This window comes from Bos mutus, chromosome 15 (genome assembly GCF_027580195.1).
Source record: "Bos mutus isolate GX-2022 chromosome 15, NWIPB_WYAK_1.1, whole genome shotgun sequence".
Lineage (NCBI taxonomy): Eukaryota > Metazoa > Chordata > Mammalia > Artiodactyla > Bovidae > Bos > Bos mutus.
The window spans coordinates 39,199,804-39,776,519 of NC_091631.1; the positions used below are offsets into that span (position 1 = coordinate 39,199,804).

The window sequence follows — 576,716 nt, forward strand, 5'->3', positions numbered from 1 at the left end:
TGGTTTTGAGAAGGATTTGATTCAGTCTTAAAGATGTCACCAGAGTGAGGTTTTCCTCTTTCTCGGCTCCATTCGCAGGTTCCCCTTGGTTGCAAGCTGCAGCAGTCTGGTCTCTACCTTGTTTCTTCCTGTCCAGTGCGAGGAAGATGTTTGATTTTCTCCTAGCTCAAATAAAAGCCCGGAACTGCATTCCACTTACTGACTGGGGCCTGAACAGGTTGCTGGAGTCAGGTGGAAACCGCTGACTGGCTCAGCCTGTTTTGTAGTTTTATTTTTGTTTGGTTTTGTTTGTTTACTTTTCCTAAGTTTGATTTGCTCAGTTTGATAAAAGAGGTGTGACCAAGTTGTTAGGAAAAAAAAGAGAGGGAAGAGCTGAAGCAAAAGTGATTTTCCATAGAGACTGAAGCAGATAAGTGGTCACCAGGGGTGGGAGAAAGGGTAACGGAGAGGGATGCCTTAAAGGATGTGGGGTTTCCTTTTGAGGTGATAAGAATGATCTGGAACTAGATAGTGATGCTAGTTGTGTAATACTGTAAATTTACTAAATACCACTGAATTTTACCCTTTGAAATGGTGAATTTTTTGTTATGTGTACTTTAAACATCCCATCCCCCTAACACACACACACAGTGATTTTATATACCTTGCTTGGTGGGTTTTATGTGGATCATTTTATTTAATCCTAACAACAAAATTAATTTAACTTTGGGGAATTTCCTGGTAGTCAAGTGGTTGGAACTCTGCTTTCACTACCAAGGGTGCAGGTTCAGTTAGGGAACTAAGATCTGGTAAGCTGTGTAGCACAGCCACAGAGAAATAAAAATTAATACAACTTTATAACTACTTGATTATTCCCATTTTACACAAGAAAAAAACCGAGGTTCAGAGAGATGATTAATTTATCCAAGATCACACAACTAGATTTGAGATTCTAATTCCAGCTGATTTAACTATAAAGCCCAAATTCTTAAACCCTCTCTCATACTGCCTCTATAGCTACATAATTTCATATCTATATATATATAGATAATATAATAGATCCATATTCAAAGTATTGATGGTCTAAATCTCTGAGTGATGAGACTATATAGTTTATTATATTATTCTTTTTGATTGGGCATGATTTTTATTTAAAAAAGATAAATCCTATTTTTAACATAAGGAAGAAAAAGGTTTTTATAAGTACAGCACTTCTCTGAAGGAGATGTTGTGGAAACAACTAGAGAAGATGCGAAACTTCACAGGGACACAGGCGAGTCTGCAGGCTGTGGAAGGAGCATGAACTCCAAGGCAATAAGGAAGACTTCTCAAGGGGGTGACCCAGAGCACAGTCTGGAAGGGAGTGACAGTCATCAGTGGGTGGAAAGCAGGAAAGGGAACAGCCAGGCTGAAGCCCTGTGGCCAGGATGGGGAGGGTCAGGATCCAGCTGGGCCGTGTTTCAGGGCCTCCATCTGCCCCACTTCCAGGTCCCTCTGCTCCTCCTCTGCCCGGAGTGAACGACACCCCTCAAAGCTGCTTTGCTCTGTCTGTCCATGGGGCAGCCACAGCTTTATTCTGAGATGCTTTCCTCAGTCCTCTGGGGAATAGAAAACCTCGAGGGCTGGCCTCCCAGGCATTCTTAGAAGGCCGCTGTGGCCATGCCTTCCTGCTTTGTCCTGGGATCCTGTGACTCTTGGGCACAAACCCAGAGCAGCCCTCACTCAATCACTTCTTTGATTTTCTCCCAGTTGGACTGTCAGGGCTTGTTGGCCAGTGGGAGGGTGCTGAGTGGTGAACTGTGCAGAGAAACGACGATTGTATTTCTTTGGGTCAAAAGTCAAGTTTCTTTGCTGGGATGGCTGTGCAGAGAGGACTCAGACCCCTTCAGAAGAGACAAGACCTAAACCAGTTTGCATAAAGAGCAAGTTGCCCCATGACTAGCAGGTCAACTTAACGCCCTCCTGACAGTGTTTTACATCTTTGAGGGTATGTCCGTCCCTTTTTTATTTTTCGCCATGTCTTTGGCAGGTTAAACATTTTAAATTAACATGTCTAAGAGTCTTTCCTCTTTTTTCTTTCAGCCACACCATGTGGCTTGCAGGATCTTAGTTGTCCGATCAGGGGTTGAATCTGGGCCACCCTAGTGAAAGTGCTGAGTCCTAACCACTGGACTGGGAAGGAATTCCCTTCCTATTCCTAATAAGAATATACAACATTTGTAGTACTTTTATAATTAATGAGATTTGTGCTTCTGATAAATTTCAGAGTGACCAAGTGATCCAAGCTTAGTCTCAGGAACTGGACACACCAGGGTTTAAATCCTAGTTCTGCCAGATACTAGGATATGGTATTTAACCTTCTTGATCTTTGGCTTCTCCAAGGGTGATGGTTAATTTTATGTGTCAACTTGACTAGGTCACAGGGTACTCAGGTATCTAGTTAAACATTATTTCTAGGTGTGTCTGTGAGCCTGTTTCTGGATGAGATCAGCATTTGAATCAGTAGACTGAGAGAAACATATGGCCTTCCCTGGTGTGGGTGGGCATCACTCACATCCTTTGAAGGCCTGGATGGAACAAAAAGAGAGAAGAAGGGAGAAATCACTCTCTTAGCCTGTTGAGCTGGAACATTCGTTTTTTCCTGCCCTTGGACTGGGACTCACACCATTGGCTTCCCTGGTTCTCAGGCCTCCAGACTTGGTATAAAACCACAACACCTGTTTCCCAGGGTCTCCAACTTGCTGATGGCAGACCGTGGACTTCTCAGTCTCCATAACCAAATGAGCGAATTTCTCGTAATAAATCTATCTGTATCTTTACCTATATTGACTCGCTGGAAAAGACTCTGATGCTGGGAGGGATTGGGGGCAGAAGGAGAAGGGGACAACAGAGGATGAGATGGCTGGCTGGCATCACTACTCGATGGACGTGAGTCTGAGTGAACTCCAGGGGTTGGTGATGGACAGGGGGGACTGGCGTGCTGCGATTCATGGGGTCGCAAAGAGTTGGACACGACTGAGCGACTGAACTGAACTGAACTGAACTGAATCTCTTATTGGTTCTGCTTCTCTGAAACACCCTATTACACCAAGTATAAAAGTGGGCTAATAATCTCAGTCCATAATTCTCAGAAGTAATCTTGTACGGATGATGTGAAGATGTGTAAAGTAATGACAGGTCCACTGTAGGCCCATGAGGAGTGGCAGTCTCATTTACCTAGTGTATCAGTTAGGGCTTGATCAGGAAGCAGGGCCACACTGGGATATGGGATAAGGGATGATTATCGAGAGAGAAGTTCACACAGCCAAGGCAGCTGGTGAAGAGGTCTGGGAATGCTGTTGCCTCGATGTCTACTAGGGGCCTGAAGTTGTGTTGGCTAGCAGGGTTGGCAGGTGAGAAGACAACACAGATGTGAAACAAACAAACAACAACAAAAATAAAACAGAGCAAACGGAACACTGACAACCCTTGAAGAGAAGCTGGAACTTGTGTCTATTTTTCACCACCTCCTCCTTTGACAGCCTGGTGGCCCCAAGGGAGTTCTGGGAACCCCAGTTCTAGCTTCGTAAGTTGCTACAATATAAAATAATCACACTTACAAATAGGAGGGAAAACAACTAACATTTAGAGCCAACAATACACCTTCAAGTATGTTTGTCACCTGATTTAATCTATACTCTGTGCTTACCAAATAAGGCGTATTATCTCCATCACCTGTTCAAAGTCTACTGGAACCCAGGTTGTCTGGGCCTGAGCACTTTCCACCAGAATTTGACCTGTGAAGCTGAACTGTGCCTTTTTGTTTGGGGGTTTCAGCCCTGCAGACCCCACACATCTGGACAAGGGGAAGAACCAGCTCTCTGAACCCATCAGAGGCTGGGCTGCCCTGGGTAGTTTCTTGTTGTCTAAGCTGCATCTAGGAGAAGGATTTGAATAGAAGAGCAGTTGGGCAGGAATTTAATTTTAATTAAAATGTATTTATCTGCTACAAAATGCATGGAACTTAGAGAAAACCTTCATATGAGGTGGTATGTGGGTGGGGTCAGAGTGAGGAGCGGATGATAGAAGAGGAGGTCAGGATGACATACAAGGATATTGCTCAGAGGTGAAAAGCACAAATTCCTTCTGAGTATTCATATTGGCCAAAGTCCATGGCAAAGATCCAGACCCACTGGAGAAGCTGCGGTGGGTGGGACAAACACCTTGTGCTTTTGAATAGCTTCCTCTTTTATTCTTTCAACAAACATTTACTGACACCTTCCAGGTACGGGGTGCTGTTTCAGCTACACACACGGAAGGTACAGCATTGATAAACTCACTGTTGCTCATCTCAAGGAGTTGTAGGTCGGGGTTAGATGACTCTATAGTTTAGAATGGGTTCCCCCAGAAGCAGACCCTGAGAAGAGAATCTGAGTTCAAGCAGTTTATTTGGGAAGTAAGTTTGGAAAGCATCAGGAAAGAGCTGAGGAGGTGATAAGAGGGAACCAATATAGAACATGTTAATGAGCAATCACTGCTGTGGGCACCTGGGCTCTGCCCTTCTGGAGATCTCTGGGACAGAGACAGATAGAGCACATACCTCCAAGACATCCCACTTGATGCTGAGACATTTGGGGTATGTATCCACCAACTCTTGCCCACTCTTGTTTGAAGGCTACTACTGGAGGTGTTAAATCTCCAGTACTCTGGCCTGTGCTATGCATTGGCTGAGCTCGCTGCAGAGGCCAGAGGAAACCCACAGGTATGGAGTCACAGGTGCTTGCAATAGAAACCCATTTGTGGATATGAAAACCAGCAGCATCTGCTATACCCACCCAGCGTATAACCATCTATCCCTTCTCCTCCCTTCCTAACCATCTCAGCTTTTATTCAGGTGTCCCTGTCCGTCCCATGTAGCCTGAGTGTCTCAGGGGAAGCTGAGCCTACCCCAGCTCCAGGCAGGGGTCCTGACTAGCACAGCCAATCAGCACATTCCAGACCTCTGGTTATGGTATGGGTTCAAGGAGGCATGTGACTCAGTCCAATCAGAGTGGATCTCAGGATTCCTGCTTGGAATGCTGGGTCAGAAATGGCTTTTGGTATCAGGTAGCTTCTGGCATTGAAGCTTTTCTGGTACTGGCTACAGAGAGAAAAAATCAGCCTGAAGACAAAACCAACACAAGGGAGGGCAGAGTCAAGAGAACTGCAAAGGATAGCTGGAACTTTACTTCTTCAGTCAGAGGAGTCTCCTACACGCCTATTGTAGTCAGATCTCTTCCATCACATGTGGGACACAGCTACTGGTAGCCCTGACTTCCAGGGACAGAGAGCTTCTCTTGTGCTACCTGTACACTGGTCCTGAAAAAGAAATCTGCTTGGACCAGACATATCTGTTGGAACTGTCACCACTGAGCCTACATGGCTGGCTGGGCCTAGGTGCTCTGTCCTGTCTTGTAACCAGGAGTAGGGAGTCAGTTAGATTCACCCTGTCATATACCAGCTCCTGGGAGACTTTGGGAGAGTGGCTTCACTTCTCCAAGGTTGCATTTTTTTCATCTCTAAGGTGTGGATGATAATTATCCACCTTAAAATGTGGCTGAAGATACACAAGTGTAGCACTGGGAGGGGCCATGTCCCTGACTTGGAGTTGCTCATAACGGTGTCTCTTAGAGACTCCAGTTCTCTACCCTACCCCCTTACTGATACCAGCCCCCAAGTTACTTTAATCAAAACTCATATATGTCATTTACTATGTACATGTGTTCTAAGCACACATCTCCCTCTAACTATGCTATCCTATAACTATTCCCCTATTATAGGTGAGGAACCTGCTGTACAGAGAGGTTAAGATCTTACCCAAGGTCACCTAGTTAATAAGTGGCAGAGTTGGGATTCAAACTCAGGCATCTTGACTTCACGGTTTGTGCAACTAACTACTTGACTATGATGTCTCTTAGAATAACTGCATTGTACCTATTTGTGGGGTGGATATATGTTGGATGGATATACAGATAAACTTGACTGAGTGCCCTCTATGGGCTAGAACAGAAGAGAGTATCCCCATCCTTGCCCCTAACCAGCTACCCTGTGGTGGTCTGGGAAGCTTTGTTGAATGAGAGCAGTATGTTCTAGAGTGGGCTTCAGGTTTGCATGAACAGGACTCTGCCAGGGCAGCAGTTGGGCCCAGCCTGCCACCAGGGTGCAGTTGGTTTGGTGGTATTGTTTAGTCTCATTTGTCTCTAGGGGCCAGAACTGTACCCTTGGATTTCACAGGTGGCTTTGAGTATGTATGTATCTACCTGTGACTCAGCCTCTACCATCTCCCCAGGCTGTTTGGAGCTGGTCAGACTACTTTCGTGATCCTGTGTCTCCTCCCCTCTCCTCCGCATACCTGCTCTGTTTGCTCTGGTTCTTCCATCATCACCTCCTGCCTGTGGCCTCATCTCTCCAGCGCTGATCTTCCCATCCTTGCAGCCAAATGCACACATTCCCCCAAAGTGCTGCGGTGGCTCTGAGGGCATTATTGATTTTGACAGGTGCCATCTCTTCTCCAAACTGTCTGGAAAATGCACTGCATGTGTGGAAGGCCTGATGAGTTCCTAGTGACCTTGAAAACTTTTATATGTCTTATCTGTGATTAAGAGTGCATTCTGCAGCCATCAGGATGATAAGGGATTGGAATAAAACCCGAGTGATTCCTGCTTCTCACACAGTCCTGAGTCTGTTTGAGAGAGGTAAAAATGTTTCCACTTCCTGACTTAGAAAACCCTTCCCAAGATACCTCCCAAGGATAGGTGCCAGTCAGCCTTTTCTTATCATCTAACAAGGTCATCCGACTCTGTGTAGATATCAGCCTTCCTCCTCTTTCTAAGTATTCTTGCCTGGAGAATCCCATGGACAGAGGAGCCTGGCAGGCAACAGTCTATTGGTCCAAAAGTCAGACTAAACTAAACGATTAAGCGCACACCTCTTTCTAAAAGACTGAAGTCCTTTGATAGTGGTTTGGGGAGGAAGTGTGTGAGACCACACTCACTGACCAGTTTTATCCCTTCCTGGAACATCTGTATATGAGGAAGGGGTCTGAGGGAACAAACCCTTTCTTATTTGGAGGAGGAGGCTCAGGTGGTGATTCTTTTCCTTAACATTCAAATGCTGTGAGACACACTCAGGCTCCTCAGCAGGAAATCTCTCTATTGGGAATCCACTTAGTTCAACTCTGACCTTTCTTCAAGCCAACTGCTTGGCTGAAAATAAGAAGAAAGGCCTGATCCCCCCTCCCTGCCTCCTGCCCCAGCCCCACCCTGGGACACCATCAGGTGGATAACTGCTGAGGATGAAGATCACCAGCTGGAGTTCTTTCAGGAGGAGGCATGCGCAGTGGTGCTGAGACTCACTGCTTCCAGTCTGAGATGCAGATATTTTTAGGAATGAATCTGGGCCTTCCTTTTCTCCCTTCCTCTGATGCTAATGTGGCCATCTGCATCTCCCAGACAACCTTCACAAGCACACATTCGCCATCCCAGAAGAGTGGGCTGGGGAGAGATTGTCATTAAATATAGAACTCTAAGCCATGGCCCAAAGAGGTTGAGTTTGCCTGGCATGCTCAGAGTGAAGTAGGGGCGTTAGAACCTCCTGGAACCCACTTTTGTACTCTGTGACTCTCATGGTACCTTCCCTTCCCGATTAATGTGTAAATTTCTTGAATCTGTTCAGTGAGGGTCTTATATAATATTTCCTTTAAGTTCACTCTAACATTGTAAGATCTCTTCTTTGACGATCTTAGTTGTATAAACTCCCAACAGAGTCCAGGCTACCACTTTGTCCAGAGAAAGGACAATTGTGATCTTCTGTTTCCATTTCTCTCCACCTCCTAGGGAGCTGGCCAGCAAGGGTGGCTTGGATGTAGCAAGAGGCTCTGACCACTGATTCAAGAAGTCTCAATGCTTATCTCCCTGCAATCAGCCTTCATCAGCTCCCAGCTTGCCCTACATCCAAGGAAAAGCTCACTCTTCAGCCCTCAGACTCACCTAACAGGGGCCTTTCTTATCTGAGGCCCCCAAGTCAAAAAGTTTGGGAATAGGGTTGGGAGAGGAGGCACCTAGGAACACATTGATTTTTGAGCTAATAGAATTTCTCTGCTGAGCCATGCTATCTCACTGTGGTGGGCACACAGTTGTTCCTGCAATAGGGTTAAATTTGTTTATTTGGAGAACACATGCCATAGATAAGGTGACAGGAATCATAAAAAATAAAAGTGATAAAGAACACAGCCCCCCTAGCACTGTGTACTTCTGATTATCAGCTGAATAAGTTACATGAATGCAAGAATCATATTCAGCTCACAGTAGCATCAATGAAATGAATGAATGACTCTGTCTCCATCTCCATCCCTAGCATGGGTGTCTCAAGCCCTGACCAGAAGCAAGAAGCTTGTGTCTAGTGAGGATCTGGGCTGGGGGCAGAAGTAATGCTGTTTCCTCTATTTACAGTCACTCTGTAAATAAGGCAGGGCCATGTTGATCTCATTTCCTGTCCCTGACAGTGCCCAGGCCTGAGCTCACCAGAATGGTGGATGGACTGGGGCTGGTCAGGCCCCAGAAGAGTTTCTTCAGGGATAGACCTGGCCTGTCCAGTGCTCTAGAAGCGTGGGCAGGACTGCAGAGACCCCAGTTCACAGTGATTAGGCATGCAGTTTCTTGAATCCAGAATCAAACCTAGGCTCGGAAACTTATTAACCATGTGACCTTGATAAGCTACTTTACTTCTTTGAGTTTTCACATCTGCAAAAGGGGATGATGATAAAAATGCACACCGTGCAGAGCCACTGTCAGAATTAAGTGAGATAATGTGTGTAGAAGACACTCCATCAACTGGCATCACAGGCAGAGTTGCATCCGAGTGGAGAGCTGCCCCTCTGAGAATCAACGCTGACCGAGTCTTGCAAACTGAGCAGGGACGGCTTTTGCTGAAAGTTCATCTGCAGGAAGTGGATTGAACTCTGAAGATGCTAAGTGAACAACCAAGTAGGACAATCCCTGGGAAAACCCTAAAGGTCTCAAATAGGGTCACATGGTAAGGGGCATGGGAAAAAATAAACCCCAGGTTTGATAGGGACAAACTGCTCTGTTTAAACTTGCCTGGCAAGGGAACACAGTCTCTTCAGGGGGTGGTCTGATGCTGTGGAAATTTCAGCAGCCTGGAGACACGATACTGTTTTCTTACTGCCCAAGTCTGCCTGTTCTCCTACCCCTGGGTCAGCTCTGTCCCAAGAACATTTATATTGGGCCAAGCCCATGACAGGCGCTTAGGCCCCAGAGGTAAGACATACCTCCTGCAGGGGGGATGCCTGTTTCATTATCACTGCTACCACGGCAGTCTGCCCAAGGTGTTCGCCGTATTCACAGTTCACAAAGCAGCGTCACACCCCTCTCACTGTTCACAGTTTTTTCTGTGAATGGTGCTCTCTGGAGCTGGGGGCAACCAGGGAGGGTGGGCAGAGCAGAGATTAAGGTAGCCATTTGACAGACAAGAGGGTCCTTGCATGATTTGACTAAAGTAACAGGTGAAAATTGCATAGGAACCTGGAATGTCAGGTCCATGAATCAAGGTAAGTTGGAAGTGTTCAAACAGGAGACGGCAAGACTAAACATCAACATTTTAGGAATCAGTGAACTAAAATGGACTGGAATGGGTGAATTTAACTCAGATGACCATTATATCTACTACTGTGGGCAAGAATCCCTTAGAAGAAATGGAGTAGCCCTCACAGTCAAAGAAAGAGTCTGAAATGCAGTACTTGGATGCAGTCTCAAAAATGACAGAATGATCTCTGTTCTTTTTCAAGGCAAATCATTCAATATCATAGTAATTGAAGTCTATGCCCCAACCAGTAATGCCGAAGAAGCTGAAGTTGAACGGTTCTATGGAGACCTACAAAACATTCTAGAAACAACTCCCCAAAAAAGATGTCCTTTTCACTATAAGAGACTGGAATGCAAAAGTAGTTGTCTGAGGAAGCCTTACAAAAAGCTGATAAAAGAAGAGAAGCTAAAGGCAAAGGAGAAAAGGAAAGATATACCCATTTGAATGCAGGGTTCCAAAGAATAGCAAGGAGAGATAAGAAAGCCTTCCTCAGTAATCAATGCAAGGATATAGAGGAAAACAATAGAATGGGAAAAACTAGAGATCTCTAAAAGAAAATTAGAGATACCAAGGAACATTTGATGCAAAGATGAGCACAATAAAGGACAGAAATAGTATGGACCTAACAGAAGCAGAAGATATTAAGAAAAGGCAGCAAGAATACACAGAAGAACTGTACCAAAAAGATCTTCGTGACCCAGGTAACCACGATAGTGTGATCACTCATCTAGAGCCAGACATTCTGGAATGTGAAGTCAAGTGGGCTTTAGGATGCATCATTATGAACAAAGCTAGTGGAGGTGATGGAATTCCAGTTGAGCTATTTCAAATCTTAAAAGATGATGCTGTGAAAGTGCTGCCCTCAATATGCCAGCAAATTTGGAAACTCAGCAGTGGCCACAGGACTGGAAAGGGTCAGTTTTCATTCCAATCCCAAAGAAGGGCAATGCCAAAAACTGTTCAAATTACCACATGATTGCACTCATCTCACATGCTAGCAAAGGAATGCTCAAAATTCTCCAAGCCAGGCTTCAGCAATACGTGAACCATGAACTTTCAGATGTTTAAGCTGGATTTAGAAAAGGAAGAGGAACCAGAGATCAAATTGCCAACATCCGTTGGATTATCGAAAAAGCAAGAGAGTTCCAGAAAACATCTATTTATGTTTTATTGACTATGCCAAAGCCTTTGACTGTGTGGATCACAACAAAGTGTAGAAAATTTTTCCACACTTTGGAAATGGGAGTACCAGACCACTTGACCTGCCTCCTAAGAAATCTGCATGCAGGTCAAGAAGCAACAGTTAGAACTGGACATAGAAAAACAGACTGGTTCCAAATCAGGAAAGGAGTACATCAAGGCTGTATATTGTCACCCTGCTTATTTAACTTATATGCAGAGTACATCATGCAAAATGCTGGGCTGGATGAAGTATAAGCTGGAATCAAGATTGCTGGGAGAAATATCAATAATCTCAGATATGCAGATAACACTACCCTTATGGCAGAAAGCGAAGAAGAACTAAAGAGTTTCTTGATGAAAATGAAAGAGGAGAGTGAAAAAATTGGCTTAAAACTCAACATTCAGAAAACTAAGATCATGGCATCTGGTCTCATCACTTCATGTCAAATAGATGGGGAAACAATGGAAACAGTGACAAATTTTATTTTGGGGGGCTCCAAAATCACTGTAGATGGTGACTGCAGCCATGAAATTAAAAAATATTTGCTCCATGGAAGAAAAGCTATGACTAACCTAGACAGCATATTAAAAAGCAGAGACATTACTTTGCTGACAAAGGTCTGTCTAATTAAAGCTATGGTTTTTCCAGTAGTCAAGTATGGATGTGAGAGTTGGACTATAAAGAAAGCTGAGTGCCAAAGAATTGATGCTTTTGAACTGTTGTGTTGGAGAAGACTCTTAAGAGTCCCTTGGACTGCAAGGAGAACCAACCAATCCATCCTAAAGGAAATCAGCCCTGAATATTCATTGGAAGGACTGATGTTAAAGCTGAAACTCCAATACTTTGGCCACCTGATGCAAAGAACTGACTCATTGGAAAAAACACTAATGCTGGGAAAGATTGAAGGCAGGAGGAGAAGGGGACAGCAGAGGATGAGATGGTTGGATGGCATCACTGACTCAATGGACATGAGTTTGAGTTAACTCCGGGAGTCAGTGTTGGACAGGGAGGCCTGGTGCAATGCGGTCCATAGGGTCGCAAAGAGTTGGACACTACTGAGCGACTGAACTGAACTGAACAGGTGATATGCACCACCGCCTCTTTCCACCAGTTTTATTCTAAGGCCAGTCCAGGTGAGGGGAAGGGCCTATCCGCTAGCAGGGGTTTGCTGAAGCCCAGAGTGATCAAGAAGCAAAGCAAGAAGGAAGGGCCACGGCCGGTACTAGAACTGGTATGCCGTTCCCCCAAGTCCAAAAGGGGACACCGAGGGTTGCTTTCCAGCTTCTTAGGCCAAGGAGCGTGAAGCCCAGCCCTTGCCTCTCTCTTGACATTTGGATACCCGCACCAGGGTTTTCATCTAGCAGCACCACCACGCCTTGTCCCCATCGGCCCTCTGCTGGTCTCAGAATTGCACTGATCTCGGTGGGAGCGCCGGGCTGCTCCCTACTCTAGGGCCGGGCTACAGCCCACGTGCGCCCGCGGCTGCCGCGGTGACAGCTGGCCCCCCAGGGGCGGGGCGGGTGGAGAGCGGGGGTGGGGGTGGGCTCCGCGCCGCGCCGCCATTGGCTACGGGCCTCCACCTGGGGGCGGGGCCGCGCCGCCCGTGGCCCTGTCATTGGTCTCGCCGCAGATGGGGGCGTCTCCCGGTCTTGTCCGCCGCAAGGCGCAGAACCGCAGGCGCTCGCCGGGCTAAGCCTGCGCGGGGACGCCTAGCTCGCTCACAGTTCGGCAGGCGGCCTCCGGGTCCCGACCACTGCGCCCGCGGCCCTGGGCGAGAATAGAGGCTGGACTCGAGGTTCGGCGGCCGGCGCCGCTCTCGGTAAGGAGGTGGGGGGAACGGGAGGGAAGGGAAGAGTGGGGTTCCAGGAAGAGCGGGCGGGGACCTTGGTAGCCGAGCCTGGACTCTGCGCCTTAGCTGGCGCCGGGGAGGGTCAGGTGCGGCGGCAGCATCTCCCGCCTCAGACCCTCCCCGCGAGGCGCCCAGCGAGCAGGTGGCGCTGCCCAGGGAGGCCGGTGTACCCCTATAGCTCTCTGAATCCATTAGAACGCAGTACCACGGACTACCACTTACTCCGCCCCACAACACCCAAATTCTTCCATTCTAAGCCTAGAAAATACCCAAACGTCGCCATGGAGTGGGAGCGACGCGCCAGCAGTACCGCCTGCCACCGGGGCAGATCATCCCCAAACTTACCTTCCCACGATTTGGACACCCAGCCTGTCACGTTCTTTCCCGGCGTTTCGCTGGGCGCACCCCACACCCTAGCAGGGTTCCCCTCCCTTAACAACAGGAAGTTAAGTTGGGCCAAATGTCGGTGGCCTGGCCGCCTGCGGGGTAGGATTGGGTCTGGGACGGTGGCCCGAGGGGCTGTGGAGCTGTCTTTTTCTGAACCTCGCTCCCCCAGCAGCACGCACGCCCCCCAGGCACCGGAGCACCCCCGCGGGGCTTGCCCTTGCGGACCGGCCCCGGGTAAAAGTGCCCGCTAACTTGACTTTCAGGCCGGGGCAGGTGGGGTTAATTTATCCTAGGCCAGCCTTTCGGCAGAACTAGGAACGGCCTTTGCTGGATGGGGAGGAGGCGTGTTGAAACCAGAGTAAACGTGCGTCTCCTTCCACATTGTTTATTCTGAAGCCAAAGAGCTTTTATTTGGAGGCACATCGGGCCCTAATGGGACCTTAAGCAGTGTGGGGACCTCTTTCTGTCAGTCTCACCTGCTCACTACAGTCTTGGGTGGTGTCCCTGAAGGATGAAGTCCCAACCAGTTCCCTTCTGGGCGGCCTGGTGGGAGAAGTCAGCAGCTGGTTGGCCCTGAGATGTTTGCTTGCCTGGGTGCTCTGAGACCGGGGTCCCCTGGGTCTCCAGGCCAGATCTGTTCCTGTCCCTTTCCCAGGGGAAGGGGGCCCAAGGGGGGCTCAGGTCTCCAGGGCAGCCACACATGATGCTGTGGAAGCTCTTATTGCAGTAAGAACTGTCCTTCAGATAGAGAGAAGATGGTTCTATTAAGTGCCTACTGAGCAAGCTAGGCACTTAAGTCTTGGCTTGTGGCACTTTTGTGGCCAATTTCACGGTAATTAAAAACCTCTGAGAGGTTTGCCCTCCTCATTTTAGAGATGGGGAAACAGACTCAGGTAGGGTAAGTGCCCAAGGTCACATAGAAAGTGGCATAGCCAGGATTTGAAACAGACTGCCAGAGCTCAGGTCCAGAGCTCTTCCTGCTGACCCATGGCTGTGAAGAGTGAGTGTTGTAGGCTCCTGGCCTCTGAAAAGATTCTGTCCAAAGATCCTGAGGGTGCTTCTTATTATTTATTTATTTTGATGTGGATCATTTTTAAAGTCATTATTGAATTTGTTACAATATTGCTTTTGTTTTGTTTTAGTTTTTTGGGCCACAAGGCATGTGGGATCTTAGCCCCCCGACCAGGGATCAGACCCGCACACACTGCCTTGGAAGGTGAAGTCTTAATCACTGGACTGCCAGGGAAGTCCCCTGGGTGTTTTTGTCTTTTTTTTTTTTTTAAGCAGAGCACTTGAACTGACCCAAGTTAGCCAAGTTGTTCAACCTGCAGATGTCTTGCCCACCCTGTCCTTCAAGGATGATGGCAAGTGTTGGTCATGCTGTGAGGGGGAGGGGTTGATTGTTGGAGTCTGGGTGGTATTTGAGGGGGAAGGCTGCCTCTGCCGCTGTTGACTTGAACCTACCTCTGAGAGCTGACTTCTGCAATGATTTAGAAGGACTGTTATTTGCAATAATCTGGCACCCCACTCCAGTACTCTTGCCTGGAAAATCCCATGGACGGAGGAGCCTGGTGGGCTGCAGTCCATGGGGTCACAAAGAGTCGGATACGACTGAGCGACTTCACTTTCCCTTTTCACTTTCATGCATTGGAGAAGGAAATGGCAACCCACTCCAGTACTCTTGCCTGGAGAATCCCAGGGATGGTGGAGCCTGGTGGGCTGCCGTCTATGGGGTCGCACAGAGTCGGACATGACTGAAGCGACTTAGTAGCAGCAGCAGCTACTTTAGGGCCGATTCTAGTTTTATTTTTTTTTTTTTTTAGGAGGGAGGGCAGATGTTGAAGTACATTAGCTGTGATTGTAAGGTGACTGAGATCCACAGTTGGAGTTTATGTTTATAAAAAATGAAATCACTGCCTCTTTCCTTCTTCAGGCCCAGGCCTGGCTTTCTGCTCATCCTTCTCTTCTTAAAGAAAATTGTGATTACCAATTAGTTACACCTTAGTATAAATCAGCTTATGGACTAAGGCTGATTGTGGTTTGGTCATTGGAAGCTTATTCCCAGGAACTTTAAGGAGCACAGGAGCACTGAGTAATCCCTCTCCGCCTGTGATTGGGATGTGTCTCTCTTTTCTCCACCCACGTCCACACCCATCTGGGTGTGCCTCCCAGTCATGGGCCCTGTTCCTTTCACTCTCTACTACTGAGGTCCTGCCTTCCTGGGGGAGAGCCTTATCTCTGCCAAGAGGAGTGGGGTTAGGTGCAAGAAGATTTGGGTTGAACATTGTCAATCTTTGAGGCTTTTCCAGGGCTAGAGAGTCTCTGTTGTTTAAAGAACCAGAAAAGGGAACACTGTATATCATGCTGGGATTTTTCATTCTTTATAATCATTTGATTCTCACGGTAGCCCTCTGAAGAAGTATATAAGGTTATTCCCATTTTACAGATTAGGAAACTGAGGTTCAGGGACTTACCTCCAATTATAAGCCTAGTGAGTGACCAAACTAGGATTCTGTTCTCCATCTGCATGAATGAGGTCTGTGTGGTAAATTCAACACTGAGAGAAACAGGAAAAAACTGTGGCCATCTTCTGAACTTTGGAGGCTTGGTGTGTACAGCCCTCTGTTGTGCTTATGATTCCCCAGCTTATGTTGTAATTATTTGTGAACATTTCTTTTTCCACCCCACTATGAAATGGCATTTAAAACGCTCATAAACATGGCATATTTATGGAGGTCCAGTGGTTAGGACTGGGCACTTTACTGCAAGGGCCTGGGTTCTATCCCTGGTCAGAAAACTAAGATCCCACAAACTGCGCAGTGTAGTCCCTCCCCCCCTCCCCCCACCAATTATTGATATTTTCAAGCACAAAAATAGAATAGTATAATGAGCCCCAAATACTCATTATCCAGCTTCAGCAACCAAGATCATGCCAGGCTGGCTTCATCTCTCTCTTTCTCTTTTTTTCTTCCCTATCTATTTTAAAAAGAAGGTTCTTTCATGACCACATCACTATTATTGCATGTAGCAGAATCAACAGTAACTCTTTGGTCTCATCTGTATATATTCAGATGAAGTGACCTTCCTCATGAGTTTGTTCAAATCACGATCCAAACAAAGTCTGTGTGGTACATTTGGTCGTTAGTCCTTTTACGCCTACTTTAGTCTGGAGCACCACCCCCTCTGCGGCACTTCTGCTTTTATCCAGCCGTTTTCCGTTACCCTCCGTTTTTAAATCTCCCACTGAACAGCGAACCCTGTGATGCTTAAGTCTGCTTTTGTGCTCTGTTGGATCCCCAGTGCTGTCCCTGGAATGGGGCAGGGGCGTGGTGAGCATCTGCCCAGTGATGTTGCAGCCACTCAGGAAATGCATATTGAATGAATGAATCCTGTGGTGGGTTTGTATGACGGCCCGTGCGTGTGTTTAGCTAAGAGGTTTTTTTTTTTTTAAAAAAAGATGACTTGCTCGAGTGTGGATATTTCCTCTGCAAGTGTCAGCCTGTAAACATCCTAAAACAATAGAACTATTTGCCGTGCTCTCTGGCGCTGTGGTTTGCCGTGTGGGGAGCCCAGGCAGCTGCCGAGGTGCCCTGATCAGCAACTGGCCTCTGCAAATCACACGTGGGGCTGACAGGGACTGAGATCATTTCTGCCCAAGCTCTGAATACTGACTTATGCAGCCACAGGCATTACCACATTAGGAGTCCGGCATTTGGCCTTGGGCTGCCCAGAGAATGCTGTCTACCTCTCTCTGGGCAGTGTAAGATTCTTGCCTTGTGCCTTCGGGAGCCTTCTCTATCTGGCCTCATACCTGGGCAAGGTGTGGGCTCTTCTCAAATCATTATCCATCTGCAACTGACAGACCATGACAGAAAACATACACTTATAACCTTTCAGTGTCTGGTCTGAATTTATGGTGAAGAGATAGTATCACCATCGGCACCTTTGTAGGCATCCTAATGAAGGAGACCAGAGGCTCAGTGAGAAGGATGAGGTGTGTTCCCTCCCCAGATAACAAGCTTCACACCTGGATTCCTTGTCAGATCTCTCCAAGGTGCTGGGCTCTCTGATAGCCATCTTCTGACCCACCAGCAAAGACCCTTCTCTGTAGATAGCCCCTAAATGAGGAGGCTTTTTTCTTTTCCTCCTCCTCCTCCTCAACATAAACAGGCTTTTCCACTAGTCATTAAGTATAAGAGAATGTTGTTTTTCTCTCTGTATGGTGGAGATAGAGTTAATTTTTTCCTGTATATTTCTCAGCATTTTTCTAAAATTTTTATAATAAAAATGTTTTATTGTTCTAATGGAAAATCAAAATATTGGGGATATTTTTCCTCTTAAAAAAGAGAACTTCCTTCAACTGATTTGTGTAGGTAAACAAGGTTATACATGCACTCTGTCCAGTTTTATGTGTGGATAGGTTCCTATACCCATTGGGATTTTGATATTTGCCTATTTTATTTTTTGACATTATTTTAAAGAATATATCTGTGTTTTTATTTACATTTTTTAATGTTTGGCCTCACCGTGTAGTTTGCAGGATCTTAGCTCCCTGACCAGAGATGGAACCCAGACCTGTACAGCGAAAGTGCCAACCACCAGGGAATTCCCATACCTAACAAAGCTGGAGCTGCGGAGACAGGAAGCTGTGGAATCCACACAGCCTGACCCTCTTTCTCATTGTACCACCTCACTTTCTTTCATGAGAATTTCATTCTGGTTTCCTCAGAATGAAATCTTTCTCATGGTAGGCTCTTGATTTTGATTTTTTTTATTCAGGGAGTTGGAGATATCAAAAGAGGACAGAATAACATAGTGGGTTAAGAAAAAGGCAGGGCAAAGCTTCAGGCTCAGACGGCCTGTCTTGTCCCCTTGGGAAAGTGCCTGATGGCCAGATGCCCCACTCACCTCACTTCGGGGGGCCCTGACCCCTCCCTTCACCATTTTCTGTTTTTCTCCCTGCCACCTCCTCTGAGGTAGAAAACACAGCTGCTCTGCACTGATAAGGCTCCTCCTTCTCAAGCCCTGATCATCTGGTCTCTGAACTCAGAGTTAGTGGGGGTGACGGGGACATGGGCCTTCTAGTCACAAACAAACCTTCATCTCAGGGCTGGGTCACAGTGGAGTGTGATTTTTGAGATCCTTCCCTTCTCTGCCAGCTGTTGAGAAAATGTCCATCCCTGTGTCCCAGAGGAAGAGCCGTTTGTGAATACCAGGTATGCTGGTTGTTGTTTAGTCACTAAGTCATGTCTGACTCTTTTGAGACCCCATGGACTCTAGCCTGCCAGGCTCCTCTGTCCAGGGGTTTCCCGGGCAAGAATACTGAAGTTGGTTGCCATTTCCTTCTCCAGGGGTTCTTCCCAACCCAGGGATCGAACCCACATCTCCTACATTGCAGGTGGATTCTTTACCACCGAGCCACTGGGGAAGTCTGGTACTAGGTATTGTATCGTTTCTTAAATGCAATTGCTCTAAATATTACTACAGTTTATCCTAGGAAAACCCGTGTGTCTCCCTGGTGGCTGGCAGTGAGTTGTGTGTGTTTGTGTGTGGATGGTGTGGTGTTTGTAGGGTTGGGATTTTAGTGTGTTCTGTACTTGCGCTGGTGTTTCTCTCCCCTGAGAGTCAGAGCAATCTTCCTGTCCCTCCTCACCTGAACCCCCCTTTTCTTGGGGGTATCCAGAGACCTTGCCGCTCTTGTACTTCTTCCAAGGCTCGGTCAGCTTTCTCTTTGGGGAATACAGAGATCAAGGCAGGGACTTGTTTCCTGCTGGTTTGGGGCTCAGGTTTTCCCTTTCCCGTGCAGTGGAGGATGTCTAGTGCTGATGTCCTTTCTAAAGGCAACAAGGTAGGATAGCAAAGAGTCGGCTGGCGGTCCCTGATCCCTGAGCTGCTGCAACAGCAGGTTTAATGGAACATTTGCAGGCTGGAGCTCCTGACACACCCAGTGCAGAAACCAACCAGCCCAGAGACAGAGGGGGAGTCTAAGAACATCTTGTCCTGCACCGTAGTATCAATGTGTTAAGATGCGGAAACTACTTCTTGGCTCTGGTGACTTTGAATGGTTGGCTTTGGCTACTGATCTGAGAACTGACTGTATATGGTGAAGAGTTGCAGGATCTCAGGGTTTAACTTGTGCCAGGGCCAGGAGAATGAAGTGTAGGGGAGGATGAAGAAGTGCCAAAGTCACTTGGACGTTCTGATCACCAAGGAGAGCTGCTGGGGGCCTGGTAGAGCTGCTGAACCCTTCTGTTGGACAGCTTCATCTCAGGGGAGCAGCATGGGGGGTTGAGGTGCGGCCTGTGGAGTTCACGGCTGCTGTAAAGTTGGGGCGCTGATGACTCTGCATGTCAGGACGGCTGGGCTTTTGCACAGTGGAATACAAAGATGATAACAGTCAGGAGCTCTCTGCTTGGAGGGGTGAGAAATCCGATAGTGGAAGAAAGGGACAGAATAGAGGATTAAGCAGGGGAGTCAGGGAAGCCTCTCTCCAGACCCTCGAGAAGAGGATACAGTCAATCTGTTTCCTAAGGGGATGTCATGGGGGCTCATGCAACTGGTTGCAGCCTTGGAGACCAAGGGGTTCATGCTCAGAGAGCTTCTGGCCATCTGCCTGGGCTTGCAGCAAGTTACTATTGTGAGGGAGATAAGAAGCTTCTTCTGGATTCCAGGCTTGCTGCGACCAGGGGACCCAGGACTTCCTACTTGGTCCAGGTCACTATCTCCAGCTTGGGTGTGTCTGTTACCTTGTACCTGACATCTTAGGCTCTCTTAAAAATGACTCACCCATGGGAATTCCCTGGTGGTCTAGAGGTTAGGACTCTGTACTTTCATTGCCAAGGGCCCAGGTTCAATCCCTGGTGGGAGAACTAAGAGCCCACAAACTGCATGATGCGGCCAAAAAAAAAAAAGACTCATCCTTCCCCTACCACGTGCATGGATGACGGTACTCACCCTCCCCCGCCCCATGTATACACATACACACATACCACACAAGTGATGCTACTCACCTCCACACACACATGCATAGATAGTGATGCTCACCCAGCCTCCCCCCCACATACCTGGATACATGACATTCACCACCCCCCACACAGATGAGGCTATTCACTCCACACATACATGGGTGCGTGGTAACATATTCACTCAATACGAAGAGAATTCAATGAAAAGCAGTCCCCCAGTCCTCAGTTCTCTTCCTCAGCGGCACTACTGACCCCAGTCTCCTGTGGCTCCTTCCAGATAGTCTAGGCATATATTTGTGCCTATTTCCCTCTTCATTCCTCTCTCAGGCTGGGAAGCCACCAGGCTGGAAAACCAAAGGACCCGCGGGGCTGCTGAGACTCAGCAGTTATCTGAATTAGCCAGGCATGGCTTGACTCCTGCCCTTCTACCCTACTTTGTCACCTCTCCCATTTAGGACCCTCCTTTGGTTGGATTTGTGGGTGCAGAGAGTCTGGTCACTTAGACTCTCAGGAGCACTTTCTGGGTGCAGGTGATGGAGGCAAAGACAAACAAATGTGCTAAGACAGACCTGGGTTTGAATCGGAGCCATGTGGCCTTGGGCATCAACGAACCCTAGTGTTTTAGTCTGTAAAAAAAAAAAAAAAGGAGGTAATCACACTGAACTCAGGGAATTGATGTAGAAATAAAATATTTGTGAAGTGCCCCACTTAGGTAGGCACTCAGAACTGTGAGTTTTTTTCCACTTGTAATGAGTGACCCATTTTCAGAATGAATGACACTGGCATGGAATCCTCTGGATGACTTCCTGGAAATTTTCTTGGTGGATCCCTGAGCTTTTATTTCCCTGCAGATGGCAGCCAGTTCTCCATTTTCTGCCAAGTTGGGCTCTCCCCCACCACCTCTTCCTGCTGTGTCCACCCCAGCCTCTGAACACCACCTCTTCCTCTGTCCTTTCATCCCCTCACCTCTCCCCTACTGTTGGTGAGCAGGAGGCTGCAGGTGCCTGGAGAAAGCTCTGGGCTGTTTATGGCTGTTCTCTGGGGGTGTTTATGCTCTAATCTTCTTCAGAAGCTCCAGCAGATGTCTGTTTATTGCTGAAACTTCATCTTTATCTTCAGCATAAGAGAAGAAAGAGGCTATTTTTAAAGAACTTTAATTGGCAGGTCTGCACACCACGGCCTAGATTGCCTCCAAGTTTCGTTCTTCATCATGCTCACTCTACCCATTTGAAACCCTTCAGATCCAAACAGAGAGACCTTATATGTCCTGATTTTAGGGCAGCACTTACATTTGGCAGGCAGTGGTAATCTCTTAAAAAGGTAGGTCAGGGAGCAAAGGCAATCAGCTGACTGTCTTTCTGGGTTGGGACAAATGGAGTGAGAGAGAGTAGCATGTGTATGTCCATAGAAACCAGCATCTTCCCCCACTTCTGCCCCTTCCTTCTCCCTACGCTGAGAGGGGCCTGCCTGCTGCCTGCTGATTGGCTGGGAGATCTTTAGCCTTAGCTTTCCCTTTGGACTCCGGTGGGGCTCAAGGTAAGGGGGGAGTGGAAGCAGGTCGTTTCAAATGATACTGACCTCTCAGGAGGGAGGGCGAGTAGAGACTATGAGTCACAGAAACTTGAGATGTCAGATTGGAAGGGACCTCTGAGATCACCTAGTTCTCACTCCTGCCACCTTGTTGTTGTTTTTTTTAACCTGTGGGGAAACTGAGGCTCAGAGGCTTCTTGTATTTTTGTTTAATTGAGTTTTTTTGGCTGTACTTTGCAGCATGTGGGATCTTAGTTCCCCAACCAGGGAGGGAAACCACACCCCCTTCAGTGGAATCATGGAGTGTTAACCATTGAACTGGCGGGGAAGTATCAAGGTTTCCTGATACTGAGTGGAGGCCAGAACGTGTGGTTCCTGGCTCAAAGTCACCTAGCCAGGTCAGAATCTGTTCTCCATCCTCCGTTTCTGTCAGGCTGTGAGCCTGTGACCAGGCTCAGGCAGCAGACTTGGATCTGGCCTTCCCTTTTGCAGCACCAAGCTGTATCTCCCCTTTCTAGCAGGTCTCTTGTGCTTTGAACTGGGACTTCCTAGGTGGCACTAGTGGTAAAGATCCTGTCTGCCAATGCAGGAGACACAAGAGATAAGTGTTCAATCTTTGGGTAGGGAAGATCCCTTGGAGGAGGGTGTGGTGACCCACTCCAGTATTCTTGCCTGGAGAATCCCATGGACGGAGGAGCCTGGCAGGCTCCAGTCTAACAGGCTAGCAGAGTCAGACATGACTGAAACAATTTAGCACCCTGGTAGCACTGGCTTGCACAGTGGTTTGGTGCAACATCTTCCCTTATCAGAACTACTGCCCCCAGAGTTCTGGGGCCTAAAATTCCCACCTTTGTCTTCAGCCCTTGTCTCCAAAGGGCCTTTGTTAAAAATACAGAATTTAACTGCGAAAGATATTATATTGATTAGTTTATCTCCAATTAACTGTCAGGTGAGAGCTAAACCTCGAGAGAATGGGGAATGAGTCAGCTTGAAGTAGGTAGAGGAGGGAGTCAGAAAGGACTGTAAATAGGGTGCTGTCTGGGCTGGCATGGAGCATGGTGACCTACGCTCCTTAGGGCTTGGTATTCAGCTGCCACGCCGAGGGGGTACTCTGCTGAATGACAGAAGCAGAGCTTTCATCTAACATGTGGAGGGAGGTGCCTTAGACAAGCCCATAGATGCCCACACATCAAGATAAGAGTTTGGAATGTTGCATTAGACAGTCGCAGTGTGAGGGAGTCAGGGGAGACCTCCTGGAGGAGGTGGCAGTTGGTCATTGAGATGGGCCTTGAAAGATAGGATTTCATAGGCAGAGATGGGGAGAGGTAGAGCGCAAAGAGATGTGGAAACATAAGGGTATGTTCAGGATGTCACGTGGTAGAAATGTGGGGGTTGCCTGGGGGAACTGTGGAAGCTGAGGCTAGAATCAGGCTAGCCTTAAGTACTGGTGAGAGGGGTGAGTATGGCCCTAACCCTGCAGTCAGTGGGAACTATTGGAGAGGGATGGTCAGAGTGCTCCTTCAGGCAGATCAGGTTGTGCAAGATAAGCCTATGTGAGAATCAGGGGTGGGAATCTCTTAGGAGGTCTGCGCTGCCCTCCATGTGCTGAACAGGTACTCTGACCAGAAGGTGGTGGGGGTTGGGGAACAGAAGGGTCGAGGGGTGCTTAAGTCTGGGCCCGACTAAGGCCTTGTCTGTGCTTTTGCCTCACCGTCTTCTGTGTGAAGGGGTCAGTATGGGCAACCCCCGTCTTTCAGTTGATCAGGAAGGCAGCCCATTTGGAATGCCTCAGTTAGGGTCTTAGAATATGGGACATCTATCACTTTCTGTGCCCCCAGTGTGCCTGTTCTGTGCTTCGGTGGCTCTATCTGCTGTAGAACAATAGAATTGCCCTTACTTTTCACCACCATTACTACAGGAGGTCTCCTCCCTCAGGGTCAGCCTGAGGGGGATGCATAGAGGAGTCATGGGTGCTGAACCCCTGGAAGTGGGTACCCATGAATTAAGAGAAGGTGTTACATGCCTGCACATGGCTGAGGCAGCACAGCTGGCATGGGCAAGGACCTCCATGATCCCCTCCTCCTTTACTGGAATCATTTCTACAGATGTCACCTGCTCACAGCGCACTGTGGGTCATCATCAGAAATGACTTGATTCTCCTCTTCTATGGTCTCATAAGCCCCTGACTATCCCCTTCAGGCAGGTGCTGCTCTGGTATCTGGTGCCCACTTTGAGTTGTTCTCCCCAGTGGAGGAGGAAGCCTGGGCCTGCTGGCCGGCCAGCCTGGAACTGGACTGGATGTCTCCAGGCAACTGGATCATATAGGGCGGGGAGTTGGCTGAATCTCCAGCCCTCTGGACACCCTGGCCCTGGGAGGGGACAAAAGCTGAGCTCAGCTTCTGCCCGCTCCAGTGTTAACCTGGCAGGTGGGAGGCATGGCAACCTGGTGTGCTTACAGCTTTGACATTTGAGCAGAGCTGCTGGCACCTGTTCTCTGCCATAGATGTCTCAGAAACACCGTTGCTTTATGTGTTGGAATAAATTGCTTCAGCAGCGAGCAAATGGCATGAGTTTTGTGCTTGTGGGAGCTTCTGATAGAGGGTGGGGATGGAACGCTGAGACAGCTTTCCTCTTTCTTTGTTCTCCTAGCATCTGTGCTGCCAGTATGAGGCCAAGTTGGTTCATTCATTGATTGCTCAGCTGAGCACTCCATTCATTCTGCCAGTCAAAACTTTTGGAGGTCCCTGTATTTGAAGCATGTTGTCACGGACTGACCATGGCTTTCAGAGTGGCAGTAACACCTTGGTAAAGCCACTGACTTTCTCTGAGTGTCAGGTTTCTCTTCTGTAAGATGGGGGTGACAGTGCTTGTCTCACAGCGGGCTGTGAGGATTAACTGGGCAGGGTATGTAGCACACCTGTCACACGCCTGGCACATAGCAGGCATGTAGGTGGCCCCCGGCTGGCCCACCGGAGTCTGAGAACACAGTTGCGGGCCATGTTCCACTCTGCTTCAGATCCCCCATTCAGTGCTGTTTCCTAAATGGCTTTTAAGTGGTGACTTTTTAAGAGAATAACTGAGCTAAGCACGTAGGTGGGTAACAAAGAAAGACGGGTTGCCTTTCTCTTTGTGGTGAGTTTTCTCTGTCAGACCTTGGGACCACAGAGCTGTCACATGGGTGCTTGGTTTCCCCAGTGTGGTCCAGCCTGGGTTTTGCCTCAGAGGTGACCCATTCCATCTTTGGACAGAGCCTTCTATACCCCCTCCTGGCTCCCTATAGCTTCTGGCATCTGGGCCTAGATCTTCCTCCTTGGAATCATAGAGAACGATACTCTAGTCTCTCTCCCATTTGAAAGCTCTTCAGATACTTTTTTTATATATATATTTATTTGGCTGTGGAGAAGGAAATGGCAACCCACTCCAGGGTCCTTGCCTGGAGAATCCCAGGGACGGCGGGGCCTGGTGGGCTGCCGTCTATGGGGTTGCACAGAGTCGGACACGACTGAAGCGACTTAGCAGCAGCATCAGGTCTTCATTGCAGCTAGAGGATTTTTTTTTTTTCAGTTGTGGCACGTGCAATCTTTTTTAGTTGTTGCATACAGAATCTTTAGTGGCACATGAACTCTTGGTTGCAGCATGTGGGATCTAGTTTCCTGACCAGGGATTGAACCTGGGCCCCTGCATTGTGATTGCAGAGTCTTAGCCATTGGACCACCAAGAAAGTCCCCAGACACTGTCTTTTAAATCAAATCTGTGATATTGTTGATTGTAAGATATACCATTCTCTTACGAACCTGTAAGAAATAGAAAGTACTTCCAGTTAAACTGAAGAACAATGCTTTGTTATCACTTAAAATGTTTATATTTACTGAAAGAATTCTCTTAGATTTTAGATATAAGTTTTTTGTCCATATCACTCTTGCATCCACATAAAAAGGAAAAGAAATTAGTTACAGCATTTTGAAAATGTCTTCACTTTTGGAATCCAAATCTCTCAAATCACTTTTTGACTCAGAGTTATCAAAGTGTTCTTTTTTTTTTTTGACATATTATATTTCTGGTGAAGTGGTAATGTATTTCTTAATCTCTATTGTCTTTGGAATTCTTTTTTCTAGGACTCACATTTCTTCCTCAAATGGTCCTTGAATGTTCTGGCTCCTGAAGTTTGAGGGTTGCAGTTGTCCAGACATGTCACGGGGAATAATAGTCAAATTTCCATATGGTAGTGGCAATGAGGCAATGACAACTATGCCACAGCTGCACTCTGGCCTAGAGACTGTTAGATGCTAGGGTATTATAAGATAATTCTGCTTTCAGACATTCTGTAACTGAAACAAATGCACATCTCCTAATAAGTAAAATATGATACTTAAAGACAGCCCTCTTGTCCTCTCCTGAGTTTTCTTCCAGATTTACAACCCTTGCTGTGGGTTCGGGTGTTTTCCTGTGGTTCTTCTCTGAACAAACTCCATTTTTGTCTGTATCCTTCTAATACAGCAAGGCTAGTGCCCAGACCAGCTATCATATTCATGGTGTGGTGTGACCACAGCAGAGGAAGGCAGGTATCCCCTCCCTAATTCAGGCCATTCTATTTCTTTTAATGCAGCCCAAGATTGCATCAGTTTTTCTGGCAACTACTTTACATTTTTGACTCACTGATATTACTCCTGACAAAATCTTTTTTTTTTTGGCTGTACCACATGACTTACGGAATCTTAGTTCTCTAACCCAGAATCAAACCTGTACCCACTGCATAGTCCTGATCACTAGACCGCCATGGAATTCTCCTGACCAGATCTTTTTAACATGGGGTATTGCTAAACTGCTTCTCCTCTGTCCTTAACATGTTCTTTAGAATTTAAGTGCAAGCCTCCTCCAATCTGATTCAGAACAAACGTTTCTGTTAAATTTCAGTGTGTTAAATTCTATGCAACCCTTTCCCTTGAGCTTTTTCAGGATCCTGTTTAATGTGCTTTCCCTAGCATTGCCCAAGTTGCCAGTCAAATGCTTATTAGCAGAGAACCCTCTGCTAGAGTCCTCCCCTCCTGACATGATCTTTCATCGGCTTGCTTGGGGACCCCTGCTTCAGTCTCTGCCTTTTGCTTTCCTGACCTCTAGCCAGATGCCTTTTTGGATCTAGTTATGCCAAATCTATCGTAATTCTCCACCAACTGTCAAGTATCCTATCACAGAAAGGCATGGACACTCCTTGACATCACGTGCTCTCAGTTCCCAGAGGGCTCTGGGACTGCTTTCAGGTGTCCCCAGAGTGCCCTCATAGGTGCAGTTCAGTGGTCTCACCTGCCAGAGTTTCCAGTGCTCCAGGCCAACCAGGGGGGTGGATGGCATTGAAATTATCTAAATATCCTTTCCTAAAACTCCAGGCTTCCCCCACCCCCTACCCTTTCTCATCTCAGTCTTGGATCTTGGCGTGTCAGTCTAAGGATAGCGCTCTTCAGCAGGGGCCATTGTGTGCCCAGAGTCGGAGCCAGGGTCCCTTGATACCTCTGGACCTCTCGGCTCAAGATGACCACTAGCTCTTCCTGTGGTCTGGGCGTGTTGTGCAGCCTCAGCTCGTCTCAGGCTGTCCTCCTCTGGTTCATGGTCTGCGAGGAGGCTGTCTCAGGGGGTTCTTTTGGTTTACATCCTTCTCCCAGTGATGGGACCCGTGCTTTTCAGCAACTCACCTTGTCAAGGTTCCGTGTGTGACCGCATGGCTCCATTCTCTCACACTCACATGCCAGCACCGTGTGAGGGCTCTGTAAACACTAACTCACTTCATCCCTTTTTTTCAAAACACAGTATTTATTTATTTTAATTTTGGCTGTTGTGGGTCTTTGTTGCTGCATTTGGGCTTTTCCTAGCTGTGGCCAGTGGGTGGGGGGTAACCTCATGGCGGTGTGTGGGCTTCTCCTCGCGGTAGCTTCTCTTGCTGTGGAGCACGTGCTCTAGGGAGGTTTTGGTAGTTGCAGGGCACGCGTGGGCTCAGTAGTTGTGGCTCCTGGGCTCTAGAGCACAGGCTCAGTAGTTTGGGGCTCCTGGGCTTAGTTGTTCCACAACATGTGGGATCTTCCCGGTCCAGGCATCAAATCTGAGTCTCCTGCATTGGCAGGCAGATTTTTTTAACCGCTGAGCCACCAGGGAAGCCCTCGCTTCATTCTTGTGTCAGTCCCATTAGAGAAATACTCTCATGATCCTCACTTACTAACGAGGAAATTAAGGTGCAGAGGGTTCACTGACGTCTCCAGATTTCACAGCTAGGAGCTGGAGGGGGAGTTCGTATCCAGTCAGGTTGCCACCAGGTCCAGCTCTGAAGCATAATGGTGAGCTGCCTGCTTCCTAAAAAACCCTGTCTGCCCTCCCTGTCCTCCTCACCCTCCTGCCCCTCCCTCTCTGTGCCTTCTTGTCTTCACTCCCCTCTGCCCTTCCCCCATCCTCTGCTGCACAGTTAGAATTGCATTTCAGAGCATCAGAATCATTTACTTCCTCAATCTCAGGTTCCAGAGCCCTCCTATTCTTTCAGCAATTTAAAGTCTGTTTCCTTAGAGTCTCAGACCCAACTTCCCCTTCTTGGTCCCTCCCAAGTTCCAGAGGAAATGATTGCTTTTCCTCCACAGTTCCTTCCTGTGTCCCCCGTGGTGGTCAGTACCCATTCAGTCGCTGCCATGGGAATTAGGTTAGTCCCTCTCCTGTAGACGCTTCCTCTCTCTTCTCGAAGGTGAAGAGCTCAGCGAGGCTGATTGGAGCTTTTAGCCAGTGGGGCTTTAATGCCAACAGAATGGTAGATGTCACTGCCTGCCCAGCAACCCCAAGGGCTCTCATCGGCTGACTTGGGATTAGGGTCATGCCAAGGCAGTAGTGCCTGCGGTGACTGGACCTTTAACCTCAGTCACCTCTCACACGAGTACTCTGGAGAATTCTCTCAGCCCTCTCTCCTCACACACTGGTCCTCCAGAGTATTCTCTCAGCTCTCTCTCCTCACAGACCTATCCTCCAGAGTATTCCCTCAGCCCTCTCTCCTCACACACTGGTCCTCCAGAGTATTCCCTCAGCTCTCTCTCCTCACATACCAATCCTCTAGAATATTCCCTCAGCACTCTCTCCTCACAGACCTATCCTCCAGAGTATTCCCTCAGCCCTCTCTCTTCACACACTGGTCCTCCAGAATATTCCCTCAGCCCTCTCTCCTCACACACTGGTCCTCTAGAATATTCCCGCAGCCCTCTCTCCTCTCACAGCTGTCCTCTGGAGTATTCCCTCAGCCCTTGCTCCTCACACATCTGTCCTCTGGAGTATTCCCTCAGCCCTCTCTCCTCGCACACATGTCCTCCTGAATGTCTTTTTGTTTCATGGGACTTTCACGTAGACTCACCTCTTTTCCGTTGTGTAGAGATCCTCTGTCTCGCTGTCCTAGTCCAAGTTCATTCCTTTAAAAGAGAAAAGCTAGGCATAGAGATGTGTGTAGTCTGCCCCCCATAAGAAAGAATACATATTTCTGTTTGCATGTATGTACATAAACACCATCAGGGATGAGACACAAGCCGCTGATAACCAGAGTTACCTGTTTCAGAACAGGGACAGACTGGGTTGATGTGACGGGAGTAGGAGGGGCACATTTCCTGGATATATCTGTACTCTTTGAACCCAGTGAAGTGTTTGCCATTCAAAATTTTAAAAAGCATAGATAATCTGGGAGTCCTGATTGGCGAGCTGTAGATAGAGGATGACAGCTGGTTGAATTGGCATGCTGCCTTCTGCTCCCAGGTGTGCCTGCTTCCTTAGGTGTGAGCGGGCTGGTCACAGCTCACTTACTCACAGCGAGGACACCAGGAGACCCTTCCCTGGTCCAGCGCAGAGAGATTCTGCAGCACAGAGGGCCCCCTCCATTCCTCCCTGAGTCTCATCTCTCCAAGCTCAGAAGTAGCTTGAGATTTTTCTGCCTTTTGTTCTAATCTCAGTTTACATTTTTCTGCCTTTTGTTCTAATCTCGGTTTACTTAGAGCTGGTACTCAGAAGGTGCACCTGGGCCTCGAGTGTTGGTTTTCTGTGGTAAGTCACCTAACACATCATGTTTTGTTTTTTATTTATTTTTAAAATTTATTTTACTATGTATTTTTTTGTTTGTTTTGTTTTCTCCTCTGTTATTTGAAGAAACTGAAACACTCTGAATGTCTGGGTTTGCCTGGAACAACTATGTCCTTTCCTTTTCCACACCTGTGGGACTTTACATATCGTTTCTTTCCTGGACATCCTCATCTGCCTAGTGCATGGCTGTGTGTGATTAGAAAGTGTCTGAACACAAGCGCATGACTGAGTTTGCAGATAACCAAGGTCAGAGCAGGCCCTGAAGAAAGAAATCAGGGCATTGGGAGAAGCTAGTCCAGGTACCTATAATTGAGGAAGTGACCTGATTGGGACGGTGACTAGCTTATGTTGGGCAGTTAATTAAAAAGCATACATTTAGCACCTACTGTGTGCCCCAGGCCCTGTGCCATGTGGATGACAATATGGTTAAGGCCCAGCCTCTCCTCCCAAAGCCTTCACAGTATTCTTGGGAAAACAAGACACACTTTTGTTTTGTTTTGTTTTTTAAATGAACAGATTTTGGTAACAGTTCAGCTCAGTCATAGCAGGCAAGTGACAAAGTAGTTCATGACTAATTTCCTTGTGACTGGTGGAAACAGCAGTGGGTGTGGGGGAGTGTTTTCTGGAGGCTGGAGAGGGCCTGGAAAGCTTCCTGGAGGAGGTGGAAGCAGATGCGGCTGCATTTGGTGTTATCTTCAAGAGTAGGTAAAGTATAGATAGATAAGTGGGAGGAAGATGAGAGCATCTCTAGTGGTGTCCAGGAGGGGAATCGCCTGGCTTGAAGATGGGACTCAGAGATGAGGCTGGCAGAGGAGTTTAGGATGGATGCTGACTGCTTTCAGTATAACGGATAGAGAGGTGTGTGTGTGTGTGTGTGTGTGTGTGTGTAAAAGTTCAGAAAAGGAATGGGAGGATGAGGGCCCAGGGTCCTACAGGGAACTCTTGTAAATCCTGGGAAGACTTTGGCTTTTAGACATTTTAATCGAGGCATCTCTCGTGTATCTTCCAGAAATGTTCTCAGGAGCAAAGAGGAGGCCAGAAACACTAGGCATACCCCCACCATTGTTTTGTTTGGACACTTGCTTCTTAGAGGCATTTTAAATGTTTATTCATTCAGCAGTTATTTATGAGTTCTTGTTATTATTTAGTCGCTAAGTCATGTCCAACTCTTTGCCATGCCAGGGACTGTAGCCCACCAGGCTCCTCTGTCCCTGGGATTTTCCATGCTAGAATACTGGAGTGAGTTGCCATCCCCTCTTCCAGGAGATCTTCCCAACCCAGAGTCAAACTCATGTCTCTTGTGTCGGTAGGCAGATTCTTTACCACTAGCCACCAGGGAAGCGCTTATGAGTTCTTTGTGCCAGAAACAGTTCTAGGTGCTGAAGTTACAGCAGGGAAAAAGAAAGAAGGTAAAATCCCTTGCCATATGGGACTTCTATTCTAGGAGGGAGGGAGAGAGAGTAAAGACTTAAAGTGTGTGAGGCCAGGTGATGAGAGGTGGTTGAAGAACACTAAAGCAGGCAGGAAGCAAGGGTGTGTTGGGTGCAGGTGAAGGGAAGCAGTCGGGGAGTGCTGTAAGTTTAGAGTGGTCAGGAAAAGCCTTGCCGACTCGCCCTGTTCTGGGACTTACAAGCCAGCAAGTGAGAAGTCTGGGGCCAAAGAGAAGGAGACTACTCCAGACAGATCTTCTTGGGACTCTGAATCCTTTATTGATCCTCTTCAATCCATTGGGGTCTTCAGTTCTAGGCGGCAGGGAGCCTTAGAGTATTCTTGAGTAGAGGAGTGTATGGGAAGATGTCCCCAGTGGTTTTGTAGAGGATAGGATATAGGAGACTGAGGCAGAGAGGCTGGTTGAGAGGCTGAGATTCCAGAAGAGGACCAGGGCCTAAGACAGCCCATTGGTTTGACATTTCCTGCCTAGGAGTGGTGGGCCAGAGCTAGGGAGCAAGCCATGGCACTGGGGTGAGGGTGAGAGTGGACACTGGCAGAAGAGGGATGATGACAGGGCTCAGGTTGTGGGGTAACGCCAATCCCCGAAGCTCTTAGAATGTGAGACTTACACATTCTTGCTGTGACTTTTCTTTCATTATTTTAGTATAGTAGAATGTTAAGAATCATGGCTGAGTTACTTTGGGCAAGTTATTTAACCTCTTTGTGCCTCAAGCTGTTGCTAAGTCACTCCAGTCGTGTCCGACTCTGTGCAACCCCACAGACAGCAGCCCACCGGGCTCCCCCGTCCCTGGGATTCTCCAGGCAAGAACACTGGAGTGGGTTGCCATTTCCTTCTCCAATGCATGAAAGTGAAAAGTGAAAGTGAAGTCGTTCAGTCGTGTCCGACTCTGTGCGACCCCATGGACTGTAGCCCACCAGGCTCCTCCATCCATGGGATTTTCCAGGCAAGAGTACTGGAGTGGGGTGCCATTGCCTTCTCCGTGTGCCTCAAGCTCCATATCTGTAAAACAGTACCTGTCATATAGGAAGTTTGTATATTACAGTATATCATCTTTACAGTCTATTTCTCTCTCCCCATGTATGAGTAAAATTAATGTGTTGGACATATTCTTTCTGTTGTCCTAAAGCTACACCAATTGAAGAAAGTGATGTTTTTAAGGATTAAATGAGAGAATGCCAGTAACGGATTTAACTTAGTGACTGGTGAATACTAGTTAAAAGTACTACTGTTACCAGCAAATATTGTGGGAAAAAAATGATTTTCCAATGGAAATCCTTTGTTAAGTTGTCTGATTCATCCCAACGTATTAAGCCTATGGTGTGCCAGGTGCTACAGTAGACATGTTCCTCCTTTCTTCTTTAAAACGACTGCCTGAAATGAGAACTGCTAACCACATCTTACTGACGAAGAAGCTGAGGTTCAGAGAGGCTTAGATTTGCCTGAGGTCACATAGCCAAGTAAGAGGCAGAGCCTGAATTCGCAGTTTCCCCCCTCTGACTACCTTTTACAATAAGCACAAATTACTTCATAAATGAGCCGTTACGCAAATGTACATTGACATACAGTTTCTTACATCAATCTCCCCTGGTATTTGGTGCCCACATGGAGCCTTAGTGGGTACAGAGCTGTGGCCAAACTTCCTGAACAGACCGGGGCAGCATCAGAGTGGAGGCCCTGGCAGCGGTCAGAGCTGCCCAGAAGCAGGAGAGGCCATGAGTGAGTCGGTGCCCTCCCTCAGTGACTCATCCCTGCAGGCCTTATCAGGGCCTTTCAGCTGCAGAGAGTCTCTGAGACCTGTCTAGGTTGACTACGCCCCTTGTGTGCTAGAGGAGCAGTCTGATGGGTTCAGATTCTAGCTCCACCATTTACCAGTTGCATGAGGCCAAGAAAGAAGTGAATTGCTTTGTGCTTCAGTTTTATCATCTGTGAACCAGTTCATAGGCTTTTTATGAGAAATAAATGAGGTGGGCCATGTAAATACTTAGAGGTGCCTGGCCCATAGCAAGCACTCACAAAGAAAATATTATGCTAATAACTATTATAATATTATTTTTAAAAGCCTCCAAAATTCTGAGGCCAGAATGAAATGTCCCATCCTCTCCACACAATCCGGCCAGTAACACGTGTTTGCCTTATCGTACAAATGTGGGTGGAGCTTTCCCCTCACTAGACAGTGAGTGTGTGGGACCAGGAAATAGGTCTCAATCAATGTTTTTGACATCCCTGAAGACATGTGCCTTGTCTAGAAGGTTTGCCAAATAGAATGGATTCCCAGTTTCCCGTTTCCCTTGCAGTCGAATATTTTACTTGAAGCCCCCGCCTCCTAAGACTGTGGGAAATGTCTGCCATTTCTAAGGGCACTTTACAGCTTGCTCAGTCTTCACAGTCATCCTTGTATGGTCATTGGTTATTATCTCCATTTAATAGATAAGGAGACCGTGACTCCTCAGAGTTAAAGTAATTTACCCACAGACTGGCCGGTGGAAGATAATGACACAAGTGCCCCTGCCCATCCCAGGTGCCCCACCTGGAGACTCAGGAATTGACCATTCCCACAAAGCCCCTTCCTCATTTCCCCTTTGCTCTTGTCTGGAGGAGGGTGGGGTGGAGATGTGACCAACACACCTTTCAACAGTTTTATCCTCTCCGTCCTCCAGGTCCTGTTATGTCTAAAAAAGCACATGATGATGGCTTGTGCTAAGCCAATGATCAGAGTTGCTTAAATCATCTCAGCCCTGTTCTACCTTTTGTGTGGGTCCGAGGCCTGGGCTGGGCTTGATCAGGAGCTGAGACAGTGGGAGGGCATTGTAGCTTTCGGCATTTGGAGCAGTGCCTGAGGACAGACACTGAGCTCAGTGCCCAGGCTGGGGGGTCTAGGGGTTAGGGGGGAACCTGTACTCGGAAGTGGAGGAGGCTGGCATCACGGCTTGGCCCAGGGGGAAGAGCAGGTACTAGGTGTGGAGTTCAGAACCATGTCCAGGGTGCATGGGGTTGCCGGGGGCCAAAGCAGACACTCCTGGAAGCGAGGGGCACTTCCTTTCCCGGAGGTGAACAGGCAAATGGTCTTTTCAGCTAAGGTGAACCTAAACCCCAGGCTCCAGGATGGACTATAATCCAGACTTACCCAACTGTAGGGTTGTTCCTTAAGCAAAATTTACCATTTGGTCCAGGTTATTGAGAAAGTACCTACCATGTCCTGGGAATACGAAGTCCAGTGAGATAGGGACTCTGCCGTGAAGAGTTATCTGCTACAGCCTGGGACCTGTGCCGCCTTCTCCTTCTTGGGAACCTTAAATGTCAGGCTGCTGGTGGTGATACATAGGTGCTTATGCAGTGTTCAGATTCCCAGTGTCCTGGAGCTTGGGCTAGAATCTGGATCTAGCAGGTTGTCACAGCAGCATAGGCTGGGAGTTGGCAAAAACACCTGCTCCTCCGGTTGGGTTTTAAGCCTGCTTTGGGGAAAGAGGGGTTATTGGGCCTTTATAATCATGGTTTTTTATTCCCTCCATGATTATTGTGTGACCAAAGGAACAGTCACAGGTGTGCCTCTGGAGTGAGGATGAGAGAGATCCTAGAAAGAACGACCACCAAGATAATGGCTCAGGCGCCCATCCATTGCTCAGAGCAGTCCCTCTTTCTCTCATTCTCCAACTTGGTCAAACTCTGCCACCTCTCTCTGCCTACCTGCCTGGCTCATCCCTGCCTCCAGCTCTTTGCTTTTATGGTCTGCGGTGCTTTCCTTTACTTCTTGGTCTTTCTCCAGTCTCACCCTTCAAAGCTAAGATTTAGCCCTGCCTACTTCAGAAAGGTTTCCTAAACTCTGTCAGCCAAAACTCCCCCTCTTTTTTCCATATGCCTCCTGGGTGGAGAGCCAGCAGCCCCCAGTTTGGCATTTACATGTTATGTAATGTGTTTTGAACACTTGTCAACAGGCAGCAGAGCAGAGACTGGGACTTTGAAGTCTGGTGGGTCTGGGTGTGTGTTCTAGCTATGATTCTTATGAACTGTGTCATTTGGGGTAGATGCTTTGATTTCTCTAAGTTTCCTCATCTGAACTTGAGGGTGTGCCTGTCTCACAGGCGAGTTGTAAGAATCTGGTGAAATAATCGACACAAAGCACTTAGCACACGATTCCTGGCTCATAGTAAACGGCTGATACACGGCAGCTTTTGTTAACTATTTGACATGTATTATTTTATTTAATCTCGGAGAAGGCAATGGCACCCCACTCCAGTACTCTTGCCTGGAAAATCCCATGGATGGAGGAGCCTGGTAGACTACAGTCCATGGGGTCGCTAAGAGTTGGACACGAATGAGCGACTTCACTTTCACTTTTCACTTTCATGCATTGGAGAAGGAAATGGCAACCCACTCCAGTGTTCTTGCCTTGAGAATCCCAGGGACGCAGGAGCCTGGTGGGCTGCCGTCTATGGGGTCACACAGAGTCGGACACGACTGAAGTGACTTAGCACACTTAGCACATTTTATTTAATCTACACCCTAGCTTTATAAGGTAGACATCATTGCCCCAAGGTCTCAGGATATGCATTCAGTGAGGCTCACTTCCAAGCCCCAGTGCCAGCTGTCCCTGCTTCCCAAGTTCAGACCCCTAGTCTCCTGCTTTTTGGTATTTTTCACAGTCTTAGCCAGAAAACTTAGCAAATGTTTATTAAATGATTCTTCCTGGCTGATTTGATGGGAACCAGGAGGGCAGGAAATAGGACCCACTCAAGCGTTCCATCCCCTTTCAGATGTCTAGCTGATCCAGCTTGTCTACAGGTCCCTGCCAGTATACTGCATACCATTCCAATACCAGGCAGGGCATGGTGCCTTATTGCACCCAGTCAGGGAGGAGGGAAACCAGTTCATCCCCTGAGGGCAAATCAGTCCACTCCTTTTAATTAATGTATTTATTTTTAAATAGCAGAAAATAAACTTTGAAAAGAATAAGAAAAGTAAGGGAAATACACGCCTGGCTAATCCCCCATGACTGGGCAGCCACTGCCTAAACCTAGCTGCTGGAAAGCAAACAGGAAAGCCGGTAGCTGGCAAGCAAGCTCTGGGCGGCCTGTGGTGTTGTGAAGTGTGTGTCCTGCGAGGGACAGTGGGTGAGGGCCCTCAGGAATGGCTTACTGAACTACCCAATACCCGTGGGTGCAACTGGGGCCCTGACAAGGCTGCCGCTCTTCTTGACATTATTGTAGTCAGGATGGTTTTCACATCATCTTAGATCATGGTTTTCAGTTTTTCTCCAGCAAACTTTGGAAGCTGCCACTTCCTTCTCCAGCTGAGTCTCCTTTGGTACCAGCTGATGTTTGTGTCTGCATAGTCCTCATGCCAACTGGTTATTTAGTTTACGTCTGTGTAGACCTTGGCATTGAGCTCCAGGGACCTGTGGAAGACTGCTGTGCGTGCTGGTTCATGTGTTCACCCCGCGGCTAATGCTGCAGGAGGTGAAGGAGGTGACCTGTGCGTTTTGATTCTTTGTTTTTGCTACCAGGCCAGGGTTTGGTTTTTGCTTTGGTTTCTCTAAAACTCTTTAAAACACATGTGGAGGTGGAGCATCTTTCCCTGGAGGGAACTAAGAGGGTGCTGCTAGAAGGCCTGGAGGTACAGGAATAGATTCCCTTTGGGTGCTGGCCCAGGAGGTGGCAAGAACATGAGACAAAGTCTTTACTAATATTGTTCAGCCCATGCTGTGTGTCAGGCCCTGTAGCTGTACCTGTGGAGTCAGAATCTCTTGAGAAAAGTGACAGAAAAAAGCAACTCCCAAAAAATCTTTCTGGGATTCTGACATGCATATCCTGTTTAAAGCCCATGGATACATGCTGTCTTGTTACCATCACACTGGAGCTCTTGGAGACTGAAATAATTGATGCTCAGAGAAGGAAAGAGCCAATATGCTGCCTGTTCTGTCAGTGCCTGGGGGTCTGTCTCTGGATGGGGTGGATGCTGGTTGTAGATAGGGGGGCTGCGGTGTATCCTGTATCCCTTGGCTGGGTCTGAACACAGGTGTGAGTGGCAGCAGATGAGCCTGGAGGAAGAGGAGGCCTCAGGCTCAGGGATCAGAGAGTGCTGAGGAGGCAGCATGAGGGGTACCCCACGCAGCAGGCACTACCAGTGTGACCTCAGCCAGCGAGTTACTGATCTCTCTAAGCCTCAGCTTCCTCACCTGGAAAATGGATTGCATGAGCGTCCAGATCCTAGGGCTGTGTGAAAGTTAGATGCAATTCTATCAGCAAAAGTCATTTAAGGGCTCAGACAAGCTAATTTTTCTTTCCTCACTTGCCCTCTAAAGGGATTGTTTCAAGTAGCTGCCCGGATGTTTTCCTGTATCACTGTGAAGCCACTAGAAATAAGCTGTCTCTTTCTTTCTCTTCTTTCCTTTTCCTATTGCTCACGGCAAGTGGGACCCACATCTGAGGCTGGGTTCCCAGCCCAGGGCTGCAGGGCTGGGCTATTCCTCTTTTTGGCTCCAGCATCTTCCTCTCCCAGGAAGGGCGTGGGTCCAAGGGCTGTGGGCAGCTCCTGTCACCTCAGTTTGTGGAGATGCCTTGCTGCCCATGTTTGCTTTTTCTTGGCTGCCTGGGTCTCAGTGAGAGTGTGGGTGGAATTTAGTGATGATAAAGCAGCCAATTGTTGACTGCTGCTGTTAGTGGGGATTCTTTGGGTTTCAAGTGATAGAAACCCAACTTGAAAGAGCTTAAGCAAAATGGAATACACTGGAAGGTTCTAGCAGAGGTACAGAAACTCAAAGGAGGCACTGCAGAATTCAACCCCAGAAAGAGAACAGGTGATGTCCAGCATCCCTGGACCAGCATCCCCTACTTAGTCTGAGTCGGCAGGCAGCTCCCACCTGACCCCACACAGTCCTGCATGTGATCCAAGAGGATCAGGCTTTCCCCAGGATTTTTTAGATTGGATTGACCCAGTGTGGAGTGCCTGCACACACTTTATACCTAAGAATGTGGCCAAGAAAGAAAGATACTCTGATGAACCTATCCTGAGCCCCATGCTTTTCTTTTAGGCTGCTGAGTGAGGGATGGAATGGAATCTATTATTGGAGCAAAGCTAGAAGGATGCTAGAAATATTAATAATTAAGTATAAGATGAACTTTTATTGAGTGCTTACTTTGAACCAAAAGTTATTCTAAGCTCTTTATGTATGCTGCTGCTGCTAAGTCGCTTCAGTTGTGTCCGACTCTGTGCGACCCCACAGATGGCAGCCCACCAGGCTCCCCCATCCCTGGGATTCTCCAGGCAAGAACACTGGAGTGGGTTGCCATTTCCTTCTCCAATGCATGAAAGTGAAAAGTGAAAGGGAAGTCGCTCAGTCGTGTTCGACTCTTAGCGACCCCATGGACTGCAGCCTACGAGGCTCCTCCGTCCATGGGATTTTATAGAACTTGTTTAATCTTTACAATCAACCCTATTTTATACACCAGGAAGCTGAGGCACAGAGAGTTAAAGCAATTTGCTAAGGTCACATAGCTAGCTAGTAGGAGAGCCTGGACTGAACCCAAGCAGAGAACTCCAGAGGTGCTCCTAACTGCCACCTCTGATGCAGACAATACAAGATGCAGATGCCATCTCCAGCATTTATTGTTGTTGTTTGGTTGCAAACTTTGAACTAAACACCAGGCTGTGTCCTTTATGGCATTATCTCATTTCATCTTCTGAACAGCCTTGTGGAGTAGGTGCTAACGTTATCCCCACTTTCAGATAAGAAACAAGCTCGCAGAGATTATGTGACTCGCCTAGGGCCACCTGACCAAAGTGACAGAGCCGGGATGGGAATTCAGGTTTACCTGGTTCCAGGGTCTGAGCTTGTGCCCACTTTGCTGGGCAGCCTTTGTATTCAGACATTCTCCTTGCTCTGTCAAGTGCTCCCCCGGTACTTGGGGTGAAGAGCAGTTCTGACTCAGCATCTGGCCTTCGTCCTTTGTCCCCAGAGGTTGGGGTGCGGCACACACTGCGAAGGGGCTGGCTTTGTGGTTCTGAGCTGATTTTGGTGTGTCTCACACTAACTCACACCGAAGGGTTCTTGAACAAGTCCTCAGTGCATCTAAGCTCTGGATGTCTTCATTCCTCCATTCAGCAAATACTCAGGGATTGCCTAGGGGGTGCCAGGCCCTGTTCCAAGTTCTTGAGGTTCCTCAGTGGGACTCTGACTCTATGGAAGTAGGAAGGTCCCCTGAGTCCCTCTCACATCTTTCGGGATCCATGAGGCTACTCAAGCTCACCGGAAACCTTTCCTGCACCACCTAAATCAGGCCCTCCCAGGGGCCTGGAGACTTCATACTTCTTTGTTTGGGATTGGCATGATGGCAAATGTGAGAGCAGAGATTGTTTCCTCACTCTGATTGATGACAAAGGGAAACGTGTCAGGGAGCAAGTGTGGGCCTGGATTCCAGCCAGCTCCACCATGAATCCCAGGCTGCCGTGGCTGGTGCAGATTGAGACTGGGCCATCCCTCAGTTCTGCCGTCTGTGATGTGTCTGTGTTACCTGCCTCACTGGGTTGCTGGGAGGATTATCTGAAATAGCACATGCTAACCATCTGTTGTAATGCCTTCCTGTAGGTTAATCCCACTCCCTCCTCTTAACAATCACCTAGTTTCGTAGGTCTGTCTAACAATCAGGGCCTCTGGATGAGGGCAGTTATAAGGGATCCTTGATGAGGAAATCACCAATTACGTCAAGTTCTTCCTTTTGCCAATGAGAAAACTGAGGCCCCTCAAGGGGAAAAAAATTGCCTTCTGATTTAGGGGTGCTAAAGGGAGCTTGAAGTGTGTTTGACTGTTGGTCATATGGAGGGTACGAGGTGGCCCTTGGAGTGCCTGGATCAAAGTGTGTGCACAGGCCCGTGTGCCCAGGCCTGACTGGTGGTCAGCCCTTGTGGACTGGTCCCAAAATGCCCACCTCCACCCAACCATGTAAAGAGTCCAAGTAAAACCTCCAAGAGGTCCTGTCTCCGACTGTTGGTCTCAGCAACATCCCACAGGGGCAGGGCTTCCATTCCTGGCATCAGGGGATTCCATGGTTCTCAAACCTGGTGGAATTCTGCACCAGGGTGTCCTGCTCCTCCACCCACTGTACCCAGATACTGCAGGGGAATAGAGGAGTGGAGGCCTCCTGCCCCTGACTTCTGGCTAGAGGCGGCAGCACAGAGCCTATAGCTCAGGCTGATAGAATGTGGCCAAGGCAGGCCAGCCTGTTTGTCAGCTGCCAGGGGCTGGAGAGGTGTGGCTCGATAATGTAGATGAAGACAAGGATGACTGTAACTTCTGCCCAGGTGGCTGCCATTGGGTGTGCGGGCCCATCACAGCTGTGGTGGGACAGCTCTCACCTCAGTGTGGTGGGAGAGAGACTGTGAGTACCTGTGAGCCAGGCCTGGGCTTGACAAGTGCCTTCTGCTTTCCAAGCCTCTTACTGCTGACTGTGAGGAGCCACTGAGATAAAGCATGTCTGGTTTCTAACAGTCCTCCTTCCACACATGGCCAGTGTTCAGTAAATAGTAGCTTTTCTCTCATTGATAGTCTGAGGATTTTGAACAGTGAGTCCCAAATCCCAGGCTCTAAATGCAGCCCTTGTGTACTAGAGAGAATACATATGTGTTTTTGTGGGCATTAGGCCTCCCGTCTTGCTGAGCCAAGAGTGCCTATGTCCATGGAGTGTGGGGATTGCCTCTTGTTGGTCTCAACTTTTACATATGTCTTAACGTTTGCCCTTTTGAGGTAACCTCTTAGAAACTTGGAATTGTAAATCTTTAGAATTTTTGTAACTCTAGGCTTCATTTTCCAAACAGGTGTAGAAGCAGTTTCTGCAGAAGAAAGGGGATGTAACCAAATCACTTGGAAGCCAAAATCATAGTGTTTAGGAAACTCAGCCATGATCAGATGGTCCACTTTTATGACTTCTTAGTTTATTCAGCATTTTGGACCCTTCTACCTTGGGAAATATGGCAAATTTTACATTGTTGACTTGTTACCAAGTTTTTACACCATTTTGATTACTTTCTTCATGTCTTAATCTTAGAAATTCTGGCATTTTCTGTTTCTACTGAAGCAACTAACAAAGCATTCTTGGGAGTTTCCTGATGGTCCAATGGTTAAGAATCTGCCTTCCAATGCAGGAGATGTGGATTTGATTCCCAGTCAAGGAGCTAAGATCCTACATGCTGTGGGGCAACTAAACCCAAGTACCACAACTAGAGAGCCTGTGCACTGCAACCAGGGACCAGCCCAGCCAAAATTAAAAAAAAAAAGGGCATGCTTTTCCAGATCTGTCTTATTTTCTCTGCAAGCCTTTGTGTAGAGGTGTGATAAGCTTTAGGATGCCCAGAGAGTGACAGACAAAAGATAATAACAAAAGTGACATAATTCCTTTCTTCACATGAAAAACTTGGAGTGCAAAGAGACATTCACTGTCCATCTGGGACATTCTCTGTCCCAACCCTTGGGTAAAGTGTTACTACAGGGCAAAATATACAGCATGTAGGACCTTTCGGTAGGAAGAAGATTGGAAGCTGTAATGTAAGATAATCTACTTGACATTCATTGTCGCACTTTGTTTTTAAAGGAAGATGGCAACCTGTGCATGGATCATCCTGGGAGGAGCTGACTTCAGTCATCACGATGCCTAAGAATCGAGTAAGTTACAGCAGTCAGTCCTTTTCTGCCATTGAGTCGCTCTTGGGGGTCTGGCTTTGGGAAGGATAGGGATGCTTGCATTCTTCTTTCAAGCCCAAGTGAATGGGACCTCCTCTGAAGAGAGAAATAGTGCCTGTCTTTGCCTACCATGTCCAAGGCTGCACAGCCCTCTTATGCTGTCAGAGAAGGGACGGTGGCAGGTATTGAGACTGAGTTGTGTTTGGGGACATGAAAAACCTGTGTGACTCAGTGGACTTCGGGTGGATGGAATCTCTGTTCCTCTTTCCCTAAGTGATAGCAGCAGCTCAGCTATCCTGACTCCTCTCCCAGCTTTGATGATGTTTCTGCCTCCTGCTGGGCCAGGTCTGTGCCAAGAAAAGAATCTGGCCGGGCAGCTTCTGCAGGGAGTGACTTCAGAGCAGGGTAGACCATTTGTCCAAGAATTGGAAATGTGATCACAGCATCTTCCTCTGCTTGGGTTCCATTCTAAGGAGAGCAAATCTGTTCACAACTTTCTGTAGATTCAGCAGGTGCATGGAGGCTTAGTGTCTGGAAGGCTTGCTGTAGGTGAACATCAGTAATAACTTGTCTGGTGTCGTTACCTTCGTGAACTGCATAAGAGCCTCCACACTGTTCTCCTGGCTCCACTCTCTGTCCCCCTGCTCTGTCCTCTTCAAGGCTGCCTTTGACCTTCTTCGGGGACGTGTCTGCCCATCCCTCTCTCAATGGCCTTCAAGGCCACCTCTGGTCACTTTCCACACTCATTATCTACCTCTCCTCTCTGCCCTGGCTCCTGTCCCACCATTCCTGGAACAGGTCTCACATCTGGGACACACCTTCCCTCTTGAGAAGCATCCCTCACTCTCCCGAGCAAAGCTGGGGCCTCCTCCTCCTTGCCACTCCTGCAGTACTTTGTTCAGACCTCAGGTGTGTCATCAGCTGAGTTGAGTTTTGTCCAGCTGTCCATCTTCCCCATCAGCTGTAGGAGCCTCGACAGCAAGGACCTGTCCTCCAACATTCCTGTCTGAGCTGGGCAGCACCAGGGCTGGGCACATGGCACGGGGGTGATACTGTTGACTCAAGTTCAGGTCCTGAGATTTCTTCAGGGCTTGATGGCTCACGAAGCCCTATCTTCTGTCTCGTGGGGGTCTTGTAACCTGGGAGGGGTTTATTTTACAGACGTGGAGATTGAGGACTGAGCCATCAGACTGTAGGCTGTTAAGGTCCAGGACCCACATTGCCTGTGAACCGGGCTAGTCTGGTTTCTGCAAGCAAAATTTATAATTAGAGAGAACCCAAGAGGTTATTTAGAGCAAACCCCTCATTACTTGATAGGGAAACTGAGGCTTGGTCTGAGGATATTTTCTCAAGATTACATAACCAACTGCTGTCCAATGGAGAATTTGGAGGCAGGCCCTAGATTTCCAGTCTAGCTTTCTCTCCACATTCGCTCCTTCCTCTGCCTCCCTTTTGTGTATAGCCATTGGAGAATGTTTGGGGGCCATCAATCTATATTTCAGTTCAGTTCAGTCACTCAGTCGTGTCCGACTCTTTGTGACCCCATGAACCGCAGCACACCAGGCCTCCCTGTCCATCACCAACTCCAGGAGTTTACCCAAACTCATGTCCATTGAGTCGGTGATGCCATCTAACCATCTCATCCAGGAGGGTAAAGAACTTACAGAATACCCAGAGTTAGAGGGAAGGTAGACATGAGTAAAACTGGCCCTGCCTCCAAGAGTTTCACTGGGGTTGTGAGACCAGGGGCAGAGACAGGGACTGAAGAACCTGGTGGAGAGAGGATGGGGGACAGGTGAGCCTGGAGCAGGGTGGAGGCCTTGTGGAAGGGCAGCTGGCAGGCATGGCCTAGTGGGCACTGAGGACCCATGGGTGTGGATGGCGATGGTTAGGTTATGGTTAGGGTTATTGCAGGGGAGTCCACATTGACATCCTAAGCAGCAGCATGAGGAGAGGACCAAGGAGAAAGCTGCTCTAAGTTGTTCTGGTTCTTAGTGTCTGGGCAGAGAGGTCCTGACTAGCCAGCCTGCTGTGACTTGAGAATCCCTCCTGTTTCCTGGAGACACACAGAATGTAGAGGGGGCACACAGAGGAGGGTCAAACGACCAGTGGACAGAGAATTCCATGATTGTCTGAGATGTATATGGGAGGGAAGCGTGTGAATATCTGGCTGGCTTACTCCTACTGTGCTCAACTGAATTTTTGGTTTGTTTCTGACTGACCACACTTCCAGTTGGTCTTCACCCCCATCTCAGTTTTAGGGCTCTCCTGAAACATTCCTTTGGTTCAAGCATGATACAGGGCCAGGTAGGTCCTGCTCTTTCCAGTTTTACCCTGCCCCCTCTTGCAACTTCCTGGGCATGCAGACTGGCAGCCTGGGACTGACTGCAGGCTCCATCTCCACTGGCAGGTTGAAACATACACTTTGCCCAAATTACAGAGAATATGGTGTTTGCCAAATAGGTACCTTGGGTTATTTTCCAAAACATGACTAGGTTATAAACTTCCACAGGGAAAGGGTGCAGTGTTACATCATTATTGTTTACACCCTAGGTTTACATTATACTCCATTTCATCAGGACCATTTCATCTTTATAAAAAGGCAGGTGGATTTACTCCCACTTTGCAGATGAGGAATTTGACTTAGACAAGCTGTGACGTGCCCTGCATTAATGTAGCTGCCTATGGGCTGAACTGGGCCATAGCCCAGGCCTCCCGTTTATAAATTCCCTCATCTTTCTACTCTTCTAAGCTTCAACCATATGCACATTTCTGAAGGACCAAGGACATAAGAGGAACTCAATAAATATTTGTTGAATGAGTGAACTTTGGTTATTTCCTTTTTTAGGGGGTAGGTCACTCTTAACCGTAAATGGATCTTCTTTGGCAGCAAAGGAAACACTACCCTGTGAAGTATTTGCATTTCGTACCAAGATAAGAAACCAATGAGTTCTCTTCTCACCCAGCCTCACCTCCAGGAACTGGGTCACCCACACTGAATAATTAATTGTTTGAGTCTTACGCTTGGAGCTTCCTCCTCCTGATGCTGAGATGATCTGACCAGCACTCATCTGACCACCAGAGGCAGAGCCTATTTTTTGTCATCATCAACCCTCAGTTAAATTTGATTTCCTCCTGCCCTCCTTCCCCATCAAGCCCCCTAGATGGAAAGAGAGAGATTTCTGTGGGTTATCTTAGGTATTTAGGCCCACCTCTCCTTTCTCACTCTCCCTCTGGACTCCCCAGAATTTTCTGGTGAGGGCTGGAGAAAGAACAGTAGCCCATGTCCGGGATGAGAAGGAACACATGGGGTGGGGGTAGGGGGCAGTTATCAAAATATCTGCTGGGCCTGCTCTTTCCCTGAGTGACACTGGGGTCATGTTGCTTGGCATCTGCAGAGGATCCAGCTGGCCTCATTAGACCAACCTAATTAGATCTCGAGGTCAACAGAGTCGAGTGGAAAAAAAGAGCGGGCTGAGGCCCAGAGACCCACGACCTGGTGCTGGTTGTTCACGGCTTAGCCACGTGGCCATGGGCCAACCACAGAACTTCACCTGCCCTCAGATTTCTTATTAAGGAAGTGAGGGAGGCGCAGAGAGTTGTGGCATCTTACAGGAGCCTTCTAGACTCCTGTGTCCCCAGTGGCCACTCTGCTTCTCCTCATGATCAGCACCGACTTCTCCTACAGGTTGCCACCTCCTCTGCTTGTTTCTGTAGGCATTTTTTTTTTCTTGGACTCTGAAGCATTGCCACCTATCCTCTGCCCCACCCTGAGATATGCCTGAGCGCAGATAAGAACTGCCTGTTGTTGCCCTAGACTCCAGCCAAGCAACCTGGAAGAAATGTCTAACCTTTCAAAAGCATGTTGGGACCTAGGGCATTCAGGTTGGTATAGGAGATGAGTGGGATTAATCCTCAGTGGAGCAAGTCAGGTCAGGTGACTAGAGCTTTTTGGGATACAAGAGATCTTGACGCCCCAAGGCATCTGTCCAGTTGTTTGACCAAAGGGTAGTCGATGTGTTCGTAAAAACATGGCTCCGAGCTTATCATCATCTTCCCTGGCCAGGGTCTGTGGTCAGAGGGGACCAGACACTCTGGAGTAGAAAAGGTGATGGTGTTGGTGGAAGGCTGCTCAGGGGGAGCTAAGAGATGTCTCAGACAAACAACTAACACACAAAAAGGCCAGGGTTGGGAGGATGGATCTGTCTCTAAGGTTGATAATCTTCGGGTATGAAAGCTGAAAAGAACCTACAGGTCATCTGATCTATTTCTCTGATTTTATGGGTGAAGAAACTGAAGCAGAGAGACATGACTTAACCAGACCCAGAAAGCAAGCTAAAGATGGATCCGAGATGCAAGCCAAGTCTCCTGATTCCTAGCCTTGGAATTATAAACCTGATACAAAGTGGCTCTTTCCCCAGCGCCACGTTGCCTCCTCTCTGTGGGTTTAGCCACCACCCTTCCCACTCCCCTCCTTGACCCTGAGCTTGATTGTCTAAGGTGTCAGCAGGGCCCCACTGCTCCCACCTCCTTGTTTATTGAGGCCTAGTAAAACCTGGGTGTGACATCACGGCTGAGACTTCTCTCATGTGTGGGCTATTTGACTTGTACTTAGGGACTTAACACTGTTGGGTCATCAGTATTCTGTTTTATGTGGGTCTTGGGGTGAAAGATTAATGCAAGACAGGAAACGAAGGACCTGATGGCCCAGCCTCAACAATAGTGGATTCGCGTGGGTTTACCATTCAGATAAAAATCAGCTTTGTTGCTAAGCACGCCTCGTTCTGAGACTCTAAAGCTGAGGACATGGATCAAGTGCAGCCTGTACCGTCCCTTGCTCTTGACAGAGTGCACTTAGGGTTAGAGGCTGTCTGCCCGGTCGCCGTGTTGCTGGCATGTGAACCAGAACGGAAGTCGTTCACTTTTTTCTAGAGAGATTCATTTGTCTCAGCACTTCCTGCTGAGCTCAAGAAAATGTATCATGAACTCTTTCCAGTGAGCAGGCACTGGGTTTATAGACTTGACCTTGTTTTTCCTCACCATGGTTCTCTGAGAGAAGTGAGCATGGCTGTTTGTTGTATTGAGGAGCAAACAGGCAGATAACAGGCTAAGTAACTTGCCCATGTCCCATAGAGGCCAGGGTTCAGAGGCAGGGGGTCTGATCTTAAATCTTTTTTCACTCCACATTTCACACGGCCTCTCTTTGCATGGAGAAAAGAGAGCTGGGCCAAGTGGACCGGGCATTGGTGGAGGTATCGAGCATTCATGGTGGGACTTCTGAATGCTGAGTGTCAGGCTCTGGTCTTGGCTGTGAGGGTGCAAGGGTGAGTAAGACCTGGTTCCTTTATTCCCAGAAGTTCATGGCCTGACCTGGAGGCAGGACTGATGTGTATGGAGTCACAGCCATCAGTCTAAGCTCTGTCATAACGAGTCACACACCAAGTGCCCTGAAAGAACCGAGGGGAGAGTGACACATGGGGAGCATGGCCCCAGGCATGGGCTCTGGGACTTGGGTGTTGAGGGATGAGCAGGAGACCTCCAGGCAGAGACTTTGCCGAGCGAACCATGTGGTGGTATGAAGGCTTGATTCGGTACCTGGAAGTGAGGAGGAGTCATGGGCATGTTTTCTTCTCAACTGACGTAGAAGGAGTGGAACTTTCAGTTGGGACATAAGCTGGGGGAGGAGGGGTTTAGAACTAGACCGTTAAGGGCTAATTGTGTGAGAGCTGTTGAAAGAAACATCAGTCAGAGCCAGCAAAGATTCTCCAGATATGTATTATCTAGGTAGCTGAAGTACCCTTCCCTGCAGAAATGTGCATGAGCTCGTGTTCAGACAGTTTACGCCCATTTTCCACATTTTGTGTCTCACGCACCAGTGGAGGTGTTTATTGATGGTGCTAAGGCATCAGAGCTGGCCGGGCCATGCTGACGGTTCATATTTAAAATGTCTCGGATTCCTCTTGCCAAATAAGCTGATAGCAGACACCCTTATGAATTCATGTGCAGACTTTCTCCCCAGGGACTGTTCTGCATTCCAAACCCGGCCACACAATCATTCTGTAGGAGCTAGGGGTGTGGGGTGAGAAGGCTACTTAAAGATCAACGAAAATATATAGCTGTTTTTAAGGACAATATTTACAGGGCAAGAGTATCTAGGAAATGGATCATTTGCCATGAGAGTGAGCCAGATGCTTTTAAAAATTCCAACCCTTTCGAGTGGGAAGGGTCGTGGGGAAGAGAGAGAGCCTTCCAGGAACTCTTATCTGTCTCCTCTCTGATGAGGTCCTTGCTGATGTCTGCCCCCAGCAAATCCATTCTGGAAGCAGATCTTTGAGCCTGATGTACCCTTCTGGGAGGGGAGGAAAGCAAAAACCCAGACAGCAATCTGGGGTCCACAGCTTCCCGGTCTCAGATCACAGTCCATCTTTTGTGACCTCCTGTGTTTCATTTTTTTATAAGAAAAGAGAAAATCCTTTCTGGGACGATGGCTGCTTTAGTGAATATGTTTTTCAGAACATAAGCCCAAACACCGAGAGAAGAGTCCAGCATCTTCATTCAGCCAACCAAGTTTATTATGTCAAAATGGTGGGAGACTGTCTCCTGAACGTTAACAGAAAATTCACCAGCTCAGTCACACCTTCTGCTGTCCTTTCTGGGGCAGCTCTCTGGTGGAGTGTGAGTCAGAGAGGGGTGTTTTAACTCACTGAGTGGACAATGACCAAGCTGGCAGTCACTGGTCCTGGAGTGCTTATGCCAACATCTCTGAGCTCACAGAAATGTGGCCTCTGAGCGTCACCTGGAGAGCCGGCTGTCCCTCCCTCAGAGCTCTGCGCCCCTCACACAGGCCCGTGTCGCCCTCCACATCAGCCTCTTGGCAGCTACCAGCAGTGCAGCACAACTTACCAAGCTAATCATCTCCTCAGAAGTGGGGTCAGCAGTTGAGTGTATTTTAGGGACTGGTTCCACCCTGTCTTATCAGAGAAGCCTTTCTGCATTTGCTGTCTGAAACCCTGAATGGTTTTAAAGAGCTTTTGTAAAAATAGTTCATAGGCGACTTTAGTTCCTCTGCACAGTAAGGACGTGGCCCAAACTTTCTCTCTCTCTCTTCTGCTCAGAGGTCTGAACTGCCCCCTGGTGAGGGCGCATTGAATGTGGGCACAGAGCCCCTTGGGCAGGTCTGGAGAAGGGGAGACAGCACTGCTCGGGGCTATCTTGACCTGTCATTGTCTGACCTGCTCACTTCCCAGACGCTGCATCTAAGGACTGTTAAGCTGTGTTCATTTAGCACATTGCCTGGCACAGGGTAGCCAGTGTCTGTGGGATGAATGCGGAAACAAATACACTACCAGCAAGAAAACCATCCAGTTTTCCAGCAGAAGCCAAGAGAAGTGAGCAGCTCTCAGGCTGAGTGGCCCGAGTACTCTCCACAGCCCAGCACACACTCCAGGAAAGATCCCTTTGGTCCTGGGTACAAAGGGATGTACAGATCTCCTATCTCCCGGGTTGGGTCTAGAGGGAGGGTCAGAAGAACTTTGATCCACATCCAGAAATTCGCCCACTCAAGACTGTGAGTCCTATTTCCAGGGATTCAGATAAGCACAACACACCAACAAAGAGCAGTGACAGCAGCAAGGCGTGGGAACGTGGGCCCAGCACAAGCAGCGTGCAGCCCATCCTGCTGGCTTCCCCAGCTTGCCCAGCCCACTGCCCTCCCCCCGCAACTGCTCCCTTGGCTGAGCATCCCATGCTTGGATACGTCTTCCAGGAGCCTCCCGTTGGGCATCTGTGTTTTGTCAGCCTGCTTCTCTACAGCACAGGGCTTTTCACCTTTACATCTCAGGTCCCAGCTTCCCAAGTATGTTGACAAGTAGGTTTTGAACAACCCATTAGGCCTTTCTGACTCAGGCAGGGCTCACCTGCCCTGGCAGGTGCACACACCTGCTCGTAAAGGCTGACTGTAGTTCACAGGCCCTTGTGTGGAGACTGAGGTAATTGGCGTGGCCAGCTGAACTGCCAGCTGGGTGGACACCTCAGTGGAAGAAACAGGCAAGCACCCTCCCTGCCCCAGGCACACCTGCTCAGAGGATGCCCGACCGTCAAGATCTAGGGAGGTATTATTTATATTGCTAATAACATTAATGACAATATAAACAACAAAGCAAGTGTAATGGCAGATCAGGAAATTAATCCTGAAATTAAAGGTCTATAACTCAAATGGAAATGTTGGAAGCCCTTTGAGTGAACTCTAAAGATGGTGAGTATAGTGTGAGCTGTTCCATTCCTCCCGAAATAAATTTTTACTAGTAAATATTCATTCAACAAAATGTACTAATTACCTACTAGGAGCAGACACCACACTGGCACCAAAGTTAAAAAGATAAAAATCAGTAGACAATTCATTAATGGATAAATTAGTCCAAAGGGACATAATACAAAAAGTTGAATTATTTGCTTAAATATTAATTGAAAGTCAGTGGCATACTTAGAACTGAGCTGAATACTCTGGGAAATAGAAAAGAAACAAAAGACATTGGCCTTTTCCTATATAATGTAAGAGCTATAATGTTAAGTTATACATTAATTGTCTAGACAAGATTAATGCACAAAGCTGTTGGGTTCAAGGTTGTAACTGTCTTTCTCTAGAAATTACTGAATGGTAGTTGCCCAGAAGCTAGGGAGACAGAGCTTGTTCCCCTGATGTCCAGAGTGCCTAGCAGGTTTCCCCTTGGACCTGTATGTGTATGGGAGTGGGCCCAGGAAGCTGTATTTTGGGATACTGCCTGATAAATCTTCTGGTATGCAACTAGTTTTGGTGACCTCTGGCAGAGAGTCTGGAAATTAGAAGAATGCATGAAAAAGAAAGCTATGACAAACCTAGATAGTGTGTTAAAAAGCAAAGACATCACTTTGCTGACAAAGGTCCATATAGTCAAAGCTATGTGGTCTTTCTAGTAGTCCTGTACGGATGTGAGATCTGGAAAATAAAGAAGGCAGAGTGTCAAAAAATTGATGCTTTTGAACTGTGGTGTTGGAGAAGACTCTTGAGAGTCCCTTGGAAAGCAAGGAGATCAAACCAATCAATCTTATAGGTAATCAACCCCAAACGCTCTTTGGAAAGACTGACACTCCAGTACTTTGACGTTAGTCTTTGGAAAGACTGACGCTCCAGTACTTTGGCCATGTGATGAGCTGACTCATTGGAAAAGACCCTGATGCTGGGAAAGATAGAAGGCAGAAGGAGAAGAGGATGAGATGATTGGATGACATCACCAATGCAATGGTCATGAACTTGGGCAAACTCTGGGAGATGGTGAGGGACAGGGAAGTCTGGCGTGCTGCAGTCACAAAGAGCCAGACACAACTTGGCGACTGAACAACAACTTGGGAAAGAAAAGTCAGTATGGGATGGGGAAGCTTTTGTTCCTGAAAGCTCCAGCCCATCCCTCAAGATCCAGCTCTGGCACCACTTCTACTGTGGGCCTCTCTCCAGGCCACACAGGGGTTATTCCATCTCCCATCTCTGTGTCCACACATCTTGCTGCCCATCTCTGTGTAACTCTTACCTATAATCATTATTTAAAATTGATTCCTTGAATGGACTGTGATGATAGCATTCTATTAGTACTATGGGGCCTGACTTTGCTTCAGATGATGGGTAAGATTTGAGCAGGGGTGGGAGGAAGAAGACCGAGACTGGATGTGAAGCATCAAATAGCCCAGCCTGTCTGATGCAGCCACAGCGGAGCCCTAATACCTTTGGGAACTGAGCCTAATGAGGAAATGGGAGCTGCATGGAGTAGGCTGATGAGACCATCAGGGGAGTTGGGACTTACACAGTGGGGTATAGGAAGCACTGAGAGCTTTATGAGCAGAGCAGGGTGGTGCTGGTCAGATGGGAAGGGGAAGATGGGGAGTGGAGGCTAGTTAGAAGGCTTCCATGATAATTCTGGTGGTGGTTAGAGAGAAAGGGCTGTCACAGTTCATGTCACCATGTTACCTAAATGTTGTGGCTGCTCTTGATTGGGTTTTTCCAACAAGAAGTGGTTACTGAGCGTCTACTATTGCCAGAGGCACAGGTGCCTGGCCCTAGATGTGCAATCTCTGGCATCAGACAGTTCACAGTCCATTGAGGCAGGCAGACCCAAAAGCAGTTCACGCAATAGTCTGTTTGCAATGATCACTGGAACCTCCATGCAGCACAGCGTGGGAAAACAAGGTGTGGGGAAGCCAAGGGAAGACTTCAAAGAACAGTGCAGCCGAGGATACTGCCTAGCCTGGCGTCACTGAGTTTCATCCTCATGTAATGCAGTGGGATCAGGACTGTTATTATCTCCATTTTATGGATGAGGAAACTGAGGTTCAAAGAAGTTAGGTGACTCATCCAGGCTCACACACATAGTAAGTGATGGGGCAGGTTTACAATAAGTCTGCTTGACTCCAGAATCCACCCTGGGACCCCTCCAACATTCTGCTGCCTTTAATGTTTCAGTCCTAAAGCCAACTGGGTTTTTACCAAGTGAACAGAGTCTGGATAAACTTTCTGGATGGAGCGACCAACATAAGCAAAGGTGAAAGGTGGTAGCCTGAAAGATTTCAGTTTGTCAGGGAGCTGCAGATGGCTCAGTAAGTCTGGACTCGGAGGGGACGGGGACATGGTGAGGAGACAGGCTGGAGAGGCAAGGGACAAAGCATGAAGGGGGCTTTTGTCTTGCTCTGCTAAGAGGTTTGGTTCTCACCCTGAAGACAGTCAAGGAGCTGATGAAGGATTTGAAATAGGAACAGGACCTGACCAAGTGTGCATTTCTGGTGGAACGATCTCTCTGGCAGCAACTCAAGAGAGAGGCTGGTGGATTGGAGGGAGCAAGCAGGAAAGGTGTTTATGAGGAGTTTCTGAGAGTTCTGGTGACTGGCTGGCTCCTCAAGATGAGGGAAAGGGAACAGAGAAAGTGACTCCAGAGGTTTGGTGTGAGAGTCTGAGTGCAGATGATGCCATTCACTGAGGATGGGGATGCAGGGAGGTGAGGGCAGAAGGAAAACTGACCACATGTGAGGTCTCTGTAAGATAGTCAGGGGGAGTGTGTAACTGGCAGTTGAATACAACCCTGGAAAGCAGCTCGAGGTTCACAGTGGGTCATCAGGATGTAAAGTGTGCTGTATCTGTGGGAGTGTTGAGAATGAGAGGGGTGGTAAAGATCAGAACCTTGGGAGATTTCAGGAACATTCAGAGAGAGATGTGTCTGCAATAGACTGAAGATGGGAGAGACCATGAGCGAGATAAGGTCCGATAAGTGACAGTTGGATTTAGTGACAGAGTTGATGTTGACCTTGGGTGTGATGCCTGGAGTGGGCTATGTGTATGAGTGGGAATGAGATTCTGAAAGATTTGAGGGTGAATGAGGTGAGGAAGTGGATATTACCAGGCTAGACTCTACTACAGAAGGAACCTAGGCTGTGAAGGGAAGAGGGGAGGGTACCATTTTATTTTGTCCAATAAGAGCAAGTATAGATCAAACTTGCGTTGAATTTGTGCACATTTTGGAGACTGACTTCACACTGATAATTCACACCTCAAAAAAAGAACAAAAAAAATTTGTCAGGTGATGAATTCTTCTTTTTCTCTATTTGGTTTGAAAAATGTGGTCACTTGGCAGGGGCCTTTGGAAGAAAGACTTCATAAGACATGGTTGGGCTTCGAGCTTCCGGAGCCGGGACTGCTCTGCAGTCTTCCTGGGCTCCTGGGTACGGTGTGTGTAGAGCGAGCAGGTGTTGTTGAGAAATCCTTTTCAAGTTCACTTTTCCATGACTTCTGTGCCTCCTCCCCAGCATTCTTCTCTATTCTCCAGACTAATTACTAGGGTTGCATTTCCTGAGGGCTGAACTCACCTGTCCAGGCACAGAGGCTCACCTGGGAAATGACTTTAATGGTGTGCTAGGCAAAGACTTGGTGGAAAATATACTTTAACTGTCCCATCTCAGCTTAAGGTAGATTAAAGGGAGATGATCGCCCTTACCATCTATGTGAACATGCCCCAGTTTCTGCTGCAGTTTGGCTTGGGCTCCCTCTGGGTGGTGGGAGTTGTCCCTGGGCAGTGGGCTGGAGTGATGCTAAATAAGCACACCCAAGCCCACCCTGTGAGAGGCACCTTCATCCGGTTCTCACAGATGTTTGTGACCGGCTCAAGGGAGTGCTGGAGGACTCAGAAGTCCACATTCTTTCGACTGCACCACATGGGCTTCTAGGCACTCAGGACCTGAGGGCTCAGGGTTGTTGAAACCAGGGAAATGACTAGCCTATCCATCCCAATCTCGAGTCTTATTACAGGGAAGGATGTGGATTCTCACCATAGGGTATATATGTGTGGGGAGAGGTGCTTAGGTGAGGGGCGGTCAGCCGTATTTCTGGGCGGGTCAAGTGACTTTTCCAGGGTATAGAGAGCCTAATGAAAGGGAAGATAGAAAATGCCAGAAATAGTTGTTTGGAAGTCAGCCTAAAATAGTGTTGGTGACAAGAGGGACGTTAATGCCCATGTGATCAACCTTCTTACTGGGAGAGGGTTCTTTCTAACCCAGGCTAAATTTGACATACCCACTATACTATGGTTTACCTACTGGATTCGTTGATACTTCCTGCCTAATAGATATAGCCTTGATTCTCAGCGTCTTCACATGCTTAGGTTTATTTCTCACTTATGTGAGGTCCAAACGTTCTTGGTGTAGAGGGCTTTCCTCCCAGTGGGCATCAGGGGGCCTAGCTCCTCCTCCTGTGGCCTTGCCATCTTGCGCATGTGATTTCCAAGGCTGCTGCACCCTGACAGAGGTGGAAAGAGCCCGGAGGATCGCCATGAGAGGTTCTCATGGGTTGGTCCTAGAAGTTGTGTGCATCACTTCTGCTCACCTTCCATCACCTTGAACTGGTCCTGTGGGCTCACACAGCTGCAAGGAAGGGCCCAGGAGGAAGGAGAAATATATCTGGTGATCAGCTGGCCTATCTCTGCCACACCCACCCAGGGTAGAAAGTCACTCCTCAGCTGACATTTTATTGTATTCATCACTGTTATCCGAAACTGCATCGAGATCTCATTACGAGAGATCCTGGCATTTGGAGTTTGATGAAAGAGGGGAGTATCATGAACCAAAGTCTAGACCAGAGACTGTGTCCCTGATACGGTGTGTGAGGCAGAACTTGGATCCCTCCATGCATTTTGTGTGGGAGCAGTATGGGATGGTGGTCATGGATGTGGGCTCTGAACTCGGGCTATAGGACTTCAAGGCATAGCTTCTGTACTTCTGGCTATGTGACTTTGCCAAGTTGCAAACTTTTCTACTTCTTTGAAAAGTGGGGATAATAAATAGGGTCTCATGATGCCTTGACTTCTTACAATGATTAACTTCTTTAATACATAGAAAGCTTTACCATATTGCCTAAAACTTTATAGATGATCATTAAATGTCAACAATTATTATGTTCCCAAGGATTGAACATTGTTCATTCATTTTGCACATACTGTATAGGAAGGGTCTTGTGCTGGGAACTGGGAGTAGGGAAGTGAAAAATTAAGTTCAGCACAGAAAGACTTACTGTGACTGCTCCAAGTACAGGTGCTGTGGAAGGGATCCATTCCATTTGGGGAAGGGGTCAGGGTTAGGGAGGTGGGGAGTATCTAGAGGAAAAGAGCCTTGAAGAAAGATTAGGAGTTAGTGGGGTAGGGATTAGTTCACATCCGTGTGCTTTGCTTAAGAACAGTAAGGATGGTATATGGTATGTCAGACATACTGTTTTTTTCAAATTGGCAAGCTTCTTTGCCTTGCAGCAAGATTCTGCTAACATGACAAGGATTCATACCCAGTGTCCCTGAAATTGATGTTAGTCAATGAAAAATGTGTAAAGCTCTGACTTTGAGAGACAGAAGTCTCATCTAGTTGCATAGCCATTGTCTCCCCTCATTTGGGCCCGATGGCATGTCCACCAGATCTGAACTGATCTACATGGGCCCTCAGGGAGTCTTTAGGGAATCTGTGTGCTGCAGGGAAGAATGCTCCCTGCTTTCAAGGAACGAAGTCTGCTGACTGTTCTGTCCAGGTCCTGTTAGAACACAGGAGTGTTCTCCCCAGGCAAGGGATGGTGGGCTCTGGGAGCTAAGACCAGGGAGCCCTCACCCAGCCTTCTCTGAGATGTTGATGCCGATTTTACAGGTGCTGAAGGGGCAGGGGGTGACAGTGGTGATGGTGTCCCCAGGGAAGGCAGAATAAGAGATAAATTTTGGAATTTGGCAGGGCTGAACTTCCAAAGGCTTCCTGGAGTCAAATGAGGTTTGGAAGGAAGACTGAAAGCTGTCTACATGACTTACAAAAACAACAACAACAACAAGAAATTATGCCACTGAGCCAAATAGAAAACAACAGGATTCTTTCACTGTTTATTTTATTACATTTTAACTCAAAAATATTTTTTAAAAAAGGTTCGTTGTTAATTAGGCCACAGATTCTGTACTCTGGCCTTGGGCAGCTCCTACTAGAAGGTGGTGATAGTTGTTTGTTTTTTAATGGATTTTATTTTTTTATTGTGGGAGAATATACATGACAAAATTTGCCACTGTGGCCATTTTTAAATGTTAGAATTCCGTGGCTTCACATGGTTGTACAATGATCACCACCTTCTACCTCTAGAACTTTTTCATCATCTCAAATTGAAGCTCTGTCCCCATTAAACCATAACTCCCGTTTCCCTCTTTCCCCAGCCCCCGGTAACCACCCTTCTACTTTCTGCGTTTATGAATTTGCATATCCTAGGTACCTCCCACCATTAGTTTTGAGAAAGGCTAGACTCCTGAAATGGAGAAGGCAATAGCACCCTACTCCAGTACTCTTGCCTGGAAAATCCCATGGCTGGCAGAGCCTGATAGGCTGCAGTCCATGGGGTTGCTAAGAGTCGGACACGACTGAGTGACTTCCCTTTTGCTTTTCACTTTCATGCATTGGAGAAGGAAATGGCAACCCACTCCAGTGTTCTTGCCTGGAGAATCCCAGGGAAGGGGGAGCCTGGTGGGCTTTGTCTATGGGGTCACACAGAGTCGGACACGACTGAAGCGACTTAGCAGCAGCAGGTACCTCCCACCATTAGTTTTGAGAAAGGCTGGGCACCCCACTCCAGTACTCCTGCCTGGAAAATCCCATGGACGGAGGAGCCTGGTGGGCTGCAGTCCATGGGGTCGCTGAGGGTCGGACACGACTGAGCGACTTCACTTTCACTTTTCACTTTCATGCATTGGAGAAGGAAATGGCAACCCACTCCAGTGTTCTTGTCTGGAGAATCCCAGGGAAGGGGGAGCCTGGTGGGCTGTCGTCTATGGTGTCGCACAGAGTTGGACACGACTGAAGCGACTTAGCAGCAGCAGTAGCAGCAGAAGACTCCTGAAAACTGGAATTTGCACTTCACAGTCCTCCCAGGCAGCCAGTGTGTGATGAAGGTGACTCAGAGCATATGCAGAACAGGCTGCTGAGTTTTTGTTGGTGAAATGGACTTGCTGTATGTGGTGAGATGTGTGTTGTTTTGTCAGCTCCTGGACTGCAACCTAGGGCTTCTCAGGTGGCACTAATGGTAAAGAACCCACCTGCTAATGCAGGAGACCTAACAAACACTGGTTCAATCCCTCGGTCGAGAAGTTCTCCTGGAGAAGGAAATGGCAACCCACTCCAGTATTCTTACCTGGAGAATCCCATGGATAAAGGAGCCTGGTGGACTACAGTCCATAGGGTCACAAAGAGTCGGATACGACTGAGTGACTGAGCACACGGACTGTAAGCAGGGAAGCAGGTGTCTGTCTTGTGGGGTGTGGCTGGTCAGGGGTCTGTGGACACAGCTGAGACTGTCAGAGGTACTGTTTTCCCCCTACCCCAGCATGGCTCTTTGGAAGGGCCTGCCTCACTGGACTTGAAGGTCTGTGATCCAGAGAGCAGAAGTGTGAGAGGAATGCAACCTAGGGGACCTTGTCCCTCACCTGTTGCAATATAAGCCCCTTCATTAAATTAGCAGTGTCAGGACTTCTTACAGGAAGGCTCTTTGTTTTCTGGAGAAAAACGGCACTGCTAGTATGACTGGAGTTGGATTGGCCAGAGGAAGGGAAGATACATGAGATGAAGATAGTCTAGCCAGGGAGAGAAGACTCCAGGACTTGGGATGCATATATAGGAGGGAGTTATAAAAGCTGTATGTGCTTCCAGTGGGGAATCTGGGAAATACAGAAAAGTATAGAGCTACAAATAAATCAACCGAAATACCATCACACACACACACACACACACACACACACACACACACACACACACACAACATGGCCAGGGATCATGTTTGGCTTGATTCCTTTCTCCTCTGGATATTACTCTAAGGAGTTGGAATCGTTGAGCACCTTAATCTGTATCCTGCTCTTTTCACCATGATTTAGGGCATAAGCATTTTCCCCAAGGATTAAATGTCTTCATAAATATTAGTTTTAAAGGACTGCCTAATACGTTATTGTTTGGTTGCACCATAACTTAAGAAGCCACACCCCGTGTGACATTTGCAGGCTCTCGGAGCCTGAAAGAACTTCAGAGACTACAGAACTCACCCTGTTTAATTTATACAGCGACTTCAGAAAAGGCAGGTTGTATTATTAACATTTCCATCATCATGGCTCATGTCAGTTGGTGACTAAGAGCGTGGATTTGGAAGTGAGGTAGAACTGAGCTCCTTTACAGCATGCCCATTCAGTACTTGGCATATGAAGGGGGTTGCTTGCCCCTCGGAATCTCCTTCTCTTTTGTCAAACAGGGATGGATAAATGAAATCATGGATGTAAAAGATCTGGAACAGGGTCTGGCACCGGGTGAGCAGCTGAGCAGTGCAGTTGTTGCGTTCTGATGAGGCTCAGTCTCCTCATGCCCAGGCCCAAGTTTTGCCTGCCTCAAAGGCTTTGCTTCTCCTAGAGGTTCATACAGATGGGCTTAGCAGTACAAGCAGAGATAGGGGGCACTGGCCAGAAATCATTATGGAAAAATTTTTAAATTTGTATGTGTTTGTGTGCACCCATGTATACATACACACATATACACAATACACATACATGCATATATAAACATTAATGCACATACTAATATATATGCATATATTAGCATGAACACATGCGTATACATACAGTAACCACACATGGCAAACTTATACTTGCCTTGCAGGAAAGTGAGATGATCAAGTTCTGGAATCACCGCCTACCCTCAAAGTCCTTGCTTCTTGTAGAGTAGATACAGAGAGAGAGCAAGAGAGTCACCATACCCTCTAGACTTCCTGGCACTTTGACTGGTCAGCATATAGCTCTCTGACTCATGGGGGTGGGGTTGGGGGGGTTGACCTAGGTCATCCTGGGATCTGTTAGTGTGAGTGATTCCACGAGGAAATGGACTGAGGTGAGGAAATGGGAATGTGTGAGGTCATTTCAAGCCAGAGCAGTGGAGTCAACTCACTATTGAAAGACAGTGAGGAGAGGGCTGGGAATGCATGGGCAAGACCACATGGCCTTGGACTCTCAGAAGAGGAGCAGCACAGAAGACCAGGGCCTCCGATGGGCCTGGAGTCTCTTGCCTGAGCTCCCCACCTGGGCCAGTGTAGACAGAGGGCAGTGTCCAGGCCCTGCTGCAGGCTAGGCACTTGGGTGGGCTTTCAAGTACCTCTCTTGGATGTGTTTTCATCAGCCTTTCCAGTAGGGGCTCTAGAGCGCATGTGTAAGAAGACTGCACATGTGGGTTCAACCTGCATGGAAAGGGCTTTGACTTCCTGTGGGTGATCTCAAGGGCTAAGACCAATCGCGGGGAGAAGCCGTTGGAGAGACAGCATCAATCTTGCTGGAGAGGGACCAAGAGAAATCATCTCACTGAGGCTGTCTTCCTGTCAGCGGAGACAAGGGTGGGCAGGCTGCCCCAGGAAGCGGTGCGTGCTCAACCTGGGGAGGTGACGGAGGGAAGGCTGGGGACCCCTGGCTGGAAGGAAATTACAAGGGGGCCCTTTCGGCCCCTTCCCAACCTTGGGAGTTGCCCCAGGGTTAGGTTCAAGTTAGTGTCTCATGCCCTGGTAGATGGAAAGCCGGGCCTCCCTGGGCCAGGTGAGAAGATGACATCTGCAGACATCACCTGTAAGGCAGGTGTTCTGCCTGTGCTGGGCTCTGCAGAGATGCAGTGTGTGAGGATTTCCCACTGCTTTGGCCCTGGGTGCCTCCTGCCTCATCTCAAATGTCGGATCCAAGTAACCATGCCTGAGGGTCTTCTGTGTGTGAGGTGCAGACCTGAGGGCTTTAAGTCTTTCCAGCAGCTCCGCAAGTGGATGGGGTGAAGACCTCCCCATCTTTCACTGCTGAGGAAACTGGACCCTGCCCTCATGGCCCCTTGGGGTGGTTAACCTGAGAGATGGTGAGTTTGAATAGGGGTTTGGCAGTGGAAATGACAAGAGGGTTTGGTTTTTAGATTGCATTTGCCTTGAAATGTGTCTGTGAGCCTTGAGGGTGGGGTTGAGGGCTGCCATTTCCTCATTCTGCTTTGAGAGAGGGTTTTGCTCATTGTCTCTTCCAGCTTTCCTTCAGTTTTTCTAGACCTCCCTCTTATATTTATTTATTTGGCTGGGCCATGTCTTAGTTACACCATGAGGGTTCTTTAGTTGTGACATGTGAACTCTTAGTTACAGCATGTGGAATCGAGTTCCCTGACCAGGGATCGAACTTGCGCGCCTGTATTGGAAACGTGGAGTCTTAGCCACTGGACCACCAGTGAGGTCCCATCTTTTATACACTGCCTGGTCACACTCTTTGATGCCATTTCGCAGGTGATGAGACCAAGGAACAACAGAGGTGTGGGAGTCCCACACGTGAGTATACTGGTAACTCTTGGGCCAGGAGCTCATCTCTTATTTTGAGGACTACTCAGGGCCTCTACATAAACCTTGAACTGGTCTCCCAGATGTTATGGGCCCAAGAGCCCATTACCAGTGCTGGCAGTCTGAGACTCTGAGCTGTAATTTGTAACAGCCAGAGGCAGGGAGAGGGAATTGCTTTGTGACTCATGAAGTCACATAGGCAGAACCACAAATAAGGGACTCGTTGGCAAAGACCAAATTGCTTCAAGGCTATTCTTAGAAACTAAAGCATCATGTCTTGTTTCTTCCCAGAAAATGCAGAAACCTTTCATATTTCTGAGTAGTTCATTTATTTATATTTCATACCAAACTCCCAAAAGGCAACAACTGGGTAGTGATTGACAAGGAAGGCTAACAAGGGCTATTACCCAGGATCCTCTGGCTTAACTAATCCTGACTTTCTTCTCTGGTGGAAAGAGAAGGGTATCCAGCAAAATACTACACTCCAGTTTCTGGAAACTCAGACTCAAACTTATGGGAGTCCTTCTAAATCAGCCTTTCTAGTTCATTCACAAAACTACTTTGTACCATTGATGTTTTCAGCTCATCATCCAAACTTCTTCATGTGAGGTTCCCCACATTTCATATGGGAACTTAAAACTCAGAAGTGGAGTTAGTTGTCCAAGGCTACACAGCTAGGAAGTGGATTTGAAACCAGATCTTCTGTATTGAAAGCCCATGGCCTCTAATTGTAAAGTGTATATAATTGTTTGACTTGGGATGCTAGTGCTGCTGCTGCTGCTGCTGCTAAGTCGCTTCAGTAGTGTCCGACTCTGTGCGACCCCATAGATGGCAGCCCACCAGGCTCCCCCTTCCCTGGGATTCTCCAGGCAAAAACACTGGAGTGGGTTGCTATTTCCTTCTCCAATGCATGAAAGTGAAAAGCGAAAGTGAAGTCGCTCAGTTGTGTCCGACTCTTCGAGACCCCGTGGACTGCAGCCTACCAGGCTCCTCCGTCCATGGGATTTTCCAGGCAAGAGTACTGGAGTGGGGTGCCACTGCCCTCTCCGAAGCTAGTACTAGTGGTCCTCAATTATATTCTCTTCAGTTTGGTCTGATGGTGTTTGAGCCATTTGATGAATAGTAGTGAGTGGTGGTTGTCAGGGAGTCACAGGTGCTAAATATACCACACGATTGAGTTTATTCCTTACCACCCTATGACTCGAGTATCAGTGTCCCCATTGAGCAGATGAGAAAGCAGGCTGAGAGGCTAGATAACCTTCCAAGGATCCCGTGGCTAGTGAGCGCCTGAGACCAGACCCACAACCGGGTTTGCCAGACTCCATAGATCCAGATGGTCTTCTGTGAGGAGACTTACTCCTAGGGGCTGTCAGTCATTCCTAAGGTCTCTGACTTAAACTAGAAAATGATTTTAAAGGCTGAGACCAGACTCTTTAGATGCAGGGCGGCAGGGCTGAGGCTGGCACGGGCTGCGGGGGCACAGCCCCAGGCAGGGCTTATCTCCTCCTGTCCAGTCATCTCCCTCCACCTCCTCGTATCTCCCTCCAGATAGGAGCTAGTTCCTACAGCTCTCACGCCCACCCACAGCCCTCAACACCACTCTCGCTCTTTCCCTTGGAGCTGTAAAATTAAGTTGTTCATTTTTCTTTCGGGGGAGGAGAGGAGGCAGCTGGATTGGGCGGAGGCAGTTTCTTCCAGTTTATAAATTATTCTCTGGGAGTTGGGTCTAGCTTGATAACTCAAAACAGTTCACCATTTTAGACAGGGAGGAGCTGGTGACTTGGAGAACTGATTTTCAAAGCTTTTTTTTCAAACTGGGGCATTCCGCAGATTCAGATCAGCCACAGGCGATGGCTTCAGCATACATCTTCACGTCTACCCAGTGCCTCCTTGGGCCAGGCTCTGCCATCACTCCTGTATCTCCCCCTCCACAGCAGCTCTGCAGGCTCTCATACAAAAGAAACAGCAGGGGCTCAGAGTTTATGTGGCTTGTGTGAGGCCAGGTGGGCAGCGAGGGGCCAAGCTGAGCTTTGGACATGGCTTTAAGAGCCCCAAAGCCTGTGGTTTCCTCTGCGCCACCTGCCCACCCCATACTACAGGATTCTGGTGGAATTCAAGTAGCTTTGCAGCTGTCAATTAGCTACTCCTGCCCTTCTTCAATCCCTGGCATGGAAGCAATTCCAAAGATAAAGACTGAGGATGTTAATATGCTCTGCAAAGCAGATAAGTCTTGTTCTCTGTTTATGCTCTCTGGGTGGTGAGTCCTGCACAGGGGAAAGGTTGGAACACAGGAGGAGGCAAAGTTTATGTGAGTGATACCAGTGTGAGCACTGCAGACACTAAAGGCTCTGACTGATCCATGTGGGAGGGAATCCATGTCTTCTCAGTCCCGGGTAGAGCACAAAGCCAGCTTTCGAAGTTGGTTGAATTTGTTGAGTTGAGGGAACCAGAGGACAGAGGCCTGGCTGCAGAGTAGAGTTTGGCTGGGTCTGAAGCAGGGAATGTACTATTCTCCCTTCTGCTGAGTCTGGCGCCGGGCCTGTTGGAAGCTCTTGGAGAAAAAGGGACGGGAGGGAGGTGTCCTATGCTGTAGCCCGAGCCACTTCACCCATCAGATCTGGGTGTCTGGAGAGCTTGTCTGCCCCCAGCGAGCGGCCCCTCACAGGTGGCACGCAGCCAGGCTGTGCATAACATACGTGTGTGTGCGTTCCTTCCCCTGCTCTGCCAGTTTCTTCCCTCATTGTGCCTGGGCAGTGCTCACCTGCCTCCTTCTCCAGTCCACCCCTGACATCTCATTTTACCAACGACTCATCTCACCCCGCTGCTCTGTCTCCTATACCCACTGGAGAAGCCAGGTCCCCTCTACAGTCTGCCCCAGACACCTTGTCATGAGTCCTGAATTCCCAATGCCTTGAACTTGCTGTCATTCTGCAGCCATGCTGGCTCTTTCCAGATCCGTGCCTTTGTATGGTCCATTCCCAAGTTGTCTAGCAAAATCCACCTCATTCCTGAAATCACAGCATTTAGGCATTTTCCTGCTGTGGCTCCTCTGGGCTTCTCCAGGCTCTGTTGAACATCTCCTTCTCTGGGCTTCCATGTGCTGTGTTCAGTTTTATGAGCACTGGCCTGTTGTCTTATAATCAACTATGTACGGGGCTGCCTTCCTCGCTAGGCCCTGTCTCTGTACCCTCCTCTAGCATCTAGGGTGATGTGTGGCCCTTGCTAAGGCACCAGTAGTTATTGCTTAATGAATGAGTAAAGGATTAAGGAAGAAGATAAACACCATCCTCTGCTTTTAGTTTTATAAGGCCAGCCCGCAGGCCACGCACACCCACAATGGCGTTTCCGTCTGGAGAGTAGGAAGCTACCCAGCCCGAGGGCTTTGTCTCTGTTTGCTGACCTCCTCCTGCCAGGCTTCTGTCTGGGGGAGCTTGGTATGCTCTGTCCTCTGTTTACAGACTCCCTCAAGCCCTCCTGACACCGGGGCCAGTCCCAGCTCCTCCATGCTTGTTTTCTTGCACCGGCTTCGGATTCTGGAAAAATAGCTAGTGCTTTGGAAAATCAGTCTAATTTATTTTTGTTCCTTTGAAACTTAAATGACTTTCCTAAGAAAATGCTTGAGGTTAGAGTGGTGCAGAGAAGAAAGGATGATGGCCAAAACCCCGGCAAGCTATTTTTGTGATGTGAATGAGCCTCCATCACATTTTTCTTTCCTTTAGCACTTGTTCCAAATAGTTCCCAGCTTGGGCTTACAAAGCACAGGCTTGTTTTGTGCATCAGGAGGAGACCCACATGTCTCTCTGTCTTTCTGTATGTCTCACTGAAGCAGATGCTGTCCTTCCAGCAGATTTGAGAAGTTGCCATTTGTTGTCTGTATAAAGAGAAGATCCGCCCTCTGATAACTAATGAAGGAAAATGTAAAAGAGTGATCTCTAAAGATAGGTGGGATGGTGGTCATGAAATCTAGAGAACTTTACTTTTGGGGAACTGTGCCTTCATGTCATGTGGTTAGGTTACATTAATATTAGTTAATCAGTTTATGGTACCAAGAATTATAGGTTTTCAGAAGTGTGAAATCTGGGTTTCTGGGTTTGTTTGTTTTCCTTTTGCTAGTTCCTACTTCCAGAACCATCTGGCTTATGGCAAGATTGCCCAGATAATATTGACATCAGCCAGGGTATGTCTTTGGCAATCTGTAGTTCTTTGCAGCCAGCCAGGGGAGTGGAGTGTTGGGGAGAGAGATTGCCAGCAAGGCAGCATTTCCAGGTTAGATGGTATGATTATACCTCTCCTGTAGAGTATGTATGGTTGGCATTATGTTTACTATGTTAGTATCTTAAAGGAATTGTATTTTTACCTCTCTGCACCCTCTCCCCAGCCTACCCTCGTCCACGGAGCTCACCTCTGCCTCCATCTACCTTTGCAGGTGTGACATTTCTCCAGGCACTTCATGGTGTTCTCCTCCATCCTCTCCACATCGCTGCTCTGGGTGGCTCCTGAAACATGGGGGAGAATGAGGATGAGAAGCAGACCCAGGCCGGGCAGTTATTCGAGAACTTTGTCCAAGCTTCCACATGCAAAGGTACCCTTCAGGCCTTCAACATCCTCACCCGACAACTGGACCTAGACCCTCTGGACCACAGAAACTTTTATTCCAAACTCAAGTCCAAAGTGACCACCTGGAAGGCCAAGGCCCTGTGGTACAAACTTGACAAGCGTGGGTCCCACAAAGAGTATAAGCGAGGAAGGTCTTGTATGAACACCAAGGTAAGGGAACCCCTGCAGAGATGCTTCTTAGCCTGTGGGGCATGTGGGCTGGATTGTTGGAAGGTTAGGGAGCTGTTGCCATTTTGGCATTGTAAGGTTCTTAGCGGGTGTGGTTGTGTTTTATTGTTTGACTCAGCTGAAGGTTGCCTTTGTCTGTATATGCACAGCGTATCTTGGTTGGGGGCTTCTATCCTATCGTAGTGGTCTCAGCAATTCTTCTTATGTGCTTTCCGAGGCACAGAAAATAAAGGTGTCAACTTGAAAAATATTCCTAACCTAAAGGCTGAGAGCTATGCTTTATTTGGTAGGGACTTTTAGGATTTTTCAGGAGACAGCATCTCAAGTAGGAGAGAATTGCTCCAACGAGGTGAGGAGAGGATCCAGGTTATATGGAAGTTTTGCAACAAAGAGCAGATAGTCTGAACATCAAGATTATTGATAAATAAATCCAGATACCCCAAGTTAAGGAAATCAGTGCTTCTCTCTGCATGGGAAGATGCAAGAGTCTGGGCTTACAGAAATCATTCCTTTCATAGGCACCTCAGCTCTCTGGGGCCAGTGTCCTGTTTTTATATCCTGAGTTCCTCAGGGCTCACTGTAGGGAGTGGCTGCAGTCCTGTAGCTGCTAGATGGCAGGTATTCTGCTCCTTTCTGAGTGCCCTTAAGGCTCACCAGCTGGCATTGGAGGGCTGCAGTTGAGGATGACTTGTCACATCCTTGTTTATTGATACGGCAGGAAATATTCCACTCAATCAAAGGCATGCTTGATGTTATCCTGTTTCTGCTATTACTACTACCACTACTTCTAGGAGCCATTATTTACCAAGTAGCTTCTCTGGGCCAGGCCCGTTCTGTATGAGGTCTCATTGAATAGTACGGTAGTCCTTCGGGTCACTTGAGAGATATGGAACCTGCAAAGTCAGTCTCACTTAAGGCCACACAACAAAAAGGCAACCTCAATCTCTCTGATTTTAGGGCTTATGCCCTGAAGTCCCTGCAGAGACATAATTAGAGTTGTGCTCCTCTGGGAATAAACATTTGAGAAAGATCCCCTGACTTTAATTGGCTAAGAAATAGGTCTTTGGTATTTATTACTGTTTCCTTCCTCTCTTTCTCTTCCTCTTCACATCTCTGCATTCTCCACCACCCTGTCCCCTTCCTCTGCTCAGGATCACATGTAGGTGACATTGCTCTGAAAGCTCTGCATCGCCCATCCCCAAATGGGCAGCCAGAAGTCAAGACTTCCCTGGGGGCAGTCAGCCCTGGGCACTGGTCCAGGCTGTATGTTTAGGTTAAAAGCAAGCGTGCTGTATTTAGACCTCACAGGAGGTAGCTCAGCCAGAGCCCTTGGAATTCTAGTTGGTGCCAATCCTAGACAAGAGGATTGAACTCTCCATAGAGATCAGAACTGTTGTGTTTTTGTTTTGGTGATGCGGAGCTGTTGAGTCCACCGTGGGATACAGCCACTTTCCTTTGCCCTGGGGAAGACAGCTGCCAAGCTCCTCTGAGCCTGGGACACACAGACTTTGCAGGGTATAGGAGAGCATTTTGTCAGGCGAAGCAGGAGTCATTTTGGCCCAGAGCATACTAGCCATCCAGGAAGGGCTTGACCATAACCTGCTAAGCTCCAGCCTGACCCAAGGAGAGGAAAGCTTTAAAGAAAGAAGAGGGGGGACCAGTATCCTAAGTGCTACCCCTGCCCAGCACCTCCTTTCTAGCTGTTGTAGCTTCATGGTTCATGGCTCACTGGGCAGCTCTTCAGAGTTCTAGGAGTGGGAAGCTTTTAACTTACAAAGCATCACCCTTTTCAGTAACCGTATATAGTGGTTTCCTTTTTCAAAGGTCCTATGGAAGTTAGGTGGCTAGAGTGCAATATGTTTTCTCAAGGAAGATTTTCAGAGCTCTTATTGTATCAGAAAATGCATCACCCCATACACCCAACAGTTCCTAGCTATTGGGGACTCTCTCGGGGATCTGAGGACAGATCTTCAGAGGGAGTCAGCCAGCAGAGGGATGGAATGAAGGGATGACCACCAGGAAGGTGTCCTTCCAAAAATCACTGGCTGGTTGCCTAGCTTGCCTGGCCAGCCCCTGTTTTACAAGCTTTGATGGCTTGAAGTGGAGGAGTCTATACATCTCGTGGTTGGCAGGTCATCAGTGATGTCTAAGATATTAAAACAAAGGGAAAGGACTCATGTCTTTCCTTAGTGATGCTGAGTAAGAGTGGTTCTTGTGCAGGAATTTTTACACCTTTCTCAGGAGGAGGAACAAAGACATCAAATGTGGTGGCCCATCTCATAAAAGCTACTTGTTTCCTGAATTGTAGAAGACCTATTGGAAAATGTACTCAGTGTACAGAAAAAAGAATTCAAACAAAATATTGCCATTCTTCAGTTTTGTTTGTGAAATTTGAAATTACTAAAATTTAAAATCAATTACTGGACTGTGGAAATAAAGAAAAATGGTTGTGACTATTAGGCGAATTTATTCGCACATTTCAGAAACTCAAACTAACCTGAACAAAACAGGGAGATGATTAACTCACATGAGCAGGAAGGTCCAGTCACTCAAAGTGTCTGGACACTTTCCTACCCTCTCTTCTTCCATCTAAATATCTCTTAGATATTTTGCTCTGTCTTGGCTCCATTCTTCCCTCCTGCAAACATGTTTTCTCCATGTTGCTAGCCTCTTATTCATATCTTTATAGCTCTGGGACTCAAAAGACCTTTGTCTTCCTGCTCAATATGGAAAATAAAATCTCAGGCAAGGATTTCAGTTAGCTCACTTTTGGGCCAGTTGTTGAGGCCAAAACCAAGGGAGCTGACCGCTGTCTTTGGCAGCTCTTTTAAGCATCACAGGATTCACATGAGGGGAGGAACAGGTCCTCAGGGATGGGGATGGGAGATAGACAAATACTAGGTGTCCCCTACATGACGAGCAACTGCTTGTTTGCATCCTAGGTATGGCCCAGGCCTCTTCATGTTGGATTCACGTGGGTAATGGCAATGATTGGTAATGTTCACTCGAAGAGCCTGGGTCTCCTGGTTGTGAGTCAAGCAGAACACAGAACATGGTCTTCCCTCTCTTCCAACATGAACAGACACTGTCTTGCTCACACATCTCACTTAGGTTTATCCCTTGGTATAGTAGCTGATGCTGAGCATTAACAAAACAACGAGTAATGGGCATTAGCATGCTTGTGGTCATCATTAATGCTAAGCCATGTATCACAGATGTGTCAGGTACCAGGCATATAGCCAAGCTCCTGCTTAGTCACAGGTAGAGTGGGAATGAATGAACTACAGCCAGAACTCCCACCTTTGCCCTGATGTGGATGTATCTCAGCACCATATGGGGTGGATCTAGGCCTCAGTGATTCACAAGCATTAATCAGCCCCTACCAGGTGCTGTAAGCTCTTCATGCCAGCAGGAGTTTGTGTGTGTGTGTGTGTGTGTTCGTGCACGTGTGTGTGTGCACATGCATGCACTAGTGGTGATGGCAGGGGAAGACTGGTGACCAGGGTCTGTTTGGAGAAGATGACCTCTGGTTCACATGCCGGGGATAGGGAAGAGGACCTGCAAGGTCCATAGAGCAGTAGTTTAGGTGCCAGTTGCATAATCTAACTTGGGGTTATTGTTCATTATTGATTATTACTTATGAGGGTTTAGCCAAGCACTTAATAATTCTTTCCCTGGGTGTGATCTGTTTGGATAAGAAATAAGCGAACCAAGGAGCAGGCCAAAGAAACTCTTTCAGGGCTGATTTTGGCTGTGAGTTAGGGTAGTACCCAGATCAAATGCCACATCTGATTGTGCTGTTCCTGGGGAAGACAGCCCCCAAGAAAGTAAAATACATAATTTGGCCTGGGAGTTACTATTGCCACAAAGTCATTGAGTCTGGTCATTTATTTTATATATACTTTTAATGCTAGAAGGAAGTTGAAAGAATGTTGTATACAATCTCTGCATTTGACAGATGACAAACCAGGAGGCCCAGGAAGCTGAAGCTGTCTGGTTGAAGCTAGTGGGTGGCATTGCCAGGGTTTGGATTCTATCTGTTGGATTGCTCGTATAGTGTTTTGTTTATTCATTCATTAGGTATTTCCTGTATCCTACACCTTAGTACGTGTTTGACAGAGGAGATTGTTTGAAACAGAAGTAAGAAATGGTTCTCACTTGAGCTTTCTATAGAGGGGATAGAAATGTCACCATTTCGGTATTTACTCACTTATTTAATCATTTTTGAGGTAAATGATTATTAAGCAGCTGCTATGTGCCAGGTACTTATCTAGGCACCAGTCAGTCACTTAAGAGCTCTTTGTCTTTGGGCAACTTACCTAATTCCTTATTCTCAGTAGCAGCCTTTGTAAGATGAGGACAATGATGCTTCTTCCTTCATGGAATTTTTGTGAATATTGAATAAAGTAATCTTTGAAAAGTGTTTAGAACTCTGCCTAGTACTTGGTAAATGATCAGCTAGTGTTTAGCCATTAATATTATTATTAATATCCTAAGTGATATGAGAGAGTTGTGTACACTGTACTGCAGGACTATAGAAGAGCAAGTGATTGGAGTAGTCTGGGAATGCTTCCTGGAAGAAGAGAAATGATTTGGGGTTTGACAGATGAGTAGGAGTTTGCCTGGCTTTATTGAAGGAAGAGCGCAAGGGAACATAAGGCAGAGAAACATATTCTGGGAAGAGTGGGTTGCTCATGTAATGGGAATGAAGATGTGCATGGGGAGAGGGAAGAGGAAGGGGAGAGCGTGAGAGCAGGATGGATGAATGGCAGGAGACCAGAAGGCCTCCTGGGGCCAGGCTCAGACAGAGGATTTGGAGGATCACTGAGGATGTGTCCCTGATCCCAATCCAGGGTTCCTGCTCCCACCTTCCAGGGGGTGGCTTGGTAATCACAGGTAACCAGTTCAGACCAGAAGGCATTTGTACATCACTGCCATAAAAACACGTTTGCAGGAAATGACTCACAGGCTCCTGTCACCAGCAGCCACAGGGCCAGCCTATATAATGAAAACTTGGATTATCCTGTGAGAAGGAAATGTCTGTATTTTGGGTCACACCATGCCTTCTGCTCTTGAACATGACCTTTGCCCGTCTTTGTGTCTGCACTGACTCCCCGGTAGTGGGTAACCCCTGCCTGAGTAATGCTTGCAGCCCAGCTCATTACAGCGTGGTTCCCTAGCTGCCTGAGCAGAGCACAGTAGGAGCAGGGAAGGGGGGAAGGAGAGGTGAAGCTCGGAGGGAAGGCTGCTATCTCGCAGCCTAGATAAGCCTATCTGACATTCCCCACTTCTGAAATCACCCACCAGGGCCCTCAAAGCCTGGCTCCGCTGCACCGCTCTGCCTAATACAGGCAGTTGCAGGCATAACCGACAGAGTAGAGGATGGCCCCTGCACTGTGACCTTCTGTGCTGTGTGTACAGTGCTTAGTCGCTCAGTCATGTCTGACTCTTTGCGACACCATGGATGGTAGCCTCCCAGGCTCCTCTGTCCATGGGATTCTCCAGGCAAGAATACTGGAGTGGGTTACCATGCCCTCTTCCAGGGGATCTTCCCAACCCAGGGATCGAACCCAGGTCTCCGGTATTGCAGGCGTATTCTTCACTGTCTGAGCCACCAGGAAAGTGCTAGTTGAACAGAAAGCTTCCATAAGCTCTGTATCTGTCCACTTACCTGCCAATGGACTATGGCACTGCCCAAGTAGGCACGTCCGCAAGCCTAGATTGCCAATCGAGTTCTGTGAATCACTACACTTGTCACCGTGAAGTGTGACACGCACAAAGTGCACCTCACGAAGTGTGTGGAGTTTGCCTGAGTGCGTGCATTGAACATGCTATGTGAGACTGAGGAAGTCAATTATCCCAACAATATTAAACTGAGATGAAAAAATTCTTTTTTGGCTGTCTTCATAGGAAGTGGTTAGTCTGGGTTCACTGTGGTTCATTTTACAAATACATTTATAATTAAAGAGTTCTTTGTCTATTTAAGAACCATCTAATTCGTTTTCTTTAACTAAAAAAGAAATGCAGGACTTCCCTGGTGGTCCAGTGGTTAAGAATCCTCCTGCCAGTGCAGGGGCCACAGGTTCGATCCTTGGTCCAGGAGGATGTCACAGAGCAACTAAGCGTGTGCACCTGAACTACCGAGCCCATGAGTATCTCGTCCTGTTGCATGCTCTGCAACAAGAGAAGCCATCGTGATAAGCCCAGGCGCCCCAACCAGAGAGTACCCCCCACTTGCTGCAACTAGAGAAAGCCTGCTTGCAGCAGCAAAGACTGAGTGCAGACAAAAGTTAATTACATTTAAAAAAAATACATGCTCATGAAAAAAAATTAAGCAGGACAAGACAAGAAAATATACCGGGAAAGGAAATGCCTTTGCCCAGGCCCCCAGGTCTTCTCCCTAGAGGCAACCAGTATGCCATTTTCCATGCGCCCTTCCTCAAAGTCTCCATCTGTGTGTGTTCTCGTGCATCGCCCTTCTTCTTATTTAATGGGAAGTTGTTTTTTTTTTAAACATATTTGTTGTGTACCTTTTTTTTCACTCAAAAAAAAAAAACATATCTTGGAGATTGTTTTACATCAGTACATGGGGACTCTAACCCTTTTATTACGTTCATGGCTTTTTATGGCTTCCCATTTTATGGCTCCATCACAGTTTACTTAACTGCTTAGGTTGTTTCCAGCCTATTGCCATCTTAAACAGTGCAGTACACTTCCTCATATGGACTTTGTATGCACATGAAAGTTTGTCTGTGGGATACACTGTGAGAATTTCAGAGTCCTAGGGTGTGTGCATTGCATTGACAATGTTATAGGCATTGTCAAGTTCTCGTCCATGGAGGTTCTTGCAGTAGACACTCCCAATAGCGCAGGAGAGTGATAAGAAGGGCCCTGATTGAAAAGGGAGCCACAGTGGGATGTTGCCTACTTGGATTTCTTTGGCTTGGTTGAGTGGGTGTTGTGATGGACACCCTCTGAATCCTGGAGTCTGGGCTGGGTGGTCTTGAATGGGACCACTGCCACCCCCGTAACAATCACAATGATTTCATTACTGCTACATCCAGCATTTGCATAGTGCTTCACAGTTTCATACACATGACTTCATTAAGAAATTCGCTTTGTAAAAGGTGACTGTTCTTTCAAAGAAGAATGAATACAAGAATACGCTTTCCTCTTCAGAATTTCATCAAATAGTGGGAGATTTTACAGCCTTGATCCGTGGAGGGTCTGTACTCTTTGTGCTGAGCAGCGGCACCCTCCTGGCCTAGCTAACTTGTTCTCTTTATGATTTAGTTTAAGCTAGTATCACCTCCAGGGAGCCTGCCCTGACCTCCTTTCTCCATTTCCTTTCTCTTATTTCATCCCCAATTGAGTTTGGTGCTTCCACAGGCTCCCAACTCTGGCCCTATCACTATCTTGCCGATCAGTGTCCCTCACTGACTGCTTTTTGGCTTCTCACCACTGTGGGCTCCCTGAGGACAGGAACCAAGACGGGCTCCTCTTTGGGTCTAAAGCACAGCATAGGGCTTGACACAGGGAGGGTGCTCAGGGACTAAATGAACGAACTGTGTAGCTCAAGAGGCTTCTTTCTGCAGTAGTACAAATAGCATACTGGGGGCTCCCCAATGACTCAGCAGGTAACGAATCCTCCTGCAATGCAGGAGACATGGGAGACTCAGGTTCGATCCCTGGGTTGGAAAGATCCCCTGGAGGAGGAAATGGCAACCCATTCCAGTATTCTTGCCTGAAAAGTCCCATGGACAGAGGAGCCTGGTGAGCTACAGTCCATGGAGTCTCAAAGAGTTGGACACGACTGAGCACTCATACACAAATAGCATGCTATTAACATACAGTTCTCTCTGTAGAGCTGTACTGGGTGAGTCCCAGTATATTTCCAAGCCCTGATTGTGGGTTTACAGAAGCCAGGACTGGCCAATCCCTTATTTTCTTATTCAAACATCTGTCCAGATTTGCATCTGAGCACACTCTCCCAGGGGTGTGTGATGAGGACCATAGCCTTGTCGGTACCTTGACTAGCATCTGGCTGTTCATGGAGCTTTCAAGGAGGATGGGGAAATTAGCCAGCAGGCTTGTTAGACTGAAGGGCTGGGTCTCTTTTTTTCTTGGCGAAAAAAGAAAAACCTCTCACAGTTCCTGGCCCACCCAGGGTTGCACAAGGCCTTAGGGAATCTCTGGCCAGGATTATCCAAATTAATGTGTACCACTGGGCAAGGTAAGAGGAAGCCATGAAGCAGTTTCATGCTCTGTTTCCCAGACTGGAAGGTGTCCCCTGGCTTCCCTCCTTCCTGCTCACTGGAGGCACTTGCTCAGCTTTGCTTTTCTTCATAATAAAAAATATCTTGCAGATAAATATATTCCATGGCAAGGGATTTGTCCACTTAAGTGTGAATATATCTGTCTAACTCTTATCAACTAGATGGGGTGCCAGGCTGAATTCAGCCTTCCTGCCTTAGGGCAGGTCCAGGGCAATTCATACTCCCTCTGAATCAGAAATGATTGCACTCAACTGCAAACTCAGCTGCAGTGACTTTAAATAAATAGGAGCTTATTTTTTAACCAGCTGTCAGGAGAAAGATAGTGACTGAAAATTCAATGGCTATATTCTCTGTGATTCTCTGAGCCAGTGCTGTCCAATAGAAATATAATGAGCTACATATGTGATTAAAAATGTTCTAGTACCCACATTTTAAAGAGTATGAAGAAATGGTGAAGTTTATTTTAATAATATATTTCACTTAATATATCACTATATTATTATTTCAGCATGTAGTCAATATAAAACTTTATTGCTGAGATATTTTTAAAATTCTTTTTTTGGTATTAAGTCTCTGAAATCCTGTGTGTTTTACAGCTCCGCTCAATTCAGACTAGCCACAGCTGAAATGCTCAATAGCCTATGTGACTAATGGCTGTTGAACTGGATGGTGCAGCTCTAGGCTTTTCCTCATACTTGTCACCTTGTAGTTGCAAGGTAGCTGCTGCTGTATATCCAGCCATCATGTCTGCTTTTGAGGCAGGAAGAAGGTAGAAGGGACTGCTATGGCTGCATACACTGCTTTATCACATAGACAAAAGTGTTTCCAGAAACCCTTCTATTAATAAAATGTAAGTTCCATGGGGGCAGGAGTTTTTGTCTGCATAGTTTCTGCTGATTTTCCAGCACCTAGAATAGTAAGTAATGAATAGTACATATTTGTCACAGACTGAGTTCTGCAAAAGCAGATGCTTAGAAGGTATTCGGAGTGCAAGACGTTCATTAGTAATCAATACCTGTGAAAGGAATGGGGGAGAGAAGCAGGATTGGGCAGAAGTCGAACTGTACAAGAGAACACATGCCTGCGGGTTCATGCAGCTGAATCTTTTCTTGCTTGGCCTTTCAGCCAGTGAGTTTTGCAGGAGACAGGATTGGGAGGCCACGAATATCAACTGATATAGGAGGTCAGCCATGAGCTACCAGCCCTCTCTATGACATGCTCAACACATACACCAATACGAATAGTGTGTTTTAGAACATGTGTAGTTATAGACTTGTATACTTAAGGGTTGGAAAGCAGAGACATTACTCTGCTGACAAAGGTCTGTATAGTCAAAGCTATGGTCTTCCCAGTGTTCACGTACGATTGTGAGAGCTGGACCATAAAGAAGGCAGAATGCCAAAGAACTGATGCCTCGAACTGTGGTGCTGGAGAGACTACTAAAAGTCCCTTGGACAGCAAGGAGATCAAACCAGTCAGTCTTAAGGGAGATCAACCCTGTATAATCCCTGGAAGGACTGATGCTGAAGCTAAAGCTCCAGTATTTTGGTCATCTGATGCTAACAGACAACTCATTGGAAAACTCCCTGGTGCTGGGAAAGATTGAGGGCAGAAGGAGAAGAGGGCGTCAGAGGATGCGATGGCTGTATAGCATCACCAATGCAATGAATATGAACTTGGGCAACTCCAGGAGATGTTGAGGGACAGGGAGGCCTGGCGCACTGCAGTCCATGAGGTCTCAAGAGTCGGACATGACTGGGTGACTGAACAACAACAATAATACTTAAGGGGAGTAAGTTATAAATTTAATAGTATATACATGAATAGCATATAGTATATACAGTACATACATATATAGTATATACATGAATATATTATATATTAAATTATATTACATAAAAAACTATTTACCTTAAACTTTTATGCAGTATCTTGGGAAGAAAACCCAACTGTGTTCTAACTACAGAGCCTTCAACAGTACAGAACATGTTTCACTGCCACCTGGCATACCCTGCACCCCCTCCTATGCATCACAGCCTTAAGAGATATAAATACAGGGTAGCAAACTTCACCAGCGGTTTGTCCATGGGGGTTCAGCAGTGGGAGGACTTTATTCTCAGACCTTTCTCCAGGGAGAACTGTCTAAATTTGAGGAACATACCTGGAAAAATTCTCTATGTCCAAATCTGTAGAAGTCCAGGAAAGTTTCTTCGCCCCTTCTAGTTAGCAAGCCAGTGGTTACCATATAGCTGTGCATTGTTCTCTCTGCCATAAAGCATTCTCTTCCGTTTCCTCCTTCTCTCTCATTCTCTGTTTCCATCTCTGTCTCTGTTTCTGTCTTTGATTCCTCATGTTTACCTTTTTGACTGTGGTAAAAGATGTACAACATAAAATTTGTCATTTTGATCATTTTAAATATGTGAATCTGTGGCATTATATTCTCAATGTTATACAACCATCGCCATTTTCTACTTCCAAAATTTTTCACTGCCCCAGATAGAATCTCTGAACTCTTCAGCAATAACTTTCTACTACCCGCTTCCCCTTAGCCCTTGGTAACCTCTAATCTACTTTCTGTCTCTATACATTTTCCTATTATTGGTATTTATGTAAGTAGAATCATGTAATATTTATCTTTTTGTATCTGGCTTATTTCACTTAGCATAATATTTTCAAGGTTCAGCCAAGTGGTACCAAGTATCAGAACTTTAATCCTTCTTTTTCCAACTTTAGTAATATCTTTTATTTAATCCAACTTATAAAAATATTCTAAAATGTCTCTATAAAAGTTATTAATAGGATATTTTAGATTTTTGTACTATGACCTTGAACTCTGGTGTATATTTACTTTACTAACATATCTCAGTTTGGATGCTAAATTTTAATCAGAAATACTTAATCCATATTTAGATTTCATAATATTTACAGTTAAAAAAGTAGATTTACGTGTCCGAGTTATTTCAATCGTACTTTGTTTTCCAGTAACTGAATTGAGTTTGGGTTTATTTTTTAACTGTGGTAAAATACATGACGTTAATTTTACTATTTTAATCATTTCTCAGTTTACAGCATTTACGTAGTCAAGCAGCCAGTACACCATTCATCTCTCAAATATTTTTCATCATCTCAGACTAAAACTCTACATATTAAATAATAATTTCCATCTCTCCTCTCTCCCCAACCCCTGGCACTTCCATTCTACTTTCTGTCTCCTCAATTTGGCTACTCTGGGTACCTTATATAAATGGAATCATACATATTTGTCCTTTTCTGACTGTCGGAGAAGGTGATGGCACCCCACTCCAGTACTCTTGCCTGGAAAATCCCATGGATGGAGGAGCCTGGTAGGCTGTAGTCCATGGGATCGCTGAGAGTCGGACATGATTGAGAGACTGCACTTTCACTTTTCACTTTCATGCCTTGGAGAAGGAAATGGCAACCCACTCCAGTGTTCTTGCCTGGAGAATCCCAGGGATGAGGGAGCCTGGTGGCTGCCATCTATGGGGTCGCACAGAGTTGGAATGACTGAAGTGGCTTAGCAGCAGCAGTATTTTACTTAGCATAATGTCCTCAGGGTTTATGCATGTTGTAGCACATGTCAGAATTTCTTTCCTTTTCAAGGCAGAATAATATTTTGTTATATGCACATACTACACTTTGTTTATCCATTCATCCCTCGATGGACACTTGCGTTGCTTCCCCCTTTCACCTATTGTGAATGCTGCTGACATGAACCTTGGCATACAGAATCAGCTCAAGTTCCTGTTCCCAGTTCTTTGGGGCATATACCTAGGAGCAGAACTACTAGGTTGTATGGTAATTCCGTGTTTAACTTTTTGAGTGCGTGTGTGCAAGCATGCTCAATCACTCAGTCATGTCCAACTCTTTGTGACCTCATAGACTGTAGCCCGCCAGACTCCTCTATCCATTGGATTTTCCAGGCAAGAGTACGGAAGCGGGTTGCCATTTCCTACTCCAAGGGATCTTCCTGGCCCAGGGGTTGAACCCATGTCTTCTGCATTGGCAGGCAGATTCTTTACCACTGTGCCACATGGGAAGCCCACTTAACTTTTTGAGGAACCACCAAACTATTTCTTCTTACTCTTAGTTTAAAATTGCCATCCCTGAGTTAAAAATTTCACATTTATTAATTCATTCAAAAAACCATTTGAAATGCCTGCTACATGCCAGGCATCAGGGTTACAGCAGTAAAGAGAACAGATAAAATCCCTGTCCTCTTGGAGTTTACGTTCTTCTCTGAGAAAGACAGACAACAAATAAATATATGTGACCCGAGTGTGCACACATGTGTGCCTGTGTTGGTGGTGGTAAATGCTATAGAGAAAGAACAAGGTGAGGGCCATGTGGGTGCCCTGAGTAGAGGTGGGTTGCTGTTTTATATCGGATGTGCTGGGAAGGCTTCTGTGTGATGGTGACATTTAAGCAGAGACCTGAAGGAAGTGCGCCTGTGGCTCTTAGAGGAAACAGAGTTCTAGACAAAGGGAACAAGTGACGCTGACAAGCAAATGTGCTCAGCGTATTCTCAAAATAACAGGGAGACCTTTGTGACTAGAAAGAGAGGCTGATGTGGTCAGACACAGGTCCAGGAAGGGAATGAGGTGAGGAGATCCAGATTGCATGGACCTTGTAAAACCCCTGGAGGTGGATGAACAGAGTCACATGATCCTCATGGAAGGACTTGTGAAACCCTGGAGATGAAGAAAGCGAAGGTGGACTAGAGTCTCTCTCTCTGTGAATAACAGCTAGCTCAGGCCCAAGGAATTTATTGCATCCTTTTTCCATCCTATCTTAGAAGAGCTGTCTGCTCTTTCATTACAGACCAGCACATCAGGGACAGGCTGGGACCAGTCTTGCTGCCCAGGTGAGGGCAGACTTGGTGATACTTTGCCAACAAAGGTCCATATAGTCAAAGCTGTGGTTTTTTCAGTAGTTATGTATGGATGTGAGAGTTGGACCATAAAGAAGATTGAGTGCCGAATAATTGATGTCTTTTAACTGTGGTGCAGAAGACTCTTGAGAGTCTCTTGGACTGCAAGGAGATCAAACCAGTCAATCCTAAAGGAAATCAAATCCTCTGATGAATATTCATCAGAAGGACTAATGCTGAAGCTGAAACTCCAATTCTTTGGCCACCTGATGCGAAGAGCCAACTCATTAGAAAAGGCCCTGACAATGGGGTAGACTGAAGGTGGGAGGAGAAGCGACAACAGAGGACGAGGTGGCTGGATGGCATCATCGACTCAATGACCATGAACTTGAGCAAGCTCCGGGAGATGGTGAAGGACAGGGAAGCCTAGTGTGCTGCAGTCCCTGGGGTTGCAAAGAGTTGGACACAACTGAGCAACTGAACAATAATTGAATAGTCTTCCTGGAAGGGAAAAAAATCCTCCTGAACATCCACAGCAACTAACACTATCCCCGGAAGGAGTAGATTCATTAATTTAGTCTTTCCTCACTCATTTAGTGATTGCTGAGTACTACTCCTCAGGCACCGGAGAGGAGAGGTGAAGACAGCAGAGAAGGCCCCTGCAATTGTGCAGCTTCCTGTCTGGTCCAGGGGAGAACAGAAGTACACAAAAACAATCTTATCACCTCTTCTTAAGAAGGCCATAAATAGGGCATTATGATAGAGAGAAGCAGGAAGGGTAATTGATTCTAGACAGCGTATTGTTCAGTCGCTAAGTCGTGTCCTACTGTTTGTGACCCCATGGGCTGCAACATGCCAGGCTTCCCTGTCCTCCACTATCTCCTGGAGTTTGCTCAAGTTCATGTCCATTGAGTTGGTGATGCCATCCAACCATCTCTTCTTATCTCAAGACAAGGTATTATAGGTGACATTTAAGCTTAGATCTCCAAGGAGGAAGCAGCTAGCTGGCAAAGAGCTGGCTATTCAGAAAGGGCAACAAGTGCAAAGGCCCTGAGCTAAGAAAGCTCTTGGCCAGCTGGAAGAGGCAGCAAGGCAGCCAAGAGGGGGCTGGAGGGGAGAGAGTGGAGGGGAGTGTGGTAGGAGGTAAGGTTGGGGGTTAGGTGGACAGTAGACAGATCACTGAAAGGCCTTTCATGTAGTCCATTCTAACAAGTTTAGGTTTTATTTTCTCCTTGAAAACCAGCTCCACTGCTTGCTAAGTAGTGTGACCTCGCCTCTTGGAGCCTCTATTTGTTCATCTGTGAAATGGGAATAATAATAGTTATGTCCTAGGACTGGGGTGACGATTATACACCAAATGAACATGAAGCACTTAAGTGCCTGGTAGCTGTTAATTGCCTCCTCTCCTTCTCAAAACTATCCTATTGGATTTGTGACACAATTTTTCAGACACATTTTTTAAAGTCATCCTCATGCTCTCCTTTCCTGGAGTACATGCTCAGTCTCCTCCAAGGGCTTGTCTCTGACACCTGCTTCTGCTGGGTGTGCTTCCCAAGGGAAATCTCAGTTACATTCATCAGTCACCCCTCCCTCCCCCATGAGGGCGACTCTCTACTTTTGTATCTCTGGCCCTACATGTCTCTTGAGCCCCATGAGCTCACTTAGGTAACTTAAGACATCTTCAGGATGTCCCTTGGGCACCTTTAAACCCCATTGACCTATCTTCTTTCTGAAACCTGTTTCTCTCCTCCTTTTTCTCTAAATCTTGAAGGCTCAAAACCATACCAACATCCTGGATTCCTGTCTGCTTTCTGCTATCAGTTGTCAGGTTCTGCACCTTCCTTTGCATTTTTATTCATACCTGTCCCCTTCTCTCTATTTCCATTGACAACACTTTGGTGGGGGTAGCAATCTCTTACCCAAGTAATGGGATTTGTGTGCTCGAAGTCTCTTTTGCCTTTTCTTCCCATCCAGACCAGCTGCCGACCCCCACAGAATTATCCTTCCAAAGCACGGCTCTGACCGTGGCTCTCTGCTCACATTCACAGCTCCCCACTGCCTTGCACTGCAGTTTCCCCTCCAGCCTGGCCTGGTGTCCTGTTTGGTCAACCTGTCTCCTACTTCATATTCCAAAACTCCCTTCTCACATGCCCATGTTGGCTATATTCCCTCCTTGCTCTCAGCCTCATGTCCCCCCTGCCTCTGGCCAGCTTTTGAGCACTTCAGTCCAGCCTACGGGGCACTCCCTTCTCAGAGACTTTGGTCTCTGTGACTCCAGCAGCTTCTTCCTCCCACCTTCCCCTTGGCAACCCATCCCCATGGCCACACCTTGGAGTTTGCTTCACCTAAATCCTCCTTTGAAAAGCTCCTCTCTAACCACAGCTCTGAGCGGTTGCTTTTCTCGCTGTGTTACTCTCTCAAAATCTGCTGCTAACCTGCCATCCTTTCTTTTCTGCCCATTTGTCAGCCTCCCCTGACCTTCACTTTCTTACTCACTCTGGAGCCTGTGCTCTGTCTTTGCAGCCATGTTCGGCAGCTTCTCAAAGCCATGACTTTAGGCCAGCCTCGCCTTGGGATCTGACTCTCACTCTGCCCCATCCACAAAGCAGAGCCTGACCAGCTGATCTTGATAGCAAGTTGTGAGAACTCAGTTCTGAGCATCTTTGTGCTGCCAGGACAGTGTTTTAAGAAAGTCTAGCCAGTTTCTATCCAAGTTGTCCCTAGCCTTTATCGCCTTCTCTACCCTTCAGTCCCTTACCTTTAAGCAGCTGTCCTACTTCTCAGGAAAACTGGTATCATCAGCTCTGTTTCTTCTTTTCTTTTTCTCAACCTAATTTCTGGGCAAGATAATCTCTATACTCCTTGCTCCCTGGCTTCACCTTCCTCTCATTCCCAACCTGCTGTAACCTGACTTCATTCTACTGTGCCAGTAGAGATGCTTTTTTTTTTTTTTTTTTGGTGTCATGGGGTCCTCAGAGTTATCCAAGACCATGGCTGCCTTTGCATCCTTGTCTGCTTGGCCTCTTTCTGACACTGGACATGGCAGATCATTATCTCCCTGAAACTCCTCTCCTGAGAGAGGCACCTAAGTGTAGCCCATGAGCTCTGGTTCTTGAGGGAAGGGAAAATATACTTTACAAGGAATTGTAAACCTGAGTATTGACAGGTCCAAACTCTCCCTGTTTTTTCATATTTTTTGGCAAGAAGGCTTTCCGTAAAGAGCACATCATTGACGTTTTTCTGCTGCTGAGCTCAGCAACAGGTGGGTGGCATGGATTTATGATGCCCTCTGGTGCTGCAGGAGCCTCTTGTCTTTCACCCTTATAGATTTACTCCAGGGCTCCAGATCATATCAAATGACACCGTTCGCTAGAGTTTAGCCATACATCACAACACTACAAAGCTTTTCCACTTGCAAAGCAATTTTGCATCCAGTATCTCGTTGGATTCTGACAATAACTCTAGGGGGGCAAGCAGGGCTGGCATCATCAACTGTACTTTACAGATGAGGAAACTAAGGCTTAATTGGGATAAAGGACTTACCTAGAATTTCACAGGGATAAATGTAAGAATGCAAGAATGTTCAAAACCAGCAGGCCCAGATATTTTTGCCAGTTGTTTGAGGACTTCAATACAGATAGACAGTGACCCTCAGAAAGATATAAAATCAATTGTGTCTCCAACCACATAATTTCTTCAATGCCTAGTATTGGGTGTTAAGGATACAATGATGGCTCAGATATTCTTTCTTTTATTTTCAAAAGAAATTTTACCTGAAACATTTAAGGTAGACAGCAGCATTACTTAGTATTTATGAATTTATGATTTTAGAACTTCACATTTTAATGTTTGCTTATTAAAAGGGTCTCAGTTAGTTTGATTATACCATGAAAGCTCTTTTGATGGATGTATTAGTTTGAAATTCAGCGTTAAGTATGGTGTTGTTGTTCAGTTGCTCAGTCCTTGTCAACTCTTTGTGACCCCATGGACTGTAGCACACCAGGCTTCCCTGTCCTTCACCATCTCCCGGAGCTTGCTCAAACTCATGTCCATTGAATCGGTGAGACCATCCAATCATCTTGTCCTCTGGCGTCCCCTTCTCCTCCTGCCCTCAATCTTTCCCAGCATCAGGGTCTTTTCTAATGAATTGGCTCTTCACATCAGGTTGCTGAGCTTCAGCTTCAGCATCAGTCCTTCTAATGAATATACAGGATTGATTTCCTTTAGGATTGACTGGTTTGACCTTGCAATCCAAGAGACTCTCAAGAGCCTCCTCCAACACCACAGCTCAAAAGCATCAATTCTTCAGCATTCAATCTTTTTTATGGTCCAACTCTCACATCCGTACATGACTACTGGAAAAACCTTAAGTGTGGTACTCACAGCCTTATATCAGATTTAGCATCTAATTTATTTTGTCTTATTACCCAGATTTAAAATAGGGTTTCAAGTAAAATAATTTTTTAACAGCTTGTTTTGCAATCTCTCCAATCATAGTAATCCAGAAACTTGACATATAATAGGTAGATACATCCAATTTGCTTTAAGATTCAACTTTGAAACTGAAATTTTCTAATCTGTAGAATGAAGGTAATATTTACCCTGTTCAAAGACTTGTAAATAGGAAATGGTTTACCATAACAGGGGGCTGCAACCTTGTAAACCTTCGGCAAATGGCCACTGTTACTGTTCTGCCCTACAGCTTTAAGGGAAGGGTTGACACTGTCCCACATGCTAAGGATTCATAGCAGTGTTTGTGTGGTATGGGTTTTGTTTGTTTTTTGTGGTTGCATCCTTTTTCTCTCTTTTTTCTTAGAGCAGTTTTTGGTTCACAGCAAAACTGAAGGAAAGGCATAGAGATTTCCCGTATACTCCCTACACCCACACATGCATAGCCTCCCACGATCAGTAGTCATCCAAAGTGACTATGACATCATAGCCACCCAAAGTCTGTAGTTTTCCTTAGGATTCATTCACAGTGTTATAGACTCTATGGGTTTGGGCAAACATGTACAGTTGTGTATCTCTACTGCCCTAAAATTTCTCAGTGCTCCATCCATTCTTCCTGCCTTTTCACCCTACCCCCATGACTCTCCTGGCAACCACTAATCTTTTTTACTGTCGTCATAGTTTTTTGACATTTGTTTTCAGAAGGTCTTATAGTTGGAATCACATAGTAGGTAGCCTTTTAACACTGGCTTCTTTCACTTAGTGATATGCATTTAAGGTGCCTACATACCTTTTCACAGCTTGATAGTTCACTTCCTTTTAGTGCTGAATAATACTCCATTGTCTGGATGTACCTCAGTTTATTATGTACCATTCACGTACTGAAGAACATCTTATTTACTTCCAATAAGTAATTTGGATATTACTTATAATAAATAAAATAAGTAATTTATTTACTTATTCCACTTCATTTGCAGTGATGAAAAAACTGCTATAAATATTCATATGCAGGTTTTTAGACATAAACTTTCTTCTTCTTTGAGTAAATACCAAGGAGCTTGATTGCAGGATTGTATGGTAAGAGTGTGTTCAGTTTTGTAAGAAACTGATAAACTGTCTTTCAACGTGGCTGTACCCTTTTTCGTTCATTCCCATCAGCAGTGAATGAGCGTTCCTATTGCTCCACATGCTCACCAGCATTTGATGTTGTCAGCATTCTGGATTTTGGCCATTCTGATAGACATGTGTTTGCAATTCCCTGATGACATATGAGGTGGAACATCTTTTCATATGCTTGTTTTCCTTCTGTACTGTTATGAGGTTTTTTAATCTTTAGGAATCTGTGAACTTGGAAGGCAGGGGCAGGGGGAATTCTTATTTTCACTAACCTCTAACTGAAATGTAGCATTTCTCCCATTTGCGAGTGTGGTACCTGTGCTTTGTCACCCATAGAAATCACAGATATTTTCGTTTATCCTTACAGTTGTAGATATCTCAACCTCTGGTTTATACATCACTATTTGGAAATTATTTAAGGCCTTAGACCTGCAGCTAAGTCTAAGGTCATCATTATTTAATAACATATGAGATATGTTAAGTGTGTTAACATTTTATTTCATGCATTTAAAGATTGAGAAAGTTTTCATAAACTTCAATGGGTTGCCAAAGTAACCCAGGGCACAGACATGGTCAAGGGCCTCTCGGCCGATGTCACAGACCTGGGAACCAGGGACCAAGAGCTGTGTGAGGCCTGCCTGTGCGCAGCCAGTGCGGGGAGGGTATGCTGGGAAGAGCCTGGGGCAGGACCTGAGTCAAATCTCTGCTCCTTCATTTAGTTTACAACCCTGGGCCAATTACTTGAGTGGTTTGATTCCCAATGTCCTTATCTGCAAAGCAGCGATATTAACACACACTTTACTGGCTTTAACAGGCAAAGAATCGTTTCTGGCACATTGGAAGTCTTCAAGAACGTCAATTCCCCTCTCCTTTCCTCCTCGCTCTGTTTCCTCTTGTGTGACATAAGAGGTCTCAGTAGAAGTCTTCTCTGAGTTCTCTCTCAAATTTGTTGTTATCCTGAATCTTACAATCAAGGCAAACCGGGTGGTCCATTGCTGTGGAATTGGAGCTGGTGTCTTCGTGCCCCTGGCACTGCCAGTCTCCATTCCTGGAGCAGCAGGGAGTACCAGCATCCTCGGACTTTTCCCGCCCTTCCGCTCTCCACCTGGGCTTTTCCTGGCTCCCCTCCAGGCTGAGCTCATGGGTTGGGAATGCGTAGGCTGAGCTGCTCCCTGAGTGCCTGAGAGAGGGCCGTTGGTGTAACATGTTCTAAGAGCGTTCTCTCCACCTCATGTCTGGGACAGCTGATAGCAGACCTGGGAAACCCATTAATCAACATCCTCGGTGGCTCAGCAGACCCCACTCTCCCTGCTTGGCCATCTGTTGTTTCAAGCTGGCTGTTCTTAGATGGAAAAAATGTAGCCTATTGTTGTCTTGGTGAGAAGGTGCTAAGGTGACAAAATGCTTCTCTGTACAGGAAGTTAGGAGTATGGGGGAAGATGGCCCGATGCCATCACGGAACCATATCCTGCTCCTTTTTTTTCCCCCTTAATTAAGCTCTGAATATAAAAAGGGTTTGTGGTTCCTGGGTTCAGATGACACGTAATTGTGGGTTTTTTTCTTTCCATTGCTGAACTGCCCTGGGCCTTGGAACCATGTTCTATTCCAATTCAGTTTTCAGAATAGGTGAAAACCTGTGGTGTACCTGGCTAATTGCTGCGCTATTCCTTAAGACAGTTGCTAGAGTCTTGGCCCAGTGGGCAGCCATTTGGAGCACAGCCGGGGAGGATCATCATCCCTACTCTGCGTGTTCGCCTCCCTGTCCCAGACCCGATATGGAGCCTCCACTCCAGTTCTGAGCCCAGAACTAACCACCTCTGCTCTGCCTTGGCCTGCAAAAGAATTGAGATGGAGTTTCTGAGACTGAGCTGAGCCAGTCTCATGTGTCTTGTCCCTTAAATATCACTGGGAAGATGCTGGCTGGGGACTGTTGAAGTGAGAGGGACCTTCCTGCCCCAGCACATAGGAGAGTTAGGTGTACCAAGGGCTCCACTGAGATAGACAGCCCTCCAGGCTCTCACTTCTTTAAGCCAAGAAGTGAGGCAGTGGTGTGTGTGTGGTGCTGTGCCTGGACAGCCTGGTCTTTGAGTTCAGACCAACCTAGGTTTGCATCTCAGTTTTAGCTGTGTGACCTTTGGTATCTTACTTAACCTCTCTGGCCCTCCATTTCCTCAGTTGTAAACTGGGGGCAATAATAGTACTCAGGTCACAGGGTGACTGTGAGACCTACATAAATTAATACATGTAGAGCACTTAGAGTAAGGTTATTGCCTTGGTCATTATTACTGTTTGTCAGGGTGAACGGGATCTAGACAGTGGGGACGTTTATCCCTGGCTGCCTCCCTGCCCTGGGAGCTGCTGCTTGTTCACCCTTCCCCCAGTGGTTAAGTGTGGGTGTCTGTGTCCCAGAGGAGGGAGGGCTCCACTGTGGACCCTAACCACTGGACTTATAGCCCATCGAGACTGCAGAGTTGGTGATCCTGGCTTCTCAGAAATTCCAGCCCAGGAGTGGTGAACTAGGGACGGTGCCAGCCTGCAGTCTGTCTGCAGGGCACCTAGCTCCTAAATGTCCTGCCCTATTGTCTGTCTCAGAGAATGTCTGATATTTGGGTTTTGTGATAAAATTGGTCTCTGTGAGAGGTTTCGCAAATAGATTCCAGACGTTGTAGTAAACCAAGCATTTCTGTATTTTTACCAACACAAGAATGAGCTTGAGGGAATGACTTCACAGATTGTTCTCATCAGTCTGCTGGGGAAGGAGGGCTGGGGTGGTGTTCACTTTGGTAGTTAACAGCAACAATGGTAACTAACCCATAGTAGGTTAGTTGAATTCTGCCATCAAGCCTTAGGGGTTGATGAGGTTATTTCCCATCTCTCAGCCTCTAGGTGCTCAGATCCTCTCCAGTTTGCTGAGTCTCCTGAATCTCACTGCCTTACGAGTTCACATAGCAGGAGGGGAGGATGCAAGGCTTTACATAGTCTAGAGAGTCATCAGAAGACTAATGTCCTTAGGAAGGGCTCCCCACCTACCACCCGCAAGGCACCTCCTGTTTATACAAGGCTCACAGCAGTGATTAGCTTCTGCTGAATGCATACATATATCTGGGGTCAGAATGGCAGTGTTCTAGAGGCTGGAGATAAAGCAGTGAGCACTCGAGAAATGGTAACTGCTAGAATAAAAACCATTGCTATTATCATGTGCTATAGAGAACAGTGAAGAAATAGCCTCACTTCCCTGGTTCAAGAGAACAGTCCCACGTTGCCCACATCCTTTCCCTCTTGTTCTAAGCCTCTCATGCCTCTTTTCCATCCAGATGACAGAGGCTGGTCATCTCTGAACCTCCCACTGCTGTGCTGGCCAGGGCGGGGGGCAGGGCTGGGGTCTGAGCCTCCTGGCAGCTCTCTGATGTGTGCAAGTGTTACAGGCACTAATTCCACGGATGAGCACATTGAGGCCAGAGGAGACCAGGGCACCAAAGTGCAGGAGCACTGGTGGTCTCAGTGCTAGTTCTTAGTGTTCTTGACCGCACGGCCATGCTCAGCTCTCCCTGGGGAGGCCGTGAGGCTGGCCCAGCCCATAGAGTGTGTCTAAAGGAGAAGCTGTGGGACACCTGAGAGCCTGGGAGAGACTGGCACAACACCCCACTTCCCTGACAGGCTTCCTCTAAACTGCTTCAACCCCAGCTGCTTGCACCCCAACCCCCACCTATGGTCATGTTTCTAAAACACCACCAAAGACTTGGACATTCTGTACCTTCTTCAGGGTATCCCAGGTGCCCCCAAGGCACATGGTGGGTGCTTAGCACAGGAGCCCGGGAACTAGAAGGTGGACCCAGTGGCTCTGAGTGGGGCCCAAGTTCCTGGCACTGTTAGGGGTTTCCTTTCTTCTTTACTTAGGAGGGAAGTGGAAGTCCTCAAGCTAGCAGCAGGGGGAGGCTCTCCTTTATGGGATTAACTGGGGTCTGCACTTTTGCTGGAAACTGTGGCAAGCAGTGAAGAGGTCTCAAGTGCTTACAAACTGGGTTTTGAAAAACAGACAAGACCTTACCTACACAGAGTTGAAGCAGAAGTTAGACATGGCTTTTTGGAAGATGGGATGGGGATGGGAGGTGTTTAGTTGAATAAGAACTCTGAGACTAGAAAGAACACTGTAGGTAGGTCCATAAGTTTGTCTGGAGGACGATGTAATCAGAAACACCTAGTCACCTCTACCAGTTGTTTATAATAACAACTATCATTTGTAAAAATGCTTTATAATTTATAAAACTCTTTTCACATGTACAGCATGTGTATGTAAATGCTATATGTAATCTTCCCCTTTAAGGTTATTGAACATACACACACCTTTCTGCCTGTTACATAGTGGAAAGAACCCAGGTTGCCTTGCAGTCTCTGGGCCTTGGTTTACCCATCTGCAAAATGGAGGTGACAGCCTCGATTGGGACTTTGGTATAGGGATGTGCCTCTCACCAGTTCGGTGCTATGTTGGAATGTGGAGAACAGGAGCTGGTTGGCTCTGAGAGTGCTAGGCATTTAGGGGTGCCTGGTACAGTTGATGGGAACCTGGGCATCAGCTAAGGGGTGTTCTCTTCTGGAGCTGCCCACTCAGAAGGGGGCATCTGCCCCTTCCTAGAGGCAGACAGGAGAGGCTCAGGACCCAAGGTCCATGGGCAGCTGGCCTGTGTACCCAGGCATTCTTCTACCTCTTCAAGGTGATCTGATGGGGTCCGTAAAAATCCACTGCCATAGGGATTCTCATCAAGTGGAGCCACTCAGGGGTGAGTGGTGATACTCCTCAGAGAATGTGAGAGACCAGTGATGACCAATGCACAACCCTGACTGCGAGACTAGAAATGGACAGCACTTCCCTGCCCTCCACCCGAGGCTGGAGCAGGGGTATCAACTCTGCCATCCCCTTTTGCTCTCCTCCACAGCCAGGGCGGGGCTGAGGGGTGGGGGGCGGAATCCAGGTCCCCTGGTTCCTTTGTTTGTATTCCTCTGTCCCATTCCTGCTCCATTTATCTTCTTCCTTCCTCTCTTTAATCCTATGGAGCTGTTTGCTTTATCATTGTAAAGAGTTTTTTGTTTCTTGTTCCATGTATGAAACATTGATGAGCTAGCTGTTTTCATATTCAAGGAGGGACCATCTCTAAATCTTATTTTTGAATTATGTGCTTCAGGTTTTTTTAATTTTTTTCTTTAAATAATCAGTGGTGCATCCTAGCCCTGGCCCTTTCCAGCAGTGTGGTCCTGTGTCTCCGTCCATACAGTGGGGATGGTAATGCCCCTCTCAGAACAGCAGTGGCCTATTGAGTGAATAAATGAAGTCTAGACAGCCACGAGCCCTCAGTCCTTCCATTTGAATTGCCCCCAAAGATACGTTGATCACTACTGAGTGGTTCCAGGCAAGCGCCTTGGTTTTTCTGCATCTGACTGATGACTGACTCAGACGCTGTGGTTTAGAGGGCTTTGTTTCAGCGGTTACTTGGGCTGGAATCAGCCCTGCGTCAGCAGCTGCTGGTAGAGGTGACTGGGCGTTTCCAATTACAGATGAGTCGTCTGCCTCCCTGGAAGCTAGTAACTCCCATTGTCCGCGTGGGTGGGCATCCCAGGACCCTCTCTCAGGTTTCCCTTCCACCTCTCTTAAACAGGTGCCTGCCTCCACTCCCACTTGCCCTACCCATCCCATGGAGTAGGTGGGTTGCTGGTGGGCAGGGACAGTTCTCAGAGGCGAAAGGAAAAGCTTGAGCTGCCAGCGTCTACGTTATGCCCTCTGACCACCGTTCAGTGTTGCCCTTGGTCCGTCTGTCTCCACCGTTCATAAATGTGGGTGAGGGAGCCTCTTCTTTCCTCTAGATCTGTGCTGTCCAGCATGGGGTGCCACTAGCCACATGGCTTGGGCACTTGAAATGTGCCAAGTCTGAACTGAAATGTGCTCTAAGTGTAAAATATGCACCTGATTTCAAAGACTGAATATGGAAAGAAAAAAAATTATATAATAACTTATTATTGCTTTTTGTATGAATGACATATTGAACTAAATTACAGTATTAAAATTAATTTTATCTTTTTCAAAAAAAGTGTGGCTGCCTGAAAATTTAAAATTACATGCATGGCTTACATTATATTTCTGTTGCAGTGGTTCTTAACTGGTGGCGATTTTGCCTCCTCTCTAATTATTTAGCAATATTTAGAGACATTTTTGATTGTCATGCTCAGGGGGAAGGGGGATCTAGGTGGGAGAGGCCAGGAATGCTGCTAAACAACCTGCAATTCACAGGACAGGTCCCCACCCCCAACGATAAAATAAATAATGTAGCCCACATGTCCATCGTACCAAAGTCGAGAAACCCAGTTCTACTGGACACTCTCACTTTGGATGATGTAGTCTTTTCTTATGGGCAATGACTCCAAAGTCACAGGCCCTGTGGCCTAACAGCATAAATTGCTGGAGTTAGAGACCTGAGACTCTGGCCATTTCTGAGTATCCGTTTCCTAATCTGTAAAATAGGCATAAGAATATCTGTTTTACAAGTTTCTCAGTTCAGTTCAGTTCAGTTGCTCAGTCGTGTCCGACTCTGCAACCCCATGAATCGCAGCACGCCAGGCCTCCCTGTCCATCACCAATTCCCGGAGTTCACTCAGACTCACGTCCATCGAGTCGGTGATGCCATCCAGCCATCTCATCCTCTGTCGTCCCCTTCTCCTCCTGCCCCCAATCCCTCCCAGCATCAGAGTCTTTTCCAATGAGTCAACTCTTCGCATGAGGTGGCCAAAGTACTGGAGTTTCAGCTTTAACATCATTCCTTCCAAAGAAATCCCAGGGCTGATCTTCAGAATGGACTGGTTGGATCTCCTTGCAGTCCAAGGGACTCTCAAGAGTCTTCTCCAACACCACAGTTCAAAAGCATCAATTAATGAGATTGACTTGTACCATACCTGATATTTAGTAAACCTCCACCAAATAGAAGTTATTATTGTCATTAAAAAAACATGTATCTTTTACTCTCTGTATCAACTATCGGGATTTCTACATGCCTTCCGGATTTTTCTGTGATACCTGACATTCAAAAGCTTGAAAACTAAATTTGTAATTTCACCCTTCCTCTTCTCTCCCACTCCCTAAATGTATTCTACTTTCTGACTTTCAGTCTTAGCTCACAGTGGCACCACCCTCCCAGTCTTAGAATCTGAGTCAGTTTCACTTCCTCCTTCTACCCCCTCACCCTAATTTTTAATTTGTTAACCTCTTTGGTGAAAGAGGAGAGTGAAAAAGTTGGCTTAAAGCTCAACATTCAGAAAACGAAGATCATGGCATCTGGTCCCATCACTTCATGGGCAATAGATGGGGAAACAGTGTCAGACTTTATTTTTCTGGGCTCCAAAATCACTGCAGATGGTGACTGCAGCCATGAAATTAAAAGATGCTTACTCCTTGGAAGGAAAGTTATGATCAACCTAGATAGCATATTCAAAAGCAGAGACATTACTTTGCCAACAAAGGTCCGTCTAGTCAAGGCTATGGTTTTTCCAGTAGTCATGTATGGATGTGAGAGTTGGACTGTGAAGAAAGCTGAGTGCCGAAGAATTGATGCTTTTGAACTGTGGTGTTGGAGAAGACTCTTGAGAGTCCCTTGGACTGCAAGGAGAACTAACCAGTCCATTCTAAAGGAGATCAGTCCTGGGTGTTCTTTGGAAGGAATGATGCTAAATCTGAAACTCCAGTACTTTGGTCACCTCATGTGAAGAGTTGACTCATTGGAAAAGACTCTGATGCTGGGAGGGATTAGGGGCAGGAGGAGAGGGGACGGCAGAGGATGAGATGGCTGGATGGCATCACCGACTCGATGGACGTGAGTCTGAGTGAACTCCGGAAGTTGGTGATGGACTGGGAGGTCTGGCGTGCTGCAATTCATGGGGTCGCAAAGAGTTGGACACGACTGAGCTGAACCTCTTTGGAGCAGGGATGTCTCCTCCACCCCTCCTCCCTGTTTCAGCCTAGCAGGACATCTTCACCCAGCCTGAGAGCAGCTCCTTTTCAGGTCCTGCCTTGGCTCTTTCCTCTTCCCTCTGTGTGTGATTAGTGAATCCCATCTTACTTAGAAGCCCTCAGCAGTTTGTTGCTTTCTTTTGTTTTTGCTGAAGTGGGAGTACCTGTGGGCAGGAAGTGTGACATGCCCATCTCCTAGCCCACTTCCCTAATTCTCAACATGATGCCTAAGAAAGGGTGTTCCTTGAGTGTTTTCTGAATGAAACACTTCTGAATGCATTCAAAATGCATGATGTTGTTGTTGTTTAGTTACTAAGTCATGTTTGACTCTTTTGCAATCCCAAGAACTGAAGCCTGCCAGGCTCCTCTGTCTGTGGGACTTGCCAGGAAAGAATACTGGAGTGGGTTGCCATTTCCTTCTCCAGGGGATCTTCCTGACCCAGGGATCAAACCCATGTCTCTTGCATCGGCAGGCCAATTCTTTACCACTAAGCCACCCAGGAAGCCCAAATGCATGATAGGTACCCTTTCCTCCTTGGTTCTCGTAGATCAGGTCCTGCATGGAACTAGAATAGTGATTTCCAAATGCCTTATTTTCCTTTTAATAGTTCAGCAGACCTTAACCCACGTCTTCATCTCTCTCTTCACTCCCCCCTGCCCAACCCCCACCCCGTGTTTAAGCTGGGGAAGCACTTTGTTTGTTCTCCCTGGAGGATTACAGCCATGATGTAATACACCTAGATCCCAGAAATCCCATCTTCCGTAAGTGGACTTCCGCAGCCAGCCTGAGGGATGATGCCGCAGTCATTCTGCTGGTCCAGGCCCGCCTCCAGAGAGCAGGGGCCCTCGATGCCCAGGCACGCCTTCTTTCTGGTGGCAGAAATAATTCCCAAGCAGCTCCCAGCAGGCTGTGAGGGGAAGTTTTCCAGAGACATGCTCTTTAAGATGGTCTGATAAAGAAAATATAACGTGTTCCTTGGCAGGTTGCAGACATGGATGGGCAGAATGGTGTAAGGTTGGAGTCTCCCAATGTCTAGACACTATGACCTGTTCAAAGTTTTGAAAACATTTTAAATACAAGCCGTTTTACAGTGTAAAGTGATCCACTTGGAAGTTGTCAAGAGCTTCTAAGTTTGCTCCCTTTTGTGGCAGCTGTGAGTCCAAACACTGCACTAGTAAGAAGAGATTCCCTGGCCTGGAAGGCAGGTGAGATCCTAGAAAGAACTCAACTTTCCCCTGTTTCCTGCAAGGCCTTAAAGCTCCTTTTCTAGAGAAGGCATCCAAGTGTAAATATTGGGGCTTGTCTTCTGGAACTGGGGAGCCGTGTCTGGGCATTGGACTTTGCTGCACAGCTGTCTTCTGTGGGTTGGTACTAGAGGTGTATCCCTCCCCCAACAGACAGATCAAGGTGCAGTTGACCAAATGGTTCTTCCCTCAGGAAATGTCAAGCTTTGCTGTCACCCTTGGCTTTGTTACATCTCAAGTTTTTCCTCTGAATCTAGCTATTCCATTGGTAACATATGAGAAAAGCCCCATACATTGCATATATTAGATAATATCTTCCCCCCACTTTAAACAAATCCAGAGACACTTCACTGCTCTTCAGCATTTCTAATCAGCTGCAGACAATCTGTGTACATTCTAACTTAATATAATTTGAGGTAAAATTAAGCAAGAGTGATAGTTAATCGTTTGAGCCCCAGATTTGGGCAGGTCTGGGTTTGAAATTTAGTTTTACCTCTTACCAGATACATGCCTTTGAGCAACAGGACTTTAACTTCATCAGAAATGGGGAGATAAAATAGTTGTTGTCTCATAAGTTAGTTTCTGTCTCATTTAATAAGGAGAGATATATATATATATAAATCCCCAGGATACTATCTCAGTAAATATTGGCTATGACACTTCAGTTAGCCTCTGTTCAGTTCAGTTCAGTCGCTCAGTTGTGTCTGACTCTTTGTGACCCCATGAATTGCAGCACACCAGGCCTCCCTGTCCATCACCAACTCCTGGAGTTCACTCAGCTTCTGTGGGCATCCTGATCTGGGGATAAAAGCATGATTTGATTTTATGCATTTATTCACTTGGCAGATATTTCATGGCATCTCCTATGGGTCAGGAATTATGCTGGCCCCTGGGGATCCAGTGCGAGTGAGGGAGAAAAGGCCCTTGTTTTGGTGGAGCTTGCCTTCCAGAGGGAGAGACACACAGTGAACTAGCTGATCAATGAAAGCAAGGCTAGGGTTGTGAAAAGCACTGTGCGGAAAATGTATGGGGAGATGTGATGGAGCAAATGGGGTAGGGCTGGGGAGTTGTCTCCAAGGAATGTGAAGTCTGAGATGAGACCTGATCACAGAGATCTGAGGGAGGGCATCCCAGACTGCAGGAGCTGCAAGGGGCGCCCATCTGAAAAGGGCCTCTGCGCTCCTGTGAACATCTTCTTGGTCCCCTAAGGAAAAGACAACATGGGGAAGGAGATGTTAGGATAATCTAAGCCTGCGGTTGACAAAATGTCTGAAGTATTTACTGTCTGGCCCCTTACAGAAAAAATGCACTGACCCGTGATCTAAAGTCTTCTCCAGGTCAAACAGTGAACGTACCTGTGAGCTCAGGGCCAACACACTGGTGCAGGGGACAGCAGCTGGCTGCCTCCTAGGTACCCAGGTAGGGTTCATCTACCTGCTGAACATTCTCTGATAAAGGCAGTATACCTGCCCCAAGGGATGCAAACCACTCCCAGCCTTTGAACTGATAGGATCACAGCCTCCATATCCCCTGATGGATTGGACCATGACTCTCACGGGTCCCAAAGCTGATTTTCACTTCTAGGACTGCTCAGGAAGAAGAGAGGGAGCAGAGGATCTGTTGGTCATTGCTGTTGTTTATTGGCTGCTCATCCTGTGCTAGGCTAGGCCCTTTTGTGAACAATTCTACAGTTTACTAATTCCATCCCTGTAACAACCATAGTTGGTAGGAACTGCTCTTATTCCTCTCTTAGGCTGAGGAAAGTGAGGTCAAGAGAAATAAGTGTAATAGGCTGCTGTGCTCAAAGGCACACAGCTGATAGATGGCTTGCCAGCTTCAGAACCTGCCCCTTACTTCGTCCCTGGATGTGCTGTTTCTTGCTGGTGTTCCACTGAAGACAGGTAAGTCTTTGCCTGTTTACATGCCTGAACTAAGCCATGCTTAGTTCATGCTAAGCCACAGTCATTCCGTACCTACCTATAGGGCTAGAGACCCTGTAAAAGAGAATATGAAAGGGGCCAGTGCGTCCTTACAGTATATTCTTAGGTGTATACTTACCCACCACCTCCTTGCTGGAGAATACGCCCGGGTTCTTGGCAGGGTGGTTAACTAGTCCACATGTGTCAGGGGTGGCCTGGTGCTCCTTGGGCTCTTGGCCCAGATCTGAGCTGGCTGCCGAATCAGCTTCTGGGTTCAGGTAAGTAGTCTCTCCTTTGCTGACCTCAGAGCAATAGGAGTTAATGAACGTGGAGTGAACACCTGGCCTCTTCTCATGCAGATCCATTACCAGGCCCACAGTGGCCTTTCTGTAGAGGCCAGCTGAGGACAAGGCTGCTGCCCACTGATAGAGTCAGCCTTGCTGGTGACCACGAGTGATCATGGGATAAGGTAGCACCAGAGGAGGAATGTCATGAGGGAGAGCAAAGGGGCCAGAAATGGACAGCGGGCCCCAACACTTGGGAGAAAAAACAGCAGTGAGAGCAATGTAAAAGAATACTGGCTGCCAGAGTCAAGGACCCGGTGGTGACTGACTCCTGGCTCTGCCTTTTATTAGCTGTGTGATCTTAGGCAGATCTGAGTTTATGCTCCGGAGCTAGAATCCTGGGTCTGAATGCAAGTTCCTTCTTCTTAATTGTGATATGACCTTGTGTACTTCACTTAACCAATTCTGTGTATTGATTTCCTAATCTTGGGTTGTTGTTGTTGGTTTGAATAAATTAATACATCTGGAGCATTTAGATCAGTGCTTGACATAGGCAGCCCACTCCAGTATTCTTGCCTGGAGAATTCCATGGACAGAGGAGCCTGGCGGGCTACAGTCCATGGGGTTGCAAAGAGTAGGACAGGACTGAGTGACTAACCCTTTCAACTTTCTTTTCTTTGACACAGAGTTAGACTTCAAGAAATGCTAGCTGTATTAAGTCATGTGACCTCTGGATCTCAGTTTCTCAACTGTCTACCAGGGAAAGCAATGCTGCTTTCACAATGGAAATAAGCTGGTTTACTTAAAGCATCTGCTGCAGGTCTGGCATATGTGGCATACCCAGTAGATGTTTCTCCTGAACTCAAGTGGCTCCCAGTCTTGGCACCTGTTGAGTGGAAATGTTTGACCTTGGGTAGATTGACAGCTGCTAGTCCCAACCCTGGCTGGCTTCTCTGGGCTGGGAAAGTGTAGGTGGGTGCATAGCCTGTTCTGCCTTTCTCATTGGATTGAGTTACCCATGATGTTGGCCCCTTTCAGATGTTGCTAAGTCCTGGATGGGAAGGGGCATCTTGCCATTGCTGTAGTTTTCCTACCGGGTCCTGCCAGTGCTTGCTGCTCTCACTGCCACCATAACAGATTGGCTCCAGGGGTACCTGGAGTATACTCAGGGCCTGCTGGATACTCTCACCCTCTCTTTTCCCCTAATCATCCCTGAACACTTAACCTGGGTCAGGCTGGTTGCTTGGGGTGCAAAAGTGAATCAGACATATCTCTACTTGTGAAGAGGTCACTGGAGGTCAGGTAGACTTGAAAAAAAAATTCATTGATGAATGGAGCAGTGGGGGGCATGGGCATTCCCTGCCTGCATCCTGTCTCTCCCTGTCTACCTGCAGTGGTCTCTGGCGGTGGTTTAGTTGCTCAGTCGTCTCCGACTCTTTACAACCCCATGGACTGTATGTAGCCCACCAGGCTCCTCTGTCCATGGGATTTCCCAGGCAAGAATACTAGAGTGGGTTGCCATTTCCTTCTCCAGGGACCTTCCCCACCCAGGGATTGAACTCAGGTCTCCTGCATTGCGGGCGGATTCTTTACCAACTGATTAAAGTCATGGTCCCTGGACCCAGGCACCTGAGTTTGAATCCTGGATCCAGCTCTTAAAAGTTACAGCTGTGAAATTGGCAGGGTGGTTATGAGTTGTTGTGAATAAAGGACTCTGAGTGCTGGCTATTATCATTGTAATGTTTAAAAGCAAAAGTTCACTAAGCAACTGAAAAGAAAGAGAGAAGTGATAAATGTGAACTTGTGTATCTATTTCTGGAGGCTAGATTGTGTATCTTAGCTCTACTTTCCCCCCCACATATGGATTATAACTGGCCCTAGAGTTTTCAGCTTTGAATATATCTAGACTCAGCCCATCTCTGAAGGCTCTTCACACTGTTCCTCCTAAAGGAATATGAGATTCCTAACACCCTTTTTTGGAGTCTTGGAAGGGCCCATGGCTTTTGCTCTTCCAAAGGAAGGAAGGAGAGTCAAGGTAGCTGGCTGGTCAAGCCCTCCCCCCATGACTAGAAATTCCTTGCTGACAACTGTGTACACCAAGATGTCAGCATCAAAGCCCAGGGATAAGAACTTATGAGATCTACTGAAGAAAGACCATTGATGGGGAGAAAACCAATGCTATAAGAAGCAACATGTATTGTAAATTGTCACATCAAATGGTATGTTTAGATGAGTCCATTTTTGTATATAAATTTTACCTAAAAAAAAAAAGAAATTCAATAATTATTCTTTTTTTTTCCTTTCCCAATTTTTTTTTAATTTTATTTTATTTTTAAACTTTACATAATTGTATTAGTTTTGCCAAATATCAAAATGAATCCGCCACAGGTATACATGTGTTCCCCATCCTGAACCCTCCTCCCTCCTCCCTCCCAATACCATCCCTCTGGGTCGTCTCAGTGAACTAGCCCCAAGCATCCAGTATCGTGCATCAAACCTGGACTGGCAACTCGTTTCTTACATGATATTTTACATGTTTCAATGTCATTCTCCCAAATCTTCCCACCCTCTCCCTCTCCCACAGAGCACATATGGACACCTTATCTTTGACAAAGGAGGCAAGAATATACAATGAATTAAAGACAATCTCTTTAACAAGTGGTGCTGGGAAATCTGGTCAACCACTTGTAAAAGAATGAAACTAGAACACTTTCTAATACCATACACAAAAATAAACTCAAAATGGATTAAAGATCTAAACGTAAGACCAGAAACTATAAAACTCCTAGAGGAGAACATAGGCAAAACACTCTCTGACATACATCACAGCAGGATCCTCTATGACCCACCTCCCAGAATATTGGAAATAAAAGCAAAAATAAACAAATGGGACCTAATTAATAATTATTCTTTATTAACTTATTTTTATTATTGATTTACAATGTTGTATTAAGTACTGCCATACAGCAAAGTGACTCAATTATACATATAGATGCGTTCCTTTTTTTTCTTCCATTGTGGTTTATCATAAGATGCTGAATATAGCTCCCTGTGCTACACGGCACCTTGTTGTTTATCCATCCTACGTACACCAGTTTGCATCTACTGATCCTAAACTCCCTCTGCTGCTTGCCTCCCCCTTGGCAACTCCCAGCCTATTCTCTGTGTCCCTGATTCTGTTTGTTTCATAGATGGCTTCATTTGTGTAATATTTTAGATTCTACATATAAATTATATCATAAGATATTTGTCTTTCTGACTTCAGATAGTAGATTCTCTCTATTTACATTCATTTTCCTGCAAATGGCATTATTTTGTTCTTTTTTTATGGCTGAATAATATTCCATTGTATTTCTGTACCACATCTTCTTTATCCATTCATCTATTGATGGATATTTAAATTGTTTCCATGTTTTGGCTGTTGTGAATAGTGCCGGCATGAACATGGGAGTGCATGTATCTTTTTGAATTAGAGTTTTGTCTGTAAAATATGCCCAGGATGGGGATTTTTGAAATGATATGGTAATTCTACTTTTAATTTTCTGAGGAACCTCCATACTGTTTTCCACAGTGGATGCACCAACTTATGTTCCAACTTACAGGATATGAGAGTAACCTTTTCTCCACACCCTCTCCAACATTTATTTGTAGACTTTTTTAACGATGGCCGTTCTGACCTCTGTGAGGTGGTACCTCATTGTCGTTTTGTTTTGCATTTCTCTGGTGTCGGAGAAGACTCTTGAGATTCCCTTGGACTGCAAGGAGATCCAACTAGTCCATTCTGAAGGAGATCAGCCCTGGGATTTCTTTGGAAGGAATGATGCTAAAGCTGAAACTCCAGTACTTTGGCCACCTCATGCGAAGAGTTGACTCATTGGAAAAGACTCTGATGCTGGGAGGGATTGGGGGCAGGAGGAAAAGGGGACGACAGAGGATGAGATGGCTGGATGGCATCACCGACTCGATGGACGTGAGTCTGAGTGAACTCTGGGAGTTGGTGATGGACAGGGAGGCCTGGCGTGCTGTGATTCATGGGGTCGTGAAGAGTCGGATACGACTGAGCGACTGAACTGAACTGAATAATTAATGATGCTGAACATCTTTTTGGGTACCTATTGAACATCTGCATTTTTTCTTTGGAGAAATGTCTCTTTAGGTCTTCTGTCCATTTTTCAGTTGGGTTGTTCATCTTTATGTTGACTTATACAAATTATTGTATGTTTTGGAACTTAAGCCTTTGTCAGTTACAATGTTTGCAAATTTGTTGTTGTTCAGTCAGTCAGTCATATCCGACTCTTTGCGACCTCATGGACTACAACACACCAGGTTTCCTTGTCCTTCATCATCTCCTGAATTTTGCTCAAACTCTTGTCCATTGAGTCAGTGATGCTATCCAACCATCGTCCCCTTCTCTTCCTGCATTCAATCTTTCCCAGCATCAAGGTCTTTTCTAATGAGCTGGCTTGTCACATCAGGGGGCCGAAGTATTGGAGCTTCAGCATCAGTCCTTCCAGTGAACATTCAGGGTTGATTTCCTTTAGAATTGACTGGTTTTATCTCCTTGCAATCAAATATTGATTGCAAATATTTTTTCCCATTCTGTAGGTTGTCTTTTTGTTTGGTTTATGGTTCCCTTTGCTGTATAAAAGCTTGTAAGTTTAATTAGGTCCATTTGTTTATTTTCATTTTTACTTCTATTGCCTTGGGAAACTGACCATGGGTATAATTTATGTTAGAGAATGTTTTGCCTATGTTCTCTTCTAGGAGTTTTATGGTGACGTGTCATATGTTTAAGTCTTTAAGCCATTTGAAGTTTATTTTTGTTTATGGTGAGAGGGTGTGAAAAATTTGAATAAATATTGAACTCTAGTTAATTAGATTTACATCCTGAAATATTTGGGAAGAAATGTACTGATTCAGTGATTTCACTGAAATGCACCAAAAATTAATTTTTTACTCAACTGATGAATAAGTAGAGAGGTAGAAGGATGATAAGACATATGATGAAGCAAGGAGTATAAAATCTAATCATAGAATCTAGGTGGTGGGTATTTGGGTGTTCACTAAAATTCATTCAATTTTTTAAAATTTATTTTTAAAATTTTATAATAAGATACTGTAAAAAATATTTTAAAGCTACCAGACTGAAAATAAAACCAAATGAAAAAGCCCATAATGGAAAAATCTTTAAGTAGATACTGGAAATATTTACAGACATTTAAAATAATGCTGGAAAACTGGATGTTAATATAAAGAAAAATAAAAGTAGTCCTTTATATATTCTGCAATATATTTCCTTTTTTTTGAATTATAAAAGTTATATATATTTATATAATAAAAATGTGTGTGTGTGTATGTATATTTAGAAGGATGTTGCAGACAGTGGGCAAAGCAAGTGAAAAGACCCTGTGTGTGCTTAGGGAGACCATTGTGGTTGGAGTGCAGAGGGAGGTGGGGTGGGCAGGAGCTGAAGACAGAAGAGAGATTGAAGGGCAAGGTCATGTAGGGTCTTGAGGCCATAATAGAGTCTGATTTTGAGTTCTGTGTGCCATGAAAAGCCATCAGAGGTTGTGAACTGGGTGTGACGTGATCTGACTTTAGAAGAGCCACTCCAGTTGCTGCTGGGGGTGTGGACTGTAAGGGACACAAGGGAAAGCAGGAGGCCAGGTGGTCCTGCGATCAGGGCAGAGGAGGAGGACGGTATCTTGCATCAGGGTGGCAGCATGGAGGAGGTGAAACTAATCAGGGGCAGACTCTTTTCTGAAGGTAGAGTCAACAGGATTTATTGGCAGGATTGGTTTGAGATAAGAGAAAAGGAATCTAGGTTGACTCCAGATTTTTGGCTCCAGGAGCTGGAAAAGTGGGAAGTGGATAAATATGAACTGAGATGACCATGACTGGGAGAGGAGCAGGGGTTGGGGGTGGTGGGGGATGAAGTGTGATCAGGAGTGTGATCATAGGTCTGGTTTGACATCTGAGATGCTTATTAGAGCAGCTGAGAATGTCAGCAGACAGTTGTTTATCCGAGTCTAGGAGTTTAGGGGTTGGGGACAATTTTGAGCATCATCAGCATGAAGATGGTACTTAAAGCCATGGAAAGAGGATGTAAAATAAAGAAGGGAAGAGGATGGAGCTTGAGCCTCAGGTGCTGCCAAATGTGGAGGTCAGGAAGACGAGGGGAGCTAGTAGAGATGCATGGGCATCTGTGGCCGAGGTGGAGAGAGGAGATTCCAGACAGCGAGTCTGTTTCGAATGCTGCAGTGCTGATTCTCTTCCTCTGGTTTCTTTCTCTCTCCTTACCGTCACTTTTATTGCTCTGGAACTACTTGTCCTAAACTAGTACTTTCATTCTACTCCAAACCCATAACCTCCCAAGTAGGGATGGTGGGGGGAACCATTCAAATCCTTTGATTTGACATCCCAGGCCTTCTACCATCTGGCTCCCTCTCTGTCCCCTGCCTGGTTTCCCTTCAGCCCTTTCTTGTCCCACACAACACCAGGCTCACTTGAGCTCAGCCTGGCCTCCCCGGCCCCTCCAAGTCACCTCCCTCTTTCTCAGCCTGACATTTCTTCTGTCTCTCTTGGGTCCTCAGCCTCAGTTCTCCACTCCTGGACCATCTTCTGATAGGACTTTTTCATAGCCAAATTGGTCCCTTCCATATACATCCCTAATAGTCGCAGGTGGTCCCAAGCCATCTAGCATTTCTGGTCCCTGTTTCCCTTTCTCTCTGGTCCCCAATCAGACAGCCTCCTGAGGTTTGGGAACAGGCACCTTCTCTTGCATCTTTTGCCACCCAAGAGGGGACTCAGTGGTCTTACATATCTTAGCTGAGAATGGAACATGCTAATTCATAATAAAGCCCAAGAAAACCTGGAAGAATTTTAATACATGATCATGATTTCAAGTACAACTCCTGGGATCCAAGGTTTGTTCTAACCCTAGTCCTGTGACCACAGTCAAGTTTACCTTCCCAAACGCCAGTTTTCTCATCTGCCAAATGCCCAGTTCAGGGTTATTGTAGGAAATAAATGAGGTGCCTATCTTACAAAGTGCTTAGCGCTATAAAAGCAGACAGTAAGTGGGAGCTCTGATTTTTATTATTGCTATTATGAAAACTGTCTTTACTATTACTCTTCCTGTTATGGGATGGACAGACACCCTCAAAGGTGGGACAGAGTTGGCACTGTTGATGATGTACTTTGGCATCTGAAATGAAAGGAGTCGTGGGCTTACTTGCTGCTGATCTCTAGGGGAGGTTTGGCAGCACACATGCCCAGACTTCAGGGAACTCATGCCTTAAATGAAGGAGATGCGGGAGGTATGAACAGCACCCAGAGGCAGGAAGCACAGCCTTGGTGATTGCACTTCTCACTCTCAAGTCCAGGGTCCAATGTGAGTGTACTTACACGGCCCAGGGGTAAGATGTTTGCAAATGAAACTGTCCCCCAAAATCCAGACCCCAATCTCAGCAGTTACAATTGCTCAAATGGGTCAGAGCACCGGCTCAGGCTGAAAGGGAGGGACAGAGGAATGGAATGTTTCTCAGAGGAATTCATGTTATTTTTTTGAGAGCAGACAGGGAGAACAGGATATCTTTCTTCATTTCCTCTCTGTAAATTTCTGAGGTTAGTAAGTGGGTAATTGTTACTCAGGAATAGCTGGGTGTGACCCAGATACAGGAGAGTCAGGGCAGGGCAGGGCAGGGCAGGGCCCTGTCAAGTCAGATGAGGGTTTGCTCCTCACTGGAGTGGCCTTTGAAGTTGCCATGGAGAACCCCGTCTGGCCATCCCCACCCCCACCACACAGAGCTTTTTCCATCCAAAGCTAGAATCGTAGGTGGCTGCATCTCTCGTGAGCTCCCCTTTCTTGGATTGTGGGGCTGTGAGGGCAGGCCCCTTAGGCCAGCATGTGGGTTATCACCTGGGGTTTGATAACCCTCTGCCCTGTGATTCTGAATGAGCTGTTTACACTCATGGTAACCCAGTAACAGTCAGGGCCTTCCTGTCTGGGTTTAGATAAGTGTCCAGGAAGCACGAGGGCACGTCCCTGGACCCTGAGCACTGCCCGGGGAGCTGGCCAGTGGGCCAGCATGCGGGAGGGCCGCCGCTACCAGGGAGACGGCACCACACGTGACATCGCGTCTCTCAGCCCGCTGCCAGGCCTCCAGAGGCACTAGAGAGGCTGCCAGTGTTCATGCCTGACCCCCCACTGCCCACACCTGCCTGAGTGGCTTCCTGAGAGCTGCAGGGGCTTTAGCACCATCCGGGCTGTAAATTTCCACCACAGAGAAAGACATGAAGTTCAGCCGAGTCCCGGACTCAGGGCTTCGGGGCAGAGGCCCCGTGCACTCAGCCTGAACCCGGCTCCGTTTGGAGGGCCAAGGTGTGCCCTGTGTAGGGAAGGAGTGGAGCCCAAGCTGGCCTCACTTACTCCTGAACACATCCCCTGTGGCCTGGCCTCATGGTCAGGCAAGCAGCTCGGAGCTCAGCCTTTGGACCCATGTGCCCTGGGTTTGTGTCCAAACTTGACCACTTCCTCATTAGGTGACCCATCTTGGGGCAATTTCTGACCCTCCTTTGCCTCCACTTCTTAGCTCAAATATGGGGACAATAATAGTACCCAGAGCAAGTTAACTTTTCAGTGCCTCAGTTTCCTCATTTACAAAGTGGAGGTAGTGATGACAGTTACCTCATAGGGCAGTTGGATAGATGAAATAGGTGGAATGATTAGGACAGTGCCTCGCAAGTAGAACATGCTGGGCATGATATAGTTTAGATCCTATGGTCATCCTTTTCAAGGAGCTGCAGCGCCTGGGTGAGTGAGTTTGTGAACGGCAGACCTCGATCTGCTCGCTCCCTCCAAGTGCTGGCTTTCTGCGCCCCACCTCCCTGGATTGTCTGCATGCAGAGCTCCCAAACAAACTGGAGGCAGAATTCAAAAGCGGAAATCAAGCCTCCAGACTGCTAACCCCTAGCTTGGCCCCTGGGTCTCTCGGCAGCTCCCTTTGGGGACTGATCCCTTTAGCATTCTTGGCACAGTCGCAACACTTTCCCCTCTGCCCCCCGCCACTGGTGGGCTGGATGATGCACCATGTCACCGAGAAGTCAGTAGTGCTTTGGGGGTTCCCCTGGGAGGGCACAGGGCTCCTGTCCAGCCCGGTGCCTTGACAGCGGGCGAGGCCTCACATCCCCTCTTCCCATCCTTTGATAAATAAAGAGCTGATTTTTCCATGGGGCGTTTGTCTCTCTCCACAAATGTGGAGGTCTAAGCACGGCCAAGCTTATCTATACAATGGACTTCCTGCTGGTGTTGGATCTACCCCGCTCCCCACTGTGTAATAAATTTATGTCGCCTGAGCACACAGACCTGCTGACGTCCGTGATCCTGGTGGCCTTGGCAGACCCCAGCTCCCCCAGCCTGGGTGGGAAATGCAGACGTACACCCTGGCTGATGTGAATCGAACATCCTGGTTATAGTCAGACAGCCAGAACTGGGTGGGCCTTGAGGGTGTGGGAAGTTCCTTCATCCATCAAATGTTTATTGAGGCCTCTTGTGTGCCAGGCCCCATACTGGACATGGAGATAGCTTTTGAGGAGCTTTTACTCTGGTCTGGGAATCAGATGCACATAATTATAACACATGGAGCTTGGTTCTGGGGTGGCACTAAGGACAGAGCCTGTAGGAGGAATGTACAATCTAACTTGGGGCTCGGCTTCAGGGCTGACTTTTAATGAAAAATTTTCATTCCTTGGCACGGAATCCTCAGCAGTGAAGCCCGGATGCGTCTGGGAAAGGTGGAGAGTTCCTTTGGGTTGAGTTATCATAATGCTTTGCACACATGGTCTGTTTGCACTATGCCCACCATCCAGAGCATCAGCTGTGGGCAGGCCTGGAGAACCCTCTTCTTCGCCTGCTCCTCTGCCCAGGCGCACTGCAGCCGTGGTTTTCAGCTTCTTGTCAGAACTCCGAGTTCCCATGTTAATCATAACAAGTGTGTTCCTGGAGGAACTGGCCTGGCTCTGGCCAGCAAGCCTTCTCTCCTGTCTTGATAACATCTGTACCAAATTTTCTCCCTTTATATAATTAGGCCTGTTGGTATTTGCTTTGAGTATGACTGGTATCTCTGAAATTTCAGGCCCCAAAGTATGAGCTGGGGCCTAGGATGGTGGGAAAACCGAGCTTTCATTGGTGAGATTTCAGGTTTAGTTGAGAGAACCAGAGATGGTACACCAGCTACTGTTTGCATGAGAAATGCACAGCAGCCCCCCAGCTGGTGGGAGTGGGAATCCCTACCTTGCCCAGGGAGCAGTTCTGGGTCAGGCCTGGTAGATGGAAGAATGCAGGGTGATCCCTTCCTCCCCTCCCTGCCTTTCTTCACCCCACATCCTCCCGCCCCACTCCGTCTGTGGCCCTGGAGTGACAGAACTCAGCAAACAGGAAAAGATGCGCTAACTGCAAAGAAATGCAGTGAATCCAGACTTAACCCCAAAGCCAACCTCAGAGCGTCGGGGTTTGGAGTCTTGCTTTGAGATGCCCGTCATGGTCTGGCTATGTCCGAGCCAGAGGAGCTGTTTGGGGTATGAGATAAAAAGAAGAGCTGGGCTTGGGGGAGTTGGTTCTCTGTAGTCAGCTCCAATCAGAAAGGAAGCATTAGGTTTTGCCTACCCGCTGCCTGTCTCTGGAGTGAATTGTATCTCAGTGGTGACTTCATTTCCCCTAACAGTTTCCACAAACTCTCTGGACGGTTCCAGCGAGTACGCCACACTGATTGTGGTGTGGGAGCTTCTGATATGCTTATTTGCAGTTTCCCTTTGGGAGTCTGGAGGCCCCAGATGAGTGATAACTGGATGATGGAACATTTGCTAGGGGAAGGGGAATGCTTTTCTTTTTTTTTAAGATAAGGTTTAATCCCGAGCAGAAGGGATGTTTCCAGATGCCTGTGTGGTATCAAGCAGTGATGTGTGGGTGCAGATCCCCTTCTCTGTGACTCTGGGGGGTATCCCCAGTTACTTAGACCCCCCTCCCAAGTTGAACTCTTGCTTCTTAAAGGTGCTTCGGGACCTGTCTAAGGGTAGGGTGGGCTGGTGCGAGGGGGATCTGTCAGCCAGAATACTGACCGCCACTTTCCTGTTTTTATTGGAGCAGTGATACTCATAAGATTTTATTTGAATAGAAGGGCTTTTCCCCAGTATAAGTAGTTGGTTAGGTCATTATGTGTCTTCTCTTCTTTCCTAAATGGCTGTAGCTTTCTTGGGGAAGGACCCTTGTCTTGTTCAGTGTTGCAGGATCCAGAAACCTAGTTCAGGACTGGAACAGAAACCTATTCCTGTCACTTCTGCCCACACAGTCCCAATGCCTTCAGGACCATGACCATACCCCTTCGCTTGACTTTTCAGACTCTCAGCATCTAGTTCCAGATGAATCCTTGTCTCTTTTCTCTCCTTTCCCCCAATGTATCCTTCTCTCTATCCACCTGAACTAACAGGTTAAATGCCAGAGCTGGGGTTTAAGCCCAGTTCAGTTTAACTCTGAACCTCACGTATATCTTACTGTGCCTTCCCCGAGTCTTTCGTGGACTCTGCATTCTTCCCGGGATTTGGCACAGTGATTGGTGTGGGGTAAACCCCAGGTAATGTGCATGGGATGTATGAATGGCAGGTCCTAATAAGTGTTCGATTTGCACTTGCTGGTTAATTTGGGTGCATGTGGGTTTCTCCCCAGTTACATTGCTGACTAGGGAGGAAGTTCTGTCCACAAGGCCAGAGGCCACTGAGTGTCTGTCTCCTCTCTCCCCTCTTCAGTGTCTCATCATTGGCGGAGGACCTTGTGGTCTGCGTACTGCCATTGAACTTGCCTACCTGGGGGCCAAAGTGGTCGTGGTGGAGAAGAGGGACACTTTCTCCCGGAACAACGTGCTGCACCTCTGGCCTTTCACCATCCATGACCTGCGAGGCCTGGGAGCCAAGAAGTTCTATGGGAAGTTTTGTGCCGGTTCCATCGACCATATCAGTGAGTGGAGCCAGTGGTGGCACCCCATCTGGGGAAGGGGCTGACCTGGGGTGGGGTATTTCTCCACATTGTGGAATCCCCAGGATATTCCATGTTGCAAGTCTCTGGGGGCTCCTCACATCCAACCGACAGACATTTAGTGCCAGACCCTGTGCTGTGCCCACTAGGCTGGAAGCACCATGAGGCCAGGGGCCATGGTATGTCTTCCCACAGCATCTTTAGGGCATAAAATGGTGCCTGACACATAGTAGATGCTCAGTGCACTTCTGTTGAGTGAATGAATGAATGAAATATGGTAAACAGAGGCAGAGGTAAGTCATATAGTTTACACTCTTAGGGAAATCACTGAGATTCTGTCAACAATAAATTGTGCTGTAATAGAATAATCAGACTTGCCAGAGGCACTTAGAAGAGGGAGTCACATAAAGCCACCCAGTGGGCCAGATTGCCAAGGGGTCTCTTGGTTAAAGGAATCTGGGACATGGAGTTGCCAGTCTAGGGAACCAGGGAAGGATTTAGAGCAGAGGAATGACACCGTTAACAGATCCTGCACCAGGTTTCCTTGAGCTTTAGAAAGAGAGAGGCCATCCTGATGGGGGTCCCTCCAGAAAAGGAGGGGGATTGGGAAGGTGGATTTTGGGTCGTGGGCCATCCCTGAATGCTTAGTAGGGTGAAGTGGGCACTGAGGCGCCTCCTGCACTGATGTTACTTGGGTCTCTTGAGGCAAGGTCTGTGCAGGCAGGCTTTGGGAGAGAAGTCTCCCTCCTCCTCATGCTTTACAGGGAAGAGGTCTTTTTTTTTGTTTTTAATTCATTTGGCTGCACCAGTCACTTACATCACTCAGGATCTTTAACTGTGGCATGTGGGATCTAGTTCCCTGACCAGAGATCAAACCCGGGCCCACAGCATTGGGAACCTGGAGTCTTAGCCACTGGACCACCAGGGAAGGAGTCTTTAGTCATTTTATATACAGCAATCATAACTCGTAAAAGTCAGGGAAGTTACTACTGTGGGGAGAGTTAAGGGTTTGAATAGATTTGGGTCCATTTTCTGTGTGACTTGGGTCAGATTTCTCACCTTTCTCCAGCCCCAGTTTTGTCTCCCCTAAATGTGATCAATGCCTGCTTACCAAGAGAGCTGAGAGGATTGAATGAGGTCACGTGTGAAATGTGTTTATCACTGTGCTTGGCTGGTCTAAGTGTTCAGGAAGCGCTTTGCATCCAGCGGGGTACAGTGAAGAAGAAGCAGCCGGGATCCCCAAATTCAAATAAATTCAGAGCTGCAATCTCTCAACCAGTGAGTGGAAGGAGAACCCTGAGACCCATGCTTTTATGAGGACAGGCACTGATGGGAAAAGGGTGTGGGGCTGGGATGAGAACAACTGGAGAGAATTATCAGCCAGACAGGGTGTAATTTAGTCAGATACAGGAGACCTTACCAGCAGTGGCCCAGGGTTTGTTCCCGCCCTAGGATGAGAAAATTCCAAGACTCCATTGGAAAGAAATTTGGATTTGCCCAGAAGGCTGCAGTGTCAGCTTTCCGGATATTCCTTACCACCCACGGATGTTGGTATGTTGGTATGTTGGTACCAGTTTAGAATGACAACATTAAGCACCACTTTCCCATCGAGCCTTCTTGAGAGGCAGAGCTGATCACCAGGAGGCCTCAAGAAGGCCTTTCTAGCCAGGGGGCCCCTCACTGCTCCATTGATGGGGCCCCCACTTAACCCCTGGTTCTTGTGTGTGGAAACACGGGAAGGACTCTGAAACTGAGATTCAAAGTTCAGAGTGATTGTTGTCAAGGGCAGCTCTAATACGTGTGAGAAGGGAGGCAGGGAGAATTTATTGAGTACCTACTGGGTGCCGAAACCAGATAGACTAGGAACCTTGAAACCATGAGGAGAAGCCTACCCGCCCCCATGGCCTATTTCCTGGCATGGATTCTTTAAGCACCAGCTGATTGGCTTCCTTTCAAACTGGCCATGGTCTCCAGCCCCAGCTCTGACCTGGTCTTCAGCTTTGCTCAGCAGTTTTCCGCTGGTCCTGTGTCAGCATCCTTCTCCAGCTCCCACCATGGCCGTCCCAAGCCCCCACCACAGCCTCCTCGTTCTGAGCAGATGGCCTCCCTCCATCCGCTTCCCTCCAACGCTCTGCAGAAGAGAAGCCACTGGCGGGAACTCCCCCTGCCAGTCCCTCTGCACTCTCCTCTCCCCAAGTGCCCTTTCCTTCCTCTCACCCCAAAGTCAGAGGCAGAACTGGTCACTTCCTATCCAACCTTAGAGGCTCTCAGTTTCTTTCTCGCTTTTTCCCCCTGCCTTTGCCTCACTCAGCCCCTCCAGTCCTCTGATAGAGCCCATTACTTGTCTTCACCTCAAAGTACTCATTCTAGAAAGAGGCGACTTAGACTTTGCCTCCACTTTCCACTCATGCCGGCTTCCACTGTGGTCTGATTTCTCCCCAGTACTGTGCTAAAGGGATTCTCTCCAGAAGCGTCCCTACCTCCCATGCCCTGGCCTCCTGCAGTCTTCATATTATTACTCTCTCCATAGGACCTAGTATTCTTGGTCCCTCCTCCTTGGCTTTCAGGTCTGCAGCTCAGACCCTGTTCTGCCACCCCGCTGGCCCCAACTACCAGGTCCTGCCCCGTTCTCTTTACCCATGTTTCCTCCATTAGTTGGGGTTCCATATCTCCTGGGCCTGGTATGGCACTGTGCAATGGTAGATGTTCAATAAATGTTCAAGGAGTGAAGCCCACAAAATGCAGAGGGACCCACAGGTAATCTGAAACTTTGTGCTCTCAGAAGTGTATTTGGAGGCATGCCCTTTTGTGCTCAATGGCAGGGGCAAAATGGAAAAACAAAGAGCCACTCATTGGGACAGTTTGGGAGAGTGGGTAGTAGGTGGAAAACATGAGTCTAACTTTGTGGGGAGGATTCCCCACTCCACCCATTACCAGGGATGGCTGAGAGCTTAGGCAGAGTAAGCCATTTACTCTCTGACTGTACATATTAACTCGTTACTCGCTGTTTACTTCTCTTTCCATCTTCGTTTTGTCAAACCCATAGCCCAGCTCAGGAAGGAGGCAGAAAAGAGAGTCACCCTCATGATAGCAGGTGTCATCCGCCTGACAGCTAGAGCACAGTCTTGGAGTCAGACAGATCTGGATCCACATTCCAGTTTTGCTTCTTTGTGAGCCTGAGCAAGTCACTTAGCCCTATTGAGCCTCAATTTCTCACCTCTAAAACGAGAGTAATTATCCCAAAGGGCCACTGTAAGGGTTAAATGAGAAAGCAGTGGAAGGGTTAAATGAGAGAACACAGGGTGCTTGGCACATAATTAGTGCTCAGTAATGATCATTATGGGCACAGGCATACCCTGGAGAAATTGCAGGTTTGGTTCTAGACCATCACAACAAAGCAAATATTGAATAAAGCAAGTTACATGAATTACAGTGCATGTAAAAGTGATGTTTACACAATACGGTAGTCTATCTAGTGTGTATGCATATGGAATTAGGTGTAAAAAATGTAAATACCTTAATGTAATGTATTTACCTTAATGTAAATGTAATGTAAATACCTTAATTTAAAAATATTTTATTGCTAAAAAATGCTAACCATGATCTGAGCCTTCAGTGAGTTGTAATCTTTTTGTAATAGTAAACATCAAAGGTCACTGATCACAGATCACCATAACAAATACAATAATAATGAAAAAGTTTGGAGTATTTCTAGAATTGCCAAAATATGACACAGAGACACAAAATGAGCAAATGCTGTTGGAAAAAATGACACAGGTAGACTTGTTGGACACAGGGTTGCCACAAATCTGCAATTTGTAAAATACATAATATCTGGAAAGTGCAATAAAGCAAAGTGCAATAAAATGAGATATGCCTCTATGTTGTTATTCTCAGAAATCATATGGTAATTAGATAGTGTTCTGCATACAAGAGGCACTCAGACATTGTTAATGACAGTTCATCTCTTTCAACTTCCTTTCTAACAGGTATTCGTCAGTTGCAGCTCATCCTGTTCAAGGTGGCCTTGATATTGGGGGTTGAAATCCATGTGAATGTGGAGTTTGTGAAGGTTCTAGAGCCTCCTGAAGATCAAGAAAATCAAAGTACAGTATAATTTTCCTTTTGGTCTAGAAATCAGATATTGTGAAATGGAAACAACATTTGCAACTCCCAGATGATGATTCTGTAATAATTATTCTGGGGCTGTTTGACATAATTCCATGAAAGGATATTTTACTGTTTTGGATCATTGCTGTCACTTTAGGTTTGTTCTTCAGCTCACAGGGGATTTATTAGAGACGTGAGTTTGATCTCTGGGTAGGGGAGATCCCCTGGAGTAGGAAATGACAACCTGCTCCAGTATTCTTGCCTGGAAAATTCCATGGGCAGAGGAGTTTGGTGGCCTAGAGTCCATGGGGTTGCAGAGTCAGACGCAGCTGAACACACACGCACGTTAAACCTGTAATTTGGTTACCCTGTCCCTAGGAGGCAGTACTTTGACAGATGAAGTCTAAGTAGTGAGTGGGAAAGAAAACATAGATTTGGTTATCTGATAAAATTCATCCACATGCTCTTCAAGCTGTGTGTACACAGAGAGATATGTGCATACACTTACTGTACCTGTATGATATTTTAAAATCTAGTAAAGAAAAATGAAGTTTTGATAATAAATGTGAGATAAATGTTTGAAATATTATTTGGTCTATAATATTTTTTAAGCTTTATTTAAAAATAATTTATAAACCATAAAATTCATCCATTTTAGGTATGTCACATTGAACAATTTTTCTCTTGTTCCTTTTAGTATTTTATAAAAATTCTGATCTTTTATGTTCACCATGGCCAGAGTTTGTTCATGATGCCTCTATATCTTAATATCAAACTCTTCTGCTGCTGGACAGGGCTTTCAATTCTGGGTCCAGTTTTGTGTCAGAGACCTTGTAGTTTCACACATAGGTTACAATCCTGATTTCTCCTGTCCTTTGCCCAGAATATTGACATTTTAGGGGAGACATTAGTTGGCTTTTGTGGCAGGACAATATGTGTGATTTGACTCACGTCAAATTATGTGCTCTTAACCTTTCCCAGATCCCTGTGTGCTGAGCTTAGTTGCTCAGTTGTTTCTGACTCTTTGTGACCCCATGGACTGTAGCCCGCCAGGCTCCTCTGTCCATGGGGATTCTCCAGGCAAGAATACTGGAGTGGGTTGCCATACCCTCTCCAGGGTCTCAAACCAACCCAGGGATCAAACCCAGGTCTCCCGCATTGCAGGCAGGTGCTTTACCTTCTGAGCCTCCAGGGAAGCCCAAGAATACTGGAGTGGGTAGCCTGTCCCTTCTCCAGAGGATCTTCCCAAACCAGGGTATCCTGAACTGCAGGCAGATTCTTTACCAGCTAAGCTACCAGAGAAGCCCTCCCAGATCCCTAGTGGGTGTTAAATTCTAATTATGGGTAACCAGCAAGATTTCACCTGAGAGTTGTTTCATAGACTCCCAGCCTTGATAGAAACCAGTAAAACCAGGCATGGAACTGGCACTGCTGATTTACCTTTTCCTGGACTGAACTGAAACTAAGCCAGAAGGGCTCCAAATACAAGTGTGAATCTGAACAGTCTGGGTCTGTCCTTTGGAGCCTCTATCTGGGGTGCCTGTACCTGGTGGCATTGTCCATTTCTCATGGCCAACACAGGGAGGGGCATGTAATCACTCTGTCCTCCCATCTCTCACTGCCAACTCATCTCATTTTTCTGTCCTGGCAGAAATTGGCTGGCGGGCAGAATTTCTCCCTGTAGATCACTGTCTGTCGGAATTTGAGTTTGATGTCATCATTGGCGCAGATGGCCGCAGGAACACACTGGAAGGTGATGACTCTTCTTGGGGCTGAGAATGGAGGGATGGGGGTGGGAAAGGGTGTATCAGGAAAGGCATGGAGAATAGGTGTAAGATGGTAGGTGCCAAAGCTGGATTGGGGGTCTTGATAGAAGGGCAAACTGCCCTGCTCTGCTTGAGGCTGAGTATTTAGAGAAAACCACTTAATTCTCTTGGAAGCTCTGTAATTTGTGAAGAATAGGACCTCTCAGAACATTGCTATAAGGACTGGTCTAAGACTCATATGTAACCATTCTTTTTAAAGGTTAAACATCATGGAAATTAAAAGAAAAAATCAATATACATTTATTGAACACCTGCTAGTGTGCAAGCCAGGGTGCTAAGTACTTTCATACTTCTTCCAACTAAGAGAATCATTTTATACTGTTGATGGTATTGGTTTACTGTGAAGTAGAATACACTAGGAGGAGGACCTCATCTCTTCTCATAACTTTACAGCACGCTCACTGCTGGGTAGTAAGATAAGTTTAGCCCAAACTGTCAAGGAATAAAACCACACCTCTCTGCTTCTAAGTTTGGAAGCATAACACGTTTTTTAGGGGAGAATCTAGAATCTATTAGGACCCTGGTTTGAAGGCCAACTGGTCCCACGTGGCATCTCTTGGGCTGAGGACAGGTCTATTTTTCAAGCTTGCCTTGCTCAGAGGCTACAGCCTGCAGATGTCTGCCGGGGAGGGCGCCTGGGGACAGAACACCCTCCCAGAACTGGGGTTGACCTGCCAGCCCTCAGGAAGTGTGGTCCTCCTAGCCAAGGCCCTTCCCTCCTACTCTACAGTGCTGTTCCTTTCCTCTCTCCACTTCCACACCCACTTCCCCACCCCAAGCAAGCAATATTGGATACCGATCAAGAAAATGTTTAAGCTGCCCACCTGAATGTTGTACTGTTAGTTTATGAGGTCATTCTGATGGTTTGTAAGTCTGAATATAAAAGTCCAGGATCCACGCCCACCTTGAGGATGGTTTGACATTTTGTTAACATAAGTAGGGCAGGAAGGGGAAGAACCATCTGAGCAACTTAAGACCAGGTAAGCAGACGAGATCAGACTTCTCAAGGCACCGGGGCCAGGTAGTTTTTTGTCGTGGGGACTGTCGTGTGTGTGGTAGGATGCTTAGCGGCATCCCTCACCTCTACCCACTAGATACCAGCATCGCCCTTAGTCGTAGCAAGCAGAACCGTCTTCACACTTGGCCAAACGCCCACTGGGGGGCAAAATCACCTCCAATTAAAAAATACTAGAGACTATTGGCCATTATTGACCACTTCCACAAAGGTCTAATGAAGAACCAAAATGAGGGAGTGTTGAACAGAAACTCAAGATGTTTAGTCAAAGAGATTTTCGGCAAAGAAGTTTGGAATCACCACGCTAGTGGTAGGAACCTGCCTGCCAATGCAGGAGACACAGGTTTGATCCCTGGCTTGGGAAGATCCCCCAGAGGGAGGGCATGGCAACTCCACTCCAGTATTCTGGCCTGGAGAATCTCCTGCAGGGAGAAGCCTGGAGGGCTACAGTCCATAAGGTCACAAAGAGTGGACTGGAGCAATTTAGTATTAGCATGAGTCTTAGCATATGCAAAGGGGAGGGGAATCCCCACTGGTGCTGAAGACAGTGGTTATGTCTGCTAGCAAGATAAATGCCTTGAGTTAAGCAAAGTAAACAGCAGTCAGTACCTGGGGCTGGGGTGGAAAGGAAATTCTGGACTGAAGGAAAAGACAAATGCTAAAAAGTAAGAGGATTAGAAGGTGGTGGTCCATTGAAATGGGACCACCTGTTGGTGATCCTGTGTGTAATCCCCCGTGATATTGTGATTTATAATAAGGCAAATATATCTGGGTCTTTGTCCCCTTTCTGGCACAGCTCCCCAAACCCTTGGAATTTCCTGAGTGATGAGAGCAAGAAGAGCATCTTTTGTTATGATATTTGTCTGTGGTTCCTGAAAACATTTCAGAGCCATAAATGTGAAATGGTTGTGTTGTTATTCATAACGAGCTCCTTTCCACCACACCTGAGTGTATGTTAATAAAGTGAGTTTTGGAAAGCACCTAAGAAAGGGAGGGGACTGGTTGCCAGGAGAGCCAAAAAAAAATGATTAGAGGGTTGGAACTTTTAATCCTATCCCCTGACCTCATGGGAGGGGAGAGAGGCTAGAGATGGAGCTCATTGACCAGTGATTTAATCACTCATGTGTCTGTAATAAAGCCTCCATTAAAAAAAAAAAAAGGAAAGGAAAGGGTGTGGAGAGCTTCTGGGTTGGTGAACAAGCGGAGGTTTGCAGAGAGTAGAAAGTAGCGTGCTTGGAGAGGGTATGAAAGCTCTGGCTTTCCCTACACCTTGCCTAAGCATCTCTTCCACTTGGCTGATCCTGAGTTATTCAGTAAGATATTCTCTGAGCTCTGAGAGCCACTCTGGAAAAATAATAAAACCTAGGAGGGAGGTCTTGAACCTACAATCTAGAGCTGGTTAGTCAGAAGCATTGGTGACGACAAGGGCTTGTAACTGGCATCTGAAATAGAAGACTGTCGGTGGGACTGAGCTCTTAACCTGTGGGATCTGACCTTATCTCCGTGTAGGTACTGTCAGAATTGAGTTGAAGTGTAGGACACACCACTGCTATCCTGAAATTGCTAGTTGGCGTGTGAGGGAAAAGGAAAAAACAAAACAAAACAACAACCACATTGTAATTGGATGCAGAATTCTTACGGCCATTAAAAAAGTGATTTCAATGCACATCATTGAAAACTATAAGAACCTCAATTAGTCACTGAACTAAAACAATTGCAAGTTAGAATTCCATCTATCCATTATACATATATGGAGTGAGTACTAAATGCCAGTCACTGTGGACTGGAGACTGAAAGAGAATTTGTTAAAAATCTTTGTCCCACAGGAATTCAATCTCATAATTCTACTTATCAAATGGGGAAAAACATGAAATATGCTAACACAGTAGTTTTAATTATGTAAGTTTAAATTGCCTGTGGGTCTTTCATGAGCCTACCTTGCAGCAATGTCTATATCTGCTTCTTCTAAAGATAATCTCTCCATGGGTGGTGGTGAGGGATGGGGGGGTGGTTTCAGGATGGTTCTAGGGCATTACATTTATTATGCACTTTATTATTATATCCACTCTACCTCAGATCATCAGGCATTAGATCCCAGAGGCTGGGGACCCCTGTTCTAAAGGATGAGCCCTGTGATTGTCCACTGGAGAAGCACACTGTTGTTTTGGAAGCCTAACCAGGAAAATTGGTCCCAGAAATTTGGGGGAAGGAACAGGTCCCCCTGAGAAAGGCCTCCAGTGGGTTTCTTCCTCAGGGACAAATCTTAGCATTTCTGTCTGCCTTTATACTCTAGATCCAAAATTCTGGTTTCACTGTCCCATGGGCCATCTGAGAGTAGCTTTCTCAGTAATCTTTTCCAGTTTTCACATCAAATCCAGAAGAAAGACTCACTTTTCCCTTTTCCTCACACAGGGTTCAGAAGAAAAGAATTCCGTGGGAAGCTGGCTATTGCAATCACCGCCAACTTCATCAACAGAAACAGCACAGCTGAGGCTAAGGTGGAAGAGATTAGCGGTGTGGCTTTCATCTTCAATCAGAAATTTTTTCAGGATCTTAAAAAAGAAACAGGTTGGACCTTCACCTTTCTCCAAACCAGGCTATTGTTCATGCTTCTCTGTTCTGTATAGGGGTTGGAGTGCGGTGGAATGGGGAGGGGTGGGGGCACTTGGCTTTCCTAACTCTTGGGACCGAGAGACTCATTCTGGTAAAGTGGAAGCAGGGGTTTCTCTTTAGGATAATAATGGACAGAATTCCTTCAGGGACAGGAAGGATTCTTGAGGGAAATTTCTAGATGTTGTACATGAAAATAGATAACCATTTATATAATGGTTAATAGATAACCATTTATTTAACCATCTATATGCAGGAGACATTTACTGATTGCCTGTCATATTTGTTCTTGTTCAGTCACCAAGTCGTGTCTGACTCTTTGTGATCCCATGGACTGCACCATGCCAGCCCTCTCTGTCTCTTACCATCTCCTGGAGTTTGCACTCAATTTCATGGGATACATAGTTGAGGTTGACATGGTCTCCTCCCAGTAGTGGCTCCTTGTCTGGGGAGAGACAGCCGCATAAACCATCCTAAAATAGGCTAGTGAATCTATGCCCTAAGTCAGTGTGGGGTTCCAGGAGCGCTCTGATGAGGAACCAGTAACCTGTAGGTGGTCCAGAAAGAGGCATAGGTGCTTTTATCAGTGTGCCAGCTGCCCTTCCCTCCAGGGATGGTCAGGGATGTGGAGGGAGGGTCACGACACCCAACCATGGGACTTGGAGAAAGGACTCATTCATTTCCTCAACAAATATTTATTGAACACCTACCATCCATTTTCCAAGGGCATGAGATAGAGGGGTTAGCAAAACAAACAAAAATCCCTCTTTCAGAGTTTATATTCTATAGGTGTTGTGGGGGTGGGGGGTGACCATCAATAGTTAAATCAATTACTAACATGTCATATGGTCTGTAAGTATAGTGGAGAAAAAATCATGCAGGGTGAGGGAGAAGCGTGAAACTCCTGTTCCAAATTGAGTAAAATTCAGATTTTTTTTCCTTTCTTTTTAACCTGACTTTGAAATATATATATGTCTCCTTGAAAAGGCAGTGTAGCAATGTTAAATAAAACTTTTATACTAAAAATAAATCATTAACACCCAGCACCGCCTAGCCCAGGAACAATCATTTTCATGTAGTCCTTTTCGGTACTTCTCCACTGGCATCCTTACTTTTTGCATGGCTGGAGCTTTCACCATAGTGTCAATACTGCTATTCTGCTTTTCTAATTCAGCATCACATTTTAAATGTTGTCCGTGGTCCCCAGTCCTCCTGACAGTCAGGTTTGTTTGGAATAGCTCATGCAGTGCATATATTGTCACTCACTGCTGAAGCATTTAAACCAGGGGTTGGCAAACCATGACTTGCCATGCATTTTTGTATTGCTTTCAACCTGAAATGATTTTAATATTTTTAAATGGCTGCAGAAATATCAAAAGAGCAAATTTAAAGGAAAAATAAAAAATTTATGAATTCAAGTCTCATTGTCCATCAATAGAAGTTTATTAGAATGCAGCCAGGCCGGTTTGCTTACCTTGGTGCCATGAGGGCTTGCAACACAGACCAGATAGCCCTCAAAGCCCCAAATATTTACTCTCTGGCCCTTTATGGTAAAAGTTTGCGGACTTCTGATTCAAACTTTTCAGTTATTTACTGTTACTGATAAAGCTGCTGTTGGATTATTTCCGTAAGGTCCTTTTCTAGGAATGGGATTAGTTATTGAGCCAGACTCTGCCTCTCACTGGCCAGTGATGTGTGTCCACTGCATGACCTTCTGAGGGTCACCACAGTGGCATTATTTTTTAAAAAAATATTTCCTCCCAGCATATTATGCCCTTTTGAATGATTTAAGAATTCTCCCGCCCTCCCTTCCCCTCAAACACCAAGACAATAAACCAACCACCAAATATAAATTATAACAGGATGTTGAGTGTGTTTTTCCAAATATTTCAATGAGTTCCTTCACACTTTGTTGCGGTCGTCACCTTTGGCCTTTTTTTGACAACAGTGCCCTCACAGAGTGACAGCAGTGAATTTCCTGGATCCTCTGGGGGGCCCTAGGCATGGATGGCTGTTTCCTATTTAACAGCAATAAAGGGGTTTCCATGGTTACCCAGCACGCCTCTGTGATAACTGCTAAGTTGCCTTAAACCTGTTCCTTTTTCTCCTAAGAAGCCACACCAGTGGTTCTCAAACGTGAGGGTGAATCAGAATCACCTGTAAGGCCTCTTCAAGCACAGATTGCTGGCCAGACCCCCCAGAGTTTCCCATTCTGTAGGCTGGGGTCAGGCCCCAGTTATTTGCATTAACAAGTCTTCAGGTGATGGTGCTGGCTAGAGAGCCTCCTTTGAGAAACACTGAGCTAAGCTGTTATTTTATGGCATTGTTTTAAATGGAGAAACCTAGCCTAAAAAGTCTTTAGCAGTTGGTGGAAAGTACAAAAAGATAAAATCCAGTCCTCTGACTTGCTCTACCAGAGCCACCTGGGTTTTCACACGTAACAGGAGGATGGTAGAAATGTCTCTTCGGCTTTGGAGAATTCACGTAGCTCTTGCATTTCTGTTCACATGGAGGAAACGGTGGATGGGACTTGGATTCAGACACACTATGGTTCAAATCCTGGTTCTGTTGCCACTTAACTGCCGTGCCACGAACAGCACTGTGCCTTTCTGCAGCAAGTGCTCAGCTCTGACTTGGAAATACTGGTCCACAGCCCCAAAGAGCTTTGTGAGTTTTAAAAGAAATAGAGGCTTAATCGTATTGCATTATATAAATACATCAAATCAGTATGTTGAACATCTTAAACCTGCACAAAGTTATATCTCAATTTAAAAAGAAAATAGTATCTTTGTGGGACTACGAAGGCTGTGTTGACTTGGGTAAATTCCGGCACTCGACTTTATCTTTGCCAGCCTTCTATATCTTCAAAACTTGTCTAACACAAATATTTTGCAGATAAATAATGAGACCTATAATGAGACAAAGCAGGACTCCTAACACACAGTAGGCGCTGAAGAAGTAATATTGTGTCCATAACCTTCTCTTTTCAGGGATTGATCTTGAGAACATTGTTTACTACAAGGACTGCACCCACTATTTTGTCATGACTGCCAAGAGGCAGAGCTTGCTTGACAAAGGTGTCATCATTAATGTATGTATCTCTTATCTCTTGGCTGTGTATGGATCCTGTCTTTCCCTTTGGGACCTGGGCTGGCAGCATCAGCGAGTGTGGGAGTAGAAACTGAGTCGGGATGTGGGGTGGGGACTGTAGAGGAAGGCACCACCCCCCACCAAGTCCTCCTTGGTGGCGCATGAATGTTGGATGGAGGAGCCCACACTAACAATAAGAGGCAGGGGTGTTCCTGCAGAGAGCTGGATGAGGGGGTTGCTGAGATTCTCACCCAGGTGTCAGTGAGGGTCTTTACCATGTGTCTCATTTACCCCTCCTTCTTTTCTGGGCTGTCACACATAATTTGGTGGCAGATAGTGGTTCGTTGTCCTAGTGGGACATGGGCACATTTACCTGTGAATTTCACGCTGTGGCCCCATTGTCAAGGTCTGGGGGAAAGGGTTATTGTAGTCAAGAAGACTCAAGTTGAATCTTGGCTCTGCCATGTATTAACTCAGGACTGTGACTAAGCTGCTTGTCTTCTCTGAGCCTCAGTCTTCTCATCTGCAGAATAGGAATAATAGTTTCTATTTAAAAGGATTGTTCAGAGGAATATATTTTAAAACGTATGCAGAGCACTGACATGTTGCAGGTTTGTAGATTCCCTCCGCAACTTCTCTGCCTGGTTTGCTGCTGCTTCTAAGTCTCGTCAGTCGTGTCCGACTCTGTGCAACCCCACTGACGGTTTGGACACCTGCTTTTTTGACCTGCTGTCCTTCCTGGCCTCTGCTTCCTGCTTTTGCACCTTCCTGCTTATACAGAGAGCAGGGCTGCAAGGAAAGAGCACATGGAGTGACCGGCCCTGGGCTGACAGCTTCTTTGATCAGGTTTCAATCCTTCCAGAGCCCTGGTTGCTGCCGCCACTGCTGCTATGGCCTTAAGATAAGGATCATGCAATCCAAGGTCAGCCTGCTCTCAGGGGGTCGGCCTGTAGCCCAGGCAGCATGGTGACCATTCATTGATGCTTGTCAGAGAAGAATGCGCCTATCCTCATGCCAGCTTGTGCTGGCAGCCCGCTGGGCGGCTTTAGTAACCCAGACCTCCCCTGGGCCTCCTCTGCATTAGCTCAGGGCTTTGCTGAGAGCCTGAGTTGCTGGACAGGAGGCTGGGAATGGGAGGGGGGGTAGTGAATGAAGCCAACTTAGCCCAGTCAGCGGATGTGGGTTTCAACATCTGGTGCCCCACTACTGACCCGGTCTGGGGGAGGTAAGGCCGTGCCCCCTTTTTCCCTCTGCTCCACAGATGTGCCTCCCAAAATTACCTCCTCCATTGGGATGCCTGTGTCAGATAGTGAAGGACTATTTAGGGCCCCAGGTGCAGGTACAGTGGGTACCTTGGCTTGGAAGGAGCTACACAAGTTCTTCTTAGCCCATCTCTGGGGAGTCAAGCCAAGTTTGAATTAGGGTTCCCATGTCACTGGCCTTCTGGGATGCTGAGGTTCCTCCTGGTCATCCCAGGGTGTTTGTCCTGGCCACAACATGTTGCTCACGGTGACTTGATTTTTTGGCATTGCCAAAGCCCCTCCATGCTACCCTCAGGCTCTGTGCCATGGCACAGGTGGGTGGGAACTTTGAGCTTTGGTCCCATAATTACTGCAGGAGCTGGGGGCCCATGGTTGTCCCCATCAAGGCCTTCCTTCTGCCTCAGAGCATCTGGGAGCATCATCTGAGCTGGTGCAGAGGGTGCTTGAGATATAAGACATGAACTCTAGAAATTGGAGGCCAGACTGGACATGGGAGAGCTAGACACCATTTGGTTCAGGGGTCCTGCATGGAGTCTCCAGGTGTCCAGCCAAGCTCTATAGTATTTGCACAAGCCGAGAGCTGACGTGTCTACCCCAATCTACTTAAATTGCCCTTCTTTACTTGCTCCCAGAGGAATGGCAAATCTTGTTTTCTTGTCTGTATATGGGCCAGCATCTTCCTTGAGATACATAATGTGTTGAGTGAATGTTTGCTGAATGACTAACTGACCTGCTTCCCCATCTATTCCTGCTGATCTCTGGGCCTTTTCCCGTGACTACCAAAGGGAGAGTAAAGTTTCTCCTATAGGAGCCCCGCCTCTGGGCTCTGAGCTGCGTGTGTCCCTCCAGGCCCCCGCCTCTCTGACCTATGAACAAGCAGGCTTGGTCTTAACCCCAGTAGAAGGGAGCTTGGAGGCCTAGAGTGTGAGGTGGACAGATGCACATCACAGTTGGTCTCCCTGTGTGGAGTCCGCCCTCATCTGAAGCCGTGAACAGGTGTTGCCTAACCTTCTTTTCTGGTCTACAGCCTCCTTCCACCTCTACACCTGTTGGATTCCCCACTCTTCTTTCATGTTTCCTGCTTCCCTCTCTCCCTCCCCACCTCCGTCTAGGACCCAACTTGTCTTCCCTAGGCCTGTGCAAAATGAGGCCCAAACTCACCTCCTTCCTGTGTCTTCATTTGGCTCTCCTTCCTCGGCCCTACCCTCTTTCTTATAGCCCCATTCCCACTTTTTTCCTCTCATCCTGTACTCGCCTGTTTCCTACAAGTCTGTTCTACCATCCACCCTCTCATCTGGGACCTCCAGCCCAGCAAGACCCCTTGGCTCCTCCCAGCAGCCCTGGGGGAGGTGGCTGTCATCCCAGCACAGCGGGGGTCCGCCCTTTGGCCAGGTCCCCACAGTCTTGCATGTGGCATCAGCGCCGGGTGCCACCTTCATCATACAGTGTCCACATTCATCCATCACCCAGTCCTCCATAACGGTGCTTGTGGCACGTTTTGAAGAGGGTATATTTTTGAGATTTCTCCATTCACCCTCCCATACCCTCTGGGAGGAGAGTGATCTTGTGATCTAAGAATAGGTATGAGAAAGGAAAGCCAGTAATAGGAGCTCCAGCTGTGACCCGACAAAAGGCTCTTGGGCCAACTCTGGGTTCAATTTAGTTGACGTGGTTTGGATGTGGAAATACTGGAATTTGGGGGAAATCATGGCTGTTGGGAAAACTGCCACAGTAGGTCGCTGTTTGTGGTTGAGGCTGTGCCATCTAAGACCTTTGTAAATGCTCATGCCGTTACTCTTGGGGTGTCGGGGATGCACTTCAGCACATACTGTGGTTTGGCCGTTATTACTTACTACAGACTGGAATCTCAGTCATTGTAAACTTCTAATTCCTAGGCCTTGGGCTAGGGAGCCATGTACACACTCTCATTCAGTTCTCACATGGTTCTATGGAGTAGATTTTGTTAATCTCATTTTGCAAACTCAAATTTTACAAATAAGAGTACGGAGACTCAGAAAAGTTCATTAACTTGCCCAAATTTACAGTCAATAAAATCAATAAACAGAGATGGAATCTGACCTGTTGATCTCACTGACGCAAGGCCCGTGTTAGTCTTACACACTAGTCCTTGCCCGCGCCCCAGGGGTTTACATGTTCTGTGTCACCTTTTGGGAAAGGTGGTCTTTTCGTTTCTGTAGCCACACTATGAGCAGATTTGGCTCTGGGAGATGTCCTAGAGATCATCGCCAGTGTCCCTCCAGGGGGGATATCCTAGTCCTCTAAGCTCAGGGTTGTCTACCTCCCAGTGGGAAAGTGCAACATTAACACTCTAAGAGCAAAGCAGGGCCCTGAGGAGCCCTTAGCCTCTTGAGAAAAGGGGTAACTGACCTTGGAGAGAAACTTTGAGAGTTATGCCAATTACCCGTTTCTTTTTCAGATTTGTTTGCCACAGCATTTCTGGGCCACATTAGCTTAGCTTAGTCCATCGTAAAATCACTCCTACTCACTTGCTTTTTTGTCTTTTAATTTACTGAACGTTATCATAAGAACCAGCCATATGACATATGCTTCTGCACTTCTGCAGGACCATTATTTACACTGTTCATTACAACACACTGCTCTCTGTCAAAATTCCTATGTCAGACAGTTCTTTTAGAATTTAGTGCCAGGAATAAATTGCCTCCCCTAGGAATGTCTATGCTTCCTTCTTTCTGATAAGGAAAGCCCTGTAACATATCTCATTTCCCTTTTGCCTTGGATGCCAGGAAGCTCAAAGCCAAATGTGACGCTTAATCATAACTCTCAACATTCCAGATGACTGGTTTGGTTCCTCTTTGTTCCCTGGGCCCCAGTTTTCCAGTTCTCTCTCAATTAGCCTTTCTGCAAATCCATTCCAAGTCCTTTCGCAAAGAAGTGGATATGACTCCTTGCCCTCTTAAGGGGCAAGTTGCTACGCTGTGCTCCTGTTCTTTCCCCCAGGACTATACCGACACAGAGACGCTGCTGCGCGCGGAGAATGTGAACCAGGACAACCTGCTTTCCTACGCACGTGAGGCTGCAGACTTTGCCACCAATTACCAGCTGCCGTCTTTAGACTTTGCCATGAACCATTACGGGCAGCCCGACGTGGCCATGTTCGACTTCACCTCCATGTACGCCTCCGAGAATGCGGCCTTGGTGCGCGAGCGGCAGTCACACCTGCTGCTCGTGGCCCTCGTGGGTGACAGCTTGCTTGAGGTACCTCCTGCGTTTGGATTCCCCTGCTTCCTGCTGGAAGATAGATCCCCCACTTTGCTTTTCTAACTGGCAGCATCTGCTGTCCTGAAGCCCAGGCTCTCAGCCAATTGGCAGGACTCTGACGAAGCCATCCTGGCCTCAGAGCTTGCCCTTTGACTAAATTCAGAGGAGTCAACTCTGCCTATGTACCGGCAGGAACACTTTCCCTTGCCCTTCTGGTTTCTTCTGGGCTGGCTTCTCGGTTGGAGCACAAAATTTAGCAGCCCTAGTCTGGACTTCATGGGCCATCCTTCTTAGAGCTTGTAGATCCTGAGACTTCTTCCTCCAGTCTGTGGATCTCTGTGGACTTTCAGCATAGAGTTCATATAGGAGCAAGAAAGGAGTGTTGGCTCCAAAGTCCATGGCCTCCTTGCTCAAAATTCTTCCCAGAAAATCTGCAGATGCTAGCATTCTTAGATTAAATGAATGCTTTCAGGAGGGAGAAATTTTTATCTTAATGTAAGCACTGACCCAAAAATGCTGATGCATGTATGCCACGTTAGCATCAAATTTCAAACCATGCTTTGGGTGCACATGGAGCAGTTTAGTTAGAACTTAGCTTCGTGAATCCACGCTTGTTCATCCCGGTGTGCAGACTCTGACCTAAGCTCCTTGCGTAAGCCCTCAGCACGCCCTCTGCTGCTGTCCCAGTCCTCCTTCCCAGCTTTCTCTCTCAGCACTCTCCTCCCACGCTCTCTGCTGCACGCAAACCAGACAGGCTGTTCTGCCATCGGGCTCTGTTATTTTCCTACCACCAAGCCTTTGCTCTCTGTTCCGGAATGGATCAAGATCAGAATCCTATCCATTCTTTAAAATCGGCATGAACGTCCCTCTCCTATGAAGTACTCTTCGATTATTTCTGTCTCCCTCCCCCAGGGTGGGTGGGAATCTGCCTCTGCCTTTTTGAGCCCCCAAAGCAGTTATGCTGTCCCATGTCATAGCACCCTTGCGTAGACTGTATGCTACAGTTACTTGTGTTTGTGGTGAATCCCAGGGATGTGCCTGTCACCTCTCTGTCCTCCCAGTGCCTTCCATGGGCCTGGCAAACACCAAGTGCTGGATAGAATGGGATGGCAGGCTGGGAATCACTGGAATCAACTGGAACTTTGTATGTGTCTTTTGTAGCCATTCTGGCCCATGGGCACTGGCTGTGCCCGTGGCTTCCTGGCAGCCTTTGACACTGCATGGATGGTGAAAAGCTGGGACCAGGGCACTTCTCCCCTGGAGCTTCTGGCTGAAAGGTGAGTACTGACAGCAGAACCCTCAGCTGGAGGCAGGGCCGAGTCAAAATTCAGGCAGGAGAGGGAATGAGGCTGGATGAAATCTGGAGCCCCTACCCCGCTCTCTCTGCCTTCCCACACGTGGCCGATTTGACCTTCAGTATCCCCGTACCTCTGTCATGATCTACTTCCCTAGGGGCCAGGCTCTTAAGTCTTGGATGCCAAAGAGAAATCTTCATCTTTCAGGGCAGCCCTAAAGTTGGGGTTCTCAGCACTGCTGAGGAGCCAGAAGAGGTCTAGGGGAAGCTTGCATTGCAGCACTGAGTCCCACTCCGTGGAGGGTTGGGTGCTCTGACCTCCTAGGCCTCTTCCACTGCTGAGATCCTGAGCCTCCTCCCAGACCCCTGCTGTGGGCCACATGGCTGTGACAGCTGGTGGACTGGGAAAAGTCAGGGCTGGAGGGTGGGGACAGGCCTCTGCTGGTCTTGGGTGTGGAGACCTGTGGTCATGAGGGAGCAGCCACAGGAGGCTGAGTGGCAGTTATAGCAAAACCACAGGTCGCTGGGCTGCCAGCTGAGTCCCTGCCCTCTGCCCAGGGGAGGAGGCCAGCATCACCACCTCCCAGGCTCCCTCCTGCTTCCTCCCAACCCTGTTGACTGTCCCTTGCTTTATAAATCTCAGGAACCAGGAGGGCCAGGCGTTGCTGGGAAGGGTTATGCAAGCACATCTAAGAAATTCTTGAGAACAGGGGAAGCGGGGCGGGGGCCGGGGAGTGGTGGAGGGAAGGGGTGGGACCGAAGGCCCAAGGTTGCAAGAGCAATCTTTGACCCCAGCTCTGCCTCCCTCCAGAGAAAGTCTTTACCGACTGTTACCTCAAACGACCCCAGAGAACATCAACAAGAACTTTGAGCAGTACACATTAGACCCGGCGACACGGTACCCAAACCTCAACTCAAACAACATCAAGCCGAATCAGGTAAGGCCTTGCCTGGAGTCCTGTCTGGGTCACTGTGCTCTGAGTGGTAGGAAGGGGTGGTCACCTAAAATCTTGGCACAGTCCTGGGACCGAGGTCACCAATGCCTCTTGGCCTAAAGGTGGGGCAGTTCCTCTCTCTAGGAAAGCCACAGGGTAGTCAGCATCTCTAGCCCACAGGAAAGAACTGGAACATGTAGGTGTGTGTCCACATATGTACACGTATTTACATGTTTGCTAGTCACTGAGCACACGCACTGCTGAGCATGAAGAGTGAAAAGTGTTAGTCACTCACTCATGTCCAACTCTTTGCGACCCCATGGACTGTAGCCTGCCAGGCTCCTTTGTCCGTGGAATTATCCAGGCAAGAATTCTGGATTGGGCCATTGTAGCCATTTCTGGATTGGGCAGCCATTCCCTTCTCCAGGGAATCTTCCTGACCCAGGGACTGAGCCCCAGTCTCTGCATTTGGACTTCCTAAGTGGCACTAGTGTTAAAGATCCCTCCTGCCGATTCAGGAGACACAAATGAGAGGCGCGTGTTTGATCCCTGGGTCGGGAATATCCCCTGGAAGAGGGCACGGCAACCCACTCCAATATTCTTGTCTGGAGAATCCCATGGACAGAGGAGCCTGGTGGGCTACAGTCCATGGGGTCACAAAGAGTCTGACATGACTGAAGCGACTTAGCACATGCACTCCTGAACTGCGGGCAGATCCTTAATTGTCTGAGTCACCAGGGAAGCCCATTGCTGAGCATAGCTCTCTTGAATAATCTACTTGATTAAATATCAAGTCCTTTCCATCTGAGGTTCTAGAGTCTATTTTTTCTCTCTCTGACTTAGAGTCACACAAGCTCTGACCTCTTCAGTTAATAGCATAAAAATGGTGTGAATTTTAAAAATCAGCCAATTATCTATATTCACTCTTGACTTCCCCCACATTTGGGTGGATAACAGATTCATAGCTCTGTATTAGGTTGCTGGTTCCCTTGCCGAACCACCCTTGCTGGTGCCCTTCAGTGAGAGAGGAAAAGTCAGAGGCCCTGCGACTGGGATTTGGGGAAGAACTGGCAGACTGCTGTGTTCCCTCTCCCCCTAGGTGAAGCATTTGTACATTACTAAGGAGCTGCACCAGTATCCTCTTGAGAGGCTGGGCTCAGTGAGGAGATCCGTCGGCCTCTCCAGGCGAGGTAAGAGGGCCTCCTGGGACCCCAATGATCCAGTGACCTTGGCCAGGTGCCTCTCATCTCTGCCCTTCAGTTTCTTCACCTGTAAACCCAGGACAGGACAATACCAACCATAGTATCACGGGTTGAAGTAGAGGCAAGTGCTTGGTACATTAAAGTGAACTGGAATGACTTCCCTTGGACTTGCTTTTCTTCTCCTGTTTCCAGTCTGAGGAATCTTGACTCCTCAGTTAGATAACCAGCTCCACGTGCTTCGCTCTTTTACTGGTCTCCGGGGCCTGGCACAGCACTGGGCACAAGGCCGGCGCTCAGTGCAAAAGGAAAGGAGGGCTAAATGGCCAACTTCTCAGGGTCCATCCAGCTGTGCTCAGGTCACCATCCTGCTCAAAGAGGCACCAGTTGCCCAGACCTGTGTCCTGCCTGCCACTCCTCTCTGCCCTCCACATTCACACGCCCCACTGCTGCTGGCCCTTTGATAAACCATTTCACATAACACGCAGCTTTTTCTAGGTTCTTTGCCATGCCACAGTCCTTGTCTCTTCCCTGGAGACCTCCTTCTGTCTTAGACACTCTTCTAGAAGCAGTTCGTATGTACCTCCTCCATGACTCTCTTTGGTGAATTCCCTGGCACTGCCAGACTCTAGCAAACCTGCTCCCCTGGCACGGTTTCTCCATCACTGTCACCCACTAATGCGTCTGTCTTCCCCACAGGATAAATGTGCTATTGACAGAGTCCGTGTCTTCCTTACCCCTATGTTCCTGACCTCTAACCAGGACCTGGACAGAGTAGGGGTCTTAGGGACTCTTTATTGCAAGAGACCACGCTTCGTGTCCCAGCATCCTGATGCTCTCAATAGGACCCCCTCAGGGCTGTACCCGTGCCCACAGCCCCTCACTTCCGTACTTTTCCTCCGGGTCCCCACCCATGGTGGCAGATGGAGGGGGTCCCCAGGGTAGCTGCTGAGATTTCTGCAAAGCATTTCACCACTATGTCTCCTCCTGCTGCAGAGTCAGACGTCAGGCCCAGCAAGCTCTTAACCTGGTGCCAGCAGCAGACCGAGGGCTACCAGCATGTCAATGTCACCGACCTGACCACGTCCTGGCGGAGTGGCCTGGCCCTGTGTGCCATCATCCACCGCTTCCGGCCTGACCTGATGTGAGTCTGGGGCCCCGTTGGACCTGGCAAGCTCCTCACTTCTCAAGGGGACCCTGGAGACAAGGGAGACCAGGGCTGTTCTACATGCAGAATCCTTTGTTCAGTATTCTCTTCGCATACTTTGGATTTGAGTTTTTTCTTCGGTTTGTTCTCTTCCCTTTACACTGGTTACTCTGCCTGCAGCTTGTCTGATCTGTGAGGAGCTAAAGTGGCTCAGATTCACGAATTGATTGCACTTACATTCCAAACTCTCTTCTTTGGGGAAATTTGAGCATTTGCACCTTCAAGTTCTAGCCTCAAGAGAGGACTTAGAGGCAAGACTTAATTCTGGGGACCGGTTTGAGGTTTTACAGCCAAAAGAATTAGATTTGAGACCCAGATCTGTTAGCTGTATACTGTTGGGCAGGCCCCTTATCTTCTCTGAGTTTGCTTCTTCATCTATAAATTGGGAATAATAGCAAGGTCATTAGGAAGTTTGGATTATGTTTGTGGAAATGCTTTATGATGTCAAAAGCACTATATGTCTATTCTGTTGTTTTAAAATAAACTGCAGTGTAACCTCATACCCATGAGCAAATTTGTCCAGAAGGCTGAATGGCAACCTAGTAAAGGTACCCAACTGGTACCTTTAAGAATGAAGTTGCCTCAAGAAGGGGACAGGGCTCTCGCTTGTTACTTTATATAACTTGATTCTTTTATTTACAAGAAGCTCGTATTAGTTTTGTAATTAAAAGGAAAAGAATATAAGGGAACTACTTAAAAATAAAATAGCTCATAGATTTTCCAATCATTTTCTTATGTTTTCAGCCCAGTGACATTCTCATGGCCCAGATCTAATTTGGTCCCTCCCTGAGTGAGAACGGGGTTTACTTCTTCTGGCTGAGCCCCGCTAAGGGGTCGGGGGTGGTGGTAGAGGGATCCGAGCGGGAGCAGTGTCCCCTGCAGTGCTCCTTACGGCTGAGGTTGTTCAGCTCTTCATCCCTCTCCATCCTCTCCCTGAACTTCACTTCATTCTGATTCTCTAGCAACTTTGACTCTTTGAATGAAGACCACGCTGTGGAGAACAACCAGCTGGCATTTGACGTGGCGGAGCGTGAGTTTGGCATCGCCCCAGTGACCACAGGCAAAGAGATGGCATCGGCCCAGGAGCCTGACAAGCTCAGTATGGTCATGTACCTCTCCAAGTTCTACGAGCTCTTCCGGGGCACCCCTCTGAGGCCTGTGGGTAAGGACCTGCTTTCGGACGAGGCTTTCCCTTCCCCTGAGCCATCTCTGCTCTGCACCTACATCTCGCTGCTCTTCACACTGGTGGCCTCTGTTCTGGGGCTGACCCCTGCCCTCCCTTTGCTTTTGAGCCTAAATAGGGATGGACCCTGTGCCCGGGTTCTATTCCCCAGGAGAAGGAAATGGCAACCCACTCCAGTATTCTTGCCTGGGAAATACCACAAATGGGAGGAGCCTGGCAGGCTAGAGTCCATGGGGTCGCAAAGAGTCGGACACAACTGAGTGACTAACACTTTCTGTGTATACAAGTGGGTCCTGTGTGGCAGGTGTCACATGGCGCTGGTCTGCACCTGCCCTTGTCACTGGGAGTTCACTGACAGAGTGGCACAAGCTCCCTACACAGGCCCTGGCAGCTTCAGTTGGGGGTGAGGGAGTTACTTTGGAGGGACTTTGTCTCAGTGACACCCCCTGGGAGCAGTGGCAGGATCCGAATCTGTCTTATTTCCTAACAGATTCTTGGCGTAAAAACTATGAAGAGAATGCCGACCTCGGCTTGGCCAAGTCATCCATTCCTCATCACTATCTCAACCTCACGTTTCCAAGGAAGAGGACTCCGCGAGTAAGTTTCAGTCTGGGGTTGTTTAATCTCTCTTTGCACGTGGATGCGGTGAGGGGAAGGGAAATGCCACGGGCTGGGTCTGTGCTGATAAATTACACAGATTGCACACTCATGGAAGACATGAGTAGGATTCAGTCAACTTCCCTTGCACCATTTAGCCAGCTTCAAAGCCTTCAGTGTGGTTATAGGAAGGGCAGGGTAGAGAGTGAAGAGGACATGCCAGTGAGTATTTTTTAAAGTAAAGCAAATTAGCTCTGCCTCCTAAGCAGGGAGGAGGAGATGATATCTCACTTTGCTGAGCAGTTTAGATCAGGAACATGATGGCCCTTTAGTAGCAGAGGTGGATGAAGAGGCTACATTTACACATTCTGTTCCATTCTTTTTTGTTTTAAATTCATTCATTCAACAAATGTCTATTGGGCCCTACTTCATGCCAACTTTAAAGCTGAAAGTTTTGTTAGTTTTTGAGGGGAGCAGATATACAGAGATGATTAATAAGTGGGCCGTTGCCTTTAAGGAGTTCAGAGCCTAATAAAGAGGTTTCCAAACTTTCCTAACTCAGTGGCATCTTTCATGTCTTAGTCACTTTTTTCACACTGCTCCCAGATCAAAAGAAATACCTAAAAGTTTCATTTGTTAAGTATTTACATCCAAATATAACTTGGTAGGGGTGTTTTGCAAGGTATATGACAAGCATCACCATGCTTCCCTAGAAAATTTAAAATATCCTGCAGCTCCTCTGTGAATTCACTTTGGTCCCTTGGGCATGCCTTGGTACATAGTTTGGAAACCCACAGGCCTAGTGAGAAATTACAATTTTTAAAAAATTATTTTATTTTGGTTGTGCTGTGTCGTCATTACTACACGTGGACTTTCTCTAGGTGTGGAGAGTGGGGCTGAGGTGCTCTTTGTCGTGGTACTTGGGCTTCTCTTGTTGCGGAGCGTGGGCTCCAGATCATGAGGACTCGGTAGCTGCAGAGCGCAGGCTTCGTTGCTCTGCAGCATGTGGGATCTTCCCAGACCAGGGATCGAACCTGCGTCTCCTACACTGGTAGGCAGACTCTTCTCCACTGTACCACCAGGGAGTCCAAGAAATTATAATTTTATATGAATGGCTACATATCCATGGAAGGTATAACACAAGTTGCTTTGATTGATGTGCCCATTTTATAGATAAAATGTGGAGACTCAGAGACATTAGGCTGTAAGGGAGCATGCTAAGCTTACCGTCCCTCCTCGCCCTCACTCAGCAGAGGACTGCAGGCCTCGACACTCGTCTCCGTGTCTCTGGATCGTCGACAGGCTCTTAACTGCTGACCAGTCATGCCTTGTCCTGCCGGCCCCTCTGCCCAGGGTGGAGCTCGGGCCGTGTGGCCGCCTCTCTTTCCCTGGGCTGTGTGATCAGTGGTCACTTTCTCCACGACGGGCTGTGCTCCCTGGAATGTAGCAATGGTTGTGCTGACTTCAGGAGCAGGTACTTAGTCCTCTGCAGGCCCTGTCTGTAGGTGGGGATAAGTTGGGAGTCTGGGGAAGCAGGGTGAGCGGGTCAGCTCAGGTGTAGGCAGAGCAGCTGTACCCCAATGCTCCGTCCCCCTCTGCTCCCCGAGCTACCCCACTCAGAGGCTCTGCGGGAGGCACCATAACCCACCATATGTCACACTGAGTGAAAGATGTTTTCTGGAGCCCAGTCATCAGCTTGTCCCAACCCAGCCCAGCCACTTTTCCTCTGATGACCAAGGACCCCCACTTTGGGCTACTCCATCCTAGACAAGCCAGTGCCGTCTCTCAGGAAGCTCTCTGAGCCAGACACTTACCACTCTGCTCTGTTCACCCGATTTCTCCCACCACTTAGCCCACAACTGGGAACTGGAGAGGAATGTTTAAACCTTTCACTCACCACACCTCTGTTTACAGAGTGACCGAATTGAAACAGCCTGGCCAACTCTGGCTCAGGAGGTGGGAATGGTCAAAAGTCGGCCGTCAGCCAGGCTCTCTGAGGGCTTGCTGGAGCCTTGCTCCACTTTGCCCTGGCTCTGGGAGCAAATGCAGTGGGGATGCGTGGGCTCTGCCTGGCCCAGCCCTGGCTGGTTTTGGCCCATGTCCAGGGTGTGCTCCTTGGCTGTGCATGCATCTTGAGAGCAGTTGAAATCCACACATCTGATTCCCTCCCACGGCCCCATTTAACATCTGAAGTTTGTCCTGCTCCTCAGACAGGTAGGGAGGTCAGGTCATTGAAGTAAGTGCCTGGTGTGGGTATTTGTTGTCCCGCCCTTTCTCCTCAAACTGATTGAATGCTTCCTCTAGGGGGGTTGGTGGGTTTATAAGACCACTGAGTCACATTCTGCCCTGGTACTGAAACACCCCAGCATATACTGTCTGCCATTCAACTCCAGTGAATGGTCAGGCCACATGCAAAGTACCTTTTCCCCCTTTTATCTTGTGTCATAGGTCTGGATCCTCTTTTGGCTTGGAGATATCTGTTTGCAATGCTCTTTGGTCTTAACATGTCTCATGAGCGAGGGGTATTGAGTCCACTCCAGGTTGCCGCTGGACACACACAGGAGACTGAATACTGTACATACATGTGGGGCTCCCCCACAGTTACACCCAGATGTCAGTGCAATTAAACACACCGTCTTCACTGCCCTGGTACATATGTCCTATGGACTGGAGATGCAGGCTGGGGCTGTTCTTGCGTGATTTTCTACACCAGGGCTCGAACACACGATCTGTATGTATAGATGCATCTGTATTCCCCTCCCCCTCCCCATCCCTCCCTGCCTGTCCTCACTCCTTACTAACTTCAGAAGAGCATCTTGATTCAGGGATTGAGCTGCCCACATTTGTTCACATGTGGTGTCTTAATCTGAAGTGGGCTCTCTGTTTCTCTCCTGAGCCAGGCTAACACTCTCTCTCCCTCCTGGTTTTTGATGTTGGTGTTAAAGTCTTCTTTCCTCCCTAATCTTGTTTTCCTGATAATATCCAAATTCCAGCAAAAGACAACAACTTTGGGCAAAATCAAAGGCTTTTTGCTCCATCCAGGAACTTATTTTAGAGAGAATGACTTTCCCATCCATTTCCTCTTCCCATGAGAAGAAGGCTGTACCTCTGGTGAGTGGTAACCAGCTGGGGCTGGTTATCTCTGAAGACTGGATGGCCCATGCCTGGGGAGAAGGAGAAGAGTAGGGGATTCTGTTTTCTCCTAAAAGGCCCTTGGTCTACTTCTGCAGATCTGCCTCTGCCCCGATCAGCATCTAGCAGCCTAGTGGTATAGGACAGTTCCTGGAGACCCAGAGCTCTTGTCACCATGCTCACACATATGTGTGCACACATATGTGGTCTCTGTCCTTCTGTGTGTGCATGTGGGCATGTACACACACTTGTCACCATACTCACAGGTGAAATCTGAACACACGTATGTGATCTCTATCCTGTGTGTGCATGTGGGTGTGTGTATATACGTGCACACACTACCTGTCTATGCTTTTCTCATTTGACCCCACATAGGTAATGCCTGGATTTATGGCCTCTTCAATCACAGTATATATGACAGACATAGTCAAGGTGTTTGGTCTTTGTTTTCCCCATTCTGAACCCATTCCTTGAGGGACAAAACAACACAGAGCTTGTCGTTTGTCCCTGGAAATCCCATCCTAGAAGCCAGGTCAGTGGTCCCAGGATTTATCCTGGTCTGCTGGCTGATTCTGACCCGGGTCCTCCTCTACTGCTGGTCCCTGGTAGAGTAGGGTTCGCAAAGCATGACTCAGATCAGTGTCTGGTCTGAGCCGGGGGTGGGAGGGGCCCTTTTGGCCCTTATCCTTGACCCTCCTCCACAGACACTTTCCAAAGATTCAGGGGCCATTATGTAAGAAAGTCCCTCCTCCATCCGCCCATTCATTCAACCAAGACTTACTAAGTCCCCATTTTATGCCAAGTTCTCATTGCTGGGGCACAGCAAGGAACAAGAGGGCCAAGGTCCCTGCCAGAAGGAGCTGACCTTCCAGTGCAACTTCCTAAGTTCCTTTCACTCCCCTTCTCCAGCTGTGCTCACAGAACCACCCACCCAGCAGCCAAAACTCCCACTAGGTTTTTCACACTTCTCGGTTCAGAGACTTGAAGACGGCTTAGGGAGTCAAGAGCCCTGGGTCCTAATGCTGCCCTGCTTGGCCAGTGTAGGCCTTGAGCAGCGTGGTAACCCGCACACCACCCTGGGCACCCGTGGTCTGCAGGTCTCTGTGGACAGTGATCACTCCTGTCCTCTGTGTTACCATAGCCTGGCATTCAGCACTGACTTAATAGAATGAGGATGCACTTTAAAGCCAGGCCGACAACTACATATTTTGGTCTGCTGGCGATTCAGCACATGTTTGAACCTCTCTAAGTTTCTTTGCTTGGGTGCAAAATGTGACATAGTAACAAACATTGCATTGCTGTGAAGACAAGTGTTGAACCAGTGTGAGCTGCAGATCTGATCTCCTTCTCTGGCACATACAAAGGGCTTTGTACATGATGGTCCCCAACCTGTCCTTTAGGAGTACTGACTAAGCAAAGATGCTCATTTTCTGAAAAGGGTAGAACTAGCTGGGTTGACCGCTGGCTTGTATACTGTAACCGTGACGAATCCAGCATCGTACAGTGCACAAGCAGTGCTGTAGACAGCTCATTTGCTCTTGTTAGGTTTGAGGAAGTCAAGGGACATATTCTTATCCCAACTTTAGAGATGGGGAAACTTGGTCTTAGGGAGGTTATACTGTGACGCCATCAGTTCAGTTCAGTTGCTCAGTCGTGTCCGAATCTTTGTGACCCCATGAATTGCAGCACACCAGGCCTCCCTGTCCATCACCAACTCCCGGTGTTCACTCAGACTCATGTGCATCGAGTTGGTGATGCCATCCAGCCATCTCATCCTCTGTCATCCCCTTCTCCTTCTTCCCCCAATCCCTCCCAGCATCAGGGTCTTTTCCAATGAGTCAACTCTTTGCATGAGGTGGCCAAAGTATTGGAGTTTCAGCTTCAGCATCAGTCCTTCCAATGAATAGCCAGGACTGATCTCCTTTAGGATAGACTGGTTGGATCTCCTTGCAGTCCAAGGAACTCTCAAGAGTCTTCTCCAACACCACACTTCAAAAGCATCAGTTCTTCGGCGCTCAGCTTTCTTCACAGTCCAACTCTCACATCCATACATGACCACTGGAAAAACCATAGCCTTGACTAGACGGACCTTTGTTGGCAAAGTGATGTCTCTGCTTTTCAATATGCTATCTAGGTTGTTCATAACTTTCCTTCCAAGGAGTAAGCATCTTTTAATTTCATGGCTGCAGTCACCATCTGCAGTGATTTTGGAACCCCCAAAAATAAAGTCTGACACTGTTTCCACTGTTTCCCCATCCATTTCCCATGAAGTGATGGGACCAGATGCCATGATCTTAGTTTTCTGAATGTTGAGCTTTAAGCCAACTTTTTCACTCTCCTCTCCTCTCATCAAGAGGCTTTTTAGTTCCTCTTCACTTTCTGCCATAAGGGTGGTGTCATCTGCATATCTGAGGTTATTGATATTTCTCCTAGCAATCTTGATTCCAGCTTGTGTTTCTTCTAGCCCAGTGTTTCTCATGATGTACTCTGCATATAAGTTAAATAATCAGGGTGACAATATACAGCCTTGACGTACTCCTTTTCCTATTTGGAACCAGTCTGTTGTTCCATGTCCAGTTCTAACTGTTGTTTCCTGACCTGCATATAGAGGCAGGTCAGGTGGTCTGGTATTCCCATCTCTTGAAGAATTTTCCACAGTTTATTGTGGTCCACACAGTCAAAGGCTTTGGCATAGTCAATAAAGCAGAAATAGATGTTTTTCTGGAACTCTCTTGCTTTTTCCATGATCCAGTGGATGTTGGCAATTTGATCACTGGTTCCTCTGCCTTTTCTAAAACCAGCTTGAATGGCTGGAAGTTCATGGTTCACGTATTGCTGAAGCCTGGCCTGGAGAATTTTGAGCATTACTTTAATAGCGTGTGAGATGAGTGCAATTGTGCGGTAGTTTGAGCATTCTTTGGCATTGCCTTTCTTTGCGATTGGAATGAGAACTGACCTTTTCCAGTCCTGTGGCCATTGCTGAGTTTTCCAAATTAGCTGACATATTGAGTGCAGCACTTTCACAGCATCATCTTCCAGGATTTGAAATAGCTCTACTGGAATTCCATCACCTCCAATAGCTTTGTTCGTAGTGATGCTTTCTAAGGCCCACTTGACTTCACATTCCAGGATGTCTGGCTCTAGGTCAGTGATCACACCATCATGATTATCTGGGTCGTGAAGCTCTTTTTTGTACAGTTCTGTGTATTCTTGCCACCTCTTCTTAATATCTTCTGCTTCTGTTAGGTCCATACCATTTCTGTCCTTTATTGAGCCTGTCTTTGCATGAAATGTTCCCTTGGGATCTCTAATTTTCTTGAAGAGATCTCTAGTCTTTCCCATTCTGTTGTTTTCCTCAATTTCTTTGCATTGATCACTAAGGAAGGCTTTCTTATCTCTCCTTGCTATTCTTTGGAACTCTGCATTCAGATGCTTATATCTTTCCTTTTCTCCTTTGCTTTTCACTTCTCTTCTTTTCACAGCTATTTGTAAGGCCTCCTCAGACCGCCATTTTGCTTTTTTGCATTTCTTTTCCATGGGGATGGTCTTGATCCCTGTCTCCTGTACAGTGTCACAAACCTCCGTTCATAGTTCATCAGATACTCTGTCTATCAGATCTAGTCCCTTAAGTCTGTTTCTCACTTCTACTGTATAATCATAAGGGATTTGATTTAGGTCATACCTGAATGATCTAGTGGTTTTCCCCACTTTCTTCAATTTAAGTCTGAATTTGGCAATAAGGAGTTCATAATCTGAGGCACAGTCAGCTCCTGGTCTTGTTTTTGCTGACTGTATAGAGCTTCTCCATCTTTGGCTGCAAAGAATATAATCAATGTGATTTCAGTGTTGACCATCTGGTGATGTCCATGTGTAGAGTTTTCTCTTGTGTTGTTGGAAGAGGGTGTTTGCTATGACCAGTGCGTTCTCTTGGCAAAACTCTATTAGTCTTTGCCCTGCTTCATTCCGTACTCCAAGGCCAAATTTGCCTGTTACTCCAGGCATTTCTTGACTTCCTACTTTTGCATTCCAGTCCCCTATAATGAAAAGGACATCTTTTGGGGGTGTTAGTTCTAAAAGGTCTTGTAGGTCTTCATAGAACCGTTCAACTTCAGCTTCTTCAGCATTACTGGTTGGGGCATAGACTTAGATTCCTGTGATATTGAATGGTTTGCCTTGGAAACGAACGGAGATCATTCTGTCGTTTTTGAGATTGCATCCAAGTACTGCATTTCGGACTCTTTTGTTGACCATGATGCCATATGGGTGGGTAAATGTCAAGGCCAGACTAGAATTCAGATTTTCTAATTCTATGAATAGCACTGACCTATCTTCAAACGTCTGACACTTATAGAGCACTACATAGAAGAAGTGTCTTATATACATGATTGTATTCGTCCTTACAAAAGCTTATTTATGACAGAGACAGTATAGGATCCTAGAGGTGAGGAAACTAAAGTCAGAAAAGTTGGGTGATTTTCCTAAGCTCACTTAGCTGGAAAGTAATTCACGTCAGAACTTGAACCCATGGCTCCTTGCTGCTCTGCCACAGAAGGAGGAGCTCTCTTGCCAGTATCACTGGCCATCTTTCTAAATATCATGGTGGCCACTGTTCTCTCAGTCAGGCCACTGCATACAATGACCAGTCTCTTTCTATGACCTTGGTCTGAATTTCTCCAGGGTTTGGGTTCATCAGCTACCTAAATATAAAGTTGGTTTGTTTGGGGCTAAAATCAACTTAAGTCAAGTAGTATGGGACCAAGAATATTTTGTGCTGATCAAATAAATGATAAGCTTGGTAGATATATGTCTGTTTTTTAAAATGGAGATCACCAAGTAGTTTAATAAATGTCTTTTGATGTAGAGACTCTTTCAAATCATTGGGAAATCATGATAAGAAGGTGTCTTAGGGTGAAAGGACAGGAGAAATTTATGGGAAAAGGAAGCGAGTTATTTGTTTAATCTCATGCTGCCTCTGGGCACAATAACCACTTTCTTCCTCCTTGTACCCCAGTTCTCTATGGTGAAAAATAGAGTTCAAGGAGGGGCATATGGAGGCATTTTTTTGGCTCCCAGATAGAGGTGTACAGATAAGAAAAATTAGATAAAATCCAGGTTTGTGTTTCCTCAAGCTTTGTGTTTTAACTTAGCTCTTGGTTGAGCGTAAGTGCTTTCCTGATAAATCCGTATGGAAGAGCAGAGACCCTTTGGGTCTGTGTGTGGCTAACCTTTCCATATAGACTGCATTTTATTGTCCTGTGGGTCAGGCTGAATCAGAGGAACTGATGTTGCCCCCACCCACTTCCTGTCTCCCCCCAAAGGATCTGGGGGTCTTCTTAGGTCCTGCTGCTGGTACACTCCCCCCAGGAATGTTTTCTGTGCATCTGCCACTGATGTAGAGTATGGATCCAAGCAGGCTCTGATTGTTGGACCAATCACACCCAGAGAGTAAGACATGTTGCTCTTTGAGGGAAAAACCAAGTCCTCATTTAAGGTGGAAACAAGAAGAACAGCAGAAAACTCTAGGATGATGCCTGGAGTGTTCTTGTGGGGAGGACACCCTGTACTTTCACAGGCTTGTCTCGGGGCCAGTGCAGCACTCACAGGCTGCGGAGCCAGGCGCCTAAACTGCCTAGGCCTCTAGAACCCGACGCTGTAAATAAGGTCATCTGTTTCTCTTGGTGTTTGCCCAAACATTTGGGTTGAAATTATTTCCATTCACAGAAAAATGATTTGTTAGAAGCTGAGGGAAATGTTGAAGGGAAGGTGAGGCCCTTTGATCTGTTGTTTTGTGCTGCCTGAGCAAGGGAAGGGTCACATTTTTGAACAAATATCAATGACTAAACTGCGGTTGATCTTGTTTTAAAATGTTTTTAAGTTGCTGGTAAATAGGAGGAGGGGCAGAGGTGGTGGGGAGTGTAAGAGCAGGGGGAGCAGGTGCTTGCCTGTGAGAGCAAGTGGGCACAGACTGGACTGTGTGCTGAGGGCTCTGATGATTCCTGTTGATTTACAACGTCCGGGAGGTAAAGGGTCCTCTGGGATGGGGCAAGGTGAGGACGTGTGGTGCTGATTGGGCTGCAGCCTGGGTTTGAGGGGAAGGAGAGGCCAGCCGTTCCAGCTGCATCCAGTGTGAACAGAGGCTGGGATTTAATCTGGCCTTCTCTGATGGCTCAGACAATAAAGAATCCACCTGCCAATGCAGGAGATGTAAGAGACGAGGGTTTGACCCCTGGGTCAGGAAGATCCCCTGGAGAAGGAAACGGCAACCCACTCCAGTATTCTTGCCTGGGAAATCCCATGGACAGAAGAGCCTGGTGGGCTACAGTCCAGGGGTAACACACTTTTCACACTTTGTTATGTGAGGGCCCCGCTGAGGGGGTCGGAGTCTCCCATGGGGAGGGAGGCCTTGTCAGTGGGATGGCTCCATGGTCCTCAGTGGGCTGGCCATATGGGGAAGGTCCCAGATGGAGGTCTAACCCCAGTGGCAAGGAGAGGGTTGGGGGTGAAGGGAGGCACTAAATCCAGCCTGCAGCCCCATCCCAGCTCGTAGCATCAGCTCAACTTGTGCAATCCCACTGCTCCCCTTAAGTTGAAAAGCCAGACCACAGGTGTGCCCTTGGGTGGCCCTTGCAGGCATCATGCATTGGGCTGAGGTAGAAGGGGGTCTCTGGATTTAAATGTCCAGATCTGGGAAGCAGAGAGTCAACTGTAAGGGGTTATCAATAGGACAGCCATGCAATTTGTTGTCTAAACCAGGGTACTTTTGAGAATGAAGGACTTCCCTCGTGGTCAATGGTTAAGACTTTGACTTCTAGTGCCGGGGGCCAGGTTTGATCCCTGCTTGGGGAGCCAAGATCCCGTATGCCTTGCAGCCAAAAAAACCAAAGCATAGAACAGAAGCAATATTGTAACGAATTCAATAAAGACTTTTTAAATGGTCCATAACCAAAAAAAAAAAAAATCTTAAAAAAAAAGTGGGCATTATTTCTAATTATGCCTGGGGGGGAAAGCAATACATCAAAATGTCCTGGGAAAACTGAGCTATATGGTCACCATAGTTTTCATGCCATATCTGATGCTGCTTTGAAGTTAACACAATATCATTTACCAGTAGCTGCAGTGGGACTGAATGGCAGAAGTAATTTGCCATCAATTTCCTGGACAGCTGATCTGAGTCCTGAGAATCCATGCCTGTGAGGGGAGCCAGTGGCACCTCTTCATAGGAGGTGATATCCTCAGGGCAGCATCAGCAGGCCTGGCTCTGATGGCTCTGAGTCCAGGGTCACTGACAAGGAGACAATCCCTGCCCGTGTCACAGGGATTCTTTGTGCTTTGGGATGTTTCGGCATGATCTGGGGATCTGTATTCCCACCCTCTTCTGACAGAACCCCTGGCTCCAGAGACGGAGTGAGGCTCCCTCCGCTGTGCCTGAGCAGAGCTGAGAGCATTTGTCACGGTGCGGGGTAATGTCAACCCGTCTGTCCCTGGGCTGGCAGCTGCTGTGGGCAGGGTCACATCCCCAGTGCTGGCACCGCAGCCCTTGACCAGCCCTGAGCTCACCATGCTTTCTTGGCCATCACAGGTGGACAGTCGAACCGAAGAGAATGACATGAACAAGCGGAGGCGGAAGGGCTTCAACAACCTGCACGAGGTTCGTGTGCTCACTGTCGGTTTACACAGAGGCCTGTTTCCTGACAGCCGGTGGCCACAGCCCAGCGCCTGATGGAGGCAGTCGCCCTGCCCTTCTTGCTTTCCTCTCATGAACTGCTGGGTTCCAAGCTTGGCTTGATGGGAAAACAGTCGGGTCTGGTCACTAGCTATGTCACTCTCCCAGAGTGTGGCTCATGTCTGAGCCACAGATGATGCATTTGAAATGTAGGACATTTTGCAGAATTTTCAAAGATTAAATAGTAGGCATAGGAGGAACATATCTCAACATAATAACGGCCATATACAACAAACCCAGAGCAAACACTATTCTCAATGGTGAAAAACTGAAAGCATTTCCTCTAAAATCAGGAAACAAGGCAAAGGTGCCCACTCTCACCACGATTATTCAGCATAGTTTTAGAAGTCCTAGCCATGGCAATCAGAGAAGAAAAAGAAATAAAAGGAGTCCAGGTTGGAAAAGAAGTAAGATTCTCAGTCTACAGATGACGAGATTCTCTACATGCCAGAGTCAAGATTGCATGCATGCAAAGTCGCTTCAGTCATGTCCAACTCTATGCGACCCCATAGACGGCAGCCCACCAGGGTCCTCCGTCCACAGGATTCTCCAGGCAAGAATACTGGAGTGGGTTGCCATGTCCTTGGTTTAATTTAATCTTAAAGATTAAATAAGAGGATATGTAAGCAGGTATGCATGCACATACCATGCCAGTCATGGTCTCTGGCACCTAGGTTAATCACGATATAATCACTATTAATAGTAAGTAGTAAAGAGGCACCAGCAGTCCCACTATTCTCCCAGTCCTCATTTCTACTTTTTATGTTTTCTGTACCATTAGTCTTTAAGGCGAATGTCCCAGTACCCACAGGTGCCACCTTCTGGTGAAAGAAGAAAGTTACAGGCTACTTTGTCAAAGCCAAAGTAGCCTTTACTTTGTCAGACGGTAAAGAGTCTGCCTGTAGTGCGGGAGACCCGGGTTCAATCCCTGGGTTGGGAAGATCCCCTAGAGAAGGAAATGGCAACCCACTCCAGTACTCTTGCCTGGAAAATTCCAGGGACTGAGGAGCCTGGTAGGCTACAGTCCATGGGGTCACAAAGAGTCGGACACAACTGAGCGACTTCACTTTCACTTGTCAAAGCCAAGCATGAGTCTCTCTTCTACTACTGAAAAATTGATCAGAAGAAAAAGCTTACCGGTTCTTGCTTCTTCAGGCAGCTCTTTAAAGAGACCTGAGATATATACCTCATTCCAAGTGAAAGAAAGTGAAAGCTGCTCAGTCATGTATGTCCAACTCTTTGCGACCCCATGGACTATACAGTCCATGAAATTCTCCAGGCCAGAATACTGGAGTGGGTAGCCTTTCCTTTCTTCAGTGGCTCTTCCCAACCCAGGGATCGAAATCAAGTCTCCCGCATTGCAGGCGGATTCTTTACCAGCTGAGTCACAAGTGGAGCCCAAGAATACTGGAGTGGGTAGCCTATCCCTTCTTCAGCAGATCTTCCCGACCCAGGAATCAAACCAGGGTCTCCTGCATTGCAGGCAGATTCTTTACCAACCGAGCTATCAGGGAAGCCCCACATCTCATTCCAAAGAGCCACTCTAATCCCACAAAAGCAGGCTAGATACTGTCTGTGAATTGTAAGAATACCAGCTTTAGCTAGCCTACTGGCTGATACCAAAACAATGACTAAAAGGCACAAGGGATAATTTGTAGGATACATTCGTACTTGATTTATAGGACTTAGGAGAAAAGTTCTGTTACTTATATGATTGAGAGCTGTTGCTCTTGGGTCTGGTGTGAGCAGGAAGCCAGCTGAGAGGATGAAGCCGTGGCTGAGAAACATCCCATTCTCTAGTTCCGGGGCACTGCCTCAGCTCCAAGCGCCTGTGATTTGCTCCCGCCTCCTCCTAAGAAGCTTCCCTTGGATACACTTTGTCCCGGGGGAGAAGTCTTCTCCCACCTTTCATCTGTGCCTTATTTGAGGGGGTGTTTGTACTGTTTCTGTCGCTGGCAGCACAGGAGTCAGTGTGGGAAGAAATCTGGTCACACCTGCCTCTTCTGAAATGGCTCTATTTTCTTGGCCAGCTGTTTGCTTAAGTGAGATTTAACCAAGCAATAATTTCCTCTAAATTCTTACTACTCGAAGTGTGAGCCAAGAACCAGGGCAGCAGTATCACCTGGAAGCTGGTTAAAAATACAGACTCTCAGGGCCCACCCCAGACCCACTGAATCCAAATCTGGTTTTGAAGTGATTCATGAGCACATGAATGTCTGCAAAGGGCCAGTCTGCATGACCCACTGTCCTGGCCTACTTTGGGCTGTACAAACAGTGACCAGCCTAATAAACTTGCCCTATTCACACTCAAGACTGGATTGCTATGCAGAGTTGCAGTTCCCGCTTTGAAGTGGGGAGTGACTCTTTGATTTGTATTTGTCCAACTCTTCAGAGTGGCTGTGCATACCAGGTTTCCCATGGGGCTGCTACACTTAGGGAATCTTAAAAGAAAAAAAACCCAAAACAATTGACTATAGCTTATTTCTTCTCATGAATTTCTTCTAAGTGAACATATCTTTGTTTTGAGAACATCTGTTCCTGTAAGGGAGATGCATTGTTTCCTTGGGAAAACTGACTGCCCTCTTGACATGACAATGCCATTTGTATTTCTGAGGCTGATGGGAGCAGATCTATGGTACCAGGGAACAGACATTTACTGGACAGCAATCAGTTTCAATGTTTTATTTTTAGCAGATGAGCTAAGAAAATCTTACATGGAATTCCATTTTATAAAGCAGCATAACCAAGCAGTCAAGGTCAGCCTCTAAACAGTCACAAGTCATGTTGATATCATGTATCTCAAAACAAAGCAATGAGAAGGACCCCTCACCTCTGTGACATCCTTCTTCAAAATCCCTAACTCTAGTCTAATCATGAGCAACCATCAGACCTACCCAGATGGAGGGACTTTGTACAAAATAGCTGACCTGTGTACTTCACAGCTGTCAAGGTCATGAAAGACAGAGAAAGATGGAGAAAGTGTTTCAGATGGGAGGAGGTGGAGGAGGCATGATGATTAAATGCAGTGTGGGATGCTGGATTGCATCCTGGAACCTAAAAGGACATCCGTGGGAAACTGGTGCAGTCTGAATCAAGTCCATAGTTCTGTTAATGGTATCATGCCAGTGTGAATTTCTAGGGTTTGATAACAGTGCCATGATTATTCCATATGTTAATGTTAAGTGCAGCTGCATCTGTGGTATGCAGGAGCTATCTGTGCTGTCTTTGTAACTTTTCAGTCAGTCTAAAATTATTTCAAAATTAAACTTTTTTTAAAAAAAAGATAGAAACAACAGGGCAGAACTGGTTGCCATCAGGCTTGGGGTGCAGAGGAGAGGGGAAGCTCGGCGCCTGTGCCTTGCCCCACCGATACCCCCTCTTGCTTCATTCATCCCCACTACTCTTCACCTCCTATCAGCCACGTGATGGGTTTGCAAACTGTTCTTTTCATCATTTCATTATTTTATTTTTGCAACAGTTACGTGAGGGTGGGTTACTGCTCCCATTTTACAAATGAGGAAACGTCAGAGAAGTCAGAATTCAAACACTGTCTGGCTCCCAAGCCTGGCTGTGCCCACCTTTGGGGAACCATGTCCCACCTTTGAGCATTGTCTCCATTGGGCGTTGCCTGCTCTGTCTGCCTCACTTTCTCAGGCCATAGAGGGTGTCCTTCTTCAGGAAACTGTCCCTGTTGTGAGCCTCTAGGCCTACCCCATGATGTCTGGGTTCTGGATCCAACAACCAATGCTCTGATTTGGCCTTTGCAGCCTTCAGCCTTTTCCAGCCAGAGCTTGGGCTCCAATCAAGAGGGCATTAAGGAAGGTGGGAATCAGAACAAAGTCAAGTCCATGGCAAGTCAGCTGCTGGCCAAGTTCGAGGAGAGCTCACGGAACCCCTCAATCCTGAGGCAGGTGAGTCCTGTCAAACATCCACTGACCTTGCCTTCCTGGTGACAAGAACCTGCTGAGAAGCCAGCAAATGTCAGGCAAGTGCTGGATTTCAGGTATGCCAGCCAGTCCTGGCTCAAAAGGAGACTTGAGCTTCTTCTTGATCTGGAGTCAGACTTTCCTAAAAGGGGCCGGAAAGCAAGTATTTTAGACTTTAGGGTCAATGTGATCTCTCTTTCAATGACTCAACTCTGCTGTAAATGGCAGAGTCACTGTGAATGCAGCCATGAACAGTATGTAAACAAATACATGTGGCGGTGTGCCAATAAAACTTTATTTACAAACACAGGCAGCAGGCCGGATTTGGCCCGAGGACTGTAGTTTGCTGATGCCTGTTCTGCATTGGAGATAAAATCCTTTCCCTGATTTTGTTTTGCTTTGCAACCATGGCTGGGTTTGCAGTCATCTTTGAGACGGTACAGCTGGAGGAAGCTTTAGAGATGCTGACTGTCTGAGGGTCTAAGGCCATGGTGAAAACCCCGTCCAAACCAGGGGAAAAACTGAACCACAGGTCTTAGCTCCATGTGGGCCTACAGGAATGGAGACCAACCTCCTGAGTGTACCCTGGTGCTCCTCTCTCCTTGTTCCCTTGGGTCAGGCTGGCAGGGCTGTTTGTCTGACCAGGATCTGTGTAAGACTGAAGACGGTGAGATGCTGTGGGTCAGGCTGCAGACCCAGCCCTCTTATCTAAGACTCTGACTTGGAGTGTGCACTTGCGTGGTTTCATTTGCTCCCCTGAATTTCTTTGGGACACCACTGACACATTACAAAGGCTTGGGACAAGGGGTTCAGTTTCTCTTTGGAGAATATCCGTCACAAAGACAGAATTAGGCCCCTCTCAGGAGAAGGACTAACTCTTGGTTAATTTGGTTCAGAGGCAATCATAAACATCTTTCTAGTCTTGATGTAGATCATGCCCCTTCTGGAAAAACTGACCTTCCCCAGGAAGCCAGGTTTTATTGTAAGGAGGTTTCTGAGATTTGTAACTGTCTGAATTGTTTGCTCAACTGGCCCGTCTGGAGGCTTGACCCCTTGCGGTCCCCAGGTATTGATGAGGGCTCTCTTCCTTTAGAAGGACTGTAGCATCCCTGTCGTCCAATGGGCAGGAGGGACTTTGGGAATAGCCACCCTGGCCTGGCACGGGCTCTGGCAGTGCCTGCTCAGTGCCCCGGTCCGAGCCAAAAACACTGGCTCCTGGGGATACACACATTGTCTAGAGAAGGGGACCACGAGACTTGCTGTTAACAGGGACAGAGGGCTGGGGTTCATGTTTCCAGCTGGGCACAGCTTGCCAGAGCTCAGCCCTGGGCTTGCTCAGCATCTGCAAACTCTGTCTCCCTGCCTCTTCTCCTCTCCTGCCTCCGAGTGTCTCAGTCTGACTCGCCTTTTCCTTCCTATTTCCTGTGGCTGCTTTTTTGGACTCACCTTCCTCCTCCCAGGAGCACCGTGTCTCAGGGATAGGTAAGCCTATACTGCGCTCTTCCTCTGACCCTCCTGTTAACTCTCGCTGTCCCAAGCCGGAGGAGCCCACACCCAGCCCATCACCACCTCTGAAAAGGCAGGTAGGGCTCCTTCCAGTGGACGCTGTCTTGGTGAAGCCAGAGGGGACTTTGATCCAGAGGGGTGGGGTCCATAGCTCTCTCTGCACCCCACGTAGGGCTGAGTGTAGATTCTCTGGGAAGGCAGATACAACTTGAGGTTACCACCCTTATAGGTAAGGATAACCAAGGATGCAGCATCTTAAATACGTGCCAGTTGGCGATATCGGCTGACCAGCTACCATGCTCTCGGTGCTTTATTTGTTTAGGAAAAAACAGACCACACCACATGCGGTATTTTGTGTAGTGCCCCTGGGATACTCAGCTTATTTGCAGATCTCTTGAGTAGACTGATTTCTAAATCGATGCGGAAAAGTGGCAGTGATGATGGAATGGGCTCAGGTGGCCAGTTAGCCAGATGCCAACAAAGGGGTAAGACTGGGATGTGGTAAGGACCTCCCCAGGTCCCCCAAGGACCTGCCCAGTGGGCAGGGAGGAGCCAGGAGCCATGGGCTCAGGCTTTTTTCCAGTTAACATCTCTGGGTTTGGAATTAGAATCGCTATTATTGACACAGCACTCAAAACGACTGGGCAGCATTAGGAATTTTGTGTTGCTTCCAGGGGTGGGGGTGGTGGATGTCAAAGGAGGTCTGGGTGGATATAGTGCAGTGATTTTATGTCCCTGTGTATAAGAATCATCTAGAGAGCTTTATTTAAAAATGTCGATCTCTGGTATGCACCCCCAAACCAATTACACCTGACTCTCTGGGGGTTGAGCCCAGACATTGAGAACCAGGACAGTACAGGTTCTGATTCGGGGGATCTGGAGTGTTGTCGATAACACCCCAGATGGTATTGTTAGGGAGGCTGTCGGGTGGTTCTGATGCAGGTGGTGAGAAGCCAACACTCAAGGTTAGTTTGGAATCTCACTCAAGGTGGCACGTGGCATGCCCTTGCCCCTGATCCTGGTGGGGATTCCTCCAGTGAGTGGTGGGAGGGGTCCATGAGAGGGCCTTCCTCTGGAAGGAAGCTTGATTTTCCGTCTCCCCCAGTTCCCCTCCGTGGTTGTGACAGGACACGTGCTCCGAGAGCTAAAGCAAGTGTCTGCTGGTGGCGAGTGTCCAGCCAGGCCCTGGAGAGCCCGAGCCAAGTCTGACCTGCAGTTGGGCGGGCCAGAAAACCTCGCCAGCCTGCCTCCCACCTGCCCGGGAGCGCTGGCTCTCTCTGGGGTGCTGCGGCGGCTGCAGCAAGTGGAGGAAAAGGTTCTCCAGGTGAAAGCCTCGCTCTTCGCCCTGCCTCTGCCCTGGCCGTGTCTTTGCCCTGCCTGTACCCTGCCCATGTCTTTGCCCTGCCTCTGCCCTGCTTGTGTCTGGGATGCCTTCCTTTCCCCCTGCTCCTCCTGCCCAGGGTGGGTTCCTCCTCTGACTGCTCTTCCCATCTTCATCCTGCCTGCCATGTGTACTGAGCGCAGCAAGCCCACCTGGCTGCCTCTCCGCCTCTCTCCCAGAGGGAACCCTCACCATCTCTGTCACTGTCTCTTTTTTCTTTCTCCTTTCTCGCCTTGGCTGCAGAAAAGGGCCCAGAACTTGGCCAACAGGGAATTTCACAAAAAGAACATTAAGGAGAAGGCGGCTCACCTTGCCTCCATGTTTGGACACGGGGATTTCCCACAGGTAAATGCAGGGCTTTCAGAGCCCCAGGGAACCCAGGTATTGGACCTCTGGGGAGATGACATGAATTGGTCTCTGGAGCTTCATTTTTTCCTTCCTCCACTCTTGACAGTCTGAAAAGCTATTTACTTTTCAAGTCACCAAAGGCTTTGGACTGGCATCTAAAAAAGCTCCAAATGAGGAGACTCAAAATAAGTAGATAAATCATGACAAAGGGAAAACCAAGGCAGAAAAGCAGGCTCAGGTCACAGGAAAATAGAAGCATGTGTAGTGTAAGATCTTAGCTTCTGAGTAGGCTGAGCTTCCTAGGGGTCAACACAAAGAGGGAAAGCTGGTCCATTGCAGGAATCACAGCACAGTGGCTTTAAGTGAAAGCAAACCAGTGGCTCGTGATGTTTGGCAGTGCAGTGGAGAAATACCACCATAGCCCTGATCTGGAAGACCCTGAATGCCAAGGTCAGGCACGTGCCATAACCTGCTCTGCTTTCCCAAAAGGCAGCACTGGCCGGACAGAATGGCCCTGCCTTAGAATGGGAAGCACAGCCCAGTCCAGGCACTTATTTAGAAACCTGCTGCACAGGAGAGTACGTGCTTGCAAGGAGATGACAGAGTTGAGGGTGAGGACCCATGGTGCGTGAGTGTAAGGTGCTTGCAGCAAGCCTGGTCTCTAGAACACACGTCCCCTGCTGCTTTCACCCGGCCTCCTCCAGATCTGTGTTCTCTGCTGCTTGGCAGAGTCGTAGACATGGGAGGGATACTCTGCCTTTTGTTCATTTTCAGGGTTCCATGTGGCCACAGAGGTCCCTGCTGGAGCACATGCCCCAAAGCCTCCTGGGGTTGTCCCTTCCTAAATTTGAAGCTGCTGCTTTATCCCAAGCTCCGGAGTGAGGCCTTCAGGAGTTTGTGTCTATGTTCGTGTCAGGAAGAGGATGGCTCTGCTCTAGCTATTTTGAGATGAGGGGGCCAGAATGGCTGTAACAGAGGGCATTGTAACCAGGAACTAGACCGTCCTGCTGGGCTCCAAAGACACAGGTTACTTATTTGTCCTGAGACATGAGCCTGGATGTCCTTTCCCTCCTTGGATGTGTAGACTAGGGGGCTGTGTCATCGAGGCAGGCACCACTGTGCATTTCCCTATGGATAATCAGAGTTTCCTCTGTTTCTATTCTGTGCAGAATAAACTCCTCTCTAAAAGCCTGTCTCATACTCATCCTCCGTCTTCTCCCTCCTGCCTTCCATCTCCTGATTCAGCTGCTACTTCCTCTCCATCAACTGTTGACTCTGTTTCTCCTGCCAGAAAGGTAGTTATCCCAAACAATTGGCTTCCCCTACTCCTTGCATGTTCTTAGATATTCTCCTGCTCCGCTCAGCCTGCTCAGACAACCATCTGAAGCTTGGCTTGGCTGGGATGAAAATTTATAAGGTCCTTTACAACAGTCCTGAGTTTGGTTTTGGTTTTGTGTTGGAGCAAGAAACTAAATGGAACAGACAGCACACAAAACCTTATCAAATGGTGCTTACTTGTCTAGCAAGCACTTTCTGAGCACCCACTGTATGCTAACCATGATGCCAGATGCTGAGAAAACGAGGAGGAGGGAGGTACAGTTCTCTTCCTACGGTGTAGATGACGAACAGCATATCAGCATAGAAATGTATCACATTTTACTGTGGGATATTTCCAATATTTGGCTATTTTTTACCTAACAAGACAGTCTCATATTGTGAACCTCAGATAATACTATTGATGAATTATGTGAGAGGTTTAAAAGGAAGATTCTAGGAACCCAGAATGGTGAAGCCTAGGAAGGCTTCACAGAGGAGGTAATACAGGAGCCAAGTGTTGAAGATTATATGAAGGGATTTTGCTAGAAAGAAGTGTAGGGGAAGGGCATTTTCAAAAGGATCTGGCATGTGGTAAGGAAGGCAGATAGGACTTGCATGAATGGAAAGACCATTCTGGTGCAACTTGATTTCAGGATAAAATATTTATAGGAGTGCGGACAGTAAAAGTGAAAGTCAGTCCGCTTTCTCTGTGTTAAAGGGATTCATCCCGTCCTCTTATAAAGGGCCACTGCAGGATCTGCTCTGACTTCTAGAAGAATGGCACAGGCAGTGGTGCAGAGGGTGGAGCTGGTGGGAGCCCATGATGGTTGAGTAGATAACGTTATTAAGTTTGGGTTCTAGAGCACTTGTGATGTTTTTCACTTGTCTGCCTGGTGCCTCATATGCCAAGAATACCACCAGGCTGGGATGGGAGAGGGGCAGCCTCTGGAGAAGCTCAGCCCCTGTAATGGGTGAGTCTAAAAATGGAGTGAAGTGCACTTGTTCAGCTGTCACTCATGACAGTAAGTTGGAGCCTCTTTCTGGAGGACTGTGCTCCCCTCAGCACCTCTGTTCTGTCTGTCCCCACTAGGGCTCGTCTCCATGTGTGGTGCTGAGCGTGCCCATGGCAGAGTTACTGCTCATTTGTTTCCACTCTGTTAGACTGAAGCACAAACCAGAAATCCACTGGGCCGTTCCCTGGGCTGTTGCATCAGTGGGAAGTTAGGAGCTGCCTCCTGGGAGTCCCACCCCCACTGACCCCCGTTACTGTGGGGAGAAGAGTGCAGGCAGGGTCTCCAAGGAAGGAGCAAGGAACCTTAGCAGCCCCACCCCTCCATGGTCCCCAGAGTAGGTGCGAAGCCTCCCTGGAGGGGAAGCTGGGGGTGATGTGGGGAAACAGAAATACTTCTCATCTTCAGCTCTACTGAACACAGCTGTGGCTGAGATGCCCAGCAACTTGTTCCAAGTCAGCTTTGGTCAGCGGTTTGACCTTAAGTCTCCTGACCTTAAGGAGTCTCCATTTTCTCATCAACAAGAGAGTGACTCTTGGCTCATGTGATAGTGACCTCTGTGGTTAGAGACTGGCATACTGGTCGTCACCACCACCAAGGCTTCCGAGTAGCCTTTGGGAGAAGAACTTTCCCTGGAGGGTACTTCCTGCTATGGAAAAGGTCACTGGTGCCCTGGCCAGGATGAAGGGAGGGGCGAGGGCCCCTAGGCACAGGCAGGCAATGACTGGTGCTCCTAGCTGGGCAGCTGGGCCCCCACTGTGCTTCTGTCTGGCCCAGACCCTTTCCTGCTAGCCCTGGGCTTGCCCTTTCTTTCATCCTCAGGGAAGGCCTGGCTTGGTCACTGTCCTCTCAGATTTGAGAGCAGAGGTAGAACAAGAAAAGTGACCACACTTCCCAAGTTCCCTGACTTGGTTTCCAGTAGGTATTAGTTCTCTAGGTGATGGCAAGAGGCAGCCTGCCCAGGTACACGCAGGGCCACTGGGGTCTGGCAAAGACACTTCTTACTGTGAGAATACCCCGTCGTTCATTATCTGACTCCACTGAGGCCTTTGGCTGCTTCTCCACTGCGCTCTTCAAACAGCTTTAAATCCACATCACTCATTAAGCCAATGAGTGAGCATTCGTTCATCCAACAAATATTTATTGAATGACAAGCTGGTGTCAGGCATTTCACTCTTGGGATACACATCAGTTATCAGGGGTTACCTTCCTGCCCTGATGAGGCTTGTATCCTAGTAGAGGGAGGTATAAATAATCTATACTATCTAGGTAAATTATATGATGTATCAGAAGACAGTTTTTCCCATGGGAAAATTAGAGCAGGTAGCAAAGACTTGGCACGTTGGGGGAGGGTAGCAATCTTAAACGGATAACGGTGGGAGAGCTCTTCCTGGGAAAGAGAACTAAGCAGGAACAGAGCCTCAGAGAAGAAAACAAAGGCAAGGGGAGGACACTAGTTCCCAGGCTCCTGATTCTAGCCTGTGTTCTCTCCTCTATAACACAGAAGCCACGTGTGAATGGAGGCCTTGTCAGAGGGAACAGCCCAGAGGCTATATGCATACAGCCCCAAGCCCAGGCTCAAGGAGGGCTGCAAATGGGGTGGGTGGGCTTCAGGGGCTCCTCAGGCCCCCACCTCTACAGCTTTGTTCTCTGTTTCTCCCAGGTTGGGGTGAACAATTGCTCCCTATTCTTTCTTATCCCATCTCCCTAGCTAGTCTTGGCCATCGGACGATGGTGTCATTGAACAATTTCAGTAGCTTCTGACTTACTAATTACAGGCTGATGAGCCTGTCACTGTGTGGCTGGGAGCGATTGGGGAGTTCTCAGGAAAAGGTTGCCGTGGGCCCTGTTTGTGGACTTGAACTTGATACCCACAGACCCCTCCACATCTCACTATGAAGCCGTTGTAAGCAGTTAAGCACGGAGTGGTGAATTTCTAGCTTCCAGCAGTCTTGGAAAGGATCTTGCCAGATGCACTACTCCCCTGCCCCCACCTGCAACTTCCCTGCCTTGCCCGGACCCCAGCATTGATTCCACACCAGGCTCTGTACTTGCAGAATCTGGCAGAGTGGTGGCCTCCTCTGAGGCGACTCTGCTGCCCCTTAAAGCAGGTGACAACCTGGTGACAGTTTCCTTCCGTCCTGATGGAGCTGAGAGAGCTGCTGCCCTGGAGAGACCCTGGGGCCTTCACACTTCTCCCCAGCAGATTCTGGGGCTGCTCTGATGCCCAGAGACTGTGTGTGCCTCAATTCGGGGGAGCCAGAGAAAGGAAAATGCTCTTGGAAACTGGTGCTTGGTTCTTGGCAACCTCCTGGCACGCAGAGTGTTTCGGTTCCTGCCCTAGAGCCCTACACCTTAATTCTGAGGATCCAGGGATAATCATCTCCTCTTAGACCTAGTCAAACTTGTCACAAGGAGCACTTGTTACAGGAATGCAAACTTGGGTCACCAAGTCCAAGAAATGTAGCCAGGGTTCTGCCTTCAGACTACACTTGCCTGCCCTCTTGGTTGACATGTTGCCTTAAATTTCAGTGTGATGCAGCTAGGTTTTTGGCCTGAACAGTCACAAGAAATCTTGAGGTCCCCTTATTTAGGGACCAAATTCTTACCAGGGTCTTACCTTTTAAGTTGTTTTTTTAAGACTGTGGGATATGGGATCACGCCCAGTCTGATCATTCATACCATCAAACCAGTCCTCCTGCAGCACTGTTAGCCCCCATCAACCCTTAGTTAACTTCTTTCTTCAATGCAGGAGGCTGCTACCTTTAACATGGCTGCTAGCCACTTACCAAGGCTGGTGAGCTCTTGTAAGATCAAGATGGCAGCAGTATTTACACGGCTGAGCCAGAGGGAGGGCCTCGGGGGCTGGGGACTGTAGTTGAGTCCTCCTGAGTCAGAAGAGCAAAGTGCATTGCAAAAGGAGCTTTCTCTACCCCGGGGGGTTGTTTGTTTTAAAACTGGATTTGCAGGGTTTACTCTAGAGATTTGCATATTAGAGAGAAGCTGGGTGAGTCTTAGCTGGGCAATCTGCCAGTGTTTCATCTGATAACAAGGGTAGAGTTCAAGGCTGGCTCCAACCTCATTGTTCTCTCTGTTCTGGGGATAGAGCTAGGCAGTCCTTTGGAAGTAACCTGTGTACATCCCAGCCTGGGGGATTTTAATTTGCAGGGAGGCAGGTGCTGCAGTGAGCAGGATGAGGCTTGGAGTCACATGTGGGTTCAGCTCCCAGATGACTTGCTTACTCGCAGTGTGGCTTTGGATGAATTCGTAGACCTCTCAGAACCTGAGTTTCCTAACCTTCAGAACGGAGGTGGCAGCAGCTACTCCTGAAGGTGATTGGAATAATGCAAAGACTTAGCACATATCCAGTCTCTCAAATATCCAATAACTGTGCTATTTCCCCAGTGGAGAAGAATTCTGGACGAAAGCTCACTTACCTAAAATGCATGTTGATTCCTCTCTTTCTAAAGGCAAAGAAGTCACCTTCAGGTTCCCATTTCCAACCCAGCCACTTAAGAACATTGCGGCCTCAGGTGAGTTAGAGCCTCCCTGAACCTCAGTGGCCCCATCTGCGAAGGCGGATTATCAGACCCACCTCGCGAGGCTGTGAGGGTTCAGTGCAGCTCAGCGCCTGGCACCAGGGGACACTGGCGCCCACTTGGAGGTCACAGCCCCTGAGGCCTGCCTGCATCTCAGCTCTGAAGGTATCATTTCCGGAGTCCCTCAAATAAGGCAGTTTCAATCCTTGCCCTGAGCATATGGCTGAGGCCTCAGGCACACCAGTCTGTCGGCTGATTTTCCTCATCCAGGGACTCCTCAGGGAGGAGTATATTCCTATTTGCCCAGGAGACTTCCCTTGGCCCTATATGTCGAAACCTCCCCTTCCCTCAAGCTCTCAGCTCCAAGGTCCTGGAAACTCTATTCTCCAGCCCTGCCTGACCCATGTGGGTTTCCTGATCCTCACGGCAGGTCAGGTGGAGAAGAACAGCTTGGACACCTGGTATTCTTGGCTGAGTTCCAGGCCCAAGAGGGATGTTACCATTGTCTGGACACAAACAGACCCAAGCGCCTGCTTCCTCCTTCCTTCAGAGCATCTGTCATGTGCCAGGAGTGTAGAGATGAGAAAGACAGGGTTATGACATCAGGGAGTGCAAACCAGAGTGGAGATGACCCATCTCCCAGCTCGGAGCAGGGTAAGAAAGGTTCCAACATCCAGACAGGGACATGCTTGGTGATGGTGCTTGTGACGACCATTAACGTCATCATGTTTGAATCTCAGTTGACTCGAGAAGAAGAGGGAGAAGCCAGTGCCTTCATCTGGGTGGGCTGTATTATTCTTACTCGTGCCGAGGAGGGAACACAGCAACTGCAAGTTCCTTTGTGTGAAGGCCACCCAGGAGAGGAGAAAAAAAGTTCCAGAACAGGGAAAATTAAAGCTGCATCAGTGGCGGTGCTTTGGACTCATTAACCATCTGCCAGGCAATTCTTGGGAACCCAGCACCCTGTGAGGTGCACCCAGATTCTCTGATGACTCTTTCACAGCCCTTTGAGGATGGCAGTGGTCTCCCATTTTACAGATGAGGAAGCTGAGGTTCACAGAAGGGAAATGATATATGTGATATTAACCTAATGTAAAGTTAGATGATGGCCCACCTGAATTGTCCAACCATTCCAGCTTGTTCTAGTTAATTAGCTGGAAAAACCTAGAATTTCCAAGAGGAAAAAAATACCCCAAATAGTATTTTGGTTTTTCTTTTTAAATCTCTAATCTATGGTGGCCTGATTCTTCCAGATACAGTGAAAATGAATTACTAGAAATATGATCACACACTTGGATGTGTAGCTATGTTGAACTGCTCTATAAGTGTCTAATGCTCTCACTTACAGTGTTCCTTGGATCACAGATCAGTTCCTGTTAGTGAAAAATATCCCAGTTCTTAAAAAATTACAGAAATATTGAAAGATACATAAAGGGTGCAAAAGCAGTCCTATGGCCCTCCAAAATTATCATTTCTTAAAAAACCAGTGACTGTGACATGTTCGTTTCTGACTAGGTCATCTGATTGCCCAGCTTTGGATTTGGAAAACGTATTCCCAGCCGAATTGTAAGCTTGCCTCTTGACCAGCTCCCCAGGAGCCTAAGTGCTTTTGCCTTTCAGTGCAGTAATTTCGTTGTTGAGAACCTCTGGCTTCTGGTTCTTACTCTGAGGTCAAACCATAATGAGTTTTCTGGAGGTTTCTCCATGAGTGGAGTTTCTTTTCTTCTTCAGGATGCCCAGGACCCATTCATTTCCAGATTGGTTAGAACAGCGCAACTTAAAGTGTGTTCCATCGGCAGGAACTAGTCTGTGATCCAAGGAGCACAGCAAGTAAGAGGAAGCATTAGACACATGTAGAGCAGTTCAACATAGCCACACATCCAAGTGTGTGATCTTATTTCTAGTAATTCATTTTCATTGTATCCGGAAATATCAAGCCACCATGGATTAGAGATTTAAAAAGAAAAACCAAAACCTAGTCATTCACCGCTGACCATCTGAGGAGCAGTGAGTTAGCATGAGTCCAGGTGGTCAGGTCTGCACTGTCTTGGAGCCAGGAAGACATCGTACCGTCAGGAAATGGGAGATAACCTGAGACTCCCGGGCAGCGTTCTCCTTCATGCTGGTCTTTGGGGCGGCCTCCTCTCATCCCTGAGACGAGTTCTCCATCACCTGGCCTGCGGTGTCCTTCCAGCAAGTCCTGGCTACCTCTTGTTCTCGGTGTTCCTGGCATGGTTTCCATGGTACACTTGGGAAGGGCATATAGGAGCGCCAGTGTTGCTTTCCTTGAGGGTGCCTTCATTTCATTATTCCTAGGCAAACCGCTGTCATAGGTGGGCATGTGGATGCAACTGGGAGAAAGGAGTCTTTTATGACTAAGGGCCCACAGTGAAAGGAACGACAGGGCTTGATCTTCATCCTGGATCCCTTGTGCTGATAGAACAACCAAGCAGGCCCACGACTGCACAGACATGTTTTGGCGGCACCCCCAGCCGCCCCAGGGCCCTCTGCTTGCTCTTATAATTGTTCCTAAGTCAGGATTGCATGGAAGCTCAGCAGCGCAAAGTGCTTATTAGCTAAGTAGTTAATAAGGTCTCATTAGGGACTTGTATTTAAAGCCCCAGAAAGTAGAGTCTCGCTCTCTGCTCACTCAGGGGAGGCAGTGATTGTGCATGGGCATCTGGCATCACACGGTGCCTTCCTGGGAGAGCGCCTCAGAGCCGGTTCACACATGGGGTCAGGAGAGACAGTCACGCAAGGGGAGTATGGGCAGTGAGGTAAATCTGACCTCTTCTGTCTTTATTTTGCTGTAAACCCAGGAAGTACTTGGTATTCTCAGCTCCTATCCGAGGAGGCCTGTGTTGGAGGCCCCAGCAGTGGGTGGAACATCAGGCAAATAATGGCTTATTGTCCAGAGCCAGTGCACCTGAACCTCTCTTAGGAGCAGGAGCCAAGTTTCTTGGCATTTGTGAAATCTTGAAAATGGCAGCGTGTATGCTCAGAAGCAGAATCCTAATCTCTTCCAGACGGGGCCAGTTTTGAGAGTGGGGAGGGTAAGCGGCCTGGCAGCTGCTGCGACTAAGAAGGAGCGAGCTTTGTGAAGTCTGAGGGGGTCCCGTCTGTCTGGGATCAGACACCCCAGAAGGCCCCCGGCCACATCTTCTGTAGTTCCCCAGAGGGCCCCACACATGGTCTGGCACGACTGATCCAAGTAGCTGCTGGTGTTGCGGCTTCCTTAATGAGAAGCGGGCAGACATCCGCTGGGACATGTCTTTAGCCCCAGCCTGCTTGGCAGCCCTTCCCTCTTCATCCTCTTTTTGCACCTGTGCGTTTGTTGGTGCCCAGTGAGTTGGCCTCAGGTTCTGAGGGTGGGCCCTGCTTCCAGGAGGCAGGACCGGTGGGCACCTGCTGCCATTTGCTTTGTTGCCCCTGAACTTCTGCTTTATCTTTGGGGCTCTCACCATGAATTCAGTGTGGCCTTCCAAGAGCGGTATTGGGTTTAGATTGAGGGCCTTCCTTTGTCCCCACTCAGGTCACTGTTACTTGCCGTGAAGATGGCTATCAACCTGTGACTGAGGGCCAGCAGCCTACATTGCTGCAGTCTGTGGCCACATCTCCCAGAAGCTGGATTCAGAGGCTGGGGAGCATCTGGAGCCTCCCTCCCTACAAGGCCTTAGGATCAGGAACCGTGTTTACAGATACAGCCTCATATCATGCATGTTTACCTCCCTGCAGAGGAGATAACAATATTCCCAAGCTGGCCTTTCAGAGCTGGTGGGGAAAGAATAAGCTGGGATTTGCCTGGGGGTGTATGTGTGATTGTACCACATCTGCGTGGATTGTCAGCTCTCACCCCTTCCCTAGCTCCATGACACACCAGTAGGGATCCAAGCATTCATGGGTAGGCACGGACCATCATGCCTTTGGGAGCACAGGTGCCCGCAACCTATCAGGCTGTGATCTCTGGGGCCAATGTGGAACTGACTTGCCTGGCACCAGCTCTGGGGCCCTGGGCACTGCCACCTGGAGTTCCCTGTCCTGCTCCCTGCACCTGCCCAGTGGGGACCACCATCCATTCCCATTTCGGCCACTCTTTATTGGCAAGGTAGATTGAGTCCTGACCTGATAGAACTGAGGTCAGGCATAGCCACAGCTCCCTAGGGGACACAGGGGCTGCAAGGGAGGCTGGGGCTGCCAAATTCAGAGGGAGGAGGGAGGGAGGAGTCAAGTTCATCTTGGCCCAGCCCTGCCAAGTGCCCGGCATTCACACACATGCTCTTTCATTCTTGCCACAGCTCCACGAGGTAGGCACCATTTATTCCCATTTCACTAAATGAGGACACTGAGCTCAGAAGTTGAGGGCTTTGTGTCCCATCTTAGAACTGTTAGTGGTAAAGCTCGGTCCTAACCCTCCTGATCTGGGGAAATGGGGAACAGGTCTCCCCATGTAGCCGCTCCAGGCCCTCTAGAGAGGGGAGTCTTGGGAAGGTCAGCTTCAGTGCAGCTGGCTTGTTTTCTTAGTGTGAAGGTCCCCCAGCTGGGGCTCAGAAGACCTTAGCAGAGTCCTGGATCTTGCACTGATTTCTAAGTGGCCTTGGATAGATCCCTAAGGCCTCTAGGATTCATTCTCCCTATCTGTGAACTGAGCAAGCTGAACTCCTGAAGACCGCATGTAGTTGTGAGTCACCCTGCTAATCTCTCTCTTCTCCATCTGCAGAGTGCCTGCTGCCGGCTGCAGGCTAGTGAGGCCTCTCCTGGGATGCTGGGTGCTGTTTGCATGTGTGTGTGGAGCCCTCTCCCACCTCCAGCTCGTTCGTGTTTTCCTTCTTGGTGCTAATGGCCTCTCCCTTTGTCTCTGTCTCCTTTATCTCTGCTCTTGGGTAGCTGACAGTAGGGAAAGTATCCAGCGGAATAGGGGCTGCAGCTGAAGTTCTGGTCAATCTGTACTTGAATGATCACAGACCTAAGACTCAGGCCACCTCTCCAGACCTGGTAAGGATGCACACCCTTCCGCCTTCACCCACAGACACCGCCTCTGGCCTCCCAGGGAGGGTGCCTGGGATGCGGAGAGGATGGCCTGGCCCCCTTCTCATGGGACAAGGGGCTGAGAACAGGCCAGGTCAGAGCAGAGGTTAGTGGGGGGGCTGTGTTTCCTTGTAGACGAACCTCAGTCGTCCCCCTTGTGGGTCATTTCAGAAAGCAGAGCATCTTCCCTGCTAGCTGGGGCTCTGGAGAACTCAGGGAAAAAGTCAGGGGAGGCCATCTACAGAGATGGATAACCCTCACTACCAATGTTTAGCATCCAGTATAGATTGGTTTAAGAAGTAATGGGGAAAACATCCCTTTCCTCTGAATTCCCTCCTTCTCTGGATGACTCTGCTCACTATCACCACCACAGTTTGAGCTCTTTCAGTGTCCTTTTGGCACATTACCCTGGAATCACCCAGGGGTGCCCCTCCTGCCCTGGGCCTCGCCCTCCCCTTTTGCATTGAAGAAGTTGATTGGCAGCCTGATGCCCCTTTCCTGCGTTCTCTTGAACAGTTTTCATGCCATTAGCCTTCCCTGCCTGACTTGTGTCACTGCAAGGGGACAAGGATGGCTAAGACATTCTTTCAGTGACCTCGCTCTAGACCCAGGCAACACTTAACCCCTGACTCAGATTCCTGGAGATGGCATCCCTGGGCAGGCATGTTTGTGAGGGACACCTGCTCTTTCAGACAAGGAAATGTCACTCCCACTATGAAACCAGAGTGTCCAGCAGCCTGCCTGGGAGTACAGTCAATGCCGCCCTGGCAGGGCTGGGGTCTGCGTACCTTCCCACCCTCACTCTTTGCAGCGGTGCCCCCAGTGACAAATGCAGCACATAGCCTGTGAGGCCCCACAAGGCAGGCTGGCATCTCTACATGCCCAGCCTTGCGTTTGAAGATGCAGTGTACACCCTAACACGCTGTTCTTCTCTTCCGATGCCCTGTGCCTGCCAGGAGTCCGTTCGGAAGACGTTTCCCCTGAACGTGGGTGGCAGCGACACCTGTTACTTCTGCAAGAAGCGCGTGTACGTCATGGAGCGGCTGAGCGCGGAGGGCCGCTTCTTCCACCGGGAGTGTTTCCGCTGCAGCGTCTGCGCCACCACCTTGCACCTGGCCACCTACGCCTTCGACGTTGACGAAGGTAACCTCCAGGGGCCAGGGCAGCACTTGTCTCTGGCCTGGGCTCCTGACTCTGGAGGCTCTGGGACAGCCACCACTTCCCAGAGAGTAGTGGTATCATCAGAAAAGCAGTTTAGGGAGCAGGGATCCCCTGCTAAGGGGAGAGGCTGCCTGTGGTGGGCAGGGGTCCTGAGGAAAGGGGAGCTGTCAGCATAGGGGCTGCACATGCGTAGGGAGCACCTACCAGGCGCCACGTGCTTTATGGACATTTTCTCACTCAGTCTCACCACCTTCAGTTGCCCCTGTGTGGTCAAGAAAATCGAACCTGGTAACTTATGTCACATGCTTGGCACCACACCTGACATGTGATAGGGGTTCAATTTGTTGTTATTCGGTTGCTAAGTCGTGTCCGACTCTTTGCGACCCCATGGACTGCAGCACGCCAGGTTTCCCTGTCCTTCACCATCTCCCAGAGCTTGCTCAAACTCATGTCCATTGAGTCAGTGATGCCTTTGACCATCTCATCCTCTGTTGCCTCCTTCTCCTCCTGCCCTCCATCTTTCCCAGCATCAGGGTCTTTCCCAGTGAAAAGGAGAGGAGGGTTCCATAAATGATGTCATATTCATGTTATTATGAATGAAGCATGTATTGTAGGAATGACCATAACTGTAACATGCCCTCTGCTGAGTGGGCTACCAGAGTCATCAGTGAAGGAGTCACTTTCATTGGAATGAGTGATTCATTTCTAACCTTCAGCACTTGATGTTTGTGCTATCATATAATGACAAAGCTTGTGATTCCATACCCTAAAACTAACTGCCTGGGCTTACATCCAGAGTATGCCACTTCCAGCATATGGCATATGTATGCCACATGCAAATAACCTCTTACCTGACCTCTGGGTCCCTCAGTTTCCTTATTTATAAAATGAGGATAATAGTACTTTGCTCATAAGGTGATCACTGATTTACCTCATGGGAAGGATTTAAGATAGTGCCTGGTATATTGAGTCCTACTCAAGACTTCACTGTTGTATCATTATTCCCATCACTGTTGTCACTGCGGTAACAGTGGCGCAAAGCAGGGTTTTCTGGAAGGCACCCAGTATCCTGGGCAGTGGCCTGTGGCCCAGTGTGTGGCTCACTGGGTTTTTCTGCCACCATCTGTTCAGTGCTGTTCCTACCCCCAGGGGTCCCAGAAGCAAGAGGAACTGCAAACAGAGTTGCTATTCCAGGCTGTCCATTTTGCTGCCTGGCAACTGGCCTTGGGAAGAGACTTGGCCTCAGGGATTATCTGAGGGTTTCTGCCCCATTCCCGGGAGCGTTCCCCCTGTCCCCCACCACCGTTGCTGCGGCTGGTGGCCTCCTCTCAGCGCCTCTTCTTTCAGGCAAGTGACAGAAACTGTTTCTCACGTTTGCGCCTTCCTGGGCTTGTTTCCCTTAGTGGTGTTTCTCTGACCAAATGGTGGCAGGCACTTGGCTCAGGCTCTGCTGTGGCTCTGGTTTACAGGAGAAAAACCTCTGAGTGTCTGTGTGTTTCTTTTTACAGGCAAGTTTTTCTGCAAGCCTCATTTCATTCACTGTAAGACCAACAGCCAGCAACGGAAGAGACGGGCAGAGTTGAAGCAACAAAAAGAGGTAAGTTTTATCTTGAAAATGGTGGTGAAATGGGAAAGTTCCCTGGTAGGAGGAGGTTGTCAAGAGTTCCTGCAGGTTAGGCCAATGTTTCTACCTTTGGGGGGCTTGAGACTCAGGTGAAGAGGGCTCTGCTCCCTGGCAGGAAGGTCCCTGTGTCTCAGTCTATTCAGCTGGCCTCTGGGATGTGAGCTATTCCAGAGGTCAGCTCCCAGAGCAATGACTGCTGCTTCTCATGAGAAGCCCAGAAGAGCTTTCCTATGTGCCAGGGATGGGGCTAAATGCTTAGCCATGCAAAAGCCACGTAGCCCCCAGGGCCTGGGGCCCCAGTGGCCACAGAGCACTGTGAGCAGGGATCCCTGGTATAGGGCCAACCCTCTGTGGTTTCCAAGTCCTTTCCCCAGGCTCTTGGGGAAAGTGACTGGCCTGTTTAATTTGCGAGTGGGTTGTGATAGCACCCTCCCTGCCCCCACCCATGGTAGCTCTTAGCCAGCATCTTCTTTACGGCTTGATTAATCACCCATCTCCAGCAAGACCAACAACTTCAGCTTTTTTCTGATTTCACAAGTAATATGGGCTTCCCAGGTGGCTTAAGTGGTAAAGAATCCGCCTGTCAATGCAGGAGACACAGGTTCAATCCCTGGGTTGGAAAGATCCCTTGGAGGAGGAAATGGTAACCCACTCCCGGATTCTTGCCTGAAATATCCCATAGACAGAGGAGCCAGGCAGGCTACAGTCCATGGGGTCGCAAAGAGTTGTATACAGCTGAGTGAGTGAGTGGTCACAGGCACACACACACACAGTAGAAAAACGGCTAAGTAACTGAAAGTCTATAAACAAGTAAAGTGAAATAACCCACCATCACTCTATCCTGAGAAAATCATAATTAACATTTTGGAACATTTCTTTGTAGACTTTTTCCTATATGAAAAAGTTGACCCTTGAACAGTGCGGGAGTTAGAGCCTTTGACTCTCTGCAGGTTCAAAAATTCGTGTATAATTTAAAGCCAATATTTCATATTGATGGTTCCTCCATATCCATAGATTCAACCATCCATGGATTAGGTAGAGGTGTAGTATTCATTATTGAAAAATCTGCATTCAAGTGGCCCCATGCGGTTCAAACCCACATTGTTCAAGGGTCAGCTGTATATTTTCACCCAGTTGGACTCCTACCTTGCAGTTTCATAGCCTTCTTTTTTCACTAACAGTATAACAGTTTCCCATTAAGAATTCTTTTGGAGCCTGATCTTTGATACTTGTAAAAGATGACTGATAATTTATTTGCATCCTATATTGTTGGACATTACTATTTTTGCCTTATAAACATTTTACAGGGAATGTCTTTGTGCCTGTATCTTTATCCATATTTCAAATTGTTACTTAGGATAAATCATGAGAATGAGATTGCTGAGTCAAAGGGCATGTATGTTTTGAAGGCTCCAGAGGAAACTGATCCCTGTGATCAGTTCCCACCGCCACCCCAGGAAGTTACACCTGTGTTCAGCCCCCTTCAGCAGTGCACAGGAGGTGCTGAGATTTTGGGGAGGGGGTCCTGGTTGCAAATTGTAGGGTCTGCCAAGTCCTCTCTTTATTGAGTCTTCCTCTGCTTCACTGGAGGAGCCCTCTCTGAGCATTATGGACTCAATACCCTCATCTTGATCTCTTTCTCAGGAGGAGGGGATGTGGAAAGAGCAAGAAGCCGCTAGGCGAGACCCTCCCTCGGAAAGTTCTTGCGCTGCGGCTGCCATCGCCACGCCGGAAGGCAGCCCCCCAGGTATCCCCAATTCCTTCTTTAGGAAGGCACTAAGCTGGCCCCTCAGGCTGCCGTGGGGCCTGCTTCACCTTCCCCGGAGGCTGATTAACTGGATTCAGGGACTCCTACGCGCCACCAGCCTGCATATCAGGGACAATGCTTACAACTACTGCTACACCTACGAGCTCCTGAGCCTCGGGCTGCCCCTGCTCTGGGTGTTCTCCGAGGTCCTGGCTTCCATGTACCGGGAGTCGGAGGAGTCCCTCCAGAGCATCCGCGACTGGCTGCTCAGACGCGTCCCGGCCAAGCTGCACTGAAGCCCAGCCCCACAGTACCGTAACATTTCCCGCGTAGATGGCGGCGTGTTCGGCCAGCTCAGGCGCTGGCCAGGGAGCCCCACGCCCTTGAACCAGTTAGCGCAAAGCCAAAGAATTTCCCGTCGGCCACCTGCACCTAGCCTGGTCACGGTGAACATCTGCTTCAGGCCACCATGACATGAAGGATGTTTTTTTAAATAGCTTTGTACTTTTATACCAAAGCGAGCCATACTTCTAGGTTTACATTTCAATTTTCAACGTTTAATAAGCCAAGAGAAAGCTTTTTTTTTTTTCTATGAGTGTCAGTTTTTTTAAACACGGGTTTGAGGTTTATAACTGGTATTACAAAAACCCCTTCCACGCTGTGGTCTTGAAATAGCCGCTCCCTGTAACGTGAATACTTTGGAGCGAGCATGCAATCTCCTGACAGTGCCTTCTGATTTTGTGCCTGGATACCACTTGTCAACACAGGACAATTGTTGCAACATGAAAGCATAGTAATTTAGAAGGGAAAAAAACAAAACAGAAAGGACGAAAGAGAATTAAATACAGAAGGATATGGCAACATGTAGTTGCCTGTTACCTGTCCTCCCAGGGAGAAGGACTATTTTGCTCCCTTGTTCTGATGTAAAATAGTAGCTTCAAGATGCCCCTGACCCCAGTACCAAATTGCAGCCAAATTATGTAGAACCACAGGATTTCAAGTGAATTGCTACAGACATACGTTTTCCCTTCCCACTAATGAGCATGGCAGCCAAAGCCCATTGGCCCCTGGCCACTCAGAACTCCATCAAACTGATGCAATCCTAAAGAGGAGTCGTGTCAGCTGGTGGCCTTTCAAGCCCTCCTTTTGAGGTCCCCAATCCAGGTTGCAGTCTGAGCCAAGGCCATTCAGGGTCCATAACAGTCAGGCTGAGGGAGGAAACTGCCCTCTCAGGCCATGTCCTTTGGGATGAAGGGTATTTATTAGCACCTGACAGTATTATTTCTGGAAAGCGTGACCTCCCCCGTGAGCATGGCTAGCAGGCATTCTGGCTTCTTAGCCAATCGGCTGCCATGCATATTTGGTCAAACGGTCAGAAACCATTGATTATTGAATTGTCCCAACTGAGGAATGCATCTGATCCAGAGGGAAGCTCCCGTGTCTTGACTAGCAGAGGAGGCTGGGAGTGGAGGCTGTTATTGACTTATGCATAAGAAATATACCTTATTAAGGGCAAAACGGGCCTTGGGCCCACCTACATTCTTCATTCTGGGCATCTGGAGGAGGCCTCAGTCTTCCCAGCTCCACTCTGCCTGGACATGCACGGCTGCTGGGTCTGGCTGAACAGTGGAGATGGCTAATAGAGAAAGACCTTCCACAGAGTTCAGTGTATCTAGAGTTGCTGGGCCCTGCCTGTTACACTAGAAAGATCCTCTAGATTAAGAAAGGATGGAGTCTGGTGGGTTGGGAGCCAGAACTCTTAAGGGCTTTGAGATGCCAAGTTCTCCAGGGTGGGAAGAAGCAGGGAGGCATTTCTATAATAGAAACACTTCCCTGAACCCTTGGGTAAATCAGGGGCGTGACTGCGGCCAAGTCCGTGGGAACTGGCGCCTCTGTCTTTGTTGGAACTGTTCTCATCCTATGACTTGCATTGTGTTTTTCCAAATTTTTGCTGATATTTTAGTGTTCTCTGGTGGGAGGAGCCTTTGATTTGTTTCATGTTTGATTCTGAAAGTCATGATGTAAACACATCACAGCTGTGTCATTGTTATTCCCGTCAGCTCAGGGCAGGATGAGATGCTTTGTGGGATGCTCCATGAAGCTAGAGTTAGGATCTCTGAGAATGTCACTTCTGGCCATAAGGAGACTGGTTTGAATTACTCTGGTGAGACAGGGCGTGCCTGTCAGAAGCCTGAGATGTTTGTTCTGAGACGTTGAACCTTCCTGGTGGGGCAGCACCAAAACACAAAAGTAAGTCCTGGGAGCGGGATGTTTCTAAACCTCCATAACGTATTTAAGAACAAATGTGGGATACTAGAGTAAAATCGGGGAAGAGAGGATGTGGGGGGCGGTGGAGACACGGGATTATTTCCAATTGCACGGATCCACCCTTGCAGATAAGTCACTGCTCACTTCCAGAAAGGTTCATCTGTCTTAAGCAAGCCATAACTTGTTTGGGGGAGTTGCTCTTTTTTTTAATGGTTGCCTCGTTTTCAACTCCTGTACCTTTTCATATTGTCCATCAATTTCCTTGTTCCCCCAACTAAATTCTCTCTTCTGTCTCTCTCTCTCTCCAAACCTTACACTGTGGCCATCAGTCCATTTCAGCCTTCCAGTGCTGCACCCACTTCTTGGCTGACACACTTCTGCTCTGAGGTGACTGGTTTTCTTGCCAATTTTCAGAGAGTGGTACTAACCCCTGACCTGCTTTCTGCGCCCCGTCTCCCCCACTGCCCCCGCCGTGGCCTTGGTTGTGCTAACTGCGAGCGTCTTGCCTACTAATGGACTCATTCATTCGGTGGCATGGTTGGTGAACAATGTGGGGTGGTGTTCAGCTCGAAAGCGTTTCTGATTCCATCCCTCTGAGCCGGCTGCCCAGTCCACTCCAGGTGCATGGCCCACCTCCTCTCTATACTCCACGGCCTGCATGCATGCTTTTCTGGTTGCACTTACAAAGCCACTTACCTTCCTGGGAGGATTAACCTGGAATATGAGACTGTGCCATAGAGAGGGCCCTTCACCTTTGAAAAGAACTCTTTCATCTCTCAGCCTCTGAAAAAGCATATGCATACAAGCATCTTCTTCAGTTGCTTTCTAATATAAAGATTATCAATGTTATCAATCCACACCATAGGTGACTCTTTTTGGAAGGATTTAAAAAAAAAAAAATTTCTCCCAGGCTTCATCACAAGCTTGGCCCAGACTCTCTATTTTAAACACACGATCACAATTTTTCTAGTGAAGCTTTCCTCCCCTGCAGCCTATACTTTCCCTCCCAGGGTTTTGCTTTGACTCTTCTGGTCTCTCTAGGCTCATAAAGCCCCAGAGGATACAGAAGCTTCAGCTAGAGCAGTCATCGTCACAGGCCAAGGGTGCCTTGGAGAGCAGCCCCCTTTCAATGCCCCCAAGCTCTGCTCAGAACACATCCCCCTGCTGACTCTGCCTGGAGCAGCAGGACACTCACATTGCTTTTAAAGAGAAACACCACACCTAGTCCGGTGGGGCTGTTGAAGGCAGGCCTCGCAGTCCCGGGCTGCAGGTGGTGGTGTCCTGCATGCGGCCCAGAGCCATGCTGACCTCTCTGCACAGCCCTGCATGCTGCATTTTGCTCCCTTGTTGGTGCAGATCCCAGCCAGGACGAAGTCACGGTTCTTGTCTTATCTTCTCTTGCAGAGTCTCTCCCCTTTATAGAATGTCAACCAAAGAGTGCCCTCCTCCCCCCAGCCTCCTCCTTAGCTAGCCTCCCCCACCTTGTCACCATGCATGTTTGTGACCTTTGGTAGTCCTTACAGTGCCACGTGGAACCCTGTATTTTGCACACAGCGAAAAATGTTTAGCTTTATTTATGGTATTTGATGCTGTACATGGAAATAAATATGGTTCTTTATAAAGCTCATTGTTTCCTCTCTTCTTTGCCATGGAAGCTGCTCAAACCTCAAACACAGGGGTTGGTTGAAGGGGTTGGCCTTTCCTGAACTGGCGGGCCTTGCCCTTGTGGTGACATGGGAGCTCTCTGGGGCTGTGCTGGGTACTCTCAGAGGAAATATTACCTGGGGGTAATATTTGGAAAATATCACCCATGCTCTGCAGCCAGGCTTTGGGGGGCTCTTCCTTGAAAACTCACGGTACTTTTCTGCTCTAGGTGCTGGGCATTGCTGGCTGAGGGTCAGGGTGCCCTCAGCTATAAGGAACAGACTGTACTGACAACTGCTTGCACCCATTTGCTGCACACATCCAAGCCACGGACCTGTCAGAGAACTTTACTTAGGAACCTTATTCTAACTTAAGTTCCCGTGCGACAGAGGTTGCTCTTGAAAGTTTTGTGCTAGCCCAGCTGAGTGATGGGTATAAGGTAAGAGGAAGGACTGGACATTGGCTTCAGAATGGCCGTGTGCATGGCAGGTGTATTTATCCAGGGAGGAGAGTCATTTGGGCTGCTAAGAGACCCACTTTGCCCTCAAAGGCTCAGGTCACTCAGTTTCTTAGGCTGCAAGGCTCTGCCCACAGGGCCACTCTGAGGATGTTTCCATGGCAGGCTCTGGCTCAGTTCCACTTGTCTTTAAGGGAAGGATTTGAAGTTTCACTCAACTAGTCTGGACGGTGTCAAAGAAATCTGGTCCCTCGCCTCCCTAGGGTGCGTGCCTTTCTTGGCCAGACTGGATGTGCTGAGCTTCTGACACTGGCATGTAAACTCATCTATGAACTTCATGAGGGCCTTTATGTCTCTAAAGGGGCACTTCTGAGGCCCTGGGCCTCTGAGCCCAGTTGCTGGTGCCTGGAGCTGCCTGGCATCATGATCAAGTGTTGTTACTCTTACCCAGGTGAGATACTCTTTCTGTTCCCTAAAAGGAAGGGTGTTAGGGACTGAAGTCAGGAGCTGGGTTGGACAAGTGACTTATTCTTTTATTCATTCATTTATTCACGTGTTCATTGAATGCCTGGGCATATTCAGGACCTGGAGATGTAGCCGTGAGCTACACAGAGCACCGCCCCTCCCCGCATCTTGGATTGTGTATAGCTCAGGGTCGTTGTACTAGGCTTGCTTTGTGTAGTTGTGCATGCACTTATTTATTTGTACATGCACACATTGGTTTACTCAGCTAATATTTAGTGAGCATCTACTGTATGTTGAGGGAATGAGACAGACAAAAGTCCTCATTCTCATGGAGCTTACAGTGTGGGTTTGATTTAAAGTTGGGTTAAAGCAACATTTTCCAAAGTGTGACCATAGAACACTAGCTTTGAGAGGTGCTTTGTGAAGAAAGGGCTCCATAGTCCCAGAGTTTGGGAAATGTTTTATACTTACCATGCTGATCCTCCCAAATCTTGGTGATCCACAAGACTCATTAGCACATTCAAGTCTGAGGAGTCCTCCAGTAAGGAAGCCTAATTAACTTTTTTCAACTGGGTTTTCCTATACCTCTTTGAAATGAGTTTTTTGTTTGGGGGGAGTTTTTTGTTTTGCAGATTACATTCTATGTAAGTGTTTATAAAATATTCTTTACCCAGAAACACTGGATGAAAGAAATTAAAATAAAAATGTAAATAATAGAATTAAGTATTGGTCAGATAATGGAGTGGTGACTTTCTAAACTTTAAAATCTCTGATGGAAAAAATCTCAGAGGGGAAACGTGGCACAGATCTGACTTATAAACATTTTTTAAAACTTAATGTGCAAAAAGTAAAAAAATAGTCAATAGGCAGGCAGACCAGGGGAAAATCTGAATTTGATGTGATAACAAAGATGTTCATTGCTGTGGCATTTAGAAAGTTCCTGCAAAGCAGTGGTCTCAGGCACCTTGCCCATGTAGGTAGTATTTGTTGATTAAAGACCCAGTGATAAACGGGCAAAGGCTATGCATGAATAGTTCACAGTCAAGCAAATTTTAAAACACTGAGACAGCAAGCATTTCCAAAAATGTTCTAACCTGGCTTTCAAAGGAATGTAAATTAATCATGCTGTACCCACTAAATAAGTAAAGGAATAGTAAATAGATTTGTAAGAAAAAAATGCAGACTTAATCACTAGTATTAAGTGAAAAGTTAAATGGGGACAATCTTTTCTGGAAAGCAATATGGTAACGATTATTAAGACCCAAAAAAAGGGATTCTGACCTCTGGGCCCAGAAATCCCACCCCAGGAACTGATCCTAAAGAAATAATCCGGCCAGAGAAAGGAAGTCCCTGCAACCTGAATACAGAGTAGGGTAAGTGAGTCAAGTGAAGTGGGTGAGCATGGGCTGCTCTCCTCTATTTCTGTGAACTCATTTGCTTTCAGGGCTTTTCCTTTAATCCCTTAAATAAGTAAAAGAAGCAACTGGTACTTTCACTGCCCAAGGCCAGTGTTTCCAAGGAGTCGAAGAGTTCCTGTGTGGTACCTCATTAGCTCTTTACCTCCTTGGGTTGATACTGAAACTAGAGGCGCCCTAGAGCAGGATCTTCAACTATTAAGCATCTTCACCTGTCCAAGGCTCAGGCCAGGAATCTAGTGCTGCTCACAGGAAAGGCCTTGGCATAGAGCAAGGCCTTGGACTTGGCTGAAGGCCCAGCTCTGACCCCAACACTTTGTACTGACTCAGAAGCACTGGGCAAGTCCCTTCTGTGAATGGAGCTAGCAATGCCTCTGGCTGAGGGTTTTGTGAAGGCGGAGTCTGTGAGCGTGCCCAGCAAGGGCTCTTGCTGAGTTATAGGGTGAACTTTCCTGGTTTCATGCAGCAGAGAGTGTCCTGAGGGAGGCATTCTGGGTCAGAGAGACTCAGAGTCTGATAGGACTTCTGAGAACTAAACGGGTCTCGGTTCACATGGGGTGGCAACACCTATTGCTCTCTAGTCTTCCAGTCCCCCAGCTCTCTGGAAGGTAACTCGTTCTTCCCTTTGGACATTCTGGCCTCAGTTTGAGCCCCTCTCTCCCACCACCTGCATTTTAGTTTTGCTTTAGTGAGTGTCTTGAGTCTCAGCAGAGGAGCTGTCTCCAGCTCTGCCATGGGCTGCCTGCTCACCATCTCCACTTCGCTCTCTGCACAGAGTCTCCAACTTAGATGTCCACCTCTGATCTTCCCCTGAGCCAGACTCCACCCTTGGCCTTCACAGTCTCCAGAAATGGCAGTTCTGTTCTTCTTGTTGCTCAGCTCAGAGCCTTGGTTAGAGTCATTCTTGGCTCTTCTTTTCTTGGTCCTGCATCCAGTCTGCTAGTGAATTCCAAGTACAGCCAGACTCTGTCTGCATCTCACCACCTCCATGCTACTGCCTGGTCCCAACCACTATTATTTCTTCCCATGTTTTTCCGGTGACCTCCTACAAGCCCTTCTTATAGAGAGCTCTCCCTATGCCATTCAACCTATTTTCAACCCAACAGCTGGAGTAATTCTGTTAGAACTTAAATCTGATCTCTCCTCTGCTCAAAACTCCAATGGCTGCCCAGCTCAGAGGCATATGGTGGAGTCAGACGGTTCTGTACAGTCTGGCCCCTGTTACTCTGACCTGCTCCGCCTCATATGCTGTGTCCCAGCCACGCTGGCCTCTGCCATGCGGCATTTGCACTGGCTCTTCTCTCTGCCAGGAACACCGTTTCCTGGTATCCATATGACTGATCTCTTTGTTTCCGTGTCTCCCTCCCTGTGAGGTCCACCTTTAATACCACGACCTGCACCCCCAGCTCTCCTGATCCCCCTACCATTTATTTTTTCCGTCATACTTATCACCTCCAACTGTATTATATAAGTCACTTACTACCTGTATGTATTGTTTATGTTTTCCTTCTTATTGAACATAAGCTCCTCAAGGGTGGGAGTCTTTGTTTCTTTGGAACAATCGTATACACCCATCAGGTAGACCAGTGCTTGGCACATAGCAGACCCTCGATAAATATTTGTGGAATAAATAAAGGTCCTGCCTTCCAGCCTGGACCTCTGACTCCTCTGACTAGGGAGCCTGTGGCCATCTGGGGCCTGAGATGGTCTTACTGGTGTCAGGTCACAGGAGCAGAGAGAACCCGTGAGAGCAGTAGGCATTGTGTCTTGCTACCTCCGCAGAGCCTTTGGATTGACTGGGAGAAGGGAGTTTTGGTTTAGCTTCCATTTTGCCTCCAAGGGATATAATCTGCACACAGCCTCTCTTGGCTGCGTGTCAGAGCAAGTATGTCGGAAGCTGGAGGCCCAAGGTTGGCCAGCATGGGCAGGAGAAGGAAGAAGAGAAGAGTCAAAATCTCTTGACTCCAAAGCTTGGACTCCAAAGTCCAAGATCTCTTGATCTCCAAGATCTCCAAAGCTGGCACTGTGAGCCAAACACAAGTAGGAAAGTCAGCTTCCTCTCTGCCTTCGGGCCAATACACTGTTGGAAAGACACCTCATGTACCATTCCTTCCTCCCAGCCCTGATGGAGGAGGCCTTGCTGCTCGGAGGGCTCAGGCCAATCTGGGGGCCCATCTGTAGCTGGTGTTTTCATGGTGTGTCTGGGCAGAGGGCTCTGTGAGATGAGCAGATCAGCTCTGCCGAGGGCTGTGAGCAAAGGAAGGGCTGGGTCCTCCTTCTGGTTGGCTTTTAGTTTACTTGAGTTGGTTTCTGCACAGAAGTTGCTGCTAAAGCCAAGCAGGGTCCTTGGAGGAAGACTGCTCACACTGATTCAAAGCAGGAGAGGGTGAGCCCGAGTACACATGTCTGCACACAAACATGCCCCATGGTCAGCCTGGGGACGCCTGATGAGAATGCCACTGGGCAGGAGAGCCATGCCCCAGCATGGCAGGTGGGCCCAGGGCCACCCATCAGTGTACTCATCCCCTGAAAGCCCCTGGAAACTGGGATTCCTAGTAGCATACTCTCCTCCAGGATGGCAACCGTGCTGTCTTTAGACACCTGTGCCTGTGTCTTTGAAAGGGACATGCACTGCAAAGGCCCTTGGTACTAGATGGACAGATCCCTCCTAGGGCAGTTGGGTGGAGGGAATGCTGGACACAGGCTCCTTCCCAGGGCCCTCGCCCATCCTGCTGGGGGCCTGTCAGTGTCCCCTCACTTATCACAGTCCAGGAGACTGCACTACGCTTAGTACCCTGGACAGCTGCCTGTTTGCTCTCGGGCGCACTCCTTGTCTTTCCCCTGCTCTGCTCTGTATTAGAGGTGTGAGTGAGTGAGTGAAGTCATTCAGTCGTGTCCAACTCTTTGCGAGTCCATGGACTGTAACCCACCAGGCTCCTCAATCCATGGAATTTTCCAGGCAAGAATACTGGAGTGGGTTGCCATTTCCTTCTCCAGAGGATCTTCCCAACCCAGGGATTGAACCCAGGTCTCCCACATTGCAGGCAGACGCTTTACCATAGAGGTGTAACCCCTGCAAACTACATCTCCCAAGCTCCTTTGCAACTGGTTTCCTATTAAGTTTGACTGTGGAGACATTACTAGTGAGGGATTGGAGGGTAGGATCAAGGGAGAAGCCAGGGTATTCCTCCATCACTCTGCATCCCAGGCAGTGCTGTCTACTTCCTATGGTACCCACCACCTAATGTGTGGCCCTGGCCTCTGGGCTCATAGCACCAGCTCCTCCCAGAGTCCCCCTTGCCAGTAGCTTCCTATTATTACTCATCTGTGCATTGCCTTGTCATCCCTATTTGACTTTTCTGTCAAATAACTCAAAAAAACTTTGACCAATCATTATTCGTTTCCTTTATTAACTTTACTCTGTTGAACTCCCTGACTTGGGTTCTATTTTCTTGACTGATAAACTTTCATTGCTCTTGTTAAACTTCTCTCTTCCAAGAGAACAATGGGCAAGAGAGCAGAGGGAGCTTTTACAAGCCCAGAGCCAAAAGTGGCTCTGGCAGTTAGGAGCTGTGTGACCTTGGACCAGTGAGATAACATCTCTGAGTTTCAGTTTCCTAATCTGTAAAACAGGCTTAATGACAGTACCCAGGAGAACCTGTTGCTTCGTTTTCTTCCTGGGTTCTGGAGGAGAATGGAGGGTCTCCAGACTTGGGGAGAAAATGGGAACAAGTTTGCCAGCAGAAAGAGGGGCAAGGCCTGGAGGGGCCTGGCCACAAAAGAGCCTCAGGACTTGGCTGCTTGGGGCCAAGTGAGGATAGACATTTCCCTGGACACTGCCTGCCTCTGCCTCTGGAGTCTCCTCTTTCTCCAGGGAGCAGGTGTCTGGCCTGAGCAATGGGAGGAGACTGAGATGTTCAGCTCTGAGCAGATTTCCTTCCCTCCCGGAGGCTGGGGCGGCTGCCCTGGGAAGGGCTGGATCATCCTCACCCTCCACAACCAGACACCTCCTCCCCTGGCAGCTCCCAGCCCCACTGAATTCTCCCTATGAGCACTGATGACTTCAGGCAAAGCCTAGGACAAAGAGCAGCTGGGCCTGGGGAAGGCGGCACCAGTGAGCACACCCAGGCCCGTTACTGGGGGCTGGTCACAGACACGCTGCTCTGTGCCAGGGCTGGCCGATCCCACTCACCCTTGGGGTGGCCCTGGTTGAGTTACTCTGGTCTCTGCATTCTGCCACTCATGCAGTGCAGATGACCATAGCATCTTTTCAGGACCGGGGGATATCAGAGAAGATGAATGTAAACTCCTAGACAGGCCTGTGGCCCCAGGTGATGAGTTGGGGCTGCTTTTGTTACTGCTTTTCGATCACTTCTGTTACAAGTACTAGTACCACTAGGACTATCGCTACTGGTCTGGCTGGGGATCCTCAGGGGAATGCGAAGAAGTATCTGCAATAGAAGCTTGAGTGGAAAATTCCTCTTGGGGCAGCGCTGAACCTGAGACCCAGCAGTTGCTGGGCCTTGTGGGGCAGAAGGAAGGGAGGAGCATGTCCTCCTTGGGGGTCTTCTGCCTGCGCGGGGTGGTGACCAGAGGAAGCACCAGCTTCTTTTCCACAAGTCTCTGTGACCAGGTGCTCCCTGGCCCCTGCCCCTCCACTGATACCCAGGCTCTCCTGTGAGAGACACTGGCCCTGACCCTGCTGCACTGGATCTTCATTCAGCCACATCCCCACCCCTTCAGAAGCCAGGGAGCCAGCCTTACTCTGATCTATCCCTCAGCCCTGCCGGCAAAGACAAAACTCTCCAGGAGAGAGAAGGAGGAGGAAAGCAGACCCTGGGTGTTTTTGCAGGTTTGGGCTGGCCTCTGAGATATAGTGGGTGTGTGTCTGCCGCCTGGCACAGCTCACCTCCACTGCCTGCAGCCACCCATGGGGCCAAACTGCTCTCCACTCCCTCTCCCCTCTTCTCCGCCCTGTGTGCTCAGCTGATAGGTCTCCTCCAGTCATCACAGCTGCCTCCTCACTGGTATCCCTCTCTCCTCTCTCCTCCTTGTGGGTCCTTCCATCCACCTTCCACTCTGTGACCAGAGCTGTCTTTCTTGGAGGCAAATCTGATGATGCCAACTGCCAGCTTCCAGCCCTTCAGTGGTTGCTCCCAGAGCAAAACCCACCCTTCACCTCACCATTCCCGGTCTGGTGTCAATGCAGTCATTTCCCACTGGCTTCTTTTCTCTACACTCTTGCCCTCCAGTCGTGTGGACTTAGTTTCCATTCCTATGCAGGTGGCAGTGCTTTCCCACTTTGTTTTTGCTCCCAGGGGTCTGCCCCCTGGAGCACCACCTCTCCTTTCCCTGTTCAAATCCTACTCATCCTCAAGCCCCATTGAAACGGCGCCTTGTAACCAAAGTCTTCATTGCATGGAAGTTTGACCTCCCTCCACTCACACCTCATCTTTGCCTCACTCTTTTGGGTCTACCTTATAACACAGGTATTTGTGAACAGACCTTTTTCCTGTGGGGCAGAAAGAGGTGCTTTGAGGCAGACCATGGCTGACTCATCTTCAAATCCCCAGTACAACCTGGATCAGAGAAGAGCACAATAGCTTCCGTTGACTATGCAAATAGCTGCTCACACAGCTCACAGGCACACACATCTATACTCACAGTGAACCATGTATAGAGCCAGGTCTCTGCAGCAGCAACTCTGTGTAACAAACCTCCCAAACCTTAGTATCGTGTAATGTCATTTTTTCTTGCTTGTGGGTCTCTGGCTTGGCTGAGTGGCTCTGCTTCAGGCTGCAGGTGTAAAGTTAGCCTGGGATTCCATGGGATCAGCCAGGCTGTAGGCTGGCTCCAGATCTGCCCCATGTGCCACAGTCAGGGACCCTAGGCTAAAAGGGCAGTAGTCACCAGGGACAAGCTCTTCGCATGGCCAGCAAACAGGTGTGCAAGTGGACTAGCCAAACAGCAAGGGCATTGAAAGCTGCAGCTCACATCATGCCCACTGATTTTCGCTGGTCAAAGCAAGGCTCAGGGCCAAGCCTCAGGGCAACTGGACAGAGAAGTTCACCCCACCTGTTTAGTGGGAAGGACTGCAAGGTCATAGGACAAACTACAACTCTGTTACAGGGAGGGACTGAAGAACTGGGGACGCATCCCAGTCCAAACTCATAGAATAACCCCCATGCATATTGGGGCCCATTTGCACTACTGTTCTGCTCACAGACACACAGACTAGGCCTCATCCTCTGATGAAATATACTACTGAGTGCTGGTCTCTTAACCTCTCTGTACACCTGTTTTCTCAGCAGCAAAATGGGGATAATACTTCTTTTCCTAGAATCTTGTGTGACACTTAATAGACTTATTACATGCTAAAATTCTCATAAAAGTACTCAGTAAAAGCTGCTGCTATTATTATTACTACACAGTCAAGTATTCAATTATAACACTTACTCCCCAAATGCATCCCCTCCATCTACAGCCTCACCAATGCAGAAGGGTGCATACATGTCCTCACAAGCAAGCATGCACTGTACCAGGGCTTACAAACCAGTGACCACCTGGCTGCATCTGCTTGTAAACATGTGTTATTGGACCTGTACAATATTTTAAAATGTGCGGCTTTGCACATAAAACTCAAAATGAATTATCTTCACAGATGGTCAATAGAATTAGGGAGTAGATAACATTTCCCAGAAAGAGCGTGTGGGTGAAAAAATGAGAGGGCCTAGGTGGAAGCATGAAGAACCTATCATTTAAGGGTTGGCTAGAAGCCAGAATGGTTGAGATGGAACGGTCTGCAAGGCAGGGAGAGAAAGTGAGCCTGGGAGCAGCGAGGAGCAGAGTACAAGAGCTGCAGGAGGGCCCCAAAGCCCAGAGAATTGGATTTAGAAACAAGGAGGGCACTAGGGACTCTGTTGGGGGTCATTTGGATAGTGGAGGTATAGGCAGGATTATAAGGGATTGAGGAGTGAGTGATGCGAGGTGAAGAAATGGAGAAAGTGAGTGCGACAAACTCTGCCAAGAAGACTAGCTAGGAAGGAAGAAGAGTTGGCTGGGAGCGGGGATGGGAGGACTGGGAATAAAAACAGTTTTCTTAAAATGGTAGAGTATGTAAACGCTTATGGAAAAGATGCAGGAGACAAAGACTTAATGACACAGGAAGAAGAGATAATGACCTTGGGGGATGTGTAGGGGGAACCAAGATCAAGTGCAGTGTCATCCTTAGGAGAAAGGACTCCTTTCCCACTGTGACCAGAGAGGACATCACTGAGCTAGCTTGTGGCCAAGAGGGAACTGGGGCCCGGGCTGCCTGTCTTGCTCATTTATTCACCAACTGATTCATTGATTCATTTAACAGGTATTTATTGAGCATCTACTCTTCACCAGGCACAATACTAGCAAGAAAGAAATAGGCAAAAATCACTGCCTTTATTCTCGGCATGGGAGAGAGAGATAACAACAAAATAAATGGGGAATGTGTGTAGTTCATTAGAAGGTGTGATATGCTATGGATAAAAGTAAAAGGAAAGGAGAGCCCTGAGGGTGTGGGTTCGCATTTGAGGAGGATGATTGGGATCACCTACTTGAGAAGGCAACAGCTGGCTGAAGGCTTGAAGGTAGTGGGTGAGCAAGCCCTGCTGTTTGGGGACAGTGTCTCCGAGGAAGAGGCAAGAACCTCTGAGCTGGGGGCTGAGACGGGGGAGGGCTGAGTGTGGGAGAGTCAGCATGGTGTTCATGTGGTCGGAGCAGAGAGCCAGGGGAAGCACTGGAAGATGAGATCACAGGGATCCTGGGGGATTGTGAGAGGAGGTGCTGGTATTGTCTGACTTCCTTTTTTTTTTTTTTTAGTTTTTAAAAACTTTTTAACTAGAGGATAATTGCTTTACAATGTTGTGATGGTTTTTTGCCATACATCAACATGAATTGGCGATAGGTATACCTATGTCCCCTCCCTCTTGAAGCCCCCTCCTACCTCCTTCCCCATCCCCGCCTCTAGGTTGTCACGGAGCACCAGCTTCGGGTTGCCTGCATCATATAGCAGTTTTAACAGTCACTCGGCAGCTGTTGCTAACAGACTGAAGGGTGGGCGCGGCCAGAGGGAAAGCAGGGAAACTAGCAGCGTCTGTATCTATAATCCAGACGAAATGGTGGCCGCTAGGGCCAGGGTGGTAACAGAGGAGGTGGTGACAGGTGCCTGGATTCCTGGCGTATTTTCAAGGTAGAGCCAAGGTATCAGGATCTGCTGATAGCTCGAGTGAAGAGTGAAAGAATGAAAGGAGTCAAGAATGCCACTGCAGTGTTGACTGGAGCAACCAGCGGCCCCAGTTGCCATTTACGGAGATGGGAGGGCCATGGGGAGGCAGGCTTGGGGAGAGGTGGAGACGGAGATTTCCATGCATGTGAGGTTAAGGTATCTATTGGACATCTCCCTGGAGATGCCAAGAAAGCCTTGGTGTGCATGCATCTACATTCAGGGGAATGTCCACGTTGGACAGAGAGATGTGCGAGTCCCTGCTGTCTGGGGTTATTTAAAGTCATGAATAAGGTCATCAAGGACATGAGTGTAGATGAGAAGAGAAGCAGTTCAAACACTGAGTCCTGGGACCTTCCAGTGCTAACGGGTCAGGTCCTGGGGAAAGGGGAACACTGAAAGAAACAGAGAAGGGGATAGCCAATGGGGAGGAGGGAGCCAGCTACGCTGTCCTGAAAGAAAAACTGCTTCTAGAAGGAGGAAGTGATCAGCTGGGCCAGAGGCTGCTGTTGTGTCAAGTAAGAGGAGAAATGAGAAGCTACCGCTGGGTTTAGCAGCACAGTGTGATTTTGACAAGAGCAGTGCAGAGTCTGGTGGGCCCTCTGCACGTTTCAACCCTCCTTTATGGGTTAAATGGGATGGTGTGTGTGTTCATGCCCAGCACACAAGATGTGTGCTCTAAATGTTGGGATGTCTGGTGGGCTGAGTGGTGGGGACCCGGTGATGGCATGGAGGAGGAGGTCTATCTTGGAGTGCCCACCCAAGCCTCTGGAGGAAGGGCAGGCTCCCTGCAGGGCTGTCCATTCCCACCATCTCTCTAGACCCTCTTCTCCTTTCAACAGATGAGCCGACCTCCCCCAAGAAGCCCAAGAGCGTCCCGGAGCCCGAGCCTGGGGATGTGGCAGGTGGAGCCGCCTCCCCCCTGCCCTCTGAGTGGACCGCAGTGAGAATCAGCCCCGGGGAGGATGTGGTTGGACAGGACGTGCTGGCCGTACGCGTCCTGGTCACCAGCGATGACAGCAGGTACGCTCCCACTGCTGTAGGACGGGGGCAGGGTGGGCTGGGCAAGCAGAAAGCTCTGGGGCACTAGTCTTCTCCCTACTCACTTGAAGCTTGGTTCCTTCTGAGGATCATGAGGGGAGACTATTCCAGGCCCTTCTCCTCAGCTTGGAGATGGTGGTCTTCTCACTTATGCGGCATTTTCCTTCTATGTATGAGTGCATGCTGAGTCACTTCAGTAGTGTCTGACTTTGTGACCCTATGGACTGTAGCCCGCCAGGCTCCTCTGTCCATGGGGATTCTCCAACCAAGAATACTAGAGCAGGTTGCTATGCCCTCCTCCAGGGAATCTCCCCGACCCAAGGATCAAAACCTGCATCTTTTATATCACCTGCATTGGCAGGCGGGTTCTTTACCACCTGTGAAGCCCCTTCCTTCTATGTATACCTGTGTCTAAATTTCCTTGTAAGGAAAATCATAAGGACTCCTGCCAGATTAGGCTTCTCTGGTGGTTCAGATGGTAAAGAATCTGTCTGCAATGCAAGAGACCTGTGTTCGATCCCTGAGTGGGAGAGATCCCCTGGAGAAAGGAATGGCAACCCACGCCAGTATTCTTGCCTGGAGAATCCCATGGACCAGGGAATCTAGTGGGCTACCATCCGTGGGGTCATAAAGAGTCAGACATGACTGAGCGACTTTCACTTTCACCTGCCAGATTAGATTAGGGCCCAGCCTGATGACCTCATTTTAAATTAATGACTTCTGTAAAGACCCTGTCTCTAGAAGCAGTCCCATTCCCAGGTACTTGGAGTTAGGACTTCTTATGAATCTGGGGGGACACAGTTCAGCCCAGAACCAAGCCAGAGGCTGGGTGCCAGGCACAGAGGTAACTAAACTACAGCCCTTTCCCTGGAAGCCTTTTGTCTGATGGAGGCAGTGCTGGGCAGGGCACAGCGTGGTGGGGGATGGGGAGTGCAGGCCTCCAAGCTCACCTGTTCTGTCCCTCCCCCTCCAGCTCCGATGCAGAATTGGACCATGGTGACAGTGAGGCCTCCAGTGTGGAGCCCTTTGATGAAAGACCCCAGCAACCGGAACTCCAGCTCCCACCCCTCCTGAAGCCCCTCACCCGGCACAGCTCCCTGAGGGAGGCCCTGCCCAGGGCAGTCTCTCCACATGACCTCGGGGAGCCCGAAGCTGAGCCTGGTGAGTAGAGAGCCTGCCTGGGAGAGAGACAGGCTTGCCTGACCCTAGGACACGGGGCCAGGAGTGGGAAAGGGGGCAGAGACTGACTCTCACAGCCAGTGTTTCCTCATGGAGGACCGTGGGACAGTACGTCTGGCCCTCAGGCTCAGAGGCGGTGGAGCTGGGACACTGGGTGTGAGGGGACTGGACGTAGGGCCAGCCTCCCTCTCCACAGGAAGCTTTGGAATCTCAAGTGGGAAGGTAGCAGAGGGGCCTGACTGGCTGTCGTGTGTTGCAGGGAGAGATAAGGGCTGGGGGATGGCCTAGGACCCTCTTGCCTGGAGCAGTCTCCTCTGTGAATATCTCCTGAGGGGCCCTCTGGCATCCCATGGCCCACGAGGGAAGGTCCAGCTGCTGTTGGACCACAGGTAGTGCTGGGCAGCGGAGTTTCCTTGGGGGCAGCGCAGGGCCACTGTCAGTGCCTGGGGCCTGTGGAATGTGTGGTAACAAATGCCCTGTCACTGAGTGCTGTATTGGTCAAGGTTTTGCCTGTACATGGCACCACTTCATCCTCAGGATGACCCTGTGAGGTAAGTAGCATGAAGCCCAATTTACAGGCGTACAAACGGACTGTTTTCCCAAGGACTCACAGCTTAGTGGGTGCTGGGTGCTCCACACTCTAAGAAGTAGTTGTCTTCAGCACTCCAGCTTGTTTGAACAAAGGTGGCCTCGGATTGAGTGTTCTGAGTTAGTCAAGAGTGACTGCTAACCCTTGGGTGTGAAGAAACAGGCTAACAGCAACTTGCCACCGTCAGGACCAATGGCCTGAGCGGCCCTGGGAAGAGCCGTAGCGCCACCTGTCCTGTGCTTCCCTCTGGTGGCCGAGAGCAGGACTTCCACGTGAACCTAGAAATGTTCTCGGGAGTAATGGTTTCACAGGAAGACCAGAGCTGGGGCTGGAATCCTGGAAACTGTGAGTTTACCCTCCCATGTGAGCTGTTTTTTAAAAGGACAAGTTGTCCTCCAAACACATTTGCTCAGGACCATTTGTGGTGCTATCCAGAGAGGATTAGCACATGCAGAGGACAGAGGCTTGGGTACCGCAGGCCTCTCCCTCTCCCTGGGCTCCAGCCTCCTCAGTTATGTATACGAAGCCTGCCTGCCTTTCATTTCTTCCCTCCATTTCTTCGCTCTCCTCGATTGCCAGGGGATTTTAGGCAATTTACAAGAGAGGCATAAAACAAAATTGTGTGTCTCTGTATATGAAAGAGCGCCTCAAGATAAAGTCTCAAGATATCTATATATATGTGAAAGTGAAAACCAGTTTAGGAGGTATAGACCTCAGAGGGGCAGACCATGATCCTAAACTGTTGCTCTAGTGGGATTATTTGATACCGAGTTTTCCTGAAGCCATGGTTCAAATGGAAACAGACAATCATTTCTCATTATTCACAAGGGAAAAATACACTGGTTTGCAGCAGGTCTCAGTCCCACTTTTCCTAATGCTTCACCCTATGGAAATTTCCTGAGAGGGATATTCCACCATGTCTTGAACAATGGCTCTGCAGAAAGTGCAGCCATAGTTTTCCCAAGGCTGTTTTATGCAGCGCCCCTTGCTGGCAGGTAAGAGCATGACAGCGAAGCGTGACAGCTAGAGCGTTTCTCCCAGGATGGGGTGGAGTGGAGAGATCAAGGCAGTGTGGCCAGAGCATTTTGTTTGACAGTCTAGTTTAATTCCAGAATAAGAAACCTAGTAGACAGAAGTGGGTAGACCTCATGACTTTCAAGCAGTCTTCTGTCGGTTTTGTCTTCATCCATCGTAGTTTCCATCATTGCCAAGCAGACCACTTCGTAAGGTTACAATCTCGGACACAGTCTAAGTGCTGTGTTTTGTGTTGCTGGTTATGGTGAGTCTGCCACTGTAGCAGGTGATGTAGGGTTGACATCATGTTGCGGGTGTTATAGGGTTTCGTTAATCACACTTTTCACCTAGATAAATGGCTCAGAGTTTAGCTGAAGGGATGCTGAAAAATACCAGGACATCACTTTAAAAAGACTCCATTTGTACACGAAATGTACACCATTTGTACACCATGCTCAAAGCAGCATTTTTTACAATAGCAGAAAGGTTAATGACCCAAATGTCCATCAACAGGTGAATGGACAAACAAATCATGCTATATCCACACAATGGAATGTTATTCATCTTTAAAAAGGAATGAAACTGCAACACATGCTATAACATGGATGGACCTGTAAGTTATTATGCTAGGGAAACTAAGCCACGAGACAAGTATTATATGATTTCACTTCTATGAGGCATCCAGAATAGTTCAAGTCATAGAGGCAGAGAGTATAGAAAAGTGGTTACTAGGGGCTGGGGGAAGAGGGTGGCTAGGGATTATTGTTTAATGGAGACAGGCTTTCATTTGGAATGAAGAACAAGTTCTGGAGATGGATGGAGATATTGTTTGTACAATGATGCGAATGTACTTACTGCCACTCAACTCTACACTTAAAAATGGTTAACATGGAGATTTTAATATTATATATGTTTTATCACCTTTGAAAGGACTCTGGGACTGCCTCAGCTCATCAAGGAACCTATCGCCTTCTCAAAGTTTTTTAGCATAGAGCATGTCCATGATGATGGCTTAAAATAGAACTTGAGCCCTGTCTAATAGAGGTCAGAGAAAACACTCTGTAATGCTCCCCTAAAACACCATGTTCAGTGGTTCCTAAATAATACCATTTAAGAGGCAGGTTTCTAGGTTCCTTCCTTCAGAGACTCAGATGTCTTGAGTCTAGAGTGGGGCCCAATATCTGCATTTGCATAAGTGCCCCCAGATGCTGCCAGGAAAGAGGGCCACCACGGAGGCCAAATTTGAGGGTCCAGTGTGGGAATGGGATACATTTATATCCCGCTGCCCACTCTCAGGCCCCAAATGGCCAAGACCCATTTTTTCTGCCTGTGATGTTCATTTTGCTCAGCTGATTCTCAAGGTCCAGCCCACAGCATCCTGCAAGTGTGTTTCCATTGGAACCAGGGCAAGAGGAGGGGTCGTGGCCATGGATTGTACAGGGGTTCAGTTAAAATTGAAAGGGCTTGGGGACTCTGGGGGTAACACAGAAAGAGGTTGCTGTTTTCTGCAGCTTCCAGGCTTCAGTGAGAGCAGCTCTGGTTCCGCTATGACACAGTTGTGGCATTGATGTTAGACTTCAGCTTCAAAGAGCTGCTCTGCTAAAAACAGATGTGTTATATATGCCTGTGTACATATAGGCATATATGTATACATGTATGTACATAAACATGTAAGTACACATGCTTATTACCAATGGGTGAGTTAGAATGATGGCACTTAATTTGAGATCTTTTCTGAAAGAGGGCATTACCTGGCCCCCAGCAGTGTCTCAATAACTGTTTGATGACTGAATGAATGAAAACTTGGAGGTGTGTGTTATAGACACAGGGACAGCCGGAGTAAAGGAAGGGGCTCAGTCAATTATGACCATGAGTCTATTAGCTTTTGGTAAATGGGCCATAGGAGACAACTCCCTATTTGTCCTATCCATTTAACAGACTCTTCTTCCCTCCTCATCTCCCCTGCCTTTTTCTTTTTCCCACCACAGCTCTGCAGCGGGCCAATAGTTTCCAGTGTCCAACTCCCAGCAAATACCAGAGTGGGAGAAGATTCCAGTCCAGTGAGTCATGAGCTCCCTGGGGAAGGTGGGGGCGGGCAGAAGCTGTCTGATTAATTCTCAGGGGCAGCTGTTCTCACTCCTCACATGTCCTCTCTGAACTGGCCTCCTGGATGTGAGGGGAAAGGAAAGAAATGTATGTGTGACTCTATTTCCGCTGCTCACTAGACAAAGCACTTTCCAGTGGATTTTCTTCCTTCAGCGAGCCTTAGAACGTTACAACTGCACTTGAAAGGGACCCGAGCTCCAAGCTTCTTGAAACAAAGATGAAACTGTGGCCCAGGGGCTCTATACATTTTGGTTCAGTTCACTGGAATTGGGCTGGGGCTGTCAGCTTAACCTTGAGCAGTAGTGGGTAAAGCAATGAAAGAACACGCACCCACACACACCCATCCACCCGCCCACCCCCTACTTCTGAGCAGGCTACCAGGACCAGGACGTGCAGCAGGTGCCAAGGCAGCGGGCTCCCACTAGGGGGCGCAATGACTGCGCGCACGGTTGGCGACGTCCCAGGGCCAGCCCGCGCCTGGCGCCACCCTGGTTACCAAGCAGAGATTTCCCTCTCCAATCTTGAGAGCGGGCACGGACTCTTCATCTGATTCCAAGCCCATCGCTGCCCTCACACTCCCTCTCCAGACTTTGCTCTAAGAGAGATGGACCCAGGAAAGCCTTGGGTTAGACCCCCCCCCCAAAAAAAATGAAGTTGGAATAAATAGCGTGCTAGTTTAGTTAACTTCTTCCTTCTGAGTCATCACTGACTCCTGGCCAGTGAGTCATTCTCCCTGAAACCCCAAGACCTGCAGCCCCTTTCCCTTGGGCCAGGCTGGGACAATGGGCACTTCTGGACCAGGGCCGCACACCTGGGCAGGCCTGAGAAGGGAAACGCTACCCACTCCAGTATTCTGAGACCAGGGGACAACCTAAAATGACTCTCGAGCCATTCTGTAGTTCCAGGCAGGGAAGGTAAGGGGGAGGAGGGAATTAACCTTCAGTGAAGGCCCAGGTCAGGCCTTTTTCACATGTTATCTCATTTACTCCCCCACCTCAACCTCTCCCCAGCCACGGGAATTCTACGGGTGGGTCAATTTGGGCGCAGATTCTGTCCTGCGCTTCCAGCTTTCTTTACTGAGTGCCACTGGTGTGAGGGGTCCGGCCTCGCCCTCAAGGAGTCCTGGTCGGGTGGTGAGGGGTGGGGGGCGGTGGGAGCTGGGAGTCTGGTAGGTGACCCTCCCAGCAGGGTGGGGGATCCTGGAGGAGGCACAGGGGAGAGGAGACTGCTTAGCAGTGGCGTGGTTTCTCAGCTATGTCTTTAGTTAACCCAGGAGTATCAGCTGTTGCTTCTTAAATGTATATAAAAACTGGTTTGAGAGCCAGCCTCGAGTTTGAATCATTTCTAGGGGCTAAGTGCTTAGTATGGGCCTGGCGCAGAGGAGGCACCCAGTCCTTGCTTACAGAATGAATAAATGAATTAACGGAGGAACTAGCTAAAGAATCCGGGACCAAGCTGGTTAAACTGAGTGTAGGAGCAGAGAACATGACTTCAGCCTGAGCAGGCTCCACCCCTAGAGGGCACTCCAAGACTTTGGGAGGATTTAAGAATTGCCTACGCTCCAAATTTGGGGAAGCTGCACCCTGGGATCCCAGTCTTTGTGAAAATCTCCAGAGCCATCTTTCCAGTCATCTTCGTTGTGCCCAAAAGGAAACCCAGTAGGCAAGGCTGGTCCTGAAGAAGGGAGCAAAGCTTGGAGTACTGTCTCATCTATCCCTTCACTGGCCTGTTAAGGCTGGCTCGGGCCCCAGCCCCAGACAGGTGGATGGAGTGGGCTGTGTGCCTGCCCTTATCACTCTCCCCCAGCTGACCACACTCAGCAGAATGATCTCTAGGATCAGAGGGAAATGCCTCTATTGCCAGAGGGCCCAAAGAAGAGGCAGCTGACCCAGGGAGGATATGGGAGGAGCTGCAATCTGGATTCTGGTCTGCTCATCAACCCCCTTCGCACAATGGGACTGAAAGGCCCAGTGGCACCCAGGATTGAGTCTCCCGCAGAGGTCAGGGCAGCCCCGGCTGGACCATGCCAAGGTTTCAAGCAAAACAAGAAAGGGCCAGCAAGGAAGGATGTGAGTTGTAAGTGAAAATGAAGCCTCTGGGCCCTGAGTTGCAGAAGTCCTGGCCAGGGTGGGTATGTGCAGTCTCCCCTGAAACACGTCAGCAGTTCAGCAATGCCTTTATTGGACACCACCTGTGTGCCTGGGAAGAAGGGAATGGAATTCATATTTAGCTACCATGTGGCATTTAGGGCTTCCCTGATAAGTCAGTTGGTAAAGAATCCGCCTGCAATGCAGGAGACCTGGGTTCGATCCCTGGGTTGGGAAGATCCCCTGGAGAAGGGAAAGGCTACCCACTCCAGTATTCTGGCCTGGAGAATTCCATGGGCTGTATAGTCCATGGGGTTGCCAAGAGTCGGACACGATTGAGTGACTTTCACTGTTCACTGTGGCATTTACTTTGTGCTCTGCACTGAGCACCTCTTTTTAATCCCATTTTATTTCTTCAGCTTCCCCATGAAACGCTAGGCTTCCCAATTTTCAGATGAGAAACCTGAGGGTTACGTGACTCGCTCAGTACCAGCTGGCTGGCATGGGTGTGAAGGGGGTGGTGTTCCAGGCTCCCCGGTACCATCCTCTGAGGGAACCCAAAGGCCTCAGTGGGTGAGATTTCCAGTCGCCTCTCAGCTGCGCTCTGGCGCCCCCTTCCTCTCCCAGACTGTGACTGGAATGGCAGGTGCGTTGCTTCCCCCATCTCCTCAGGGCCGCCTCCCAGTTCTGAGGCCTCACTCTTGAGGCCATGTGTGGAGAGAGACCCCACTCACTGGGTGGGGGTGGGAATTAGATGAAGAGAGGGGGGAGCTCCCAGGTCATGACCTTGAGAACCCCAAGGCTCTCCTGTCAGCTTGGTTCCCAAGGTGTCCTGACTCTGTATCAGAAGATTCCCAGATTGCTCCTCAGGGGAACAAAGAGGCAGTCTGTGGAGCTGAGGGGCCTTTGGGACAAGTTCAGGAGTTTGATTCAGGAGATGGCAGAAAGAGGAGAATGAGGGGGCGAGGAAGAGGAGGAGAAAGAATTTAGCAGGAATTTGGCAAGCCCAGGACAGGAAGCGCAGCAACAACTGACTCACAGCTTTTGCCTTTTTAGGCTCAAACCATCTAATTGTGGACTGAGATGGGGGTTCGTTGGGGTGACAGGCAGGCCAGCCAGCTGCCCACCCCAACCCGTGTCAGCTCCTGGCAGCCAGTGTGGCCTTTGTCCCGAGCAGCTCCTTCCTGCCACTCTCAGACCTGTTTCCCTGAGTTACCTTTTCCCCCTGGAGCTCTTCCGTTGGGAAGCTTGCTGACCGTGTGTGTGGCCAGCTTTTCATAGCCCAGGCCTGGGATGCATGCTCCAACATGCTTGCATTTGAGAGAGGAAAGCAGGTCAGAGCACTAACAAACCCCCTGTGTGGCTCCCTGGTGGTCTGGAAGGAACTCCTGTTGTGGTGAGCTTGGGTTTGGCTTGGCCTGGATGGGTCCCAAAGGAAGGGCCTCTCAACCAAAGCTCTGGGGAAACTGAGGCCAGGGGATCATGTTAAGAAGCAAGCTGAAATCTCATGCCTTGGAGGGAAATGGAAATGGGTCAGCCGAGCAGCCAGAAGTAAGGATTCTGACAAGAATGGATAGACAGACAGGTGTTACTGCGAGGTTCCCTGGAGAACAGCCTTTATGTGCCTGGAGGGCTTACGGGAGAGCTGGCTGGGCTGGTGGGTCAGACACTTGATGGGTAAATCTGCAAGTGAGCATGGCATCTTCTGAATCCCTTTGAGGACTGGTTACTGAAATGGTGTGATAGGGAAAGAAAACTCTTGAGAGTCTAGGTTTGTTGCTGTTGAGTCGCTAAGTTCTTGTCCAACTCTTTTGTGACACCATGGACTGTAGCCCACCAGGCTACTCTGTCCATGGGGTTTCCCAGGCAAGAATACTGGAGTTACCATCTCCTTCTTCAGGGGATCTTCCTGACTCAAGGATTGAACCCACGACTCCTACCATTGGCAGGTGGATTCTTTACCACTGAGCCAGCAGGGAGGCCCCGATTTAAGGTTCCTAGAGGGTACATGTGCACACGTGGTGCATGCACTCAGGAGAGAGAGGGAATGAGATTGATCTTGTAGGCGACATCTGTTAGAACTCAGTTGTAACTAGACTAATTGATTTCAGCTCCCACAGTTCAGAAAGAGGCCCATCCTCAGTCCCAGGCACGCTCCTTTCTCCTGTCCATCTGAGCACATGCACTCTCTCTTGCTTGTTCCCTGACCAACAGGAGCTTGGCATGAACCCCACTCCATATGCTTCAGATGCTTTGATGCTCATTATGACCTCCCTCCCTCGAGTTCTCTTAACATGTCAGGCTGGCCATCTCATCCGAAAGCTGCTTTGCGCACCCGTGAGAGGAGGAGCCCTTTTCCTCAGCTGTGACTGCCTCTCCTGTGTTATCCCATCCATGCCCATGGCAAATGGTCCAGCCTCTTGTGGGAAGAGGCCTCAGGTGGCCTCTATATTGACTAAGAAATTTAATGCAGCCCCAGCCCCCCACCACGATGGCTTTAGGGCAGACATTAGAGGTAGATGTCCGTTTCCCAGAAAAACCCTAGAGACCCCTCTTCCCTCTCTCGGGAGCATTCTCTTGTGCGTGTGAGACATAGTGGTTCTTGGACTTTGCATCCTGGGACCTTCTTCCCCTAAGGAATCTGACACTCCTGCGCCTGTTCTTCCAAGTCCCAGGGTCTGGGCTCCAGGGCCTCTGAACTGGTCTCCAGCATCTTCCTCTCCTGACTCAATTTATAGAGTGGAGCTTCACTGATAAACCTCCCCTTTTCTTGATAAAATAAGGAAAAGCCACAACTCCGTAATGGAGAGCGTATTCTTTCCTTGGTAGATTCCATGCCAGTGAACAGCAAAATGACCGTGTCGCCTCCAAAGCAAGCTTGTCCTCCCCCGCCTTCTCCTTCTCCACCCTCTTCTTCCTCGATTGGTGACCTGAATGCCTTGGACAGTCCCTCCCTGCCTCAGGTAAGTGCCCTCAGGGCCCTGCACAGGCGTGAGGATGATGCCTGTACTCCCCCTACTTCCACACTGAGCTCTGGATTCCTAGCATCCTTAGGTCACCCCAGTTGCAAAGCCAGGGCCAGAGAGATGCTCTGTCAAGAGCCCACCCCAGGCTTCTTCATTTGTACCTTTCACAAAAATGCACTCTGCTCCTTCTCAGTCACCAAGGGCATAGCCAGCCACTCACTCACTCGGCAGACTTTACGAGGCCTGGAATCTGGGCTGGACTGTGGGGTGCAGAGATGCTCGGGCTTATGCTCTGCCCTTGATGACCTCACAGAGGGTGTTGAGGAGCTGGCAGCTATAGGGTGGCAGGTACAGAATGGAGAGCGCCTGTGGTCGCAGCTGAGAACCTTGAACAAGGGGTCGAAGAATTGATGCTTTTGAACTGTGGTGTTGGAGAAGACTCTTGAGAGTCCCTTGGACTGCAAAGAGATCCAACCAGTCCATTCTAAAGGAGATCAGTCCTGGGTGTTCTTTGGAAGGACTGATGCTAAAGCTGAAACTCCAATACTTTGGCCACCTCACGCGAAGAGTTAACTCGTTGGAAAAGACTGATGCTGGGAGGGGTTGGGGGCAGGAGGAGAAGGGGATGACAGAGGATGAGATGGCTGGATGGCATCACTGACTCGATGGACGTGAGTCTGGGTGAACTCTGGGAGTTGGCGATGGACAGGGAGGCCTGGCGTGCTGCAGTTCATAGGGTCTCAAAGAGTCGGACACAACTGAGAGACTGAACTGAACTGAACTGAGAACCTTGGGAGCAACATCCCTCTTGAATAGAAAATGGCATCACTGATATAGACAGGATTGGACTCTTTCCTTCAGTATGAATCTATCAAGCCTCTGTTACCTGCCAGAGCCTGTTCTAGACTCTGGGAAGTAGAACATCCAAGACAGAATATTTCATTCTCCTGAGGAGCTCCTGTTCAATGACCAGAGCTCTGGGCAGGACACAACCATTCCTTCTAAAGTCTGTTATGTTCTCCCTCTGCCAAGGGCCAAGCTCCTGAATGCTGGCAATGATTGATTGCCTTCTCAATGGTGAGGCATGAATCAGATTTTAAAGGGTCCTCGTGCAGTCGCTAAGTCACGTCTGACTCTTTGACCCCATGGACTGCAGCATGCCAAGCTTCCCTGTCCTTCACTGTCTCCTGGAGTTTGCTCAGACTCATGTCCATTCAGTGATGCCATCCAACCATCTCATCCTCTGCTGCCCCCTACTTCTCCTGCCCTCAATCTTTCCCAGCATCAGGGTCTCTTCCTAAGAGTCGGCTCTTTGCATCAGGTGGCCAAATTATTGGCGCTTCAGCTTCAGTCCTTCCAATAAATATTCAGTATTGATTTCCTTTAGGATTGACTCATTTGATCTCCTTGCTGTCCAAGGGACTCTCAGGAGTCTTCTCCAGCACCACAATTCAAAGGCATCAATTCTCTGGTGCTCAGCTTTCTTTATGATCCAATTCTCACCTCCATACATGAAAAACCATAGCTGAAAGGGTTATTGAGAGATCCCAAAGTCTTTCCTGCCACCACAGTTCCAAGCCAGAGGGTAGTTGTCTCTCTTTAATGGTCTCCAATGAAAAAAGTCTTGGTTTCTTGGTTGTTGGAGAACCATACCTATGGATAGAATATGCCTGTTGGTAGGGACCATAGCTGAGCCTCCGGATGTGCCTGGCCCCACCCATATGGGCCAGGCTAGCCCTGCCCTCACTGGTCAGGGAGCTTGTCAAAGACTTTGCCTTCCCTCTGGCTTTCTACCCACCTAATCTAAGACTCAGGTAAGCCTTTGATCAGTGATATGGAGGCTCTGGGCCAATTCTAGCCCATTCCAAGGTAGCCACTTAGAAGGAAGAGTGGCCCTCTGAAATCACCCTAGACAGAATTCTTTTTGACTTTGGGTGTCTGAGATCTGAAGAGAGGAATGGAGGGGGCTGTGGGATGCGATGCACCTTCCTCATGTAAGTGAATGGTGGGAGCTTCTAAATCACTGCTGGGTTTTGCCTGTCCCTTCCAGGTGGCAGTTTCCAACACCGCCTCACAAATCTCCAGAGGTCACTGCAGTCCATCCACCCCCATCTTTCTGAGGCGTGCCAAAGCCCATGGACCACCCAAGGATCTCCCCCTGCGTCTGCCTCGTGGGCAGGTACTGGAGCGGACAGAATACTGCCTGGTGAGGCCTGGTGGAAATGGCCTCCAGAGCTCCAGGCCACCCAGCCCTACAGAGATGGCTTCTGATGGGTGTCAGGAGGCAGTGGCCCCTCCTAGGGACATCAGAAGCATCCACAGAGGCCCACACCCCGTTGAAGGGAAGGACAGGTGCTTGCCAGACCACCCACTGTCTCCCTGGGCTGGAGAGGAGCCTGGAGAAGGGAGTACCAGACCCAGGAGGGTAGAGGATGGTGGGTTAGAGCTGGCAGAGGAGAAGTCAGGCTTAAAGAAGTTGGTTCTCACTCCGGAGCAGAAGACTTGGTTGTTGGATTGGAACGACTCCAACCTTGAGAACTTGTACCTGGAAACCGGAGCACGACTTTCCCAAAAGAGCACTAGAAATGGTTCAGGAGGCCATGTGCTGAAACCAGTCCGCCCCTTGCTGCTTCCTCTGGCAGAGAAAGAGACCTTGCCAGCCCAGAGACAGTCTCAGGAGAAGATGGGGGCCCCAGCTGAACGGGCTCCTGGGGAGCGAAGCATGGCCCCACCCAAGTCTCCACTGCGGCTTATAGCCAACGCCATCCGGAGATCCCTGGAGCCGCTCCTCCCCAACTCTGACAGTGGGAGGAAGGCCTGGGCCAAGCCAGAGTCAAAGACTTTGCCCACCAGCCCACCTCATGCTTACACTCGCTCATTCAGCTTTCGGAAAAGCAGCTCCAGTAAAGACAGTGATCAGCCATCCCCCAAGAGAGACGTGGCAAGCAAGGCCTCAGCCTTCTTCTCCCTGGGCTCCCCGACTTCAAGGACTGCCCAGCCCTCAGCCCCGAGCCCTCCTGCCCCCGCCCTTTGCACTCACAGTTTGCCCAGCCGGTCATCCAAGGTGTTTCCTGCACTTGTGCCCCCACCCTGTGGCAAGATGGAAGATGTCCCCACACTCCTGGAGAAAGTGAGTTTGCAGGAGACAGTCCCAGATGCTTCCAGGGTTCCCAGGAAAAGGACCTCACTCTTCTCCTCCTTCAGACTCAAAGACAAATCTTTCGAGAGTTCCCTCCAAGAATCTGGACCAAGAAAGGACTCCCAAGACCTCTTCAGCAGCCCCAAGGGGAAGGTGCAGCCCATGGGCAATGCCCAGCCCCCAGAGAAGCAGGGGCAGCCAATCAGTAGCACCTGCCTGGGGCAGAGGGTCCATCCTCTTTCTCCAGAGAAAGATGCAAGTAAGTGCTTCTTTCCTAGCAAAAGTCTCCCATTCGTGCGGGGCAGTTAGTTATCCTTATTGTATTAATAAGTAGCCATCTTTCACCTCATTTTGCTTCTCAAATTCTGACAAAAGTAGGAAAACTTGAGTTTGGAAAATTTGGAAAAAAATCTGAAAAAAATTAAATTTGAAATTATTTGTATAAAGTTTTGAAAGAGACAAAGTATCAACCATAATTCCTCCTCTTTCTCACTCATTGACCATATGAATATTTTTCACATATTTTGTACGTAAAATTTTATATCTTTTAAATCAACATTCAACATAGATATTAAGTCAATTACCTTATATTCTACACAAATGTGGTTTAATGGCTGTAGAATATTCTATAGTGTATATGTTATTTAATGAACTATTTTCTTATTAACTTATATATTTTATATGAATATATTTTTATTTTATATATGGTATTGAATGAACATTTTCTGCACATAGCTTTTTCTTTCCTTTTAATGACATTTTTAGGATAGTTTCCAAGAAATGGGATTGCTAGTTGAAAGTGTGAATTTTTAAAGATTCTTAACTGACACCGACAAATTATTTTTTAAAACAGAATTATGTGGGTAAAGACTTCATAGGTTCTCTCTGTGTTATTTCTTACAACTATACATTGTAAATTTTAGTTAAAACAAGGGAAAGGGACCAGTTTATATTTCACCATTAATGATGGGAGTACCTTTTTCACAACACCATCACCTGCATTAAGTATCATATTTTTTCTATGTTACTCTTTTACTAGTCAAAAAAAAATTGGTGTCTCTTTTAAACTTGTGTTTTTTTAATTACTAGCTTAAACATATTTATGTATATTTGGCTACCAGTGGAACCTTGGGTTTTTTAAATATTTAAATCTTTGTATAATTTTAAAATTATAAAATTAATTAATATATCAATAGATCAGAATAATTTAACAATAAAGAAATATTTTTAGAATGTAACGTGTAATCTCTCACCCTGCTCTCCTCCTTGCAGTGGGGGTACTTACCCTTAAATAGTGTAAACAACATGATTTCTTTTTTGTTATTGATATTTGTTTGATTGCTTTAAACAAACTGATTCTACTGTCCCTATTGTTGAGAACTTTATTTTTTTTAACTTTTAAAAAATTTAACTTTTATCTTGGAACTTCAGTTTTCAAGCAAAAATTATTTCTCTTCTGGCACTTTAATCAAAAAGCTGTGTAAGTCAGGGACTTGATTTTGGTCTATTCTAAAACCAGATTAAGTAGAGAGTCTGTTGCCTAAAAAAAAAAAAAAAAAAAGCTGTATTGATTAACAATAGACTTTATTTTCAGCAAATTCAGGATAAATATGGACAGACCGGAATGTAACTCTGCCGTTTTTATTACATCGTAAACTTCAATGCGTTGTGCATTTTTTGATAATACATTCACATGGCTCAAAATAAAAGGGTACAAAAGGCATAAAATGAATAGTCCTATCTTCTGTCTCTGTCCCTAAGTCATCCAGGTCCTATCCCTGATGACAGATACTGTTATCAGGTTCTTGGGCATTCTTCCAGACAGAATTTATGAATAAATGAGCAAATTTACATATCATATTCTTTCTTTTTCCAGAATTAATAGCATGCTATTGTATTGTACACACTGTTTGAACTTTTAATTTTATTTTGGAGGTCAATCTGTACTGGTACATAAAGAACTTTCTCCTTCATTTTATGGTTGCATGGTATTCCATTGTGTTGATGTGTTCAATATCATAATTGATGTAGCCAGTCCCCTATGGTGGAAAGTTTAAGCATTTCAAATCTTTTGCTATTGCAAACAGTGCGACGATAATGAAGAACTTGGGCCATTTGACATATGTGTAAGTTTGGACAAATTTCTAGGAACGGAAATGCTAGAACAAAGCATGTATGAATTGAGAATTTTGATAGATATTGACAAATTGTCCTCCATCAAAATTGGGCTGGTTCACCCTTCCAGCAGCAGAGAATGAGAGTACTGTTTCTACACTTGCGCTAACCACTGTGTTACCCAACTTTAAAAAAAATCTTTACTAACCTGACTGGCAATAGATAGTCTTTTCATATAATAAAGAATCATTTGTATTTCCTTTTCTGTGAATTGTTGTTTCTTTATCTTTTTTTCTGTTGGGTTGTTGGTATTTTTCTTGATATTATGTAGGGGTTTTATGAAAAGGGACATTTAGCTTTTTTCTTGTGATATAAATTACAAATGCTTTATCCAGCTTCTTGTTTGTGCTTAACTTTGTTTATGGTGATTTTTGTCACATGAAGTTTTAATTTTATATAGTAGTTGTAGCAATTTTCCATTTTATCACTTTTGAACTTTAAGTTTATACTGATTCAGAAAGAATTTTTTTCTAAGTTTATAGAAGAATCTTCTTACAGTTTCTTTTAGTCTTGTTTGTTTTAAATTTTTTACATTTATATGTTCACATGAAGAAATTACCCTAGTATAAATGTGAGCTATGAATCCAACCTTCTTTTTTTATTATGTCTCTTTAGTTACCCTAACATAGTTTAGCAAATAACTCATCTTTTCCTCTCTTATGTGAGATAACATCTTTATCATATATCTGATTCCTGTACTTGGACTGATTTCCACACCATCTATTACCTTCTCTTGAGTTGTCTGTTATATATCAGTACCACACTGTTTTAATTATTTTCCTTTATATATTTATACATTTAAAATTTTCTATATTTTACCATCTGGTAGGAAGAGAATTCTATTACTGATCTTCTCGTTCAAAACTTTCCTGGCTCTCCTTGTTTGTTTGATATTCTATATGGACTTAGTGTTAGCTTGTCTATGTCCCTAAAAAATCCTAAAGAGTATTTTTATGGAATTAACTTTACAAACTAACTCGGAATCTAGTTACAATCTTATGATATGAATTGTCTTTCCGTTTGCTCATATCTTTTTTTATGACCCTCTGGAATATTCTAAACTTTACATCATATAGATCTTACATATTTATTGTTGTTTATTACTAGATATGTTCATTTTTGTTGCTATTATAAATAAGATAGTTCCCATTTTATCTTCCTACTAGTGAATATATGAAAGTTATTGATTTCTATATAGTAATTTTCCACCCATCCATTTTTACTGAATTCTCTTTGCTTAAAAATGCTTTTTAATGACTTCTTCTGGGTCCTACCCAAATATACAATTATAACTCTACAGATGATAATTTTGCCTCTTTTACGTTATGTACCACTAACATATGTTGTTTCCTCATTTCTTTGGTTTCCACAATCTCCAGAACAGTATTAAGGTAGTGATATGGTTCCCATATTCTTAACTTTAATGAGAATTCATCTCATTAAATGTTTTCCCATTTAAGCATAGTGCTGGCTTCTGTGTTGACACAGATATATTTATTCATATTGAGAAAATAGCCATCTAGTCCTATTTTTTAAAGTATCTTAAATCATGAATGGATGTTCAGTTCAGTTCAGTCACTCAGTCGTGTCCGACTCTTTGCAACCCCATGAATTGCAAGACGCCAGGCCTCCCTGTCCATTACCAGCTCCCGGAGTTCACCCAAACTCATGTCCGTCGACTCAGTGATGCCATCCAGCCATCTCATCCTCTGTCATCCCCTTCTCCTCCTGCCCCCAATCCCTCCCAGCATCAGGGTCTTTTCCAATGAGTCAACTCTTTGCTTGAGGTGGCCAAAGTATTGGAGTTTCAGCTTCAACATCAGTTCTTCCAGAGAACACCCAGGACTGATCTTCAGAATGGACTGGTTGGATCTCCTTGCAGTCCAAGGGACTCTCAAGAGTCTTCTCCAACACCACAGTTCAAAAGCATCAATTCTTCGGTGCTCAGCTTTCTTCACAGTCCAACTTTCACATCCATATATGACCACAGGAAAACCCATAGCCTCGACTAGACGGACCTTTGTTGGCAAAGTAATCTCTCTGCTTTTGAATATGCTATCTAGGTTGGTCATAACTTTCCTTCCAAGGAGTAAGCGTCTTTTAATTTCATGGCTGCAGTCACCATCTGCAGTGATGTTGGAGCCCCCAAAAATAAAGTCTGACACTGTTTCCACTGTTTCCCCATCTATTTCTCATGAAGTGATGGGACCAGATGCCATGATCTTCGTTTTCTGAATATTGAGCTTTAAGCCAACTTTTTCACTCTCCTCTTTCACTTTTATCAAGAGGCTTTTTAGTTCCTCTTCACTTTCTGCCATAAGGGTGGTGTCATCTGCATATCTGAGGTTATTGATATTTCTCCCAGCAATCTTGATTCCAGCTTGTGCTTCTTCCAGTCCAGCGTTTCTCATGATGTACTCTGCATATAAGTTAAATAAGCAGGGTGATAATATAGTTGAACTTTATTAAATGTCAGCACATTTTGAGACGATTGCATACTTTTTTTCTCCATAGTTTAATATTATGAGTTACGTAATAGATTCACTGATATTGAGCCATCTTTGCATTGCTGAAATATGACCATTTGGTCATGATATCTTTTATTTAATATATTTTTCAATCTGCTAATATTTTATTTAAGATTTACATCATATTCATAGTAAGAATAGCCTTTACTTTACTTATATCACATTTATGTGACTTCTTTTTGTGCTGTTTAGAATAAGGTGGAGTAGGGAATTCCCTGGTGGTGCAGTGGTTAGGAATCCACCTTCTAATGCAGGGTACATAGCAGGAAACTAAGATCCCACATGCTGGAGGACAATTAAGTCACAACTACTGAGCTCCTAAGCCACAATTAAGACCCGATGAAGTCAAAAATAGATAATAAATAAATATTTTCTTGAATTTGGGATAAATGTGTTTTTCTGATTTATTTATCATGGAGACCTTCATTAATTTATATTCCTTAAAGAAATAATGTGAATTCCTTACCTTAGAACAGAATGGAAATGCAAAGAAAGGAATTAGGTTAAGGCTGACCAGCTCTGAAAATAATACCTGTACCCATTGTTATTTCAATAGCCAGGACATGGAAGTAACCTATATGTCCATCAACAGATCAATGGATAAAGAAGATGTGGCACATATTTAATGGAATATTACTCAGTCATAAAAAGAAAATGAAATTGTGCCATTTGCAGAGATATGGTCATGAAAACAGTCTTTATTGACCTAGAAGCTGTCATAAAGAGTGAAGTAAGTCAGAAAGAGAAAAACAGATATCATATATTAACATATATATGTGGAATCTAGAAAAATGGTACAAATAAACTTGTTTGCAAAGCAGAAATAGAGACACAGACATAGAGAACAAACGTACAGACAGCAAGGAGGGAATGGGGTACTGGGAGGAACTGGGAGATTGGGATCGACCTACACACACTGTGTACACACCCAATATATAAAGAGGGGCTTCCCTGATGGTTCAAGCAGTAAGGAATCTGTCTGCAATGCAAGAGATCCAAGAAGCCACGGATTCTATCCCTCGTTTGGAAAGATGCCCTGGAGGAAGAAATGACGGCCCACTCCAATATTCTTGCCTGGAAAATCCCACAGACTGAGGAGCCTAGTGGGCTACAGTCGATGGGATGGCAAAGAGTCAGTTACGACTGAGTATGCATGCACAATGCATAAAATGAATGGCTAATGAGAGCTTACTGTATAGCACAGGAAATGCTACTCAGTGCTCTATGGTGACCTAAATGGGAAGGAAATACAAACAAGAGGCGATGTATGCATATGCATGGTTGATTCATGCTGCTGTACAGTAGAAACTAATACAAAGTGTAAAGCAACTATACTCCAATAAATTTTTTTTAAAAAAAGAGCTTTGTGTTTCTGAGGTCTTCTTAAGTCAGTATCCTAAGAATGTAAAGATTTTACCTACTCTATTAAATTAGGTCCATTTAGTTTCCTTGTATTTCCTTGCCCTTGCCCACCCACCAAACACACACACACACACACACACACACACACAGACTCACACTCAAAGCTCAGTTTACATTTAACTTGCTACTGCACGCTTCCATAAAGTGTAGAGAGAACCAGTATTCAAACGGAAAGTGAGAAACTTTCAAAACCTCAAATTTATGATCACTTGAATAAAAGCCAACTGAAATTTAATTTTTCTTATTTTTACAACATATTTTGCCAAACTAATGTAGACATAAACCTCTCAGTCTTTAAGTTACTTTGGGGCATAGACTAATTTCAAGCACTTTCTGCCAGTGCCAGTTTTATACCAACAATTTTAATACTAATTATTGTTCCTATATGTAATTGAACAAAGCACCCGGAGAACCTATTTTAAAATTTTTGTGTAAAATATTTATTGCAGTATAAAATACATATACAAATATTAAGTGCACAACTGATGAATTTTTGCAAAGTGCACATTTGTGTAGTCACCTTGGAGATCAAGATGTAGAAGACTTACCAACATTCAGAAGCCTTCGTCAGGTGTCTCCTCAAATACACGTGCCACCCAACAAAAATACCATCTGACTTCTGTCATCTTAGGTTACTTTTGCAGTTTTTTGACTTGATAAAAGTTGCATTGTTCAGTCTTGTGGTAGACAAAATTCTGGGAGGGCCCCATGCTGCCTGCCTCCCACATACTTGCCCTGTATAATCTCACTCTCTTGAGTTTGGTAAGATGTGGATATGATGGATCTCATTCTGCTGCTTAACTTATGGGATTTTGCAAATGTGATTACATTTCAGACCAATTGAGTTTGAGTTCATCAAAAGGGAGATGAGTAGGCCTAACTTAATTGGGGCTCCCCTCATGGCTCAGTTGGTAAAGAATCCCCAGGTTGATTCCTGGGCTGGGAAGATCCGCTGGAGAAGGGATAGGCTACCCACTCCAGTATTCCTGGGCTTCCCTTGTGGCTCAGCTGGTAAGGAATCCGCCTGCAATGTAGGAGACCTGGGTTTGATCCCTGGGTTGGGAAGATCCCCTGGAGAAGGGAAAGGCTACCCACTCCAGTATTCTGGCCTGGAGAATTCCATGGACTGTAAAGTCCATGCGGTTGCAGAGAGTCAGACACGACTGAGTGACTTTGACTCACTTCACTCACTCACTCAGTCGGATGAGAACTTAATAAGAGGCTGGGCCCTTCTGAAGTCAGAAATTCGAAGCATGAGAAAGACATGGTCCTGCTGGCCTCGAAGGAGTAAACTGTCATTGTTGTGAGAGGGCTTGGAAGCAAAAGGCCTCAAGGAACTATAGCCAGCTGGCGGCTAGCAAGAAACGGACTCCGTGTCCTACAACCACTAGGAACTGGATGCTGCCCACAACCTGAATGAACTGGAAGAGAACTCTTAACTGCAGAGGAGACCCCAGCCCAGTGGATACTTCAACTGCAGCTTGTGAGACACTGAGCAGAGGACCCAGTGGAGCCAGACCTGTGCTTATGACCTACACGGCTGTGAGATCATCAGTGGGTGCCATTGTAAACTGCTACACTGGTGGTCACTGCTCCCACAGCAATGGAAAACTAATACAAGTGTGTGCTCTTTGGGGCCTGCCTTCTTTCATTAAACATTATGGGCAGAGCAGGGGGAGGCAGGGATCCGTGTCCATCTGCATTGCAGTGGTTCCCACTTTTCCGCCCCTGCGTTTTATGCTCTTGTATGAATATGCCACTCTTTATTGGTGCGTTCCGATGCTGGGCACTGAGGTCGTTTCCAGTTGTGAAGAACGCTGCTTTCAGCATCCCTATACATGTTGGAGAAGGCGATGGCACCCCACTCCAGTACTCTTGCCTGGAAAATCCCATGGATGGAGGAGCCTGGTAGGCTGCAGTCCATGGGGTCGCAAAGAGTTGGACACGACTGAGCGACTTCACTTTCACTTTTCACTCTCATGCATTGGAGAAGAAAATGGCAACCCACTCCAGTGTTCTTGCCTGGAGAATCCCAGGGACGGGGGAGCTTGGTGGGCTGCCGTCTATGGGGTCGCACAGAGTCGGACACAACTGAAGTGACTTAGCAGTAGCATACATATTGTTTCTGTTGGGTATTGTCAAAGATAAAGCCAGATACTAGTTAGAATGGTAAGGACAGAGTTTAATTAGTAATTTGGTGTCACAGTGGGGAAGAGAATTCAGCATCAACTGAACTCAGCTTTGATTTTGCCAGAGGTGGCTAGGTGTGTGACAGGGAGAATGAGGGAGTAGCAAGAGGGATAAGTGGGGTCTCAGGAGAGACAGGGAAGTGAGAAATCCCATAGGGTTCCTTAGTGTAAATGCTTTTTACTCAGCTGGGTCTGTTAGCTGGCAGAGATTGAAGTTAGGATTCTGTCCTCCCCAGAAACTGGAAGACAGGCTCTATCCTTCCTGATAATTGCATTTGAAAGGGCTGGCTTTCTGGTCCTCCTCAGTGGTAGGAGATACATATACCTCTCAAAGGGACAGGTGAAAGATGGATAATTGTAAGCCCATTTTTTAGTAAAGGCTCTAAGAAAAGATGGTCAGGAGTCTATAAACAGATGTTGGCTAAAATGAACAATAAATTCATCAGTCTTGAGTTTTCTCAAGCAAGGACTTTAAGAGGGACTGAGCTGTTAGAAACCGTCAGTATTTAAGACTTTGCCATGCAGGAAGAATCGGGTATGCTAAACTATTTGTGTTGAGAGGATAGTTACTAAGGGCCAGGGTTGAGGTCTAGTTGAGAAGAAGGCTCAAGGGAGCTTGGCTAGAGTGTGGTCGAAGAAAGAGAATCATCATCAATATGTACGAGTACCTGGGAGTGAGTTGCGAGGTCCTGGGATTAGGCGTGATTGCTTTGCTTCAGCAGATACTGTCAAATGGTTTTCTAAAGTGAATGTACCAATATATACACCCTCCAGCAGGAAATGAGAACTCCCCTTCACCCATATCTTTGCCAATACGCTGTGGTCTCAGTTTTGTTTTGTTCATGTCACTATTTTTATGGGTGTGGGGTGGTATCTCATTATGATTTTAATTGGCCTTCACTTGATAATGATGTTGTGCTACTTTTCACATGCTTATGTATTGACAGATATTTTCTTGTATGAGGTACCTATTCAAGGCTTTTGTCCATACTTTCACTGTGTGGTCAGTCCCTTCCTGATTAGTTTGTAATCTGTGTAGACTCTGGATATAAACCCTTTGTCAGATATATATATATATATTAATATTTTTATACATTATATAAAATATCTCCTCCCACTTTTTGACTCACTTTTTCATTCTCTAAAGATGTTTTTGATAAACAAAGACATGTATTTTAATGAAGTCAAATTTAACAGTATTTTCCCTTATTGCTGATTTTTGCTTCCTATTTATGAAATCTTTCCCTATTCTGAGGTCACAAAGATACTGTTGTATGTTACCTTCTGGAACTGCACTGTCTAGTATGGTACTCACTCTTTCACACTAGAGAATAGTTAGTGTGAGTGAGGAATTGAATTTTATTGAATATTAATGGATTTAAATTTTGCAACTGAAGCAATATAAAATATCTTTCTATTCGACTCAACTTTTTTCTTTTGATAGGATTACATTTCACTTTAACTATTAAAAATGCAGTATCTAAATCAAGATATGCTATAATTATAAAATATGCACCAGATCCTGAAGTCTTAGTATGAATGAAATAATCTAAAAGATCTCAATATTTTTATATTGATTATACATTGAAATGGTAACATTTTTGAAAGTTGAGCTAAACATAGGATTAAGACTAATATCATCTGTTTATTTGTGCATTTTTTATTGTGGCTACTAGAAAATTTCAAATGGCATACATGGCTCACATTGGATTTCTATTGTCCAACTTCGCTAGAGAAGCTTTATTATTTTATCTTTTATAAATAAATCTGTGGCCAACATAGCATAGATGTTGGTATATTCTGAGAAGTAGGGTGAGCGTTTATTTTGTCCCATGTTGCTATCCAGTTGATTCAGCAGCATTTATTCGTTGCAGTGACACTTGTCATAAATGAAGCAGGTTCAGTTTTGAAACTTCTCTTCCTTCCACTGGTTTGTCCGTCCTCGCACCTGAGTCGCACTGTTTTCATTATGTGGTTTTATAATAAATCTTCATAGTCTGAAGTAAATTTTCCACTTTGTTGTTCTTCAAGATTGTTTGATATTCTTGGCCTTTTGCATTTCCATATGACTTACAGAAGCAATTCATCAATTTCCACAAAAATATTTTCTGGGCATATGACTGGTATCGCATTGGCTGCAGAGATAAATTTAGAGAGAATTAACATCTTTGCAATATTAAGCCTTCCAATTCATGGACATAATACATTCCTGAAGACTTCTGCAGTTTCTGTCAGTGTTTTGTAGTTGTGGTAATCTGGCACAATTTTCATTACATATATGCCCAGTATTCAATATTTGTGTGTGCAGTTATAAATGATACAGTTTTAAACTGATTAAGTTAGAGACATTTGATAACTTTAGAATATTGTCTTCAGATCTAAGAACACACTATAACCCGCTATTTAGTCAGAGTTCTTAAAAATTCTGGATATAAGTCCTTCATCAGATATATGTTTGCAGATATTTTCTCCAAGCTGGTCAATTGTTTTTTCAATTTCATCATCATCCAAAAAAATAGAAGCTTTTAATTTGATGAAGACAAATTAATTAATTTTTTTATAATTTGAGTTAGAGTTAAGAAATCTTTATAAACCCAGAGTCACTAAGGCTCTCTCCTATGTTTCCTCTCAGAAATTTTACAGTCTTTAGCTTTGGAGCTTAAGTCTATAATCCAATTCTAATTAATTTTGTATAGTATAAATAAAAGTCAAAGTTTTTGACCATGGTTATCCAACTGTTACAGTCCCACTTATTAAAAAGACTGTTCTTTGCTCATTGTGTTACTGTAGCATCTTCACAGATAATCAGTTGACTATATGTGTATGGGTTTACCACTGCACTTTCTACTCTATTTCATTAATCTGTATGTTTATCCCTACATTCTCCTGACTGCTATAGCTTCAGAGCAAGTCTTGCAAACACATAGTGAGAGTCTTCCAATTTTGTTCTTAAATATTATTTTTGCTATTCTCAGTTTTCTGTGTTTCCAAACAGTTTAGCTTGTCAATTTCTACCAAATAAGCCTACTGGGATTTTGATTGAGGCTGTTTTTAATCTCTGAATAATTTGGGAACAGTTGGTACCTACTGAGTCTTTCAGTCCATGGAGATGGAATATCTCTCAACACAGGTTTTCTTAGGTTTCAGTGTGTACTTCCGGCACACATTTTGCTAAATGTATTCCTTAAGACAACTGAACAATAATGTTACTTGGGAGTTTCATACTTTGTTGTTGCTGCTATTATATGTGGAACGGCCTTCTTAATTTTTATTTTCGTTGTTGTTCGGTCACTAAGTCATGTCTGACTCTGTGACCCCATGGATTACAGCCCACCAGCCTCCTCTGTTCACCACTGTCTCCTGGAGTTTGCTCAAATTCATGTCCATTGAGTTGGTGATGCTATCTAATTGTCTCATCCTCTGGCACCCACTTCTCCTTTTGCTTTCAATCTTTCCTGCATCAGGGTCTTTTCAAATGGATTGGCTCTTTGCATCAGGTCGCCAAAGTTTTGGAGTTTCAGTTGCTAATATATAGAAACACACTCGACTTTTTATGTTGTGCTTGCTGAACTCTCTTATTATTCTAGTAGAGTTTTTTGTGAGATTTTCTACATACATAATGATGTTGTCTGAAAATAAAGACAATTTGACATCTTCCTTTCTAGTTTGTATACCTTTTATTTAATTTTATTGTTCTGCCTGGGATCTCCTAAATAGAAGTGGAATGCTAAATAGTGCATTGTCTTTTTAACCCAGTATCAGAAGGCTTGTATTTCACTACTAAATATATTATTTGCTATAGATTATATTTATTGATTTATAACATTATGTGTCTTATGTGTACAGCATTATATTTTGACCCCTATATACACTACAGCATACTCACCACCAAAGTTTTAGTTTCCATCCATTACCATAAAGTTGACCTTCTTTACTCATTTTCCCTCCCCCTACCCTCTTCCCTCTGGTAATCATTATTCTGTTCTCTGTATTTACATGTTTTTAATGTGCTTTCATTTGATTTGTTCAATTAATTTATTTTTGCATTCCCCACACCAGTTGCATTATGTATTCACCACACCATTCCCCATATCATATGCAATCGTCTTTCTCCGTCTTGCTTGTTTCACTAGCATAAAATCATCAAGGTCCATGCATGCTGTCACAAATGGCAAGATGTCATCCTTTTTTATGGATTCTACCATGTGGGCTTCCCTGGTGGTTCAGCAGTAAAGAATCTGCCTTCAATGCAGGAGAAAGGGGTTTGATCCCTGGGTCAGGAAGATCCCCTGGAGGAGGGCAGGGCAACCCACTCCAGTATTCTTGCCTGGAGAATCCCATGGACAGAGGAGCCTGGTAGGCTAGTCCATAGCGTGGCAAAGAGTCAGACACAACTGAAGCAACTTTGCAGGCAGGCTGGATTCTATCATATACCACATCTCTCTTTTCATTCGTTGATGGACACTTAGGTTGTTCTCATAACTTGGCTATTGAAAATAATGCTATGATGAACATGGTGTGGTGTATATATCTTTGGAAATTAGTATCTTGTGCTCTTTGGATAAATATCCAGAACTGGAATAGCTGGATCATATCTGTTTGTAATTTTTTTTTAATTAATTTTATTTTATTTTTAAACTTTACATAATTGTATTAGTTTTGCCAAATATCAAAATGAATCCGCCACAGGTATACATGTGTTCCCCATCCTGAACCCTCCTCCCTCCTCCCTCCCCATACCATCCCTCTGGGTCGTCCCAGTGCCCTAGCCCCAAGCTCCAGTATGGTGCATCGAACCTGGACTGGCATCTCTTTTCATACATGATATTTTACATGTTTCAGTGCCATTCTCCCAAATCTTCCCACCCTCTCCCTCTCCCACAGAGTCCATAAGACTGTTCTATACATCAGTGTCTCTTTTGCTGTCTCGTACACAGGGTTATTGTTACCATCTTTCTAAATTCCATATATATATGTGTTAGTATACTGTATTGATGTTTTTCCTTCTGGCTTACTTCACTCTGTATAATAGGCTCCAGTTTCATCCACCGCATTAGAATTGATTCAAATGTATTCTTTTTAATGGCTGAGTAATACTCCATTGTGTATATGTACCATAGCTTTCTTATCCATTCATCTGCTGATGGACATCTAGGTTGCTGCCATGTTCTGGCTATTATAAACAGTGCTGCGATGAACATTGGGGTTGTTTGTAATTTTTTGAAGAACCTCCATAATGTTTTCTGTTGTGGCTGCACCTGTTTATATTCCCACCAACAGTATATGGGTGTTCCTTCTGATAGATATAGAAATAATCAGATTTTCTATCTCTTCTTATATTAGTTTTGTAAGCTGTGTTTTCCATTAAGTTTGTCTATTTTATCTAAATTTTCAAATTTATTGTCACAAAATGGTTTTTGGTTAGTAGCTCCCTTTAATACTCTGTAGAACTTTTTATCTTAAGTATTGGTAAGTGTGTTTTTTGTCTCATTTTTCTTAATTATTCTTGATGGAGGTTATCAACTTCATTCATCGTTTTAAGAAAAAGATTTTTGCTTTGTTAATATTTCTGCTTTGTTTTTATTGTCTCTCATAATCTGTTCTTATCCTGAGTATGCTCTTCCTTTTAGTTTCCTTAGGTTCGTTTAGTGGCTCTTTTTCTAGTTTCTTAAAGTATTAATAGATCTTAGAGCATCAATTCTCAACTTTTCTCTTTTACGTAACGTGTACATTTAAAGCTACATTCTAGTCATTTTGTTGTACTGTATTTTTATCAGCCAGTTCAAATTTATTTTACTTCTTTTTTGATCTATAAGTTGTTACAAATTATTGCTTAAGTTCTAAACGTCTACTTTGTATTTTTAAATTTATTTATTTTTAATTGGAAGATAATTGCTTTACTGTGTTATGTTGGTTTCTGCCATACATCAACATGGATCAGCCATAGGCATACAAATATCCCCTCCCTCCTGAACCTCCCTCCTACCTCCCACCCCACCCCACTTTCTATTTATACTTCTTATTCTTGGTTTCTAGCTTAACCTCTCTGTCATCGGAAGATATACTATGTATGACTTCAGTCCTTTGGAATTTGTTGATACTTGCTTTATGGTTTGGCATATTACCAATTTAGTAAATGTTGCATGTGCTCTGAAGAAATATTCTCTAGTTATTGTGGGGTTGTTCTCTGTCAGGCGGTTACATCACATATGTTGGTGTTTGCTCACATCTTCTGTGCCCTTTCTGTCACTTGTACTTCTGACCAACTAGATATGAGCAGAGGTTCTTCCCATTCCTTCCCTTGGGTTCAATAGTTTGCTAATGTGGTGTAGAACTCAACACACATTTACTTACACTTATTAGTTTATTATAAAGGATATGATAAAGGTTACAAATGAACAGCCTGAGAAGAAATACATAAGGTGAAGTCTGGAAGGATCCCAAGCACAGGAGCTTCTGCTCCCATGCAGCTGGGGTACGACACCCTCCCAGCACATGGATGTGTTCACCAATGTGGAAGCTCTCCAAAATCTGTACGTTAGGGATTTTTATGGTGGCTTCATCACATAGGTATAATCGATTATTGGCTCATCTTCCAGCCCCTCTCCCCTCTTGAGAGGATGGGTATTAGGGATAAAAGTTCCAAGCTTCTAATCATGGCTTAGTCTTTCTATTGACCAGCTCCTATTCCCAAGCCCACCAACAATCACCTCATTAGAACAAAAGATACTCCTATCACCTAGGAAATTCTAAGGGTTTTAGGAGCCCTGTGTCAGGAATTGAGGTCAAAGATCAAATATTAGCAGAAACTGGGACAGAGACCAATACAGAAGGTCCTTGATTTATAATGGTTCAATTTACAATTTTATTTTATTTTTTCTACTTTATTGTGGTGCAAAAGCAATAGGCATTCAGTAGAAGCCACTCTTCGATTTTGAATTTTGATCTTTTCCCAGGCTAGAGATACAAGATGACATATTCTATAGAGAGCCACAGCTCCCAATCAGCCAGGAGATCACAAGGGTAAATAACTGATACTCTTACACTCATCTGCACTCAATCATTTGGTTTCCCATTTCAGCATAGTATTCAATAAACTATATGAGATTTTCTACACATTGTTATAAAACAGGCTTTGTATTAGATGATTTTTTCCCCAACTATAGGCAATATAAGTGTTCAGAGCACGTTATGGGTAGGCTAAGCTAAGCTATGACATGTAGTAAGTGAGATACGGAATGAATTTTCAACTTAAAAGTATTTTCAACTTAGGATGGGATTGTCGGGATATAACCCCATTATAAGTTGAGGATTATCAATAGTTGTATTTCTTATTATTTTACACTAACTTACATTAAACAGTCAATTGTATTTTAAAGAAAAAAAAAAACCATAAAGAAAAGTTATTTTTTATTTACCATTCTGAAGTTCTTCATTCCATCTGGTATATTCCTTCTGCTACAGAGTTTTCTAAAATTTTTTTGTATCCATGTCTGCTAACAACAAATTATTCTAACTTTTTTTTTCCTTAAAAAAAGATCACCTTTATTCTTGCTTTAAGTTGAACGTGTTGTTTCACTGGACATAGAATCAAAAATTGACAGATGATTTTTTTCTTTAAGCATTTTAATGATGCACTATTGTCTTTTGGCTTATTTCAGTTCTGACAAGATATCCATGGATATTTTTATGTTTGTTTCCCTGTAGGAAATGTATTATTTTTCTCAGTCTGCTTTTAAGATTTTGTCTATATCTCTGGTCTTTGGCAATTTTATTATCATGAGGCTTGCTATGATTTTCTTTGTGTTTATCCTGCTTGTGGTTTTTTTGAGCTTATTGAAGCTATGGATTTACAATTTTCTTTAAATTTGCATGATTTTCAGCAATATTCTCTCAACTACATTTTCTGTTCCTGCCATTCTCCCTCTATGTCCTGGTTCTCCAATCACATGTATTTTAGACCATTTGATTTTGCATCACACATCACTGAGGTCTGTTCATTTTTTTCAGTGTCTTTTTCGCTGTGCTTCAATTTGTATAGTTTTTTATTTTATTGCTATTTTTTAATTTCACTGAATATTTTCTTCTTTAGTACTTAGTCTGCTGACAGTATTTAGTCTGCTGTTAAACTGATCTGGTGAACATTTCATTTCAGATTTTATAATTTTCATCTTCATAGGGACCATTTGATTCTTATAAAAATATCTTTCATTTCTGTCCTCATTCTGTTCATGCTTTCTTTTTAAATTCTTGAGTACATTAAAATAACTCTTTTTAAAATCTTTGTCTAGTTTCATGGGCTTCACTGGTGGCTCAGACAGTAAAGAATCTGCCTGCAATGTGGGATACCTGGGTTCAATTGGGAAGATCCCCTGGAGAAGGGAAAGTCTACCCAATCCAGTATTCCTGCCTGGAGAATTCCAAGGACAGAGGAGCCTGGCAGACTCCTTCGGATATCAGAATCAGACACAACTGAGTGACTTTCACTAACTCACTCACCAGTTTCATTTTTGAGTCTTATTTTATTGATTGATTTTTCTCTTGATTATCAGACTCATTTTCCTGCTTTTTTTGTGTATCTAGTAACTGTTTGTAATTTTCTTGAAAAGATCTCTAGTCTTCCCCATTCTATTATTTGCATTGATCACTTAGGAAGGCTTTCTTATCTCTCCTTGCTATTCTTTGGAACTCTGCATTCAAATGGGTATATCTTTCTGCATCTCCTTTGCCTTTCTATATCTCTTCTTACCTGTAAGTCCTCCTCAGACAACCATTTTGCCTTCTTGCATTTCTTTTTGTTGGGAATGGTCTTGATCCCTGCCTCCTGTACAATGGCATGAACCTCCATCAATAGTTCTTCAGGCACTCTGTCTATCAGATCTAACCCCTTTTATTTATTTCTTACTTCTACTGTATAATTGTAAGGGATTTGATTTAGGTCATACCTGAATGGTCTAGTGGTTTTTCCTACTTTCTTCAATTTAAGTCTGAATTTGGCAATAAAGAGTTCATGATCTGAGCCACAGTCAGCTCCTGGTCTTGTTTTTATTGACTGTATAGAGCTTCTCCATCTTTGGCTGCAAAGAATATAATCACCTTGATTTCAGTATTGACCATCTGGTGATGTCCATGTGTAGAGTCTTCTCTTGTGTTGTTGGAAGAGGGTGTTTGCTGTGACCAGTATGTTCTCTTGGCAAAACTCTGTTAGCCTTTGCCCTGCTTCATTCTGTACTCCAAGGCCAATTTGTCTGTTACTCCAGGTATTTCTTGACTTACAACTTTTGCATTTCAGTCCCCTATAATGAAAAGGACATCTTTTTTGGGTATTAGTTCTAGAAGGTCTTGTAGATCTTCATAGAACCATTCAACTGCAGCTTCTTCAGTATTACTGGTCAGGGCATAGACTTGGATTACTGTGATATTGAATGGTTTGCCTTGGAAACAAACAGAGATCATTCTGTCATTTTTGAGATTGAATCCAAGTACTGCATTTCAGACTCTTGTTGACTACTACTCCATTTCTTCTAAGTGATTCTTGCCCTGAGTAGTAGACATAATGATCATCTGAGTTAAATTCACCCATTCCAGTCCATTTTAGTTCGCTGATTCCTAAAATGTCGATGTTCACTCTTGCCATCTCCTGTTTGACCACTTCCAATTTGTCTTGATTCATGGACCTAACATTCCAGGTTCCTATGCAATATTGCTCTTTACAGCATCAGACTTTATTTCCATCACCAGTCACATCAACAACTGGAAAGAAATAGAGGAAAACAATAGAATGAAAAAGAATAGAGATCTCTCCAAGAAAATTAGAGATACCAAGGGAACATTTCATGCAAAGATGGGCTCAATAAAGGGCAGAAATGGTATAGACTTAACAGAAGCAGAAGATGTGAAGAAGAGGTGGCAAGAATGCACAGAAGAACTACACAAAAAAGATCTTCATGACCCAGATAATCACAATGGTGAGATCACTCACCTAGAGCCAGACATCCTGGAATGTGAAGTCAAGTGGGCCTTAGAAAGCATCACTACGAACAAAGCTAGTGGAGATGATGGAATTCCAGTTGAGCTATTTCAAATCCTAAAAGATGATGCTGTGAAAGTGCTGTACTGAATATGCCAGCAAATTTGGAAAACTCAGCAGTGGCCACAGGACTGGAAAAGGTCAGTTTTCATTCCAATCCCAAAGAAAGGCAATGCCAAAGAATGTTCAAACTACTGCACAATTGCACTCATTTCACATGCTAGCAAAGTAATGCTCAAAATTCTCCAAGCCAAGCTTCAACAATACGTGAACCATGAACTTCCAGATTTTCAAGCTGGATTTAGAAAAGGCAGAGGAACCAGATCAAATTGCCAACATCTGTTGAATCATCAAAAAAGCAAGAGAGTTCCAGAAAAACATCTATTTCTGCTTTATTGACTATGCCAAAGCTTTGACTGTGTGTGGATCACAACAAACTGTGGAAAATTCTTCAAGAGATGGGAATACCAGACCGCCTGACCTGTCTCCTGTGAAATCTCTATGCAGGTCAGAAAACAACAGTTAGAACTGGACATAGAACAAAAGACTGGTTCCAAATCAGGAAAGGAGTATGTCAAGGCTGTATATTGTCACCCAGCTTATTTAACTTATATGCAGAGTACATCATGAGAGACACTGGGCTGGATGAAGCACAAGCTGGAATCAAGACTGCTGGGAGAAATATCAATAACCTCAGATATGTAGAGACACCACCCTTATGGCAGAAAGTGAAGAAGAACTAAAGAGCTTCTTGATGAAAGTGAAAGAGGAGAGTGAAAAAGTTGGCTTAAAGCTCAACATTCAGAAAACGAAGATCATGGCATCTGGTCCCATCATTTCATGCACATAGATGGAGAAGCAATGGAGACAGTGAGAGACTTTATTTTGTGGGGCTCCAAAATCACTGCAGATGGTGACTGCAGCCATTAAATTAAAAGATGCTTGCTACTTGGAAGAAAAGTTATGACCAACCTAGATGGCATATTGAAAAGCAGAGGCATTACTTCGCCAACAAAGGTCTGTCTAGTCAAGGCTATAGTTTTTCCAGTGGTCATGTATGGATGTGAGAGTTGGACTATAAAGAAAGCTGAGCACTGAAGAACTGATGCTTTTGAACTGTGGTCTTGGAGAAGACTCTTGAGAGTCCCTTGGACTGCAAGGAGATCCAACCAGTCCATCCTAAAGGAAATCAGTCTTATTCATTGGAAGGACTGATGCTGAAGCTGAAACTCCAATACTTTGGCCACCAATGCAAAGAACTGACTCATTGGAAAAGACCCTGATGCTGGGAAAGATTGAAGGCAAGAGAAGAAGGGGATGACAGAGGATGAGATGGTTGGGTGGCATCACCGACTTAAGGGACATGAGTTTGGGTAAACTCCAGGAGGTGATGATGGACTAAGGGCCTGGCGTGCTGCAGCCATGGGGTTGCAAAGAGTCGGACACGACTGAGCAACTGAACTGAACTGAACTTAGTAACTGTTTACTGGCCGCTAGATTTGTGGGGCTGCAAAGAGTCAGATATGACTGAGCAATTAAACAACAAAATAATTTTGTAAATATTACATTTTCAAGTGTCTCTATTTTGTTCCTTCATTTAAAGAATGTTATATAGGCATTAAAGAGTGTTTGGCAGACAGTAAAGTAACTTGCAGACCAATTTGTTTCTTTCAAGGCTGGTTTTTAAACTTATTCAGTTATGTCTGTAATTACCTTTATTCTAGAACTAATTTATCCCTATTACTCAAGTGTGACTCTTCTGTGGTCTCCCCTCTAATGCCCTCAATATTTTCTCTACCCTAGTTGGGTAAAACTTGTAGCTTTCCCAGTCTTGTGAAAGCTGTAGAGATTATTTCCGCTATAACTTTGCAACAGTTATCGGCCCAACCTTTTGCAGTTTCTCTCTGTGAACCTATGATAGACTGAAGTTGATGTCTATGCCTTTTTCTGAAGTCCTTTTTCTGCAAAGCTCCTTCCTCTCAAGTACTCTTCCCCACCTATTCCAATTGTCTCAGTCCAGTCAAACACTGACCTCTGTCTTCTCCAAGAATCTGCTGTGCTCTGTTTAGGTTCTTCCTACCTGCCCTGTGTTCTGGAAAGTGTCTGCAGCAGAAAACTACTGGTTGTGGGGCTTCCCTTGTTTGCTGTGTTCCTGCCTTTATCACAGGTCTGCACTGCCTCGTGTCCAATGTCTGGAAGCAAAGCAGCTGCTTCGTATAGTTCGTCCTGACTTCTGGTGCTTTGTGGTAGGAGATCAATTCCAGAATCAGTCGCTCCATTGCAACCAGAGTAGAACAATGCTGCCAAGCTTTATAAGCTTGCAAGTGAAAACTAAACCAGAACGAATGGGTCTATGATGGAATAGAGTACAGGGGAAGAGATTCAGGTGTAACTATTTAACTTTATATAACTTTGCCAGAAGTATAAGAAATGCTTCATAATTAGAAACATTTTCTTCTCAATTTCAAAATAAAATTCAATAGAAATATTTATTTTTGAGATTTAGAAAAAGCTTTAAATTTAGATACTATACTTCCTCCACAAAATAAAGATTAATCAGGCAGTTTTACAGGTGGCACATGTGGTAAAGAACCCACCTGCCCCTGCAGGAGACATAAGAGGCATGGGTTTGATCCCTGAGTTGGGAGAGTCTTCTGGAGGAGGGCATGGCTACTCATTCCAGTATTCTTGCCTGGAGAATCCCATGGATAGAGGGTCCAAAGCTATAGTCCATAGCGTCGCAGAGTCAGACATGACTGAAGCAACTTATCACGACACTAATATTGCAGTAGTGTTCATTGGGATCAATGATGATGATGTAGCAATAGCTGCTGCTTCATTATATGGGTGAGGCAGCTGATGGTAATGAAAACGTCTACTTAAGCACCTGCAATGAACCAGGCGGGATTCCCAAGTGGCTCAGTGGTTAAGAATCATCTGCCAATGCAGGAGATGCGGGTTTGATCCCTGGGTCAGGAAAATCGCCTGGAGGAGGAAATGGCAACCCACTCCAGTATCCTTGCCTGGACAATCCCCTGGACAGAGAAGCATGGAGGGCTATAGTCCATGGGGTCACAAAGAGTTGGACACGACTGAGCATGCACGCATGCATCCAGTGGACAGGTACTGTGTTAGACTCTTTACATTGATCTTTCTTCTTCCACAGCAGTTCCGCAAGTTAGAAATCACAATCCCCAGAAACTCAAGGGGTGAAGTTAGTTCCTCAAGCTTACAGAAGGGAATAGTCAGTGCTTAAAATACTCAGCAGTAATTTAGTGGCTCGAGCTGGGACACAATCTCAGATCCCTACCAACAGTGCCTCCACCATTATTATGCTGCTCCTGATTCTATCTTCACCTGAGCTTTCCCATCTGGCAAATTAAAGTGAAAAACAGTTAACTCCCTCCCCAGAGAGGCTATGTTATTATATAGATGTTTTGCATTATTTTGCTTTGAATAACAGCATATGTAAATGTGTTCCTGGAGGTTAAAATTACCCTTATTTTTTAAAACTTGGCCTCTCCCACTGGGGTGAATAGTTGAAAATTATGGGGAAGAAAAGGCAGGCTGGAGAGAATGTTAGTCAGCTTGAAATTGCCTCTCCTCCCTCCATACCCAGCACACATTTCTCTTTCGATAGAACCTGCCATGGCAGAGTAAAGATGAGTAAGTTTTCTATCACAGAGTCCTAGCTGGTTCTGATATCCAGTGTTTAGGGTGGGTTAATCCAGATATTAATCATTGACTCTGCTTCAGGTTGATGTGTCTGGGCAGATGTTGTTGCTGAGCAGAATACAAGTCTCCTATGGAACCTGGAAGACTTTATCACACGTGGGCCCCAGAGAAGTCACAAAGAGATTCGAGCAAACATGGGCACTTCCTGCCTCTAAACATCTACCTCTTGTTGAGGAGTTGGCATGTCCCCTCGACTTCAGCTCTCCCATGGGCCTGGAACTGTTGAGTCCTCCCTATCTTAAACTGCCTTTTCTGGCATTTGAATCATCACTTCAATGATGTGATAATATCTGCAAGTTGGGAAAATAAAAGTGGCATTTGTTTAGCCATAATTAATGAAATATTTATGTTGCATGAGACTATGTGATAAAACCTTAGGCTTAGAGTCCTTTTGCTTCTGATTACATTTGGGATTTTTTTTTCTATGACCAGACATTCTGACGCCAGCCCTTTTACACTGAGCAGATGTCATGTAGTAAAAATGGGTGCCAGATGCTGTGAGCCGCAGAAGGGCGATTTGTTTAAGAGCTGGCTCTGACTTTTTTGCATTCAATTACTCTGCAGAACGAACCTTACACAAGCATTTAGGTAACTCAGCTAACTTCAGACACGCATTTTAATAATAGATTTCATCTCTGAATGCATTCTAAGCAACACACTATATAAATGGTGTTTAAGGAATTAATTGATTTCTGCATAATACCTTTTTTTTTTTTTAAACATGAAAAGAGAGCTGCAAAGCTCTTGGCAGGGACCCAGAAATGTAATTAACGTGGAGGGCCAAATTTTCAGTTGCCCTTAGGTGCTGCCGCTTCATGCTCACGGCAGGTGCAGGGAAGGGAGGGTGGGGAGGAAGAGAACGGGGGTGGCAGGGAGGAGGGAGAGGCGGCTCTGGGTCATGAAGCGGGAGAAGAAGCTAGGAGTTCAAGTGAGTTCTGTTCCCATTTCAGGTCCCACTCACGTCCCCATCAGAGCGCAGGGGACAGGGACTGTCTCTTCCACCTCTTCCTCCACCACCTCCTCTGCAGATGAGGAATTCCATCCCCAGCCTTCCTCGCGGTCAAAGGTAACAACACTTGGCAAACCAACGGGGGCCTTGGCTTGTGGGGGCCGTTTTACCATCCTGATTTCAGACCCAATGTGGGCTCCAGCTGCAGCAGTTTCATTAGGAAGATCATGTTTCATTGCATCTGACAGCAACCACTCTTTTTTACCTGGAACACCCTAAGGATTATCTTTATATATATATAAAAGATATATATATCTTTATATATATATATATAAAACTTTTTAGAAGCTTGCCTTTCTCAGAAATGTCAAAATGGGAAGGCGGAAAAAAACAGACGTATTGACTTGAAACCATTTGGTGACTGCAGCTCTTAAAGTGGGTTTAATATGTGATCCAACAAGCAAACCATCGAAAAAAATTACAGCAAGCAGATGCATATTTCCCTGGGGGAAGCACAGCTTCATTTAAGAAGCACTAGAGGCAGATTGCATGGAAAATGTTATGTTTATTCTAATCAGAAATGCGAAATGAACCATGCAGTTGCATCTAGACTCCGAGGATCCCCACTGACTAGCTGAGTGCCGGCAGGGCCGTTCTTCTCTTTGCTTAATGAACATTAATTTACGAAGCACCCTTTAAACAACTCCCGTACCAATGGATTTAAAAACACAAACGTTGTTGTATGTCTTTAAATGCGTCTGTATGGCACATATGTGGAGACATGCATCCCATGACCAAATCCCACCATTGTTTCCTTTGTCTGCTGGGGCTGGAAGGGCTGAATCGCTGGACTGCATGTGCTTCCTGGGCGGACAGAGAAGCGGTTCACTGCTGCGGCAGTGTTTACTTTCTGGAGCAGTGAGGATCTGAGGAGAAAGAGAGAGAACCAAATTTATTTACTTAAACTCAACTTTTCCATATCTGGCACTAGGAGCTTTGGCGTCATCTCAAGTCACTCAGGGGTTCCATCTCCCCAAGGCCCAGCTTGGAGCAAGTCAGGAGGGAACTGGGATGTGTGTGTGTGTGAGAGAGAGAGAGAAAGAGAAGAGAGGGAGGGAGGAGGAGAGAGAGGGGGGCGGAGAGAATGAGAATAAGACAATACTGAGAGATTTCTAATTTCTCACTGTGGGTGTGTCTGATTAGTTTGGCACTCAACACAAATGAATCCTGTGTGTTGATTTCTAGGGTCTCCCTACAGGCCCTCTCACCCCCTTGAGTGACCCTGAGTTAATTCTGTATTCAAATGAGGCAGAGACCCCAGCATCAACCATCTTGACACTCATGGGGACCAAAAGAATGGAGTGGCCCAAAGCTCTCAAAACAGCAAGACCATGATAAACTAGGGCAAGCCTTCCAAAAAGCTTTGTGTCTTCCTGGTGACCCATATAAGCCTGCAGTGGGGGATAGCTGGGCTTCCCAGGTAGCGCCTTGGTAAAGAATCCGCCTGCCAATGCAGGAGACATGGGTTTGATCCCTGAGTCTGGAAGGTCCCTGGAATAGGAAATGGCAATCCACTCTCAGTATTTTTGCCTAAGAAATTCCATGAACAGAGGAGCCTGGCGGGCTATGGTCCCCGGGGTCACGAAGAGTCAGATATGGCTGAGAAGGCATGTATGTGGTAAAGCTCACTGGTGCTTCTGGCTTCTGACATGGCCCATTCTTCAGGAAGGGAAGCTGGCAAAAAGGCTCCTTCTTTACCACTTCTCAGAGCTCACACTGGAGGAATGGAAGGAGTGTTTTCCCCTCTGGTTTTTAAATCTATTTTGCCCCATACAGATATGTCCCCAACCATGTGGCATAGAGCCCATGTCAGCTCAAGTGAACCTTTACACAGGAAACTGATATGTGTGTTAGTTGCTTAGTCGTGTTTGACTCTTTGCAACTCATGGACTGTAGTCCACCAGGCTCCTCTGTTCATGGAATTCTTCAGGCAAGAATACCGAGTGGGTTGCCATGCCCTTCTCCAGGACAGGAAATGAGACAAAATAAATACCCTCAGCTCTTTGCTCTGTACCCCTCCCCTCAAATTAATGCCTGGATCTGACAGATGGGGACAGGCAGCTTGTCTTCAGCCCTGCCAGATTTCTTTCTTTCTCTGTCCTTTATCTTTTTCTTCCTTAGCCTCTTTGCTTTCCTCTCTGTATTGTCACCACTAGCACTGAGGATGTAAGAAGTGTGCCTGGCGCTTCGTAAGGTTATATGAGTGCTTGTTGATATAGCATCCCTTTTGTTTATGTCATCATCTTAAGAAAAGGCAGTACAAGACTTTCTTTACCCATCTAGGTTCTGCTTTGCTGACTCTTGATAAAGGAGTTGGGCATTGGCAACTTCGCTGTTGTAAAGTGCTGAGATGGTATGAGGCTGTCAAGGCATCCTCGCTGAAATTGTTTGAATGGTCTTATTTAGGGTGAAAGTCTAATATTTCTATAAAACAGAGGTGCATGATGTACCTACACTGTATTGGGCATGGGAAAGACAGAGTAAACTAGATGGACATACGGACACTTGGATTCAGGTTACCTGGGCTTAGCTACTGGTGCTTCCAATTCCTGATTGTGTCATCTTGGCTAAATTACTTAACTTCTCTGAGTTCTGATTTCCTTGTCTATTAAAAAAAAAAAACATACTTTGAAGAATAAGATGATATTTGTGAAGTAATCAGTACAGTGTCTGGCACATAGCACTCAGTACTTGCTGGCATTTATTATGTAGGTTAGTATCATGAGAGCTCAAGAGATATTTGTTAAATAAGGGACTGACTCTCCACAGAGATTGAGTTAGCCAATCTCTGGACAACTACCAGTGATTTCCACCATGCCCCTCTCCACCCCAGCCTTCTAAGAAAGGTCCTAGCCACTTAAAGTAGGGGTTTCCTCATCCAAATGGCCTAGAACATTTGCAGTGGTTGGCAGTCAATCTAGAAGTTGTCCTAGACTTGTCATGAAGACCTGGATCAAGCTTTGTAAATGCCCCAATTCTGAGTGTTCTGTATTCCACTAGCCCAGGCACACAGAAAAACCAGTGGTATTAATGATGTATTTGCACAAAGTGAAGCAGGGAAGGAAAGCAAGCTTCTGCCTTGATAGAGAACATTTCTATCATCGCAGAAAGCTCTGTCGGACATCATTGTTCTAGAAGGTAAACAGTGGTTTGGTTGGAAAGGATAGAGACTGTGACAGTATTTTGTAAGTTTCAACTCCATTTTGCTTAGACATACTTTTCTTCTTGGTTTTTGTAGGAGAGGAAGGCACTTAGAAGAAGAAGGAAGCTGGAAAAAGCAACAAAGCAATTGGTTAAGCAAGAAGAATTGAAAAGACTTCATAAAGCTCAGGTCAGAAAACAAACGAGTGAGTGGGTCTGGGTTGCTGGGGATCTGGGTCTGGAAGCCCTTTGGAAATCTGTATTGAACTGGGGAAGCTGAGCTGGGGAAAGATCAGTCTGTCTTCTGTAAGCACCAGGCTTGTGGCTGTTCTGAAGGCTGTGGTTCAATCCCTGGTGGGACTCCAGGGCCAGAGAGCCCAGGTGTTGAGTTGGCCCACTCCCAGCAGGCGTGTGTCCTGCAAAGTGAGCTGGAATGGCAGCCAACACATTGCCTTGGAATCCATCCCAGGCCCTGACTGCCACACTGCAGTGGCCTTCGTTTTGTCCTCTGTGAGGATATAACCTTCTCTCGAATTTCTGACAGTATCTTTGCTGAACTGACAGCTCTTGGGGCTGTCTCTGTTCCAATGTTAGTTGAACGCATAAGCATCTACCATTCTGTAGACTTCCTGGCTTAATTGTTTACTGCAAACATTTTTGCTCAAGTGGATCTACTGACCTGCAAAATGAAGCAGAAAGTCAAGGCATTCCCCCTCTCCCTGAAGACCCCAAACCTAGCCTTGAAGAGGAGTTGAGTTTTTGGACAAAGGGACCTAAATGACCACTTGTGTTAATGCAGTGTACCCTTACATCCCCTTCTCCAGTAACTCACTTTATCCAGTTGTGTAGTCCCATAAGTTGTTTCTGACAAGAAGGAAGTCACTAAATCTAACCTTCTTTACTCTTCTCAGTGGCTGACTTGGAAGCCACCCTCTTCACCTAGCAGTCAGGGAAAATTAAATTCCCTTTGTCCATCCTCACCTTCTGAAACAGGCTTTCTTGAAACATTTCAACTTTTCCTTCTGAGAACAAGATATCTTTATGAAATGGATTGGCAAACTCAACAATTTCTTCTTCTTATATTGGGTTGACCGAAAAGTTCATTCAGGTTTTTCCATGAGATGTTATGGAAAAACCCCAAGAGGTTTTTTTGGCCAACCTGCTATTTCTGCTCCAGACAGTGAAAGTGAAAGTGAAGTCGCTCAGTCATGTCCTACTCTTTGTGACCCCATGGACTGCAGCCTACCAGGCTTCTCAGTCCATGGGATTTTCCAGGCAAGAGTAATAACAGAAGAATCACAGTTGCCTTTTGAGTCCTTATCTGCTAGCATCCATACCCGCCCTGTATTATCTTTGAGATTTTCATTCTTAGTTTCTAAAGAATGATGACTGTATCAATCAGCTTGAGCTGCCATGATGACATACCACAGACTGGGTGGCTTAAACCACAGAAATTTATTCTTTCACAGCTCTGGAGGCTGGATGTCCAAGATCAAGGTGTCTCCAGTGTTGGTTTCCAGTGAGGACTCTCTTCCTGGCTTGCAGACAGCTGCCTTCTTGCTGTGTCTTCACATGGCCTTTTCGTGTGTGTGCATTCAGAGCAAGAGAAAGAAAGAATTCTGGTATCTTTTCCTCTGCATGTAAGGACACCAGTCCTGTTGGATTAGGGCCCACTACTATGACCTCATTTAACCTCACTTACCTCCTTAAGGGCCAAACAGTCACTTTAGGCGTTCGGACATCAATAGGTGAATTTAGTGTGGGGTGGAGACTGCTTAGTCCATAACAATTACATAGCCATAATTACAAAGCAATCAGCCATAAAGTCATTTAAATGTTTCCCTTCCTTTAGCAATGCTACACTCTACAGCGAGAGACAGATCTATAAAGATATCATTGTTTTTAAAAAAGAGACAGAGAGGAAGAAAGCATAAAATTACAAGTAGTTTTAGTTAGAATTCCCATCTATTTCAGATTTTATGTTTGGGATTTAAACACTCTCAGCTAAGACAAGAAGCCAGGTGGCTGCTGAGTCCCTGTCCCTGCCCTTGCTGGGCCTCTTCACAGATTGGAGGTGCCTCAGCAATTGTAATTTGACTCCAGGGGAGACTTAGAACAAGGTAGAGTTAAGGAGGAAGAAGAGTGAGACAGAGCTAGGAGAAAGTAGGGAAGGAAGAACACACAGGTTATACCTGCCCAAACAGCTGCCACTTCTTTGAAGGTGCCTGGTCCAAAGTCTGTTCTGCCAAGAGATGTGCCTTGTGGCAGCATGTGATTAAAAGCAGAGAAAACTGATGGGGATGAAAAAAATGTATATAGGAAAGGGATTTTTTCCCCCTTAATTTTCCTTCCTAATACACACAAGACAGAAATAGCTAGTGGGGAAACTAAACATGTAAATACAAAGCCCATCATGACCCCAAGCCATGATAGGTACCTACAGTAGTCTAAGGAGGATATGCCTTAATGAAATAAACATCTCTGTCTGGTCTTAGTAAACTGCTAGTGACAAGCCACAGTACACTTCTGCAGACAGTAAAAAGCTCCATGGTGCAATGAAATAATAGGTTGCCAATTTGTAGCTCAGGACAGGGGCAGGGCAGACTGAGAGAGGAACACCCAGCCCCAGGAGTTGGCTCCCATCTCCTGTTCCAATGTCTTGGGAGGTATCTGCTGGTTCTTCTTGGGAAAATGGATCGTGAGCATGCTCTGTGTTTGTCCCCAGAGATCCTGTCCAACTCTGAATATGGCCAGTAGCTCCAGCAGCTGTGCCATGACCATGGTCAGAGGCCAAGGCTCCGAGGAGTCCAGGAGCCATGAGGGCTGCCCACCCAGGCCGGCAGCCTCTGCCTGACAGCATGTCTGTGTGATTGGCCTGGTCAAAAGGGACTATCTCCCTGGGGGCAGATTGAGCTTACACACAGACTCCTTGCTTTATGTTTTCATATTAAAGAAGGGAAATATCAAATTCCAGTTGTTTGGGGAATTCAGAGATTCTTACCCAGTTAACTGAAGAGCTGGCAACCCAAGAGAAAGGGCTTCTTCCTCTTGGAAAGTAGGTGGCAGAACTAGCCCCCTTGTATGACTCTGCATGTGGCAAGCACCTGCATGACACACAATCCTGGCATTGCAGGCCATCCAGAGGCAGTTGGAGGAAGTGGAGGAGCGGCAGAGGGCTTTCGAGATCCAGGGCGTGAGGTTGGAGAAGGCGCTGAGAGGAGAAGCAGGTAGGTATCACTGTGGGCAGATCCGGTGCAATGGGCTCAGGCCTGTGACTATGGTCTGAGAATAGTGTTGGTCTAGCCATCCAGGCAAAGCAGTGAGGCCTTGTCACTCGCTGCGGAGCTATCAACATTGACCTGGGTGCCCAATCTGCAGCTGCTTCCCACTTGCAAAATCAAACTGGTCATCCTGTTTGAAATCCCCAGGACATCGGTTGGCCTGTGGGCCTTGGGTTTCTGGTCTGTTCGGTCTCTCTGCTGCTATGTTCTTGCAATTCAGAGGTTAAGATAAATTCAGGAGAAATAGTTGAGTGTTTTCAAGCAATGTTGGTAGAGATTCAAAGCTGGACTTGGAGTCAAAGTCCTGATTTCTCCCTTTACCACCTGTTTCTCTCTTTATCAGCCTTGAGGCCTTGGATCACTCACGTTCTAAACCTTTATGAACTTTTGTTTTATGCTATAAAATGTGGATAATAGTGGTTTCCTATCTTATAGAGCTAAGATAAAGATTAAAGAAGAAATTACATATATATATATATATGTATAGTACTGTGTTAGTCACTCAGTCATGTTCAACTCTTTGCAACCCTGTGGACTGTAGCCCACCAAGCTTCTCTGTCCATGGGATTCTGCAGGCAAGAATACTAGAGTGGGTTGCCATTCCCTTCTCCAGGGGATCTTCCCCAATCAGCACATGCCTGGTACAAGGGAAAGCAATAAATGATATCTATTCTACTGATAGCTTCAGATTCTTAGATGCAAACAGAATTCATCTGGTGAAGGCTTGCCTTGCCTTAGACATGGAGACAATGTTTCTATAACAATAAACACTTTTTCTGCCTTTGAGAAGTGTGTGGTCCACTGAGGGACATAGACACGTAAATAAACAAACAAACAAAAAAACAAATAAATAAAGTACAGGGGGATAAGGGTTGTGATGGGAACACGCATTAGGGTAGAATGAGGACAGAATCACGGGTTCCTAACTGATCTCAATGGAGGTGGGGCGGGGAGGGGAGGTCAGTCAGGCTAATCACCTGGAAGGGATGATCTGATAAGACAAGAACCAGAAGAGGAACAGGAGGTAACAAAGGAGGTGAGAAGACTGTTCTGGCAGAGGGAACAGCACCTGCAAAGGCCAAATGTGAAATGCCTTAATGAATGAGGAGCCAGCAGAGGGTTTTGGGTGAGGGATAAAACTGGAAGAAATCTATGTGTTTTTGGAAACCATCCAGCAGTGTGTGGCTAATCAATTGGAATTAGTGGTGGGCATTGTCTCTTTTTTTATTTAGTTGAATTTTATTACAATGTTGTGTTTGTTTCAGGTATACAACAAAGTGATTCAGTTACACACACACACACATATGTATGAAAGTGTTGGTCGCTCAATCGTGTCCAACTCTTTGTGACCCCATGGACTGTATGTAGCCCACCAGGCTCCTCTGTCCATGGGATTCTCCAGGCAAGAATACTGGGGTGGGTTGCCATTCCCTTCTCCAGGGGATCTTCCTGACCCAGGGATCAAACCCATGTCTCTTATGTCTTCTGCATTGGAAGGTGGTTCTTTACCATCTGAGCCACCAGAGAAGCCCCCATTTATATGTGTACACACATCCATATACTTGGAGGCATTGTCTCTTTAATTTTCTGATGTGATATCTTTAGCCTTCTGTAGCTTGGATATAAAGCATGAAAAAGCAGATACTGAAAGACATATTTCTGTGTGCAGTCGTGTAAACAATATAGAGAAAGGTTAGGACTTCAATTCTCTTAAAAATTAAGCAGATACAGACTCAGATTTTGTGAGACCTGAAGTTGGGGGCTACTCCAAGAGCCTTAAAAAGGCCCATCCACTTGAGAAGTCCTATGATTTCAACTTCAGTAGCTACATGGTTCAAAGAAGGCGATGGCACCCCACTCCAGTACTCTTGCCTGGAAAATCCCATGGATGGAGGAGCCTGGTGGGCTGCAGTCCATGGGGTCGTGAAGAGTCAGACACGACTAAGCAACTTCACTTTCACTTTTCACTTTCATGCATTGGAAAAGGAAATGGCAACCCACTCCAGTGTTCTTGCCTGGAGAATCCCAGGGACGGGGAAGCCTGATGGGCTGCCGTCTCTGGGGTCGCACAGAGTCGGACACAACTGAAGTGACTTAGCAGCAGCAGCAGCTACATGGTTAGTGTTTCTCTGGAGATGTCAGGGTCTGACTTACTTTACCCCTCTGTGCCTCAGTCTCTGTGTTTACAAAGCGGGAGTGACGATTGTACCTGTTCCTCAGGTTTATGTTGAGGACCAGTCAAAACAATGTATATGGAAGCCCTGAAACAGTGCCTGGCATAGGAGAGATGGTTAATAAATATTTGTTCCTTTTCTTACAATACTCTGTGCATTTCCTTACAATGAGAACTCAAATCCACCCATTGGAAGTAGGGTTTTTGACAAAAATGATAACTGTTTGTCACTACTTGGAGCGAGGGTCACAGCCTGCCTCTATAGCTGTTGTCAGGGCTTTTGATACAATGAAATGTTTGGTCATATTCCCAATCAAGAAGGCTTGGCACTTGTCTTTGCTGACTTCAGTGAGAGACTTAGAAATGAAAAGGATAAACCAGCAAAGCTAGGACATGTTTTGGTTTTCTGGGGAGGCAGTATGGCATGGTGGAGTAGGTAAAATCATAAGCATCAAAGAGCCCCGTGTTCAAATTCTGTTCCACTGCATTTAGGCTGTGTGGTTTTAGGAGAATCACTTAACCTTTCTGGCCTCAGGTTCCTTGGAGTAAAAAATGGGGCTAATAATCCTCACATTACTAGATCATTTTGAGAATTACGGGCATTGGTGGGCCAGTAGTCTCCCAAGAGTGCCCACCACATTGTAGGCATTCAATAAATGGCTAGCTGATATTACTTTATGAAATATTATTAAATATCCTGCACTTTTAAAAGACCTGAGTCTCTGATCTTTATTGCTTGAAATTTAAAGTCTAGAAACCAAATTTTTAAAGCTCCTGAAAAATCTCCCTCCCTGTAAAGAAAGGCTATTTTGAGTTATCAGCTAGAGAAACTCAGCCAGCTCACGGTGTTCTCAAAGGTAGTATTTCGCCGGCCAGAAGATGGATTCTGTTCATTCCCTTTATATCCTTGGTAATTTAATTTCCCTGTTAAGTTTATGGGCTTTTTTCTCCTTGATTGTCCTTGTGTGGGTGACAGATGCAGATCAACAAGGGGCTGGAGACTGGAAGAGTCAAGTCACAGCGGCCCCAGAGGAGACCGAGCAGAAGATGTGCGAACCAGGCATCGAAATTAATACACTCTAACTTGTAATAACATTTGTGCAATAATAATATTCCTGTGCAGTTTAATATTCCACTCAGCCCCTTTAAGAGATTGCCCTGGTGCTTAATGAATGACCGATGCTTATTAGGTTAAGTTGTATTTGAGCTGGCCTGGGCTGCTCTGGTTCAAGTGATTGGGAATTATTTAATAGGTATTATTAGGATAATTAGAAAATAATCACAGTTAGACAATAATATTGAGCTACAAAGGTTGTGAATAACCAAATTTAGAGACAGGCCTGAAAACATGAGTTGTCTGCGACAGTTATGCAAGTCTCCTCCGATAGTGATGTGCACCAGCCTGAAAGGGTCTTTTGTTCCTAGGAGTTATTCATTAGGCGGGCATTGAATTAGAGGAACATGCGGGGGTGCAGGACAGAGGGCAATGATGGCTGATGAGCAAAATAAGCCTTTGATGAGCTTCTAATTGTCGTGACAACAATTCCTGCTTTCTCTTTTTCCAACAGTCAGAAATAAGCTCTCCCACCCCAGGAAGGGTTTTTCCCCATTTTGTCAAGGCAAGGGAAACAAAGAAAAACAAAAATCCACCCCAGATAACAAGTCATTATGTTCTGTAAGGTGTGTTTGTGAGTGTGTGTGTGTGTGTGTGTGTGTGTGTGTGTGATGTCCTTGACAAAGGGATTGGGTTGTCCTGATGGTTCTAGTTGCCCAGAGTAAAGGACCATGATGTGCAATGACCTGATTGCCCTGAGCTTCACTCTCTATGAAGAGGTCAAGTTGAGCTTTGCAGCTGCTTAGACTTTTTGGTCAAATGCTATTACCTACTGGTTTGTTGATTGCCAACGTGGTGGTCAGTGTTATGTGCCAAGGTGGCGGGACACCCCAGTTTAGCAGGAGACCACCATTCAAATTTAGGCAAAGTAAATAACAGAATCTCTGCTTTCTTTCAGTACCTGGAAACAGGTAAAATCTGGTGAAAACTGAGATCGGGAGCGTATGGGAATTATTCCTCCCCGATAGCTTTACCAGCTTTGAGGAAGGCTTACCAGTTGGTTGCCTGCGTTGAGCTTCTTGTTTCTTTTTCCTTGGAGTCAGATGGCTTTTCCTTCACACAGATAAGGGGTTTACAAAAAACCTGTCTGTTTACAAAGAACCTGGATGCCTGAGGCTGCCAGCAGGTGGCAGCAGGAGCATACACGACAAGAGAAATTGCAATAACCCTCAGGCCGGAAGAGGGAAGTAGTTTGGCTTCCACTCTGTGGTTTCTATCTTGATTGCCACTGAGGAACAGAAGGAATAATAATTTCTTGGATAATGAAACAGCAAGGTGTCCTGCAAAGAACACAGAGAGTAGAGTCAGACACTCCTGATTTTGAATCTTGATGCCATTCATGGCAAAGATGCTGAAGCTGGTAGCCTAGCAACCGAGGAATTTGGATGGGTTTGCCACACTCCATGTGCTGAAAGTAAACAGTGAGATTCAGTGCATCAGAGCAAGGGAGTTTTTACTCACAGCGCAGCAAATGGCAAGAGCAGCAGCGTGGTACAAGTTGCCCTGTATCTAAGTGCTGGGGTGTGGCCGGATAGACCCAGATGGCAGCTGTGCACAGAGGGGATTGTACCACAGCAGAGGAACTCAGCAGCATCTGTAGCAAGCAGTCAACAAGCCAGCCCATTTCCCAGGAAGCAAGTAATCTACTTGACTGGTTGCAGAAGTGGCTCGGGATCATAGGATGGTCAGTCCTTGCTGTTTTGCACACTCAGCAAAGACATGCAGGAATGCTCAAGGTTTATGGCAGACTGCCTCTCTCAACAAATGGCAATAATCCACTTATTATGTAGTCACCTCTATTTCCAGCCTCAGTAGCTACCTAGTCGAGCAGTGGCCTTATTACAGAGATGGACCCAGTGAGGGCCAGACAGACAAAGATTCTCTTCCTAAAGAAGCCTTGGGTCCTCTCTCCATCGTGTGGATCCTCGGGTCACTGAGTTATGTGCTTCAGAGTTATGTGCTCTAGACAATTGCTTTACACAAAAAAATTGCCCATGACAGCAGTAAGAAATATGTTTTATATCACAAGTTATTAGTATATATAAATATATAATCGAATACAATGTTTCAAGAGATAATTTTAAACTTTACTACTTATAAAAGACCGATATTTTTTATTCTGTCTCATTTTCTAGTGCTTGTTATGACCCACAAAGTTAATTTTACATCCCTCAGCTTTAAAAAACACTATTACAGTGATTTTACTTGAAAAAAAATTTTTAATTAAATACCCAAGTGACTGCCTCTGCCAAGAGTACAGAACACGGTTCCTAAAACGTATGGAACAGCAGAATGGTGGAATATATACTGAAAAGCCCATTAACTACAACAAGACATTTTTGAAGATGTTGCTAGACTTTTAAGTGAGAGAAGTCTCTCAGGGCCAAGAGAGAGAGGGAAAAGAATAAACATCTGCTAAAACCTATGTGTTCCAGGAAGGAAGCAAACACAGAAATAGTAATCCAGGGTTGCTTCAAGTCTAACAAGAAGTAGGGGAGCTAACCTTGGGATTCCCATGTTAAGCCAGGTCTCTAGAACTCTAAGACCAGTTGTAGATTCTGTATCAAAGAGACCATGCTTCAGGTTAGGCTCTCAGGATTCAGACAGATTAAATTCAGTAAACTATGACCTTATAATAATTTTTTAAATCACCCGAAACACAAAGAAGTGAGCCACTCAGAATGAGATTCAAGCCAAATCAACAAATTACCTACAAACAAAATTCTAGCAAATATGCTTTAATCAGGAAAAAAAAAGATAAACCTAAGAGGCTGCTCTGAAATATTCAAGAAGAAATGGTGAATGTAAAAAATAATAAACACGTAAGTAAAACATTGTCAATATAAAATAGCATGGGTTTTTTTTTTTCCAAAGACAGAACTAAAATACTGGACTAAAATGGACAGGAGTTGGGAGTTGAATGATTAGAAGTAAAGCATTCCAGGGTCCTTCTGTTGTTTAAAAGGAAATTAAACTACTTATTAAGTTTAGACTTTGTTAGAATATTTAAGAATAATGAATTGATACTTTTGAACTGTGGTGTTGGAAAAAACTCTTGAGAGTCCCTTGGACTGCAAGGAGATCCAACCAGTCCATCCTAAAGGAAATCAGTCCTTAACATTCATTGGAAAGACTGATGTTGAAGCTGAAACTCTCATACTTTGGCCACCTGATGTGAAGAGCTGACTCATTGGAAAAGACACTGATGCTGGGAAAGATTGAAGGTACGAGGGGAAGGGGATGACAGAGAGTGAGATGGTTGGATGGCATCACCAACTCAATGGACATGAATTTGAGTAAACTCCGGGAGTTGGTGATGGACAGTGAGGCCTGGTGTGCTGCAGTCCATGGAGTCGCTACGAGTCAGACATGACTGAACAACTGAAATGAACTGAGCTGAGGATATTTTAAAATGCCTATTTAGATTTTAACTATAATTATGAAAAGAATAGGAAAAAATGTATAACTTCAAATCAACTAGGGGAAACAGAGGGAGAAGAAATAATAAAAAATAATCAACTAAACCAAACCCGCAATTCAATTCTAAACAGAAATTTTTAAGCATTTTTAAAAAGATAAAAAGCACAAAGATGATAGAAAACAAGTCTAAATATCTCAATAATTGTAGTGAAAGTCAATGATCAAAACAAGAGCCATTTATATGCTCTTTAGTAGACATGTATAAAGCATAAATAAGTGAAAGGATTAAAGTAAAAAAGAAAAATGGCAAGTGTATACTAGCTAAATAAGACAAATAAAGCTAGGGTAAATGGATCAAACCCACGTCTCTTATATCTCCTGTATTGGCAGGCAGGTTCTTTACCACTAGTGCCTCCTGGGAAGCCCAGATAATTAATTTTTAGTAACAAAACTATGATTAGCAATAAACAGTGTCACTACATAATTTTAAAATGACCAACTCACCAAGAAGATTATGACAGTTTAAAATGTTGAACCTATAGCAGCCTCAAAATATATAAAACAAAAAATGACAAAACTTCAAGGAGAAATTTCTATTATCATGGCAGGAGGTTTTACTATATCTCTCCGTTAATGAGAGTCAAACAGACAAAACATTACTATAAGTTTGAACATTGCAGTTAATAACTTTAATAAGGAAAGAAAGTGAAGTCACTCAGTCATGTCCGACTCTTTGTGACCCCCATGGAGTGTAGCCCACTAGGCTCCTCCATCCATGGAATTTTCTAGGCAAGAGTACTGGAGTGGGTTGCCATTTCCAATGGACATGTATAAAACCCTGCACCCTCAAATTAGAGGATGTGTGTTCTTTTCAAGTTTATATGATGATTTATAAAAATTGACCATGTTGGTTCATAAAGTAAATCTCAGAGAATCTATATTATACAGGTCACATTCTACACTACAATGTAACTAACTTAGAAATCAATAACCAAAGGGTATTTTTTTAAATCATGCATTTGGAAAGTAAAAATATACATTTCTCTTGGGTCAAAAAAATAAAAAAGATATTTTAAAAAATACTTTGAAATTTAAAATATAGTAAATATGAAAAGGAAAACAATAGATCAAAACTCATGGGATGCAGTGAAAATTGTTCTTAGAGGTATCGCCTTAAATACTTTTATTAGAAAGGAAGAAAGGCTTAAATCTACGAGCTAAGTGTCCAACTTCACTTAGAAAATGAAGAACAATATAAACCTAAAGAAAGAAGATAATAAATATATGAGCAAATGTTAATGAAACAGAGAATAAAGATAAAATAGGGTCAAATAAACCAAATGATTGTTCACTGAAAAAGTTAAAAGACTAAAGGCAGTCCTTTAAATTGATTTTTAAAAATAAAAGAGAAGAAATAAATAACAAGTGAAAGAGGCAGACATAACCATAGATATAGCAAAGAATCAAAAAGATAAAAGAATATAATTAACATTTAATTCAATGCATTTTAAAATTTGACAATCTAAGGGTGACTTAACAATCTTCATATTACCAAATTAAAGAGAAAACCATATGATTTCTCAATAGAAGAAGAAAATATAATTTGACAAAGTTCAACATTCATTTAGGATAAAAACTTTTAGCAAAAAAAGAACTTTTTATTTTGCCTTCTTGGAGCTTAAAATTTTTTTTATTACATAATAAACTTACATAATAAACTTACATAAGTTTCACTGTATAGCGTGACAATTTGATGTCTGTATACACTAGAGAGTGGTCACCTCCACAAATCTAGTTACCATCTATCATCAAACAGGTGACCCCTTTTTCCCCATTTCATCCACCCCCTACTCCTTCCTTTCAGGTAATCACTGCTCTGATCTCTGTATCTATGACTTTGTTTTTGTTTTATTTTGTTTGTTAGATTCCATATATGAGTGAAATCCTATGGTATTTATTTTTCTCTCTGTGACTTCTCTTAGCATAGTAACTTCAAGGTCCATTCGTGTTGTCAAATGACAGGATTTCATTGTTTTTTAATGGCTAATATTTTGTATATATACCACATTTTTAAAATCCATTCATCAATTAGTGGACACAGGTTGTTTCCACATCTTGCTATTATAAGTAATGCTGCAATGAGCATAGGGCTTCATATGTCTCTTCAAATTGGTGTTTTTGTGTTCTTAGAAGTGAAATTGCTGAGTCAGAACTTTCTGAATTTGAAACATATCTTCCAAAACCCTGTAGCAAACAGCATTGTTTAATGGTAAAATAGTAGAAGCATTTCTTTTAAAATCAGTAACAGGAGAGGATGCTTGCCATCACCTCTTCTATTCAACATTGCACAGGAGACCAGCCAGTCCAGTAAGACAGAGATAAAATGGCACAAGCTTTGGGAAGGAAGAAACAAATTTTTGTCATTTCCAGATGATAGAATTAACCACATTGAAACCCAAAAGAATGTACAGATGATTTTTTTTAAATAATAAGAGTCTATATCATGTGATTGGAAATAAGATCAAAATAGAAAAATCAATTGCATTTCCATATCTCAGCATTGGTTTCTAGAAAATGAAATAACAAAGAAGATATCATTTATATTAGCATAAAAACACAATGTGCCTAGGAATAAATCTAAGAAAAAATATGCACATCCTTTATGGAGCCAATTTGAATACTTCACTGAGAGCCATCAACACACCCAAATATAATCTCACATATATGAAAACTTGAAATAAGCCAGCAGTAGCATTGCAACTCACAGGAGATCAGTGATCCTGGGACAACTGGCTTTCCGTACAGGAAAAAAATGAAGTTGAACCTTATCTTAAACCATATAATCAATGTCATAAAAATTAAAGACTTTAATTTGAAATGTTAAGAATCTCTTAGACTTCAAGTTGGTAGTCTATAGACATCATAAAGGAAAGGAAAAAAATAAGCCACTAGTTTGGAAAATAAGATTTGCGATAAATATAACCAGAAAAGAAAACCTACTAATTTGGAAAATGTATTTGTAACAAATATAACAAATATTCAGTATTCCAGAATATGTAAAGAACTCTTACAAATCAATAAGAGATTAACAACTCCATATAAAAATAGGCAAATGGTATAAATATACATTTCACAAAAGAATAGTAATAGTTTTACTCAGTTGTGTCCAACTCTTTGTGACCCCTCTGACTGTAGCCTGCCAGGGTCCTCTGTCCATGGAATTCTCCAGCAAGGATACTGAAGTGGGTTGCTATTCCCTTCTCCATAGGATCTTTCCAATACAGGGATCGAACCCGGGTCTCCTGCATTGCAGGCAGATTCTTTACCATCTGAGCCACCAGGGAAGTCCTAGGTCTCACAGAAGAATATTCATTAGTAATTAGGAAAATGCAAATTTATATTACTATAAATTTATACTATTATATATTATACATATATATATATATAATATATATATTATATTATATATTATACAAATTTATACTATTATATTTTCAAAAGCTTATAAAATCTGATAATACTAAGTATTTGGCAAGGGTAAGGAATAAAGGGAGCTTTTATTCAATGTTAGTGGGAGTATGAAAAGTGAAAGTGAAGTCACTCAGTCACATCCGGCTCTGTTGTGACGCCTTGGACTGTGGCCTATCAGGCTCCTCCGTCCATGGGATTTTCCAGGCAAGAGTACTGGAGTGGGTTGCCATTTCCTTCTCCAGGGGATCTTCCTGACCCAGGGATTGAACTCAGGTCTCTCGCATTGTAGGCAGACACTTTACCCTTTGAGCCACCAGGGGAAGACAGTGGGAATATAAACAGCCACAAATCTTTGGAAAACAATTTGACTTTATGCTGAAAGCTGAATATTTGCATACCTACTACTCAAGAATTTCATTCCTAATTATATATTCCAGAGAAACTCATACCCACATGAACCAGAAGATATATACAGCAATGTTCATGGTAGCATCATCCACAGTAGCAAACTACTACCAACAACCTAGCTATCCATTAACAGAAAAATGGATAAACTGTAGTACAGTTAACTGTGGCACATACAACTGAATATTATAAATACAGCGGTGAAAATGAGCAGCATAGAGGCATTTTAGAAGCATATAGAAAGAATTTAAAATAAGCAAGTTGTAGAAGACTACATATATTATGATATCATTTCAGTAAAATTCAAAAGCAAGAAAAACTTCATTTATGGTGACTAGATAGGTAGCTAAAAGCAAAATAAAAACAAAAAGCTGTTTAATAAAGGAAGGGCTAGAATTTATGGTTTTCAGCTGCAGTCCCTGACTCCCAGAATGGAATCATGTCCTACTTTCCAGTATCCAGTTTTTGTCAAGACTGAATCAGACCAGACCCCCAGTGTAGCATTCTGGATTACCACCATCATGTGTAAGGAGCTGTGGGAAGTCAAGTACCCAGAGTGCTGGGTACAGGAGGCCTGGCTAGAGATGAAATGAAATAGGTCCATGGATGTGCACAGGAGCTAAGAGCGACCAGAGGCCAGAGAGCCAGAGGCAGGGGCTGAAACCCACCATGTGAGGGAAATCCCACTGCTACCAAGGATTCTGGCTGTGATTACTCTAATGCCCTTTCGTGCTCCAGATCATCACTGAGGATGTCAAGGGCATTGACAGAATTGCAGGAAAAACCAAAGTAGAATTTCTCATAGGTTCTGAGGAGGTGGGAAATCACATCTAAAGATTTAGATAGTTGTGAATCAGAGAGGAACACAAGACCCAACTTGGAAAAACCACACCCCAATACACAGAGGAGCATTCAGCATTACCGACAAAAGGAAATGGTTAACAAGCCATGACTTTAAAGAATAGATTGTTCATTTAGTCTGTTATTCTCCACTGAGAAAAAGTTCTGGATGTTAAGTACCAGTCCCTCTATTGTAAGCAGGGACTAAATGCTGTCAGGCTAGGTGATTTAAACTCAATTGTGTATATGTTTGTGGGGGGGTGGTGGGGAGGGGAGTATTGAATTTCAGTAGGGAGTGACAAATTTTGCTTTGTGTTTTTGAGAGCTCACTAGGGACAAAAGGGTCAACTTATATGACCCCATTAGTAAAAAGCTGTTTTATATTGAGTTTTGATGACTTTAATTTGCCTAACAAGAGGATCCTTGCATCTTGTCTAGGAGAAAGCATGTTACGAGGGCACAGGGACAAAGGAAGAACCAGTGCATGGTGGCCACAGCAGGGGTGGCATTCACAGCCAGAGGCTGCTCACCTTCGGGTTGCGCCATTCTAGCTGCATCCTGGTTCCCAGGTGCAGGAGTCACATCCCTGTCCTGGAAAGGTGTGCAGTTCACCAACAGCCATGAGACCAGCTGGAGGTGTGGCTGAGCTCACGGTCTGTGTAGGCAGTCTCTAGGCTTCCTCCCAAGCAAGTGTTGATGATCCAGCCGTATGATCTCTCTGTTTATGTGGAGACAAATATATATATATATATATATATATATATATTATTATTTAAGTGCTTTTATTAATCTCAAGGGAAGTTACCTGATAAAGTTTAGCTACAGATAATCAAGTCAGGGATTACACTCTAGCTGAGTTTTAGAGATATACAGCAAATAGTCCACACAGAAACATAGAACTGGACGCTGGAAGAAGCACCAGCACAGTAGTAATAATGGAACGATTTACTGAATGTTTACTATGTCCAAGCACCATGGTCAACATTTTACATGCATCTCGTCATTTCATCCCCATAACCAATTTATGAGACGGAGACTGTGATCACTGCATTTTTCTCTTTTGTTTTTTGGCTGCATAAGCAGCATATGGGCTCTTAGTTCCCCAATCTTAGATCAAACCCATGACCCCTGTAGTGGCAGTCTTAACCACTGGACTGCCAGGCAAGTCCCCACCCCCATTTTTCAGGGGAGGAGACTGAGGCAGAAAGAGGTGAGGTTACTTGGCCAAGGTCACACATTGTAAGTGGGAGAGACTTTTGAGGTCTGATCGACCTCAAAGCCCACTCCCTCTGCCTCTTCACTCTACTACATCTACAGTGATGAGCAATGCTCTTCGAGACTTCATTAGGACCTACAGAGAAGCTCTCTGGTGGGTAGTGAGGTGATGGAAATCTCAGTGCATTGTTCGGGTTGAGAGCAAGGCAAGCCTGGGCTAGGCACCGTCTGCCTGTACCCAATGTCTTGGGAAAGCAGATTCCCTAGAAATCTGCACTTGATTCCATGTTCAAAGATCCTCAAAAGTAATTTTGACTACTGAGGAAAGGAAGAGTCTAAGAATAAACTGTAGGCTATAAAATTGCAAATTATTCCACTCAAGAAAGTAAATTAAATTGATTGATTCAGTTCAATCTGTGTTTGTTGAATACAGCATCAATAGAAATCAATGAGGCTGCACAACTCTCAGAGGGACCACATTTTAGAAAGACTGAAGAAGGGACATAAATGCAGGGTAAAAGTCTGGCTTGAATCTGTAGGTAGAGTGTAGCGAAGAGGCTGAATCTGAAAAACAACAACAAAAAACACTCTGAAGACAGCAGAACAGTGCTGTTTCTTTTGGATTGAGAACAAGGCAAGGACAGCCCCAGAGCTGAGACAGATGGTTTAATGTTACATGACTGGGGAGGGGCAGGGTTTTCTTCTCTCAGCCTTTCTGTTTTCTTAATCAAGGGAAATGGCCCTCAATCTAGAAATGTTAAGCAAGTATCTAGATGAGGAAATTAAACCTGGATAGGTGAGAGAAATGGGAGAGCAAGGAATTCAGGTTTCTCAGCCGTGGTGAAAGATGATACGTTCACAATAGAGTATGTCTTCGATGTGACCTTACTCAATCAGAATTTGCTTATTGACCGAATTAACCCCCTGGTGTTGAAATAACTTGCAGAAATGACCCCAGTCTTTGAAAACTCAGGAAAAATTCCAGAACCAAAGGACTAGAAATGGGTATATTTTCTAGTTTCATATGAGAAAGAAACATGAGTTCTGATCTTTGTCAAAATTCTAGAAAGAATTATTAAAGAAATTGTGGATATTGAGACAGAAATTTAGGAACCACAGGCGTTTACTTCGACGCTGTGGAAAATAAATGTCATTTCCTCTTCTGGGTGGTGTTTTGAGGTTTGTCATGCCAATGGGCACAACAGGCTTTGTGAAACTTGATTTTGGAAAATTGTTTTGTTATTAATATTAAAGTTTTTTATAAGATCCTAGTGGACAAGGTATAGAAATGGGGGCTGGATGATACTAGTCGGGTGCCATGCATTTAAAATTTGTAGGACAGTCTTGCCCAAAGGGTAAGAAAGGTCCCTGCGGGGCTAGATGGCTCTGCTCTTGGTTCAGTTCCATCTGATGTTTCATTTCTCAATATCACATGAAGATGCAAGATGCCCTTTTTACCAGTTCACAGAAATCCCAAACGAGGAGAAATGTGTCAGGTGAATAAAATATCCCAAAGATTCCCCCTTAATGGAACAAAATAAGATGATATTTAACAAGGCACAAGTAAGTCTTGAATTAGTTTTAGAAGATCAGTTGCACAAGTTGAATATGAAGTCCTCAGACTTCACCACTCCTGGTGTGGGAAGACAAGATTCAAGTGCGAGTTAGGAAGAGCCAGGTGAAGACACTGCTGCTGGAAGGACTCCTGCAATTCCAGGGCTCAAGGTGAAGATGTAAGCGTGTCTCTCCATTCTGGCCTGTTGATATTTTTGTTTGATTCTGGACTTTCCTTAAGATATGTTCTGGGAAATTAGAAGGCAAATAGAGGTGGACAGCTCTTTTATGATAAAATGATAAATGACCTAGAGGTACTGACTCTGAAATAAGAAAACTACAGTGGATCATGAGATCAGTCTTCAAATATCTGAATGTCTTTCGCGTAAAATACAGAGTTATGTGTTCTCTATTTGCCTCCAGAGGGCAAAATTGGACTCAGTGGCGAATAGCCAACCCATTGACGAGCAATAGAAGTTTTCAGTACTTGAGAGTACACAGCTCTGCAGTGGGCTTCTTGGACAGCAGGGCATTCCACCATCCACGGAGAATTACTGTAGAGGCTGGAGCGGAGGGTGGGAGAGGAAATTCCTTTGTGCCTCAATGGCTGGGAGAGATGACTCCTAAGTGATCTTCCATCATGTACATTACATGATTTGAATAATGACCATTACTATTTATTGAGTTTATACTCAGTGCCAGGGCTGGGTTAAGGTCTTTGAATGCACAATCCCATTGTATCTTTAAACAGATGAGGAGACTGAGGCTCAGGGAGGCTGTTAAGAACTCAAGCCCCCACAGTGACAGGTCAAAGAATGGAAGTTTGATCCTAAATCTGAATTTAAAGTATATGTTTTTAACATCTATGTCATATATATGATCTGCAGTCTATAAATTTCATTCTTCCATTCAGCAACTAATGCCCTGGAATGCCTTGTTCTTCATCTCCTCCTGCCCCTGGAAAACTCCCACTCATCCACTTAGACTGAGCTCACCTGCTGTCTCCTCTCTGAGGTTTCCCCACTTCCTCCATATAAGATGAATCACTTCCCTCCTGTGTTGCATGGCAGGGGGCACATTGTATCCCATTTGGCTGTGTGGTGTTGGTTTCCCCACTGGATTGCAAGGTCCCAGTTTCCTGGATAGCTGGAGCCAGTGCTTATCCATCCCTGGCCCTCAGCACCACCAACAGTGCTCAGAAGATGTTGGTATTCAACAGGTTTATAAGTTCTTTTATTCATTTCTCTTTCCCTTTTAATCCTTCCTGCACCAACTCTAGGTATCATTCTCCTGCTCAACCACCTTTAGTGTCCCTTTGTATTTACAGCATAAAGTGCAAAAGCCTTAGCACGGCATTCAGGGCCCTCTGTGATGAGATGGTCATACACTTCGAGGTCTCATGGGCTACCTTCTATGTCCCCTTAGCCCTTCCTGATCTCTGTCACCACCATCTTCTATCCTCTTGTCTTTGCTCATATTGTTCCCTCTTATTGAACTGTTCTCTCCCACCCTCAGTGTTTCCTCTCAAAGTGTTATCCTTTCTTCAATACCCCAGTTCAAACATCACCTCCCCTGGGAAGCCCAGCCTCATATCCTGACCAGAAAACCCCTCCCTTCTGTGTATTCCCAGAGTCCTTTTTTTGTTGTAGCGACAGTTTTCTGATGTTCTATTTTATTCTAGCTTTTTGGTCTATCTGATCCAAAAGATTATCTAACAATACCCTTTTCAGCAGATACCATGCCTTGCTGCTGCTGCTGCTGCTGCTAAGTTGCTTCAGTCATGTCCGACTCTGTGCGACCCCATAGACGGCAGCCCACCAGGCTCCCCTGTCCCTGGGATTCTCCAGGCAAGAACACCGGAGTGGGTTGCCATTTCCTTCTCCAATGCATGAAAGTGAAAAGTGAAAGTGAAGTCGCTCAGTCATGTCTGACTCTTAGAGACCCCATGGACTGCAGCCTACCAGGCTCCTCCATCCATGGGATTTTCCAGGCAAGAGTACTGGAGTGGGGTGCCATTGCCTTCTCCGATACCATGCCTTACTATCTCCAAAATTCTGGTGATAAATAGCATTATCTATCACTGTATCCCCAGTACCTAAGGCAATACCCGACTCCTATTCTGTAAACAGGTGTTATTGAATGAATGAATTAATTAATCAGAAGTCAAGTTCTGCATTGTAGCACCAGTTTGTACATTAACTAAATATATAATTTGGGACATTGCGCATCAACCACTCTGGACCCCAGTTTCCATATCAATAAAAGAGTGATCAAGGAGACAGGGAGAAAGAGAACTCATTTTTATGGATGACTTTGCAATGTGCTAGGGGCTTTATTTACTTTACGGGGCTGTGAGAGGAATGGAGGGAGTAATGAGGGGAGAGGGGTATACAGGCAGAGAAGAGTATGAGCTTAGGATAAGGCTCTCCTGAACTCAAGCCCTGGCTCTGCCACTTACTAACTCTGAGCTTGAGTAAGTTATTCTAATCTTTCAAACTTCTGTTTCTTCAGCCATCAAGTGGTGATAACAAGGGAACCTACTGGTGAGTTTATTGTGAGGATTCAGTGAGGTATTGCATATAAGGTACTTAGCCCATTGGCTGGCATGTAACCCTGTGTTATCAATAGCAGCTCTTTATTATGATTCTGTTACCTGTGTGCCTTCTTGTTTAGTTTATCCCATGAAGAAGCAGAGGTTCTGAGAGGTTAAACCACTTTCCCAAGGTCACACACATCTTCCGACTGCCCTGTTTTCCTCTCTACCTTTGGGACAGAGGATGAGATGGTTGGATGGCATCACTGACTCAATGGATGAGTCTGAGCAGACTCCAGGAGATAGTGAAGGACAAGGGAAGCATGGCATGCTGCAGTTCCTAGGCTCGCAAAGAGTCAGACACGACTTAGCAACTGAACAACAAACAACAATGGGACTTACCAAGTTAAATCCTTGGAGAATGGCCGTGAGCTTTGCAACACAGCTTGTGTTCCCATTTCAGGGTGAGATACTAGAAAGCCACCGATGTTACTACTTCTCAAACATTCCCAAATTTTAACATTTTATTATCTAAACATTTAGCATCTAACACTGAATATCTAAAAGCAATGTGAATTTTATCATGATAATTCTTCTGTTTAATAAAGGAATAAAGGTCATAATCTAAGTTATAAGTGTATATGGATAAAACTTTTTCCCTATGAGACTCAAAGCTAATAACTTTTCCCCTCTAATCATTTGGCTTTTCTTTGTGCAAAAAAACCAAAATGCCAGTTACCACTCTTCTATAACCAAATGGTATGTGAACTTTCCTGCCCCACAGCCAACCTGGGCACTCAGTAGGCATTCGATTCAGAAGAAGAGGAGATAGTAACCAGCAGGGTTATTAGGGCTTTCTTTGGTGGTGGATATGATATACAAATGTATAGAAATTTTATGGAAGACACTCAAATATTCAGAGGAGGGTCATTAGTGTGGCAGGCCATTGTCAAGGGTATACGAACCTTCGAACTGGAGTATTCACGCCCTAAATGTCCAAGAGGACCACCCCTAGAGCATGCGCAGGTGTGTTTTATTTGTTATGCCCATGACCTTGAGGCTTCAACAGGCCATCAGGGGGCTGCCACCTGCAGAGCCCTTTTTGCTACAAACATGGCCCCGTAAAGTAGCTTCAAAGCAGTTTGATCATGGGAAGAGAAATGCCAATCTAACCCATTTGCCATTGATTTCTTAAGCAGATTCAGGCACACAGGATGAAGCACAGCTTTTGCAGGAATGGCTTAAGCTGGTTCTGGAGAAGAATAAATTAATGCGATATGAGTCAGAGCTCCTGATCATGTAAGTAAGGCAACACGGATAACAGTGAGGCCTAAAAGCAAGCAGGGGAGGGAGGGTGGCAGTGGGGTGGCCCACCCTCCTCGGTTGAAGTCCCAGGATTTTTCTCCTTGTGCATACAGAATTGTGATTGAGACAAATTGGGATTTGAGGTCTTGCATATCATGCTGGCATTAGTACAGAGAATCTTCAGTTGTCTGTTCTCTGCTGTGGAGTCCTATGGCTAAAATGATTTCAGGTAATAGGTCTGGGCTGGAGGGCATGTGGGTAAGGCACTTGCAGTCCATTCCTGCCCCCCAGGGCAGAGGAGACCCACCTGCAGTCACACATCTGCAATGGGGTAGCATATGTCTGGCCTCTGAATGTGAACAATGGGAAGGGCTTCCTTACCACTCCTTGTGGCATTAATGGATTGAAGGTGGAGATCTGTCTGGCTGTCCTCTGGATAAGAGGCTGCAGTCTGGCTGGGAGATCAGAAAGTAGAGATGGATCTCACTGCACTCTGAGAAAGTTGAAGGTCACTTTACCTGTCACCATCCTGGAGGGAAAGAAAGTGACATTTAATATAAACTGACTAAGCACCAGGTTGTACAGGGTTCTTTCACTTATGCTGACCCATTTCATTTTCACCCAACCCTGGGAAATAATTTGGGGAGTCTTAAAGGGGTCTAATAAATTCTATTCCTTGTCTCTGCCTGGATTCTGAACTGGGTAAGAAATAAGACTACTGGGTCAACAGATGGAACATTAAACTAAGGCATTTATTACTGATCATAGCTAGCATGGCTAAATATGAGAGTCCAAGAAAGCTTGCTAATTATATTCATTTCCTAGGGCTGGACTAACATGTTACCACAAACAGGATGGCTTACAGTAATAGAGAGGTATTCTCTCACAGTTCTGGAAGACTGAAGCTGAGGTGTTAGGGGGGGACCAGGCTCTGGGGGAGAATCCTGCCTTCCCTCTTTGGCTCAGCAGGCTCCAGGCATCCCTTGGCTTGTGGCTGCATCACTCCAGACTCTGCCTCTATCTTCACGCGGCCTTTTCTCTGTATCTGTGTCTGCTCTTGTAGAAATACTTGCCACTCAGTTTAGAGCCCACCAGGATAATCCAGAATATTTTCATCTCAAGGTTCTTAACTTTCCATCCTCAAAGACTCTTTTCCAAATAAGGTCACATTCAAAGATTCTAGAGGTTAGGATCGCTTGGGTGTTCACCATGGAACCAAACTTCAGAATTAGACACACTTACCTCCCTAGTCACAAAATGTAGTGAATCACTTGCTTAGGGGTAAGGCTTTTACCCGAGACTGAGGGAGGGGGGTGCGGGGGCTCATTGGGGGGCAATTTCCATCTCTGCCTCCTCCCTCCAGGGATATTTGACAATATCTGAAGACGTTTTTGTCTAAGACAACTGGGAGGTGCTACTGATATCTAGGAAGGGGAGGCCAAGGGTGCGGCCGAACATTCCACAGGCAGCCCCACTTCCTTCACCACCGCAGAATTACCCAGCCCCAAACGTCAGTAGTGTCAAGGCTGAGAAATCTTGCCCTAGACCACTAACAAGGCTCGGAGTAAAAGAACACTTTTTTTTTTTTAGGTTGTAGTTGTTGTTTTTTTCTTCCAGTTTTATTGAGATGTGATTGACATACAACACTGTGTAAGTTTAAAGTATACAGTGTAATGATTTGACTTACATATATCATGAAATGATTATCACAGTAAGTTTAGAGAACATCCAGCATCTCATGCAAAAATATCGATACAAAATGAAAGAAATAGAAACATTTTTTTTTTCTGATAGAACTCTTAAGATTTACTCTCTTAACAATTTTCATATTTAACATACAGCTAGTTGTTTTGAGCAACTTGAATTTAGTAGCGAGTGGGATACTCAGTAGGCAGGTAGGTATACAGGCTGAGACATGGATGGGGAGGTACAATTTCTGGAATCTACTCCTTATCAAAAGAATTTAGAATCAGTAGCTGCCAGAGGAGAGAGAATTCCCTAGAGCAGTTGATTTTAAACATTGTTGACAGTGACCCAGAATATATTTTACATTGGCTCATGACATATGTGTGTATAAATATGTGTATTTATTCACGATGTGTACCCAGAGAACACACGTTTGCTGCAGGCAGGCTGATCCCAGGTGAGAAAGCGTATCAGCTCATTTTCCCTGTTCATCCCGAATTCACCACTCCTGGGTGAGAGTGAATCTGAGAGAGAAAGTGGAAAGAAGAAGCCCGGACTTATACTCATCAAGGTCCACTGGCATGGACGGAAATGCCAGGAGTGGGGAAGCAGGGCTCATCTGTAATTATTTTTTCTATTACTAGTACTATTTTTTTATATTGATACACATGCTGAGATTCAACAAAGTAATTTGTCCACATCCACCTGACCACAAAGCCCTTTTTACACAACCATACCATCTGCCTTTGGGCGAGATTTAAAGTATAAAATTCATTCAACAAACATCTATCAAGCATATTCTCTGTGCCAGGAACCGTACTGGGTACTGTGGAAGTAAAGATGAGTCAGGCCCCAGTCCCTGCCTTCAAGGATCTCATGGTTTTCAGAGACGGACACGCGAGCACACAGCATGAGAGGAATAAGAAAGCATAGCAGTTGCTCTGTGAAGACTTGGAGGAGGAGTATTCAGAGCACAGGCCCTACCTGCGCAGGTCGGGGGATGGTGACTGCGCGGTGACTGGGGCTTCCCTTACTGGTACGCTGTCAGAGGGAACGTTCTCCTCCAAAGAGGCCAACGAGGAGAACTTGGAGTGTGAGCCAGATGAGAGCTCTGGTCAAGGGCAGCTTCTAGTTTGGAGAAAGGCCTGGCTGAACAAGGAGAAATGTCTTAGACTGGTGTGTGATGTTGAGTCCCTTGGGAAAGCAAGTGCCGGGACAGAATTAGAAGCACAAGAGATACAACAGAAGGAAGGGAAAAGGGAGCAGGAACGAGAGGGAAATCTTCAGACCCCCCTGCAGTCCTGACACCTGTGAAAGGAGAAGGGCGGGGAGAAGGACTGGCAGGAGGAGCTTCAGACTGCAGTGCAGCCCTGAGAAAAATCTGAGCCAGGCCACAGGGAGCACCAGCCACGGCTGCCCATCCGAGGAGCCCAAAGTGGGGCAGAAATGGCCGAGCTCCAGCACCACCGCTGTGCCTGGGGAGAGTGTGGCTTCAGCACGACACTGAAGTGGATTCTGCTGCAGCTTCAGCTTACTACACACGACACTCCTTTCACAAAGTCCTTTCTTAAAGGAAAATCTGAGTTGTAGGTACATTGCTACTGGGAGCTAGAGCGGGTCAAGGGAAGTTCAGTGTCAATAACAAAAGGCAGAGTATTGAACAAAGTGAGGACCTTGGCCTAAGTAATAGTAGAAGTAACAACAACAACAAAAAACCCAGCCACAACAGGGTATAGTAAAGTGACCCAATGCTGTAGCAGATGTGCGCACAGCCTGCAGCTGGGGCTGGAAGGGAAGCCCCGGGGCCCTGGTGTCAGTCCTCACCCTTTTCAGTGTCTCTGTAGCAATGGACAGCCTTGACCCCTCTCTTCTCTCCTAAAACTTGCCTCTCTTGGTTTCTGTGCTGCTGCATATCCTTCCTACCTTCCACTTGCTTCTTCCCTGCTTCTACCTCTTTTGATGAGCTTCTAAATGTAGACATTCCCATGCTCCTGTCTTCAAACTTTTTTTTCCTCTATTGTCTCCCTTTTAGGGCTCATGTGACTTCACCTTTCACCTCTGACCCCTGCCGCATTTGTTTGTGGTCCTCATTTCTCCTGAGAACTCCAGGGCTGCATTCCCAGAGGTTGGAGGAACCTCCACATTACCACATGGCCCAGGATGCGGGGAGCTGACACAAGTTCTGTAATATACACGGCATATCGCCAGGCATTGAAAGGTCTTGAAGTTCCAGCTGACCTTCACTGAAAGCTGACTTCCCTTCTTGACTTTGCTGGTGGGCACACTGAGTACCCAGCACTCTAGCCTGACTCCTCCAAAGCATCACTGTTCTTTCACCATCGCCTGCAACCAGATGGGTGGTTGTCTGAGTACTATTGCCTCCACTGACAAAATGCCTCACTCCTGTTTCCTCCTTATTTTCTTGCTTACCACGGTCAAAGATTTGGGAGTTGTACTCTTGCCTGGAAAATCCCATGGATGGAGGAGCCTGGGAGGCTGTAGTCCATGGGGTTGCTAAGAGTCGGACACGACTGAGCGACTTCCCTTTCACTTTTCACTTTCATGCATTGGAGAAGGAAATGGCAACCCACTCCAGTGTTCTTGCTTGGAGAATCCCAGGGACGGGGGAGCCTGGTGGGCTTCCGTCTATGGGGTCGCACAGAGTCGGACATGACTGAAGCAACTTAGCAGCAGCAGCAGCAGAGGTGATGCTTGAAGTCACGTTGCCCCTAAAAGAGAGGAGTTTTAGATTGTCATTGCTTCTACCATTCTAGTCATTTCTTCATGATCCATTCCAGTGTGGCCTTTCAGAAGTTCACTGGAAGTTTGTGATGGAAGTTCATCACAAACTTCAGCTCCTCTCCATTATCTACTGAGTTCGATGTATTTCAGCAGCAGTAGTAACAAAACTTTTGGTTTAGAGGCATTCCAAGACCCAGTCTTAATAAGGAAAAAGGAAAACAGTTGCTGTGGTTAGTTCAGTTCAGTTCAGTCGCTCAGTCGTGTCCGACTCTTTGCGACCCCATGAATAACAGCACGCCAGGCCTCCCTGTCCATCACCAACTCCCAGAGTTCACTCAGACTCATGTCCATCGAGTCAGTGATGCCATCCAGCCATCTCATCCTCTGTCGTCCCCTTCTCCTCCTGCCCCCAATCCCTCCCAGCATCACAGTCTTTTTCAATGAGTCAGCTCTTCGCATGAGGTGGCCAAATACTGGAGTTTCAGCTTTAGCATCATTCCTTCCAAAGAAATCCCAGGACTGATCTCCTTCAGAATAGACTGGTTGGATCTCCTTGCAGTCCAAGGGACTCTCAAGAGTCTTCTCCAACACCACAGTTCAAAAGCATCAATTCTTCTGCACTCAACCTTCTTCACAGTCCAACTCTCACATCCATACATGACCACTGGAAAAACCATAGCCTTGACTAGACAGACCTTTGTTGGCAAAGTAATGTCTCTGCTTTTGAATATGCTATCTAGGTTGGTCATAACTTTCCTTCCAAGAAGTAAGTGTCTTTTAATTTCATGGCTGCAGTCACCATCTGCAGTGATTTTGGAGCCCCCAAAAATAAAGTCTGACGCTGTTTCCACTGTTTCCCCATCTATTTCCCATGAAGTGATGGGACTGGATGCCATGATCTTCGTTTTCTGAATGTTGAATTTTAAGCCAACTTTTTCACTCTCCACTTTCACTTTCATCAAGAGGCTTTTGAGTTCCTCTTCACTTTCTGCCATAAGGGTGGTGTCATCTGCATATCTGAGGTTACTGATATTTCTCCCAGCAATCTTGATTCCAGCTTGTGTTTCTTCCAGCCCAGCGTTTCTCATGATGTACTCATGTTAAATAAGTTAAATAAATGCTTATTTAACTCAAGTTAAATAAGCAGGGTGACCATATACAGCCTTGAAGTACTCCTTTTCCTATTTGGAACCAGTCTCTTGTTCCATGTCCAGTTCTAACTGTTGCTTCCTGACCTGCATACAGATTTCTCAAGAGGCAGGTCAGGTGGTCTGGTATTCCCATCTCTTTCAGAATTTTCCACAGTTTATTGTGATCTACACGATCAAAGGCTTTGGCATAGTCAATAAAGCAGAAATAGATGTTTTTCTGGAACTCTCTTGCTTTTTCGATGATCCAGCAGATGTTGGCAATTTGATCTCTGGTTCCTCTGCCTTTTCTAAAACCAGCTTGAACATCAGGAAGTTCACGGTTCACATATTGCTGAAGCCGGTCAATGGGTTTATTAATCAATATTTCTACACAGGTCTTCAGCATTTATAAAGTCTGAACATTTTCTCATTCCCAGGGCCCACGAACTAGAACTGGAAGATCATCAAAGCAGACTAGAGCAGAAATTAAGAGAGAAAATGCTCCAGGAAGGTGAGTACAGTGATGTGTTTCAGGCCTTTGCTAAAGATGTTTTTTCCTATGCAGACACTTGACCGAACATGCTGCACTTTATAGAGCAAAGTACTCTTCATGTCTGGTGCCACCAACCTGGAAGCCAGAGGGGGCACAAAGCCAGCTTCTTCTGCCCCCACTACAGCACAGCAAGTCCCTCTTAGTTTTGCTCATTAGGGCTGGGAGAGCAGCATTTTGCTCCATCCCAACCCATGTGCTAATAGGAATGAAGTCATTCATTCACACCTTCATTCACTTATCCATCCATTCATTTAACAAATGTTTGTTGAGAATTTAGAGTGGGCCTGGCAGATGGAGAAGAGCAGCCCTGCCCTGTGGCCTCCCTGGGGAGACTGACAGTCAGACTGGTAATTATAACACAGTGAGATGAGGACCATGATGTATGTGTTTCCACAGTGAGAGGAAGGCAGGCCTGGTTGTACCAGGCACTGGGGATGGTAAAGGAAGCATCCTTCCTACCACAACTGGGCCAGGGCATCACACGTGAGAAAATTATTTCCACCATGACGGAGGGAGAGTTGGAATAAACTAGTACCATATACTGACTTATTGGCTCCAACCCATGAGGCATATTCGCTCTATTTTGTGCCTTTGTGTTTCTGGGGGCCAGATCTATGCATGGCTTTCCTACATTGGGACCAAAGTCTAAAAGAGCAAATTAAATCTTTTCTGTATACATCTGCTGCTGCTGCTAAGTCACTTCAGTCATGTCTGACTCTGTGTGACCCCATAGAAGCCCACCAGACTTCCCCGCCCCTGGGATTCTCCAAGCAAGAACACTGGAGTGGGTTGCCATTTCCTTCTCCGATGCATGAAAGTGAAAAGTGAAAGTGAAGTCGCTCAGTCATGCTCGACTCTTAGCGACCTCATGGACTGCAGCCTACCAGGCTCCTCTGTCCATGGATTCTCCAGGCAAGAGTACTGGAGTGGGTGCCATGGCCTTCTCTGCTGTGTATGTCATGGACCATATATTGCTCCTACCTATGGGGTTACCTACTACAGAACAAGCACCTAGTAAATATGAGATGTTATCATCATGATCATTCTCAGGTATATTACTCCATTTTACAGATTGGAAAACTGAGTCTCTGAGAACTTAAAAAGCATGCTCAAGGTAAAGGATGGGGCTATGACTTGGGAACAGATTATAGACTCAGGCTCTCCTATTCTTTCTCACATAGTAGTGTTTGTTCAGTTCAGTTCAGTTCAGTTCAGTGGCTCAGTCGTATCCAACTCTTTGCAACCCGAGGAACCGCAGCACGCCAGGCCTCCCCGTCCACCACCAACTCCCGGAGTTCACTCAGACTCATGTCCATCGAGTCGGTGATGCCATCCAACTATCTCATTTTCTGTCATCCCCTTCTCCTCCTGCCTTCAATATTTCCCAGTATCAGGGTCTTTTCCAATGAGTCAGTTCTTCATATCAGGTGGCCAAAGTATTGGAGTTTCAGCTTCAACATCAGTTCTTCCAGTGAACACTCAGGACTGATCTCCTTTAGGATGGACTGGTTGGATATTCTTGCAGTCCATGGGACTCTCAAGAGTCTTCTCCAACACCACAGTTCAAAAGCATCAATTCTTCTGTGCTCAGCTTTCTTTATAGACCAACTCTCACATCCATACATGACCACTGGGAAAACCATAACCTTGACTAGATGGACTTTTGTTGGCAAAGTAAGACCTCTGCTTTTTAATATGCTGTCTAGGTTGGTCATAACTTTCCTTCCAAGGAGTAAGAGTCTTTTAATTTCATGGCTGCAATCACCATCTGCAGTGATGTTGGAGCCCAGAAAAATAGTCAGCCACTGTTTCCACTCTTCCCCCCTCTATTTGCCTTGAAGTGATGGGACCAGATGCCATGATCTTAGTTTTCCGAATGTTGAGCTTTAAGCCAACTTTTTCATTCTCCTCTTTCACTTTCATCAAGAAGCTCTCTAGTTCTTCTTCACTTTCTGCCGTAAGAGTGGTGTTATCTGCATATCTGAGGTTATTGATATTTTTCCTGGCAACACTACAAACAGTAGTGTTTGTAGATTGTCTCTTTATAATAGAAAACTATTTTTAACAAAATTCTTATAGAACTGCTCTGTTAGAACAGATAAAAGTGGTAATGTGAAGCCAAAGTGTTAGTCACTAGTCATGTACGACTCTTTATGACCCCATGGACTGTAGCCCGCCAGGCTCCTCTGTCCATGGAATTCTCCAGGCAAGAATACTGGAGTGAGTAGCCATTCCCTTCTCCAGGGGATCTTCCCAATTCAGGGATCAAACCTGGGTCTCCTACACTGCAGGCAGATTCTTTATCAAAATCCTTATAGGACCGCTCTGTATAGAACTGATAAAAGTGCTATACATCATCTTTTAATTGTCAGAAGGGGCTCAGATGTTCCCACCAATGACAAACCAAAACTGAGATTGAAATTTTGAATTTCTCCGTGTTGACAGTCAAATAAGGGGCAGGAATAATGAAGTATACCTAAATTAGCAAATCACAGTAGGCAACTAAGATCTGATTTATACATCTCAAAAAATTTTAAATTTACTCTGGTTCAGGGTGGTAAAATACATATCACCAAAGACTCATGAGCCACTTTTGAATCTTTTTTAAAAAATTCTTACGAAGAGTGATGGTTATACATTTTCTCACTCTTCTGAGGTATACCAAAAGATGTTCCTTCATTTTGCCTTGTCATCTTGCATGAAAGCTTCATCCCACTAGTTAGCAAGAAGAAAAAGAAGAAGGAAGAAGGAAAGGAAGAAAGGAAAGGGAACTCCCTCTCTGGTAAATTTCAGTCAGTTCAATTCAGTCACGTAATCATGTCCGACTCTTTGCAACCCCATGGACTGCAGCATGCCAGGCTTCCCTGTCCATCACCAACTCCCAGAGCCTACTCAAATTCATGTCCATCGCATCGGTGATATGATCCAACTCTCTCATCCTCTGTCATCCCTTTCTCCTCCTGCCTTCAATATTTCCCGGCATCGGGGTCTCTTCCAATGAGTTGGTTCTTCAGGTGGCCAGAGTACTGGAGTTTCAGCTTCAGCATCAGTCCTTCCAATGAATATTCAGGACTGATTTCCTTTAGGATGGACTGGTTGGATCTCCTTGAAGTCCAAGGGACTCTCAAGAGTCTTCTCCAACACCACAGTTCAAAAGCATCAATTCTTTGGTGCTCAGCTTTCTTTATAGTCCAACTCTCACTTCTATATGTGACTACTGGAAAAACCATAGCTTTGACTATATAGACCTTTGTTGGTAGAGTAATGTCTCTGTTTTTTAATATGCTGTCTAGGTTTGGTCATAGCTTTTCTTCCAAGGAGCAAGCATCTTTTAATTTCATGGCTGCAGTCACCATCTACAGTGATTTTGGAGCCCAAGAAAATAGTCTGTCACTGTTTCCATTGCTTTCCCATCTATGTGCCATGAAGTGATGGGACCAGATGTCATGATCTTCGTTTTCTGAATGTTGAATTTTAAGCCAACTCTTTCACTCTCCTCTTTCACTTTCACCAAGAGGCTCTTTAGTTCCTCTTCACTTTCTGCCATAAGAGTGGTGTCATCTGCATATCTGAGGTTATTGATATTTCTCCCAGCAATCTTGATTCCAGCTTGTGCTTCATCCAGCCCAGCATTTCACATGATGTACTCTTCATATCGGAGAAGGCAATGGCACTCCACTCCAGTACTCTTGCCTGGAAAATCCCATGGACGGAGGAGCCTGGTAGGCTCCAGTCCATGGGGTCGCTAAGAGTCAGGTACGACTGAGCTACTTCCCTTTCACTTTTTACTTTCATGCATTGGAGAAGGAAATGGCAACCCACTCCAGTGTTCTTGCCTGGAGAATCCCAGGGACAGAGGAGCCTAGTGGGCTGCCGTCTGTGGGGTCGCACAGAGTCGGACACGACTGAAGCAACTTAGCAGCAGCAGCAGCATTCTTCATATAAGTTAAATAAGTAGGGTGACCATATACAGCCCTGATGTACTGCTTTCCCGATTTGGAACCAGTCTGTTTTTCCATGTCCAGTTTTAACTGTTGCTTCTTAACCCACGTACAGATTTGTCAGGAGGCAGGTCAGATGGTCTGGTATTCCCATCTCTTGAAGAATTTTCCACAGTTTGTTGTGATCCACACAGTCAAAGGCTTTGACATAGTCAATAAAGTCAAAGTAGATGTTTTTCTGGTAAACTTAGTCTGATGCAATAATTTTAAAAGTCCCTCCAGGAAATGCTCAGTCTCTTTGGGGTGGAAACGTTCAGTCTTGCAGATTGCCGCCCCTTCCATCTGCTTGACCCTTAAAGGTGACTGCCAGGTGTTAGCGAGAGGCAGGTCTGTGTGACTTCACAGCACTGGAAATTGGTGTGGGTGGCTCTGATCCACTGACCCCCATGTAGCTGTCTCCTGTCATTAGGCTGCTCTCTGCTGCCATTTACAGACCAGGTGCGTGGCTGGCATGACCATAGCCTGGCCATGCTCTCAGCGTACCTGAAGCCTCACTCCTATCCTTACTCAGATTGGCCTCAGCGCATCCTCCACTCAGCCTGGCCAGACGGTCTACCAGACAGCCTGCACTGTGGGGCCACCTCATCCCTCACCACGAGGAGCCCCGTGGCAGGCCCAGTGGCCAGCGACCTTTGCACTTCTGGACCAAGTAAGACACTTCTGGCCACTGCCTATGTGTGCCACACACAGCAAATCAGGATCTGGGGAGCCACATCCAGACCCCTCTTCTCTGCCCAACCATGAAGTTCTGCCTGTTCCATGTTTATACCCAGGGTGCTTTTCCAACTGATATCTTTCTGGAGTTCTGAGCAAGGGTCAGGGCAAGGGTCTTGGCCCCCAGTGTTCCCATCAAATGGTGTGATAGAAGCCCCGTGAGGGCTTCTAAGGCCCAGAATGGAGAGACTGGAGCCCAGGGCTCTCACCTTCAGTTTCTCCTGCTGCTCACTCCTCCCTCCCATAAAACTTGAGCTGCAAAGGGACTGTTGCCTCTTTATTTCCCCTTTGTCACATGTCCCTTATTCCTGATGCCAGTCTCAGAACTCAGCCTGAGGCAAGAGACAGTGGTACCATGTCTACTCTGGGATCCAGCTCACCGCCTAGTCCCCATGCATTAAACAATGGAATTGTTCATGTATTAATGGAATAATACATAAAATCTTCTCCTAAGGCACTAATCTGACAAAACTTAAGATCTGCCTTGAGAATCCTATTTTGAGCATCAGAAAGTCATTACTACCAGTTCCTTACTCTTTTCCTTCCTTTTATAGCAATCATATCTTCCCCAGGCAGTTGAACATCTCGGGGCAATTAGGAAGAAGGTCATGTACTCAGAAGGCAAAAGGGAGAAGCCTAGTCGCAGTCTGGAAATGTCCTCCCAGCAGCTAGCCACAGCCTCACTTGGCTGCCGCCTCGTCTCTATTCAGAGGGCTGCAATGTGTTATTAACTGCAAATGAAAACAGGATTCTTGTCATTGAAATAACATCCACTGATGCAGATGGTTTACTCAGAAACTTCTCTCACAGATTGCTCTGCTGTAGCTCAGATGTATTTAGGGAAAACCGCCTTGGTGTTGTTTTGCTGGCTTCTTTTTGGGGAGGGGAGGACAGGTGGGAGGGCTTGGCAGGGCTTGGCTGGTATGAATTTCTTTTTCTCACAAAGGGGTTTTCCCTGTTGCTTTATATAGTCTCGAGATGAAAACTGAGCTGAGAGCAGCACAAAGCACCCACCTTTCTAATCTGTGGCTTGCAGGGCAGGTCCCCGGTGTTAAATTCATTTCCTTGTTTTCTCCTTAGAAATTAAAGAGCAGAACAAGTCCAGAACAATCAAGAACACCCCTGCCAAAAGCTCCTCTGAGGTCAAATGTTACCTGAAGTCCAATGTGTCTTTTTTGTTTGTAATTGGGGTTTTTTTGTTCTGTTTTTTTTCTGCAGAGAGCCAGAAAGATGAGAATGATCTGAATGAAGAGCAAGAAATACTCACCGAGATGATGCAAGTGATTGAGCAAAGGGACAAATTGGTGGATTCCTTAGAGGAACAACGCATCAGAGAGAAGGCCGAAGACCAGCACTTTGAAAGCTTCATATTCTCTAGGGGCTGTCAGCTGAGCAGGACGTGAGCAGGCCCCACAAGGAGCAAGCTGACAACCAGATCAGGCCAAGCACCCCACTCACTCATTCCTCCTTTCACAGGTTGTTAGACCTGAAACATAACTTATACCATGCTGCAGTATTTTTTTTTTAATTAAGATTCTCTCATATGTACTCCAGCTGCCTAAGATACTTCCAGAGATTATAATGAAGAAAATATAGAGAATCTTTTGAAATTGGCAGTCAACTTTAGCTGGTCTCTCAGATTGGAGATGACTTTGGCAGATAATCAGCATTGTTTTCTATAAAGAGTGACACAGAGATCAGTTTTCCTGCTGCTTTCATCATTTCTCTTCCCAATTCATTGAGTTACACATCTTAAGATTTTTGAGAAGCTGCCTGTTCATTACTATATCCATATTTGCCTTTTTTTTTGCACGGGTGACTGGTTTCCAAATGTCAGAAAGCAGCAGCCGCCGTTTAAAGATTAGGTTAATATTTAAATTGTGCTTCCAGAGAAAGGGAAGAAACCTTGAGATTACTGATTACATAAAGCAAATAACTCACATAGCAGGTGTTAATTCAATCCAGGGTGAATTTAATTCACCAGGTGTATTTATAAGCCTTAATATAATATACATAAGCAATGAGCATTTAATAGAACATTTGAGCCTTAATTTTATTTTTAAAAAAAAGAAAGAAAAAGGAAATAAAACTTCAACTTCATACCAGCATGATTATTAGTTTTCACCAAATGCTGTTGGCTTAGAAAAGCTTTTCATTTTTTTTTTTTTCAGAGCACTCTCTTTATTTCCCCGAAATATAGTGAAAAACAGTTTCAGAAGATGAATAGTTTCTAAAGACAGAACCAATATTTTAAAAAAGAATTTTGAAGTGCTTTTTTATATCTGCTGGTAATGGCAAAAAGGAAAATTCATTTGTTGATAAAATATTAGTGACGTTGATGCTGCTACTGAAAGCGAACATTCTAGTGATCAAGGGTGGAGAATGCTTTTCAGCAGTGGTCTCCTTAGGTCCAAACAGGGAAGTGTCTCTGACACTCTCTACAGGGGCTTCCTGGAACTCCACAGGACAAGACAAGCCCACTTCTGCCTTCAAGGTGGAGTGAGGTGCAGTGGCCCCATTCACCAAATCCCAAATTGGATAAAGGATTTTTTTATTGTGGCATTTTCCATGGGAAAAAAAAAGCTGGGAGGTGGAGTTTGTGCACTGACATGGGATTCCTGGGACATTTTGATGGTTCATATGGAAACCAAAGAAAAGATTTTAAATGGTGATTTGTTGTTCTAAAGTATTTGATTATTTTCCCTCAATGGGATTCTTTGAGGAGTCAGTCCATCATTGACAAGAGGGAGACTGAGGAAGTCATTGTTGTATGTTTGGCCTCTCGCACGTCTGCAAGTGTTTAAATGTATGTATTGTTGGACAAATGGTGCTTTGCAACTGCCTGGAGAGCTAACTTTCCTCAATAGAAGTTGACCCATAAGCCACTTTTGTCTGAGATGCTCTCCATACATGACAATCTGGTCAGCTGATCGGGCTGGAACTTAGAAGTATGCCTGCGTTTCCTGAGTCAGCCAACATTCTGGGCAGTATTGAGACGCAACCTTTCCATGGTATACCGAGTTCTAAAGGTTGTGGTTCTTTTTCTTTCTTCTCTCCCTTTTTCTTTTTTAACGTGATCAGGTCTTCTAGTGCCTGAATTCCATTATTAGGAAATATATGCAAGCATCTATGTTATTAAATATATTAAATATATGCAAGCTGTCTCTGAAAACGGTGCCCCTTAGGTCTATTTATCTATTTTTATTTATTTATGTATTTGGTGGCAGCGGTTAAGGTGATTTCCTCGTAATTCTGGTTTTCCTGTGTTAGAATTTGGAGAAGACCTATTAACACTAAGCTATTAGTATATAAGCTATTTAATATACAAATAACCCAGAGGTTTGGGGCATTAAGTTATATAGTATTAAAGATTTACGGAGATAGTCAAAATAATACTTTCTGCCATCAGGCATTTAGAGGTAAGACTACAGATGTACCAGAATGTTAATTCATTTTAAGAAAGATACATAACTTCAGTTTTCCTTCTAGAATGGGTAGAAATATTCAAGCTTAGTCATCATTTGACGCTTGCATATATTTAACGGATGACGCTCAAATGTGTCGTGTCTGGGTTGGTTTTGTGTGAAAGAATTAAGTGCCACTTATTTTAACTTGTTCTATTTCAGTCTTAAAAGAAGATTCTCCCAAAAGGGCCAAAAAAAGAAGGTGGTCCTTGGCCCCAGTATTCTGTTAATAGATGAGAGAAGAAATTTGTTCATTTTCTCTTCCAAAGATTGTATTCTGTGGTTTAAGGCTGAGTCTTATCTGGCCAAGTTAAAACGTAAACCTTATATTTAACAGCCTTCTCCTTACTCTAGCTTTCCGTTTTTCCAGCACTTAAAAACCATTTTAATGATCATTTCCAAAAGGACACAAATATTGTGGCTGTTGAACTATGTTAAATGATTACAACAGAGAATGTTCTGAGACTCTCTAAAGGTAAAATGTTGTACCATTTGAAAAGTTTCTGTGTAGGCAGTATGAGTAGAATCATGTTGAAAACAGATGGAGCCTTCACTTTTCCATAAAATAACACTTGTGATCAAGGCTCAACCATTTAGGATGAAACAGAAAGCCCCAGCCTCAGGTCATATTTCATAGTCTCACACAGCTTTTAAGTTGAATGAAAGGCTCATGATTAAAATTTCAGAATTTTATGTAAGTTGGACCAAGAGGACAGTTCTTAAATTAAGCTTGCTCTCCCAAACCATTCATCTATTTATTTGTTTAATAAACATCTTCCAAATACCCATGGGATTCAGCAGCCCTGTGCTAGGTGAAAAATTCAGAAATAACATTATTCCTCTACCCACAAGTAAACACAAAGATAAACAAGTACAACTCCAAATAAATACAAGAATAAAGAATGCTTTTTATTATGAACATCAACCTATTCTACTCACGTTTATCTCAAGTACAAAGACTTATCCCCCCAACTATTTGTAGTGCTTCTTTGGCAATAAAAACACAAGTGTGTTCATGTTTCTAAAACCGTGAAAAATAATATCAGGTTATACTGTTTCATTTAAACCTTGACTTTGGCAGTGTTAGGCTGCTTGGAATCAATCAATGTTGAGATGCAGCATGTTAATTGCAACTGAGAAAGGAAGTGGCAGGTGTTTCCAACTCTGATGAGCTGCAATGAAATTGATGTTTTCTGCGTTCTGGAGGCAGATGACAATTCAGCAATGTCTGTCTTCCCAGGAAGCAGATTTACAGGCTTTTCCTTCCAAACTGAAAATGGCAGCATGTCCCACCCAGGTGGTTGATCAGAGAACTCCGTCAGCAGGGCAGAGGTGGCAGGGGGCAGCTGGGGCTGCCACAGGAATGGAGAGAGCGGCACTCATTGGATGTAGCGAGCTCAAATGTAGGCGTTTATTGTATTATAACAAGAAGGTTCACATACAGGGGAGCGTGTACTGTTTCACCTACTGTTTATCTTCTAACCTCACTGCTGAGTGGCTTGTGAAAGATTAATTTGCTCCAACAATTGGGAACTGAAATGATTTACATGTGCACGGCTATAAATACTGAAATGGACCAAAAATAAATGATTTTCTGTCTAGAAAATCCAAACATGTGGGCTTGGTCTGGCATCTCTGAGGGCAGCACTCATTTCATTTCTTAATTCCAGTGAAAGGACATGAGCAAAGCTTTGATTTCATGTAGGAGTCTGAGTTATCGTTGGATGCTTTATTCCCTCTGGGACACCTGGCAGGACTTACCTGGATGTGAGTGGGAGGAGGAGTGAAGAAGGCTCACCTCAGGTGTATTCGCTCAACAAAGAAAGCTGTTCTCAGAGTTGGGGTGGAGGATAGAGGGGAACTCTCTTAGTCCCGACTCCTATTTCTCTTACCCAGTACAACCTGGTTTTGTATTTCATTCAAGCAACAGGAATACTCCCTTCTGCACAGGGCTGGCCCCTCCCTTCAACTCACACTCTTTCAGGACTGAGGTTTTGGTTTATTTGTTTCTGCTCTGAGTCCCAGCACATGCAAATCATGAAATGTGAGCACGGTTCACCAGAAGAGCCACATCAGGTGAATCAAGTGCTGGTCCCATCATTTCACACTAAGCTGCCCCATTGCTTGAAATCTTTTGTCTGCAGGTGGACCACTTGAAAAGATTCATTTTTTTTTCTTTTGACTGTCAACAGAAAGTAAACGTAACTGCACATGAGAGCTCCTGCTCCACAAGTGCTAACTTGCCAAGGGTAAGGCCAGCCACCTTCCAGGGCATCTGCAAGTTTTCCTTCACCCGTGCAGGGGCTCATCCAGGCCCACAGAGCCACAGACTCTCAGCCTGGAGCTGACCCCGTCACTGCAGCTCACCACCCCTGGGCCTTCTGGGCACACTTGGTAATTTCATGCTCACTCCCTCTCCCAGCTCATTTCTAGAAACAAAAACAGCTGGACCTATGCTGGCCCAGCTCCCCTCAGGAGCCCTCTGACCCTGATAATGGTAATGGATCCTGAGAATTCACCTGCAATAAGCCCTGTAGGGGCATTACTCCCCTTAATCCTGAAAGCAAAATACTTAAGATAAACATTGCTCCATTCTGAGATGATAAGATGGAGACACTGAAGTCAGGAGCTTACCTGGTAGCCCAGGTACAAAGTAGGGAAACTGGGGTGAACCCAGACATCGGCCTCTAGAGCCCAGCCCTTCACCGCCCAGCTGTGTGACCTCCCTGTGTCCCCACCCAGACCTGTGCCTTGTGCTTGCCTGTTTCTTTCCTTGATTGGTTCTCACTGCCACGCTCTCCCAACACAGCAGTGCCCAGCCCTGTTCAGGGGAAATCTGGCACTAGAAGACCAAGCTGCCCTTTTGAGTGTTTCATTTCTTTCTATACTACGTCTACATATTAGATCAGATCAGTCGCTCAGTCATGTCCGACTCCTTACGACCCCATGAATCGCAGCACGCCAGGCCTCCCTGTCCATCACCAACTCCCGGAGTTCATTCAGACTCACGTCCATCAAGTCGGTGATGCCATCCGGCCATCTCATCCTCTGTTGTCCCCTTCTCCTCTTGCCCCCAATCCCTCCCAGCATCAGAGTCTTTTCCAATGAGTCAACTCTTCGCATGAGGTGGCCAAAGTACTGGAGTTTCAGCTTTAGCATCATTCCTTCCAAAGAACACCCAGGACTGATATACTCAAACTCAAAAACAATCATTTAAACACTTAAATTACCTAAACTCCACCACCCCTCACAACAATCTTACAATAACCATGATTCTCTGGGAACCGGCATCTTGCTTATCCTGGGGAATCAAGTACTGCAGACGCACTGCCGTGGACCCAACCCAGGGGACTTTTTGCACTAAACTGAGAAGCAGGGTACCGTGCAACTCAATCTCTAGTCCCAGGGGTAGGGAGCCAAGAGCACAGGCCAAGGGGATGGGAGTGGAAGGTCAGGGAGCATGTTGGGGCCTAGTGTGGCTTCTTCAGGTCCTTAGGAAGAGCGTGCAGAGGTGAGAGGAGGCGCAGGGATAGTGGGGAGCAAGACGGGGTCACTGGGAAACAGTCCTCGAGGGCCTATGTGACCCCGAAACAAACCACCTGATGTTGGCGCAGCTGCCCATAGGACACTGGTGGCACGAGAATTCAGTTCCCTGTCCATCCCCAGAATAACATAAACTGGATCCCTAAGAATTCAGAGGAAATATATGTGCATGTGTGTGGGGTAGTCCCCAAACCACAAGTGTGTGATTTGAAAACAAATCAATAGCTCAAAAAAAAAAAAAGGTATAATCATTCTAAACAGTAAGCTGAGCATGAATCCCTAATTAGGGCTCAAATTCCAGCTCTTCTACTGTTCGCTGGATGATCCTGAACTACTCAGTTGTGCCTCAGCATCTTCATCTGTGAAGTGGGGCTAATCCTCTCTCTCTGCCTCCCTCTCCTCCTCTCTGCCTTGTAGCTTCCTTACAAGAGTGAGTCTGCTCTACATAGACTCCAATTTTAAAATGGAAATGGCTAACAAATAATTTTGTAACTGGAATGACTGTGGATAATCTCAAACTGTTTCAATCCCACAGCAGAAACAGAAAATGACCCCTCAGATCTCAGCAGAACGGGTAAGAATGGACAGTTCCCACAAGAGGAAATATAAGCAGTAAACAAGTCTAAGAAATGCACTCTCAGAGTGTCGTCACCTCCCTTTTGGGACTCTCTCTCTCTCTGAGCTGGTCTCTGCTGACTCTTGCTCAGCCTCTTGCAGATTTTTTTGGCTGATTCTTTAAATCCACTCTTAAGACACTGTCTGGCCCTGGTGATTTGATTGCATCTCACCCTTAGATGTAATACTTCTAACCCTTCTCCCTAAAAGGAAACATTTAAGTATGAACAGCAAAATATCTTCCCCAGAAAAGACGGAGGCAGAGACTCTTGCTCCGCTAGGCCACACAAATCGGGGTGGGTGTGCGAGGAAACGGGATTAGAATGGATTACAACTGCGATAGAGAAGATCTTGTTCCCCTGATCATCTGCCCTGGGAGGGAAGAGGGGAGACCCTGGGGATAATCTCAGTGGCCTGTGACACAGACCACACCAAAAGATGCACCAGAACCCCAGGCACTCTTGCCTGGCTGAGTCTAAAGCAGCTGACAACCGTGGCTTTCTATCCTTAAAACGTTACCCCTGCTACTGATTCTCTGGAGGATTTTCTAGTCCTCTGCCAAATGACTCCAGTAAGAGCCACTGATTTTAAAGTTTCACTTCTACATGCAGTTGACACTCAGCTACCATGCTCAGGGAGGAAATCCCCCTGCTAATGTTTACAGTTAGTTTCTAGGCATCTGAAGGATAGGTAAGCAAGTCACCTGTCTTCAAGAACTTGGGACACATTCCCCCATGGCTGGATCAGAGACCATTTGAATGGAATCATCCATGGGATCCTCAAAAACATCCCCACCCTCAGTCCATGATGTCACAAACCAAGACTGAGGTCTGCCAACCTCCCCCAGCCCCATACCTTCCTAGCTCACCGAGAGAAGCACTCGTCCACTCTTGCTCTCAGCAAGTAGGGACCCTGAAGGACACGGCCACTGGCAGCCTGGTCTTCAAAGGCCACTGCTAACACCCTGGAGCTCCTGAGGGGGACATGCAATGAGAATTCTCACTTAAGACTCTGAGCACAGGCGCCGTGCCATTTTCTCACATGTTCTTTTCATCCTGAGAGCATGCTCTGCTTTCAGTGGTTAAAGAAGTCTCAGGAGGCTGTATCTAGCTTTTCTCCACATCCCCTGATCCTGCTGCTTTGATGTGGTCAAACCTCCAGTGACCGATTGGGAGCCAGACCCTTTGTAAAACCCTCTTCATGACCTCCTGGGGCCTCCCATTTTGTCCCTTAGATAGTGTGTCAGTTTCCCTAGGGCTGCCGTAACAAAGTGCCACACCTGGGGGACTTAAAACAAGAGAAACTTATTCTCTTACTGTTCTGGAGGCCAGAAGTCCAAAATGAAGGTGTCTTCCCGGCAATGCTTCCTCTCAGGCCCCTAGAGGAGGGTGTTTGCTGGCCTCTTTCAGCTTCTGGTAGCCCTAGGCGTTCCTTGGCTGTGATGACACTCCAGTAAACTTGTTTCTCCCATCTGTCTTCACAGTGTCTTTCCTCTGTGCTTGTCTGGGTCTAGATTTCATCCTTCTGTCTCTCTCTCTTTTAATAATTTATTTATTTTTGGTTGGCTAGGTCTCTGTTGCTGTGCATGGGCTTTCTCTAATTGCAGTGAGTGGCGGCTGCTCTTCATTGCGGTGCACGGGCTTCTCACCGTGGTGGCTTCTCGTTGCAGAGCACAGGCTCTAGGTGCACAGGCTTGGGTAGTCGCAGCTTGTGGTCTCTAGAGCATGGGCTCAGTAGTTGTGGTACAGGGGCTTTGGTTGGTCTGCGGCATGTGGAATCTTCCTGGGCCAGGGATCAAACCTGTGTCCTCTGCATTGGCCAGGCAGATTCTTATTCACGGTACCACCAGGGAAGTCCTCATCCTTCTCTTAACAACACTGGTCTCACTGGATTAGATGCCCATCCAGTATGACCCAGTGTGCTATTTTAACATTGCTAATTACATCTGCAATGACTTCATTCCCAAATAACATCACATTCTAAGGTTCTAGGGGTTAGGACTTCAATATTTTTTTTTAGGGGATACAACTCAACCTATAACAGATAGTATTCACAGTTGGGGAATATGAAGATTTCCCCAGTGAAAGCCTCTTCCAGCTTGAATTGTACCTTAACTTGATTTGAAATGTTTAGTTTACCTCTATCCCGGGTTTTAAACCTATACAACAACAACAACAAAAAAGGAAAGTAGCAAAATAAAACAGAATGCAAAAGGCAGATGACGGATACAAACACAGTTTATGAAATCCGTCTGAATGGAACACGCAGGCTCCAATTTACTGTCCATTATCTTAGTAGTTACTCTTTTACTATTCTTTTAATGGTTAGCCTAGAGGTTACAACATGATTCCTTGATTTATCAAAGTCCACGATAAATCGTTACTTTTACTTCTTCCCAGACAATGCCTGGATCTTAGAACTTAACTTCATTTACTCACTTCCCAATTTAAATGCTTTTGCTTTAGTGCATTTTAATTTGATTTATATATTTGTGAACTCTGTAAGACACCACTTTGTCATTTTATGTAGTCAGTTCTTTTAGATACACCCACATATTTACCCTTTTATTTGTTCTTCTTCCATCTGGAAAAACGTTCTTCCTGCCATACACTTTAGTATTTCCTTCTGTTTGGATCTGTTATTTATTAATAATTTTTCTCAGTTGTGTTTTTTTACTGAAAGTTCCCCTATTTTCAATTTGTCTACTAGAGTGGGGTATTTTGGAGTCCCAAATCAAGCAAGGGGGTCTTACTGGGGGCCCCAGTTTGGTGCTGCCTGAACTTTTTTTTTTCGGCTGTGCTGGATCCCAGCTGCTGCGAGCGGCCTTTCTCCCTACTTGTGGCGAGCGGGGCCTACTCTCTAGTTGGGGTGCGTGGACTTACTGCGGTGGCTTCTCCTGTTGTGGGGCACAGGCTCTAGGGCACTCGGGCTTCTGCAGTTGTGGCTCTCAGGCTTAATTGCCCTGTGGCATGTGGGGTCTTTCAGGACTGGGGATTGAACCCATGTCCCCTGTATTGGCAGGCAGATTCTTAACCACTGGACCATCAGGGAAGTCCCTGCCTTCAGGTGCTGCCTGAACTTTTGTCTGAAAAAAAGTGAAAGTATTAATCACTCAGTGGTGTCTGACGCTTTGCAATCCCATGGACTTGTCACTTGTCAGGCTCCTCTGTCCATGAGATTCTCCAGGCAAGAATACTGAAGTAGGTAGCTATTCCCTTCTCCAGGGGATCTTCCTGACCCGGGGACTGAACCCGGGTTTCCTGCATTGCAGGTGGATTCTTTACTGTCTGAGCCATTGTCTACCTATCCTTGTTAGGTTGGTAGGTAGGTTAGGTTGGTAACTGCCCTGCTCAACCTCTTGGCTTCTCAGCTGCTACCTCTGATTTGGCAGGTGCCTCTCAGGGGAAAGTAGTCCCAAGTGACAGGCTCACCTCTCTGGGGTTCATCCTTCTCCTAAATCTTGGTCTTGTAAATTCTGTTAGCTTTCCAGGGCTCTCAAGTAGACTTATTTTACATTTTGTCCAGCTTTTCCAGCTGTTCTCAGTGGGAGGCTTGGCCTGTATCACATAGTTGTCTGGTTGTCTGAGAAGCTGAACATCCAACTCCCACATATTTGTTGGGAAGATTCTTAGAAGCTGCTGCATAACAATTTTGCTTACATCTCATTGATCAACATTTAGTCATCTGACTGTACCTTGCTGGGAAATATAGTCTTTATTCTAAAGGACAATAATCCCAGCTGAAAACTAGATTCTATATCTCGTTGACAGAACAGATTCTAAGGTCTATCATTCTCTCGGTTATTTGCTATGTGATCTGAAGCAAGTTGTTTAAACTCCAAATTTCAAGTTATTCATCTGTATAATGGAGGTAATAATAATATCACTTATGAGTCTCAAATGAGATACTAATAACAAATAGTTATTGAACTAAGGTTTGTTATCTGCTAGGCACTGAGCTGAGTAATTTATTTACACTAACTCTGTTGGTTATCCCAGCAACCTCTTGAGGAAAGTACTCATTTTGATGAGAAAATAGGCACAGAATGATTAAATTATAAAGATATTTGGCTGATGAGTGGTGATTTGAACCCCAGATCTTCACCATGACATGGTTTTGCCTTGTAAATCACAAAGCCCTACATGTTGGAACTGTTGAGGAAAGATGAGGGGACTAGGATAGGAACAAGGCTGGGTGGCTGAGAGCTGCATGTGCTTAGCTAGAAAAATGGTCCTCTCTGGGAAGGTCTGGGGGCAAAATTGGCCTACTCGGAATGGATTTTTGAGTAACATGGGCCATGAGTCATCAGTTTCATCTTTCCCAAGGGTTAGATGATCAGAACAACTCAACTAACAGCTAAATCAAATGTGGGAGTTGGAGAAGGAGACCATAGAGATAAAGGGGAGCTTCCAGAGCATGCAATCCCATGGCTTCATTTTTAAAAATCGCCCATTTTTATGATGTGTGTAAATTGTTATTGAAGTAAAATATTACATAAAGAAAATTGCTCAAATTATTAAGTAAATGCTCTATGGATTTTTAAAGTAAATACACCCATGTAACCAGTATCCAGATCAAGAAACAGAGCATCACCAGTTCCAGTAGCCTCTCTCATATTAATGTCTTCCCCCCTGCCCTGTTATAGACACTATTGCTCACAAGCCTAATCATTAACCTGACTCTAACACCAGAGACTAGTTTTGCTATTTATGAACTTCATATGAATAGAATGATACAGCATATGCTCCTTTATGTCTGAATTTTTTCACTCAACATGAAGGACGTTCCTATTGCTGCTTATAGTTGCAAACTGTTCATTCTCATTCTTGTATAACATTCCATTGTCTGACTATTCCAATTTATCAATTCAACTGTTAATAGGTGTTTAAATGGTGCTGCTATAAATTTTCTACAACATGTATCCAGGTAAACAAATGTGCTCATTTTCTTGGGCATAATCCGGATTGAAATTATTGATGATAAGGTAAGTGGGGTGTCCAGTGAGTAGGAACTATCTTGACTTGACTTTATTGATTATGGAAATGAACATACAGAAAGGGTAGATATTTGTCCAAGGTCATCTAGCCACTGAGCCAGGACTCGAATGTGGGTTCTTTTCTCCCAGGGCAGTTGGCTTAGATCTAGATTTTGAAGAAAGACTGACTAGAGAGTTAGTAGTCTCTCAGCAACACACATGTAACTTATGAGCCGTCCTCATCATCTAGCCACTGGATAAGATGAAACCAATGGCCAAGCATGAGAGAGGCAGCTAGCTGGTCAGTGCAGCCATAATTGTAAAAGCCAAGTGAGACTGTAGTGAGCTGGTGCAGGTCCTTCTTTGCATCTTATTAATCAAACAACAGCCTGAGGTGTATGTCCCTGATTAAGCTAGATATAAATTCAGCCTACTTCAGTGCCAGGCGCCATGAAAGCTGCCTTCCAATATATTACTGATTTAATTTTGAACAAATTCATATCATAAGGATATGATATCAAATTCTGGCATATGAATTGCCAGAACAATTTATATCCATAAGGACTATAATATCAAGAGAGTATATGAAATTTATAAGAAAACCACAATAATTTAGAATAGTGTTTTTCACACAATCCACAGTGAAGTTTCAATCCATTGCAGATCAATATTTTTGTAATATACAATAAAAAGGAATAAATGTAAAACTGCACTGTTAAATTGTATAGAAGTTTCTAAACACTCTCAGTTTCTATCTTTAGATTAGGACTAATAGCAGTTTGCATACAATACTGGTCTTCAGACTACACTTTGAATAACGTTGATTTATAAATAATTCACCATCCATTCAACCTGGGCTTTCAAGAGAGATTGAGAATTATCTAAGAGGCAGAAAATTTGAATAAAAAAACAGCTGCGCAATTTTGAGACCTTGGAGGCCATTCACACCCGTATAGGTTACTGTCACATTTTAACAGGACTTTATCAGTCCTTGCCTTTATCAACATAAACTATTCCAAAAAATTCTTGCACAGAAAGATAAAAGGTACAAATAACTTCATTGTTTAAGGACTTCATCCACAATCTCATTGAAATGAACATAAAACCCTTAAACTTTTCAATAGATAGCATTAAAGACTATTTACTCTCCGAGACACTTTGAAAGTCTTACCTCGTGTCCACCAATCCTAAACTAGTCTATCACAATCCTTAGTCAAAATTAATCAAACACTATGTCAGGAAGCAACAGTTAGAACTGGACATGGAACAACAGACTGGTTCCAAATAGGAAAAGGAGTACATCAAGGCTGTATATGGTCACCCTGCTTATTTAACTTATATGCAGAGTACATCATGAGAAACGCTGGACTGGAAGAAGCACAAGCTGGAATCAAGATTGCTGGGAGAAATATCAATAACCTCAGATATGCAGATGACACCACCCTTATGGCAGAAAGTGAAGAGGAACTAAAAAGCCTCTTGATGAAAGTGAAAGTGGAGAGTGAAAAAGTTGGCTTAAAGCTCAATATTCAGAAAACGAAGATCATGGCATCTGGTCCCATCACTTCATGGGAAATAGATGGGGAACAGTGGAAACAGTGTCAGACTTTATTTTTCTGGGCTCCAAAATCACTGCAGATGGTGACTGCAGCCATGAAATTAAAAGACTCTTACTCCTTGGAAGGAAAGTCATGACCAACCTGGATAGCATATTAAAAAGCAGAGACATTACTTTGCCAACAAAGGTTCGTCTAGTCAAGGCTATGGTTTTTCCAGTTGTCATGTATGGATGTGAGAGTTGGACTGTGAAGAAAGCTGAGTGCCGAAGAATTGATGCCTTTGAACTGTGGTGTTGGAGAAGACTCTTGAGAGTCCTTTGGACTGCAAGGAGATCCAACCAGTCCATTCTAAAGGAGATCAGTCCTGGGTGTTCATTGAAAGGACTGATGCTGAAGCTGAAACTCCAATACTTTGGCCACCTCATGCGAAGTGCTGACTCATTGGAAAAGACTCTGATGTTGGGAGGGATTGGGGGCAGGAGGAGAAGGGGACGACAGAGGATGAGATGGCTGGATGGCATCACTGACTCGATGGACATTAGTCTGAGTGAACTCTGGGAGTTGGTGATGGACAGGGAGGCCTGGCGTGCTGTGATTCATGGGGTCTCAAAGAGTTGGACATGACTGAGCGACGGAACTGAACTGAACTGAACCCTCATTGAATGATCTGACTTAAACCAGATTTCAAAACTTATAAATATTCCTACTCTGCTCTTCCTCAGTCCAAGATGCTACTAAGATTCTACCAAGGTGGGACTCTCCTTACCATAGCATACAATGAACTCATACAATGAACTTTATAGCTTATTTTGCTGGTATTTCCTGGGAGCAAGCATCCAACAAGCAAAACTTTCCTTTGTTTCTCCATTTAGTCTTGCTCAGTCATTTCCAAACCTCAGTATGCATAAAAATTACCAAAGAGAATTGTATATACAAAAGCATGCAGGAGCAGTTAAGAGATCTCCATGTACAAATCTGAGCATGTTGTATTTAGAACTTAAGCCCTGCATGCAGAGATTAGCAGTTGGTAAAGAATAGAGAACCATAGAACTTTTGAGTTGAAAGTGATTCTAGATGCCCGAACATCAGTACCTGAATCAACTACATCAAAATCCCCTGATGTAATTAATCCCTATTTAAAAAAAAAAACAAACCCTATCCCTGGTTTCACTTCAGATGTACCGAATCAGAATTTCTAGAGCACAATCAGATTTGGGAACCATTATGCTCTTCTACCACATCATTCTGTAGATGAAGTAAAAGACTCCGAAATGGAAGTAAACTTGTCCAAGATATCACAGCTGTTGAGCTGTGTGTCTCATGATTCCTTGATAAGAGTTTCAAGGACAGAGAGCAAATTTTGGCGATGTTGAGATTGCCAAATCCTTACCACTAGACCACCACGGAGCATTTGGAGATGTTGAGAAATGGAATATTTTCTGCCATATCGTTAAACAAGGATGTCACAGTCACCAGCAGCACACGGGTGGTGAGAGGGTGAGCCTTGAGGGAACTCAGGAAGGAAAGAATACCTGTCTTCTAGCAGCCATCAGACTGCAGTCACTTCCTATGGTGGGCTCTGAAGAAGATCAGTCATCTAGCAGTATCTACTAGATAAGAGGAAACAGATAAAGTATAATTTTCAAAACAGGTAAAATTATGACTCTTAAGCAAAGACAAGAAGAACACTGAGAATCTGCTGACCACCTTGTTAAATTTATGTTCTCAGGAATTGTTAATCGGCTCAAGCACAGGCAGATGGGTTATTACAAGGCTTTAGGAGCATGTCCTAGGAAGGAAGCAGAAGTGTTCCTCCTGAGAACTACAGGTGGGCCCTTGAAAGAGGTTCTAAGTCCAGGCAGCTACTCCCAAGGTTCTTCATTATTCGGACCACAAGGTTTCTCCAACACACTTATTTGTTCCACTGTTTTGCTTCTCTACTCATCAGTATGAGTGAGAGCTAAGTCACTTCAGTCGTGTCTGACTCATTATGACCCCACAGATTGTGGCTCGCCAGGTTCCTTTGTCCATGAGATTCTCCATGCAAGAATACTGGAGTGGGTTGCCATGTCCTCCTCCAGAGGATCTTTCCAACCCAGAGATTGAACCTGCCTCTCTTATGTCTCCAGCATTGGCAGGCGGGTTCTTTACCACAAGCGCCACCTGGGAAGTCCAGGCATCAGCTTCCCCCTGGCTACAAATGGATGCCCCCCATCTGGAGTCTGCATGATCATCACCAAGTGCTGGACTTCTGACAACAGTGTTTAGCTTACATCAGGTTCTTGATGGAGACTATCTGATTGGCTGTTCTCCAGTCAAGCATTAGGGCCCTTTGAATCATGTGATCACTCAGCATCAATCAGCTGTAGCTACTTGAAGGAAACAGTTTGGGTGGGTGGGTGTGTATTTGTGGGGGGAGGAGAGAGGTGTGTATGTGTGTCAGATTCAGGCAGGGGAGTCCAAGGGAGAACCTCAACTTGGCCAAGCACTATAAAACGTGCCTTTAATCATTTCCAGCAAGAGTCTGAAATGCGGACATTTGTGCCCCACCCCCCACCCCGTTAGCCCAAATGAGTGTGGCTGTCACTGTTGCTTTCAATTAGGCAACATAAGTGGGGGGGGGGGGCGGGTTGGCGCCCCCACAGGAGCTGATGACCACATCTTCCAATGCATGTCTCCACCTGCATTTGAGATCCTCCTTTGTACAAGCCACTGAGCTGCTAGAAACACGGATGCTTCTAGGTGTTGACGAGTGCTCATGACCTTCAAACTTCCCACTCTAGAAGGGGTTGAAGAGGAGGTTGATAGCCATGATAAGAGCAGAACAGTTGGATGTGCTGTTCGGGTAGGGCCCGAATACATTTCGGTTCACTTTCTTTCCGGAGCAAGCTCATTCTTTTTCGGGGGCACAAGAGATGGGCCCAGTAACTACACTTAGAAATGCAGCAGGTGAAAAGCGAGCTCCTCACCAAGCAGCCGGGCCAAATCAGCGCGAGGCAGAGTAGCAGGTGGGGTCGGTTCAGCAATCACTGAACTCGGGGCTGGAGCGAGGACGTGTGCCGATTGCAGAGCCGGGGAAGAGCGGCCTCCAGGCTCCAAGGCTCCCAGGCCGGAGGCTCACACACAGCGAAACAGATGAGACCCCACGTCCTGCCAGGCGCAGGTTTGGGGCATCCTCCCTGCTCCCAGCAGCAGCGGGCGCGGGCCCCGAGCGCTCAGCTCCTTGCAGGGCGGAGGGCGGCGCGAGGGAGGGAGAGAGGGAAGGGAAAGGCGAGCGTGAGCTGCCTCGAATGCTTGGAATAATTCCGCTTCCGTTTGGAAAGCCGCAGCCTCAGTCCCGCCGCGCCCGCCGCGTCCGCCCAGCGCCAGCTCCGCGTCCCGACCGGCCCGCGGCTGCCCGCTCTGCCGCCATGGCCACCTCCCCGCAGAAGTCGCCGTCTGTCCCCAAGTCCCCCACTCCCAAGTCGCCCCCGTCCCGAAAGAAAGATGACTCCTTCTTGGGGAAACTCGGAGGGACTCTGGCCCGGAGGAAGAAAGCCAAGGAGGGTGAGTGCGGCCCGGGCAGGGCCGGGAATCTAGGGGCCGGAGCTCCGGGGGTTGGGCGGGAGCGCGCCGCGGGTGCCCGGCGCCGGGGAGGGGGGCGCGCGGTGGCGCGGGCGCGCGCTGCCCGGGAACGTCTCGCGGGGCCAGTCCTCGCCGCTGCCAGGCTCGCTGTCGCCTGGGCGCTTGCCCTCCCGGGCCCCGAGGCGGTCGGGTGGGGCGGCCCGGGCCTGGGATCAGAAAGCGCCCGCGCTGGGCCAGGGGCCGAGGAGGCGGCCGGGCCCTCCTGCCCGGAGGCGACGGCCTCCCCTAGGCCCGAAGTCCCCGCCTTCTCTGCGCCGAAGGCTGGCAGTTCCCAAGTTTCTGCTGAAACTTTTCTGGGCGCCTTCACTCTGACTTTTTGCCTTCATTGGTCTTTGAAATCAGATCTTTTCCTAGTATGCGGTTGCAGTCTTGGCCTCCTGGAGCTTTTGTCTGTCCCCAGGGCCAAGCCGAGCTCTGTAAATGCGTAGATCAACACCAAATGTTTGTTGAATGAATGAGTGGAGCGGTGGCAGTCTTCAGTGGTCCCACCTTGTGAAAAATGATAAACTCGCACCCTAGGAGAAAACCTCGATTAGACACACGCACACTGTAGCATCCTGGGCTCTGACCCTTCTGTGAACTCTAGTTAAGGCCTCTTGCAAAAACCATTTCCTTTTTCCCATCAGGGTGAATTGAGGAGAACTTACTTTTTTTCCAGGACAGTTTACATGTAAAATATTTTGTCCCGTGGCAGATTTTACATCCTGTTGTTTTTTTTTTTTTCTTAATTGAAGTATAGTTGATTTACAATACTGTGTTAATTTAAGGTGTACAGGATAATGATTAAGTATTTCTGCAGATTATATTCCGTTATAGGTTACTTCAAGATAGTAGGTATATTTCCCTGTGCTATACAATATATCTTTGTTGCTTGTCTATATGTAATTGTTTGTATATGTTAATCCCATACCTCTTATTTGTCCTTCCTCCTTCCCTCTCTGGGGCTTTCCAGGTGGTTCAGTGGTAAAGAATCCACATTCCAATGCAGGAGATGCAGTGTAGGGAAGATCCCCTGGAGAAGGAAATGGCAACCCACTCCATTATTCTTGCCTGGGAAATCCCATGGACAAAGAAGCCCTGCTGGGCTACAGTCCATAGCGTCAAAAGGGTCAGTCCTGACTTAGCATCTTCACCACCACCACGCTGTTTTCTAAAGTGGCTGCACCAGTTTACATTGCCACCGGCAGTGTATGAGAGTTCCCTTTTCTTCACATCCTCTCCAATAGTTGTTATATGTAGCACCCTGATTGTTGTTTTGAGCAATGAAGTGACGGTTTGGGAAAAGGCCTAGTGATTGGTGTGAAGGTAGAAGTTGCTTAGTTAAAAATTTTTTTTTCAGACTCCTTAGTGGTTTGGGAATAAACCTTTTTAAGTTAGTGATGGTGATATGTAAAATAAGCTTCATGTTCCTGACTTAACTTAAACCATGAAAACTCAGTGTTGAGAATTATCAAACATGACACAGAGAACTAGACTTCTGATTATCTATATTGAATTGAGAAGCAGCAAAATACATCCCTAAAAATGTTTCCCCCGAGTGTGGTTACTTTGGTAAACCACTGTGGAATAGTGTGCTTTTGTTGTTGTATGGTTGCTAAGTTGTGTCTGACTTCGTGACCCCATGAACTATAACCTGCCAGGCTCCTCTGTCCATGGGATTTCCCAAGCAAGAATACTGGAGTGGGTTGCCATTTCCTAATCCAGGGGATCTTCCTGACCCAGGGATCAAACCTGTGTCTTCTGCCTTGCCAGGCTGATTCTTTACTGGTGAGCCACATATATTGTGCAATACATGTGGCTTGGGGAGTGTTTTTCTAGGCTATCCCTGTAACTTTCCTATGGCATTCTCAATATGGGCTCTCCAGCTTGAGACTGGGCAACTCAGAGTTACTGAAGCTCATGACCTATCAGAAGTGCTCACCCCACTTTGCCAACTCTTTAGAAAAGTTTACTTTGTATTGAGCCCAAAGTTGGTTTCTCTGTATCTGTTACTGTTCTATTCATGCAGCCAGGGGAGTGGGATGGTGGCTCTTCACTTTCTCCAAGTGGACCTGCTTTGTGGAGTCCCTTGACCCTTCCAAACATCCTCTTTTCCTGTAGCTGGTTCTTGCAGATGAACTTCATGGCCCTCTGGTTTCCTGTCTTTTCAGTTTTAGTCAGAGTCCCTACAGGAAACACAGGAACAAATTAGTTGCGATTTTAAAACTAATGTGGTAAAGAACCTTCTGTGTAGGTTCTTAGGTTCACCTTTCAGAGTCTCCTCGCTAAAGGGTCACTTTTCACCTTCTTTCCTCCAGATCTGTCTTCAAGGCTTGCTCTTTCCAAGAACACCATCCTGAGTGGTATCTGCCAGCTGAAGGTGCCCTAAATTAGTCCTGCAGCAATGGTTATTCCTTTATTTTATCCACTTATTAATTATCCTTAGAGTTTTTATATTTTGTCTGATGCCCAAACTGTACCCTTTTGGTTCCCGTAGGCTGTCCAGTATAACTGGGGAAATAGATGTTTGGTTTCTAGCATGAGAGGAAGTCTCAGTATTGCTGAGCAACCCTTCTCTCCTAATCAGCTTGCATCCTCATTTTCCAACAGACCTGTTTAAACCCTTGTCACTCAGTCTCTTCCCCAGACTTTGAGATAGAAAATTCAGTGCCAGATCTAGACACACACCCTTCGTCCACAATTTTTGTTAAGGAGATATGTTAGCATTGCTTTGCCGTTTTCCCAGAGTATTACAAGATGCTCTCTGCATTGCATGCTCCCATGTAACTTGCACCTTTCTGGTAAGACAAACAGGTACTGTGCTTGCAAATTTCTCCTCTGACACCACTCTTGAAAAAATGATAAATAATAGCTAATGCCCCTTGAGGAAAAAAATTAAGTGCCAGAACTTTTGGAATTTTCTTCACACCCCCTACCCCCAGTCCCATCTATATCTAAACCTGTCCTTTCCTGTTCCGTCTTGTCTTAGTCCCTTCCAAAGAGATCCCTTCTTCCCTTGCTCAGGAGGCCCTTCATTTCCATTCTTCCCAGACTCAGTGTAGCCATCCCCTTTCTCTCATACCCCCAGTCTTTTTCATGCTGCTTCATCCCCCTAACACCTGCAAGTGTGCTCGAGTCTTTGCCATTTGTAGACACTCTCCCCATGCTGGTTTCCTCTCAAAGCTGCTCAGCAGAGGCCTTGGAAGAGCCATCTGTACTGGCTTCCCCTTTCTTAGCTCCTAGTCACTTCCCAGTGCCCTATACCCATTCTTTCACCAACTATATATTGAGTTGCCTACCATGTGCCAGGCATTGCGCTAGGTACTGGGGTATGGCAGGGAAAGAACACACAAAAATCCCTGCCCTCACAAGCTTGCCTTCTAATAGGGAAGACAGATAACAAACAAGACAGTGAGTGGGTAAAATTTGTGTGTTATGTTATAATGGTGATTAGTGCCGCAGAGCAAAATAAAGCAGGGAAAGGGGAGATGGAGTGTTGTGGGGTGAGGCAGGGGGGATGGTTGGCAGTTTTAAGTAGGGTGGCTAGAGAAAGCCTCACCAAGAAGGGTTTACTCGGGTAAAGTCCTGAGGAAGTGAGGGAGAGCCGTATGTGTATCTTGGAGAAGAGCACTGCAGGTGAGGGAATGGCCGATGCCGAGACCCTGAGATGGCAGTGGGCCTGGTGTATTGAGGACAACTGTGGAAGGTGGTGAGGTCTCAGGGGTACTTAGAGTGAGGGTGGGGACAGGCTGTGTAGGGTCCTGGAGGCCTTTACTCAGTGACATGGGAAGGTCTTAGAGATTTTTGTGCTGAGGAATAGCATGATCATGCTTCTGTTTTAACAAGATGGCTCTGATGGTGATAAGTGGCTAAGGGGGCAGGGTTGCAGCAGGGAGATGGTCTGTGAGGCCACTACAATGATCCAGCTAAGCCGTGGTGGTCTGGTGCTGAGTGGTAGCAGTGGAGGGGTGATCATTCAGTTCTGGATATAGTTTGAAGATATAGTGGATAGGATTTATTGAAACACTGGAAGGGAAGATGAGAGAGTAGAATCAAGATGACTCCAGGGTTTGAGTTTGAACAACTGGAAAGGTGGAACTGACTTAGCTGAGTTGGAGAGTTCTACAGGAAGAGCTGGTTTGGAAAGAAAGGGCAGGGCTCTGTGTTGGATCCATTTAATTCGAGGTGCCTCTTGGATTTCCCAGAGGCCATATTGAGTTCACAACTGGTTTTAGGAATCTAGTCAGGAGAGGGATCTGGGCTGGAGACACTCTGTGTAGGTGTATTTAAAGCCCGGAGACTGAATGGGATCATCAAAGGAGCACAGGACATACAAGAGGTCTAAGGACTCTCCAACATGTAGAAGGTGGGGAATGCAGAGGAACCAGCGAGAGAGGCTGGAAAGGAGTGGCCAGGATGATAGGAGGGAAACTGGGAAGGTATGGACTCCTAGAAGTTGATTGGAGAATTTATTTCCATGGTTTACACTTCACTGAATTGATGCTTTTGAACTGTGGTGTTGGAGAAGACTCTTGCCTTGGACTGCAAGGAGATCAAACCAGTCAATCCTAAAGGAAATCAGTCCTGAACATTCAATGGAAGGACTGGTGCTGAAGCTGAAACTCCAGTACTTTGGCCGCCTGATGCAAAGAACTGACTCATTGGAAAAGACCCTGATGCTGGGAAAGATTGAGGGTGGGAGGAGAGGGGATGACAGAGGATGAGATGGTTGGATGGCATCACCGACTTGATGGACATGAGTTTGAGCAAGCTCCAGGAGTTGGTGATGGACAGGGAAGCCTGCTGTGCTGCTGTCCACGGGGTCGCAAACAGTTGGACACGACTGAGCGACTGAATTGAACACTTCACTGACTAATGTCTCCAGAATCCACTGCCTCCTTGTCAGTCCTCATTCTACTTGGGCTCTTGGTGGCATTCATATTATTCAACTTTGTCTTTCCCTTAAAATTCTCCTCTCCCTAGATCTTATCCACAATGAATTGTTCCCTGTGCCTTTATTTTATTTTTTGGACTCCTTTTCAGACTTTCAGTATTTGTTTCCCTCTCAGCAGTATTTCCCGGGGACCTGCTTTGCCCTTTCTTTCTATTTTCCCCTCCATGGATTCTCTTACTCAATCCCATGGTTTTGGCAACTACCTGCCAATTGATGGTTCCCAATCCACATCTCCAATGCAGATCTTTCATCCGTATCCAGATTCATCTTTCCCCTGTCTCCTGGGTGTGTCAGGGATGCTCAGACTCCGCATGCCCGTGATGGAATTATTGTGTGTCCCACTGGCCCAGATCTGGTGCTTGTCTTTAAGCATTCTACCAGCTGAGGTGGAAATGTTGCAGTCATCCTGTTTCAGAGGTCAGCATCTTTTTTTTTAAGAGGCAGATGGTAAATATTTTAGATGTTGCTGGCCCTCTGGCCTCTATTCAGCTCTGCCTTTGAGGCCACAGATGATAGGTAAATGAACAAGTGCGGTATGTTTCAATAAAAACATAGTTATGGACATTGACGTTTCACTTAATTTCATAATATTCATATTTTTCATAATTAATTCATAATTTCATAAATTATGAATTTCACATAATTTTCTTATGTCAAAAATATTCTTCTTTTGTCCTTTTTCAGTCACTTATAAAATGTGAGAATCGTTCGTCGTACTGGGGCTGTGCAGAATCAGATGGAGACTGGATATGGCCATGGCCGTAGTTTGCCTGCCTCCGCTCTGTTTCATCCCCACCCAATCATCTCTCGTGAAGTCCTGCTGATTCTGCCAGCTAAATATTTCTGTTTTGATTCAGACCGCATTGTCTTCTTCGGGATTGCACATTTTGTTAAACTTGAGCATCTTTAGTCTCCACCTAAAGTATTGCCATAGCCAGCCCACTAGTCTCCCTGTCTCTGGTCCTTTTTTGTTCCAGCCACGCATCATCCTTTTGCTGATATGTTGTTTTATTTTTAAGCACAGAGATGAAATCTCCCCAACAAAGTCCCTGGCATGGCATTCAGTCCTTCACAGTGCTCTGCGGTCTACCCTCTTTGTCTTAGTCGTCTTCATTTCCTTCTCAGAAAGGCTCGTTTTAGCCATATGAAACTGCTCTTCATCCCCCAGACACGTCATGTTCTTCGACTTGTTTGCACCTTTATACATGCTGTTCCATGTTTCTGGAATGACCTTCTTCCCTTCTCTATGCAGCAAACTCCTATTCAATCATGGAGACCCAACTCAGATATCCCATCCTGCTTGAGGCCTGCTATAGATCCGATAGGAAGAGTGAGATACTTCCTTCTCTGTGATTCCATACTACCTTGCCTGTGTACGGTGGCATGCTGCATTGCCCCCCTTGTGGCTGTGCATGTCACACTATGATGAGAGTGCTCTGGGCCTGTCCTGCCTGCTATAGCATTTAACACATAGTGATATTGCAATTTCTATGGAATGAATTTCCCCCTATTTTTCTTGGTGAAAACAGCCCACCACTAACTGGCTGTGTAATCTTAAACAAGTCTCTTCCCCTTTGCTCATTTCTAACGTAAGTGATTAGGCTAAGTAACCTTTTGGGCCCCTTGCAGGTCTGGTATTCAATGACTTCTGAGCTCTCATTTCACCAGGCTTCTCTCAAATTCAGTTTTATTGTCTATGTCGGGTGGTCTGGGAGTGACATCATCACAAAGACCTCTTTCTTTCCTCCGCTAATGAAGGCACCTCTGTGTCGAGAGGAGGAGATGGAAACCAGGATAACTGGGCCGCAGCCCAAGGACACCTCCATATTAGGAATCTGTCTCCTTGTCTCAGGGAATATCTCCATTTGGTCAACAAGCGCAGTTCATAATTATGTTTTAGCCATTAGTACAGGAGGAGAGATGAAATCCTGTAAACATTTGTAAGTGTCTAAAATCTCCACTCTCTGTCATGGAAAAAAGAACACAGTTGGGGAAAGTTATGACAATTTTAATAATAAAAGACTTCAAAAATACGTTACAAAATAAAAGTAAAATCCTTTAAAAATGTAAACCTTCTGTTACATGTTCAGTATGTTCTGTAGCTTTGCAGTCAGTGGGAAGCCCGGATGAGGGCTTTTCCCTGAGGACCAGTGCCCCCGGGACAAGGTGGCCTCATTCCTCCTTTTCCATCTTCTCTGCAGACTCCAGAGGGCAGGCGTTGTTTATGCTGCTCATATCATACCCCATGTACCCGGCACAGCGTTGGCACTTAACAGGTGCTCTGTAAAACAGTACTAACTACCTGAACTGTCAGTGAGAGTAAGATGCCCAGGTTACTTTGAACTCTGCTCTAAGCTTTGATGACTCTTCTGGTGCTCTGATTCCACCCAGGCCTTCACTTCTTGCCCTGTGTGAGGGGTGGGCAGGGGGCAGGGGAGGGAGCTTAGAAAACAGCCTCCTCTCTCCCCTCAGGAATCTCTTTACCCTTTTGTGGGAAGACGTCACTTAGCTGTGTTATTTCACAAACACACAAAGGCCCCTGAGACTGGAGGAGTGGGTCCTAGAACCAGTGGGCATGGATTGGTCAGTGGCAGCGGCAGCAGGGAGCCTGAGAGGAGGCCCACTGGTCAAGGGTGGTGACAGGCCAGTGTTCTTTGTTTTCATACAGAAAAGCTTGCTTTGTGGAAATGACATTTCACATGTTCATGTTAAAGTGCTTAAAGGAAGAAAGACCAGAGGAGAAATAGCTATTTGCAAAGTTTGGGGAAGATGAGAGCAATGTTCAGATGGAAGCTCTTGCAAGAGAGATTCGGAATCCCTTTCATTCCTCCGAGTCAGCCCCATCCCCTCACTCTGTTTATCCCTTCTAGCTTCATTTACGCACTAAGTGAGAACTCAGGAAATCTGAAAATCAGCCAGGGGCCTACCTCTATCACTGCAAGGGAGCTCCAGCATGACAACTCCCCCGACTCCAGCCCACCAGGAGAAGGACCCTCCCTGAGCCCAGCCTCACTCCTGATCACCGTCACTGCCACCTCGTTCGGGCCTGGGACAGCTGTCTGCGTGGTGTGCGATCACTCTCGCCTGCGTTTGAAATCTGGCTCTATTAGCATTTCTAAGTGATAATTCTGTTTTCTCTGAACATACCCCCCTGCCACAGCCTTAGAGAAACCCACTTGTGACTAGTGTCGTTGGCTTTCCTTCAAACCAGCCTTAGGGAAATGGCTAGGCCATGGATGGAAGAACCAGTGAGCTTAATCAGTTTAAACTGATATTAAACAGATATTAAACTGAAATATCCTTAACTACTGCACACTCTCTTGGGGAAAGGGAAATGAAACCAAATTACTTAGCTCCTGACTTTTTAAATAAAAGTTATTTTTTTATTCTCCATTATAAAATTAACCTGTGCTTATGGGATTTATGGGAAAATAGAGAAAACAATCATGCAATGTTCTAATTCTCAAAAGTAATCATTATTAGGATTTTGGTTTATTTTTTATTTTTTTCTTTATAAATTTTTTCTTTTTTATAATTGTAACTGTGCCATTTCTGTTTAGTCACTCAGTCATGTTTGACTCTTTTGTGACCCCATGAAAGCCCATACCATCTTTATACAGATAAAAATTCTGTATCTTTATTTTCATTTATTATAAATATTTTTCATCTTATTAGATTTTGTTGAACATGCTTTTTGGTGCATAATACTGCATTCATAATAGTGAATGTCCTATTGCTTATTTAATCATTTCTTTTGGTGCTCTTTTTTATTTTTCTAGAAATAATGCATAAATTTTTTTTTTAATATTCTAATAATTTTTTGCCTGGAGCCCCAGAAGTACAATTACAGGGTCAAAGGGTAACAGTTGACTTGCTTACCATCAAGAGTTTATAACTGGTAACCAGGTGACATGACTGCTTTTGGATCTGGTGGTCTTCCTGGTAGTTTGCTTGAAAGTGAAACCAACATTGTTAGGCTGAAATATTCTGGTCCTGGGAGGACTGGTCATCGGTGGGGTGGGCTGGGAGAGTAATGGGTCAGGAGAGCACAGATTTCCAGCCTGGCCACTAACATGTACAAAGTAAGCTCTACTAGAGGCAGGTCTTCGTTTCAGAACATTTTCTTACGGCCATTCTTCATGCTTTTATGGCCTGGCCCTCAGCCCCAGTGCTCATCCTTCTAACACGACCCAAGGAGGGGCTGCCTTGGGAATAGTCATCCTCGAAGTCAGGGCTGTCACTTCCTGCCCCACTCTGAGTTCTCCCCAGGCTTGTGTGAGACCCAGTCGAGGTTTGTTTAAGAAGTCCCTCCTTCCCTTGATCACTTCCCCTTACCTCCTGAATTCTTGGACTTGCCGCCCAATTTGGTGACCACTTCCTCTTACCTCCCTGAATTCTTGGACTTGCCGCCCAATTTGGTGACCACAGACAGATGGGAGGAAATCAAGACAGTGGGCTGAATGCTACAGCAGACAGATTAGAGTCGGGGTTGAAGGACCCCTTAGGAGATACAGTGCTCCAAGACACCAAAGGAAGAAACCCATAGGCTAACAAGAGACAGGACGGGATTTGGGGGCCTTCTGAGCTTCAGATTGGATTTTGACAGAATGGGCTGGGCTGTTGTCTCTGGGGTTGTTTCCTCAACCTGCACAGAAGGCAGTATTCAGGTGTCCCATTTCATCTCCTAAGAATGGATCGGAGCCAGTTGGAGCACGTAATTATCACACCTACCACCCTAGCGGGTATTTCTGGGAGTCACTTGTGGAGGCAGGCACCCTCCCTTAGTAGTGATGTGTTGCGGGCATTTATTTCATCACTGAGTCATATCCTATTCTTTTCACTCATCCCCTTATCACTTTTAAAATCCAGGGGCAACTCCCCTCCTTATGCTGTGAAATACAACCTGACACCAAGGAGCCGGGGATGCTGCAGCAGATCTCCTGGGGACGAGGATGCTGGATGATAAATGGGCAAGGCTGCCAGCCTCTATCTGCTCCCTCAGTGCCATAAACTCAGGTTGCAGGGCTCCCGATGACCCTAAGGGGCTTCGTGGAGCAGGCCCTGCACTTGTGTTTTTCCAGGAAACATTTATTGGTAGAATAGTTAATCTGCCAATCACAGTGTTACATTGACTTTTCATTCAAAACCATTATTCCTAAAGCAGTTTTTGTCTTGGCCAATGTGACTTTGGCTACGGGGCATGCTGGGAGGGAAATGCTTCCTGTGGGGAGGGGAAGTGAGAGAGGAATTCAGGAAGAGGGTCTGCAAGCCCAGTCACCCAGTTTCAGGGGCAAGGGCATTCCTGGTCTGTTGTGGTGGGCACCGAGGTGGCAGGATACAGAGATTCTTAGCATCCACTGGGTGTCTGAGTTCTGAACTAGGGAGGCTCGTCCAGATTAGGTCTGCGATTCAGGGTCTTGGCAGTGGAAGCTGGAGGAACTTGTGTGTGTTGGTCGCTCAGTCGTGTCCGACTCTTTGTGACCCCATGGACTGTAGCGCACCAGGTTCCTCTGTCCATGGAATTCTCCAGGCAAGAATACTGGAGTGGGTTGCCATGCCCTCCTCCATGAGGAACTTAAGCAGTCTAGTCAGGACCCTGACTGAGGAGGTGAAGAGCAGAGACAGTCTAATGCTTGGTGTGGACTCAGGGTTCACCACCTCCCCCAAAGTAGAGGTAGGTGAGGGAGGCTGCCAAGGCTCACAGGACGCCTGGGTTTTGCCTCACTTACCTCCCCTAGACTCCAGGCTTGGAAATAAACTTTCCTCTCGGGATAGGGGAGGAGGTTTCTGACTAAACATAAGGCTGAGCTATCCTGGGCTCCCAGCCCTGGTGGGTAAAGCTGCAGATGACAGCTAGTTAATGATGACAGTTGGGAGAAACAGGGGGGCAGTCGGAACTGACAGTTTTGATGCTGTTTGCACAAGGCAGAAGAAGGGTAACACAATTCCATCTTAAACAACTCAGGATACAGGCAAGTCCCGAAGTAGCCCCTTGCAAGGAGGAGCAGCTGCCCCTTGGCTGAGGGTGGCGAGGCTCAGCAGCCCCTCCACTGCGTGTCCAAGCGCCTGGAGAACAGCACGATCCCTTCGCCTGCTTTCCCTCCACGCCTGTCATTATGGTAAATTACAAGGCTCCCATTATGGTCGGGAGAGGCAGGTTGATTTGTTCCTTCTGATTGTTACTGTGCTGAACTTGGCCGGGGTGAGGGGCACCCAGATTTCACACCTTGTAATGGCCCTGCCAGGGGTGGGTGTTAGCACAATTGGGACCTGACACTTCAATAAATCTGAGACATTCTGCCGCGGAGATCAAAGTTCAGAATTGCTTAAATTGGTGTTGGAGCAGGTGGGAAACAGGAGTCCAGGGCCATGAATTAGATAGATAGCAATTGTCGTTCAGTTTGTGAGGCTTGAACGTCAGTTTTTCAAATGATACGACATCAATTTAAGTAATTTGGGCTCCCAGCTACCTAGCCCTTTCAGTATTTCTGGTTCTTGGAAGTGTGATTCATGGTCTCGCTTATGTTCTTAAATGGAAAAAACCCCGAAAACAAATAAAACCTCAAACACACCTTGCTTGTATCACTAGGGTTGGACAGTTTTGTTGGATTATCAGTTTCCACGGGAGTGTGGATGACAATTGCATCTCCTACCTGGATGTGCCGGTAACTGCCCAAGCTACCGTAACCTCTCACCTGAGCTTCGGACTCATTAACATGTGCGGGTTATGGCATTGTAAATTGTGCACAGAGATGCACCTGGATTTTAACACAGGGCACATAATTCTCAAAGGCTTCTGATGAGGTGAGAAAGTGCTGTGGTTTCTGATGACAGCTCGAGTCCAGAGGAGAGGTGGTCTGGTTTATGTGAAAGAGTAGGCACTTCAAAAAAATATTGCAGCTTTATTGACATACAATTAACTCATTTAAGTGGTATAACTCAGTAGTTTTTAGTGTAATCAAACTTATACAACTATTGATACCAACAATTTTAGAACATTCAGTTCAGTTTAGAACATTCTCACCACCCCCAAAACATAACCTGTACCTGTTAGCAATCTCTCCCCGTCTCCTCCCCATTCTCCTGCTCCCAGGTAACCATCAATATGTTCCGTCTCTCCAGATTTGCCTGTTCAGGGCATTTCATATAAATGGAGTTCTGTGATATGTGGTCTTTTGTGATTGACTTTTTTCACTTATTTTCAAAGTGCATCCATGTTGCAGCTTGTATCAGCACTTCATTCCTTTTTATGACTAAACAGTCTTCTATTACACAGATATACTACATTTTGTTTATCCATTCATCAGTTGATAGACATTTGCATGGTGTGTAGTTTTTTGGCTATTATGAATAATGTAGCTGTCAATTTTCAGATTAAGTTTTTGTGTGGGCATGTTTTCATTTCTCTTGGGTATAAACCTAGGAGTGCCATTGCTGGCATTTATGCTGACTCTGTGCTTAACCTTTTGAAGAACTGCCGGGCTGCACCGCTTTACCTGTTCACCAGCAGTGTATGAGGGATCTAATGCCTCCTCATCCTCGCCAGCCCTGGTTGTTATCTGTGTTTTTGACTGTAGCCCTTCCAGTGAAGTGGGTCTCATTGTGGTTTTTATTTGCAGCTCCCTAACGGCTAATGATGTTGAGCCTCTTTCCACGTGCTTTTTGGCCATTTGTAGGTCTTCTTGGGCGCTTAGGTTTTTAAAATTCCATGGAGTTCAGTGCACATCTCCTTTGTCCTGAGCAGGATGGGAGTTCTGCCTGCTCATGCAGAAAGGGGAGGCCTGGCGAAGTCTCCCCCTCCCTTTTTTAGATGTTGGCCGGGAGCCTGGGGGACATGCCGCGTCTTGTACTGGGTGTATCTTCATCTTGCAGAATGACTGTATTCCTCAACTCTTTCCTGTGGAGCAAATTGTCATCATCCTATTACACCACTGATTTGCATTATTAAATGAGAAATTGTTTGGCTGGAATACAATTTTAGCCCCAAATTGTTAAAGAAAAAATATGCCAGAAAACCAGCAAAGATTTAGAACATGTCCATTTAAGTGAAATGTGGAAATTCTTGGTATTACACCATTACTTTTCAAATAATATTAACATAACAATGACAACAGTTACATAAGAGCTTTGTGCTGTTATGGGCCAGAACACAGTAGATGCTTTATGTATATTAACTTATTTGATCTTCCTAACAATGCTATGAAACAGATATTATTAGCATCTTTGCCCGTTTATAGATGTGGAAAGTAAGGGACAGATAGGCCAGGCAACTTGCTCATGGTTAAGGCTAGTGTTCTCCAATGCATGAAATTGAAAAGTGAAAGTGAAGTTGCTTAGTCGTCTCTGACTCTTAGCGACCCCATAGACTGTAGCCTACCAGGCTCCTCGATCCATGGGATTTTCCAGGCAAGAGTACTGGAGTGGGGTGCCATTGCCTTCTCCGAAGGTAACACTAGCAGCAGTAATAGATAAGCCCCCATTTCTTAGAAGCTTAACATCATAAAAACGTATTTCTTGTTTATAGCAGAACCCAATGGCAGCATTCTTGATTGAATTGCCCTCTACACGGTCATTCAGTGATCCCAGACCCCTTACCCCTTGTGGCTCTGCTTCCTCCAGGTTCTTTGAATCCTCATCAATCACCCAGTTAGTGAGAGAACAGGACTGCAGTGGGAGGTTTTTATGGGTCAGACACCTACAAGATCACTTCTGTCCACTTACCACTGGCCAGAACTCAGTTATGGGGCCATACCTCCATGTGAGAGAGGCCACGAAACAGAGTTGAGTTGTCTGCCCAGAGGGAAAGGAAATGAGCTTTGGCAAGTGTATCCATCATTATGCCATTGCTAGCAAGTGGAAGACATGAGATTTGAACCCTGGCAGTTTGGGACCAAAGACTGACTCTACCGCAGCACGTTCTACCTCCTCACCGTGAACAGTGGCTCAAAGCCTGAGAAAATGTGGTGGACTGCACCAGTTTTTTTCTGTTTTCTTCCCACCTATAACTATGTGGCTGCCTGGTTGCTGTGCTTAGGAATTCTGTCAAAGTTGCTATCTTCAGAAAACAATAACCATGAGAACAGATATTGAGTGTTTGCTCTGTTCCAGACATGGCTCTATGCATTTTACATATTCTGCTTTATTTAATCGTCACAATTACCCAGGAGATAGGGAATTATTATTGGTCCCATTTTCCAGGCAAGGAAGCTGGTTATGTGTCCAAGGCCACATAAGTAAGCAGTGTCTCTGGGCTTCAAAAGGCCCTTACACAAAACCCCACAGTACAAGGTGGGGGCTGAAGGAAAGAGAAAATGAGAAGGCCAGACACACTGCAGGTCCCATTCAAAACCCACCCAGAACCTTGTTTGGATCTTGCTTCAAACAAAGCAGCTCTCTAAGTCGTTTATGAGACAGTGGAGAAAGTGTAAACACTGGGGATGTGATGACACTAAGGAATCATTGTTAATTTGTAGGACGGCTGTATTAAAAAAGAAAAAACTCTTTCCTAATATTTTCAAAATACATCCTGAATGTTTATGGACAACATGATCAAATGTCTAGGATTTGCTTCAAATCATACAGTGTTGGTGGAGAAGTGACCATGAGTTGCCAATTGTAGGGTGGTGATGAGTCCATGGAGGATTATGGTACTAGTCTCTCACTTAGGAGTCTATTTGAAATTGTCCATAATAATTATAATAAAAAAGGAGACGGCAAAACTAATACAATTATGTAAGTTTAAAAATAAAAAAAAAAAAAAAGAAATTCATATAAGGAAAGGAATAAGAAAAAAAAAAAAAAAAAAAAAAAAGACTTTGAACCAAACTTTGATGAACGGACTTTCTGCAGCCCCCTGGTTGGTAAATGAAGTGCTGAGGGTGGGCTCAGAGCACTAAACGAGTTTGCTGAAGACCAGCTGAGTGGCCTGGGATGTTTTGTGGATCAGGCCCTCCAGGGCCCTGGGGGCCATTGGCTGGTGTTTGAATTATGATTTGAGATACACCTGGAGGCAGGGTTTAGTGCCTGGAGAATGGAGCTTCTGAAAATGAGCCCCAGGGCCTCCAAAAGGCAGGAGCACAGGCTTCTGGGTGAGGAGAGACCGGGTCAAAGTTAGGCTCTGCCCTGGCCAAATGGCCTCAGATACACAGGCTTCTTGTGCAGCCCGTGATAAATATCTTGCTGAAAGGTACAGCTCGGCCCCAGGCCCCAGCTGCACTTTAATTAAACGGTGAAAATCCATCAAAGACGCGGCCTCCTCAGCCGGCCTGTTCTCCGGAGTCCCAGGTGAAGCCAGCTCTTGGCTGGCCATGGGCCAGCAGGAAGGTGGGCTGCTGGCTTTCCCAAGCCCCTGCCTAAAATCAACATCTACCGCTTAGCAACCCGGCTTCCAACTTGATGCAAATTAAGCCTGGCATTTGGAGATGGTATTAAATGTCCTAAATCAATATTCTAGAGGCAGGATCAGAACAATTAAAACCCTGATTTTCTCCTCAGATCATTGGTGTATATATGAATAAGTTTTTCAGCTCACTTAAAAAACTTAGCGGATTGAAAGAGATGAGGGTCAGCTTGGCGGTGCTCTGAGCATAGCTTATTCCATCCTCAACATCTTTTCCTATTTTTCCATGTATCCAAGGTATGTCCAGCACAGAGGGGTTTTCATGTGTGATGTTGCATTTAATCCTTACAATAACCCTAGGAGATCCTGTCATGTACATTTTACAGGTGGGGAAACTGAGGCTCAGAGAGGTGAAGTGACTTGTCCAAGGTCTCTCAGCTGCTAGGTGGTAGAGCAGGGAGCATAATTTGTTCTTCATACTCAAATTCAGTGCATCACTCACTCTAAAACAACTGGCTTTTTCTGAATAGCTTCCGTGGCTCAGATGGTAAAGAATCCCCCTGCAATGTAGGAGACCCAGATTTGATCCCTGGGTTAGGAAGATCCCCTGGAGAAGGGAGTGGCTACCCACTCCAGTATTCTTGTCAGAGAATTCCAGTCCATGGAATTACATGGACTGGATTACTGTCATGGGGTTGCAAAGAGTCAGACACGACTGAGCGACTTTCACTTTTCTGAAGTTTTTCTTTCGCCAATAATAATAATAATTAACAGTGATAAATAAAACAGTATCAATAGTAAGTGGCTAATAATTTACAGTTTCTCTGGCCTTAAAGGTGGTGGCAGCTTTTCTAGTTTGTCCATTTCTTTGTTCAACAAACAAAGGCAACCCAGTCGGGAGGGTTCTGGCTCTAGAGCCTACCAGACTCCCTGGTCCTACTACACACTGGGTGTGTGACCAGGGACAGTCTCTCTGAGCCCCAGTTTTCTCATCTGTGAAATGGGATGTTACCAGTACCCACTTCACAGAGGTGTCATGAGGGTTAAATGAACTGGTACTTGCAAAGTGTTTAAAGTGGGGCCTGACCCTCAGGGGGCATCCCATATATATGAGTCCCTGGCAGACACTGTCAAGGCCATAGGGATAGCTGTGTCTTATCTCCCTTGGAACTTACCTCGTATGTATGGCCAGATGATATTATTGCTTCTTTTTTATTAAACTAAAGATATTTATGATAGAAAAATTCAAAGAGGCAAGAAATATGAACTGGAAAGTAAGGAAGGGCCCATTTCTTTTTCAGCTCTCAGGCTTTCAAGATAATAGTGTATCTGATGATGATAATGTGGTGTCAGGTATTCTCTTATAAAGCATAAGTTTATACTCTCTCTGGAATAGCACTGTAAAGAGCATTCAGATGCTGTTGCTCCTGCTAAGTCGCTTCAGTCGTGGCTGACTCTGCGACTCCACAGACAGCAGCCCACCAGGCTCCCCCGTCCCTGGGATTCTCCAGGCAAGAGTACTGGAGTGGGTTGCCATTGCCTTCTACAAAAGAGTATTCAGCAGTTTATACTTTTCACATACTCATTTATCTTGAGTATCTTTCACATATGGATTTATTATTTTTTTAATAAACATTTTTATGTACTGTCTGGTTATGCCACTGTTAACATTTAAGCAGTTCCCTATCAATGGATATTTAATTTTTTTGTATTTTGCTACTCCAAATGCTGCATTGTATAGGCTTGCAAATGAAAACATTCTGTATCTGTTTATTTGTAGAGTAAATTCTTAGAGGTGAAATTGCTGAGTCAAAAATTTGTTCTGTTTGAATTTTGTTGGTTATTACCAAATTGCTCACTAAAAAGGAAATACTTGGGAAGAAAAACAAAAGTTGTCCTGAACTGTAGTTTTATTGGAAATGCTTTTCCTTGGCCATATGATTTTAGCTCTCAGACTTCAGGTATAGATAGAATGTTCTGGATTTCAAGGCAAAATTCTGTATGTTCTTAACTGTCTACTCCCAGGCCCCTATCCCTGTTCTCTGAAGGAAGGGTTTTTGTTTTCTCCCTTCAACTTTCAGGATAAATATGTAGAGATTTCACACTCTTCTGGAATGGATGCTCTATACTGCAGAGGGCCCAGATTTCTCATTGGTGGGGAAAATTACAGGAGAACATCCCCCAGTGGATGGCTGGAGCCAGGGTCTTGCTGAGCATCCCACAAGCCTCCTTGAATCCCTTCAGACCCGGAAACAGCTGGGTGCTGCCAGTGTCCTCCCTTCTGCCTCCAGCCCTTACGGCAGGGAGAGATGGGACTCGCTAACAGATTGATTTCCTTTTAGGGATGACTGCTCCACCAACCCCCAGCCAACCAGGAGCAGAAAGCCCAGTGACGAAGGTAATAAATTGTATCCAGGACCACAGCGAGGACGGGGAGTGAAATGACTCACGAGTCTCTGCATCCTCCCTCACATTCCAACAGCTGCCTTCCTCGGGGCTTAGGTCACTCCCTAAGATCAATACCCAGACTGGGCTGCAGAGCACGGTCACTGGTGGCTGGCCTGGCTGAGGGGGACCCGCTGAGGGGGCTGCAAATGAGTCCTGGATTTTTCTTGTGGCCTGGTCCTTGGATAGGCTGGTGACTCTGGCTCCCCCTGGGAACAAGACACAGTGTGTTTCTGCTCTCAAAGGGCTCACAGTCTAACCTCTAGGGACCCCTGTCCTGTGCCCAGCTCAGTGCCCTAGAGGGAGATACACCTATGAGCTTGGTGACCTTGGGCAAGTCACTTCATTTCTCTGAACCTCAGTTTTCCCCTCTGCAGAAAGGATGGGATGAACTTAGTACCAATCTCTAATGAATAAGTTGATTCATGTCAGAAACTTAGCTTGGGACCTGGCACACAAGCACTTAATATTAGTTGTTGTTATTACTACTATTTCTACTGTTCCTCTTGACCCGTTTTGCAAATAAAACATTGTGAAATGTGAATTGGCTGTAGCTCTCATCCCTGCCTATGATTTGTAATAATAAGAGTGAACATTTATAGAGAGCTTATTATGTTCCAGGATCTTATGTGTGTTGACTCATTTAATTCTGCAAAAACCCTATGAGTCACCATGCTGCTGCTGCTGCTAAGTCGCTTCAGTTGTGTCCGACTCTGTGCAACCCCATAGACGGCACCATGAGATAGGTTCTATTATCATCCCCATTTCAGTTCAGTTCAGTTGAGTCGCTCAGTCGTATCCGACTCTTTGCAACCCCATGAATTGCAGCACACCAGGCCTCCCTGTCCATCATCAACTCCCGGAGTTCACCCAGACTCACGTCCATCGAGTCAGTGATGCCATCCAGCCATCTCATCCTCTGTTGTCCCCTTCTCCTCCTGCCCCCAACCCCTCCCAGCATCAGAGTCTTTTCCAATGAGTCAATTCTTCGCATGAGATGGCCAAAGTACTGGAGTTTCAGCTTCAGCAGCATTCCTTCCAAAGAAATCCCAGGGCTGATCTCCTTCAGAATGGACTGGTTGGATCTCCTTGCAGCCCAAGGGACTCCCAAGAGTCTTCTCCAACACCACAGTTCAAAGGCATCAATTCTTCGGCGCTCTTCAGCCTTCTTCACAGTCCAACTCTCACATCCATACATGACCACTGGAAAAACCATAGCCTTGACTAGACAAACCTTTGTTGGCAAAGTAATGTCTCTGCTTTTGAATATGCTATCTAGGTTGGTCATAACTTTCCTTCCAAGGAGTAAGCGTCTTTTAATTTCATGGCTGCAGTCACCATCTACAGTGATTTTGGGGCCCCAAAAAATGAAGTCTGACACTGTTTCCACTGTTTCCCCATCTATTTCCCATGAAGTGATGGGACCGGATGCCATGATCTTCATTTTCTGAATGTTGAGCTTTAAGCCAACTTTTTCACTCTCCACTTTCACTTTCATCAAGAGGCTTTTGAGTTCCTCTTCACTTTCTGCCATAAAGGTGGTGTCATCTGCACATCTGAGGTTATTGATATTTCTCCCGGAAATCTTGATTCCAGCTTGTGTTTCTTCCAGCCCAGCGTTTCTCATGATGTACTCTGCATATAAGTTAAATAAGCAGGGTGACAATATATAGCCTTGACGTACTCCTTTTCTTATTTGGAACCAGTCTGTTGTTCCATGTCCAGTTCTAACTGCTGCTTCCTGACCTGCATACAGATTTCTCAAGAGGCAGGTCAGGTGGTCTGGTATTCCCATCTCTTTCAGAATTTTCCATAATTTATTGTGACCCACATGATCAAAGGCTTTGGCAGAGTCAATAAAGCAGAAATAGATGTTTTTCTGGAACTCTTTTGCTTTTTCCACGATCCAGCGAATGTTGGCAATTTGATCTCTGGTTCCTCTGCCTTTTCTAAAACCACTTGAACATCAGGAAGTTCACGGTTCACATATTGCTGAAGCCTGGCTTGGAGAATTTTGAGCATTACTTTACTAGCGTGTGAGATGAGTGCAATTGTGCGGTAGTTTGAGCATTCTTTGGCATTGCCTTTCTTTGGGATTGGAATGAAAACTGACCTTTTCCAGTACTGTGGCCACTGCTGAGTTTTCCAAATGTGCTGGCATATTGAGTGCAGCACTTTCACAGCACCATCTTTCAGGATTTGAAATAGCTCCACTGGAATTCCATCACTTCCACTAGCTTTGTTCGTAGTGATGCTTTCTAAGGCCCACTTGACTTCACATTCCAGGATGTCTGGCTCTAGGTCAGTGATCACACCATCGTGATTATCTGGGTCGTGAAGATCTTTTTTGTACAGTTCACCGAGGCATGGAGAGGTTGAGCTACTAGCCCATGGCTGGTAAATAATGGAGTGGTGGATCCAGGGTTCAAACTCAGACTGTCAGCTCTGAAATCTTATCTTCCTAACCACTGTATCTTCCTGCCTCCCACTACATGTTTATGTATTTCTATAGGAAAGTTTTTCAAAGTTATAACAGTTAAGTGACATTTATTTTCCTCTTTTTACTTGCATTAAAAAAAAAACCTGTTTTTTTCTTATAATAGCAATATAACATTATAACAATTTTGTAAAATATAGACGAGGAAGATTAAATTATCTACAGTGCTATTACCTGGACCATTGGTCCACAGGAAGGGCCAGTTCTTTCGTATTTCCAGTCCACTGTGGACTGTGATGTCCCACCGTGTGTGACTACTGTACAGCTTGTGTAACCTGGAACTTCCATCCCAGTTTGACAGCATTCACGCTGGTCTGCACCCTGTTCAACTCACAGTTCCATGAGACATGTGCTTGGATGTCGCAGCAATACCAAATTGCTAAAAGTTTCCAAGTGCACACTCTACGCTTATTTTCCTGATCGGGTAACACACAGTTCACAGGCTGCTCCTGTCCTGTGAATCACACTGCAAATTGCATTGACTTAGACACTGTTTCCATTTTAGCATCTTTATTTCCAGAATTTTTTTAAAAAATGTATTTTTAGTTTCTTCACATTTCTTTTTCTCACTGTATTTCCTGTTACAATGTTCACTATAAATAATTATTGAATATAAGAATTTAGTCTTTAATAATATTCCATCTGAACAATGTACTGTAGATTACCAACCTAGTCCTTCTGTCATGAGGTTCAGTATATTTCCATTTATTTGCCATGATAAAAGTATGATGTTGAGCAGGTTTAGTCTAATTGCTTTTCCATATTTAATATTTCCATAGGGTAGATTTCCTAGAATGGAATTACTGGATCAAACAATATGAAACCTTTTCAGTTTCTTGATAGTTATTACCAAAAGGGGATATACCAATATATGCTCCCAGCAGTAGTCTATGAAAGTGTCTGCTTAACGACATCCTTTTCTGCATTCGTAATTATAATTTAATTAATGAGAACAACCTTAATTGTTTTTAATTTCTCTGATTACTGGTGAGGTTGGACATTTTCCATGCGTGTAACCATTTATATTTCCTCTTTTGCTTTATACTTGACTGGGCACTAGAATAAAATGTTATTACTTTGAACAGATTTCAAACTACTTTAAATTGGAGGCCAAGTCAATCCATACAGGAAGTCTGTACTTCCTGATGTATGGTATCTCCTTTTTCTGGGTCTCTTTTCTCTGCTGCCAGAATTAGGGGATGCCTTTATATGGTCTCGATGGTCCCATCTTTAGAATAAGCCATCTGAATTCATACTGAATAGTATATGGGATTGTGGTGTTTCTTTGTTTGGTTTGGCCACGCAGTGCAGTTTATGGGATCTTAGTTTCTTGACCAGGGATAGAATGTGGGCCTTCTGCAGTGAAAGCTCGGAGTCCTAACCACTAGCCTGCCAGGCAGTTCCCTATATGGGACTGTTATCTGAATGAATGTGTTCCCCCAAATTTATATGTTGAAATCCTAACCCCCAAGTGGCGATGTTAGGGGGTGGGGCCTTTGTGAGGTGACAGAGAGAGGTTAGCGCCTTTATCACAGGGGCTCCAGAGAGAGCCCTTGCCTGCTTCCACCATGTGAGGACCCAGTGAGAAGCATCAGCTGCACACACCACGCCAGCGCCTTGGTCTTAGATGCTGACCCTTAGGGCCGTGAGGAATAAAGTTCTGTTGTTTGTAAGACACGCCGTACATGGCAATTTGTTATAGCAGCCCAACAGACCAAACTGAGGATATTTCTAGAGTATTTTCAATTCTTTGCTCAAAAATATTTTTTCTTTTTTTTTTTCTTTTCCTTTTGTTTCTGTGTTTATGTCAAATTTTGTCTTTTGTCAGTATCACATGCCAACTTGAATCAAGCAGTTTTTGAAACTACTGATCTGCTGGAATTTCTGATGTATTTTTGTTAGTGATGGGGAAAGTAGGAAGCATTTTTGAAATCTGCATGAGTTTAGGACAGTCTAGATGTCTGAGTACAAATATTTAACCGTATTCCCATGCGCTGTGTGCTTCACTAGCAGTGTGGGCAAAGTGGGGCCCGAGGAGCGGTTCAGGCTGAGGTCTAGCAATAGATGTGGACCTGTGTTTCCCTTAAAGGGATATGTTGAGAGCGCTTAATTAATACTGGGCTTCCCTTATAGCTCAGCTGGTACAGAATCCTCTTGCAATGCAGGAGACCCTGTTCGATTCCTGGGTTGGGAAAATCTGCTAGAGAAGGGATAGGCTACCCACTCCAGTACTCTTGGGCTTCCCTTGTAGCTCAGCTGGTAAAGAATCCACCTGCAATGCGGGAGACCTGGGTTTGATCCCTGGGTTGGGAAGATCCCCTGGAGAAGGGAAAGGCTACCCACCCCAGTATTCTGGCCTGGAGAATTCCATGGACTGTATAGTCCATGGGGTCACAAAGAGTCAGACACAACTGAGCAACGTTTCACTTTTAACAATTAGTATCAGGAGATATCTGTCAGTGAGATGTGATTTCTCCGTGTGCCCTTTCAAAGTCTGTGCCAACGGCAGGTGTAGCAGTGGTAGTGGCACCAGAATATTCTACTGCAGGTGATTCTCACCTTAACAAACCTCCAGTCCCCTTGCAGGGTTGGTGGATATTTTTAGGCAATGCAAAAGACCCTAATTGGAACCTATAGTTACCATAAGGGCAAATAATTTTAACTAGCTAAAATACATAGACATTAAGGGAATTGAGAATGGAAATTATTTAATTTCATACTTCAGTTCAGTCGCTCAGTTGTGTCCAACTCTTTGTGACCCCATGAATCGCAGCACGCCAGGCCTCCCTGTCCATCACCAACTCCCGGAGTTCACTCAGACTCACGTCCATCGAGTCAGTGATGCCATCCAGCCATCTCATCCTCTGTCAGCCCCTTCTCCTCCTGCCCCCAATCCCTCCCAGCATCAGAGTCTTTTCCAATGAGTCAACTCTTCTCATGAGGTGGCCAAAGTACTGGAGTTTCAACTTTAGCATCATTCCTTCCAAAGAACACCCAGGGCTGATCTCCTTCAGAATGGACTGGTTGGATCTCCTTGCAGCCCAAGGGACTCTCAAGAGTCTTCTCCAACACCACAGTTCAAAAGCATCAATTCTTCTGCACTCAGCTTTCTTCACAGTCCAACTCTCACATCCATACATGACCACAGGAAAAACCATAGCTTTGACTAGACAAACCTTTGTTGGCAAAGTAATGTCTCTGCTTTTGAATATGCTATCCAGGTTGGTCATAACTTTCCTTCCAAGGAGTAAGCGTCTTTTGATTTCATGGCTGCAGTCACCATCTGCAGTGATTTTGGAGCCCCCCCAAAATAAAGTCTGACACTGTTTCCCCTGTTTCCCCATCTATTTCCCATGAAATGATGGGACCGGATGCCATGATCTTCGTTTTTTGAATGTTGAGCTTTAAGCCAACTTTTTCACTCTCCACTTTCACTTTCATCAAGAGGCTTTTTAGTTCCTCTTCACTTTCTGCCATAAGGGTGGTGTCATCTGCATATCTGAGGTTATTGATATTTCTCCCAGCAATCTTGATTCCAGCTTGTGTTTCTTCCAGCCCAGCGTTTCTCATTATGTACTCTGCATATAAGTTAAATAAGCAGGGTGACAATATATAGCCTTGACGTACTCCTTTTCCTATTTGGAACCAGTCTCTTGTTCCATGTCCAGTTCTAACTGCTGCTTCCTGACCTGCATACAGATTTCTCAAGAGGCAGGTCAGGTGGTCTGGTATTCCCATCTCTTTCAGAATTTTCCATAGTTTATAGTGATCCACACAGTCAAAGGCTTTGGCATAGTCAATAAAGCAGAAATAGATGTTTTTCTGGAACTCTCTTGCTTTTTCCGTGATCCAGCGGATGTTGGCAATTTGATCTCTGGTTCCTCTGCCTTTTCTAAAACCACTTGAACATCAGGAAGTTCACGGTTCACATATTGCTGAAGCCTGGCTTGGAGAATTTTGAGCATTACTTTACTAGCGTGTGAGATGAGTGCAATTGTGCGGTAGTTTGAGCACTCTTTGGCATTGCCTTTCTTTGGGATTGAAATGAAAACTGACCTTTTCCAGTGCTGTGGCCACTGCTGAGTTTTCCAAATGTGCTGGCATATTGAGTGCAGCACTTTCACAGCATCATCTTTCAGGATTTGGAATAGCTCCACTGAAATTCCATCACCTCCACTAGCTTTGTTCGTAGTGATGCTTTCTAAGGCCCACTTGACTTCACATTCCAGGATGTCTGGCTCTAGGTCAGTGATCACACCGTCGTGATTATCTGGGACATGAAGATCTTTTTTGTACAGTTCTTGTGTGTATTCTTGCCATCTCTTCTTAATATCTTCTGCTTCTGTTAGGTCCATACCATTTCTGTCCTTTATCGAGCCCATCTTTGCATACTTAGGAATTTTATACTTAGGAAAGCTATTAATAAGCATCCACTCAAAAAAAAATGCGCAATGTTCAAATTAGTTTAGAAAAAGCTAGGTTAAAGGAACTTATTTTCTTCCTATCAAGGCTTAATACTCTCTCTGAATTTCTAAAGCAGGAGCTAAGTAACATATAGGATACAATGTTTATAAAACTTTTCCTGTAGGATCCTACATTTCAAGAAGCATCTATTAACCTCTTGCAAAATAAGTATTTTGCAGCATACATCATTCAGTGGAAAATGCTGGAGCTGCCCAGCTTCTGTGGCATTGATGTTCACATTGATTATGAGTCTTTGAAGCTGGTGATTGTTGTGCTGAATTATATAGGATCATCTGGGAAATAGGGTGGACTTTCCTGATAGCTCAGTTGGTAAAGAATCTGCCTGCAATGCAGAAGACCCTGGTTTGATTCCTGGGTCGGGAAGATCCCCTGGAGAAGGGAAAGGCGACCCACTCAGTATTCTGGCCTGGAGAATTCCATGGACTATATAGTCCATGGGGTTACATATCCCCTGCTTTATAAAGATTGATTTTTTTTGTAATATAGTTATTCACCACCAGCTCTCTTTTATGCCCAGTGGTAGACCAGTGCCTTTGGGGAGCAATAGGATTGGGAAGTCATCATCGCAGGTCAGGTGTTTAATGGCACTAAAAATGTGTCTTACTAAAATAGAACAACCAAGACAGTCCAGTAAGCTAAGACATTTGATGCAATTTAGGTTAGTGGGCCAATGCTACATAGTGGTTAAGGAGAGTGGATGCCTAGAAATACAATTGCATACGTCAGACCCAGACATTGCCACTTAACTAGCTGTATGATTTTGGGCAGTGAGTCAACCCATAAGAATTCTCAAGTTCCCCACCTGTAGTAGAATGAGGATAATAATTTCACCTACAAGGTTTGGTGTGGGAATTAACAATGCATGGTAAGAGCTCAGAATTTCACGTATCAGTTGAGAGCCTGGAGGGGAGCAGTTGGCATCCATGATGAGGTAATCAGAGTGATGAAGGGACCTTCATCACTCCACCCAAGTGATGTGGGTGGAGTTGAAGGAAACCAAGGATGGCAAGGCACTCCAGGGCCGACAACCGCTAGGAACAGATCCTACCCATGAGCCTTTAAGGGGCAAGGGACGGGGCACTGACCAGCAGCTGGGAAGAAAGCTGTAGCTATAGAAGAGCAAACCATGGCCCAGCAGGGAGGGAGCCAGGGGATAAACATCTCATCCACTGGTCCAGCCCAGCTATGGTAGAGAGTGGATTTGGAGCAACACATGGTAAGGGCTCAGTGGGTGTTAACTAAAAAACTTTTTTTTTTTTGGCATCAACTCTTAGTTGTGGCACACAGGCTTCTCTAGTTGTGACGTATGATCTTAGTTGCCTGAGACGTATGGGATCTTAGTTCCCCAACCAGGGATTGAACCCTTATCCACGGCATTGGAAGGCAGATTCTTAACCACTAGACCACCAGGAAAGTCCCCAGCTAATTTGATGGATACTATGTAATTAACTTCCTCTTTTCTCCCTTGGTCACAGAATCTTCTACAGGATTGCTCTTGCTTATTCTCAGTGGCACTTCTGGAAAATTGAAAATGACTTAACCTTATTGTGTCTCAGCTTGCTTTCTTTCTGCAAAGGAGATACTGCTGGTATGTTTCTCATGATGTGAGAAATATAATGAATTAATACATGTCGGGCACATAGAGCAGTGCCTGGCACATAATAAGCTCTCAGTAAAACTGAAGCCATGAGCTGTTGCCTTTCCTCACAGTTCCAAAGGGATATCAATTGTATATTCTGCTTTGTTGCAGGTAATACGTATGTACATAAGAAGGAGCTTGTTTTTCTCCTGGGCCTGGCCCTCCATCTCAAAGTTTAATACCTTTCTGATTTTGTGTTTCAGTGGTTGAGTCTCCATGCTGGACCTTAACTCAGTCCCAGAAACCTGAATACATTTTCTGATGCTGATGGCAACTTTTCTGTACTGTACTTGGCGCAACGAAGAAGGCATTTCTCAATCCTGCGCTATTAGCTCTGCCTATTAAATCTTTGTGCTGAAGCACATGCCATCAACCCCGCCAGCATGTGTCTGGCAGCCTTCCTCCCTTCTCACAGAGGCCAGGAAGGCGGGGCCCATCACTAGGATCCTGTCCACTTTTCTTAGTTTCCTCTTCTCTCTCTCTTTCCAAGGCATCTTTGGGGAACCTCTGCTTCACTCTGCCTTCTCCTTTATTTTCCCCTTCCCCCACCTCTTTTATTGAAGACAAGGGTGTGGAAAGACAGGGAGAGGGATCCTCTTGGTTTTCCAGTTTTGCCATGAGCAGGATTCTGTGGCTTTGATGTCACCTGGATAGAGAGCATGTGCCCTGATTAGTCCTCTAAGGGCACGGGGACCCTCCACACCCTCGGGGTGGAGAGCTGATAATCAGAAGCTGATCGGAGCCCCCACTGTGTTCCCCAGCCAATGCTCTGGACATTTCCCCTGTGGCCTGAGGGGTTCTGCTGTGGGACTCAGGCCAATATCAGACCAAATAACTCAAGTATGTGTTCAGCATTTATGTAGGGTGGATGGGGAGAGGCTGGCATTTATATAAATGAAACTAGCAAGGCTGTTTCTTTGTCTTCACAATAAGACAAAGGGATTACAGTATTTTTATTTTGCATCATTTTCTGAGTTAAGCAACATCTTGAAAAATATTTAAAAAGGGAGTTTAATAGTTACTCAGATATATCACTTATTCCCCTAAATAGGTCTAATGGCTAGGGTTAGTTTGGTTTTTAAATTTCAGCAGACCTGGACCTGCTGAACTCAGGATCCTGTCAGCTCGCTGGTTTCAGGCTTGGTGGTGTGGCCTCTTGTTACACCTTGCAGTTCGCTCATTGGGCAGTGCAAACAGCTTTATCCAAAGTAGCTTTCCAAGAGGACTGTGCCTTTCCTCCCCATCCCACCAAGTGCATCATCTTCTTTGACAAAGAGGGACCCATTATGTTTTATCAGTATGGAGGAAGCAGTGTGGAAACTCGAGTTAACTGGTACCATATTTCCAATTTATTCCAGGGATGTTTTAGAATTTCTTATAAATTTGCACCCCACAAAGCCATCTAACTGGCTTACCACTTAATATAGCACTTCTTCTTTTAATCACTAGGAAGCCCTTAGATAGGAGGCTGGCCAGGACCTGAGTTATGGCCTGTGTGTAGTTTGTTTATTCATGTGTTCAGCAAACAGCCAAGTGTTATTCCAGCCTGGATGGCCTTTAGGTCTTGGGGTTGCAGGTGACAGCAGGACATCCTGGGGCGCTCGTGCTGGAGGTGAAGGGCTCACGATTTGGGAAGATCAGCCCATTTGTGGTAGGGATCATGGTACATTCTGACCCTGCTCCCTGGGGATGCCAAGGTGGGTGTCGGGGTCCCAGGGAAGGGATCCAGTCCTAACGGGATTCAAGAGTACTCTCAGTCTCAGCAGGCCCAGGATGGGGGGAGAAGGAAAGCCCTTCATGCTAGAGCCCAGTCCAAGAACTTGATGCTGCCAGCAGTTGGAATTGCTTTTGTAGCCTAAGTCTTCTGCGGTGGGGCCATCCCTCATGGGCATGGGATGGCAGATGGCCAGGACCTTGCGCCAATCACTAGGTGGGGACTGGAAAGAAAGCACTGAGTTTGGCCCCATTTGGGGCAGTGCGGGTGGTCCTGCTCACTTCCAGCTGTGGGGCTTGAGTCATCAGAGGCCCTGGCCAGGGTGCTTGGACGTGTGGCCAAACCCAGAGTCCTTTTGGTCCTGGCACCTGACCCTGGCTATCCACGTCTCATCTAGAGATTAATGAGCCATTGTCTGCAGTCACTGAGGAAGGCTGTAGCAGGCCAGGGAGAAGACCTCAGAATATAATTGACATGGTTCTCACACGGTCCATATGGGAACAGCAATGAAAATCACTCCCATGTGCCTGGTTTTCCAGTTTACAAAGAAAGGAATCTGGGCTATGTCAATTACCAGCTGGGTATCTATGTACAAACCACTTAAACCCTCTTAGCCTCAGTTTCCTCGTTTATAAAACAAAGATAATGAAAGTCACTGCCTTGCCCATCTAATGGGTTTTTTATTTGAGATAATGAAGGACAGGGCAGGAGGCCAAACGGGACACACAAAAAAAGGGCTGGGACAGGTCTGGAGGAAATGCGGAGAATATAGTTTGTGACTTGAGAAGCAGGTGAAATGGTGAAGAAGGGCATGCTCTTCTTCAGGTTGCCTAAAACTGTGTCGTCTCCCTCTCAGTGGACACTGAAATTGCAGTGTTCAATGCAAAGCAGATTGTAACTATGATTTCCCTGATCATAAAAGAAACACATGCTTATAAAAATTAAAAAAAAATATTAAATATCAAGACAGACGTTAAAATAAACCATAGTCTTTTTATTGCTAATGTTTGGATGTTTTCTCTCTCATTCATATATCTAATATTTTAACAATAAAATAAAAATCATACTGTATATTCAGTTATGGGACTCAAGCTTTTGCAATGTAATTTGTAACATAAATGTTTTTAACAGAAGTAGACTCATGCTGTGTATCAGTCGGGGTTCTCCATAGAAACAGAACCAATGGAGATATATCTGTATGTGTGTGTTGTGTATATATATACATGCATACAGACATATAACATACACACATAAGCATTTGTACTAAGAGATGCACACAGACATACACATATATTTGAAGAGATTTATCTCAAGGAGTTGGTGTACATGTTTATAGAATTGGCAGATCTGAAACCTATAAGGCAGGCCAGCAAGCTGAATACTCAGGCAAGAGTTAATGCTGAGTCTTGAGGCAAAATCTCCTCTTTTCTGGGAAATCTCAGTTTGTGTTTGTAAGGCCTTGAACTGATGAGATCTGCCCACAGTACAGAGGGTAATCTTTTTCACTTAGCGTTAATCCTATCTATAGAATACCTTCACAGCAACATCTAGCTTTTGATTCATTAACTGGGTACTATAGCCTAGACAAATTGACACACAAAACTAACCCATCTTTGTATTTTTATCTTTTTGTTTCTCACGTCATGAATATTTTTTTCACAGCAGCACCAAACATTATATAAGAACTTGATATGACTATATTGTTTTATTCACCAAATGGCTTTACCATAATTTGTTTATAAATTTCCCTGTTGTCAGATACTTAGGTTGTATCCAGTTTCCACTGTAGATGTAACATTTGTGATAAACATCTTTGGCTACATCTTTTGAGAAGGCAGTGGCACCCCATTCCAGTACTCTTGCCTGGAAAATCCCATGGACGGAGGAGCCTGGTGGGCTGCAGTCCATGGGGTTGCTAGGAGTCGGACACGACTGAGCGACTTCACTTTCACTTCTCACTTTCATGCATTGGAGAAGGAAACGGCAACCCACTCCAGTGTTCTTGCCTGGAGAATCCCAGGGACGGGGGAGCCTGGTGGGCTGCCGTCTATGGGGTCACACAGGGTCAGACACGATTGAAGTGACTTAGCAGCAGCAGCAACATTCCTTATTAGTCCCTAGAATATATCATTAGTGAAGAATTACTGAGTCAAAAGTAATAAAGATTGTAAGGCTTTTGATACACTTGGTCAGATTTTCTCTAAACTTCTCAAGGTGTGATCCTTCTACCAATGCCATCAGTATAACCAAGTTGTGGTTGCTGTTTTTCAGTCACTAAGTCATGTCTGACTCTCTGACCCCATGGACTGAAACACACCAGCCTTCCCTGTCCTTCACCATCTCCCAGAGTTTACTCAAACTTACATCCATTGACTTGGTGATGCCATCAGCCATCTCATCCTCTGTTGTCCCCTTCTCTCCCTGCCCTCACTCTTTCCCAGCATCAAGGTCTTTTCCAATGAGTTGGCTCTTCACATCAGGTGGCCGAAGTCTTGCAGCTTCAACTGGGTAGCTTATGAGAAAGGCAGATTCTTGGGCCTCACCCCAGACCTACTGAATCAGAATCTGCATCTTAACTAGATGTCCATGTGACTTGTGTACATTGTAGTGTGAGAGGCACTGCCCAAGAACATTTGTTCTGATTTGTAAACCAGCTGTACTCTGAATGTTTCTGTTCTGAAATGTATCTGCTGAACTCCTGATACCTGGTGTTGTGGTATGAGTAGGTGAGGCCTTTGGTAGGTCCTTAAGTCATGAGGGTAGAGTCCTCATGAGTGGGACTAATGCCTTATAAAAGAGGGTCCAGAAAGATCTCTAGCCTCTTCTACATAAAGGGACACAGGGAGAAGGGGCCAGTTATGAACCAGGAAGACAGTCTTCACCAGAGAACTTGGCCAGGCTGGTGCCTTGACCTTGGACTTGGGTCACCAGACCATGAGAATTAAATTTTTGTAGTTTATAAGCCACCCAGACTGCAGTATTTTGTTATAGTGGCCTGAATGGGCTAAGACATACCAGAAGTATTTGGGGATACTCGGTTCTCTTATCAAAACTGGGTGTTCTTTTGTTTTTTACCTTATAAATTTGCTAGCCGAAAAATGATATTCTGTTGGTCGTTTGATTTTTATCCTGTAACAAATTTATTGAATCAGCTGACTTCCATTGGAATTCAGTCAGGAAAGAGCTCTCCCTACCCCGAGCACTGCCTTAAATCATGCTCTGTGACATCTTAGGTGGATTGCGTGTCCAGCTATGAGGACATTTAAGGAATTAGGACTCACTTGTGGGTGTGAAGGCCTAGTCCAGTCTGAAATCAAAACTTCAGCTTCCCTTCCAATTCCATGCTCTTCCACTCGCCCTGGCCCAGCCTGCCCCACAGCTCCGGCATGGGAGTGGGTGGTGGGCCTGGCGTGGTCTTCCACTCTCTTCATTCCCTCCTCCTATTTCTCTTATCTGCAGTTGGGACAAGAAGGAATATGAGAAGGGACAAAAGTCCTCCTATATTGGTGCCATTGTTACAGTGCTCTCTTGATGGTTGCTGGCTCACTGCTAATGTGTTTGGTTCTTCAGAGCTCCTGCAAGGAGTTTTAAAAGAGTTCTTCAATGTGGTTAGCTTGCTCGGGATTTCAGTCTCTGAATCCATGATGCAATGGCCTCCCCTGCCACGCACTGAACTAATGGCATTCCAGGACTGCTGTTGCTGTCGCCCATAGTGAAGCATAAGGTCATCTGTTTAAATTCCCGCCAAATGACAGCAACGTGGAATGAAAATTCTGATGTTTAAAAAGCATATTTCTGATTGTTAGAATACGGAAAAATCACTTCCTTTGCAGACTGGAACCTTTTTCTTTTTTAAGGTTCATTTCGGAGGCCTCAATTCCACTAGATTAGCCCAAAAGTTCATTTGGATTGTTTTCCCCTGATAAGGAATTCTTGGTTTGCCATGACCATGTCTTCTCCCGATCTGGTTTCGTAGCTCTCCCAGCCAAGTGTGCAGACCAGTCTCCGTTAGGCTCGCTGATTGATTGGGCCGTGGTGCTTGGCCAGCGGGTTGTGTCACTATTTCACTGCTGTCCAGTGAGCAGGGGACTGCTCAAGAGCTCGATCTGGTGTTTTCATCCCTGCACCGCCCAGCTGGCCGAGCGGTGTCTGATGAGAAGCTTGGGGGTGGCTTGTTGAGAGGCTGGGGTGTTGAGTATGCTCTGAGTTGGAATTCCAGCTGACTAGCTCTGTGAACTTGGCCTTATCACCTCATTTCCTCACTGACATAATTCAGATTAGTTCATTTATAAATGTGTATCCTGTGCCTTATGTGCTAAGCACTATTTTAGGAGTTGGAGATGTGGCAGTGAATAGGCTAGAGATCTGAATAATGAGAGAGGGTCGACAATCTTGGGGATGAACGTTCCAGAAAGAGGGGTCTGCAGGTGCAGCCACAGAAGTTCAAGGAACTGATAAGGCTCCCATGGTTGAAGCTTGGAGGTCGAGGGGAAGCTGGTGGGAGATGGAGCTGGGAGTCGGGCCAAAGTTAGATCCCATGGGGCCGCCAGAAGCCTGAGTTTTTCCCTAAAACATATGGAAAATTATCAGAGGATTTTAGAGGTGAATAACATGATCTGGTTTACTAGGAGTGGTAGTTACTACTACTCTTTGAACATTAACTGCAACTAAATAAGATAATATATGCAAAAGTACTTAGTGGTGTGCCTTGTATGCAGTAGGTGCTTGATAAGTGTTAACGAATATTTTCACCTTTTGGCGAAACACTGGTGGTCTCCTACAGTTTGACCTTAAAAGATGAAGTCTGTGGTAGACTGAATAATGGCACTCCACAGATGTCCATGCCCTAACACTTGGAATTGGTAACTATGTCACCTTATATCGCCAAGGAGAATTAAGGTTGCAAATGGAATTAACGTTGTTAATTTCATTTTAAGGTGAGACCTTAAAATAGGGAGAGTGTCCTGAGTTATCCAGATGGGTCCAGTGTAATCATCAGTTCAGTTCAGTTCAGTCTCTCAGTCGTGTCCGACTCTTTGCGACCCCATGAATTGCAGCACGCCAGGCCTCCCTGTCCATCACCAACTCCTGGAGTTCACTCAGACTCACGTCCATCAAGTCAGTGATGCCATCCAGCCATCTCATCCTCTGTCGTCCCCTTCTCCTCCTGCCCCCAATCCTTCCCAGCATCAGAGTCTTTTCCAATGAGTCAACTCTTCACATGAGGTGGCCAAAGAGCTGGAGTTTCAGCTTTAGCATCATTCCTTCCAAAGAAATCCCAGGGCTGATCTCCTTCAGAATGGACTGGTTGGATCTCCTTGCAGTCCAAGGGACTCTCAAGAGTCTTCTCCAACACCACAGTTCAAAAGCATCAATTCTTCGGCGCTCAGCCTTCTTCACAGTCCAACTCTCACATCCATACATGACCACTGGAAAAACCATAGCCTTGACTAGACGGACCTTTGTTGGCAAAGTAATGTCTCTGCTTTTGAATATGCTACCCAGGTTGGACATAACTTTACTTCCAAGGAGTAAGCGTCTTTTAATTTCATGGCTGCAGTCACCATCTGCAGTGATTTTGGAGCCCCAAAAAATAAAGTCTGACACTGTTTCCACTGTTTCCCCATCTATTTCCCATGAAGTGATGGGACCGGATGCCATGATCTTCGTGTAATCATAATAATCCTTAAAAGAGGAAGAGCAAGGCAGAAGGGAGTCAGAGGGAGACATGACCATGGAGGAAGGTCAGAGAGAGACAGTGTTACTGACTTTGAAGATGAGGGAGCAGCCACGAGCTCAGGAGTGCAGGGGGCCGCAGAGCTGGAAAAGGCAAGGAAATAGAACCTTTTACATTCCCCTCGGAGCCTTAGATGATTGCTTCTTGACAGGAAAGCTACAACAAACCTAGACAGTGTGTCAAAAAGCAAAGACAGCACTTTGCCAACAAAGGTCCGTATAGTCAAGGCTTTGATCTTTCCAGTAGTCATGTACAGTTGTGAGAGCTGGACCGTAGAGAAGGCAGAGCACCGAAGAATTGATGCTTTCGAACTGTGGTGCTGGAGAAGACTCTTGAGAGTCTCTTGGACAGCAAGGAGATCCAACCAGCTAATCTTAAAGGAAATCAACCTTGAATACTCATTGGAAGGACTGATGCTGAAGCTGACCCTCCAATACTTCAGTCACCTGATGCAAAGAGCTTTTTCACTGGAAAAGGCCCTGATGCTGGGGAAGATTGAAGACAGAAGGAGAAGAGGGTGATGGGGATGAGATGGTTGGATGGCATCACCGATGCAATGGACATAAACTTGGGCGAACTCTGGGAGATGGTGAGGGACAGGGAGGCCTGGCCTGCTGCAGTCCATGGCGTTGCTGAGTCGGACACAACTGGGCAACTGAACAACAAAAACTAGAGCCTCTGGAGGGGATGCAACCCTGCCAGCATCTTTTTTTTTTTTTTTTTGGCTGCTCTGGGTGTTGGATGCTGTGCGTGGGCTTTCTCTAGTTGTGGTGAGCAGGGGCTTCTCCCTGTGGTGGCTTCTCCTGTGGCAGAGACTAGGCGCTCAAGCTTCAGTGGTTGCAGCACTCAGGTCCAGAGCATGTCATCTTCAGTTGTGACACACGGGCTTAGTTGCCTTGTGGCACGTGACATCTTCCCGGACAAGGGATTGGACCCACGTCCCCAGCATTGACAGGCAGACTCTTAAGCACTGGACCACCAGGGAAATCCCCTGCCAACATCTTGATTTGAGTCCAGTGAAAAACCCATTTGGACATCCGACGGCCAGAATTGTGAGATAGTGAACTTGTGTTGTTTCAAGCCTCTAAGTATGTGGTAAAGATTTTGTACTAAATATTCCAAACTCCAGTTCACTCCAGTATGACCTATGACGCATGCATTTTAAGATTTCCGTTTAGTTCACCATCTATTGATGGATGCCTACGGCATGCCAGGCTAGATAAGACGACTCTGGAGAAGTTGACGGTCTAGGAGACTTTCTGGTATTTTCCACAACCTCTAGGGGTACCAAACTCCATATGTGCCTCTGGTGACACATGGCAGCCTCTCAAGTACAGAAGTGAAATGAGGCCTGCTTTTCATTGACCTGGGAGGGCAGGGGAAGCGGCTGAGCTGGTGGTGAGAGGTTGGGCTCTCAGCTCCAATCCCCTTGGCTGGTGACCCAGACACAAGGACTGCAGGGAGGGGTGGGCTTGCCCTGGGCCCAGCCCCCAGGCCTCCTCCATGAGGCACCCCAGCTCTCCCCCTGCCCCCACTAACACCCCTTCTCAGACCCTGCCCCTCCTCTGGGGGGCTCTGGGCCAGCTGCCTCCTTGCTTGGACTGCTCTTATTTTCCCTTTACTAATCATCAGGTCCTGTCTGTGGAGGCAGCCAAGAGGAGCTCCTGGAGGCAGACCTGTCCAGGCACAAGTTAGGGGCTCAGCAATGCCTGGGGTATGATTGGTTGGGGCTGGATACAAAGGGTTCCTGTATAAAGCAAGGGCCTTCGCTTTATCCTTTTAGGGAAGTTCATTCTCTCTGATTGCCTCTCCTCCTCCTTTTGGAGATGTTGCTAGAATATCTCTGCAGCAGGGGCCCAGCCTATACTAGTCCATCCTTCACACTGAAACTGTCAGAACATTTGCGCCAACACCAACCACCAGCTCTGACCTAGTCCCTCATTGACTGGAAATCCCCCTCCTCTTATCATCCCATTTATAACTGTGGTTTTAAACCTTAAAAAGAATAGTAAAATCAATGCATTTTTTTTCAGTGAAATATCAGTATATAAAGCTGAATACCAGGAGGCAGTAAAGTATAGAATTGTCATTAAGTATCCGGACTCTAGCATCAGACAGAGCTGGGTTCAAATCCAGACTCTGCCACTTATATAATTCCAACAAGTTGTCTAATTGCTGTCTTCATTTCCTCACCTGTAAAATGGGATGTTGGCGGTTCTTAGTGCATGGGGCTCTTTTGGAGATCAGAAGTGATTACTTAGGAGAGTGCCTGGCTGAGCATACGTGCTCAATAAAATGTTGGCTCTTATTACTAGAATATGAATCAATCTTCTAAGTTCTCATGTGTAACATGTATTATCATTTTATTATACAGTTGTATAATTAATATTTAATTATACAACCCATTGCAGACAGTAGTTTGGCTATCTGTATGAACACAGAACTTTTTAAAAATTAATTTTATTTTTTCAAACCACTTCAGACTTATAAAAATTTTGAGGAGTACAGAAATTCCCATTTGCCTTGCATATAGTTTCCCCTATTGTTAATTGTTAACATCTTACACTAGTATGGCACATTTGTCACCATTAATGAACCAAGATCGATACATAATCATTAACTAGGCTCTGTACTTTATTTCCTAGTTTTCACCTAGGAACGTCATTTATCTGTTGCAAAATTGCATCCAGGATAGCAGATTACATTTATTATTTTTTTTAAGTGTGATAGCATTTTATTTTAGTTTTTAGAATACTTATTTACTTGGCTGCACTGAGTCTTAGTTGTGGCATGCAGAATCCTGTTCCCTGACCAGGGATCGAACCTGGGACCTCTGCATTGGAAGTGCAGAGTCTTAACCACTGGACCACCAGCGAAGTCCCGGCATATTACATTTAATTGTCACTCAGAAATGGAATTAGGCTCCTCTAAGGAATTAGGCTCCTGTTGCCTGTGACAGGCTCTCAGACTTTCAGGAGTACTGGTGTTTTGTAGATATTTTGTAGGATGCCCCTGTATTGGAATTTGATGTTTCTCTCCTCGTTACCCTGGAGTTAAACGCAAGAATTTGTAGTCAGTGGATCGTGGATGGCTACCACAGAGTTCTTTTAGCTTCAGCATCCATGAAATTAGAATCAAATGTCTGCGGGAACTCTCAAGCACAGTTTGGAGAATCACGGTTAGATAAGCAGGGCCCTTGGTGTGGCCTATGAGATCCTTCTCAGCCTGTCCCACCCACTTCTCTAGCCTCTTCTCCCAGCTGGGAGCCCTCCAAATTCACCACAGTCCCCCAAGAAGTCTGGGCCTTGATGTATATTGATTCTTCTATATTGATGTATATTGTATATTGATGTATATTGATTCTGGAATGCCTGTCCTCCTTTCTCTGTTCAGCTACTTCTTGGCCTATGAGATCCAGGTTAACTCTTGCCTCCTCCCTGATGTCCTTCCCACTTTGCCTAAGGAGGCTGACACTGTCCCCGGGGTTCCCGCAAAACTTGGCATTTCTCTCTGTATTGTCCTTCTTGGTACAGGTATTGGTCCACCTCTCCCTCTGGGCCAGAAGCTTCTTGAGAGCAGGGACTGAGTCATAATCCTGTCTATTCTTCATGCCCGGTGTGAGGCCTGGCATGCAGTAAATGCTCGAGAGCTAGCTGTTCAGTGAACGACTCTAACATTTAAGAGAGGTGCTGTGTCTGTACCAGCCTTAACACAGCATGTTTCCTTGATCCTAAAAATGTGGGTGTCCCTGTGGATGAAGGATGCCAGTAACCACCCCTTGGGTGGCTCTTTTAAAGCCACTTTCTCCCTGCCCCTGAGGGGTGTGAGTACATGGTGTGAACATGGAAAGGGCCACCAGGGGGCTCCAGGGAGCAGCTCACCGACCCAGCCTGAGAGGAAGATTGAGTGGTGGCTTCAGCAGCCAGCCTTGAGTCCTGCAGAATTCACAAAAAAAAGTGTGTCCAAAGAGAGGTCTGTTTTGCTACTGATGTACCAGGCTCTGTAGCAAGGACAGGATGTACCAGCCTGTTCTGAAAACACGTGTGGGCCCCAGACAGTCTTTTTCCCCCCGAGATCTCTGCCTGCAGAAATTCGCACAAAAGATACCGATAGCCAAGAAATAACATTTGCAGGAGCAAATGATCTCGTTACAACTGCCAGCAGACCTTCACTTCATTCAGATATCGGAGTTTCTGCTTCCACTGCAGAGTTAATAGTTCTCCCTGGATTGGAAACTCTTAATGGATATTACTAAAGCCAAGATTATCACTGAGAAATTGGAGCCAAAATCTCAGGGCTTTTTTTCAATTCTATGAGAAGGGGGAAAAAAATAGCTGAGTTAATTTAAGATAATGAAGTTTGAATTAGAAATTTTTCTCTGGGGTCAGTAACCTCTTTAATTTTGTCCTTGTGGCTGGTATTATTAACACTCATAAGAATAACAGTAGCTCTAGTGTATTGGGTACCTACTCCATGTTACACTCTGGATGCCCATGCCAGGCACTTGCCCTTGGGCATCCAGGGGGGATTAAAGCAGCATAATCCTCACCCGTTCTGCTACAAAGATAAGAGCTCCGTCTCATAGGTGAGGCAGCTGAGGGTCAGCCACATTAAGTGGTTTGTCAAGGCTGGAAATCAAATTCTTTCTGGCTTCAAGACTTGAAGTCTTGTCAGTCACACAAGCACACCCCAAAAGGATCTAAAATAGCTGCCAATCATGAAACATGTCCGTGCTCCAGGGGATGGGATGGGATTATTGCAGGAGACAGAAAGATATGGTATTGCAAGTAAACCCATCATTAATAATAATGATAAAAGGATGATGGTATCTTACAGTTCTGGGGCTACAAGCTTCCTAGCACTCACGGTAGACAAATGAAAATGCGGGGGGTGGGGGGTGGGTATCTGCTAGAATTGAATGAGGTTTGCACTCAGAAGACTTTTATAGTTTAAGAGCAAAGTTAAGATGGAATCTCTGAACTCGCATGTTTTAAGAGGCAGACTCCTCCTCCTAAGGGTTTTGACCCAGCTGCTCATGATCCTCCCGCACCCACCTTCTGCTTGGCTCCCCAAATGTGACAGTGATCAGGTGAGGTGCCTATCGGACAGGTTCCAGGAAACTGGCCCTGGTGGCTCCCTATCCCAAAGGCTCTCTAGCCAGAATTTCTGAGAATGAGCATGCTAAACCATAGAGCCCAGAACCAAACTTGGAGAACACTCCAGCCCCAGCTGAAAGGCATTAATTGTCTATCCACAGCTTTCTTAAACAGGAGAGCATTTGTAACTGGAGCGCAAAGCAGTTTCAACACAGAACCATGACTAAAGGAGGATGTGCAAAAACCTCTCATACTTTTGTCCCATAGCCTGAGTCCCTTCAGAAGCCTCCAAGCTTCTCAGGACCGGGTGTGTGCCATGCCCTTGGCCGGGCATCACGCGCCCATGCCCGGCTCATCCTTGGCCAGTTCACTTCGCTGTGCTCCAAGACTTACCCTGGGGTCAGCATGGAGCTATTAATTATTTTTGTCAAACCTTTGTCAGCAACTTCATCCCCAAAGAAGTGGTTTGTGTTCCCTTTGGCAAGAGTTGTGACTCTAGTAAATAAGAGATAATTATACTCGGGTTTTAAAATTAAAACACATAAAAAGCTAACAGTACCAGTGAGGAGTTACTTACGTTTTACGGCAGCCTGCTTCCCTCGGGACAGCAGACTGAATTTGCTGTGTTTCATGCAGACTCTGAGGGGTTTGAAGATAGATTTTTATTTTAAGAGGCCTGAAATCCTCTCTTGCTTCTAGTTAGTATGAAATCATGCTTCACATTCTTTCGTATGTTAGCACCTTTGGAGGAATTTAAGGCTCCAAGACTGCAATTAAAATGTGAGCATTAAGGAGTCGCAAGATTAAATGAGAGAATGTATCAGAAAGCATTTGGAGATGTTTCTATTGCATCATGTTCATTCTATGTGCATAATGCTTGGATTTGGCAGGGAAGGAGAAAGGCGTTCTTGTCTTGTGGCTGCTGAGAATTTCTTTTTTTTTTTTTTTGTCCTCTGCTTTGTGCTTGGAAAGTGAAAATATATTCAAGTGAGTCCTTACAAACATTTGATCTTGTTTTCATAAGAAGTGAGAGGAATTGTGAGATGTAATTTTAAAAGTGGAAATATATATTTTTTTCTCATGTAGAATTATTTGCTTAGCCCCGAAGATGGGGTCGGGAGAGAAGTGTGAGGTGTGGCTGACCCTTGCTGCCTGTTCACAATGAACCTCTCCTTAGTGTGCCTGGGGGAAGCTGCTGAAGTTTTGCTTCGTGGAGCTGCTGAGAGGAGGAGACATCCTGCCGCTGTGTCAGAGGACCTAATGCCATAGAATGAAGGGCTGTGCTCCTTTTAGAATGTAAGGCTGGCTGCGGAGCCCACCTGGGCACTGGTGGGCAGGCTTAGCTCTTTGCTTTTCACCCGCGTGCCCCTCCCCCACCACCTTGATGAGTGATGTGCGGAGGCCAGTAGGGAGCACCGAGGACTCCAGGACTTGGGGAGAGTTTATGTCTGAGAAGTGAGCTGCCAACTGTACTTACACAGATGGGTGTTTGGGCTCTGGATATCTATGAATACACCCCAAAAGACATTGTCGGGCCCGTAGGAGTAAAGATGGTGTGGGAAACTTGAAACCAGGATTCCAACGTGGTGGAGTGGAGAGAGTTAAATTTCATGTGTTGTGTGCTAAACTTTCTCATAGGGCTTTCATATCTGTAAATAATAGGAGAAAGCCCTCTTTTGACAACCCTGCGTTTAAGACGTTTCCACCACTTTGACTATTAAGTGGCATTATCTTGCCCTCCCCACCCCCACCCCAGATGTGCTTTGATAACCGGGCAGCACTCCCTGATGTCATCAGTACTTAAATTTATTTGGAGGGATGAGGAGAGTTTTAGCCCTTGAGAAACAATGGCCAGTGTTTACTCTCCAGGGGAATCAGCCTTTACATCATCTGAACCTAAGACATTTTCTGAACTGTAATATATATTATCACAGATCTTAATTTGAGGCATAGATGTTAGAATAATTTCATTTTGAAATATGGCGGTAGTAAAATCCAGCATTAACATGAGCAGTCAGTAATTCAAACTTTTATTTGCTCTGGTATCAAAGGACTATCTTTCTGCTCCCACCAGCCGCGTGTGGGGAGCAGGGAGTGTGGGCGTGGGGGGAGGGGGAAAGATTTAGCTTTTTGCTGATTATAGTACTTTTCCAGTCCAATTCGGTTTTTTTCTTAAAGAACTGCTTCCCCTCCCCCCGCCCCTTTGTAACTGATTTGTTTAGTTTCTGAAGTCCACAAGAGTCCTGCGTGGCTCCCTGGATCTTTGTGAAAAGGCACATGACCTTTCCCACTAAGCTGTTGGCGCTAATCTATGCATGCCTTACCAGGGGCAGAAAGTTTGAAAACTTATGAGAACTGTTTATAATCTCCATTTGTTTCCCCCTTTCAACATCTTAATGCCACAGTGAACTGGCTGTTTTGGCAAAGAGGTCTCAAGTGGGATGATTGAGGGGGAATTTTCCCCCTTGGTGGAACTGATTGACTAGCCTATGTGAGCTGCTTTAGAAAACTTTTCATCTGTAGAATAATTTTGGCCATTATGAACATAAATGGCTTTGTCACCCTTTAGCAGGCAGATGGAGCATGTGTTTCACATTATTAATTCGAGGCGGCGTTAGGGCTGGTTGAAGCAGCTTTTAAGAAAGCAGAGTCTACACGTCCCCATCATGCTTCCAGTTCCACTGCAAAAGGCAGTGTTCACACTGCCCAGGGTTGCGGAACAGCCCCTTCTGATGGGAATGCTGTGTGACAGGGACCTTGCCAAAAACTAATGGATCATTTACAGGAAATAAGAAGTTAAGGAGGAGGATGAGTCAGTAGACTTCAAAGCGAACCCATTTCCACAGAACTTAAATAATGAATACCAAAGACTGAGGATTTCACAGACAGCTTCTCCAGCTCTCCGTGCAGCTGGAAACTTCGTGCAACTCCAGTACTGTCTGCTCTGATACAGGGTCCCAACTGCTTCAGGAAAGAAGAGACGATAAGGAAGGCAGGGAGAAAGAGTAGGGCAGGGATGAAAAAGAAAGAAGGGGAGTGATTTGAAAAGAAAGATAGAGGAAGAAGGATGGATGGGTGGATGGATGGGATAGATGGAAGGAGGGATGAAGGAGAAGGGAGAAGGAACAGAGGGATGGATAGGCAGAGGTTGGGGGTGTCAGATGGTGGGTAGTTAAGTCTAATTTTGTACAAATATATTTTGTGTGGCAAGTATCCTGGTACCCCTCTCACGTGGGTCTCTCTTTAGCGGACTGTGCCGTGCTGTGCTTAGCCACTCAGTCGTTGAGTGGATTACTAAAGTCAAAATAAAATTGTGTATCTTTTAAATGCCACTTAGTCATTTATGAGATCATAGACAAGGGGTTTAAGGAGTTTTCTTTTGGAACTGCTTATGATGGAGAACTGTGTTTGAGAAAATTGAGGGCTGGTTCAGATTACGAGCATAGCGCAGAGGTCCCTCACTTAAGGAAACTTGTATATATCAGTGAAACAGTTGGAGTTGGGAGATTTATGTGTATGACATAAATTTTTTTTTTTTTTAGATTTAAGGGAAACTTTATTCAGTCTTTTCCAAAAGCAACTTAGTTTAAAAATCGAATTGAGATCAATAGAGAAGGAAACCCTAGACAGATAGACAAACACACACACCCACGAAGGGAAGGTAGTACAGGGAGGGCTGCTAAGTCAGATTCTCTCCATCTTGGAAGTGAGGTCATCCCAGATCCTGGTCAGCTCATCCTCTTTAGTCTTCTGCTCAACCACCTCCTCCAGCGAGTAGACTCGCATCTGCTCCTTCCTCAGGACCACCTGCAGTGCCAGGGCATCTGTCGGGGCCTTGTTCCAGACCTGCGCAATCTCCTTGTTTGCCTGCGGAAGCTTCTCCTCCCCCTGGGCCTTCAGCACCTGGTACTTCTGGCCCTCCTTCCTGATCCTCTCTGTATAATCCTCAATGCACTTCCTCGGCGACTCTTCATTCCTGCCGTAGCCTTCGATCACCTTCTTCTGTTTCTCAGATGGCTTGACGAGGTCGAAGAATGACTTCTCCTTGTAGTACAGGTCTGCCGTCAGCTGAGCTTTCTCCTTCAGAACCTTCTGGATCTGAGCCTTGACAAGTTCCTTCTCTTTCTGAGCTCCTCCATCGCGTGGTCCACAGTCCCCTCAAACCCGTCCATGATCTTTCCCGTCTCCAGGATCCTCTCCTGCAGCTCCGCGCACCTGCCCTGCGGCGCCTCGTTCTCCTGCGTGACCTCCACCGCTGTGTCCAGCGGTTCCACTTTCAGGAGTTTATTCATTAAAAATAATTAGACAAAGGTATGAACACTGTGTGGATAACAGCATTGTTCATACTTGTAAAAACCTTGAAATAAACTTATACGTCTAATAGATATCAAGTAAATCATGGCGTATGTATATTGCATATACTATAACATCATCAAAAATACAATGCGGTTCTGTATTACTGACATGGAATGATTTCCACAGTATATTAAAAAATTTTCAGAAAGTATATGCTTATATGTGTATAAACATTTATATTTACATTGAAAAAAAGTCTGGAGGGATATACCTAAATGTTAACAATGATTAAAACTAGGGAGGTAGGGTTGGGGTGATTTTAATTTTCTTGTCTACAGTTTCTCATTTGTTTTCTACAATGAATATGTATTACTTGCCTACTCTAAAAAAAATTGAAAGAAAAAAAAAACAATTGGTAGAAGAGGGGGATTTTTCACTGAGAGAGGATTTATTCAAGCTTTTTTCCCACAGACAAGGGCCCAAGTTAAGTTTGTGTTTACAGAGCCCCTCCCAATGTTGGAAGGGGGAAAAAAAACCCTTCCCAAATGTCAAAATCCTGTTTCTGGATCTCTTTTGCTTCAAGGGCCCTCTGGTGCCAAGCCCTCCTTCTTGCTCATAGCCTGACCTGAGTCCCCTCGGGTGGCCAGATGCCCTTGCAGCCAGCAGCACTGGAGGAGGAAGCAGCAGGGGTACCTCTGGCCAGATGGTAGGTACCCTTGCCTCTGGGCTGGAGACTCTAGGTTCCAATGGCAAGTGACCAGAGACCACCCAAGGCCAGCATTGGTATTTTAAAAGACTTGGGGACTGGAGGGGGAGGAGAAATCACTTATTTAAAAGAAGAAACCCTAGACTGCCTGTCATTGGAAGGTTTTTGCTGGACCCAGGCTCTCTTGGTCTGGAGGAAAACCAGAAAGTGCATTCGTGCCCTGTTCTCAGAAGTTCTCCAAGCACAGCATGGGCCCATCGAGGGTCTGAGGCAGGGGGTGGGGGCTTTCTCTGCCTTTTCCCTGATAAATGCTTCTACTTTCCGGGTGGTGTGGGGTTTTATTCCCTCACTGTGGGCTTGACGAGGGTGCTCTGGCAGGTCCTGACCACTGTGTCTGCTCTTCCATCTGCTGCAAGGCCATGGTGACCTCTGGGACTACTTCCCACTCTTGTCTTGATTTTTCTTTGTTGGATCCAGCTGGTCTCATCCCCGGGGCAGGATGGGTGTGGGAGGAGGACCAAGACAGTTGGGATTCTTTAGCTGGTGGGTTGCTGGCCTGGAGCAGAGCCCAGCTTCTCAGCCATCCCTGCCACAGCCTCCCCCCACCGCCTAGTTCTTAGTTGGAATGGAAGATTCAGTTCTATCTTGGTTTGGAATCAGCGTGCTGATTGCTTACTTCTCAGCAACCGGACCTCATTGGAGCCAGACTTAATCTTTGTTCATCACCCACTGGCTATGTGATCCAGGCAGATCATTTAACCTTTCTGAGCCTCTGTTTCCTCATCTGTAAAATTTCAGCTTTACTGGGGGTGGAGGTTGGAAGGAAGATGGGTAGGTTGAAGACTTACTTCCCTAACATAGGGAAGTGCTTCGAATAATATCTCACACACTGTAATAATATTATTACTGCTGTGATAACTGACATTGACTGAACAATACTTTATGTCAGGCAGTTTTCTAAATACTTTGCATATAGAAATTTACTTAATCCTCACAATGGCCTCTGGAGTAGATACTAACTAATCCCACTTACAGATGAGAAAAATGGAACCATGGAGAAATTGAATTAACTTGCCCAAGTTAGTATATGAATTAGTGAAATAACCAGGCTGTGACCAAGAAGTTTTTTTTTTTCTTTTTTTAATTGTGGTAAAATACACATAACATGGGCTTCCTAGGTAGCAGGAGACCTGGGTTCGATCTCTGGGTCAGGAAGATCCCCTGGAGAAGGAAATGGCAACCCACTCCAGTATTCTTGCCTGGGAAATCCCATGGGCAGAGAGAGGAGCCTGGCAGTCTGTAGTCCATGGGGTCGCAAAGAATCAGACATGACTGAATGACTAAACAACACATAACATAAAATTTACCATCTTAACCATGTTCAAGTGCAGAGTTCAGTGGTGTTAAGTAAATTCACATTGCTGTGCAGCTGATCTCCAGAGCCCTTTTTCATCTGGTAAAACTGAAGTTCTATATCCACTAAACAGCTATTCCCTATTACCCCTCGCCCATCCCAGACCCTGGAAACTACTGTTCTACTTTCTGCTCCTATAAGTAGAACCATGCAGTATTTGTCTTTTTGTGACTGGCTTATTTTACTTTGCATAACGTTCTCAAAGTTTACCTATGTTGTGGTATGTGTCAGAATTTCCTTTCTAAGAGTGAATGATATTCTATTATGTATATATATATACACCAGATTTTCTTACCCATTCATCTGTCCCTAGACATCTGGCTATTGTAAATAATGCTCTTATGAGCATAGATATATCAGTTTGAGTTCCTGCTTTCAGTTCTTTTGGGCATATACCCAGGGGTGGAATTACTCTGTCTTATGGTAAATCTATTTCTAATTTCTTGAGGAACAGCCATACTATTTTCCATTATGGCTATACAATTTTATGTTCCCACCACAAGAATTCCTATGTCTCCACATTCTCCCCAACACATGTTTTGTTCATAGTAGCCATCCTAGTGGGTATGAGGTGGTATCTCACTGTGTGTGTATGTGTTTTTTACAGATTTTGCGGTGTGGACATTTTTAAAGTCTTTACTGAATTTGTCACAGTATTGCTTCTGTTTGATGTTTCGCTTTTTGGCCCTGAAGCATGTGGGATCTTAGCTCCCCAATCAGGGATTGAACTCGCACCGCTGCCTTGGAAGGAGAAGTTTAACTCCTGGACTGCCAGGAAAGTCCCTCATTGTGGTTTTGATGTATGTTTCCCTCCTGATTAGTGATGTGAGCTTCTTCTCATGTTCTCCTTGGCCATTTGTGTATCTTTGGAGAAATGTCTATTCAAGCTCTTTGCCCATTTTTTAATCAGGTAGTTCATTTTTTTGTTGTTCAGTTATAGGAATTTTTAATATATTTTGGGTATTAACCCTTTATCAGATACATGATTGACAAATGTTTGCTTCCATTCTGTGGGTTGCCTTTTCACTCTGCCGATTCTGTCCTTTGATACACAGAAGTTTTAAGTTTGGTGTAGTTCAATTTATTTATTTATTTTTTTACTTTTGTTGCCTTTGCTTTTGGTGCTGTAGCAAAACAAGGAATACTTTTGGGTGATCTATAGTTGAGGAAAGATGAGGGAATAAGCAAATTCTGTTCATTTTGTTTGGAAAGGTAAGATGTGAAGACAGGAGCCAGCACCCTTTGTGGTGTTGAGTAGTGCAGAGAGACTTAAAAAAAAAAAAAAAAAAAAAGATAAGAAGCTATAACTAAGCAAAGGCAGTTTGGGATTGGATCCCAGCCCAACATGAAGAGAAAAAGAGCCTAAGAATACTGTATTAGCAGACAATGTTTGCAGCAGAAAAAAGAAAAAGTCCTAAAGGGCTGAGAGCCAAAAAGTCCAAGTAAGAATAAAAAATTAGGAGAAAATGGGGAAATGATGGGTCTTTGACAGTCTAAAGGGGGGAAAAGGTGGTGTGCATTAGAGAAGGATTATTGGGTTGAAATTTGAGCAGGGAAGTTAAAAAATTCTTCTGGCTGGGCAAAAAGGGAGATTCTACTGCCGGGGAAAATGGATTTTGCAACAGTAGGGGAGAAAAAGCAGGACACAGAGGTAGTGAGGCTGCTAATTACGAGAGGGAGGGCTTTTCAGAGACTCAAGGAAATGACTGCAGAGCTAAATTCTTAGTCCCTTTCAGCCTTCCCTGTCAGGGGTTCCAGCAACAATGAATCGAGCACAGCCAGAGCAGGCGAGGAAACAGGAGACATGGCAGCCCTGAAGAGTGTGCGGAGAAATATCTGAAGCCCATGTACACCCTTTGGTTTCTATTATTTATGTTAAAAATGGCGAGCACTGTACTGTGGCAGGAAGAACCCTGGCCATGATTGCTGCTGCAGACCCCTGAAAGGCAGGAGAAGTCTTCAGTGTCTGAGGCAAACAGACCTTGAACAGCAGCAGCCTGGCGGAAGACAGTGCCACAAGCCAGGGGAGAGTTCACCTGGAAAGAGCACTGTGCTGGGAGTCCAGAGGCCTGGTGCCTTCCGGCTTGGCCATAAATTCACTCTCCTTCAGTGATTCCTCGCATCTTCTTCTAGAAAACAAAGGTCACAGCTAGTTGATCTTCTTTTCAAAGAGGCAAAGAGTCTTATTCAAATGACCTGAAGTCGATGGAGATTATTTTAAGGACATACGTGGACAAGAATTCCGAAGAAGCAGAACCGCTGGGCCAGCGGCTGAGCAGCCACCACAGGAAAGCTGGAGGGAGGACCGTGAAGGGTGCTCGGAACCTCAGGCAGCAGGAGAGGCCTCAGTGGTAGAAGTTTCTGGACTGTTCGTCTGGCATTCTGCCACTAACGTGACTCTGTTCTGTTCTCTTGCTACTGGCTTCCTGCCCCTCCTCTCTGGATCTTTTCTCTCCTTTGCTCCTGCTTGAAGTAAGGATTGTTCTGTGCTCTGATCCTGAGCCCAAGACTTGTTCTTAGAGGATAATGAAGATGATAATAGCAGCTAACATTTATCGAGTGCCTACTATGTGTCAGGTGGTGTTAAAAGCACAAGATAGGTCTTAAATTACTTTATAGTCTTAGCAATCTTGTGGGGGCAAGAACCACCGTTATCCCCAGCTGGAAAAAGCTGAGGCCCAGGGAAGTGATTTGCTGTGGTCACACAAATAGTAAGTGTCATAACCAGCATTCAGATTCAGTCAGTGAACTCCAGAGCCTGTGCTCTGCACACCACCCACTGCTCCCAGCAAGGAATGGGAGGAGTGAGCTGCCAGAGGTCTTCAATTCCTGTTTCCCTCAATGGTTACCCAAGCAGCAGTCATCTGTCTGTTCATATCAAACTGTTTAGGACATTTTTTGGGGGTATTTTTCAATCTGTACCAGCTCTGAGAGTTAGTGCTGAGTTTACTGTATGTAACATCTTGATGGACTCCGGCATTTGCCATTATGAATTGCTTGACATGGGTTGGTCAGGGAGGCAGGCCGACAAGAGAGGAGATTGAGGATCTGGTTCACTACACATTCATGGCACAGACAAGGGCATTCAAGCCTGGTAACAGAGGGGTTACAAACATCTCAGCCCTACTCGGATGTCTAGGCAAAGATGTGGGACTAGAGTTCAGGGTGGGGGTGGTCACGGTGGACATTAGGCCATGAGAATGAATGAACTTTCCTGGAGAGAGTGTACAACGTGGTCAGTCTGACTATATTTATCAAATTCTTTCTCTGCGAGTCTAAATACCGGATGAATCCCAACAACAGATTTTTTTTTTTAATTTGCCTTTTTTTTTTTCTATTTTTGTGATAATTTCAGACCAGTTTTGTTGAAATGGACTTCCCACGTGCGTAGGCTATCCACTAAGACATGTCTCAACTGCTTGCCTCTAATACCTAACTGCTCAGGCCATGCATTACAGTCAGGTTGGTGGTGATTGCAAGGGTAGTCAGAAATTAAGCGCTTGTTGGCAATCATCTAGGTGCAGTGCTTTTAGTCATGTATGTATTTTGGTGGGAAACAATTGGCTTAAGTTCTTCAACTGAAATTGTACAATTATCGTCTGTGCACTCCGACCCTTAAGCCATGAAGTAAAAGGACAAACCAGAAGGATGTGTTTCAAAAGTACTGGGGCCGATCAAATCTTTTCTGATTATGTTCTTTTGGAGTTTAACTGTCTAAGCTCTAGAATATGGAAATGGATCATTCCTGGAGCATTCTGGATTGAGTAGTTCAAGATCTATTGATAGAATTCAAAGCCTCCGTAGATGGCTGTGCCAGCCAGATGCTGCTGCTCTAATTTCACTTCTCCCTGCATTTGGAGAGCAAGTGTCCCAGTCAGGTAAGGGCTTCCACTCACAGTCATAATCTTCTGTGTATGATTGGAAATGTTCGGGAGTATGCTTGCTCCCATTTAGGATTCTTACACTTTTTTTTTAACTTAAAAATTGTTCCATGTTTACATTTCTATCCATAGATCTACTTATGTGTTCCCTATAGTTTTTAATAACTTCATGGAGTCCTGTTGGGTTGCTATACTGAATTTACTTAACCTGTTCTGTGATTGGACGTTTAAACCGGTTTGATTTTGCTTCTTAGTAATATGCCATTAGAAACTTTGTTCGCATTGCTTCCTTTCTTCCTTTCTGTCTCTCTTTTCCGTTTGAGTATTCCCTTGGGAATATAGCCCAAAGAAGAATTAAGGATCAGAGGTTTCATAGCTCTTGTTGCATGGCAACAGGCAGCCAGCAGAAACGCTGGAGCACTCACAGTGCTCCCGGTGATGGCTGAGCACGCTCGTTCCCGACATCTCTGCCAATATTGTTCTATCATTGTCTCTTGTACTGTTTGTTAGTAGGTTTACTGTTATTTTGACTCATATTTCTTAAGTTATTACTGAGGTGGAACATTTTCTCCATGTTGGTTTATTGGGTACATTTCCAGGGAGCATAATGTGTATATAAGAGGCTGGCACAGAGTACCACTTTTTAATGTTCCTTCTCTCTTTTCCCTTTCCCTCTTTAGCCGTTTGTCAAATAGGGTGTCATTACTGACGACAGTATGTTTATATCATAATATAAGATTTCATTCCTATTTTGGATCATAAATATCTGTTATAATTTAAAACTTTATTTTGCTCCTTTTATGTTTGTTTTGTTAGTTTTTATTAGGAGACTTTTTATTTTTTAAATTGAAGTACAGTTGATTTACAGTGTTGTGTTCATTACTGCTATACAGTGAAATGATTCACTTATCCATATATATTCTTTTGTAAAATATTATTTCTATTATGGTTTGTCATTGAATATTGAATATAGTTCTCTGTGCTTTACAGTAGGACCTTGTTGTTTATCCATTCTATGTATGAAAGCTTACATCTGCTAACCCCATCCTTCTGCTTCATCCCTCCCCAACCTTCTCCCCCTTGGCAACCTCCAGTTTGTTCTCCACGTTCGTGATTCTGCTTCTGTTTCATGGAGAGGTTCATTTGTATCATATTTTAGATTCCACGTATAAGGAACATCACATGGTATTTGTCTTTCTCTTTTTGACTTACTTCACATAGTACGATAGTGTCTAGCTGCATCCATGTCTGCAAATGGCGTTCTTTTCTTCTTTATGGCTGAGCAGTATTGATCGCGTGTATGTGCCGTGTCTTCTTTATCCATTCTTCTGTTGGTGGACATTTAGCTTGTTTCCATGTCTTGGCTACTGTGAATAGTGCTGCTGTGAACACAGGGCTGCATGTATCTTTCTGAACTATAGTTCTGTCTGGATATATGCCCAGATGTGGGACTAGTGGATCATATGGTAATTCTATTTTTAGTTCTCTGAGGAACCTCCATACTGTTTTCCACAGTGGCTGCCTCAACTCACAACAGTGTAGGAGGATTCCTTTTCCTCCACATCCTCTCCAGCATTTATTATTTATAGATTTTTTTTTTTAAATGATGGCCTTTCTGACTGGTGTTAGCGAGTACCTCATTGTAGTTTTGATTTGCATTTCTAAAGGAGATCAGCCCTGGGTGTTCTTTGGAAGGAATGATGCTAAAGCTGAAACTCCAGTACTTTGGCCACCTCATGCGAAGAGTTGACTCATTGGAAAAGTCTCTAATGCTGGGAGGGATTGGGGGCAGGAGGAGAAGGGGACGACAGAGGATGAGATGGCTGGATGGCATCACCGACTCGATGGACGTGAGTCTGAGTGAACTCCGGGAGTTGGTGATGGACAGGGAGGCCTGGCGTGCTGCAATTCATGGGGTCGCGAAGAGTCGGACACGACTGAGCGACTGAACTGAACTGAATTATTAGTGATGTTGAGCAACTTTTCATGTGCTTCTTGGCCATTTGTATGTCTTCTTTGGAGAAATATCGATTTAGATCTTCTGCCCATTTTTGCATAGGGTTGTTTGCTTTTGTTGTTGTTGAGTTTTATGAGCTGTTTGTATATTTTGAAAATTAAGCTCTTCTCAGTCACATCATTTGCAAATATTTTCTCCCATTCTGTAGATTATCTTTTCATTTCTTATGGTTTCCTTTCCTGTGAAAAAGCTTGTATGTTTTGATTAGACCCCATTTGTTTATTTCTGTTCTTATTTCTTTTGCCTTGGGAGACTAAGAAAATGTTGGTATGATTTATGTCAGAGAATGTTTTGTTCATGTTCTCTTCTACTAGTTTTATGGTGTCATGTCTAATGTTAAATATTTAAGCCATTTTGAGTTTATTTTTGTGTATGGTGAGATGATCCAACTTTCTTAATACCACTTACTGAGAAATTGTCTTTTCCCCATTGTACATTCGTGCCTGCTTTGTTGAAGATTAATTAACCGTAGGCATGTGAGTTTATTTCTGGGCTCTCTATTCTGTCGCATTAATCCAGTTGTCTGCTTTTGTGCCAGTACCACACTGTTTTGATTACTGTAGTATCAAAATTGTAGCTAAAATACTAGTTTTGTAGTGTTGTATGAAGTCTTGGGAGAGTTATGCCTCTTGCTTTATTATTTTTTGGGGGGATTGTTTTGTCGATTCCTGGTCTTTTATTATTCCATACAAATATTAGGATTATTTGTTCTAGTTCTGTGAAGAATATCATGGGTAATTTTACAAGAATTGCATTAAATCTGTGGATTATTTTGGGTAGTGTGTCCATTTTAACAATGTTAATTCTTCAATCCAAGAGCATGAAATACCTTTCCATTTCTTTGAATCTTCTTCAGTTTCTTTTATTAATGTTTTATAGTTCTCAGAGTCAAAATCTTTCACCTTCTTGGTCAGATTTATTCCTCAGTATTTTATTTTGGGGAGTACAGTTTTACAGGGCATTGGTTTTTTTTACATTTCCTTTCTGATACTTCATTGTTGGTATAAAGGAATGCAACTGATTTTTGTATCTTAACCCTGTATTCTGCTACCTTACTGAATTCATTTCTCAGTTTCAGTAGTTTTTGTTTGGTGTCTTTAAGGTTTTCTATATATAGTATTTTTCTCATCTGCATATAATGACAATTTTACATCTTCCCTTCCAATTTGGATACCTTGTATTTATTTCTTTTTCTTGTCTGATTGCTGTGGCTAGGACCTCCAAGACTATGTTGAAAAAAAGAGATGAGAGTGGGCATCCTTTTCTTGTTCCAGATTTTAGTGGGAAGGCTTTCAGCTTTTCACCACTGAATGTGAGTTTGTCATAAGTAACTATTATTATGTTAAAATATGTTCCCTTTATACCCACTTTGATAAGAATTTTTATCATGAATGGATGTTGAATTTTGTCCAGTGTGTTTTTTCCTGCATCTGTCGTGATGTGCATATAGTTTTGTCGTTTGCTGATGTGGTGTGTCACATGGATTGATTTGCATATGTTGAACCATCCTTGTGAACTTGGGATGAATCTCACTTGGTCATGGTGTATGATCTTTTTTATGTGTTGTTGGATTTGATTTGCTAATACTTTGTTGAGAATTTTAAAGGAGACTTTAAATAGATTTTAAAATATTTGAGTCTACCTTCTTCCTGCCTTATATTAATAATACTATTTAGTCAGTAGTCATGAAGTCATCTCTCTACTATAACTGGGGTAAATATACTTTTTGATTAAGTGCTCTCTGAGTTTAATTAGTTCATTGACCAATTTGGAAAGTATTCTCATATTTGGTAAGTTAAGATTTAATCTACTTTTCTTCTTATTGATACCAGATTCTTCCACCAGCATTTAGTAGATGGTGATTCTCTCATCCACTTATTGTGATTCTTAGTTTTTGTTTGTTTGCTTGCTTGCTGTATTCTAAGGACTTATAGGTACTTAAATTCACCCCTAGAATCACTATTTTATTGGAATCTTTATCCTGGCTTTGATCCAACAAAATTCAGTTTTGATGAAGATTACTTTATAATATATCCTTAAATTTGATTATTACATCCTCCTCCAATCTTCTTTGGTATTATTGTGTATTTAGTTTTACTTATAAATTTTGCTAGTGATTTATCACATACTAGAGCACTCTAGCCAGAGAAGGCGATGGCACCCCATTCCAGTATTCTTGCCTGGAGTATCCCATGGACGGGGGAGCCTGGTGGGCTGCAGTCCATGGGGTCCCTCAGAGTCGGACACGACTGAGCGACTTCACTTTCACTTTTCACTTTCCTGCATTGGAGAAGGAAATGGCAACCCACTCCAGTGTTCTTGCCTGGAGAATCCCAGGGACGGGGGAGCCTGGTGGGCTGCCGCCTATGGGGTCGCACAGAGTCGAACACAATTGAAGTGACTTAGCAGCAGCAGCAGCAGCAGAGCACTCTAGCAGGAATTTAATTGTTCTTATGCTAATCTATTTTTGATTTATAGACTAATGTTAGTGATATTACTCTAAATCAAGAGTAGTGGCTCTATAAGAATTGCTTTATTTTTAAGTCCCATTATAGTTTGATATCAATAATTTCTACTTCACCATGATATGCTATTCATCTAGATTCATCTAGATTCTCAAGCTTTTTTTTTGTTTGTTTTTTTCAGTACTGGGAATCGTATCATTTTTCATTGCCTTTTCTAGCTTTATATCACTGGTATGTATTTGGTTGGTTTTGCATTCTCTATTTACACTATTGGGCTTCCTTGGTAGCTCAGACAGTATTATCTGCCAAAAAAGTAGTATTTTTATTTCTGCCTTTCCTATATTTATTCTCTATTTCTTATTCATCATAATCTTTTCTACTATGACTTCTAATAGAAATACTGAGAGGAGAGTCTTAGACCTCTGACTATGTTTGCAAAGTAAAGCCCTTGGGACTGCGTTATCCATTATGGTTAGCTGCTAGTCACTGATGGCTATATTTCAATTCAAATAAATTAAAATTCAGTAAACTGAAAATTTTGGTTTCTTAGTCACATTAGCCATGTTTATGTGTACAATATGCCACATGTGACTCGTTGCCACTACACTGGACAGTGCAGGAATATTTCCATCATTACAGAAAATGGACAGCTCTGATCGAGGCTCTCCACACTAAAAATAATATTGATATTCAGCTTTTAACCTACAATCATTTTTATCTTAAGGAAAATATCCCTTCTTCCTAAATCAAAGGTTTCTTATGAAGAGGTAGTGTTGAACATTAATGATGGCCCTCTCAGAATCCACCAAAGTAATTCTTAGATTTAAAAATAGATTTTTCTTATCAAAGTGTTGAACAATCCTAATAAATTTCCCCATGTAGTGCAAATTCTATCTTTGTAGAATAGCTCATATTATTCATTTTTGAAAATTTCCCCTGTCTATAGGATATTATTTGTGATTTACTAAACTATATTCTTCAGTAAGATAATCTTATAATTTCAAGACACCTCCACCCCCCACAGTATTGTCCTCATCAGATGTTCAGTCACGATATTATTGGCTTCCTAACATGACTTTATGGTATATAATGGTTGGATGGCATCACCGACTCAATGGACATGAGTTTAAGCAAGCTCCAGGAGTTGGTGATGGACAGGGAAGCCTGGCGTGCTGCAGTCCATGGGGTCATGAAGAGTCGGACACAACTGAGCGGCTGAACTGATATTTTGAAACAGTTTATGTAACTGGTATGTGAAAATTTAGTGATGTTCTCCTGAGAATTCATTAGGGGCTTCTTTTAGAAATGGATGGATGGAGCAAAATTTTCCCAAACAGTTTCTCTGATATGAGTCTTTTCATGTTTATAATTTGTTATCCAATATAACTGGTTTTTTAATCCAATATAATTGGGCTTCCCTGGTAGCTCAGTTGGTAAAGAATCCACCGGTAATGCAAGAGACCCTGGTTCAATTCCTGGGTTGGGAAGATCTGCTGGAGAAGGGATAGGCTACTCACTCCAGTATTCTTGGGCTTCCCTTGTGGCTCAGCTGGTAAAGAATCCGCCTGCAATGCAGGAGACCTGGGTTTGATCCCTGGGTTGGGAAGATCCCCTGGAGAAAGGAAAGGCCTACCACTCCAGTATTCTGGCCTGGAGAATTCCATGGACTGTATAGTCCATGGGGTCACAAAGAGTAGGACACGACTGAGCAACTTTCACGTTCATAATTAATTCGTCAAACACCATTGAATGTAAACTTCTGGTAGAACACCAGGCAGCATGCTGGCTGACAAGATGAATGTGACATTGGCCGTCAAAAAGAATGAGGATTTTCACGCCCCCTCGTCATTGGATTCCTCAAGGCTTCCCCCTACCCCTCAACCCCTCCAACTGGACTCCCCAGCTTGAGTTCCCAGGTCAGTCTCCTCCTCTCCCCACCTCTATCCCTTGACCTCATTACCTCTGCCCATCTCCGAGTTTCTAATGCAGAGAATACCTTTTTCCTCTTCACCTTTCATTCACCCTGAGGATCCACCCAAAGTTTCTGTCTAGGATTTTCTCTGAGTGATTTCTCTCTGCTCTCATCTTAATGTATTCCTTGATCATGTCATTCTTTTTGGCAAATAACTATCCACAGCCTTGTCATATTATCTAATTATCTTCTGTGTCATTATGTATGTCTCATATGTCTAATATCCCTGTAGGGGTGAGAGTGGAGGGAGATTTCAGGTTTTCTATTTCTTTTGTTTAGCAAAGAGAGTCCAATACATAAAGCTGAGTATGTGGATGAAGTTAAGAGATACTTATTGAATAAGAATTTTGATAAATTAAGGATTCTCATTTCATTACCAAGCAAAGCCAATAAAATCTGTGGCCAAGGGCAAGTTTTATGTAACCTAGGAGGAGAAAAAGGCAAAGGAGATTCCATAAAGGACCAGACTCATCTTCCAAGTTCGTTAATTCAGCCGCTATTTCCCCTTCACTAATAGATGACTCTTGAGTACCTAGCATGTGCTGGGTGTGGGAGATACAGGGTTGAACAAAATCAATATAGTCCCTGGCTTCATGGTGTTCACACCCAAGTAGGGGAGATTGGTATTAAACCAGTAAACCAATAAGTTGTTGGTTTCAGTTGGTTTTCACTCACTAAGTCACATCCAGCTCTTGGTGACCTCATGAACTATAGCATGCCAGGCTCTCTGTCCTCCACTAATTCCGGGAGTTTGCTCAGATTCATGTCCACTGAGGAGAAGGAAATGGCAACCCACTCCAGTATTCTTGCCTAGAGAATCCTGTGGACAGAGGAGCCTGGGGGCTGCTGTCCATAGGGTTGCACAGAGTTGGACACGACTGAAGCAACTTAGCATGCATGCATGCGTTGGAGAAGGACATGGCAACCCACTCCAGTATTCTTGCCAGGAGAATCCCAGGGACAGAGGAGCCTGATGGGCTGCCAGACACAGAGTTGGACACGACTGAAGCGACTTAGCAGCAGCAGCATGTCCACTGAGCTATCTGACCATCTCATCCTCTGCCACCCCCTTCTCCTTTTGCCTTCACTCTTTCCCAGCATCAGGGTCTTTTCCAATGAGTTGGCTCTTCTCATCAGGTGGCCGAAGTATTACAGCTTCAGCAATAGAGCTTCCAATGAATATTCAGGGTTAATTTCCTTTAGGATTGACTGATTTGATCTTCTTGCAGTCCACAGGAATCTCAATGTCTTCTCCAGCACCACAATTTGAAAGCTTCAGTTCTTTGGTGCTCAGCCTTCAAATATATAATTCCAAATTGTATTAAGTGCTATAAAGGCAAGAGAAGGATATTGACAATTAAAGTTAGCCTAGGTGGTTGTTTAGGGCCTCAGTCAGTGCAGGAAGTGACATTTAAGCTGAGTGCTAAAGGATGGGTCATTAGCCCAGTATAATCAAGTAAAGAAACCAGGCAGAGGGAACAGCTTGTGCAAAGGCCATGAAATGTGAAAGAGCTTAGTGGGTCTGAGAAACCATCAAAGGCCATCGTGTCATTGAACATTTAATTAACTGTTCAAAGAAAAAAGTGTTCCCTAAAATAACAATTATAATGTTAGAAAAACTAAGTCGTTAAAGATCTGTTGTGATAGTTGGTGAATATTTTTCTTTAATTTTAGACATTAATTCTGAAATATATAGCTTTTTTTTTTAAAATCTTACCATTTTTTCAAAAGTCCAATGGACCTGACTGATATTTGAACATCATGCCTGCCAATATGCCTACAAAGTCATTGATAAATGTCCAAATGAACCCAAATTGTTGGTCATAATTTTAATCATGCCTTTTTTTCTTCTTTCTTGGGAAGAAAAAAAAAAAAAAAGAGGTGTTATTTTGACTTTTGGCTAAACATATTGTGTTGTAGATTATCCTTCAATGAACTATTTAAAATGTTTAAATTAGGTGCTACTTAAAATTTTATTTTATTATACCATCAATAGCCAATTTAAAAGAGCCAACTATTTCTAGTTAAGAAAAAAAGGCCACTGTATGACTGGAGCTTGATGAATAAAGGGGAAATTTCCTATGGTTGAGGCAGATTCAGATTCAAAAGTACTTGGATTTTAAGCTATCTGACATACATTTTAGAGATTTTTTTTTTCCCAAGCCAATGTATGTGCCTAGTACTGTCCAAGTAATATTACCGTGTATAATCTTATTTAATACTGAGAACATCCAGATTACATGGGTACTTTATTATGCCCATTTTCCAGTTGAGGAAACCAAGGCCTAGAGATGTTAAGCAGTTAGCCTGGGGTCACACAGAATATTGGTGAAAGAGTCTATATATAAACAGGTTGCCTTGAGCCTCCAGAGCCTAAGCCTAAGCTCTGACCACTGGGTCAGAGCCTTGCCAGAAGGTCACTTGACCACTGTGTGGCTGATGGAGTTAGGCAGTAAAGGAGCAGGCAGATAAATTAGGAGACTCTTTCAATGGTCCAGGTGAGAGGTCAAAGCTTGGACCAGGGACTGTTGTGTAATTGAGAAGAAATTGGTATTTGGGGGTCAGGGCAAAAAGTTAGAAAAGGAAATATGATATAAGGGAATAAATATGCTTTACTTAGACTCTTTTTTTAAAAAATCTTTGAATTCTTATTTTAAAAAATTTAGAATTTAGGGGGAAAAAAAGTAACCAGCAAAAGCATAGCAAGAAAATAAAATTAGGATCAGAAATGAAGTACAAATCAAACTAATAATTGATAAGTAGAAAAAAAGAAAAGTGAAAAATGATAATTATTATTAAGTGAGTCATTTGTATGGAATATTATTTATAACTCCTAGCTAAATTAGCTAACCAAGCTGAAGCAGATAAGTTGAGTGAGATAATGAAATTAGTCAACAATTTATTGTTATGAGATGTGAGAGGAGATATATTGCCCTCCGTGGGGCCCGTTCTTTTTCTTTTTTCCCCCCTTTTCTTTCCCTGTCTGTTGAAGTCTGACCAGTCTGCATTATCCTGTTTAAATCCCTTCCTAAAATAGAAAAATGAAACCATCAATGTGTACACATGGTTATTTTAGCCCAAATCAACAATTACCAGCAGTGGAGATGGCCTTGCCTTTGTGCAAGCAAAGGTTACATTATATTCAACCTTTTCTGTTGAAGGGAGCAGAGATGGGTTTCATCTGCTTTAGAAATGCTTTCTACCCCAACAGACGTATTATTAAAAAGCAAGTTTTGTAAGTTTATCATGTGGATTATCAAGTCCAATGAACAAATCAGAAGGAAACATCTGTGGGTGAATTTAGGTTATGCGTTCAGGTGCAAAGGTCAAGTATAGCTGCTGTGTTACTTACTTTTATTCTCTTGAGAAAAGGTGAATGCACAAAGCTGAGAAGTAAATTATCATCAGGCTTTCCAGCTGAGATGTGAGGAAACCTGTTTTCGGTTTCCAGGGAGCAGGACTGTGTCTGTCTAGGTGTGTGCCCAGAAACTCCTGTAGTGAGAGGGCAAGAGAGAGGGGAGGAGACCCCGGGAGCGACTGCCGAGGCCCACTTCATGTAAATGAGAGATTCACCTGAGTCTGCTTCGAGACTCCCTCCTCCTGGGAGAAGTCTTCACATCTGGGATTGGACCCTCCTTAGAGAGCCGGCAGCCCTCTTCCATGGTTCCAGTTGCTTTCTATAAGAGGAATTAGGAAACTTGCAGAACAGTGCGTGGAAGATGAGCAGAGAAGGGCAATAAAGGAGTCTCAAGCCCTGTGCATTAGACATGAAAAGAAGGAAGGAAGGAAAGTTAGGTAAACTGAGAGAAGAAGAGAAGCAGCAGAAAGGATGGATAACTAGATGCTAACACTAGGCCATTCAGTCATTCATTTGCACACTCATATATGCATTAGACATTACTAAGCCAGGACAGAGTGGGCTCCTGAGATGGCCAAGGTACCATAACCTTTAGGTATCTTCTCTGGATGGTCCGCCACAAGTTCACAGACACTGGTGTGCCTAGATGTTATATTCAAAATCCTTGGCATAGCTTCTGGCACATATTTGGTACTTAGCAAACCCTGACAGTCATCACATCACCAGCATTGTCATCATTACAAAGCTGTGAGATCCTTGAGGACAGACAGGTTGTTCTTACATCTTGAAACTCCTGGGTTGGCAAAGTGTCTAATGCAGAGATCAGACTCCATGAACCTTACGTTGAACTATCGACCAACTGAATGGAGACACTTTTGAGCACCTAACTCCATGCTGGCACCTTTAAAAGGCATGGAGAAAGCTTCTGAGACTGACCTTTGTCCTAAAACAAGATGGGGCATAAATTTAAAACGTTTTAAATTGAGAAGTCAATATAGGGGTTGCATTTGCCAAGTGCCAAGTGAATGGAAACAGAAGGAGCTTCAGGAATTTGGAGGAGGAGCAAATTCTGTCAGTTGATAGGGAGTGGGTGATATGTATTAATCCAGAATCTAATCAGGTTCAGAGTTTTAAAAGAAGCGCACCAATAAATATTTAACAAATAGCTCTCTAGGAAAAAAGTATATGTCTGAATGCATGTGTAAGTGTGTTAGTTGCTCAGTCGTGTCCTACTCTTTGCCACCCCATGAACTATAGTCCACCAGGCTCCTCTGTCCATGAAGTTCTCCAGGCAAGAATACTGGTGTGGGTAGCCATTCCCTTCTCCAGGGGATCTTCTTGATGCAGGAATCGAACCCAGGTCTTCTGCATTGCAGGCAAATTCTTTACCATTTAAGTCTTACTGATAGGAAGATCTATAGCATACAATTCACAAGTAATAATACAACGTCTAATACTCTTTGTTGTAGATTTCACACTCCAGTTGATTCTCACTGATTTTTTTTTTTTTTGCTATTTTTGTGTTGTGTTATCCATAGCTAGCCTGTGATTGCGGTTCAGCCATGGTTTGACTAATGGAATTTCATCCCAATCCGCCCACTCTTGCCCAATGCATTTGCTGTCGGAATTTGATACGTGATTTGCTACTTTTTTACCCTTGTACAATAGTTCAATCTATGATTTTTCAGCTTAACGATGGTGTGAATGCTATATACATTCAGTAGAAAGAGTACTTCAACTTTTAAATTCTGGTCTTTTTCTAGGCTGGTGATGAGCTACCGGTTTGATACTGTCTCGTGATGCTGGGCAGTGGCAGCAGCCACAGCTCGCAGTCAGGCATCCAGGGGTGAACAGCCCATACTCTTATAACCTTTCTGTTCTCATATAACCAATCTGGTTTTCATTTTCAGTATAGCATTCAATCAGTTACATGAGACACCCCACACTTTGTTATAAAATAGGCTCTGTGTTAGATGAGTATGCCCAACTGTAGGTTTATGTAAGTGTTCTGAGCATGTTTAAGGTAGGCTCAGCCAAGCTATGATGTTTGACAGGTTAGATGTATTGAATGCATTTTCAACTTTTGCTATTTCCCCTGGTGGCTCAGATGGTAAAGAATCTGCCTACACTGCAGGAGACCCAGGTTTGATCCCTGGGTCAGGAAGACCTCCTGGAGGGAGGGAGGGAATGGCAACCCACTCCAGTATTCTTGCCTGGAGAGTTCCATGGACAGAGGAGCCTGGCAGGCTACAGTCCATGGGGTCACAAAGAGTCAGACACAACTGAGTGACTAACCCTTTCACTTTCTCTTTCAGACTTAATGATGGGTTTGTGTGTTTTGTCGCTCAGTCATGTCTGACTCTTTGCATCCCCATGGACTATAGCCCACCAGGCTTCTCTGTCCATGGAATTTTTCAGGCAAGAATATTGGAGTGGGATGCCATTTCCTACTCCAGGGGATCTTCCCGCATCAGGGATCAAACCCACGTCTCTTGTACCTCCTGCATTGTCAGGCAGGTTCTTGACCGCTAGCACCACTTGGGAAGCCCCAACAATGAATTATCGGGATGTAACTTCATCGCAAGTCAGGGATGATCTTTGTTATGTTCACTAAACTGAAACCTCTTTCAGCTTCAGCATTACATTTGTCAGAGCTTACTCATTCACCACCAACCTCAACACCTTCTTTGCCCAATCAAATAATCGTTTTCAAATACTGGGAGGGTAATTTTCCTTTTTTTTATACCATTCACAATGTAATGACTCCAGACATGACTCACATCTGCATTATTGACATTTCTTCCATTACTTTCTTAACTGTAGATAATCAACAGAACAAGAAACCAAGCTCTGACCTGCAGTATTTTCTATGTACATACTTGTAGCATGCTTTCCTGGCGGCTCAGCGGTAAAGAATCCACCTGCCAATGCAGGAGATGAGGGTTTGATCTCTGCCAATGCAGGAGATTTAGGTTGGGAAGATCCACTGGAGAAGGAAATGGCAACTCACTCCAGTATTCTTGCTTGAAATCCCATGGACAGAGGAGCCTGGTGGGCTACAGTGAATGGGGTCGCCAGAGAGCCAGACATGACTTAGCAATGACTTCAACAACAACAGTGTATAAATACCACCCCATCGTGGCCAATTTTGTGGTACCTTTGAATGTGGACTTGGGAAGAGAAATGTTATACAGAACATCATTATACAGCATTTCTACCATATAGATCCCATAAATGCAAATAATCCCAAGAGCATAGATAACAGAACAAGTAATGAATGTTGAGTATTTATTACCCTTGTTTTTCAGTATCATTAATTATAAGTGTATGACTTAAATTTTAATAATGGCTGTTTTTAACAACCAGCCCCATGAATTCCTGAAAAATGTAATACCAGAGAGCTGGTCAGAGCAGGCTCTAACACCCCAGTGGCCCCCACTCCTAATGAGGAGGGAGGTCTCTCTGGGGAGGAGCTCTGTATACCTCCTCCCCCTCCCCGCTCCCAGACATACAGGGTGTAGTTGCTCATGCCGCCCCAGCAGGAAAGCTCACATAGAGGCTCATTTCTTTCCAGAATCTGATACCAGGCATTCTCTGGGGGGGTTGACATGGATCTTCCCAGGTCCATTACTCACCCTGATCCTGACGTTTAGTGCAGTTCCTAACAACTCTACAGTTCACACTTACTTCCATATCTCTTTCTTTAAACATGAGAAAGAGGAGCACTGGGGCCAGCCGTCAAGTCGGTTGCCCTGCAGTGTTCTTCACAGCCCCTCCCGCCCAGCCTCCTGAAAGAGACCCAAACCTGCCTGACGGGTTAGAGAGGTTCTCAACTTTTTTTTTTTTTTTTCTGCCACAAGAACAAAGAGACATAATTCCTAATATAAAAAACACATATTTTTATCAGGAAGGCATAATTTTATTGAAAAATTTGACCAAAACAAGCTCTGCTGGCTCCACCCTCAGCTATATTTTCCTTTCTTAAGCAATATTCCTTTCACACAGATGTGAAAGAAAACCACCAAGTGGGAGATTGGAGTAACCTGCCTGCTGACACGTAGCACTTCATTTTTGTGTTGGTTGGTGCATAGCTGATCCCCCATTTCCACTAGTACCTCCCGCCCTGCATGGGCAAGCTTGCCCCTCCCAGGCTGTGCCAGACCCTCCCACAATCTGACCCCAGCAGGTACCCCCACACCTGCTCCCACCCTGCCTGGACAGTGCCCAGATGTTGCCATTCACCATCATCCTGGCCTGCATCCTCTCAATCACAAGGTTTGAGCCGCAGAATACCCTGTGTGCTCAGCGCCCACCTCTGGATCAAAGCCAAAAGGCTCAGGCCTTGTGGCTGTGCAGCCCCTCTTGGTTTTGATAGAGAAGACCTCTCAGCAGCCTAGAATCAGAAAGGGGTTTTCAGAATCCAAGCCCCTTCTCTGATGTGTCTACCCTGCCTTTCCCATCCTTGGAGGATTCCCAGGTAGCTTCACTCCTTTATCCCCACATTCTATTTCCTTTAAAACCCAATGAGCTCTCACCTGGCCAACAGCCCCACCCCCACCTCCATCCCCACCCCCATCCATGCTTGAGCCTTACCATCTACTATTAGACCTTCCACATGCGGACCTTCTGCCCAACTGACTGGGCCTTGGCTTATGCCCAGATGACCCTGAGGCTGACGCCACCTGGATCCTCACGTCAATCTCCATCAACTTTCCTGCCTCTTGGTATTCTCCTTGTGCCATCAACACTTAGTCACAGCGCTTCACTTGCCCTTGGATACTTTTTCCTTGTCTTCTGCTGTGGGTGCAAACTAGTGTGTGTGTGAGCTCTAGTCCAAACCCAGTGGTTTTTGGAAATTCCCAGCTTTCCCTGTTTTGACTACAACTCTGATCTTCATAGAGATAAGGGTCCTAGGTAACACTGGCATCTCCTGTCCGTTTGACCAAAACCAAGAGATGGAATCTACGTCTCCAAAGGGAAAGGAGCTGTAATGTGATTGATGTCCAATCATAGAGTTTAAGTAAAACTGTTTCTTCAATTAACGTGAAATTTTTCCTGTTGTTATTTAGTTGCTAAATCATGTCTGACTCTTTTGTGACCCCATGGACTGTAGCCCATCAGGTTCCTCTGTCCTTTGGATTTTCCAGGCAAGAGTACTGAAGTAGGTTGCCATTTCCTTCTCCAGTGGATCTTCCCAACCCAGGGGTGAACCCACGTCTCCTGAATTTGGCGGGTGGACTCTTTATCACTGAGCCTTCAGGGAAGCCCAAATAGCTCCTACTATGCTTTGAATTGTGAAATTACTACTACAATTGAGGAATGATTAAGTCGTTTTTTTTTTCCCCCTCATTTTCTTTCTTGCCTGTTGCTTGAAAAACATTGCTCACAGATGTTTAAGAACATATATTAAAAGTGAATTCCAGTGAAAGGCCTGTTAATTACATTATTCAGCCTGGTTCAGTAACTCTCTTTAAAAATAACATGCGTGTTTAGGACAGGAGTGTTTTCCAGTTGTCATTTCATGAGATAAATGTGTTGGGAAATGAAGAGAGTATAAATAGATGTGAAAGTCACTTTATCTAATTGAAGATGAATGCTGAGCTTTGGGAGCTGTAGCAGAATTGAGTCCTGGTTCAAACTTGCCTCGAAAGAGATTTATGATCATGGGATATGAAGCTTCATTTCCCAGGGGCTCTCCTGGTGACCATTAACTCTTCAACTCAGTATTCCGTCTTTTTATCCAGCAGAGGCAGCTCGCAAGGTGGATGAGGGGAGAAGAAGGATGCAGCGGTTCATTTGTCCAGTCAACAAAACTAAACAATAACCACGGCAAAGCCACTGCTCCATGCTGTGGAATTTAAAGTGCTTTGACAAACCAAGAGCCGCATTCTGTCATGAGTGTGTGATGCCAAGTGGCCTTCCCTTGGGCTTTGATGTCTTCTTTTTCTGTTTATGTCATCGAGATTTTCCAGAATGCTTTTAAAAGGGAGAATTAGGAGTAGCTCTAGCACCATGGGTTTTAGACATTATTGTTGAAGCCTGGCAGAGCCATAGTATTTGAGCTCGTTTTCTGCCTTGACCTCAGAAAACCTTTTTCCAGAAAACTGACTACTTAGGTCTCATCTGTGGTTACACACAAAAGAGATCTGGGCTAGAAATGAGGGTTCTATTGTGGCCATTGTACTGAAAGATGCTTTCCTGATGGAATACTGCAATGCCACGTGGGTTAAAATATTAAAAGGTGTATTAAACTGAATTGTTTTAATGGTTGAAATACCCTTACAGGTTGCCAGAGGGAGGCGGGGAGCTAGAGTTCTTAATGACAGACTGGAAGAATAAAATGCACTTGAACCTCAAGGTCAGATGCTGAATTCCTCCTGTAGGTGGAAACACTGCCCCTTACAGGGAAGGCCAAGTCTCATTTTTGTGATGACCTTACCCCCTAGAAACTTTCCAGGAATCCCTTATCATCAGTTCCCCACCCAAAGGATGAAAAACACCATCTGATTTCCAATTTTCCCATCTCTTATTGGAGTTTGCAACTTTCTTGACTAACAGATGGCCAGAAAATGTGTAAGCCCAAATAAAAGCAAAGCACGCCTTCACTGTGTCTTCACAAGTGTCAGTTGCTTTTTCAAATTAAAATTATGTAAATCATCCCTTGGCTGGAAGTAGGAGAATCAGATACGAAGGAAACAAGCCTAGCACTCAAGAATATTTTAGTTTGGGTTGTGTGTTTTTTTTTTTTTTTTTTTGCTTTGCTTTCCCCCCTCCCCCGCCCAGCTTTTAATGTTTCCTTTTAAAGAGAAAGAAGAGAAGAGGCATTTGGTAGAAGCATTTTGCAAGTTGCTCATTCACAAAGCTCGCCGAATTTCACCAGCAGCCAGCCTAGAATATTAGGGCTGGCAGAGACCTTAGAGGTCCTTGTTTTAATTGACTTGAAGAGGGAGGGAAAGATTCTGGAGTAAAAGACGGAAGGAGGGCCTGGCCTCTCCGGGTTTGGTGTCTTTCTTACCTCAAGGAGTTAAAAGTCTGGGGCTGAGCGTGATCAACCAGATGGTCTTTAACAGTAACATGGTTCATATTGTTTACATTATCCTCTTGCAAGTACCGTGCCTCGTTTACCTTTTATGGAATAAAGTGTGGAAAATTGACCACAGATGTAAGTAACCAAGAATGACGGGGAAGCTGTTGTTACCAGGCCTCCTCTTTTCTCTCCAACACGCCTGATCCCGAAGATAAAAATAAAGAGAGAAATGGGAGGCCGGCCGAGCAATAATTTGCCTTACCTCCACGGCTCGGATATGGGCCGCCCTCTGCTTGACATCTCCATAAATCCACGGTTGGCCTTGAGACTCCTGTGCAGGCTACCCTCACTTTCTGATTTTCCAAGTGCCATCCGGTTAAAATATCATACGACGTAAGCAGTTTTTCCATCCTGTTTGGAAAGGCAGAGGGGGCAAGTCCAACATACTGGCAGAGAGCGGTTTTGCAGCCCTCTGGTCCCTGCAGGAGAGCAGAGAGCGGCATTTTGCAGCCTGAGGGGCACAGGTCAATCCTGCCTTCCCAATGCTATGATTGCTACCTCGGCTGCAGCTGCAGGCTGGGCCCAGTGAATTAGAACTAGGCTTGCATGATTCTTGGGAAGGTGAGATCTCTGAGCTTGACAGAAGACTTGAATACCCAGAAAGGGCCCAGCTAGGAAGGAGCTTGTTGAGACAGGCCTGTGCTTTCCTTTACGGCATGCTTTTTAGGATTAGAAAGGCATTTATGTCTTTTTAAACCTTCAGAAGAATAGTCTCCCACCAAAGTCATAAACTAGATTTCCTGAAGTCCCTTTGTCCTCTCCATCTTTCTCTCTCCCAGGTTCCATTGCCAAAGCCATGTTGGCCCTCACCTTTCATCTTTCTCCGTGGCATTTGCTGCCTTTACCTGTGGCTGTGACCACCATCAGGTGACCGGACTTCTGCTCGCAGGGCAGCTGGAGGCAGGGAGGGCCACGGTGATCCGCTGGGGGACCACGGGCTGCTCTGGGCCTCTGTGAGATGGTTGCTGTGCCTCAGAGTAGAAGACCAGATTGCCTTCCCTTTATGAGGGGCCAGCATGAGATGGGACTCCACTCCTCTGCTCTCTTGTATTCTCTGTCTTCTCATTCACATCAGTGCAGCTCCCCTTCTTCCTGCCAGGCGCCTCCACTCACCCCTTCCACCAAGCTCTCTGTCTGGAGTCCTGGCTCTGCTGTCAAGAAACTCCCCACCGTCAGACCGCCTGAGCCCACTCCTCATGCACTTTCCCAGACACTCAGGCCTGTCTCTGGGACATGGCCTTTTTCCCACACTCCCCTGGTTTTCCGTGCATACTTGTAGCTCACTGGCCTCCAGGACTCCTTTGAAACCTGCCCTGCTCTTAAGGATTAGCCCACTCTCCCTGGAGGAGGAAGTGCCAACACACACACACAGACACACACACACATACACAGACACACCCACCCACCCACACACCTTTGTTACAAGCCCCTGGAAGCATCTTGCTCACCGAGGACTTGAGCACTTGGAGTTGTCACACACGCCCTTCCTCTCTGTGAATGCAGCAACCTCCTTCCTGACCTGTCCATCAGCCGTGCAGCTCCTCTGTCCTCTTGGCATCGACAGCTACTCCATCCACTCCACCACGTGACTTTGCTCCCACTCCTGGCATCCCGAACGCTTGCCCTCTGAGCGTCCCCTCCCTGCCCACAACCGTCTGTGTCAGCACCTCTTCTAGTCCGCCATCCCCAGGAAGACGTGCTCGCCAACCTCTCGCTCCTGACCCTCGCTTCTCCCAGACCCTCAGTCCCCCACACCTCAGCCTGGTCAGCTGGAGATTATTTCAGCCACACTCTCCATTATCCTCAGTTTTCCCCACCTCCACTCCAACCCCTTTTGTTCTTTCACTGTTCCAGCTGTGCAGTCTCCAGCCTGAATCCACTCACAAGGCCTTTTTGCAGAGCCTGGCACTGGCCCACTAAGAGCTGCTGGAGATAATCTCATAAGCTGCCTGAAGGACTTGGGACAAACCCCTGACTCTTAACGTTACCCCAACCCTCAGGGCTGCCCAAATCCTTTCTCCTCAGTTATCTCCTCTTTTCCCCTTATTCAGCAAATGTCTTAAAAATCCACCTACAGCACGGCGCTTTCCCAGTTTCTAATGGTGTATCAAACTGCAGTCTTTCTGCTTCCTGTGAAATTGTTCCAGCAAAGGCTACCTATGACTTCCCAACTTCCAAATGTTCTTTCTTCGTCTCATGTGATCTCTCTTCAGTGGTCAGCCTCTTGGAGTACTCCTCTTCCTTGGCTATAACAGGTATCCCTGAGGGTTCCCTGAGCACTTCATCTGTTTTTTCCCCATAGAATCTCCCTTTTCTTCCTGCTTCTTAAAAATTACAATTCCCTGAGTTCCATCCTCTGCCACCACCCCTCCTATCCATGACCTTGATCCTGCAAGGTGGGAAAAAAGCAAATAGGGTTGATCTTCTGAAACCTTATTTCAACCCACTTCTGAAAACATCCTTCCCATTTAACACAGATGGGGAGGGAAACACTAGGTGACCATTGGTGCCTGACAGTCCGCTTCTGAGATGATGGCATGTGTCTCAGGGCTGAAAAATACTCATTTTGGTGCCAGTGCTGGTGGGCCATAGAGGGGCAAACCCATGACATCTGCAGAGGGTTTGCACTGCTGTGTTGTGGATACAATTCTCATAGGCCATCAGGAGCAATGAATGGGCAGTTCCTAGAACCTGGGGAAGAGCTGCCATTTAAAAGCTGGTGTATACAGCGGAAATGGTGCTAGGTTTAGAGTTAGGCTTTTTATTTTGAATCCTATTTTCCTCTTACCAGTTGTGTGACCTTGGGCAACTGACTTCTTTCCTGGCTGTCTCTTAGTGTTTTCATTTGTAAAATAGATAAACATTATCATCTACCCAGGATTGGGGATAAAGCATATCATAGGAAGATATCATGATTTGCTAGACTTTGTTCAGTAGGATGATTGAATTGATACAGTGGTATTCTCTTAAGTCACTACTAAGCTGACAACTTACCCCATATTACTTAGCATCCTCTTTTTATGGCACTGGCATCAAGAATTGAGGAGAGATTAAGCAGAACTTGTCCCTGGCCTCAGGCTGGTTGAAATCACACACAATACAGGTAGAGTACTTGCAGTAATCATCTCTAATCCAGGTTTCATTGAAATTGCATAGTAGGAGCTCTGAGAATAGAAAGATAAGTGCGGGCTGGAGTAGACAGGACAGGTGGCCTGCGAGAAACTGTGGCTGCTTGGAGTGGAATGTCACGTTATAAAGCAAGTAGTGAGTGATCCAGTCATAGGCTTTTTTTTTTTTTTTAATATGGATCACTTTTTAAAAAGTCTTTATTGAACTCGTTACAGTATTGCTTCTGTTTTATGCTTTGGCTTTTTGGCTGTGAGGCATGTGGGGTCTTAGCTCCCCAACCAGGGATCAAACCTATGCCTCACCTGCCTTGCAAGGTGGAATCTTAACCACTGGACCATCAGGGAGGTCCCAGTCCTGGGCTTGTATTAAAGTTAGGTAGAGAAATTAAAATTGATGCCAGAGGCCCCAGGGAGTCACTAAATATTTTTGAGTGGGAACATGAAAATGGTGTTTTCAGAAGCTTAGTTTAGCTTCCTCATATATAAGACATTTTTGATTGAGGGAATTGTGCCAAGGAGGACATTGGACAGATGGTTGCAGAACCTGATCTGAAGAAGTGCAGGGTTAGGTTGGGAAGGAAAAGATGGGAGTGCAAGCTATTTCATAAAAAAAAAAAATAAAAAACACCTTCAAAAAGCAATAGTGACCATTTTAATATTGTAGTTTTGGTGTGTGTTTTCCAACACTGTCAAGCAGTCATCCGATTCTCAGTGGCCACTGACCTGATGTCCTACAATTTAACTCAATTGTGATACTATCTACCTGAAAGATGCTGCTAATCCAGCAGGTTAAGGGCCTCAGTTTTACAAGGGTCTCTCATCCATACCCACTCATTTTAAATAAAACTAGACTCAAGTCCAGGTTCTTACCTATGTCTCTGACCTGTTATGGATTGAAGGCTCCCACAGCCCCCTCCTCATTTCAGTTAATTTGCTAGAGTGGCTCATGGCGTTCAGGAAAACAGTTTACTTACTAGATTACCTATTTATCAGTCGTGTAGCCCAGGAACAGCCAGAGGGAAGAGATGCTTAGGGCAGGGTGTGTGGGATGGGGCTCGGAACTTCCAAGCCCTCACTGGGCGTCTCCCTCTCCCAGTACATGCATGTGCTTACTAACTGGAAGCTCTCAGAACCCCATCCTTTTTCGGTTTTTATGGAAGCTTCATTATGCAAGCGTGACTGATTAAATCATCGGCTATTTGTGATTGAACTTAATCTCCAGCCCCGCTCCCCTCCCCTGAGGTCAGGGGGTGGGGATAAGTCCCAGCCCTCTCACCTAGAAGTTGGTTCCCCTGACAACCAGCCCCCATCATTATTAACATAAATTCACCTCACTAACAGAAATTCAGGAGTGATCGAAAGGGGCTTGTAATGAGTATAAAACCTGTGTTGCTTTTATCAGGAAATTTCAGCAGTTTCCAGAGCTATGTACCAGAAATGAGAATGAAGACCAAATATATGTTTCTTATTGTAAATCACAATATCACAGAGATGAAAGCACAAAATGACTTAAAAGTAACTTTGACTTTTCTAGAACTTTGACGGGGGGTATTATGAAAATGAAGGAGAAACTATTGTGTGTGGTAAAATATACATAACAGAAATCTGGAGTGGGTTGCCATTTCCTCCTCCACGGGATCTTCCCAACACAGGGGTTTAACCCACGTCTCCTGTGGCTCCTGCATTGCAGGTGGATTCTTTATCTCTGAGCCACTGGGGAAGCAAAATATGCATAACAGAAATCTTACCATTTTAGCCATTTTTAAAGTGCACAGTTCAGTGGTATTAACTGCATTTACATTCTTGTGCCACCATCGCCACCAGAGGAGAAACTTTTTTTTAAGATTTATTTATGTATTGTTTTTGTCTGCACTGGGTCCTCATCACCGCACCTGGGCTTTCTCCGGTTGCAGAGAGCAGGGGCTCCTCTCTAGTTGCGGTGCGTGGGCTTCTCGTTGCAGTGGCTTCTCTTTCTGTGGAAAAAGGTTCTAGGCACACAGGCTTCAGTAGAAGTGTGTGGGCTCAGAAGTTGTGGTGCACCTACCTAGTTGCTCTGAGGCACAGTCCCAGACCAGGGATCAAACTTGTGTCCCCTGCATTGGCTGGAGGATTCTTTACCATTGAGCCCCTGGGAAGCCCCAGAGGAGAAACTTTTACAGCAATTTGACTCACTGTACCACCAGAGCACGTGATCAATGTGCATGCATTTTGTGTATTCTGTTACTTCAACATTTTCTACTAATTTATTTGGTCAAATATTGCAAAATACCAGTCTACAGTGATTTGGAAATTTTAAAAAGCTGGTGCTTTTCTTCAGATTGCTTGAGAAGCACTCTGCTAAAGGAATAAGAAAGAGACGGGGTGGGGGGTGGATAAATTGGGAGATTGAGACTGATATATATACACTACTATATATTAAAATAGATAACTAATAAGGACCTACTGTATAGCACAAGGAGCTCTACTCAATACTCTGTAATGACCTGTCTGGGAATAGAATCTGAAAAAGAGTGGATGTATGTGTGACTGATTTGGTGTGCTGTACAGCAGAAACCAACACAACATTGTAAATCAGCTGTCAGTTCAGTTCTGTTCAGTCGCTCAGTCATGTCTGACTCTTTCCGACCCCGTGGACTGCAGCACGCCAGGCTTCCCTATCCATCACCAACTCCCAGAGCCTACTCAAACTCATGTCCTTCGCGTTGGTGATGCCTTCCAACCATCTTATGCTCTGTTATCCCCTTCTCCTCCTGCCTTCAATCATTACCAACATCAGGGTCTTTTCCAATGAGTCGGTTCTTCACATCAGGTGGGCAAAGTATTGGAGTTTCAGCATCAGTCCTTCCAAGGAATATTCAGGACTGATTTCCTTTAGGATGGACTGGTTGGATCTCCTTGCAGTCCAAGGGACTCTCAAGAGTCTTCTCCAACACCACAGTTCAGAAACATCAGTTCCTTGATGCTCAGCTTTCTTTATACTCCACCTCTCACATCCATGCATGACTACTGGAAAAACCATAGCTTTGACTAGATGGACCTTTGCCTATCCTTCTCCAGGGGATCTTCCTGACCCAGGAATCGAACCAGGGTCTCCTGCACTGCAGGCATATTCTTTACCAACTGAGCTATCAGGGAAGCCCAAATCAACTATACCCCAATAAAAATTCATTAAAAAAATAAAGGTATAGCATCCCTTGGAAGGAAGAGGTGGGCTATAGGAAGGGTATCTTCTACCCTCCTCTACCAGGCAAGATCCTATCTATTCTTGAAGCTCAACTCCTGGGTCCCTTCCTCTGAGAAACCTTCTCTTCCCAACCTCCCTGAAAACTCCCAGGCCTCACCAGAGATCAGTCAGCCCTCAGGTTGCTGCTGTCCCACGGACATACTTCTTTCTTTCTTTCTTTTTTATTTGGCTGTGCCAGATCTTAGCTGCAGCACGCAGGATCTTTGACCTTAGTTGTGGCATGTGAACTCTTAGTTGCAGCGTATGGGATCTAGTTTCCTGACCAGGGACTGAACTCGGGGCTCCGGCGATGGGAGTGCAGAGTTTCAGCCATGGACCAGCAGGGAAGTCCCCATGGACATATTCCCATAGCTACTGTCGTGGGACCAGGTGGACTGGCCGTCTTGGTGGTCTCCCTGCTAAAATGTGAGCTCTGCATGGATACTGAAGCCTTCTCATCTCTATGTGCACATTACCCTGCACGTAGTAGGTGTTCCGTGAAGATTTGTTCACAAGAATTAAACTGAATTTAGACAGCTGACTTAGAGAGTGGATATAGAGACGACGACATGTTGGGGTATAAAAGAAAGGATGTCAAGGCCATGCTTGGTACCAAAACTCCTTTGGGAAGGAGGAGGCCATTCATCTATTCTGAGGAAGATGTGTGGGGAAGACACAGAAGCTGATGCACAGAAGTGGAGTTGGGCAGCCTGTGTAGGGAATGTGCTGGGGAGGCAGAGAGGAAGAGGAAAAGGCAGCAGCATGGTCTGTGCTTTCCATTCACTCTTTAACCTCATACTTCTGTTGAAGCATTCATCACAGTTTCAATATCCAGTCATCAGATATACTTCAACCCTGTCACTCATTTATTCGTTTATTCAATCAGTACTCACCAAGGGCCTATTTTGTGTCCAGCTTTGTGTTACAAACTTTGCTTAATAACGCTAACCCCTGAACATCCTTTCATGGTAGGTATTTTTGTCTCTGTGTCATAGAAGCAGCTCAGGAGATTGAGTTATTTGCCTAAATTAAGGCAGCTAATCAGTAGCATATCAGGTTTTGAACCAAGGGCCTGAATCCCTCCTGCCTTGCATAATGTCACGAGGCTGGTGCTCAGTGAGCGTTCATTGGGTCGATTCCAGGAAAACTTGGACCAGAATGGGAAGAAAGGAGACAGAAGAGGCAGTTTGGGGTTAAGGGTTGGCTTATCCAGTTTGGAGGAAGATTATGAGAGAATGGGGCTAAGGTAGGCACTGTGGAGCCTAAAATGACCCATAACCCAGGAGAGAGAGGTCTGGGAGACTGTATTTTAGACCTTGTTGGGTCTCAGCCAATCCATGTCACTCCCTTGCAGTCAGCTCTGCCGCTTTTGCAAATTGTCTACCGTGGCCTCTCCACTCTACTTGAGCTGTCATTGGCTTCCTTGTTCCATTCACAGGACATTTCCACACAAAAGCCTTTTCACTTTCTGTTTCCTCTTCCCGAATGTTCTTTCCGCTTTGTGTTTGCATTTCTGGCTCCTTCACATCACCCAAATATGTTAAAATGCTCCCCTCTCTGCAGGCCCATGACCACCAATTTAAAAAGAACACTTCTGGTTTCCCTGTATCCCGTGGCCCTGCTCTGCGTTTCCTTATAGCCTGTCTTTGCTGGCCTGACGAATGTATTTACTTGCCTTTTCATTGTTTCCCCTTCACTAGGCCTGAAACTGCCTTGAGCAGGAGTTTATCTTGTCTGTTGTTGTATCCCCATAGCACCTAGAACAATTCTTACAACATTGATTGCTCTCCATTCATATTTGCCGGATAAATGAGATGACCAGCGTCTCTCTCAGAATCTGAACTGAGAACACAGTGACTTTCTTGGTTGGAGTTAGGTGTGGCCCCATGGAGTCGGTCAGGCTTGGGTTGACAGCCACGTTCATCACATGTAAGCCTGGGAAGTTGGTCAAGATCAAAAGAAAAGCTAAAGGGAGAAAGAGCCAGGTGTTAGAGAAGGTTTCACGGCCAGGGGATTCTCTTTCACATCGTGGCCTAATGATATTTGTATTGGCTTCTGTATTTGTTTTGTCCATAGACTTGTCTGGGTATCTGTATTAGTTTTCTCTGACTACATCATGAACTGTCACAAATTCAACAGCTTAAAGCAACACCCATTTATTATCTCACAGTTCTATAGGTCAGAAGTCTGGGTGGGCTGGGTTCTCTGCTCAGGGTCTCAGACTGAAATCAAGGAATTGGCAGGACTGGCCTCATATCTGGAGACCCTGGGGAAGATTTCGCTTCCAAGCTCATTCAGCTTATTGGCAGTCTTCAGTTCCTTGCAGTTGTAGGACTGAGGTCTCTATTTCCTCTCTAGCTTTTGGCAGGAATTGCACATAGCTTGCAGAGGCCATTCTCAGCTCCTTGACATGTGACCCCCGACTCATCAGCAAGGGAGAGCTTCCCACATATCGAATCCCTCCCACAAAGCTCTTTGAATTCCTCTTCTGCTATTAGCAGGAGAAAACTCTGCTTTTAAAGCACTCATATGATTAGATTAGGCTCACCCAGGTGATCTTCTGTTGATTAACTTAAAACCAACTAACCAGTAACCTTAATTATATCTGCAAAATCCCTTTTGCCTTTTAACCTAACATTATAGGGCATGATATAGTCACAGTCCTAGCTTTAGGGTAGGAAATCTTAAGGGCGAACTTTAGGATTCTGACTATCACAGTATTCATTTTTCTAAGCTCCTTTAATTCATTAGCTTGGAGGGCTGGTAGAAGGGGGAATCTGTTATTTGCAACTGAAGAGCAATGGCAATAATTGCTCTTTATTGCAATGGCAATAATCCACAGAGGCCTGGCAGCCCAGTGAAGTGGGGGAGGTGAGTGTACAGTTATAAACTTTGTCTTCTTGACCTCTGCTAAATTGTGGTTCTTTCTTTTTCCTCTGGAATAGAGTTCAGTATATAGAGATGTGAAAGATTAGACCATCTGCCATACATCAGATGCCAAAAATAATGAAAATAGACCCTTGCCTCTAAACTCTTGGGTAGAAAACTTTTTTTCTTGTTTTAATGCTTTTCCTTGCGGATTGCTCTCCAAATGAGATCATTGGTGATCCTGAGCCTTTTCCCATGACTTAATTGATGAGGAGAGGACCGCCCAGCTAAAGCTTACAGAATACATTGGAGGTAATTGGCTTAAAGCCTACAGGCTCTTGTCGAAATGAGTGGTTTTGGTTAAAGCACACCATGCAGCCGAAAAGTATTATGTATGTATGTTTTCGTCTTGAGGTATTATCAAGAAATTCCACATAGAAAGGAATAAACTATGGTTTGGGATTGAAAAAAAATTTTTTTTAAGAAAAATGCAAGAAGTAAACTCTGTTTCCTGCAGATGTAAATCAGGGTAAATTTTAAAGCCTTTCGTGACTCAGAGAGAGGTCACCAACCAAATCTGCGGAGAGAGGCAGACTAAAACAAAACGGCTACGTTTTTTATGATTTTTCCTCCTGCTGCTTTTAGCTCTTCATTTACCCAACCTAACACAACTTTCCAGACGCTGCAGGAAATCGGAGATACGGAATTGCTGTCCACTTCACTGCCTAGCTTCAAAAAATGAATAGTCAGAGCTGAGCGTCAAAACCCAGTAAAGTGGGGATTTGAGAAAGAAAGCATACTCTGTGGCACATTGGTCGCAGTTTTCAGGATTGGGAGATGAGCGATAGAAGGATCTTCACCCCTCGGAGCCTAGTCCGACCCTTCTTTAGTGCACGGACCGACTCAGCAGCATGGGGACAGGAGGTCATCAGCTCTGCTGGATCCTACTCTTTGGAGTGAATCAGGAGCTAAGGAGGCAGCAGCTATGAATGAAGATAAGGAATCCTAGATCTTGGGTAGTACCTGGTGCCGCTGCTGGGGGACCTGGCAATTTTGAGCCTCAGTGTCAATTAGAGATCATGATGCCTAGTTAACAGGATTGTTTCAGAATTAAAGAAGATGTATGCCTAAGCTTTGTAAACCATTAAGCAAATGTAAGTGATTCTATTATATGAGCATTATTAATAGGAAGACATTGAAGTTCCTACCTAGTCCCATCCAACCTAGTCCCTAGGTTCCCATTCCATGGAGCCCAAGACAGGAATGGGAAATGCAAGGAGAGGCTTTGTGTTTTCAAGGCCAATAAATCTAACACTGGAAGCTTGAAGCTGCTTTTAAAAGGGAAAAGGGGGCAGCCACTGTGCAGCACAGAAGCCTCAGGCCCTAGACAGAAATCCAGGTCGAGCTCCAGGAGTTCAGCCCAAGAGCAGAGCTCTTGCAAGCTACCTACCAGGCTCCCTGAGGAACCAGATGCCAAGCGTGAGTCTGAGTACCCGAGGGGATAAGAACCTGAAGCTTTATGAGGGTAGAAGGCAGAGGGCTTCCATGGCCCCTAAATGAAATAGAGGTTGTTTCCATAACCAGTGGGGAGCTATCCAGGTGTTTCATGTTTCTTGTTGACTTAAGTTTTTAAAAGCATCTGTCACAAACTGTTTTTTTTTCTTGGGTAACTCCTTCCCCCTGCAGATGTAGGATTCAAAGATAGAAAGCTGAACTCTGGGCTTTTGGCAATAACCGAGTCAAGTATATTGATTGATTTTTTTATTCAACAAGAGTTTATGATGCCTGCTCTTTTTCAACCCTGTTCCAGACCCAGGGGAATCAGAGATGCAGCATAGTGAGTATTGGATGGGTGCACGTAGATACTTGGATGGAATGGAAACAGATGTGGCATAATTTTTGACTTCCCTCTCCATGCTCTCGGCCAATAGTGATTTCGTACAGTGACTGTTGCTGCTGATTTCTATCCCTAAGATGCTGATTTCTGTCCCTAAACCTTGCTTCCGTACTTTCTTCCTTTCCTCTACCTTTAAGTTCTAGCTTGAGCCCAGCTTCTCCTCCAGAGCCTTCCTAGATCTTCTCATATATGTGGATCACCACTTGCTTGTTGTCTGTGCCCCACATTTCCTGTGTTGAGATCTCATTCCTGTTTGCCTCGTCCTTTTCAGCTTGGTTTGTAGATCCTGAGCCTGGCTCAGTGGGGGCTTGTTGAGCTGAACCTAGAGATAGTCACTTCCAGCACTGTGTGTTTTGAATTTTCTGCCCTGACTTCTGTCTGCCCGTGGTTTCTCCACAGAGTGGGGGCATGTCAATGTTGCCCCCAAATGGTATAGACTTGGCAGAAGTGGAATCCACATTGTCCTTGGGAACAGCTGTGGGTGAGACATAGGTCAGTAGACAAAGGAGGCATTGCAAGGTCCTCCAGGCAACACCATAAGGCAAAGTTCAAGGGCAAAGAAGAGGGGGGCCCCCACTAAAAAACATGTGGGGGACCAGGAACAGGCAGCTCAGATGATTATCACTGTGTGCTTGCAATGACTCATCCAGTTTTTATGTGTAAGGGCACTGGCCCAGTGTGTCTTAAACGTATTAGTCTGACTGTCTGGTCGAAGGAAGAAGCCACTGACTGTTGCCACATAGGTGGGCCTCCTGAGCCCCTAACCCTGGGCTGGGGGAAGAGAGAGCAGCTGGGATGGGATAGAACTAGGACAGGAAGTTTAGGATTTCAAGATCATATGAACAGCTGGATTGTAGTGCCTGGTGGCCTATCTAGGATGGAGCAGTCCTATAGTCAGTGGGTAGAGCTGAGGGGTCCGGTCCTCCAAGTAAGGGGCTCATAGAGTGGTCAAGAAGGCTGTGGTCTCGGGGAGGGCTGTGCTTCAAGATGGAAACTGAGCACTGGGATGGAGTCTGGGGAAAACTAACTGCAGTTGGAGGTTGCATATACTAACGCACCGAGGCAGCCTGGACATTGGGTGTCGAAGTTAAGGTCCCTGCATACTCCAGTTTGTGTAAAAGAAGTGAGCTAAGTGTACTCCATCCTGGGGTGAGTAACCATGGGAAGCTCTTACCACTCCTGGGCCTGAGTGGTTATGGAATTCCAGAGATAAAAAAAAAATGGTGCGCAGAGGGCCACCCAACAGCCAGAGCCTATGACCTTTGGTGATGGTGACTCCATAGCAAGAGAATCAGGAAATAACCCAAGCTCCTCTCTCTCCTGGCCTTCCCGGGCTACTTCGCATTGGTCTACTTAATCAGAGGCAGAGGGCAAGCTTGCCCACTAACACAGCCACTCTCGGGCAGAAGAGGGAGGGGGAAAATGGATCTTGAGGGGCCAACTGTAGGCTTTTGCAACATAACTAATTCTCGATCCTCCCTTCTGAGGGAACTGGCCCTACCAACAGCCTCTCTCTCCAAGAAAGGCGGGGCTCAGGATTCGTGTGAGGTGAGCCTCAGACTGAAAATCTCTGTTGCTTGGAGTTGACAGGAGCTGAGAAAAGAGGGTCTGGCGCTGTACCTTTAAAATAACAGCTTGCTCCATACGTACGGGGGCCATGTGTCCTCAATTTTCCAAGGCAGTCTCAATTTCAAATATTCTGTCCCATTTTGCCCATAAGAATACTGGCACTTGTCAGATCGTATGTTCCAATTTTTGATTCAGAAAATATGGTCACTGTATCCCTATACCACAACAAATGCCAGATGGTTAAAAAAGCTAATTTTTTATAATGGTATACTTATCCCAATTGTTGAGAAAAGACAATTTTCTGAATATTGAAGCAATTGAAGAAATTATCAATGACAAGTTTGATGGGTTCGATTACATTTTTAAAAATCACCTTTTTTCTTTTTTCTGTACAAAGAAAACCAGCAAAGCTAAAAGGTAAATGGAGAAGCAACAGATTGGGGAAGTAGTTACAATAAACATAACAGCTAAAACTCACCATCCAGACACTTTGGAGAATTTTATATAAATTTTAAAGGGTACAATCAAGACTTCATTGGACAGATGGTCAAAGGATATGAGTAGATAATTCACACAAGAAAAACATTCACTGTAAACAAATCCCAGGGAGGTAATTTAATATGTTCAAGTTAAAACAACTGTGAGTTACCATTTCACACCTATGTATATTATAAAAAATAAATAAAAGCTATAAAATATAATGTGAACAGGGCTTTGTAGGAACATGCACATTGCAGAAGGCATCAATATTTCTTTTTCTTTTCCCCTTCCTAGAGGACAGTATGGAGATATGTTAAATATATCAGGACACAAAAGCAATCCCTGACTGACTCAGCAATTCCACTTTTGGAAATATAGCCCAAGAAAATTATTAGAAAAACTATTATTATTAAATTAAAAGTATTATTAGAAAAAAGTATATATACTGTATTGTATATTATATGTGCACACCCTTGATACAACATAGGTTTGAACTGCATGGGTTCACTCACAAAGATTTTTTTCAAAAGATATGTATTGCAGTATTACATGACCTGCAGTTGGTTGAATTCTTGGATGCAGAACTTCAAATATTGAGGACTGACTATAAAGTTATATTCTATTTTTGACTAAGGAGAGGATGGATACCTCTAACCCCCGTGTTGTTCAAGGGTTAACTGTACATATGCACATAAGCACACACACACTTTTACCTGAGACAACCCAATTTACCAACAACTGTGTGATGACTGAAATATAATAGTCTAGAATAAGTATTATATTATTAAAATATCAAATATATTCACTTTGTAGACATACTGCTAAGTCACTTAGTCGTGTCCAACTCTGTGTGACCCCATAGACAGCAGCCCACCAGGCTCCCCCGTCCCTGGGATTCTCCAGGCAAGAACACTGGAGTGGGTTGCCATTTCCTTCTCCAATGCATGAAAGTGAAAAGTGAAAGTGAAGTCGCTCAGTTGTGTCCGACTCTAAGCGACCCCATGAACTGCAGCCCACCAGGCTCCTCTGCCCATGGGATTTTCCAGGCAAGGGTACTGGAGTAGGGTGCCATTGCCTATGAGAGAAGGTATATTTTAAAATGTTAAGTTTTGAAAAAGTGCAATGAAACTCTGGCAATAATGATGTGGTCATGTGAAAGCTGCTGCTGCTGCTAAGTCGCTTCAGTCGTGTCCGACTCTGTGCGACCCCGGAGACGGCAACCCACCAGGCTCCCCTGTCCCTGGGATTCTCCAGGCAAGAACACTGGAGTGGGTTGCCATTTCCTTCTCCAATGTATGAAAGTGGAAAGTGAAAGTGAAGTCGCTCAGTCGTGTCCGACTCCTTGCGACCCCATGGACTGCAGCCTACCAGGCTCCTCTGTCCATGGGATTTTCCAGGCAAGAGTGCTGGAGTGGGGTGCCATCTCCTTCTCCGATGTGAAAGCTAGTTTTGTCCAATTATAAGGATCAGATAAGAGTCTAAACTGTGCTGTTCATCAGTTTTCTAAGGTAAAAGTGTATTCTGTGGTTTCTGGCTCATTATTCATTATTGCTGATTTTAGATATTCTAAATGTAGCCTGTTCACCATAAAAATAATGAGTAAAGTAAGAATAAGGCTCTGACTCCTACTGGTTTGTAGATTGAGTGTCAAGGGTGATGCTGGTTACTTCTTCAAATGTATCTCCATACAGAAGGGGTGGTGGTGGTGTTCAGTCGCTCAGTCGTGCCCGACTCTTTTGCAACCCCGTGGACTGTAGTTTGCCATGCTCCACTGTCCATGGGATTCTCCAGACAAGAATACTAGAGTGGGTTGCCATTTCCTTCTCCTGGGGATCTTCATGACCCAGGGGATCAAGACCTTCTTGACTGCATTGGCAGGCAGATTCTTTACCACTGAGCCACCAAGGAAGCCCACAGGAGGGGTGGCCACTTCCTATTTAATGCTGTATTCCTCGCCTCTGGAACCCTCTGTTCCCTGTCTCTCTTCTCTCCCTCTTGATTCTGATCTGTGAATACCGATGCACCTGGTTCTAGTAGGTGATGAGGCTCCGTGTGTGTGGTACTCAAATCCTTGAACATAGCCATTTAAACTCAACCATGAAGTCGCTTCAGGTCCATCCGTGTAAAGGTCAATCTAGTTACTGTCCTCCACTGCAGGAAAAAGACAATTCAATCTCTAGTGTATGTTTCTGTGGTATTTTTAAAGCCTTAAATGCTAATCTGTTAAAAATACGGGTGGGGAGTTCATTGTGCAAATGTGAAACTTACAAATGCCAATCCCTGTGTTCCTCCTGTGAACCATCGGCCAGTGTCTAGCTGACTCCTTGATCTCTGGCAGCAGGGAGAGAGGGACTGGGGCACGCAGCTGAACCCCAAGCCCTGGAGGTAGCATCCCAGTCTGCTTGGGTGCATAGACTTCCTCTGGGAAACCCAGGGCCCTCTGGTACCTTGCTCACTGAGACAGTGACTCCCATAAACATGTAATAAGTTCTTGTATGCAGACCCCTTGAGAGTGTTTGTGGAAATTCCACCTTTCATTTTCTGTGTGACCTTGAGGAAAGCACTTGAAACCTGAATTCTCATAGCAGAAAAAGCATAGGAGAGGAGGCTGAGGAAAGCTTGTGTGAGTGCTCTGAGTTCAGTCACTAGCCCTGAAAGTAGATGCCATACATATACTATGAAAATTTATAAAAAGCGGAAGAAAGGATAGAAACCCCATAGAGCTCCAATTATCCATCAAAAGGACTACTCCTGGTTGTCAAGGAAATGAGCATAAGTTTTGAAGTCAGCTGGACCAGTGTTAACCTAACTGATGCCTCATTGCCTCTCCTCCTCACACCGAAACTGTTAATGATGGTATCTACCTCTTGGAGTGCTTGTGAGTTAAAATTAAATAATCTTGTAATGAACATAAATGAATGTATGATACAAAATAAACCTTCCATAAGAGTTAGTTCTCTTCCCCTTCTCTCCCATAGGTTATCTTGCATACAGGAGGTATTTGGTTTATAGTATATATACACTGTATGATAATTGAGTCATATGTAGAGAGTGACAGTCTGATTCACCTGCCACACAACAGAGATAACCAAACACTAGGAATACGATCTCTCTTGGCCATAGTGCGGCATGGCCAGCTACAAACAACAGAAGGAAGAAGGCAGAAAGAGATGGGATATGGATGTGACTCTTCTCAGGGATAGGAGTGCAGTCTCTGAGCGCAGTACTGGTCCACATACTAACATGAAGATGCAGTCTGTCCAGCATGGGATACAGTAATCTCTGATCACCATTCCCCAAAACCAACAGCAACAAATAGTGTCCAACACGAAGTAGTGGGATGTCCCAGTGGGTAGACGGAGCATAGCAGCAGGAACTTGGGGGAGTGATGCTCAGATGTGCAGAAAAGCAGATGGTAGTCTTGGGACACATTTAGCCCTAGACACTGGGGAGGGGTTCTTGGACCAGGATTCATCAACAGGGACTAAGGCAGAAGGTCAACAATAAGAACTTTGATAACAGACTGGATAATGAACTCTGTCTGGTACTAGAATGAAGCTCTGTTTTGGGGTCAGATGATCATGCTCTTGAGCCCAGGACAATCTCAGATCAAGTTGGAATGCTGGAAACTGAGGCAGGACTGAGTCACAGATGACAGTCAGTTGGTCCAAGTCATGAGGATGGGATGGGATGCAGCAGCTGGGAGCCAGAGTGGACCAAACCCTGTTCCTCTTGAAAGCGGACTCACTTGCTGCCACTTGGTTAAACTTTGGGCTAGTCTCCACAGATGTCAATGGAAATTGCTCCAGAGTTTTCCGAGGATGCCCCAGAAGTTTCCCTTTCCCTGCTCCTTTCTCTTTATTCTCTCCCCAGCTTATCTAAATCTGTGTGGGTAACATTTAGCCAAGAAGCTCTAGCAGGATTTTGGTGAGAGGAGGGAACTAACTGTAGGTAATGGAAAATTATATTCAGTGTATTATGGTTGCTTTAATTGGGGCTTAGTCATGATGCTTAATTCATTTCTAAATCTGAAATCTCACTAAAGTGAATTTTTTGTTTAGCAAGAGGGATCTGGATTCAAGATGGTCATGAAGCACCATTGCGGCCCCTCTTGAAGCAGCCTTCCCTGACTTTCTGTTGAAGGGCTCCCTCATGGACTTACTGTTTCTCTTCTCCTTTTGACCACAGACTCTAACTCTGCATTGTCTCCCTTCCTCTCGGTGTGTTATACTTTCCAGCTAGACCAGTGGTTTTTTTTATGGGGGCGATTTTTCCTCTCAGGGGACATTAGGCAATGTCTGGAGACATTTTTGATTGTCGTGACGGTGGGGGTGGATGCTCTTGGCATTAGAGGGTAGAAGGCCAGGCTAATACTAAAAGCCCTACATTGCACAGGACAGCCCCCAACAACAAAGACTGATCCAGTCCAAAACATCAATAGTGGCTCTGTTGAGAAACCCTGGTCTAGATTGTAAGCCTGTTATGAGCTGACGTGATGTCTTAGATTCTGGCAAAATAATAATCACCACTAGCAACTAACATTTATCAAACTTTTACTATGTGCCAGGCATTGTTCCAAACACTTTCTACATATTAGCTCATTTAATCTTTTTTTGTTAGGAATGATTGTTATCCCGTTATACAGATGGGGGACCTGAAACGTGAGAAAATTAACTTACTTAAGGTCACACAGCCAGTAGCTGGTGAAGACCCTCACTAACAGTAAGAATAGTAGTACTAATAACAGTGGACTTTTTATTAATTTTTAGCAAGCCAAGGGCTTTGTATATTTTGTTTCATCTTTGCCAGAACCTCTGGCAATAGAAGTCATTTAAGGTTTGCAGAACCTAGGTCTCAGTTGAACTTGCCTTGTTTGTTTGTTTTTGTTTTTAATTATTTTTAATTGAAAGATAATTGCTTTACAGAATTTTGTTGTTTTCTTTCAAACCTCAACATGAATCAGCCATAGTTATACGTATATCCTCTCCCCTTTAAACCTCCCTCCCATCTCCCTCACCATCCCACCCCTCTAGGTTGATACAGAGCCCCTGTTTGAGTTCCCTGAGATGTACAGCACATTCCCATTGGCTGTCTGTTTTACATATGGTAATGTGGGAACTTACCCTGTTTTTATGAATGTGTATGTTTTTAAACTTAGTGTTTCTCTCCCCCACTGCACTGTAATCCTAAGACTGCAAGGCTCTTACTGCCGTCCTGCTCCTGGAGTGGCCTCTGTATTCAGCTTGAGTTCTGGCAGTGGTGCGCGCTCTGTAAGCGATTAAGGGGCGAGAGAATGAAATGGCAGAGTGCTGGATGCCCATAGATGGGCCTGCTGAGACCTAGCTGTGGCTTGGCAGCTGTGCCATGTTTTCTCTGCCCTGGAGCTTTCCTCTGATTCTTTCCCTCCACTGGACCTCAAAGCTGCCCCGTGAAAGGGTCTGGTCCTTATCACCATATAGAGTCCAAAGAGTGTTGGGGACGGGCTAAGAGTTTTCACTGTCTGGCCTCTCCTGGGCCTTGTCAAAACAAGCAGGGGCATCTTATTGTTTATAGGAGCTAAAAATCATGACCGTGTTAAACCCAAGATTGTCAGGCTCCTTTGGACGTTTTTACAACCCACTCTCAGACGAGGGATGGTCTTTCTTGTGGCTGGATATCAAGTCCCTACGTAATGAAATTTGATGCCATATGATGCTAGGTAGAGATACTTCTTTTTCTTTCTGATATCTGGACATTTTCAGAACTTAGATAATTTTATCCTATTTACATCAAACATGCAGGTAACTCTAGACTTTTATATCTGTATTATTTCTGGGTAGGTCTAATATGATTATGAATGACAGTAATTGACATTACATGCTTTGATTAAATTTCCTTTGCTGTGAATCAAAACCTTCTAGCCCAGTCCTGCAGTGCTATTTCTGGACTTCTCTTTTACATACTCTGATGCGTTAGGCAGCAAGTATGACACAAATTCACTGTCATAAATTCTGCATCCCATAGATTAAATGAGATAGGGCATGCAAGGTTGACTTAATGCGAGCCACATGATAATTAATCAAAAATGTTAGTTGAATTGCTTACTTTATGCCTTTTAGGTGTACACTATTTGAAGAATTATAGTGTTTCTTGAATGATAATCGTAAAGCTGATGTTTATGAGCTGGCTGTTTACAGATGATCATGGATAGCATAGTAATTACATCCCAGGATTTTTCTCCTTCCAGGGTTTTCAGGTGGTCAGTAGGACCTTAGAGGAAACTACCCCAGATAGCCTCCTGCCTCCTCATCCCCTAAACAACAGCGGCAAACTCAGTCATCACCTGGTCAGCCTGCTAGAGAGGGGTAGAGGGGAGGGAGGGTCTGGATCAGTTACTTGATCCTGACCGCCTCTCCCCTTCATTTGGGTGCACAAAGCATGTTGCTTTGGAAAATGCACCGTAGCATTTCCAGGTGTCCAATGCTCCTGGCCTTTGAGCGTCCTCGGGCCCCTCTGCAGCGCTGTCTCCACCACAATCCATACTTTGATCTTTGCGGTCAGATAGAATAGGAAGTAAAAGTCCTCTGCTTAATTGGCCATGGCATCTCCTGCCAGCCTAGGGATTTTTCCCAGGACTGACTCTCAGTGAAGCCATCTCTGTCTCTTTGTTAAGTCTCTCCCCACCCCTGGGGCAGAGTGATTTGGACACAGGGTCCTGGAGGACTGATCGCAGTGGTGGGCATCCCCACCAATGCCTCATGAGTTGGCATCTTGGGAACCTGTCCTGAGTCTCTGCAGTACTCTACTAAGGTGCAAATGAACTTGTCCCAGCATCTGAGGAGTCCACTGGGCCAGTGCCAGTACTGGATCACCTCCCAGCTTAATCTGGGAGTGAAACAGGTGCACAGGCCACCCCTCACCCCTAGCCAAGCCTTTGCCTTAAGCCATCTAGCCAACAAACCCAATGGGCCATGTTGGCAAATGTTCAAATACAAGAACATTTTCTTCTTGGCCTTAATGCACGTCTAAGATGATAAGTTCATGCCTGGAAATGTCTATGTAGATACCTTCCCATCTGCATTACCTAACTGTGGGTTTAGGTTATCCTTCCTGAGATAAGACTTGAAAGCACAGCACAGCCCTCATGCTGTGTCTGGGGCAGCTTTAGGTCTCCCAGCTATACCCATACTTTGCTGTGCTTAAAGAGATGCTTATGACCTTGAGTCTGTGGGCAGGCTAAGGAATTTCAGGTCCCCCCAGATGAGACTCACTTCTCAGTAGTCTAAGCATCAACCCCTTGAAAACACCCTACCCAGCTCTGACTGAGGTGTATACCCAGCCTAAACAGAAAAAAACAGGCACTCCAGATTTCTAGTTGCCAAGAGGCAAGCGCTAGAATCCTGTTTGCTTTGCAGCAGGTCTGTGAGTCCCATGTGGCATCATATTAAATTATATAGGCAGCCACTTGTTCTCAACTGATGCACTGAGCTGAGAGTTGTGGGTTGAGCAGGCAGCCTTCTCCTCGGGAAATGGCTGAAAAGATGCTGTAGCTCCACAGACCTCCGGACCTTGGAAACTGGGCCTGAAAGCAAAGGAGTGAGGGCCACCGCAGGGAGACCTCAGCTCTGGGCAGAAGATACCATGATTGTGGCTGAAATCCTAGACCATGGGCTGCGGGGCACTTTGCCCTAAAGGTGGGTCAGAGTCTGGGCGAAGTTGGATGTGCTGTGGTAGGCGTGGTTCTCTGCTGGGGGTGCCCTGGCCACCTCCTGGTTGCATCTCTTGTGTTTGGGCTTCTGAGATGGCAGATGCCCCTCCTCTTGCCTCTCAAGGTTTATTGTGTCAATCTGACCTGCCTTAGCCTAGCTCTGTGGTTAGAGAGAGCTCTGGAGGGATGGGGTGTGTAGGTGGGGGAGAGTGTGTGGGGTGTGTGTAAGGTGTTTAGAGGTTGGGGTGGGAAAAAGAAGATGAACATGGAAATAAAAGAATGAAGGACTTTAGAAAGAAAAGATCTACCTAATTTTACTGCTTGCTGTCCTCTGCTCCCTTGTAAAGGTAAATCTAAGCATGCATTCTGAAAGTGTAGTGAGAAGCTTTTGGCTTCTGTGAGGTATTAGCCTGCTAAATGCTTTTCCTGAGATCTAACAGCCAGCTCTGCTCAGTAGCTGGAGCAGGGAGGGTGTTGTAATTCTCATTAGTGACTGTAATATCAACTGGACAAATATCTTACTTCAAGAGCTCGTAATTACTGATGCCTAATGGACCTTTGAAATTCTCCCAAATAGTTTGGGATAAATAGATAAAGGCAAGGACTGAAATGGGTTTGACTGATGTGCATGCAAGTCCTTGGCAAGACTTTCCACTCGGTTTCCTCTCAGATTAAACATGGCTTGAACCTAAACATGTTTGGGTTTATGCCTGAGCTGAAATTCCTCCCCATGGATCTTGATAGGTTAAAGATTACATCAGTTTCGGCTCTTGGATCTGGGTTCTGAAAAGACCACAACTAAAAGGAGTAAAAAAGGTAGCTGTGAGCAACGTTTAGTCAACGTGGGAGCCCGAGGGATGGCTGTGTTGACAGTCTCCTTGGCTCCCCTGAAGATGTGCAGGGGGGACCTGACTCCTCCTGGGGGCCCACAGTGCTTTTATAACAGATTCACAGCTGGTTGATGAATCGATGGACCCCAGAGTCACTCATTTGCACCCTCTGGGAAAGCACTTGTGTTGAAAGTCCCAGCATCTCTCGGGGGAAAGAAGGAGACTTGAGGGATCCTGAAGTTACAGCTGACCCTGGGATGCTCCAGAGCAGAGCTGGGTATCAAAATTGGGGCAGGGGTTGGAGCAGACACAGAGGGAAGGAAGGGGATGGAGGGAAAAGAACCCAGGCTGATGCTGAGTGAGAGGCATTTTGTTGTTTCATTTAAGACATTGTGGAGACCATTGAAAAGGATGATTTTCCCCTTTATTTACTAGATATTTATATATGTTTTCCTTATATTAATTGCCACGTAATATATTGTATTACATGTCCCTGAGACTGTTATTATGGATTTTTAGAATGAAGTTGTTCTCCATTAAGAATATTAATCATGCTTACCCTATTAATTCCATTTTTTGTTTCCAGATTGACCTTATTCTTACTTGCTTGACCTGATCTGCCTCCTTAGTTTATAAAACAAGCCTGTGGTTTCCTTCTGCTTTTCTTCACCCAGAATCTAGTTCTTCAGTACCATGAAACACACACACACACACACACACACACACACACACACACACGAACTTCTTGCTGTAGAAAACTTCTGACAGATACTAAAGTAGAAAGAATAGCATGGGACACACCCTCAAGCCCATCACTCTCTTCTGCAAGGATTAATCCACGGCCAACCTTGTTTCATGTATACCTCCCATCTGACCCTCAGCCCCCACCAGAAGATTCTTTTGCAGTGAATCCCAAGTATACCATTTCAGTATTTTTATTTCCGTTATAGCTCTTAAAGATAAGGGTTTTTTTTTTTTTCAAAAAAAGAGAAACACAATTATTATATTACATGTAGATAAAAGTCTAGTAATTTCTTAACATGTTTAGCTATTCAGTCTCATAATTTTGATCATTTTTTATTTTTAGTTTGTTGAAATCAAGATCAAAATAAGACCCATGCCTGGCAATTAATTGATATTATACCAGATCTCATTTATTCCTTGAAATATATTTATTGAAGAAACTCATTGAGTTCCCACAGTCTAGATTTCGCTAGCTGTGTCTTGACGGTGTCAGTTAATGTGTTCGTCTGTCCCCTGTATCTCCGGAGAATTGAGAGGCAGACCTAGAACTGATGGTTGTGTGTCCCTTTGGGGGCAGGAGGAAGGAGAGGCACGATGTCTGGTTGTCACTGGTTTGTCAGGATCCATTACTGCTCATTGCCTGGAAACCTTCATTCATTAGGGGTTTCCAGATCATCGTGTTCTAATTCATCTGTTCTATCATCATTTATCAGCTGAAATGCCTTATAAGGATAAATGTGGCCTCATTAAGCATTTGATCAATGCAAGTATGGTTTGATTTAAAGAGAGAGGATAAACATCAGATATTTTCTCTTTATTCATCAGTTTTCGGAATGAAGGGGTTTCCTAGCATCTTCCAGAGGTGACAGAGAGGTATTGAGTTCTGTTTTTCTGCATCATTATTGACTCGTGGATTTAACTATATTTGATGTATTTGGACTCCTTGCCGTTATCCATGTTGATGCTTTAACTTTTCAGTCTTTGGCCAGTGAAAGCCTCTTGGATATGATCTTAATCTGGTGCAAGTTCATACCTAACTGATTTCTAGCAATAAGATGCTCCAGGCTCATCTTATATATTTTCTGCCTCAGAGCTAGAATTGGCCATTTGTCCAAGAAGCCCTGATTCCTTTTATAGGAAATGGCATTATTGTTTAGAGCCCACAATCCAGGTGCTATGCATGTTGAACAGCATCTTTTTCCACCTCTGAAAATACAGCCAAACCACAGTCGACACCACCACTCGTTAAAACCGTGACGGTCGTCACCCCTCTGTCATCTCCGTCTGGCCTTCACCTTGCCTCCAGACCACCTCCCAGTCTCTGTAACAACCACAAAATATCACTTCTTAACATTCCTGGGTACTTTCACCATGCCACTTGACCCAAAACTTCCTTCTGCATTATAAAGCATTTCATGGGCCTTTTTCTACTGTCTTTCACAATCCTATCTGTCCTTATCAACCCAAGATAAAGGGATAGATCATCACTTCTTAAAAGTCTCCTCCAACTTTATTCTTAAACTCTGCTGTCTCGCCAAAGTCTTGCCTGTTTCATGAGATCATCTCTAAGCAGTCCCACTCTCTCCCAGGGCCTTGTCCACATTCCTAGACACACTCTGGGGAGAAGTGGGCTAGCAGTTACCAAATGCTCACTAGGGCATGTCCTCCTCCTGTGCTGAGCATTTCGTGTGTGCTGTGTCATCTAAGCTTATTTACAGTCTTGTGAGCTAAGAATTATGATTTCCATTTCAGAGGAGACAAAAGTTATTAAATAAGAGGCAGAGCTGGGATTCATCCTTTCTTCAGAGCCCAGGCCAGCTCAGATCGCCTAATCATGGTGCTAGATCCCAGGAGGACTTCTGCATGGATGGATCCACTAAGGAATCTTCCTGAGCCTTCTGCAAATCTGCAGAGCTCTGCTCTCCTTATCCTACATTGCTTTCAGGAGTAAATCCACACCTTGTGTGTTCTGGCTCTTGGTTTAACTCTCTGACACCTCACAGACTCATTGCACTCCAGCAGTCTTCCTGAAAATGGGTCTGTTCTCTTGTCTCCTCTTCATCTGATAAACTCCGACTTCTCCTTTAAGAAGCAACTGAAGCATCTCTTTTAAGGAGCTCCCCCCAGACTTCCACCTCCAGATGAGTTAAGTGATGCTGCTTTGGCTGTCCCAGGGGACCATGCTCTGGGACTGGGTCTTATTCATATCTTTGACCCCAATTCCAATTATTTGTGGAACTGGATCCAATGGCAGGTTGTACAGAAAGAAGTTGCAGTGGAAGTGTTGGGCAGGCCATCAGAACACCAAACACAGTAAAAGCATCTCTGATTTACTACAATTTCTTTTAATAGGTTCTCTGTATAGTACCTGGCCCAGGAAAGTTGCTCAGCAACACTGTTAAATCCATACTTGGACAAATGGATGAGTGTTTGGTACCAGTTATCCTATGCTTGCTCACAGGGATCAAATGTTAACCTTCCTTGAAATGGCTTTTACAGTTTCTTGTGGCCTCTGTCACTCTCTGCTTCAGTTGTACACGTGTATTTTTGTCCATAAGTTAAATTATGTTCTGGGCCTGGAAGATGCAACTGGCGTGAGGCTCCCAACGCATTGCCTTGCACGTAGTCAAGGCTCAGTAATTATCCGTGGAATTTAATCAAATGGCAGGTTGTACAGAAGGAAGTTACAGTGGAAGTGCCGGGCAGGCAATCAGAACGCCAGACAGACAGTTAAAACATCTCTGATTTACTACAATTTCTTTTAATAGGTTCTCTGTACAGATTTGCTGTCAACGTGGATTATTGGTTTAGTTAAAAAAAAAAAAAAAAAAGGCAGTCCAGGGAGCTGCAGTAACTCTTGTGAGGCACAGAGACTGGCAGCATTTTGTCACTGCTTCCAGGGTGATGGGCACAGATGTCTGCTCTGGGACAACACTTTGTCATAATGCTGAAGATGCCTAGATAATAAGTAAAAAATGCTTCCGCCTAAAGAGCCAAGACCTGTTGGCCTTCTCTGCTCCTTCCTTTGCTGTCTCCAATTCTTTTTCTTTTTAAAGCCCAGACCCACCCAAGATTACCATCTGTCTCTGACCTAGAAGGTGGAGCTGTTTGTTTGTACTATATTTATTTCTGCCTGAAGGGGGCACTGTTCAAGGATCAGCCTGGCCACACTGCCCATTCATTCCGAAAATACGTATTAACATCTCATGGCCATGCAGCAGTGGGCAGGCCTCTTGGCACACTCGAATTAGTGGAGGAGATGGGTTCTTCAGATAGGTGCACAGATAGATAATTACAGTGCTAAGTGAGATGGATAGAAGAACAAAGATGCAGCCATGGAAGGGTCTGGCACTGCCTTCTCCATGAAGCCCTCCCTGGTCCCTCCTGGTGGTGCAGGCCTAGCCTGGTCTCCCTCATTGCCCAGAGCCATGCCTGTATTGGTCCTCAGACCACTGAGACTCTAGGTATACATGAACGTGAGCTCCTAGGGCAAGGGTTCATTCTTTTCTAGAATATGTGTGGCATATAGCAGGTGCTCAATCAGCATTTAAGACTGGGAGGAGGCCAATGAGCACATTTTACCAGGCCTCATTCCATTAGATGAAGAAGTCAGGAACTTCCCGCAGCACTGTGATTATAGTGGTGTGATGATGAGTTAGTTCCAAAACTTCTGCTCTGTCCCAAGAAGGAGGAGTCTCTCTTCCAGAAGGGATGGAGGGAGTGAATAATGAGCAGAAGTCTTTAGCATAAGGCCTGGCCTATTCAGGAGCTCAGCGCAAGGCATGTCCCTTTCCCTGCCCCCTAGAAGTTTCCTTAGAGTGGTCTTGTGCTCTGATGCAAGCACCCTGCCCAGCAGCAGTACCAGCCTCCTCTCAGGGCAGACCTGAGCCAGGTCAGGTCCATCTCCTGCTCAGCTCTGAGTCTCCAGCCTGGGCATGTCACAGTTGGGACTAAGGGAATGTCTGTTTTGAATGGCATGGGCTTAGTGTCAGAATAAGATGAACAGGGTTCTGCAGCCCATCCATTCTGGTTTGCTTCTTCCTTGGAGAACAAGAGTATGTTCCCTTCCCAGATGTGTTGCCAAAAACATACCCTCTTAGCTCCCATCGGGTCTCCTAGAATTTGTCTCCTAGGAGAAGGGGTGGCAGACCCTGGCCCCCAGATCCCTGGGTGAGCACAGTAGATGCTTTTGCACTGAACACAGCATCCCAGGTCACCTCCTTTTTCAGTCCAGCTTAGTAGATGGTTTGTGTACACAGAAGGCTCCCCACTTAATCAGGCACCTCCACTTTTCTGTCCCAGGGCTCTGGCTCCTGAAGCCCCCTCAGTTGGCACCCAGTGTGGCCTGGAAGTACAGAGAGGTAGCACCTGGGGGCCACCTCAGTAGTAGGGAAGTCTCCTGGAGACACTGTGTATGGTTCCTTAGCCCCATAGGAGCTGCGGTTCAGGTGCCCACAGGTAACCAGCTCAGTAACATGGGCCTCCTTCTCTGGCTCTTCCTATGTCTCTGCATCTCTTTCCTCACCCCTCACCCCTTTTCCTGGGATTTCTTTCCCCTTTCATTTGACTTCAAACTCATACACTGGGGAAAGGAGACAGCTAACTGGTAGAATCATCTTCAGAGAACTTTTCAGGCAGTCTCCTACACTTTCTGAACTTTAGCTTCCTCATCCACTAAAGAGAGCGAAGAGCCTGTAGCCTGAACCTCACATCAGGCTGTCATCTGGTTCCCCAGAGGCCCCACATTTTGCACTTGCTGGTCCTTCTGCCTGAGCACCCCCTCCCCTCCCCACCTCACCCCCTTCCATAGCTGGCAAATGACGCAACCCTCCAGATCCAGCCGCCTTCCCCGAGGACTGGGAACCACCTAAATGTCCAACAGTTATGGAAGGGTTAAGCAGTGTGTGCATACCTTCAACAGAGGTTGAGAAAGCCAGTTAAAGGGATATTTTTGATGGCATAAGGAAGTACAGTGAGATTATCTGATACTATAAAAACTGGCCATGGAACTACCCAGAATGTACCCAGTATGGAGTATGTGTAAGTGTGTATATAAAACATAGAAAAGCAGAAGAAAACATAACATGTTACCTCTAAGCAGTAGGGTTGTTTTCCTCTTAGTTTTTAAATATTTTTCAGGTTCTCTTAAATTAGCATTCTTTCTTTTCTAGCCAGAAATAAGTCAACTTGTTATTTAAAACAAACAAAAATACAGCTTAAGTGTCGCCTCTGTCCTCAGAGAGGCTAACTAAGCCTACAAAGAGTGACCAGACCACCTGTAGGGCTCAGTGTACAAAAAAAGTTGTTACACAAAACGGGAACAACATACAGCGTAGTGTTGAGGGTGTAAACCCTGGAGCCAGCTGTGGTTGTTCAGTTGCTAAGTCATGTCCGACTCTTTGCGACCCTTTGGACTGTAGCACGCCAGCTTCTCTGTCCTCCACTATCTCCCAGAGTTTGCTCAAGTGACTGTAGCTGTGAAATTAGAAGACATTTACTTCTTGGCAGGAAAGCTATGAGAAACCTAGACAGCATATTAAAAAGCAGAGACATCACTTTACTGACAAAGGTCCACATAGTTAAAGCTATGGTTTTTCCCAGTAGTGTACAGATGTGAGTGTAGTTGGACCATAAAGACGGCCGAGCACCGAGCACTGACGATTCGATGCTTTTGAATCACTGTGGTGCTGCAGAAGACTCTTGAGAGTCCCTTGGACAGTAAGGAGATCAAACTAGTCAATCTTAAAGGAAATCAACCCTGAACGTTCATTGGAAGGACTGATATTGAAGCTGAAGCTCCAATATTTTGCCCACCTGATGCAAAGGGCCAACTCATTGGAAAAGACCCTGACGCTAGGAAAGATTGAAGGCAAAAAGGAGGAGGGTGGCAGAGAATGAGAGGGCTAGATAGCATCAGTGACTCAATGGATGTGAACTTGAGCAAATTCCGGGAGCCATATGACCTGGGATCAATCTGGGTTCCACTTTTTTGCTCAAGTTACATAACCTCTCTGGGCCCCATTTTCCTCATTTGTAAAATGGGGGTAATCAGTTCCTACTCATCAGATTGTCAGGAAGATTAAATGAGTAAATATATATATTATTAAAGAAAGGGGCCGCACCTGTGTCCCTGGTACAAAAGAAATGCAGTGCGAGTGTGTGTTCTCTTCACCATTATCCATTCAAGGGAGAGTTCCCACCAAGAGTGCTCCTTCAGGGTAAACCAGAGCTGACCTCCAGACAAATCCAGATTTAGCCCACTAGTGAACTGATCCAAACAAAACACAATGATGCCGTGGCAACTCCCTGGCCAGCCCCCTACCCAGAGCCCTTGCTTCAGTGGAGTCCACCCCTCGGAAATTCCAATGAACTGGTACTTGATGTGGCACTTTAAGCAGCACTGAGCCACTGCAAAAATAAATGACTGGCTTACTTTGAATTAATAAATAAGAATGCTATAGACATGAAGGTCAAAGAGCCACAGAGAAAGAAAGAAAGAAATTTGACTCCAGCGATGCAGAGATACAAAGCCAGTGAGTTGCAGAGGCCACCCTGGTTGCCTAGAGCCCCGCGGGGCTTCCCGTGGTCTCTGCATCTCCCACGTACTCCTCTGTTCCCTCCACTTTGGGAGAATGCTCTGCTCTCAGGACTTGGTTCAGAACTGCGTGGAGGACCATAGCATTACTGCAGTGCAGTTTGTGGGCACATTGTTCCCCTCCCTGCTCAACTACAGCATTCTCTGAGCACTTACTCAGTGTGTAGCAGCACACGCCTGGTGTACTGGTCTCTCGCCGTCACGGGCATCTACCAACCCCAGGAGGAAAGTACTTGTTTGTCATTGTATTCACAGCTCCTGGCCCAGCCCCTGGTACCAGAGATGCCCATGTGTGCTTATGAGTGAAAGAGATGAGCAGGGCCAGTTCCACCCTGGCTATCCTGAGTTGCTGTGCCCACACTTCACATCTATTAGCTAACATACCAGGTCAGTTTCTGTGGTCTCCCCAAGGCTGTTATTAATACAAATGCTAGGGTATATGGATGCACAGAGATGCACACGCATGCATCACAGCCTGGTGTCACCCGTTATAAACTCCCAGAGCGACACACCTGCACCACTTTGTACTTAAGTAGGAACAGACCTTTAAAACCAAGAAAACCGTTCTGGTGCTAGATCTAAAGCGACAGCGGGCATGGTGTGGCAAAAAACGAAGAACGCTGATGTGTCTGATTTTGATCATAGACCCTCTGTGCCTGAGCAGTGTTTGAAATTCCCACGGCTAACTTGAGACCTCACCGGTGTTTCAGTTCACAGGGTTTTGACAGCCCAAAGCTAGTCAATGGTGCATCCGTCTCCCTCTGAGCGTACTTGCAATTCGAGGGCTGCTGAATCACGTGTTTGGCTGAACAATGAATTAATGTCCAGGGGCCATCTGCCTGGCAGCCTTCCAACTCTGCAGAGACTATAAAACTGACCAAAACAAAGACATGGGTGGAAACTTTAAGACTTGGCACTATAGATTCCCCTGTCGGCTCCCATCACCATACCAACCTCTAAGTTCCTTTTTTGGCTGTGCTTCAAGGCCCAGATGTTAGACCCTGGTAACTAAACAGCTGTGTCAGGTAGAGCAGAGTGTGGGGAGACCTTGACAGTCTGCTGAGGCCACTCTGAGCTGTTCCCATGTTTGCCTGATGCTTTATATTATGGCCGCTGAAATAAGTTTGTTTGTTTGTTTTTAAGTAACAAAACTCTGGTTTAAGGGCTAGGATGGAGGGGGTGGTGATTTTGCATTTCCTTTTGATAATTTCACGTAGAAGAAGAATGAACCCACACGTTGTAGGCAGGGGTGAGTATTGAGAACAGAACCTGTCCCCCAAGAAAATGTTGGAGCCAGAGTAATGCCCCCCAGAGATATCCATATCCCAGATATGGATTTTAATGAATCTAGGGATATATTAGCTTACATGGCAAAGGGAAGTTAAGGCTGCAGGTACAATTATGGCTGCTCATCAGCTGACTCTAAAATGAGATTGTCCTGGGTTTTCCAGGTGGCCCAGTATAATCACAGGGTACTTAAAAATAGAAGAGATAGGCAAAAAAAGAGGTCAGAGTACTGCAATGTGAGAAGGATTTGACCCCCATCCCCCACTGCTGACTTTGAAGATGGAGAAAGGGGACCACAAGCCAAGGAATGCAGGTGGCCTCCAGAAGCCAGAAAAGGCAGGAAAATGAATCCTCCCCTAGAGCCTCCAGAAAGGAGCAAACCCTGCCAATACCTCGATTTTAGCCCAGTGAGACCCATGTTGGACTTCTAACCTACAGAACCATAAGGATAATAAATCAATGTTGTTTCAAACCACCAAGTGTGTGGTAATTGTTACTACAGCAATGGAAAGCTAATATAACAGCCATGTCATAAAAGCCCCGTCAGGAACAATGGATAGATTTAGCTTCCAAAGCAGTTCCAGAGAAAGCAATAAAGACACCTTCAGTGATGGTTGTACTAGTGGGACAGATCTCTCCTTGGGAAAGCAGAAATGACCTTGCCAGGCATCCTTAAGTTATGAAGAAGCTCTGTCTTCTCATCTCAGCCCTGGAAACAAACCTAAAAACCATGCAGTTTCTATGTGGAAACAAGTTCTCACTTGGGAATAAGTACAGCTTGCACTATAGGACTTTGAGATGGTCTTTGTGCTTTGCTTCCTGTACAAATGCTTCTATAGGGGTCAGCTAATGTTGGATAAATTACCACTGTCTCCTTGGTGATGGAAAGAAACATATGCGTCTCTTAAAATTATGGATTTTCCCCCAGTGAGCACTATATTTCATTGGAAAAATAGCAAATTTGGGTTTTTTTTTTTTTTGGTATGTGAATTATGTCTTTATTTTTTTTTATTTAATTTAATTTTATTTTTTAACTTTACAATATTGTATTGGTTTTGCCATATATCAAAATGAATCCACCACAGGTATACATGTGTTTCCCATCCTGAATCCTCCTTGCACCTCCCTCCCCATACCATCCCTCTGGGTCGTCCCAGTGCACCAGCCCCAAGCATCCAGTATCGTGCATCAAACCTGTCCTGGCGACTCATTTTATATATGATATTATACATGTTTCAATGCCATTCTCCCAAATCATCCCACGCTCTCCCTCTCCCACAGAGTCCAAAAGACTGTTCTATACATCAGTGTCTCTTTTGCTGTCTTGTACACAGGGTTATTGTTACCATCTTTCTAAATTCCATATATATGCATTAGTATACTGTATTGGTGTTTTCTTTCTGGCTTACTTCACTCTGTATAATAGGCTCCAGTTTCATCCACCTCATTAGAACTGACTCAAATGCATTCTTTTTAATCGCTGAGTAATACTCCATTGTGTATATGTACCACAGCTTTTTTATCCATTCATCTGCTGATGGACATCTAGGTTGCTTCCATGTCCTGGCTATTATAAACAGTACTGCAATGAACATTGGGGTACACGTGTCTCTTTCAATTCTGGTTTCCTTGGTGTGTATGAACAGAAATATGGGTTGATTTTTTTAATAGACTTTTTATAATACTTTTAGATTTATAGGGAGAATGAAAAGATAATACAGAGAGTTCGTTTCTGCCTATGTTCAGTTTCCCCTCTTATTAACATTTTATATTAATATGCTGCATTTGTTATAATTCATGAACCCATATTAATATTATTAACTTAAGTTATTCAGATTTTTTTCAGCTTTTACCTAATGTCCTTCTTCTGTCCCAAGTTCCCTTGCAGGATACCGTGTCACCATCAGCTGTCACATCTTCTAAGGTTTCTCTTGGCTGTTACATTTTCTCAGACCTTCCTTGTTTTTAATGACCTTCTCACAAAACTCAAAATTATCACAGACTTAAATATAAAATATAATGTATAAAATTTATAGAAGAAAATATAACAAATCTATTTGATTTAGGAGTTTGGCGATGAGTTTTTAGATGCAACACCAAAAGGACAAACCATGAAAGAAAAATTGATAACTTGGACTTCGTTAAAATCTGCATAAGATCTTATTAAAATGGAGGGTATATGGTCTGTGTCTAGATTAATTTTGGCAGTTGGCTATCCAATGGTTCTAGCATTGGTTGGTATGACCATCCTTTCTACATTGAATTGCCTGTCCTCATTTGTCAAAGAGCAGCTGGCTATATTTGTGTGGGTTTGCTCCTGGTTCTCTGTTCTCTTGCATTGACCTGTGTGCCTGCTCTTTTGCACCACTGTCGTTTTTCCTTGACGTCTGGTAGTGTCAATCCTCCAGCTTTGTCCTTCTTTAATATTTTGTTGGCTACTTTGAGTCTGTCTTCCTATGTGAACCTTAGGATTGGTTTGTCAATATACACAAAATAGCTTGCTGTGACTCTTGACTAGGATTACATTGAAGATATAGGTGTACAAAAAAGATGTTCATGACCCAGATAATCACAATGGTATGATCACTCACCTAGAGCCAGACATCCTGGAATGTGAAGGCAAGTGGGCCTTAGAAAGCATCACTACGAACAAAGCTAGTGGAGGTGATGGAATTCCAGTGGAGCTATTTCAAATCCTGAAGATGATGCTGTGAAAGTGCTGCACTCAATATGCCAGCAAATGTGGAAAACTCAGCAGTGGCCACAGCACTGGAAAAGGTCAGTTTTCATTCCAATCCCAAAGAAAGGCAATGCCAAAGAATGCTCAAACTACTGCACAATTGCACTCATCTCACATGCTAGTAAAATAATGCTCAAAATTCTCCAAGCCAGGCTTCAGCAATACGTGAACCATGAACTTCCAGATGTTCAAGCTTGTTTTAGAAAAGGCAGAGGAACCAGAGATCAAATTGCCAACATCTGCTGGATTATGGAAAAAGCAAGAGAGTTCCAGAAAAACATCTATTTCTGCTTTATTGACTATGCCAAAGCCTTTGACTGTGTGGATCACAATAAACTGTGGAAAATTCTGAAAGAGATGGGAATACCAGACCACCTGACCTGCCTCTTGAGAAACCTGTATGCAGGTCAGGAAGCAACAGTTAGAACTGGACATGGAACAACAGACTGGTTCCAAATAGGAAAAGGAGTATGTCAAGGCTGTATATTGTCACCCTGCTTATTTAACTTCTATGCAGAGTACATCATGAGAAACGCTGGGCTGGAAGAAGCACAAGCTGGAATCAAGATTCCCAGGAGAAATATCAATAACCTGAGATATGCAGATGACACCACCCTTATGGCAGAAAGTGAAGAGGAACTAAAAAGCTTCTTAATGAAAGTGAAAGAGGAGAGTGAAAGAGTTGGCTTAAAATTCAACATTCAGAAAATGAAGATCATGGCATCTGGTCCCATCACTTCATGGGAAATAGATGGGGAAACAGTGGAAAGAGTGTCAGACTTTATTTTATTACTCCAAAATCACTGCAGGTGGTGATTGCAGCCATGAAATTAAAGGACACTTACTCCTTGGAAGGAAAGTTATGACCAACCTAGATAGCATATTCAAAAGCAGAGACATTACTTTGCCAACAAAGGTCCGTCTAGTCAAGACTATGGTTTTTCCAATGGTCATGTATGGATGTGAGATTTGGACTGTGAAGAAAGCTGAGCGCCGAAGAATTGATGCTTTTGAACTCTTCCAGGCAAGAGTACTGGAGTAGGGTGCCATTGCCTTCTCCTAGACCAGGGTTCGATCCCTGGGTTAGGAAGATCCCCTGGAGAAAGCAATGGCTACCTACTCCAGTATTCTTGCCTGGAGAATTCTGTGTCCAGGGGAGCCTGGCTTCCTATGAACAGTCCATCGGGTCACAAAAGTTCAGACATGACTGAGCAACTAACACATAAGACTATGGGTTTTTTTGTTGTTGTTGTTTTGTTTCATCATTGGTCAATTCTTTGGGAGTTTCTACATAATCAATCATATTATCTACGAACAGAAGTGAAAGTCGCTCAGTTGTATCCGACTCTTTGCAACCCCATGGACTATTACAGTCCTTGGAATTCTCCAGGCCAGAGTACTAGCATGGGTAGCGTTTCCCTTCTTCAGGGGATCTTCCCAACCCAGGGATTGAACCGAGATCTCCCACATTGCAGGCGGATTCTTTACCCTCTGAGCCACAAGGGAAAGTTGTATTTCTTCCTTTCCAACTTGTGTGCCTTTTATTTCCTTTTTCTGCATTACTGTAATAGCTAGAGTTTTTAGTATGATTTTGAATAGGGGAGATATCTTTGTCTTGTTTCCAGTCTTAGGACATAAGCATCCATTTTCTCACCAGTAAGTGTTTTTTGGTAGATGTTCTTTCAGGTTGATTTTCCACATAGAGAAAAGTTGTTGGGATTTGCCAACCAGACAGTGTAGATGTCTCTAGCTGCAGGAACTTCTGGGGGACCATTGAGCCATTTAGAAATTAAAGGAACTTGAGTGAGCTTTCATGACAGCCAGAAAGTAATCACTGGGGTCCCGAGAACGAGCTCGAGCAGCCTGAGTACCTCACTGGGGTTCGCTTGCACTGGAGGAGAAAGAACGACCTGCATGTCCTCTTGCTCTCCCTCAGTATGGTGTTTGGGTTTTTCCTCTACAGACTTGGGGAGCGTGGTCCAGCGCACGCTGGGGAACAGATGGGTTCACAGCCCTCGACGCTCTGGACCCTACCTGCTTATTCACCCCTGTTCTTCCACCCTGTTTCTCCTGTGTGAGCCCTACATTCCCAGTGCTCAGGCGTAATCACTGCTGTCTCAGTAGCTGCCCTGTTTGTCTACATTTTGCTGTTTATACACAAGGCGTGCTTTTTGTGAGGCACCTGTGTTGGATGAAAATGTAAGTTTTTCAAAGTCCGGCTCACGTGTCCCCCTTTCTGAGAATCCTTCCCAGTCTTCCCCATCTACAGTTAACCTTGTTGCCCCCACCACTGAGCTCCCACAGCCCTCTGGTTACATGTATCTCATCTGAGTGCAGCATACTGCCCATTGTGTTTTTCTATGCCTGCCTCTCCCACCAGAACAGATTGAGGCAGACTCATGTCAAATCCCCAAACCCTATGCCCAGTGCTGGCACAGGGTTTGCTTCAAAGGAGGTGCCCAGTAATGTGTACTGGTCACATGAATGAAATTACTAGCTTTGCACAAATGGACACTTTTGTACTCTTTGAAACCTCTGTCCATTCTTCTCACCATACTTGTTTTCCATCTGGTGTTCTTCAGGCCCTTGTATATATATTTTGGAGTATAAGAGATATCTGCAGCTATTCTGTTTCTCATGGGGAAAAAAAAAAAAAAAAGGAAGGGAAAATTACTGTTCTTTGTATACCTACTGTCTTCATCCATCAACTTTATAATCTTGGTGTCCCATGCACCGATTAGGGAGTTAAGGCTCCAAGCCCCAGAAGACACCAACTCAGCTGACTTAAACAAAAAAGGAACTTCCTTTATCACTTATAGCAAGACACAAAAAGCTAGGGTGGCTCAAGGGATGGTGGCTTAGCAGTATCAACAAGAACTCCTTTCTTTCTTCCCTGCCAACCTTAACATATTAGCTTCTTTGGCCAGACCTAACTTCATGACTATAAATCTAGGCATAACATCCTGATGCAGTAATGGTTAGAAGGAGAAAGATACCTTCTCTTTCCTTGAGCCTCTTTTTAAAATGAAGGACAACTTTTCTAGAAGGTTCTAGAAATTTCCAGTTACAGCTCTTTGACCAGAATTGTGTTACATGAGAGTGCTTGAGCCAGTCACCGCTAAAGGAATTGAGATTATCATGATGAGCTTAACTCAATTGAAATCTCACCTAGAAGCATGGTGGGCGGTGAGGGGGTTGTGCAATGTATACTGGAACAAAATGAGAGAGTATTATTTCAGCAGAGAGAGAGAAAAAATAAAATCAATATTGGGGAAGAAACTAATAGTGTCAGCTGCACCTTTGTTTTAAACAAAATTGTTTTCTATCACATTTCGTGTTGAACTGTTTAAGTCACCAACATAAGGTCCCATGGCTGATAAAAAGGAGAAGTAGGATTCAAATCCAGGTCTTTCAGACTTCAGAGCCCATCCATGTCCTTATTCTGCGGCACAGCTGGACCCAGAGTCACGCTGTGTTTCCCAGAAAAGCCAGGCTCCCTCCCTCATAGTGAGCGCTTCAGGAGTTGAGGCAATCGCCCTGCTCTCCCAAGCCCGACCTTCAGCTGGGCATTTAATCTGTTTATTAAGTTATGACTAATGGCGCCACGAGACACCGAAGGCTGCACATTCAGACCTAGTTTTAGGTGGTTAGAAGAGGTTCAGGGGAAAACATCATATTCATATTCTATGCCGAGAAAATTCAATTGCAGCTCTTTCTCTTTCGGAGTGCAGGGGTGGCGAGGGGCTTCTGCTGGGTCCTGCTTTGGTTTAATAGAAATGAAACCTCCAAAGCACGTGGGCTGTTTTGGGAACATGGCCACTAATGCGGCCCCATGGGGCGGGGGGCCAAGGCTGAGCCGGGCAGTTTGCATATTCACTTTTACAAACAGTTGGCTCCGAGTCAGCAGTTAATGGGATGGGAATGATGTTCCTGTACCAAATCATTTCCTGAAAAAAAAAAAACATTTCCAATTGCAAACATATCTCTGCTTTTCTTCTTGGGTTTGTTTTGTCTCTGTGAGTGAATTAAAGAGGCAGGGCAGAGGGGAGTGTTTCTGACTGGGGATTTTTCATCTAAAAACATTTCTAACAATGATCTACACAGAAAAAGAGGTCCTGTTCAGATCCACCTTTAGGAGTCCTGGCTGCAAATATGGTGTTTCTAGTCACACGTTAGAGTTATAAATATCTCTATATTCATAGATTGGCTCTTACTCGACAACAGTCTTGGGACAGAGGTAGCTTTTTTCTCTTTACAAAAAGTAAGCTGGAAATTCTGCCCTAGAAATGTGCCCACACACGCACACACAGGATCAGGCCAAAGTATGGTTTTCTCCCCTAAGGACAGGCTGAAAGTCTTCTTTGCATGCTGTACACTGCTCTGGTAAATTGTGCTTTAACTTATAACCTGTGCAGTGGAAGGGTAGTCTTAACAGGTTTATTCATTTTATTCAACAAATGGTCCTTGAGTGCTTATCATTTTAAATAATAATTGCAAATAATTACATAGCTCTTAACCAGGTACCAGACACTCTTCTAAATGTTTTACATGTATTAACTCATTTAGTCTTCTCAACAACTCTAGGAGGTAGGCAATATTATTATTACCCCCATTTTGCAGATAAGGAAACTGAGGTGTAAGATGGATGAACTTGTCCAAAGTCACGTACTAGTAAGTGGTAGAGCCTGGATTTGAATGTAGGCAGTCTGACTCCTCTTCAGAGATCTAATCGCGAACAAAAGAGAAAAAGTGCCAGTCTTTCCACAGCTTACATTCTGTTGAGGAGGGGATAGATAATAAATGTAGAAATAATAGTTACTTCAGATTGTGACGAGTGCTATGGAGAAAATACAACACAAGAGGGAGGCAGGGGACTATTCAGAGGGTCTTGTAGGTCTTAGGAAGGAGTATTTATTCTGAGTATAATGGGAATTCCCAGGTGGCAGTAGTAAAGAATCCTCCTGCAGTGCAGGAGATGCAGATTCAATCCCTGAGTCAGGAAGATCCCCTGGAGAAAGAAATGGCGACTCACCCCAGTATTCCTGCCTGAGAAATCCCGCGGACAGAGGAGCTTGGCGGGCTACAGTCCACAGGGTCACATAAGAGTCAGACATGACTGACCTACCAAGCATGCACATGAGGGGAAGCCACAGGAGGGCGTAAAGCAGGAGAACGCATGATTGTGTTTAATCCTTACAGATCATTCTGATTGTGCTCTAGGAAGTAGACTGGCATGGGGAAAATGCATCAGAAAGCAGTGGGCAGGTTAGAAGGTGGTTCTGGTTATTTAGGTGAAAGATAACGGTGGCCTGAACCAGAATGGTGATGATGGAGCCGGTGAGAAGTGGTTGGAATAGGGTCCTGTTTTGGAGGTGGAACCCAGAAAACTTGCCAATGTATTGGCTGCAAACAGTAAGGAAAAGAAGGGAAGGGTGATTCCTCAGATTTTGGCTTGAACTCTTATGCAAATGGTAGTGCCATTTACTGAGGAGGAGAAGAAGGAAGGTGGACGAGTCTTGATGTGGTGTTGTTACGGTGGAAGTAAGGGTACTGAAGATCACGTGTTCTGTTTTGGATGTATAAATTTGAGATCTCCATTAGTAGACAAAAGAGGAGATATTGAGTGAGTCTGGAGCTCAGGGTCAGGCCGAGGCTAGAGATTTTGTTTGTTTTTGTATGTTTCTGGTTCTTGTTTTAATAATGAGTTGACTCTTGTTTTCACAACTCAGTGATGCTGGGTAAATAAAACCACTCAAAAGAATAAATTAGGACAGAGCTTGGTTGTTTTTGTACATGAAAAATATCTAGGAAGATATTTTTACCCTATCCCTGATTTTGTTGCCTTGAATTCAGTTTTAGATAATACAATCTTATTAACTTTAAAAATATATAATACAGCATACATCAGGCTGGAGATTTAAATTTGGATATCATCAGCATCTGGACCTATGGCATCAGTCAGGATAGCACCATCCAACTGAATCTTCTGTGATAATGGAAATCTACATCTGCACTATCCAATGGGCTGCCGCCTGCCCCACGGGGGCCACTGAGCACTTGAAATGTGACAGGTGGAACTAAGAAACTGAGTTATTAATTCATTTAAACTTCAATAGCTGCATGTGGTTAATGGCTACTGTATTGGACTGCACAGACCTGGTGGCAGGGTGGGGTGGGGTGGAATATACAGATGGAGAAGGTTCTGGGCAAGAGCTAGTCTCTTCACTGTCCAGTTAACCGTGTCTCACACCCACACTGAAATGTAACTTTATTTCCACTTCCCATTGCCTGTGTAGTGATGCTTGTTAAGTGGTAGAAATCTTGCTTCTTTGTGAGAAACAGCCTGGAAAAAAAAGCAAACGGCTAGTCCTAGGAGGAGTGCTAGGAGACATTATAAACCCTAAAGAAGCAATTGTGCTTTGCTGGAAAGCAAACACAAGCCCATATTTATAGAATCATTTAAACCTTGAAAGTGTCACTTATATTTTTCAATTATGTTTTGTGGGGGGAATTATATAGAATGGTGGGTGTCTGTGGTTTTGGAGATTCAAGATGGTGACTGGCTGATATCCCATCTGAATGTCAAGAGCCCACAGCAACAGGACTGAATACCAGCTTCATAATGCGAGTTGTGTCTCTCTAGGGCAGAGTGGGTTTCACTCCCTTTGTTAGGCAATCTCGCTCCCTGTCCAACTGCAACCATCAGTGACGTCTGCTAATATGAAAGAACTCTTTGTAAGCAGCTGCCTGTGCTTAAGAGTACTTGCAAGTGTATGCTGGCAATCGGTGAGGCCAGAGTCAATACAAAAAAATAAAATGGAAAGATGGGACATTGCTTTTACCAAAGTTGATTGCAGCTGCCGAATCACCTCTTTAAGAACTGTTTGGTGACCAGCTCCTTCAGAGAAAACAGTTGTTCTGTGCTTAACTGGTGCAAAGGAATTGCCCAAACTGGAATTGAGTAGAACTGAGGGATTTGAGCCACTGCTTTTAGGAGAGGTAGTAATCCAAGGTCAGTGCTCAGCAAAGGGCCATCACACAACTGGTTTTGTGGTAGGAATTTGTATTTTTTTTTTTTTTTTTACTAAGGCTTCATGAGTGGGGGTGGGGGTCAGGGGATGGAGAGGGTGGGCTGGAAGTATCTAGTGGTCACTGGCCTCTTGTTATTTTTCTTGAGGACAGTGGAATCGTAGACTTCTAAGATTTGGGAAAGTATAAAAGAACTTGATGGTCACCTGTCCAGCTTTTGATGTTCAGCTGAGGGAACAGGCCTGGAGAAGTGAGGTGCCTGACCCCAGGGCCCATGACTCCCTACGGTTGAAGGGATAAATCCAGAGCCCAGGGAGAGGCCAGAATGAGGCATCCTCGAGCAGTGCTGGATGGGAGGAGGAGGGTGGGAAGGAGGGAGGGAGGGAGAAAAATGTCCGAAAAAATACACAGGAGCCAATTCAGGAGAGAAGTCAGAGGAGGGTTGACCTGAGGGTGGAAAAGGCCAGTGGCTCAAATGGAGCCTCAGCATGGGGACTTCATGCATCCAGTCAGCAAAGATTTGTCAAGCGTGCACTCTGCACCAGACGGCAGGAGGGACAGGAGGGAGGCGTGGCAGAGACTTAAGAAAGACGTCAGTGCTCACTTTGCTTCCATTTATTCCAAGATCATTTCTGAAGGGAGGCAGATGTCCATGCCCGATTTTTCTAGGAAAGCAAGTGAGGTGACAGAAGGAGTGAGATGAAGGGGACAGTCTGCTCCTTTTAGCAAGGAGAGGCAGGAATCGGGTGCAGGCTGCGTCACAGCTGTAGGCTAACCTTGGTGCTTTCGTTTCTCAATCTGCCTCAATGTGGAACACGGCTATGGGCTGCCGCATAACGCTGCGCTTCCTTCTTACAGTGTCCGAGCTTCAGGAGGAAGGCATGAACGCCATCAACCTGCCCCTCAGCCCCATCCCCTTCGAGCTGGACCCTGAGGACACGATGCTGGGTAACGGGGTCTCTTGTTCTCTCTGGGTTAGCCTGATGCCTTCAGAGCCACCACCTCGCTGACTGCCTTTTCTTTTTAAAGAGGAGAATGAAGTGCGAACGATGGTGGATCCCAACTCACGCAGCGACCCCAAACTTCAGGAACTGATGAAGGTAAGAGGAAATTAGAAGGGGGTTCAGGTGCCTCCAACTCCACAGGTGTCTCTAGACCAGTCACCCTGTGTAGGCAGGCACCACTCGAGCCATTGCAGAGAGAACAGAAATCCACAGCAGTCCCTGGCCATAGGCAGCTTGCAGTCCAGAAGGTGGACATCTACAGGTTAACAGAGGTGGGACATAACAGGTGCCCAAGGAATGGTATTGACCATAGGCACTGGAGAATTTAGTGCAAAAAACTCACATTTGCCAGGATCTTCTCACACAGTCCTTTCACTGCATTTCCCAAGGACCCTCAAAAGTACCCTCTGAAGTTGGATTTAGTATCATCTCCATCTCTTTTACAGATGAGGAAACTGAGTCTCAGAAAAGCCAGGTGATTGTTCATTTATAGTCATGGCATGAGTGGAGGAGATGAGATTCAAACAGAAATGATTAAGATGAAATAACATACTGTGCATAATGTACTTGGCACAGTGACTGACCAATGGTCACCCTCAAAAAATCTCTATTTCCTCCCCCTTCTGATTCCCTGTCCTGTATCTGTCTTCTTCAGCTTCTCCAAGCTGCACTTAAAACAGGACCAAAAGGCACTGGGTGCAGAGTGATTCACTCAAAATGCAAAGCTGAATGTTCATTTTCCTGTTCAAAACCTGTTTGTAGCTTCCTATGAACTGCAGGTTGAAGCCCACAGTCCTGGGGGTGGTGTTTGGCATCTCCATGCTCCAGCTGCCTCTTTACCTCAAATAATCCCTGCTTGGCAAGGGTGCCACAGGGACAGCAGACCTGTTCATGGCGGCTCCCGGTGCGCACCTGCACACAGCTGCTCTGCACTCCCACCGCCAGGGCTTTGGCCATGCAGTCCCTCTGCCCAGGCGCTCTACTTGCCCTTCAAAGCCAGGTCACGTCCTTCAGGAAGCCCTCTCTAAACCCCGGGGCTGTCACTCAGCCCCTCTGTGTGCCGCTGTGGTTCACTAATTTGCTTCTGTACTGTTGTCATCGCATGGCGTTCCAACGACTCATATACTTCTCGGTCTCCTTCACTAAGTGGGGAGCTGCTCGGGGTTAAAGATTGTCCTTTTTTTTTCATCAGGGACAGTCTTTTTGTACCCTCAGGATCCAGCACAGACTGATATATAGCAGATATTAATAAATGCTGGATGCGTAGATGGTTGGATGGATGAAGGAGAGAAGGAGGGAAGGGGAAGGGGAAGGAAGAGGAAGGAGGAAGGGAGGAAGCATGAAAGCTCCTGCCTTAGGCCAGTAGAACAATGTGCTTTGAAAGCCCGAGCCTCCATTCAAGGGTGGAAACCTAGCCCAGGTCCCGCCTGTGTTGTAAAGACAATCTGCTTATGCGAAGTCAAAGAAGTCAAAAGGTGATGCTCTGGGACCTCGCTGGCAGTCCAGTGGTTAAGACTCCACGCTTCCACTGCAAAGGGGTGTGGGTTCAATCCCTGGTCGGGAACTAAGATCCCACATACCACGTGGCATGGGCCCCCACAAAAAAATGGGTGATATTCCGTTTAGGTGAAGTGGTCAAAAAGTCAGAACTGTAGTGCTTGCCTGAAGCTTGTGATCAGGAGAGGTGACTGAGCACAGAGACCAGAGGGACCTTCTTAGGGTGAGGGAACTGTTCTGTATCTTGATTGTGGGTGCGGTTATACAACCGTGTACAGTGACCAAAAGTCATCACACTGTATACCTAGAAGTGGTTAATTTTATCGTATATGAATAATACCTTCATAAATAAAGCAAGACATTGAAATTAAAAAGGCAGTGGCCTTGTGCAAGCTTCAGTTTCCTCACCTGAAAAACAAAACTGATGCTGCCTGCCTCTCGGGATGCCGTGTGGATTAACTGAGTGACTGGTCACCTGGAACGCCTCTGCTGAATGCCTGGTGCACAGAGGCTAAGACACGGACCACAGAGGACGCCATGCAGCCCCACTGAGAGGAGGCCTGGCGCAGGGAGGAGAACGTGTGCTGTAGAGTGAGGTGGACAAGAGTCTGCTTATTCCTGTCCCTGCCCACAGTTAGCTCTGGGAGCTGGGGCTATGATTACTTCTGTGTTTGGTTTTACCTCCTGAACATAGGGGTGACAGTAACCACCTGGCCAGATGTCATAATGGGAGAGTGCTTTATTTATTAATAAAATCTGCCCTTATTGAACATTTGGCCCTTGGTGTATGTAATTCCTTTCTTTTTTTCCCCTGATATTGGTTTTGACTTTTGGCCACTCAGTATGGCATGTAGGATCTTAGTTCCCTTACCAGGGATCCAACCCATGCCCTCTGCAGCGGAAGTGTGGAGTCCTAACTACTGGACCACCAGAGAGACCCTGTAATTCTTTTCTACCACCGAGTGTGGGAGGTGTCTTCAACTTCCATTATAGAGGTGGGGAGTCAGAGGTTCAGAGCAGATAACTAGCTTGCCGTAGATTCATAAATCATAGAGATATGCACACAGTGTTCATGGATGACAGAAGTACACACACACGAACACATACCAGTCCATCGATCCCAGAGATGCACAAATTATTTTAGTAGGTAAAGTGAGGGTTTCAACCCCGGTTTGCATGACTCCAAAGCCCATCCTCTCCTGGCTGCAAAGCCACACAGCCGAGCACTGTGTGAATGATCCTTGCCATTCGGGGAAGGCAAGGCAGGGCCAGAGGTATTAGCAGAGACACTGGAGCCACCAGCACTAGCAGAGCCTATACCTGCAGGTTAACAGGACTGTTGGGCTCACACTCACAGCTGCTGGCACACATACTCAGGTGTGTGGATAATTCTGCTCCTTTCAAAATCTGAAGTTCATTTAAATTTTCACTGTCCAGGATGAGAACACTGGTATGTAAGGAAACACCCTATGACTCTTCTCTTATTCTCTCTCTCTCTCTGCAGGTATTAATTGACTGGATTAACGACGTTTTGGTTGGAGAAAGAATCATTGTGAAAGACCTGGCTGAAGATTTATACGATGGCCAAGTCCTGCAGAAACTTTTTGGTAAGAGGAGAGTTGAATGTCGCAGTGGGTGTCTTTAAATCTAGTTCAGAGCTGTTCTCCAGACACAGTTCACCGAATGGAATAGGGATGGGTGCCTTGGGCTAGCAGACCAGTGAGATGTACTCAGGATGTTTTACATGAATGCATTGCAAAGGGAGGCTTTGTGACCAGACAGGGTTGCTCCGCCTAGCAGGTGAGAATCACCAGCAGGGCAGATGACAAGACTCCACTGCTCACTGAAAACATGCTTCACCCGCTCCAGAAAATTGTGCACCTGTGGCCTCTGTAGATGTATTTACATGTGCGTGGAGCTGCGTGTGTGTGTTTGTGTACCTCTGTCACCTGTACGTATGTGTGTGTTTGCATGCATGTATGCATACCTCTGTAATCTATGGCCATGTATGTGTGTGTGTTCCTCTGTGTATCTCTTTCCAGTTGGTGCAAGCACACAGGTGTGTGGGCCTCTGTGACACTTGGCTCCCATGTGTCTCCAGGTGTCTCGCCTCTGGCAGCGTACGCATCCCTGCGTCAGTTCGCAGCTGTTCTCTGAAAGTGTGAGGCTGCTGGGGAGGGAAAGGAGACTTCTGGGTGACATTAGTAGGGAGAGGACAGACTCATCGTGACTGGATTTGGACTCCTCCTCTCTGTCCCCCACTTTCTGTCCTCCTAACCGCTGCCCTAAGTTCTAGACTGTCATTCTTAGCTTCCCACTAGCGCCTCACACTGAGCGCATCCTCTTTCCTAAGGATGTTTCTTTCCTTCCAAGTGAATAGAACCCCTTCCTCCCTTCCCTGCCCCTCCATGGCTGTGGGGCAAGGGTCTCCATGGCCCAATTTCTTGCTCGGAATTCTCTCCCGCATCCCCTCCTCCCTGCCATTTTCATTTGTCTGAACTGTTGAAACAATTTCCGAGCTCACCTCTTTGCCTTCCATCTCACCTCCTCCACCCCATTCCCCTTTGCAGAGGGAGGCTTTGTGACCAGATGGCGCTGCTGGTGGAGGAACCTTTTTTAATTGCAAGTCTCATTTTGTCAGTACTCGCTCTCCCCTACCTGTGGGACAAAGTCCAGACCTGTTAGCACAGCATTCAGAGCGCTGCATCTGTCTTGTCAGCCTCACCTCCAGTCACTCACACGCGTGGCTCATGCCACGTAAAATGCTTGGACTCTCACCTGACACACAGTGAGTGCCCAGTCAGTCAGTGTCTTCTATCATTTCACCGGTAGTTTATGAACACCACGCCATATCATGACATACACCGGGCATATTCACACCTCTTTTCTTCTGCCTTTTCTTTTCTTCTGCCTCTGGGGCCTTTCTTCCTCCTTTATCCACTGAGGGAAACCATCATTGCTCATTCTTCCTATCTGTAGAGTCAACCAAACGTGCCTCCCCTCACCACATAGTCACATTTGAAAGAAATAGTCATGTGTTCTGTGTTCTCTCAGATATAGATACACACACATATATAAAGCATTCATGCTTTTATTATATAGATAGACACACATGTACATAATATGCATGCCTTTGTTATATAGGTACACACACCTATATATAACATACATGCTTTTATGTTATAGATACAGAAGACATGTATACATAATATATATGCCTTTATTATTGTAAGACATTCCATTTTGTTTGTAGCTGTTTATGTAAATGTATGGGCTTCCCTGGTAGCTCAGCTGGTAAAGAATCTACCTGCATTGCAGGAGACCCTGGTTTGATTCCTGGGTCAGGAAGATCCCCTGGAGAAAGGATAGGATACCTACTTCAGTATTCTTGAGCTTCCCTGGTGGCTTAGATGGTAAAGAATCCACCTGCAATGTGGGAGACCTGAGTTTGATCCCTGGAATAGGAGGATCCTCTGGAGGAGGGCATGGCAACCCACTCCAGTATTCTTGCCTGGAGAATCCCCATGGACAGAGGAACCTGGTGGGCTACAGTCCATGGGGTCATAAAGAGTCAGGCCCAACTGAGCAACTAAGCACACACGTATAAGTGTATGTAGGCTTCTCAAGGGCAGGAGCCATGTCATATTCCTTTTTCCGGTCTTCTGCAGTAATAACACATTGCCCAGCACTTAATCAGTGTATACTGAACAAATGAATGAATAATATACAATCTAGTAATTTCTAGGAGGCTAAGCTCATTTGGTACTCAATCATCAATATTAATGAGTATTCATATTTAAAGGCTTGTAAATGCAATTGAACACAGAGGGGAACGTGTTTGGCACATGCAGATGTGGAAGCACCCTGAGCCTCACTGATGACCTCTCCTAGCATTTGTAGCTTTTAATTGCACCACCAAATTTCTAGTTGGGACGTGACACTGTCTGCAAGTGTTCTATGCTGGCCTTCACAAGCAGGGGTGGGACATGGCTGTGGGGTAATGGAACACGGTCATGAAGCAGTGTCCCCTCTGGGAATGGTTACAAAACAGCCCAGCATCATCCATGCTGCCCCGAGTCAGGCATCAAGTGCAGTCAGGTTAGACCACCTCAGATCTCAAACTTCACGTTGAAAAGGTGATTAAAAACAGAGCTGATGCCTCTTTTGTTAACGTAAGTGTGGGTCTAAGGCTAGACATACACCTTCAGAAGCCACAGACAGCATGCCCACTGGAGAGAACTCATTTGCAGTTTAAAATATGCATCAGGAGCTCCTGGGAGGAGGCGGTCTGGAGATGGGGGTTTGGGGTGACCCCTCTGACCTTGAGGTCCCCTCTGGCTATTTTCCTTTCTTCATGCCCAACCACATTTCTCAAAATAATGGTTGGCACTCCCTCGCCCTGCTTCCCCACCACTAAGCATTCCCTCCTGAGGTACGGGCTGGGTGCCACCACCTTGCCATCAACGTTTCCTTCCCACGTCACCAGTGTCACCTGAGAGTCCCTCTTGCGTGGTGACACTTGACCCTACTAAGCATCTCACCTGCCTCCCCACCCGACGGTCTCTGTGGCCTCGCGCTGCCGTTCCTCTTCCACCTCTGACACCCGCTTCTCAGCCGTCCTCCTCCTCTGTTCTTCTCTCCATAATGGTTGGGTTTCCTCCAGCTTCCATCCTTGGCCTCCTTCTCTTTTTCTTTCATACCTTCTTCCTGGGAGATTTTGTCTGTTCCTACAGTTTCACCCATCAACTATATGATCATCAGCCTCAGATCTCTATCTTGGAATAGCTCTCTCTTTGAAGCTGTGAGTAAGGTTATCTCTTCCCTGCCTTTCCAGCCTGCCCACCTGCATGTCACATAGGCACCTGTAACCCGCCTGCCCCCAACTCTGCTTATCTTCCTCCTCCCCAAACCCATTTTCTTTTCCCCCTTGAGGAATGCTATTACAAGCCCAGATTAGAAATCTGGGGGTAATCCTGAATTGCTCCTTCTTCCTTCATATTCTGTTGGTCACAGTTCTGACAACTGTATTCCCATATATACGTGTCACATCCATCTCATTTCTCAATCAGCTAGAACACATGCAATGGCACCCCACTCCAGTACTCTTGCCTGGAAAATCCCATGGGTGGAGGAGCCTGGTAGGCTGCAGTCCATGGGGTCGCACAGAGTCGGACACGACTGAGCGCCTTCACTTTCACTTTTCACTTTCATGCATTGGAGAAGGAAATGGCAACCCACTCCAGTGTTCTTGCCTGGAGAATCCCAGGGACGGGGGAGCCTGGTGGGCTGCCGTCTATGGGGTCGCACAGAGTCGGACACGACTGAAGCGACTTAGCAGCAGCAGCAGCAGAACACGTGCAGCGTTTGTAGAAGTGCCTGGCTCACTGCGCCCTGGGTCAGTGTGGCTGTCACCAATATTTTCCAACCCCACTGCTGCCTCCGTAGCTCAGAGCCTCATCATTTGTCTTAACTTCTCTGGCTCCAAACTCCTTTTCTTACGTTAAGCTGTTTCCTGCCTTGGGAGCATTCTGAAGTTCTCCCAGATCTTCTTTATATTTCACGATTTGTCTTACCACTTACACCCATAGCCCATTTGTCAGTGTTTCTTTAAAACTTTTTTTATTTTGAAATAATTTTAATAGAGTTGCAGAGACAGCCAAGAGGTTTCCCGTCTCCCTTTACTCAGCTTCCTCTAATGTCAACATCTCACCAAGCAGACGGTAAGCATCAAAACTAAGAAATCAGTCTCAGGACAGTGCTTAACTGGATTGCAGAATTTATTTGGATTTCACTAGTTTTTACATTCATGTCTTTTCTTGGTTCTAGGAGGTAAACCCAGAATCCCCCATTACATTCAGTTGTCACATCTCCTATCTTTCATGACCTTGGCACTTTTGAGGAGGACTGGTTAGTTATTTTGCAGAATGGACCCCAATTTGGGTCTGTCTGGTGTGTTCTCATGATTAGAGTTGTACGTTTGGGGAGGGGTAGCACAGAGCTGATGTGTCCTCAGCGCATCATTTCAGGGCAGACACGATGTTACCGTGACTGCTCACTTGTGACATTAACCTTGACCACTCAGTTAAGGTGGCGTGGCCAGGCTTTCTTCACTATAAAGTTTTACTACTTTTCTCTTTGTTATTAACTTATTTGCAGGGAAATACTTTAAGACTTTGAAAATATCTTGCTTTTTCTTAGACTCGTCCCACTAACTATAATCGGTGGAGCATATCTGCTGGTTATTGCTGTGGTGGTCTAAGGAGGTTTTCTATTTTCCTATTCTCCCATTCCTTCTACGTTTATTAATTCAAAGTCTTCTGTAAGGATGAGACTTACATATGTATACAGTATTTATTTATATTAGTGTGGATACAAGGATACTTACTTTATAATCATTCGGTTCAGTTCGGTTCAGTTCATTTCAGTCACTTAGTCATGTCCAACTCTGCAACCCCATAAACCACAGCACGCCAGGCCTCCCTGTCCCTCAACAACTCCTGGAGTCCACCCAAACTCATGTCCATTGACTCAGTGATGCCATCCAACCATCTCATCCTCTGTTGTCCCCTTCTCCTCCTGCCCTCAATCTTTCCCAGCATCAGGGTCTTTCCAGTGAGTCAGCTCTTTGCATCATGTGGCCAAAGTATTGGAGTTTCAGCTTCAACATTAGTCCTTCCAAAGAACACCCAGGACTGATCTCCTTTAGGATGGACTGGTTGGAGCTCCTCGCAGTCCAAGGGACTCTCAAGAGTCTTTTCCAACACCACAGTCCAAAAGCATCAATTCTTTGGCGCTCAGCTTTCTTTACAGTCCAACTTTCACAACCATACAGGACCACTGGAAAAACCATAGCCTTGACTAGATGGACCTTTGTTGGCAAAGTTATGTCTCTGCTTTTCAATATGTTGTCTAGGTTGGTCATAACTTTCTTTCCAAGGAGTAAGTGTCTTTTAATTTCATGGCTGCAATTGCCACCTGCAGTGAGTTTGGAGCCAAAAAAAAAAAAAGTCTGACACCGTTTCCACTGTTTCCCCATCTATTTGCCATTAAATGATGGGACTGGATGCCATGATCTTAGTTTTCTGAATGTTGAGCTTTAAGCCAACCTTTTCACTTTCCTCTTTCACTTTCATCAAGAGGCTCTTTAGTTCTTCTTCACTTTCTGCCATAAGGGTGGTGTCATCTGCATATCTGAGGTTATTGATATTTCTCCCAGCAACCTTGATTCCAGCTTGTGCTTCTTCCAGCCCAGCGTTTCTCATGATGTACTCTGCATAGAAGTTAAATAAGCAGGGTGACAACATACAGCCTTGACATACTCCTTTTCCTATTTGGAACCAGTCTGTTGTTCCATGTCCAGTTCTAACTGTTGCTTCCTGACCTGCATATAGGTTTCTCAAGAGGCAGGTCAGGTGGTCTGGTATTTCCATCTCTTTCAGAATTTTCCACAGTTTATTGTGATCCACACAGTCAAAGGCTTTGGCATAGTCAATAAAGCAGAAATAGATGTTTTTCTGGAACTCTCTTGCTTTTTTGATGATCCAGCGAATCTTGGCAATTGGATCTCTGATTCCTCTGCCTTTTCTAAAACCAGCTTGAACATTTGGAAGTTCACGGTTCATATATTGCTGAAGCCTGGCTTGGAGAATTTTGAGCATTACTTTACTAGCATGTGAGATGACTGCAATTGTGCAGTAGTTTGAGCATTCTTTGGCATTGCCTTTCTTTGGGATTGGAATGAAAACTGACCTTTTCCAGTCCTGTGGCCACTGCTGAGTTTTCCAAATGTGCTGGCATATTGAGTGCAGCACTTTCACAGCATCATCTTTCAGGATTTGAAATAGCTCAACTGGAATTCTATCACGTCCACTAGCTTTGTTTGTAGTGATGCTTTCTAAGGCCCACTTGACTTCACATTCCAGGATGTCTGGCTCTAGGTGAGTGATCACACCATCGTGATTATCTGGGTCATGAAGATCTTTTTTGTACAGTTCTTCTGTGTATTCTTGCTACGTCTTCTTAATATCTTCTGCTTCTGTTAGGTCCATACCATTTCTTATAATCATTACAAACATTATAATCATTATTGTCATTATTCTTGGTTTGTTCATATACTTCCAGCTTTGAGCACCAGGAGCTCTTTCGGGTTGGCTCCAAGTACCTCCTGTACATACTGCCCTTTACTTTTTTTTTTTTTTTCCTGAGCATTTTCTTACTTTCTAATATCATAAGATGCTCCAGGCTCATCTTATATTTCACTTTTAGTCTGACCCTAGAATCAACTACTTCTCCAAGGAGGCCCAGTTTCTTGAATTTGAGAATGGTGTTTAGAAGTCAATATCAGGGTATATGACTGAGTGTTTTGAAATTGCTCTTTGTTGCTCAAATAAACGTCCATGTGTAAGGACAGTACTATTACCTGGTGGTATCAAGGTGAATCAGGCATGAATATTTCCATAAATTTAGCTTAAAATTGTACTGGGGCTGGGCATGGAGAGCAGGAGGGAACTGAGTTTGGGACTAATAAACCAACTATGAAATACTGGCACTTAGAAAAAATAAAACGGCATAGGGGCCTCCAGGAGGCCAGATATGCCAAGTCACATCTTGGGAGCAGGATACAGATCTGGAATCTGGGAATCCATGCTGATGATATCGTGCAGCAAGGGCTCAACTCAGAAATGAGCAAGATGCCAAGGCAGGGATCTCTGGACCAACAGGTGTGTGTATGTGTGTGTGTGTATGTGTGTGTGATTGTTGTGAAGTTCTGAATAGGTGAGCATCCCTGACAGACAGGGATCTCTGGACCAACAGGTGTGTGTGTGTTTGTGTGTGTATATCATTGCTGTGGTGAAGTTCTGAATAGGTGAGCATCCCTGCGGTGACAGGTAGACCATCTGGCTGGGTGCTCTCTGATCATGAGCTCTGAGAGGGCAGCAGCGTACCCAGTGCTCCACTGTGTGGCCAGATGCCACTTGCTCAGCATCAGTGCCTGGTCTGCTTTCTGAGTCCCTAGGCATACCTGGGAAATTCTTCTGGCACAGCCTTCTGCAGGTCCTTCTTTCCAAGCTGCCTAACCCAGCTGCCCATTTCTGCCTCTGTCGTCTGCACCTTCCCTCTTGTCCTGGCAACAGAGCTGACGAAGTTTTCCTGAAAGGAGATGCTGAAACAAGGACATAGGTGGAAGAAGTTTATGTGACGGGTAATCTTAGAAAATATAAGTAATGAAGTGGAGAATGTAAGAGAGGAAGAGAGAAACACCATTAAGTGTGCATTGATAAGAATGACAGCTGTGTTTGCAACCAAGGCTCAGTGCTGCGGGGGTCACCACCCATCAAAATCAGGAAAGGGAGCAGGGGCATTTATCCTAAGGCTCCCATCACTGTGCAGATGAGGACTGTGTGGGAATTAAGAACCCCTGGAATGTACTCCTGGTAGAGAAGGAGAGAGCTTCAGAGCTGGAGACAGGAATCATCAGCATGCTGAGAGCTGCCCGCAGTGGCAGGTGAACACAGGGAGCCTGGAAATGGGTATCAGCATCATTTAGGGAGACCAGAGGGTGCAGCTTCTGCTATAAGACTGCTCCTCCCGACGCCGGCCATTTCTCTGTACCGTTGCTGTAGCCACCTGGGAAAAACCAGCTGCTGGCCGCTCTGGCCTACCTCTTTGTGGTACCCACCCCCGTGCTCTCACAGCAGTGGCTCCAGCCCTTTCCACACCTCAGAACAAAAGCTTCCCACCCCACCCCTAATGAAGAAGTTTCTCCCTACCCTGTGCAGAAATTCACCTCCTCTTTTATCCCAGGATTAACCTCTTCTCGGCTGCACGGGTGGCACTAGTGGTCAGGAACCCGCCAGCCAGTGCAGGAGGCGCCAGAGACGTGGGTTGGATTCCTGGGTCAGGAAGATCCCCTGGAGTAGGAAATGGCAACCCACTCTAGTTATCTTGCATGGAGAATTCTGTGGACATAGGAGCCTGGCGACCTACAGTCCACGGGGTCCCAAAGAGTCTGACACGACTGAGCACGCACACAAAGACTCTTCAGGTTAACTGATAGATGTAACATCCTCGGTTCCCCTGGGTGTACTCTTACCCCAGTGCACCAATTACAGAGTCTCAGAACTGCCCAAAAGTGGGATAGCTTTCCCAGCGTCTCAGTATGCAGGTGCATCCATGGACACCTTGCTATATTTGCATTCCCAACACCGAGGCAGCAGATGTGACTGAGTGAGTGAGGCAGGACGCGAAGGATTCAAGGGAAATGCTTACCCCAGATCATCATTTCACTTGACCGTGGGCTGCTACCTGTTTCTTATTGGGGTTTTCTGACTTGGGACAGCTCTGCCAGTTTCCTTATGGCTTGTTTGATTCCCCTGATCCCTATCTATGAACATGTGTGTGTAACTGGGAACAGAAAAAGCCTGTCCTGAGAGATGCAAGCCACAAGGCTCTCCCTTCTGGTTTTCACAATTGCTTAGGACTGAAATAGGATATCTTCTTGAAGCATGAGACCAGGAGGGTTTTTAGTTTTGTGTTGGGTGTCTGTATGTGTGTCCTTGATGAATTAACATTCATCAAGCAATAGCCATTTGATTTGCTATGTGCTGCTGCTGAGTGTACAGCTTTAGAGGCAAGTGCATCACAGTGCCGCCTTTAGAAACTCACAGCCTGGTGCTGTGAAGGGCTGTGGGCTATCAAGTTGAAGATTTAGAAAGGCATCCTGAAAGAGGGGACGTTTTGAATCAGGCCTTCTGGAAGGAGCAGAATTTCAGCCAGATGAAGGAGGAGAAGAACATTCTAGTAAGAAATGTTGCTGGTAAGCCCCTGTAGACTTCGGTGTGAGTGAAGAGAGAGTGTCAAAGAGACAGGAGCACATCCGGTGACCATCAGGATTGGTTGGGTGGGGTATGTGGCGAGCAAAGAAGACGAGACCCAACACCCAGACCTTGGTTTCTGACACTGGTCTCCAATAAGAGAAACCAGGGCCTCTGGAGTATCGGCGACTCTAAGACTGGAGCTGGGCATACCAATGAGCCTGCAGTATCTTGCAGTGCAGAAAGAGGCACTAAGGAAAAATATGCACATATATGTGTGGCAGCGTGCTGACAGTGTTTAGGGCCCATGCAAAAGAGTTCCCAATGGCCAAATTCGAGCAAGAAAATGAGGGACAATAATGTTGGATTATAACCCAAAGTCTAAAATAATATCCTTAAGTTCATACTGATATCAGTAAATAGCTGAATAAATAATGAAGGAGAAGAGACAAATCTTCTTTACAGAATAATTCCAAATAAGTTATTAATTTATAACTCCTTCAAGGAAGTAGAATTTAACTCCCCACCCTTGAAATGGACTGAATTTAGTGACTGGCTTCCAGTGATCAGGGTATGGAGGAACCTCACGCAGACACTACTTTGGCCAAATCAAGGTTGCGTCTCCAGTGATAACTCCCGTCCATAGCGTGAACCCTTGATAGGAGGCAATGAAAGGGCACTTCACCTCTGTGGTCTTCCTCTCCCAAATCTCCAGTCTAACCATGAGAAAAACAGGAAAAAAAACCACAGGATCCCTCAAAACTGTCAAGGTTTTGAAGAAACAGGTATCTCTGGGGGAAAAAATGATCCTAGAAGAGAGGAGTCTAGGCGGGTAATGAGGAGGTGTGAACAGAACAAGATGTTAGGGAAAACTAGTGAAACCCAAATAAATATGGAGTTTAGTTAATAGTCATGTACCAGCGTCAGTTCATTCGTTGTGACAAATGTACCATAGTAGTGTAAACTAGGTTAAAGATAGGCGAACCTGGATTTAGGATGTAGGAACTATCTGAACTGTCATTTCAGCTTTTCTGTAAATCTATAAACCATTCTAAAATGAGAAATTTGTTTAAAGAAACATGAGCCTGCCTCATAGAAGACCTTTGCACTAAGAATTTTAGACTATATTCAGTGGGCAGTGGTCACTGTTGGTGGCTTCTGAGCAAAATGGCACCATCAGAAATAGGAGCCGCAGAAGGATTGCTTAGAGGCAGTAGAAGAAACTCCAGCAAAGCATCTTTTTACAAGATAATGATGGTGTCAAACTACAGGAGTGGCAGTAGGTAAGGAAAAGCTTCAAGAGAACCTGTTGTTTTTCAGTCGCTAAGTCCTGTCTGACACTTTGCAACCCCATGAACTGCAGCACGCCAGACTCCCCTGTCCTTCACTATCTCCCTGAGTTTGCTCAAACACATGTGCACCGAATCAGTGATGTCATCCAACCATCTCATCCTCTGTTACCCTCTTCTCTTGCCCTCAATCTTTTCTAGCATCAGGGTCTTTTCCAATGAGTCGGCTCTTCCCATCAGGTGGCCAAAGTATTAGAGCTTCAGTTTTAGCTGAAGTCTTTCCAGTCCTTCCAATAAATATTCAGGCTTGATTTTCTTTCGGATTGACAAGTTTGACAGTCTTCTCCCACAACAATTCGAAGCATCAATTCTTTAGCACTCAGTCTTCTTTATGGTCCAACTCTCAGATCTGTACATGACTACTGAAAAAACCATCGCTTTGACCGTATGGACCTTTGTCAGCAAAGTGGTCTCTGCTTTTTAATATGCTGCCTAGGTTTGTCATATCTTTTCTTCCAAGGAGCAAGCTTCTTTTAATTTTGTGGCTGCAGTCACTGTCTACATTGATTTTGGAGCCCAAGAAAATAAAATCTGTCACTGTTTCCACTGTATCCCCATCTATTTGCCATGGAGTGATGGGACAGATGCCATGATCTTAGTTTTCTGAATGTTGAGTTTTAAGCCAGCTTTTTCACTCTCCTCTTCCACCTTCATCAGTTCAGTTCAGTTCAGTCGCTCAGTCGCATCTGACTCTTTGCGACCCCGTGGACTGCAGCACGCCAGGCCTCCCTGTCCATCGCCAACTCCCAGAGTTTACTCAAACTCATGTCCATTGAGTCAATGATGCCATCCAACCATCTCGTCCTGTGTCGTCCCCTTCTCTTTCCACCTTCAATCTTTCTCAACATCAGGGTCTTTTCAAATGAGGCAGTTCTTCGAATCAGGTGGCCAAAGTACTGGAGTTTCAGCTTCAGCATCAGTCCTTCCAATGAATATTCAGGACTGATTTCCTTTAGGATCAACTGGTTGGATCTCCTTGCTGTCCAAGGGACTCTCAAGAGTGTTCTCCAGTGCCACAATTCAAAAGCATCAATTCTTCGGTGCTCAGCTTTCTTTACAGTCCAACTCTCACATCCATACATGACTACAGGGGAGGGAGGAGGGAGGAGGGTTCAGGATGGGGAACACATGTATACCTGTGGCAGATTCATTTTGATATTTGGCAAAACTAATACAATTATGTAAAGTTTAAAAATAAAATTAAAGTAAAAAAACAACAACAAAAAAAGGAAAAACCATAGCTTTGACTAGGTGGACTTTGTTGGCAAAGTAATGTCTCTGCTTTTTAAAATGTTGTCTAGGTTGGTCATAACTTTTCTTCCAAGAAACAAGTATCTTTTAATTTCATGGCTGCAGTCACCATCTGCAGGGATTTGGGGAGCCCAAGAAAATAAAGTCTGTCACTGTTACCACTGTTTCCCCATCTATTTGCCATGAAGTGATGGGACCAGATGCCATGATCTTAGTTTTCTACATGAGTTTTAAGCCAACATTTTCACTCTCCTCTTTCACCTTCATCAGGAGGCTTTCTAATTCCTCTTTACTTTCTGCCTTTAAAGTATATCATCTGCATATCTGAAGTTGTTGATATTTCTCCCAGCAATCTTGATTACAGCTTATGAGTCACCCAGCCCAACATTTCACATGATGTACTCAGTGGGTAAAGAATCTGCCTGCAATGCAGGAGACCCAGGTTTGATCCCTGGGTTGAGAAGATCCCCTGAAGAAGGAAATGGCAACCCATTCCAGTATTCTTGCCTGGAAAATCCCATGGACAGAGGAGCCTGGAAGGCTACAGTCCTTGGAGTTGCAAGAGTCAGACACAACTTAGCGACTAAACCACCACCACCACTCTGCATATAAGTTAAATAAACAGGGTGACAACATACAGCCTTGACATAGTCTTTTCTCAAATTTGAACCAGCCCATTGCTCCATGTCCAGTTCCAACTGCTGCTTCTTGGTCTTCATACGATTTTCTCAGGAGGCAGGTAGTATGGTCTGGTATTCCCATCTCCTGAGAGAACCTAGTGATGTGTAGAATGGGCAGCCGAATGTAGAGGAGGCTGACTCCGCCTTGTTGTTGTTCAGTCACTAAGTCATGTCCACCTTTTTGCAACCCCTTGAACTGCAGCACACCAGGCTCCCCTGTCCTCTGCTGTCTCCCAGAGTTTGCTCAAATTCATGTCCATTGAGTCAATGATGCTATACTCTAAATGGTGAGTGTTAAATAGGGATGATTCCATGAGTCCCAGGAGGAACAGCATCTTGAAGGGTTTGGTCATACTGGTTTTGAGAATCTCTTCCCCACACCCAAAAAAGTACTTAGGCTGAAGTAGTAGCTATGCTACAGTTGAAAGAGTAATGAAAAGCAAGATAGATCGGAGTTCCAATCCTGGTTCTGCCACGAAAACATTCCTCTGCAACTCGGGTCACTCTTCTGTAAAACCAGGAAGATGACCTGTACAGCTTTACAGTAGAGCTGTTCAAAGAGTACCCACCAACCACATGTAGTTATTAAAAGAAATTAAAAATTCATTTACCTAGTCACACCAACTCCATTTCAAATGCTCCCTTGCCAAATATGTCTAGTGGCTACCATATTGAATAGTGCAGAAATGAGCATTTCCATCAAAATTTCTTTTGGATAGCACTACCCTGGCTGTTGCTATGATAGTCATTGATTCCAAGATGATTGAAGATAATGTATACTGCTATTCTTAAATTGGAGGGGACATTTTCTGGTCTCTGAAAAACTCAAAAGCTGGATGAAAGTCTTTTTATTCTTATTCTTTTGTTTATAAGTAGTAGAGAAGCTCTCCAGAGTGTCTCACTAAGTAAAAAAAACAGCATGGTGCAGAAGTGTTGTGTCAGTGTGTCTGTGCATTGAGACACATCTAATATTTGAGTACGTAGAGAGTATCTCTGGTGAGTCACAAAAACTCTCCATAGTGTGGAACTGGGGTATTTGGGACAGCAGAGGGAAGAGGGGACTTAATTTTCACAGCCTGAATTTTGTCGGTGTTTGTATATTCTCAATTTTAAAGTACACGTGCAAATTTCAATAGCAAAACTAAATCTCTCAGTAGATGTCAAATAATAATACGTCATACATTTCAACAGCTCTCCCAAGTGTAACAGGAAGAGAAGGAAACTACCTAAATATGATAAAGACCATTTATACAAAACTTAACAGTGAACACATTAAATAGTGAAATATCAAAGGCACGGCATTAGGAACAAGTCAGAGAGGGTGGCTATCACCACCATGATAAGTGTTTTGGATATGCAAGCTAATGTAATAAGATAAGGAAATAGGTTTCCAGGCTGAACATTATGGCTCACTAAATGTTGAAGCAAATCTTCTTGGCCTGCATACTTTAATATAAACCTTAAAAAACACATATTTTTTTGTATTGTATGGCTTAACTGGAAAGGAATGAAATCCTACTGATGCCAAGAACAACAAGGAAGTGTAAATCCAGTAAAATAAGTGTTAATTTCTAAACAGTAATTAGCCTGAGGTTTAATGGCTCACACTTACAGGGTCAAGAGAGAAAGCCTGAAAGGAAGGGGAATTGGATCAGATGCTCCTGAGTATACACCAGGGTCTCTGAAGTGTAACACTTTCAATGGGTGAAATAGAAAATCTTGTCCCACAGAGAGGGTAAGTAAGGATAAATGTCTGTCTCAGCCTTGGATGTGAATAGGACACAAGAAAGAAGTCTGCACTGATAATTCCTTATCATCAAATGTCTGTACTCACACACATTTTGGACTAGAATTCACAGTACTTATGTGGTTTTAAATGCCCCAAGCTGAAAATGTAGTTAAAACCTGTTCCAAGTTTTTAGTGCTTCCCAAGGCAGGAGCAAACATATGCCTCTTTAAAAGGATGAACCTTAAACCCAGGCTACAAAAAATTCCCAGAGATAAAATTCCAAGGTAAATGAGCTCAAGATCAGAAATCACCAAACACATGAAAGTAAGCCAGTATGACAGCATCAGCCAAAACAATAAACTACAGATTCATCCCACAAATGCTATAGATATGAGCAATTGATCAGTTATGGAATATAAAATACATTTAATATGTCAGAAGTTTTAAGACTATTGAAAGGATGATAAAAGCACAAGTAACTATCAAAACTGGACAAGCAAACTATGAGAGAAAACTAAATCGAACTTCTAGAAATGGGAAAAAATGGAATAATGTAATTAGAAACTTCAATGGATTAGACACAGCTGATTAGGAATTGATGAGCTGGAATATGGCACTGAAGAAATTACCCAGAATGCAATGTGAGAAAGACAATGGAGTGGAAAAGGAGAATTAAAAACAGAGATTAAGAAAATCCAACACATGGCCAATTGGAATTCTAGCAGGAGAAAACAAAGAGAATGGTGTATAGATAATAATTAAAGACATAGTGAATTAAAAATTTCAGAACTGATGGAAGATATGAAGTCTAGATTCAGGAATCTTAGAGTATCCCAAACACGACAAATAATCAGAAATCTTCATAATGAAACCTAAGACACTGAAGGCAAAGAAAAGATCAAAAGCAAAGAGAAAAAAAGAGATTACCTATAACAACAGACTGAAAGCTGTCTTTTATCAGGAACAATAAAATCCCAAGGCTATTGGAATGAAAATTTCAAAGTGCAGAAAAATATTGTTAACTTACAAGTTTATATCCAGAAAAAAAAAAAAAAAAACTTTTAAAAATGGGGAGAAAATTAAGGCATTTTAAACAAACATGAAGTGAGAGGGTTTACTACCAACAGACCCTCACTAAAAGGAATTTCTAGAGTATTCTCCACAAAGAAGGAAAATGAACCCCCAGAAAAGATATGAAATGCAACAAAAAATGAAGATATAGTAGAATCAGAATCCCAGACAACTATAGCACTTAAGTCAGGAATAGTGATTAGTTAGTGTACTGAGGTCCTTGTATTATTTAGTACATGGATAAAGAGACTAATTAGCATAAGACTGTAAGTTAAACACAGATGATAAAACTTCTAAGGAAACCACTAAAACAATAAGACAGAGTATATAGCCTCCCTACTTTTAATAAGGAGAAAATGAGAGGGAATAGAAGCCTTAATCTAAGAGATGACAAGGATGAAAGTGGGACATAAAGAATCAGAAAAATAGAGTAACAGAAAGTTCAAAATAAGCTGATACAAGTGAATCCAAGTATATTTGTAAACCCAATCAATGTAAATTGGCTCTATGCTTTTAAAAGATTGTCACACTAGATAACAAAAAATCTTTCTATATGCTGTTTACTAGACATAGTCTTTAATATATGAGGATACAGAAGGGTTGAAAGAAAAAATGGGAATAATCATATCTACTAGACAATACTAATTAAAAGAAAGCTGGGTAACTATTTTAATATGAAATAGACTAAGGAGAAAAACATTGCTGTGGAAGAGTCTCTACATTATTAATGAGACTAACATTACTAGGAAATAAGGACATTTTGAATTTCCCTGGTGGATCAGATGGTAAAGCATCTGCCTACAATGTGGGAGTCCCAGGTTCGATCCCTGGGTTGGGAAGATCCTCTGGAGAAGGAAATGGCACCCCACTCCAGTACTCTTGCCTGGAAAATCCCATGGACAGAGGAACATTGTAGGCTACAGTCCATGGGGTCGCAAAGAGTCGGACACAAGTGAGCGACTGCACTTTCACTTTCAAGGACATTTTAAAACTAAAACATTTTATGCATTAAATGTTACTATATAAAAATTTTAAATGTTGGTCAGAATTACAAGAACTTGACAAATCTACCATTAACATATTTCTTTTAATAACACATTAAGAAAAAGTTCATAAAACTAGAGAAGACCTAGACAATCTAAATGACCAGCAACACCTCCAAATGAGTATTCTCATTCTTTTCAACTGCATGGAACACTTACAAATTTTGACTATGTCCATAAAGCCTCAACAAGCTATACAGACCAAATTCTTTGACCATAATACAATAAAAAAAACTTTTTTAAACTAGCCCTCTCCATGTTTTTGGAAACAAAAATATAATAACTTAGGAATTGTTCATATTGGAAGGAGTAGTTGATGTATTCTAATTCTTTGAAGGGTGGTTACATTTATATAGTATGATATATGTGGTGACTGTGTTTGTTAGAATATCTAACAATTCTAACAATTCTGAATGACAACCATTCAGAATACTTGAGTTTATTCTGCCCTGTTTTGATATTTGAGAACTTTTTGAATACTGTTTCATTGTTTCTATAAATAATCTCTGCAAAAGCCTATTTGGATGCTAACTTCAAAAACAACTGAAAGATTTACAATATAATCCTACCTGAGAAAATTTTCTAAATAGCATCCTATTTCAAAATCATGTCTACTACTTTACAACAAGTTAAACTAATGATGAACAATTTTCAGAACTATAATAACATGAGAGAAACAATTTCCTGGAAGAATAAGAATTTGGTAATGGAAATTTTCATAGAACTAGCTGAAATTAGCTGAATAAAGGGGAAAAAAACTAAAGACTTTAAAAAGAAATTATCTATAAATTCTTAGTAACACTGAATGAAGTTATTTAACTGTAGGACTATTTGAGTAGATCTCTTAAATTTTAAGGGTTGAATATTTTTAAAATAATATGAAGGGTAGAAACAATAGAAGAGACTCTCAAAGAAATCTATCTTAAAATGTCATAAAATTGAAATAAGTGACATAAGCTTACACAATAGGGACAGTAATGTTTTATGTTATTTGTGTGCCTAGAGAATATTGAAAACTCAAAGAATAATAAAGGAATTTGGTAAGATGACTGTATTCAAGAAGAAAATTTGTAAGACAATAACTTCTATTTTTACCAGTAAAAATCAGTTGGTAATACAGATATACATACATACACACACAGGATGTTTACTGCAACTTTATTACAAATGGGGAAAAAGTGGAATATAACCTGACTGTGTATCTACAGGGGAACGATAAAAATTCATTCAGGCTTTTCCATAACCTATTTTCTACTAGGCAATTTTGTCTTCAAAGAATTACTCAAGAGGCATTTGACTTGGATAAGCTACAACTACTGAGAAGTAAGATAATATAAGCTATATGGGGACCATTGATGGATGGTGAACTTTCATTAGTTTCTCCTCAAAATGAGGAGAAAAGACATTTTAAACATGCTTCAGAAAGTCCTGTCAGTCCTCCAGTGAGTTGTGGAGAATGGATTAGGTGAATCCAAGAGCAACCTAGATAGCATATTGAAAAGCAGAGACATTACTTTGCCAACAAAGGTCCGTCTAGTCAAGGCTATGATTTTTCCTGTGGTCATGTATGGATGTGAGAGTTGGACTGTGAAGAGAGCTGAGCACCGAAGAATTGATGCTTTTGAACTGTGGTGTTGGAGAAGACTCTTGAGAGTCCCTTGGACTGCAAGGAGATCCAACCAGTCCATTCTGAAGGAGATCAGCCCTGGGATTTCTTTGGAAGGAATGATGCTAAAGCTGAAAATCCAGTACTTTGGCCGCCTCATGTGAAGAGTTGACTCACTGGAAAAGACTCTGATGCTGGGAGGGATTGGGGGCAGGAGGAGAAGGGGACGACAGAGGATGAGATGGCTGGATGGCATCACCGACTCGATGAACATGAGTCTGAGTGACCTCCGGTAGTTGGTGATGGACAGGGAGGCTGGCGTGCTGCATTCATGGGGTTGCAAAGAGTCGGACACGGCTGAGCAACTGAACTGAACTGAACTGAATAGCAGACAACATTATTTCCTATTCAGTTCAGTTCAGTCGCTCAGTCGTGTCCGACTCTTTGCAACCCCAAGAATCGCATCACACCAGGCCTCCCTGTGCATCACCAACTCCCGGAGTTCACTCAGACTCACGTCCATCGAGTCAGTGATGCCATCCAGCCATCTCATCCTCTGTCGTCCCCTTCTCCTCCTGCCCCCAATCCCTCCCAGCATCAGTCTTTTCCAATGAGTCAACTCTTCACATGAGGTGGCCAAAGTACTGGAGTTTCAGCTTTAGCATCATTCCTTCCAAAGAAATCCCAGGGCTGATCTCCTTCAGAATGGACTGGTTGGATCTCCTTGCAGTCCAAGGGACTCTCAAGAGTCTTCTCCAACACCACAGTTCAAAAGCATCAATTCTTCGGTGCTCAGCTTTCTTCACAGTCCAACTCTCACATCCATACATGACCACTGGAAAAACCATAGCCTTGACTAGACGGACCTTTGTTGGCAAAGTAATGTCTCTGCTTTTCAATATGCTATCTAGGTTGGACATAACTTTCCTTCCAAGGAGGAAGCGTCTTTTAATTTCATGGCTGCAGTCACCATCTGCAGTGATTTTGGAGCCCCAAAAATAAAGTCTGACACTGTTTCTACTGTTTCCCCATCTATTTCCCATGAAGTGATGGGACCAGATGCTGTGATCTTCATTTTCTGAATGTTGGGCTTTAAGCCAACTTTTTCACTCTCCTCTTTCACTTTCATCAAGAGGCTTTTTAGTTCCTCTTCACTTTCTGCCATAAGGGTGGTGTCATCTGCATATCTCAGGTTATTGATATTTCTCCCAGCAGTCTTGATTCCAGCTTGTGTTTCTTCCAGTCCAGCATTTCTCATTATGTACTCTGCATATAAGCTAAATAAGCAGGGTGACAATATACAGCCTTGACATACTCCTTTTCCTATTTGGAACCAGTCTGTTGTTCCATGTCCAGTTCTAACTGTTGCTTCCTGACCTGCATATAGGTTTCTCAAGAGGCAAGTCAGGTGGTCTGGTATTCCTAACTCTTTCAGAATTTTCCACAGTTTATTGTGATCCACACAGTCAAAGGCTTTGGCATAGTCAATAAAGCAGAAATAGATGTTTTTCTGGAACTCTCTTGCTTTTTTGATGATCCAGCAGATGTTGGCAATTTGATTCCTAGTTCCTCTGCCTTTTCTAAAACCGGCTTGAACATCTGGAAGTTCACGGTTCACGTATTGCTGAAGCCTGGCTTGGGGAATTTCGAGCATTACTTTACTAGCGTGTGAAAGGAATCCAAAATTGTTCCTTAAGATAGAAATATAAATTTACATCAATAAAATAGACTTTTTTTTTTGCCTTTAAGTATTAAGGGGTTATGTCATTGCATACCTGAACCATTGATTTTAAAAGATACCAGGATAAGTACCACTCAAAGAAAAAAAAACCTTCAATTAAACTATTACCTGATGCTTTCTTATGACTTGGAATTTTTATGTTCTACTTTTTGAAATTGCTCATGTAGGCTTTCTTTAAATTTACTGAAGTATAGTTGATTTACAATGTTTTGTTAATTTCTGCTGTACAGCATCTTGTAGGCTTACTGAGACATGGACGTGACCACACTGTGAAGAGTTATGACCAAGTTCATCCACATAGACGCAGTGGTAACTCTTACAGCTTCCATCTGGCTGTCAGCAGTTGTAGGGTCCCATCAGTTTTAAGACAGCCTGATTTCAGGGATGTTAAAATGTGAAAGGATGTGTGCGTTAGAGTTGATTAAATAGGACACATCAAATTAGTTATCTTCCACGTGGGTTTAAAAGGAAAGAAGGTTATTGAGACATAAATATGATTCATATTGTACTGCACTACGAGAGTATTCAGAACACCTTGAATTAGGACTTGACCACTGCCCAGGGGAAGCACGGAAGGCTTTCTAGTCGGGGCACAGGAATGTCCTTGGAGAAGAAGGCAGACATGAAAAAAGAGGGTAAACCCCAGATATGAGGGGAAATAGCTCAAATATGATAAACTGGGTTAAATGCCCACCTATGGTCCTGGATTCCCTGGAGAAAGGAAAGGCTACCCACTCCAGTATTCTGGCCTGGAGAATTCCATGGACTGTATATGTATATAGTCCATGGGGTTACAAGAGTCAGACATGACTGAGTGACTTTCACTCACTCACTCATGGTCCTAAGGCCTTATCATTTTGGGGTTTCAAGACACAATCCCTAGGTCTTCATAATACATACCAGCAGCACAGTGCCACCATCAGCTGAGGAAGGGACAGCAGCAACCCTCTTACTAGGTGCCAGTATGTATTTGGTGAGTGAGTGAATGAGTGAAGGTGTGAGTGCATGGCTTAGGGTGGTGTGTAGCAAAAGTAATAGCTGTTCTCTTTCCCTTGTCGCCCCAGAGAAACTCGAGAGTGAGAAGCTGAACGTCGCTGAGGTCACCCAGTCAGAGATTGCCCAGAAGCAAAAGCTGCAGACTGTCCTGGAGAAGATCAATGAAACCCTGAAACTTCCTCCTCGGAGCATCAAGTGGAACGTAGACAGTGAGTTTTGTGAAGGGAAATGGGATTGGTACAGGACACCTGTGGGGTTTCCCCAGGAGGTTGCATCATAAGCTGGGTGGGTACAAACCCATACATCTCTGAGCGAGATCTGCCTTTCCTGAGAATGCAAGCTCATCACCCTCATCCAAAGGAATCTGAGGAAGACCACAAAATGTCAAAATCTAGTGTGCTTTTTCTGTAAAAGACATTCTGTAGAAACCTCATGTAGATTGTTGGGAAGGAAACTCCTGCTCATTGAGCTACGTCTGAGTCCCAGCACAACCTTTTGAAAAAACTGTCTCCAGCTTGTCAAAGCTCTGGAAAGTGGAGATCCCTAGTTTGAACAGCTGAGAAGCGGGGAGCAGGGACTTGGCTCTATTCCAATGCCCACCCTCTTCCTCTCACCCCCTTACTGTCCAGAGGGAGCAAAGATATGGTTGAGAGCATAGGTACTGGAATAGGATTTTAAAATTCAGGTTTTCATGCAAGTGTAGCTCATGGATCTCAGAGAGTATAAATGGTTCATTCTCTTGCTGCCTCAAGGGCCTGGCTGTCTAATATGGACCTAATTGAGTCCATATCAGTCAACATGAGATCAATAGATTTGAGCGAATCCAGTAGCAACAACACGTTTTCCTATCGGGAGCCCAACATTGTTTTGTTCTTTGTGATAGAATAAAAATATGCATTTAGATGGATAAAATGACTTAGATTGTAGGTTTTGCCTTGTAAGTGTTAAGAGATTGAGTATTATATCTATTGTATCTGATGTAGACAACTTAAAACATTTTTTTTTTGGCTGCACTGGGCCTTTGTTGCTGCACGCGAGCCGTCTCTACGTGCGCTGTGTGGGCTTCTCACTGCGGTGGCTTCTCTTGTTGCAGAGCACAGGCTCTAGGCACCGCGCTTCGGTAGTTCTGGTGCGTGGGCTCTAGAGTGCAGCCTTAGTAGTCGTGGCACACGGACTTAGGTGCTCCACAGTATGTGGAGTCCTCCCAGACCAACGATGAAACCCACGTCCCTTGCATTGCAGCCTGATTCTTAATCGCTGGACAACCAGGGAAGTCCTGATGTATACTACTTAAAATGGACGTCTCCTCCCCCCCTCTGCTAAGCTGCTAAGTCACTTCAGTCGTGTCCGACTCTGTGCAACCCCAGAGACGGCAGCCCACCAGGCTCCCCTGTCCCTGGGATTCTCCAGGCAAGAACACTGGAGTGGCTTGCCATTTCCTTCTCCAAGACGGAAATTCTTCTGCCATTTCCTTCTCACTCCATGAAAGTGAAAAGTGAAGTCGCTCAGTCGTGTCTGACTCCGAGCAACCCCATGGACTGCAGCCTACCAGGCTCCTCCGCCCATGGGATTTTCCAGGCAAGAGTACTGGAGTGTGGTGCCTTCTCCAACCTCACCCCACCCCAAAAAACCACCTTTTAGACCTGAGAAAGTAAGGTCTCTGACCTCTCCAAGTCAGAGACATAATAGCTGCCACTGGCGATCTCTTCAGCAGGTTCCTAATATCCTTCATTGGAAAAAGATGCCAAGGATGCCTCCTTCAGCATAATTGCACTTTTGCTTGCAGGCGTGATAAGCCGCCTGGAGCAGCACACAGCACGGGGAACAAGGCATCCTGTGCCGAGCAGAGCAGACACCTGACGGTGGGAGGGGGCAGGCCGTCGCTGTGAGCCCCAGAGGCTGCCCCAGGCCCCAGGAATGCTAATCATGTTCAGCGGGGGAGGGAAAGGGAGCTGATCACTAGTTTGGGTAATGTATCTGCATTCTGGAAATCCATAATATTAATAAGCATTAAAGTCCTCCGATGCTGACCTCTGGTCAGTTTTATTTGATCCTATTTCCTAGTCCTTTGAATATGGACCATCTCTATATACCTCTCCAAAACAAAACACCTTTTACCTTTTTTTTTTTTTTTAATTGAAGTATAGTTGATTTGTTAGTTGCTCAGTCTTCTCCGACTCTTGCAACCCCATGGACTGTAGCCCACCAGGCTTCTCTGTCCATGGAATTCTCCAGGCCAGAATACAAGAGGGAGTTGCCATTCCCTTCTCCAGGAGATCTTCTCAACCCAGGGATTGAACCCAGGTCTCCTGCATTGCAGGCAATTTCTTTACTGTCTGAGCCACCAGGGAAGGAATGAAATATTGGGGAAACCCTCTGGAGCTCTTTTTTTTTTTATTGAAACATAATTGGTTTACAGTATTGTGTTAATCTCTGCTGTACAGCAAAGTGATTCAGTTATACATATATATATATATACACACATTCTTCTAAAAATTATTTTTCACTATGATTTATCACAGGATATTGACTATAATTCCCTGAGCTACTGTAGTAGGACCTTGTTTCAAAACTCCTTTTCGTGTATCATGGAATCCAACTCGGAAAATAGGAAAGATGGAATTGTTTTTTTTCATTTGTTTTTAGGCAACAGAAATTTATTTGCTCCCAGTTTTGGAGGCCACAAGTCTGAGACCAAGGGGTGGGTATCTTGGTTCTTTCTGAGAGCTGCAAGGGGAGGATCTGTTACAGGCCTCTCTCCTGAGCTCACAGAGGGCTGATTTATTGCTATATTTCTTCACATCATCTTCCTTCTATGCATATCTCTGTGTCCAAATTTTCTCTTTTGATAAGGACACTTGTCATGTTGGATTAGGGACTCCCCCTACTCCAGCATGACCTCATCTTAACTAATCATATCTGCATTGATTTTACAAATAAGGTCACATTCAGGGGGACTGGAGGCTAAGACTCCAGTGGGTTTTCATTTCCTTCTCCAGGATGAATTTGAGGCTGACGTGAGCAAATCAACCCTTAACATCTGGCCAGCCCCCCACCTACATCTCTGTCCGCAAATGTATTTGATGCTGTCTCAGCCTCTCTTCTTGTCATCCATACACTGGCCTCATTTAAATAGGGCACAATATTCCCACCTTTCTAGAACCCTTTCTGGAAGACATTTCCTTGATCTGAAACATTCCTCATTTCATCTTCCCCATCCCCAAACCATTTTGCCTGGTTTAAGATTGGAATTTTTTAAAACCACATCAGAACCCTTGTCTTCAATGGCTTTGAATGATTTGTTTTGGGTTTGCATTCACTTTCATTTCTTATAGGGAAATGTCTACAAGTAAAATAATCACATCTATTACCACTCTCATCTAGCTGTTTTCATTTTTTTGTCATTACTATCCACATCAATGCATAGTTTTTCATATTTTTACTTGATGAAGGCATGTACAAACTCATTTTGTTATCCTCTCTTAATATTACATCATACGTATCTTCTATATTCGCATGTGGTTTTTGTAGTTATAATTTTTGATAGCTGCTCTGTTTCCTGGGCTAGGTGTCCCGTAGTTAACTTAAACCCTATGTTGACATTGATCTTTTTTAGAATGTTTTCCAGCTTATTGCTAATATCAGATAGTGCCGAGTTAAATGTTAGGTTGTGACTCTTTGCTTTTCTTGAATTATTCTCATCAGATAGCTTTCCAGAACTGAGAGGAATTACTAGGTCAGAGGGAATAATTATCTCAGGGACCAGCTCCCTGTGATGCCTTGGGGCTTCAGGCTGCAGTGGTTTCTGTGATAAGGAATATGGCGGGCATGACTCCCAGGGCAGGCTCTAACCCCTCCTCTCTTGGTTATCTTCCCTGGCTCTTTCTGAGGACATTGTGTCATCTTTCCACTCAGGATCAAGATGGCAGGGACAGCACTGAGTTTCCGAGGTCCTTGATCCATGGTTTTAGGGGATTCTTCCTTTTCTTTTTTTTTTCATTCACAGTAATAATTTTTATTATTGAAAATTTAGAAAATACAGTTAAAAGACGCTTAAATAACATCTAACATATTTAACATATTTATCATGCTGTATGCCTTGTACTTATCTAAACACTTTACATATTTGGAGCCTTGCAATCGTTATTCAACCATCTGAGGTAAAGATTCTACTGTCCCCATTTAACAGATGGTAAAGTTAAGGCATAGAGAGGTTAAGAAACAATAAATGTAAGCTTCCCAAGGGCAAGGATTTTTGTCCCTTTACTGTTGTATCCCTAAAGCGTGGAAAAATGATTGGCAATACTAAGAACAATACTATTTGCTAAAGGAGTGTCGTTGTTCAAGGTCACACGTGGGTGAGTGGTGGAGCCAGGAATGAGACCCAGAGAGTCTGGCTGCAGAGCCTGTGTACTGAGCCCACACGTACTGCCCCCAAGAGCTGTCCATCAGATACAAGCACTGTCAGCCTTGTGATGTTCTTTGGGGGTGGTGTGTGTATGTGTTTGTAAGAACTAAATACATCAATAAATGAATAAAATGTGTGCATATACTTTGCATATAAAATATATTTTTATGAAGATGAGATAAACCTGTATATATGTTTAGAAAGTGTTTATCTTTACAGATCATTATCCTTCTTTATGTCACTTTTTAAAATCTAATATGATGTAGATTAGGTATATCATAATTTACTTATGACAGATTTTAAGATTTTTTTTCCATTTTCTCACTAATATCAGTACAGCCTGAGGAGTTCTGTCTGCTCATAGACATAATTACTTCTTAGGAATAAAACCTCAGCAATGTTAGTTTAGAGCCAAAGGATATGTACATTTTAAGGTCCTAACACATACTGCCAAACTGCCTCCTCCCAAATTGCACCAATTTCTGTTTCCACCACAATTCATGTTTGGAGAACTATTTCTCACTCAGCAGCACCCTTGAAACAGTTTCCCAGCCCTGGAGCGACCTTCGTGGGGTCTGCAGGGCCCAGTTTATACAGTGGAGGCCTGGCTTCTCAGCCCTGCTGTCGTTCTGCACGTTTCCACCCTGACTTGAGCACAGGCGCACAGTGGCCCTGCATTCTGCCCGGCATCAGGGAGAAGACACCCGGAGATGTGCTGAGAGATAAAGGGATGAGAGTGCCCAGATACACAGAGGTTGTCAGAAGCTTTCTTAATTGAAATGATAACATGTCTTTATTCTAAAGAAACATTTGAAGCAGTAAAAAAGAATCTTTCAGCTATAGCATTTTGTTTTTTTCACTTTCCAAGGCTTGGCAACAAGTACGTGTGTGTATGTGTGTATTTGTGCACATATGTGTATGTGTGTGTATTTATATACATGTATGTATGTGTGTACAAATATATGTGTATTTATAGGCATAAATCCATAAATGTATATATTTACCTTATTTCTAGTTCTCTTTAATATTCTTAATATTTACATCTATCTACTTTGTCAATGATTTTCAATGCATGCAAACTATCTCATCTTGTGGATGTCCTATAATTTATTAAAGCAGTGACTATTAAATCGTGTTTGTCCCAACCTTGGGATTTGCAAGGAAAATCTCAGGCATCACTGAGGAGAAGAGAAGCAGCTCTGTAGTTAGGATAAAGGGGCCAGAGCAGTTGTACTCCTTTTCATCAGTTTTGCCTGCTGGCTTTTGGAACAAAGGATTTCTCTGCTTACTTTTTTAAAAAAAATTGAAGTTAGACTGCTTGTCTGAACCATCGTCTTACATTTGGGTGTGCGTTTCCCAGATTTTTTAAAATGATAATATATTAATGATAATTACCCATTATGTTTTATCACAGCATACTGAATATAGTTACCTGTGCTGTGCCGTAAGGCCTTGTTTATCCACTCTGTGTGTAACACCTTGCATCTGCTGACCCTAACCTCCCAGCCCATCCCCTCCTCACCCACCCTCCTCCTTGGCAGCCGTACGTCTGTTCTCTGTGTCTGCGAATCTGTTTTGTAGATAAGTTCGTTTGTGTCATATTTTAAATTCCACCTAGAAGTGATATCGTGTGATATTTTGTCTTTCTCTGCCAGGCTTACTTCCCTTAGTATGATCATCGCTAGGTCCATCCAAATGGCATTATTTCATTCTTTTTAATGGCTGCTGCTACTGCTGCTGCTAAGTCGCTTCAGTCGTGTCCGACTCTGTGTGACCCCATAGATGGCAGCCCACCAGGCTCCTCCATCCATGGGATTTTCCAAGCAAGAGTACTGGAGTGGGGTGCCGTCACCTTCTCCGTTTAATGGCTGAGTAGTATTCTATTCTGTAAATATGCCATATCTTTTTTCCCCCAAACTTTAAACTTAATTTTGTATTGGGGTATAGACGATTAACAATGTTTAGTATTGGGTGAACAGCGAAGGGACTCAGCAACACATAGACATGTATCCATTCTCCCCAGACCTCCTCATACGCAGCCTGGCACATAACACTGAGTCGAGTTCCAAGTTCTATATGACAGGTACTTGTTGGTTGTCCATTTTGAATATAGCAGTGTGTCCATGACCTTCCCAAACTTCCTAACTGTCCCTTCCCTCTGGCAACCATAAGTTCATTTTCTAAGTCTGTGAGTCTCATTCTGTTTTGTAAGTTTATTTGTATCATTTCTTTTTAGATTCCACATTTAAAGGATGTCATATGATATTTCCCTTCCCTGACTTACTTCACTCAGTATGTATGATACTCTCTAGGTCTGTCCATGTTGTTGCAAATGGCGTTGTTTCATTCTTTTTAATGGCTGAGTAATATTCCATTTATATATTACCACATCTTCTTTATCCATACCTCTGTTGATTACACCACATCTTCTTTATCCATACCTCTGTTGATTACACCACATCTTCTTTATCTATTCATCTTTCAATGGACATTTAGGTTGTTTCCATGTCTTGGCTATTGTAAATAGTGTTGCTATGAACATAAGGGTGCAGGTATCTTTTTGAATTATGATTTTGTCCAGATATATGCCCAGGAATGGGATTGCTGGTTCATATGCTAACTCTTATTTTTTGAGGAACTTCTGCACTGTTTTCCATGGTAGCTACACCAGTTTACATTTCCACCAACAGGATAGAAGGATTCCCTTTCTCCGTGCCCTCTCCAGCATTTATTATTTAACATCCTTTTTACATAGCATGTATGTGATGTGAGAGAGAGAGAAAAAGAGAGAAACTATGTAATTTTCTCTCTTGAAAGTATACCCAGAAAGACAGAGCACTCATTGGAAGAGTCTGACATCTGTATGGTGCCTGCAGCACAGCTCTGCTTTGCTTACCAAGACAGTCAAGGCAGCATACAGCATCACCAGAGTGTGAGAACAAGATTTCTGACCACAGCTTTTCCAGCATTATGAGAAAAGGGAGTGGTAGCAAATGTCCTTACAAGCCTCAGTGACAGGACTGACGTGGTCAGTTCTGACTGGAAGAACAAACCCAGATTTTGCCTTGTCCATCATGTCAGTGGGTCAGTCCCATGCAAGGGGCCCTTTTTTGAAAGGGTGAGTGGGTCACACTGGGTCTTACTTGTGGTACTCGGACTCTCTAGTTGCTGCATGGGCTCAGCTGCCTCATAGCACATGGGATCTTTGTTCCCCGATCAGGGATTGAACCCGTGTCACTGCATTGGCAGATGAATTCTTTACCACTGGACCACGAGGGAAGCCCCCAGGTGCCTTTTTTAAGGCTATAAATGTTGGGGGATTCTTAGTTGACAAAGCCAAAGGCCCCAAGCTGAAAACTCCTTCTGGAAGGCCATGAGTTAAGAACAGTTCATCTGCTGTTTGGTGGTGGTATTGAGTTGCTGTTCATCAGAGTCAGTGGAAAACCTTCTTTGAAGCATCAGTGATAACAGAAAACTCTAATGAGTTCCCAAGAATGGTCTGAATCATTTCATTTTCTTGGTGATTTCCCAAAGCTTCTGTTGGAGCAGATTTATTGATCCCAGGGCAGACAGAATGACACCCTAATAATGGGCCCAGGTCACACTCACTAACTACACAAAATAGACATTTCTTTTTCCTTCCTTAAATGCCCCTGTAATTAGACCCATAAGGCTGGCAGGACTTACTTTCCCTGTGAAGGCAGTTAAAGTATCTGGAGACTTTCTCCTTTCGTGAAAGAAAGGGGAGAAAGTTGACATGGTTTAGTTGCCTGGATGCCAGGCACTTTCTCATAAGTGATAATAAAAAAATATCCCTGGAGAAGGGAATGGCAACCCACTCCAGTATCCTTGCCTGGAGAATCCCATGGATGGAGAAGCCTGGTAGGCTACAGTCCACGGGGTCGCAAAGAGTCGGACACGACTGAGCGACTTTTTACTTTTACTTTTTACTTAGTAACTATGTAACATCCAGCTAAAGACTAGCAGGCAGGTAGTCTTTCTGCCCCCTTCTGATGTCTATGTCAGAAGCTTTCTCTATCTCCTTTATACTTTAATAAAACTTTATTACACACACACACACAAAACCCCACCATTCCTAGGCATTGCTATGTGCTAGGAGCTTTGCCTATGTTATGTCTGGAAGTTCTTACCACCTGCATTTCTTCACAGGCATTGTTGTCCTCATGTGCGAGGTTGAGCAGGTTGAGCCTCAGGGGCCTTGAATGGCTTACCCAAGGCCGTGAGCTCAGTAAGGGAATGGTAGTTTGTTGGGTCAGAACGCAGGCTCCAGTTGACCTGACCCTGTGTGCCCGTTACATCACACCTTTTGTCCTCTCGTCTCAGAAAGCTACAACTCAGTAGTTTCCCAGCCTTTTCTGGCATACACGGCTTACCATCCAGCACACAGCTCAGCTATAGAAGGCAGCTGGGGCATGAACATCCCCTCCCAGCTATGACCAAAGGGCACTGCCTGCACTCAGTATGCATGGCACTCAAGAGAGCAACAAAATCCTGGGGTGTCTCCCATGCCTTCCTCTGGGGGTCTTAAAGCCCTGGATGAAGGAAGGTACCTGGTGTCCTGACTCCGTGTTCACTGATTGAGGGCCTGCTTTGTGTAGAGCCTTGGAACAAGAGAAGGGGTGATAACCCATAGAGTTCCCCATCAGATGGGAAGGGAGGGGGAAACAGCAGACATGCTTACGGTCATCGGCAGAGAGTGAAGAAGGTGGCGGTGGCGCCGCGCTGATCAGCACTCAGGTTCCAGCTGTTGTCAGGATCCCAGTCAGAGTGGAGAAGCACTGCACTGCAATCCAGGAGTAACACCATCTAAGAAGTGAATCCACGGGATCTGGCTGAGAACCGAGGGGGCCCAGGGTGAGGCCTACAATGACTAAGGGTGTCCCCTGACCCTTAGGGGTTGGATGAAAGGGGCATTGATTGTGGATCAAAGTGAATCAGGATGCTGGGTGAGGGGTCACTGAACCCAGATTTCTTTTCCATTTTGTGTACAAGCATTTAATTCTGCATGTAGCTGAAGATGAGGTTTGATGGCCATGAACGGCCTCACAAGACCAGGACACAGACTGCATTAGCCTGTGTGGCACTGCTTTGTTTTGAGTATCTGTTTATATCTGCCTAGAACCTGAAAGAAGATTCTCTGATTTATAAATCATCTTTTATTTCAGCTGTCCATGCCAAGAGCCTGGTAGCCATCTTGCATCTGCTAGTTGCTCTGTCCCAGTATTTCCGGGCACCAATCCGACTCCCAGACCATGTTTCCATCCAAGTGGTTGTGGTCCAGGTAAGTCAGAAACCCCTACAAACATCAGTGCCCTTAACGGGTACAGGGGCTGAGCTCCGGGGTGAGCTCGGGCACACTGGGAAGCTTGCTAGGAGAACCAAATGAATGCTGAGTGTGCCTGGGTGCACTGTGTGTTGGGAAGCTTGTCAGTGAGCTTTCTGATGCATGTGGGCTCATCTCCGATAAATGTACAAAGGGTGGAACAGCGTGTGCTTGTGTCCGGGACAGCCTTATGTGGGGCGTGCGCCTGGGGTTTACATGCTTTTGTGAGGAAGGCGCCTGGGTGTTATATATTTGAGGGTGGGTGCTGTATATATTTGTGAGGTCTGTGTAGTATGATTAGGAGAACACATTCCCATGTGTGTATGTATATGTCCTACAAGCCATGGAGAGTCATTTTTTGGTTAAACAACCAATGCACAGTTATTGAGAAGAGGCAGGTATTTGTGCATGTGAGGGCACGTGTGCATGTGTACACATGTGTGTTTGAGAGAGACCCTGACAGGCCGTGCCCATGTTGAGGGCACTACCACTTTTCACCTGCCCAGAGAAGCGCAGCTGGGGTATCAAGTCATCTTGTGCAGATTATTATGTGGAATTTCCATTCACACATGGCTCTGTCCTTTCCACAATGAGGGGATGCTCTCTCCCCATGACTATCTCATTCTGCTCCTAACCCCATTAGATACTCAAATTCAATTTTATTTTCCAACTTTATGCTGTTGAGCAAAAGGTCGTCATTTTGTTGGCTTCTGTTCTTTTCCAAATAAACATGCTGCAAGGGAGAACATCCCTAATGAACAACTCCCTGGTTATTCAAGGTTATCCAGGGTTCTGTCTGGCGGCTCTGCCATCCCTTGGTGAAGAAGAGCCTGGAGGGCCAGTAGGATTCGCTTGAGAAGCCAGGCCAGGCCAGCTTCCTGGACGAAAGGTCTTTGGGCCAGGCTTTCAGGGATCAGAAGTGAACCGGAGGAAAGGCGGACATGGGGGTGCCACTCAGCTGTGCCCTAATGAAAAAGTATTTTTTCCAATGCCTTCTGGGTACTTAACTTGCCAAACATTAAGGGGATATAATAGGAATATGACACCTTGGCCCTGCTTGCCCAGAGACAGGACTGCCTAAGCAGTGGAGAGGGCTATCAGAGGCCCCTTGTCAATGCAAACGTGTGTGGTTCAGACACTGAGTGCAGCTGACTGAAAGGGACTAATTGGCCTCACTTATTGGGCTCTCAACTGTGTCAAGCATGGCATGAAGGATTTTATGGATATGCGGCCAGCCCAGAGCCTCCTGGTGTATGCATCTTCCTAGTGAATCCAGGCCATCTCTATTGTATCATTTTTTTTTTTTACCAATCAATAAAGTGTGAATCCATTTCATTATATTTTTTAAAACTATGATTCAGGATTTGTGAGGATGAGGGGTGAAACAGTGGTCACTGCAGGCCCGTGTCTCATGCCTTATTTTGAGCTCAGTTATAGGCCATCAGAAGCCTATCGCTGGTTTAATTTCTCCTGCAGGCCGTTTCGTTAGCATGAGGGAGAAAGGAGGACGTGTTACGTAAAATGGCATCAAGGCATGTCAGGTTTTATGGGGTGTTTTGCTTTATCAAGTTAAACAGGCACAGAAGCATGACTCAAATGGCTGTAAGATGCTGACTGAACTAGAGGGTTAGTTCTTTAGGGAACAAATAGTGGATCGAAGTGAATCAGGATGCTATGAGGGGCACTGAACCCAGAATTCTTTTCCATTCTATGTACAAGCATTTATTAATTCTGTCTGTTGTTGGAGATGAGGTTTGATGTCTGTGAATGGCCTTATTAGTCCTATGTGAAAATTTTTACATATGTTGAAGCTGAATTTGGAGACAGTCCTGGTTTATCCTCACTGGATCTTTTTTAAATGGTATTTTACATTTTTTTCTTCCTTTTTTGCTTTGATAGTTCATTCTTCTTAATCTAATCCAGATACAGGCATGGCCTTTATCCAGCTCTACCTTTCCTTCTGTAAAAGGATTTTGTAAGGATGCTAGTTTCTGTGGCTGTTGGGAATGCCAAGAAAAGCTTGTGAAAGTTGGGCAGGAGGGTCAGAAGGTGGGCTTTAGCTAAGAGAATGAAGCTTGGAGGCTCCTTCTTGACATACCTTGGCCTTTGTGGAAGATGGATTTGCTCTGACAACCTCTTGCCATGCCTAGACTATCTTCCAAGTGTCTGGTAACTGATTGAGTAGGGACCTGATGAATGCATCTCTCTCCTCACCTTCATCAGAAGGTCTCCCTGAACCCCAGCACTGCTTCATCAGCTCACATGCCCACATAAACCAGCACTCAGTTGACTAACAGTAGGGACTTCTCTTGGTCCACTGGCTAAGACTCTGCGCTCCCAAAGCAGGGGACCCAGGTTTGATCCCAGATCAGGGAACTAGATCCTGCATGCTGCAACTAAGACCAGGGGTAGCCAAATAAATTAATTTTTTAAAATTGACTAATAGCCGCCTCTGTCTCTCCGAACAGCATTCTGATCGTCCCTGTGCTCCCCGGACTCTGCCTTTTTTGCTGGGGCCATTCCTCCCACTAGAGTGGTCTCTCATCTGTGTCCAGCCCAATCCTAGGCTGACCCTGCCAGCTGAAAGCACTTGTTCTGGTCCTGCTCTCAGCACTTCCTCTCTGCAGGGGGCGACCATGTTATTGCTTATCCACCACACATTTGAGAGGGAAAGAAGATCCTTTTCTAATAATTGAGCTGGGTCCTAAGGCATAAACCAGGGGCTTGTTTGAGGAAAACCTTCTTGCTTACCTGTTCATCTACCCCATTTTATTCTTAAGTTCCTCGAGGTCCGAAACTGTCATAAGTCCAACAGAGGGGCTTGTACGGAGAAGGCACTGATTACTGAAATGGAGAAGAAAGAGGATGAGTTGATGGGAGGGGGTAGACAGATGATGGGCAGATGGATGAGTGGATGGACTTACAAAGTGCTTACCCTTTTCTCAGAGCATAAGCTAGTTACCTAAGGACTGTACTACTTACTTAAAAGCTCCCCTAGTTAAACACTTTTTAAAAACTCTCCTCCTGAGTTCTCCAAGTTGGCCTCAGTTCCTCCACCCAAACCCACGCCCCTCCCCCCCTTCCCCCACCCCGCCCCCCAGTTAAATGTGTTTCTCGGCTTCCCACTGTGGCCCCAGTCGGAGGGCAGACACACCCTGGCCTTCATTTCCATTTGGTTTACTGTGGATTTCTCCAGGAGGCAGTGTGCTTCCAGCAGAAGGTCTTCCAATAAAGAAAGAAAAGAGTCACCATCCAAGAAACAGCCGACTTGTTTGGAATAAACACTAATTGCACTTAAGTATAAATGGTACAGTCCAGTCCCAGGAAACCAGGGGCCTTGTTTCACTTCTAGCGGTATCTCATCGCTGGATTCATTTCTTAAATGCCAGTAACTTTCTCAGTATCAGGAATGTTAATCAGTTTTTTGTATTTTTCTAAAGCATATTTTCTCTCCTCCTCCCCAACCCTCTCCCCACCCCACCCCCGTTTTCAGAAACGAGAAGGAATCCTCCAGTCTCGGCAAATCCAAGAGGAAATAACTGGTAACACAGAGTATGTCAACACCATTGTTGCCAGCGATTCTGTAATGGAACACAGATGTTTCTCCGAAATTCATCCATTTGCTGATATTTAGTTTTCATTTATTGGGATTGCAAGAGGGATTAGACTTCAGCCAATGATTATAGTTTAGCCTTTTCCGTGCATTCAAAACATGCCTCTCAATGCTTAAGGTACAAACTTGGGTGGGGAAGTGGGGAGAGGGAATTAGCCGTGATTGAAAAATTCTAATTTTGTGGCACTCCAGGAAAAAGTGTGCCCAAAAAAGCCAACCAGCATGAAATCGTCATGCCATAAACATGGGATTGAATTTAAATTGTTAACCTTCAAAAGGACGTTTTTCTTCCTTTTCTGAATCTGATTTATATGGTCACGTGCCATGACCCAGAAAGTCCCTCTCTACCTTACAGTGGTGGAGTGGATTTTTTTTTTTTTAATTTACATTCACAGAAACTGGAATATCCGAATATGTAAGAGGTTTGTCATAAGAAAGATAAGTTTTGTTCTCAAGCACAAAGAGTGGGATGGTGTGTGGGGTCTGAGATCGGTGGGCAGGCCTGAGCCCTGGCCACACGCAAGACCAGGCAAAATTTATTTGTATCTTCTCCTGCTCCTCCAACTTTCCTCTATAATCCTTCAAACAAGAAGAGCCAGTGGAAAGGGCAGCAGCACATGAAGCAATGATTACACCCCCTAAAACCTCACCACCCAAGGATGGAGGAGAAAGCCATCCTTGGTTTACTTGACTTGAACACTGAGTTCATTATTCTTCGTAGTACACTACCTGCAAGCCATTGCTTAATAGGTGATAGATATACAGTTAGAATAAACATAATAAGAATTGAGAAAAAAGATGTATTTAGCATTTAGTATATACTAGAAATTATACTGAAATATTTGTATATATTAACTCATGTAATGCTCAGAACATCTGATTGAGTTGTTTACCATGTTATCTTCATTTTAAGGGTAAGCAACTTGGAGCCCAGAGAGGTTTGGTAACTTGCCCAAGGTCACACAGCAAGGAAACGGCTCTGTAAGACTTAAACCTAAGTGGTCTGTCCCTAATTCTTGTGCTCTTACTACTTTGCTGCATCACTGCTATGAGTATGGTTCCGATTCCTGCCCTCTTTGAGAAAACCTATGCTAGGTCAATGGCAGGTGCGCCTTGGTGGGTATCACAGGATGGACAGGAGAGAGCCAAACCTACCTTCCCAAGCCAATGCCTTCAGCAAACTGGGCAGTGAAATGCCATATTGGGATGGTCCCTGAGCCCTGCTCCTAAAACATCGTTGGGGATCCTGAATTTCTGAGTCCAGTATTTCTCAACTGTAAGCAATAATATGAGTTTATTTAAAGCAAGAAATAAAGTTAAAGCAAGTCCTTTAAGCATCACTTATACCAGGCTCTGTGTGAACACCAGTATATCTGTAAAGCAAAGGGGAAAAAGAAGTGGTAATGTGGTAAAGACCACCCATAGTTGGAGACTCAGTGCAGAATAAGATGCCAAGGAAGGAAGCTTTGGGGGGTCTGCAGCCAAAGGTGAGGAGAGAAGAGTCACACTGTTTTTTCTCTTCTTCCCGCAGGGCTCTTTCTGGAAGGCATGGTGAGTTGCGTAAGATTGTCCTCTGGTGCTGGTGACTGCCAGTGGGGTCTAGTTAATTCTGCAGCAGCTAAAGAACAGGCACTCAGCTTGCTTCCTGCCTGTCTGTCTGCGCCAGCCTGGTGACAGGGCTGGCTGGTGGGGAGGTGGGGTCAGCCGCTGGTGGGAAGAGAAGGAACCACGGCTGCAGTCCTCCTGCAGGTCACTAGACTGTCGACACTGCTGGGCTTCTGCATGGGTCCTGGGCGCTCGCAGGGCAGTCTTGCTCTGCAAATATTGTGGAAGTAGAGCAAGTGATGCGCACAGCACAGTCCCCTTTCCCTACTCTGTCCAGCCCTTCTCAAAGCTGCTTCTTTGCTCATCACACCTCCTACCTCTCCCATTTCCCAGAACCTTGGGTTTATTTCTAAGGTCTCTGAATGTCCAAGATCACAATTCCCATTCTCAGATTTAATCATCAAGAGTGGGTGCAAGAGTGGGAGAGGCAGCGCAGGACCACGAGCCTCCCAGGCCTGGGCTCTTCTCGGAGACTCCCCATTCCCATTGGCAGATCCGTCTCCACTCTTTCTTTCTACTATTTATTTTTTATTTGTTTATTTGGCTGCATCGGGTCTTAATTGCAGCATGCAAACTGTTAGTTGCGGCATGTGGAATCTAGTTCCCTGTTCAGGGATTGAACCCAGGCCCCTTGCATTGGGAGCAGAACCTTAGCCACTAGACCACCAGGGAAGTACCTCCTTCCACTATTTCACCCCTCAGATCAGAGGACCTAGGGGCTGTAGCAAGGAAAATCCCTGCAGGGGGCATGGCTTCACTATTTTCTCTGATTCTATATTCACTGTGGATAATATTTTGAAATATTCTAATCATACTAATAATAAATCAGCAGATACTTCAGAGTTTAAGGACCATGTACTTTCTAGTCTTTCATCCTCATAACCCACCTAGGGGAGCTTCATGTCCAGTGCACATTTTACAGAAGAGGAAGGCAAGGCTAAAAGGATTGGAGTGACTGGATCCCTCAGGAGCGGGCCTCCTTCTGTGGGCAGCTCTGTGGCTCCCAGTCTGCCTATCTGCCCTCTACCAGGAAGCCTGTCTGGGTTTTGAAAATTAGGGAGTGAAGTGATTTGATATTTGGATGATATTCTGCTTCCAGAAAGCTTCAGAAACACTTTAGAACCATGACTAAATCATGGTATCAAGGAATACAAAACTGTGAAGAGAAATGGCCAGTTCCAAGCCAGTCTGCCTGCTAGAGCCCCTCCAAACCCAGCCTAAAGAGAGTCGATGTAGAGGGTGGACACACGAGCTCACACACACACAGGGGGAGAGGCCCCCAAGATAAGAGTCCACCCCAAACCTCTGCCCAAGCCATTTCCCAAGTTTCCAGCACAGTTTATCCCCCAGAGAATTCTCACCTGGAGTTGACCACTAGTCTGTAGAGCCTGGGGCCTGGGGCCTGGGGCGGCACTAGCTCTGGGCTCTATTTGCTTTCTCTTTTTTTCAGAACGTGATGCCTTTGACACCTTGTTCGACCATGCACCAGACAAGCTCAACGTGGTGAAAAAGGTGGGAAAGAGGTGCCTGAGAGGGAGGGCGGGAGGGAGGAAGGGGAGTGAGGTGTCAAAAGACATCAGGAAAACTGCCCCCAGCAGCTTGCAAGCTTTCTGAAACTGGTGTCATGTCCAGATGACCACAAGCACAGGGCTTTCCTGCTTGATGTCTGTTTCACCTGTCTTGTTCTTGCTGGATGCCTTATCTAGTTTCTTTCTTCTCCCATTCAGATGACAGCATCTCTGGGAGGTTCTGAGGCTATGGGCCCCTGTCTTCCACCCACACTGAACCCCAGCCATCCCTGCTCCTCACGCAGACCTCCCTCTGTCTCCCTGGACACAGGCACCCGTACCTAGTGGAGGGGGGACCAGAAGGGACCCGATGTGGTCATTTCTCCTCTGGCCCCTGAGCCTGGGCCCAGGCACCCAGCTGTCATTCTGTCCTCTCACACCCCCTGCTCCTTGCCCAGTCTTGGGCCTGGCTATTTGAGTCATACAGTGCCTAGGACTGCAAATCCTGGGGGCCGCCCTTCTCTGTGGACACAGGAATTCCACAAGAGCTTCACTGGCTGCGCCCGCCTTGGCTGGACCTCGTCCTCTGTCCTCACGGTGGAGTCACGGGGCAGCCTCCAGGGCAAGATCTCCATCTCAAGGCCTGGCTTGTGCTTTTCTTCTAGACACTCATCACTTTCGTGAACAAACACCTGAATAAACTGAACCTGGAGGTCACAGAACTGGAAACCCAGGTGGGTGACAACCCCGAGTGCAGGGTCGGGGACAAGACCCCGCAGGACCACCACTGTTCCCAGGGCCCCCCGTTGCCGGGAGGCCTTCCACCCTGACCCTGGAGCTTCTCTGGGGAAGGGAGGGGAATTCTCTTCTACTCAGAGGGGTGAACTGCATGAGATTTCTCTGAATTTTTTCCTATTTTTCATTTTGAAAATCTGCAAAAATATTGTCATGAACCCCTGTGTACTCTTCACCCACATACACCAATTGTTAGCATTTGTCCACATTTAGGGATTTTTTTCCTCTTCCCACCTCTAAATACTTCAGCATACGTCTCTTAAGAACAAGTACATGCTCTTAGAGAATCACAATACAGTAATGACATTCAGGCAGTTTTAACATCAGTGCGGTGTTAACCTATTTTGGTTGAACCGTGTGAAATTGCTGATACTTGACTACTCTTGACATGAGCAGTGTCACATGGTTCAAAGAAACACAGATGTCCTGATATTCTCACCTGATACGTTTAGTCGTCATGTCTCTTTAGTCTCTTTTTAATAAAGAACAAATCCTCAGCCTGTCTGCCTAACACTGACATTTTTGAAGAATGAGAGCTATATGGTGCATAGAATCTGTTTCTCTCTCTCATGATTAGAGGTAGGTTATGCATGTTCAAGAGCAGGACCACTGAGACAATACTGTGTTCTCAGGTATTTTTGTCCATCAGTTCTGTACCTGGGGGTGGTAACTTTGATCACTTGGCTAAGTTGGCATTCTCCCAGATTTCCCTACTGTAAAGCTCCTCCCCTTTATAATTAATAGCTAATCTGTATTTAGCAGCTACTTTGAGACTATGTAATGTGTCCCATTTCCCAATCTCCTTTCATTTGCAATTAATTTCTAAGTGTGATTTTCTTTTGAATACATGGGCACCTCCTATATTTTTAAGGGTAATTCCCAGGTCTGTGACTGAGCTCTCCCTGGGTATGTCTCGACTCTGAGGCAGCAGCATATATGGGAGACGGGGACACTCTGCAGAAGTAATGATTCCTGGAGAGAGCTGGAATGAGCCCTTGGAACTTCCTTTTCACTTTTCATGGGCAGGGAAGGGGGTCTCTGCTGAGCACATGTGGGGTCTGTCTGCAAGTTTCACCAAGTCATTAGAACTGCAATCGGGGGTGGGAGCAGGCTAGGTCTATGGCACTCAGAGCTATGAGTAACCCTGACCCTAACCCAACGTCCTCCTTTGAGTTGACAGATTGGATTCTTTCATCCTCAACCCATTCCAGCCACATCCAGAGGAAGACCCAGCTAATCTGTGCCATGGAAGGGCCTTGATTTTGACACAGATGTTGGGGTCTGCTTCTCATGGTCCACCCTGGGGTGGCCTGGAATGAGTCATGCTCAGGCCCTACCTGCCTGACTTGAAGGCCAGATGGATGAACACAGGGAGGAAGCCACTCCTAGGTCAAGTTCATGCTCAGGGTGGTTTGCCCATAACCAAGATTGAGCCACAGCCCCACCAGCTAGTCACCCAGGAGAGCTCAGTCTCTGGGCCCAGCCCAGATTCTGGGTAATTCAGTCTAATATTTTAAAAGTTTCCTAAGATGCTTCCAAGAACTTTGACCTCTTGTGAACTCTAGCAACTGTTGTTTATACAAATGTTTGATGGCTCTGCCTCCTTTGAAAGGTTCTAGAATATCAGGTATGCACCTGACCGCTCATATCTTCACTCAGGCCATTTATCTTCTAGACCCACAGCACCTACTCCTTTCACACTCCCCTCATCTCACAGCCCCCACTGTGCCCACAAAGCCTGCCCAGCACACACGTGCCCCCCTCCCTTGAGTGGAAAGCCTGCACCCCCTGCTTGGCTTCAGCGCCTGTTGTTCCTTTTGACCAGGTTCTCAGCCAGTCAGGCCTCTGTTGTCCTTGATGGAAGGAACTAGCTCTAAGCCTCCTGCCATGGCCCTGAGCACACGGTTGTGCTTTGTCAGCAAGAGCCAGGACGTTGTGTCCTGACCGCTTTGTTGTTTTCCAGGATAAAAAATAACAATAGCTAATACGTGTTAAGTGTTGCCTACATGCCAAGCAGTGTTCTAGACAACATAAACATATTTATCCTTTCCCTCCTGCTTGCCCTCCCGAGCTAACTCCTGCTCAGCCCTCACGTCTCCATCCAGACAGCACCTTCTCCGGAAGCCTTCCCGGTGCCTGCCACGGGATGAGTGACCTCTCCCAGTCTCACGCAGGCCAGCATGTTGCCCTCCCTCAGAGCAGCAGCAGCTGCATGTCTGTCCTCCACAGGAGTCTCCCCACTGGACCGTGAGTTCCTCCAGGGCCGGAGCCACACCTGACCCACCTCTGTGCTCCCTGTGCCAGATCAGGGCTTGGTACAGAGTCGGTGCTCAATAAATACTGGACCATTTGAGATCAGGAGCATGGGCCTGTGTGTGGACCAGCCGGACGTGGGGCAGCAGGCCTTCCCACCTTGGGCCACTGTTCGTCAGTGCCCGCCAGCAGCCTGCCTGAGGACATAGCCTTTGGGGGCTGACCTGGAAGCTGATTGGCCCCTGGATGGGCCGGGGCTGGAGGGCTAGAGGGCCCAGTGCCTTCACCTGGCTCTCTCCTCCAGTTTGCAGATGGGGTGTACCTGGTGCTGCTCATGGGGCTCCTGGAGGGCTACTTCGTGCCCCTCCACAGCTTCTTCCTGACCCCAGACAGCTTTGAACAGAAGGTAAGAGGAGGCCCCAGCCCACATGCCTGACCCATCTTCCCATACTTGTACTGGGACCATCTGGGTAAAGGTGGCAGCTTCCTGTCTCCCCAGGGTCTTCAGTGGTTGGATGAGGGGGGCCGTGGTGACGCACAGCTGAGCTGGGAAGCAGCGACTTACAGGCCCCTGAGCATTCCTCCCCTGCACCCCAGACCCCTGGCCACACCCTCCTGCCGGGGGCCACAGCCCAGCTTCATCCCTCCCCAGAGGTGACAGGGAAGGTGGCTGCAAAGTGGTCGGATGTGAGGCTCCCTCTCAGCCGAGTTCTGATGCCTCTCCTGGGCTGCCACTGCCCGCCTGCTAGACAACGGGCATTTGGCCCCAAGCAGAAACCTTTCTCTGCCTCTTGAATGTCTTTTTTTCATAAACTTTATTTTTAGATTTATTTTATTTTTGGCCACACAGGGTCTTCCTTGCTGCTCACAGGCTTTCTCTAGTTGCTGGCGAGCTGGGGCTGTTCTTCATGGCGGTGCATGGGCTTCATGCTGTGGTGGCTTCTCTCATTGTGGAGCAGAGGCTCTAGGGCTCACGGGCTCAGTAGTTGCGGCTCGCAAGCCTAGTTGCTCCACAACATGTGGAATCTTCCCAGACCAGGGTTCAAACCGGTGTCCCCTGCATTGGCAGGCAGATTCTTAACCACTGCGCCACCAGGAAGGTCCTTTTGAACATGTCTTACTGTCTGATTCTTTCAACTGTGAGCACAGATGTTCCTGAGTTTACAGTCCTGGCAGTGACTCAGGAACACAGTAGGACACGGAGAAGATTTTTAACTCCTCCAGGAGTGCTTCACCAACAGAGGCTAGGCCTCGTCCACACTCTGTGTGGCAGCCCCACTTTGGCTGCCTTGTTTCTGCTTCAAAAGCCAGCCTCAGTTTAGCTCAGCCCCTGCCCCTCTGGCTACAGTGCTCGTTCTTCCACTTTCCAGGGGCAGGTCCCAGGGAGCCTCAAGGGGCCAGGAATGAATGTGCAGCGCCTCACACACTTCATTTCTCTTTCCAGGTCTTGAATGTCTCCTTTGCCTTTGAGCTCATGCAAGACGGAGGATTGGAAAAGCCAAAACCACGGCCAGAAGGTACTTTGCTCTTCCCTGGGTTCGTGGCAAGAGGCAAGACCTTCCCCTGCACACAGGCTTTCACGGCAGAGAGCATGATTCGTGTTTGATACCAGAGGGAAGACTGTCTTCTCTGAAACCTTCTTTGCGGTTGCAAGGGAAGGTGGGACAGGGTGCAGCTGCTCAGTTCTGGGGATCCTTGGTGAGCTGCAGATTGCACAGCCATGAGGGAAAAAAAAGGAACCTGAAATCCCACGTGTGGGATCATCAGTATAAGGGCCCATGCAGACAGGATGCAGAGCAGAGGTGCTGCTGCAGAACTGTCCTGGCCTGATTTCCAGGTTCTTCTGTCCCTGGACAGGGTGCTGACCTGCCTGAGAGCTATCTCCCAGGTAGGCAAGGGGAAGATGCAGAGGTCATCACAGGCGCTCTGCTCTGAGCGTAATTACCTTTTCTGCGCTCTGCCAGCTCCAACTCTGCCTAAGGACAAGGCTTGATTTGTCAGGTTTGCGTTGCAAAGGTTAAGGCTGAAAAAATGCAAAAAGCAGCAAAATGCTCCAGCAGCGCTCCCTTGCTTGTGCTTAATTAAAGCAATGTGCGCATTTGTGCATGTCGGAGGAGATGGTGGGAGTTGGGCTCAACTGGAAGGATCAGATAAGGCTTTTGTATTTTTTTTCTTTTATACTGGAGTATACAATGTTGTGTCGGTTTTAAGTGTACAGCAAATTGATTCAGTAATACACATAATGGATCTATTCTTTTTTAAAATTCTTGTCTCATTTAGGTTATTATAGAGTATTGAACAAAGTTCCCTGTGCTATATCATAGGTCCTTGTTGCTTATCTATTTTAAATATAACAGTGTGTACATGTCAGTCCCAAACTCCCAATCTATCCCTTCCCCTCTGGTAAACATAAGTTCCCTAAGTCTGTGAGTCTCTCTCTGTTCTGTGGTAAGTTCACCAGGATCATTTTTTCAGACTCTGCGTATAAGCGATATCATATTGTCTTCGTCCGGTTTACTTCACCTGGTATGACAGTCTGTAGGTCCATCCACGCCGCTGCAAATGGCATAATTGCATTCTTTTTAAAGGCGGAATAATATTTGTTGTATATATGTACCACGTCTTCATCCATTCATCTGTCATGGACATTTAGGTTGCCTCCACGTTCCAGATATTGTAAACAGTGCTCCAGTGAACATTGGAGTGCATGTATCCTTTCAAACCATGTTTTTCTCCAGATATATGCACAAGAGTAGGATCATTGGATCATATGGGAGCATTGTTTTTAGTTTTTTAAGGAATCTCCACACTGTTCTCCATAGTGGCTGTATCCATTTACCTTCCCACCAATAGTGTAGAAGTCCCCTATCCCCGCACCCTCTCCAGATTTTGTTTGTAGACACTTTGACGATGGCCATTCTGACTGGTGTGAAGTGCGATCTCATTGTAGTTTTGATTTTCCTTTCTCTGATAATTAGCAACGTTGAACACCTGTTCATGTGCCTCTTGGCCATCTATATGTCTTCTTTGGAGAAATGTCTATTTAGGCCTGCCAATTTTTGGGGGTATTGTTTGTTTTTATATTGAGCCACATGAGCTACTTGTAAATTTTGACGATTAATCCCTTGTTGGTAGCATTGTTTGCAAATACTTCTCCCATTTTGTGGGTTGTCTTTTCATTTTATACATAGTTCCATTGTTGTGCAAAAGCTTTTGAGTTTAATTAGTTTAGCTGACAATGGTGAAGCAAGTCTTGGAGGGATTTGATGCCAAGGCAGCGAGTTTGGACTTGATTCCATAATAGTAGGAGTCATGGAAGGTTCTTGAGCAGGTGGGTGGTGTGATCAGAGCTCTATTCCAGAGAGATGACTTGGAAGGCAGTGTGAAGAACAGATAGTTAAGTGTGGGACACCATCAGCAGCACTGGGGAACCTAAGAGGAAAAACAAGCTTGAGAGGGGACGTAAGCGTCAGCTTTGGAAACCTTGAGGTTTTGACCAAAGAGAATTGGAGTTCAGGCCAAAGACCAGGGCTGTGGTTATATCATTGCAAGTCTTCCACTTATACACCAAGCGAGAATGGAACAACAGGAAAGCATGTAAAGAAAAGGGAAGGGCTAGCAAAGGCAGTGGCACCCCACTCCAGTACTCGTGCCTGGAAAATCCCAGGGATGGAGGAGCCTGGTGGGCTGCAGTCCATGGGGTCGCTAAGAGTCGGACACGACTGAGCGACTTCACTTTCACTTTTCACTTTCACGCATTGGAGAAGGAAATGGCAACCCACTCCAGTATTCTTGCCTGGAGTATCCCAGGGATGGAGGAGCCTGGTGGGCTGCCGTCTATGGGGTCGCACAGAGTCGGCCACGCCTGAAGCGACTTAGCAGCAGCAGCGACAGTATCTTGTGGGAATGCCTTTACTCATGAGGCTGGAGGACAAAGCAAGAAAACCAGAGGAAAGAGGTCGATTGTGAACACATTAGTTGGTCCTTGTCTCATGACGCTTTCCAGACCTCAGTAACTATCAGCTGGCCAGCAAAAGCCAGTTTCTTAGTCCTATTTATCACCTTGTTTTGAGCACCTGGTTGCTGCCAGAGGTGAAGTTGTAGCAATGCTGTTGTCCCTTTTGAGGCTTTCTCCCTGCAAGGCCACTCGAGCCATTCTAATGCCTTGAAAAGTGGGCTCTAAGCGGTCCTGTGGCCAGCTGTTAAAAGCACCCTGCTTCTGGGTATGGGAAATGTAGCAGGAAGAGTTCTGGCCAGCATTTCAGCTGCATCTTCTTGATCTGCTTAATGTGAAACTTCCTGGTTACAGATTGGAAGTTCTCCTTCTGACACCAGTTTTCAAGCATTTATAGCCTTTAACACAGTTTTTCCAATATCAATTAATCTATAGGGATATTTCAGCATATAGATGACATTTCTTATATAATTATTGAACTGCTTAATATGAAATTTCCTGAGTGATGTGAATGGAAAAACACGTCTGTTTTATTTGCTATTATACTGGGCACTATGCCCATGCTGAGAATTTCCAGTGCATAAAGTAGAAGTGAAATGGAATTCTGTGAGACTGTACTTTGTGAGACGTGTACCCCAGCATTCTCTCTTGTTTCTTTGCTTCTACCTGGGAAGTGAAATTTGGTAGTAAATGCTGTAGACTTTTCAAAAAGTGCTAATCTAGGTAGTTTTTTGAGGGTGTTTCAACATCAAACTGGCTGTAGCAGAGGCATTTTTTTATGGCAGACATTTTTAAGGTCAGGAAAATGCTTCCTCTGCCATGCTGCTTCACACTCAAAGCTCTGTTATACCTGGAAATCCCCTGGAAACTTTGGGTTTCCATCTCAGATGACTGTTGCTACTCACGCTTCATAATCTTTTAGTGCCCCAGTTGCTGCTCAGTCATGTCTGACTCTCTGCAACCCCATGGACTGCAGCACTCCAGGCCTCCCTGACCTTCACCATCTCCTGGAGCTTGCCGAAATGTATGTCCATCGAGTCAATAATGCCATCGAACCATCTCATCCTCTGTCATCTCCTCCTCTTCCAGCCTTCAATCTTTCCCAGCATCAAGGTCTTTTCTAATGAATCAGCCCAGTTAGTGTAAATGCAAGCCAAGCTTTAGCATCAAGTTCATGGCCAAAAGAGCAGCTGAAATATCGGCATGAAGGTGGTGGCTTTTTATTTAGGGTGTCATACCATGCCTCTTCAGTTGCACATGACCACTCTGTAATCATTCAAATAGACTCATCTTTGAATATGGTTAAGATACCAGCACTCTAGGCAGATGGGGACTAGAAGACACATAGAACCAGATAGGAATGAAGTCTGCATGTAAGACAGCCAGCAGGCAGATGGAATGTCTAAAATATAAGGAGTCTAAGAGCTGGGACCAGGCTACTTCAAACAATGCTGAGAATCCAGGCAGGTTAGTTGTAGATGATCAATACTGTTTGTGGAAGGATTTGGTCAGAGGCTGGAAATATGGGAAATGATTGAACTTCCCTCCCCCATTCCCTTAGGAGATAGTTTATAGACCAGTGGAAAAATTTTGAAGCTCTGATACAAGTGTTAGCAAGGATGTACAGCAACAGAGGCTTGCTCTTTGTCCTTGTGTGCTTGCATGCTAAATCACCTCAGTCGTGTCCAACTCTTTGTGACCCTATAGACTGTAGCTTGCCAGGCTCCTCTGTCCATGGGGTTCTCCAGGCAAGAATACTGGAGTGGGTTGCCATTTCCTTCTCCAGGGGATCTTCCTGACCCAGGGATCAAACTCACATCTCTTATGTCTCCTGCATTGGCAGGCAGGTTCTTTTACCACTAGTGCCACCTGGGAAGTCCCTATTTGTCCTAGGTAATACATTTAAGATTTTATCATAGGGGCCTCCATGGCACAGTGGGTAAGAATCTGACTGCCAATGCAGGGGACGTGGGTTTGATCCTTGATCCAGGAAGATTCCATGTGCTGTGGAGCAACTAAGTCTGTGCGCTCTGGAGCCCACAAGCCACAAGTACTGAAGCCCATACTCCACAACAAGAGCAGTCACCACGATGAGAAGCCTGAGCACCACAGGTAGAGAGTAGCCTGCCTCAACTAAAATAAAAGAGCACCCGCAGCAGCTAAGTCCCAGAGCAGCCAAAAATTTAAAAAAATAATTGTATTTAAGATTTATCATACAAATGTAAATGTATGATTCAAAAGGTCCACGTCCTAATCCCTGGGACCCATTATTACCTTACATACTAAAAGAGATTTTGCAGATGGAAGTTGAGGATCTTCAGCTGGATCCTCATTGGAACCCCCAGATGATCCAGGATAACCAGAGTGATGCAACATGAGAAAGACTCCACCAGCCATCGCTGACTTTGAAGATGAAAGGAGGCTGTGAGCCAAAGCATGCAGGCAGCCCCTAGAGGGTTAGAAAAAGCAAAACAGATTCTCCCTGAGAATCTCCAAAGGTGAACACAGCCCTGCTGACACCTCGATTTTATCCCAGTGACACCCGTTTTAGATTCTGACCTTTAGAATTGTAAGATGATAAATTTGGATTTTTTTAAGCCACCAGATATATGATAATATGTTAAAGCAGCAATAGAAAACTAATATACCCTATGACTAACAGTTCCACTCCTAAGTACACAGGTCCATATACCAGGCCACTAGTCTAAGAATATCCATAATAGACTATACTGGCATATGCATCCCCAGTAAGCAAGCTAAATACATTGAAGTACACTCATACCATGGATTATTGCACAATGGCAACAATAAAAAGGAATGAAGTGAGAAATCACGAGAGAGACTTCTAGTTGCTGAAGCATGAAGAGGTCAGTGATTATCCTCTGCAAAAAAAGCAAGTGTAAAACTGGACAAAATGCTCAAAAGCAGCCATTTCAAGGCACTGAAAACTCACCAGAAGTAGTCAAGAAATTGAGAAATTTTCTTGAAAGACAACAGAGCAGAGTTAGTTAGTGATACCTCAACAAAACCATAAAATATACATCAATGAAATTGTTTAAAGGATGAATCCTATAAACAATTTTGAGTAAAAAAAAAATTCACAAAATAATGTGTAGTATAAATCTGTGTATTATGAAGTATAAAAATAGGCAAAACTACAGTTTGATGTTTAAGGTTCATATATTGCTGATGGAACGTAATCTTACATCCTATGTATCAAGAGTAATCGTGATAAAAGTGGGGATAGTGGCTACCTTTGCAGGGTGACTGTGAACCTGAATGCAGAGAGGAAGGGGGTGCTTCTAGGGTACTGGCAATAGTCAACCTTGGACATGAATTGTGGTTACATGAGGGTTTTCATACAACTGTTTAAAACTCTGTGTGTGTGTGTATAGCGTGTACTTTTCTGGATGCTTGTCATATTTTAAAAAATTAATGTAAAGCTTATGGCTAAATCACTAGACAGGGTAGCAAATCACTGCCAAAATAACCCATACCAAAGGATGGAAACAGGAGAGCAAGGCAAAGACTGCATATGAGCTCCATCCGTTGGAGATGGGATGGAGGCTGGAGCACAAAGGACATCTTAGAGCCTGGGCTCACCCCGAGTAGGGGGCTTGTGACCACCCCATTCATTCCAGCCCCCACCAGTTGGTGGCACTGAGCCACCAGATTTCCTCCCACCTTGGTCAGGGAACTCAAAGATGGAGGTAGGAAGGCATCAGAGAAGGGACCTCAGACTGGGATGAGGGAGGCTGGGGTGGCCTAAGCGGGTCCATGGAGGGCCTGGCCTTGAGTCTGACTTGTCTCTTCCTTGGCCTTGACCAGACAGCCTCTGCTCTGGCGTCTATCCAGGAGCCCTACAGTCCTGTCTGCTCCCAGACAGGGACTCTGGACCAGCACAAAGAAGAGATCAGAGCAGTACTGACTTGCTATTAATACAATTTATTAGCCCAAGGTTTTAAAGAGGCTGTATTTATATTGCAGGGAGTCATAGATCATTCCTAGGAATCCAAAGCTCCTTTCCTAGCTGAGAGGGCCCACCTACTGGCCTACCAGGAACTACCTATGTGGCCCTTGGCTTTCTTGCTAAGAACACACAATAAGTAGTGTCTCTGCTTGTAGTCCCCCACTTCACCAGGCCCACCTAGTGGTAATGACCTACAGAAAGAATGAACTCAGATTTCTCAAGGAGCAGGGCTTACGTTATGTGAATGGTACCCCCTGGAGTTGTGCCATGGAGACTTAACAGACTTAAGCACAGACTTAACAGCTATCCGTTAAGCTCTATTACTAGGCAAAGATGGGAAAGTTGAAAGGAAACTACCATTTAGGGAGCCCTTCATATGTTCACAAGGCTTCCCTGGTGGCTCAGACGGTAAAGCATCTGCCTTCAATGCAGGAGACGCGGGTTTGATCCCTGGGTTGGGAAGATCCCCTGAAGAAGGAAATGGCAACCCACTTCAGTACTCTTGCCTGAAAAATCCCATGGACAAAGGAGCCTGGTAAGCTACAGTCCATGGGGTCACAGAGTCAGACATGACTGAGCAACTTCTCTCTCTCTCATATGTTCACAAAACCCAATCTCACCAGTAAGAAAACTGATTCCAAGACATCAAATAGCTTTAAGCAGATCATTAACCCATTGTAGTGAAGATACACTTCAAATTTTAGTGGACATTAAAACAGAGGAGACGTATCAATATGACAGAGTAGAAGGATGCAGAGCGCACCTCCTTCATGAGCACATCAAAAATATATCTACATGTGGAATAATTTTCACTGAAAACTAACTGGAGACTGGCAGAAAGACTCTTGTACAACCAACGCTATGTAAAAGACCTGCACAGAATTGGGTAGGAAAGGAAGGGCAGCGATCAGAGACCTCTGATCCTGGGAGGGGACGCAGATGAGGAGGGGGATCACATGGACAGAGATCCTCCCTGGGGAGGGGGCAGTCTAAGCCACATATTGGGCACCCTGGCCCTGGAATCTGACACCAGGTGGATGAGTCCCCTTAGGTTTGAAAATCAGTAGGACAAATAGGAGGGCTATATGAAACCTAGACTCTTCTCATGAGGAGCACGCTTGCTAGCTCTCAAAACAAGGCAGAGGAAGCCAATTGAAACAGCAGGGGACCCTGGCTGGTTTGCCATAACTGCCCCAGCCTGAGCTGAGTACTCCTCCAGCCCCACTTGCTCCATGAGGCTGCTCCACATAGGACAAGGGCTGCTGCAGCCGAGGGGAATGCTCAATTCTGAGGGATGGAGCTGGTTTGGACATGGAACAGCCTCTGAAAGGGGCAGGGGAAACTTCTACTGGTGCTTATGGAGACAGCACATCAGAAGCGGTCTAAGACCCTAACTAGGGCTGGGACTGCCACAGCCCACACACAGACCGCCTCTGTGACCCAGTCCAGCCCAATCCTGCTCTGCTCTAGGGAGATGGTGATGGGAGGGGGAGATCACACACTTACGGGGAACAGAGCCAGTTCAGATCCTACGTTAGAGCTTCTGCTTCAGCAACTTGAGACCGGACCTCTCTCCCAGTAGGGTGATATCAGCCACTGAGCAAAGCAGACGGCCCAGCTCACACCTAGCTCTACATGTAGCCCCTCCATCTCCAACCCCACCTCCTACCAACGTGACACCTGCCAGAACACCGTGGGGAAAGATGTGACCCATGCTTCTGTCAGATCCAGCTCTCCCACCAAAGCCACTGGACACATGCAGACTGTATAGAGTCACTTCCACACAAGGACATCCATGGAGTCAGTAACTGTTTCACCTAATCTCATAGGGACAGAGCAAGTTAATCAAGATGACAAGATACAGGAATTTATTTCAATTGAAAGAACAAGAGAAAACCCTGGAAAAGAAACAATGAAGTGGAAGTAATTTACTTGGTAAAGAGTTCAAAGCGTTAGTAATAAGAATGCAAACTGTATTAGGGAAAAGAATAGATTAATACAGTGAGATTTTAATAAGGAACTAAAATATAAAAAAAGAACCCATCAGAAAGGGTGTGGAGAGAGGGAACCCTCATACATTGTTGGTAGGAATGTAAATTGGAACAGCCACTGTGGATTACAGTATGGAGGTTCCTTAAAAAACTAAAAACAGAACTACCATATGATCCTGCCGGAGAAGGCAATGGCACCCCACTCCAGTACTCTTGCCTGGAAAATCCCATGGACGGAAGAGCCTGGTACGCTGCAGTCCATGGGGTCACTAAGAGTCGGACACGACTGAGCGACTTCACTTTCACTTTTCACTTTCATGCATTGGAGAAGGAAATGGCAACCCACTCCAGTGTCCTTGCCTGGAGAATCCCAGGGACGGGGGAGCCTGGTGGGCTGCCGTCTATGGGGTCGCACAGAGTCGAACACGACTGAAGCGACTTAGCAGCAGCAGCAGCATGATCCTGCAGTCCCACTCCTGTGCATATATCTGGAGAAAACCATAATTGAGAAAGATACATACACCCTTATATTCATTGCAGCATAATATACAATAGCCAGGACACGGAAGCAACCTAAATGTCCATCAACAGAGGAATGGATAAAGAAGACATAGCACATATATACATGGAATATTATTCAGCCATAAAAAAACAGTGAAATTATGTCACTTGCACTAAAACTCGTGGACCTAGAGATTGTCTACTGAGTGAAGTAAGAGAAAAACATCATACAATATAACTTATATGTGGAATCTAAAAAATGTTACAAATGAACCTATTTACAACCCGGAAATAGTCACAGATGTAGAAAACAAATTTATGGTTATGGTAGGGGGGAGGAAGGGGTGGAGACATAAATTGGGAAACTGGGATTATACACGTATAATCTTAATTATTATATACACACTAACTATATAAAAGAGATAACGAATAAGGACCTACTGTATAAAACGGGGAATTCTACTCAATACCCTATATAGTGACCTACATGGGAAAAGAAGTTTTAAAAGAGTGGATATATGTATATGTTGAACAGTTCTATGAAGACCTACAAGACCTTCTAGAACTAACACCAAAAAAAAAGATGTCTTTTTCATCAAACGGGACTGGAATGCAAAAGTAGCAAGTCAAGCCTGGAGTAACAGGCCAGTTTGGCCTTGGAGTACAAAATGAAGCAGGGCAAAGGCTAACGGAGTTTTGCCAAAAGAATGCACTGGTCATAGCAAACACCCTCTTCCAACAACTCAAAAGATTACTCTGCACATGGACATCATCAGATGGTCAAGACCAAATTCAGGTTGATGGTGTTTTTTGCAGCCAAAGATGGAAAGACGCTATACAGTCAGCAAAAACAAGACCAGGAGCTGACTATGGCTCAGATCATGAACTCCTTATTGCAAAATTCAGCCTTAATTTAAGAAAGTAGGGAAAACCACTAGGCCGTTAAGATATGACCTAAATCAAATCCCTTTTATGATTATACAGTGAAACTGACAAATAGATTCAAGGGATTAGACCTGATAGAGTGCCTGGAGAACTATGGATGGAGGTTCATAACATTATACAGGAGGCAGTGATCAAAACCATCCCCAAAAAAAGGAAATGCAACAAGGCAAAATAATTGTCTGAGGAGGCTTTACAAATAGCTGAGAAAAGAAGAGAAACGAGAGGCAAAGGAGATAAGGAAAGATATACTCATCTGAATGCAGAATTGCAAAGAATAGCAAGGAGGGATAAGAAAGTGAACAATGTAAAGAAATAGAGGAAAACAACAGAATCTGAAAAACTAAAGATTTCTTTAAGAAAATTAGAGGTATCAAGGGAACATTTCATGCAAAGGGGCATGATAAAAGACAGAAACAGTATGGACCTAACAGAAGCAGAAGAGATTAAGAAGTGGCAAGAATATATAGAAGAACTGTACAAAAAAGTTGTTAATGACCCAGATAACCACAATGGTTTAATCACTCACCTAGAGCCAGATATCTTGGAGTCCAAAGTCAAGTGGGCCTTAGGAAGCATTAGTATGCACAAAGCTAGTGAAGGTGATGGAATTCCAGGTGAACTATTTCAAATCCTAAAAGATGATGCTGTTAAAGTGCTGCACTCAATATACCAGCAAATTTGGAAAATTCAACAGTGGTCACAGGACTGGAAAAGGTCAGTTTTCATTCCAGTCCCAAAGAACAGCAATGCGAAAGAATGTTCAAACTACCACACAATTGCACTTCTTTCACATGCTAGCAAGGTAATGCTCAAAATTCTTGAAGCTAGGCTTCAACAGTATATGAACTGAGAACTTCCACATGTACAAGATGGTTTTAGAAAAAGCAGAAGAACCAGAGATCAAATTGCCAACATCTGTTGGATCACAGAAAAAGCAAGAGAATTACAGAAAAACATCTACTTCAGCTTCATTGACTACACTAAAGCCTTTGACCAGGTGGATCACAACAAACTGTGGAAAATTCTTAAAGAGGTGGGAACCAGACCATCTTACCTACCTCCTGAGAAACCTGTATGCAGGTCAAGAAGCAACAGTTAAAACTGGAGGCAGAACAACAGACTGGTTCCAAATCAGGAAAGAAGTACATCAAGGCTGTATATTGTCACCCTGCTTATTTAACTTATACACAGAGTACATCATGAAAAATGCTGGGTTGGATGAATCACAAGCTGGAATCAAGATTGCCGGTAGAAATATCAACAACTTCAGATATGCAGGTGATACTACTTTAATGGCAGAAAGTGAAGAGGAACTAAAGAGCCTCTTAATGAAGTTAGAAGAGTGAAAAAGCTGGCCTAAAACTCAACATTCAAAAAACTAAGATCATGGCATCCAGTCCTATCACTTCATGGCAAATAGATAGGGAAAAAGTGGAAACAGTGACAGACTATTTTCTTAGGCTCCAAAATCACTGTGGATGGTGACTGTAGCCACGAAATTAAAAGACATTTGCTCCTTAGAAGAAAAGCAATGACAAACCTAAACAGCATATTAAAAAGCAGAGACATCACTTTGCCAACAAAAGTTCATCTAGTCAAAGCTATGGTTTTTCCAGTAGTTATGTACAGATGTGAGAGTTGGACCATAAAGAAGGCTGAGCTCCAATGAACTGATGCTTTCAAACTGTAGTGTTGAAGAAGATTCTTGAGAGTCCCCTGGACAGCAAGGAGATCAAACCAGTCCATCCTAAAGGAAATCAGTCCTGAATATTCATTGGCAGGACTGATGCTGAAGCTCTAATACTTTGGCACCTGATGCAAAGAGCAGATTCATTGGAAAAGACCCTGATTCTGGAAAAAAATTGAGGGCAAGAGGAGAAGGGGCTGATGAGATGGTTGGATGGCATCATTAACTCAATGGACATGAGTTTGATTTAATCTCTGGAAGATAGTGAAGGATAGGCAAGCCTGGCGTGCTGCCACTCATGAGATCACAAAGAGTTGTACACAACTGAGCAGCAGAACAACAGCAATATGTATACTTATAACTGATTCACTGCTGCTGCTGCTAAGTCACGTCAGTTGTGTCCGACTCTATGTGACCCCATAGATGGCAGCCCACCAGGCTCCCCCATCCCTGGGATTCTCAGGCAAGAACACTGGAGTGGGTTGCCATTTCCTTCTCCAATGCATGAAAGTGAAAAGTGAAAGTGAAAGTGAAGTCGCTCAGTCGTGTCTGACTCTCAGCGACCCCATGGACTGCAGCCCACCAGGCTCCTCCGTTCATGGGAGTTTCCAGGCAAGAGTACTGGAGTGGGTCGCCAGTGCCTTCTCCGTAACTGATTCACTAGAGACAATTATATGCAAACAAATTTGACAACCTAAAAGAAATGGACAAGTTTCTAGAAATATAAAGCCCACAAAAATTGAATCAAAAAGACAGTTTGAACTGACCTATCACTCGAGATGAAATTTTTGTTGTTGTTGTTTAGTTGCTAAGTCATGTCCTACTCTTTTGTGATGCCATGGACTATAGCCCACCAGGCTCCTATGTCCATGAGATTTGCCAGGCAAGAATACAGGAGTGGGTTGCCATTGCCTTCTCCAGAATATCTTCCCGGCCCAGGGATCAAACCTGTGTCTTCCACACTGGCAGGTGGATTCTTTACCACTGAGCCATCAGGGAAATCCAGAGATGAAACAGAATCTATCAATTTAAAACTCCGTACAAATAAAAGTCCAGGACCAGGTGGCCTCACAGGCAATTCTACCAAACAAAGGAGAACTTATACCAATCCTTCTCAAACTCCTCCAAAAAACTGAAGAGGGGAAAACACTCCCAAAGACATTCTCTGAAGCCACCATCACCCTGATACCAATACCAGATAAAGATACTACCAAAAAAGAAAACCACAGGCTTATATCTTTGATGAACAGGGATGTAAAAATTCTCATCAAAACATTAGCAAACTGAATGCAACAGCACATGAAAAAGATCATAGACCACAACCAAGGGGATTCATTCCAAGTACACAAGCATGCTTCAGTGTATGCAAATCAGTCAATGTGATACACCACATACAAAAGAAAAGACAAAAACCACATGATCATCTCAATAGATGCCAAAGAAGCATATGATAATATTCAACATCCATTCATGTTAAAAACTCCTACCAATGTGGGTATAGAGGGATCATATCTCAACATAATAAAAGCTATTCATGACAAATCTATAGCCTATATAATACTCAATAATGAAAAGCTAAAAGTCTTCCTGCTAAAATCTGGAACAAGGACATACACTTTCACCTCTTTTAATCAACATAGTATTGGAAGTCCTACCAACCACAGCAATCAGATGAGAAAAAGAAATAAAAGTTATCCAAATGGGAAGGAAGAGGTAAAATTGTCATTACATGCAGATGTCACGATTCTATATATATAGAAAACCCTAAAGACTACATACAAAAACTACTAGAACTGACAAACAAATTCAGCAAGGTAGCAGGATATTAGATTAACGTACAAAAATCGATTGGATTTATTTACACTAACAATGAAATATCAGAAAGGGAATGTAAAAAACAGTACCAGACTTTCATGGTGGCCCAGTGGTTGGGAATCCACCTGCCAATGCAAAGGACACAGGCTCGATCCCTAGTTCAGGAAGAGTCCACATGGCATAGGGCAGCTGAGCCCATGTGAAACAACTACTGAAGCCCGAGAGCCCTAGAGCCCATGCTGCACAACGAGAGAAGCCCACACCCTAAGAAGCCCAACCGCGACTAGAGAGTAGCCCTGCTCGCCACGAGCAGAGAAAGCCCGCACACAACAGTGAAGATCAGCACAGCCAAAAACAAATAAATACAATTTAAGATACATATTCTAGAAGCAGCAGCCATGGCGGATGCATGTTGATGTATGGCAAAACCAATACAATATTGTAAAAAAAATAATAATAATTAAGAAAAAGTAAAAATAAAAAATACCTTTCAAAGTTGAATTCCCAAAAAAGAAATACTAGAAATAAACCTGACAAAAGAACTGGAAGACTTATACACTAACTATAAAACATTAATAAAGGAAATTGAAGGTGATTCAAAGAAGTGGAGAGATATCCCATGCCTTTGGATTGGAAGAATTTATATTGTTAAAATGGCCATACAACCCAAGTGTGTGTGTTTAGTTGCTCGGTCATGACCGACTCTTTGCAACCCCATGGACTGTAGCCCACCAGGCTCCTCTGTCCATAGAATTCTCTAGGCAAGGATACTGGAGTGGGTTGCCATTTCCTTCTCCACACAACCCAAAGAAATCTCCAGATTTAATACAGTCCTGTCACTCATGACATATTTCAAAGAACCAGAACAAATAATCCTAAAATGTATAAAGATCCATAATTGCCAAAATAATCCTGAAGAAAAAGAACAAAGCAGAAGGCATAATCCTCCCAGACTTTTGGTTACTACAAAGTTTCAGTAATTGAAGATAGTGTGGTACTGGCACAGAAACAGCCATATGGATCAATGAGACAGAACAGAGAGCCCAGAAATAAACCCAAACACCTCCAGTAACTTTATTTTTGATAAAGGAAGCGAGGATATACAAAGGGAATAAGACAGTCTCTTTAACAAATAGTGTTGGGAAAGTTGAAGGGCTGCATATAACTCAGTGAAGTTAGAACACATCTTCTCACCATACACAAACTCAAAATGGCTTAAAGATTTAAACATAAAACATGACACCATAAAATTCCTAGAGAGATCATAGGCACAACATACTCTGACTTAAATCGTACCAGTGTTTTCTTAGGTCAGTCTCCCAAGGCAATAGAAATAAAAACAAAAATAAACAACTTACAAGCTTTTGCATAGAAAAGGAAACCATTTTTAAAAAGACAATGTACAAACTGGGAGAAAATATTTGCAAGTGATGTGACTGACAAAGGCGGGTAATTTCCAAAATACACAGCAGCTCATACAGCTCAAGAACAACAACAAAAAACAACGCAATCCAAAAATGGGTAGAAGACCTAAATAGATCTTTCTCCAAAGAAGAAATAAAAATGGTCAAGATACATGGAAAGATGCTCAGTCTTGCTAATGACTAGAGAAATGCGAGTCAAAACTACAATGAGGTACCACTTCACACCAGTCAGAATGGTCATCATTACAAACTCTACCGGGGCTTCCCTGGTGGCTCAGTCAGTGGTCAGGAATCCACCTGCTAATGCAGAAGACACATGTTCAATCCCTGATCTGGGAAGATCCCATGTGCCACAGAGTGACTAAGTCCGCGCACTGCAACTAGTGAGCCTGTGCTCTAGAGCCTGGATCTGCAGCTGCTGAGCCCATGTGCTGCACTGCTGAAGCTTGTGTGCCCAGAGCCTGTGCTCTGCAGCAAGAGGAGCCACCACAGTGAGAAGCCTGTGTACCACGACTAGAGTGGTCCCTGCTCGCCACAACTAGAGAACAGGCCCGCACGGCAACAAGACCCACCACAGCCAAAAATAATGAATACAGAAGTAAATACAATTATTTTTAAAACTCTACAAATAACAAATGCTGGAGAGTATGTGGAGAAAAGGGAACTCTCCCACACTTTGGTGGGAATGTAAGTTGGTACGGCCCCTATGGGAAACAGTATGGAGGTTCCTCAGAGAACAAAAAACAGAATTACCATATGACCCAGCAATCTCACTCCTCAGAATATTTCTGGACAAAACTACAATCCAAAAAGATACGTGCACCCCTGTGTTCACAGCAGCACTCTTCATAATAGCCAAGACATGGAAATAACCTAAATGTCCATTGACAGATGAATGAATAAAGAAGAATCCATACATATATTAATACACAATGGAATACTACTCAGCCATAAAAAGGAATGAAATGATTCCCTTGGCAGCAACACAGGCACAACTAGAGATTATCATACTAAGTGAAGTCAGAAAAAAGACAAATAAATACCATATGTAATCAGTTATATGTGGAATCTAAAATATGACATAAATGAATGTATCTACAAAACATAAACAGACTCATAGACAGAGAACAGACTTGTGGTTGCCAAGGTAGAGGGGGTTGGGGAAGAGATGAAGTGGGAGGTTCGAGTTAGCAGAGGTAAGCTATTATATATAGAGTGGATAAAGAACAAGGTCCTACTGTATCACACAAAGAACTAATATCATCCTTCTCAACTGTTAAAAAACACTGGAGAGAGGAGAACATTCATAAATTCATTCTACAAGGTCATCATTACCCAGATACCAAAATCAGGCAAAGATACTACAAAAAATAAAAAATTACAGACCAATATTTTTGATAAATATAAGTAAAAATTCATGACAAAAATATTACCCCAATTCAACAATATAAAAATCACAAAATTAAATGGGACTTATCCCAGGAATGCAAGGATGGTTCAGTATGCCTAAATCAATGTGCTACATCACATTAAAAAAAGGAAGGATACAAATCATATGATCATCTCAGTAGACAAAAAAGGTATTTGACAAAATTCAACATCCATTCATGATAAAAAAAAATTCTCAAAGTTGGTATAGAAGGAACATATCTTGATACAATAAAGGTGATTTAAGATAAGAAAGCCTTTTTAAGTGAACAATGTAAAGAAATGGAGGAAAACAATAGAGCAGGAAAAACTAGAGATCTCTTTAAGAAAATTAGAGATAACAAGGGAACATTTCATGCAAAGATGGGCATGATAAAGGACAGAAACAGTAAGGACCTAACAGAAGCAGAAGAGGGTAAGAAGAGGTGGCAAAAATACACAGAACTGTACAAAAAAGGTCTTAATGGCCTGGATAACCACAGTGGTGTGGTCACTCACCTAGAGCCAGACATCCTGGAGTATGAAGTCAAGTGGGCCTTAGAAAGCATTACTATGAACAAAGCTAGTGGAGGTGATGGAATTCCAGTTGAACTATTTCAAATCCTGAAAGATGATGCTGTGAAAGTGCTGCACTCAATATACCAGCAAATTTGGAAAACTCAGCAGTGGCCACAGGATTGGAAGAGGCTGGCTTTAATTCCAATTGCAAAGAAGGGCAATGCCAAAGAATGTTCAAACTGCTGCACAATTATCCTCTCATTTCACATGCTAGGAAGGTAATGCTCAAAATCCTTCAAACTAGGCTTCAGCAGTATGTGACGGAGAACTTCCACATGTACAACATGGATTTAGAAAAGGCAAAGGAACCAGAGATCAAATTGCCAACATCTGTTGAGTCATAGAAAAAGCAAGAGAATTCCAGAGAAACATCTACTTCTGCTTCATTGACTACGCTAAAGCCTTTGACTGTGTGGATCACAACAAACTGTGGAAAATTCTGAAAGAGATGGGAATACCAGACCACCTTACCTGCTTCCTGAGAAACCTGTATGCAGGTCAAGAATCCAGTTAGAATCAGACATGGAACAATGGACTGCTTCCAAATTGGGAAAGGAGTATGTCAAGGCTATACATTGTCACCCTGCTTATTTAACTTACATGCAGAGTACGTCATGAGAAATGCTGGGCTGGATGAATCACAAGCTGGAATTAAGATTTCCAGGAGAAATATCAATACCCTCATATATACAATTTATACCACCCTCATGACCAAAAGTGAAGAGGAGGAACTAAAGAGCCTCTTGATGGAGGTGAAAGAGGTGAGTGAAAAAGCTGGCCTAAAACTCAGCATTCAAAAAACTAAGATCATGACATCCATTCCCATCACATCATGGAAAATAGATGGGGAAACAATGGAAACAGTGATGGACTTTAATTTCTTGGGCTCCAGAATCACTAGAGACAGTGACTGCAGCCAGGAAATTAATAGATGCTTGCTCCTTGGAAGAAAAACTGTGACAACCATAGACAGCATATAAAAAGCAGAGACATCACTTTGCCAACAAAGGTTCATCTAGTGAAAAGTATAGTTTTTCCAGTAGTTCTGTATGCATGTGAGAATTGGACCATACAAAAAGCTGAGTGCCAAAGAATTGATGTTTTCGAACTGTGGTGCTAGAGAAGACTGTTGAGAGTTCCCTGGACAACAAGGAGATCACACCAGTCAATGCTAAAGGAAATCAACCCTGAATATTCATTGGAAGGACTTATACTGAAGCTGAAGATCCAGTACTTTGGCCACCTGATGAAAAGAGTGGATTCATTGGAAAAGACCTGATGCTGAGAAGGATTGAAGGCAGGAGGAGAAGGGAACGACAGAGGATGAGGTGGCTGGATGGCATCATCGACTCAATGGACATGAGTTTGAGCAAGCTTCCGGGGTTGGTGATGGACAGGGAAGCCTGGCGTGCTGCAGTCTATGGGGTCAAACTCTGCAAGCTGCAAACTCTGGGATATAGTGAAAGGATAAAAAAGCCTGGCATGCTGCAGTTCATGGGGTTGCAAAGAGTCACACACAACTGAGCAACTGAACAACATGATAAACCCACAGTTAACTCTATACTTAACAGTGAAGAGCTAAAAAGCTTTTTCTCTAAAATCCGGACTAGGACAAGGATGCCCATTTCATCACTTGTAGTTAACACAGTGTTGGAAGTCCTAGCCATAGCAGTCAGAAGAGAGAAATAAAAAGTATCCAACTGGACAGGAAGAAAAACTACCAGGGTGACATCTACAAAGTCACCTTTGTAGATGACACGATGCTATATTTTGAAAACCCTAAAGTCTCCACCAAAAAACTACTAGAACTAATAAATGAATTCAGTAAAGTTGTAGGAAGTGAAAGTTCTATAATCTGAAAACCATGAAACACTTATGAAGGAAATTGAAGATGATACAAAGAAATGGAAAGATATTCCATGTTCATGGATTGGAAGAGTTAATAGTTAAGATGTCCATACCACTCAAAGCAATTACAGATTTAACATAATCTCTTCCAAAATACTCATGACATTTTTCACAGAACTAGAAAAAATAATCCTAAAATTTATATGTAACCACAAAACACCCCACATTGCCAAGGTAATCTTGAGAATAAAGAACAAAGCTGGGGGAATCATTTGCTATAACTTTACATTGCAAAGCCACAGTAATAAAAATGACATATACATCAATGGAACAGAATAGAGAGCCCAGAAATAAACCCACACACTTGTGCTCAGTTTATCTACAACAAGGGAGGCAAGAATGTACAATGGAGGAAAGACAGTCTCTTCAATAACTTGTACTGGGAAAACTGGACAGCTACATGTAAAAGAAAGAAATTAGAACATGTGTTCATATTGTATACAAAAATAAACTCAAAGTGGATTAAAGACCTAAATTTACAACCTGAAACCATAAAACTCCTACAGCAGAACACAGGCCAAATATTCTTTGATATTCTTTGACAAATTGTAGCAGATTTTCATAGATCTCTCTCCTAACAGGAAAGAAACAAAAGCAAAAATAAATAAACGGAACTTAAATTTAAAAGCTTGCATATCAAAAGAAACATTGATAAAATAAAACAAAGAAAAACCTACTGAATGGGAGAAAATATTTTCAAATTGTATTATCAGTAAGTGGTTACTAGAGGATCCCCTGGCAGATCAGCTAGTAAAGAATCTGACTGCAATGCAGGAGACTGCCTGCCATGCAGGAGACCTGGGTTCAATCCCTGGGTTGTGAAGATCCCCTGAAGAAGGAAATGGCAACCCACTCCAGTATTCTTGCCTGGAAAATCCATGGACAGATGAGCCTGGCAGGCTACAGTCCATGGGGTTACAAAGTGTCAGACACAACTGAGTGACTAAACCACCATCCAAAGTATGTAAGTAGCTCATACAACTCAATAGAAAAAAGTCAAACTACCTGATTAAAAGATGAGCAGAAGACCTGAACAGACATTTTTAAAAGAAGATATACAGATGGGAAACAAGCACAGAAAATTTTGCTCAGCATCACTAATCTGAGAAATGCAAATCAGAATGACAATGAGATAGCACCTCACACCTCTCAGAATGGCTGTCAGGAAAATATCTGCAAATAGTAAATGCAGTGAGAGGATGAAAAGGGAACCCTCCTACACTGCTGGTAGGAATATAAATTACTGAAGCCACTATGGAAAATAGTATATGTGCTGCTGAAGTAAGCACTTTATTTTGGGGGGCTCCAAAATCACTGCAGATGGTGACTGCAGCCATGAAATTAAAAGATGCTTGCTCCTTGGAAGAAAATCTATGACCAACCTAGAGAGCGTATTAAAAAGCAGAGACATTGCCAACAAAGGTCTGTCTAGTCAAAGCTATGGTTTTTCCAGTAGTCATGTATGAATGTGAATTGGACTATAAAGAAAGCTGAGCACTGAAGAATTGATGCTTTTGAACTGTGGTGTTGGAGAAGACTCTTTGAGAGTCCCTTGGACTGCAAGGAGATCCAACAAGTCAATCCTAAAGGAAATCAGTCCTGAATATTTATTGGAAGGACTGATGCTGAAGCTGAAACTCCAATACTTTGACCACTTGATGCGAAGAACTGACTCCTTGGAAAAGACCTTGATGTTGGGAAAGATTGAAGGCAGGAGGAGAAGGGGACGACAGAGGATGAGATGGTTGGATGACATCACCGACTCAACGGACATGAGTTTGAGCAAGCTTCCGGGGTTGGTGATGGACAGGGAAGCCTGGCGTGCTACAGTCTATGGGGTCGCGGAGTCGGATATGACTGAGCGACTGAACTGATGAAAATTAGTATGGAGCTTCCTTAAAAACTAAAAGTTGAACTACAATATGATCTAGCAATTCCACTGCTGGGTATGTAACTAGAAAAGATGAAATCTCTAATTCAAAAAGATACATGTACCTGATGTTCATAGCAGCTCTATTTACAACAGCCAAGATGTAGAAGCAACTCAGGTGCTCCTCAGCAAATCAGTGGATTAAGAAACTGTGACATTCGGCAACATGGATGGACCTACAGAATATTATGCTTAGTGAAATAAGCTAGATACAGACAGACAAATACTGTATGATCTCCCTTATATGTAGAATCTAAAAAACAAATGAATGAATACAACAAGACAGAGACTCGCAGATATGAGAACAAACTAGTGGTTACCAGGAGGGGAAGGGAAGGAGGGAGGAACAAGATAGCGGTAGGGGATTCACGGATACAAACGACTATGTATAAAATAAATAAGCAACAAGGGTATACTGTACAGCACAGGAAGATATAGCCATTGTTTTAGTGACTTTAAATGGAGTATATCTATGAAAATGTTGAATCACTGTGTTGTACACCTGAAACGAATGTAGTATTGTAAACCAACTTATTTCAATAAAAGAAGAAATAAAATTAATTAGGTTAAATGGACATTTTGAAGCCTTTTCCCATATTGGCCATTTTCTTTCTCAAGCAACCTTAGAACTCACCTGTCTTTTAAAGAGAAAAACAAATCCTCTTGTCTCCATCCGTGTCTGTCCTTCATCAGGCTCCCAAGTCCCTCCTTTGCGCCCACGCCCACTGCTCATTCTGCTGTGAACACTTTGCCTCCACCTACACGTGGCCATGCTCTCTCCCAAGCCACTAGTAGGACCATGTCCCCTGAGACTCTTTCCAGCTCTTACCTTCTTGGAAGCATATGGCTCTACTAGTCATCCCCTCTTTCTAGAATTTTCTTTCTTGGCTTCCAGGACACTGGGCAATTATTCATTCATTTCAGTTCAGTTGCTCAGTCATGTCTGACTCTTTGCGACCCCATGAACCGCAGCAACGCCAGGCCTCCCTGTCCATCTCCAACTCCCGGAGTTCACTTAAACTCGTGTCCATCGAGTCGGTGATGCCATCCAACCATCTCATCCTCTGTCGTCCCCTTCTCCCCCTGCCCTCAATCTTTCCCAGCATCAGGGTCTTTTCAGTGAGTCAGCTCTTTGCATGAGGCGGCCAAAGAACTGGAGTTTCAGCTTCAGCATCAGTTCATTCATTCATCTCCTACTAATATGTCTGAGGTCTGTGCATGCCAGGTACCAGACCAGGCACTGGAGCAAAACACGATCAATTCTCTGCAGTCACATTGCTCAGAGTCCAGGCAGAGACAGATTTCATCAAATAAGCACACAAATCATTGATTTAGAACTGGAGAGAGTGCTGTGAAGGAAGAGTGTGAGAGTTTTGAGAACCTAAGACAGGGTGCCCTCACCAAGACCAGGTGTCAGAAAGACTTCATGAAGTAGGCAGTGCTTTGAGCTGAGGTCTACAAGAGGATCGGGAGTCAGCTACTTGGGAAGAACAATCTAGGTGTTTAACAGTGTGTGCAGAGGCGGAGATAATGGAGGACAGCCTATTGGGAGGTTGTAAAAGAAAGCCAGTGTGGTCAGTGCAGAGTGAATGAGCAGAACATGGCATGACATGAGATTGGAGAGGTGGGCTGGAGTCAGCTTTTGCCCTGTGAAACCGTGGATGAGGATTTTGGGCTTTAAGTGACATGGCTGTATGACCATACAAGCTGTGAGCTGCACACCTCCTGTTAGTCACTCAGTCATGTCCAACTCTTTGTGACCCTACGGGCTATAGCCCACCAGGCTCCTCTGTCCATAGAATACTGGAGTGGGAAGCCATTCCATATTCCAGGGGATCTTCCCGACCCAGGGATCGAACCTGGGCCTCTTGCATTATAGGCACATTCTTTACCATCTCAGCCACCAGGGTAGCCTCCTAGGACCAGAGTTATGTTGTTATCTATGGTAACACTGTGCAAATGTGAATAATGTACCGTGGAGTGTGCATCTTGCACAACCATACCCAGAAACCAAGTAGTCTAACTGCAGTGAGTACAATGGACAGGAGAGGGCAAGAGGCTTTGAGGAGCCCAGTTAGGAACCAGCGGCAGTGGCCGCAGTGTTACCCTACCTGCCCCTTCACATACTCCCTTGTTGAGCTCACCTTTGCCCCTGTCTGCCTCTCTAGCAGTTCCTCCTTAGGCTAACTCCCTAATCTTTGACTTGAGTGGAATTTAAGGAACACTCAACATCAAGCAGTAAGGGGAGGACAGGAATTAGCCCAGAGGACATGGGACTGTATTTGGCAGAAAGTGATTCAGCCTGACCAGGGCGAGGTAGCAGGTCTCAGCTACGGGTCAGGATCCCAGTTAGAGGCTCAGATCTGTGCAGGAACCAACGCGGAAGCAGAAAGGGGGCTGCGCTCCAGGTCTGGCGGCTGGTCCCTGAGCCCTTGGTCTATCAGCAAGAGAGCTTGGAGCAGAGTCTGAGCCCCGCAGGGTGGAGCAGGATTGGTGTACAACTGAGACGAGGCCTGGGCAGGAGCAGGCAGGAGGCTTTCCAGGAGTTGAGGGAGCCCTAAGGAGATTCCCGAGCCCTGGGCCCTCGGCTTCTGGCCCCTCGGCTTCTGGCCCAGTTGGTCTTAATTTTTGCGGTGCTGGGACCTGGGCACACCTGACTATGGCAGTAGCCACAGCTGCCTGGGTTCCCAGGCTAAGACCTGGAGCCACTGGAGCCCCCGCCTCCCACTCTGCTGGTCCTGAATGATCCCCGTTCCTATTCACCAGGCCACTGCTGGAGCCCTGACCTTGTCCCCAAACCCTTCTCTCACAGCAGCTCAGCCTCCTCTCTCCCACTTTTGAATCCTAGAGCATTTATTATTTTCTATTCTCTGACATCATTTACTTCATCTGACGTTCTGCACAGTTAGGGTGTTTTTTTGTGTTTTTTTTTTCCTAATAACTTTTACTATGAAAAATATCACATAAAGAGTGGCACATAAAAGTGTGGGTTAGTGAAATATTCCACGAGCCACCTGTAACTAGCACCCAGTTCAAGGGAAACAGCCACCCCGGCTCCTGAAATTTCCCTCCACTTGCCCTTTTTCGACTTATGTAATCCTCAACCTCAACTCTCCCGCCTTGTATAGTCATTAGGCTTTCACCTTTCTCTTTTTTTAACTTTTCCTTATAATTACCACAGTTTGTAACTCTATATGGGCTTCCCAGGTGGCTCAGTGGGGAAAGAATCCACCTGCAATGCAGGAGATGCAAGAGACATGGGTTTGATCCCAGGTCAGGAAGATCCCCTGGAGGAGGGCATAGCAATACCTATTCCAGTATTCTTGCCCGGACAGTTCCATGGACAGAGGAGCCTGGCAGACTACAGTCCATAGGGTCACAAAGACTTGGACACAACTGAAGCGACAGAGCACACACAAGCATGTAACCCTATAGTAGGCAAAGAGTTCCTTTCTTTACGTTTTCTCTATGCTGGTTCTTCAGGGAAGGCTCTCCAGCAGAGTCATGAGTGCAGAGGGGCCAGAGCAGAGCCTCGTGGGAAGAAGGTGGAGAAGTCAGTGTCAGCAGAGGGTTAGTGAGGCAGCCAGAGAAAGTGACCAGTGAAGAGAGGAACAGAGAGAGGGGACAGGGGAAGTGAGGGGGGAGGAAATGGTTGCATGAAAGCTCAGGACCCACAGTGGAATTCTCCTGATAATAGAGTCCAGCTCCCAGTCTCAAACCCAGCCACCTTGCTCTGTCCTTAATCTTTCAGATGACACCTGTCTACCCAGTGTTCCCTGCCAGGTGGGCTCCTATGCCATCTAGGGGCCCGCCCTCCCTTCTTAAAGGAGAGGTGGCTTAGTCCTAAGCCACCGCCTCATCCCCCACTGTAGCCCCAGGCTATCCCCTCCTTTCCACCACTCACAGCTGGCTCTGTGGTGCAGGGTAAAGGCAGAGGGGCCCCCAGACACAGGTGAGACCAGGGACAGAGTCGGGTCAGGTTCCTCGCACCTGAGATGCTGATTCCAGGGCAAAGGCTGCGTGCCCTGGAGCCCGCTGTCTTTCAGTGAGAGGTGCAACACCCACACCCCAGCACCTCTGCCCCTCACTGCCCCCTGCTCTGAAGTCTTGCTGCATAGCCCTCCCATCCTTCAATACCCACCTGCCCCTGGTTGGCTTGTGGGGCTGATCTTCTGTCCTAGCAGGACAGGGAGGTGGCTCTTCAGGAGCACACCCCTCCCCTGGGACCATGCTGGGCACCCATGGTGGGTGGCAGGAGGAAGGGGACAACCAATGCCAATTTGGGCACCACTGAAGCAATGTGTTTTTTGTTTTGTTTCCTATGCAGACATCGTCAACTGTGACCTGAAATCTACCCTGCGAGTGTTGTACAACCTCTTCACCAAGTACCGGAACGTGGAGTGAGGGTCAGACTGGACCATCCCCAGAAGCGCCTTATCCTGCTTACTCCTGTCTCCTGCTCTGTGCTCTCCTCCAAGTCCAGCTGCTCTTTTCTCAGAGATAGTGGGAACTGAGATCAGGAAGGAAATGACCTCAGTGGGCTGACCTGACCTCCTAGGCTCTGAGGCTGACCCCACAATGGCTGTGAAGGTTGTCCCATCCTGGTACCAGGTCCAGATTTCCTTCTGTGTAATCTGGAACCAGCTTAGGCACCACAGCCCATCCACCCACCTACCCACCCTCACAAGATGAAAACAAAGATAAGAGTTACCATTTAATGGGTGTAACCTATGGGCTGGGCACAACGCTAAGTGCTCTGACCTACTCCAACTCGTGAATACTCATGACTCCCACTGAAGAAGATGTTATCAGCCCCTTTTACAGATAAGGAAACTGAGGCTCAGAGAGGTTACGTGACTTGGCAGAAGCTGCCATTTGTTTTGCTTCTTTGAAGAACATATTCGTTAATAACTAGCCCATTATGTTACATTCTCTGTACATCCTGTACTTGCGTTTGCATGTCTGTATACGCGTGCATGTGCACCTGCGCCCTCCAAGAAGATAGGACCCCTGATCTCAGCACCAGGCAGGCTAGGTCAGAACTCAGTGGTTCACACTGAAATTGGCAAATCAAATTTAGCTCAATTAATAGTGTGTGTGTGGCAGGAGCCGTATCCCTCAACTCCTTTGTACAAATGAAAATTACTCTTAATTCCTTCAGATTTGTAATAACCCCTTATTCTAGTTTCAGGGTGACATTTGGAAAGGATTCTGTTTGAAATTAATGGAGTGGCACATTTTGCAGCCTTTTTGCCTGATTGCATGTAATGGAAGTGCCCTATATTTTCCTACAAAATAAGTCCTTGATTCATTATCGTTAGGCAAATGTACAATATACCCAGGCACCGCAGAGAGCTGGGCACAGGCCCATGCGAGCAGGGCTTGGGAAGCAGGGCTCTTCAACAGGGACTCTTGAGCTTTAAAGAAAGGAACTCCTTTTTGCCCTCTAATTGATCATTTAGACCATTTCTGGCGAAGTCTACCCACATGCAATTACTGGCTAATTCAGGCAAGCAAAAATGCAAGTTATTTAGACCCAATCTGAGTAGGTTTCCTTGCGTGGGTTACCCGCGGGCTTGTGGTTACATGGATCCCCTCTACATGAACCCAAGTTTGGAATACAGGGCTCAAGTTGTCTTAGCCTGAAGGGCCTGGGATAGGAAAGGGGCTGAAGCGGGGTGACTAGGAGGACAAGAAGCGTGGGGCAGATACTTGCACACTTAGCATACAGGGGGACATCCTCAGACCGAGGGATGTGGCTTGTGGTATTTCACATTTGTACTCCACATTGACCAAAGCCTTGGGATAGGTAATAACTTGTACTGATATATCTTCATTATAGAATTTTCTGAAGTATGCTAGGTGGACACCGGCCCGTATCCCCACCTCTGGATGTCTGTGCCTACTTTCGTACTACTTGAGGCCCAGTTGCACAAAGCCCCTCTCTGATTTGAGGAATTCATCGTGATCTCTATCTACACCACCCAGAGGGAGGCCTTCCGTCATGTCCAAACATTCCTTCCTGCTTTTCATCAATTCTTACTCTACAGTCTCGCTGCAGTCGCTCAAAACCCATATAATTTCAATATACTACTTATTTCTGGAGAGATTTCACTCTAAAAGTATTATTCAGCATTTAAGATACAAAGAAAATGTACTCTCTTGTGTCAATCTGTGTAAAAGAATACAATCCTTTTTTACATAATTAGTGAAATAATTCATTTGTCATTAAGAAACACTAAATACAGTACTATCTCTGTTTGCTCTTTTTTAAATTCCTGATAGCGATTCAGCATAAATAATTGCTTTGTCTCCTTGAGCAATACTAAAGCAGATGAAATAAGAGAAATGAACTCATTTAAATGTGCTTTGCTATATGAATTTTGTCTCCATGTTGTGCTTTTTTCTTATATTCAAGCTGCAAATGGACAGTGGACAAGTGACTTATGAAGAGCACTCCTTTTTATATTTTACATATGTACTATATGAAAACACATCAGAACACTTGGAAATTCTTTTAATAGCAGGTCCAATCTGTCAGAAAATGGTGTTTTGAGACCAAGGTCTTTACCTTACTCTGAAATTCCAGGGCTTGGGCCTGCTTTTATAACCCTGCCATCTCATTTAGAGGTTTTTCTTTACATTATGGAACCTTGTGCCTAAAACGTGACTGTTTTTGAAGGGGGGTAAAAGGCATCAGAAAACAAATAAACCAAACGTAACCTTTGTCTCTTTTAAAAGAAAAAAAAAAAAATCTGAGGCAAAAATCAAGTCTCTGTAGGCTCACTGGATCCTTTTTTCGTCTTTTCTAAATTTAGATTATTTCATATTTTTAATAGTTAATGTGTAAATTGTGCAAAATTCAAAAAGCATGAATGGATATCTAGTGAAAAACCCAGTCTTCCTCCCTCCTTTTTCCCAGCAGACAATACCTGTCTCCAGAGGCAACTATTTTGTTGTTTCTAGTATTTGCTTCCAGATATCCCAACAATATAAAGTATATACATGTCTGTCAACATATATAAGATTATTTTAAGCATAAATAGCATATTATACATACTATCATGCACACTGCTTTTTTTCATTTAATGTTCTATCTTAGAGATTATTTTGTGCTGGGTATTAAAACTCTCATTAAACTGAGAATATGAGTACTTTATAAATCCAGATGCACATCCCTGCTCTGTATGAGCTAGAAAATGAAAGCCCCACCAGAAGGAGGAAATGTTCTAAACAGTCACGACTGGGACCTACTGGAGTGGGGAGTGGGGGTGGGGAGGACATTACCAGAAACATTCCCCTGTGTCCTCAACTGAATTTATTTCTTAAAGGCCTCTTTTGGATCATTATGATAAATGGTGTACAGTTTGATTAAGCTGGTAGTTATACATATTACTAGGGCTACTAATTTGTAATTGACTCAGAAAATACTAAAAGTTACTGAGTAGCCACAGTATCCTGCTACAAGCCCAGCCACCCATGCAGAGCCCGTCTACTCTATGGGAAGGCTCCAACTTCACATGTGCAGGCACAGAGCTGACATTTCCAAAGTCTGGGAGAAGGACTCTTTATCAGCACATCATCAATGTTGTCTTGAGTTGGTTGCTATTTGCAATTGCTGCTCTTGGTACTTTTTAATTATGAATTACAGTTAGCTTAGCTTTATCATTATCAGTTTATTTTGTTGTGGTTTTCCTGGTTAACCCAACAGAGTACACTGAAGCTTATTTGCATCAACAGTATCCCTGGGCTGTAATTTTCCAATAACTTGACTCTCAGACATGTATACATTGTGGTTCAAATATGAATCATCCATACTCCAGTGCTAGAACAAATGTATACATAATCCACTCCCCCTAAATTATCATTAATTTATTTTTCCAGTGGAAAATGAGACTAGATGGAGTCGGTAAGTCAAGCAGTTTTGCCCTAAGTAGGGGCTGATCAAAAATAATTTCAGATCCACTGCACTTAATTACAACCCCACCTCAAGAACCCTACCTACATACAACATACTAAAGATGCCAAAAGGGTGTGTTCTGAAACCTCCATTAATGCTAATATTGCATGCAATCTCCTCCCCCACCCAAACTTCGCTTATATCCGTTGGAAAACTTGAGAGTTGCTGCGAATACTGAGAACGAGAAGACTGAATTGAGATGCAATTCCTGGGTGGCTGGTGGACTGATCAGCTTCCTAACACTTGTAGATTCAGGTTCCAGTAACAGACTAGTAATGTAGGACCGGCTCACTGTTATAACTGCAAAGATTCTATCTGCACACAGCGAATTTTGACCATCTTTTCCTCTCTCTTTCCTAAAAAATATAAACCCAGGCTAGCTACAAGATTTGTTCATGCCCGATGCTTTGCTCTGGTAGTGTTTGCACATGTGTTCATGATGCTAGCCAGGCACCATGAGGGTGCTCAATGGAAGATGCCCAGTCCCCACCCCATGCTCGACAATCTTTTGAGATTTGCAGATTTCCCAGGCAGGAAGCACCGCTGAAGCATCTTTTAAAAGTACATTCTGTAGGATGTTAATAGATGTGAGGTGAAAAATATGTCACCCTTGAGTTGAGAAAACAAGACGCCAAAGAAAATTAAACTCCCTTTCTATGGTTTGGGTTTTACTTTTTGCTTTTTTTTTTCTCATTGGAGCCTGACTCAGTGTTCCCTGCACTAATGAAGATTATGACTCTCTAAGGGGAGACCAGAAGAGGGCATCCCAATCGTGCTTGACCACGGGACCTATTTGGTTCCTGAAGAATTTGCAGGCTGAGTACTCTGTGGAACTCATCCATTCATTTAGCCCTTAGGCCATATGGTCTAGAAGTATGTATTGACTGTCTACGATGCATTAGGTGAACTGTGACCAGTGGCCATCAAGGCTCACTCATAGAGCTTAAAAATAATCACAAATTAAAAGTACTGACAAATTGAGATGACCCCTGTAGAGAAGTACATAAAACTTTGAAGGAGGTCTCATTTAAATTTTGAGGTCAAGAGAGGTCCCTGGCAAAGTAATATTTTAAAGTGACACCTGAGGGAGTTTCCTGGTGATCCAAAGGTTAAGAATCCACCTTACAAAGCAAGGAACACAGGTTGGATCCCTGGCCGGGGAACAAAGATCCCACATGCCAAGAAGCAGCCAAGCCTGTGTACCATAACTACTGAGCCCACGTGCCCCAACTAGAGTCCGTGCATCACAACAAAAGATCCCACGTGATGCAATGAAGATCCGACACAGCCAAATAAAAAAAACATTTTTTTTAAAAGACATTCTAATAAATAAATAAAAATAAAGTGACACCTGAATCACTGAGCTATTCAAGTAAAGAATATTAAGAACAGGATCCCAGCTAGGAGAAGACTCAGTTCCCTAAACAAACTGGTAGGAAGTCAGGATGGCTCGAGTACAGAGTGAGAGGGGAGAAGAGGTGTCAGATAAGAGGATTACAGATTCTATCATAGGAAAAATGGGAAGCAATGTATGTTTTTAAAAAAGCCTTCTGGCCACTGTGTGGGAAAACTTTGGAGAAACCTATGTCAGTAATATGGACTGCCCTTCCCATCTCCTTACCATGGTTGTTGCTGGAGAGCAAAGGGCCCAGGAGAGGAGCTCCAGCTTCTGCCCCGCCCCACGCTAATCTGGTCTCAAGCCTGCATAGGAAGCCTGGGTGTGCTATCCAAAGGCAAGGCCTGCTGGGCGCTCCTAATACTCTACCCTCCTGCGGGGATCGAAGGAGCTCTCAGGCATCCCCATCCTCTCTACATTTGGGTCTTATGAGAAGAGCTAAGGAACCAAAGGGGGCTTCCCAAGTGGTGGGGTGGTAAAGAAACCGCCTGCCAATGCAGGAGACCCAAGAGATGCTGTTTCGATCCCTGGATCAGGAAGATCCCCTGGAGCAGGATTTCCAGTATTCTTGCCTGGAAAATTCCATGGACAGAAGAGCCTGGTGGGGTACAGTCCATGGGGTTGCAAATAGTCGGACATGACTGAACACACACACAAGGAAACCAGAAGGCTGGATGAGGCTGCACATGTAAAGCAAAGGAAAGGAGCGCCTACCAGGCAGAAAGCTGTGCCCTGGGGACCAGTGCCTGCAACCTGCTTACCAGAGGACTTGTACTGTCTCATCCCTATTCGGGTTCAATGTGGGGAGTGGGAATGCCGTTCTGCAGCCTGGGCACAGGGCAAGGTATAGGGTTCCTGGAAGTGGAGTAATAATCTCATTTTCCCAATTATTATTAATCAGCATGAATTATTATTATCATATAAGGCCTACCAAAAGTGGGTCACTTATGCTGCATAGTTAGGGTCTTGTGAAATATCTTTCATAGGAAAGTAGTATATTATTTTATTTTCATTGGAAGTGAAATACCAGAAATATTAGAAGACACCCCCACTTGGGAGCTCCTTGGTTGGAAACCAGTCCAGTGGGCACCTGCCCCACAAGCATACTTCTCCTTAGCCGGCTCCCTGGCCCAAGCAATCAGGATTCTTGCCTCAACTCCCCTCTGCACACTGTGGGCACTAGCCTTGATGCTGGCATTTAAAAGGGCACTTAGGAATTTCTGAGAAGCCCCAATGATTAAGATAAATGATGTTTTATCAGTGAAATGAACTTTTCATTTCTTGTTATTGATTTTCATGTTTTCACATTTTCAGATGTTGTTTGTTTGCCCTGGGGTGGCATTCCAAGACACACAAACGTCATTAAGACAACCACTTTAAAGAGTGCCCTGTTTTATTGAGGTGGACAGGACAATAGATAAATATTTAATCAGCTACACATTTGCTCAGTCTGGGAGCTAGGATTAGGACTGCACGATGCTCAGGCTCTTATGTGTCTTCCTGGAAACCCTGACAATGGCCTCACCACCTGCCCTTTAGAAACACAGTGTTGCCCATGGCAAACATTTGCCAGTGTTTCTGAAAAGCAGCTCTTGGAAGGCTTTCTTCACTCAAGCTTCAGAGGACATCCAGTCGCTCCTTAATTGCCACAATACTGGAGAATATACTCTCATGGAACAGGAGACATTTGGCTTGAAATAATAGATAATAAGACAGTCCCAGTGAGCATGTGCTAAGCTAGGCACTCAGGCCATGTATGCTGCATCTCCTCCATGCTGTGAGTCTCTAGGTGATGAGTGCACATTGCAGGGAGGGGCACTGATCGCATCCTCCGTTCAGTACCTGAGCCCACACTTCCTGCATCGCCTGCCCTAGTACTGATGAACAAAACACCAAATACCCTGGAACAAGTCCCCAAACTGCACATGATCAGAATGCGATCAAGTTAGAGGATATTTGTGAAATGCCTGCTCTGGGGTCAGCCCCATTCTATGCAGAGAATGGGATCAGAGAGTACAGGATCCCTGTCCAGATGGAGTCTTCCATCCTAATGGGGGTGACAAATGCAGCTCATTTGAGATAATTCAGTGATGAGGCAGGACAGATGCCTTTGAGGGTCCCTAGTTAGCTTCTCCCATAAAATACCCTAGCCCCAGCTGCCATGTAATCCTTAGTGGCATTCACCCCCAGGATCAGCAATTTCATCTTCCATACAGATTTGGTGCTTCAAAAAATCCACACAACTCCCCCGAAAGCCAAATGGAGACTTAGGAACATTTTTCTAAAGTCTTGCTTTTTGTTGGGAAATCACTTCATTCCACAAATTCCAACTAGCCAGCAAGGAGCCCAAAGTCCAGCCTGATGTTTTAACTGCAAGACGTTTTGACTCTGTCACTGCACCCAAAGCTCTCTCTCCACTCCAAATCACCCTTTGTTCAGCCCCGTCGAGAGGCATTGCTGGTCTTAATCCCTAGCACAGAACTGCTGCAAAAATATTAGAGTGAACATTCACCAGCAACTGGTCACTCTTGGGGGCATCTTCACTTGCCATTGGGTGATCCCTGGCTTCTGCACGTCTCAACTCGTGTGAATTACCTTCATCTCCCCAAACACCTGTTCCTACCTTTTCCCCAGGCCACTCTCTCACTTCCTCCCCCTTTAAGTCTTCATCCCTTTCTTCACTAAGAAATCAAAGCTGTATGTGTCATGTTCTTCCCACAACATCAACTTCTCGCTGCCTCTCACTTCTTCCCACCTCAATTTCCAGGCTGCCCCTACCTTCACCTGCCTCATCCAAGACCAGCTCCCTCACCCTCCTACAAACTCAAGCCTCCCTCCTCCAGTATCTTGACTTTTACTCCAAACCATGCCTGTTTCTAGGATGAAAAATACCTGTGTTTGTGTCAGTCCTCCCTGAGATTCCATTTTCCCCCCATTCTTTTCCTTAAGATGTTCCCTGAAAGTCTACAGATCCATACTGATCCCATTTCCTTCCTTTCTTTTTAGAAATTCCTAAAACCTACCACTAGTTTTCAAGAAGCTAGAACTGCTCTCAGTGGTCATCACTCCATCTATCAGGCTAACCCAGCCCTTATTTCCCTGGCTGTGGAGCATCTGACCCTGCTATCCATCACTTCTTTCCAGGAACTCAGCTGCCAAGGTTTCAGAGGCGCTGTGTCCGTCTGCTTCCCTCCCACACTCTGGCTGCTGCTCTGTCTGCTCCCAGGTCCCGTCTTCCTTGCCCCAGCCCCCGATTGTGACTGCCCCCTGGAGGCACCTCCACAGTTCTCTCCTTAGGTCTCTCTGTGGCCGCCACCTGCGCCTGCTCTCCCCCAGCCCCGACGTTTCACCCTGCCAGTTGGGCATTTCCAGCTTTATAACATCTCCTTTTGAATGGGGTAGCCCACGTCTAACTTGGCACACCCCAAACTGAATTTTTATCCTTCCTACACCTGCTTCTCCTTTAGACATCCCTGTCTCTTGCAGAAGTGGCTTCTTCCCAAGAATCCTCCTTCTCAGATGCGCGTGCTCTGAATTTTCTGCTCCCCACGCTGCTTTAGCCAATCAGTTGTTAATAATCTCTTCATGAACCGCCTGTCTTGCACTGATCCCCCTCCTCTTCAGGCACTCAATGATTTCCCTGACTCAGACCCCATCCTCTCTCACTTGGACATTGAAATGACCTCTGAAATAGTTTCCCTTTGGGCTATTCCATCTTGTGCATGTTCCCTGCTTAAACTTCTTGAAACACAGCTCAGATAATCTTACACCTTGTCAAACAAAATGAACAGAGGTGCTTCTTGAGAACTTACAGTACGTACTTTATACAAATCTTCTCACTTAACCCTCTCAACAACCCTGTGAGGTGGGTACTATCATCATCCTTATTTTACAGGAAGAAAAATAAAGGCACGGAGAGATTTAGTGACTTGACACAGGTCACATGCCTCGCCAGCGACAGAGCTGGGCTCTGAGCCCGGGCAGCCTGGCTCCAAAGCTCGGGTTCTCACCTAGAACTCCAAAAACATTAGTGGCTTCCACTGTCCACACACCAAAATCCCTTTGCCCACTCAATGTCCCCAGAACCTGGTTCTATACCACCTGACCAATCGCTAACTCTTTACATCCAGACAGACCCATCTGTTGCCAGAGAACCTTTGTTTCCTGCCAGCAGCTGTTCTCCTTGTCCTTGTTTTTAAATGGAATTCCTGCAACAACCAGGCTCTGACCGATAAGGTTGTTCATTCATCGATTTATTCTTTACTCGTTCAATAAATATTTAGACATTACCTATGCCTCCAGACACAGTTCTAGGCAAAGAACACCACAGAGAACAAAGTAGACATGCCTCGTCCCCCTGTGTATACACTCCAGACCCAGCGTGGACCTGGGCTGCATCTCCCGTGCTTCTGCTCAGCCTTGTCCCCCTCCACCTGCTATCCCTGCTACTCCCTCTGTCTCTGGGATCAGAACCCCCTTTGGTTGTGTCATACGTAACCTGTGCTTTGCCATAGCCAAGGATATTGCCAGGGACAGATGCTCCCTCTTGCGAAAGCTAAGCTTCCAGCCCCTTTCTGCTCAGGAGGCCATGAATCAGTGATGAGTTGCAGCTGTAAAGCAAAGACTTTAAATAAACTCCTGCTGGACTCTGACTATGTGCCAAGCATAGGGTTGGCTCCTGCAGACGTCTCAGCAAACTCTCAGGTAGGAACTACTGTTATCCCTATTTTACAGAAGAGAAAACCGTGTCCACAGAGGTTCACCAGCTGGGACTCAAACCCAGCTCTGACTGAAATCTCATTCTTTCCACAATTCCCTGCTGCCTCCATATTCTTATAATCCTGGCCAAGCCAGGCCACACAAGCTAGAAACAGGGATTAGGGACTTCCCTGGTGGTGCAGTGGATAAGAATCCTCCTGGCAATGCAGGGGACGCAGTTTCAATCCCTGGTCTGGGAAGATTCCACACCCTGTGAAGCAACTAAGCCCGTGTGTCACAGTCACTGAGCCCACACACTGCAATTACTGAAGCTGCACGCCTAGAGCCTGTGCTCCGCAAGAGAAGCCACCGCAATGGAAATCCATGCGCCATGACCAAGAGTAGCCCCCTCTCACTGCAACTACAGAAAGCCTGCTCGCAGCAGTCAAGACTCAGTGCAGCCAAAGATAAATAAAAATCTTTAAAAAAGAGCAATGTGGGGCTTGACTTTAACTGTGGATCATCTTAAATACTATATTTCCTCTTGATTTCATTTTATGTATTTCATCATTTGATTGGCAAAGGAGGAATGGTGGGGCTTTCCTTAAATGACTATAAGAAACTTTATAATTGGGTGAAGAGAAAGTGAAAGTGTTAGTCACTCAGTCATGTCCGATTCTTTTGCAACCCCATGGACTGTAGCCCCCAGGCTCCTCTGTCCATGGGATTCTCCAGGCAAGAATACTGGAGTGGGTTGCCATTTCCTTCTCCAGGGGATCTTCCCAACCCAGGGACTGAACCTGGGTCTCCTGCATTGCAGGCAGATTCTCTACCATCTGAGGCATCAGGGAAACCTAGGGTGAGGAGAGGTTTAACAAAACTCCAAAGGTGTTATTTTGATGGTATGTTCTGTCTTTTCTGCCAAATACTTGGTTACTTGGATGCTCTGAGAAGGGGTGCAGGCATAAAAGTCTGAAGGAGTCTCACTTCCATTCCAAAGACATGGCCTGTCATTGCCCTGGAGTAGCAACCAGGGGGGCTGTGCAACTTTGGGCAGAAAGCAGGAGACAGGTTGAGTGCAAGGGATGTGGCTGGAGGGAGAGAAGGGCCTGGGTCTGGGCAGGCTGAGGCTGCTGACAGTGGCTGGGCCCAGGACCAGCAGCCAGACCTGCTGAGGCCCCACAGGTGTGACTCACACAGGTTCCACAGTCCAGGCAGGTATACAGGGAGAAGGACTCCAGCAGGTAGGGCTGAGCCCTGGCAGTAAACAAGGCTTGAGATCACCGAGGGGGCTGCCCAACTAGCCTTCTGAGCGCCACTGGGGAATGGCAATGTAGGGAGGGGTCAAGACAGGAACTTAAGGACTTTCCTGGTGGCTCAGTGATTAAGAATCCACCTGCCAATGCAGGGCACATGTGTTCAATCCCTGGTCTGGTAAGATTCCACGTGTCACGGAACGACTAAGCCCGTGTACCACAATTACTGAGCCTGCGTGCTGCAACCGCTATGCCTAGAACCTGTGCTCTGCAACAAGAGAAGCCACCACAATGAGAAGCCCCCTCACGGGAACAAAGAGTAGCCACTGTTGGTGGCAACTAGAGGAAGCCCACACTCAGCAATGAAGACCCAGTGCAGCTAAAAATAACTGACTAAATAAAAAAGTTTTTAAAGACAGGAGCATAAGCCTGTGAGGGGGACGAGAGAGCCGGGACAAGACAGCTGCCATCAAAGTGCCCAGGCGCTCTAGCCAGACAGTGGGTCTTGAATAACCCAACCTTTCCAGGGCTGTTGAGCTGCTGTCTGCCTTGAACCCTACCCCCACCCTCTCCAGTCTTCCTTCCCAAACTCCCCAGTCAGGGAGTTGGCTCCTGTGTCTGTGGCTAGGCATATCAGTGGACCCAGGACCCAGCGGTGGGAAACTAAAGAAATGTGATGACAGGCATCCTGGCTCAAAGTCCAGGCCCCGCCCAGACTCCCTGCTCAGACCACGGCTCCACTGGCAGGGCCTGCGTTCAAGTGTGAATGGCTCCGCCGAAAGTCTCTGCTTCCTCCCACCATGATCCAGGGTTACTCACACTGGCCTCCAGATAAATGTAGTTCAAAAAGTTTAAGGTGCCGCATCGATGCATATTTACAAAAACCATGAGATCACACTTCAGAACGGATTTCCAAGAGAAAGCAAGCAAGCCATACACAGCAGCCATCTTCTCCTTCCTTTAGATTTCCCAATGACACAGGGAGTCAACTTACAAAGACCCACAACAAACCCAGGAAAGAGGGTACAACCATTAGGTACAGCTAGAACCCCTGAAAACGTCTATTTAGAGCAAAAGACCTGGGTTCAAGCCCTGGCCTTTGCTAGCTGTGTTTCATCGGGTGAGTCACTTGACCTCTCTGAGGCTCTTTTTCTGTAGAAAGGTGCAAGGGGAGGCGGGGCTTGTCACACAAAGTATCGGGCTTGGTTCTGTTTGCCTGACTTGGAAGGTGCCAGCTTCCCACCTCACCCTCTTCAGGGCTCCCTCCTGAAGCTGTGTTCCAGCTACGATAGTAACCATCCCAGGCCGAGCAGGACCACAGTATAACCCAGCGCTTGTAGAGAGGACTGAATGAGTGTGACTGTGGACACTGTGTAGAGCTGAGAATGCTGGGGTAGGTATGAAGTTCTTATTGCTCTCATTCCGACATGTGCAGGACCAGGGCCAGCCAGTAGCAGCCTGCTCACTCTGTTTCTCACATTCCTATGGCAGACGTGACTAATCGAGCCCGCAGTCTTCCTCCTTAGGCTGACCAGTGATGTCTGCCCTGGAGTGGGAGCGAGGGAGGAAAGGAAAGCTATTTGCCAACGCAATGCTGTACAGACTTTACCGCTTGGAAACCAACACAAAGCTCCAATAGGTGCCTGAATGCTAATCGCTGCCCCTGTTTAGGTCAGAAGCCAATAAACTGCCACTGGGAGTAGGGGCAGGAGGCAGAATCCATAAGAGAGTAACTACCAACCAAGCTTGAGAGAAGGAAACATCTACTAGAAGAGAGTGTCTTGTTCCACAATTGTTCTCTTCTGGAAAAGCCACTATCCCAAGCTCTGAGGGTAGCACCAAGCCACATGGGAGATGAGCCAACAAACCCAGGGGGGGTTAAGTGGCATGGCCAAGATGACCCTCTAGAAGGGGCTAGAACCAGCTTCCGTGCTTTTTACCTTTGGGCAGGCAGCAAGGTTTGCAAACACCCACATATTACCCAACCATCCTTGCAGAGAGAGGCCCACAGACCCTGCAGCCAGAGAGCAGCCTGAAATGTGAGACCTGGCAAGCCCTTGGCCAGGTTCTCAGAGCCTGAGAAGCAACCTCAGTGAAATCCAGAAGGCACTATATCAAGAAGCCGGCAGTTTGGGAACAATCCTGCTAAGTCATAAATGCTTCAAATTCTTCGGCTTTTGCCGTCAGAATTTCTGGCAGCCTTGGGCAGGGGGCAAGTGTTCGCGGACAGACACTGACTCGCCTCGTCTCTGTTAGGGAAGGCCAAGACAGACTGAGACGAAGAAGCCAGCAGACCAACTCTCCTCTAGAAAAGTCTGCGGGTGGGAAGTGCTTTGCTGTGGATACTCTGGTGCCCACCCAGAACCCCATTAAAACCCAGGCTCCCATGCCCCCACATCCTCTCCCTTCCCCCTACAGCTGCCTCCCAGGCCGCCATCAACCTCAGCCAAGGAGGCGGGTGGTCCAAGTCTACACGCCTCCCTGGGGACCCAAGCACTGGCCCACAGTGACACAGAGGCCAGTACCTTGTTTCTGTCCATGCCGTCTCCACGTAACCAGCCCTTCAGAACTCCTGGCGAGAGTTGCAGCCGCCTCACTGTTGAGCTTTCCTCCCCACCCGCTCCTGCTCCCTCTCAGGTGTTGGCCCTGTGATCCGCGCTCCCAGCAGGTGTATCTTGTTCCCCACTCCCCGTCTGCCTGGCACTGGCAGTCCCCCATCTTAGAGTGGGCTTCCCAGGAAGCTGATCTGCAGAGCCTAGAAAGGGGAGGAAGAGTCATGGGGTCTGGGTGCTGAGAGCACTGTGAAATAATCTCATTCAGCCCCACCGCCCCACCGTGGAAACAGCCTGCCAGAGGCCACAGAGTGGACTGTTAGTACAGCTGGCCCCAGATGCTCTGACCCCACTACGGGATGATATGAAAATTGCTTACATGTCCGATGTTGGGCTGCACCCCACAGGCCTGCAAGCCTTGTAGTTGTTCAGCCTCAAGACAACTAAACAGTCCAGAGACAGTGACAGAGGCCTCAGTGGTTTCACGGCTAGGGAGACCTTACACGTCTGAAGCAAGGCCAGAGCGACACCCCGCCATGTGCGGTGGGGAGGACACAGCAGAGGTCTTCGCCACCCGGAGGAGAAGGCGGCTACCGCTTACAGGGGAACTGACATCAGGTTGGCGCATCAGCTACCAGGGAAACCAGCGGCAGGAGCACGCCCCTCACAACCCCTCAGGTTAATGAACAGCATGAGGGCAAATGTTTTCCTTTAACAAGCTAGCAGGTGGAGCTGTTACAGCCTAAGGGGCAGGGAGCAAGCGCGTTCGTGTCATCAGGATGGAGGTGAAGCAGGTGTGGGTCAAGCAGGGGAATGTCCAAAGAGCAAGAGGACAGCCATCTTGAGTGGCCTGACCGTACACTTGAATATGTGCTCTGTATATAAGCATTTCCCCTAATCTTCACAGCAGCCCATTAAGGGACATGTCATCAGCTTCATTTTTCACAGATGTTATAAATGAGCTGTCTGCAGCTTAGAGATGGTGGCGCCAAATTCCAACCCAGGTCTGCACGACTCCCCAGCCTAGACTCTGGGCGCTAGCCACAGTGCCGCTAGCTCTTGGGTGAGAACAGGTTGTTTATGACATATATGAGACCCACATGGGTTCTGTCTCCTGATGCCTCTGGGTGGGGATGGCGTGGGGAGGCCCTCTGTGGGCGAGGCTGAGCTCCAGGCCTCGGCGGGATCCTGACCCGAATGTGGCCCGCGTGTCGAGTCACTCCTTCTGCAGATCAAGTTCCCCCTTACTCCTCAGGGCCACCCTGTGAGGTTGGCCTTCCAGCCCAGGAATGCCAGAACCTGTAGAGTCAGGAGTTAAACCAAATCCCATGCCGCTCCTCAGGGAGGTCCCCAGAGGTGACAGAAATGTGACGCTCATGTTCTACGAACTAGGCTGAGTCAGAATCGTTGCGACATGGCTCGAGGAGGAGGCAGCAGGCTGCAAGTCCAGGATGATGTTCAGTGGGGGAGGGGGAAGGATGAAAGCCCCCTGATACACCTGCCAGGAGAGAGAAGGGGGGACCTACCTCTGCGCAGGCGAGAATGGGAAATGGGCAGAACACCGGGGGGCAGGCCCACCAGTCCCGAGGGTACCCCTGCATTGCCCCTCTTGTACACACACCCCAACCCTGTGCACCTCAGGCCATGAGGCTCCTACCTGCAAGGTCAGCCTCCTTCAGGCCCTGAGCCCACAGAGGGCACCTCGGTGCCCCAGTGAGGTTATCTTACTCACACTGATGAGCCTAAGAGACTGCAGAGCCGAGCGTTGGCCTCTCGCCATTTTCCAACACCCCTGCATTTCTGCCCCTGTTTCCTTTCCTATCTCACTTATTTTCCAAACGAAGTATTGCTGATCATGAGCCCAGCTTTGGCTCCCTTCCCCAGCGGTGAAGGGTAAGGATGTCAGTATTTGTGCCCCCAAATCTGGCTACTGGTTATGGTCTCCTCAAAGGGATAGAGCTCTTGGCACCAGTGGAGGTGTTGGAGCTGATGATGGAGGTAGTCCTCGGAGGTGACACTGCTATGGCTGCTGAAGCTCACACAAGGTTTAGACGGGCAGACGTGATTCCAATGTCCAACATCAGGCAGAGGGAGGAGAATCTGGCCACCTACCTAGCTAGTGACCAGGAGCTCGACAGACTGGAAGCTTTGGGGAAATCCCTGGAGTTCAGCGCTGAGCCCAGAGCCAGGAAAGGCCTCAAGGGCTGGGCTCTGACGACTAGGCTGAAGGGCTGAACTGCGCCTGGGTCAGTGACGAAAGCCTTGGAGAAGGCGAGGCCAATCAGGGCATGGTGTCTCGGCCCAGAAGAGCCAAGAGGAATCTGTTCCTCCAAAGTGACCCAGGGTAGGCAGGGATATACCACAGGAATCACAGGAGAGATGGGATGCAAAAGTGCTCAGCCTTGCACAGAAGTGTTGGGGCTGCAGAACAGGGCTGGCCCAGGTAGCACATGAGATGCATCATCAGGCAAGGAGTCCTGGGACCCGGGTTCAAGAGCTAGCTCCACTCCTGAGATGCCGAGAGACCTTGGGCAAGTCACAGCACCTCTGTCTCAGTCAGGCACTAACTTGCAGGAGTCCCTGCGAGAAATGCAAGGGCCACTCAGAAGGAGGGAGAATGTCACAGTTTCAAAGCTGGGGGTGGGGCTAAGGGAGCAGTTCGGGAGGCTGAAGCACTGGAAGCAAGCACCGCTGGGGACCTGGTGCCACACAGGGCTGGGAGCAGGCCCCTCAGGGACCCAACAGGATCTATAGCTGCAAGAAAGGGCCGCCAAACGGGACCTGTGGCTTTTGGTGGAAGAATCTACTCACTACTGCCAAACTGAGGCTGGGCAGGGAGGAGCAGGGGGTAAACACCCCCTCTTTCTCCTTTGGTCCTCCAGTCTCCTGCTGGCCCCCAGGAGATCCCAGCTGTTGCAGCCTCCTGGGGCACAGAGAAGTGTGGACCTAGGCCTGGAAGCAGGCCTGGAAGGGCAAAGAGAGGACCCCACACAGCCCCTCTGAAAACATTTCCTCCTCTAAGAAAGGAGACAATATCTGTCCTGCTAACCTCCAAGGAGCCTCTGAGGATCAAGCAGGAGCGGGACCAGGGGACTTCTGAAGTTCCTCCCAGCTCTCAGAGCCTAGGATTCTCAGCAAATAAAACCACTAGAAGGAAGGGCTGATTGGAGTGCCTGGGACAAGAGATCAAAGACTGTGGAAGCTGACAGAGCCCATGTGCAGACCCAGCAGAGTTTGCATTTATGTGGCCACCACAGTGGGCTCCAACTTCCTCAGGAGACAATGGGTATATATAGAAGGAGTAGTTACAAGGCCCAGGTTCAAATTCCAGTTTCATCACTGTTCAGGTAAGGAACAATACTAAAGGAAAAGGTACTATCCTGAACTGTAAACATGGGAATAAAGTCTCACAGACTTACTATGAGTAAATTCAGGGAGATGGTGTGTCCGTGCCCGGCTCACAGTGGGTTCTCATTAAATAGGAGCAGTTTACTTTCCCTTCTTAGGGACATGGGAGAAAATGGCACAGACAATGTGAAGTGGTGAAAAGTGAAAAAGCAAGTGAGCTCGGCTTGTCTCAGGAAACGGGTTACCTATGAAACCATTCCACCCTAAAGGTGTGCTGAGGAAGGTCTAGAAAAAAAAAAATGCTGTAAGACAGGTAACATGAGACCATAGAGCGACCCAGTGTGAATGTCCAGAGATGACTCAGCCTCAGGACAGGACGTGGTCCAAAGCACGTCCCAGCCAAAGCCCCAGGTCCACCAGCAGCTGGCTCATCATCTTGTGAACACGTGCTTCTTCAAAGGGCATCCCGCACTTCCAGATGCCCTGGTGGTTGGGAAAGGCAGGGAGGATAAACCCTTGAGCCTGTGCTGAAGGGCCAGCTTCTGACTGGTTGAATGAAGGACATGAGTCGGGTACTGAGGGAGCAGCCCTGGATGCAGTTCCCATTCGGCCACTAGTGGCGGCTTCTCTTTGAATCTTTTCTCTTCTGCAAAACAGGAGTGATGGTAATCTCCACTTCACAGAGTTTCCATGAGGACACCAAAAGAGCGCATGGAACGTGGGAAAGTACGCACCCGAGGCTGCGGCAAGATCAAGCGGCAGAGCCCCGACTTCACTGCTCCCCCCGAGGCACCTGTGCCCAGGGGAGAAATGCCTCCCCCATCAAAGGCAGAGGAGGGCTAGCTCTTCTCTGCCCCAGGGCAGGAGGGAGCTAGTGCTGATTGGGATGGAGAACAAAGACATGCAGGCCCCTGAACTCTGAGCAACCAAGGTCACAGGTGAGAAGTCATTTGGGGATTTGGGTTGCAGGGCAGACCAACCAGACAGAAGTAACCTCGATGGTCGCTAATTCCCCATGACTGCGCTCACAGCCAACTGAACCACTGCAGATGCTGATAATTCCCTGAAGGTCCAAGGAAGGGGCACCCAGTAAAACTTGGCAGTGAGCTCCCGGGTGGGAAATACAGAAACTGGAAAGAGGGCAATCCTGCCTGAGTCAGGGCAGAGACAACTCACCCTGTAATTCTCAGACCTGCCCCCACCCATGGTGCACTAGAGTGCAGTACAGACTGGGTCAGGTTCTCACTGCAGAGAGTGGGATCAGTCATTCCCAGCAAATCCTTCAATAGAAGCTGAAGTATAACAATACTCTCCAGAGCTCCAGGTATTGGTGGTGAGGGAACACAAGCTCGGCAGACTCGATGTACAAGCTTAGTGATCCTAGTTCTCAGAATAGGCCAATCAAAGAAGCTCTCCACTTCCCAGTCTTTGTGGGAAAAACTATATCTTCTGTAGACTGGCCCCTGTCTGGACATGATTCCTGGGGCACCAGCTCCCACCGCAATTCCTGGCCCCTCAGTAGCACTAAGGGGATGTTCATGCTTTCATTCCCTTATAGGAAGTACTGCCATCCAGACCCCAAAAAACAACACTCATACTCTAATGTTTGTGCCAAACCCATTGGAAAAGGACTTCTGGAAGCAGACTGCACCCAAAATCCCAGAAAGCACCAAGACCCCAGACCCCAGCACATCCTAAAGGAAAAAAGGCCAAGCATCCCAGACCCAGGATCCCCAGCAATCTGGACCCAGTTTAAAAGGGAGACAGTGTTTCCTGCAGTCCCAGAGCATCACAGCTCCTCCAGATGCTAGGATGGGCTCTGGGGGTTCAGAAAGGCAAAAGACACATCTTTGCCCTTGAAATGGCTATACTGGGACTTATAAACAGGTCTGAGTGGGAACAGAAGGCATGGAGTAGGGATAAGGGTTGAAAGAAGGACAGGGGTTGGGTTGTGAAGGACCTTGAATGTCAAGCTAAGGGACTGTCTTTGTCCCGTGTTTGGGAACCAGAGGGTCTCTAAGTTTCTCTAAGCACAGAAGTGAAAAGATCAAGTTGTAATGTGCAAGGAGAGGGAAAGAGAGCCTGCTCCGTAGGCTCATAGCCTGGCCACCAGGGCCATGCTGAAGGGTATGTCAGCTCCCTGGGCCCACAGAGCCCGGGTGCCAGGTAGCTTCGGCCCTGCTGCTCTCTTGCTCCTTACATCTCTTGCTGGCATGGTCAAAAGATGTGGATGGTCCTGTTGGAGGCCCGGAAGCCTCCAGGCTCCGCAGTGATATAAACGTTAGAGCACTGGTTTAGAGACAAGCAAGTGGGTTCTAGAACCGAATTTCCTTTATGAAAGACCTTGAACAGGACACGACCTTGCTCATTGCTGGGGGGTGCAATGAGATCATGTGTGTCAAGGCAGCTCGTGTGTGGCTGGAGCCCCCGGGAAAGAGGTCCACTATTGCTTGCTGAACATAAACCTGACTAGCAACTCAGGCTGGGAGCTCAGCAGGAGGAAGTCCAGTCAGGCCCAACCCAGCAGGAAAAAAGTTCCCTAACTGGGAGAATTCCCGGGATCACCAGTATTCTGAGACCATATCAGGCAGTGCTCTGACCCCTCGACAGTCCCCGGGTGGGAGAGGCTGGGGCTCTGCTCCAAGAGTTTACAGGCTATTAATAGTTCATGGTAGCAGGGCCGCAGGCCACTGTCCAAGGGACTTCTTTTTACCCCATGCTTTCAGCTGCTCTGCTGTTTAAACCACTTAGAAAGAATCATATTATTTAGGGAAGCTGGTTGGGAAGAGGACATGAAATCCTTCCTAGAGAAGACCACCACTTTCTCCCAACTTTTTGTTTCCCAACAAATACCCATATATTTCACCTTCTCTATTTTTCTATATATTTCTAGTAAGGAAAATGAAAGCCTTTCTTCTCTGCTCTTTGAGTCTTTTTTAACATCGTCTATAAAGAGGCATTCACATTGTAAAACATTTTGACATTTTCTCACTAATCCTTATCCTGAGGTAGGGTGGCTCATTTTATCCCCATTTTGCAGGTAAGAAAACTGAGCTTCAGCAAGCGTATGTGACTCAGCCAGAACTGCAGGGCTGGCCATGATCAAGGTCAGGATTTCTTCCTCCAAGTCCTGCACTCTTTCCAGTGCTCCACATTGCCTCTTATTTCCCTAAGGGACTCTATCCAGTAGCTTTTCAGAGTTCCTGTCTGAAGAGCACAGGAGCAGAGAATTCGGAGTTTGAAAGGACCTGCCTCATTTCCCGCACAAGGCAGGAACCCCTCCCGCAGTGTTCCTGGCGGATGCGCGTCCTGTTTCTGGGAAGGGAAAGGAAGGAGAACCAACATGAACAAACCCGCAAAGGACTGTATCACTGAGGTTGCCTTCACTTAGAGAGTGCAAGTTCTAACTTGATCAGCCTAAACCAAAAGGAAACTTCATCTACATAACAAGAGTTCTCAACTGGTTAATTCAGTGGCTCGGTGATGTCATCAAGGACTCAGGTTCTTTCTGGAGTTCAGTGCTGCCGTCCTCAGGGGCAGTGTTTCTCTATATGGGCCTGAGACCGCTGCCTCCATAACAGGCCTCACAGACAGCCTCAACAGCAGCCAATAGAAAAGGGACAGGAATTTTTCCCTCTATGTGTTTTCTTCCTCTTTTTTTAAAGCAAAGACGCCTTTCCTGGTATCCATTAGAGATGTCTCGCATGTCTCCTTGGCCAGGACTGAGCCTCATGGCCACCCTTAAAACAAGCTCAACCTAAGGGAATGAGATCACCAGGATGACTGCCCTGAAACCATGAATATTTATTATGCCTCCCTGAGTCACGGAGAGGAAGCATGGAGCCCTGAATACAATCAGGATTCTGCTAGCAAGGAAAAAGGGGAGAATGGTTTGAGCGGAGCTAACGAACTATCTCTGATCCTGCTAGATGCTATTTTCTCTAGCTTTAAGTGAAACAATAACATTGAGAAGAACTCAGAGACTTGAATCCGTGTCTGTTGGATTTTACCCAGCCTTTCACTCACTTCTGTGACCCCAAGTGTATCCAGAACAATGCTTTATAGAGAGGTGGCACCCAACAAAGCAGCTCACTTTGCTGCAATAGACATTTAGAGGTTGCCTACTGTGTGCCAAGCACTTTGTAAGGCACTGGGAGTATAGAAATGAACATGGCAAAGGGTCTACCCTTGAGCTTACCCAATAACATTTGCTGTTATTATTAACTAGCATTTACTTAAGTACACATAATGTGCTACAAATTTTGAAAATATATAACATTCATGTCAAGATTCAGGGTATTCATAATTCAAAAAGACACATGTACCTCAATGTTCATTGCAACAGTGTTTACAAGAGCCAGATCATAGAAGCAATCTAGATGTCCATTAGCAGAGGAATGGATAAAGAAGTTGTGGTACAATACATACAATGGATTATTACTCAGACTTAAAAAGGAATGAATGTGAGTCGGTTGTAGTGAGGTGGATGAACCTAGAGCCTGTTACACAGAATGAAGTTAAGTCAGAAAGAGAAAAACAAATATTGCATATTGATGCATGTATATGGAATCTAGAAGGATGGTACTGATGAAGCTATCTGCAGGGCAGGAATAGAGGCACAGATGTAAAGAACAGACTTGTGGACACAAGGAGAGGCTGGGACGAACTGAGAGCGGAGCACTGATGTCTATACTCTATCACGCGTAAAACAATAGCTAATAGGGAGCTGCTGGATCACAGAGGAAGCCCAGCCTGGTGTTCTGTGACAACCCAGAGGAGTGGGATGGGAGTGGGGTGGGAGGGAGGCTCAAAAGGAAGGGGGTATAAATATCCATATATACTTATGGCTGATTCACATTGTTTTACAGCAGAAATCAATACAACATTGTAAAGCAATTATCTTCCAATTAAAAAAAAAAAACATTTAAAGATTGTCAGGGTATTTTTTGGTTCCTATTGGCAAATGATTAAGTGACATCATGAGACAGGAAGTAACTTGCCCAAAGTCTCAGAGTTCCAGGGTGTCAGACCCAAGGATAAATTCAGCTGTATCTAACTCAGAGCCCACTGTCTTTCTGTCAGTCACATTCTCTGTGCCCCTTGCCCAATTGAATGTTCTAGTTTACCAATGAAAAAAAATGTGTAAAGTTAAACTAGCATGTGGATATGTGGGTCTCAAAAGTTATAGTCATATAGTCATAAGGTCAGTTTTTGCTTATCTTTCCTTGTCTCTTCTGTTCTACTCAGTAGGCGTTGCCCTCCCCCTTCCAAGAGATGCAGAGTTGAGCAGTTTTACCACGTTCCTGTGGCTCATAATGCCTCACATAGTTTCCAACAAAATAATTCAGAGATTCAAAGTCTCCCCTCCCTCAGCTGGAGGCTCACTCCACGGAGAACCTGTCATCAGGGACCTGAGATGCTTCTTCCCTCTTTGCTTTTTAGACAACAGGTTTTCCTCAGGTCAGAATCTGAATTCAGAGTTCCTCACTTTACCACCAGCCTCCTGGTACCTCTGGGCCTTCTAGAGCTGCCTCAGGATGATCCAAGGAACATGCTCTAAGATGCCGCAGAAGAAGACGAAAGACATTTGCGGGCCGCTTTGCTCACAAGCATCCTTCCAGACGTGTCAGGAGGTTCAGGATCCCACAGGTTCCCCTGTGAGTCATGCTCCTCTGTGCCGGCACACCCTGCTGGATGTTGGTGGGGTGTACTCTGCTCAGAGTCCCTAGATTGAGGATGCTTTGTGCTTAAAACAGATCTGCAGCCATCCTCTTGGGAGCCTGGAATTGGAGGAGTAGGCAGTGAGCCACCCATCTGGCCCAGGAAGTCTGTTTGAAAGGAATTATAAGAAATTCCATAAACATCGCTCCCTAAACCCCATGAGTCCCACTGCAGGTCTCTCAGCAGCCTGGGCCAGCGTGTCTGGAATCAGAGCCCTTTAGAGTACAGGCGTATTTCTATGTTGGATGTACCAGGCATCTTTTTCCTCTCCCTCTGCAGCAAAGAACAACGGGCAGCTTCTCAGAGCACCTCAGGCTCTGTGCCAGTCGCTCAAAGTTCTTCTCCTTAAATAAGTGCTTTCTGGGGAAGTTTGGTCAATAGCCCTCCCCTGGGCTCCCAGGGCTCACTGGGTTTTCAGAGGTCGGGCTCAGGGTGAATGCGGGCCTGCCTCTGTCATTTTTCTCCTGTTCCCTGCCCACCCATCTCTACCTTCTCCCATCTGAGATTTGGTTTCCCCTCCGTTGCTCACCTTAGTTTTTATATCCCAGCCAATTTTCCTGGATGCTAAATAAGGTCTTCTGGTTTATGGCCAGTGTTGTAACATGGTGAGAACAAGCAGAGGCCTCAGCCAGATTCAAATCCAGATACTTCTCCTTGCCGCTGAGTTCTAAGGTAACTTTCCTGAGACACAGTTTCCTCTTTTGTAAAATAGAGACAACAGTTCCCAGCTCGTGGTGTTGTTGGTGAATTAAATGAGAGCTTTTGTGTAGGGAGTCTGGTAAACAGACTGGCAAATCATCAGATACACAACCCATGTCCGTCAGCATCACACCACCTAGCCCACCTAAACAGATTCACTTGTGCTCCATATACATGTCTTGAACTAACCTGAAACAGACATTTTTCAGATTTCTGGGCTGCCCTGGAAAGGTTTTGTCCATCATCCCCATCTCAGTTTTTAAAAAAAATCAGAAGCTTGAAAGTTGAGGAGGGACTGGAGGGAGGGCAGTGAAGTAAGCCGGATGCTAGAAGCCCAGATTGCCTTTGGCTCAGTCTAGATTTGAGGGAAACCTGGAATTACTGCGATTTCATCACAGCGGCTGGTCCAAGATAAACCTGCCAGAACTGCTCAGAGGCCAGATCTGGACTGCAGTGATAGCCGGGGCCTGCTGAGAAGCAAGGAGAAACTATTTATCTGACATTTTTTCAACCCCAACCAAGAATTTTCTTTGGCTCAAGACAGTGTTGGGACCAGTTTTCATTTGCATGGAGCTCATTTGAGCCTCCGTGCCTCTGACAGCAGAGACTTCTTAGAAAGACTTCCATTCCCCTGCCTCCCTTCCACGTGGGCCTTTCTCCTGACTCAGAAATAATGATTCATCCAGGAAGGCTAATCCCCAGGTCCAGAACCTCACATATAGGTTTTCTCTGATTTGGTTCCACACACAGCCCACACAGTCACACACAGGTCTGGGCAACAGCAAAGATGGCCACCAAGGAATATCTGCCCTCCTTCCAAACTGGCAGGCTTCATCTAATCGAACGCATGTTAACCGATGTGGTGCATTTTAATACATTTTGCTGTTTCAAGCTGTGGCAGAAAATTAGAGTGTGAATCTGCTTAACAGCTGCTTCTAGAGTAGCTGTCTGTAATTTCTGCATCCTTGACTCATTTTTGCCAACCAAAGAAAGACTAGTCCATTTATTATGTATCTTGGAGGGGTTTTATGGCAGTCATGTCTGGATGAAAATACCTCAGTTTTTATAGTATTATTATGTAGACTCTATACTTTTCAAATAGGCAGATTCGGGGAGTGGTATGAACATTCTAGGAATAGAAAAGTGAAGTATTTTTTGAGACAACAGTCCAGAAGGAATCCATTCAGATCAACATTATCTGCTTCCAACTAGTCACCTTATTCCAAAGACATTGTCCAACGTGTCTTAGGTGTCCACCGTATGTATGTCTTTGGTTCATCATTCTTACTCAAAACCAAGCTCAAGAATGGTCTTTGCTGCATTGTCATGGCCAAAGATCAGAAACAAATATTCATCGAAAAGGGACTGGCTAAATTAAGTATGATACATGCCGTCAATGGAATGCCAAATAATCATTAGAAACAGAATGATGTAGCAAGAATGAACAAATGTTGTTAGAGACCTATATCCAAGAATTAGATCCTAGTCATACTAGCTACCCCTAGGGAGGCAAACTAGTGCCAGAGAGGCAAAGGAAAGGAAGAGGTTTTGTTTCATCATTTAATTTTTGTTTGCTTTGCACTTTGTATCTTGTATTACCCATATAAATAATAATAAAATAATTGATTTTTCCAAAGGTACATTTAGAGTCTTGTCCAAATAAGATGATTGAACTGGCTATATAATTCAATTATAATTACCAGCTTTCTCATCTGCTGAGCACTTAACCTGTATTAGCCTCTATATTAAAGCTACTTACTACACATTTTATCTGATTTTCCCTTCAAAGCAATCCTATGAAGTAGGTTTTACCATCTTTATTTTCGGAATGAGGACATTGTGACTCAAAGAGCTTTTAAAAGTTGCCTAAGGTTACACAACCCACACAAAGCAAACTGGGATTCAAACCTTGGTTGGGCTGATGTTTTCCACGGGCCCTTGGGGACCTCCTACCATTATTCAGTGAGACTGCGTCTCCCTCCTCACTCTGTCCCCGTGGGCCTGGCAGGGGGCTTGGCACACAGGAGGTGTCTAAGACCATGCTGGGTGAATGATAAACAGAAAGCAAAACAGTGAGCACAAGACTCAGAGAGAAATTCCCCTAAAAGGAACGTTGCACACGTTTGAGCATCTTAGAATTGCAGAATAATATCCCTCTGAGGTTACTTGGAAGACAGCAATCTTCATTTGGATGGCTATATTCTGCTGTGTTTGCTGAGGAGAAGAAAAAAAAAATAGTCACGTTGATTTTAGTCACACCTCACAAAGCCTCATTACTTCAAAACGCCTGTCTGCTGGAAGACCATTTCACAAGGAGAACCAGAGAATGTGGTTTTCATTAGGCTACCTTTAAAAATAACTGTCTTTGAGATGGGATCACATGAAGAAGTAAGTATTTCTCTTTTGTTTTATCTTCTGTTTTTCTTCATGATTGTTGGAAAATTCCAACAAGCTTGGCATTCATTGCAGGATGAATTTGGGACCCAAACAGTTAAATATCAGCCAATTTGGCTTCCTTGCTGCCTCCCAGCCAAGGAGATGAATGGAATGTTCATGAGGTCGCTTGGCAGGCATCCACATTCCTATGGGAACGTTGAAGCAGGGAGAGCTTTGGGACACTAAGAGGCAAATGTGTGGGAGTTATGGGGCAAACTGCGAATGATCCAAAGTCTCAGAAAAATGCACAGAGCGCCACTGGCCCAAGGATGCTTTGCAGAGGACCGGCTATGTCTCCACCCTGGCTCACGTCCATGACACGACAGAAACCACGCTGCTCAGTTCTTTCTTACAGCTGCCCAGGAGTGGAATGGCACAGACCACTTCCCGCACGGCTGCGGACGGGAGCTCATTAAAAGAATTTCATCAGAGTCCCACTTCTTCAGCTGATCTTTATACTCGTTCCTCTTTCTCTCATTCTCAAGAAAATGACTTTAGGGGAATGTGCCCAACCCCCTCTTCCCTACCTTGCTCATCCCCACAGCTTTCTCTGTCCTTCCGCAAGAGAGGGATTCAAACCCAGTGCATTTTCATTTTCCTGAAGGGCTTCATTGTCTCATTTAAAACGTACTCCAGAGACCAAGTGAGTTCACCAGAATTCTCACATTACAACCCCTTCCAGCTTTTAGGAAAGGCTACATCTGATGGAGGACAATGGTAGAAGTGGGATTTTCTGTTTTAAATTAGATACCATGATATTCATGTTCTCCCCCAAAGAGCAGCTCATCAGAAAATGTCTTACTAAATAGATAGCCAGTGGGAATTTGCTATATGACTCAGAGAGCTCAAACTGGTGTTCTGTGACAACCTAGAGGGGTGGGATGGGGTGAGAGGTGGGAAGGAGGTTCCAGAGGGAGGGGACATATGTATACCTTTGGCTGATTCATGTTGATGTATGGTAGAAATCAACACAATATGGTAAAGCAATTATCCTTCAATTAAAAAAAAAAAAAAAGAACATATCTTACTGCCACACTAGAAAGGAAGGTTGAGCCTATGCATTCAGAGACTTATTCATGTCCCCTAAACATCTCTTGTGCTGGTCATACTGAGAAATGCTCTCTGCTGGAAGCCCTATGCTCTGATTCTCCCTCCCACTATGGTAGCGTTGGTACCAGGGAGTGGTAGACCTTTGAGAAGAGTTCTCTGTAGTAAGAACTGTTAAGTAAGGGCTGTTAAGATAAGACTTTTTTATTTTAGCACCATTAGGCTAGGATACAGAAAGAATGGAGACACTGGGAGCTCTGGAGTTTATTTTTCTGTTTCATCTTATCTCCAGTGTTTGCAAGAAGACATCTTTCCATTTCATCTCCAAAGGCTAAAAGATAAACAAGTATTGTGTTGGCCAAAAAGTTCGTTCAAGTTTTTCTAACATCTTCCATTTGTTGTTGTTATCTTATACAAGTAAGCCTCTTAGTAAAGTTTCAAACAATATTAAAGTATATAGAACAATACAGAAGTCTTTCATCACTTACCCAATCATAGATCCTACCTCTGAGATTACCTTTGCTCATACCAGATTTCACGTAATCTGAAATGCCATCGATTGTCAGATGCATGCCCACTTCAAAGATATTAAAAGATGAAAAAAGATGCTAGGTATCTTTCCACATATTTTTCTTAACACTCCACATATCCATAGATTTTTATATAATTATTAGTTTTTATCATTAATTTATTTATTCCAAACACATTGTTCTGCAACTGCCTTCTGAACATTTCTTGGTGCACCTTCTTTTTCAGTTAAAGATTTTGTTCCCTCCACAACTGTATCTCCAGTGCTAGAACAGTCCCTGGAATATGGGAGGAAGCCATTTCCCCCTCCAGGGGATCTTCCTGACCCAGGGAGTGAACCCATATCTCTTGTGTCTCTTGCATTGGCTGACAGATTCTTAACCATTGCTCCAACTGGGAGCCCCAAGAAAGAAAGAAAGGTTCAACTAATGATTGACCAGCCTCTTTTGTTCTTCTAATGTCTACACGGTCTTCAATGGTATTTATTGAACCTTTCCCCATTCAAGTAACAAGAATGGTTACTTTATTGAAATAGATGGTTTCTTTCCATTTTTTTTTTTTAACCTTTACAAGTAATACTGAATATCCTGGCTATTGTTTTTGTAGAACAGAAATAGTAATTATCATCATGCTATTATAAGTACTTTACATGTATTAACTTATTTAATATTCACAAAAGCCATCTGAGGTTGGTGTTATTATCATCATTTCCATTTTTCAGATGACAAAACTGAGGGAAAAAAGAGGTTAAATGACTTGCCCCGAAAGTCAGCAGGGAATAAGTTATCCGGCCAGGATTTGGACCCTAGTCAACCTTGCACCAAAGGCCTATCACTGTGCTCCTTTGTTTGGATGGAGATCTTGAAATTGAATTGTTATGTCTGAGGGGATGAACATTTGAATCTAAAAATGCTGTATCAGTTTAATTCTCTCCCTCATTGTTTAAGACTACCTGCTTCCTAACACCCTTGCCAATAATGGATGCCATCAATTTTTAAACCACTGAAAAATATAGGTAAAAAATAGTATTTCATCATTCATTAAAAAGTCAGACACAACTGAGTGATGAACACTTTCTTTCTAGGTGTACTGTGACATTAAGCTTGATTTCCATTGATTGTTGGCAAGTTATATTTTTCCTATGAACTGCCTACTCATCGTCTTTGCCCACTTTTTGTATTGGGTTCTTTGTCTTTGGTTGTTGATTTTAGGAACTCTGAATATTATTACAACTGTGGCAAAAAGTTTCACCTAGGCTATTTCTTTGATATAATACAGTCTGTCACACAAAAGTTTTTAAAATCTGATGTAGTCAGGTTCAGATGTTTCTTTCTACATATGGCTTCTGACTTTTGTGTCCTTTCCCACTCACGATGATAAAGGAGTATATTTCCTTCTTCTAACTTTTTATTTTTAGGTTTAACTCTATATTCCATCTGGAACCTATTTGGGGATAGAACTTGAGCTCTCTCTTTTTAAGTGGAGACCCAGTGTTCCTATCCCCCTTCTTTGATGTGCTATGTTTATCATACATTAAATTTCCATGAATGCAAAGATCTGTTTCTAGATCTTCTGTTTCATTGTCTTAATGGTTTATTCCTGAGCTACAACATGTCTGTAAAGAACAGAGGCACAGTCAGTGCATAATTAATGTCAATTATCTCCTTCATCTCTTGTTAGCCTTCCTATATACTTTCTCTTTCCACAGTTCCAATCTATAAATCCATGTCTCTTTAATTTTTCTTATCTATTTATTAATAGAATCTTTCACCCTGAGTTTTAGGGTATAGGTCTGACCACCCTCATCTCTAATCTGAACTGAGATAATGTAGTCACTTAACCAGACCTTTTCTACATAGCATTATAGTTGTAAATCCCCTTTGTGGATCACTGCCTTGTTGCGGTGAAGCGGCTCGCGTAACTAAATGAAGCTATGAGCCATGCTGTGCAGGGCCACCCAAGATGGATGGGTCCTAGTGGAGAGTTCTGACAAAATGTGGTCCACTGGAAGACGAAATGGCAAATCACTCCAATATTTTTGTCATGAGTATCCCATGAACAGTATAAAATGGCAAAAAGATATGACACCAAAAGATGAGCCCCCCAGGTTGGAAGGTGTCCAATATGCTACTGGAGATGAATGAAGGGTAATTACTAATAGCTCCAGAAAGAATGAAGTGGCTGGGCCAAAGCAGAAACGATCCTCAGTGTGGATGTGTCTGGTGGTGAAAGTAAAATCTGATGCTGTAAAGAACAATACTCCACAGGAACCTGGAATCTTAAGTCCATGAATCAAGGTAAACTGGACATGGTCAAACAGGAGATGGCAAGAGTAAACGTCGACGTCTTAGGAATCAGTGAACTAAAGTGGATGGGAAAGGCGGAATTCAATTCAGATGACCATTATATTTACTACTGTGGGCAAGAGTCCCATAGAAGAGTAACCCTCATAATCAACAAGAGAGTCTGAAATGCAGTACGTGGGTGCAATCTCAAAAGGAAAGAATGATCTCAGTGCCTTTCCAAGGCAAATCATCCAACATCTCAGTAAGCCAAGTCTATGCCCCAAGCACTGATGCTGAAGAAGCTGAAGTTGAATGGTTCTCTTAAAACCTACAAGATCTTCTAGAACTAACACCAAAAAAAAAGATGTTCTTTTCATCATAGGACATTGGAATGCAAAAGTAGGAAGAGATGCCTGGAGTAACAGGCAAGTTTGGCCTTGGAGTACAAAATGAAGTAAGGCAAAGGCTAACAGAGTTTTGTCAAGAGAATGCACTAGTCATAGCAAACACCTTCTTCCAACAACACAAGAGATAACTCTACACACAGACATCACAAGATCGTCAATACTGAAATCAGACTGATTATATTCTTTGCAGTCAAAGATGGAGAACCTCTACACAGTCAGCAAAAACAAGACCGGGAGCAGACTATGACTCAGATCATGAACTCCTTATTGCCAAATTCAGACTTAAATTGAAGAAAGTAGGGAAAACCACTAGGCCATTCAGGTATGATCTAAATCAAATCCCTTATGATTATACAGTGGAGGTGACGAATAAATTCAAGGGATTAGATCTGGTAGACAGAGTGCCTGAAAAACTATGGATGGAGGTTCATAACATTGTACAGGAGGCAGTGACCAAAACCATCCCAAAGAAAAAGAAATGCAACAAGGCAAAGTGGTTGTCTGAGGAGGCTTTACAAATAGCTGAGGAAAGAAGAGAAGCAAAAAGCAAGGGAGAAAGGGAAAGACATCCCCAGCTGAATGCAGAGTTCCAGAGAATAGCAAGGGGAGATAAGAAGGCCTTCTTCAATGAACAATGCAAAGAAATAGAGGAAAACGATAGAATAGGAAAGACTAGAGATCTCCTCAAGAAAATTGAAGATATCAAAGGAACATTTCATTCACAGATGGGCTTGATAAAGGACAGAAATGGTAAGGACATAACAGCAGTAGAAGAGATTAAGAAGTGGCAAGAATACATGAGTAATGTGTTAATGATTAATGATTGGGATAACCTCAATAGTGTGGTCACTCACCTAGAACCCAATGTCTTGAGGTGGGCCCTAGGAACTCAAGTGGGCCTTAGGAAGCATTACTACACACACACAAAAAAAAAAACCTAGAAGAGGTGATGGAATTCCAGCTGAGCTATTTCAAATCCTAAAGATGATGCTGTTAAAGTGCTACACTCAATATGTCAGCAAATTTGGCAAACTCAGCAGTGGCCACAGGACTGGAAAAGTTAGTTTTCATCCCAATCCCAAAGAAGGGCAGTGCTAAAGAATGTTCAAACTACTGGACAATTGCACTTATTTGCCATGCTAGTAAGGTTATGCTCAAAATCCTTCAATCTAGCCTTCAGCTGTACTTGAATTGACAACTTCCAGACGTACAAGCTGGATTTAGAAAAGGCAGAAGAACCAGAGATCAAATTGCCAAAATTTGTTGGATCATAGAGAAAGGCAGAGAATTCCAGAAAAACATCTACTTCTGCTTCATTGACTACACTAAAGCCTTTGACTGTGTGGATCACAACAAACTGTGGAAACTTCTTCAAGAGATGGGAATACCAGACCATCTTACCTGTCTCCTGATAAACCTGTATGCAGGTCAAGAACCACAGTTAGAACCTTACATGACACAACTGACTGGTTCAAAATTGAGAAAGGAATATGACAGGGCTGTATATTGTCACTCTGTTTATTTAGCTTATATACAGAACACATCATGCAAAATGCCAGGCTGGCTGAGTTACAAGCTGGAATCAAGATTGCCATAAGAAATATAAAAAAACCTCAGATATGCAGATGACACCACCCTAATGACAGAAAGCAAAGGGGAACTTTCCAGTAGTCGCGTGCGAATGTGAGAATTAGACCATAAGGAAGGTTGAGTGCCGAAAAATTGATGCTTTCAAATTGTGGTGCTGAAGAAGACTCTTGAAATTACCTTGGACAGTAAGGAGATCAAAAAAGTCAATCCTAAAGGAAATCAACCCTGAATACTCATTGGAAGGACTGATGCTGAAACTGAAGCTCCAGTACTCTGGCCACCTGATGGGAAGAGCTGACTCACTGGAAAAGACTCTGATGTTGAGAAAGACTGAAGGCAAAAGGAGAATGGGGCAGCAGAGGATGAGATAGATAGCATCACTGACTCTATGGACATGAACTTGGGCAAACTCCAGGAGACAGTAAGGGACAGGGAGGCCTGGCATGCTCCATGGGGTCCCTCTGGTAGTCCATGGGGTCACAGAGTCAGACATGACTTAGCAACCGAAAAACAACAAAATAGCTATAAATAGCATAGATTCCTCCCAGTCCCATTAAACAGCCGCTCTCTCCTTATTAATCAGAATAAAAAACAGTTGAATTTCAGGACTTTCTTGGTGGTCCAGAGGTTGGGACTCTGTGCTTCCAATCCAGGAGGCACAGGTTCAATCCCTAGTTCAGTTCAGTCGCTCAGTCGTGTCCGACTCTTTGCGACCCCATGAATCGCAGCACGCCAGGCCTCCCTGTCCATCACCAACTCCCTGAGTTCACCCAAACTCACGTCCATCGAGTCAGTGATGCCATCCAGCCATCTCATCCTCTGTCGTCCCCTTCTCCTCTTGCCCCCAATCCCTCCCAGCATCAGAGTCTTTTCCAATGAGTCAACTCTTCACAGGAGGTGGCCAAAGTACTGGAGTTTCAGCTTCAGCATCATTCCTTCCAAAGAAATCCCAGGGCTGATCTCCTTCAGAATGAACTGGCTGGATCTCCTTGCAGTCCAAGGGACTCTCAAGAGTCTTCTCCAACACCACAGTTCAAAGGCATCAATTCTTCAGCGCTCAGCCTTCTTCACAGTCCAACTCTCACATCCATACATGACCACTGGAAAAACCATAGCCTTGACTAGACGGACCTTTGTTGGCAAAGTGATGTCTCTGCTTTTGAATATGCTATCTAGGTTGGTCATAACTTTCCTTCCAAGGAGTAAGCGTCTTTTAATTTCATGGCTGCAGTCACCATCTGCAGTGATTTTGGAGCCCCAAAAAATAAAGTCTGACACTGTTTCCACTGTTTCCCCATCTATTTCCCATGAAGTGATGGGACCGGATGCCATGATCTTTGTTTTCTGAATGTTGAGCTTTAAGCCAACTTTTTCACTCTCCACTTTCACTTTCATCAAGAGGCTTTTGAGTTCCTCTTCACTTTCTGCCATAAGGGTGGTGTCATCTGCATATCTGAGGTGATTGATATTTCTCCCGGCAGTCTGGATTCCAGCTTGTGCTTCTTCCAGTGCAGTGTTTCTCATGATGTACTCTGCATATAAGTTAAATAAGCAGGGTGACAGTATACAGCCTTGACGTACTCCTTTTCCTATTTGGAACCAGTCTGTTGTTCCATGTCCAGTTCTAACTGTTGCTTCCTGACCTGCATACAGATTTCTCAAAAGGCAGGTCAGGTGGTCTGGTATTCCCATCTCTTTCAGAATTTTCCACAGTTTATTGTGATCCACACAGTCAAAGGCTTTGGCATAGTTGGGGACCTAAAATTCCATACGCCATGAGGTGTGGCCAAATTTTCTTTTTAAGTTTTTGGGATCACTGGATGATTCCCCATGGCCATGTGGCCTGCAGAGAATCCCACAGGTATCCTCACCACCCCCAGATTCATTGATTCTCACTCAAGGGACCCAGGTTCTACCCCTGCCCCTCTCGTGGGGCTAGCTCTGTGAATGAAGGTGACTCTTCTGCCACTATATTCCAGTCCACCTCTAGCCTCCACAGTGTTAATGACACTGTGAGATCTCTCTCAAGTCATGAATAAAAATCTCATATTTTTTTTGCAAGTTACCTATTTTCCACACATTGAAGCTTTACGATTTGGGCCATAATAATCTAGTCTCTATTCCAACTGCTCCTCCATATAATGCAGAATAACATCTGGTTAAAAGCAAGGCCCCAGAAGCCAGTCAGCTCTGTCTGATCCCAGCTGCCCCCTCAACAAGCTGTGTGACCTCAAGCCTCTGTCTACCTCAGCTTCCTAATTTGTAAAATGAGGGTCATGATGGTAATAAACCCATCTGAAAGAGTTGTTGTGAGGCTAAATAAATTAGTAATTATAAAGTACTTAGAACAGTGTCTGATTCACAGTAAAGCCCTGGAAGTATTTGCTAAAGTAAGTTAAATGAACCATAAAGGCTTTCTTACATTTTTATTAATCTCTTCTACTCCAAATAAGATTTGGTTTATTTAGATTTCTCTCTCCTTAAATATTCATGTGAAAATATTCTTTAGATATACCAACTAGGCTTGGAACATATGTGCTTTTTCCCATCCTCCATAGATGCCCTGTGGATTTCTGGGACAGATTATCTCATAGAAATAATAGTAGTGAGAATAACAACAATAATAATAATGAAGTTTGCAAGGTTTACATGAAGAAAAGTTCTAAACTCTCCTGAAGAAAATAAAAGATTTGCCTAAGTGAGTAGTAAGACTCAATGTCATAAAGATGTCAATTATTCCTGAGTTAATTCATAAATCAGTTTTATGATACGAGTAAGTTTTTCAGAACTAGATAAGGTGATTCTAAAAATTATATGAAAGACAAAAACAAACATATCCTGGAAATTCTAAAAAAAGAAATGAGAAGGGAACTATGCTGAGCAGATTTTAAGTTTTTTTATAAAGCTTCGTGTGCTCTTGGTACTTGAATTCACAGACTGATGAACAGAAAGAATAAGAAATGAGACTGTAGTGTACCATAAGGGAGGCATCTCAAATCAGTGAAGAGAGATGGTGTTGATGGTGTTGGGCAGTTAGTAGCCATTGTGAAAACCCATAGACATTCAATTCTCATCAGCAGTAGTTTTAAATATGTGTATGTGTGTGTGTGTGTGTGTGTGTGTGTAGTGTCATGCTGGGGTGAAGGGTGGGTTTGCGGGACCTTTGTTCCCCAACCAGAGATTGAACCTGGGCCTTCAGCAGTAAAAGCACAGAGCCCTAACCACTGGACCACTAGGGAATTACCAGCAGTAGTTATATTCTATAAAAAAGCTGCAGACACTGAATTAGTGAATACTGAACCATTTTTGCTAGGAGAAATACAGGATTAGGGTTCTGCCAACCTCTGGTCACAACATCTCCTCAACTGATCAACAAATACCTTGTTTTATGGGCCTTTCTGTTTAAAGACCCCTTATTAATGTAGATTGTTGACTCATTAATATGTAACTCATGGCCAACAGCACTGTAACTCATGCCTGAACAAAGCTTATCTAACACCCATATTTTCTCTGTACAGTACTATAATTGTAACTTTGTGCCTGAGAACACTAGACAGCACTTCAGTGCTACACTTGGGGGCCATTTTAAATAGCAAGATTCCCAAGAAACAGTACAGAAATGCAAAATGTGGTGCTAAATAGACCACAAAAAGAAGACTCGTTTCCAGTACCAGAGCTGAAACAAGAAGGCAGAGCATCATCGTGGTGAACCTCAGCTGAGAGCACGCATGTGACAGGAAATTCTAATATTCGCCACTCCTTGTGTGTCCACAAATGACAGCAAAAGCGTTGTGAGTGCTGATTTTGGAGTAACGAACGTATTTTAGCAAGTAGGTGAATTTGTAAGCACAGAATCTGTGAATAATGAGGACAGATGTAGTTAGAACCATATCTCACACTGCATACTAGAATAAATTCTAAAGCATCAAACCTTGAAATGTTAAATGATAATCATAAAGTATTAGAAAAATAGTAGACAATTTTCTTTATAACCTTGGAGTGGAGAATTTTCTAATCAAAACACAAAATCAAAAAGCCACAAATAAAATTGTTTAATTTTGACTCCTGTAAAAAACAAAAACAACTTGAAGGCAAAAAAAGAACTACACTAACATAAGTCAAGCTTAGTTCCTAAACAACCAACATAGCAAAAGGTAAATGACAAATTGGGAAAATATTTGCAATTCTTTTCAGAACAAAAGGCTAATCTCCTCACAATATAAAATGTCCTAGACAGAGACGAAAAAAAAAAAAACTAAACTACAATTTACAAACAAACTAGTACAGCCACTATGGAGAACAGTGTGGAGATTCCTTAAAAAACTGGAAATAGAACTGCCTTATGATCCAGCAATCCCACTGCTGGGCATACACACTGAGGAAACCAGAAGGGAAAGAGACACATGTACCCCAATGTTCATCGCAGCACTGTTTATAATAGCCAGGACATGGAAGCAACCTAGATGTCCATCAGCAGATGAATGGATAAGAAAGCTGTGGTACATATACACAATGGAGTATTACTCAGCCATTAAAAAGAATACATTTGAATCAGTTCTAATGAGGTGGATGAAACTGGAGCCTATTATACAGAGTGAAGTAAGCCAGAAGGAAAAACACCAATACAGTATACTAACGCATATATATGGAATTTAGAAAGATGGTAATGATAACCCTGTATACGAGACAGCAAAAGAGACACTGATGTATAGAACAGGCTTATGGACTCTGTGGGAGAGGGAGAGGGTGGGAAGATTTGGGAGAAAAAAAAAAAAAAGATGCAATTACATCAAAAAAAAAAAAAAAAAGTTCCAGGATAATGCTTGGGATAGGTACAAATTTCTGTTTTCAGACCTCTAGAGAAGATTATGAAGTCCTATTAAAATAAAGTGTCCAATAGATTCTTTACTGGTAAACTAAAAAAAAAATAAAAAATAAAAAATAAAAAAAAATTTAAAAGGATATGAAAAATTCAGGGAAAAAATATATACAATTCATAAAGCATATAGAATATTCAACTTTATTCATAATAAAAGGACTGTAAATGAAAGCTATGTTTAGATATTATTTCTCATCAGTCTAGCAAAAATCCAAAAGATTTTAGACTGATGTGATGACATCACTTTGAAGAAACGTTTATTTTTATACATTTCCATTAGGGTTTTTAATGGTACAGCCTGTATTCAGGACAAATTGCCAATAATTGCATTTGATCATGCTAAGTCACTTCAGTCATGTTAGACTCTTCATGACCCCATGGACTGTAGCCTGCCAGGCTCCTCTGTCCATGGGATTCTCCAGGCAAGAATACTGGAGTGGGTTGTCATGCCCTCTTCAGGGAATCATCCCAACCCAGGGATCTAACCCGTTGTTCTGGGGCTCCTGCATGGCAGGCAGATTCTTTACTACTGAGCCACTGGGGAAGCCCCTGCCAATAATTATCAGAATTCAAATGCATATAACCTTTGACCCAAAAATTCACTCTTGGGAATTTTTTCTATACTTAGACACATGTGAAATGACCAATGGACAGAGTTATTCATTGCAACATTGTTGTCATTAGCCAAAGATTAGAATGTCAATAAAATAAGGATTGAATACACTATGGTTATTTAAACAATGGAAAACTGCAGCTGTAAAAACACATGAAAAAGTTCTCTACACAAAAAGATCATGGAGATATATTGCTAAGTGAAAAGCAAGATACAGAAAAATATTTATATGATCCCTTGTGTAAAAAGGAGAGAAGAAAAAATATTATGTGCACTGGCTTGCATGTGCATAAAAATTCAATGAAAAGATTATTAATAAGCTAATAACAATAAGTAGTACTATAGGAATTGAGCAAATATAGGAATAAAGTCAGAAGGAGACTATTTTAGAATTACTGATAGCTGACCGTTGGAAATGTATACCATACTCCAAAAATTAAATGTTCTATTTAAAATTTTATTTATATGCCAAAAATTAAATAGAAATTTTTATTTTAAAATGGAAACTGCATAGATTGGATTATAAGATGAAGGCACATTACCCTTTTATCAACACAAGAACAGAAAGGCAATTAGAAACTCCAAGAGGAATTCCCTGGCAGTCTAGTGGTTAGAACTCCGTGCTTCCCTGGTGAAAGAAATCAAAGAGGACACTAATAGATGGAGAAATATACCATGTTCATGCATTGGAAGAATCAATATAGTGAAAATGAGTATACTACTCAAAGCAATTTATAGATTCAATGCAATCCCTATCAAGCTACCAACAGTGTTCTTCACAGAGCTAGAACAAATAATTTCACAATTTGTATGGAAATACAAAAAACCTCGAATAGCCAAAGCGATCTTGAGAAAGAAGAATGGAACTGGAGGAATCAACCTACCTGACTTGAGGCTCTATTACAAAGCCACAGTTATCAAGACAGTATGGTACTGGCACAAAGACAGAAATATTGATCAATGGAACAAAATAGAAAGCCCAGAGATAAATCCACGCGCATATGGACACCTTATCTTTGACAAAGGAGGCAAGAATATACAATGGATTAAAGACAATCCCCTTAACAAGTGGTGCTGGGAAATCTGGTCAACCACTTGTAAAAGAATGAAACTAGAACACTTTCTAACACCATACACAAAAATAAACTCAAAATGGATTAAAGATCTCAACGTAAGACCAGAAACTATAAAACTCCTAGAGGAGAACATAGGCAAAACACTCTCCGACATACATCACAGCAGGATCCTCTATGACCCACCTCCCAGAATATTGGAAATAAAAGCAAAAATAAACAAATGGGACCTAATTAAACTTAAAAGCTTCTGCACAACAAAGGAAACTATCAGCAAGGTGAAAAGGCAGCCTTCAGAATGGGAGAAAATAATAGCAAATGAAGCAACTGACAACCAACTAATCTCAAAAATAAACTAAAGACCTATATATAGAAAACTATAAAACACTGGTGAAAGAAATCAAAGAGGACACTAATAGATGGAGAAATATACCATGTTCATGGATTGGAAGAATCAATATAGTGAAAATGAGTATACTACCCAAAGCAATTTATAGATTCAACGCAATCCCTATCAAGCTACCAACAGTATTCTTCACAGAGCTAGAACAAATAATTTCACAATTTGTATGGAAATACAAAAAACCTCGAATAGCCAAAGCGATCTTGAGAAAGAAGAATGGAACTGGAGGAATCAACCTACCTGACTTCAGGCTCTACTACAAAGCCACAGTTATCAAGACAGTATGGTACTGGCACAAAGACAGAAATATTGATCAATGGAATAAAATAGAAAGCCCAGAGATAAATCCACGCACATATGGACACCTTATCTTCGACAAAGGAGGCAAGAATATACAATGGATTAAAGACAATCTCTTTAACAAGTGGTGCTGGGAAATCTGGTCAACCACTTGTAAAAAAGAATGAAACTGGACCACTTTCTAACACCATACACAAAAAAAACTCAAAATGGATTAAAGATCTCAACGTAAGACCAGAAACTATAAAACTCCTAGAGGAGAACATAGGCAAAACACTCTCCGACATACATCACAGCAGGATCCTCTATGACCCACCTCCCAGAATATTGGAAATAAAAGCAAAAATAAACAAATGGGACCTAATTAACCTTAAAAGCTTCTGCACATCAAAGGAAACTATTAGCAAGGTGAAAAGACAGCCTTCAGAATGGGAGAAAATAATAGCAAATGAAGCAACCGACAAACAACTAATCTCAAAAATATACAAGCAACTCCTACAGCTCAACTCCAGAAAAATAAACGACCCAATCAAAAAATGGGCCAAAGAACTAAATAGACATTTCTCCAAAGAAGACATACAGATGGCTAACAAACACATGAAAAGATGCTCAACATCACTCATTATCAGAGAAATGCAAATCAAAACCACTATGAGGTACCATTTCACACCAGTCAGAATGGCTGCGATCCAAAAGTCTACAAGCAATAAATGCTGGAGAGGGTGTGGAGAAAAGGGAACCCTCTTACACTGTTGGTGGGAATGCAAACTAGTACAGCCACTATGGAGAACAGTGTGGAGATTCCTTAAAAAAACTGGAAATAGAACTGCCTTATGATCCAGCAACCCCACTGCTGGGCATACACACTGAGGAAACCAGAAGGGAAAGAGACACGTGTACCCCAATGTTCATCGCAGCACTGTTTATAATAGCCAAGACATGGAAGCAACCTAGATGTCCATCAGCAGATGAATGGATAAGAAAGCTGTGGTACATATACACAATGGAGTATTACTCAGCCATTAAAGAGAATACATTTGAATCAGTTCTAATGAGGTGGATGAAACTGGAGCCTATTATACAGAGTGAAGTAAGCCAGAAGGAAAAACATAAATACAGTATACTAACGCATATGTATGGAATTTAGAAAGATGGTAACAATAACCCAGTGTACGAGACAGCAAAAGAGACACTGATGTATAGAACAGTCTTATGGACTCTGTGGGAGAGGGAGAGGGTGGGAAGATTTGGGAGAATGGCAATGAAACATGTAAAATATCATGTAGGAGGCGAGTTGCCAGTCCAGGTTCGATGCATGATGCTGGATGCTTGGGGCTGGTGCACTGGGACGGCCCAGAGGGATGGTGTGGGGAGGGAGGAGGGAGGAGGGTTCGGGATGGGGAGCACATGTATGCCTGTGGCGGATTCATTTTGATGTTTGGCAAAACTAATACAATTATGTAAAGTTTAAAAATAAAATAAAATTAGAAAAAAAAAATATATACAAGCAACTCCTACAGCTCAACTCCAGAAAAATAAACGACCCAATCAAAAAATGGGCCAAAGAACTAAATAGACATTTCTCCAAAGAAGACATACAGATGGCTAACAAGCACATGAAAAGATGCTCAACATCACTCATTATCAGAGAAATGCAAATCAAAACCACTATGAGGCACCATTTCACGCCAGTCAGAATGGCTGCGATCCAAAAGTCTACAAGCAATAAATGCTGGAGAGGGTGTGGAGAAAAGGGAACTCTCTTACACTGTTGGTGGGAATGCAAACTAGTACAGCCACTATGGAGAACAGTGTGGAGATAACTGCCTTATGATCCAGCAATCCCACTGCTGGGCATACACACTGAGGAAACCAGAAGGGAAAGAGACACATGTACCCCAATGTTCATCGCAGCACTGTTTATAATAGCCAGGACATGGAAGCAACCTAGATGTCCATCAGCAGATGAATGGATAAGAAAGCTGTGGTACATATACACAATAGAGTATTACTCAGCCATTAAAAAGAATACATTTGAATCAGTTCTAATGAGATGGATGAAACTGGAACCTATTATACAGAGTGAAGTAAGCCAGAAAGAAAAACACCAATACAGTATACTAACGCATATATATGGAATTTAGAAAGATGGTAACAATAACCCTGTGTACGAGACAGCAAAAGAGACACTAATGTATAGATCAGTCTTATGGACTCTGTTGGAGAGGGAGAGGGTGGGGAGATTTGGGAGAATGGCATTGAAACATGTATAATATCATGTATGAAACGAGTCACCAGTCCAGGTTCGATGCACGATACTGGATGCTTGGGGCTGGTGCACTGGGACGACCCAGAGGGAGGGTATGGGGAGGGAGGAGGGAGGAGGGTTCAGGATGGGGAACACAGGTATACCTGTGGCAGATTCATTTTGATATTTGGCAAAACTAATACAATATTGTAAAAAAAAAAAAAAAAAAAGAACTCCGTGCTTTCATGGCCGAGGGCCTGGGTTTGATCCCTTATTGGGGAACTAAGATCCCACAAGCCACACTGCGGGCCAAAACAGAGAAAAAAAGAGAAAGAAACTCCCTGAAGAGAACAGAAATGCTGTATAAGAAAGTCCTAGTCCAAACAGAAAACAAACAAAAAATCATGGAATGATATTCTATATGCCAAGTGAATCTATTTAACCTTGATGCTTAGGACAACATCATTCAGGCCCTATCCATTCGCTGGGTCCCAGAGTCTTGAGCAATCAAATCAGGTCAGTGGGTACCAATTCAAATCCAGCCCCACCTGTTACACCCTTGATGAAACTAAGATCAATGGCATTCAAAAGGGAAGTTGTCATGACTAGAAAGTCACTATTTGGCCCAGCCACTTTGTATTTTTATAAAATTACTAAACTAACTGTTAAGATTAACACAAAACTATTTAAAAAAAAAACTTTCCTTAAAACTCATATTTCTCTAACAAGTTATAATCTAAAAACCCAACCTCATATTGATTATTCTACCAGCCCCATCAGGCTCTGAGAAGACAAGGATGATTCAAAGTATCAATGGAATAATATAACTATCTTTGTGAAAATTCCCTGGCCATCAGCAGCATTGTTTAACTTTTCTCTGATAAGAAAAGAGTTGTGTGCCAGAGAGTACATCTCATTTTCTCTCAACTCTTGCTGGAATTTCAAGAGTTGTTATCCAGACTCTATCTGACTCAGCCCCTGAAGGGTTCATGAGTACAGCGGAAGGCTTGGTTTATGGATAAATGTATGTGATTATGGCATTTCATCATGGAATAGACTCAAGAGCAGGGGTCAGCAAACTACAACCCACAGACTAATTCTGGCCCACTGCCTGTTTTTGTAAATAAAATATAATTGGAACAGGGCTACACTCATGTATTTACATATTGTTTATAGCCACTACTATGCTATAAAGCAGAACAGAGTAGTTGCAAGAAGAGAACATACAGCCTGTAAGCCAAAAATATTTACTACCTAGCCTTTTGCAGAAAAATTTCACCTAACACAGTGCAAGAGTGTCTAGGCCTGACATCCAGCAACTTCCCACTGACAAAATCAGATAGACATGTAGCCGGAATCACCACAAAAAATCCTGCTTTGGAGATATAAGTATAGATAAAATCATCATTATTATCATATATAAAATGTAATTACATGGGTATATGTACACACATATACACATACATATATGTCTGTATATGCATATGCTCTCACTGCAAAGTAGTGAGATTAGGATCAAGATCTTCATTCAAAGGGGCTATAATAATCTTATCCTACTATTTCTGCTACATGGACAATAAATGGATCTAAACCTTTAAATAAAAAAAATAATAATAATCTTATCCTCATTCTTCTTTCTCACAAGAATCCAGTGTGTTCTACACACTTAAAGGAGGCAGCGCATTTTAATACAAATAACAGATTCAGTTAAAATCAGACCTCTCACATTTTGGTTCCCTGGGCTCAAACAGTGAGACCACGTGTGAAGTGACCTACACATTGTCACAGAGTGAATGGTGATCATTAGTTTTACCTCACCTATCCCCTTTGGCCTGGATCCCACTCTTTGTTCTCTTGCTTTTTTCATTCCCTGGTCCCATTTCTCAACCACCACTTCCTTTAATTACTGACAATATCTTTTTAAAATCCTTTGTCTTGTCTGTATTTAGGTACTTATTTTTTAATTGCAAATTATTGAAGGCTGGAAGCTTCACTAAGTTGCCACTAACTAGTAATCAAAAAGATGTTATGTAATTATCTGGAAGAATTATATTCCCCTGGAAAAGGAAATGGCAACCACTCCAGTATTCTTGCCTGGTGAATTACGTGGACAGAAGAGTCTGGCAGACTACAGTCCATGGGGTTGCAAAGAGTTGGATACAACTTGAGTGACTAACACACACAAATACTTTTAATAGTTATATATTAACTATATAAAACTATATAGTATACCAATATATAGTTCAGTTCAGTTGCTCAGTCGTGTCCCAAAAACACGTGGAGCCCAAAAAGACTGTTTGCGACCCAATGAATTGCAGCACGCCAGGCCTCCCTGTCCATCACCAACTCCCAGAGTTCACTCAGACTCACATCCATCGAGTCAGTGATGCCATCCAACCATCTCATCCTCCGTTGTCCCCTTCTTCTCCTGCCCCCAATCCCTCGCAGCATCAGAGTCTTCCAATGAGTCAACTCTTCGCATGAGGTGGCCAAAGTACTGGAGTTTCAGCTTCAGCATCACTCCTTCCAAAGAAATCCCAGGGCTGATCTCCTTCAAAATGGACTGGTTGGATCTCCTTGCAGTCCAAGGGACTCTCAAGAGTCTTCTCCAACACCACAGTTCAAAAGCATCAATTCTTTGGCACTCAGCCTTCTTCACAGTTCAACTCTCACATCCATACATGACCACAGGAAAAACCATAGCCTTGAGTAGATGAACCTTTGTTGGCAGAGTAATGTCTCTGCTTTTGAATATTCTGTCTAGGCTGGACATAACTTTCCTTCCAAGGAGTAAGCGTCTTTGAATTTCATAGCTGCAGTCACCATCTGCAGTGATTTTGGAGCCCAAAAAGACATAGTCTGACACTGTTTCCACTGTTTCCCCATCTATTTCCCATGAAGTGATGGGACCAGATGCCATGATCTTCGTTTTCTGAATATTGAGCTTTAAGCCAACTTTTTCATTCTCCATTTTCACATTCATCAAGAGGCTTTTTAGTTCCTCTTCACTTTCTGCCATAAGGGTGGTGTCATCTGCATATCTGAGGTGATTGATATTTCTCCCGGCAATCTTGATTCCAGCTTGTGTTTCTTCCAGTCCAGCGTTTCTCATGATGTACTCTGCATATAAGTTAAATAAGCAGGGTGACAGTATACAGCCTTGACGTACTCCTTTTCCTATTTGGAACCAGTCTGTTGTTCCACGTCCAGTTCTAACTGTTGCTTCCTGACCTGCATACAGATTTCTCAAGAGGCAGGTCAGGTGGTCTGGTATTCCCATCTCTTTCAGAATTTTCCACAGTTTATTGTGATCCACACAGTCAAAGGCTTTGGCATAGTCAATAAAGCAGAAATAGATGTTTTTCTGGAACTCTCTGGCTTTTTTGATGATCCAGCGGATGTTGGCAATTGGATCTCTGGTTCCTCTGCCTCTTCTAAAACCAGCTTGAACGTCTGGAAGTTCACGGTTCACGTATTGCTGAAGCCTGGCTTGGAGAATTTTGAGCATTACTTTACTAGCATGTGAGATGACTGCAATTGTGCAGTAGTTTGAGCATTCTTTGGCATTGCCTTTCTTTGGGATTCGAATGAAAACTGACCTTTTCCAGTGCTGTGGCCACTGCTGAGTTTTCCAAATGTGCTGGCATATTGAGTGCAGCACTTTCACAGCATCATCTTTCAGGATTTGAAATAGCTCCACTGGAATTCCATCACCTCCACTAGCTTTGTTCATAGTGATGCTTTCTAAGGCCCACTGGACTTCACATTCCAGGATGTCTGGCTCTAGGTCAGTGATCACACCATCGTGATTATCTGGGATGTGAAGATCTTTTTTGTACAGTTCTTCTGCATATATATCAATAGTTAATACCATAAGAAATAAAGAGAAATCTCCACATCCTAGAAATGAAGAAGAAACTGAAAATCAGAATAGTAAATATGAGAAGTGACTCTGTGAGAAAGTGCCCTTGAGGAAGAAAAGTGATGCTAGTTTCAGTAACCTAGGGATTTGGATTTCCATACCCTTGTAAGGACAGAAAAACCTTTTGTAATGCTAGGAGTTCGAAATGAGGTATCTACACAAAGCTCAGCACCTCCTAAGGGGGAAAAACTATCTATTAACACGTGAGGGTCATAAGAAAGTTTGTCAGTCTTTTCTTAGGATCTACATCGATAAATAGGAAAATTTCTTCGACAATTCAAAAATGTAAGCCTGCAACATACATGGCTTTGGACTTGAAATTGACTTTCTCCATGTAATCTGAGGACATCAAAGTTGTCCAGTGGTTGAAACAAATTATTTTATATATTTTGTCAGTTTATCTTCTGTGGGTTTTTAATAGGTGGGAATACTGAACAGCCGAGAAATTAATATAACCTGGCAGACAGAAATACAAAACTACCCTGGAAGGATATGCCTTCAGTGTTGGCTGGCTCCAGAGGATTTCAACAGAAAATGCCCACTGAGGATGAGCTTATAATAAAAGATATCAGTGTCAGACATTTGAAAACTAATGTACCATGAGTAAACTGTGTGCCCCATATACAACACGATGTAATAACTGAAATCTTAGGTACGGTCTGAATCCATAAGATAGATATGCTTGAAGTTACCAAATATGAAAACTTCCACTTTTGGCCAACATGAAGTAACAGAGATAGGATATGCTTTTCATTTGAAACAACCCCAAAATGACAACCCTATATGAAACAATGGTCTTCAGATATTGGTCATCAGCCAGTCTGGACATGACACCTAAGAGAGAGGGAACATAAAAGGTGAGCCCAACAATTGCCTCAGCTTACTGCTTGGAGGGAATTTTCCTGCCACAACACAGGAAAAGAGAAGGGAGGCAGAGACTTGCAGTTTCCTTATGTTGAAAAGAGAGAGTGTAAGATGGGAGGCTGAAGTGGCTAGAGCTCCCAGGACAGAAAACCAGAGAAGAGAAAAATCAGCCAAGAGACAGCTCTAGAGATCATCAGAGCCTCTTGAGTCTTCAGGTGAATACAGATCAGAGCATGCTTGTGAGAAAACTACCCAAGGATGGGGAAATAATCAACCAAAAATAGCAGAGGGAAAATCCCCAAAGCTTGCATCAAGCCAGGAATAGTTCATTTTCCTGCCAGCCAACATGGAAAACCTCCTAATTCATAGGCATTGGGTAGAATACTTGGAAGGATGTCACTTCATTAGTAATACCAAGAATTAGAACAAAGAATATAGTGATGGATACAGAAAGACACTTAATAATAATAAAGAGGTCAATTCATCAAAAAGGAAATAATCCTTGACTTGAGATGTAGCTGAGAGCCTGAGGAGTCTGAGGTTACTAGCATTTACAGGACAAGAGTAAAAGAGGAGACCAAGCATCACAAAAAGTGTTCCAGGGTTTGTAGAAGGTCTCTTCGACTATTCAACTGAGTATAATAAGCACAGGTGTGTGAGGAAAGGAGCCAAGGCTGAGGAAAGAACCATCTAAAGATTTAGAAGTAACAATGTCCAGCACTCTCACAGAGCTAGGAATGGTGCCTGTTCCTACCAGTCAGGCTGAGAAAGCTTATGATTCTCAGAGTGTGAGGTAGAATACACAGAAGACTCTTGTGTTAATAGTGGGGAATAGATAAGGTCTCCACTAAGCACTGCTTTAGTTTTGCCGAATAAATCTTAGAAACAAATCCTGAAAGATTTTAAGTAACTTAAGTGTGTCTCAGATCAAAGGGTGAGAACAAAAGTATCCAGCATCCTTCAAGGAAAAACCCACAATGTCTGTGATCCAAGTTTTAAAACTTCCAGATGGAAAAGAAAAAAAGGCAAAAGATGACCCATAATGAGATAAAATAAATACAAACATTAAAACCAAATCAGAACTGACACAGATATTAAAATTAGCAAACATCAGTCATTAAAACAGTTACTATGATTATATTCCACACATTAAAAAATAGTTAAGTAGAAGTATGTAAGATAGTTTTAAAAGAACCAGAAACAAAAAAAATTCTAGAGGAGAAAATTACAATGTGTGAGATGATAAATATACTGGATAGGATTAAAGGCAAATTAGATTTTGCAGAAAAAAAAGGTTAATTAACCTGAAGATGGAAGGATATAAATTATCCAAAGAAAGAAACTAGAAAGAAAAGAGAAATTTTCTTAAATGAGCATAGCATCAGTAAGCTATGGGAAGACTTCAAGTGGCCTAATTATGTTTATAATCAGAGTCCCTGAAGGACAGAAAATGTAGGAGCAGAAAAAATATATCAAGAATTAATTATTATAATTTTAAAAATTGGGTAAAATCTATAAGCCCACAGATCCAAGAACCTCAGCAAACCACAAGAACAAGAAATATTAAGAAAAACATATCACTTCCCATCATAAATCATTCAAAACAAGTGATAAAAAACATAAAAGCAGTCATATTTTTTAAGAAAGCTAAAACAAAACAATATGTTGCATCTCACCTTCTGGTTTCAAACCATAGTATAAAGCTACAGTCATCAAAACAGTATGGTCAGATCAGATCAGATCAGTCACTCAGTCGTGTCCGACTCTTTGCAACCCCATGAATCGCAGCACTCCAGGCCTCCCTGTCCATCACCAACTCCCGGAGTTCACTCAGACTCACGTCCATCGAGTCAGTGATGCCATCCAGCCATCTCATTCTCTGTCGTCCCCTTCTCCTCCTGCCACCAATCCCTCCCAGCATCAGAGTCTTTTCCAATGAATCAACTCTTCTCATGAGGTGGCCAAAGTACTGGAGTTTCAGCTTCAGCATCACTCCTTCCAAAGAAATCCCAGGGCTGATCTCCTTCAGAATGGACTGGTTGGATCTCCTTGCAGTCCAAGGGACTCTCAAGAGTCTTCTCCAACACCACAGTTCAAAAGCATCAATTCTTCGGCTGGCATAAAAACAGACACATAATTTGGTGGAACACAATGCAGAGTCCAGAAATAAACCCATGCATATGTGGTAAATTAATTTACAACAAATGAGCCAATACTGTACAGGAAAGGATAGTCTCTTTAATAAATGATGGGAAAAAGTAGACAGACCCCTGCAAAAAAGTGAAACTGGACCACTGTTTAATACCATACACAAAAATTAACCCTAAACAGATTAAGGTTTTGAATGTAACACAGGAAACCATAAAACTCCTAGAAGAAAAGATAGGGAGTAAGCTCCTTGACATTGGTGTTGGCAATGATTTTTTGGATTTGACGCCAAGACAAAGGCAAAAAAAAAAAAAAATTAATGGAATTATATCAAACTAAAAAACTCCACACAGCAAATAAAACCATCAACAAAATGAAAAGGCAAGCTACTGAATGAGAGAAAATATTTTCAAATCGTGTGTCTGGTAAGGGGATAATATCTAAAATATATAAAGAATTCATAAAATTCAATAGCAAAAAACAATGCAATTAAAAACTGAATAGACATTTTTCTCTCAAGAAGACATACAGATGACCAATAGGTACATGAAAGGGTGCTCAACATTACTAATCATCAGGGAAATGAAATCAAAACCATGATATCACCTTATACCTGTTAGGATAGTTACTATCAAAAAGAATAGAGATAAGTGTTGACAAGGATGAGGAGAAAGGAGACCCTTGTGCATCATTGATGGAAATGTAAACTGGTGTAGCCACTATGGAAAAGAGTACAGAGTTTCCTCAAAAATTAAAAATAGAACTACCATATGATCCAGCAATTTCACTTCTGGGTATGTATCCAAAGGAAATGAAGCACAGTATCAGAGAGATATTTGTACTCCCAAGTTCATGTTGCATTATTCACAATAGCCAAGACACAGAAACAACCTAAGTGTCCATCAAGGGTGAATGAATAAAGAAGAAAGATAGATAGACAGACACACTTACATAAACATACACAATGGAATATTATTCAACCATTAGAAAGGAGGAAATCCTGCTATTTGCAATAAGGATAGGACTTGAGAGCATTATGCTAAGTGAAACAAGTCAGAGAAAGACAAATATTGCATGCTATCACTTAAATACGTGTTATCTTAAAAAACAAGTCAAAGTGATAGAAACAGAGAGTAGAAAAGTGATTGCCAGAGCTGAAGGTGGGGGAAATAGGGAGAGGTTGGTAAAAGGATATAAATATTCAGGTATAAAATGAATAAAGTCTGAGGATCTAATGTAAAACAAGGTGACTACAGTTGATAACACCACATTTTATAATTGAAATTTTCTAAAAGAGTAGAATTTAAATGTTCTTAGCAAAAAAAAAAAAGATAATATATGAGGTAGTAAATGTGGGTGGTTTTTTTTTCCGATTGGGTGGTTTTTGAGGTTTGTCTTTTTTTTTTTTGTCATACTGCGTCATGCAGGAATTTCCCAACCAGGGATCAAACCTGTGCCCCCTGCAGTGGAAATGCAGAGTCTTAGCCACTGGACCTCCAGGGAAGTCCCATCATGGATGTATTAATTAACGAGATGGTGGGAATCTCTTTACAATGTACATGCATAGCAAATCCTCACAAGGTACACTATAAATACCTTATAATTTACCAATTATACCTAAATAAATCCATAAAAAGCAATATATAACATAAGGGGGAACAAGAATAACTTCCCAGAAGCAATGCAGATGAGAAGACATCAGACAAAATCTTTAACATCCTGAAAGAAAATAAATATCAACCTAGAATTCTATACTCAGCATAAAGACCTTTCAAAAGAAAAGATGAAATAGATTTATTCAGATACTCAAAAGCTAAAAAAAGAAAGAAAGAAAAATTACCACCAGCAGACCCACACTGTAAGAAATAGTAAAAGAAATCCCTCAGGCAGAAACAAAAAGAAATATGATTTCAAAAATGGATCTTCAAAAAGAAAGAACACTGCAAACGGTAACTACATAGTTAAATATATAAGATTTCTTTCTTTTATATAAATTCAAATAAAGCTAATACCCTTTAAACAAAGGGACTGAATGTGGGTTTTATAACATATGTAAAAGGAAAATTTGTAACAATAGTTGTCCCATCACTTCATGGCAAACAGAAGAGGAAAAAGTGGAAGTATTTATATATTTCAGTGATGTATTTCATTTTCTTGGACTCCAAAATCACTGGGGACAGTAAACTGCAGCCAGGAAATTAAAAGATGCTTGCTCTTTGGAAGGAAAGCTATGAACAACCTACATAGCGTAATAAAAGGCAAAGACATCACTTTGCCGACAAAGATCCATATAGTCAAAGCTATATTTTTTCCAGTAGTTATGTATGGATGTGAGAGTTGGACCATAAAGAAGGCTGACTGCTGAAGAACTGATGCTTTTGAACTGTGGTGTTGGACAAGATTCTTGAGAGTCCCTTGGACTGCAAGGAGATCAAACCAGTCAATCCTAAAGGAAATCAACCCTGAATACTCATTGGAAGGACTGATGCTGAAGCTGAAGCTCCAATACTTTGTCCACCTGATGCAAAAAGCTGACTCATTGGAAAAGTTTCTGATGCTGTGAAAGATTGAGGGCACGAGGAAACGGGGACGACAGAGGACGAGGTTGTTAGATGGCATCACAGACTCAATGGGCATGAGTTTGAGCAAAGTCCAGGAGATACTGTAGGACAGAGGAGCCTGGTGTGTTGCGGTCCATGGGGTTGCAAACAGTCAGACATGACTTCGAAACTGAACAACAACCACAGCAACGTAACAGTAGCACAAAGTTTATGAGGAAAGAGATGGAAGCACACTGTTGAAGAGTTCTTATACTACATATGAAGTGGCTTAATATCATTTGAAGGTAGGATGTGATAAGTCAACGATCTACATTACAAACCCTAGAGCAGCTTCTAAAATAATAAAAAGAGCTAAAATTAATAATCTATTCATAACTTTTGTGATAAAATAGAATCACAAAATGTATTCAATTCATCTAAAAGAAGTAGAAAGAGAGGGTAAAAGGATCAAAGAAAAATAGGACAAATGGCGGGGTGGGGGGTGGGTGGGGAGTAGGAAACAGAACAATACCAGTAATCACATTGTGTGTAAATGGTCTAATTGCTCTAATTAAAAGCAAAAATTGTCAGGTTAGAAAAAAAAAGTGAGGCCCAATCATATGCTGCCTATAAGAAACTCACTTTAAGCATAAAGAGCAGAGATTACCTTTCTTGGTCTTCTTGCCAGAAGGAGTTTTTCTCTGAGATTTACTTTCCATACCTGTTTCAGTTCTATAACTGGAGCCACCCGTGGGTTAAAGCTTGGGATAGAAAAGAGGAAGCAAAACCAGGAATTCAGTCCCGTATTGACTTTTCTTCAAGAGCTGACTTCCTTCCCCAATTTGAATATTACTTTTTAAAAATTTTTCCTAGACTTAAAGTAGTTTCTAAAAAATTTTTATTCTGAGTTATTATAATCTGTGGGAAACATAGGCTGTAGTGGACTTAACCCATCTTGACCAGCACTGGAAGTTACAAATAACTTTTTAAGAGGTGAAGGTTAGGAACATACTTTCGGCAATGACAGAGAATCATAAACTGATAAATTCACAAAAAAAAATACATTCATTTATAATCAGAGAAATGAAAATTACTGTGATAAAATATGTACACATCAGCTTGGCGATTTAACATCTAATAACATCAAGAGTGGAAGAAGACAGAAGGAGACAGAAACTATTTCCGGTTTTAAATGGAATTGTAAATTAGTATAACCAATTTCTAACCAAACACAAAATAGAGTTTAAAAGAGTTAAGAGAATGTCTCATGCAAAACCCATAGGCACAAATTTGAAAAGCTACAAAAAATTGATAATTTTCTAACAAAATTAAAATTGTCAATATTAATCTGAAAGGAAATAGAAAGTCTGAATAGACCAAATATAAATGTTGAAAAATGACCCAAAAAATCTACCATTGAAAATGACATTAAAGGGATTTCTCTGGTGGTCCAGTGGCTAAGACTCCAAGCTCCCAGTGCTGGGGGCCTTTGCTCGATCCCTTGTCAGGGAACTAGATCCCATAGACCACAACTAAGAGTTCACATGCTGTAACTAAGAGTTTGCAGCTAAAGACTCCGCATGCCACACAAAGACTGAAGATTCCATGTGCCACAGCTAAGATCCAGTATAGCCAAGTAAATAAATCATTTTCTTTAAAAAAATGGCATTCAAACCAAATGGGTTTAGAACTCAGCTATATCTAATCTATAAGACAAATTATTATTTGTCTATTTAAATTACTCCTAGAGACATAAAAATATAGAAAACTCTCCAATTCATTTTACTAGCACTTTGTGGTTAGTTTTTGTTTGTTTGTTTGTTTGTGTGTTTTTGGCTGTGCCTCATGGCATGCAGGATCTTAGTTCTGTAACTTTAGGGAGCCCCCTGCCATGGAAGAACAGAATCCTAACTACTGGCCCACCAGGGAATTCCCACTAGCAAACATTTTAACAACCAAATTGGTTACAGGTAATACAAAACGAAGATGATCAAGCTCATCCATTTATTTAGAAAGAAAAATTCTAAATAAAGTATTAGTGGATAAAATGTACAGTAAAAACCATATTACCAACTAGGATTTATTTTAGAAATTCAAGATGGTACAATAGAAGAAGACTGATCAACATACTAAGATCATGGCATCTGGTCCCATCACTTCATGGCAAATAGATGAGGAAACAGTGGAAACAGTGACAGACTTTATTTTGGGGGGCTCCAAAATCACTGCAAATGATGACTGCAGCCATAAAATTAAACGATACTTGCTCCTTGGAAGAAAAGGTATGACCAACCTAGACAGCTTATTAAAAAGCAGAGACGTTACTTTGCCAATAAAGGTCCGTCTAGTCAAAGCTATGATTTTTCCAGGAGTCTTGTATGGATGTGAGAGTTGGACTATAAAGAAAGCCTAGTGCTGAAGAACTGATGTTTTTGAACTGTGGTGTTGGAGAGGACTCTTGAGAGTCCCTTGGACTGCAAGGAGATCAAACCAGTCCATTCTAAAGGAAATCAGTCCTGAATATTCATTGGAAGGACTGATGCTGAAGCTGAAACTCTAATACTTTGGCCTCCTGATGCAAAGAACTGACTCATTTGAAAAGACCCTGATGCTGGGAAAGATTGAAAGTGGGAGAGGGGGGCAACAGAAGATGAGATGGTTGGATGGCGTCACCAACTCAATGGACATGAGTTTGAGTAAACTCTGGGAGTTGGTGATGGACAGGGAGGCCTGGCGTGCTGCAGTCCATGGGGTCGCAAAGAGTCAGACATGACTGACTGAACTAAACTGAACTGATCAACATAATTCATTACATAAAGACATCAAAGGAGAAAAACTGTATCATCATTGAGCTTCTATCAACATCTGTCAACATGTTTAAGAGTAATAAGTATTAAGAAGCATAGATGAGAGAAAGAAAGCTCCCAATTATCTTTTCATACTGTCCACTTGAGCTATTTCAAATCCTGAAAGATGATGCTGTGAAAGTGCTGCACTCAATATGCCAGCAAATTAGGAAAACTCAGCAGTGGCCACAGCACTGGAAAAGGTCAGTTTTCATTCGAATCCCAAAGAAAGGCAATGCCAAAGAATGCTCAAACTACTGCACAATTGCACTCATCTCACACGCTAGTAAAGTAATGCTCAAAATTCTCCAAGCCAGGCTTCAGCAATACGTGAACCGTGAACTTCCAGACGTTCAAGCTGGTTTTAGAAGAGGCAGAGGAACCGGAGATCCAATTGCCAACATCCGCTGGATCATCAAAAAAGCCAGAGAGTTCCAGAAAAACATCTATTTCTGCTTTATTGACTATGCCAAAGCCTTTGACTGTGTGGATCACAATAAACTGTGGAAAATTCTTCAAGAGATGGAAATATCAGACCACCTGACCTGCCTCTTGAGAAACCTGTACACAGGTCAGGAAGCAACAGTTAGAACTGGACATGGAACAACAGACTGGTTCCAAATAGGAAAAGGAGTACGTCAAGGCTGTATAATGTCACCCTGCTTATTTAACTTATATGCAGAGTACATCAGGAGAAATGCTGGGCTGGAGGAAGTACAAGCTGGAATTAAGATTGCTGGGAGAAATATCAATAACCTCAGATATGCAGATGACACCACCTTTATGGCAGAAAGTGAAGAAGAACTAAAGAGCCTCTTGATGAAAGTGAAAGAAGAGAGTGAAAAAGTTGGCTTAAAGCTCAACATTTAGAAAATTAAGATCATGGCATCCAGTCCCATCATTTCATGGCAAATAGATGGGGAAACAGTGGAAACAGTGGCTGATTTTATTTTTATGGGCTCCAAAATCACTGCAGATGGTGATTGAAGCCATGAAATTAAAAGACGCTTACTCCTTAGAAGGAAAGTTATGACCAACCTAAATAGCGTATTAAAAAGCAGAGACATTACTTTGTCCACAAAGGTCTGTCTAGTTAAGGCTATGGTTTTTCCAGTGGTCATGTATGGATGTGAGAGTTGGACTGTGAAGAAGGCTGAGTGCCGAAGAACTGATGCTTTTGAACTGTGGTGTTGGAGAAGACTCTTGAGAGTCCCTTGGATTGCAAGGCGATCCAACCAGTCCATTCTGAAGCAGATCAGTCCTGGGTGTTCATTGGAAAGACTGATGCTGAAGCTGAAACTCCAATACTTTGGCCACCTGATGCGAAGAGCTGACTCATTTGAAAAGTCCCTGATGCTGGGAAAGATTGAGGGCAGGAGGAGAAGGGGACGACAGAGGATGAGATGGTTGGATGGCATCACTGACTTGATGGACATGGGTTTGGGTAGACTCCAGCAGTTGACGATGGACAGGGAGGCCTGGCATGCTGCGGTTCATGGGGTTGCAAAGAGTCGGACATGACTGAGTAACTGAACTGAACTGATACAAACATATAGTAGAATATTATTTGGAAGTAACAAGAAACAAACTGGGATTCCCTGGTAGCTCAGTTGATAAAGAATCTGCCTGCAATGCAGGAGATCCTGGTTTGATTCTTGAGCTCGGAGGATCCCCTGGAGAAGGGATAGGCTACCCATTCCAGTATTCTTGTGCTTCCCTAGTGGCTCAGACAGTAAAGAATCTGCCTGTACTGTGGGAGACCTGTGTTCCATCCCTGGATTGGGAAGATCCCGTGGAGAAGGACATGGCAATCCACTCCAGTATTCTTGCCTGGAGAATTCCCATGGATAGAGGAGCCTGGCAGGCTGCAGTCCATGGGGTTGCCAAGTGTTGGACTCGACTGAGTAACTAAACACACACCCCACAAGAAACAAACTACTGCTGCTACTGCTAAGTCGCTTCAGTCGTGTCCGACTCCACGAGACCCCATAGACAGCAGCCCACCAGGCTCCCCCGTCCCTGGGATTCTCCAGGCAAGAACACTGGAGTGGGTTGCCATTTCCTTCTCTAATGCATGAAAGTGAGAAGTGAAAGTGAAGTCGTTCAGTCGTGTCCGACTCTTTGCAACCCCATGGACTGCAGCCTACCAGGCTTCTCCGTCCATGGGATTTTCCAGGCAAGAGTACTGGAGTGGGGTGCCATTAGGCTAAATTACAGATAAATCTCAAAAAGAATTGACACGCTAAATGAAAGACAGACACTTGAGAATGCTTATTTATATGGTTTACTTATATGAATTGTTCAGAAAATTTACAGAGGCAGAAAGTAGATTAGTGTTCACCTGAGGCTGGGGATGAGGGATTAGTTGTATGTAGGCCTGAAAGATCTCAGAGGAGGAAAGAAAATGTATTAAAATTAATTTATGGTGATTGTTCCACCACTTAGCAACATTACTAAAATTCATCAAAATGCACACTGGTAATGAGTGAATTCTACCATACTGTAAAATTTACCTTAATAAAGCTACTACAAAATTAAAAATAAAGCAAGAGATTTCTGATACACAAACAATAATCAAGTAAAATATATAAGAAAACATTCCATTCACAACCATAGAAAATCATAAATTATCTAGGAATTATGTAACAAGAAATGTTTGGAACTTGTTGGAAATTATAAAATTCAAAATTCTACAAGAACATTAAATCTTGAATAAATGGAAAGAGATATCTTGTTTTTTAAAAGGAAATTTCACCATCATAAATATTTCCTAACTTAAACTACAAATTCAGTGATTTTTCAGTCAAAATTCCATCTTGATATTTTTAGAATGAGTCTGAAAAAATGATTCTTAAATTTACCTAAAATTATAAACATGTGAGAATAACCAGGAAAATCCTTAAAAGAACAAGAAATGGTAACATGTCATACAACATTATTATCATAAGATGATAATTCTTAAATAGTACAATTTATAGATATATCAATGAAATGAAATAAAAATTAGTAAATCAGTAAATAAATATGCATATTTAATGTATTATAAATCAAAGTTCAAAGCAAAGGACAAAATATGGAATATTTAATACATGGTGTTTTGACTGGTGTCAAGTCATTTGGAAAAATACGAAGCAATTTTGACCTCATTTCATATTCTAGAATAAAATCCAGATGGATGCTATTTCTATAATAGCTGAGTAAAGAAGACTTCTCTAAGCATTTCACAAGGATTATTGTCTATATAGAAAAGGTTGATACATTAGGTTGCATTTTAGCTAATAGTATTTGAGAGCTCTTACTGTAGCAGGCACTTTTCTAAGCACCTAGAAACTAGTAATGTATTTAATCCATGTAACAACCCTATGATGTAGGTACTAGTACTAGCCCTATAAATAAACCTCTCTTGTGCATGTCCTCGTAGTCTCTTAGCCTCACATCTTCTGGACTCTCAGCCATTTGCTCTGCTTTACTTGCCTCAGCAGGACTTTCTAAGGCCCCTGTGGTCTCCATGCCCAAGGCTGGCCAAACACTTACCTGGAGCCTACAGCTCCACTCCCCTACAACTTCCAGGCTCAGAGGAAATGCCATTCCACAAAGTATCAGATCTGGTTGTCCACAGCTGCCAAAAAGCCTGATGATGCAACAGAGAAGGAGGGAAACTTAATTTCCAGTGGGGCAAATGTTGACATCCCTACTGCAGGGAAAAACAGGGAACTGGAGGATAGAATCCCTCTCCTTCCTCCTACCTGCTGACTGTTCTGAGACCCAGGCTGTCCCTCAGCCTATCTGAAGGCATCTTGCACGGCTGAGAGACTCCCCAGCTAAGCCACTGCTTATGTCTTTGTAGCTTGTCATGAGACAGTGGGCAGGGTAGTGACCACAGGTAATTACCTTGTGTTGCTTCTCATGCTACCTGGCCTCACTTTCCTTTGCACACATTCTTGCTACCCTGGGATTACACTTTCTTAATAAAGCATTTGCACTTAATCCTTGTCCCAGTCTCTATATATCTAAGAATCTAGAGTAGGACATCTATCTTTTTCTCATGAGAAAACACAGAGAGGTGAAATTACTTGCCAAAGATCACCCAACTAGTTATTCATAAAACTTGGCTTTGAACCCAAGGAAATTCATTAATCTTACAGAGTACAACTCAAAAAACCCCCAAAAAACCCAAGCCTCAAAACAATAGCAAGCACCATTCTTACTGTAGAAAACTATTTTGGGGACTGGGAATAAGACAAAACTGTCTTATTCTACATATTGCTAAATCTATTCAGCATTACACTGGAAATCCTAGCTATCCATTATGGCAAGCAAAAAATCAAGAGAAAAAGTGTTAATATTATTCACAAATGTTATGATTACATACATAGAACAAATTTTTAGCATAAATAACTAGAATTAATAAACCTGAATTAATCCAATATTACTGAATACAAGGGCAATACAAATACTGAATTATATTTTTATGTATCAACTACAAAACACAAAAAATACAAATATTGCTTTAAATATTAATATCATAAAAAGTATCCAGGAGAAAGTCTTATAAAAAATGTGGACGACATCCTCAAAATCATAAAACACTATCAAGAGAAATTAGTAAGGATGACCCCAAAATGGAGATACATATCACGACAATGAACTGTAAGACTCGATATTATAATGATGTCATTTCTTTTCAACTTCATTCATAGATTCGATGTGATAAAGTTTTAGCAATTTTTTGTTTGGGAGGTAATTTTTGTGTGCGCGATAAATGAGTGCAAAGGATCAAGAATAATCAAAATACCCTTGAAGAAAAACAGTGAAGAGGGACTTGTTCTAACCAAGGCTAAGCTACAGGAGATTTGATAAGTATTGACACAAAAGTTGACAAATACTGGGAAAGTAGTTGTAATTTAGTTGCCAAGTCGTGTCAGACTCTTGTGACCCCATGGACTGCCAGGCTCCTCTGTCCATGGGATTCTCCAGGCAAGAATACTGGAATGGATTGCCATTTCCTTCTCCAGGGGATCTTCCTAACCCAGGAATTGAATCTGGGTCTCCTGCACTGCAGGCAGATTCTTTACCAACTGAGCTATGAGGGAAGCCCAATGGGAAAGTATAGAACCCCAAATCAAAGTCACTCATAAGAAAATAGGCCACAATCAATAATACACTCCTGGACCCTTACTTCATACTATACCTAAAATGAACTCTAGATAAAGGATGAAATGAAAAAAGTAAAACTGTATCACTTTCAGAAAATACTTTCATTCTTTCACTGGTTTTCTTAAACAAGATGCAAAAAGGAAAAAAATATAGAGAAAAAAGTACGTCTTCTAAAACATGACACAGATGACTCTATGAAACAGAAACAGAGAACAGACCTGTGGCTGCCGAGGTGGGGGTGGGGGAGTGGGGCAGGCAAGTGTTGAGAGTTGGGATTAGCAGGTGCAAATGGCTATATATAGGATGGATAAACAATAAGGTCCTACCGCACAGCACAGGAAACTATATTCAATATCCTGAGACAAGCCATAATGGAAAAGAATATAGAAAAGAATGTACATATATGTGTAACTAGTCACTTTGCCATACATCAGAGATTAACACAACACTGTAAATCAGCTATGCTTCAATAAAAAAGAAAAAAAAAAGAGAGTTCCAGAGGGCTTCCCCAGCGTTTTACTCCTAACCTTGATTGGTGGTTACATGAGTATTTCTTTCTATTTGTTAAAATGTACACTTGTACAACTCTGTGACTACACTAAACATCACTGAATTTTATGCATTAAAGGGATAAGTTGTATGGCTGTGAAATATATCTTAATCCCCTGGTTTTTTTAAAGGTATGTGTTTATTAAAGTAAAAAACTAGAAAAAAAAGAAAAAGGAAAAAAAGTCCTGACATTTCCAACCAGTTATAGAATTTAAGATCTGTTGGCATTTCTTTTTTATTTTTATTCTGAGGGTAAAGTTGTTCAGTCACTCAGTCGTGTCTGACTCTTTGCGGCCCCGTGGACTGCAGCCCTCTAGGCCTCCCTGTCCTTCAGCATCTCCCGGAGCTTGCTCAAACTCAAGTCCCCTGAATCGGTGATGCCATCCAATTATCTCATCTTCTGTTGTCCCCTTCTCCTCCTGCCTTCAATCTTTCCCAGCATCAGGGTCTTTTCTAATGAGTCAGCTCTTCACATGAGGTGGCCAAAGTATTGGAGCTTCAGCTTCAGCATCAGTCCTTCCAATGAATATTCAGAATAGATAGAGGATTGAGGATAAAGTACTGTGCCCCAGATTACCTGGATTCATTTATTTTTCTCTGAAGTTGCGATGTTTATTTGAAATACAATAAGATTAAATTGTTTCTGTATATACTCAATTTTAGAGTTGTATCTACATCATTACTGATGTAATTTTAGTTTTGAATATTTGAAACCTTTATGTTACAGAATAAGAACTATACATGTTATACTTAGAAAAAATAAAATAAAATGCATATAGGGCTTTATGCACATTTCTGTATAAATGTCCTATTTTGAATAAAATGATAATTTTTTAAAAGTAGATGTTTGACTTCATTAAAACTTACAACTTCAGTTAGTCAAAGGAATTATAAAGAAAGGGAAAATCCAACCCCATAATTGGGAGAAGCTGTCTGCAGCACACGTGTCTACCAACTATCTTGTACTTGGAATACCACATTTTTGTTTTTAAAACACTTTCCATATTTTGCCACCACAGAAATTAGGTGCATATCACAGTCAGTGGTAGGTCATAATTTAATTGATAATGTTCTCTTTTTTTAATGTAACAAAATAGCAGTGCATTTTTAATCAATGGCATCTTAGGTTTGACTAAAAACTACATGTAAAGAATACTTTACATGTAAAGTATTAATGTATTAAATACATTAAAGTGTTACATGGTAAAGTAGATGCTTTACCATCTGAGCCACCAGAAAGTCCACAAAGAATACTTAACAATCATTAAATAAAATACAAACAACTCAAAAGAAAAATGAACAAATGACTTGGATAGATACTTTAGAAAGAGACAATCAAAATTGTCATTAATTATGTGGAAAAAAGCATTATTATGAATCAGGTAATTGCAAATTAATTCCACATATAGGCAAAAGGTTTTAAATCTGACAGTACCAAGTGTTGACAAAGATATTAAGAAATAGGACCTCTCATCTATTGCTGGTCAGAGAGTAACTGATAAAACTATTTTGGAAAACGACTTAGGTTTTCTAGTAGAAACAAACAAGTGCAAATCCTATGATTGAACAATCCCTCTCCCAGGGACATATCATAGGAAAGCTTTTATACAGTTACACCAAGAGATGTAAATAAATTACTTAGCATTGTTTATAATATTAAAAACACAAATGTCCATCAACAGGTCAATGCACAAACTGACTCACATCCACGTGATGAAATATTATACATCAATGAAAATAAATGAACTATAGCTACATGAACAACATGAAGGTATCTCATTAACATTATTGAATGAAAGAAAGGAGTCATAAAAAATGCATTCAGTATGATTTCTTTCATAAAAAGTTCAAAAGAGTCAAAATTAAACAAAATATTATTTCAGGATACACAGATATGTGATGCAGGTATGAAGAAAAGCAAGGCAATGATTGTCACAAAAATCAAGGTCATAGTTTCCTATGGAAGACTGAGAAGTCCTTGTGATCATGAAGGGACACAGCATCTAAGGTGCAGAAAATTTTGTATTTTTTAACATGAGTAGAGGCTGCATTTGTGTACATTTAATTATAATTCATTAAAATGTACATATCCATTTATATAATCATCTGTATGATAATATATCACAATATTTTAAAAAGAAAAACAAAAAAGCAGTTTGCAGAGTAGTATGATCTCATTGAACTTTCATTCTCATGTGTGTTAAATACTAATGAATAGAAAAATTTTGGAATACTTCTGAAACTACTTAACTTATGGGGTCTGACCTCTGAGTCCTGGGTTGTAAGTTTCTAACATATTCATGGTGTGTATCATTGGAATTTCTACAATAAGCACATATTGCTTTGTAATTAATTAATTTGCATGTAAAACTTTTAAACAAGCAGGAAAATCATGCTAGAAAAAAATGTCCCAGGTATTGAGCCTAGCTAATTTTCACTCAAATAATTTAAATTGAAGGTTTCCATAATTTTTCATGTTCTTTACCATATTGCCTGGGTTGCTAAGAATTAGATTTCAAAGGTCAAATAAAACCCCTATAAAAACCCTTTTATATAAGCACAGCCAAAGTTCTGGTGCTGACAATAGCTCTAACCGTAGTCCCACCACCACAAGGTAGCACCGTTAGCTTTATCTGCTATAAATAATACTCGGCTTCTTCAGACATGTTCCAGAGCCTTTTCCAAATATAACAAGAGGCAAAGCATGCCAAAATGTACACAAACATCTCGTTGCTTTCTAAAGACGTGGACAGAAGGGCAGTAGCAGGACAGTGGCAGAATGTGGCAAGATTAAAATTTGTAAACATATTAAACCACCTGGACTTCCCAGGTGGTGCTAGTGGTAAAGAACCTGCCTGGCAATGCTGAAGATGCAAGAGTCTTAGGTTCGATCCCTGGGTTGGGAAGATCCCCTGAAGGAGGAAATGGCCACCCTCTCCAGTATTCTTGCCTGAAAAACTCCACAGACAGAAGAGTCTGGAGGGGCTACATACAGTCCATGGGTGGCAAAGAGTAGGACATGACTAAACGTGCACATGTATATTAAACCTCATGCATCACCTCCAAGTTTAATCAGGTCTAAAATAAAAAAGAATCCCATTCATAGTTATTTAAGGAGACTCTCTAGCCCCTAAAATTTTTTTCAAATTGAGTTTATATTAACAGTGTCTAATTTCTCCTTCATAACTCCATTCTCATCAGTGTTTTTCTTTCCTTTTTAACTAAAGAACACCCATACCAAACATTTTTATTTGTAAGACACCAAGCCCCATTCCTTAGTACCCCTGAGTGTTAGTTTCCCCAAATACTGAGGAGAGCAACCACAGGCAACAGTAGTTTTAATCACTACTGTTTTTCACTTTTGACATTGGCTCTGAACATTTCCCCTTTCCCAGGGAATAAATCAGTGGTGTCCTAATAAATGTTTAGCAACAATCTTTGGGGAGAGTGGAGGCTGATTTGTAGCGTTTGTTGATTTCTATGTGTAAACTACCGTGCAATTGCAGTCATTTCACATGCTAGCAAGGTAATGCTCAAAATCCTTCAACCTAGGCCTCAATAGTACATGAACCAAGAACCTCTTGATGTACAAGCTGAATGTAGAAAAGGCAGAGAAACCAGAGATCAAACTGCCAACATCTGTTGGATCATAGAAAAAGCAAGAGAATAAAAAAAAAAATCTACTTCTGCTTCGTTGACTAGGCTAAAACTTTTGACTGTGTGGACAACAACAAACTGGAAAATTCTTAAAGAGATGGGAATATCAGACCATGTTACCTGCCTCCTGTATGCAGGTCAAGAAGAAACAGTTAGAATGGGACATGGAACAACAGACTGGTTCAAAATTTGGAAAGGAGTACATTGAGGCTGTATATTGCCACTCTGCTTATTTAACTTCTATGCAGAGCACATCATGCAAATGCTGGGCTAGATGAATCACAAGCTGGAATCAAGATTGCTGGGAGAAACATCAACAGCCTCAGATATGCAGATGATACTACTCTAATGGCAGAAAGTGAAGAGAAACCAAAGAGCATCTTGATGAGAGTGAAAGAGGAGGTGAAAAAGCTGACTTAAAACTCAACATTCAAAAAACTAAGATCATGGCATCTGGTCGCATCACTTCAAGGCAAATAGATGGGGGAAAAGTGGAAATAGAGACAGATTTTATTTTCTTGGGCTCCAAAAGCACTGCAGACATCGCCTGCAGCCATGAAATTAAAAGACACTTGCTTCTTGGAAGAAAATCCATGACAAACCTAGAAAGTGAAAGTCACTCAGTCATGTCTGACTCTTTGTAACCCCTGGACTGTAGTCTGCCAGGCTCCTCTGTCCATGGAATTCTCCAGGTCAGGATACTGCAGTGGTTAATCTATCTCTTCTCCAAGGAATCTTTCCAACCCAAGAATCAAACTAGGGTCTCCTGCACTGCAGGCAGATTCTTTACCAGCTGAGCTACCAGGGAAGCCCATGACAAACCTACACAATGTATTAAAAAGCAGAGACGTCACTTTGCCGACAAAGGTCTGTATAGTCAAAGCTATGGTTTTTCCAGTAGTCATGTACAGATGTGAAAGTTGGACCACAAAGAAAGCTGAGTGCTAAAGAATTGATGCTTTCAAGCTGTGGTATTGGAGAAGACTCTTAAGAGTCCCTTGGACTGCAAGGAGATCAAATTAGCCAATACTAAAGGAAATCAGTCCGGAATATTAATTGTAAGGACTGATGCTGAAGCTGAAATTCAAATACTTTGGCCACCTGATGTGAAGAAGTGACTCATTTGAAAAGACCCTGATGCTGGGGCAGATTGAAGGCAGGAGGAGAAGGGGATGACAGAGGATGAGATGGTTGGATGGCATCACCAACTCTATGGACATGAGTTTGAGCAGGCACCGGGAGTTGGTGATAGACAGGGAGGCCTGGTGTGCTGCAGTCCATGCGGTCACAAAGAATCAGACATGACTTAGTGACTGAAAAACAACAAATGATATAAATGCTCCATGATGGACCTCTTCAAGCTACCTATGTGACATCACTGAACACAGAGTAAAAAAGAGATGCACAGTGGCTAATCACTAAATAGTATTAATATTTCCACCATTTAGTGTCAACAGATGGAAACAACTCAAGAGCATAGATAAAAGTAAAATGTAGCAAAGTAATTAAGAAGTGATTAGTTTTGACTTTGTAGTATCTTTGTTTTTAGTATAATTTCAAATTATATATCTATAAATTTTATTTTTAATAATGGCTACATCCAATAACCAGCTCACAAAATTCCTAAAAATTGAACAATCAGCTTTTGTGAGCTGGCACACCACTGGATTCAACCTGCCAATCTGAACTTAACTTCCCACAGAGACCTTTCATGGCTCTTGATGGCTAGGAGATATATCTTCTCCACACTGGACTTCTTGGGGGTTCTCACACTTCTGCACAGACAGGTATCTGCTTTACTTATGTTTTGCCAAGGCAGGAAAGTTCTCTGAAGACTTTTTGCTATTTACAGCTTAGGTCATTTCCCTTCCTTTATCTTGAGTTAGAAAAGGGGGCAAAATGCCTACTAAATTATTCTTAAAATGAGTTATTGAGAAGTTACAAAATGTAGTTATATTGTTGATAAAAACAGACATGGGTCGTAATTCTTACCATACTGCATGTAAGCTGTTGGCCATTGTTCGATCTCTCTGAGTTTCAGTATCCTCATCAGTAAAAGGAATTATAACAACTTCATGGGTGGTTGTGAAGATGAAATGATGTCTACAAAAAGGCACAGTGCCTGGGACTGAGTAAGTGCTCAACACATGGTGTGTGCTGAGTCACTTCAGTGTCCAACTCTTTGCAGCCCCATGGACTGTAGCCCGCCAGGCTCCTCTGTCCATGGAATTTTCCAGGCAAGGGTTGCCATGCCCTCCTCCAGAGGCTCTTCTCGACCCAGGGATTGAACCCGAGTTTCTTATGTCTCCTGCATTGGCAGGCGGGTTCTTTACCACTAGCGCCACAACACACGGTAACTGTTGACATTATCGGCTTTTAAAGGCCAATGTTATGCAGATACACATATGACGCAACTTATGAAAGTTTAGAATAATATCAACGCCTCGTTTACCAGCTCATTACCAAAGCAAAATGCTTTCCAAAAATCACATTATTTCCATATTCACATTCAAATATTAAAATCAGGAATGTGTCCAGCCACCAAAACACCCAACCTGCTTTTTCATACCATTGCGGTAGAGAGGCTTATTGACTTATTAGTCTAGTTTTCCAGGCATGGGAAATACATCATTTAACAAGGTTGATACATTCTTTGCCCTCATGGAACTTAAAGGCTTGTTGGGGATAAGAACATGAACATAATCACATAAATACATAATTTCACACTGAGATTGAAGAGCAAGGAAAAGATGTTATGAGAAATTATAATCTGGAGCGTTTAGGGGAGCTATCTGTTCATAAGAGACATTTAAGCTAAGATCTAAATGATCAGTAAAGGGACTTCCCTGGTGGTCCAGTGGCTATCACTCTGCATTCGCAATGCAGGGGCCAGAGTTCAATCCCTGGCCAGGGAACTAGATCCCACGTGCCACAACTGAGAGTTCACATGCTGCAACTAAAAACCCCTCCTGCCACGTGCCTCTACAAAGACGGAAGATTCCATGTGCCGCAACCAAGACCCAGTGCAGCCAAATAAATAAACATATAATTTTTAAAAAAAGATATCTGTTTTAAATAAATAAATAAGTATGAATTAACTAGTTACAGACTAGGGGGAAATGGTAAGGGATCAGCCTTTGCTGAGACCTTGAAGTAGGAGAAAGCTTGGCGTGGTCAAGGCACTGAAAGAGAGGAGCTACATTGTGCAATAAGCATAAAGAAAGGCTATGTTTGTTGTTAATATTAACTATATTTGTTATTTCCCAGTCACTTACTCCCCACTCCCACTTCTCCACTTTCTCCACCTCTCCTCTTTCTAAGGGGGTGAATATTATACCTAGGGTCCCCTTGTGATATGTTTGACTGCACCAATTTGGAGGTAGAAATTGGAACCTAGTTGAGATCAAGCTTAATTACTCAGCAGATTAACAGAATGAGAAATTTAAGAGTGAGCCACAGGGAGAAGCTGAGACACAGGGAGGTGGCATACCATACTGGAGAAGAGAGTTTCAGCTAGTAAGTTGGAAAAGCTCACAGAAGACCAGAGACTAGAAGGAGGGCAGAAGCTGAGGGGTGGACTCCCTATCTCTCTGCCTGCAGCTGGGTCTCTAGCAGCAGCTGCATCTTTGCTGGTAACTTCAGATCCTCCCAGACAACCCTTGGTCCCAGCTTCCATAAGGAAGTTATGGCCATGTTGCTAGCTACTACCAAGGTACCAAGTTCTAGACCTTGGTAACACGTCTCTTCTCAGTGTTCCTTCAACTCAGAGGACAACTGTGACTTCCTCTTATTGCTAATCCTCAGTTGACTCAACTTCCCCTATTTCCTTTCTATTTGAAAAGTGGCTCAAGACCAGCAGCACTGACTTGATCCAGGAAGTTCTTAAAAACACAGAATCTCAGGCTCCACCTCAAACCTATTGAATCTGCATTTTAAACAGGTGATTTGAACACATTACAGTTTGAGAAGTAATGACCTATTTGTGTCTTCAGGAAGATTATCCCCTAAGTAACAAATGCTGCTGCTGCTACTAAGTCACATCAGTTGTGTCCGACTCTGTGCCACCCCATAGACAGCAGCCCACCAGGCTCCTCCGTCCCTGGGATTCTCCAGGCAAAAACGCTGGAGTGGGTTGCCATTTCCTTCTCCAGTGCATGAAAGTGAAAAGTGAAAGTGAAGTTGCTCAGTCATGTCCAACTCTTAGCATGAAAATGAAGTCGCTCAGTCATGGCTGACTCTTTGCGACCCCATGGACTGTAGCCTACCAGGCTCCTCCCTCCATGGGATTCTCCAGGCAAGAGTACTGGAGTGGGTTACCATTGCCTTCTCCAAAGTAACATATCAGATCAGATCAGTCGCTCAGTCGTGTCCGACTCTTTGCGACCCCATGAATTGCAGCACACCAGGCCTCCCTGTCCATCACCAACTCCCGGAGTTCACTCAGACTCACGTCCATCGAGTCAGTGATGCCATCCAGCCATCTTATTCTCTGTCGTCCCCTTCTCCTCCTGCCACCAATCCCTCCCAGGATCAGAGTCTTTTCCAATGAGTCAACTCTTCGCATGAGGTGGCCAAAGTACTGGAGTTTTAGCTTTAGCATCATTCCTTCCAAAGAAATCCCAGGGCTGATCTCCTTCAGAATGGACTGGTTGGATCTCCTTGCAGTCCAAGGGACTCTCAAGAGTCTTCTCCAACACCACAGTTCAAAAGCATCAATTCTTCTGCACTCAGCCTTCTTCACAGTCCAACTCTCACATCCATACATGACCACTGGAAAAACCATAGCCTTGACTAGACGGACCTTTGTTGGCAAAGTGATGTCTCTGCTTTTCAATATGCTATCTAGGTTGGTCATAACTTTCCTTCCAAGGAGTAAGCGTCTTTTAATTTCATGGCTGCAGTCACCATCTGCAGTGATTTTGGAGCCCCAAAAATAAAGTCTGACACTGTTTCCACTGTTTCCCCATCTATTTCCCATGAAGTGATGGGACCGGATGCCATGATCTTCGTTTTCTGAATGTTGAGCTTTAAGACAACTTTTTCACTCTCCTCTTTCACTCTCATCAAGAGACTCTTTAGTTCTTCTTCACTTTCTGCCATAAAGGTGGTGTCATCTGCATATCTGAGGTTATTGATATTCCTCCCGGCAATCTTGATTCCAGCTTGTGTTTCTTCCAGTCCAGCGTTTCTCATGATGTACTCTGCATATAAGTTAAATAAACAGGGTGACAATATACAGCCTTGATGTACTCCTTTTCCTATTTGGAACCAGTCTGTTGTTCCATGTCCAGTTCTAACTGTTGCTTCCTGACCTGCATACAAATTTCTCAAGAGGCAGATCAGATGGTCTGGTATTCCCATCTCTTTCAGAATTTTCCACAGTTTATTGTGATCCACACAGTCAAAGTCTTTGGCATAGTCAATAAAGCAGAAATAGATGTTTTTCTGGAACTCTCTTGCTTTTTCGATGATCCAGCAGATGTTGGCAATTTGATCTCTGGTTCCTCTGCCTTTTCTAAATCCAGCTTGAACATCTGCAAGTTCACGGTTCACGTATTGCTGAAGCCTGGCTTGGAGAATTTTGAGCATTACTTTGCTAGTGTGTGAGATGAGTGCAATTGTGCAGTAGTTTGAGCATTCTTTGGCATTGCCTTTCTTTGGGATTGGAATGAAAACTGACCTTTTCCAGTGCTGTGGCCACTGCTGAGTTTTCCAAATGTGCTGGCATATTGAGTGCAGCACTTTCACAGCATCATCTTTCAGGATTTGAAATAGCTCCACTGGAATTCCATCACCTCCACTAGCTTTGTTCATAGTGATGCTTTCTAAGGCCCACTTGACTTCACATTCCAGGATGTCTGGCTCTAGGTCAGTGATCACACCATTGTGATTATCTGGGTCGTGAAGATCTCTTTTGTACAGTTCTGTGTATTCTTGCTATCTCTTCTTAATATCTTCTGCTTCTGTTAGGTCCATATCATTTCTGTCCTTTATCGAGCCCATCTTTGCATGAAATGTTCCTTTGGTATCTCTGATTTTCTTGAAGAGATCTCTAGTCTTTCCCATTCTGTTGTTTTCCTCTATTTCTTTGCATTGATCACTGAAGAAGGCTTTCTTATCTCTTCTTGCTATTCTTTGGAACTCTGCATTCAGATGTTTATATCTTTCCTTTTCTCCTTTGCTTTTCGCTTCTCTTCTTTTCACAGCTATTTGTAAGGCCTCCCCAGACAGCCATTTTGCTTTTTGCATTTCTTTTCCATGGGGATGGTCTTGATCCCTGTCTCCTGTACAATGTCACGAACCTCATTCCATAGTTCATCAGGCACTCTATCTATCAGATCTAGGCCCTTAAATCTATTTCTCACTTCCACTGTATAATCATAAGGGATTTGATTTAGGTCATACCTGAATGGTCTAGTGGTTTTCCCTACTTTCTTCAATTTAAGTCTGAATTTGGCAATAAGGAGTTCATGGTCTGAGCCACAGTCAGCTCCTGGTCTTGTTTTTGCTGTCTGTATAGAGCTTCTCCATCTTTGGCTGCAAAGAATATAATCAATCTGATTTCGGTGTTGACCATCTGGTGATGTCCATGTATAGAGTCTTCTCTTGTGTTGTTGGAAGAGGGTGTTTGCTATGACCAGTGCATTTTCTTGGCAAAACTCTATTAGTCTTTGCCCTGCTTCATTCCGTATTCCAAGGCCAAATTTGCCTGTTACTCCAGGTGTTTCTTGACTTCCTACTCTTGCATTCCAGTCCCCTATAATGAAAAGGACATCTTTTTTGGGTGTTAGTTCTAAAAGGTCTTGTAAGTCTTCATAGAACCGTTCAACTTCAGCTTCTTCAGCATTACTGGTTGGGGCATAGACTTGTATTACTGTGATATTGAATGGTTTGCCTTGGAAACAAACAGAGATCATTCTGTCGTTTTTGAGATTGTATCCAAGTACTGCATTTCGGACTCTTTTGTTGACCAGGATGGCCACACCATTTCTTCTGAGGGATTCCTGTCCGCAGTAGTAGATATAATGGTCATCTGAGTTAAATTCACCCATTCCAGTCCATTTCAGTTTGCTGATTCCTAGAATGTTGACATTCACTCTTGCCATCTCTTGTTTGACCACTTCCAATTTGCCTTGATTCCTGGACCTAACATCCCGTGTTCCTATGCAATATTGCTCTTTACAGCATCAGGCCTTGCTTCTATCACCAGCCACATCCACAGCTAGGTATTCTTTTTGCTTTGGCTCCATCCCTTCATTCTTTCTGGAGTTATTTCTCCACTGATCTTGCTCTGTTCTTTTAAAGTTTGGACTTATTTAAAAAAATGATTCAACCTTTCCCAAGAGGTGAGGCCATGAGATCTCCATCCTTTCTCCCCCTGTGCACTTGGGCAGTGCAGTATTCTTCTTTAAGATCTACACATGGAAAAGGTGTGGATGTACTCTCCCCTGGGCAGATCTGCTCCCCTCAGCTCACCGTGAGACTCGGCAACAGAACAAAATGCGTCCTTTCTTTAGGCAGGGAGATACAAGAGTGGTCCTGAATGTGGCCGAGCCAGACGTGTCTAGTTCCTTCTTCCCAACTAACCAATGAGGTGAGTGACTCCCTCCAGGGAGACTGAAGTAGTGAGCAAGAGACCAAGAGTTTTACTCTAATGGAGATCCTTCCACACGGAAACATGAAGCCAGAGAAAGGGAGGTTGCTTCCAACACCTACAATAAAGTATTATTGTGAGGATGAAATATGAGGCAGTATATACAAAATACTAAGCACACTGCCTGGCACATGGTCCCTAGTCCTGGGCTGGGTAGGTAATTGTCTCACTTGACTAGGCAGGACTAAGGTGCGTTCTCTCCCACTGACTTTTGGGGCAGATGCATTCATTAGTTCTTTGGTCAGAGCACAAAAGACCATATTCTTTTTCCTGCCTCTGCCTCCATTACCACCCCATCTTTACCTACTACACTGTTCCTAGAACCCTACCATTTCTACCAGAGTGTTTCCCCTTAAATAGTTACTCATTTCCAGTTGCAAGATACCACATGTCCTGAAAATTTTGGCTTCTGCCTATATATGGAGTAGAACTTACGGAATTGAGAGGATAGGATCAGTTCTATCAAGTTCAAAAGATAAACCCTAGATGCAGGAGGGTTGTAGCAACACAGGGTTTGCTGATATTTGGGGTCACTTTAGACTCCTCCTCCAAAGGGGGATCCATGCTTTCTAAAGGAGAGTGTAGTCTAGGATGCGTGTCTTTCTCAACAGTACAGCTGGAAGGAATTCTCCCTCAGACTGTGGCACATGGTCTTCTCCTTAGCTTCAAACATTTGTCTTTTTGCAAATCATCAACAAAGATATCAGACAATATACTGGAACCTGGTAATCTAATGCCATAACAACAAAGGCTAACTAACATTGGTGGATGCTGACTACGTGCCAGCAGTGTGCTGTTTATTTTGTGTATACTGCCTCATATTTCATCCTCACAATAATACTTTATTGTAGGTGTTGGAGGCAATCTCCCTTTCTCTGGCTTCATGTTTCCATGTGGAAGGATCTCCATTAGAGTAAAACTCTTGGTCTCTTGCGCACTTCTTCAGTCTCCCTGGAGGGAGTCACTCACCTCATTGGTTGGTTGGGAAGAGGAACTAGACAAGTCTGGCTCGGCCACATTCAGGACCACTCTTGTATCTCCCTGCCTAAAGAAAGGACGCATTTTGTTCTGTTGCCGAGTCTCATGGTGAGCTGAGTGGAGCAAATCTGCCCCAGGGGACAGGCCTGTATTTCCATTTCTTCCTGTACCTAGCGATGTTTTCAGTGTTGTGGTATAGGATTAAGAAGTACATCATTTCTAAAACATCCAAGTTTTCCAAACAGCCTTATTAGTAGTACAGCAACACTGGATATCCATCCATCTAACTTCTGCCCTTTCAATTATTGAAGTATTGGGAAGATGGGAAAGCATTTGTTGATCCCTTAAAATCCTCAAAGTGGGAATTATTAGTATCTTCAGTTTGTCATGTAAACACAAGCACTGAGCCAACTTATCCAAGGTTCCACAGCTCATCAATGACAGAGCATGGATTCTTACACAGTGGGTGCACTCTAGAGCAAACACCTGACCGGCAGGCCAGGCTGACCCCTGTAACTTCCCTGCTCCCCATGGCTGAACATCACAAAATCTCATTACACCTTTAAGACTGAGTGATAGCACCATCTGAGGAAAACCCCACCTATCCTTCAAGAATCTTCTGTGGAGCCTTTCCCAATTCTCCCAGACACAGTTAGTGGGTCCATTCTCTGTGTTATTTCTACAACCTTCTGTTGGACAGCAAAGATTCGTTCAGTTACTGGATTATTTCATTTATCTCTCTAACCTTAGCATCTAGCACAGAGTAGCTGCCAACGTGGTTTCTGTTGAATGATACTCAAAGACATAGACTGACAAATACTAAATTCTCCGAAGCAACCACTTTAAGCACAAAGTCTACACAGATTCTAGAATGGATTCAGTTCTGCTTTATTTAAGTTACAAGACTTCCTTGGTTCCATTTAGTATTGAGGGAGGGTGTGTTTTTGTTTGTTTTTTTCAAGTTCCTTCTATGCTTGCCTTTAGAAGTTGTTGTGCTGGGAGGCAGTAAGCTGGCAGCATATATGATGTCTGTTAGCATTGTTTTGTTCTTGGTGATGTTCAGTTGCTAACTTATGTCCAACTCTTTGAGATGTTAGGGACTGCAGCATGCCAGGCTTTCCTGTCCTTCACTATCTCCTGGAGTTTGCCCAGATTTATGTCCATTGAGTCGGTGATGCCATCCAACCATCTCACCCTCTGTTTCCCCCTTCTATTCCTGCCCTCAATCTTTCCCAGAATCAGAATCTTTTCCAGTGGATCAGCTCTTTGCATCAAGTGGCCAAAGTATTGGAGCTTCAGCTTCACCATCAGTCCTTCCAATGAGTATTCAAGGCTGATTTCCATTAGGATTAACCGGCTTGATCTCCTTGCTGTCCAAGGGACTCTAAAGAGTCTTTTCCAGCACCACAATTTGAAAGAAACAGTTCTTCAGCCTTCTTTATGGTCCAACTCTTAGATCCATACATGACTACTGGAAAATCCATAGCTTTGTCTAGACAGACCATTGTCAGCAAAGTGATATCTCTGCTTTTAAATATGCTAAGTTTGCTATAGGTTTGCTTCCAAGGAGCAAGTGTCTTTTAATCTCATGGCTGCAGTCACTGTCCATAGTGATTTTGGAGCCCAAGAAAATAAATCTGTCACTGTTTCCACTTTTTCCTCATCTATTTGCCTTGAAGTGATAGGACCAGATGTCATGTTCTGAGTTTTTTGAATGTTGAGTTTTAAGCCAGCTTTTCACTCTCCTCTTTCACCCTCATCAAGATGCTCTTTGGTTTCTCTTTACTTTCTGCCATTAAAGTGGTATCATCTGCATATCTGAGGTTGTTGATGTTTCTCCCAGCAATTTTGATTCCAGCTTGTGCTTCATCCAACCCAGTATTTTGCATGATGTACTCTGCATATAAGTTAAATAAGCAGGATGACAATATACAGCCTTGGTGAACTCCTTTCCCAATTTTGATCCAGCATTGTTTTACTGAACCCAATTTAATTTCACCCAGAATTACTACAAGAAGTCAAAATAACTGCAACATTCACAGAACACAAAAATAATAACTACTACTTATCAAGCACTTATCATAGGCCAAACACCATGACATCCAGTAGTTGTGTATGGATGTGAGAGTTGGATTATAAAGAAAGCTGTGCCGAGGAATTGATGCTTTTGAACTGTAGTGTTGGAAAAGACTCTTGAGAGTCCCTTGGACTGCAAGGAGATCCAACCAGTCCATCCTAAATGAGATCAGTCCTGGGTCTTCATTGGAAGGACTGATTGAAGCTGAAATTCAAATACTTTGGCCACCTGATGTGAAGAGCTGACTCATTGGAAAAGACCCTGATGCTGGGAAAGATTGAGGGTGGGAGGAGAAGGGGACGACAGAGGATGAGATGGTTGGATGGCATCACCGACTTGATGGATATGAGTTTGGGTAAATTCCGAGAGTTGGTGATGGACAGGGAGGCCTGGAGTGCTGTGGTCCGTGGGGTCGCAAAGAGTCAGACATGACTGAGCGACTGAACTGAAACACCGTGACGCACAGTCTACACATATTAGCTCTAAGCATCACAAGTAAGTATTGTTATTTCCATTTCACAAATGAGGAAACTGAGGCTCAGCAAGACAAGGAGATTCGCCTGCTGCCACCCACCAGTAAGTGGCAGAGCATAAATGAAATCAGTGCTGTCTGGTTCCAGAACTGGATCTCTTTCCCTTTCTTCAGTGTCCTCTGGAACATATAGCAGCTGTTGTGATGATTAGAATAGATAATGGGTGGGAAAGTGCTTGGAAAACTCCACAGAGAACTAAGCATGTGAGAGATTATGAAGACTTGTTGAGAGCTTTGGCAAGGGCACTGTGATAATAGCCCCGGGGAGGGGAACAAATTGATCTGGCTGGAGTTTAGGGACATTTCCTATTAGGTAATTGTTCTGAAGGCAGTGTTTCTGAAGCAGTGGAGATGCAGACCCTCTTTTCTTTGTGAAACAGTCCTCATTTCCAGGAACAAAGACAGGAGAGGTTAGTTTGGTTTAAACCAGTTCTTTTCTTCAAGACAAATAAAAAGGTCAGGGAGGAGTGGTGGTGGTGTCCACTTGCTGTTGGGTCTTAGACATTCATTCTGGACTCTCCTTCGAGTGAGAGCAGTAACTTACAACACATGCTGAATGTTTTTCCATTAAAAATGCATTTCAAAAACACAATAGGCCCGCATGTTTATTCTCTGAAGTATAGCACGACAGAACGCACAGATTATTACATATGTTCTGAATGTTTCACCAGACTTCAAAGGCAGAGAAAGGCATTTTCTGTTCTCTTCTTCACCCAACAAACATTTATTGAAAGACTTCTGTATGTTAGGCATTGTGCCAGGCACTGAGGAACATAACAGGACCCTGTTGTCAAAAAAACCCAAAAAACTAAAACTGCAGAGTGTTAAATCACTTCAGACTCATTGCAACCCCATGGACTATAGTCCACCAGGCTCCTCTGTTCATGGGATTCTCCAGGCAAGAACACTGGAGTGGACTGTCATGCCTTCCTCCAGGGGATCTCCCCAACCCAGGGAGTGAACCCACATTCCTTACATCTCCTGCATTAGCAGGCAGATTCTTTACCACTAGCGCCAGCTGGGAAGCCTCAAAACTACAGTAGGGGAGATATAAACTAATTTTAAATATTATGATACAACATAAGTGCTGGGCTTCCCTAGTGACTCAGAGGTAAAAGAATCTGCCTTCAATGCAGGAGACACAGGAAACATGGGTTCGATCCATGGGTCGGGAAGATCCCCTGGAGAAGGAAATGGCCACCCACTCCAGTATTCTTGCTTGGGAAATCCCATGGACAGGGGAGCCTGGCAGACTACAGTCTATGGAGTCCCAAAGAGTCAGCCACGACTGAAGCAACTGAGCAAGCACAACATAAGGGCAACAGGAGCACACACATGATAAAGAAAATTGGATAAGAACATGGTGCTCTCCACCAAGGAGGCTTTTTTCAAGAATAAATGATGTCTGAGCTGGTTTTTGATGATCAAACTGGAATTTTAAGCTGCCCAATCCCTATAATGTGCACTTCGCCCCACTTTGCATATATATCTGGTGCTTAGAAACACACTAAAATGCTATTTGTTATTTTAATAATTATTTAGTAAGCACCTAGTACATGCAAAACACTATGTTAATATTTGTGAAAAATGCAAAGAATAAAGTATCATTCTATCTACCTACTCTATCAAATGGATCATATTAGAATAGAGAAACAAGACATGTTCCAAAATAATAAAAGAATGAGCAATAATGGGGGAAATATTTGCGTAACATGCTATGGAAGATCAAAGAGACAAAATATAAACTCTGAATCAACAGAGGCAGAGAATGGGGTCAATGACTTAAGCATCCACCTTAAGAAGCTAGAAGAAGAGTAAATTAAATCCAAAATATCAATTCATAGGAGGGACATAGTTTCTGGAATGATCAATAGAATTGAAAAAAACTAGCTAGATTTCTCAAAAATAAAAGAGAGTAGATACAAAGCGCCACTTTAGAAATGAAAGAAGGTACATCACTATAGACACAGCAGATTCAAAAAGGACAATATTACGAACAGCAAATATGACAACCTTGAGGAAATGGACAAATTCCTTAAAAGTACACAACTTACTAAAATTGACTCAAGAAGAAATAGAAAATATGTATACATCCATATTTTATTAAAGAAATGGAATTTATACCTGAATACTGTTATGGCCTGAATATTTGTGTCTTCCTGAAATTCATATATTAAAGCCTAATCCCAAGATGATCCTAGAGGAGGTGGGGTCTTTAGAGGATGATTATCTCATAAGGATGAAGACCTCCGAATGCGGTGCCCTTATAAGAGGCTAAAGAGATCAGAGTCCTCTGCCATGTGGGGACAAAATGTTGGTGAGGACATAAAACAACTGAAACTCACACCCTGCTAGTGGGAGTGTAAACTGGTGCCACTTTGAAAAACAGTTTCTTAAAAAGTTAAACACCTTGCATGCAACCCAGAAATTCCATTCATAGGGATTTACTCAAGAAGACTAAAAACGTATGTCAAACAAAAAAGTGTACACAAATGTTCACAGCAGCAATTTTTATATTAATAGTTCAAAACTGGAAACCACACAATGTCAATTAGGAAAAATGGTGAATAAATGAACAAATTGTACATTGACTCAATGGAGTACTATTCAGCAATAAAAAGAAACAAGCAACTGATATGTGCAATAACATGGATAAATGTTAAGCAAGAGAGCACAAACCCCTAAGTGTTCATATTATACGAATCTATCTGTATGAAGTTCTAGAGAAGCCAAAACTAATCTATAGTGAGAGAAAGATTAGCGGTTACCGGGGTTAGGTTATTCTGTGATGGAACTGATCCCAAAAGGGCACAAGGGAATTTTTGAGCACAATGGAAACATTTTTTATTTTAATTGTGGTGGTAGTTATCAAGTGTATATACATTTGTCAAAATTCATCAAACTATTCAAAATGAGGGCAGTTAGTTGTAAGTTAATTATATCTAACTAGAGTTGACTTAAAAAGAAGAAACAGCTGGGTACTTCCCTGGTGGTACAGCAGTTAAGACTCTCTGACATACCTCACAGCAGGATCCTCTATGACCCACCTCCCAGAATATTGGAAATAAAAGCAAAAATAAACAAATGGGACCTAATTAACCTTAAAAGCTTCTGCACATCAAAGGAAACTATTAGCAAGGTGAAAAGACAGCCTTCAGAATGGGAGAAAATAATAGCAAATGAAGCAACTGACAACCAACTAATCTCAAAAATATACAAGCAACTCCTACAGCTCAACTCCAGAAAAATAAACGACCCAATCAAAAAATGGGCCAAAGAACTAAATAGACATTTCTCCAAAGAAGACATACAGATGGCTAACAAACACATGAAAAAGATGCTCAACATCACTCATTATCAGAGAAATGCAAATCAAAACCACTATGAGGTACCATTTCACACCAGTCAGAATGGCTGTGATCCAAAAGTCTACAAATAATAAATGCTGGAGAGGGTGTGGAGAAAAGGGAACCCTCTTACACTGTTGGTGGGAATGCAAACTAGTACAGCCACTATGGAGAACAGTGTGGAGTTTCCTTAAAAAACTGGAAATAGAACTGCCTTATGATCCAGCAATCCCACTGCTGGGCATACACACTGAGGAAACCAGAAGGGAAAGAGACACATGTACCCCAATGTTCAACGCAGCACTGTTTATAATAGCCAGGACATGGAAGCAACCTAGATGCCCATCAGCAGATGAATGGATAAGAAAGCTGTGGTACATATACACAATGGAGTATTACTCAGCCATTAAAAAGAATACATTTGAATCAGTTCTAATGAGGTGGATGAAACTGGAGCCTATTATACAGAGTGAAGTAAGCCAGAAGGAAAAACATAAATACAGTATACTAACGCATATATATGGAATTTAGAAAGATGGTAACAATAACCTGGTGTACGAGACAGCAAAAGAGACACTGATGTATAGAACAGTCTTATGGACTCTGTGGGAGAGGGAGAGGGTGGGAAGATTTGGGAGAATGACATTGAAACATGTAAAATATCATGTAAGAAACGAGTTGCCAGTCCAGGTTCGATGCACGATACTGGATGCTTGGGGCTAGTGCACTGGGACGACCCAGAGGGATGGTAATGGGAGGAAGGAGGGAGGAGGGTTCAGGATGGGGAACACATGTATACCTGTGGTGGATTCATTTTGATATTTGGCAAAACTAATACAATTATGTAAAGTTTAAAAATAAAATAAAATTTAAAAAAAAAAGAAAGGTAGTTAAGAAAAAAAAAAGACTCTGTGTTCCCAATACAGGTCACCTGAGTTCGGTCCCTGGTCAGGGAACTAGATCTCAATTGCTGCAACTGAGAGCTGGGACACAGCAATGAAGAGCCCGAGTACTGCAACAATGACCTGGAACAGCCAAATAAATAAATAGATAATTTATTTTTTGAAAAAAAAGACTAAAGAACAAGGAAGTGTGATGCAGGAAATAGATTACAGACTGGTATTCAGACCAATTGGGTTCAAATCCCAGCCCTTGAATCCCAGAGATGATGTGACTTTGGACAGATTGTTTTCCCTCTCAGATTTTCAGTTTCCTCATCTATATGGTGAGAGTACTGATACCTATATCAAATAGTTGTAGTAAGGAGTAAATATATACACAGAGAAGTATACATATATGTATATACATGTAAATGTATTATATTTATGTTCATAAATATTTATATATATATTAATTCAATAGACAATACTAATAGTGTTCTAATATTAATTCTCTTGTATTTAACTTCTACCAAGGAGACAAAAGAACCGGAAGGCTGTGGTATTTCTTAGAAATGTTTAGCCAGCCCTTTGGACCCAAACAGTCCAGAAGTAATTATGGCCCCGAGTCACAGATCAGGCTGGCAGACGCTGGTTTCTACCCTGGATAATGGGACAAAAGACAGGAAATTGTGGCTTGGCAATGGTTCTTAGATAAAAGGAAGGCTTGTAGGACAGACCATCTGGAGGGAGAAAGATGGGTAAGAAGCAGGGAAAGGAGATATAAGCTCAGCTGTGGAAAACAAGGTTTTCCCTCTCTGCTGTGATTCCAAGTTTTTCTTCAGTTCTATGATTGATGGTGTCCGCAGGTAACAAATAATTACCGTGTCCAGTGCAGGGTAGCCTGGTGGAAAGAAAACAGCCTTGAAGTTCTCAGCCTTGAGCTTGAGTGCCAACTTTTCCATTCCGTGAGTGTGTGATCCTTGGCAGATAAGGTTGGATCTCCGAATCACAGTCTCCTCATTTATAAGACAAGGATAATAAAAGAATCTTGCTCCAAGGGTGTCCTGGGCATTAAATAGTGCAGACTTCCACTGCAATCTATTAGAGACAGAGTTCTCAAAGACAGGAGTTACTGTGAATGCAGGACAAAGGATGAGGCACAGAGCTTCTGGAGGCAAGTCCAGATTGGATGAGAATGTTCCTTCAGCCAGTTGGCCCAGCACCCCAGCCCCGGGGTCAAGAGTGAGCTACTTAAGATCTTGGTGGGTCATGAAAGGATCTGTCCTCACCCTGGTCCTCACCCACATTCCTCCGGGAGGACCTCAACTCTGCTCCCTACTACTGTTGATCTCTGGCCCTAGAATTGCAGAGCAGAATGTGTGTCCTTCCCGTGGGGAAGCACTGCATCACAACTGGGTACGTTCTGTCAAGTGTTTGCCCTGCCTGCTCTTGGTAAGTGACCCCTCTCCTCTGAGGGCCCAAGGCCTCCTGTCCCAGTTGGCATAAGAGTGTCCCACAGCTGCCGCTAGGGGGCGCCTGGGCTGGGAGGGCTGGGAAGTTGGACCACTCGAAGTCTTCCTTGCGGCAGGAAATTTTGTGGTGGCCCTAGGTCTGTGCCTGCAAGGACCTCGCTCTAAATAGACCAGTAAAAGCAACTATACTCCAATAATAAATAAATAAGTAAACAAACCATTATTCGCAGAATATTTGAGAAAGGAAAACTGTCTAACGCTGAACAAAAAATCTCTCTTCACCAGTTATGAGGCTAGTCTTTTTCCCATGCATCCTTTTCAAAAGTCACTTCAGAAGCTGTGTAGTGTATTAGTAAGAACAAGGGTCAGAACTCATGGACTGAAGACTGTTTTGGACTCTCCCTGGTGATGAGAATTTGGACCTGTCTCTACTTTTCTGAACTGTTTCTTATTAATAATATCTGAAAGTGTTAGTTGCTCAGTCATGTCCAATTCTTTGTGACCCTGTGGACTGTAGCCTCTGTCCACGGGATTCTCCAGACAAGAATACCAGAGTGGGTTGCCATTCCCTTCTCCAGGGGATCTTTCCAACCCAGGGATTGAACCCAGGTCTCCTGATTGCAGGCAGATTGTTTACCATCTGAGCCATTTGTTGGCTCTGTTCCCTGGGTCGTGCTGCTAAAAATTACCTCATTTTCTCCTCACAACAATTATATGAAGGAAGTGTTTGTTATCCCCATTTTATAGACTAAGAAGTGGAGGCCTAAGAAATCACTTGGGGTTTCCCTTGTGGCTCAGTGGTAAACAATTCATCTGCCAATGCAGAAAACGCTTCCAATGCAGGAGACATAAGAGACTTAGGTTCAGGAAAATCCCCTGGAGGAGGGCATGGCAACACACTCCAGTATTCTTGCCTGGACAATTCCATGGACAGAGGAGCCTGGTGGCCTACAGTCCATGGGTTGCAAAGAGTTGGACATGACTTAGAGACTAACAGCAACAACAAAGAAGTCACTCGCCCAAAGGTTTAGGCCAGTAAAAGTTGCTGAGATCTTTCTGACTCCGAAGTTTATGCTGAAGCACTTTTATCTCCAGTATGCTCTCTGACTTTTCAATGTACCTTACTTAGTAATAATAATAATGATGATGATGATGATATTGTCTTTATCACATATTTTGTCTTGCAAACTTTAAATTTACTCAAATGATTGTATTCAAGATTATGGCCAAGGTCACAGAAAGACCCTGTGTTTCAGGATGAGTCACCTACACAGAGGTGAGTAGGAAGAGATCTGTGTACAGGGCTGAAGCCAAGACCATGATCATGAGCATGGCAAGGGCCTTCTTAGAGCCCGCTTCAGGAACACACATAATGTCAGCCTGCTTCTCCTGCCTTCTCCCTTTTCCTGGCACAGGTGCTGAGACATGTGGGACATGCTTCCTGGCCACTCCTTTGCCCTTGGGCAGGGCTCTCCAGTCCTCTCATGGAGAGTTTGATGATACAGTCCCCTTTCCTTGGTGCAGTTATGCAGGCTGGCTGCAGGCTGGCTTTATTCTTCTTCTGAAATCTACAGCATCTCCCTCAAAATACAGCCCTGCCATTTACCTAAAATCTTCCTGGGACTTCTCTGGCAGCCCAATGACTAAGACTCCACGCTCCCAAAGCAGGGGGCCTGGGTTCTCTCCCTGGTCTGGGAACTAGATCCCACATGCCACAACTAAGAGTTCGAATGCTGCAACTAGAGATTCTGCAAGCCACCACTAAAGGTCCCATATGCTTCAACCAAAGATCCCACCTTCTGCAACTAAAAAGATCCAGAATGTTGCAACAAAGATAGAAGACCTTGTGTACAGAACTGGTGCAGCCAGACAGATAGATAAACTTTGGCAAAGTCTTCCTCCATTCTACTCCTCTGTTCAGCCACCAGGGCAGCACGGCTCATAATAGGTAAAACCTGGAGCAACTTGCATGTCCCTCCATAGAGAGCGAATTAAACACATTACGCTACATCCTTGCGTGTGTGCGTGTCCGACTCTTTGAGATCCCTTGGACTGTTGCCCACCAGGCTCCTCTGTTCATGGGATTCTCCAGGCAAGAATACTGGAGTGGGTTGCCATGCCCTCCTCCATGGGGATTTTCCTGACCCAGGGATCGAACCTAAGTCTCTTATGTCTCCTGCATTGGCAGGCAGGTTCTTTACCACTAGTGCTATCTGGAAAGCCTGTGCTACCTCCTTAACATTGTTTGTGAGGCATCTAAATTTTAAGTGCAGTTAAAATAAACACAACTCAAAGTCCCAGAGGACAAAGTAGGGACTCGAATGGCTTAAGGATATATGGCTTCAGGTCCAGTGGGAACCAGGTATCCAAACAATGCATTCAGGAAGCTGCTTCTTTTCATCTCTCATCTATGCTTTCTTCTTCTCTATATACTTCATGCTCAGGAAGCAAAGACAGCCAACAGCAGCTCAGACTTTTATGCCACAAGATTCACTACCCCAAAAGGTAAAGAGTGTCTCATGCACTAGTTGGAGCTGTGGCTGACCATTTCTGGACCAATTTTGTGATTCAGACCAGGCCAAGTGTTTAATCAAGGGATAGATATTACATAAAGGGATAGATATAACATGAAATTTCTAGAAGGAAACATGATAATAGCCTTGGAATAGGCGAATATTTTCTTAAACATCAAAAAAGAACTAATCATGAAAGCAGAAAAAAATCATAAATTGGACTTAAGCAAAGTGAAAGGCTGTTGTTTAAAAGACACCATTGGAAATGAAAAGGCAAAATTCAGACTAAGAGAAAACAATAGATGCCCCCTAAGCTGTAAAATAATTTTGTCACTGTAAAAAATAAGTGGCCTGTCTCTATATGAAAAGATCCTTAGTACAGGGATTTCTGTTTCACTTATCACTCCATTTCTATCACCTAAAATGGTGGACAATCAAAATTTTTGTTGAGATATTGAACTGCCAAAATGTATTTTTAAATTTAAAATAATGCTATGTACAGATTGATCTCATTTATGTTATAAAATATTTTTATATATATGTAAATGCACCAAAAAAGGATTTAAAGGGGGAAGAGAGAGGTGAGCTTTTACTTTCCCATACTTATGTGGATGCTGGAATTTTTACCAAAATCAATAGAAAACATAAAAATCATAAGGCTAGTGGATTTCAGGGCCTGATCTTTGAGCCCTCAGGCCATGCCCTGCCTGGAGCAGAGGAGCCATGCCTAGTAGTTTAGGGGATTACATCAGACTGTTCCCCAAGCCTACTTCAAAGTTTCACTCATGATTGATTTTTCGAGTTTTAGTCCAATTTGAGCTTCTCACTTGTGAGTCAGCTCCTCTGAATCGACAAATAGACTAGCTTTTCATTTGTCTTTTCTACAAGATGCTCTCTCTCTAGTCATTCCCTCAGACCATCCATTTCAGCTCTAGTGTGAATGATGCCCCAAACTGCCACTGACTCAGGTTCCTCAGATACAGGAAGGTCCTCTTTAGAACAGGATGGGGAATCAAACTGACCCTGGCTCTCTGGGTTGAAAACTTTGCAAGATGCCTTCAAGTCACTGGAATTATGAAAGAGTGTAAGGAAAAACTGCCTTATGCTTAACATGTTTACTCTTTTCACAGACTAAGAGCAGAACAAGGATTCAATATTATTCCCATTTTAAAGAAAAGGGAAGCTGCAAGTCTGAATAACATGCCGGAGGTCACACAGCTAGAGTGGCTCTGGCTCCAATGAAAGTCTCTTTACTGAAGTTTATTCTCTCTTATTCAACTACATCAAGAGAATATGAGCAGGTTCCCCAAGTCTCTTCATCCAAATTTGAAACTAACAGAACTCACCTAAACAATGAAAGAAGTTTCTACTCTAATTGTCCCTGCAGGTCCCATAACTGACACTGCTATGAGAGGGCCCAGGTAGGAGCCATCATGAGTAGATGGATACCCCATCATCTGAAATGTATCCCAGGCTGGGCTTATGAAAACTTTTAAGTGCAAAGATAAGAAGATAATTCCTCAAGAGAGCTTGATTATTTCCCACTCACCCAAACCAAAAGGAGTAGTTTCTCTGGAAACAGATTCCAGAACTTTCAAAAGTGCTCCAAGAAAGCGAGTCAAGATGTAGACATGTGCCTTATAAAGAGTTGGCGCATAATGTCCTTCCATTTGATATCCTCTTGGAAAAATAGCCTTGCCTCAGTACAAAAGTGGGAGCTCTATACGCTATGTGACCAGGTCCCTGATGGCAGTTGACTGGGCCAGAAATGAAGCTGGTCAGACCCATGGCAGAGGCGCTCTAAACTCAGGGAACACATCAAGGCAGTGGGGAAGCACTGGCTTGAATACTAAAGAAAGAAGTTAAAAATCATCAAACTGATTAGAGGCTCCCTAGGACTTTCAAAGTCAGGAGTGTACCCCTGCTCAAGAGAAAGGACTTACATATACCAACGTTTTAATGTCCCCTCAAGGAAACGGCCAGGTTAGCCCTAATCAGTGAAGTCTGCTAACAACCTCCTCCCACCTCCTTCTTCTCTCTCTCTCTCTCTCACACACACAGACACACATGTATCTCCAAACAACATTTAGTCTCTTCTTTTCTCAAATGTATGTTTTTAAAAAACAAGATTCCCTAGACATCTAGAGAAAGTTTATATATTAACATAACAGATTAACATGAAATGAAGAGACAGGAGAAATAAAAGAAGAAAGAGAGAAAGAGAGTAGTGTAGAAAAATTATAAACAATACAAGAAATTAATAAACATTTTAAAAATTATAATATACTCAAGAAAAATCAGATGAGGTTATTGAGTAATGTGAAATTAGATAACCAGTCTTCTGCTGAACTTTACAAAAATTTTTAAATCTGTTCAGAATCACTGAGGAAAAACAGTTAAAATTTGCTGGGCCAAGATGTGGGAGAAAGCAGAAGTATGGTGGTATCAGGAATTTGGAGTTCCTTTAACTAGAGACATTTACCAACTCCAGAAGTGAAGTGAAGTCGTTTAGTTGTGCCCGACTCTTTGCGACCCCATGGACTATACAGTCCATGGACTTCTCCGGACAAGAACACTGGAGTGGGTATCCTTTCCCTTCTCCAGGGGATCTTCCCAACCCAGGGATCGTACCCAGGTCTCCCCCATTGCAGGCAGATTCTTTACCAGGTGAGCCACAAGGGAAGTCTACCAAGAGTTTATTTTCTTTCAGTGTCTTGAGACATTTATTCTCTTATTCTTCTGGACAGAAGTTCAAAATCAGTTTCACTGGGACAAAATGAAGATGTCAGCAGGGCCACATTCCTCTGGAGGCTCTAGAAGAGAATCTATTCCTGCCTCTTCTGCCTTCTGGAGGCTGTTGGCATTCTGGGACTAGTGGTAACATCACTTGATCTTCAAAACCAGCATCTTCAAATCTCTTTCTTCTCCGTTTTCACATGACATTCTCCCCTGTGTGCCTATGTCAAACCTTCCCTTGTTTCTCTTTCAAACATGACCTGTGGTGGCATTTTGGGCTTATCCAGATAATCCAGGACAATCTTCTCACTTCAAAACCCTTAACCTAATCACATTTGTAAACCTTATTTCCAAATAAGGTCACATTTACAGGTTTCAGGGATTAGGACCTAATATTGGTAGGGGTCCATTTTTCAGCATTCTAAAAGTAGCATCAAAAAACATCAAGTTCCTATAGTAACGAGTTTCCCCAGTGGCTCAGGGGTAAAGAATCTGCCTGCAATGCAGGTTCAAGATGTTCAAACCCTGGGTCAGGAAGATCCCACGGAGGAAGGCATGACAACCCATTCCAGTATTCTTGCCTGGATAATCCCATGGACAGAGGAGCCTGGTGGGGCACAATCCACAGGGTCACAAAGAGCTGGACATGACTGAAGCTATCTGGCACACATGCACCTATAGTAATAAATGTAATAAAAGATATGCAAGACCTCTACACTGAAAACCACATAATGTAATTGAGAGAAATAAAAATAAATCTGCATAAGTGGAAGAATATACCATTTTCACAAACTGATGACAGTATTTTAAAGATACCAACTCCACAAATCGATTCTATAAATTGTGTGTACTCCTGATCAAAAAGTCAGCAATGTTTTATTGGGAGAAATTGATAAGCTGTTTCTAAAATTTACATGAAAATGCAAAAGCTGAGAAGAGCCAAGACCAACTTGAAAAAAGAGCAACATTGAAGGACTTGAACTACTAGATACCAATAAAAAGTTAAAATATAAAGAAGATACATGACAATTGAACTCTAAAACAGCATTTTGAAAACTCTAACGTGTACAGGGCAACCACATAGGCATATCACTTAAATTATATCTTCCACTCACTGATCCCGCTTTCCAGAGTAACAACATTCATTGCAATGAGGGCTTTTGTTTAGAATAAGTAGAAGTGGCTGCTCAGTAAATATTTGCTGAATTGACTTTCATAACCCAGTTCTCCTGGCAATTTTTTAAATAATAAATATCACATCAACAAAAGGACTAATATCTTCCCATACATGTCCATTAGTGGTTTGGAGAAATGCTAAGTGATCTTATACTAAACTTGAATATTGGATATTGGTGAGGCAGTTTTCTAGGAAGGCTTTTTCCCAAAACAATGAGCTACAGACCAAGATGATGGGAACAGTTCTGTACTTGGCTAATATCTAGGAAGCACTCAATAATTCCCTCAGGTTAGGTGTGTATTTTACATCAGTACTTTTATATACACAAGTGGCCCTGGGATCTCAGTCTATTGTGATTCAGCAAACAATACTAGCTATGACCTGAAATCAGTTGCCTATACCAATAATGGCTCCAATGGACCTTATCTTTCTATTGTGGCTCCTAAAATTAGTGTTTCTTTCTGTTATAATGAAAAAGAACAATCCCCATTGATTGCAAAGAGCAATGCCTGATATTACAGAATGATTATATTCAGAATAAATTGAATCCTGCATTGTTCAGTAATAATTATCACGTTAAAGAGATTTCAGTTCACAAGATAAGAAAAAATCCTGTCATTAAGATAATAGCCAATAACCAAGCTGCACCAGTACATTAAACATAATTAGCCTTAGGTTTTTAAAAACTATTCAGAGGCAAAGTCAAGCCATTCCCTAGGAAGCTGTTATGATTGCCAAGTGCATTTACAAGTCACTCCCCTATCTAAGACTGACAGAGGCCTAGAAGAGGGCACAATGTTCAAGAATACAGTGTGAATAATGCTTTTACTTTATTGTTTTATTATTTTATTATTTTATTTAATGCTTTATTGTCCTTTGTTCCCACTATAATAAGCTAGTTTAGGCCCTTGTCACAGTGGTAAAGAATCTGCCAGCCAATGCAGGAGACACGGGTTTGATCCCTGATCCGGGAAGATCCCACAGGCTGCAGAGCAACTAAGCCCATGTGTCACTCCAGTATTCTTGCCTAGAGAATCCCATGGGCACAGAGGCCTGGCGGGCTACAGTCCACAGGGTCGCAGAGTCAGACGCGCCTGAACAACTGAGCACACACGCACAGACTTCACACGCTTGTCTTAGTTCATTCAGGCTCCTGTAACAAAATACCACAGACGTATAAAGAGCAGAAATCTATTTCTCACAGTTCTGGAGGCTGGATGTTTAGATCAAGGTATCCACTTGGTGTTTAATCACTAAAAAAAGAAAGGAAAAAAAAACTACGAAATGAACATGGCTACATTCCAATAAAACTTTATTTTCAAAAACTTCTGATGTTTAGCTTTTGCAAAGATGGTTAGCAAAAGCTACAAAAAATTAACAAATTCCTTCCTCTGTTAAGAGTCACTGGGAAATAACTGCCTAGCTCTCCTTACAACCAGACATAGCTAGTGGGATACGGGCAAAAGGCATGAGTATCATGATTATTACTATTACTTATAAAACACTTACAAAGTGCATGGACTTCCCTGGTGGCTCAGACGGTAAAGAATCAGGTTGTAACGCAACGAGACCTGGGTTCAGTCCCTGGGTTGGGAAGATCCCCTGGAGAAGGGAATGGCTACCTACTCTAGTATCCTTGCCTGGAGAATTCCATGGACAGAGGAGCCTGGCAGGCTACAGTCCATGGGATCACAAAGAGTCAGACACAATTGAGTGACTAACACTTTCCCTTTATAAAGTGCATAATATGTATCAGATATAGATAAGTGTTAGACAAACATTAACTAATTTAATTCACATAACAATCCTATAAGCTAAGTTCTATTATTGTCTCCATTTCACAGACAAAATTGTAGTTGAACAATTACTGAATTTTTACTGAATAATTAGTTGAACATAAGTCTCAGAGATGAAATTCCAACCTAAGACATCTAACTCCAGAGTCCTTACTCTTAACCATTGCATTATGCTTTTTCTTGGGCCAGGGCCTTTAAAAAGCAAATCGGGGTTCCCTAGCTACTCAGTGGCCTCAGGGGATGGCAGAGTCACACAATTCAGGGTCCTGGTTTTCTGATTAGCAACAGGGAAGCAAGGTGCCTGCTAACCATGAACTCCCACACTAGACCACCGCATGAATAAAAATAAACTTCTGTTGAGTCAAGGCACTGGAATTTTGACTTTGATTGTTAGAACATCTAGTGTTCCCCTAACTCACACACATGACAACCAAGACCCACCACAATTTGTCACGGTCCAGAGTCAGAGACCTGGATTCTAGCCCTAGCACAGGCTCTGGCTTAATGGGTAACCTTAGAGAAGCACTTTCCTCAAGGCTACATTTGAAAGGTTAGGGGTTGGACTGGATCAACATTAAAATCAATATTTAATTTTCTATCTTGAATATATTGCTTGCATCTTCTTTGAAACAGGACATGATGGCCAAATAAAGTAGGAAATTTTTGGATACTACTCCCTCATTAGAGATATCTAAGTCTTCACTGATTGAAGGCTTTGAGACAACTTTTTGTAAGGACTTTAACAATAATCATTACATGGAGTTGACCACAGAACCTCTTAATATTTTTTCCATTGGGAGAAATTCATTAATAATTAGAGGTAACTATAGTTAATGATACTGTATTGTATATTTGAAAGTTGCTAAGAGAGTAGATCTTAAAAGTTCTCATCATAAGAAAATAATTTTGTAACTATGTGTGGTGATAGATATTAAAAACTTATTGTGGTGATTATTCAAATTATACAAATACTAAATCTTTACATTGTATGCTTGAAGCTAATGTAATGTTCTATGTCAATTATATCTCAGTTAACACAATACTTAAGAGGGATGCTGCTGCTGCTGCTAAGTCGCTTCAGTCATGTCCAACTCTCTGTGACCCCATAGACAGCAGCCCACCAGGCTCCCCCGTCCTTGGGATTCTCCAGGCAAGAACACTGGAGTGGGTTGCCATTTCCTTCTCCAATGCATGAAAGGGAAAAGTGAAAGTGAAGTCGCTCAGTCGTGTCAGACTCTTAGTGACCCCATAGACTGTAGCCCACCAGGCTCCTCCATCCATGGGATTTTCCAGGCAAGAGTACTGGAGTGGGGTGCCATTGCCTTCTCTGCTTAAGAGGGATACTAGTGTACTAAGAAGTGTATATTGGAGAATGGTGAAATAGAATTCTAATGCTATTCAAAGTTCTAAAAATGCTCTCATTGGTTTGTTACCTTACCAAGTTTTCCCATACACAGATCCAATCAGGTTACCTCTTTATTGCCACACAGATACGTAGCAATATTACCACTGAGAGCTGGGAACATCTCACATTGTTTTCTGAAGCTGGAATGATCCTTCTCATCTCCACATCACTCCAAGTCTTTCCTATACTTCAAGTCTCAGCTCAGCTCTGTGCCTGGTTCATGAAGACCTCACGGGGTGATCTAACCCACACAATACTTCTCTCTTTACTCAATACACATTAAGCTGTGTGGTCCTTCCATCAACATTTTAGGCTTGGATTTTCTTGAAAAGTTTCCTGAAAGAGGATGTTTGTAGGGCAAGAGATAACTAGAAGACGAGTTCCTTGAGCTATTTTGATATGCATTGCTTGAACAAAGGCAAAATTAGACTGGAAACAGTCACAAACAGGAAATATATGTATTTGTTCCTTGAGGGAGAAATGGGAAAAGAGACTTTGCAGACCTTAGTCAGGAGAATCCATGAGGATCAAATGAGAAGAGAGATGCAGCTCTAGTTGGAAATTTCAAAGTTAGTCTACAAACAAGAAGAGGTTGTATATTGAGATTCACTTATAACGTAGGTTTTCATGTTTAACCAGGCTGAACATGCATTGACTACATACACTTGGCTATGTATTCAGCCGTGACACAACTAAGCCCGTGTTCCACAACTACAGAGCCCACCTGCTGCAACCACTGCTGCTGCTGCTAAGTCGCTTCCGTCGTGTCCGACTCTGTGCGACCTCATAGACCGCAGCCCACCAGGCTCCCCCGTCCCTGGGATTCTCCAGGCAAGAACACTGGAGTGGGTTGCCATTTCGTTCTCCAATGCATCAAAGTGAAAAGTGAAAGTGAAGTCACTCAGTTGTGTCCGAGTCTTAGCGACCCCATGGACTGCAGCCTACCAGGCTCCTCTGTCCATGGGATTCTCCAGGCAAGAGTACTGGAGTGGGGTGCCATTGCCTTCTCCACAACCACTGAGGCCTATGCAATTAGAGCCCATGCTCTGCAACAAGAGAAGCCACCACAATGAGAAGCCCATGCACTGCAATGAAGTGTAACCCCTGCTCGCTGCAACTAGAGAAAGCCTGCACGTGGCGACAAAGACCCAGTGCAGCCAAAAAGAAAGAAAGATAAGACAAGAAATAATAGTAAGAGTTGGCAGGGATGTGGAGAAAAGGGAATATTTGTGCACTGTTGGTGAGAATGTAAATTGGTACAGTCACTATGGAAAATAATATAAAGGTGCTTCAAAAAATTAAAAGTAGAACTACTATATGAGCCAAACTTTCACTGCTGAGCATTTATCTGAAGAAAAGGAAAACACATGCAAGGAGAAGGGATTATATGTATACTTAAGGCTGATTCACTTGTATAGCAGAAACTGACACCATAGTATAAAGCAATTATACTCCAATTAAAAAATAGATTTTAAAAAAAGAAGAAAAGGAAAACACTAACTTGAAAAGATACTGTACTCCATGTTCATTGAAGCACTATTTACAATAGTCAACATATGAAAACAACCCAAGTATCCATTGATGGATGAATAGATAAAGAAAATGTGATACACACACACACACACACACACACACACACACACACACAGAGGAATATTATACTACCATAAAAAAGAATGAAATCCTGCCATTTGGTACAACATGGATGGACCTTAAGGGCATTATGCTAAGTTAAATAAATCAGACAGAGAAAGACAAATACTGTATGATCATACTTATAGGTGTAGTCTAAAACAACAACAAGAAAAAAAGCTCAAAGATACAGAAATCAGATTGGTGGTTGCCAAAGGTGAGGGATAGGAGAGGAGATAAATGGGAGAAGGGAGGCAAAAGGCACAACATTCCAGTTAAGAAATAAATGAATCATGGGTATACAATGTGCATTGTAATGGTTATAGTTAATAATACTGTATTACAAATTTGAAATTTGCTTAGAGAGTAAATCTTAAAATCTCTTATGACAAGAAAAAATTTATTTCTAACTATGCATGGGGATGGATATTAACTAGACCTTGTGGTGATCATTTTACAGTGTACACAAATATTGAATCATGTTCTATACATGAAACTAATATAATATGTCAAAATATCTCAACAATAACAAAAATAAGTTTAAAAAGTTTATTTAATATTATTAAATGACAATGAAAAGAAAGTGAAAGTTAGTTACTCAGTCATGTCCAATTCTGCAGCCCCAGGGACTGTAGCCCACCAGGCTCCTCTGTCCATGGAATGCTCCAGGCAAAAATACTAAAGTGGGTAGCCATTCCCTTCTTCAGGAGATCTTCCCAAGCCAGGGATCAAATCCATCTCTCCTGCATTTCAGGCAGATTCTTTACCATCTGAGCCACCAAGAAAGCCATGGTGGCAATACTTCCCTAAATTGATCTACATATTCAGTACAATCTCTTCCAAAATTCCAGTTGATATAGTTTCAGAAGCTAATCCTACAATGCTTATGAAAATGCAAAGAATCTTTAAAAAGTAGAATACAGTAAGAAAAATATCACTTCTTTCCAAATTTACTAAAACCTTACAGTAATCAAAGCAGTGTGGTACTGACACCAGAATAGACACGCAGACCAATAGAATCGAATTTAAAGTCCAGAAATATGTCTATGACCAATTGACTTCTGACAAGGATGCCAAAACTATTTAATGGGGAATGAATAATTTCTTCAACAAATAGTGTGGGACAATTTAACATACAAAGCAATGAAGTTAGGTCCTTATTAACTCAAAATGGATTAAAGATCAAATATCAGAGCTAAAACTGTGACACTCTTTGAAGAAAACATAAGGGTAAAGCTTCATGATCTTGAACTTAATCAGTAGAAGTTTAGATGTGACACCAAAAACACAAGTAACAAAAGAAAACTAGATATATTCTACTTCATTAAAAGTAAAAGCTTTTAAGCATAAGAGGACACTATCAAGAAAGTCAAAAGACAAACCACAGAATGAGAGAAAATATTTGTAAATCATATATCTGATAAGTATTTAGTGTTTATAATATATAAAGAACTCTTATATCTCAAAAAAACACATAATCCAATTAAAAAGCAGCTGAAGACACTTCTCAAAAACATATATACACACAGAAGACCCAGGATTGCAAAGCAATTCTGAGGAAAAAGAACGAAGCTGGAGATACAACCCTTTCTTCCAGACCTCAGATAACACTACAGAACTACAGTAGTCAAAAGCAGCAAGGCACTAGCACAAAAAACAGACACATAGAGCAGTAAAACAGGGAGCCCAGAAGTGAACCCACAGACCTGTGGTCAATTCATGCACAATAAAGGAGGCAAAATATACAATGAAGCGAAGGCAATCTCTTTGGTAAGTGTGTTGGGAGAGCTGGATGAAAGTGAAAGTCGCTCAGTCATGTCCGACTCTTTGCAACCCCAGGGTCTGTAGCCTGCCAGGCTCCTCTGTCCACGGAATTCTCCAGGCCAGAATACTGGAGTGCATAGTCGTTCCCTTGTCCAAGGGATGTTCCCAACCCAGGGATCGAACCCAGGTCTTCCGCATTGTAGGCAGAGTCTTACCAGCTGAGCCACCAGGGAAGCCCGGGAAAGCTGGATAGCTACGTGTAAATCAGTGAAATCAGAACATTCTCTAATGTACAAAAATAAACTGAAAGTTGTTCAGAGACCTAAATAAAATACATGACACCATAAAGCTCCTAAAAGAGAACATAGGTAAAATATACCTGGACATAAATTATAGCACTATTTTCTTAGGCCAGTCTCCTAAAAGAAATAAAAGCAAAAAATAAGCAAATGGGACTTAATCAAACTTGAAATCTTTTACATTTCACACAGCGAAGAAAACCACAAATAAACAAAAAAAATCTATGAAATAGGAAAAAATACTTGCAAATGATACAACTGATAGGAGGTTAGTATTCAAAATTTACAAGCAACTCAAAAAACTTAGTATCAAAAACCAAAACAATCCAATCACAAAACCAAACAACTCAATCAAAAAATGGGCAGAAGAACTCAATTGACATTTCTCTAAGAAAAACATACAGATGAACAAAAGGCACATGAAGAGATGTTCAACACTGCTAATTATTAGAGAAATGCAAATCAAAACTACAACAGGTGTCACCTCAAATCAGTCAGAATAGTTACCATATAAAAGTCTGCAAATATCAATAATACATGCGGGGTAGGATGTAGATAAAAGGGAACCTTTCAAAACTATTGGTGGGAATGTAAGCTGGTACAGCCACAATGGAAAACTTAAAGAGTTTCCTTAAAAAACTAAAAATAGGCCATCATATGATCCAACAATTCCACTCCTGACATTTATCTGGAAAAGATGAAAACTCTAATATGAAAGGATACATGCGTTCCAATGTTCATAGCAGTACTATTTACAATAGCCAAGATACAGAAGCAACCCAAGTGCTCATCAACAGATGATTGGTTTAATGAGAGGTGATAAACACATATATAGAGAGAGATAGAGATATAAACATAGATAATGGAACATCACTTGGCCATGAAAAAGAATAAATGTTGCCATTTGAAGCAATATGGATGGACCTAGAGAATACAAAAATAAGTGCAGTCAGATAGAGAAAGACAAATACCATATGATATCACTTATTGTGGAATCAGAAAGTAATACAAATGAATCTATATACAAATCAGAAACAGATTCACAGACATAGGAAACAATTTTCTGGTTACCAAAGGGAGAAGATACAGGGGCGGGAAGGAGTACTTCAAGGCTGTATATTGTTTATTTAACTTATATGCAGAGTACATCATGAGAAACACTGGACTGGAAGAAACACAAGCTGGAATCAAGATTGCCGGGAGAAATATCAATAACCTCAGATATGCAGATGATACCACCCTTATGGCAGAAAGTGAAGAGGAACTAAAAAGCCTCTTGATGAAAGTGAAAGTGGAGAGTGAAAAAGTTGGCTTAAAGCTCAACATTCAGAAAACAAAGATCATGGCATCTGGTGCCATCACTTCATGGGAAATAGATGGGGAAACAGTGGAAACAGTGTCAGACTTTATTTTGGGGGGCTCCAAAATCACTGCAGATGGTGACTGCAGCCATGAAATTAAAAGACGCTTACTCCTTGGAAGGGAAGTTATGACCCACCTAGATAGCATATTGAAAAGCAGAGACATTACTTTGCCAACAAAGGTCCGTCTAGTCAAGGCTATGGTTTTTCCTGTGGTCATGTATGGATGTGAGAGTTGGACTGTGAAGCAGGCTGAGCGCTGAAGAATTGATGCTTTTGAACTGTGGTGTTGGAGAAGACTCTTGAGAGTCCCTTGGACTGCAAGGAGATCCAACCAGTCCATTCTGAAGGAGATCAGCCCTGGGATTTCTTTGGAAGGAATGATGCTGAGGCTGAAACTCCAGTACTTTGGCCACCTCATGCGAAGAGTTGACTCATTGGAAAAGACTCTGATGCAGGGAGGGATTGGGGGCAAGAGGAGAAGGGGACGACAGAGGATGAGATGGCTGGATGGCATCACTGACCCGATGGACGTGAGTTTGGGTGAACTCAGGAGTTGGTGATGGACAGGGAGGCCTGGCATGCTGCGATTCATGGGGTCGCAAAGAGTCAGACACGACTGAGCGACTGATCGGATCTGATCTGATGGGTCTAACAGATACAAACTAATATACATAAAACATATAAGAAATAAGAATTTACTGTATAGCACAAAGAACTGTATTCAATATCTTGTAATAAACTGCAAAAGAGAACAATCTGAACTTTAAATACATATATGCATAGATGTGAATAACTGAATCACTTTACTGCACACTTGAAACTGACATAATGTACTAATAGTAAATCAACAATAGTTCAATAAAAAACATGAAAAGTTGGAAAATAATTTGAACTCTATAAAAAATAAAAACCTAATATCAAAATTTATGGGATGTAGCTAAAGCAGGGATTAAAGGGATAGTTTTAAACACCCATATCAGGAAAAAATTAAGGTCTTAAAGCCATTTGAGTTGTAAATTTAAAATTGGTGAATTTCATGATATGCAAATTCTACCTTAATAGAGCTTTAAAATGTGACTATATATGCATATATATCTATCTCAATAATCACATGAACGGATGTTTGATATCATTTGTCCTTGAAAGAAAAAGAAAGTGAAAGTGAAGTCATTCAGTCGTGCCCTGACTCTTTGTAACCCCACGGACAGTAGCCTGCACCAAGCTCCTCTGTCCATGGGATTTTCTAGGCAAGAGTACTGGAGTGGGTTGCCGTTTCCTTCTCCAGGAAATCTTCCCGACCCAGGGATCGAACCCAGGTCCCCCGCATTATAGACAGATGCTTTACCGTCTGAGCCACCAGGGAAGTCTCGTCCTTAAGAAAACACAAATCAAACCCACAGTGAGATATCGCTTCACATCCACTAGGATGACTATGATCCAAAGACAGATAATAACAAGTGTTGACAAGTATGTAGAGAAAATGGAGTTCTCATACATTGCTGTTGGGGATGTAAAATGATGCGACCACTTTGGAAAAACAGTTTGACAATTCCTCAAAAAGTTAACTGTAAATTTATCACGTGACTCAGCAATTTTATTCCTAGGTATATACCCAAGAGAACTGAAAGCATATATCTACACAAAAATTCGTACACAGATGTTCACCACAATTTTACTCAAAACAAAAAATGAAAACCATCAAAACTTCTATCAACCAATGAATGAATAAACAAAATGTCATCTATCCATACAATGGGGTATTACTCAGTCAAACAAAGAAATGCAATACTGATTTATGCTACAACATGAATGAACCTTGACACATTATGCTAAATGAAAGAAGCCAGACACAGAAGGTCACATCCTGTTTGATTTTACTTATATAAAATGTCCAGAAAAGGCAAATCCATAGAAATACAAAGCAAAACACTAGTAGCCAGGGTCCAAGGGAGGGAGGAATGGGGAATGACTGTTAATGAGTACAGAGATTCTCTTTAGGGCAATGAAAATACTCTGGAATTAGATAGTTATATAGTGGATAATTAGTTATATAGTTGCCCTTTTTGGTGAATAGTAAGAACCACTATCTAGAGGTAAATTTCACAGTATGAACATTCTTAAAAAATATATAATATATAGCATAGAAGACGTTATTCCTTGAAGAGAGCTCCAGCAATAAGAATTGGGGCAAGGTACTTAGTCTTTTAGGACATCATTTCTTCATTTGCCAACTAGATAAATACCATCATCTTCACAAGTTTGTGGCTAACTCAGTGTGATTGTATATCTACCCCATGACCTTCCCTGGGGGCTCAGTGGTAAAGAATGTGCCTGCCAATGCAGGAGATGTATATACAATCCCTGGGTGGGGAAGATCCCCTGGAGAAGGAAATGGCAGCCCATTCCAGTATTCTTGGCTGGGAAATCCCATGGACAGAGGAGCCTGGCGGGCTACAGTCCATAGGGTCTCAAAAGAGTCAGACACAACTTAGCAACTGAACAACAGCAGAAGTCAGTATACATGCAGTTCTGAGCCCAGGGCTCCTCAACCTGTTAGTACTCTTGGTTGAATCTGAATCCTTGTATTTTGATAGTATTGCCATCTGTCCAACCTAGCCTTATCTAACCCACTAGATGTTTTCAGTTTCTTTGGTTTGGTTTTTTAATGCCCTCTAGCTTCCTGAAAATTCTGGAAGTCCTCTCCTTAGAGAAAGTAACAATCACTGAGGACCTATTGTGTGCCAGACTCTGGTGTTCAGTTCACTCCGGTCCAACTCTTTGCGGCCCCATGGACTGCAGCACACCAGGCTTCGCTGTCCATCACCAACTCCCAGAGCTTACTCAAACTCATGTCCATCGAGTTGGTGATACCATCCAACCATCTCATCCTCTGTCGTCCCCTTCTCCTCTCGCCTTCAATCTTTCCTAGCATCAGGGTCTTTTCCAACGAGTCAGTTCTTCACATCAGGTGGCCAAAGTACTGGAGTTTCAACTTCAACCTCAGTCCCTCCAATGAATATTCAGGACTGATTTCCTTTAGGATTGACTGGTTGTATCTCCTTTCAATCCAAAGGACTCTCAAGAGTCTTCTCCAACACCACAGTTCAAAAGCATCAATTTCATAGTGCTCAGCTTTCTTTATAGTCCAACTCTCATATCCATACATAACTACTGGAAAAACCATAGCTCTGACTAGACATACCTTTGTTGGAAAAGTAATGTCTCTACTTTTTAATATGCTGTCTAGGTTGGTGGTAGCTCTTCCAAGGAGCAAGCACCTTTTAATTTCATGGCTGCAGTCACCATCTGCAGTGATCTTGGAGCCCAAAGAAATAAAGTCTGTCACTGTTTCCACTGTTTTCCCATCTATTTGCCATGAAGTGATGGGACCAGATGCCATGATCTTAGTTTCTGAATGTTGAGCTTTAAGCCAACCTTTTCACTCTCCTCTTTCACTTTCATCAAGAGGCTCTTTAGTTCTTCTTCGTTTTCTGCCATAAGGGTGGTGTCATCTGCATATCTGAGGTTATTGATATTTCTCCTGGAAATCTTGATTCCAGCTTATGTTTCATTCCACCTGACATTTCTCATGATGTTTTCTGCATATAAGTTAAATAAGCAGGGTGACAACATACAGCCTTGACGTACTCCTTTCCCAATTTGGAACCAGTCTGTTGTTCCATGTCCAGTTCTAACTGTTGCTTCTTGACTTGCATACAGATTTCTCAGGAGGCAGATAAGGTCATCTGGTATTCCCATCTCTTGAAGAATTTTCCACAGTTTGTTGTCATCCATACAGTCAAAATCTTTGGTGTAGTCAATAAAGCAAAAGTAGATGTTTTTCTGGAACTCTCTTACTTTTTTTATGATCCAGCAGATGTTGGCAATTTGATCTCTGGTTCCTCTGCCTTTTCTAAAGCCAGCTTGAACGTCTGGAAGTTCACAGTTCATGTACTGTTGAAGCCTGGATTGGAGAATTTTGAGCATTACTTTGCTAGCGTGTGAGACGAGTGCAATTGTGCGGTAGTTTGAACATTCTTTGGCATTGCCTTTCTTTGGGATTTGGAATGAAAACTGATCTTTTCCAGTCCTGTGGCACTGCTGAGTTTTCCTAATTTGCTGGCATATTGAGTGCAACACTTTCACAGCATCATCTTTTAGGATTTGAAATAACTCAACTGGAATTTCATCACCTCCACTAGCTTTGTTTGCAGTGATGCTTCCTAAGATCCACTTAACTTTGCATTCCAGGATGTCTGGCTCTAGGTGAGTGATCACACCATTGTGTTTATTTGGATCATGAAGATCTTTTTTGTATAGTTCTGTGTATTCTTGCCACCTCTTCTTAACATCTTCTGCTTTTGTTAGGTCCATACCATTTCTGTCCTTTATTGTGCCTATCTTTGTATGAAATGCTCCCTTGGTATCTCTGATTTTCTTGAAGAGATCTCTGGTCTTTCCCATTCTATTGTTTTCCTCTATTTCTTTGCATTGATCACTGATCAACACCATAAATACAATAAATACCATTTATTTATAAACATATTTATAAATAAAAATACAATAAAATACCATAATTCAGGCCTCCAGCAGTGGTATAGGTCAGTTGTATTTATTTCTAGTTTAAAGAATAGAAGCTCAAGCCTGGCTTACAAAATCCTCTTTAAGTCACACCATTAAGAAGAGTAGCATGTTGGATTTAGGCAGGCTTCAGTTCAACTGTGCCTCTCAACAAATTTTATGCCTCCCATAAACATTCTAAGCCTCCTGATCTTCAGTTTCCTCATCTATAAAACAAGGACGATGGAAGAACCTTTGTTGTGGATTGGCTTTGAAAATTAAGTGTTGCAGAAGTAGCACACAGCACAGATCCTGAAATACAAGCTAGCCATTGTTTTCCTACATGGACCTGTCTGGTGGCTAAATTTGGAATAGAAGCTCTATGTGTGGCATTCCAAAGCCTTCTCTCCCACTTCCCCATGTTGCCTCTTCTCTTCTCTGTACCTTCCAAGCTACTCACCCTATCAGTTGACAAGCAGAGTGGGTGTTGAAATGTGAGTCAGCAGGGAGAAAGACTAAGAACAAATTATCCGTAGGCATACACATCCAGTTTCCCACAAACTTGTCATTTGTCAATCACAGTGCTTCTTTCATAGGTGGTCTGATGGTTGCCCTCTCTCCCTCTCCCTCTCCTTCCTTCTTTCTCTCTTTCTCATACACGGTGTTTTCTTACTTTTTCTGAGTAGCCAGCCCTAATAGCTTCCTGGAAAAATGAATGTAGCTTGAATCAGAATTTCACTGGAACATCTACAGGAAGTCTCACTTCTTTAGCCTTTCTCAAAAATTCTAAGACACAATCTAAAAGCTTGCACAAGCCTCTCCACTTACCCTGTGTCTTCTAGTAAACTGGCTTCTGGCCTCCCACAGCTACATCTGGTCTCTGTGGAATGTGCTTATCAATTTTACTCCAGGGGAATGAGGCCAACAGCCTGGTGCCCTGGTGGCTGAGGAGGCTTGTACAAGCTTATGACATGTCACCAAGTGAGTTGACACGGATTTCAATTTTTTATCTGCTGGTAACTTCCATATAACTCAGAATTCCTCCCTGCATTCACCACCATTTCAGATTCATTCTCTTATTCTGTCTCAATCTCATTCGCTTTCCCAATCAGCCTATTAGTATCAGTGGAGCATTAGCTCTCACTACGATCATTATTAAGTGTTATTATTGTAGCTTACAGTAATCATTGGTCCAGTTGGACTTCAGCTGGACTCCCTGGTAGCTCAACAAAAGGACTTGCCATTCCCTAAACGACACCATGGAGTGACAGAGGGATTGGTTTAGGGTTGGACAGGTCTAACTTTGAATCCAGCTTTCAATTCTAAGAGAACTTGAATACAGTCCTTCTCTTGAACCTGTATCCTCATTTGTAAAATGCAGCTGTTAGTCCCCACCTAGCCAGTTTTTGGTAGGAAGTAAATGAGGTGATATAATAGGCACCATGGTGGTTATAGACATTATCATTCCTGTCACTGTTGTCGCTCTCAGGATTCCAAGAATCATTTGATAGGAACACTTCAAAGCATGCTCTCAGTGCAAACTGTTACCCTGCTGTTAAAAAAATTAACTAGGAGATGTCTAAACCTCATGATTATAAAACCTTTTATATACAGATACCCAACCTCTAGAACTTGAGTCTAAAGAAATGATCATGGATTCAGGGCAAAGATTTAGCTGTGAGAATGATCATCGCATTTCTTTTTTCGGTCATGCCGCATGGCATGTGGATCTTAGTTCCCTGACCAGGGATGGAAACTGCACCCCCTGAAGTGGAAGCATGGAATCCCAACCACTGGACTGCCTGGGAAGTCCTGATCATCACATAGTATAGTTTATGATGCTGAAAAATTAGAAACAACCTAAACATGAAAAAATGACTTCTTACGTAGAATACGGAACTCCAATTCAGTGGATAACTAGCAAGCTTTTAAATGTGGTAAGAGAATTCTAATGACATGGAAAGGGGCTGACTGTATATATTCTGGAAGTTGCAAAATGCAGTTACAAAACAGAATTGAGAACATGGTACTGAAGGAAGGACTGAAGAGGACATATGAGTGTAAAGAGAAAAGGCCAAAAGGATAATGAGTAAAATTCTTAAGGTGGGTATTCCCTTGCAATATTTTTGTATTTTCTAGATGTTTTACAATGAAAATATTGAGGAAAAAAATTAACTTTAGGGGTAAAGCAAAACACAGACATCAAAAAGCTCACAAATTCTAGTACAGCTTGATGAATGTTGATAAAGTAACACATCTTTATAATTAGCACCAGTTCTGAAACATATCTTTCACCAGAACCCAAGTCATTACTCACCCCACATGGATAACCACTATTTTGATTTCTAACAGTCTAGACTGATTTAGTTTGATTTTAAGCACTTTACAAATGGGAATCATCCCCTATGCTTTGTAAAGTCTGTCTTCTTTCATTGACATTGTCGGTGAGTGCCCATGTTGTTGTATGTAATAGTCGTTCATTCACGCTCAACCCTGTATTCTATTATATGAACATATAAACCCAATTTATCTACCTATTCTTCTCTCAGGGTACATTTATACTATTACTTTCTTTTGGTCCCATAGATATGCTGCTGGGAACATTCTTGTCCCATCTTTTGGTGAATTCATGTTTGTATGAAATTGCTGATCTGAAGAAATGTGTATGTACAGTTCAGTAGATACTGTCAAACAGTTTTCCCATACAATTGTTCCAAAACACACTTCCACTAGCAGGGTGTGAAAGTTCCGGGCACTTGACTCCAGTTACATGTCAACACTTGACACTGTCTGGTGTTTTCATTTTGACCATTTCTAGTAGCACCACCTTGAGACTTTAATAGACATTTCCCAAATAACTAGTAGAATTTAATATATTTTCAGATGTTTATTACCATTTAGATACTCTCTTTTGTGAAGTATTGTTCAAGTCCTTTGCCCACTTTTCTATTAGGTTACCTGCTTTTTTTTCCTTACTGAGTTGTAAGAATTCATATAATCTGTACACAAGTTATAACAGACACATATACTGCAAACATCTTCTCCCATTGTGAAGGATTGATGTTTTCAATCTCTAATTGTGTCTTTTGATGAAAGAGAGTTTTAGTATTAATGCCCTGTAGTTCAATAGGATTTTTGCTTTGTGCCCTGGCAAACACGAGCTTCTGATCATCATTCAGAGGCACAAAAGGCAAACCCATACTCACAATGAGTATCTACCCCTGTGAGGATGAAATACAAGCCCTCTCAGAATGAAAAAAAGTGAAAGTTAAAGTGTTAGTCATTCAGTCATGTCCGACTCTTGGTGACCCCATGGACTGTAGCCCCCCAGACTCCTCTGTCCATGGAATTCTCCAGGCAAGAATACTGGAGAGAGTTGCCATTCCCTTCTCCAGGGGACCTTCCTGACCCAAGGATCAAACCCTAGTCTCTCGCACTGCAGGCAGATTCATTACTGTCTGAGCCACCAAGGAAGCCCCCTGGAATGGAAAGAAGCCAATAATAATATTACCCCACCCTCAGTACTACTTTTGTTATCTAAGTCCTTGAGAAGGACATGCCATGATGAAATAAACTATGCACCGATTTTCATTTAAGAAAATGGAAACGGAGCTGCAAAAACCTCAGAGAACCATCAGACCACAAATACAGGAGACCCAAGTGTTGGAGTAAGAAAAGAAAGTTTGGGTAAAAGGATCCTAGACTGTCATGGATGATTTTTTAAGGTTATTGGGGAATCCTTGAGCTGAAGTCCACTGTTAGACTTCAGAGTTATCCCATGTGGATCTGCCTCAGTACCCTTTCCATGCTTAATCATTACTGGCAGCATCCCATGGGAAACATGGTCTCAGCACAAACACAGTGATGCAGTTCAGAGCACAAGGGGTCCATGGTCAATTACACTCTCTGTAGTTCAAGTTCTGGTAGGTGCCTTCTTGGAGCCTCTGCATCAAGGTAGGGAATATGGGAGAAGAAGTAGCAGTAAGTAGGGAAAGTGACTAATATGTTCATTTAAAAAAATATTGAGTTTGATATATCTTTTCCTCTTACTGTTTGGGAACCAGCAAAATATACAGAATTTAGCAAGTGGGTCTGGGTTGCTCAGATAGGACATCAGGGAGTGGCCCCTGGAAAAGCTTTGCAAGAAAAGGACTCTCAGGTATCTCCTTACAGGAGACATAATAGTACAAAGGGATCCAGGGGATTTCAGTGACTTCCTGGTTTTTCTACCCAAAGCTCTTTCTAAGCAGTTGAGGAGGTGAAGAGCAAACAGGGAAGAACAAGAGAGAGGCCTTGTGTAGTAGACCACAGGGCCATGCCCAGACTTAGGGCTTCTCATTACCAAAACACCTCCCCAAACATGGCAGCCCAAGATTGCTGACATATTTCTGCTCTATTTGTTTCAGCAGAGCAAATTGGTTTTCTCATCTTAAAATTGAATGTGGCCCAAAATGATTTGTATCACTTTCAACAAGAATTTTGGAGGGAAGCCAGTGTGCATTCATTATACATATGAGTGAACTTCCACGCATGCTTACACACACACATACACACACATACACAAGGTACAAGGATGTGAGCACTCAGATGTGGTCAATCACAGAATCTATGCTCTGCAATCTGGGAGAGAGTGTGTGGGTCCGTGAGTTAGGATTAAACACCACAGCGACCAAGTCACTGAAGCTTGCTGAGTCAGATAGCAATTTCTGCTTAATAGAGCCCTTAGGTCTCAATAATTGCTTTGAAATCTACACATCAACATGCAATTCTCATACTGGGGAAGCCAGAAATCCAAATGGGAGGGCAGAACAATCTCTCCTATGCACGTTTAAGATGCTGAAAAGGCCCATAGTTCTGACTCCTTCTCACATCTGTAAATGAGTATCTGAGACTATCCTTTTAGTACTGTCCAGTCACCCACACTCATCTTTGGGAGTTCCACGGCAGATTGGACTGGTTTGTGAATGAGAGCAAGAAGTGGCCCGTAAATTAAAATTTGGCATTTGCTAGCAGATCTGGCACTGATCCATACAACCAACAAGGGCACCTTTTTCTCAAGACACTTTTCTTCTTACATCTGAAAATTGTCATCATGTACTTTGTTAAACAATTTACAGTCACCTTTCAGGAAAAAAAAAAAAACTGCTGTAATAAATATGAATATTAATAATATCTACTTTTAGAATGAAATGGCAACCCACTCCGGTGTTCTTGCCTGGAGAATCCCAGGGACAGGGGAGCCTGGTGGGCTGCCGTCTATGGGGTCACACAGAGTCGGACGCGACTGAAGCGACTTAACAACAACAACAACAACAACAACTTTTAGAATCGAAAATGTGGGAGTAGTCATGCAGACAGCAGTACATGGCAGCCGTCTCATCTCAGCACCCAGGAATTGTCCTTCTACTCTTTGTTTTCACACTATTGAATTTAACATACTACATTTATATGTCTGCTATTAGTTAGCAAAACAGCTATTTCAGCAGGCTGGGTTCTGTGCCAGGAACTTCAGGCTGTAGATCCTCATGGTTTATTTGGAACGACAAGCGGAGCCCAGGGAAATGGAGGAGGCAGAGACTTCCAGCTTAAGAGATACTCCAGAAACCTCAACAAACCTGGAGAACAAGGGAGCCCAGGACACTGCTCCCCAGACGTTTGCAGCCTGGAAGCTGTTCTGTACCTGGCTTTATTCTTTGGCCTCTGACTTTCTGGCTCTTTCACACTCTCCTCGTTCCCCTTTTCCTCACTCCCAGAGCCCCTCTGCAGCACCAACTGTGGCTGCTTGAACAGAGAAACGGGAATTCCCTGGTGGCCCAGTGGCTAAGACTCCACCCTCCCAATGTAGGGGGCCTGGGTTCAATCCCTGGAACTAGATCCTATGCGGCAACTAAGAGTTGTCATACCACAACTAAAGACTTCACATGCCAAAGATCCTGCATGCTGCAAGGAAGACTGAAGATCTTATGTGATGCAGTTAAGACCCAGCACAGCCAAATATATAAAATAAATAAAAATAAATATTAAAGTAAAAAAACCAGAGAGGTCATTGGTTGGGAAACACTGAGAAAGGGAGTGCTCTCTCCCCCGCTCTCCTGGACAAGCAGTGGTCACTGTGGGGTGGAGCCTAGCCTGGTCAGAGAGTGTCCTGGAACAGAAGCCTCTCACTCTGTACGGCACTGCTCAGGAGCCCCAAGCACAATTATGGACATTTGGATCGAGAGTTCAGTTTAGAGCTTTAAAATCTTTTTATTCCCCCATATTTGAAACAATACAAAACAGGGAGTTCCCTGGTGGCCAAGTGGTTAGGACTGTGAGCTTTCACTGCCATGGCCCAGGTTCAATTCCTGGTCAGGGAACTGAGATCCTACAAGCCATGTGGCATGGCCAAACAAACAAAAAACTATTATGGAAAAATAACAAAAAGAATAAAGAATAAGGCAAGCTTCCCTTACTCTAGTTAACCAGAAATAAGTCGTCTATTTTTTTGTTCTAGTCATATAAATAATACATATAGTCATTATAGAAAAATCTGAAAAATAAACAAATATTAAGGAAAAAACTTTATTTGTGCATCATTCAGTGTCATATTAATTTGTTCTTTGTCTTCTTTCTGTGCACATCACTTTAAAAACAAATGAGATTATACCATATATATAGTTTACTGTGGGTTTTTTCCATTTATATTCACTCTGAGCATTTTTCCTAGTAATTTTTAAGTTTGCTTCTATTTCTTTTATTCTTAAATTTTACTCTTATTTTTTTTATGAACTGATATATATATTCCATTTTGGAATGGGTTATATATATCTACATTGTACAAAATTTGAAAAATAAGAAAGAACATAGAACGAATGGGATGTTTTCCCTTCATCTTACTCCCCAAAGGAGCCATTAACATTAACAGCTTTTTATAGCCTTCTTGAGATAGTCTATAAATTTACACACACACACACACACACACACACTGATACACACATTAGTGGTATATTAGTTTTTGTGCCACACTGTTTTGATTTCATACAGACTTTTATTTAATATATAATTTCACAGAAGTCATCAGCTAAATAAAATATCTCACTCTTTTTTTCTTTTAACTCTTTGTTTTGTATTTGGGCTCCAGAATCACTGCAGATGGTGATTGCAGCCATGAAATTAAAAGACGCTTATTCCTTGGAAGGAAAGTTATGACCAACCTAGATAGCATATTCAAAAGCAGAGACATTACTTTGCCAACAAAGGTCCGTCTAGTCAAGGCTATGGTTTTTCCAGTGGTCATGTATGGATGTGAGAGTTGGACTGTGAAGAAAGCTGAGCGCCGAAGAATTGATGCTTTTGAACTATGGTGTTGGAGAAGACTCTTGAGAGTCCCTTGGACTACAAGGAGATCCAACCAGTCCATCCTAAAAGAGACCAGTCCTGGGTGTTCATTGGAAGGACTGATGCTAAGACTGAAACTCCAAAACTTTGGCCACCTCATGAGAAGAGTTGACTCATTGGAAAAGATCCTAATGCTGGGAAGGATTTGGGGCAGGAGGAGAAGGGGACGACAGAGGATGAGATGGTTGGATGGCATCACCAACTCGATGGACATGGGTTTGGATAGACTCCAGGAGTTGGTGATGGACAGGGAAGCCTGGCGTGTTGCGATTCATGGGGTCACAAAGAGTCGGACATGACTGAGTGACTGAACTGATAGCCAATTTGGAAAAGGCAGAGGAACCAGAGATCAAATTGGCAATATCCATTGGATCATAGAAAAAGCAAGGGAATTCCAGAAAATATCAACTTCTGCTTCATTGACTATGCTAAAGCCTTTGACTGTGTGGATTACAATAAACTGTGGAAAATTCTTCAAGAGATGGGAATACCTGACTATCTTACCTGCCTCCTGAGAAACCTGTGTGCAGGTCAAGAAGCAATAGTTAGAACAAGACATGGAATGATGGACTGGTTCAAAATTCAGAAAGGAGCACATCAAGCTGTATATTGTCACCCTGCTTATTTAACTTATATGCAGAGTATATCATGTGAAATGCCAGGCTGGATGAATCACAAGCTGGAATCAAGATTGCCAGTAGAAATACCAACAACCTCCAATATGCAGATGATACCACTCTAATGACAGAAAGTAAAGAGGAACTAAAGAGCCTCTTGATGAAGGTGAAAAAAGGTGGCTTAAAACTCAACATTCAAAACACTAAGGTCATGGCATCTGGTCCCATCACTTCATGGCAAATTAGATGGGGAAAAAATGGAAACAGTGGTAGACTGTATTTTCCTGGGCTCCAAAATCACTGCAGATGGTGACTGCAGACATGAAATTAAAAGATGCTTTCTCCTTAGAAAGAAAGCTATGACAAACATAGACAGCATATTAAAAAGCAGAGATATCACTTTGCCGACAAAGGTCTATATAGTCAAAGGTATGATTTTTCCAGTAGTCATGTACAGTTGTGAGAGTTGGACCACAAAAAAAGCTGAGTGCCAAGGAATTGATGCTTTTGAATTGTGGTGCTGGAGAAGGCTCTTGAGAGTCCCTTGGACAGCAAGGAGATCAAGCAGTCAATCCTAAAGAAAATCAACCCTGAATATTCATTAGTAGGACTGATGCTATATGCTTTGGCCACCTGATGTGAAGAGCCTACTCAATGGAAAAAATCCCTGATGCTGGGAAAGATTGAAGGCAGGAGGAGAAGTGGGGGGTGACAGAGGATGAGATAGTTGGATAGACATAAATTTGGGCAAATTTCAGGAGATAGTGAAGGACAGAGAAGCCTGGTATGCTGCAGTCCACAGGGTGACAAAGAGTCAGACACAACTTGGCAACTGAACAACAACATAGCTGATTAACAATGTTGTGATAGTTTCACACCCACACATACACATATATCATTCTCCCCCAAACTCCTCTTCCATCCAGGCTGCCACATAACATTGAGTAGAATTTCCTGTGCTATACAGCAGGTCTTTGTTGGTTATCCATCTTGAATACAGCAGCCTGTACATGTCCATCCCAGACTCCATAGCTATCCCTTCCCCCTGGCAACCATAAGCTCCTTCTCTAAGTCTGTCAGTCTCTGTTTTGTAAGTAATGAACTACCTGACAACAAACTGTGGAAAATTCTTAAAGAGATGGGAACACCAGAGCACCTTACCTGCCTCCTGAGAAATCTGTGTGCAGGTCAAGAAGCAATAGTTAGAACTGGACATGGAACAACAGGGAAAGGAGTATGTCAAGTTGGGAAAGGAGTACGTCAAGGCTGTATATTGTCACCCTGCTTATTTAACTTCTATACAGAGCACATCATGTGAAACACCAGCTTGTGCTGAATGAAGCACAAGCTGGAATCAAGATTGCTGGGAGAAATATCAATAACTTCAGATATGCAGATGACACCACCCTTATGACAGAAAGCAAAGAACTAAAGAGTCTCTTGATGAAAGTGAAAGAGGAGAATGAAAAAGCTGGCTTAAAACTCAACATTAAAAAAATTAAGATCATGGCATCTGGTCCCATCACTTCACGGCAAATAGATGGCAAATAAATGCCAAAGTGAGACTATTTAGGGGGGCTCCAAAATCACCACAGATGGTGACTGCAGCCATGAAATTGAAAGACTCTTGCTCCTTGGAAGAACAGCTATGACAAACCTAGACAGCATATTAAAAAGGAGAGACATTACTTTGCCAACAAAGTCAGACATGACTTTGCCGCCTAGTCAGAGCTATGGTTTTTCTAGTACTCATGTAAGGATGTGAGATTTGGACCATTAAAGAAAGCTGAGTGCCAAAGAATTATGCTTTTGAACTGTGGTGTTGGAGAAGACTCTTGAGAGCCCCTTGGACTACAAGGAGATCCAACCAGTCAATCCTAAAGGAAATCAGTCCTGAAGGACTGATTCATTGGAAGGACTGATGCTAAAGCTGAAACTCCAATCCTTTGGCCACCTGATATGAAGAACTGACTCACTGGAAAAGACCAATGATGCTGGGAAAGATTGAAGGTGGGAGGAGAGGGGGATGACGGAGGATGAGATAGTTGGATGGCATCACTGACTCGATGGACATGAGTTTGAGCAAGCTCCAGGAGTTGGTGATGGATGGGGACGCCTGGCATGCTGCAGTCCATGGGGTCACAAAGAGTCAGGCAGGACTGAGCGACTGAACTGAACTACCTCTTTCTTTTTAACAGCTAATAGTATGCTACTTTTGGGGGGTTTTTTGGCCATGCCATGGGACATCGGGATCTTACTTCCCCATGTGAACTCATGCTCCCTGCATTGGAAACATGGAGCCTTAACCACTGGACAACCAGGGAACTCTCTAGTATTCTGCTTTTAAAGTTGTGCCATCTTACATTCACCCAGTGCTCTATTGGTAGACACTTAATCATTTTCAGCTTTTGCCACTAAACCAATACTGTAATAACTCTCCTTGTATATATATCATAAGACATAAATGCAAATAAATCTGCAGGATAAATTCTAAAAGTAGAAGTCCTAAGTCCAAAAGTTTGTGTATTTTAAAATCTGATATAAACTGTTGTTCATTGCAGCACTATTTACAATAGTCAAGACATGGAAGCAAACTAAATGTCTATCAACAGATGAATGGAGAAAGAAGATGTGTTATGTGTTAAATACATACAATGAAATATTACTCAGCCATAAAAAAGAATGAAATAACGCCATTTACAGCAAAGTGGATGAACCGAGAAAGACAAATATCATATATTGCTTATATGTAGAATCTAAAAAAACAGAAGATACAAATGAACTTATTTACAAAACAGAAATAGACTCACAGCACGGAAAACAAATTTATGGTTACCAAAGGGGAAAGGGCAGTGCAGAGGGATAAATTAGGAGTTTGAGATTAGCATATACACACTGCTGCTGCTGCTGCTGCTGCTGCTAAATCGCTTCAGTAGTGTCCGACTCTGTGCGACCCCATAGACAGCAGCCCACCAGGTTCCCCCATCCCTGGGATTCTCCAGGCAAGAACACTGGAGTGGGTTGCCATTTCCTTCTCCAGTGCATGCAAGTGAAAAGTGAAAGTGAAGTCACTCAGTAAGTGTCCCACTCTTCGTGACCACATGGACTGCAGCCCACCAGGCTCCTCCGTCCATGGGATTTTCCAGGCAAGAGTAACAATATATCAAATAGATTGCTGGGACTTCTCTAGATTTCCAGTGGCTAAGTCTCTGTGTTCCCAATGCAGGGGGCCCGGGTTCAATCCCTAGTCAGGAAACTAGATATCACATGCTGCAACTAAGACCTGGTGCAGACAAATAAATAATTAAAAAAAAAAAAACCAGATAACTAACAAGGACCTACTATATGGCACAAGGAACTACACTCGATATTTTGTAATAACCCAAAAGGGAAAAGAATTTGAAAAAAAGAATATGTATATATATATAAATAACTGAATGCACATATATAGTGTATATATATATATACAAACATACACACATATATAGTATATATACTATACTATAGTGTGTATGTAGGTATATATGTATTATATATATTATATATTTATAACTGGATCACTGCGCTGTACACCTGAAATTAACATAACACTGTAAATCAATTACATTTCAATTTAAAAAAATAAATTGTTAATTATCTTTCAAGAAGACTGTGGAATTTATCTTCCCACTTGCAGAGTATATGAGCCTCCTGCTGCTGCTGCTGCTGCTAAGTCACTTCAGTCATGTCCGACTCTGTGCAACCCCATAGACGGCAACCCACCAGGCTCCCCGGTCCCTGGGATTCTCCACGCAAGAACACTGGAGTGAGTTGCCATTTCCTTCTCCATATGAGCCTCCTAGATGGCCCTTATAATCCTTATCTGTTATTTATGTTCTTAAGTGTTCTCCTCCTACATTAAATCATAGATTTTCCTGTATTTAAGAGCATTTAGACCATCCCCATGGAAAAGAAATGCAAAAAAGCAAAATGGCTGTCTGGGGAGGCCTTACAAATAGCTGTGAAAAGAAGAGAAGCGAAAAGCAAAGGAGAAAAGGAAAGATATAAACATCTGAATGCAGAGTTCCAAAGAATAGCAAGAAGAGATAAGAAAGCCTTCTTCAGCGATCAATGCAAAGAAATAGAGGAAAACAACAGAATGGGAAAGACTAGAGATCTCTTCAAGAAAATCAGAGATACCAAAGGAACATTTCATGCAAAGATGGGCTCGATAAAGGACAGAAATGATATGGACCTAACAGAAGCAGAAGATATTAAGAAGAGATGGCAAGAAACACAGAAGAACTGTACAAAAAATATCTTCATGACCCAGATAATCACGATGGTGTGATCACTGACCTAGAGCCAGACATCCTGGAATGTGAAGTCAAGTGGGCCTTAGAAAGCATCACTATGAACAAAGCTAGTGGAGGTGATGGAATTCCAGTGGAGCTATTTCAAATCCTAAAAGATGATGCTGTGAAAGTGCTGCACTCAATATGCCAGCACATTTGGAAAACTCAGCAGTGGCCACAGCACTGGAAAAGGTCAGTTTTCATTCCAATCCCAAAGAAAGGCAATGCCAAAGAATGCTCAAACTACCGCACAATTGCACTCATCTCACATGCTAGTAAAGTAATGCTCAAAATTCTCCAAGCCAGGCTTCAGCAATATACGAACCATGAATTTCCAGATGTTCAAGCTGGTTTTAGAAAAGGCAGAGGACCCAGAGATCAAATTGCCAACATCCGCTGGATCATCAAAAAAGCAAGAGAGTTCCAGAAAAGCATCTATTTCTGCTTTATTGACTATGCCAAAGCCTTTGACTGTGTGGATCACAATAAACTGTGGAAAATTCTGAAAGAGATGGGAATACCAGACCACCTGACCTGCCTCTTGAGAAACGTGTATGCAGGTCAGGAAGCAACAGTTAGAACTGGACATGGAACAACAGACTGGTTCCAAATAGGAAAAGGAGGACGTCAAGGCTGTATATTGTCACCCTGTTTATTTAAGTTCTATGCAGAGTACATCATGAGAAACGCTGGGCTGGAGGAAACACAAGCTGGAATCAGGATTGCCGGGAGAAATATCAATAACCTCAGATACGCAGATGACACGACCCTTATGGCAGAAAGTGAAGAGGAACAAAAGCCTCTTGATGAAAGTGAAAGAGGAGAGTGAAAAAGTGGGCTTAAAGCTCAACATTCAGAAAACAAAGATCATGGCATCCGGTCCCATCACTTCATGGGAAATAGATGGGGAAACAGTGGAAACAGTGGCTGATTTTATTTTTATGGGCTCCAAAATCACTGCAGATGGTGACTGCAGCCATGAAATTAAAAGACACTTCCTCCTTGGAAGGAAAGTTATGACCAACCTAGATAGCATATTGAAAAGCAGAGACATTACTTTGCCAACAAAGGTCCGTCTAGTCAAGGCTATGGTTTTTCCTGTGGTCATGTATGGATGTGAGAGTTGGACTGTGAAGAAGGCTGAACGCTGAAGAATTGATGCTTTTGAACTGTGGTGTTGGAGAAGACTCTTGAGAGTCCCTTGGACTGCAAGGAGATCCAACCAGTCCATTCTGAAGGAGATCAGCCCTGGGATTTCTTTGGAAGGAATGATGCTAAAGCTGAAACTCCAGTACTTTGGCCACCTCATGCGAAGAGTTGACTCATTGGAAAAGACTCTGATGCAGGGAGGGATTGGGGGCAAGAGGAGAAGGGGACGACAGAGGATGAGATGGCTGGATGGCATCACTGACTTGATGGACGTAAGTCTGAGTGAACCCTGGGAGTTGGTGATGGACAGGGAGGCCTGGCGTGCTGCGATTCATGGGGTTGCAAAGAGCTGGACACGACTGAGCGACTGATCTGATCTGATCTGATCTGATCTGATATCTCCTTTTCTGTGAGCTATGTATTTTTTATAAATACAGCAGACCATCTATATCCACAGAGGATTGGTTGCTGCATCTCCACAGATACAAAAATCTGCAGATGCTCCAGCCTTTTATATAAAATGGTACAGTACTTTCATATAACCTACACATATCCTCCTGTATACTTTAAATCATCTCTAAATAATTTATAATAGCTAATACAATGTAAGCGTTTCCCAGGTAACTCAGAGGGAAAGAATCCACCTGCCAATGCAGGTAGAACTAAGAGATGCAGGTTCAATCCCTGGGTCCGGAAGATCCCCTGGAGGAGGGCATGGCAACCCACTCCAGTATTCTTACCTGGGAAATCCCCATGGACAGAGGAACCTGGAGGGCTACAGTCCATAGAGTCACACAGAGTGGGACACAACTGAAGTGACCTAGCACACACGCAATACAAAGTAAATGCTATGTAAATAGTTATAAATACAACATAAATGCTATATAAATAGTTACTGGTTCAGAGCAAAGTCAAGTTTCATTTATTAGAATTTCCTGGAATTCTTTTTTCAAATATTTTCCATCTGTGGTTGGTTCTTTATACAGGTACGGAATCTACAGATATGGAGGACTGACTGTGTAATATTTTCATGGTGGCATAATATTCCACTCTATAAGTTTAATGTGTCTAATTTAATCATTCATTTATTATTAGACACTGAAGTAAATTTCCATTATTTTGGTATTAACAATACTGGAATAAACATCAAAAATCTGTGTTCGTATAGCTGATTATTTCCTGAAAGGAGGTTGTTATAAAGAAATTAATGCAGTATGAGACAGATATGTATATAAAGAGCTGTCTTGAAATCTGTCTAACTTGTTAAGGGTCCTTATACAAACCAGCAAACTCCTTTTCATAAATTTTGTTAATGTATACTCCTGCCCATCTCACCCTCATCTTTCACTATAGCTAGTATTATCATTTAAAAAAACGTGTTGCTAATCTAAATGACAAAAATGACCTTGTGCTACCAACACTGCTTTTGAAAAGCATCCTCATCAAGAACTCTAACTGAAACTGGGGTTGCATCAAGATATAATTACACAAGTAAGGGTGTCTCAGAGCCTCTGGCATCATCCCAGATTCCCACTGTGACCTGAATGTCACCTGCTATGATCTTACGTTGGACAATAGCACAAACAAAGGCAGCTGTTAGGGTCGTCAGGACCACAGAAGCTGGGATCCTACTGCTCAAAGCTTTGGCCACAGCAGATGCCAGATTTCTGGGGCACCTCTGTTTACACATATTCTGGTCATAATCCCACAATCACACACATGCTTGTCAGACTTTGTGTGCTCAGGTGGGGTGTGGAAAATGTGGACACAAATCTCCTTACACATGCATCTTCTTGGTTCCCACTCCCCAAGCCTTGAAACAGCAGGGCAAGCCATTTAGGACAATCAGAACACCCCCATGAATGGAGGGTGTTTAGAGCCCAGGGCCTCAGCTTGCCCCTCAAGCTAGCTAAGGGGCAAAAAGCTCCTGAAAGGCGCCCAGGGCAGTGAATTTCCTGTTTATGGAGGTTTAGAATCCTCCAGGGCAGAGGAGGCTCTTTGAGGAAGCCTCACACCAAGAGTCCAGGTGGTATTACTTAGACTGCAGGCGTCCCTTCCTGTCCAATCCCAGTCTGTCCCACTGAGTACTCCGGATCCTGCTTTCTTCTCTGACATGTCTGCCCGATCCTGCCCTGAACATTCTCCCAGGCTTACCGCCAGCCCCTGGCTTGCTGGCCCTGCTTTCAGCCTGTGACAGCATCCAGTTTCCCTGCCTGCTTTTCTCACTTGGAACCAACGGATCGCAGGCCTTCCCCAGGACCTTGTGATATTAACAGAAGTAGGAAACTATCTGCCTGCTTCCCACACCTCAGGTTAGTTTGGGCACTTTGGGCCAAGGCACACCAGAGACCCTTAGCAAAGGCTCTGCTTTCCTGAGAAAGTGGCTATGCGTCAGTCCCTTCCGCTTCCCATATGTGTAGTGACTTCATGGTCCAAACAAACCCAATCAAGATATCTAATAAAGCAGAGCTATCTCTCATTGTACTACTTCAGAAATTCTCTTAAAGGTAGGGAATTATTAAACAAGTAGTTTTTACATAGGGGAAGATCACTTACAAATAGGATATAAGGTAAAAGTTCTCAAAATATTCATCTCCATCTTTTTTTCTTTCTGGGAACTTCCTGACCTCTTTCATCATAAGTAAAATCATCTATGTGGCTCTAAGAAGCAAACGTTTTGAGGGGATGGGTTTGTGTTGTTGTTCAGTCACTAAGTAGTGTCCAGTTCTTTGTGACCGCATGGACTGCAGCACACCAGGCTTCTCTGTCCTTCACTGTCTCCCAGAGTTTGCTCAAACTTATGTCCATAGAGTCAGTGATGCCATCGAACCATCTCATCCTCTGTCATACCCTTCTCCTCCTGTCTCCAGTCTTTCCCAGCATCAGGGTCTTTTCCAGTGAGTTGGCTCTTAGCATCAGGTGGTCAAAGCTTCAGCATCAGTCCTTCCAATGAATAGTCAGGACTGATTTCCTTTAGGATTGACTGGTTTGATCTGCTTGCAGTCCAAGGGACTCTGAAGAGACTTCTCCAACACCACAGTTTGAAAGCATCAGTTCTTTAGCACTCAGCTTTCTTAGCAAGTCTCACATCTGTTTCCCAGCGCATATAAAAGTTATGCTTACACTATTACTGTAATCTATTGGGTGCAACAGCCTTATGTCTAAAAAACAATGTACACATCTTAATTGAAAAACACTTTATTGTTAGAAAATGTTAACCATTGTCTGACAACGCGGGGTTGCCACAAACCTTCAATTTGTTTTTTAAAAAAATGCAATATTTGCAAAGTGCAATAAAACAGAGGTCTGCCTATACTCATATGACCAAACACTAAGTGAACAATAAGCTACTCTGTCCCAGAGACAATGCCTAAGAAGCCAATCTTAAAAATCAAATCACACTCATCACTGGCAATCTGGAAGAACGTGTGACGCACAAGCCTGCAGCGTCTCAGGAACGATTAGAGAAGGAACCTCCAGTTACCAGTCGCTGGCTGAATGTGGTGCAAACATGTAACTATCTTGAGTTGTGATAGCAGATGGCAAAACACAACAGTAAAAGGTAGCAGATCTAACTGGCTAAGGGGGCTTAAGCACAACCTTTGACCAATTAGTGACTTATGCTGACCGTGGAGTGACTCTTAGGTATCCAGGCTAAAGGATAAAAACAAAGGGAGAAAACCTGAATAGGTACATTAGAGACTTCATAACACAGGAGAAATAGACTTTGGACAATAAGTTCATCCAAGCTGTTAAAGGAATAAGCAACCAATCAAGCAAAGAAAAAAACAACAAAAACTTTGTGGGAATGAGGTAATAAGTATTCAAGTTGCCACAATATAACATTTAAAATGTCAAATTTTCAACAACAACAAAAACTATTTCGGAATTCTGAAACCTGACTGGATACTTAGAATAACAAGAAGAGTGCTTGTTTCAGTAGACATGTCCTTTAAAACATAGGAGAGTATAGTGAACAACTTTATGCTAATAAAATTTAAATGAAATTTAATATATAGCAAACTATATTCCCAAGATTAAGTCCAAAAGAAATAGAAAACCTACAGGGTTATTGTTACCATCTTTCTAAATTCCATATATATGCGTTAGTATACTGTATTGGTGTTTTTCTTTCTGGCATACTTCACTCTGTATAATAGGTTCTAGTTTCATCCATCTCATTAGAACTGATTCAAATGTATTCTTGACACTGATGTATAGATCAGTCTTATGGACTCTGTGGGAGAGGGAGGGGGTGGGGAGATTTGGGAGAATGGCATTGAAACATGTATAATATCATGTATGAAACGAGTTGCCAGTCCAGGTTTGATGCACGATACTGGATGCTTGGGGCTGGTGCACTGGGACGACCCAGAGGGAGGGTATGAGGAGGGAAGAGGGAGGAGGGTTCAGGATGGGGAACACAGGTATACCTGTGGCGGATTCATTTCGATATTTGGCAAAACTAATACAATATTGTAAAGTTTAAAAATAAAATAAAATTTTAAAAAAAGAAATAGAAAACCTAAATAGACTGAAGGTTATTTAAGAAATTGAATTAATAGTCAAATATCTCTTCCAAAGCACCATGTGTTATGAGTGAAGTTAAACAAACTTTTGAAAAGGAAGATAATCTTCTTTTATATAAACTTTCAAAAGAAGAGAAAAAGATGATAAGACATTCAATTTCTTTTATGATTCTAATAAGACACTGAAACTAGACAAGGATGATATAGGAAAAGAAAATTATGGACACATCTCTTCAAGAAATCTAGAATCAAGAATCCTAAAAATCATTGGCAAATTGAATATAGATGTTTATTAAAAAATAAGTTTCTTAATTTGGATTTATTCAAGAATGCATGATTTCACATTAAAATATCAATCAATTAATTTACAGCATTAATAGATTTTATAAGCCATGTTATTAGCTTCCAGTTTAATTTGTGCTAAAAAACTCTACTAAGAAAATCTCAACTTCGTTGTAACAAATATATTAAACAATACTTTTTAATATTTATAAATTTTTATTATTTTAATTATACACTCAACATAAAATTTACCATCTTAACCATTTTTAAAGTGTACAGTCCTATAGTGTAAAACACATTTATATTCTTGTGCAATCTACTTCCAGAATCTTTTTCATCTCACAAAACTGAAAATCAGGCCTCACCTGGTGGCTCAGTGGTAAAGGAATCTGCCTGCCAACTCAGGAGACACGGTTTAATCCCCGGTCCGGGAAGATCCCATATACCGCAAACAATTAAGCCTGTGCTCTAGAGCTGGTGAGCAGAAATTACCAGCTTATATGCTTGACTAGTGAATCCCATGTGCCCTAGAGTCTGCGCTCCACAACAAGGAGGCGACTGCAATGAGAAGCCTTGGCACCACAACTAGAAAGGAACCACCACTCTCCACAGCTAGAGCAAAAGCCAACGCAGCAGCCAAGACCCAGCACGGCCATAAGCAAATAAATCAATTAAATAATTTTTTAAAAAAACAGAAAATCTATATCCATTAAACAACATCTCCACTCCACACTCCTTCCTCCCCCAGCCCCTGCAACCACCATTCCCCCTTCTGTCTCTATGAATTTGACTACTCTAAGGACGTCACACAAGTGAAATCATAAGTATTTGCCTTTTTGTGATTGGTGTATTTCACTTAGCATAACATCATTGAGGTTTATCTATGTTGTACACATACCAGAATTTCCTTCCTTTTTAAAGCTGAGTAATCTGAAGAAGCACAAGCTGGAATCAAGATTGCTGGGAGAAATATCAATAACCTCAGATATGCAGATGACACCACCCTTATGGCAGAAAGTGAAGAGGAACTCCAAAGCCTCTTGATGAAAGTGAAAGAGGAGAGTGGAAAAGTTGGCTTAAAGCTAAACAGTCAGAAAACGAAGATCATGGCATCTGGTGCCATCACTTCATGGGAAATAGATGGGGAAACAGTGGAAACAGTGTCAGACTTTATTTTGGGGGGCTCCAAAATTACTGCAGATGGTGATTGCAGCCATGAAATTCAAAGACGCTTACTCCTTGGAAGGAAAGTTATGACCAACCTAGATAGCATATTGAAAAGCAGAGATATTACTTTGCCAATAAAGGTCCATCTAGTCAAGGCTATGGTTTTTCCTGTGATCATGTATGGATGTGAGAATTGGACTGTGAAGAAAGCTGAGCGCCGAAGAATTGATGCTTTTGAACTGTGGTGTTGGAGAAGACTCTTGAGAGTCCCTTGGACTACAAGGAGATCCAACCAGTCCATCCTAAAGGAGATGAGTCCTGGGTGTTCATTGGAAGGACTGATGCTGAAGCTGAAACTCCAATACTTTGGCCACCTCATGCGAAGAGTTGATGCATTGGAAAAGACCCTGATGCTGGATGGGATTGGGGGCAGGAGGAGAAGGGGACGACAGAGGATGAGATGGCTGGATGGCATCACCGACTCGATGGACATGAGTTTCAGTGAACTCTGGGAGTTGGTGATGGACAGGGAGGCCTGGCGTGCTGTGATTCATGGGGTCGCAAAGAGTTGGACACGACTGAGCGACTGAATTGAACTAAATATTCCATTGTATCCACATAACACATTTTGCTTTTCCATTTATCTGTTGATGGACACTTGGGTTGCTTCAACTTTTTGGCTACTACAAATAACACAGCTATGAATCTGTGTGTACTATTGTCTCTTTGAGACCTTGCTTTTAATTCTTTTGAGTGTATAAGTGAAATTGCTGGATGATATGGTAATTCTGTGTTCAATTACTAAACTAACCACCATAGTGTTTCCCTTATTGGCTATATAATTCTACTTTCCTATCAACAGAGCACAGGTGTTCCAATTTCTCTACATCTTCAACACTTCTTACTTTCTGCTTCTTTAACTGGAGCCAAGCTAATGACTATGAGATAGTATCTCACTGTGGTTTTTAACTGCATTTCCTACTGATTAGTCATGTTGAGCATATCTTCATGTGTTTGTTAGTCATCAAAAAGTCATTGGAGAAATGTCTAGTCAAGCCTTTTGTCCATTTTCAATCAGGTTGTTTTGTGTTATTGTTGAGTTTTAAGAGGTCTTTAAATATTCTAGATATTAACCTGCTATCAAATACATGGTTTGCAAATGTTTTTCCAATTAGGTTTCTTTTTCACTGTTCATTGTATCCTTTGATGCACAATTTTTAGTTTTTATGTAGTCCATTTAACTACTTTAACTTTTGTACCTGCACTTTGGTGTCATATTAAATAATACTTTTAAAATGTGGTATCAGTTAGGCAATATCAGTGGTGTAGACGGTGGGGTCTCCTATCTGGAAGCTACTACAGACAACAGAAGAAAATTGAAAGTAAATTAGTTATTAAACAAGCATTTTAATTAACTGTAACTAACATTTAAAAAAAATTTCAACAGATAATCAGCAAATATTTTTAAAAAGTCAAATGGAGGCCTTCCCTGGTAATGTAGTGGTTAAGAATGGGCTTGCCAACACAGAGGACACAGGTTCAATCCCTGGCCCAGCAAAATTCCACATATTGCAGAGCAACTAAACCTGTGTGCTACCATTACTAGCCAGCGCTCTAGAGCCCACAAGCCACAACTACAGAAGCCCATGCACCCTGGAGCCCGTTCTCCACACCAGGAGAAGCCAGCTCAATGAGAAGCCCAGCCCACAGAAAAGAGTAGCCCCTAATCACCGAAACTAGAGAAAAACTGCACAGCAACAGAGAACCAGATAAATAAATAAATCTTAAAAAAAAAAGTCAAATGGAACTTCTAGAAATGAAAAATAAATTATAACCAAATTTAAGAATTCAAGAGACAGGCTTAGGAGCAGTTTACAACAGAGCAAAAAAGAGGATTAATAAACTGGAGGTGAAAAATACAGGTTGAAAATCAGAGTGGTAAAAAATAAAACACTGTAAGAGAAGTATAGGATACAGTGTGAAAATTTAACACATATATAACCGGAATTCCAGAAGGAAATGAGATGAAATATCAACAGATGAATATTTGAAGATACACTAAACTCCAAATTTCCAAACTTAAAGATACATATCAAATCACAAATTCAAGGGAATTTCCCAACTCATTTTATGAATCAGCAAAATTATAATAAAACCTGAATAGGACATTATAAGATAGGAACATTATAGATCACTGTCTTTCATGAAACTAAATAATAATTCTATGTAAAATAATAGCAAACTGAATATGTGCATGCATGCTAAGTCGCTTCAGTCATGACTGACTTTGCAACCCCATGGACTGTAACTCCCTAGGCTCCTCTGTCCATGGGATTCTCCAGGCAAGAATACTGGAGTGGGTTGAATACAGGGATACTTAAAAGGGACACTGTGACCAACTGGGCTTGTTTCAGGAATGCAAGTGTATTAGTTATCTGTTGCTGCATAATTACCTCAGTATTTAAGAGTTGAAACAAAAAAATACCTACTGTCTCAAGTTAGTATGGATCAGGAGTTTGAGAGTTGCTGAACTGGCTCTCAGGATCTCTCATGAAGTTGAAGTCAAGATATCAACAGAGGTTATAGTCATTTAACGGTTTGATGGAGACCAGATAATCTGCTCTGAAGATGGCTTACTTACATGGTTGTTGGCAGGAGGCCTCTGTTCCTTGCCATGTGGGAAAGGACACAAAAAGCAGCATATTTTATGATTTCACTTATATAGAATTTCTAGAAATAACAAAATTACCCAGACAGAAAGCATTTCAGAGGTTGCTTAGAGTCTGGAATAAGAACTCCAGTGAACTGCAAGTGGGGAGAAGGAAACATTTGGGGCAATAGTTTGTTACAGTGGTGGCACAACAGTGTATATTTCCTAAAACTCATCAAGCTATGCATTTAAAATTTATGATTTTAAGATATGTAAATCACACTTATTTGTTAAAACATCAACCAATATAATTCACCACATTAATAAAACTGTTGTTAGTTGTAGGTCAGTCCCTAAGAATGTACGACTTTTTGTAGCTCCGTGGACTGCAACATGCCAGCCTTCCCCGCCTTCACCATCTCCTGGAGTTTTCTCAACTCATGTCCATTGAGTCAGTGATGCTATCCAATCATCTTATCCTCTGTTGCCCAATTCTTCTCCTGCCCTCAATCTTTCACAGCATCAGGGTCTTTTCAAATGAGTTGAATCTTCGCATCAGGTGGCCAAAGAATTGGAGCTTCAGCTTCAGCATCAGTTCTTCCAATGAATATTCAGGGTTGATTTCCTTTAGGATTGACTGGTTTGATCTCCTTGCAGTCCAAGGGACTCTCAAGAGTCTTCTCCAACACCACAGTTCAAAAGCATCAATTCTTTGGCAGTCTGTCTTCTTTATGGTCCAACTCTCACATCCATATATGACTACTGAAAAAACCATGGCTTTGACTATACAGACCTTTGCAGCAAAGTGATGTCTCTGCTTTTTAATATGCTGTCTAGGTTTGTCATAGCTTTTCTTCCAAGGAGCCAAATGTCTTTTAATTTTGTGGCTGCAGTCACCATCACAGTGATTTTGGAGCCCAAGAAAATAAAATCTATCCCTGCTTCTACTTTTTCTCCATCTATTTACCATGATGTGATGGGAATGGATGCCATCTTAGTTTTTTGAGTGTTAAGTTTTAAGCCAGCCTTTTCACTCTCCTCTTTCACCCTCATCAAGAGGTTCTTTAGTTACTATTCACTTTCTGCCATTAGAATGGTATCACCTGTATATTTGAGGTTGCTGGTATTTCTCCTGACAATCTTGATTCCAGCTTGTGAGTCATCCAGGCCAGCATTTTGCATGATATACTCTGCATTTAAGTTGAATAAGCATGGTGACAATATACATCCTTGATGTATTCTTTTCCCAATTTTGAACCAACGCGTTGTCCATGTCTGGTTCTAACTATTGCTTCTTGACCTGCATACAGGTTTTTCAGGAGACAGGTAAGGTAATCTGCTATTCCCATCTCTTTATGAATTTTCCACAGTTTGTTGTGATCCACACATTAGGCTTTAGCCTAGTCAATGAAGTAGAAGTAGTTGCTTTTTGGAATTCCCTTGCTTTTTCCATTATCCAACAGATGTTGCAATTCAATCTCTGGTTCCTCTCCCTTTTCTAAATCCAGCTTATACATCTGGAAGTTCTTAGTTAGCCTATGTTAGCCTTCACCCTGTTTCATTTTGTATTCCAAGGCCAAACTTACCTGTTACTCCAGGTATCTCCTGACTTCCTACTTTTGCATTCCAATCCCCTTGATGAAAAGGACATTTTTTTTTTTTTTTTTAGTGTTAGTTCTAGAAGCTCTTGTAGGTCTTCATAAAACTCTTCCAACTTCAGCTTCTCCAGCAGAATTATATAAGTTTCTCAATAAATACTAAAAAGGATTTGATAAAATTTAACACCTATAAATAATAGAATCCCAGAGCAGGTTAGGAATAGAAAAGAACCTCTGTAATTTGATAACAAGGGTATTACAAAAAAAAACAAAGGAAGGAGAAAGAAAAACTAAATTTAAAAAAGACTAACACCAAATGTTGTTGAGGATACAGAACATTTGGAACTCATACATTACTAGTGGTAATGGAAAACAGCACTACCAGTATCATACACTGTTTTGAAGTTTCTTTTAAAGTTAAACATAGACTTAATCCATAACCCAACAGTTCCTGTCCTAGGTATTATCCGACCAGAAACTAAAGTTTGGGTTCACAAAAGGACTCGTATGGAAATGTTTATAGTAGCTGTATTTATAATATTTTCAAATAGAAACAGCTTAAATGTTCATCAAATAGACAAATAAACTAAAATTTATGGTATTTATGGTAGAGTGAAAATATTTTTCTGAGCAAATATGCCAAACACAAAAGAATACATGCTCTACAATTCCATATAAGTGAAATTTTAGAACAGAAAAAAGTAAAACCATGACAGAAATCAGAACAATGGTTGCCGATATGCTGTATGTAGTGACTGAAGGAAGACAAGACAAAATTTGGAATGTGGATATAAAAATATTTAAGGCTTGATTATGGTACTAAATATATGAATATATTAAAATTCATCTAATTATATACATGTGCATTTTTTTCTATGTAAATTTTACTTTGAATTAAAATACTTTAAAAATCTTTAAATATTTACTGCATTCTCAGTCTTAATTCGGAGAAGGCAATGGCACCCCACTCCAGTACTCTTGCCTGGAAAATCCCATGAATGGAGGGCCTGGTGGGCTGTAGTCCATGGGGTCGATACGACTGAGCAACTTCACTTTCACTTTTCACTTTCCTTCATTGGAGAAGGAAATGGCAACCCACTCCAGTGTTCTTGCCTGGAGAATCCCAGGAACCGGGGAGCCTCGTGAGCTGTGGGGTCGCTAAGAGTCGGACACGGCTGAGCAACTTCACTTTCACTTTTCACTTTCCTTCACTGGAGAAGGAAATGGCAACCCACTCCAGTGTTCTTGCCTGGAGAATCCCAGGAACGGGGGAGCCTCGTGAGCTATGGGGTCGCACAGAGTCAGACATAAAGTGACTTAGCAGCAGCAATCTTAATTAAAAGTAAACTATTTTATTTATTCTTTATTGGTCATTTCTAAAAATTGGCTTCTGCATTTATGTAGCATGTCATAATAATTCATATGGGACTAAAGGATATTTTTTTTAAATGGTTATGAATTTTGAACATGGGAGGAAGAAAACCCCAGAAAAATCTATGATTGAAATACTACTGAAGGTGAAATATTAAATGTTTTCTCATTGATCTCAGAACTAAAGCAAGTATGTCCATTATCACTTTTATTCAGTTTTATACTGGAGAGCCTAACTACTATAATAAATCAAGTAAAACAAATAAAAGTAAACAGTAGAAATCAAGAAGAAAAAGCTAAAATTGGCCTTATTCATGGAAATATGATTGAGTACATAGGAAATAAAAAAGAATCTATAGGAAAAACTATTGGAATTATTAAGCAAATTTAGCAAGTTGCTGGATATGAAATAAAAAATGTTAAAAAAAAATTTTTACATACCAATAATAAACATTAAAAAATTAAAGAAAACCATTTTCAAACAAAAACACCAAATATAAAGAAATAAATAAAATAAAAGATATTTAAGATCTCTACATTGACAATGATAACACTGCTGAAAAGAATTTAAAACATATGTAAATTGATTCAATATTCAAAAACCTATCAATATAGCCACCATATCAAGAGGCCAAAGAAGAAAAAACAGACAATGATATCAACTGATGCAAACAAGCATTTGACAAAATCTATTTCCTATTTGTGATAAAAACACCAAGCAAACTAGGAATAAAGGGGACATTTCTCATCTCAAATAAAGAGCATCTATATAAAAAACTGTCCAATAATATCATATTTAATGTTGAAAGACTGAATACTTTCTCCCTAAATTGAAGAACAAGACAAGGATACTCACTCCTTGCTTTGCGCCCCAGCATGCAGGATCTTAATTCTGTGACCAGGGATCAAATCTGTGCCTCCTACGGTTTTAACCACTCTCAGGGATGCTCATTCCTACCACTCTTGTCCAACATAGTGCTAAAAGGCCTAGCCAGCACAATATGGCAATAAAAGAAAATAAAAGGTACATAATTTGGAAAGGAGGAAATAACACTGTCCCTATCTCTAGATGACATAATTACCTACATAGAAAATCCCAAGGAATCTAAAACAGTAACATAAAAACAACCTCCTAAATTAATAAGTGAACCCAGCATCAAGGACACAGGGAACAAGAACAACACACAGAAATCAACTGTATTTCTAGATGCTAGAAAGGAAGAAGTGGAAAATGAAATTTAAAACAGAGTACCAATTACAATCACTCAGAAGGAAAATATAATAAATTGAAGCTTAAATATTCCCTATTGAAACACAACATTGAGTAAGCAAGAATGCAAGCTCAGGGCATGGGACAGATATTTGCAGTGTACATCTCTGTCAAAGGAATCTTATACAGAATATATAATATGTTCCAGCAATTCACTAAATAAAAGGTGATTTTCACAAAAACTGAGCTAAAATTTAAACAAGCACATCACAAAAGAGGATGGGCAAATCACTAATAAATGGATGAAAAGCTGTACAGTATTATCAACAATCTGGGAGACACAAATTAAAACCATCATCAACACTACTACACCCTTATCCTAAAAGAGAATATCAAGTGTTGATGCTAATGTGAAGCAAGTGGAATGCTCATCCAATTTTTAGGAAGTTTAAATTGGTATAGACACTATGTTTCAAAGTGTCTCTTAAACCTGAATAAACTTATACTCTATGACCGAGAAATTCAATCCCTGAGTATGTTCCCAATGTAAATAATTGCTTATATCAATCAAAAACACATGCAAAAATATTCAAAATAAGACTATTCACAATATACCCAAACTGGAAAGCATGCTAATATATACCAACAGTAAAACAGATCAATACATTTTGTTTTTTTCATAAAACGGCAATCTACATAGCAATGAGAAAGTACTAAATACAATGAAATGGGTAAATCTTTGAGACATAATACTGAGCAAACAAATAGAGACACAAAAGAGAAAATTCTGTATGATATCCATATAAGTGAAACTCAAGAACAGGCAAAAATAATGATTGGCATCAGTATAATGGTTAGATTTCAAAGGTATTGACAGTGAAGGAGCGTAAGATACTTGTTGTTCAGTTGCTTAGTCGTATCCAACTCTTTGTGAGCCCATGCACTGCAGCATGCTGGGCTTCCCTGGCCAACACCAACACCTGGAGCTCGCTCAAATTCATGTCCATCGAGTCGGTGATGCCATCCAACCATCTCATCCTCTATCATCCCTTTCTCTTCCTGCTTGTCTTTCCCAGCATCATGGTCTCTTCCAATCAGTCAGTTTTTCCCATCAGGTGGCCAAAGTATGGGAGTTTTAGCTTCAGCATCAGTCCTTCCAATGAATATTCAGGACTGATTTCCTTTAGGATGGACTGATTGGATCTCCTTGCAGTCCAAGGACTCTCCAGAGTCTTCTCAAACACCACAGTTCAAAATTTAAACAGGTTTTATACAGGTTAAACTCCATTTTAGCTGTAAAACTAAGATTTGTTATTTTATGGTATGTAAGTTATAATTTGATTTAAAAAAACCTCTCACACACAAATCTACAGAAATTTTTAGAAATTTATTGCTACATAAATGGACCAGTATTCTATGATAAAGAACTCAGAAACAGATCCACATGTAAAAGAATTCACATTACAAAGTGACAGTTACGTATCAGCAGGTATATGTAATTGGGACAACAAACTGGTCATCTATGCAAAGAATTCGAATAATTAAAAAAAAAAGTACAATTGGCTATGAAACATATACTTTGCCTATTGTTCTATCAGGTTGTTGGGTTTATATTCTAGTTAATTTGTAGGATTTTATTATATTTTCGGTCAATTAATCCTTTGTAACAGGAGTTGCAAATACTTAATACTTTTTTAAAATTTAAATTTATTTATTTTAATTGGAGGCTAATTACTTCACAATATTGTATTGGTTTTGCCATACATCAACATGAATCCGCCACGGGTGTACACCTGTTCCCCATCCTGAACCCCCCTCCCACCTCCCTCCCCGTACCATCCCTCTGGGTCATCCCAAATACTTAATACTTTTAAATAATTTTAATGATAATTCCAGTTGATACTGTGTTAGATGAAAGAAGTTGCCTGAACTGAAATTAACAAAAAAAAATTATCTAAAAACCTCAATGACTGAAGAAAAGTTCTTAAAATCTGGTATTATGATCAATAGAAGACAAAGTAGATGAAAATCTTGACTATAACAATATTATTAGTGACCTGCTGAAATGAAGGTAAGAAAAATAGTTTTGTGGAAAATATATAATTAATATAGATTATATATATCTTAATTTAGTAATCATCTAAACATCAAGAGCCCATCAGCAAACTCCCACAGCTGCACAGTAATAAGTGAAATTAAATCATATTTATTACTTACTAACTTTTAAGTCTTAAGTGAAAGTCACTCAGTAGTGTCTGACTCTTTGTGACCCCATGGGGTATACAGTCCATGGAATTCTCCAGGCCAGAATTCTGGAGTGAGTTGCCTTTCCCTTCTCCAGGGGATCTTCCCAACCCAGGGATTGAACCCAGGTCTCCCAGATTGCTCGGATTCTTTTCCAGCTGGGCCTCAAGGGAAGCCCAAGTCTTAAAGATAGCTTTATACATTTTTTGTCATGAAAACTGCCAGTGTAAGAGGGTAAGATATACTTTAACAGTCTGTTGTCTCGATTTGGATCTTAAGTATTTAGACAGAAAAAGTGTGGGTCTCCATTTGTACTCTACCCCACACTTTAAAAATGTAAGGAACTGTCTACAAGTAATATGACAAATGGTTAGCAATTTTCAATTCTGAATGGAAGAAACACTAACATTATGTGACACTGCTACATTAACCTATTTGTTGGACTTTACAGTTTAAAATTTTTTTTAGTTTTATGATATGATACAATCAGTTCAGTTGCTTAGTCATGTCCGATTCTTTTACAACTCCATGAATCACAGCACACCAGGCCTCCCTGTCCATCACTAACTCCTGGAGTTCACCCAAACTCATCTGCATCGAGTCGGTGATGCCATCCAGCCATCTCATCCTCTGTCGTCCACTTCTCCTCTTGCCCCCAGTCCCTCCCAGCATCAGGGTTTTTTTCAATGAGTCAGCTCTTCGCATGAGGTGGCCAAAATATTGGAGTTTCTGCTTTATCATCATTCCTTCCAATGAACACCCAGGACTGATCTGTAGGATGGACTGGTTGGATCTCCTTGCAGTCCAAGGGACTCTCAAGAGTCTTCTCCAACACCACAGTTCAAAAGCATCGATTCTTTGGTGCTCAGCTTTCTTCACAGTCCAACTCTCACATCCATACATGACCACTGGAAAAACCATAGCCTTGACTAGATGGACCTTTGTTGGCAAAGTAATGTCTCTGCTTTTTAATACGCTATCTAGGTTGGTCATAACTTTCATTCCAAGGAGTAAGTGTCTTGATACTATTTCCCTTATTTATATTTTTCTCAATTTTCTAAATTTTATAATCATTCTTTTTGTTCAGTCACTAAGTACAACTCTATGTGACCCCATGGACTGCAGCACACCAGGCTTCCCTGTCCTTCACTATGACCTGGTGTTTGCTCAAACTCATGTCCATCGAGTCGGTGATGTTATCTAACCATCTCATCCTCTGTCGCCCCCTTCTCCTCCTGCCCTCACTCTTACCTGACATCAGGGTCTTTTCCAATGAGTTGACTCTTCGAATCAAGTGGCCAAAGTATTGGAGCTTCAGCATCAGTCCTTCCAATGAATATTCAGGGTTCCTGTCCTTTAAGATTGACTGGTTTGATCTCTTTGCTGTCCAAAGGACTCTCAAGAGTATTCTTCAGCCCCACAGTTTGAAAGCATCAGTTCTTCAGTGCTCTACCTTCTTTATGGTTCAACTCTCATATCTGTACATGACTTCTGGAAGAACAATAGCTTTGACTATATGGACCTTTGTTGACAAAGTGATGTCTCTGCTTTTTAATATGCTGTCTAGGTTTGTCAGCGCTTTTCTTCCAAGGAGCAAGTGTCTTAATTTCATGGCTGCAGTTCCCATCTGCAGTGATTTTGGAGCCCAACAAAATAAAGCCTGTCACTGTTCCACTTTTTCCCCTTCTATTTGCCCTGAAGTGATGGGACTGGATGCCCATGTTAACAAAATTAACATGTCTAATTTTTGAATTAAAAAAGGCATTCTAAAATTTAAAAGAATAGTTTCAAATGAAGACAACTTTTAGAACCAGTGTTTGCATGGGCCAGTTTTAGCTTTTTAATATTTAAAGAAAAGACTGCTCCAACAGGCCTAGTCAGTCATTCAGAGGCATGCACAGTAGCAACTAGGACAGGGGTCAGAATGTAACAGTTAAAGGGAGAAAGTTAGAATGGATCAAAGGGCTTAATGCAGCACAATCTAATAGGAGTGTGCAGTGGAAGCCATCAGTCGCCTGTTGGGAGACCAATCAAGAATCTTAAGACACATGAACTTATCCCCTACTTTATATGATACCATTGCCTATTATTTTAATTCTTTTATTCCTCTACAAACAGGACACTAAACAAATTTTTTTATAAAATATTTGTTTAGAGTTTGTACTCATGCTCAGTCGCTCAGTCGTATCTGACTCTTTGAGACCCCATGCACCATAGTCCACAGGCTCCTCTGTCCATGGGATTCTCCAGGCAAGAATACTGGAATAGGTTGCCGTTTCCTCCTCCAGGGGATCTTCCCTACCAAGTGACTGAACCTGCATTTCCTGCATCTCTTGCATTGGCAGGCATATTCTTTATCACTAAGACTTCTGGGAAGCCTGTTGCTTAGAGTTACTGACATGTTTATAAATACACCATCTTTCCTTCATGCTCCTCAGATTTCCATATGCATTCATTTTCTTTTTGGCTTAAGTACAGCCTTTAAAATTTCTTTCAGTGAAGATCTGTGGATGACATAATCTCTCACATTTGTATCTGTCTGAAGTTCTTTTCATTTCTAACCCATCTTGACATACAAAATATGTATGTTATATATAGTTTGTGCACAATTTAGAATTGTAGTTTATTATCTCTTGGAACAATGAAGATGTGATTCTATGGTCTGCCAGCTTCAATCAGATCTTCTGCTGTTGACAGCAATCAATACTGCTCCTCTGTAGGTAATGCGTCTTTTGTCTCTGGATGCTTTTAAAATATTTTCCTCCCGCCTTTGGTGTTCTTTATTTACCTGATGTCTCTAGATACATGTTTTGTTTTTATTCATTCTGCTTGGGATTCATTGGATTTCCTACATCTAAAGATGTGTGTTTTTCAACTCTTCCAGAAAATTATCAGTTATTATGAATTTGAGTTAGGCAAGTGATCA

At 44.4% G+C, this 576,716-nt stretch overlaps 2 protein-coding genes and 2 non-coding genes across 14 annotated transcripts; 2 read left to right on the top strand and 2 right to left on the bottom strand.

The window, feature by feature from the left end:
• The first annotated feature begins 12,432 nt into the window (after positions 1 to 12,432).
• On the top strand, positions 12,433 to 256,632 carry MICAL2 (microtubule associated monooxygenase, calponin and LIM domain containing 2). 11 transcript variants are annotated; one of them, XM_070383932.1, is made up of 37 exons: positions 12,433 to 12,602; positions 41,633 to 41,703; positions 65,043 to 65,383; positions 107,371 to 107,578; positions 111,586 to 111,702; positions 113,358 to 113,459; positions 116,960 to 117,115; positions 120,148 to 120,248; positions 124,489 to 124,746; positions 125,911 to 126,026; positions 126,855 to 126,981; positions 128,078 to 128,168; positions 129,174 to 129,321; positions 130,347 to 130,546; positions 131,058 to 131,164; positions 141,876 to 141,944; positions 145,787 to 145,930; positions 147,406 to 147,528; positions 148,557 to 148,775; positions 149,076 to 149,177; positions 150,350 to 150,475; positions 154,978 to 155,040; positions 159,931 to 160,038; positions 161,028 to 161,214; positions 162,741 to 162,829; positions 164,501 to 164,603; positions 179,952 to 180,132; positions 181,124 to 181,311; positions 184,921 to 184,992; positions 189,955 to 190,088; positions 192,142 to 193,489; positions 216,260 to 216,375; positions 219,557 to 219,649; positions 222,593 to 222,686; positions 240,665 to 240,764; positions 246,766 to 246,839; positions 252,815 to 256,632. In XM_070383932.1, the coding sequence occupies exons 3-37, from the start codon at positions 65,120 to 65,122 to the stop codon at positions 252,997 to 252,999; spliced, it is 5,913 nt and encodes a 1,970-aa protein (XP_070240033.1). In that variant the 5' UTR covers positions 12,433 to 12,602; positions 41,633 to 41,703; positions 65,043 to 65,119; the 3' UTR covers positions 253,000 to 256,632. The 11 variants fall into 11 exon arrangements, with proteins under 11 accessions (XP_070240033.1, XP_070240034.1, XP_070240036.1 ...); XM_070383933.1 differs by lacking the exons at positions 147,406 to 147,528; positions 148,557 to 148,775; positions 149,076 to 149,177; positions 150,350 to 150,475 and having other exon boundaries at positions 240,662 to 240,764; XM_070383935.1 differs by lacking the exons at positions 147,406 to 147,528; positions 148,557 to 148,775; positions 149,076 to 149,177; positions 150,350 to 150,475; positions 159,931 to 160,038 and having other exon boundaries at positions 240,662 to 240,764.
• Positions 25,164 to 25,235, bottom strand: TRNAV-CAC (transfer RNA valine (anticodon CAC)). The gene has a single exon. It is a non-coding gene; the product is annotated as a tRNA-Val (tRNA).
• Positions 256,633 to 269,012: 12,380 nt separating the features above from the next.
• PARVA (parvin alpha) lies at positions 269,013 to 449,022 on the top strand. Its single transcript, XM_070383944.1, has 13 exons — positions 269,013 to 269,298; positions 376,393 to 376,482; positions 376,564 to 376,634; positions 379,540 to 379,642; positions 400,384 to 400,524; positions 409,910 to 410,025; positions 413,561 to 413,619; positions 415,212 to 415,231; positions 416,736 to 416,797; positions 417,459 to 417,527; positions 420,146 to 420,247; positions 421,286 to 421,358; positions 446,281 to 449,022. The coding sequence occupies exons 1-13, from the start codon at positions 269,043 to 269,045 to the stop codon at positions 446,355 to 446,357; spliced, it is 1,239 nt and encodes a 412-aa protein (XP_070240045.1). The 5' UTR covers positions 269,013 to 269,042; the 3' UTR covers positions 446,358 to 449,022.
• TRNAG-UCC (transfer RNA glycine (anticodon UCC)) lies at positions 305,969 to 306,041 on the bottom strand. The gene has a single exon. It is a non-coding gene; the product is annotated as a tRNA-Gly (tRNA).
• Positions 449,023 to 576,716: the final 127,694 nt, after the last annotated feature.

What these genes read in the sequence shown, in the direction of transcription:
- PARVA (XM_070383944.1), top strand. Translation starts at nt 269,043, where the DNA reads ATGCTTGGAATAATTCCGCTTCCGTTTGGAAAGCCGCAGCCTCAGTCC. An exon ending in TCCAAGTGGTTGTGGTCCAG is followed by an intron (nt 410,026 to 413,560) that starts GTAAGTCAGAAA and finishes CCCCGTTTTCAG; the next exon opens with AAACGAGAAGGAATCCTCCA. An exon ending in AGCTCAACGTGGTGAAAAAG is followed by an intron (nt 416,798 to 417,458) that starts GTGGGAAAGAGG and finishes CTTTTCTTCTAG; the next exon opens with ACACTCATCACTTTCGTGAA.
- MICAL2 (XM_070383932.1), top strand. Translation starts at nt 65,120, where the DNA reads ATGGGGGAGAATGAGGATGAGAAGCAGACCCAGGCCGGGCAGTTATTC. An exon ending in GACACGGGGATTTCCCACAG is followed by an intron (nt 149,178 to 150,349) that starts GTAAATGCAGGG and finishes TATTCTGTGCAG; the next exon opens with AATAAACTCCTCTCTAAAAG. An exon ending in GGAGCCCGAAGCTGAGCCTG is followed by an intron (nt 181,312 to 184,920) that starts GTGAGTAGAGAG and finishes TTCCCACCACAG; the next exon opens with CTCTGCAGCGGGCCAATAGT.